Raw genomic sequence first — 424,562 nt, 5'->3', positions numbered from 1 at the left:
ACACAACTTAGAAACAATATAACTTTGAAAGTAATAAATTAGAACTATCACAACTTAGAACTGTCATAACTCAGAAACACAAAACGCCTAACCACAAAACTTAGAAAGACACAACTTAGAACTATCGCAACTTATAAATACACAGCTTAGAACTGTCATAACTTAGAATCATGTAAATTAGAAACACACAATGCTGAACTACACAACTTATTAACATCATAACTTAGAAAGCCATAACTTAGAACAATCACAAATTAAAACTGTAATGACTTAGAAACATATAATTTAGAAACACACAATGTCGAACCACAAAAACTTAGAAACATCATAACTTAGAAATTCATAACTTAGAACTATCACAACTTATAAACACAAACTTAGAGCTGTCATAACTCAGAAACACATAATGCCGAACCACACAACACAGAAATGTCATAACTTAGAAAGTCGCAACTTAGAACTATCATAACTTAGAAAGTCAGAACTTAGAACTGTCATAACTTAAAAAATTCTATCTTTTATTTTTAAGTTGTGTTGTTAAGTTGTGGCTTCTAAATTATGACAGCAACCCATGCATGCCAGTCTCCACAAAGAGTGGGAAGACATGGGCGGACGTTGCTAGTGGAAGGTAATGTTCTGGTTTTCCCCAGACCCAGTTCTCAGAGAGCAGTGAAGTAGTATGTGGACCGATCTGCCCCTGAGACTACAGTACACGAGACCACATCGGGAGAGACTCTAGTAAAAGAAAGCTGGCCATTATCCTAGTTGGTCCACCTGTTTAGGACCATGAACTGCCTTTTCACACATCTCTCGTACACACATGGACAGAATAAGTAAAACAGGATAGATTTAACATGTCAAAAAATATTATTCACAATTCATCAGCATTGGTTTTAATAATTTAAAGTAAGCTATTATATAAATGTGAACTCCAAAAACCAGTCATAAATTTTATATAATACTTAACAAAAATTAATAAATTAATTCAAGAATTTAATTTGCAATCTCCTATATTGCTGCCGTAATATACGCGCATTACATTGTGATACTTATAAGTTTCATCACACTCAGATCTATTGTATTTTATAATGTCGTACCTCCTGCGACATTAAAGCCCAGTCCTCACCCTGCCAGTGCCAGTTACCGCTGGCACCCTCCAACCAGACCACACAAGTCAAAGAAACAATAGTGTCAACATACAAGTAATGTATAAGTGTCATGTATATTGTTTCTGTTAACATGTGTTCTTAAAAAAATCCCATAAAAATTAAATTTAACCAATTTCCTCCACATAGAACTCACAAAGGGAAGTGAATTTTGGAACATGTGTGTTGGCCCCTTAAAGGCACCATGAGTAACGAATGCCCCTTATTCCTTGGGCCTGTTTTAATTCATAGTGCTGACTGATTGTGCTTACTAATTTCAAAAATGCTATTTAGTATTTTAATGAAGGAGTCACAACAAGAGATAGACAGTCTCCATTTTGATTCTTGTTTTCAACTAATTTTTTTTACTAAAATTTAACAACCACATTTTTATACCTGCCATTACTTTTCGCTTACATAATGTAATAAAGATACAGTCATTTGGGGTAACTTTGTACCCCTCAGGGTAACATTGTACCATTTCACTTAAAATGTTTTTTTCAAATTACACTTGCTGCAAATAGTAAAGGTTGCAGGAAAGTTTAATTTTGTCATGTTTTGTGCAGAATCATTACAAGTTATCCATCTTGTGTGCACAGTCTTTGGGAAGCAGTAGTAGTTTTTCTATGGTGGTATAAAGTGCGCCTTTTTGTAGACCGATTTCAAGTTGCAACAGTAAGTAACATTTGTTACTATTAAGTGTAGTGTTTATCCTTAAATGCTTTAGTTAGCTTATTAATAATGGTATCTGTTTATTTGAATGGTATAATGGCGTATTTAATTAAAACGGAACCTTATAAAAATATCACTGCATTTTCAAGCATGTTTTGGGGTAACATTGTACCGGTACAATGTTGCCCCAAAAGTGGTCCAAAGTTATCTTGATATACATCACTTGTAATATAATTACATGTTTAGAATTTACTTGTTGTATATTACGATATTAAATTGAAATAACATTGTTTTTCAATAACTTTTACTGAAATCACCACAGGTTGTAAATAAATACATGACGCCGTCCCCGTTGCCTGATCTGAATTTACGTAAATTTAAACTGGTGGGTTAATTTTGAATCTCAAGGGTGGGGTTCCTGGCCTCGTGGCTGCAGGCAGGGATGCGGCGACAAAGGACTCCCCGGGCTGTTATGGCCTCCCAGGGCGCCTTATTAATGAAACACGCACATACTTGTAGTTGTTTTATTGCGTAGCACAATCTACACGTCACACGATCACGTAACTGGCCGCCTCATCGTCGACCTAAGCTCCGCGCACGATGAACCTGTTCTGGCTTATGCGAATGTCCGTGGACGTAACGCGAAGTGCGTGAGTGATAGGTCCCGCCAAGTACTTATGAAAACACGTTACACTATAAGGGCGGTAGGTCCCGCGAATTTACTTATGAAAACACGTTACACTATAAGGGCGGTAGGTCCCGCGAATTTACTTATGAAAACACGTTACACTATAAGGGCGGTAGGTCCCGCGAATTACTTATGAAAACACATTGCACTAAATCACTGTGATAAGTCCTGCACAGGAGGATATGCACAGGTGGCTAGTCCGCGTGGTGGCGAGGGCCACGTTAAGCTGGGTACGGGCACGGTGGAATCTTGAACGATATCACACACGTGGCTGTGGCATGTCCCAGTTGATGACTCGTCCGACTGTTTGTGGTCGCGTTTGGCGCAGTGCCGCCCTGCGTGGGCAATGAACTATGTCCCGAGGTGGGGCGTTATAGCGTGAGGCGCAGGTGCCACTAGGGACCACCTAATTAATTACGTAGAAAATAAAAGGTCCATGGATGGACTACACACTTTATTAATAGACCGCGCGAGATCGCTAACGGCCGATTTGGGCCGACCGGGAAGCTGATATAAAAACGATTGGACTATAATTACCTATTGCAGTTACAAAATGTTGGCGCGAAAGTTGAAGGCTCCCCGTGCGTGGGCTGCCGGCCCGGGCGAGTGCTGGATGGCGACTGACTAACCTCTCTGGCCGCCGGGGCCAGGGAGGGGGGAAATTCCGCGGGAAAACTGCGGAGCGCGGGAAGATGACTTCGGCCAGTTTTGTGAATTATAACCCCTTATAACATGATTATTAAATTAACATTGATTATTGATGGTTTTAGATTTGTTAGTTTCTGTTTATATTATCAAATGCATGAATAAACAATACCCTTGCGCAGTGCCACACCCGGCCGGGCGCTTTGCACACGTAGGAGGCCGTGACTGACGTCACGCCGTTCGGGGCACTGCACTACGTTGCGCGCACGGGCGCGTTCGGGGCGCGGCACTTATTAGGTGTTGAGGACACATAACGGCCTGTGCTCTCAGAGGGAGCACTGACGGCGGCGTCAAATGCCCCCCCCTCGACGAGGCCGCTATGTGCCTCAACACCTTTACACACGGCGGGTCGCAGCACCCTGACGTTGCACTGGTTCGCACACGGGTCTGGCTAAGCAATGAGTATGACACTGGGGCAAGGTGTGGTCCCTCCAGATGAATAGGGGCCCCCCCCCTGTGGAGGCTGGGTGTCCCTGGCTGTGTGCCCCCGGTGAGTGCTGACATTGTCCCCAGGAAGTAGTCCCGGAGGTGGGTAGGGGCATGGCGAGTGCGGCCTAGGCGGCCACGGGGGCCTGGGGGCTCAGTTTCGGGCAGTGGGTGCGAGTGGGGGCCCCGGCCCCCCGGTTGCTATTTGCCTCCCTGTCGGCCTGGTCGCCGGTGACGTAGTCACATAGGTGGGAAGGGGCCCGTCAGTCCCTCTGGGGCCGGGCCGTCCCTGTGTCGGCCTGTCCGTCTAGGTCCCTCGTGTCTCTGTCTGCCCTAGCTTGCGGGCCAGCTACCCCGTCTCCTTCTCCCCCTGCCGGCGGTTCTCCTGTACAGCACGTGGGCCGCACCAGACGCCGCCTCCGGCGTGGATACCTCCTCTCCACTATCTCCTTGTCCCCTGCCTCGGCCGCCGGTTCCTCAATCACTACTCGGAATGTCGACGTGCTCAGGTTTAGGTCTAGCGGCCACCACGGCTCGTCCTCATCCGTTTCCGGTATGTAGGCCTCGTCGTCCGGGTGACTCACGACGGGTGCGGTCTCGCCCGTGTCGGTGGGGTCAGTAGCGGGGTGGTTACGGTAGTACGTCGTCGCCCCTGCCCCGTCCGGTTGGACGTCAGTGGGTACAGCGACTAGACTCGTCGGGAGATTGACGTCAGTGGGTACGGCGACTGGACTCGTCGGGAGGTTGAAATCAGTGGGTACGGCGACTGTACTCGTCGGGATGTTGACGTCAGTGGGTACGGCGACTGGACTCGTCGGGATGTTGACGTCCGTGGGTGCGGTGACTGGGATCGTCGGGAGGTTGACGTCAGTGGGTACGGCGACTGGACTCGTCGGGATGTTGACGTCAGTGGGTACGGCGACTGGACTCGTCGGGATGTTGACGTCCGTGGGTGCGGTAGAATCGGGGCCCCCCGTGTGTCGCCCCCTTGCCCCGTCGGTCGGTGTGTCGGGGAGGGTGGTCACTAGTCTTAAATCGTCCCGATGTACCTTGGCCGGACGGCCGCTCGGGGTGCGCACGGCGTAGGTGGACAGCCCCGTCTTCCACAGCACCTGCCGCGGCGGGGACCACTTCGGGGCCAGCCCGGCGCAGAAGTTTTTTGCCCCCGCCGAAAGGTGGTGTTGGCGAACGTAGACCCACTGTCCGGGTGTGAGGGGGACAGTGGCGTGCGTGGTGGCGGGTGTTTTGCGGGCGAGGAACTGGGACTGTCTCTCCCGCGCCTGCTCTCGCATTGCCTCGATCTGGGGCCGCAGCTCCTCTCCCCACCAGTCCTCGGTGGCTGTGTTGGCTACTCGGCACTCTCCCGGGAGTGCCAGGTTTTGCCCCTGTACGAGCTCCGCGGGAGAGTGGCCGGTAACGGCGTTGACGCGCCGCCTCAGGCAATACAAGATCTTCAGCAAGTGAACGTCCCATTTAGTGTGGTCATCCCCCAGGCGTAGCCGGAGCTGGGCCTTGATGTCCTGATTTCTCCTCTCCGTAGGGTTGGCGCGGGGATGGTACGTGGGGGTAGTATGGTGGGTGATGCCCCAACGGCGACAGTCCGCCCGCCATTGCTTGCCCATGAACTGGCTGCCGTTGTCCGTCAGGAGGACCTTCGGGAAGCCGTACCGGGAGTAGACCTCTCCCTCCAACAGGTTGGTGATCGTCCGAGCCCGGACGTTAGATGCCGGAAACGCCTCCACCCATCGCGTGAAGAGGTCGGTGACCACCACGAGGAAGCGTTTCCCCCTGGGTGTCCTTGGGTACGGGCCCATGACGTCCAACGCCAGTGTGTGGAAGGGTGCCTGTGGCCGGCGAGGCTGTTGTTGTTCTACCCCGTCGGCCCTCCGGGCCTTGCGTTGTTGGCATGGCTGACAGCCCCTGACGTACTCCCGTACGTCCCGCGCTACTCCGGGCCAGTGAAAAGTATGCCGCAGCGCCTCCTGGGTCTGTTCCGCCCCGGGATGCCCCGCCAAGTCATGATCGTGATAGAAGTGCATTACCGCTGGACGGGTGGCGGCGGGCACGTACGTGCGCCAGCTCTCCATGTCGCCGGGGGCGCGTGTCTGTAGCTCGCCGTCCAGACACCGCTGGAAGGAGCGGTGCCCGGCCTCGCACGCGGCCACATCGGCGCGCGCCGTCGCGTCCGTCAGCTGTGCGTGACGCACGACCTGAACGAGGCTGGCCAGATTGTCGGGCCAGGGGGCTTCCGGTGTAGCGGTGTTGTGGGTGGCGTACAGGGTGGCTGTCTCCCCCCCCTCGGGCTGGTCATGGGAAGTTCCAGGTGGCGGCAACAACTCATCCCACGTCCCCTCGTCCTCGAACTCTGTGCCCGGGTCGGGGTGGCGTGACAACTCGTCGGCCAGTTGATTCTCCCGACCCGGCACGTGCTCTACATGGAAGTCGAAAGTCTGTAAGGTGAGTGGCCACCGGGTGAACTTGGATTTCCGTCCCTGCACCTAATCCAGCCTCTTCAGGCACTGGCTGTCAGTCCGGAGAGTAAAAGGTCGCCCCTCGAGGTGGTGCCGGTAGCGTCCCACGGCCCACACGACCGCCAGACACTCCTGCTCGCTTACGTGGTAGCGGCGCGCCGCCGGCCCAAATTTGGAACTGGCGTATTCCACGACGCGCCGCTCCCCGTCGGGACCCAGCTGATACAGGACCGCGCCCATGCCTTCCTGGTTGGCGTCGGTCTGCAGGTATATGTGCTCCGCTGGTTGTAGGCGAGCAAGGGTGTGACATTCCCGAAACAGGCGTTTGACGGCGTTCAGGGCGTGGTCGGCCTCCGGGGTCCACCGGAACCGGTACTTTGGCGACAGAAGGTCGGTCAGGGGGGCGGTGACGATGGCGAAGTCGGGTATGAAGCTCCTGAGCCAGTTGAGCAGCCCCACCAGCTGTTGTAACTGCTTCCGGGTACATGGGGGAGGCTTGGACTCGATCAGATCGAGCTGGGCTGGCAGGGGCCGGCACCCGTCCGCGCTCACCATGTGCCCCAGGTAGGCTAGCTCCACCGCGCCGACATGGCACTTGCGGGGCGCGCAGGTCAGGCCGTGGCGGGCCAGCCGTTCGAGGACCATGGCGAGGTGGTGCGCATGGTCCTCCCACGTCCGCGAACAGATGATGACGTCATCCAGGTAGGCCGCGGCAAACTTGCCCACGAACCCGTCCAGGACGCGCACCATCATGGTCTGAAAAGTCGCGGGGGCGTCCATCAGCCCGAACGGCATGGCGCAGAACTGGAACCTGCGGCCGTCGGGCGCGGTAAAGGCCGTCTTCGGCCGGTCCTCGGGGCGGACGGGTACCTGCCAGTACCCTGACTTGAGGTCCAGTGAGGTGAATATGCCTGCTTCCTCCAGTCCTGCTAGTGCGTCAGTGATGTTGATGATCGGTGGAGGGGCGGGGATGGTGACTGCGTTAATGGGCTTGAAGTTTACGCAGAACCGGAGTGAGCCGTCCTTCTTCTTGGCCATCACCACCAAGCAATTGTACGGCGACTCACTCGGTTCGATTACCCCGTCCCGCAACATCTCCGCGATCTGGGTCTGAATCGCCTCTCGCTCCCTGGGTCCGAACCCGAAGGGCTTGACAAAGCGGGGTTCGTGTGGTCGTGTCGGGATGGCGTGTTGGGTGACTGTGGTCCGCCGCAGCATGTCCGCGGCGGCGAACACCTGCGCCTGTTGGGCCAGTACCTCGTTGAACATGTCCCTGTACTCTGGGGGCACCTCATTCTGCAGGTCCACTAGGGTGACGACGGGGGTTGGCGGGGCTGTCCCCCTCTGGTTGACACTGTACAGCGTCCTCCTCCCCTGACGCCCGACGTGAATCCTACCCTCACCTACGTCGATGGCGGCGTCCTCCTGCACGAGCCACGGTAGTCCCAGGATCAGGTCGTCCCTCAGCTCCGGCACCACCAGGGCTGTTGTCCGACTGCACATGTCCCTGATGTCGATCATTACCTGGGCGCGCCCCGTCGTGAGCGCGCTAGCTCCCCAGGTGGCCTGCTGGACGCCTCCCTCCCGCTGCTCCAGGTCCGCCTCGGACACCAGGTGGGCCGCGACGTAGGTGTGGCTCGCCGCGGTGTCCACCAGGGCGTGGACATGCTGGCCATTTAGCAGGACGGGCACCCGCATCAGCTTGTCCGTGTTGTTCCCCGCTCGCCCCAGCCGCGGCAATGGTGCCCGGTCAGGTCCCGCAGGCGGTGCTGGGTGCGTCGGGGGCGCCAGTGACGCGGCGCCGCTCGCCGACGACCCGGGGCGGGACGTTGACGGGTGCTGGGGCACACCACCGCCTGGTCTGACGGGCGGCGATGGTGCCTGGTCAGGTCCCGCAGGTGGTGCCGGGTGTGTCGGGGGCGCCCGTGACACGGCGCCGCTCGCCGACGACCCGGGGCGGGACGTTGACGGGTGCTGGGGCACACCACCGCCTGGTCTGACGGGCGGCGATGGTGCTTGGTCAGGTCCCGCAGGTGGTGCCGGGTGTGTCGGGGGCGCCCGTGGCACGGCGCCGCTCGCCGACGACCCGGGTTGGGACGTTGACGGGTGCTGGGGCACACCACCACCTGGTCTGACGGGCGGCGATGGTGCCTGGTCAGGTCACGCAGGTGGTGCCGGGTGTGTCGGGGGCGCCCGTGACACGGCGCTGCTCGCCGACGACCCGGGGCGGGATGTTGACGGGTGCTGGGGCACACCACCGCCTGGTCTGACGGGCGGCGATGGTGCCTGGTCAGGTCCCGCAGGCGGTGCTGGGTGTGTCGGGGGCGCCCGTGACACGGCGCCGCTCGCCGACGACCCGGGGCGGGACGTTGACGGGTGCTGGGGCACACCACCGCCTGGTCTGACGGGCGGCGATGTTGTTATGCGGACTGGCCTCGTGGTTGGTGCGTTGGCCGTGATCCAGGAACAGTAGCCCGCCGGTATCCTGTTCCCTAGCGGGCATTTCCCGACTGCGTTGCGCCGGGCCGGCGATCCTGCCATAGCGCGGCCCGTGTGGGGCACACCTCGTGCCAGTGGTAGGCCTCCTCCCTGCAGTAGCGGCACCGTGGGGGCCGGTCTCGCTGTCCCTCGGCCCGCGGGTTAGCGCGCGCGGCCCGTGGCGTGGTGGTGTTGGCCGCGGGCGCGGCGGGTTGCGTCGTGGTCCCTCTCTCCCTCACCTCGCCCCCCCGACGGGTGGCGCCGGAAGGGGGAGGGGGGTTCACGTACGGTACTACCGCCCACTCGTCCTCCAGGGCCGTCGTGGGTGACGGGGACGCCCCTCGGCGGCGAGCTGCTGTGTCCCGCGGGCGCGGTGACAGGCGTAGGTCCCGCTCTATTTCCTTCGCCAGCTGGACGAAGTCCTCGAGGTCCCTGTCCACGGCACCCCGCAGGTGCGGGCGCAGCTCCCTCTTCATCAGCTCTACCGTCACGTAAAGCGCCGCGTAGACTGGCCCGCCGGCGTCCAGACGTCGGTGTAGTCTCATCTTTGACCGGATAAAGGTTTCCACGTCCTCGTCCGCCCTTTGCGGTTCGCAGAACAGGGCGCGCTGGCACTGGGCGCGTGCGCGGGCGGCATTGAATCGGGCCTCCAGGCGTGGCGCGAAGTCCTCCCATTCCACGCCGTATTCGCCCGTCATGGACCACCAGTCCGTCGCTGGCCCCCTAAGCTGCTCCGTGACGCGTTCCGTCCACTCCTCTTTGGGTACGCCGTACCTGGCCAGGCGGTCCTGGCACGCCCGTGTGAATTTCTCCGGGTCTTCGTAAGGGTGTCCGGAGAATTCGGGCAGCTTGACCCGGATGTTGTCCCGTCGGGTTTCGCTTATGACGGTCACGGGTGCGGGCGAGTTAACTTTGCTCTCGCAAGCCGCGCACATGAATAGGCCGTCGCGAAAGTTCAGGAATTCCCTAGCCTCCGTGCACGTGCGGTGTCTTGTGGTGCCACACTGGTGGCAGTATGCTATTTCTTCGAGCTGGCGGTGGCACTCCGCGGCGTGGCAGCGTCGCGCCGACGCGACCCTGACCTCCCTCTTGACCTGGGCCATCGCTTCCCGCGCGCCGCCTTCCCGTGTGGTCTGCGTTTCTGTCCTCATGGTTCTTTCCGCCCCGCCTGTCAAGAAGTCCGTATTCCACCACTCCCCAATGTCGATCGTGACGTCGGTCTGCATCGCGCCGCGGCAGGACGGCCCGGGCGGCGGGTCGTGACGTCGCTGTCCCGACTCCATGGTGGCGCGGCCGTGTGACGTCACCCCTCACAGCTGGTCTGGGGGTGGAGCGTGGTGTGGAGGGGTGGTGAGCGGAGCGATGCGCGGGCTGAGGGGTGGTATCGGGCGTAGGAGGGAAGGGGTGGTGAGTGGAGTGACGTGCGGGCTGAGGGGTGGTCTCGGGCGGAGGAGGGGAGGGGTACTGAGCGGGCAGGAATGCGGGGGCGGGGTTGTCCGGCTGGCGCGGCGCCGCTCCGTCGCGCGGTGTTGCCACGCTGCGCGCTGTTGCACTGTCCCTACTCGAGCCCTTTGTCCACTAAATTCTCCGTTTCGTTTTCTTGGCTTGATTGTCGAAAGAGTTTGGTGATGTTCTAGCCACACTAGTTGGGCGCCATTTTGACGCCGTCCCCGTTGCCTGATCTGAATTTACGTAAATTTAAACTGGTGGGTTAATTTTGAATCTCAAGGGTGGGGTTCCTGGCCTCGTGGCTGCAGGCAGGGATGCGGCGACAAAGGACTCCCCGGGCTGTTATGGCCTCCCAGGACGCCTTATTAATGAAACACGCACATACTTGTAGTTGTTTTATTGCGTAGCACAATCTACACGTCACACGATCACGTAACTGGCCGCCTCATCGTCGACCTAAGCTCCGCGCACGATGAACCTGTTCTGGCTTATGCGAATGTCCGTGGACGTAACGCGAAGTGCGTGAGTGATAGGTCCCGCCAAGTACTTATGAAAACACGTTACACTATAAGGGCGGTAGGTCCCGCGAATTTACTTATGAAAACACGTTACACTATAAGGGCGGTAGGTCCCGCGAATTTACTTATGAAAACACGTTACACTATAAGGGCGGTAGGTCCCGCGAATTACTTATGAAAACACATTGCACTAAATCACTGTGATAAGTCCTGCACAGGAGGATATGCACAGGTGGCTAGTCCGCGTGGTGGCGAGGGCCACGTTAAGCTGGGTACGGGCACGGTGGAATCTTGAACGATATCACACACGTGGCCGTGGCATGTCCCAGTTGATGACTCGTCCGACTGTTTGTGGTCGCGTTTGGCGCAGTGCCGCCCTGCGTGGGCAATGAACTATGTCCCGAGGTGGGGCGTTATAGCGTGAGGCGCAGGTGCCACTAGGGGCCACCTAATTAATTACGTAGAAAATAAAAGGTCCATGGATGGTCTACACACTTTATTAATAGACCGCGCGAGATCGCTAACGGCCGATTTGGGCCGACCGGGGAGCTGATATAAAAACGATTGGACTATAATTACCTATTGCAGTTACAGAATGTTGGCGCGAAAGTTGAAGGCTCCCCGTGCGTGGGCTGCCGGCCCGGGCGAGTGCTGGATGGCGACTGACTAACCTCTCTGGCCGCCGGGGCCAGGGAGGGGGGAAATTCCGCGGGAAAACTGCGGAGCGCGGGAAGATGACTTCGGCCAGTTTTGTGAATTATAACCCCTTATAACATGATTATTAAATTAACATTGATTATTGATGGTTTTAGATTTGTTAGTTTCTGTTTATATTATCAAATGCATGAATAAACAATACCCTTGCGCAGTGCCACACCCGGCCGGGCGCTTTGCACACGTAGGAGGCCGTGACTGACGTCACGCCGTTCGGGGCACTGCACTACGTTGCGCGCACGGGCGCGTTCGGGGCGCGGCACTTATCAGGTGTTGAGGACACATAACGGCCTGTGCTCTCAGAGGGAGCTCTGACGGCGGCGTCATACATACATGTTTAAATATTAGTAGTGAACTTGTTACTCATTGAATTACATTAAAAAATTTGTTTACACACAGCATTATTTGCAGATTTTAATACTATATGTGTACCTAAATATTAAAAATAATATTATTACATACTCAAATGTTAACAGTTTTTTTTTCTTCATCTCAGATATGGTGCGGAAACGACCAGTTCAGCCAGGAACGAGACAGTATGGCACGAAAACAAGGTACTCAGCAGATCTGTTAGCCAAAATTATTGAAGATGTAACTGCAGGTCGTTTTGGTCAGCGAGAAGCAGCTAGAGTGTATGGAGTTCCAAGACAGACAATAGTTAACAAAATAAAAAATAGACATACTCGTAAAGTCGGACGCCCTATTATATTTTCTCCAGAAGAAGAAATTGTTTTTGTAAGGCACTGCATCGCTGTCAGTGATATGGGTATTTCCATTTCACTCTTTGATTTACGATTGATTGTTAAATCGTACATAGATTCTGCAAAAAGGAAAGTACGTTGCTTTCCTGGAAATATGCCAGGATGGGAATGGGGTAAGTCATTCATTGAAAGACACAAATCTGAAATCGGTGAAAGGTTTGCCACTAACATTTCAAGAAAAAGAGCTCTCGTGAATGAGGCAACAATAAAGAAGTTCTTTGAGCAGTTTGAAATGGAAACTGTAAATGTTCTACCAGAAAACATGTACAATTATGACGAGTCTGGATTCCATGACGCCCCTTCAAAAGGAAAAGTATTGATCCATATGGGGCATGCAGACATCCAGAGAAAATTCTGAACACATAAAAGTCTTGTTACACTGTAATGTTCTGCGGCAATGCTGTGGGCGAATTTATACTCCCTTATATTATATTTAAGGTAAAACTGAAGTGGACAGACTGGCTGTATAATGCACCTCATGGAACAAAACTTAATTCACATGAAAGTGGTTGAATGGATCAAACTGTGTTTGATGATTGGTTTGAGTTTCACTTTCTTCCAGTTGCCATAAGGAAAGAGGGAAAAAAAAAAATACTGATTGAGGACAATTTGTCCTCCCATATTTCAATTAAAACTTTGAATTTATGTGAAGAAAACAATATAAGCTTCATATGCCTCCCGCCAAACTCGACACATCTCGTGCAACCACTAGACGTTCCCTACTTCTCATCTTAGAAGACAAACTGGAGACAAGTCCTAGCTGAGTGGAGAAAAACACCAGAAGGAAAGAAGAAAGTGTGTTTACCCAAAGGCGTTTTTAGTGAACTGTTAGCCAAAGCTTTGCTTCGCGGTCAAAGCACAGCATCATTAAACTTGGTTAAAGGTTTTGAGAAGAGTGGCCTTTACCCAGTGGACTGTAACAGAGTGCTTGAAGCTCTTCCAGGATATGCAAAACCAGTATCACTCATAACAGAATGTGTGGGCACTGAGTTCAAGAAATATCTTGAAGATATTAGGGAGTCAGACCTAACTGTTAAAAAGGTAAAGAAATACAGACTACCCGTTGAACCAGGAAGAAGTATTTCTGTGGAGGAGGTCAATGAATACTACATTAACAAAGAATGTGGCAACACACGTGGACAGAAAAGAACACTTGAAGTGAACAGCAGTTCTGAACAACTAGACCGGAACTGTCATGACCAATATCAAGTGCCAGAACAAGAGGAGGGAGAAGATGTAAAGCTAGGCTAGGGATTAGAACAATAGTGCCTACTCCAAAAGAAAACAATGATGAAGAAAGTGCTCCTATTCAACACCTCTTAGCCGAGATAGTTGTTAACAACTGTGATGTGGCCAAAACCAGTGAGCCGGCATCACTGATTGCAGGTCGAGACACTGATATCTGTGAATCAGCTTTGGAATATATGCCAAAAGTTCCAAATTTTAACTTCGTGACAAATCAACTTGCTAAACCGACATATGAATATAATTTAGAGGACTTTGTGATAGTTTCATACTAAGGCACTCATTACCCTGGAAAAGTGATCACAGTAGAACGACAAGATCAAGTGAATACTACTTTATATGAAATAAGCTGTATGACAAGAAAAGGGAAAACGTGGGTGTGGCCTGAAAAGAAAGATACCATATGGTACCAGGAAGAATATATAATTGAAAAACTTGACGAATCTTGCATGAAACGTGTGAACAAAAGAGGAATGATGCGCATAAATGATCCAATTCTGTGCTCTGATGATGTTGAGTGAATTAGAAACTATATTTTTAGTGAGAAAAAAAAATGAAGTAAGTGTTGTGAATATTGGTGTATATAGTAAATACCATTCTTTATATTTTGAAATACTTGTGAGGTCTAATTGAAGCATGAATGGTTGAAATTGTACATGTTTGTTTTACATTTCACTGTAGATGATCACATATGTTTGGGTACCAAGATGTGCAGCAAGGTCGAATTAAAATAAAATATTTAACTTGCATTTGTATTTGCACTGTTAATAACATGTCTTCGTATTAGATAAGGTAAAATATTGTTTTAACTCTCTGTTTGTTATATAAATTTTTTTATATAAAATTGGTACAAAGTTATCCAAAACATAAGTGTAACTTTGGTCCACTATTAAATCATGATTATTATTTAAATATGAAAATTATATGAATTTTATTTGTTGGCTATATTGTAGTCTGATATCATCTTTAAATAGTTTTGGTCTTAAGAAATATGTGAATATGATTTGGTAGTGATAAATGCACATTATGTTCATTGTGTGGAACAAAGTTACCCCAAATGACTGTAATTTCAATACTTTTAGTTGGCAAGTTTAATATAAACATACTTACAGTTTATTTTGTGGGTTTGGCGCGAGGTGGTGCTGTTCCCCCCTCCTGGCGAACCAGTCCTGCGGCAGTCTTAAACAGGCAGTGGTCTTGGGCGGATGCATCGTTGCATGGGGAGCCATCACTGTTGTTTCATTAATCACAGTGCTTCTAGTAATAATTAACTCAACCTAAACCTTTTTGCTTATTCCTCCTGTGCTTCCCTGAACCATTTATGGGTGCATTGCATAGCCCGGCCGTCATTAGCTTTACCTGCCATGTGACATTTCTGCCAAGTGGTTTCTAACTTTAGGCACTGGCCGACTTCAGAGCAGAACTTCATTTAAATCAGCCGCACATATGTCTGCCAACCTAACAAGTAATATTAATCCAGCTAAGTTAATGTATATTCTCGGCTCCCACTGCAGAGCCCCAGCTATGTGTTTTAACCACCTTTTTTATTAGCAGACTGCCACAAGGGCTAATCATAGCGTACCACTATTGATAAAGTTGTGTTCCGTGTTTCGTTGTTTCATGTGTTGTTGCATTTTGCCAGCAGAAACTGCGAACCTTAAACTAAGTCACTTGCGATTAAAACCACGTTGTTTCTCAAGATGTTCCATGTTTATTTCTCCAGTTTCATGAGAGTGTACTAAGTATTAGCACACTGGGCTGAGCAAGGAGTGTGTAGTAGTACAGCAGCTAGGAAAGTCAGCACTCAGGTGTAACCAACGAGCTTAGTGGTCCACACTGGGGCCTAGGACCCATACAGCATTAGTGGTTAGATACCACAGCTAGCCTGACACCCTTCCGAACCAAAAAATTATAACTTCACTCCAGCATCCACTATAATCTCGCCCTGTGTCTCAGTCTCGTGGCAGTGGGTGATGGCATACACTATTAAGGGTTTATTATATTAAGTATCGTAATGATTGTGTTATAGTTTGTATCTATTGAATATCCAAAGAATTTAACAATATATTTCAACTTAATGAAAACATTCTTAATTCAGAAAAATAATAATTTTAATTACAATCAATTATTATAGTCAAGGTTTTGGAATCATACTGAATTTGGGTAACATGTGTATGCTAAAATTCTTTCAAGCAACAGCTATTTTTTTTATGTAATGTGTAAATCTCGGTCACACTTAGGTAATAGAAACTAGCTTTGACGTACCTCTCACGAAGCCTGAAGCCTATAGTCCCCACCCCGCCATCAGCAGATCATCCCTGCCTGTGGAATCCACCCGCAGACCGCTAGCTGCCAGTCATAGCCAAAACAGCAACTCTTCCTATCTTGAAAACTGTTGCTAGCCTGACTCAATTTGGTTCAAACTTTGCATTAATTATTATTTTAAAAAAATTGAAAAAGGCCTTGAAATTGTAATGTAAAATGTGTTTTTATTAGGGCAAGTGTGCCAATTAATTTTGTCTAAATGTAAGGTTTTTCTATTTACTATTTCTGGTGCATTTTGGCGCGAAGTGGTCTAGCCCCTCGCTCCCTTATCATCAGGCAGTCATCATCATGCTGCGACCCAGGACGGACACGTTTGTCCAGTGGGGAACATCACACCTTGTGCTACTGAGTTTTTCATTCTGTTAATTATTATTATCATCAACCCTCAACCTTTATCTTTAATACTCCCATGTGTCTCTGGGTCTTTTTGCGGTATCGGGTCTAACCCGATAGCCTTAAACTTCACATCGCCACGCTGCGAGTTAACCCCTCACAGGACTGGCCAACTTTAGAGAGATGTTTTAAAGTATAAGTAACAGCAGCAACAAAGACAATCACGTCAACTTTAATGTAGATTCATGGCTCCAGCAGCAGAGTCCGATCCACTGTTAAATTTTCAACATATGGAATTGGCCATCTCTAATCAAAACGATCCCCACCCCCTTTTCTTTACATCTAGTAGAACTGGCACTTGAACCATTTAATTAAAGCAAGGAATAATTAGCATAGCGTGTTATGGGTTTAAGAAGTGACATCGTTCAGCCGAAGGCCACCTAAAGCCCGACCTGCAACCGCCAGTATCCGGCCCCGCTAACGGAACGCACCCCTAGCCATGGCCCACCCGAGTCAGGCGAGCCTCCGATACCAAGGTAGAAATAAGGGCTGTGTCTAATTAATTAAACACCTCGACCCCAGTTCATTAACAATCTATCATAATTTCATGGTAACTTAAATATTAATTAAAACCCCCGCCCGAGGAAAGTGCGATGCAGGAGTGCCCTAGTCACTCACGTGTGAACTTGCCATAATGAGTTTGTGAGTGTCTCCCTTGCGGCCTTCAGCCTTAATTAATTATAATGTTGTGTTAAAATAAATATTTCCTCCCCGTTTTTTATGTGTAACTAGCCACTGGAGTGATCAGCAAGCGACGAACAGTCTCTGGTGTGACTCTGAACATTGAAAACTTAATTTACACAAACTAATTAACCGTAATTATTAAAAGCCATCTGCCAATCAGACTAATTAAGAATAATTAATGCATGAATTTAGAGCTGCTCTCAGCTTATTATTATTAAAATAAAATCCGAATAATGGAACTTTAGCAAATTTGGCACGAGAGAACGCCGAGACCTTCCCTTGCGCCAAGGCCAGACACGAGTACCGAGCGACTCGCGGACCAGGGCGGACATGTGTTCCACGGGGAGCCATCATCCTTTGTTCTACACTGAGCAGTATTTCTGGTAATTATAGTCACCAACCTAAACCTATTTTATTCTTTACGTAAACTCCCTGTGGTGTAGGGCCTAACCTAGCCGCTTAACTTTAAACTCCCCGCACGAGCCATTACGCGGGGTAGTTAACCTTATGGCACGGGCCGACTTCCGCCACAACGAACTTTTACTAAATGTCGAGTGCACAGGCGCCAACGACAACTACATGTAAAAAACTTTTCATCTAATTTAACTTCGGGCCGTGAATCACACGGGTGAACACGGACGCCGCCAAATTAGCAGCTTTCAGGATTGGTCATTTCCAATAAACTCCCCCCCCCCCTAACCACGACTTGCGTGAGGGCTTAAACTAGGGACAGTGCATCAGAGCACTATTTTGTAACCAAGTGTATTTTGTTATTTTTGTAATTCCTTGTGCGCCTTGCAAGTGTAATGTAAGTGTAATTGCGACTGTAACTGTCCACCTGATTAAACGTCCATTCCGCACACTCCGTGCGCGACGTGTCATCGGCAGTATAAATCTCAAGATCGTGTTTGTTATTGTATTGAGTCTCTCTACTCCAGCTAGAAACCAGCGTATTATGCTGCACAGGGCCTGTGATGTAATACCAGCTAGAGACCCCTCCAACCACGAGCTACACCGACGGTCCTAGCGGGCCACGCAGGGGCAACGCACCCACGAAACCCAAATTTGGTTATACGCCGAACTAGCCTGGCGCCCTCCCGAAACACAATTTCAATAAGAACCAGTTTCCCGCTAGGATACACGCCTGGTCTCGAACACGAGAACTCGGATGGCGGCAAAAGTAACGGTACAACTTGTCGTTGAGAACCACATTCATGTAAAGTGTGAACTACGTGTTATTAAAATTACTGGTTCTGAAAATAATCTATAGTCATTTACCAGCTTCCCACTAAGAATAGTTGTAATATGCACAATATGATGGCTAGGAATTAGTTTCTTATTTAGATTATTAGCCTTCGAATATAGTGACATGTTGAGGCCATTGACCCACGAACACAGTATTTAGGTTAGACTTTGGGGTAGCCTGGAACCCTCCTCAGCAATCCAGCTCTAGTAACATTTCGAGGCTTACCTCAGGTTTTGACACCCAAACCATGGATGATGGAGGTGTACAAGTCAATACAAATATGATATTATATATATATTTGTATATAGTTACGAACGTGAGCAGGGCTGCGGCACGCGCAGGTTCGGAGATGGCTGGCAGACCAGCACGGCCACTGACATAATGTGGCCGCCGCAACATGCGACGTGCCGCGCGCGCTTGGTGAATTACAAGGGTCGCCACTTTTCCCCCTCCTGCCCTACGCTCCCCACGCGACGCTCTGTCTCGGCGCCGTTAATCTGACACCTGGCAGCTGTCGCGCGAGCCGCCGACGCGAATCTCGAGATTTCTGGCGTTGGGTCGGCACAGAATAACGCGACTGGCCCCAGCCGAGCTCGCGACTTCTAGAAGTGGTGCATTGGCCTATATAAGCCCAGGATGCCGGCCTCCGACGCAGTTGGGAGTTCAGTTCCGGGGCGAGTGTCTGGGCGATAGGTCCGCGGGTGCGGCAGAGTTCCTGGGCGAGCGAGTTCATCGGCGAGCGAGTTCCTCGGCGAGCGAGTTTCTCGGCGATAGTTGGGTGGCGAGAGTACCGCGGGTGTGGCGAGAGTCACGAGCGAAGTTCCGAGCGAAGCGTCGAGCGGATGCGAAGCGTCGAGCGGAACCTCGGCGAAGGGAAGTGCAACGGCGGTGATGGAGTGCGGCGACGGAGACCCGCGATGGAGGTCCACGAGGGGTCCTGCGGCGAGAGTTGCGCCAGAGTTGCGGCCCAGCGAGGTGTAAAAACCGAGTGACTGGGGAATAAACATTTTTAAGTTTAATTGATTATCAGACATTTTCAGAAGATTATTTGTTAGTAATGTAAATATTGGCAATCAATAAAACTGTGTAGTAAAATCTTTAATTGGGCTATACATTACTAACCCAGTAGTTTCCCACACGACGATTTATTATTTCATTTTAATAATTCGTAACTTTATATATGTGTGTGTGTGTGTACACACATATATGTATGTGTGTATATATACACACACAAACCTGTAGTTTTACACTTGTTTGGATTAACTAACATATCCATCATTATTAACCTCGAAAAAGTTGTCTCTGCAGCCATCAAAACCTTGTTGTAACCAACCATTTTATTTTGCTGCTTTGTGAGCTCCACTCCAGCTCCTTGTTGAGTAGCTACTCTCGGAATTCGCCTCAACTTCCTTCTCGTTCTGTGATCGTTCTTCCCCCCATTTCAGTGACACCGAGGCTTACCACTGGCCTTTCCGAGATACCGTTGACCCTCTCTACAGCAGTCAAGAACATGTTAAGTGGTGTCCAATGTGGGGCATAGTTAGACAATATTTAGTATGCTGCAGTCAATCAGGATCCAGTAGTGATTCAAACTGTGTGATCTCTATATACCGATAGTACCTCCATCCCTAGCATTGATGTGGAAAATATCAGCCTCTCAAAATATATACCTTCAGTAATTCAGGAACAGGTTAGGTATAATTTAACTATATTATTGGGTAAAATTAAATTACCAAAATGTGTTATACAGATAATGATACACAGAAATGTTAAATACTTGGTTGTACAACTTTAAACCTATGACGCGCTGTATGTGCCACCGCAATGTGTAAGTAGTGGAACAGAGGAGGATATATATCCCCGAAATAATAAAAAAAATCATAAAACCTATCATTCCAACTAACAAAAGGAAAGAATTCTAAAAGAACCAGCGGGGAAAATGAACCTATCCCTACTCCCCCCAAAATGAAATTCTGCCTTCGCACTTGGTTGTAAGTACAGGAGGGGAAATAGGCTTCTACTCTAAGTGGCTACGAAACCTAGGGAGGATAACATGAAAAAGGTTTAAGTGAATAAATGTAACTACCGGAAAATATAAATTAGTTAATGCTATAAATTGAATGACTTCTCTGTGGCTCGGTCCTGTTCCTAGCCATGGTCCTAATCATACTGACAGACACACTAGGTCGCCACCTCCTAGCGAAAGACGGTAAATTATGACTCCGAACCCTTGATTTTAAAAGTCTTCTGCGAAGTCATTTCTAGAGGAAACCAAACACAAATAAAAACACACGCCTATAAGAAAAGGCATCGCCGACAATTCGTACCAATTTGTAATACATTAGCACTGTTTAGTTTTTCTTCCCAAATATCACTGCCGATGCGATGGCCATGTTGCGAACGCGCTCCCACAGCACTCCGCCTTACTCGCCAGGCTGGGACCGTGCTCTGAAAACTGCCCAGGCCAGTACGACCTCAAAGTTATATCCAGGCTCGTTGTTCATAAGTCAAGACATGCCATTAAGTAGTTTAGGACTCACATATCTCTGTTTACGTTGCTTTTTGTGACAAAATAAAAAGCTTAAGAGTAAAAAATAAGATTTTTTCGCATGTTTTCTGAATAAAATTTAACACCAACCTAACATTTTAAACGTCTCGTTTTTAACGAAAGAAAGCCAAAGCTCTCTGAATTTTTAGCAAAAAACGGGTGCTTCTGATGAGAAAATTAAAATTATTCTTAATAAGATGAATATTTATTTCAGCACTTGTTGGTAGCCGAATTTGTGGAAAGTTACTCTTCGTCTTCATGCCATATTTTACAAAAAAAGGTTTCTGCCCCAGCCAACTAAAAAATAAAAATATAAAATAATAATAATAAGATAAAAAAATGCCTGCAGCACTCACATAAGTAAGTTAACGGCAAAGGCATCTAATAAAGCAGAATATTCGAGCAATTTTGACGATTTAAACTGTCTCATATTTAGCCCCACTAAAAGTTAGTATGTTTAAGTGTAACAACGTCATGGGTAGGCCCATGGAGTTCTTGTGCGGGATTATAGTAAATAATTTGTTACACGGGACTTTTAAACATCCAAACCCCCAATTCTCGAAACGAGACACTTCCACGGAGTGTGCCACCAACGCTTCTCGTAATCCGGTTTGATTGGCCGCTGAGCTCCCCCCCAAAAAAAAAAAATTATCAACCCTGCCACGACGACATTTTCATCCCACTCGGTGGCGCCGACGCATTGGAAATCAATACGCGAGTCGGCTGCGACGCGCAGACGGCAGCACTGTTCCCGCCCATCAAGCAGCGTTGCCAGACGTACCGTATTTATAGTTACCCATACCAGGGTTCGGGTACTTTTTGTCAAGTACCGTAAAATGTTTATTTAGCACTCAACGTTTTTCACAACAATACTGATTTTAAACCTTATTAGAACGTATTTTAATATCAACGATTTTTTTTGTTTGAATTACGAATGCAAATTCAGTCAGTTCCCTTCATTTCACATCGCAAAATGTAAGAAGTAAATGTTCTAGTTATGGAAAAAAATAAGTAGATTTACAAATTTGCAAACAAGAATGTGATTCGGTCATGAGGAACCAAGTCAGAGGGTGCAATGTAGCAGCGGCCAATCTACGACACTGCCTTGATTCTCTAGAATAAAAAACACGAACTTTGTTGGTCTATATTTATAACTATAAGGTGTTGTAAGGTACAAAGTGGGATATGTCTTGTTGAAAATAATTCTTCCGATCACAAGAATAGGAAATACGTTGTTTTACAGAGTAGTAGGAATTTTCAGCGATAAATCAGTACATCACTGACCACTGTATCCAATGATCAACTATATACGTCAGGGATGGTTTATTGAGAAGGGGGGGGGGGAACTTTACCTGGGAGTCGGGTTAGTGTACAGTTATTAGTTAATACAACAGTTAATAAAGTTTAGTAGTTGTACTTTGTCAAACATATATCATAATCGTAATTTTAACATTGTAACACGACTAAACGAATGTTTTATTTATATTTTGAGTTTCCGTTGAGCCTCGAACACTATAGTATTGCTATAAATACAATTCTACGTGAAACAAAATTTACACTGAAACACTGGCAAGAACACGAGGTTGGATAAAAATAAACGTAAAATTTTCCAAACATCGTACAAAAAATCCAAAAAAAAAAAAAAAAAAAAATCCGGGCGCGTTTATTACTAATGGGTGATGATTGTTTAAGAAAAAGGGGGGGGGGATTTATAATCACAAAATCTGTCTCGGTGGAAAGAAATCCTAGATCCTTCCCTGGTATACAGGACTGTGGAGACTAGCCTAACATGGTGAGGAATAGTAGACACAGGCACAAAAAAATCAAACGCAGGAGTGTTTATAATCTAAAGTTGGGTACTCATATGTTGCAAACGATCGTAACATACCTCCATTGCGTAGCCAAAATGTACTGAGCGATTCTTTTTACAGAATCTGTTCATTTCAAACAGTTCCAAGTAATGAATCGTTCAAAAGATTCTTTCTTTTTGTTCTTCTACGGGATGTGGGTCTTATCAAGAATCATAACTAGCGTACCCTTTGGAGTATTAGTTACGTCTTTGCGCCCTGCTGCTGATGAAAATTTTAATATTATAATTTTGTCTAAAATAAAAAAAACACTGTTTATTAAACTTTTTTTACATGTTAATTTTCTTTATATGATATTTACAACAACCTCGTTTTAGGACCTCTCCAAAAAGCCAGTCCAAGCAATGTGAAGTAAATAACCCAAAAATGTGGCGTGGTGCATTTTGTTGTTGTTAACTACCCTGTTATTTTTAGTTCGCATGGTTTGTTAGTTTTTCATTTTCAAAGATTGTGTTTGTGTACGTAAAAATAAATTTTATAACTACTACTTAACCGTTGACATTGCCAGGTGTAGAAACTTTTCATGTTACCCTATTTTATTTTATCCTGTATCGTTTGCTCTTGTGTATAAGCACGCTCACGCAGCGATTACTGATTACTCTGACTCCCGACGTCACGATTCATTTCACGAACGAATCCAAGAAACGAATCAGACTGGCCGCGTGACCGGCGTTCTTTCGCCGTTTCGTTCTTCTGACACGTGTTCAGCTTTTAAGGAATCGACTCTCAAATAACCGATTCTTTTTATCGCGAACGAATCACATGATTTCGTTCGCTCAAAGATTCGTTCGTTTTGAACGAATTTTTCACAAACGACACATCACTACGCTGCAACGTTGCGTGTCAAAACTTGTCACGAAGATACGCAAATGGCTCTATCTGTCATTTGTCGGTCTTTCGCTGTCATATCAAAGGAAATCGCGACTAGGCGAAAGAACCTGTTTGAACGAGTGGCGCGTCGTTCTACTTCATTTTCCGGCCCAATCTAACACAGAAAAAAAAAATCGAATTCCGTCGGATGCATTCTCGTAAAGTTTTTGTACATTCCACTAACTGCCTGAAACTTCAAATAATCCAACAAACTCGAACCACAATGATTTTATCTTCTTTCTTCTTTTAAGCGTGATGTGTATAAAATTAAGACGGCCGCTGCAAGTTAATCTGTGCTCATGGTTACTGATGGACTGCCTTTGTTGTGTATGTGCGGGACGTAACATTTGTTTTTGATACGGATACGCTGTAACGGATGAATGACGTGGTGAGAATTCCAACATCGTTGAACCGTGTCGTGCCACAGGGTTATACGTAACGATGACACCCAACGGATAACATGCAACATATGGATACCAACCTTAACATATCGAACGATGACAGCGGCGAAACTTTGGACTCGCATTCGTGAGGGTGCGGGTTCGAATTCCGGGTCCAACCATTCTTATTTTAGGTATTCATGATTTACAGAAGTCACTACAGGCAAGTGACTCGTTTAAGGGGCCTTGCTATAGGTCATAGCCGAGTCCTGCCCCAAATTCCCTGAATTGTGTGTTATCTTATACGTGTGCATTTGTAATGGCTTTTTTTGTAGGGCCATGTACTTTCCGAGAAAAGATTTTTCAGACCAGCTGTGTGTTAAATTTTTTTAGCATTTTCTGTGCTTCGTGGTTGGCTAGGTTTATTTTAGTTACATGCCTACAGATAGAATACTAATCACAACCATCCAGTGCGGAAGCAAACGCGTCCTGAATGGCCCGGCCAATAACGGCATTGGCTTCTCTTGCAGGCGGTCGTCAATTACGAGGAAACAATCGCTTGATTATTTCGCGAAAAATGCCCCACTTATTTGTCAACCAGACATAGTACCAATAACAACAAAATAAAGATGTTGAAAATTTTCGAGGATCTGTGGTGACGTCTTAGTGGCGTACGACAATCTTGAGGTGGGTGCCAGGGAAATGGCGGTAAATGTCGCGCTGCTCCGCCGGCAACACCGCGAACCGGCAACACCGCGCGCCCGGCGGCAGACGCGACAGCAACGCTTCTCCCGGCGGCCACAGCAGCTCCGCGCACAGCCTTTTCGCGCCCTCGGGTGAGTACTGTCTAGCGCCCCGCGCCCTCTTCCCTCGTGCGACGAGTAGCACGGTCACAGTCACCGGTACTTCGCACAAACCTTCCGTTTCAGCATATTTACCCCCTTTACGTACTGTAATGATCGGAGACCTGCTTGCGTATATCAATCACTATACATTTGAGTAATTTTTTTTTATAAATCATGTGTCTTCGATGCACCCTAAAGCAACGAAAATCCATAAGAACCAACCATATGCAATCCGGACAAAAGGTAAAAAGTGGCAGCTGGAAATGAACGAAAGACACTGGTTTGTTTTTGCACCTAGTCTAGTGCCAAAAAAAAAAAAAAAGCGAATGTTTCAGGTGTCTAGTTAGGGTGAGTCAAGGACTTTCAGGAGCACAATCGAGTACAGTAAAGCTCATCTCATCGACCACGTGCATAATCAATTTTAAAACAAATTTGGCGAAACATTTCCAAGTGTGTTGAAATCTTAACAAACACAGGAGCTTATGCAGAATTTAATCTCGGAGATATGGTTGGATTGGGAATGAGAGGGGGTGGGGGGAAATCGAATCTTTTGCCCGCAGTTTGCTTCCAAGTTTCTTACTTTTGTTGGTGGGAATGATAAATTTTTATATATTTTTAAGGAATTCTGGGGAGGGGGATACATTTGGACAAGATATTTCTCAAAATACCGTGATAACTTCCAGTTCATTTTGTTGGCAGAATAATTATGAACATGGCCTTGTTATTTTAATGTTCTGTAACAGTTATAAACCCTTTAATCGTGTATTTTTCGCGACTTTCAGACCAGCTTTGTGTTGAAACTTTGTAGCTTTGTCTGTGCTTTGTGGTTGGCTGGGTTTACTTCAAGTACATGTCTTTTGTCAGCACACCAATCATAGCCACCCAGTGCGGAAGCAAACGCGTCCTGAATGGCATGGACAAACACGGCAATTGCTTTTCTTGAAGACGGCCACCAATTACAAGAGAACCATCGCTAGCGCAGGCATACCTTATTGTAGTCTAATGAGCGATCAGATTTTTTCGCGAAAAATACATGCCCCTAATGATTACCACCGACTATAAATGATTACCACCGACTATAAGTCTTCTTGGCCATTGCTCATTGCTAATAAAGGAAGTACCAAGCGAAATTGAACGCAGTGTTTGAGATTATAGTTAGCAGTCACATTTGCCCACGAAATACAACTGTGTAAGTAGACGCACGAGGACTTCCGGAGTCATTCAATAGCAACGTGAACTTGAAGCACGAATACGTCTGCTTTACAGATCTCTTGATGCGTTCTGCACGACTCTGAGCCAGGAATAAACTAGAGAGGAGCAGTGTGTTTGGATTGTCCAACAGGTGGCAGGCACTGACATGCTAGCGGTCAATCAGCACACACTACTGGCTACAGAATATACGGGGCAGTTGATTCTAGCCTGCAGCGAATAAAATAAAAGTTTAAGTTCAGATCCCGTGGTGACCATCGCACCTTCCAGGAACAAAAGCTAGCCTATTGACATGCTCTTACGTCACGCTGTTTTGTTCATACAAAATTATTATAGTGATATAACGACACTATGCTCATGTATTTCAGTCACGCCGTGAGATCGTTATAGAATCTGCGACCAATATCGCTACATTTTTTATCGGCCCTGGTCCTTAAAATCCCTCTCTAAATATGTAAAACACGTCCCACATTAGTTATCCAAAGACCGGAAAAATTCGCGATTTCATGTCGCAATAGGCTAGACTCCAACCTCGTTCACCTTCATGCAGCTTCAGTGAATGGACCACCGTTTACGCGCAGTTGAAACCGCGAATTTTTCCTGTTTCTAATAATCTGTTTAACATATTCATAGCTTCTGTCTGCCTTTAAAGATCCCATAATTTACTTTTCTCTTCAATATTAATCGAAATCACTTCCAGTCTTTTTGTCAAATATCGCAACAGACTTCTTCCAACACCTTCCAGTACAAATATCTACGTACGTATATACATATATGTGTGTGGTATACGCCGGTTGATAAATAATGTGCACGTGAATAATTGGATTATAATTGGGTGTGATATATAATAAATGTTCCAAACAAAGAGATGAACTGTGACCGAATCATGCGTAGCCCTTGTCAAAATGCAGTTTAGTAAAATGCATGAAAGGTAGCGGGTCGGGTATAGGTCTATAAACAGGCTAGTGAAGACCAAATAGTTTATTAACAAAACGTGCTTCTTAGTGTGTAACCACCCTTGTGCAATAAACAAGCTCAGTATACAGTCCCCGGGAACGAGTAGGCGAGATCACAGTATATAAAAAATAATATAGACTATGTACTACTAGAGTTCAAAATAAAGTAAAACACAACTGAATTCATAAAACTTCCACGTAATAATGGGCTGGAGACCCATCTGTACCTGTTGTAAATGAAAAAGTAACATAGTCTCAATTTTGTTGATAATTATGGAGATACAACTTTAATTTAGTGTTTCACAGCAATGTGTTTTTAAATGTACAAAATTACACTTATCACGTTAAAATATTTTTTGATAACTTGTTACCAAAGTGTTGTCTTTGATATACAACTCAAAACAAGAGCATGACTTTAAAATAAGAGAGACGAAAAAAACTGTGTTTTTTCAGTAATACGTTGAATACGTTGAAAAAACATTGTCATAAACATGTGCTAGTTTCCATACATAAACTTCTTAAAATTGTAATATTAATTTTTAAACACTGTCAGATTTTCAGATTTTTTTTGTTTACTGACTTTTTATCAGAAGGCTACTTATAAGGAGACGTTGTCAGAAGCCCTACTTATAAGGAGACGTTCAATAACATACTGTGTTTTATTGGAAGATGGCGAAACGTTCGTGTGTTTATAAGTTTTTGAGCGTACGTAATCTATAAAGTTTTATTTGTTAGTAATTTATCCCGAGTCTGATATTTGCACACACTTACGGGGCCGAATTAAGCCATGTAGAGGCGCCTAAGCAATGAACGTCTCAGGGCCCCTCTCCCCATAGGTAGGTAGCATTTAAACCTTATATTAACACCAAATTTTAATATCTCGGCACAATTGAAGCATGTCATTTATTAAAACAAAAATATTTATAGTTAATGTAACAAAATTAAATTTATGCAATACTTGTAATTGGTGATTATAGTAAAATTACAATATTTTTTTACTAACTGTAAATCATAATTATCAATCAGTCAGAAAACAGCATTAAAAACTACTTATTTCAATATTCAATCATGTTTTAAAAACATTATCTTTTCTCAGTTTTTTTATGTGATTTCTTTCAGTATTTCTTGAAAGTCGATTTTCTCCAAGATATCATATTCAGTGGCCATTATTGCAAGTGTATTCCAACATTGTTGAACCATTCATAATATAAGACATTTTTTTATTATAAATTTCAACTTTGAAAAGCGTCGTTTGCCAATTTCATTTGTAATCGTCAGACCTCTGTGTTTTTGGAATGCTGTTATTACATTCGAAAATGTCGATTGAACCATATGAACAAAAATCAGTTTATAATATTTCTCTGCAGGCATTATTTATTTTCTGTCGTCGTAATTGTAAGATGAAGTAGGTACCTACTTGAAGTTTACCATTTCGTCTTTAAACTAAGACTCAATGTCCTCGCAATAATGTTCCCTAAACTTTTCACAATAAATCTTTAATTTCATTGTTAGTAGGGAATTAATTTCCAGGTAAGCTTCTAGGCGCTGTGACAGTAAACAACATAGCTAATATAGACAAACATGTTTCAGGTTTGAACTTATAGCCCAGGCATTTTAGGAGAAAAATCGAGTAAACCTAAAAAAAAAAAAAAAAAAATCTTTAAAATTTGGCACAGACATTCCTTTGGGTGTTAAAAATTGATCCTAAAAAGTCCCCATCTCTCAGATGCCGGCTTCATACATTTTTAAGGCAATAAGGGCGTAAGTGCCGAAATATGCATATCACGACTGTTGCGCGACTGTTCTCATGCTGTTAAATTCCTTGTGATGCATTTTTCCAATCAGGAAGTCTAGTTTAATATAGAAGTCTGCTTTTCTTGGTGGTCCTGGCGAGAGCCAGTCTGTTCTGAGTCAGAAGGAATCTCTACCGGCTCTACCACCATAAAAGTTCCGCAAACTTTTCTAAATTATAAACAATTTAAACTTCATTCACAGTCGCAAAAAATGACTGAACAAAATGAAATACATTATCTATGATTTAACGTATTCGAGTGAAATGGGGAATCCTCCAGTGTTGTTTATCATGCAAATTAAACAGTAAATAATAAATAACCAGTACTGCCAATCAGGACCAGGATGGCAGAACTGATTACTTACCAAACTAATTAATGAAATTGTGTGGAGATAATTTAAAATGAATTCTGAAATTATATTCAAATATTGCCGAGGAAGCGACAAGATTGTTTTCTGCGTATGTTAATTTCATTGAGTTTTATTTTAGAGAAATAAGTATGTACGTTATAAGCTTATAACAAGTAACTAACGTAAAAGTGTTTTTTTTTGTGAAATTATTTGTCCTTTAAAAATAAACCTAAAACCTTTGCAAAACGAAAAAGAAAACATCACATTAAAACTGCTTTGAATTTTTTTTTCTCTCATGGGCCGCGGGCCCATAATATGGTTGCCTACAAGGGCGCCCATACCCGGGGGCAGGGGGGGGCCGTGGCCCCCCCCTAGCTTTCAGGGAAGGAAAAAAAATATAGTGTAGTCAGGTGTTTTACTTTAAAGAAAATTATTTAAATTCGGTATTATGTAGAAGTGGTTCAACACGAAGATATTATTGTATATCGTTTTTTACATGTCTACTTCATTTTTTATGTTAGTTGAAGCATTAGTTTCTGCTGCTGCGATATAAGGTGTTGTGAACAGGGAGAAAACGCTGTTCAAGCGCAACGCCCGTGGCGAGTCATTCCCCTTCGTAATCCTGCCCAAGCTCACTCGATAACACAACGCAACAGATTTAGACAAGTCAGAGTTAGACGACGCGACAGTTGACATGTACTTGTAGACGGCAAAATGTTTTGCTACTTTTTCGTCATAATAATGTGTATTTTCACAAATAACATCTCAAAACAGAGATTTTTCAATAGTCTTTAGGTCTACAGTTTTATGCATCTGGTCTAGATTTAGTTTAGTGTATTCAGTCAATAAAGATAACTTAAGTGTAAATAAATCAGTGAAAAGTGTAAAGATAAAAACCATTGTTATTATGTAGTGTTTCTTAGTTTTCCTCATTCGTCACATCCGCTCAGAATATTCACAATTTTTAAGGTAAGCTAACACCTTTAAAGTTACTCAAATAAGAATTATTGTTCAGAAAAGTCTACAACGTAAAATTTATGTTGGAATTTTGAATTTAGAGGAAAACCACTTTTTCCCCTTCAAAAGTGTTTAAAGGGATAAGGATTCCGCTACCTTCAGTAGACTCGGAAGCAATTTACACTGGAATCTCGATTTTACGTACGCTCACGGTCGCTTGGATTGCATTCGTAAAATCGTTATCTTCATAAAATTTTAAACACCCCACCCCGTGAAGATACATGTTATAATTTATTGAACGGAATATATATATAATATAAAATAGTAAAAACAATGACTGCCGTCTGCCCTCTACCCTCCCCTGCGTTCCCCTTATTTTTTTTAGCATTCCACAACTTGCCTCATTGCACGAGTGATATAAAAGTGACATCACAGCGACTAAACACAGTTGCACCACGCATTGCATCATGTTAACTTTTGTGTGGTGACAGTAGGTTGTCCGACATGCCTTTCTTGGATATCTTTCCTTTTCGTAAGACGCGTGCTACTAAAATAAATTTATATTTGAGTTTGCAAACTTGTCCACTCCTTGCCAGAGACGACTGAACACAGACGAGACTATCCAGGGTAGGGTTGATGAGCTGGAAGAATTCCCTGCCTTGCATTTTTATGGACTTCACCTTATCATATTTATCAGTTAATCTTTAACAGATCGGCTTGAAAAATATTAATGAACGCACTTTTAGTAACATAATCGAGGAGAACAAGCACACAGTTCAGTGTACACCTGTATTGTTTCATAAAAGTGATCATAGGTAGGGATTGGAAAAATTCGCGGTTTCAATGACCACTAGGATATACTCCACGATTCTCTATGTACTCGGGCAAATATCACCTGGCTATTGGCTACCGACTCGGGACACCTGTTTATTGCGATTATTATGATTCGATACTTCTTTTGTTGAGTGTTTGCCATTGGCTCAGAGTCCTTCAGGTAAATTGCGGTCCAATCACTGACGCAGCATTAAGCTAAACGAGTTTGGATTCCAGCCTGTCTTGAAAGGAATCCACGAATATTTACGGTCTCTAATCATAGGCTTATTTGGTGAAGAAAAACGCTGCTCTGTAACGACAGACATCCATTAAAAACACAGTACATTTTAGTGCGAGAAGCCCTTGAATTTGTGATAGCCATAGGGAATTATTTGTTTGTATAGTAAGTTAAAAAAAGCTTAGTTAAAAACCCGCTCGTCACGTCTACTTGCTGCGTCACTTATACCATTTTTGAGCGTTTTTTACTGGGAAACCGATGCAGCGAAGGTAATGAATGCGACACATGTCAAGATAATGCCTAATGGCATGGGTTGCTGGATATTAGCGGAAAGGAGAGGAAGTAGCTAGGTACTCAATATCGTTTCTTTCTCTCACACTTCACAAGGTTTGAAGCTCAGTTGCTATGCTCACGAGCTGGAAATGTTGGAATGGGTAAGGAATGTTGAGTATAGTTCATTTGCGGTAAAATTAATATTTTTACAGCCTTGACATAATTTTTCAATCGAAGAAATTTCGAACTTTGCGACAAATAGTGTACCTAGTCCATTTTTTTCTTTTCGATTTTGAGTTTGATGACGCAATAACGTATACAATATTCACTAACGGTAAATGGATGTAGTATTAGCTTAAAAATATGAATACGCTGTGCATTAAAATTAATATTTTTATATGTTTTCATTGTGTTTTTTTAATTTTTTATTAAATATATTTTGGTGTCAAATTTTCCGAATTTTAGATGGTTCCTGAAAAATGTATTCGTAAAATCGCGGCTTCGTTGAGTCCGGGCTCCGTAAAATCGAGGTTCTAATGTACTCTTAATTCTGAAGTTAAGTACTGAACATGTTATTTAAGGGTTTATCAGGGCCGTATTTACGCGCAGGCTATCTAGGCTGTAGCCTATGGGCCCGCACCACAAATGGGGGCCCGCACCACACGACACGAAAAAAAAAATTATACTGCGACGTGGATCTTCTTATATTCTTAAAATATGCGTCGACATAGTGTCCAGTTGTTTTGTGTGGATTAATTGCGCCGAACTAAACTCTTCTGTGGAAAGCTGATATATGAGTTATGTCAGCATTTAGAAATTTTCGATTATTTTCATTGGTTTTGGTGTCACTTAATTACTTAACCTCTAAATACTGTTTGGTTAAATTGTCTAGTTAAATAATAAACTAATTTTTTCTGCGCTTTTCTATCACTAAATAAACTTATAGTCCTCGACTACTGAATCCATCTGTGCTAATTCTAAATGATAAGCAATTATGATTCATATCGAAACATAGTAATATACATTTAATTGTGAAACAATTTTTGACTATAATTATAAGCGTAGTTCAGGTCTTACATTTAAAAACAACTGTTTTCTGACTGTGATAACATATTTAAATCGCTTCTCTCCCAAAGTTGAATCTTTTGACCAACATTTTTTAAACTTTATAATTATTTTAATTTAATTTGTACGCGACATTTATTTATGGGTAAAGAGAGCAATTAGTTGAAGGACTGTATTCTTGATATCCGTGTACCCGAGACGCTGTAAAAGTATAAGGACTGTATTCCTGCATTTTTGTTGCTAAAAATTCATTTGTTTCAATTAAATAGTTAATAATTAATTAATAAAAAAGCCAATATAGATTTTTTATGGCGAATGAGTACTGTAGTCTAGTATTTTAGTAACAGGACAAAAAATTTTAATAGGGTCAGAACTGGAACTATTTTATGGCTAGTAACAAGCCGCAGTTGTCTTCCAAAATATTAAAAATACTTCATACCCCTAAGTCTGGCCCCCCCCTACAAATTATCATATGGGCGCCCTTGGTTGCCTACATTGCCTGAATGGATAATCCGGGACTGCGACACTTGTAGCAGAAGTTTTTGGCGTTGTGTAAGGCTGGGTAACCTATACCGTAAGAGGTCACGTTATTGAGAGCTCAGTACAGTCTATAACTGTGACATGATCTTTCAGTTACGTGCTATCCACAATACTGACGTATTATAAATATGTGTTCAAGCCATATACCTTAATGCAAAATTATAGAACAAACAATGTCTGTTTTTGGTAACATATTTTACGATGTACAAGTAGGTATTAAACATGATGGGACATTTTTGTACAGCATTGTTACGAAGAATCTTCGATGAATCAGAGCTGCGAGTAGTTGAAAATGTTTTTTTTTACAGCTGAGTGAGTTGGAGATATGAGTTTGCGGAAAAGCACAGCATACGCCAGTGGGAACTCAGCGTGCCTCCAACATGGCTGCCGCGCCGGGATATCGATAAATCCCTACGAACAGATGTTCTTGCGTTCTGCCCACGTACGTTCTGCTACTCCCGCATTCATTGATCTCCCCTGTCGGAGGCTGACTGCGAGGCAAATTTATCTCCTGGATAAAAACAAAAACAAATTTGTTTGAACTAAACATGTTTTTAAACACATACTTACACCCACGAAGCCAACATTACCTAAAATATTGTTGACTGATGTGCTAAACAAAAGTGATTTCTGAGGAGAAACTAAATATTTAATGAATTTAATATATATATATATATATATATATATATATATATATATAGGATTAAAATATTTTATAGTTAAAACTATTTTTTTGCAAGTGTTTAGACAAATGTTTTGGTGCTAAACAAATGTTTTAGGTTAACAAGATGGGTACTAGTTAAAATTATTATAAATAGTAATATACTTCAAGATAAAATGTATGTAGTACATTACATAAATTTATGAACAATAAAAATATAGGAAATGTCTAGTTATAAACAAAAAACTATTGAACGTGTTTTGAAAAAAAATTTTTTTTTTAGATATGTCTTTGGCACTAGAATACGAAATTCAAACCTTAAGGGAACAAATGAAAAGACGGTATTTTTGTTTTATAATACAAAAATTGTATCTTCAAATCAATCAAGCCGGAGTTAAAAAAAATTCGGTGTGAAATACAATCATACAGAAACTATCAAACATTTCTACATGTTTCCAATATTTTGTTCTAAATGGATGAAAAACGAATAAAAATTGTTTTATATAAATCTATTGAAGTGAGGGATAAGCGATTTGATTTGAATAATGTCAGAAGCAACGATATACATATATAATTTTTTCAAACCCACCACTGTAGTAATGAATGAAAATGTTAGTATAATAATTTTATAAAGAAAAGTCACATCTATGAATCCACTAAAAACGGAACTAAAAGGATGAAAATGGGATGAGGAAGTTTTAAAAAGCATACAAATGTACAAAATCAGGTGTTAAAGAAGCTCTAGGTGAGATAATAATACGGTTTTATTCTTAATCTTTATTTTTTTCTGTTTTCTTTAAAGAATATGAGAAATACTAAACCACTATTGGTTCTTCTTTTTTGTATAAGTTACATAAACTTTAAGATAACAAACAGTACAAGCAATTTGTGTTACTTGTCTCAATTCGACCCAGCATAAAGGCCATTACCATCAGTTAAAAAAAAAAAAATACTTTACCTACGACCTCACAAAGTAAGTCAGGCATGATAAAGAAAAGAGTAAAACAATCCTATGTTCTTTGCCGAAACGTCCGCTCACCAATATAGATTTAATTAATCATGCTCGAAAACTGAGAAAAAAAAAGTGTTTATGAGAGACAATTTACCTAGCAAGCCAAAGACTCGTGACCGTGCCATTATTATTTTAGACGAGTCTACAGGTCGTTGCTCACACTGGGTAGCGTACATAAAGTCTGGAAAAAAAGGCCGAGTACTACGGCAGTTTCGGTTATTTTAGACCTCCGCCAGAACTACGACAGTATCTTCATGGGATAACGCTGCGCTACAAATACGAACCAGAACAGTTGCCTAATCAAATAAACTGTGGTCACCTGTGCCTTCGATTTCTTCTTTGAAGAATATAAAGGATATTCAGTCACGAAAATAAACCAGCCAGTCATGTCGATAACACGTACGTTGACAGGTCACAGTTCAGTGCTGCGGGCAGTCCATTTCCCGCCTCTGGAGTTGGAATGAGATTGGTGTATAGGACTCACAGATTTTCAAACGTATAATGCTATACCGAATATCGACAAAGAACACTGCAAGATTTGCTTCCTGAAAAGTGTTGGGACTGCTCAAGAAATGCAGTTACCTGCTGGTTCTCATGAAATTGACGACATTGAAAATTACTTCAAGGAAAAGTTACCACTGGATGTAGACTTTCAACTGCGTGGAAACCCTAATATTCAAAGAAGCATTCTAACATGCAGTGAAAATATCGACTTTACTAATCCTGGGAACATAGGCACGATGCTCGGATTAGAACCAAATATTTACGCTGCAGGAAACACATATGAATCTACAAGAGCAGTAAACATATTGTCCGTGAATGTCATACGAATAAACTGCAATTTGGCAAATGGAACGTATCTTAGCGGAAGACTATACAACATGCTACACGAGTTTTCGCCAATGGCTCCGCCAGGATATAAACTGGTTGAAGTGCCGCAAAGTATCATTTACCTTCCAGTCGTCGTGAAGTGCGCACATGAAGTCGTCGTTAGAATCGATGACCAGCGAGGATGCTTGGAGAATTTTCGAAACGAATAAATTACACTTCGTCTGCTCTTGAAGCGATGAGCATAAAGTTTGTGACCGAGCAGTTATAAAAGAAATCACATGGGCGTGCAAAGGACCAGTTATCAACCAGACGTCAGTGCATTAACACCTGACAGCGTAAATTTTCTTTTCAGTATTGGACAAGTGCCGAATATTGAAAATTTTGTCTGATACTTCACGATAGACTTGCATCATACAATTGTCGAGACAAGCTTGTAAAAATTATCTCATAAATGCAGGCACGTTTTGCGAGATAAGTTTAGTTACGGCCGAACATTGCTAGCGTCAATATGTACTGCAATTCGCAAGGTTTCCATAGCCAAAACTGATTCGTCCTCAAGGAAATTGCCGTCACCTACGAGGATGACTGCAGTACTCGAACCTGCACTTTCCGGCCTCCGTATTCTTGGAAACTACTCGACGAAAAAAAAAAAGCCGAATTGAATGGCTATGCAAATACTACCATGACCTGGAGTGGGACGAAGGTAAAATTCCGAACCACCAAGTGAAAAACACTCTAGATGATTTGCTACTGCATAATCCGCGTGGCATAATTTATGTCGCCGAATATGAGCAGAAGAAATGACTGAGCAAGTTTTGCGATGTAGCCAGCGAAATTGTAGATCTGCGGACCGACTACAACTGTCCTTCCCTGCGCAAGATTAGTGCAATGTATAGTGAACAGCCACACAACAAGTTTGATCGAGCATGTGCCTGTACAAACTTGCAGCTAATGCGGAAATGGCACTCGTAGTGTGAGTAGAATTGTTTAAACCTGCATGTATAAAAGGTGTGCAACGGTTTGTGACTTCAGTTGCCGTCCGACCTGCAAGAAGATGTTTTCGTTTCATCCTGTCAACGTGTGTGTTAGCTCAAGACCTAGCATCAGCAGTGTCGAGTACAGCTGCTGGGATGCCGGATATCTGCGTACATATACGGAAACCTGCGATTGAGGAGCCAGCATTGGCGGTTTTCGCACTTACCTGTGTCCTACTAATCGACTCCGCAGCTGCTAGATTTCTGCGAACCTGGAAACTGTGCCGTTTATCACATGAGACCACACACGAACCTTCTAGCCAGCATCGAAGAAGTAGTCGCTTCGTCTACACGTGCAACACCAAACTTGGACGTGTTGTAACCTGTTGCAACCTGCGATGCATCTTATGTAGACGCCTAAATGACATGAATCTCGTCGTAGCTCTGTCAGTGATCCTGTCTCAACAAGCACCGAGTCAAAGCCCAGGTGCAGCCATGGTCGCAGACATCGTCGTTCACGTCTCACCGAAGTTGTTGTCGCCGAATACGATGATCAGTCGGATGGATACCTGTGTTCCTGAGCCCGAGACCATCGAACCAGTTAGAACCGGAATCGATGAGACAGTACCCAGAGTCGATGAGGTAGTCCGTGCAGGGTTAAACTTTTCTTACCAACATTTTAATGGCTTAACCTAATATGTGTTTCTTATTAATTAAAATTAATTTGTGAAACCTGAACTTTGTGTGTTTATTTCTAGAGTTTTAAGTTACCTACATTTTAACCTAATAAGTAATTGTTTTGACTCACGTATTGTACTTGCAACCACGGGTATATAAGTGATATTTTGTCGAGGGGGGGGGAGGAGGGGCGCATCATTCCTCCTCTGACCAAGGTGCAGTGCGGATCGACTCTCTTCAGTAAGTTTCGTAAGAATTAGTTGGTTTTAGAATGTCTACCTTGATAGAAGGCCTACCATCAGCAGTGCAGACCCTTATAACAGCAACGCTGGCAGCCGTGGAGATCCCAATGTCATCGGTGCCGCCAACTACAGAGGCCCTAGTGGCAGCTGTACGTATTGTATTATCACTGTCAGAGACATGTGTGCCACCAACTGCAGAGGAGAAATCAGCAGGTGCTGTTTCATCAGTTGAAGTTTTGCCAGCAACCTCGAATACTTCAAATAACGACGGACTTTTATCGCGTCAGTGCAAATACTGTGGTATGTCTTTCACTAAACCATCAAACGCTTGCAGACATGATAAAAGTGGATGTCTAAATAACGTACTGCAAAGAACATTTTGTCAGTGCGACAAGTGTAATAAACAAATCGTACACCATGATAATTTGAAAAGGCATCTTATAACCTGCACTGGGTCGGTTAAGTGCATGGAAGACCTGTTTGCAAATACAGTGTCAGAACTTTTAAGTTAGCACTGCATGCTATATATCACAAGATTTGAACTGTCCAATCCGACGACGTGACTATTTGGCGAACCATTTGAAATACTGTGAATTTAAAAATTGAAATTTGATCGGCTCCACAATGTTACACGACTGTTGCGTATGAATATATAACTTGCTTGGTTTGTCTGTGACTCTCAGTTTAACTTTGTTTGTGCAATAAAGAGGACAGTTACTCAACAGTGTTTATCCATACCCGACTTGAAAGTTAAAGACCTCGATGGTGTCATTGCCGTCTTTAACAGCGAACTCGATGACATTTGTACCATCATCAATTGACGGTTGTTTAGCCCAGTCTGTCCTATCATCTATAACAACAGCAATGAAAACATTTTCATCAACTTCGGGGGCCCTGTCTGCAGCAACGTCAATTGCAACGCCGATCCCGATAACAACAGAGTAGACCTTGAAGAATTCCGTGGTTGACATTTCACCAGTGTTGCAGTGTTTGTCAACAGTACCAGTGACATCGATAAAGGATGCAGCAACTTATGGCGTTCACCCGACTGTATGTATTGTGATAACATCAAAAAATTGAAAATTCGTTATTATGCAATATACAATTTTAATAATAACTCTGAACGCATTAAATATCAGTGCAACAGGTGTTGTAGTCAGTTTATATGCAAAGGAAACAAGAAAAGCACATGTGGTTATGCAAAGGACTGATTAAACATTCATGAGAATTAAACTATATATTCTGTAGCAAAGCATTAGCACATATTACAAGTGCAAAACGCCATGAAATATACCACTATCCTTTTAATGAAATCGAAAATTCTTTTTTGTGTGAGAAATGTTTCGTACCAATTAGTTGACCTGATATACTGAAAAGACATGTTAAAACATGACTTGCTTCGCACTCCATAACGACTGAACTAACAGAGAAATGCTAATAATTTTCTTGTTTTTGTACTTGTAGAAATTATTTAATAAATTTTAAAATTTATTACTTTGTTATCTTTTTTCTCGAACAAGTCATTTCTAGGGTATTTTAAATTAAATTATTTTGTTTGTTTTGATTAAGGATCGAACCAAGCACTGTAATTGATCGAGTTGATCATAATTTTTATAAGTAAATGTTTTGATGATTTTTGAAAAATTTCCTGAATTTCTAACTAAAAAATTACAGATTTCCAAGATGGCGATCAATACGGCCGACAAGCTGGTGGATATCGCGACAGTTGACTGTCTTTTAATAAGCGGGTAAAAATTAAACTAACATGGTGACAGTACCCTCTAGCAGACGAAAAGAAAATGATGGATCCAAGGTTGCCACCATGATGTCACACTGGCTGATGTAACATCTGCGTTGGCATTAGTGGTGGGGTCAGTCTGCCAGTGGCTTATGTGGAGGATTTTTTGGTCCTAACCGGGTTCTTACCGAGTACTCTAAGATATAATATAGTTTTTATTAAAATGTCATGATATAACATTTTTAATTTTGAAAATTTTTCACCAATTTTCCAGCTTAAAAATTATGGATTTTCAGGGTGGCAGCCATAACGAAAACATAACGAAACATAATAGAGTGGAGCATTCGATTCTAAAATAGCGGAATGTCCTAGAAAACTAAATGGCAGAAAGTTCTAGAAATCAAACTGGCAGTATCCAAGATGGTGGCATCCAAAATGGTGGAATACAAGATGACCATCGAGGTCAAGTTCAAAGGTCAAGGTCAAGGTCATCCAATATTGCTGCCGTGATGTCAGAATCCAAGATGGTGTTCGGCTTATCGCTCCTCACCCTGAACCCTGTGCCAGAAGCCCCATTATTATACTTCTATAATCATCCGACAGTTTCTACAGTTTTAACAGAGTCCCAACACGACAAAGTAATAAGACCTCATTAAGACAAGATAAATATTTGATCTCAAATTCTTATCTGCACGAATCACATAAAATTGTCAGTTTTCAGTGCAGTTTTAATCAATCATATTTTTTTTTCTAAAAGTATCTGTACATTGCGTGAAGTGCTTGCAAGAAGATAACTTGGAGAAACCGCCGTTGACTAAAATTATTTCACCCTAAGAAATATCAAAATTGTCTTGGGTCAATGAAAAGGTTATAAGAGAGCTATGCTCGGTTTAGTGACTTAAGCGAGGGAATGCGGGCATGCAGCAAGGCACTTAGCGCTCACCTGAATATTCCAGGGCACGGGACTTTACGAGAGGACCCTCGCCCGATCGCGGCAGCTGTTAGACCGGTATGCATTATTCATCGTCGCGCCTTCACCCTTAGACCGCGAGCTCTAGCGTAGGTGAGGCGTGTTGCCTAGAGCCACGGGGACTCGCGCTAAAATATTAACTCGAGACTTACGGCCGGTCGTAAGGGGACCCGTATAGGACGAGCGAGCGAGCGAGCGAGAGAGAGAGAGAGAGAGAGAGAGAGAGAGAGAGAGATGTATAAAGAGAGAGAGAGATGTATAAAGAGAGAAAGGGGGCAAAAATTTTACCCACGAACTTAATTCGATTCGCGTTTAGTTGAATATTTTCGAATTTACTTGCTTTCAAATCTCAAAATTGATATTAACTCACATATTGCCCTGTTCCATCTGTAAATCACGTGATTTTAATAAATTTTTAAACGGCTAACAGAGTACATAAGCCTGCACTAGGTTAATAGTATCAGGTTTAAAAATGGCGGTCAATATGTCCTTAGTGGCTTACTAAAGGCTAATAGATGGGAAATTTAAGCCTATTTGGGGATATTTAGTAATAAATAAATAAATAAGTATTTTTAAGCATAAATTACTGATTCCCCTCCCCGGGTCAAGGATAGAACAAAGGCCGTTATTTGATCGAATCAGTAACTATATAAATAGGTAATATATTTTTAATGTATTTTGTAATCGTTTCCGAATTAATAGGGCAATAATTACTGAATTTATGATTGCCAAATAACCGACAATATGGTGGATGTTACATCTGACGATTGACTCTACTGCACTAAGCGGGTATAAATTAAACCGAGATGACGGCAGCGAAAACTAGCAGACAAACACAAATGGTGACCACTATGATGTCATACTGGTTGGCATAATATATTCCTTGGCATTAGTTGTGGTGGGTCACTCTGACAGCAGCCACCATGGCAGAAACTTGATTCATTTTTGCCCTCACTGGGTTCAAACGAAGGACTTCAAGGTCCATAATGTAAATGCTTTTTTATTTAAATTATATTAAAACTGTAATTAAATACTTTTTTTTATAAAGTACGAACAATTCCCAGATTTTTTGGATAATTATTACGGTTTTTTTTAATGGTTAATGCGACGCTATTATAAAAAATGGCGGAATGTTTCAGAATCCAAGATGACAAACGTGACGTCATAATTCAATAGGGCAGAAAATTCTAGCTTCCAAGATGACGTAAAGCAAAATGGCGGCATCAAAGATGACCTCCAAGGTCATGATCATCCAAGATGTCGGCCGTGACGTCACAATCCAAGATAGCGGAGTCCTCGCTCCTCGGACCGGCCAACCTATACTGCTGTTGTGTAAAATGGGTTGTTTTTTTGGTGCGGCAGGGGGGGGGGGGATATCACCCTCGAGGCACGACGTGGCTCGCGGAGGGTCTTGTTGTGTCAGCGTGTCTCCTGGTCGCGCGGCAGGGCGGGATGTTTCCTCGGAGTCGCAGACCTGCTGACTGCTGTGGCGCGGTCACTAGGGACGCCACTTCACCCGCCATGTGGCAGTTGTGGCCTGTCTCTTCCTTTCTTTATCTCAGAGTTTAGTGTTCATCTTCCTTGGGGACAAATAATACAGTACGAATGTCTTTTCTTTTGTAATTTACAGGCTAGTGTCTTTATTATAATTGTGTGTGTGTGTATATATATATATATATACACACACACACACATACACACAACATTTTTGTGTTTTTTGGTCATGATTTTAAACAAATTCAAAAGTTAACCATGGTTAAATTAATTTAATAAATGTTATTTTATTATTTTTTTAGAAAATTTTGAGAATTTTATATTTCAACGCTAGCAAGACCAGATGTGAACACTTAACTTTTATGATATAATTCATAAACCAAAATCTGGTTTACTAAAAATCACAGAAACTTGAGTTTATTAAGTTTTTGGAAATAAAATTATTTTTGTTTAAGTAATGATATTTAAAAACAAAAAAAAGTATTACTACAAAATTACTTAAAAATAGTTAATTTAAAATTGTGAACCATACGTTTTCATGTTCTCAATTCATGCTAGGATTGAAATATAAATAATGGGTTTTAAATATCCCTAATAAACATTAAAATAAACTTATTTAATTTATAAAAACATTTATAAACCATCAACCAAAGTTAAATTTTTGATTTAGGTTATTTAATCCATAAACTACCCCCTTATTCATGTTTAACTGCAGTTTATTTTTGGCACATCTGTAACCATAATCAAATGCAATAAAGTACTTTATTTATTTTTAATCTAATATTAGAAGTAAGTGATGTCTCTCAATCAGCACCCGTGACAGGAAAACTACCTGAATATTCTGTATGCAGTGTTGATCTCTGATATTCTGATATTGAATAATAAACGAATGGCGGCGAGTGAGGGAAACGGAAGTCCCCCGAGAAAACCCACCCATTCTCGGCAACGTATGTCACGTGTCCCTCTTGCCAACAATCCGCATTCGACCCGCCGAGAGTCAAACCCGGGTCGCTTTGGCAGCAGGCGAGTGATTAGCCACTTCTTTTTTGTCATGTTTTGTTCGGTAATTCATTTCATCACAAGCAACGTTGGTAAATAATTAACACTATACAATTTTTCGGACGTGAGACAGTGTCGTGACTGAATACAAGTCTTACACGCACGCCTCACTCGGGACTCGAACCCAGGGCTCCTCGTGCCAACTGCGTTACGTCGCTACGGTGCTACGGCGCCACGGAAGTCGGTCACTCTCACATCGTGGCCCCTTGATGCGACATATGGCATCTGTGAAGTAGTTTACGAAATGATGTGAAGATATTCAAGTTTTATGAATCTCTCCACTTTCAACCGCACAAATCTCTTTCTAAAATATTTAATAATTAAATTTAATTAACTTCACTAACTTAAACTCAGAACCTAAACTCAGTCTCGTGCCACGGTCGAGAACTGTTTTTAAATAACTTAAATGAAGCTACGTTCTTGGATGGTTCTTGCAATTGGCGCGTTTTTTTTGGACATACGCCATTTTTTGTTATACTGTATGTCATAAGAACCCTCAATAATTGACAAAAAAGATAAATATGCAGTAGTCTGACTGTGCCTGAGAACGGGAACATATCTCAGTTCCTGAAACGTTGCAACTGTCGTCTTAGGAAGCCTACTGTGTTCGACTGTACCGTCGTCTTTGTGGTGTCCAGACAATGGCGTAGCAAGAGGGTGGCAGGGATGGCCCCCGCCAGGGGCGCCAGGGCAGGGGGGGGGGGGCCGCCGCCGCGACGGTTTCGCGTTACTAAACACCCCCCCCCCCTCTTTTAAACCAAGAGGGGGCGCCATTTTCAATTCTGGCCAGTGGCGCCAGTCACCTTAGCTACGTCACTGTGTCCAGAATACATGTTTTGTCACATTATCTAGGTTCGTCTGTTTGTCGATGTTTTTTTTGTAAGGTCGTTTTTGAAGTGAAACTTCTTTGGGCGCGATGGGAGTAAAATTTCAAGGCCGATTTTTAATGCAAAATTTTCATTAAACATTTTTGTGAAACGTTTCTGACGCGAAAAAGACGGAGAATAGGTTGTGGACGGTGCAAAGAACTTATCGGACCCCGTTCCCTTGAGCGGGCTCCACGTGGCAGCGTGCGGCTCACGTGTAACCCCGCCATGCTGCAGGGATAGGCGGGTCGCGGCGGTAGGGACCCGCCTGCGTCTGACGCCACCCGACTTGGGCAGAGGCCAACACAACGGAGTTTGAGATTATTTTTGTGCACCGCGCCACGGGCCATATTCGCAAGAAATGGTGTTCATTCAAGTAATTACTGTTTAGATTAATTGTGCAAATCAGTACTGTTAAACAGTGTTATATGAGTATTGTTTTAGCTGTGTAACTAATTTTTTTGCTGGTATAATGCTTTTAACGCTTAATTTGACAGGGTAATTATTTGTCACGAATTATTATTTGATTAACTAACTTACACGCCGTATTACAATTACGAGTCAATGAGCGTGTAAATATTTTAAGTCCAATTAAGAATATGTTAGTTAAAAAAAAGTTTAAACAAATCTTTTGCGTGGAATATTAATAGTTTTTATTTTTAACTTTGTGGCCATTTGGTTATAATGTAAAGAATTACCTTGAGGTAGGTCCGTGCCGTTTAGTTATCGCGTCGCGGAACGGCGGATATGTGGTCATTGTTCATTCATTCCATATCAGAACACTTATCAATGCACATGAAAGCATTGCAGTGTCTATGTGAACTACTAACTGCTAAAAGGAAACAAGTGGTCAACAATTTCAAATTGAGTTTTTCACTTATTATGATTCCTCTTATGTAGGTATATCGTTTAGTGCAAAAATGAATCGTATATATTGAAAACTGTAAGCTTGAAGCCATTTTGAAAATCATGTTTACTGCAGAAAGGGTACATGTGATTGGCAGTGTTCCTTTTTTTTTTTTTTGCGGTAAATGCTATAACGCTCAATAATCTGTGAAGGTTCTTCTAGTTTTCTCTAGTTGGTAGCAGCTGTAATAATAGTATATGTTCGGTTGTTTATTGTTGTTATAGGTTATGTTTCTTATGATGTGTTGTAATGTGTTGATTAGTTTTGAGATTAGCTATATTTTATGTTGAAAAATGAATTCTGATGAAGAAATGATTGATGAGCCTGCAATCAAACGCAAGAAAGGTGTTGTAAATGAAAAAAAAAAATACAAACGAAATGTTATTAAAACTGCAAAGTTACGTGGTGAAGAACATGTAAACTAATCTGGAAAGTTGGTCCCAGCTAAACATCCAGGTTCAACTTTTTGTGGGTAAGTAAATACTATCAAAAATATAAAATTTTGATTTTGTTCTACATTTCATATTCATTTAACTTAAAATAATTCACCGGGTAGGTCTAAATTAAGTTTTAATTATGAAGTTTTTATGGCCTATTTATTAACTATGTTTAGAATGTTTAGATTAAGCTATATTGCCTTGATGAACCAAGCTTGTGTGATTGTTTTGTGCTAGCCTTTTTTAATGCTTCAGATGTCAGAAGCTTAAGCTACAAAGGCTTACATTAACGTAACTTATCTGATCCATTTGTTAGCCTATTTCTTATTTTACAGATGTAACAAATCTAAGCTAGCATACCTAGGCCTAAATAAACCAATCTGGTCCGGTGTTATTTCTTACTTTCCAGCCGTCAGCAACCTGGATTACTTGCTTACAGGCTTTTCAGATGATTTTGTGTCTTATCCTCTTTTACAGATCCATCAACCAGAGTTAAACTGAGTTGTTTATACAAACAAACCAGACTTTTCTATTAGTGTTGTGTTGTTTCTTATGTTACAGTTGTCAGTGGAAATGTTTGGAATTTTTAAGTGAAGAAGACATTCTGACAGAATTTACAAGATTCCATTATTTAAAAACAAAAGCAACAAGATATTTTCTTACAAACACCAATGGAATTGAAGCCCACGGACAGACAAGCAAGCAGAAGGAAGCTGCAGCAAAGCCAAAGCGTTTACTGTGAGTTACAATATTCTCATTAATGGAACTCGACATAACGTGTGCCGAAATGCTTTTATGCAAACTTATTGCCGCTCATCTAAACAACTTTACAGACTTAGCCATCTGTTACAGTTAAATATAACACCAGAGGACAAACGAGGTATAAAGTTCCACCAATGCAATTCCAGGCTCTGTTATTGAAAAGCTACGGGCCCACATTGAAAGTTACCCAACAAAAATTGAACGCTATACTGGGACTGATAAGCGATTCCTGTCAGTTAATTTGAATATTAGACTAATGCATGAAGCATTTATTGAAAAAAGAAAGTATTTTCTTGTCAGAAGTATTAAAAAATGAGAAACGTCTATCATACAAGTATTTCTGGCAGTACTTAAAAGAAAATTACGATTTGGGGTTTGGACATCCAGTAAAAGATGCATGTGTTACTTGCGAGGAATTAAATTAAAAAAAATTAAAAGTATGTTTGAATGACGTAGTGAAGTGTGTTGCTGTCATGGAGTTAATGGTCCACAAACACCGGTCAAAACATTTCTGAAAAATCACGAAAGATGTGTCTGAAGATATCAAATGAGAACGTGACAACAGTGCAATCACAGCTGGGATTTGTATGGACTACACGGCGAATATGTCTCTGCCAACTATTCCAGTGCAAGATTCATACTATCTCAGACAAATTACGGTCAATGTTTTTGGAGTCCATGATTTTTGACGTAAAAAAAGACTGGCTTGTCTACCACGAGGGAGAGGGTGGCAAAGGCTCTTACGAGGTATGCTCTTGGTTAATACGGTACATCGGAATTAAAGTAAGTACTCAAATCAAAAATGTGTACTTTTTTGGTGACAATAGTTCAGACCAAAATAATAACTATGCATTTGTTCGTTATTGCATGGTAGTATGTGAACTGAAGAGTTTAGACAAAATCTTTTTTATTTTTCCAATAAGAGGACATTTTTTTTATGCCTGCAGACATATATTTCGGCATAATACGCCGAAAATTAAGAAAACAAGATCGATACTACACTTTGTCCGAAGTTGTTAACCTTATTAAACCATCATCTAAAATAAAATATAAATTTGACGTGTTGAGTTGCTTTCCAACCAAATCTTAGACTTTAAGAACTGGTATCCAAAGTACTACAAAGAAACGTGCTTGAGCGAAGATTCCAATTGGAAAAGTTACCCCAAGGATAATAAAATTGATTTTGGTATCTCAAAATATAACAAGCTGAATTTTTCCTCCTCCTTTAACCCTTCAGAAGTGGTCTGTAGCGAAACAATGACTAGTTTTTCCGAATCTTCGTTTTTGTTGAGAAATTCACAAGGAAACATTAACCTGCCCCATACAAATGCCTACACGGGAAAGCTGCCCTCAAAGAACTAAAAATGCAAGATATAAAAAAGGCAAAGGTGTACGTTCCAGCGGAAAAGATGGATTTTTGGAACCAAATCATCACATGGCCTACAACGCATAACGGAGACCCTTGACAGAGACAACTAAAATTTTTAAGTATCATTATTAGGCCTTTAGACTCAGATTGTTATTACATTGTCATACCTGAAATAAATATCAATTTGCAGTACATTTTGTTTATTTTTAATTTCGGTAAACCCATTTACTGCAAAAACGAAACATTTCCATTAAAATTTAACTATAATTAGGCCTAGGTAAGAGTAAAAACTTTTTTCTTTATAGGAAATATTTAGCGATACTTCTAAAAAAAAAAAGAAAAAAAAATGGTTAGGCATTCCATTGTTTTCATGGTTTTTTTACAGTTTTTTCATCTCCTGAAAAATTTAACTTTTGGGATGTGTTCTCTTTTTGTAGTTAGTGGTTCATGTAACCTATTGGCAGAATCTGTTGCACTATAAATAAATGATAAGGTGATATTTGCAGAACTACAAAATCAGTCTAGAAAAATACTCGGATCACATCTAACCTATACATAATTTAAAATTAAAAACTAATTTATTTTATTCAATCCTAGCTTTTATATTTATTAAAAAAGTTTTCTTTATGGTGTGAGTATTTCAACAATGAGTAATATTTATTGTTAACTAATTAATACTGATTGATTTTGTAGACACTATAACTGCCGCAATTTTTCAAAAATCACTTCCAAACTGATATATAAAATCCAGTAGCGGAAAATCTCGGTCGAGTTCGTTAATGGGCAATATCCGACCAAAGGGATAGAAATTGGGAAGGTTTTTTTGAAAAACAGAAAAATCGCTGTAACTCTCTAAATATAAAAAATATATCACATCCGTTTGCGCATATTATAACTATAACTCTTAGGAATAATACAAAAATATTTTGTCGGAATAAATTTTGGAGAGCAAAAAAATTATAACCCCCTTGGTAGGCACAACATCGGATCCGTACAAATTGTTTGTAAATCTTATAACTTTTATCTATAACTTTTGTCTGGAACAATTTTTTTTGATAAGATGAGCCATTATTGCAGGGGGTTAAAAGAAGAAAGGGTATAAGTAAAAAAAAACTTATATTCCGTACCATGCAGACTATTAAATCCGTTCTGTTGTATTGTAAAATTTTAAGTTATTATTTACAACTTTCGTCTGAAATAATTTTCTATACGACCAACCTTTACTGCACGGGGTGGAATAAACAAGGGTTGGTGAAAAAAAAAATAATCATAACTCCCTTTGTAGGCACACCATAAAATTCGTTCGGATTGTTTGTAAATCATATAATTTTTATCTAAAACTTTTTGTCTGAAACAATTTTTAATTAGATGAATCATTGCTACAAGGGGTTGAAAAACTAGGGGTAGACTATTAAAAAAAATTATAACTCACTTATTAGGTACACTATCAAATGCGTTCAGTTTTTTTTTAAATTTAAATTTATCTAAAAAAATTTGTCTGAAATAATGTTTGATATGGCGAATCTTTTTTGCAGGGGTTAAAAAAATAAACATAAATTCCGTATTATGTACACTATTAAATCAGTTATTTTTAATTGTAAAACCATAAATTATTATCTACAACATTCGTCTGAAATAATTTTTTATACGACCTACTATTACTGCAAGGGGTAGAACAATCAGAGGTTGAATGACAAAAAATTCATAGCTCCCATAGTAGGAACACTCTAAAATCCATTCCAATTATTTGTAAACCTTATAAATATTATCAAAAATTTTGTCTGAAATAAATTTTTATTCAAAAAACTGTTGCTGCAAGGAGTGGATAAAAAGGGGTTCAAATACAAAAAGAAATTAATAATTCCATTAGTATGCATACCATCAACTCCGTTCACATTGTTTGTAAATCTTACAATTTTTATCTAAAACTTTTGTCTGAAACAGTTTTTGATAGTACAAACCATTACTGCAAAGGTTTGAAAAAACCTGGGGTTGAAATAAGAAATCTTCCCTACCAAGTACTCTTATCGAATTTTATAAATATTGTTGAAAACATTTGTATAAAGTAAATTTTATGTAACAAACCATTATTGCAAGGCGTGGAGATAACAAGGGTAGAAAGACAAAAAAAGTCGTTACTTTTAAGTAGATTTCAAAGAAACACTACCTATTGTAGCCGTTACCATGGAGCAACTTCCGGAAAAAAATTATATTGTTTTTCGTTTCATGGTCCAGTGACCCCAAAAGTATCGCCAACTTAAAAGTTTATGAATATATTTTAAATATATATACTATCAAATCCGTTATAATTTATTATTAAACTCATAAACTTTATCTAAAACCTTTAGCTGATACAATTTCTTATGAAACATACTATAACCGTAAAAACAGGGGTTGAAATTTAAAAAAAAATTAAAACTTCCTTAGCATCAAATTCGTCGGAATTTATTTTTAACCTTTTTAATATTACCTTTTTATTAGCATTTAATATTACCTTTGTCCAAATACTTTATACGACCACATATTAGTGCAAGGTATAATAAATATTGTTTAACGTTCATAAATAATTTCATAACTACCTTAGTAGGCATAATATGAAATTCGTTAAGACATTAAATGCTGAATTCATTGAGATAAAAACATTCAGAATATTCTCGCTGCATGTAATATGAGAAAATGTTAAATCGACCATTTTTGAATTTTGGCGAACATATAGGATATGTACATTAAGTTCTTAAAATGTAACAGGAGATAATAGAAGTTTCCAAATCATTTTTAGAAGAAATAAATACTTAGAAAGCTACCTACGCCTGTAGGCTGTGCCAAAAGGTATTTTATTTTGTCTTTATATAGCCTACTGTTCTTGTTGCAACTGTCTCATAGTTGTTAGCCCACGGTGTCCGTCTGTGCTGTAATTAATTTTTACTTATTCCTTTCACGGAATTTTCTGTGCTGCCGGTGTTTTAAATTTTTTGACATCGGGTTGACATTTTTTTTGTGTGATTGCATATACATCTTTTTTGTCTATTATTGAGGTTTCTTATGACATAGTGTGTTACCAGATATGGTTCATGTACAAAAAATATTAAATAAAGCTTCTGTATACTTTTTATGAAACCAAACCTAACCTAAATATTCTAACTTCAACTCTGGAGGTTATGGGCGCCATCCCGCCGCCTGGTACTCTTGGCGGACTTCACGGTTCGATGCCCTGGTAGTGGCATTCTGCCCTCGAGTCCACAATAGTTGTGACGATATCCCGCTGGCAGCCAGCAATCACTGTCCGGGAATGCTTCATGAAGCAGAGACTCTGAGCTCCCGAGCTAGCTGGAAGTGCTGGGGTTTTACGGCGATGGGGGAAAGAGGTAGGGAGTAGGAAGTGGCGCGAGAGGGCTGTCGTCGGGATGTGACGTTGCCACCGAGCCAGCCCTCGGCGATCAATAGTCGCGGGTCCTGGTGTAGGCAAGGTCAGTGCTCCGGCCGCGAGGTAGCGCTGACCATGGACTGATGACGCAGACAGATTCCCGTCCGCTGCGCATGGCTCCACTTTGACTTAGGCTCTGTGACAGTTTAGTCGTACAATTCTTATGTATTCGCTTCATTCGTTTGGGTCTTTGTTTCAAGGAGGATACTTTTGGGGCTTTAACCCGAACTTCCTCTTGGAGCCTCACCCATTGGCGACTTCGCCCCCAAAATCCCACCTGTTGGGGGCTTCACCCGTAAACACCACCTTGGAGCACTTAGCCCCTGACGCCCACTCGTCGCTACCTTCATCCCCAAACATTCCCCTAAAGAGGATACGTTCCCCGGCGGGGGCTATGCAAAAAAAAAAAAACCTCGGAATCACTTTACCTATGCCAAAAAAAAAAAACCTTGGAATCACTTTACCCCAAAGACATCTAGGCGAAGGGGACTTCGCTACATAACTTCCTCATATTGGAGGCTTCCCCACCTGAAAGAGTCCTCACCTACAATTTCTCCCCGAATTTCCGCTAAGGGAACTTCACCCCCTATTGGGGATATTGCCCCTAAACATCCCTTCAAAAAGAATTCCCTTACAAACTTCCGCATGGGGTTTTATATGTATATATAGATATGTACGTAGATTAATAAATTAAAAACGTTCTTACTTAGTGGCCACTAAAAGTGGCAGGATTACGTCTGGACAGCTAATGTTTTTCGCACGGACAGCTATACCATGGCTGCTCGCGTGTATCGAGGGCCAAAACAGATGCGGCAATTGGAGCCTTGTAGACTTGAAGATATGTAACCAAGTAGCGTTGTAATGTTATAACATGATGCTGCTGGAGCAGTTGGAGCCAAAGAGAAAATTCTGCCGAAGACAGATGCAGCAATTGGAGCCTTGTAGACGTGTAGCTTCGTTGTCAAGTACTCATGTAGACTTGTAGTCCTGTATCTTCGCAGTCTCTTAAACTTGTGTTTTAGAAGCTTCGTAGCTCTGTAGCCTCGCAGTCTAGTAAACTTGAAGACTCGTAGTCATGTAGTCTCGTAACCTCATGGCTCGTAGTCGCGTTGTCATGATGTCTTGGAGCCTCGTAAACTTGTAGCTACGTAGCCAAGTAGCCTCGTAGACTTGTAGCTATGTAAACAAGTAGTCTTGTAATCTTATAACATAATGCTTTTGGAGTAGTTGGAGCTTTGTAGACTCGTAGGCAGTTGGAGGAGTCTTGCAGACTCTTAGAATTGAAGCTTTGTAGCTAAGTGGTCTTGTAGCCATGTATACTTGCAGTCATTTGAAGCCGAGTAGACTTGTATACTTGTAGCTTCATAGACATGTAGTTTCGTAGCCTCGCAGCCTTTTAGCCATGCAGTCTCGCAGCCATGTATAACTCGTAACCAGCTTGATCCTTGTAGACTTGTTGCCTTGTAGCCTCATAGTCTCTTAGACTCGTAGCATTCTAGCCAAATATCATTGGAGCTGTTGAAGGAAAAGGCAGTTTGAGCCAATGACTGTTGGAGCCAATGACTTTTGGAGCCAAAATACTGTTGGAGTCAATGACTGATGGAGCTAATGACTATTGGAGCCAATGACTTATGGAACTAAAAACTGATGGATTCATAGACTGATGGAGACATTATATCCTAACTTAACATTGACGATCGCATCCTACCGAGTTGAATGTACGTGAGAATATACCTCCTTTTCGTTAAATGAGCTTCCGAAGAATGTGCTTCTCTTTGATTGATGGTGCGGCAAAATGTGCTTCCTTTATGTTAATTGTGTTTTCAAATGTGCTGCCTTTTTAATTGTGCTTCCAAAATGTGCTGCCTTTTTGTTGATGGTGCTTCCAAAATGTGCTGCCTTTTTGATGGTGATGCTTCCAAAATGTGCTGCCTTTTTATTGATGGTGCTTCCAAAATGTGCTGCCTTTTTATTGATGGTGCTTCCAAAATGTGCTGACTTTTTATTGAAGGTGCTTCCAAAATGTGCTGCCTTTTTGATTGTGCTTCCAAAATGTGCTGCCTTTTTTTGATTGTGCTTCCAAAATATGCTGCCTTTTTGATGATGGTGCTTCCAAAATGTGCTGCCTTTTTTGGTTGATGGTGCTTCCTTTTTGTTGATGGTGCTTCCAAAATGTGCTGCCTTTTTCGTTGAATGGGCTTCTATTTTTAATGTTATTTTGACTCTAATATTATAGTAAATGGTTCTTGATTTGACTTGCGTATTATTCCATCCGGTGCATGTATATAAGCGAGTCCTAGACAGCAGGTCACTCAGTTTGTTACTGACGTCGACGGTGTAAGGATCACCTAGTTTGTTTCTTCTGGTGCATAAGTAGCGTAATTACCTGTTCTTGTGAACTCGATGGTATCTTTACCGTCTGTAACGTCGAACTCGATGGAGGTTGTACCATCGTCTACGGGAACCCTGACGTCAGTGGCGACGGATATGAGGCAGATCCAGTTGGCAACGTCAACATTGGAGGAGACTTCAACAGTCGTGGTACCACCAGCAGAAGATACTTTAATGCCGGTAGTGCTGGCTGCACGGAAAACTCGGCGAACGCTGGTCCACCATCGATGGAGATTTCAATGGGTGGTGATTCGTCAACAACTAACGAACATCGGTGCTGTTACTGTGACAAGATTTTCTCAAACAACAGCAATGCTCGACGACACGAGATGAGAGAATTAGCTAAGAACCTTTATCGCAAAATGTTTGGCTGTTAGAAAAGTCACAAGCAATTTGCAAGACAAGATAATATGAAAAAGCACATGAAGATATGCAAAGGTCCTGCTGTTCGGCAGAAAGAAAAAAATTTCTATACAACAACGATGCATTTATGTTCATAAGTATGCCTGGAGATGGTACAACTGCGGCAATGTCAGTATCTGGATCGGGTCTGAAAGGTATTCTTGCAGCTACTGTGATATATTTTCGCATTAGCTCATGATGTACGGAGACATGAGAGGAGTAAATGTACGAAGAATCCTTCTCGCATGAAGTTTCGCTGTGATGAGTGTCATGAATGGTTTACCTACTCGAATTGATAATTTGTGTCGACATGTGAAAAACTGTAAAGGTGAAGTACGTGCGCCTACTGCTGAACTACCTACAGAAATTTCGACTCCTCGCTTTAGATCGTCTGTAAATGAATATTTTTTGTCTGAAGACCACCTGATAAAAATTTGTAAGTGATAGTTTAGTAAGAAGAATCCCGCAATTTATACGAAACTCTGAATAAAATTGCTTCACTCATTACGAACAATAAATTACATGGACGGATTGTATTTTTCAGTAATAACCAGAAACAATCGGAGAATATTAGCAGAAGTATCGCCAGGAATAACCAGGAGCACATGGAAAAAACCAACAAAATATTGACAGAAATAATCAGGAACACTTGGAGAAAACCAACAAAAGATTGACAGAAATAATCAGGAGCATATGTAGAAAACTAACGCACGTTTTCCTAAATCAGAATCAGTTAATAACAAAAGTAGTATAGGAATGTATGTCCGGGCACAGGATTCAGGATGTGGTGCCGGTGCCGGTGTCCTCCATCTTGCATTGTGACGTCACGGCGGCTATCTTGGATGGTTGTGACCTTGAACTTTGACCTTGACCTAAAAATTTGTCCTTCAAAACTTGTCAAAATTCGTCAAAATTTTCCAAAATTTACCCAAAAATCCTCAAAAATCCTCAAAATTTACATTTTTGTGGAAAATAATTCCGCCAAAAAATCTCAAAAAATTCCACAATTCAAAAATTAGGATTTCGAAAATCCTCAAAAGTCGTTTCGCCCTAGAAAAAACGAAAACTCCTAAAAGCGGCTTAAAACTCCTAAGAGCTAGCCGCCGTTAAGCCGCCGAGGTAATGACCTTGAAAATAAGGATGCCACTGCAGCCATTTTGAAGTATGATGTCACCGTTGCAATTTTCGTTACGACCGCCATCTTTAACTTTTTTATTTATTATGCGATTTTAATGAAAAAATTTTTAAATTTATAAAAAAATTCACTTAATAAATTTTAATAAATTATTTATAAAAATGTACTTTTACGACATGGAGTTCGGAGTCCTCGGTTCGAACCCAGTGAGGGCAAAAAAAATAAAAATAGCGACCGATCCTTCCCCCGTGGTGGGTGCTGGCAGACTGACCCCCATCACTTATGTCAAAGTATATATATATCTTCACCTAGTATGACGTAATGTCCGCCATCTTGAAAATCCGTAATTTTTATGTTAGAAATTCGGGAAAAATTTTAAAAATCATTAAAAAAATTAATTAATCGAATTAAATAATAGAAATTAAATAAAATAGTACTTAAAACCACTGTTGCACGTATCGTTATGGTCGCTATCTTGGATTATATAATTGTTGCATGTTTCGTAATGCCCACCATCATGGTTGAGTACGATGTCAACCGTTATGTCCGCCATATTGGATCCTATTACTGTTGCATGTTTCGTTACGGCAGCCATCTTGGAATCGTGTAATTATTTAGTTAGAAAATCGGGAAAAATTCCAAAATTCATTAAATAAATTTACAATCAATATACTGATTGATCCGGTCCGTTCCTGTCCCTGGTTCGATACTTGATCGATTCAATATAGTTTAATTTTGTGTAAAATATATTAATTTAAAAAAAAATCATGTTCAAAATTCGTAAAGAGACTTTACATCCTCTACTACCATCATCCTATAAGCCATAATGTCCACCGTCTTGGAAATTAGTATTTATTGACTTATAAATTCGGGAAAAAGTTCCAAATTCATTATAAAAATTTGCAAACAATATACTGATTAATTAATTAGATCGACTTAGGTCCTTGGTACGATTCGGAATGAAGCTAAAAATAATCTTAATTTTTAGGTTAAAATGCCTCAAAAAATGACAGGTTCGAAAATAAAACACAAGTTCTTTTACAAACATAATATTTATTACATAATTTCTATTCTACTACAGGATCACTTGCGAAAGCCAGCAATCTTATAATCATTTAGCCCTGCATAGAAGCGAAACGACTAATTCATAGCTCCAATCGGTTTGTACTAGACAGAGACCAACCAGAACCATTACTAACATAGTCCTCCTCTTCTTGACAGAGTTTCTGGGCACTATGTTTAACAGGTTGCTTCTTATTGTCAGAACTGTAAATTGTAACAGCCGATGTCTTGAGAGAATTTCTTTTCTAGGTCCTCGGAATGGATACGATTTACCATATAAACAGTTCAGTCACAAGTTATAATTTAATTTCCGTACGTTGTTACTTCATAAGTAAGCTGATTGATGATGTTCTACCTGCTATGCTCAAGAAAAATAAAAATTTCTTTAGCTCCAAATGATCAATCACCTCCAAATGCTCCAAAAGGCTCCAAATGCTACAACAGCCTCCAAATGCTCCAAAAGGCTCCAAATGCTTCAAAAGGCTCCAAATGCTCAAACAGCCTCCAAATGCTCCAACAGCCTACAAATGCTTAAGACAGCTCCAAATGCTTCAAATGCTCCAAATGGCTCCAACAGCTCCAAATGCTACAACAGCTCCAAATGCTCCAAAAGGCTCCAAATGCTACAATAGCCTCCAAAGGCTCCAAATGCTATAAATGGCTCGAACAGCTCCAAAAGGCTCCAAATGCTTCAAAAGGCTCCATATGATCCAACAGCTCCATCTTCAATTGATTCCAATTGATTCCAATTACTTTTCTTATCGAACTTGGCATGATTACTGACATGACTTTATTAGTATACATTTTGACTGGCAGTGGTAACGTTTTTTACACCTTTAAGTTATAGGTTTTATTTAGAAATTAGATTTCGATAAATGGTAGATACCATCTGGAAAGAAAATATATTAATTTATCTTCAGGTTTATACACATACATTTAATTTAAGCCATTATTGTATGTAGCCAGCTTCCCTCAGTTCTTTGAGTATGAAGGATATTTCTTTAATGTTCGAATAGTTTCCTGCACAAAGCGATCCATGTAGTAGTCGTAGCCTGTCAACCAATATGTTAGGATCTTCCCATGAGGTATAATCAATCTCTTCTGCTGCGTTCATCATCCTTGCATGTTTATAATAAATATTATTATCTCTGGTGTCTATCGTTCTAACACCAACCACAAGGTCACTTTCGTCATCTTGCCAGTGATTATCACAAGCTTGATCAGGATAATTTATTTTATTACGACGTTTCCATCGTTTTGGTCTCAAGCCACCATCACAGTCTTCGCTCTTGCATGCTTTTGGTGCTTCAGCACAGTACTCAATCATGTCAGCCTTAGATGTGTCAGCACAGTCTTCGTTCATGCCAGCTTCTGATGTGTCACCACAGTCTTCAATCATGTCAGCATCACAAACTTGATCAGGATAATTTATTTTATTACGTTGTTTCCATCGTTTTGGTCTCAGACCGCCATCACAGTCTTCGATCTTGCCTGCTTTAGGTGCTTCCGTACAGTACTCAATCATGTCAGCCTCAGATGTGTCACCACAATCTTCAATCATGCCAGCTTCAGATGATTCATCAAAGTCTTCGACCTTGTAAGCTTCAGGTGGTTCTCCATCTTTCACATTTTCATGGAGACGACTAGATATTGGAGTAAATATCTTTTCATTTCTAATGTGGTTACAACTTCCTTCGTTTGTTTTAAATTTTAAATTATTATCTTGATCTAGATCAGTACTTTTAGCATTAGATTTTTCGCCTTCGTTCCTCTTCCGCGATGTTGTAGCCGAGTCTTCGTTATCTTTATTCATCTTAATTGTACAGGTATTGTAATGTCTATCTAAGTAATATCTTCTACCAAAGGATTTCTGACACTGACTGCAATGAAATGGTTTTTGACAAGGACCCAAATTACACTCGCTTCTCTCATGTCGTTTAGCATTCTTTCTCAAGGTAAACACCTTGCTACAGTATCTACAGTGATGATGTTTTGATACAGCAACAAATCCCGAATCAGGATTCATATTAGTTACTGAGACTAATGCCAGTTGCAAACTAAGAGTTTTAAATTAGATATATTACTTAAATAGAATTTTTTAATTATTTCATCAGCGAGAATTAATTTATCTCATTCAAAGGTACTTGTTGCAAGTAGTTCTGCTTTTCAACAACAGATGTCGCCACATATTACTTGCAGGTAAATAATATTTAGTTCTTTTATGCGGGATGCGGGATGCTCACTAACGATCGCAAAAGAAGGATGGCTTCGCTAGACTCCAAGGAGAAGGAAGTTCGTCCATCCTGTTAGTGCTTCTTAGATTAGTCAGAGATTAATATTATTTGACTGAGTAATGATATTTTTTTTTAATTTCCACATGATAAAAATATTACAAGTGTTGATTAAGTAGCAGAAATTCACTAATTACATGTAACCTAGAATAAAATGACATGCCTCATTAAGTAAAAAAATCCTTTTGCAGAGATCAATTTCTCATCTGTAACCAATAGCACTCGGAGAAAACCATAAGATGTCGAGTCAGGAATAATCAGAAGCACTAGGAGAAAACCATCAGATGTCTAGTCAGGAATAATCAGAAGCACTCGGAGAAAACCATCAAAATATTGTCAAGAATAATAAGAAGCACACGGAGAAAACCACCATAACTTTGACAAGAATAATTCGAAAGCACACGGAGAAACCACCAAAAGTTTTCTTAGATATCATAAAATTACAAAAAAAAAATAATAATAAAAAATTTAAAATAAAAAACTAAAAATACAAAAACAAAATTTGGCTTGTACTGGAACTCTAACTTTGCACTACAATGAGATGTTCACAAGCTAGCCAATTTTGTTTTTGTATTTTTAGTTTTTTATTTTAAATTTTTTATTATTTTTTTTTTTTGTAATTTTATGATATCTAAGAAAACTTTTAGTGGTTTCTCCACGTGCTTTCGAATTATTCTTGTCAACGTTATGGTGGTTTTCTCCGTGTGCTCCTTATTATTCTTGACAATATTTTGATGGTTTTCTCCGAGTGCTTCTGATAATTCCTGACTAGACATCTGATGGTTTTCTCCTAGTGCTTCTGATTATTCCTGACTCGACATCTTATGGTTTTCTCCGAGTGCTTCTGATTACAGATGAGAAATTGATCTCTGCATGAAGGATTTTTTTACTTAATGAGGCATGTCATTTTATTCTAGGTTACATGTAATTAGTGAATTTCTGCTACTTAATCAACACTTGTAATATTTTTATCATGTGGAAATTAAAAAAAAAAATCATTACTCAGTCAAATAATATTAATCTCTGAGAAATCTAAGAAGCACTAACAGGAAGGACGAACTTCCTTCTCCTTGGAGTCTAGCGATGCCATCCTTCTTTTGCGATCGTTTGTGAGCATCCCGCATCCCGCATAAGAGAACTAAATATTATTTACCTGCAAGTAACATGTGGCGACATCTGTTGTTGAAAAGCAGAACTACTTGCAACAAGTACCTTTGAATGAGATAAATTAATTCTCGCTGATGAAATAATTAAAAAATTCTATTTAAGTAATATATCTAATTTAAAACTCTTAATTTGCAACTGGCATTAGTCTCAGTAACTAATATGAATTCTGATTCGGGATTTAATGCTGTATCAAAACGTCATCACTGTAGATACTGTAGCAAGGTGTTTACCTTGAGAAAGAATGCTAAACGACATGAGAGAAGCGAGTGTAATTTGGGTCCTTGTCAAATACCATTTCATTGCAGCCAGTGTCAGAAATCCTTTGGTAGAAGATATTACTTAGATAGACATTACAATACCTGTACAATTAAGATGAATAAAGATAACGAAGACTCGGCTACAACATCGCGGAAGAGGAACGAAGGCGAAAAATCTAATGCTAAAAGTACTGATCTAGATCAAGATAATAATTTAAAATTTAAAACAAACGAAGGAAGTTGTAACCACATTAGAAATGAAAAGATATTTACTCCAATATCTAGTCGTCTCCATGAAAATGTGAAAGACGGAGAACCACCTGAAGCTTACAAGGTCGAAGACTTTGATGAATCATCTGAAGCTGGCATGATTGAAGATTGTGGTGACACATCTGAGGCTGACATGATTGAGTACTGTACGGAAGCACCTAAAGCAGGCAAGATCGAAGACTGTGATGGCGGTCTGAGACCAAAACGATGGAAACAACGTAATAAAATAAATTATCCTGATCAAGTTTGTGATGCTGACATGATTGAAGACTGTGGTGACACATCAGAAGCTGGCATGAACGAAGACTGTGCTGACACATCTAAGGCTGACATGATTGAGTACTGTGCTGAAGCACCAAAAGCATGCAAGAGCGAAGACTGTGATGGTGGCTTGAGACCAAAACGATGGAAACGTCGTAATAAAATAAATTATCCTGATCAAGCTTGTGATAATCACTGGCAAGATGACGAAAGTGACCTTGTGGTTGGTGTTAGAACGATAGACACCAGAGATAATAATATTTATTATAAACATGCAAGGATGATGAACGCAGCAGAAGAGATTGATTATACCTCATGGGAAGATCCTAACATATTGGTTGACAGGCTACGACTACTACATGGATCGCTTTGTGCAGGAAACTATTCGAACATTAAAGAAATATCCTTCATACTCAAAGAACTGAGGGAAGCTGGCTACATACAATAATGGCTTAAATTAAATGTATCTGTATAAACTTGAAGATAAATTAATATATTTTCTTTCCAGATGGTATCTACCATTTATCGAAATCTAATTTCTAAATAAAACTTATAACTTAAAGATGTAAAAAACGTTACCACTGCCAGTCAAAATGTATACTAATAAAGTTATGTCAGAAATCATGCCAAGTTCGATAAGAAAAGTAATTGGAATCAGTTGGAACCAATTGAAGATGGAGCTGTTGGATCATATGGAGCCTTTTGAAGCTTTTGGAGCCTTTTGGAGCTGCTGGAGCCATTTGAGCATTTGGAGCAGTGTTAAGCATTTGGAGGCTGTTGGATCATTTGGAGCCTTTTTGGAGCTGTTGGAGCCATTTGGAGCTGTTGGAGCATTTGGAGCCTTTTGAAGCATTTGGAGGCTGTTGGAGCATTTGGAGGCTGTTGTAGCATTTGGAGCCTTTCGGAGCATTGGAGCTGTTGGAGCCATTTGGAGCATTGGCAGCTGTTGGAGCCATTTGGAGCCTTTTGAAGCATTTGGAGCCTTTTGGAGCATTTGGAGGCTGTTGTAGCATTTGGAGCCTTTTGGAGCATTTGGAGGTGATTGATCATTTGGAGCTAAAGAAATTTTTATTTTTCTTGAGCATAGCAGGTAGAACATCATCAATCAGCTTACTTATGAAGTAACAACGTACGGAAATTAAATTATAACTTGTGACTGAACTGTTTATATGGTAAATCGTATCCATTCCGAGGACCTAGAAAAGAAATTCTCTCAAGACATCGGCTGTTACAATTTACAGTTCTGACAATGAGAAGCAAACTGTTAAACATAGTGCCCAGAAACTCTGTCAAGAAGAGGAGGACTATGTTAGTAATGGTTCTGGTTGGTCTCTGTCTAGTACAAACCGATTGGAGCTAAGAATTAGTCGTTTCGCTTCTATGCAGGGCTAAATGATTATAAGATTGCTGGCTTTCGCAAGTGATCCTGTAGTAGAATAGAAATTATGTAATAAATATTATGTTTGTAAAAGAACTTGTGTTTTATTTTCGAACCTGTCATTTTTTGAGGCATTTTAACCTAAAAATTAAGATTATTTTTAGCTTCATTCCGAATCGTACCAAGGACCTAAGTCGATCTAATTAATTAATCAGTATATTGTTTGCAAATTTATTTAATGAATTTTGAACTTTTTCCCGAATTTATAAGTCAATAAATACTAATTTCCAAGACGGTGGACATTATGGCTTATAGGATGATGGTAGTAGAGGATGTAAAGTCTCTTTACGAATTTTGAACATGATTTTTTTTTAAATTAATATATTTTACATAAAATTAAACTATATTGAATCGATCAAGTATCGAACCAGGGACAGGAACTGACCGGATCAATCAGTATATTGATTGTAAATTTATTTAATGAATTTTGGAATTTTTCCCGATTTTCTAGCTAAATAATTACACGATTCCAAGATGGCTGCCGTAACGAAACATGCAACAGTAATAGGATCCAATATGGCGGACATAACGGTTGACATCGTACTCAACCATGATGGTGGGCATTACGAAACATGCAACAATTATATAATCCAAGATGGCGACCATAACAATACGTGCAACAGTGGTTTTAAGTACTATTTTATTTAATTTCTATTATTTAATTCGTTTAATTATTTTTTTTAATGATTTTTAAAATTTTTCCCGAATTTCTAACATAAAAATTACGGATTTTCAAGATGGCGGACATTACATCATACTAGGTGAAGATATATATACTTTGACATAAGTGATGGGGGTCAGTCTGCCAGCACCCACCACGGGGGAAGGATCGGTCGCTATTTTTATTTTTTTTTGCCCTCACCGGGTTCGAACCGAGGACTCCAAACTCCGTGTCGTAAAAGTACATTTTTTATAAATAATTTATTAAAATTTATTAAGTGAATTTTTTTATAAATTTAAAATTTTTTTCATTAAAATCGGATAATAAATAAAAAATTTAAAGATGGCGGTCGTAACGAAAATTGCAAAGTTGACGTCATACTTCAAAATGGCAACAATGGCATCCTTATTTTCAAGGTAATTACCTCGGCGGCTTAACGGCGGCTTGCTCTTAGGAGTTTTAAGCCGCTTTTAGGAGTTTTCGTTTTTTCTAGGGCAAAACGACTTTTGAGGATTTTCGAAATCCTAATTTTTGAATTGTGGAATTTTTTAAGATTTTTTGGCGGAATTATTTTCCACAAAAATGTAAATTTTGAGTATTTTTGAGGATTTTTGGGTAAATTTTGGAAAATTTTGATGAATTTTGACAAGTTTTGAAGGACATATTCAAGGTCAAGGTCAAAGTTCAAGGTCACAACCATACAAGATGGCCGCCGTGACGTCACAATCCAAGATGGCGGACCCCGGCACCGGCATCACATCCTGAATCCTGTGCCCGGACATACATTCCTATACTACTACTAACAAAAAAAATTACAAAACAAAATTCAGATTTGTGCTAGAAATATATTCTTGCTGAACCTAGTAGAAGTTCATAAGCTTACGGAAGTTGTTTCCTATTTTTTTTTAAAAAATACTGAGCTTGATTTAGCAAAACGTACATTGGTTTTCTCCGTATGCTCCTGATTATTCAGGAGAAAACAATCCCTGCTTGATTTTTTTTTTCGTAATGATACAAGAAATTTTATTTAGAAATTCGTTCAGTTAGTGAATTAATGTTACCAATTTAAAACTAATAATATTTAAAACAGGTGTAATTCAAACAAAAGGGATTCATTATTGAGTCGACTACAATGCCTCAAAACAGCTGTGATAGCACTCTCATGCAAGACGAATATCCTTCTCCTTGATGTCTAGCGAAGCCCTACTTCGCTTGCGATCGTGAGTGAGCATCCCACATCCCACATGAAATAGGGACAGTGTTTACAATGCAGTATGTGTCGACAACTGTTGACAAGAATTAGAACTACTTGCAAGCAGTTTTTTGTAAGAGATAAATTAACTCTCGCAGGTGAATGGAGGTATCGTAGCAAGTTGGAGCTTTTTAGCTTCGAAGCCTCGTAGCCATGTAGTATTGTCGTCTTGTAGCTTCGTAGTCCTGTAGCCTCGTAGACCTGTAGCTTTGTAGTCAAGTAGACTTGTAGCCATATTGTCTCGTAGTAAGTTGGAGCCTTGTAGACTTGTAGCCTTTTAGGCTTTTAGTTTCGTAGCCAAGGAGTCTCGTTGCCAAATAGCCTCGTATAGCTTCGTAGTCCTGTAGCCTCGTAGCCTTGTAGCTTTCTAGCCAAGTAGCCTCGTATACTTGCAGTTGGAGCCAAAGGAAGTTGGAGCAGTTGGAGCCAAAGGCAGTTGCAGCCAAAGACAGTTGGAGGCAAATACACTTTTGACCCAAATATAGTTGAAGCCATATCCTATCGTATCCTACTGATAGGGTTGTATCCTACTGGAGTTAATGTTCATGCAAATGTACGTTCTTTTCGTTAATTGCGTGTAGTCAAGTCTGCAGTATGTGCCATATTATCAAACAAGCTTGGCACATGGTCGTGAAATATATAACTATGTAGAATGATCCGAGTACCTATATCCCCGTCTTATACAGATTGCAGTCCTTTTTGTTGAAATTGTGTCCAGTGTGTGTCCTTTTTGTTGAATCTGTGTCCGGTGTGTGTTCCTTTTGTCGAATGTGCTTCCAAATGTGCTTCCTATTTGTCGAAAGTGCTTTCAAATGTGCTTCATTCTTGACAAATGAGTGCTTCCTTTTTGTCGATTGTGCTTCCAAATGTGCTTCTTTTTGTCGATTGTGCTTCCAAATGTACCTCCTTTATTGATTGTGCTTCCAAATCGGCTTTTTTTTTTTGTAATTTTGTTTTTACTTGTGTATTATTGAAAAAGGTTCTTGTTTTGACTCGCAATTTTAAACTAGCAAGGTGAGTATATAAACACGACCCAGATGTTGGTGATCCTTAGTTTGTTACTGGCTACGGCGGCGTAAGGATCGCCTAGTATCTTCAGACATATACGTCATATAAGTCTAGTAATCGTGTATTATTATAAACTCAATGGCATCTTTACCATATTTTAGATCAATTTTGAAGGAAGTTGTACCACGATGTCGATGACAATGACGTCAACAACTATGCAGAAGTCGATGGAATGTTAACCATCGTCAGTGAAGATCTTGATGACAGCGACGACGATGGTGACGCAGATCCCGAAGGAAAGAGTATCATCGTCATTGACGACACTAGAGGAGACTTCATCAGTTGTGGTTCTGTCAGAAGAGACTTTAATGTATGCAGTGCTGTCTACAGAGGAAACCTCGATGAAAGACATTTCGACAGCGAAGGAGACTTCAATGTCTGCAGTATCACTAGCATCAATAATGTCCACTGAAGGTGCAACGGTGTCTTTCCAGTATCGAAGTCCCACTGTGGAAATATATTCTCAAACAACAGTAATGTATATCGACACGAGAAGAGAGAATGTGCTAAGATGCTAAGAATCCTCCTCGCAAAAAGTTTGTGAGAAATGCCACAAGCAGTTTGCCAGAAAAGATAATATGAAAACACACTTGAAGACATGCAAAGGACTTGCTGCGCGGCAGAAAGTAAAGGTTTCGGTCCAAAATCGCTGTGTCGACGCGCTTAAGAGTATATCAGGAATTGGTACAACAGCAGTAACATCAGTATCTGGTTCGGATCTGAAAGGTTCGTCTTCATCGACTATACATCCTTGCAGCTATGCCATATGTCGTTTGAATTTGTCCATGATGCACGAAGACACGAGAGGAGTAAATGTACGAAGAATTCTTCTCGTATCAATTTTCGCTATGATAAGTGTCATGTTTGGTTTACTCGTATTGGCAGTTTGAGACAACATGCTAAAACCTGTATAGGTGAAGTCTGTTTGCCTATCGTGGAACTACCTGCAGACATTTTGACATTTTGACTCCTCGGTTTAAGTTGAAGACTCGTATGCGTACAAGCACACAAACAGATGTTCAGCAATCGATTGTGATGACTCCTGGACATGAATCTAAACCCTAGACTGTGCATTACAGGTAAATGATAATGAATTATTCTATCTGGCTAAATATGCTTTTCATGGAATGCTGTAACAATACTTTTATTTAAAAAACTTAGGTGGATATAAATACATTTATACTTTTGTCGTTTAGGAGTTTTGACGGGCCGTGTGTGAATCAGGTGGTTACATTTTATATTTTTCCTTAAGAATTTTGGGAAGCGCCAATCAGAGCACAATGAATGTGTTGTTGGCGCGAAATAATGTTATGTTGGGAAACAGGTTATGATGTAGTACGAAAGGAGTACGAAATAGACAATAATAAGCATCGTGTCAAGAAATGTCAAGATACTTAGAAAAAAAATGCACGAAACATAAAAATAAATCTTTGATTGGAATATTTATTTTAAGATTTCAGGAATTTATTTTTCGGATGTGTTTATGGTTAAGTTTTGCTATTATGCGAGTATATATAAAACTATTTACAATTCATGAATATACTTTTTAACTGTAAAAACTTTTTATGGTGGCTTGGAATAGGTGATATTAACAATACATGAACTAGTATTCATATATTAAAGTTAAATATGGGTACAAATTCTAGATTTTGAGCTGAAATGTTGCAGTTTTTAGGATCAATCGTAGCTATCTGGTAGGTATTCCAAGTAGGTACATAGCCAATTTCACTATGAATAAAAACCTTACATTTGAACTAATTATCAGTCCACAACGATTCAAACCGAACTGCTCTTTAAAATGCAGGAGATATCTACGAATACAAAGATTCAGCTTAAATAATATGGCCGTTTTTATTTTCTGGAATTGACGACCACTAATTCAATCATAAACTTGATATTATTTAACTGTGTGTTCGTCGGCATACAAGTTAAGTTTATCGCTCTTAAGTTTTTCAGTTGTAAACCCTGGGGTGGAAATTATGGGGGAAGGGGGGGGGGCGAAGGGCGAGCAAGGCAGCTCGAGTGATCCTGACCGGCCGCAAGGAGACGAGCCAGGAAGTGGGCGTGCGAGCCCTGGCGGTTGGATGGGTTGAGGAAGGGGGCAGGGCTCCGGCGCGCGGGTCGATACGCCGGGATGCGTCCTGGCGCGGGAAATGGGGCATCCGCGGCGCCAGCGCGGACAGCCTACTAAAGCTCACAAGGACTAAAGCCACAACAACAACCCGAACAGTTCCGAAGTTTACCAAATATTATGTTTTTTTTTTTTTTAGTTTAATAAATAACAGTTCTTCATTTTATTTTTCCGGGAGGGTAGATTATGTCATAACTAAAATGAAAGATTTGATAGGTTAGTGTTGTTTAAAATACTCTATGACAGTAAAATATATAAATACTTGCAATATGGTGGCTCAGATCAGCAAACTTAAACAGTCATTTCTGACCGGCTAACAGGGACGTCACCATTGCCATGGCGGCCCTGGGCGCGGAATTCTCGCACTTAGGATCGATCCCTGGGTCCGCTAGGAGCACCAGACTGCGGACTGCAGCCCACGACCTCCAGCGATGATTCTAGATTACTTTACCTTTTTCAGGGGGTTTGGAGAACATATAGCTAGTAGCTTCGTAGAGGTGTGTAGATTAAATGGCCCTCAGACAAAGTGACTGTAATAAGTTATATTTTAAACTCGAGTAACCTGGGCAGTGGTAAGTTACTCTACTGCGTGGGTTTTCCAGCCCTTGTTTATTCACGAGCGATCGGCAAAGTTCGGATAACTTCGAAACTGTTCGGGCGTGGCTCTCATCCCTGTGAACTGCAGGCTTCCCCGGGAACTGGGGCAGCGTCTCGGCCCGTAGGCGCCTCCCCGGCCTGGGACTCGGGAGCAGTCCATGTTCCAACGGGGGTGTCGGGAAGTTGTTATAACCCACCCTCCCTTCCTTCCTCCCCAATATACTTTAGTGGAGCTCTGAAAATTAGCGTTAAAATTGGGAGACAGTCTTAAATATAGCCATTACACATTTGAGTAACATCTTCACTGGATTATGAGTCTTGGACTCGCTCTGAAACACAGTAAGCCAATACGAAAATAACGGAAATCTATAGGACCCGACCATACGTGATTCGTACAGAAGGTAGACTGTGACAGCAGCCAATGAACGTGATCTGTTTGCGTACAACTGAGTGGAGCCAGGGACGGATCCAAGATTAACTTCTGGGTGGGGCAGCGGTAGTCTGGACCTAGTATAATACCTGTTTGAGTCGTATTATCCAGTGCATGTTTTACCCTTCTGCCCCCCCCCCCCTCTAAATCCGTAACTGAGTGGAGCCTAGTCTAGCACTTCAAAACAAAGCGAATTGGGCAGGTCTCTATAAACATTAGAATTAATATGAAATCAAATTATAATTGCAAAAAATTATTCGGATTCCAGTACTAGCGACTGTTTATTTACATTCTGTGTCCCACAGTTGACAGTGGCGCTTCATCCGGCCGTTACTTAAACTGCTTGGCTCCTCCCCATTTCAAGTAGTCCATTGCGGGGGAGTAGGGCGCGGGGTTAAATTTCATCCATCACTTGTTTCGCTAGGCAAGCATTGTCTATTGAATTGTCAAGTCTTTCAAACGCGCGCGAGTCTACATCTGTGTTGTACAGTGCGGCTGAAAGTTACGTACTTAGATTATTAAAGAAGTATTCGAAATAGAAAACAGAAGTAAGTATTGTTTATATAAGTTCCTTTCTAGTGTATTCTATGGCACTGCGATAAGACATTTTCCACTTATCCACGAACGAAACCGCACGGCGAGATTACATACGTTGTCTTAGATATTTAGTGATTACGCGCGTTTGTCAAATACGTTTCTCCTTGCAGCCCGATGTACTGCGCTTTTGTAGGGTATTATAGCGTAGGTATTGAAGCTTTTGTATGGAAGTAATGTACCTGTTAGGGTAGTTGGGTACAGTTGTGACAATTTTGGTTTGTTCGCCAATAATTCTGTTAAATTATCAGTTAGCTGGGAAAAAAGTAACACGAATTGTAATTTGTTTATTTGTCTATGTAAAAATACTAATATATTGTCCTTAATTACGCTGTATTAGTCATAGGATGAAATTAAAAAAAAGGAAAGTGTCACAACCGACCACACCCCAAGGACGGTTGTGACAGTGGTTGGGGTCGGTAGTGACAGGCATAAACATACATCAAAATGGTTTATAGTTACATTTATTGTTAGAAATATGTACCATAACAAAACATAAACTTCTTCTAAACAAGTTAACATATATAGCAAGTGAACTAAAAACTGACATCACTTTTGTTCTTATAATTAATAAGGCACTGTAACAACTAATATTATAACAGTCTTCTTAGAATCAGTCAGCCGCCGATCCATCATATTGCCATCCGGGGCAGTTAGTGTGTGCGAGACCAGAAACCGAAGTTTCTATAACTCGCTTAGTGCATTGTAAATCAGGTGCACCCCACACTTTTGTAGAATCACTTGGATCAACGGGCGGGGCGCGTGTCTTGTTGGATAAGTTTGGCACACGGGCCTGTGTGTGCGCTGGTAGGTTGTGTAATGCTAGAAAAGTTACGTGTACCTAATTCGGCGGGGGAGAGAAGCTCCCCACCAGCTAGATCGGCTAACTGGCGTGATGTAGTGTCGTGTTGGTGTGCAATAGAGGCTTGTCGGTGTGCACTAAACTTAAATTTACTGTAGGTGACTGTAAAATGTTCTACTATAATTTAAATAATAATAATAATATTTTAAAATAATAATAAAATAAAATAATAAAAGTTTCTAAACTGAGATATAATCAGATTAATCACAGTTGCGACAAATGTAATGGTGACTGTTACACTATTACACAGTTCACGTGTAGATGACTTGTAATTAATTTTAAAAACTGGCGTTTAGCTATAAAGTTTAAATATAATTATGAACAAGTTTTCATATAAATAAATGTAATCCAATATCTATCATCAATTATATGAATCACCATAATTTTTTAGTCAATTGTAACATAACCTATTATTACTACACTCGCCGACAGAAGCTACTTTTTTTAATAATAAAAGAATAAATACTTGAAATTATACTAGTAATCAGATTTTTAAAATGCAAGAATAATTAACCTTTATTGCCGAAATTGTTGTTGTAATAAGCAATGAAAACCACATTAACTTTTCACTTCACTTTATAACCAGTCGACGAAACAGTTCACGTGTAGATGTAAGTTGTGTGCTGCCGCTGTCTTACTTCTCCTCGGACGCATAGACCAATCGAGTGGAAGAGAGATAGATGCGCGCAAGCGTATAATGAGCAAAACGGGACACAGCGTAACGGAACAATGTGCGTAACGGGACACTTTTTCGTGCGTGCAGCCGGCGTTCATCGATTTATTAGACGTTGTCACGTCAAAAGTGTCTAAAGACTGTAAACATTATCGGCATTATCGCAGCCATTACTGTAAACGTAATCTGCGCGTATTGCATAACGTTTGGGATTTCCTATTAACTCTACTAGGGTCATTCGAAAAGTAAATAACGTTTGTGTCTCTAGATATTTAAGATAACGTAACAAAACTCATTTTATAACACATATGATACCTTTGCTATTTTTCTACATATTCGCCATACAAATTTAAACATTTTTCGAAGCGTATCACCAATATTCTATGCCTTCTGCATACTCATTTAGTGCCAAGTTCTTGAATTTTCAGGAAAGAACGAACTTGGTCCATTTTCAGGGAAACGTCTATCCTGTTGAATTTCCCCCCCCCCCCCCCCCTCAATCCTTAATTTGAGTTCGTCAGTCACAGCTGAAGGTCGGTCCGAACGTACTTCGTAATAAATACTCGTTCTCTTGCCATTAAATATGATGTATCTTAGAACTGAAGCTTCATTCAACACATTACCATAAACCTCGGTTATTTGTCAGCACATTTCGATAGGTGGGATCTTAAGTTTTGTCACACACTTAAAAACAATACTATAACTGTAACTATAAGCAGTAAACGACCGTTGCAGCTCGCTTTTGTCGTCAGACTGGGGAGGAATGAGCAGGTCCAGGACGGAGAACTGCCTCCCGAGGGCCAATGTCGCGCCCTCTTGTGCAGGGAGGGTCCTCCAGCCCCAGGCGCCGCGGTGGGATGACGGAGAGGCCGCTGCCCTACTAGCCCCGGCGCCCCTCCACCCGCCGCCATGCTGGAAGGCGTGGTCGCCACCGTGCTCAACCGCTACCTGGGCAAGTACGTGCAGGACCTGGACACCGAGAACCTCAACGTGGGCATCTTCAGCGGCGAGGTGCAGCTGCTCGACCTGCGGCTCAAGCCGGAGGCGCTGGTGAGCGGCCCAAAGGGCTCACAACCGGGATATCCCGGACATCCCGGTCCGGAATTCAAAGAGAATTCCCAGTACTTTTGATGCAGTAAAAGAACCGGCAATTTAAAATCGATTACCGGTTCTTTTGGTATTTGGGACTCGACATCGATATGACTTATTTACTGGATGGCACTTCAGTTCTAAGTATTTATTCAGAACTGTTTGAGAGTTTTAGTTCTTTAAGCTTAAAAGACGCTTTATTTAATTTTTTAATAATTTTTTCCTCTCTCTAAAATAGATGGATATAAAACTGTGATTTGTCGTTAAATAACGATATTTTCTTTTAAGTGTGTTATGAAAAGAAGAAATATTATTTTAATTGAATGATTATGTGATTTTGTATGCGTTAAAACTATTATTTGTTAAATGTTTTCCTTACAAAGTTAAATATTGAAAGTAAGATTGAGAATAAAGTCACGTTAGTAGATACTTTTTGTAATAAAAAATTGTAACACAAATGTTTATTCTGCTGAACTACAAATTAAAAAAAAAAAAAAACACTAACTAGTACCGAAGGTACCGGGAATTTATCAATTCCGTTAAAGACTAGTACCGAAATTCCCGGTTCTGAAAATCGGTTACGGTTCCGACTATCCTAGTGGCCGAGTGGTGGTCCTGCTGAGGCCTCGAGCTGAGTTGGTTGTTTCGTTTCATTGTCGTTGTTAAAGCCCATATACTACAGTCAGAACCTGTGAGCGGTTCGTGTCCTTATCCTGATGTGGATGACGTCAGATCGTCACACGGAAAACTGCCCTACAACAGCTATGTCTGATGTCCGAAACTACCGATTTCTAAAGTAGTCACCAGGGCGCAGTAAATATAATGATTTTTGATTGATTTTATTTATTGTTTTAATGCAATGTAAATTAGTACGCAGCTAAATTTTGAATATTAAATTAACTTGTGAATGTTGTGGGAGTTTCATAGTATCTATGTAGCCCCTCCCCTTATCACTGATGACAGGAGCGAGGCACAGGGGGATAGTGGCAAAATACTGAGTTATACTGTAAACATATTTATTAACAAACTCCGTTTACAATTCGGGCCATAAATCTGATCAATTATAAAGCAGTTTATTCAGTTATGACTGGTATTCCAATATTCTACCTTATTCCTGCAGAGCTATGTGAACATAAAAGTTAAAGGTTAAACACTTGCCTTAAATTAGGTGTATATAATACCGTTAACAGCAAGAACTTCATGATACCTTAACTGTGCTGTTATTGTATTCAAACAAAAGGTAATCAGTGTATATGAGGCAGTTACACTGTCAAAACACTATCAAAAATTATCAAATGATACTTGACCCATAAACCGTTCTGAACTATTTTTTGTTATCTGAAAAATCAGCATATTACCATTATTTTTAAACGAGATCCAAACTCGTGAAATTTTTTAATAATTATTAACCAATTTTACGTTATACTGTAGACCATAAAAATACGTTAACCACGAATATCATATAATATGATTTTAGTTTTACAAATTTTATTTTAACAGCAAGACCTCAAGCATATAAATATTAAAATGTATGTAAGCTATAAACAAACCATAGTTCTCGATTAACAAAATACTTTATCAAATAATAATAATCTCTAAAATGTGTTAACTACATCCTCGCACATACAGTGGACTACAAGAAAAACATTTTATTCGAAGAAGAGGCTAGCCAGGTAAACCACCGCCGAAACTGTGGTTCCCTACTCAGACGTTATGCGCGCCGGTGTAAGTCGCTGGGCTGTCGGTGAGCTCGCTGCTGTGCCACTTGTAACTCGATGAGTCAAACTGTGATGCACCGACCTAAAAACTCGCTCTCTCCGCCGCGCTGCTTGATGAACAGCGACTCAGCAGGCAGAAGGCAACAGGGCACCACGCTATCTCACTCCCTCGACCACTACAACACTGGCAGCCGAGTTCCAACACACGGCCGGTGGTAACAGATGTTCTACGATCCCAGTACACCAGTTGGCCACCGCTCTCTTATTCCACACACTTCTTGTATTCGGTCTCATTTACAGCGACCTACACACAGTATTCAACGAGTGTTTATGTTATGTAAATTATGTTACGTCACCGCTATCACTTACTGCACTTTTATATAAAACCTGATGGCAACTTCATTCAAGCTTCTTGTCAAAAGTCATGCAACAAAGTCCATCACTCGCTAACACACTTCTGCTCCAAACCAAGCTGTCGTCCGTAATCCAAAGCTCATTTTACTCGTGGCGTCGAAAATATTTTAAGTCCACAACTGCGAAATTATTCTAAATCCCAGTACCGCAACGAAATACTACTCCAACAGTATTAGGGTGTCTACTGGTACACATAGGGCTTGCCAGAAATAAAGTCCTCGTGCGGGCTCTTATGGCGACGACAGCTGGCGAGCTCTTGACGGTGTAGACATACAGCGTGACGTCTTCTTCGTTGAGCATGGCGTTGCTGATGTGTCTCGTCGGAGTCTCACTGGGGTCTCACACACAGGCTCACTACTAAACACCGGACTAGCATACATGCTAGTTGATAGTTCAATAATATTTCCAGCCAATAATTTGTCAATAATTTCCTTGAAAACAGCTCGTTTTGGTCCTAAGACACTATATGGTTTACTCATAACAGGTGTATTGTCCGATAGAGGTGCAGAATAAGGTTCTACATCACATTCGCCAATTTTGTCACCCACAACATTACTAAATTCTTCACTTAATTTTTTTAAAACTCTTTATCAGCAATTTCGGTCATAACATTCCTCGACATTCCTGACAATACGATACTCTTATCGCAGAAATCTATGCGCAACTTCTTTCTCTCGTATCAATGCACCCTCATATCATTTTAAGAAAATTCAATCCAATTATATCAAAGCATAAACAGCCCGTCTAGTCTGGGTGTACGAGAGTTAGTAAGGCGGGATGATAAGCGCTGTTAGTGAGGCGGTATGATAAACGTGACGCTTGCTGGTGCTTCAAGCGTGGTGTCGCCTCTAAGCGCAAGGCTGTGAACTTGTGAACTGGCGCGCAGTCTGCTCAAAGGACAACTTTGAAATTTGAGTGGTGAACGTAATGTTATATGGCATAAAAATAAAGGTAACGGTGTAATGCAAGTACATTAATTTTTTGAATGATCTGTACCGGTTGTTTAATACCTAAATATTACTCTGAAAACACGCCTTTTAGCCATTTTAACTCTTCTAAAAATACAGTTTATAAACTAATCCGAAATCAAAAGTACTTTTCGGCCCTCAGCGAATTCTTAATTGCTTTTCATAAACAGACACCATTCGGATATCTTGAGAAGTTTTTAAATCACGTTCTTTTTCCTGAAGCCCTGCACACCGTGTGTGTGCCAGGTAAGATGGCGCCCTTAATTCAGCTATAACAGTGAATATAAATTTCCAACGGTAATTCTCTTTTTTTTTTTAAAAAAGTCTCTACAAACTTTATCTGAACCAACCGTCTCACCATTAGCCAATCTAAAAGACTTGAATGGGTAATTTAATTGCTTTATTTTCCTGGGTATATTCTTTTAGGTGCAGGGCGCACACCCGACTCATGAGCGTAGCACTAGCGCCAGTGTCTATTAACACAACTAGACACGTTCCCCACACTTGAGGCAAAACAAATGTTTTTCCAACTTCTTTAATTTTATTCATTTTTCTTTCTTTTTCATTGTCCTTCCTCTTAACATTTATAACATACAATTTTATTTTTCTTCATCTTATCCCGCTTCCTAAAATAACATACCTGGCCTACATGATTATTTTTTACCACACATAAAGCACTTCCTATTTTTTCTTTGTAACTTTCTTCCTTTCTTGCTCCGAGGATTTTTCTTTTAGCTTAGTAATACTTTCAGCTTGAACAAGCACTCAATTTTCCGCTTTCAAAACCGCAGCTTTTAATTTCTCAATTGGAGTCGACCTATTTACTACGCAGTATGTACCTATATCAGGGTGTAAATTATCTACCATCAACTCTATTTGATCTATTTCTAGATATGAATTTCCTAGAACGCGAACATACCTTGCAAGAATCGTTAGAAACGCAAGTGCCAACTCGCCTTCCTTTTGCGGCCTACATAAAAAAATTGGTTATGCAGACGTTCTCGTATTTTAGCATTTGTGCTAAAACCTATAATTTAATCTTTCACTTGTTCCCACTCCAAATTATTTCCTTGAGCTTTAATGTTAACTTCACGTGACGTGTCCCGGCAACAGCGTCCAGTGCTGGAGTGGCTTGAGGTGGGGTGAAAGGCCCGCTGGTATGCTGGCAGCTGCTCCTTGACTCTTGGATGTTGGCGCTTGTCTGAGATGCCTGCGTCCTGCCCTCTTGCGGGACAGGGGAACAAGGGAGGGGAAAGGTCCTAGAGCATAATCCTCGAAAAGCCACTCCAGGGGAAGAGGGATGCTAGAGCTAGAGGTGGGTTGCAGGGTATCAATCTGTTACTTTGTTACTGATACACGCCTGTATCAAGTACTGCAAACGAGTACACTATTCAAGTATCAAATACTTTAGTATCAGTTAAAAATTAACCTGGAACAAAACCACGGCCAATGTGCGCAGAACCCGATCGCAGATGATGGTCACTTGGGCGGAGCTTGTGAAAGGGGAGGGAGCGGCACGACGAATAAGGGATGAAGGGAAAGAATGTAGGGGAGGGGGAAGCCTAAGATGTACATCAAGTTCTGTCCCTGCCCGAACACGTACGAATATTCACCTTCGGCCAACCTCGGGTTTATTTATATATATTTATATTTCTCTGTTTATTTTAATGTAGCTATACTAACCTAACTAACCGTCCATAGTGCTCTAAAGTGTTTTAATGTAGCTAACATAACCGACCACTTCTAATATTTGAATTAATATTTCCTGCGCAAAAATAAAACAAATCCCGAGGTTGGCCGAAGGTGAATATTCGGGCGTGTTCGGGCAGGAACAGAGCTTGATGTACATCTTAGGCTTCTCATGAAAGTACGCTCAGTGCACAGTGCGTGCTCCTTGCAAAGATTGAAGACTCCGATTACGAAAGGCGTGGAAAGAGAATACCGATACCTTTTTACGACTGCGAAGAATGTAGAATGAGAAATCTGATACCTTTTTACGACTGCGAAGAATGTAGAATGAAAAAACTGATACCTTTTTACGCTGGTGATGACGGCATGGAGGATGTGTAACCTGTAAAGCTGGACTCCCAATCATCCGTTTCATCCGTCCGTCACCCGTCCGTCCGTCAATCACGTGACCTGCAGCCAATCAGATGGCCCGAAAAATTCCCTCCGTCCGTCCGTCAAAACCTTGCCAAGCTTTAGCTTTTGACGGACCAACGGATGGTCCACCGCCTTGTTAAGTCGATCGTCTTCAATACGACTTTCCGAAAACAGTGTTAGATTTTTTTATTTTGCAATATGTAGAAGGCTGTGTCGTACTGACCGATTATTATTGTCATAATGGTAAAGATTGCTTATGAGAATGAGCTTTTCGGAAGAAATGCTGATAAATTACGTCCGGGAAAGGGAGCATTTGTATAATATATATAGCAAAGACTATTGGGATAAGCAACTGAGGGAAAAAGCCTGGATAGAAATAGCTTCTTTCTGTAGTAATAAAAGAAGCATAATTTTATTTATTGCTGGCATGACTAATGTTATTTTTAAGACGGCCCCCGTTTAATCCACTTGTCAAAGCACGATTCTCGCCTGTCAGTTAATTATCCGAAGTAAATTATTTTCACCAAAAGTTTACGTACAATTGAGAAAGTATATGGCGGAAAGTTGTAGCACTGATATTTTAGAATAGTAACGGACGGACGGATGGCGGATGGTTGAGAGTCGGTAATAATTGCCGAGAGAAATAACGGACCGAAATTGACGGACGGACGGGTGACGGACGGTTGAAACGGATGATTGGGAGTCCAGCTTAACGAGGATGCTGATACCTTGTTGCTTCCTGGGGCCGCTACTGCTGTAGCTGATTCTGAATCAGAAGTATCAGCTACTTGGAACCAGTACATCACTGTTTCAGTAACAGGTTGGAACAGATACCGAAAATTTCTGTAACAACCCACCTCTAGCTAGAACGTAATCCCGAAGACCGCTCCAGAGGAAGGAGAGAGAAAGAAAGAATTAGAGAGATTTAGAGGAGAGTAGAAGGCAATACACCCAATTCTAGATTTCTGCTGCATTTACCCAGATTTCTCTGGGGTAAGGATCTCTGACTAGTACAGTACAAGCCAAGCTTATATACAAGTCGGTTACTTTATCATTACAGTCAATATTTACAGATTTAGCCTTTGCAGCATGTTCTATAAGATGTCACTAACTGTCCTGATCATATGCTAATTTTTGACTCTCGGGATGCTCCCAACACGAGCGGAAACCCGCTCCTTCCCTAAGTATTGACACTTATTTACATTCTGCAGCAGGCGCCATATATTGGCACCGGGTGCATCACCATCTTACAGGAAAACTATGTTAGGCATAGAGATTAGGTAAAAAATACCCTGCGGTGTCGGGGCAGCCATGTTTGTTTCAGCGATGAACATGTAGCACTCGCACAAGGAGGCCGAGGCCAAATGCAGGACACGACACACGCAGCTAGCTAGAGAAACGTCAGGCCAACAATTTATACATAGCATCTCGCGTCACAATGTTCAATTCGACAAGGTCTTCATCTGAATACAAAAAAAAACTAATTAAGTTATCTGCGACACAGTCAGGTAAGACTAGCAATTTATCAATCACCGGTTTAAGAATTTATTCTAAACATTTATTCTTGCCTACTCAGCCGTTAAGCCCACCAGAGGTGTAGTAGAAGAAGATTCACCACATTATGCAAAGTGTTGCCACACCTTTTGTCTCAGCTCCTCGAGTGTCATATGCCTCGGTGTCAATGTTGAGAATCTTAAGGTCAACGATTAGTCGTCCCAGTGTTTCTTTATGGACGTCCTAGCCTTTTAAATTCCTCAGAATTTTATGAATTTATTAGGCTAAATAAAATTAAATACATGTTTATGAAAGAAATTCAAACCATACCTTGCAATAGCCACCGGCATTGCCTTTAAACCAAAACATTTTCAGTTATTATTTCCATTTGGTTCTCCTTATCCAAATGTACTGACATCGTACGGCCGAAGGCCACCCCAAAGCCCGACCTGCACCCGCCAGTACTCGGCTCCACTAACGGAAAGCACCCCTAGCCATGGCCCACCTGAGTCAAGTGAGCGGACCGCAGCCCAAGGTAGAGAATAGCGAACCATTTTAATTACACATGCAACACACTACCCGTGCCTACAAAATTACCCACACAATAATAAAGTAATCAGAAACAAACAAAAGCCCCTAATTAATAGAGTGCGACGTAGGAGTGCCCGGGTCACTCACGTGTAGCTTTCTACTAAAACAGCTGTGAGTGCAACCCTTGCGGCCTTCAGCCTAAATTCAGTAGTGAAACGTGTGACGTAACGCAAACCGCCCCAAAATTTGCATTATTATTCGCCACTGGAGTAGTTATCAAGAAACAGACAGTCTCCAGCTTGACTCTAATATTCAAATTTATTTTAGACAAACTTATTAAATGTCAATTCTAAAACATATATAGATATTAAGTTAATCATTAAGTTTTATTGTATGAATTTAGAGCCACTTGCTTTTTATTATTAATGTAATTTTTTACAAATAACGGAACTTTAGAAACTCTGGCGCGACAGGGAGCTGACCCCTCCCCTCGCGCCAGGGCCGGACGCCAGTATAGTGCGACTCGCGGACCGGGACGGATGCACGTTCCACGGGGAGCCAGCATTTCTTTGTTTCACCGAACGTCCATCTGGTAATTATAGTCACAACCAAAACCTTTTTTTAAATACTCCCCGTGTGCGCCCGGTCCTTTTTCGGTGTAGGGCCTAACCCAGCCGCGTCAATTTAACACGCCCCACACAAAGCATTACGTGGGGCCGTGCAGTATACGGTACGGGCCGTCTCTCGCCACCCCAGAACTTTAGTTAATCGCCCAGTGCACAGGCACAGGCTACATCCAAGCTTAAACGTGTTTTTAATTTAGTAGCGAGCCGCGGTCCTCACAGGTGGGCCCGCGCGTCGCAATTTACCGATTACGAGATTAGCCGACGCTAATCGATCGCTCTCCCTCAACTGCGACTGGCGTGAGGGCTTAATAACTAAACACACGTAGAGGCACGCAGGTGTCCCTCTCAGATAACGTGTGGAGTGTAATCGTGTACGTAAGAGCACCACAGGGTGTCGTTTTGTCAAGTGTAATTGTAATAATAGTGTAATCAAAACTTCTACGTGTTCCGACGCCTCATTGGCAGTCATGTACCGCCGAGTAGACCTCGCGCCCAATGTAATGAACCAGTGTAAATCGTGAACAATAAAACGTCCACCCCGCACCTCCTGTGCGCGACGTGCGACCCATAGAACAACCAGAACAGTGTATGTAAATTAACCTAAACAACCCAACCTAATCAGGAAACAAATTCCATCACTGCCGACGGTTCTAGCGGGCCACGCTGGGGCAACGAACCCACGACCATCACACGGTTAGACACCAAGCTAGTCTGGCGCCCTCCCGGAACAGAAATCTCTAAGAAAGCCAGCCACCCCGCTAGGAACTGCGCCCGACCTCGAACGCGAGACCGCGGCGGACGGCAAATGGCGCCCCTGCGTGTGGCTAAATTTTGAACAAAATACGTGAAAACCGAACAAACTGCAAGAAAACGGCCATTTTGGACGTGCGAGAGTTAGACAGGCTGACGCGCCAGGAGCAGCGGACAATGGATCCCTCTCCCCCTTCCCCCAGCGCACGACTATCCAGCAGAACGCGCGACGCAGGCGAGCGACGTCACAGCCCAGTGGCCACCCCCAACCCCTCTTCACTTCCGCACAGGGGCGTAGGTAAAGGGGGGGATCATAGGGATTCATCCCCCCCGAAATGTGTGGAAGGTTTTTTTTTTTTACCTGAGTTGAGTTTGTAATTTGTGTTATTTTAATATTAAAAATCAATAATGTTTACAGCAGAACAATATTCAATGTTATATTATGAAAACTGCTAAAATAGCACCATTTGCAAGTAAAAATCCTATTTTTTCCGGGGGAGAACCCCCGGACCCCCCGCTTCGTAAAGGGGGGTGGGTGAATAGCCAAATGTTTTATCCCCCCACCAAAATGAAATCCTGGCTACGGCCCTGCTTCCGCACCACCCCGCTTTCTCTTTCGCGTGACGGGCCGAACACCCTTCCCCACACACCTCCCCACCACTCAACCACCTAGCAATTCTCCGCTTCGCGTGGCCATCCGAACAGCTTCCCCCTTCTTCAATCCTCCACCTGTCCGCTTTGTGCGGCTGTCCGGGCGCTCTCAGCCATCGCCACGCACGCCCATCCGACCCCAGCCCGCGACGCGGCCATTCTCGGCCTCCGTTTTGTGCGGCTGTCCGGGCACCTGCCCAGTCGGGGAGCGCGACCCCGCGTGCAGACTTCCACGGCGCGCACAGATCCACGAGTGAAAAACACGAATCGACACAGCTGAACACGCTCGATAACAAGATATGTATGCAGACGAATGCATCGGGTGTTACCATCCCTGCCCGAGTTGGTACCTATATGGCAGGACCGCCGCGGGGTACGAGTGTGGCTATTGTCAAGAGTACCGCCTATATGGGGTGACGATGTGTGGAAACCTGTCATGTCCCGGAGGAAGTAGCATGGGCTACCACTGCGACGAGTGTGCCGGCCTGTGGCATCGTGACAGTACCAACGAGCGTGAAGGGACTTTGCGGCGCGAGCCCTTCACATTCACGTGCGCGCGATGTACCGCAAAACGAGCCACCCAGGTGCAGTATTCGGCAGCGATGCTAACGATTCCTCCCCTACGATACGCCATGACGATTCACGACATACAGACACCACTCATGCCGACGCATGACGTATCACGAACGCACGTCCCGACGACATCCGCACCGTCACGTACAATGTTCCAGCCACCTACCGTCCCGACGCCGACGCTCGGCTTCCTGACGCCAGCAATCCCGCTACCACCGCCTCCTGTCCCGGAGCCACCAACCTCGGCATCCCTCGTAGACCTGACGCCTCCCGAACCAAGTCCAGAAACACCGCCACCAGCGAGACCACGCTTCATCGACCTGATGCCACTCACGCCGATGCACTACACCTCACCAAGGACGCCTTCCGTCCCGACGCCGACGCTCGTCACCCTCTCGCCGCCAATCCTGCTCCCTCCGCCTCCGGGCCCAAAGCCACCAGCCTCAACAACCCTCGCAGACCTGACGCCACTCAACACGACTGTGACGACGCTTGACCCGCCGAAGCCGACCGAACGACGCACGACGCCGACCGTCCCACCGCAGTCTGCCACGACGTCCTGAACCCGCCTTGTGTCGGAGACACCTCACGCCGCCAGGATGGCCTTGCCAACGCACCTGACCACCGTCACAGTGCCGCGAAGGACCATTCCGACGCAACCTGCGTCGTCTCCGACACACGCCTCATCCGGTACGCCACCAGACTCGACACCGACATGTCGCGCCACACCGTCGCCACCGCCTAGTTTCAACGTCATGCAGCCTTCCTCACTGCCACATGAGTACGAGGTCTCAAAAGGGACGCTGGACAACGAAACGCCCAGGGCCACGATGCGGAGACACCTGTGCGAGGCCCCGCCGCCTGGATTCACCCCGCGGTGCACGCCTGGCTTCGAGGCTCAGTCGATACAACCCGCCAGAACTAAACAGACGCGCACGACGCTGACGCCGTCTTCGTCACCACCTGAGACGACATCAGGAACGCCAGAGGAACCACGACGCCACCCCTCGGCCAGCCTGCCACAGCAGCTGCCGAAGCGACACGCACTCAAGCTGCCACAGGTGCCACGACGCCACCCCTCGGCCGGCCTGCCACAGCAGCCACCGAGGCCACGTGCACTCAAGCCGCCACAGGCGCCACGACGCAGCCCCTCGGCCGGCACGCCACACCAGCCGCCGAGACGACCCGCACTCAAGCCGCCACAGGCGCCACGACGCCACCCCTCGGCCGGCCTGCCACAGCAGCCGCTGAGGCCACGAGCACTCAAGCCGCCACAGGCGCCACGACGCCACCCCTCGGCCGCCCTGCCACAAGAGCCGCCGAGGCCACGCGCACTCAAGCCGCCACAGGCGCCACGACGCCACCCCTCGGCCGGCCTGCCACAGCAGGCGCCGAGGCCACGCGCACTCAAGCCGCCACAGGCGCCACGATGCCACACCAGGACATCACTGCGGCTACCGGGTCGCCTGAGCTCCCTGCATCTGCCTGACGCAATGCAGGTCGACACCCCGGCACCTGGACGCCCAACTGCCCCACCACCGCACGTGACCGTCACTCAGACGTTGACACCTGTCATCCGCCTGGCACGACGGGCCGCTAAATGCCCGCATGTCGGCAAGGCTGAGCTGGGCCGTGCCGAGTGCCACCCGTGCTTGCTGCCCGCCTGCCGAGAGCCACCTGACATTGGTCACCGCCGCCCCTGCTGGCCTGCACCCTGGCCACCACCGCACCGCCGCACGCTGCGAGACACCGCAGCCACACTCGGAACAACTGTCACCCCCCGAGAACGAGTCCGGGGAGGTTCTTAGGGCACAACCGCAGAACAACCACGCCGACACCACCCCATGGTGACGGAACTGGACGACGAGGAAGCCTCTACTCCAAACTGCCCGGCACACCGGAACGGGAGAGGAGGCTGTACCCATCCACGCCGTACCAGGCGCCGAGGGACGACGTCAACAGGCCAGCACCCGGACAATCGACGTGGGACGACCTGGGCCCAGGACACAGAGCCTACCATCTGCGGCCATCACGGACACCGCTGAAGCGGTGCTGCTGCCGAAGCTAGGGGCGCCCTCACGTGGCGGAGCCACTTGCGGCGCAAGGTCGGGCTTCTCGAGGGGCGGGGGGGGGGGGGGGGGCGTTTGACATCGTACGGCCGAAGGCCACCCCAAAGCCCGACCTGCACCCGCCAGTACTCGGCTCCACTAACGGAAAGCACCCCTAGCCATGGCCCACCTGATTCAAGTGAGCGGACCGCAGCCCAAGGTAGAGAATAGCGAACCATTTTAATTACACATGCAACACACTACCCGTGCCTACAAAATTACCCACACAATAATAAAGTAATCAGAAACAAACAAAAGCCCCCAATTAATAGAGTGCGACGTAGGAGTGCCCGGGTCACTCACGTGTAGCTTTCTACTAAAACAGCTGTGAGTGCAACCCTTGCGGCCTTCAGCCTAAATTCAGTAGTGAAACGTGTGACGTAACGCAAACCGCCCCAAAATTTGCATTATTATTCGCCACTGGAGTAGTTATCAAGAAACAGACAGTCTCCAGCTTGACTCTAATATTCAAATTTATTTTAGACAAACTTATTAAATGTCAATTCTAAAACATATATAGATATTAAGTTAATCATTAAGTTTTATTGTATGAATTTAGAGCCACTTGCTTTTTATTATTAATGTAATTTTTTACAAATAACGGAACTTTAGAAACTCTGGCGCGACAGGGAGCTGACCCCTCCCCTCGCGCCAGGGCCGGACGCCAGTATAGTGCGACTCGCGGACCGGGACGGACGCACGTCCCACGGGGAGCCAGCATTTCTTTGTTTCACCGAACGTCCATCTGGTAATTATAGTCACAACCAAAACCTTTTTTTTAAATACTCCCCGTGTGCGCCCGGTCCTTTTTCGGTGTAGGGCCTAACCCAGCCGCGTCAATTTAACACGCCCCACACAAAGCATTACGTGGGGCCGTGCAGTATATGGTACGGGCCGTCTCCCGCCATCCCAGAACTTTAGTTAATCGCCCAGTGCACAGGCACAGGCTACATCCAAGCTTAAACGTGTTTTTAATTTAGTAGCGAGCCGCGGTCCACACAGGTGGGCCCGCGCGTCGCAATTTACCGATTACGAGATTAGCCGACGCTAATCGAACGCTCTCCCTCAACTGCGACTGGCGTGAGGGCTTAATAACTAAACACATGTAGAGGCACGCAGGTGTCCCTCTCAGATAACGTGTGGAGTGTAATCGTGTACGTAAGAGCACCACAGGGTGTCGTTTTGTCAAGTGTAATTGTAATAATAGTGTAATCAAAACTTCTACGTGTTCCGATGCCTCATTGGCAGTCATGTACCGCCGAGTAGACTTCGCGCCCAATGTAATGAACCAGTGTAAATCGTGAACAATAAAACGTCCACCCCGCACCTCCTGTGCGCGACGTGTGACCCGTAGAACAACCAGACAGTGTATGTAAATTAACTTAAGCAACCCAACCTTATCAGGAAACAAATTCCATCACCGCCGACGGTTCTAGCGGGCCACGCTGGGGCAACGAACCCACGACCATCACACGGTTAGACACCGAGCTAGCCTGGCGCCCTCCCGGAACAGAAATCTCTAAGATAGCCAGCCACCCCGCTAGGACCTGCGCCCGACCTCGAACACGAGACTGTGGCGGACGGCAGTACCATGCAAAAAAAGTTAAAAAAAAATTAATTTTTTCAGATAATTATGCACCAAGTATGGATTACCGTAAAACGGGTGAATAGAAACAAAACTTCATATACATATATTACTTTAAATATTATATGTTTATACTGAAAATTATTATTAACTATTATTGCTTTTGTGTTGGCAACTTTATATACGAACAAGAAAATTATATTGGCAGCTCTGAAGTGTATGTCTACCTTGGTCTATCCCATGGAGGTAAAAGTCTATGGAGTGAAAGCCGTATTCGGATGCACACCCTCTCTTTTCTATGGATGCACACCGGCTTACGGTGCGAGGGGTCCTGGGTTCGAGTCCCGGGTAAGGCATGAGTGTAACAAATACATTCTGATATTTGATAATGACTTGAAATTGAGGTTTACGCTGGAATATAATGACCCTTTGGCCCTTGGCGAAAAGCTGTAGGCCACAACAAAAAATTTAAATATATATATGGAGTGGAAGTCTGGAAGCAAACATGAAGCACCAAGCAGACGATGTTGAAAGACAAGGATAGAGCAAGTGGTGGCAAAAACGCGATTACTTACATTGTTTTGAATGGCACCGTTTTAATTTTTAGCTGAATAGACGTGATGGTGAAAGCTTGTGCAGCTTTTGGTTGCACTAATAGATTTTGCAGTTGTGGTGGATTAACTTTCCACATGTAAGAAACTGTTATTTTCGTTTTGTAAATGTATAATGTGCGTTCATCCAGCGAGATATAAATTTGGCTTTTAAATTTTCTTAACCTAATTTTAAGTGCTGGTGTACGACGTAAATAGTATTGTTTATAGTAAATGTATATGTATGATATTATATTCATGAAAATGTAAATTTAATTTGCTTTGAACGGCTGTTACCGTACGTACTTCAAATATGGCGAGTAAACGTAGCGCACACGTACGATGCAAGGCAGATGCACCTAAACTTAATATTTTACATAAATTTTATTTTGTTGACTACAAGCTTGTCATTGTTTTGTCTACCAATTGATAATGTAGTGAAAGTTCCATAATCACGTATCCAAGTTAATATCTTGGTACTGATGGCATGATCCTGTAATATCTAACTGCAATATCTCGGAAAACAGTAGAAATTTAGAAACGCCGTTTTCAGGGTATTTAGAGGAACGTTATTAGTGTTTAAAAAATGTATTATCAGAATTTTATTATTTTATTTACGGAAAAGCCGCGACCCAAGAATTTTATCCTTTGTTTATTGTCACTTGTCAAGTGTTTATATATAATCAAATAGGTAACTTATATTGTGAAATATAACTTTGCTGACGAGTCCTATACCTACTACTTGTATCATATTTGTGTAAAAGTGTAGTTTCCTGGAAAACAAAGAATTGAATTGAATTCAGTGGCTTCATAAATTAAACATTTGGACTAGGTAAGTTGATTAGCAAAAAAATGTGCGCATGAACAATGTTAATTATGCATAAAGTCATGTTGGCCTACCCTAGGCACTTTCAACTGTTGATTTAAATTAAAGTTTAAGGAATATTAAAACAGCATGTTTTTTTATTCACAATGCACGAATCTTGAGAAGTATCTACATGTAAACAGCAACACACACTGTGACTTACTCTACACTTTCGCAACTTTTGTACAATTTTCTCATTAACTGTTTTTAAAAAAAAGGTTTAATTCGACTAAAGTTTGCAGCATAGCATCTCGTGGAATCCAAAAACTCGTTTGAATTGAACATTCGTTAGTTGTAATCTAAATTATAGTGTCGATTTCATAACACTTTGCATCAGTTGTCGCAGTACATCAATAATAATATTCACAGTAAAAAAAATATCAAGACAATGATGTTAAAAACCAAGTATTATAGTTGCTCATTGTATTAAACAAACATACAGAATCGTAAATACTTGAATGTGGTATTGGCAGTTCGTACTCTCATAGTCTGTAATTAAATCGTTCCTAATTAAGCACTTAGGTATAATACAGTTTAAATGTGAAAGCTATGCTAGCCCTCCTGCATGGTTCTTTATTACTAATAATATAAAAAGAATAGTTATATATTTAAATTTTTTGCACGCACATTTCCTAATGCGTCATACAAATTACATTGCTGTCTGCTATTCTTTTGCCGCCCGCGATATGGTGGTACATGTAAACTATCGTCGTTGGCATGCGCAGTCTGAAGATTTTATTTCGGGTACAGGCTTCATTGATTACCCTTGAAAAGTACACCTGCTTCCACTCCATAGACTATTACCTCCATGGTTTATCCTAGTGTGCCTCTTGAAAGTTTTCAAGATGTCTTCCGACCTACTTTGAACTTCTCTGGTACAAGTAAACATCTGTTCTTTATGCAATAGTTATTGGCATTGTAAATACTACCTATAACATCATTATAAAAAAGTAAGGGTTGGTTTTTGTTTTACTTTTAATAAAATCATCTCCAAGAATTTTAAAATTTTTCAGGTTAGGTTTTTAAAGTTTTTTGGGGTGAATAGAAACATAATAATTCTCTTGTTTCTATTCACCCCTCAACAGCAAGATTTTTAAAAAAAATCTAGTAGGCCATATTAATACTATATAAACACCTATTATTCATTCTCTAGTTATGTTATATCCTAACTATTATATCTTTCTTGTTTCAGAGTTGCTGTTCAAATATGCCACGAAAGTACAAATCCATCGTCGGAGGCGGTTAAAAAAAAACAGTCCTGATCATATAAAAAATGCCCTCTCTGATATTGAATATGGTGTTAGCCTGCGGAAAGCAGCTGAAAAACATGGGATTCATTATAGTATACTATACAGACACGTAAAAAGAGGCCCTGACATTTAACATCAGGGTGGACAAACTGCCTTGTCTTTTGAAGAAGAAAAGCTGTTTGTAGATAGATTGAAAATATGCAGCGAATGGGGCTATCCTATCGACTCTACAACCTTAAGACTTCTAGTAAAGGACTTTCTGGATAGAAGGGGGAAGGAAGTGAAACGATTTAAGAATAATCTTCCCAGTCATGATTTTGTGGTATCATTTATAAGACGACACAAAGATCAATTGGCAGTGCAAATGTGCCAAAACATAAAACGTTCCAGAGCCGGTGTAGCACCAGAAACCATCAACAGTTACTTTAATGAACTGTCAAAAGAAATAGAGAATGTGCTACTATCTAACATAATAAATTATGATGAGACTAACCTTACGGACAATCCAGGAAAACGAAAGATAATCACACGGAGGGGAACTAAATATTCTGAAAGGGTCATGAACTCATCAAAGGCATCAACTTCTGTGATGTTTGCTGCCGCTGCAGATGGCACTATACTACCCCCTTATGTTGTGTATAAGGCTTTGCATTTATATCAAACCTGGACATAAGGCGGGCCAAAACATGCAATATATAATCGGACGAAATCTGGCTGGTTCGATTCATTCTGTTTCGAGGATTGGGTCTTTACAGTTGCTATCCCATATCTGAAAAAGCTAGACGGGAAGAAATTTCTCATTGGAAACAATTTATCTTCGCACCTGTCATTAGAATCAGTTAAGCTATGTCAAGATAACGACATAAGATTTATTCCTACCAGAAAATTCAATACACCTAACACAACTGCTTGACGTGGCATTTTTTCGGCCCCTTAAAGAACTCCTTCAAAGTCTTCGGCAAGACCAGAATCCTAAACCAAAGAAAAAAAGGACAAAAGTAAATGTCCAACCCGGCAGAAGTGTTACCGTTGATGACTTTGAGGAAGTGGATGGGGAGAATGTAACCCTTCATACTTCACTTCACAGTGACCCAAGCCCTTGTACATCTAAACAGGCCAAGCCAATGAAAAGAAATGCCAAGAAAAACAGAAAAGTCTTGATTCATCATTAGAGGTTGATGGTGCGTACTCAGTGCAGGACAGCGATGAAGACCTAATTTGGACCTCTTCAAATTCTTCTGATCAAGATGAAAACACTGGTATCAACATAAGCCAAGGTGATTATATGGTGGTCAAAGTATATGGAAAAACAAAAACATCTTTTAGATGTTATGTCTGTAAAGTTAGTTACATTATTGACAATGGTTTTGTTGTGACGTTTTTAAAAAGAGTTCCACAAACCAAACAGTTCACAATGACTGAAGAAGAATTATTTGTTTCAAAAAACGATGTTCTCCGAAAACTGTCGTCCAGTTCTCAGTTCAGGTGCTCGTTTTAAAGACATGCTATGTTTTGAGGATGATCTGACCAATTTAACAGTTTATTAATGCTACACCCCCAGTGTCATGGTAAAGAGTTTTGTTTTGTTCTGTTTGTGCATATGTGACAACCATTTTTATATAGTTTTCTTACTTTTTACAGTAATAAACCAATATCTTGTGAAATAAATTTTTATCTATTTATTTCCTAATAAAAAAGTATATATTTCATAGTTTCTATTCACCCCTCTTTGGTTTTAAAGGAAACAACCATGGTTTATAACTGTTGTTTCTATTCACCCCTTTCTGTGGGGTGATTAGAAACAACCATGGTTTATAACTGTTGTTTCTATTCACCCCTTTCTGTGGGGTGATTAGAAACACCATGTTATTATTTTTTTTAAATTTAGTGAAACAAAATAATTTAATAATAATATGAAGAGCTGATAGGGGCACTACAGACCTGAGTTTTGGATATTATTTTTTTGTTTTAACCTAACAAACAATAAATAAATTTTTATTCCAAAGTTTAAATTTGTTTATATTCACCCCGTTTTACGGTATAGGCCTATATATTGTAGTTCGGCCACTCAAAAAGTCTACAAGTGTAACTGTGTTAAACGTAGATATGAAACAATGATCTGGAAAGGGACATACCACCCAAATGCTAGGATTTTTAGGTAGACAACTGCTTCTGTAAATAATAGCTGAAAAAATTCAAACATTTAAAACTGAAAATTTTGACAGAAGTTAATGAGAGAAAAATCTGTCCTAATATTTCAAAATGCTGTTTTCTGTGCGAATGCAGCTTAGACTTACGTGCTGTGTGTGAGAAAAGGTGCTATTTATATGCTGTATGTGTGCTATCGCAATTGTAGCCTACGCTTGAACCTATTTCGACAGCTCTCTTTCGTTTGCTGCTTGGTCACAAATTTTTCTCGCCAGATATTTACTAATGTTATTTCCGAGCTGTAAAAGGCTCCGCAAAAACCTAATTATTTACAATCACGTGACTTTTTATCACTTTTAAATAAAATAAAGTAAATAGCTGATGACAAAATTTTAGACAAAAAAGAAGGGGCAATAGCGCTATTGTTGTAACTCTTCAAGTTAAGCCCTCGAATAATAGCAATGAGAAGAAAATGAAACAACCAGCATGGCTAGAGAGACCAAAAATTCAAAGACTCAAGATTTTGAGGAGAGGCCAAAGAGGGCATTGCTTGATCCATAATAAAGATCAGGACTCCACTTTAACCTACATGAAACAGCTATAAATTCGTTAAGTCAGAGTTTTCTTGTAAATTAATATCTACATACTCTGACTGTAAGCTCCGGGTGAGTTTTATCCTTCCGTCACATCTATCAGCATTTACTATATTCCTCTGCTTCTTCATTTTCCTTTCTTCCTGTTGACCTTCCCACGTATAATCCTTACCTGAAAACTGTTCCTTCTTTAGATGTGTCTAAGCTTCCATTTTCTCGTCGGATCTATTAATTTTCTTTGTTATCCAACATTACTCATAACTTCTTCGTTCCCCGTTAACCCACCCCCTGACCCTACAGTGGTGTCCAAGAAGTGGCTTATTAGTGACAGCAAAATTTTTGTTCCGTTGATACTACAAATTTTATTATGTTTTATAAAAAATGTCGGTGTGTGTATATTGAGAAAAAAAAAGTGAGTGAGTCTTTCAATACTCTACAGTGATGTGTAACATTTAACCTCCGTAAGGAACAAATTCATGTGTTTTCATGTTACAAATCATTTATAATACGAAAATTGGATACAAATTTAACTTAGAATTCTTCAAAATAATGCTGAGCGTGATAAATAGACACAAATTGTGTTTTCAACTACATTTCTGAATGTAAATCACACGTAGTTTCCGTACCCCCCGCTATAATTCGCTGCCGGAGAAGCTATGTCTACTATTGAATCATTCAATTTACAGATTGAAATTTGAAACTGTAGGTATAATGAAATGGATCTAATAAAAGCAAAAAGAACTTGACAAAATACTAAAACCCAGCTTTGGACCTGATTTCCAATATGTTAAAATACTGCCCATCTTGTTAAAATTCACTAAACAGTTAATACTATAAAGTTTTACTTTGGTTTTGTAAACTTTGGTTTGCGCCATCCGCCACAGATGACAGCACCTTGGATACACATTTATGTTCCTTGACTTCCGTTGCATTCACGAAATTACTTCTATCAAACGCTGTACACCAAGAGCTAAGATGTAAAACATAAAAAAAAAAAATAAGTAGTAGGAATAATACGAGTGCGAAACAGGGATGTGGATAGAAACTCAGGTGCTGGGGGAAAGTAATTTTGTCATGTCTCCTCTGTTCTTGTTACTTAATACACAACTTAAAAAAATTATCTAATGACTGGAAATGCCTTTGTGGTTTATTGCACAATTTTTAAGGTACCCTATGAATGTATTAACAGTAGACTTATGATTTTTGTCCTATCACGGTAAACCCAAGCATTAAAAATAATCTAAAGACTCAACTGCTGCCCTTCCTGCTCATCCCTCTCGATGGTCCTGGTGCAAAATAAATAACATTCATAGTGTTGCAAATATCACACAATGATCTCACTCTTTGCTAGTGCACCAACCACCAAGTACCTACTGGTTGTGTTCTACCAAGTACTTTCTGCTGTGAACTCGGCACAGAGGTGGTTGTTGTCGCCCGGCAGACTGGCAGACAGTAGACAGCGGTATGCGTTGGCCGTCACGAGCCCCCGTGTTGTGTCATGGTCGCAGTACGAGCTTGACCTGCCAATAGAGGTGAAAGCGGGCACCGTCGGCCGCATCAGCCTCAGCATCCCGTGGGCCGGCCTTACGTCGCAGCCGGTCGTCATTACCATCGAGGTGAGTGTGCAACAGATGCGTATCTGGACTTGGGGAGGGGAGGGGGCAGGGGGCAGGGGCACATGTCCCCCCTACCCAGAAGGGTAAAAGTTTCAAAGGGTAAAAAGTCTTATGAAGTAAATTTTGGGCTACATACTTATCAAAGATGGATTTATACCTATTAAGGCCCCCGCCAACCTGGGCACACATGCAATGTGTAGAGTTTCAGAAAAAACCCACGCTATTTAAAAACAACTCGAGATTCAGAGTTGTGTCTGCATCTCACAAAATATATTTTTTTTATCCCCGCCGTGAAGTTGTATGAGTGTGCAGTGAACTCCCGGTATGCTCATTACGGAGCAGTACATAGGTTTACCCCTGTATGCCCCTGTGTCCACTGCACGGTGCACGTTTGCGCGCAGCCCCCTGTGAGGCGGGAGCGTGTTGCAGGATGTGTACGTGCTGGCGGGACCCGTGGTGGACCGCCAGTTTGACCCCGAGACCGACAAACGGCTCATGCGGGCCGCCAAGAGGCGCAAGCTGGACGCACTGCAGGACGACAGCTTCTTCGGCCAAGGTGAGCCCCGGCAGCACAAGGGCAGACACCAACACTGATCTTATAAAATAAGGCAAACTTGTTTGAATTATATTTTTAATGCTATAAACATTTATGAAAATATCATTTCAAAAAAGTGTTAAATATTGTTTTATCTTTCAAGAATTAAAGGGCCACAAGCACACATTTGAGAAAATTCTAGAATTTTGCGTCTCCCCTCTTTATCACAGTAGGTAACACTGTAGAGATATGAGAAAAAACTGTTAGTTATATGAAAGTGACAAGAACGCAGACAACAGTGCTGTCTATCATTTAATGTTACCAAAGAATTTTCTTTCCCCCATGTTTCATCAAGCCCTTCACTCGTACCTGCTCCTGTGACGACGCCCATGCGCATCACGCATGGCATTTTTGTCTTGCGGAAAGTGGCTTGAATTAGACCTACTGTGGAAGCTTCATTCAGGTTTGATTCTAGCTTAACTTAGATAATCATGAGTGAGGGTGAGTAGAATTGAAATAAATTTGGGTAGGGAAGAAGGGAAAAAAATATTTGGTTATCTTTTGCCATACATTTATAATTGCACTTGATAATTTTTAACACCAATTTTATGAATTTAGATGCATTAAATGTGATCTTTAACAGTGATAGATACAGAAATTTATTTCAGGAGGTAATTTGGAAAAAAAAAAAAGTTTTTGTATTCAAGAAAAGTAAAATCAACAACATGGGCTTTGGACACTTCATCATTTTCAAAATGTCTTTGTAGTTTGTAATTTGTAACAGCTCACCTTGCATTAAATCTCTCAAAATAACATACTATTTTCACTGAAATCTCTCACATTTTTATTTTTCACTACATCACCCTGAATCTGCTACCGTTCTTTAAGTATAACATGGAACAAACAACACACATTACGACAAAAAGTACTTATTTGCAGAAAATAGCTCCACTCCAAGGCAGGTTAGGTGAAGCGGGTGGGATGTAACCTGATACCCTCCTCCCTTCCTATGCCTTTTATTACACAGACAAGCATTTATAACACTTGAATGAAGCTTCTAGTTGAACTGGGCACCAGCTTGAAGGAAACTTGCAGCCTGCTGGACCTACAGAGGACCAGTAGGCATGATACAAGCTGGTCGTGCTATGGCTGCCTGCAGGTTCACCCGACTCAAAGAGCTTCTTTGAGCACCTGGCCACCACCATCATGAACAACCTGCAGGTGTTTGCGCGCAACATCCACGTGCGCTATGAGGACGCCGTCAGCAACCCGGACTGCGCGCTGGCGTGCGGCTTGTGCGTGCAGAGCGTGTCCGTCGAGACGACCAACAGGTGCTCCCCAAGCCTCCCCTGAGTCTGGCTGGGCACACTGATAACCCACGTGATTTCAAAACTGCTCAACTGTCTGTTTACAAAAAGCTTAAAGCTTATTATAAGTTGAGAATGGCGTGGTAATTCTATTTCTGCATTTTGTTTCTTAACTATTTTTTTAAAAATTAAATTGCCAAAAAGAGTTTATGTTTAAATTGCTTTCAAAATGTTGTGAAGGAAAAAAGTAACTATCAACTTGGATATTTAAAAGACACACCATCTCTTATGTTCTGTTGAAATGAAAATGTGCACTTGAAAACCCCATTGTCACAGGCAGATTGGTTTCAAAAGTTATTGCACTAGAGCCACAACATTGTTTGCGCCATCAAAAGTGCCAGAGATGCATTTTAAGCTCAGCTTCATGAACCATTTCCATATGCAATTTAACATCATTAATTTTTTTTCTAAGGCAATTCCTACAGTTGTTATACAATATAAACACCTTTTTTTTCTTTGGCAGTACTGTTGTCAGCTATATGCTACTCTTTGTATGATACTTGTAAAACGTCAGGCAAGTTTCCACAATTAAAAATGTATGTGTTTCAACAAATGAATTGTGTACATTGTGTATGTCCTACTTAACAACCATCAAATTCTGGAATAAGCCATTAACTGAAAATGCTTCATGGTGGTTAAGGCCAAATCCCAATGATAGCAAGCCGGCAGACCTTGCATTAATCCTTCCTGGTACAAGGTGATGCTCAACTGGGATTTCAGCGTACTGTGGAGTTGTTGAGAGTTCATTTCACCCATCTCACTCTTCTCCCAGAAATGTGATCAGGGTGTGTTTTACAACGGAAACAAATCTTCATTTTTCGTAAGAGGAAACTTTGTGAATGTTGCTGTGAGCTGATGAATTTCCTTGGATACATCTGTTCTTCCACAAAAGTCATTCCATCAATGCTTTAGCTCAAATTTTCACTTCTCATCGTCTCTAATGTCCCGGATCTTGACGACACGTTAAATCAAACTTAATTCACTCACACTACCTGTGTTAAACCATCTTTGTTATTCATGTGTACAATGACAATTGTAATTGTTTATGTCTGCTGCAGCAAGTGGAAGCCGAGCCTAACGCCAACGGGCGCCTCGTCGCTGTACCAGCTGCTGCGGCTCGAGTCGCTGTCCGTGTACTGGAACCCGGGCTGTGGGGCAGAGCGTCTGGTGGCGGCGGCGGTGGACCCGGCGCAGCCCTATGCCTGGCGTGTAGAGATGCGGCGTGGTCTCGACACCTTCTGCGTCAACGGCGAGGACTTTGAGTTCGGTGAGGGCGGCCACACAGTTTACAGGGACGTTCATGGGAGAGCAGGGATAAAAGGAAACACATTTTAAACATTATTTTACATATCAATAATGAATCTATGAGTAAATGAATTGGGGCCTAATGGCTCGTCGAAACTGGGTTGTTTCTACAGACAATGAGGAATGATGTGATTGAAGTGAAGTATTAATAGCATGAATGAGTGAGGAAAACGGGAGTTCTCTGAGAAAAAGCACCAGCTTACGGGAAAGTCCGCCATGTTTGCCACTCATGAAACTCACTTTATGATCACAAAGGGATAAATCAGAGGTGATCAATGTCGAGTTCACGTGGTATATTTTTGGGTTATGGTTAACAACTGGAGGTTAAGCATACATTTAGAGAGTTAACGTGGTGATATTTGGGAAGCTGACAGGCGTGTGTGGCTGCTGCGTAGTGGTGAAGCCCGTCACGTGCAAGGTGAAAGTGATCGTGAACAAGTCCAACGAGGCACGCGTACCCAAGCTGCTGGTGGACTTCGTACTGCAGGATGCCGCCACGCAGCTGTCGCGCCAGCAGTACCTGTCCATCGTGGGGCTGCGCGAGTCCTTGCGCAGGATGAGGATCAACAGGTGATGAATGCCGCTGGCACACTCCATACTGCCAGTAGCTAATCCTCCCAGTAGCTACACTTCTGTTGGTTCCACTGGAATCAAATGAGCACGTGTAGTGTTATAAATTCGCACTTGCATTTTGGAGGCTTCAGGTTTGAATTCCGGTAGATTTCCATCCTGATTTCGGTCATCCGTGGTTTCTGGAAATCTGACTGGTGGGCCACTTGTCCGGGTTATATTCCTGTTCACGCAAAGGAATTTTTGAATTTTTGATGTTTTATTCCCAGATCTTGGGCTAGATGTCTACTATCCACTAGTCAGTTGTTCGTGTTGACATACCAATGAATTAAGTTGCAATTCTACATACCTATATGTATCATGAAGCTAAACGAACAATGTTTCTTGCCAGGCACTTTCGTCAGTTCCACCCAGACGTCCCTGTGAAGAAGAATGTGCCCAGATGGTGGAAGTATGCATATGACTCGGTCGTGCAGCAAAGAGTGCGGCCGTACTCCTGGCAATACATTAAGAAGCACAGGCAAGTAGCGATAACCACAACAATTTTTTTGTGGTGCAAATATCTAGGTTGGCAGCCATGTAAACAGGTGTGGAGGCCGTTGGTGTGAGTAGGTTATACCAAACTATCCTCTGTTCATTAAAATTAATCAATCCTGAATATTTTGAGCCCTGCCAACTTTTGTTTATGTCTCTTTTTGATCACAAATTTTTTGAAGGGGTGATGAAGGAGAGGTGAATTCTTTATTTTGAAAGGATACAAAAAAAATCAAGCTTTCCATCATATTAATTTTTCACCTTATATTCTCAAAATTGTCTTAAACTTTTCAACAATTAGACATAATATCTAATGTCAACAAATTTTTAAATGCTGAATAGTTAGGTTAAAGTATTTTACACTCACATAACATACTAAACAATAAATTTAGGGTTACCCTCAGCATGTCACACCCTAGATCATCTCATCGGGCTCCAAATAATCATAAATACTTGCGTAAACCATTTGGGCACTGAATAAATGTTAATGCCAGACCATTGGTTGCTGGAATAATATCTCTCAACAACAAACTAATTTTTAACTGTTTTTTATTACTGTTTAAAATATTCACAAATCATTATTATCACTATTTCCAGACCACGAGAAACAAATGCATGTCGAATGTACAAGCAAATTACACATAACCTCTTTAGTGACTCCAAAACAAATACGTCGTCTGTTCGCAAGTACGTAAATAATAAATAATAAATATTAAAAAGTTAGTTCACAATTATGTCTGTTGTTATACATGAACTCACGGTACAAGCAGGACTAATTCCTCGGAACAGACGAATGGATGTGGGATGGAGGGAAGGACTTACGAAGGAGGCTCCAGAAGGGGGGGGGGGGGAGTGTGGGAACTCCTTGCCACCGGGCGGATGCACAAATGCAGGTGTATTATTATTATAATTATTATTATCATTAATTGAACATGAATGAAGTTCACTCCATCCTTGTTGTGGGCTAATATCGACGACTGTGGTCAAAAGTAGCGTAGAGTCGGGCCCCAGCTCTGATTCTCAGCATATTGACTGGCATCGAGAACCGTAAATATAAAAAAACAGCTAAACCTTCTCCCAATGAAAATACAATAGACTCCCGGTAAAACACTGTGGTATATTGCCAGCGACCAACACAGACAACTCTTTTTGTATATTCACTTTAAGCCCCACATGACAAGTGAATGGTTGGTAAATCTTTGAAAATTGCAGGCAACACCTACAAAGGGCAGTCTCCCCTTCCCTTCCTTCAAAGCCTTGCTCTAGCCTCTAACCTGCCCAGACGGAGAAATAATGCCAGCAATAAGTGTGGGAACGTAAATTAATGCTGAGATCCTGAACCTTTTTTGTCCCTCTTTTCACTAGCAGATAGGGATGATCCTTTCAAATGAATGGAGACCTACAGAAAAATAACACAGGTGGAATATACTTTTAAAAATTATAAAAAAAAACTACCATTACATCATTAATTACCGTATTGGTCCGAAAATAGGCCGACCTCAAAAATAGGGTGACACCTTCTACAGCACACTCAAAATCAGGGAAAAATAAATTTTAACTAACTAAAATGATTATCAGCAGCATATTACCACAGTAACACTTCAACTAAGTTAGTATTTATTGAACTGACAAAATGTGTTATTCTTACTTACGAAAATATATAAATATATATATAAGCTGTGTTTCCGTTTATCTTCACATTCTTTTGTAGTGGTGCCAACATTTTATACGGCAATGGCTACATTTTCTAAGTTCATAGAAATTGTGACGTAAAAACATTTACTGGTACGTTTAATTTTGACTTAAAAAACCCAAAATGGTTTCATCTAAAACGTGTATGAATCAACCATAAAACAGCCAATATTGCAAGTAGGTTTTATTGTTCTTGTTACTGTTGGTATGTACCGGTATTTGTTTATTCGTGTCGCAACTACAAGTTGCCAACACTGGTGCCATGATTTTGTTTTTCCTGTGGTAGAAGAGTAAATAAAGCATACTACGGTAAATAACCTTACGGCAATTTGCTGTTTTACTAATTGTTTAATGTAAATACCACATTTTACAAGCAAATAAAATTACCACAGCCTGTTAAATACAGTTCAAAAATAACCAGTGCAACGTTACTGGTCTTTATTTATTAATTTTATTAATATTAATAATATTACTAGAATGATGAATGGTTTAATAAAACTAAACAATCATTAATCGTACAACTACACATACCGTAGTAGGAATAATAGCAAGGATACTCTTTATGTAATTTCTATGATAACCTATTATTTATTATCATAACATCAATAGGTATTGAACATTCCATAAAATGATTAATTAACTTATTAATAATATTAAATTGAAATTCGTGTCATGAGGTTTGATTATTCTCTGGATCAATTGCAGGAATTAAGGTTGGCACAGAAATACAAATTCAAGAGTTTATTATTAACAATTATTAAATCCTTTTGCTTTCATTCACTGTGTAGGTTGTTAGAATTATTAAAGTTATTATAATATTTGAGGGTTCTATGAAAATTATTTACTATTACCACGGCTATTAACTCAGGGTCAGCTTCGAGAAACTATTAAATCAGACCTCTGGTTTTCGAATTCTACTTTCCAAACTGCAAATGTTAATATTCTATACCATTTAACTGAATTTACTCAAACACATATAATATTTCTAATTGGTTGGTAATTCATGTTCGGACTGGAGGATTTAACATGTATAAATGTCCATGATGATGTTCCAAATCACGTCCCTTACGACGCGAAAAACGTATTCGCTAAATACGTAACTGAACTGTCAAAGGATGTCATAATTAATACTCACAAAAACTATGTGACGTCTGGTGAATTCTTTTAAATATATATAAGAACACTGAAGTTAATTCTTACATGTTCAATCACTAAAATAAGTGGCGTATTGGTCATAACCATACGATGAAGACGCCTTATTTTACATTCTCCTTCTAACAATTAGAATTTAATTAATCTCCCTGACCTGAACCGGCTGCTGATTGGCTGAAGAACATATAAAACATATGGCCTTCAGACAACAACCCGCGGCAAAGAACCAGGTAAGATATAATTACATTTAAAAGAAAAATAATTAAGTTTAAAACCTACTTGAACCCAAAGATATTACAAACGTATTAAAAAGTGGTGCTGAAAACAAATACAACAACAAACAATATTATAGGTTAGTGTCCGAAAATAAATATGTATCTTCAACTGTTATTATATCGTCGTCCTGGAGCAATTAGTGTTTGTAAAATTTAGTCTGTAGCTGTAAACATACAAATGTGGAAAATAAACATAACTTAATTCATTACTCTTAAATCAAATAAATAATAATAAACAGAATTACTGTGTGGGAAGTCTTGTTACCGCACACCAGACCAAGCTTTTAAAAGCTATGTGATACAAGTGACCACATCTGTGTACTTAAAATATGATAAGTTATTGGGTGTTTACTAAATTTCTAAGTTGGAAAAATTACTAATTCCACGTAAGTACGGCGTAATTTTAGGTCAATGAATTGTATATCTGATAACATTTTTATGCCATAAGTGATTCTCCTTGAAATGTATGTGTTTAATTATACTATTTTGGCTAGTGCCCCATTATAGGCCGACTCTACATTTCAAGGTTGACAAAACTGGCATAAAAGGTCGGCCTATATTCGGACCAATACGGTACTACAGACCCGGAAATATTGCGACACATGAATTTGTGAAAAAACAAACACTATTAAACAGTAGGAAATGTTTTTTAATTAAGTTGAATATGATTTAAAGAGTGTTTTGACTTAGGATTCACTCGCAAACTTATTTGAAAATGATTTTAATCCTGAATTTTTGTTTAGATTCATAAATATCTACGAATTTTTAGTTATTTAATTGTTTCTCAGAATCATAAAACAAATAGGCACAATGCACGGTAACAATGGTATGCTGAACCATATATAAAGTACCTTGCATCAGATAATATGATACAATATATGGGATTCAGTGTTACAAATTATTGTATTATATACCCAAAATTATGGTACATGAAGGCAGATTATTACCATCGCGTTGGAGCGGCAGTGCGTTGCAGAGATGATAAACGAGGACTGTTTTTTTTTCAACCTCCAAGCTATAAAAATAAGACATTTACATTACATAAAAATTTAACTACCGAAAGTTCAGAGGGTCTTACTTATTTTTCTACATAATCAGCAAAATGATTTGAGGCATTTGTCATATTGTAAAACAAGCTTCTCAATGCCTTCTTCGAAGAAGTTAGCCGCCAGTGAGGAGAGATACAGGGCCAGCGCCTGTATTCCCCTCTCCCTCTCCCTCTCCCTCTCCCTCTCCCCATGATGCCGAGTTAGGTGGATGGACTAATCGGGTGGCACATTCTGCCCCACTATTTACATCTCTTGCGATAAGTCTTGAAGCGGGAGCCAGTTTATTACAGTTTCTGACAACTAGCATTTGATAAATTATATATTTTACTTGTTTACTGTGTTTTATTGTTATTAAAGACATTTTTAAAGGTATCAAAATGAACTTATATATTTTACTTGTTTACTGTGTTTTATTGTTATTAAAGACATTTTTAAAGGTATCAAAATGAACTGTGAACCATTGCTGCTGTAAGGCAGAAGCTTCCTTTCAATCAGGATGAAAAAAGATAACCAAGTTTCTTGGAGGCCTCCATGCTGGTTCAGCACTCAAAACAATAACTTACTATAAAAAGCCTTCAAGGCCACAAGACCAATATACTTTACATAATGATCTCTCTTATTCCTCCAGCGCTGACTGGCTGAATTTTTCATCACTCCCACTCCCTTCTCCTATTGGGTTTTTTCCCCTTCATATGCCCTTCTGACACGCCTGGTCACACCAGCCTCAGCACTTCCACTCCAGCCAACCAAATTTTTTCCAGTCAAATATTTTCTAGCCAAACGACCCAATGATGATAATAATTCCAGTTCTGAGGGGTTGGGTTTTGCAAAACAAGGAATCCTTTTATTATTTCATGGATATAAATATGTACGTGTACTTGCTTTTAATAAATATTTATTAAATAAGTATTAAAATTAACTTCTCTGAAAATATTTTGCTGTAAGTAAGGTATAAGTGGAATTATTTTTTTAATGTAATTATTACATTTAGTGGCACGAGAAACAACTGTGCCACTTGGGGATATGAACATAAATTTTATTAAGTTTTTTGCATTAGGTATCTGCAGCACATCTAGCATGTAACCATGAAATAACTTGAAAAACAAACTTTTAAAGCCAACAAATGTTCAACTTTCTAACACAACATCTTCTAGCACAACATCTGTGTGAGCCCTTGTTCCGCTGGTTGCTTGCAGGGAGTACTACAGGAACTACAAGGACGTGTTCAAGCAGACCGTCCTCAGCCCCAACGACACGGAACTGAAGCTGGATCTGCAGAAGCTGGAGGACCAGCTGAACATTGTTGACATCGTCGTAGCCAGGGAACACGCCAAGATAGAGGTGAGCGGTTCATCTAGTGCCTTTCGAAAGGCAAGCGTCTCCACAGCATGGAGGCACCAGATACTGAGGGGCATAGCCTTGATTTCATTTTTAAAGTTCTTTAGGCACACTGAGGGTTAAATTTTAATAAGCAAAGGAAATGCAATGAAGCGTGCCCGCTCCTTGGACGGAAGTTTGATGTGGTGAAGTCCAACGTGTATGTGCATTTCTCCTGAATCCACAAGCCGGAGCAGTCCTGACAGCCGGCTGTGTGTGGCGGCATTAAACTGTGTATGCTCGCAGATGTTAACATCAGGGACTTACCAAGCATGTAAGTGTGCCAAATAAATCTTTTCGATAGAAAAACTAACCTGAAATACTTGTAATGACTATAATGATTTTTAAAATAAACAATCACAACTTTTAAAATACATTTTAACCCTATGATTTACATATAATGTTGATCACCTAATATTCTCCCCTTTTTTTTCTGTATATCTTCAGCTTAATGGTTAAATGTGGGGGGTCATTTTAAAAAATGTTGGTTTCGAATCTCGCCAGTAGAGCATACATTTTTACCTAAAATTTAAGATAGTTATTTATTTCAATTGTTATTATAACTTTTAACACATAGCTCAGTTAACTGGTTTGGTTATTTTACACTAAAAAGGCATGTATCTTTTAGTTTTTTACCCCCATTTTTACCCCATGTAAAGCAGATTTATGTACATTTTGATGACATTTTGCACACTAATAGTCAAAAATAAGACAAAAAATAATGTTTAAATCAGATTTTGAAAAGAAAGAACCCTCCAATCCCTCATATTTAACATAGTTTAAACTTATGAGATAACACATTACTAGGGTAATGCATATTTCGCGAATAGATTCCAAGACTAGCTGAAAGTTAAAACACTGTGGCATTGACCTGTTTTTGTGATTGGGCGAGTTTCTTTCAGATACATGTTGATTGTTACAACTAAGCCTGTGCGAATATCAGTTTTTTAGTTCGAATCAAATTCGAATACGAATACCAAATTATTCTCAAATACGAATATTGAGTTCGCAAGGTGACAATTGGTCAGGAAATTCGGGAAAACCTGGAATTACCCAGGAATATTTTGCCTCTGGAAAAATACTGGAAATACCCAGGTATTTATTCACACCTCGGGAGATTTGCTATTCTTCCATACTGTAATTATCGTCTAACATTAAAGTCGTTGATTATGTACATCTGCAATTGATATCGATATTAAATATTTATTAAATAGCAATGGATTGTGTAATAAATATTTATTTTTAGAATAAGAGACGACATGGGAGAGTCAGCATCCACAGACGAAAGCGTGATTGCGTGATCGGCAATCCTGATGCCATTCATGTTTACGTGTGTGACTGTGACGCTCAGAGAAACGTTTTCAGAACCTGACGCCAGAGCACAGCAGAATTAAGATTGTTTACCGTGCGTAATTCCAATATTCTTTAAAAAAAAAAAAAATGAAGTTTAATATTTTATTCATTGGATAATTTATGGATTCAGTTTATTAAATTTTCATACGGTATATCTTTTAACTAATTGTTGTTGGTTTTATAACAGTTAATACTTTTTTAGGTGTAAACTTTTATCTTGTCAATAGTTGGCAACACTTCATCTAATGTACCAATATCATTGTATCTGCAATGTGCATTTGCGTGGAAAGTAATGTAATTCAGCATTTTGTTAGGATATGTTTACGTAGGCAGACTTGGAAGTAAATTTAAATTTTAAGTATAATTTAGTATTACAAAGAACGCATAGACTTAGTATAGAAAATGAGTTAAATATTCTGGAAAAATAAAAATAAATTTCTGGAAAACCTGGAAATACCCAGGAATTTTGTTCTAGGGTTGGAGTAGTCACCCTGGTTCGAATAATTGGAATGAGAATTGAAATCCCATAAAACATGTTATATCTAGGGACAGGTACTTTTCACGATTGCGAATCACCGTTTTTTTTTTGCGAATTTGGCCCTTTTTTTTTATTACGAAAATGCGAATTTTGCGATTTTCCACTGTTTCGTCGCGAATTTGGTCAAAATTTTGTCATTTGAAGCTTAAATTGCCACAAACACATATAATTGAGATATAATTCATCTTCCGTTCGTAACACCAGCGCACCAATAAAAAAGAAAACAATAAAACACTACATAAAATACATTTCACCTTGCCGACAACATTACTAGGCAAAACTAGGTAAACAATTTATTTTCTCCAGCCATAACCACAAAAACCACATTCTGTGGCATTAAATCACGGCAAGGTTAATGACCACAGATGACGGTAATCCAGGACCGTTTATATTTTGCATTTTAACATTACAAGCTTCAACATTTGTTTCTCGTGCCATGAAATTATAAAAAAAAAACGCATTACTCAATAAACGTGTTACCAATGTAACAGTACGAGAATGCGAGAAAGAACATGAATGTTTACGAACAATCAATTGTTGTTAAATCATACAATCAGTCGTGTTCGGTAGATAAAAACGATACCACGTTCGGAACGCGTAAATTTTGATATCAACGAAAATCACATGTGTGTTTTTCTTCATAATTTACTTAACCATCAGCAATTTTAAACTGCAACAAACAAATTGATGGATGTATGTAATTTTTTTTCTTCAGTTGTGTTAGGTTACTGCACATGCGTGCATTTATTATTGTTCGGTGGCTATTCGTTGCGGTAACTGAACGAAGTATGACAAACACACTAGATAGGGCCTCAGAATTTTCTTCTGATGGTCTCTATTCGACAGATAAGGCAGTTTTATTTTGTAAATACTGTAATTGCAAAGTCAGTTGGGACCGTAGAGACTCAATTGTTAAGCACATAAGCAGTGAAAAGCACAAAAAGTCACGCATTTCTTCCCCTGCTACTGTAGCACTGCAGCATACTATTGTTGTTTGTGCGCAGCAAGCAAAAGAAAGGAAAACTGATGCACATCGTTTTGCTTTTGCTATGGAGACCACTGACATCCCACTTCATAAACTTCAGGACCCCAGTATTTTAAGCTGGATTAAGAAATACATTGAAGGTTTGTAATTATATCTACATCAATATCTAATCATGTAGTGGCTTAAATTTAGAAGCTCTCAAAACCAAACCCAACTTAAGCTAGTTGGAAATGGGCATTTTAAAACTAACCTAAGCTAAACTTACCAAATATAAAATAAGACTTACCTAAACCAACCAAACCTAAAACTAAACAAACCTAACTTTTTTGGCCTAGCATACCACCTGAGTTAGGAATACATTTTTTTGACAAACCTTCCCGCTAAACCCAAAAGTTTTGACATTCTGTAAGAGTAGCTAATCTCCTTGTCTTTAAAGCTCTTGAGTTTGAAGGGTTTTTCCTTCTAAATATTAGTTCTAAACATTTTGATCATTCATAACTGAGTTCATTTAACTTATTCTTAAAAAAAGTATGCGTAGATACATTTTGCCGCTTTTTTTTCCTCACCACTTTTGGCATTTTTCCTCGCCACTTTTGGCATTTTTGCTCACCACTTTTCACTAATTTTACTCACCGATAAGTTCCTGTCCCTAGTTATATCACATCACATTACAATATGATAACAGGTACATATTTACTGATACAATGTATGTAGAATCAAAAAACTGACAGTACTTAAAATTTTAAGGTTCTCCAATTTTATAATTAGTTCGTATTAAAAAAAGTCTTGTTACATCACTACATATTAGCTAATTTAAATTTTTGTGGAGAAACACAAGTTGCTCTACATTTTCGGGGAGTAGACTCTCTCTTCTACACGTCACAATGTGGCCAGCTGTTGAGAAAAGTCTCTCACTGCACACTTGTGTGGCAGGTATAGGCAAGTACTTTCTTGCTACCACAGCTATGTTTCGGAAACAAGTGCGCCCCTTCTCTGACCAGAAACTGAAAGGATTTTAATTCTTTGGGATTAAGGGTGCTGCCAGATATTCATTTACTTCTCCTTGGATAGTTTCTTCATAGCTTGCAAGCATAGACTGAGCTGCTGTTGAAGGTATCACGTAGGCCCACAGAGATGACTTCTTAATAGGCATTTCACTTGTAGCTTCACTTGTCTCAGTTATAGTTTCAGCTACTGTGTTCAGCTTACACAGCTTACATACCTCCCTGCACAAATTTTCAACCCATATTTTTTTTTTTTTTTTTCATCAATTAGTGAATCTTTGAACCGTGGATCTACCATCATAGAAAACACATTTACTTCACAATCTTGGTACACCATGAAACGTGATCGCAAGCTTTTAAGTAAGTTCTTGGTAAGAGTTATTGCTTGCTCTTCATCAGAAGTATAATTTGCCAGCATCTTCTCCATGCAGAAGAGAATGGGAAAAATTAGCGAACTAGTAGGGAAACTATCTGAACTGACCTCTTTAGTAGCTTCTGCAAGAGGTTTCAAAACATCAACAACAGCCTTGCAGAGATTCCATTCATTCTGAGTGAATGAGTCCAAATTAGTTCCTTGTAGAGCTGCCCCAACTGATTCTCTAACCAAAATATGTCTGGCCAGCATGACACGTTCCAAATTCCACCTTGTTTCAATATCTTGAATTTATTCAAGAACAGGTTCACCTAATCTGTTTTGCTTTTCATGAAGCCTATCTCTTGCTGAAGTGCTTCGTGAAAAGTATCCCACTATGGACCTTGCTTTCTGGCACATATTTTGAAGTCCTTCTGTTTCCTTCCTGGCATCTCCAATTGCCAGCTGCAAAGTATGTGCAAAACAAGTTTGTGATTTGCAATTTATTGCTTCAAGTGCAGCTCTAAATTTACGAGCATTGTCTGAGACAATAAACAGTGGGATAGTGTTTCCTTCACTTAATGTTAATATGTCCCATTCCTCCAGAGTTTCAACAATAGAAGCTTTTATGGAAAGTGCTGTATGAGCACCACTCAGTTTGCTGACTTTTAGGCAGTGAGACCTGTAATTAAAATGTGTGTCTGCATAATGGCAAGTGAGAGATAGATAAGAATCTGAGGCTCTTGATGTCCAAGAATCTGTTGTGAATGACAGTGACTGAATATCTTGAATATCATTAGCCAATGTTTCCTGCATTTTACTTTTACATTTTTGGTACAAATTTGGATTAATACTGCGTGAGAATGTTGTACGGCTTGGAACAGTGTATTTGGGTTGTGCTTCCTCCAACATTGCCCTAAATCCTGGTTCATCTACAATGGCAAAAGAATGCATACATTTTACAATTAAATTTGCTACCCTGTCAGTTAGTTTTTTTGCATTAGAGTTTGAAGGCTCCCACTTGGTTGACTGAATGAAGCTGGAAATTGTTAACTGTGAGTCTGATGAACCTGCAGAAGTCTCCATCTGTGTCCTTGTAACCTTACGTTTCTTGACTTGTGATTGATAATCTGAATATTCATCATAATGTAGCTGCAAGTGGTTAATCATGGTAGTAGTTGTCCCTGAAAAAGTGGATAATGTATATATACAGTATGAAAAACTAATTAGATTTTTTTTTAAATTTTATTACATAGAAATTAAAATTAAAAAAAAAAACTGCATGATTTTAACTAAGATAAATATTGCAATTGTCATAAATCCACTTATTTTTTTTAAAATTAATTTCACTTAAGCATATCAAGATCAGATCTATAATTAGTTTCAAGCAAAAAAAAAGTTTTGAATTCTTGAATGTTTAAATGTTTCAATGCTATGAATCTAGACATCTGTCATTTTCATGAAATATCCATTTACATAATTATAAGTGTCTTTAGTGTATTTAAAATTGTGGTGCTTAATTTTAAAAATATTAAAAGTTCCAGACTGTAATAAGGTGTGAGATTTTTATTAGGTTAAAAAAGTGTGCAGTTCTGTTATTATCTACACAAGCACACTTTAGCACAATGAAACAATACTTAAAAACTACACTTGCCAATCACAGATGTGCTAACCTATCCATGTGATAACAATGTAATCCTTTATCATATTCAAGGACTGTTAAAAAAAATCATCTAGGTAATTTCATGCAAAGGTGATGGATGTTTCACGTTAATGACTATGATATAACTATTTAATACATACCCTTTGGAGTTTTCAAACGTTTCTTGCATCTTTGCAAATTGTTTCTTGTTTACTTGTTTGCGACTTGTCAAAAAATTTCCAAATCACAGATCGTCCCATTGTTGGAACATCAGCCATTCTGATGTTCACTGCGCAAGTACTTATAAGTAATGGCTATGTATGCCACCATACTATTGCACAAATGATAAAATCTCAGCAGTCAATGTTACTATAAGACACACTCACAAGGTACTGTATGTGTACAGCAACTACACTTCATAAATACGCTGTGTGGGAATGGAATTTAATTTTCTGTAATTCGGGCTGGGAAATAATTATTTCTCATGGGAATCAAAATAAGATCTGAAAAAAAATAAGAACTTTAATAAACACCCTCCTAGTGTTACCGTTTTTTTTTTGACGCACGGGACAGGATTAATGCCTGAGCTGTCACTACGCGAGGAATTTGGGAAGGGTTTGAAGGACTGGGGGTGGCCACCTGCATCCGGTCGTTTACTGTGTATTATCCTATTGAAAAACATTGACGTAGCATGTTAGGCTTTTGGAGTCTTTGCTGTGAGTATGCGGCCAGATGTTTTCCACATGGTCTGTACAATTTTCTTTCTCTTCACCGTCACATTCGGAACGAAATTACAGTGCCGACAAACCATGTTTCACCCTCTAATCTGAAAACTGTCATCTAAAACACCCCGGTTGTGTGGATTTTACAGACATGTATTTATCTTGATCAGTATGCTGACAGTTCAAATCTATTTTAAACGACCTGACGACATTCTTCTATATAAAATACTTAGGTAGTTATCGCTCCGAATTACTGTGTTCAAACGGGCTTTACGTGGCCAGATGTAGTGGAATAACTCCACATACATAACTCTAAAACATTACGAAAATCCCGCGTAACTTTTGCCCCCGTCCAACAAGAGAAACCTCCGTGATCCCGAAATTTTTCCCGGTTTCAGTGATCCCGCTCAGCCTTTTTCGTAAATGACTGAATATTCGTTTTTTCGAAGTGTTAGTATTCGAAATCGAATCGAATACGAATAATAAACTATTCGTTTTGATATTCGAAAATTTGAATATTGCTACAGACCTAGTTATTACCCATTCCAGCACACTTCTTGAAATTACTTATCACACAATGGCATCCTGCATGTTACTCTCTAGCTACCAACTTGCAACCAATAAATACACTAAATACTAACAGTTTCAATATAAAACAAGTATATAGTATAATAACATACTACTGCAATTCAAGATCACACATATAGCATTTCGGATCCAGTGCCATGCCATATTAGCGATTTTGCAGAATAGTTAGATCAAAACAGATTTAAAGGAAATTAAAAAAAAAAAAAAAAAAAAAAAATTCATACAGTACATTGACACTTAAAACAAGTTGTAATAAGCTATGCTATATAAAGAAAAGTTACATAATGAGCAATACTGTCTAAAAATAGTCTCTGATATCACATTGTGTCCATGATTTGGATCTCTTCTTCGAAAACTCACCACGGAAATGTGCCACTAAAATGTGAAATGCAACCCGCTAGAAAACAGAAAACTTTGTACTGAATCGAAAATCGACAGTAATGATAGCCTCCGAGCGAACTGAAAATGGCAGCAGCGCTGCAATGGGACCTTGCATCCCAAGATCAATACCTGAAATCCACCTGACAAAATCTGAAATGAGTGGCTCGATTGAAGCTGGATTGCAGAATGTGCCGGTAACTTTATATTATTACGGATATAAAGTTTAGGTTAGATGTATCACAATATAACAGTATCCATGTATCCCTGCAAGCCCAGTGTACATCGCTGGACTGTGCCCACAGCTGCTCCACGATCGGCCAGAGCTGGTGACGCTGCAGCAGCGGGAGGCGAGCTGGTGGCGGGTGGGGGGCGCCGGTCCCGCCCCGGAGCTCAAGGTGCAGACGGAGAGGGCGCGGGGGCTGTGGTCCCAGCTGTCGTCCCCGGAGCGCCGCAAGCTGTGCGAGACCATCGGCTTCGTGGAGGACGCGCAGCGCCCCAGCAAGCCCAAGCAGTACATAGGTGCGTGAAGTTGTTAGATGCACGTTTGATACTGAGAATTCAGTGGTAGGAATTTAGTTAGAGGAAGTGACAGACCATAAATACAGAAGAAACAATGATTTTCCCCCAACACAGCTACAAACAAACCCTGTGATATAACTTAAAAAATAATCTGGACGACACAAAGATGACTACAGCATAAACGGAAAAAAAGTAGGCTTTCTATGAGAAAGCAGTTGCAATGTTTTGGGACGTGGCATCTGTCATCAAGCACAGGTTTTTTTTTGTCATCGAGTCTAACCCTATCATGTACCAGAATGAAGGCCATTTAGTGTACGTTAGACATGTGCGAATATCACCTTTTAGTTTGAATCATACTCAAATACAAAATCCAAAATATTGCTTAATATGAATATTGAATTCAAATAGCAAGAGTGAGTATTTTTTTTTTAAACAATGTTTAAATTCACATTTTAACAAATACTTGTTCATGCCTTCGTGCAACTGCAATAAATATGTCATCTTAATATTTATAAGTTTTTAAATACATTATTATAAAATATATTATTATAATACATTAAATACACATTAAATACATTATTATAAAATAAAGTACAGTTACAAATTTTTAGGGATTGGTTTTGCAGTAGTTTTAAACTGCTTAGTGTTTGCAGTTTTTCAAGTTATCAAAAAATTTACATTTTGGAAATTGTTCTGCCTTATGAACTTAGCCATTCTGCTGTTTTCTGTGCACATGTTTGCATAAAGTATGGCTAGTTTAAGAGGCCAATTTTTTTTATCTAAACTGTGTATGCATACATTTTTATTGTAGAAATCTTACTCTTAACTACGTATAATGTGATAGATAGAGTCAAGATTTTGTGGTGTTATTTTAAGACAAATTTCGGTGTAAAGAAATAAAGATTTCGGTATTATATGGTTTTATTTTGTTGCTCAAAATACCCAAGGACAAAATTTTCTTGCTTTTCTGTACGACATGCAAATTTATTAAAACAAATATTAATAAACACTAAAACCTCATGATCTAATCACAATTAAGTTCATTTGCAAATTCATAGATAATTAATTTCATTTGCAAATTCATAAATTCAAACTTTTAAATAACTACTAAAAATTTCACGACTTAATTACAAACACATACACTACAAAATTACACAATTAAGCACTTCCAAAGTTATTATTAAGACGGTTTTATTGAAATGCTATCATAGTTAAATTTTCCGCATTTTCTGGAGTGAGACATTGTCTTCTGTCACTAACTACCAGTGAGTACCTGGAAAATGAACGTTCTGCATCAACATTTGATGTTGGGAACCAGATTGCCCTTAAACTGGCTTGAGCAAATTCACTGTAGTCCCCTTTAAGGGAGCACAGTACCTTTGCAACATCAATTTGGCTTGTTTCTGGCAATGAAAGTTCATCCTCAATTATTTTTTTGAAAGCTACATAGCCATGTATGAGTGTATCAATGGGAAGATGGGAAACACAAGGCAAGTTATGCAGAGACTTCTGTAGGTTTGCATCTTCTATGCTAACCCTACTCACATTTATTGGGTTGAACAGCAAATTAATGGCATTAAAGACTCTTAGACAAGGATGTCGTTTAACAGATGAGTTTTGCCTCAAACGCTTATGTTTCTCACTCGCGACATGTTTCACAAGCGTATCGCGTCTCTCGTAGTCTAGCCTGCAGTTACAGAATTTGCACATTAAAATTTTATCACTGAAATAAAATCCTTCGCTGGAAAATTATTTCGGTCGGTCACTGGCAGAAACCTTCGTTTTAGGCATTATCAAAAATTTTTAATCACATAGGAAGAATTTAACCTCTTAATACGCAAAAACTTGCCGTGCTGGAAAGATCAAAACAATGGAGAATAGATGCGAATACAAACGCATACCGAATACCAACATACGTACGTGAAAATTAATCCCGACATAAACATGTACTATTTATTATTTACAATCGTTACGTTAAGCAGGGTTAATTTTATTTTCGTACCCTACGTACTTTATTTTAAATAAACAGTAAAAGCAATGCGCTTTAGTGTGTAATATTTTAATGATTAAAAACGTAATCTTAGAAAAAACATATTTTGGACGTTTGTTATTTTTGTATTTACAGAAAGTGAATGGCGGCCATTGTATCATAGTTATCAACATCTTAAATTATTATGGTACACAAGATTACCGTTTAAAGAAAATATTAGGTTAATTCAGAGACTTCATTTTAAAATCTATAATGAATCACCGTCGCATATAATATATATGGCTGCTAGTTACTGTCAGAAATATTTCATTGTGCTGAAGATAGTGAATTGTCCTTCCAGAATGGAAAAAAAACGTAAATAATCAGGATAGACGAAATTTCGTGACATATCGCGGATTTCGCACAATTTCGTTTTATTTCGTGTTTTCAGGCGGTTTTCGGTGTTATTTCGTTTTATCGCGCATTACCATATAATCGTGCCTCTAGTGATAGATAATTGAGGTGATATGTAACTGCTTCATTGCAATTACAATGCAATTAAATATTAACCTTTTCTTAGTGTAAGTATTTTAAATTGAATAAAATATGAACAATATCTTACTGTAGTTGTTGAGGTATCAGAAAGTTCATATACTGTATTTTAACAGGCCTACTCTTTATGAATGAAGAATTTTTATAATTTTTTGTAACAAATAAAAATGCAATTGTAAGGGTTTATAATTCCTACGTGTCCTAGCGCAACTGAATAACTACCACCTGTTTGCCAGGGATGACAGGAAAATATGTTGTCGATGAGGAAACCCCATATCCACTTCAATCACTATTTACTGTATTGCAATTTAAATACAATGTGAAGCGCTGCTGCAAGCCCTTAACTAGATGTGAACCAGGACTCCTGGACACTCTCCCTGTGCCCTGCATATGTACACTTGGCACAACTAAATTATATACGTACACTGGATGCAACATAACTGCCGTTAGACAATATTTATATTTCTTTTTCATTTTATGAATTTGTATTTGATACCACTATATCATGCACAAATTAAAAAAAAAAATGCTCTGAGTTTTTGGATGCTTTTTTCACAAAAAAAATTATAAAGGCAGATATTTAATTCAGAGGTTTGCTGCAAGAACCAGTTATCCAACTTTGATTAACACATTGCTCATGCACATAATATGTAGGCCTGTGCGAAGAGCTGCTTTGATTAAGTGAATAAATCGAAGATCTTGTTAATAATTGATTTGTAATTGCCAGGACATTTTATATTATGTAGTTTTGTTTGAAGAACTGGTTGTGATGCAAAGCTGCGCATCTGATGTGAAGATTCACATGTTCTGCAAAGCTTTAAAACATTGGAAATCTAAGATTTGCTCATTAAAATATTTAGTTGTTTTTGTTTTGTATATTGTAGTGTTACTACGACACGACCATGTAATGCTATACCTGATGGGACCCAAATGTAAACAAACACTTTGTTTGTTTACAAACACAAGACTGTATGAATGGCAAATGACAGTTGTCAAAACACGAGTGAAAAAGTAAATATGTACCTTGGTTTCTAACACTACCTTGCCCTGTTTGCCATGAATTTAAAACATAAATATGGAGACTGACCTGCAGTACAAATAAACAATAACAATGGGTGATTTTCCAAGAGATTTTAATAATAGTAAGAAAATGAAGGCAAACCAACAACATCACATTGGAATTACATTTAAACGGCAGGTTCGGACAATTGCAAAAGTTCTCTGAGTCTCTACAGGCACAATGTGACTAACAAAATTTTATTTTAAATTCAGGACTATGATGGGCATCCGGCTCGACAATAGTCCAATTCAAAACTCAGTCTCTATTTAGGTCTCCAGCATAATACACAGATGCCGTCTACACGTTAGATAAAAAAAGGGGGGGGGGGGGGGGTGGTGGCTCCTGGCTAAAACTCTGTCGGTAGGCTATTTCTACCCCCAGGACCACTGGGGGGACCGCGGACAGTTACTCCTAGCTTGCACAGTCTCTGCTATAAAACGTCTTGTAGCGAGAATCACAGTGTAAGATGAGGGGCAGTTTGCAGTCCAACAATGCGCCGGTGCCGACTCAAGGCGACCACGCCTTACCTTGCGAATGCTGTGCTGGCTCAGCAGTCTCCAGTCTGCGTGACTGCTGTCCCAGGGAGTGCGCTGAGATGCACCAGTATGCACCACACACTTTAAGTCACCAGGGCACTCACACGAGGCGTAAGTCCCGGCGCGCGCACCGTTATTTCCCGAACCGTGGACACGTTGGAAATTCGATAAATACCGTTCCAGTTCAGCTATCAGTATCAATAACACTGAAAGTTCAACATAATTGTCGCGATACCACAGCCCGGGATCGCGGGTAGCAAAACTTCCCACACAGAGCGCCGCGAGCTCGGGATCTGCACAGCGGACTGAATCCCCAGAAAATGCCGGACAGTTTTTTTTTTTCATCCGCCGGGCATCACCAACGGCCTCTCCTATTGGCCCGTGTTGACGTCCAGGCGGTTACCGATTGCCGCTAATAATCAAATTAATTTTTTAACGGGAGTTCCGTAGTTCATAACGTCCAAAATGCGTAAAACGTAAAGTGAATATAAGTTCCACGGTAATTTTAATACTTTAAATATATATCAACATTGATAATCTGGCGGCCGGAAAGATGGCGGCCTGATGCTGGCGCGCATGCGCCGTCACACTATCACTTCAAATGCTGCCTCCCAGCACCGTCCGAATGTTTACAAACACCGCGGACCATTGTTGCCTAGGCCCCCTCAAACACCGTTTAGATGTCCTTAAATATGCCCTACTGACCATTTATATATATGTGGGCCGTGTATCGGTACAATATGTTTTGCTTGAATAAAGTTTGTTACTTAAAAAAAAATCAAAAGGTGAAGCTCCGTTTACTTTAATGAATGCTCAATATTAATATAATGCATTATTATTTTATAATTTTTATGAAAGATGTTATACATAGGGCTCAGTTGGTTAATCACTTAATCAGTTCAAACATTTCAAACGTTAAATGATTTTTTCCACTTCAATCCTGTATTTAATAAGAAAAGTATAATACAACTTTGCCGAGAACAAAATTTCGCAGTTCGATTCGACTTTGTGATTACTTAAAAAATTCAATTTGATATTTTCTTTCCTTCAAAAAACTATTATTCGACAGGCCTAATAATATGATCCATTGGCAAAAACCATATTTAATTCAGATAAGTCCACACGGATCTGGTTTTTGCACCAAAAGGGTGCACTATTGTATTTTTTGACTAAAAATGTACTTAATTGGTTTTTGCAGTAAAGCCGTCAATTATTTTCATTGCTCTTAAATGATGGTATCCTTGCATACCATGACTAGTGGCAGATGCAGGGGAGGAATTGGAGGGGGTATATTCCCTTGAAACTATGATAAAATATGTTTGATCTCAGTGAAGGGAGTATGTTATTTTGTTTGATGCAAGGTGAGCTGCTACAACACCTGGAGTCACAAACCGCAAAGGCAGGGATGTATGTTGATAATGATAATGTAACTTTTCAAACCCCTTTGTTGAAGTAAGTTTTTTTAAAATCTCCTCCCGAAATAAATTCCTTTGTCTGCCAGTGACTACGACTGCTTCATCACGGTACACAGTGCCTTGATAAAAACCCTGGGCGATGTTGCCACCTCTCGCAGAGCACAAGCTGAACCTCACGGTGGCCAACTGCGCTGTGAGCCTGCTGAGCACGCGGCGCGAGGTGCTGGTGCTGACACTGACTCAGCTGCTGACGAGCGTGGAGACGCGGCCTGCGGCGAAGGCCTTCAAGGTGTCTGCGCGCGCTGAGAGCTTTGTGCTGGAAGGCTGCAGCGCAGACGGTGACCTGGTGCCTGTCATCACCGCCGACAACATCCTCACAGGTCGGTCATCATCACACCTCGCGTCCGTGCAGTTTTGCCAACACAGCTAACTTTACACTAGTTACAGTGGGTTTGAGCATAAGCGGAAATGATTAAGTAATACACTAAAGATAATTAAAAAATAACTTACAGTGATAATTTCCTCAGAACTATTTTTTTTTCTAAAAATAATCTTTACCAATATGTAGGGACAGGATTATATGGTGAATTGCGATAAAACCGAAATAACACCAAAAAGTATGTCAATACACCATACAACATGAAAATGCAAGTTAATATACCATTTAGCACTGAAATGAAACTAACATGTAATTAATCAGCATTATTAATCAAAATGTAACTCAAATCAAAAAAAAATAATCTTCAAATAAAATAAATTAAATTAATGTTATTTATTAAGCAGGAAATTTGAAACAAATTGTATTTGGTAAATAAATGAGATTTTTTTTTTTTTTTTATCTTGCATCTGTTACTAGTAACTAATTTTTACATTATTGCAATGGTACATTTTTCAAACACACCAATACTTGAAAATTTATCTGTACTATTTTGAGTAGTTAAATATGCTATTTAAAAAAATTATATTATAGAAGTGCAATATATAATAGTTGAAATCATGCATATTTGTTTACTTGTAATCTCCATTTATGAATGAACAGAATACAAAGAATAACAAAACATTAACATCAAAATCTTTTTTAGAAAGGAAATTTGCTTAAAAATAAAACCACATAATCTTGTCGCTCCCAAAATGTTAGCACGCATCCAATAATTTTATCACTGCTCCGATGCACCTGCATGAAATTCTTTTGAGTTGCTGCTTTAGCCACATTAGGATGCACTGCTATTCTACCATACAATCATTGAGTACCACCACCCTTTGGAAACGAATGAGTAAATGACACATGCTTGAGAATACTATGTAGCTGCTGTAGTCAATATAAAATGAAAAAAATAAAACTAGATGATGCCCCCATCTATTGACATTCTTCGGAAAGTACTTTGTATTGCTACTTCTTTAAGATATATATAATCAGATTGATATAGGACTTACTTAATGACTTTTGTTGCTTGTAATGTTTGGTGGAAATAGCTTGCATTTAGCGAGCAGTGAAATTTTTGGCAGAATTTATTTTGTCGGAGTTAACAATGTAAATCTATTATGTATTGAGACTGTTAGCTTTAAGTAGTGTATTTATGTAGTCATAAGTTGGTAGCTAGAGAACTTTAAAACAGTGTGCATATGTGGCAACACTGTGAACAACCTTTGTGTACGTTCGGGCGGGAACCGACAATGGATGTGTAACGACGGTTACCACAATAAATTGGTATTGGAACAGTCATGAGTGTGGTTATGGACAGTATACAACACAATCTATATACTTTATTTTCAAGTAAATTTTTTATTAGACCCATTATTTCGTAATGAGTAGCAATTTAAAACACTTATTTTTGTAGTTATTGATTTAATTTAAAGTTGCAAATGATTAATTTTAGCATAAACGTAGACAATTTCAAAATATTTTTTTTTGGTTATTCATTGGCAGCAATATAATTTTTATAATTTCTTTGAGTTTTTAGCCATAAAGTGATGTGATGGTAACAATATGCATTAGTAGATTTTCAATTTAAGACTTCGCAACTACATACTACTTTAAACAATACAAAAGTGGTTGCTTCTGTAATGAGATCTGTGAACTAATGAACCAGTCTTGATATTCTAACAAAATACGGTGAAAAGGAGGGGGAAGGGGGTAAACAAGTGAATTTTCACACCCAACATCAAGCATAACTCTTCATTCATGTGCATGTGTTAGTAGCTAGGTAGCTCAGTCTAGGCCTGTGCGAATACTAGTTTTTTTGATGTGAGGCAAATATCAAATAGAATTTTTAAAATATTTGCAAAGTTGAATTTAATTGCGAATATTGTTTTTGGTGAAGCTGAATTACACTTATTTTATAAAATACAGGAGTGAAGTGAAAACATAATCATTAAATGTGTCGCGGTTCGGGTTTCGAGAGGGTCACTACGGTGTTGTTTGGTAATGGGCGCCACCATGTGGAAGGGCACGTGAACCTGGGCTATCATCCATCTCAGGGCGTGACGTCGCTCGTGTGAGGCAAAACTGGACCCTCAGTTAACTCCCGTAGTACCCTCAGACCTGACCTGCTCTCAGTGTTGGGCACGCTTATGGTATAACATGTGATAGTGGGCTCTCCAGGCGTCACACACGCCTGCTCACGAGGTATAGGTTGCCATGTGTTCGGTGCAAAAAAATACAAGGAGACAATTAGAATTAATATGTTTAATTAGTGTGCGTACTCCCATACACTGTCTCATGAGGTATGTCTCCAAGATCCCAGGCACCTAATCGGAACGCGGGAATTAGGCCCACGCATGTGGCCTGCACAAGCAATTATTTAGAACGTGAAAAGACTCGTTAAGAGTTGAAAAATTATTACTTTAACAGTCCCCCGACCGAGGCAGGCCCCGGGGATACGTGAAAGAGATTTGAAAGCATTAAGCAGAAAACGGAATTAATAGTCTGCAAACAAAGAGTGATGTCCCCGGGTGCGGAAGGCAGCGTCTTACCTCTGTCGTTGGCGGCGTAGAACTGCCCGAGCGCCGGGCTCCCTCGAAGCAACATGGCGCCTTCCCACCTAGCCAGTTTATCATTACGCCTTTCCGATTAAGTGCCTTGTAATCTTATATAAAGAAATACAAAAAACAGTCCTAAAATTAATACACGTTCTCCCACGGCTCTATTACTATTTAACCTAGAGTTATTAATTAATTAAATTGTGTAAAGACATGTGAACTTCGTTTGTGTTCGGGTCCGCTCGGGTCCGCCCGGCAACGTCTTTAACTTACATACTAAAACTTATATTCTAAACAAAACAAAAACCATCCCGCCCTTCAGTGGCGACACAAATGAATGGGGAAAAAATATAAAGCTATACAATATGATAATTACAAATTTAGGGGGACGTCGCACTGCCGCTACAGCGCCCTCTTGAGGTAGTTCGTGGTGCGCTATTCAAACACACAAACACACGACTACGTAGTCGTGACGGAGCAGCTGCCAGTACGGGAAGTGGGACGGGGGGCGAGAGGAAAGGTGGTGGAGGCTGACCAGGCTTCTGGGGCGCAGGCCCGGTTGACTTCAAATGTTTGTAATATTTTAACTGATTAAGTGATTAACCATATGGAACATATATATATAACATCATCAATAAAATTATAAAATAACCTTTCATAATATTGTCACGTCTCACTATGAGGGGGGGGGGGGGGGCAGGGGGGTGGGTTCTCTTCTAAAATGTGTAGCTCAGATAAATAATAAAATAAAAACATTAACTAGCCATAAAGCTTCTCAGCACTAGAATGATTTTAGTAGGTTTATCCTTGTACAAGAATTGAAAAATCAGGATACTGAGTAAAATAAGATAACCCTAAAAACAATAGAACACATAACATTTATTAAGAAAATAAATAGTGATAACAGATGAGGTGGAACCTTCCACGTCCTCTACAATAAATAAATACAATAAATAAATAAATGAACTTAGTTATTTTGATTTCATTATTCTACCCACAAACATTTTTAATTTATTCTTATCATAATTTTCCATGCCCCCTAGTGATGCCAAACGTCATTATCATTAATAATTCCGCAACTTCAGTATTAAAATTATCAAGAACATTCACTAACACGAAAAGGACTTTAAAAATTACTGAGTTGAGTAAGAAAAGGATCGTGATACAAACAGATTACAGAGTTTATAATGTAAAATAAAAGGAAACTTTAGTTCTGACCTCATTAAACGTTAGTAAACCATTGTTCAAAAATTATTTAAAAGAGCAACTACCACACAAAAAGGGAATTTTAAACATTTAACTACGAAGAAACATAAGTTGCAGAAGACTAAGACCAAGGCATTATCCCGACGCCATCTCACTCACCTAACCCTTCTCTCCTTTGACGCACGGCCGCACAGCATAACAGCCTTTCACAGGATTACAGCCACGAAGAAACATTTCACGTCCCTTTTAACCAAATTACTTGGCCCCAAAACCCCCCTACGGGAAAAACATCCTGACGGGAAGTTTTCCTGTGTTTTCCAAACACGTACAGTTATTAAAACAAGCCGGCCGCGCGTGACTACTCCACGCTGTGATATCCACGTAGTCAGAAAACCGGCCGCTAGATTGCAACACTCACTCGCCTGCGCACGGCGACTGCGCAAAATCTACGCTCTCAGCTGGCCTCAAAAGAATGGTAAACAAGCCTGTGTTGAATTTCTCCAGAATCGCAGCAAACAACACGTCAGCTGGCCTGGCTGAAACGCGGTCACGCCTGCGTCCCCAGACAAACACGTGCAAGACTCGCACTCTCCCAGCCCCGTGGAGACCCAAATTACATCAAAGGTGTTACAACATCTGAGATTGAGGGAAACGAAGTCCCGAACTAGAGAAAAGATTTAAATTGTGTTTCCGACAAATAAAATTGTTAATAAATTAATGGTAACAATTTATAACCACGTGACAATATTGATATTGAGCATCCATAAAAGTAAACGGAGCACTTTTGGTATTTAAGTAATCAACTTTATTCAAACAAAACTTATAAAAAAAAATGAACAAATCTTAAGCTGCCTATGTTCTATAGCTTGCAACAAATTCAAAGCTTCAATTAAAATAATAGAAAAATTTCCAGGAGAAGTAAAATAGAATATTTAAAGGGCTTCGATTGATTTGCTTAGTCAAAGCTTCACACGACTTATCAGAGTCCACTGTAACGTTAGAGGTTCTGTTTATATTGACCTGTCTCTGCAAATTAAATGTTAGCTCTATGTTATGTATTATTGTTTGACATAATTTACATTAAATGAAATAATTTTTATTAGTGAAATACAGTCATATTTGATTGGCTCTTTCCCAAAAAAATGTTATGCTAGACAAAGTGATGCTATCTGTGTTGAAAAGTGACCCTGAAGCGTAGAGGAATTGTAAAACCAGTTTATTTTGTATGGCTAGCAATTATAGCATCTTTCATTAGAAAAAGGTATTGGCATGACAAAAAATATTTTCTAACATACATAAGTATACTGTTTAAGGAGAGATTTGTATGATTTGTTTGATACTTATTATTAAAAATTAATGGTTAATGTCCCTGCCTACCTGGGCACACATACACTTTGCAGAGCTTCAGAAGGAACCACGCAATTTGAAAACTTCTCAAGATCTGAAGTGGCATCTGTTAATGAAAATCATTTTAAAATGTGCTGAGGGTGTATGGGAAGTTTTGTTTCTATATTTCATTTTTAAAAATTGTATTTTTAGAATAGTGAATACGGCTAAAACGTGCATTTTCAGATTAGTTTCTAGACATGGTAAAGATTATGGAAACCATGCAAGGCCTTGCATTACACCTTTATTTTCATTTCTCCACCATTTTATGTTATGTTTACCATGCAAATTTCTAGGTGTCCTATGCATGATAGTTCAGAGCCTTGCGCTTGGAGGTGATACTGCGCTAGAAGCACCAGCGAGTGTCGCACTTATCATTCAGTCTCACTAACACACATACACCCTTGACTAGGCAGGCCCCTTAAGCAATGTGTTACTTTCTACATATTCGTAAACATTCATATCACAATAGCAGACAACATTGAGATGTGAGACTAGTAATCCACATTTATGAAGGAAAGTTATAAATAAAGCAATATGTTACAATAAGCTAGTTTAATAAAAAAATATTAATGTCTAGAAATATTGCTCTACCATGTAAATGATTCTGTGAATCAGTAAGTATATCTCACTCTTGCTTTGTAATGTTAAATAAGTTTTTACTGACCTATATATAAAAGTATTTTCACACGTAAGTATTTTTTTCTGGTTAATAAGCTCAAAATTTAATTAAAGTTCTGTAAAAATGTTCTGAATTTACACAGAAAACAAAGATGAAATGTTTCTATTTAATTTTCTGTAAATTTCCAGGAAACACTTCATCCAATTTCTTTTCAATCGACTTTGAGAAAAACCCACTGAACTTGGACACAGAGTTCGGCCTCTTCATCAGCCTCGAGCCTGTGGAAATCATCTACCACGAAGTAAGCTTTGCAGCTTCCTGGCACGCACCCTACCAGCAGTCTTCCCTGAAAACACCTTGCGTCAATAGATTAGGTTTAAATTTAGGAATATATGCAGGTAAGTAGTAAACTTCAGCTAAGAGATGAAGCCTTGGAACTCCTACCGCAATTCACTCTTGAAGGCCGGCGGTAGTTCTGGTTGCTATAGGGCTGTACTAATGGGACTAGTTTAAGATCTTGTATCGTCTTGCCATTGAGGCCAACATACCCTCATTCTCCTGAGTACTTCTTGAGAACATTACTGAGTGAAGCATCGTGATCATACACTTATGAAAAGCCGTAACTTATTGCTCTCTTTTTAGCTTTTTGTTTTTTAAGTTATACCCGTTGTTAATGCAGTGAGACGTTTAAAGAACAAACTGCAATATTAGACTATGCTAAGGATGTAGGACGACATCCAATGCAAAGTGACTATTATTATTAGGAACTGGAAAAATTAGCATCTATTTTTCCAAAATTACCATCAATTATTTTATAAATTATTATTATTTATTGTGAAATTAGCATTTTAAATGCAATTTATTTAAAACTTAATATTTACATTCTAAATATTTGGAAAAAATAAATTCATTTATACAAATACGTAAAAATAGCTCTCTAGTTCAGTTAAGTAGAAAAATTTTTTTAAATGCCTTTTTTTAGATTAAAATCATAAAAAATAATTAAATTATTTTTTTAACAAAACATTGGTAGTGGATTATGCTAACAAATGTTAAGTCGCAGATTTAATTCATAGAATAATACACAAACCAACTGGATTAATTCAGTTTGGAAGTTATCTTAGAATGTATGTAACTTGGCTGTATCACAGAGAAATGGCAGTAACGTGAAGTATGGTTACAAAAACTAGTGTAGAGAACGATAACAAGTACCTCATCACGTGTGATACGTGTTACACTTGGGGGAACACAAAGTATCTGTAGTATTGGTGTGGTTTATTTCACAATCCCGCTAAAGCAAAATGCAAGACAGTGCAGCCTGTTTTGTTTTCATCTTATTAGCTAATCATACACCTTTCATATGTGAGATGAGAAAGTCTGTGGCAAAGATGGTGGACGTACTGTGTTCGTGTGTTAACTTGAGTGATAAACAGAAATTTAAATCATTTAAATATATACATGCAAATATAGTCTAGACAAACAGCAAAGTATGAATATAAGGTGAGTCAGATCACTGAAAGTCTACAAGACAGGATTGTTTCTAAGTGTAAGAAGGTAACAATTTTAAAATATGTCAAAATATATGTAATAGTTAACGTGACATTTTATAAAGGAAATTTTGGCAAATGAATGACAATTTAAACTAATTTAGCAGGGGAAAGAAAGTATTACTGAACAGCGATTTTGCCCGATTATCAAAGAAGATTTAAAACAAGTTATAATAAATTCCTATATTATATAAAAAAAAACACACACTTGAACGTAACTGTTAAGGAACCACTTGAAAAATCCGGATGTAGCGACTTCATCGGTGCCGGATTATAGAAGGTGTAGAACTGAAGAATGCCGGATTGAAGGGCGCCAACTATAATGAAATTAATTTTGAAATTATATTTGCATTCTTTGAATGCAGTGAAAGAATCTATAAGAAAGTGATTATGTAATGAGTGCATGGGCACTCAATAAAGTACTCGCTGCTCTGACGAGCCCATGACACTGTGTTCGCAGCATGCCGTCACGGAGATCGTGAACTTCTTCCAAACGCGGCCGGTGGCGCTGCAGGAACTAGTGGACTGGTCGTGGCGGCAGGCGGCGCACGTGGCAGGGCTGGCGCGTGGCCTGCTGGAGAGCGTGCTGGAGCGTCGTTGCACGGTCTGCGTCTGCATGGACTTGAAGGGCCCCTACTTCGTCATCCCAGAGCTGGGTTCGCTACAGAAGTGAGTCCCCCCAGACGCAGATTGTGTGGAACCACATCATCAAAACTATTTTAACGCTAAACCAGATTGCTAATTTGTGAAAAAATATATTGTAGTCTGCAGTACATTTAACTATCATAATGTTTTTCTTTAAAACATTAACAGCGGAATTTTTGGGAACATTTGCGGAGGACTAAATTTAGTCTTCCTCAGCTTAACTATATTAAAATTATGGTTTCTGTCCAATTAGGGAATGTGGTTTGACATTGCTGTGATTTGAGTACTTTCTTCGAGGGACTCCAGTTTTGCCAACCAAATGTTTCTCTGGAGCCTCCTCGCTTTGTTTGCATATTAGACGATCTAGGGACATTATTTCCATCCCTCTGTGTGATACCTGGATCCAAAATTCCTCTTCTTTCACTTTGTTCCATGTGGCGAGCAGGTGCTTTTGTAAGCTATTGGACAAGCTTACTGGAAGACATGGGTTTGAATTCTCATCCAGTTTTCCAAAATTCCATTTTTCTTTGTTTCTTAGTGTCACTCCACGAAAATTATTGCCATAGGCCAACTTCTCTGGTGTATGTTGTTGAATGTGACGTCGCCCGGGGCTGTGCCTCACAGATCCGGCGACATGCTTGTGTTCGTGTGTGTGCGTCGCAAGCTTCTGCAAGAGGGCGCAGTTGAACCAGTGATAAATAAAATTTAATATTGTAAACTTTTTCTTTTAAATTAATCGTGTTAATATCCTTGCAGGTATTATAATGTTATAAACATCTAGACATTTTCTTCATATTTAAGTACCACTGAACAGCATTGGATCTGGACCGAAGGCCATCTTAAATTTTATGAATCTAAACCATAACCATGCACCCTGCGCTGGTTCACTGGAGGTCGATGTTCCGGGTAGGAGTTCCCAAGAAGTCACAGGGCGAAGAAGAGGGAAAGGGGGGGGGGGGGGGGAGTAAATACTTGCTATGTCGCCTGGAAAAAGCGTCGTGTGTAGCGTCCCGAGGCGTCGCCGCGGACTGTAATATGCTCCTCGACGTGCTGCCAAACAGCTTACCTATGCCTGCCTCTGAGAAATGAAAGATGCTAGCGGTGGGCTCGTGTAACATTCGCTAGCACGAAAAGTCATACTGTTACAGGGAGAAAACGTAATGCAAACTGCGGACGAGGTGCTGCGATAACCAATCGTCAGCAAAAGTATCTAATTGAGTCTGCGAACAAGAGCAGGTGCACTGGGTTGCACAATATTACGTCGGAGAGTAGAGTAATGGAATCAAAATTAAATGAAATTAAAAATGCAACTTAATTTTTTTGGTTAGCTTCTTTAAAAATGAAAAATTAAACTTAATATTCAAAACTTGTGCCTGAAAATTATGATAAACGGTACACAGTTGCTTACCATCGCCACCCGAGGTAGGACGGTCTTTGCACTCTGGAAATTCATCCTTTGTGCTAACTGACCACTGTAAATATGTTTTCATATTTAATCTAAATCGTTTGCTATTATCCTCGAAGCCTACCTCGGTATGCGACTGCTTAATTAATTACGTTTATTATCTTCTTGGCGAAATTTGTCATTAACACGAACCTTTTGTCCAGTCACGAGGTAGCCTGGACCATTCGTATGCTGGTCATGTCGCAAGGAATTTTGCAGTTTACTTTTTATAGTTATAACTAATGTACAAGGGACATGTTACAGAGTGCCATGTAATAAACACCAGTTTCGCATACCTCGTGTTGTTCATGTTTGTCTGACCGCGCGTGTGTGTGTATGAGTTCCTAGCATGTGGGACACTGTAAGAGCCCACGTTAGCATCCAGTGCCCGACGCTTAAAGCGTAGTCTTATAAAGGTGAACGGCAGAACCGAGTCACATCCCCACACGGGTGACGTCATGCCTTGAGAGTAGAGTTTCCACCTGGTCCGTGACCCCTAGTCATGGTGGCATCCACTAAATTGCTTAACATTTTCGCTAATCTACCCCCTGCCACAACAAATGTTAACTTCTCTAATAACCTTGTCGCCGAACTAAAAGAGTTATTTTCAAATAAGTGAGAGAAAAAGAGCAGCTCACCACTGTCACAGGCGTACATTGATGATGTAAACTTGTTCGTGTCATCTGTAGATACTCTAAAAATAGCTTTTGTACTATTTACAATAGAATTGTTAAAATTGTCTCATTTAAATAATGAGAAGTTACATGTTCATTTGTTTATAAAATGGAACTAATTAGGGCCAGCATTTTTGTATGAAGTAATTAAATTCGAAGTTTAAATTTAATTTGGTAATCATTTTATAGCATGAAGTTTAAAGTACTTACTAAATCAAAACATCAGACTTACGAAGACCGTGTCCAAATTCAAGGATGCAGTTGTGAACTTGTGACCTAGCTTATTTCACAAGCGTCCTTGCGTACTTCACTTGCATACTTGACGAATTCGGATAGGTTTAATAATGGCCTTTTCAAACAGTATTAGCCAGCCGAATAGGTTGTTGGTTATAAATATATATATATATTTTTTCACAAATTAATTTTACTGGTAAAAACCATGTAAACAGAAATGAGAAATTTTTTAACATTCCATTAGTGTTGCACAAATTTACAGCATTTTACTTAATGATTTTACCTTTGTTTCTTGTGTACAATTTGTAGGCATGTATGTGCATCTATTTGTTGATACTACCTTATAACAGTGTTTTAATATTTATATTTTATCCACTTTATTAAATCAAGTCAAAATTAATGATTTTAAAGTCTAAATTATTAAAAAGTTTAAAAAATATAACTTACAAAACTTTTTTCAAAATGGTGCTGTAAGATCTTGTAACCTCAACATCAGAGGACACGGTGGTTGGGTAGTAAGATCACTGGTCTTCCATAAAAGTGATCTAAGATCGAAACCCAGCCGTATCCCACCCAGACTTTTCATAATTGAGAATTGTGGAGGATGATTTAGAAAACTGGTGTCTTATCTTGGGGGAGTCCTGTTTCCCTCACCCATTCATTCAGTTTTTTCTCCATTATCATCTCTTAGATACAGGAGAAGCATCCAAATCACGACCACTGGATCTACTGGTTCGCTGAATGAGCTAATCCTGTTGCCACCTTTCCAAATATTGAACACTAGTGTTTTATGTTTATTTTTATTTATATTGCAACTCCATCCTCCTTGACCAGAGACAAAGTTTTATGGTGAATTTTGATAAAATAAAAATAATATTAAAATACAAATAATTCACCATAATAAAGCACCAAAATACAACTAAAATCATGAAATTACTCAGTGTTTTAACATAACTCAAATCACAAAAATTACATTCTTTCAATATGTTAAATTAAATGAGCATCATTTATTTAGCTTGATATATGTACTAAAATGTATAGACTAAGTAGCTACAAAAATAATTTTATTTAGTTTGTTCTTGCATCTTTTATTAAATTATTTGTGATGAAACATTTTTCAAACCCACAGAGCTTTGCAGATTTTTTTTTTTAAATTTTCTAAGTAAATCTGTGCTAGACAAGTTTCAAGTTTATCACAAATAATTCTATTGTTAAAATGCATCATGTACCGTATAACAGTCAAAATTACAGTATTTTAGCCACAGATATATATATATATATATATATATATATATATATATATATATATATATATATATATGGACCGTTATACGTTTAGTATGTTTCTGAATAAAAACTATAATTTTAATGAATGAATAGTATTTATAAAAATTAAAAACAATAACTACGAAACCGACCGTCTTAAAAACAAAATTGAGCTAACAATAAAACCATGAAATCATGTCTCCGTCCATACAGTTCTGTTGGTAATAAGAAGCTCTCCAGTGTGACTTGTGCGTATGGACTGGTCCATGCTCGCAGGGGCGGGAGCGTGCTGGTGGTGGACCTGGGACGCGTGCAGGTCACGAGTGACGTGCAGCCCAGCAACGTGACGCTCGAGGACGCCACGCAGATGGAACTGGAGGAGCGCCTCTACGACCGCCTGCACATTGACTTCTCTGATGCCCAGCTCATCTTCTGTGACTCCGGTGAGTCGGTTGCGCAATGTACCTACGTGGTCTGTAGGGCTTTTCAAGATAATCTTTTACTTAATGTAGAAATCTTCTAACTAGTGATGCACCGATTCCGATACCGATTAACGATAATCGCCGATAATTACATTTTACCGATTAATCGTTATCACCGATTATTTAAATACCGATACCGATGTAAGTTGTATTTTACGCATCCTTTATTTTCTCGTCAGATTTCGTAGACATATTTCGTCGCATATCTTACGCCAGATTTTAAATTAAAAAAATTAGGAGCACACTTACTATTTTAATTTAGTATTCATTCCCGCCGCTATTTATTTTGTAAACACGCAACTAAGAACCATAGATACCTGCATACAGATAAAAGTTGTACTGCCAACTGTAGAATAAGACAGCATTAAAGTGGTTACGATTACGATCAGGTTTAGCAGCGCTAGCAATCATAGTGAGAAATAATGAAAACGTCCGAAAGGAGAGAGCGGTTGCTTTAGCACCAAATGTTTGCGAACTTCAGTGTTGGCTAACTTTCCTTTTATTGGCGTCTTTGTTGACATCATATAATCTATGGAAGTATTCCGAAGGTGTTGTGTTTTTAAACGTAAATGTTTATTATTGCGAATGCGTATTTCTGAAAACGAGACTGTTTTAAACAATGGCGCCTGTGAAGATATTTTAATTCTTAGTATTGCTTGATATATTATTATTTGTTTAATTTAGCTGTTGGAAAATGAAAATGTGATAAAATAATCGGTAATCGGTTTGTATCGGTATCGGCCGATGTTTATGTTGGTTATCTGTATCGTTTCGGTAAACGGTAAAGCCTTATCGGTGCATCACTACTTCTAACCCCATAGTTTATAAAAAAATCTAAAGCATTACTGTAGCCTTAACGGTAAGTTCAATCTGCAATTATTGTATAACTTTGTAAGGTTTCCTATTATTTCTATTTACAATCTTGAAACTTAACCATGCCTCTCTGGAGCCTGTTCTCATGGATTTTGCAGCAATGAATGGGGATTTTCCAACTAACCTTCAGGTTCATCAACTCATCATAGACTTATGTTTCAGTAAGACTGTGTTTTGTCATTTGTGCTCGGAGAGATTTTTATTGATCAGACAAATTAATCGTATGAATGTTGTTTAGAACCTATATCGAAAAAAAAAAATATTACTAACACACTTTAATAAGTTCCCAGTTAAAAAGTTTTTTTTTGTTATTAATTTAAAACAAAATAAATATTGCTAGACTGTATTTTTTAAACTATATATTAAATAATGGATTAAAAACATGACATCAGAATTTTATATATGTATTGTTAAAAATTTTTTTATAAGAGTTTTGTACCCCTGCTTGTGTTTTTGTCTCAACATTACAGCTGTAGTACTTCAGAGGCAAACTAAGGGTTGGTGGTGGAGGGGGGATATTTTTCTTCCCCTCCCCAAAATTCTAAAAATATCTATCATTCCCACAACAAATGGAAAGAATTTGAAAGCAAACAGCAGGAAAAGTGGTTCTATCCTCCTACCCCTTTCCCCCTCTAAATTAAATTTTCATATGCTCCTGAGTGCATTTTAGCTTTTCTGAACATTATGGGCTGACTGTCTTTCCTCCATGAGAGCTGCCCAAAATGCAACTAAACTAGCCCACCTCACCCTTGCTCCAGCTGACAATGTATTCATATTCTTACCTGAAAAACAACATTTATCAAGAACTCAGAAGTGTTAATGTTAGCTGGCCCACCCTGTTAGCTTGTAGTTTATAAAGGGTGCCACATCAGTCTGCTGTGGTGTGCTTGTCGTAGGCGAAGAGTGGAGGGAGGTGCGCAAGCAGCACGACACGGACTACCACCTCGTTCCCAAAGTGAGATGTCAGCTCGTGTTCTCCAACAGCGTCAAGCCCGACTACCGGCAGCTGCCCAGGTTGGTCATGGGCTGCCAGGACCGCCCGCATTTATTTATATGTTAAATCTGTTCTGCCATATTTGTTTGTGAAAGTGAATGTGCATCTATGCTCCTGTTACACTCTGTGAGCCAATTCCATGTAACATTTAAACTAAGGAATGACTATACTTTATTAAATTCAAATACTTAGGAAAGTAAGTTGAAATGCAGGGTTCGAAAGGATAGCCCTATTAATAAATCTTTATTTTTATTAACTGCAGCAATACACTAATACTTGCAGCTACCTCTTGATTACTAAACAGTCAAATATACATTTACCCAATAAAAGCACCTGCAGACGCCTCGTGTCCTTTGTGGACATATGCCACTATTGCCACTACTCACTCGCACCACAATAATTTTTCACCTTGCAGATGTTACCTCAAGTCCTTGAAGCCACTTCTAGCTGATAAACTCGCATTCTCTCCGCTATCACCCCACAAAACTCGCCTTATCCCTAACAACCAGAACTCTCATGCATCCCTGCACCTCGCACCTCGCACCTCGCGTGCCTCTTGCATGCATCTTTTGCCTCGTGCACCACTCAATTCGTGTGCCTCTCCCAACTCCACTCACTCCTCTCCACTCTGCTCATCCTCTCGGCAACCAATTGCCAGGCCTTGTACCCGCATGAAGGCCCATCAGAATCTCTGGTAGCTGGAATGTGCAACCAGGGACGACGTCCCGGCTCTTCGAAACCTCTCGGCCCCAGGTGCGATGGCGACACTGCTCACACTTGTGCCTGGCAAGGGCGGAGCTACCGAACCACACCTCTAGTGGTTACGTGGGGTCAGCGAGAACCCTTCCAGGCAGGCCAATTGTCTATGCTTGCCCTGCATCAATATTGTGTGGCCCAAAATTTTAAATAATCAATTAAAAATACAAACATGAAATCATAAAGTATGATGATGTCTTTTCTCTGCTTTTCTTTTGCCTTTTTTCACGTGTAGAGATTACTGCCCATCCACACTCGCAGCAACCCTGTGGTAGTTTTACATAATGCAGTTGCTAATGGAAGTGTAGAAGAAATATTTGTTTATTTGTGCATTAAATTTGTTGGTAGAATACGTATTATATTATTTTTTATAATATTATTTATATAATATTATTCTTGCAAAATATTTTTGCAAACATATGCACACAAAATCTAAAAGATGCACTAATCTTAACTAATAACTAAACCACAGCTCAAAGAAATCTTTCGGGACATTTTAGCATCAATCCATGCTTTACTTTATTGTGTTGTCTTAATTCTCTGTGGTAGCTGTTATAATGTTTCAACAAGTACATACATATAAATCAATGCAGGATAGACTGAGATACATTGGTATTTCAGAAATTATTATTACTGAAATAACTTAATTTATAACATGGAACTAACATTCTGTGATGCCAGCATTCAAGTAAAATTACTGTGCTAGTTTTCTATTGATAATACATAATTGTTTGATAAAAGTGATCAGTGATGAAAGAATTTTGAGTTTTTATTTACAAAGAAAAGTATGTGAAATGTATTAATCACATTTACTTCAGATTTTATTACTAAGTTTATTCATGGAGAAACAGTTAAAATGATTATAAACATTATTTCATTAAATCTTTAAAGAATACTATTTTTTAATATTAAAATCAATTGGTACATTTGTTTTGGATTTCTACAGTATTTTCATATCAATGAAGGCTCCATTTTGGGAAAACTTATCTGTGATTGTATTGGTGGAAAGAGTGTAGAAATCAAATTTTTAAAGTGTGTCCATAAGCCTCTCATAGATAGAACAATAGGTTCAAGAATATTTCTGCCACGTATCTGAAAGGAGGAGTGCTGCAGGCACAAGCTGAACGTGTCGCTGACGAGCGTGAAGCTGAACCTGTCGGACCGCAAGATCGCCCTGGTGCTGGACCTGCTGGAGGGGCTGCCCCCGCCCTCGGCGCGCGGGGTGGGGGTGCCGCGGGGCGCGCGGTGCGAGGACGACGAGGTGCGGCCCGACGCGGGCGTCGCGATGCTGCGGCGGGTGCAGTGCGCTGTGGTGGGGGCAGAGGCGGCCCGCCGGGACCGGGCCCCGCCCGTGCACCCCGGCGGCCCCGGCGGGCGGGCCACCTCGGATGTGGACAAGTGAGTGCATCGTGGTCATCACCTGTTCAGACTTACATGCGGCACTTAGCCTGCTGAAAAGTGGTGGTCGTATGAGAGACAGATGGGGACAATCACTTGTCCCTACCATTTCCCAAAAAATTTATATAACTAAGAAATATGAAACAATAAAATAATCTTTTTGCAAACTGCACTTAACCTTCGAAATTAGTTTGATTTCTTTGTTGAAAAATGTGTGATTATACATTTTGTATCTTCTGCTACTCTACTGTATACAATTATTTTAAAATTTTTCAAGGCATCATAATTTTGTTAACATAGCTTTTTATGTGGCTATTTTTTTAATTTAATACTTCCCATTCAACTGGGCGGTATTCCACACCACCCAAAACTTTACGGTGATCCGCCCCTCACCAAAATTTGATGCTGGGTTCGTTGCTGTCCATTGTTTCAATTTTTCTAATATACATTCAGACTTACGACCTTATATGCCAATTCCCTTATTCTTAAATGCCTTAGTCGCAGACTTCCAGTCAAAAGAAACTGATGTCTTTGTTAAATGTTTTATAGAAGTAAGCAGAAGCATACACAGATATTCATTTTATGGGAAAAAGGGGGTTTAGAACCACTTTGCCTGCTGTTTGCTTTCAAATTATTTTATTTTGTTGGTTGGAAAGATAATTTTTTTTTTAGAATTTAAAAAAAAATATTTTGGTAAAAAAGTATTATTTAAATGGTAATGAAGCTTTGGTACAACAGACTTTAGTATCCTATTTTGAGTCTCGGGAAATGCATTAAAATGTTTGTGCGCCTAGAAAGTAGTCAAGGGGAAGCTAAGTTCCTTGAGGCACTCTTAGGTTGTGATCACTAGAACTGTGCTTCAACCCGCTGCAGCTCAGTTTTTTACTGTGGTTGTACGTTTGATTTCCTACTGTCTACCTCAGGTGGTGTTAATGGTTTGGATGGATGTCAGGAAGCTAACTAGCGTAATGTGAAGTGCTTGCGCGCTAGTCCACAGGTAGAGTATGAGTGGTTTTAGGGCGTGACATAACTTTATGGCTGGTAGCTGGCAGGTTCTTGGCCCGGTAGAAGTACCCTAGGGTGTTGTAGCCCTTCAGGATGTTATGCTAATGAAATAAAGATTTTGTCATATGAATGAGTTTAATTGCGAACAAGACATTCCTACACATGCTAGTAGGGGGAGAACGCTGGTTCTGTTACACTGTAAACAATCAAACAGGTTGTTGTGGGAGCACGTGTCCGGGTGGGCGTGGCTGGGAGGCACGTGGAGGGAATCCTGAGGTGGTTGTTGACGTCACGTGGAGGGTCGTCTGCTCGGGCGATGGTTCTAATTTAGGAAGCTAGGGAGCGCTAGTGTCGCGCGCCGCATGTATTTTTACAAGTACAAAAATGGGAGGTATCGCGGCGGCGGGGATTCGATCCGTCAACCTTTGGATTGGTAGACAATTCAAATCAATTTCAAAGTCTTTATTGTACATATTTGCACGCTTTACAGATTTTATACATGTTATCTCGACACACCAGTACTCTGTGCTCTTTAGCCCGTAATTTGTTTTGGTTCATGGTATGCAGACAGTATTTACACTTGAGTTTTTGTATTTACACTGAAAGAAAAAAAGTTAAAAAACTTTCGTAATAGTTTTGTGAGCTTAGCTCAATGTTTTTTGTTTTGGTTTCTTGTTGTATTTCAAGATAGAATAACCGATGTTTGCTCTCGCCAATAATACTTCTCACATAACCTTAACCGTAATCCCAAGCTTATTTTCCGCGGGCGTAATTTATCTATCTTCACGTCACCATATTACCTAGTAATTTCAAGCATATTTTCCACAGAAACAATTTCAAGCCTATTTCTTCTTTCTGATACTGCAATGCATCCCGACGGTACAATTCTTCCATGTGTACACAAATCCCAGTCATTAGTGCATATTTATTCGTTTCAGATATTCGCAAAATGTTTTCGCTTGATGAATTTTCGAAGTTCACTATGTGCACATAAATTGAAAACATAAACGAAAATAATTACGATATTTAATTTATTAAGTGGTGTAGCAGTAAGTAAACATGAAGAAGAATAAAGTTGCTGCTTGATATAACAGACATTTTCTTTCCGTGTCGTTTCATGGTCGCCAACTGCTGTTCTACACAAAAACATTACGTAAGTTTTTACAAAAGCTAAAATATGAAACGTGTTTACGTAGGGCAAGTTGCAGCAAAGGTATTATGTTGGCTATATTGAGTGCATTGAAAACAACATAAATAAAGATGTGTGGTTTTATAAACTCTGCAGTACGTTGCAAAGTTGTATTGAAATTACTTTTCACGTATTTTTAACGTGTTTTCGCACCAATAAATGGAGTGATTCACTTGAACAATGGTCACAAAATTTACTACTTGAAGACCTTCCTTTCTAGCGTGTCGTTTACCGTGATGAAATTTTACAAAGGGTACAAAAGTTTGATGTTTTTCGGCGGTAGCCTACAACTCACGTAGTTTAGGTTCCCTACCACGTTCGTGCAACTTCGGATTTCTCTCAAAAATTGAAATTAAAAAAAATCGAAGTGTTAGGTTAGGTTAGGTCAGTCACAACATGCTTGAACTTCTGATTTAGCGTCTGAAGTGGCGTTAATAAACTTCGGAAATCTTCGGAAATTCTTGCAGGGAACCGAAACTACGTGAATTGTGGGCTTCCCGTTTTTCGGACGGTATTTTTCGTAGATTACAGTTGAGACACTGGACTCAGTACATGCAGTGGCTTGTAATTCATACATTATAAGCAAATACACTAGAGACTAATACCGGACAGCTACAATATTTCTCAACATTTCTCCACAAAAATCTGAAATTTGTTTCCTTGTAGTTACAATATGTTTTTTGCATACTGTAGGTAATACCTACACCAGAATATTGCTTTATCTGGCCTTGAAAAAAATTTAAATTTTTAAGACCTTGAATTTAGAGAGCTTATTTGTAGGCCATTATGATAAATTCATTATTAGCTTTCATTTAATGTGAATTTACTATATTTTACATTTAATAAAAATAATATACATTCACATATGTATGTTTTATTAATATTTAACATTTTTCATTATTGTCTCTAACAATACTCCAGAACCACAATTTTATAGAATCAGTGTTAGAAATGAGATAGGCCTATTATCGGAATATCGGGTATCGGTTATCGGATCGGTAAATTTGGAAATATCGGAATCGGTATCGGTATCAGGTTTTTGGATATCGGGCCATCACTATGTCAAAACATAACCTAATCAAACATACTCAGGAAAGAACGTTTTTAAACAAACTTAACCTAACCAACATCTTTTTTTAAACCTAGCATAAGTACCTCGCACACAACATATGACGGAACTGTTAGGCTTAGATGGAAGATTTGTTAATGAAATATGTTTTTATACATATGTGGCATGTACATTAGGTAAAAAATTTAGTTTATTTATGATAGTTTAGCTTACGTTGGTGAATGTTCATTTAGGTTAGGTTAGTTTTGTTAAACAAATTCCCTACCCCAATTAAGTTAGGTTGAGTAGATTTTTACAGTATATAAATTGTCGAAACTTTGTGGAAATAAATTTTACTAAATTGTGGTTTGCCTTTTTAGTAGGGGTGTGCGAATATTCGTAAACATGAATAGTTGCGAATAGTAACTGACTAACTACATATTCGCATTCGTAAGTCGAATAGCAAAATTTAAAATTGTGAATACCTTATTGGCCCGAACATAAGGCGACCTGCAGTTTCAGGAGGCCAAACAAATGTAAAAATTCATTAGACATACATTTTGTGTTGATAAATCCTTTTCGCATTTATGTACACCGCATTTAACTTTCCGTTTCACTTAAGCTACGTAGTACTATTTAGTAGTGTGTTAAACGTAACAAAGCAAACAAAGAATGCAGCTTGCCGGAACAAACAAGTGGCTAGCTGCCATGGTGAAATATACGGCCATGAATAACTTCGGTGACGTGACCGCGAATATTTGTCCTTATTACTCTCTGACAGAGAGTCTCTGTCCTATGAATTTTAAAGAATAATCTATGATAATTATGTTGTTTGAAAGGTTTTTACATAAATAAAGAGTAGATTACTGTGAAATTATTAAAATAGCTTTTGAAGCAACGTACCAAATTCTTGTAAATATGGCGTCTTCGTGCATGTTCGGCAATGTTCGTTTTACAACAAAGAAATATTGTGGAAAGACAGTTGGCAGCCGTGAATTTACAAACATAACATCCAAAATGTTCATATCATTCGCTGTTTGTAAAGTAAACAATCGTTCTGAAAATAGCTGTTTTATTTTAGTACAAATATTTTCGTTAAAAATCTTAAATTAAATTACCGTAAATGTTAACACACGATTGTACACAAAGTACAAATTTGAATTGTGTAATAAATAATTGCCATTTTAAGATGCTTCAACATTCACATTTTTACTGAAGAACAAATATTTTAATTTTTAACTTTAAACAATTGTGAATTACTGCAATATCGGGTGGATTTATCGTTTTCCCCGTTTGAGGTAACAAAGTTTTAGTTAATATAAAAAATCTTGAACATTTTAACAATGTTTCTACTGTAGCTTTCAGCTTGGAACTAATGTTTGTGGTGCTGACATCTTGGGTGCGAAAATAAGGCGACTTCCAATTTTCTCATCTCTCGTTTATTTAAACATGGTCGCCTTATATTCGGGCCAGTACGGTATTTACATGGCTGTTTTTTATTTCTCGTGGTAGTTCCAAGAGCTTCGGTTTTCACCATCTTCTAATGTAATTTCCAAATTATTTATACATTCTTACTAACATAACCGCAATGTATTTTTAAAGGGTTCATTTCAAGAAAAAAACCAAACCAAAATCATTGTATATTAAACCAACTTGGTTTCAAAAGCCAGACGGTAAACAAGTGGTAACCGAAAGGAAAACAATAGATAACAATTATTAAATATGAAATAAAAATTCATGTCCTCAGTAACTCTTAAAAGTACTAAGTGAACTTTTTTTTTGTGGTGTCATTCACAGAAAATATCTTGTATAAATTAAATATATGAAAACCCGCCATTGTTCAGTGTGGTAACATATAAAAAATATATATATTACAACTATTCAACTTCGAAACTATTCACATTCTATTCTAAAATTTTACTATTCGATTCGAAAATATTCGACCATCAAAATCTACTATTTGCACACCCCTACTTTTTAGGTTAGCTGGGCCAGGTTAGTTTAATTAATATATAAAAAGTTATTAGTCCATAAGTACCTAAATACCAGAATTAGTGCTATTATTGACTTCCTTTGCAAGTTTTTTTTTAGTGATCTGTTGATTAGGTTATAATATAATTTCAGTACAGTTTTTAAAAAAATGCACGCATGGTATTTTAGAAACATGCAAACAATGTCTGAATATTTCAATAGCTCCTGTGTTTGATAAAATAAATTATTTGAATGTAAGTAAAATATTGAGGGCATGAGATAAAAAATTAGGCGGCGATCATTTTCATAACATTTTGTTTTACTATCTCTAAATGTTTTTGTAATTTAAAGTTGTTGAGTAGTCATGCCATTTGCTGACATTGATATGACTTTTACATAGCACATAACATGAACAAGTAAACTAATGAAAAACTTCATTAAATAATTAAATATTAGGCCTACTATTGAAACATCTTTAGGTATTTAAAATATACTAGTACAATATTGTTATGACAAAGAAGTTTACTAACAATGAATACAAATACAATTATTTTTCTTCTGCAGTTACACTCTTTTTCTTTCAGTTGCAGCCCACTAGAACTTGATATTCCTCCAAATTACACATTTTGCGAAGTGCAAAATGAAACTAATGAAATTAATCTATTCGAAAATGCAGCTATAATTAATGGGAACACGGTTGTTGATGAAAATGTGTGAATCATACTTGAGTTAATCTGTAAACCCGTAATCTTTTTACTTGTAATTGTAAGCAACTTTACTTCACCATATAAAAATTAGTGTTGCAACATATGGAAATTTGAATTACAAACTGTCGAATCTTATGAATAATCATACCAAAATTGTTCTGCATTTATTAAGTCTGTATAGTTTATCTGCATTCAAATGTATCTCAGCCTGTTACCATTTTTTAAATATCTTTCCATGAAACAAATTAAAAAAAAATTTTCCTTCCAAAAATCTCCCGTAGCCATCTAGCGAAAATGGTTTATTAACTGTTGTAACCTTAACTGTGCCCCAATCTGTAGAGCAGGCTTTCTTCATTAGCACCATAATATTCAACTTCATCTTCATCTTGTAACTGAATGCCTGCTTCTTAATCAGTGTTTCTTGATATATTGCACAATGTAGTACAGCACTTAAAAAAGTTGGCTGCAAATGTTGGACTAACACGTAAGTAACTAAGGCAAGGAAATTTTTCTTTTAGTATGCCCAAGGAACATTCTACATACCTTCTAGTTGATTTGTGAGCCCTATTGAAGCGATTAATTATGGGATCATTTGTAACGTTTGCAACAGGAGTAATAAGCCATTCCTTCAAAGGGTATCCTGAATCTCCAAGTATTATAGCATTCGGAATGGGTCGCCACCCACCCTCCATTCGGTGACAAAATGTGCTGTTTCTCAAAACCCTTGCATCATGTACACTACCAGGCCAGTTGGCACTTAAGTAGTAAAACATGAGATCTGGTCCACAGACCACCATGCAATTTATGGAATGTCTTCCATGTCTGTCCACAAATGCTGCTTCATTTTCATGAGGTGCATCAATTTCAATTAATGTTCCATTAACTATTATGCCTACGACTTGAGGCATCCCTGCTGCGTCGTGAAATTTTGCAGCTACATGGTAAACATCTACTGGCCATTTTACAAGTTCATCAAACTTTATTTCATTCACAGCATCATCAACTCTGTGAATAACTCTGGAAACACTTGTTGCAGAAACACCATGCATATGACCTACAGCATGTAATTGCCCTCCATTTCCTAACCAATGGAGTGCTATACATAGCTGCTGCTTTGAAGTTAATGCTTTGTTTCTTTTTGTCGGATGCTGCAATAAATGATCAATCTCTTTCAGAAGTTCTTCTAATTTTTGTGAACTCATCCTAAAAAGTTCATTGTATTCATAGTATATGACAAAGTTCATATTTATTCTCTCCTTGAAAGTCCTTTGCCTTCTAACCTCAACTTCTATTTCTTCATCTGAGTCAGTAAAAACAATGTCCATTGTTTGTACTAACAAAAGTACTAATTCAAAAGAGATTCACATTCAGCAGAAAGGTTTTTAACCTCTACTTTCAACTCAAAGTAAGATTTACAAAACTCAGAATGCTTGTAGAAACTTAGGGGTTTACTACAAGTATTTACTTGTGAAATTTGGTTTATGAAATGCTATAAAAATTTTTCACTTGTAGCAAACACTTGTAAATGGTTAAAAACACTTGTAGTTTGTAGCTTAACTTGTACTTTTATGAAACATAATTATAGGAATTTTCACAATCTACAAGTGATTGACTTGTAAATTGTAGACTTGTAGGGTAGGTGGAAGCAAAAGTTGCCATGGGGCAAAAGTTTCCATCTATATTTGAAAAAGACCGGGAATAGTTTTGAAGGAAATCCACTAGGCAGCGCACTTGTTTGTTGCTTATCAGTTGTCTGATGAAACCTCGTGACGATCTACCAGCACCAGGCCAGGAATATGAGGTGAGTGTTTTTTTGTCCTTTTTGATGTAATTTTTTGCAGTTTTCGAGTGTTAGCTGACGTAACTAAAAAGTGTGTATAGTTTTGAGCAAATTTTCTCGTTTTAGGCTGGTACATAACCTTTCAAATCCTTTCACAAGATTTTGCATTACTTGTGTACAATGGTGGGAATTACAACTTAACCGAAGTAACCTAAAATGGGGTAAAAGTTTCCACACACAATGGGGCAAAGGTTCCCATTGGCATCCTTTGCCCCTATCATTATTTTTATTTAGTTTTATGTCCTGTTTTTAGTTAGGGTTCATAATTTGTACTCCTGTTCTCTCTTAGGTATAGATTATAGTCAATGTAACTTGATTTGAATGACATATATAATAGTTAGGGTAATTATTTCAGGAATTACAAAAGAAAAACTGACCAAAAACCCCTCACTCAAGCTCTCTATGACAAAGCATGTTCATTGATGAAGGAAGGAGTTTCTTTGCGTCAGGCAGCCAAAGCGATTGGATTCTCACACACCGCATTAATGAAAAGGATGCAAATTGGAAAAGGGGGGTCAAAGCTTGGACGTTTCAGGAAGATTTTTACATTGGCACAAGAAGATGATTTAGTTCGTCACTGTGTGGAATTGGACAAACGGTTTTTCGGTTTGAGTCTCAAGTCTTTGAGATATCTTCTGTATGCTTATGCTAAGAAAAATAGCATCTCCTGTCCATTTTCTGACGAATCAAAAATGGCCGAAAGGGATTTTACCCGAGCGTTTATGAAGAGAAACAAGCTATCGTTGAGAACCGCACGTAAGACAAGTGTGGCACGTACCATGGGATTCAACCGTGATCAACTCAAACTGTATTTCGACAACTTGGAAGATACCTTTAAAAAATATAACTTTGGGCCAGAACGTATTTACAACATAGATGAATCCTGAGTTCAGACAGTGCCAAATAAAATACCAAAGCACATAGCTCCCACTGGTAAGAAGGAAGTGGCGAAGTCTATATCCGCTGAACAGGGTAAAACGATAACAGTGGTCTGTGCAATGAGTAGGTCGGACAATTTGTACCTCCATTTTTTATATATGGATGAAAACGAGAACATAGGCTGCTTATCAAAGGAGGACCGATAGGTTGTGACATGGCATTGACGGATAAAGGCTACATGAACTCAGCAACTTTTGTGAAATGGCTGGATCACTTTAAGAAGTACACAAATCCTACTCCTGAGAACCCAATACTTCTTATACTGGATAACCACATTTCACACATCAGTTTGATAGCTGTTGAGTTTGCTAAGGCCAATTACATTCATTTGCTTACCCTACCGCCGCATAGCAGTCACAAAACGCAGCCCTTGGACAGGTGTTTCTTCAAGCCATTCAAAGCCTTTTATGATGCGGCTGCAGATAGCTGGACAAACGCAAACCCTGGGCAAACAATAAGTGAATTTGAAGTCTCACAACTTGTTAAAATTGCCTTTGAAAGAGCAGCAACTGTTGAAACAGCAGTTCAAGGTTTTCACAGCACTGGAATCTATCCTTTCGATAAAAATAAATTTACATATGTAGACTTTCTGCCCTCCGAAGTAACAGACCAAGAACCTGAAGTTACAGAACCACAAGACGATGAGGAACAGAGGTTCATATATTTCAACCATGACCGCAATGACCATCCACCTCGAGGGGACGACCTTCCACTGGAGTCACAATTACCAGATGAACCCATTTCCATGATGGATGACATAAGTCCTGGTCAACTCATCGGAGAGGCTTCATCTACTGGGAACTCGGCTCACATAGCTCAAGAAGTAGCACATTCAGTACATTATCCTGAGAGACCATCATTTTCAGGCGATTGGGTACCAGCAGTTGCATCACCTGAAGACATCATTCCACTTCCAAAGATCAAAATAAAGAGGAAGAGAACAGGGAGAGGCCTGAAATCAGTTTTACTTACCTCAACGCCTAACAAAAAATATCTAGAGGAAAAAGAACAAGAGAAGGCGAAGAGAGAAAAGAGTACCGTCAGTTGGGGTAACATTGGCCCTTTGAGGGTAACTTTGGCCCAAGACAAAAAAAAAAGTTAAATCATGTTACAACTCTTCCAAATATTTATTAGATTTGATGATACATATGTACATATGTATCATCAAATCTAATAAATATTTGGAAGAGTTGTAACATGATTTAACATTTTTTTTTGTCTTGGGCCAAAGTTACCCTCAAAGGGCCAATGTTACCCCAACTGACGGTAGTAAATTGTTAAAGAAGAATAAGAAACCAAGAAAGGCATTGTTTCCATCACCCAAGCATAAGCTTCAGCGAACTAGGAAGCCATCACCACCATCATACACCTCCTCTGACAGTGATTCCTATTCTGTTCACAATTCAAGCTCGGATATGGATGGACTCTTCTCTGAAACAGAAAATGAAGAAGATGATGAACCAAGTGAAAACAGCCAGAGCACCAGGAAGTTGCAGCTGAATGATTTTGCTGTGGTGAAAGTTTAAGGCAAAACCAAAGACTCGGTGAGGTTATATGTTTCAAAGATTTTCCACGTTTTTGACGATGGATATTATGCTCTATTTTACAGAAGAATTCCTCAGACTCAGCGATTTTCAGAAACAAAAGAGGAAGCATTTCTTAAACCTCAAGATATTTACATGACACTCTCCAAGCCAATCAAGTGCACTTCTGAACGATTCATAAATACAGTAACTGTTTCCAGTGATTTCAATGACTTAACAATTTATTGATAAACTTAAACTGGGATCTAAGTAGGCTTTGAATGAGTCTACTTTCCTACTTAATTTGTTTTTCCTACAATAAGTAGGTACTCCTTTGTTTTTACCCATTTCTCTTTGTAATAATATTTTATAACATTCTTTTGTAATTTTCTTGTTTCTTACTTTTGTTGTTTTGTAATTTTCTATATTATAATAGGTAATAAATGATTCTTACGAGTCTAAAAAGGCAGAATAAACCCAAACGTGTAGGCCTATGTTTTATTAGTGATTTTTTATGCCTATCTAGCTATAAACCGATGAGTGGGGCAAAGGTTGACAGTTGTAACCTTTGCCCCACTCAGTGGGGCAAAGGTTTCCAAACACATGTTTTAGAAAAAAGAAAAATTCGGTGCCTAAATCTTTTGGAAAACAATTCATTTATATACTGAAGGTGCAGGAGATATCCGATTACAATACCAACCACTTTTTGGAACGATAGGACGATTTGGGGGCCCAGGGGAAAGTCAAACTTCGAAACTGGAAATATTTGCCCCCACCTACCCTATATTTCATGCAACAGGGCCCTGGTTGTGACACTGCTGGGTTGGTACCTTGGAGGTGTGAAGGGTGGTCACCCACCATGTGTCACACCTGGTGAAATAATACCTGCCATAAACAGCCTACGTACAAAGTACAAACCTTTCCTTTTCCCTTGACGCTTTGAAATACTGTTAAAAACTAACAATTTTACCTCATACTTATAATCACTACAGGATAATAAAAACTTTCCCGTTGAGTATACTTTACAGTCAGTAGGTATCTGTTTATGACATAATCAACTATAAAACACTTAATAATATATGCACAAGTGTGTTCTACCAACCTCATGCTCATGTTTTTTGCTCTTCTGTTCTACTGTTTATTTTTCCTACAAAACTGTGTAACACATATCAAGACCTTAGTTTAATAGATATTGATAATCTAATTTTAAATTGATATAACAGGCTCATGATTTTATTAATCAGACACTCATGCACTATTTCAACTTTCGCACATCATATGCATTATTTATAGAGCTTTCTGTAAACATAGTTAAATTTTGAAGTTAATATGTTATGTACTGACTTTTATTGAATAAACTAACGCTAGCATCTTTGTTTATCTTTCACACAGTACAATCAGTTCAATATAGTCTCCTACCAGTCACTGATTATGTACCGTGTTTTATTGCATAATTGTTGTACATTTTATACTAAAATTAAGTTTGAAAAGTAGGAGTGTGACGTTTATGTGAGAAAAAAAATGTTGTTAGGTAAAGTTATTCATAAACATAAAACCCATTCATGGAAAGTACGTTTATTTAAAAGTGGAGTATACAAGAGCACGCCCAACAATTTAAATTAATGTCATGCAACAAAAACCTTTTTTCAACTTTTAATAATAAAAAAAACAAAATGTGAATGCGAATGAGAGACTGAACTAACGCATAACTATCGTCGTAGTACACACTTACCATGAAAGAGTGCAGGCTATCAAATGTACTTAACTCGGCACTCGACAGAGTGTGCGTGTTGCATCCAATCGGCGAGATATCGATATTCGACTATGTGTGTGCGCTCTATACGGGAAGGAACATAACCAAACATGAGTGATGCCAACTAGCGCTGGCTACATTTTTATAAGTGGTACACCGTGGCGACACAGACGAACAGATAAAGGTTATAACGTTTAAAAATGTCTTTAAATGAAAATTTACTCATCAGACAACTTTGTATTTCCGTTAATTAAATAAGTAAAATAGTTAATTTCCGAATACATAGTTTTATACAAAAAATATACCTACAAAAAGCGCTTGGAATCTAATAACGGGATCAAAAACATCATGCGACGTTTACGCGAGAAGTTTTTTATACAAATTTTGATGCCCTAAAATATGGGTGCGATGATTATGTGCAAGCGACGATTATGCGATAAAAGAGGGTAGTTCAAATTTCTTTAAATGCCAGTGGACATGTAAATCTCCAAAAATGTTTGCATTTTTTATAGTTGCAGGAATACAAAAGCTTTGGTTTTATTTACAAATTAAGACAGAAACTAACTAAAACTTTAAGTTGGAAGCACTGCACAGAAAGAGGCAACATTTAATTGAACAAACCAGGGAATTGAGAAAAGATATAATAGAGATAAATTATTGAAAAGTATATATTTGTCACCAGGAAAAAAAAGTATTTTTATTGGTCTTATATCACGAAGGATGCAAGTTCTTGTAGTGATTGGGCTTGAAAGGTTCCTCATGAAACACTCTGCAATGTTGCCAGTATTCTTAAAAAGAAACAAAATGAACTCTGAAATGTTCTGCTCAACATGTAAATGGGTAGGAATGTATGAATGAATATGAATATATATATATATATATATATATATATGTATATATATATATCTCTTTCTGAAGGGAATTTACTGTACTATGATTTGCCTAGTGTCGCTGAGTTGATCTCTAAACAACTCTGCATCTTAAAGAATATACTCAATAGTGTTTGAGTGTTTTTTTTATCCGACAGGTGTATGTAATTAGCTGTTTTTGCGCATAGGTATACATATCATTTTTTTATATCTTAATATCAGAAAGAGGAAAGTTTTTTTAATGAACACAAACAAAAAAACCAAAAAATGTGATATATTCCTTATTTTAATCATGCCCAAGAAAAAAACTCTTTGACACATATATACATACATATATATATATATATATATATATATACATATACATATATACATATACACTTGTGCAATGAATATTGCATAAAATGTTACATATCCCACTATACGGACACACCGGGTTAGCAGCTCGTAACGCTGTCCTGAAACCCATGCTTATCACGCCCTCCCACCTAGCCCACCCGAGCGGAAGAGTGCTTGCTCGTCTGGTCGTAAAGTACACGATGGTGCTTGTTGCGTCAGGAGCTGCATCTCCTCGGAGCACAGCGATGAAGAGACGGAGTTGTGGGCGCGCACCGTCGACCTGCCTGGCTTTGATGACAACGTGTCTCCGAGGAACGTCATCACCATGCTGTTCCGGTTCATTCTCGGAGAGGTAATACGCTCTACAACAGAGCACAAATATCCTGTGTACAACCATAAGAAGAAATAGGCATTTGCTTTGGATATATAAAATGTATGCATGATAACAAATGTCAAGACATTGAAAGTGACATCATCATCATTATCATTGTATATCATCTACTGCTTCTAGCCAGCCGGGTCATCAAAGTAACATGACTCCTTCTTCCTCTGTCATTCCACCATTCTTTCTCCTCCACTTCCTTCTCCTCTCACCTGCACTCCTTTAACTATCTGCTCTTCCCACCTCATTGATCTTCATTCTTACTTTTTCCATGATCTCATTAATTCCTTTACTCCTGCTCTTGTTTGCACCATCTCATTCCTGATCCTGTCTCAGTGACAGGGCATGAAAAAATCACTCACACAACAAACATATGGGAAACATTTTTGATGTGTTTGTTGTATTAGATGCTTGCTTTTTCCATGTCCTCAATTCTCGTGTTTGTGCTATTGTTATCACACTTAACTATACCTGGATCAAGGTAGTACATCGGTAGGTCACTGTGCTTGTAATCCAGAGGACCTGGGTTTGAATCCTGAACTGGCCATCCTGATTTTAGTTTTTCATGGTGAGACGTGTTGCCTTTCCTGATGTTGGTCCATTTACTTTGGAACTCTCTTCTTCGGGAAGGGGGAGACAAGGGTTGAGATGCTCACAGGGTCTCAATGGATAGCTCACCTCAAGGCGGCCGATTTGCGGAAGGCACGGCCGATTCGCGAGAAGCACAGCCAAGGCGCGGGTGGTGCGAGAGGCGCGGGTGGCCTGACCGAGTATCTTTTAGGAATATTAATGTTGCAGGTTCCCCACCAGTGCATGCAACTGGAACCTTTGTTCCAATCAGTAAATGACAATTTACGATGCAAGCTGTTTATTGTACCCAAAACAAATTACAGAATCTGCCCTTGATACACACTGACAGCTGTCGAGTTGGCGGTTAGGCAACAACTGTTAATCTTTTTTTTTTTACTTGTTCGCTTGAGCCCCTGAAAGAGCACTCTGTTGAGTGCCTTCCTGTGATCCTTTGCAGTTTGCTTTGGAGTACCTGGTCCACTGGACCTTTACCTCCTGCCTAGGGGATAAATTTTAGTTCCTATTCTTTTTTGTGGCTTTTTCCCTGCTTATTATTATTATTAGTTTGTCTGCCCCACCAACCCCCTCCATATGGATGGTGGTCAGTCAGTGTGGCAGTCCACTCTCACCTATTTGTCCCTATATACCGTATAAACCCACGTACCACCCGCCCCCGGGTAAGACCTGCACCCTTATTTTTAGAATGCCTTGGTGGGAAAAGATGTTTTTATTGGAAATCTGCATGTAAAAAAAATAATTTAGTCGTGATTTCTTTTCCTTTCAAACAGTAACAAATCGTAAAGAATTACCAAAAAAGTACTATGCTACTTATTACAGCCTCGGCATTTGTGTTAAAAGTGTACAGAAGGCAGGCAACTGCAATGTGGCAACATTGCGCGAGTAGAACGTGGCATCGCCGCGCGCGATCAAGAACAACACACCGTGTGTGCGCGTGACCTTGCCCAGCCCAGCTGTTTACAGTTACAATCTTCCGTGTCCATTATCGTGCGCTGGGCAATGACCTCGTTAAAACAAATAAACGATAAAGCACGCAAGTCCTAGCCACGCATAATAAAAACTATTTTTATTACATGCATAATAAAAAACCTTGTGCCTAAATGTGGCATATTCTACAGCTTCCGCAGCTTTAACACATGCCTCTGAAATGCTATTAATTTCTCATTGTAGCTTGTCGGTAAACGCTGGCAGATCGTAGTACGCCGCCTCATGGACAAACCCTTTCTTACCATTAACCTGCGCATCCAGTTCCTACTTGATTTAAAGCCTTCACCCACGCCAAGTTCACGAGCAATTTGCAGCGCCTTTAGCGAACACATTTCCGTGCTTACAGCGTACCTGAATTGCCGTCTGTCCTGTATGTAGTCGTAGAGTTTTTCCTCTATCTCCGGAAACTTTGCTATCGCACCACGGAACGCACGTCTATCGCCACTGGCCGAAAGCAGTTTGTCTTTACTTTTCCTCCAATCCCTCACACATGATTCGTCAACATCATTTATTCGCCCAGCAGCACGGTTACCGATTTCTTCCGTTTCACTGATTACGTATTTTTAATTTTTCCACAACTGTGAAAGAACGCAACTTTTTATGATTCATTACAATACTTGCAGCCAACACACGTGTAAAACCACTGGGTACTTTACAAATGAGGATAGGACAGTGCGTGGGAGCGCGCGTTTGTAACCAGCGAAGCTGCAGTGTGACAACGCTGTGAGGAATGTGACCTTGACTGTCTGCCGATTCCTTCCCATCCTTTTCCCCTACCCCTCTTGTCTATCGCAGCAACCTCCAGTAGCCCCGGCGTTATTTCGTCACCGTGCAAAAATGGCCCAAGACCCACGTAACACCCGCACCCTACTTTTTCGAACCTGATTTTTTTAAAAAAGGTGCGGGTGGTACGTGGGTTTATACGGTATATAAACTTAATTAAATTTTTTTTTTTCCTCTATGTGCCTTTTACCACTTTGGTAAGTCGGTCGTCCCTGTTTCTAAGTTTAAGAATAAGTATACACATTTATTTACTATGCCTACCCCCACGTAGGTAATGTTTCGCCTAGATGGGGCTTCCCTGCTTGATTCTACTTGCAGCATCATTTAACATATAAATTGATTACATTTGATTACATTTTATTTACACTTGGTTTTATTTCCTATTGTTTCCTTAAATTATTTATAACATAAGTAATTGGGATTGCTGCTCTACACAATTTTTATCGTTACTTTTTTGATTATACTTGATAATAGTTAAGCCCTACTAATTATGGCTTGAAAGTTGAAACTATTTCTTATCTTATGTAGTATTTATTGACCCTGTTGGCCCAGTGGTTGTCCCTCGATTTCAGACTTCCTGACAGGCCCATCATGCTAGCGTGGCGCTCGAGGGTGATACTCACCACCGGCATTGGCCCTGTCAGGCAGTCCCCTACTTAAGTTCTCCCCACTAGGCCGTCCTTGTTTTGTGTTGTGTGCTATTTATTTTTATTAGTCTTTTCTTGTCTTTTTTGTTGTACACCCCTAATTTGCGTACAGCAGGGTTCTTGTGTCCTTTGATGTTTTGGTACAATTTTTCACTGATTTCTTCAACTTTTTGCGTTATTGTTTGTATATCTGTTCTGTTGTGTAAATCTTCGTTGGTGGTTCTTCTTTCGCTTTGTAAAATGATTCTGAGGCATTTATTTTGGGCTACCTGTAGCTGTTGTATGTGCGTTTTTGCTGCCTTTCCCCAAATTTCATTGCCATACAGCATGGCTGTTCTTATTACAGATTAGTACAAAAGTAGTTTCGTTTTCATTTTATGTGGTTTGATTTTAACAAGGAGTATAAGTTAAGCATTTTCCCTGTCGCTGCTTGAGCTTTTTTTTTCAGGTGTTTTTTCCATGTTAGTTTTGAGTCTATGTAGACTCCTAAGTATTTTATTTCTTTGATTGTGGTACTGTTTTGTTGTATAAGGTGATTTTATGTTTGTCAGGTTTTCTTTTCTTCGTGCATTCCAGAATCACACTTTTTGTGGGGTTTATTTTTATGGCCCACTGTTGCCAGTATTTTTCGAGCTTTGTATGTGGCGTTGTACCAACGTCTTTGCAAATCTTCTGTTCCTGTCTTTGGCGTAAATGACGGTATCATCTGCATAGATGGTCATGCTTGTGGCTTCACCTTTCGGAATGTCTCTGGTGTAGAGCGCATACAGAAGAGGTGAGAGGGCTCCCCCTTGTGGTACCCCAGCCTTTATTTTTCTTATGGTTGATTTGCTTTCATCTTAGTTCACTTGAAATTTTCTGTTTGTTTGATAATCTTTTATCAGTTTCCAGTATGCCTCTGGGATGGCTGCTTGTATAAGTTTTTGTATTAAAAAAGTGTGATGCACTTTATCGAAGGCCTTTTCTATGTCAAGAAACATTGCAATGGTTGATTTATTCCTCTTTAAGCCTTTCAGTATAAATTTGGAGACCTTTGTTATTGCTTGTATGGTGGAGTGTTTTGCCTGAACCCAAATTGCTGGTTTGGTAACAATTTATTTTCTGTTGCTATCTTCCTTATTCTTTTTGCCAGTATTTTTTATAGTGTTTTTGCCATGGTGTTTAGTAAGCTGATTGGTCTTCGGTTCTGTGGAAATTTCGGATCCTTGTTTGGTTTTGGTAGTGTTATTATTTTTGCTTCTTTCCAGACTGGGGGAAAATTTTCTGTTTTTAGTATTTTGTTATAAATTGCCAAACGATGTTCAAGTGCCTGCAGTGGTAATCGTTTAATTTCCACGTTTGGGATTTTGTCTGGACCTGCTGCCTTCCTGTTAGGAAGTGTTTTTATAGTTTCTAGAAGTCCTTTTAGTGTTATTTCTGGTACTTCCTAATTTTTGGAGTTTTCCTGTGTTTCCCTTATTATTTTCTTTGCTGTCTTTAATTGGTCCTCTTCCACTAAATCGTGGTTTGGTTCAAATTGCGTTTCCAGTGTGTCTGCTATGGCCTCTGCTTTTTCCTTCTGCGCATAGCAGAGACCAGTTGTTCCATGTACAACAGGTATGTGTGTTTTTATTTTTCGTCCCGCCAGTTTGCAATTTAGTTTCCATATATTGTTTCGGTCTTTCATGAATTCTTTCATCAAGTCTTCCCAGCATTTGTTTTTGTGTTCCATTGTTTTTTGTTTTATTTCTTTGTTTAATTCTGTTATCTGTTTACATGTGATTGGATTGTTGTTGGCTTGATTTAGTCTTCTGGTTCTGTTTCTTGTTTTTATTAGTTGGTCTAGTTCTTCGTTGTTTTCATAATTTATTCTTTTTGTTGATATCATTCGGTTGCCCGCCTCATGTGTTTTTGTATGGTGTTTGTAATGATCTTTACTTCTGTCTCTATGTCTTCTACCTGTTCGCTTACCTGGGGGTAGTTTTGTATCCTGTCTTTGAATTTTTCCCATTTTGTTTTGCCTATTTTCCTTTCCAGTTTGTCTATTGTGCATGGTATGTTTATTTTTGCGATTATTGGTAGGTAGTCAGAGCTTAATTCTTGTAGAACTTCGATTTCTGTTATTAATTCTGCGTTTGTGATGAAGAAATCTAGTATATCGGGTGCACTTCTGTGGTTTGGTGGATCGTACGTGGGTTCTTCTGGTGCTTATATCCTAAAATTATAGGCTTCTGCTAAATGTTCTAGCTCTTTTCCCTTTCTATTATACCTTTGGTTGCCCCAGCTTGGCGATTTGCTGTTAAAATCTCCTCCCATTATGTAGAAGGGAGCTTGTCTTATTATATGTTCTATTTTGTCACTCATTTGTCTGTCTTTCGGTGGGCTGTAGCAGGCTGTGATGCTAATGTCTCCTTGTTTATTTAGTATTATGACAGTTGTGTTGTCCTCTTGTCCATCAATTGGCATGTGTCTTATTCCATTTTTTATGAAGATGGCTGTTCCTCCTCCTGCTGTTTCCTTCCTGGCTGTTCTGTATATATTGTAGTCTGGTATGTAGTACCAGGTTTTTTCTTGTAGTTTTGTTTCTGTGATAAGAGCAATGTCTATATTTTCTTTAAACAGAATGGTGGCTAGTTCGTATAGCTTGTTTTGAGTCCGTTTGCATTCCAGACCATTGTTTTAAGTTGTGTCCTTTGTGTATTTCTTGCTGTTGTTATATTGTCCATTGTGGTTTCTTTGTTTTCTTTTTCTTGTTCTGGATTATTTGCGATGAATTTGAGTCAGTTTCTTGTTCTTGAGGAATTGTTATTATGTCTATGTATTCTTGTTCTTCCTCATTTGTTTGTGTATCTTGTTCTTGTTCTTCGGTTTCCATTTCTGTTTTGTCCTTGCTGTGTTGCTGTATACTTGTTTCTTGTGGTGTATTTTCTTCTACTGTTGCGTTGAAACTGAGGGAAAGTAATTCTTGTAGTATTATGCTTTCCTTTTCTTGTTTGCTTTTACATGTGCTTGCTTTCTTTTTGATTTGAAATACTTTTTTTATTACGTTTTTTAATTCTTCTGTGTTGATGAATTCCATTGCTTCTTGTGGGTCTTGTACTGCGTTGGTTTTCGTTTGCTGCATAATTTCTTTTGTTTGGAATGTTTCCTGCGTGTTTTCGTTTGTTTGTTTATTTTCATTTGCCTGATTGTCCGCCCATTTTAGTTTAATTTGTGGGAAGTTTTCTAATGTTGGTTTCGGAGCTGCTTGTGGTGTTTGTTTGGTTTGGTATTTTTCCACCTGTTCCCATTTGGCTCGTAATTTTTCATCTTTATTTCTTCTGACTGGGCATGCCATGCTGTTTGCAGTGTGCTGTGCCTTGCAGTTAGCGCATTTGTGTTCTGTTTGGTTTGCTGTGCATTCTTTTGTCCTGTGATTTCCTGCACATTTCATGCATTTTCTTGCTGATTGCAGCAGTTGCTGTGGTGTCCATACTGTTGGCACTTGTAACATTGTAGTATTCTTTTAGGTTTGTTGTATTTTTCTGTGCTGATGGCGAAACCCCCCAGTCTGTGTAGGTTTATGAATTTCTCTTTTTCTTGTGTTGGTAATTCTACTTTGTAGAGCGGCATTGGTGCTCTGACTTTCTCCGTTCCCCATTGCTGCAGATTTCTCATTTGTATTATGCTGATTATCTCGAATACCTCCTCTTCAAGTAGTTCTCGCGCCTCTTCTGCAGTTACTGTTGCATGGAGGCCTCGTAAAATGCCTGTTATGGAGTTCTGCTTTCCCTGAAGGTGTAGCTGGGAATGTTTTGCGATTTTATGATTTCTAGGCATTTGCTGTGTGTGCTGGTGTTGGGGCACGAAATCTTGCCCCCTTCCTTTGTAAAAATCAACTTTGTTGCTTGTAGTGCGCTTGCAAATGTACAAAAACTATGTCCCGTGGGATTTTTGATGATACAAGCATGGGAGTGGTATTAATCTCTTTGTTATAACATGGAGAATCAGTATTTCGATGGTGGACAGGAGACACTAGTGGCAGATTAATCTTATACACAAAAAACAAAATGGCAGCCACTCTGCCGTACATGGTATTGGTTTTTCATGTTTAGCTCGTAAAATACAATATTTACGACAAAGTGACTTCTTACAAAAAGTATTCAGTATTAAATTATACACAATACATGTTCTTAGGGTATTTTGTGTACGGCTGACCATTAACACAGAAATTCGGCTTTTAAATGAATAATTTGTGATTTTGTTTTCTAAAAAGGACACAGTGTTTTTTTTTTCTTTTAAAGAAAAAATACAAACTTTTTCAAATTAATTACATTATCTTAAACACAAGTAGAATTCAAAGTTTACACAAATATTTAACATATGTCTACTGCATTTTACTAAAGCAAGGTTTATCAAATAAAATCTACATTCTAAATCTCGTCATAACTTTCTATAGTTGATTCATTGCATTCATCTATGTCTTCTGTATCCTTAGAGTTTCCACATAGTTCTGGATCGCCTTCACATGTACACATTTCTGTGCACTTTAGTCCATATGTGAGACAGGTGCATGGTGGACAACAGCGACGTAGGGAGCACGTGCAACTACAAAGCTCTGCCATAAGGTCTGGAACACAAGGCAAGGTGCACACGATTGGTTCAAACGTTCCTCCAACGTACGTCCATCCGAAGCTGAGTGGTGACGGTATGACTGGGTTTTGTTTGATATCTTGATTCCACTCAAGTGCCTGAAGATGAGCTCTTAACAGTGCTGGAGTTAGAGCAGCTTTTGTTGGTGGAAGATTTTCATCTCGACATTGTTTTTTTGTGAAAAGCCACCATCGCACATCTCCAATCTCAGTCATTGTAGTTTTTGGAATATATAATTGACAAACAAATGACTCCAAAGCGTTTCTGACATCATCTGGAAGAGTGGGTGTTGTACCAAGCTTTGCTAGGGCCTCTAGTAGGTCATTGTTAATGGAATTAAATGCTTTCCACCACTTAAGCTTCCCTTTATTGGCAAATGACCCAGTGACATCTGAACCTGATAAGGCATGAAGTCGAGGGAGAGCAGCAGACTTGAGTAATCACAATGACTTGTGGATAGGGGCTATGTCAACAAACCTTTTCATTCCCTGGCCAAGGAAAATTCCAAATTGTAATGTAATTTGAGGAAATCGCCTTAACATCTGTATCTGGCGAATAAAGTGCGTTGTTCTGTTATCCTTGTTGTGATATGTATACTCCGTGAAGTATGATTTTTGTATCTGCTTCTTCCTGTGTGGTCCGAAGGCTTGAAACATCTGTTCCATCTGATGATGCAGCTTGATCCCTCCAACTAACTATATATGTCTTATTATTGCTCACTCCCCATTGTAATATGTGACTAGATAGGAACTCTGTTAGCTCATATTTGTTTTTATTATGAGCAAGCAAATTCTTCTTTGAAGTTTTGCTAACTATCATTCCAGGTGCTATTTTGTAACGGATGGGATCACTGCTCAGTTGCCGAATACATCTCATTTCATTTTTTAATGAATTGTCCTTATACGTGTCAAAAAACAATATGTACTGAATTATAGGCATTGAATTTTTTACCAATCCACTCGCTTAAGTGCATTCCTAGATCGTGACACGTTTTTACTGTGTTAGGCTTATTGTAAGTGTGCAGTAGAGCCATTCCATCAATTATAGCCGCGATTTTGTCCGATCCTTGTGAGTCTTCTGTTGGATGTGATAGTGGTGAACGTCTATCAATCTGTTCTTCATTTGAGGGCAGTGACTCCAAAATCGCTGCAATGGGAAGCGAGAGTAGTGCTGATTGGTGGTGCATGTTGAGCAAGCAGGGAAGAAAGGAGAAGAGGTACTGCCTTCCTCCACAGGTGAGTCTCAGTGGTTCAAGGTCACACAGCAGCACTGAGCCGGGCATGTATTGGGATGGTGACCATGCATCTGTCCGCACCCAGGCGCTAATAGAGATGGGATACCGGCACCACAGCCGTGAAGTGTGAGAGTGAGGGAATTCACTTCGCTTGTCAGTAATTGCATACGTGACACACGCATCGATGATTTACCAAAAACATCCCAGGCAAATGTTGGGATGATTCCTTACTATAGGCTGTGGCTTATTCATTACCCAATATTCCTGGTCTGATTTGTATGTTACCGTCTGTAAATGAGCACGTTGTCGATTAGACATTAAGTATAAACTAAATGAAATACAAACATCTGTTTACATGTAATGATTTTAACGAAAGTGTAGTGTGGTGGAATGCAAATGCAAAAGAAATGCATGTAGTTGCGTGGTTCACGTAGTTTTAAAACGTGTGGTAGAGAGGTGAAATGGTGAGTGCGCGGTGGTTGGCAGGTGCTGGTGCAGCTGTCGCGGTCGCACAAGCGCGTGGACAAGCCGTACCTGATGCTGCGCGTCAGCAAGGTGTGCTGGGACACGGCGCTGATGGAGTACGGGCCGGCCGTGCAGGCGAGCGTGGGGGGCGTGCAGCTGGTCGACAAGGTGCACACGGGTTGCTCTGGGGAGTACCTCGAGCTGGTGTCGACTGGCCCGGACCAGGACGTCGCCACCATGCTCTACCGCAAGGTGGGAACGGCCGTCAAGATAACAGCAACCGTGTCCTTCCATTTCTCATTTATGACATGTGTTGTGTTTTTAGTATTAATTATTATTTTTACTACTATTACTACACCTAAACTGCAGGAGCGTATGCAGAATAACATTTGGGCCGGGGGGTTGAACCAATTTGACCACTGTTAAATTCTAACGTTTTTCCATTTGTTGGTTTCAATAAATGTAATTTTTTTTTTGATTTATGGGGAGAGGGATACATACCCTCTCCCATTTCCCCCTCCCTTTGCGTATGCCCCTGCTAAAATGTAATGGTCTCCTTAAATGTGATTTTGTGATGAAAAGAATACATGCTAGTTCAGTGCTTAGTTTGTAGGGATGATGTATGTGACGCATGTGCTTTTGTAGCCTATATAATAAAATGAGAAACAATTCTGACATAACAAAAAAAGATCAAACACAATGAGATTGTTGAGACGCAGGGAGCATGGACTAATTGTGCTATTCCAGGTTCGGTCTGATTGTCCGGACTTCAAGTCGCACTTCCACAGTGTGGAACAATCCCTGGTGGTGGACTTTACAAGCGTGAGCGTGGTGTTTCACCGCGAGGCGTTCTGCACACTCAACAAGTACCTGCAGTATCTCCTCAACAAGTGCTTTACCACAATCAACAGGTGTGTCACTGTTTTGGTCTCACAGATTGTATCTTCATTCTGGGGGACATCTCTTTCATGCTCTTTCCCGTTCAATCAACAAGCTGAATTATGATGGTGGGCATTCAGTTGGGAAGATTGGCATGCTGCCCGGTAACTTGGGCATACTCTAGAACACCGATTTTACATATGCTCATGGTTCCACAGATTGCATTCGTTAAATCACTCTTTTTGTAAAATTGGCGGGGGCCCATTTCAACACATACCACCCTCCTCCCATGACGAAAAATATTGTTCTTTTACTTTTTGAACTAAATCTATCTGGTATTATTTGTGTGTATATGGTATTAATAAATAAAATACCATTAAATATTAAATACTCTTAAGGCTGTATGACCCAAAAAATTTTATTCCTGATTTTAGTGTTTAAATAATGTTTACATATAAAATAATTTCCATAAGTGAAGAATTGTCTTTAAAACTGGTAGTTTGTGAGCTACACGAGCTCAAAGTTTAGTTTTGTAGCGTTTCTTGCAATACGGATCTGAAAAAATACTTGATGAAATTTGCTAAGTTTTGATATATTGCAAGTCATATACATGAACTATTTAATGACATAATTTAAAAATTTTAAAAATTGACCAGTAGTATTAGTGCACGATCATAAAATCAGCTAATTTCACTTTAATATAAAAACTGCAAAAATTCACTTACAGTAAAAATCTATATAAACTTTAAATACATACAACCATATACTTTTATAAAAAACTATAAAAAGTGTCATATTCTTAATAGTAATACAGATCCAAATCAAGAGGTGAATGCATGTTTTCTTGGCGCCTGAAATTCCAAAATATATCAGATGAATCCCGCTACTCACTTGGTGCCGTGAAGTCTGGCTGAGCATTAGCTTTCCAACCCCACCACCCTACCCCGCCCCCCGAGCTAGCAGGTAAACAGCCTGGCTGCCAGCCACAGGGTTGCCGGACCTCAGCTGCCCTCCACCCTGGGCTGGCTTCGCCTACCTGACTGTCGCGTTCGCGTGGTGAACAAATGCCAATACGTGGATGGCGAGTTTAATACAAACAAGTGCCGGTTTTAGATGCAAGGCCTTCATTCAAATATGTTGAAGAGTGGAATTTTATACACATAGGGGTATATATGTTGGTTTATGTGTATGCATGTACTTATGAATGTTTGTGTATGTGTCGGGCATGCATTATTGAAGTATTACTTCCAAATGTGTTTGGAAAGTAATTAATTAGGCTAAACTTGGTTATATGGTAAATGTATAGATGATAGGAAACAAATATTTTCTTTTGTATGTTGAAATGAAGGGTTGCAACAAAAACATGGGAGATAAAGTAAGTTTATCAATTAGCAGAGTTTCTCACAGAAATATTTGTGACGACGACGACACCTCCATGATTATAAAGGGCCTAGGAAAAATTTGCTACTGCTTGGTGCTAATGAACGATAACATGTCGTAAACACTTATTGGTGTTGTTTCCTCGGGATATAGCGTAATGTACTTGTCTGGTTCAAACACCGAAGACAAAGTTTTAAGTGACGTTAACATAAAAACTTCAAACAAATGCAAACCTTTCAAAATTTTAAAGAATTAAGTCATATTTCCAACACAAAGAACACCTAACTTAAAATTATAAATTTACACATGGTACTTGGTTCTTCCCGCCGTATTTAAAAACTGCGGTTGTTCTATTATACAACCAATCAAAAATTCTTTTTAAAACTATTTTCTGTAATAGATGCAAATATTTTAATTACATAATTTGCCAAAAATAATTTTGTTATAAGAACATGAAAGTTTGTATATGATGATAATAAATTGGTTTACATAAATGTTTTTAAAATCGTTAGGAGCAATAATGATGACTAAGTTTTAAATATTCACATTAAAACATGTAGATTTTTATTAGTAATAATTAGTAGTGGCACAGTGAGAAAGACAAGAAACTAACCACGCATCTGTGGCTGTGACGCACAGTGAATTATAGGGTTTCAGCGAACCAACGTCAAAATTTTTGTTTACTATGTCAGCTACTTTAAGTGACATTGTTATTCTAAAAGCATGCATAGATTTTAACTGGCTATTAAAAATTTGCTAAGGGGCTAGCGTATGTATTAATTTTCAAACAATTCCATCCAAAATAAACCAACCACCACGTGCTCAACCAGCATTCACTACAGAAAGGAAATACAGTAGTTTAGTAGATGATTTCTAAAGAAAACATTGATAATCTTAGCTAAACATTTTATCTAGCAAATGCTTATAACTCTGTTGTCACAACTACCACATGCAAAAACCTCGACCAGTATTTTAAGAATTTGCTACTCGAGTGATGTTAATTAATATGCATAAGTAACCTATGAGTATTTTAAAATGTAGCGTTCTATACTTGGGGTAGAAATAATGTGTCTAGAAACAATTAAAACATAATGGAAGCTGATCATTTTGGTTACTTCATATAGATTCACCCTTGCTGGATTTTATTATGAGTATCAGAAAACATGATTATGTGTTATACCTAAGAAAGAAAGAAAAACATTATGGACATAGATTAAGCTTTACTTCTTTGAGACAATTAGTATAATAAAGTAATGTAACTGAAATTTTCAGTTTTTAGGTTCGCTGAATTTGAATTTAATCAAAGTTAGTTCATTGCTTTATTTAAATTTATAATATATACTCTCCGCGGATGTATAGAGATAGTCGTAAACAACAAATATTTACCATTATAAAAATTAATTTAAATTACTCACAAAATGCTTATATTCTAAGCTTTATAAGATACTAAATAATTTAAATAGTTGATACAGTAGAGATATTACATAACAGGTGGACACGAAACTGTAAATGTTAAAAATATATTTTTTTCCCATATTTATCAATATCAAATGGAAAAGATATGATGTTTTTTAAATTGATATATACTTTAGTCTGTTAATAAATCCTTCATAAAACATAAATAGAGCAAAAACTTAATTATGTTGTAATATTAGTTTGATGTGATGTATAACAAAAGAAAGATATAATGTTATCTAGGTTTCAAGTTAAATGCTAGTTTGCCAACCTGTATTTACCAAATATTATCTTTTTCATAAAGGGCTAGAGTAAAATATTTTCTTAAAGTAGTATAAGTGGAAGCAATTAAAATAAATATTTTACCAAAATGTGTTTAAAAACATTAGTAGATCAAGTTTATAGAATTAAATTCTGCTCATAGACTTATACTTGCATGGTCAAGCTGAAAGGAATTTTCTCGTTTCCTTTATCTTGGAAGTAAGCTCAAAAGAGCGTGGTTTATTCTTTACGGCTTATGGGCTGGATATTATGTATATTGATTGCTCACGAACATTTCAGAGAGCAAAAAGTTAGTTCGTAGCATATTAGTTTTTGTGTTGTGCTGTTCTTGGGTTTAACCAACAATTTTCACGGTGTTCTTTGCTAACTAGTATTGCAATTTTCAATGCAATTGATTTATCATAAAGTAGAATTAAGCAGTAGCAATTACATTACCAATTACCAGATAGGTTTGGGGTTCTGTACTTGATAATCTTTCTGCTTTATATTGTCGTGGACAGAAGGGGGACCTAAGATATTAAGCTAAATACACGCTTTCTTCCACAAAATAATTTGTCGTATTACGTCTGAAGCTCCAAAAAATTAATTTACTCGAACTGTTACTCTGACAACCTGAAAGGATTTGTTTTATGTGTCTTATAATTCTTGTTGGTATGACTTTTTCTCGCTAAATGAACACTTCAGTTATGTTAAAATCTTTTTGTTGGGGCGATATATTTCTATGTCCATTGTGCACCTTAGGTTGCCGAATGTTGCCAAATGGAATCTTGTACAAAAAACCTCTATCCTGACATAATTAAGAACAGCTGGCCTGTGTTTTGTAGTTAATTGTTTGTTAAAAATTAGCAGGGGCATGCATATGGTGCATGTGGTACATATGGTACATGTCTGTTGCAATACAAATCACAGTAATCTAGTGCGGAAGCAAACTTGTCCTCAGTAGCTCGGTCTTCTCTTGCAGACGGCCGCCAATCACGAGGAAGAAACCGCTGGAGCAGGTTTACCTTGTAGCTGTCTGATCGGCGTTCCAAATTTTTTGCGTAAAATGCTTGCCCTAATAATGGGTTTAAAAGCTGGTTTTTTGCCCTGAGTAAATAATATTTTAGATTTTTAGTTTGACATTCGTGTGGTTTTTAATACCGGCTAGACGTGACCCCTGCAATTGCCCAATAGAGATTTTAAAAATGTGTGTGTACGAGACCCAGTGCATTTCTGGTTTTGTTGTGGGGTAATGTGAAATGAATTTGTATATTCATAAATATTTATTTCAAAACCTGTACACTCAATGCTGGAGACTTACTAAATAAATAATTCATGTGCAAGCAGTGGTTGATATGAAGTTTTTTATATTTAGATACAATACGAAAAAATTGCTTAGGGTAATATTTTATTCCAAAACTTATTTCCCCTAAACGATTAAAATCCTTGCATGGAAAGAAATAGAGGAAAAAAATTCACGCCATTTTAATCTATAAGACAACGACAAAAAACCTTACATTTTTCATTTCTGGTATTTCGTTTATTCTTTACGAAACTGGCGATTCTTCACATAACCATAACAATACACAGTACAAAAAGATTTTCAGAGTGACTATTTACACGCAGAACAATTACATTCATTTTTGGTCACCCAACGAAGCTTAGAGGTTTTAATGACACACATCATGCAATTGATGGTGAACCGCATTAAAACAATATATGTTTGGGATATCACTCATATTTTGTTAAGATTACTTCTGGCGATAGTGAAAGTTCATTCTATCCTCTAGGCCAGGGGTGCCACCACTTTGAAAACAATATCCTTGATTGAAATGTGAAATATTCTGTAATATCCTTGTTTTGAATATAATATATCCTGTAAAATCCTGTGCATTAAAAAATACAAAAAAAATATGCAATTTTTATGAAAATTACTTGATCATAATGTACGTAACTGTACTTCAATCAAAACAATTCAATTTTTAACACTTTATACAAGTATTTACACACACAGACGTAGCCTACACTTCACCACTGTCAGTATTTAAATATCACTTTTTCAGATGTTTTGCCCTATTCCTCATTTCTTCTGTTGGCTGGAATTCTGCCATATTCTTCCTAGAAGAGATATGCAACAAAGCATTTAGCATTGGCGATTCAAGACATGACCTGTGCGCTGTCTTGATAAGGTTGAGCTTACTAAATATCCTTTCCACCCCTGCATTGCTGTGTGGAAGAATAAGCATTGCCTTTGCAAGTTTACAAAGCAGTGGGAAACATGTTTTCCCATTAATTTCATACTGTGACACTTTATGCCAGGCCTGCCACCAAATTAAGTTCCTAAATCCTCTTTACAGCATTTAAAAATCCTGTAAAATTTATAGCCGTAATTGACATAATTTATTTTTTGGGTAATTTTATATATACATTGTATTCCATAACATAATTTAAAAAAATCAAATGAATGTAAAAAAAAATTAAGATTTGCCACTTACATTACAAAACTAATAGTTGGTATCACAATAAAATGAAAAGTAATTTAAAAATTTCTCTTCAGTATAGGCTTTGGTGCTTTTCTTATTTACAAACTATAAATACATCCATACAACTGAAGTTATTTACAAGTTTAAAAAAACAAATGTATTTCACATCATTAACTAGCTACTTTTTCATGTTCTGTGCTCTTTTCCGCATCTCGTCAGTGGGCTTTCCTTTGCCATTAGTAGAAAATGATGTAGTCGTTCTACCTACGTCGCGAAAATAAAAAAATCATAAACGTAAACAAGCAACAATGGTCGGTATTGTGATGGAAAATAATAATAATTCGATATCTCCTAAAGTATTTGGAATTTCTTATCTCCGCCGCGTTTATTGAAAAGAGGAAGTGAAAGAGCATAGAATAAAAGTATTTTCGGATTTTTAGCATTTTGTTTTCGCATATACCGCGACTCTACATATTTTTAACCTTGCGTCTTCAAGCCGCCCTTTGTCACGTTCAGTTCCGAGTTGCAAGTCGAACAAACGGCGGAAAATTCCGTTTTGCCACGCCTCAACCATTTCAATTCTTGTTCCCATTCTTTACGATAACGCTGTTTATAAAGTGACCTGTCCCGCGAAGCCTTTCGTTTTTTCTCCATCACAATCAGCTAAGACCAAAACTACTACTAAAATCACGTAAGAAGTATGTAAACAAATGCCGCACCTAAAACATTGTAACGGCAAAAAATACCAATGTTTACTGACGCCATGACACTTCTTAGCATTTAACTTAACAAACAAAAAACATTTCCCCCGAAACCATAGATATTGTACTTCATGAAACGCTATTTGGGAGTAAATGTTTTTGGTTTGTGGTTAAACGATTGGAAGTTCCATGGCGCTACACGTAATGTGAGTGTTTGGTTTACTGTTGGATGCTTGTATGGTTTGACAACTTCAAATAGGTAATTGAATGTAAATATTTACACGAACGAAATTCAAAAATGAAAATATCGGCGAAGCGTCGTAAATATCCGTGAATTTCGCCGTTTGTCCGTTAGTCCGTTTTAAGCTTCAAATATCCGTGAAAACAGATAAAATCCGTAAAAACGGCAGGCCTGCTCTAGGCTACTGATAAGATTACAAGGTATTCAAATAAGTCTCGGAGGCTACTGTATTTGCTCGCGTAAAGGCCCCGCCCGTGTACACACCCCCCTCTTGTTTTGTAAACATTTTTGAGAAAAAATTTAACTAATTGTTTTTCTGGGTTTATCTGAGGGCAGGGCAGCTTAGCATGCATCAAACAGCAAGCCATCTATTGTGAGCGGCGGGAGGTAATTTTGTAAGCGGCAGTGATACAGAGACTGGTATTATAGTTTGTCCTCTCTCAGTAGGACTGTCATGAGGAGTGACAGATGTACGCAGTTAGTCGTATCTCAAACGACATAAAGATAAAGAAAGCTGGACTCGCGGGCTTGTGTTGATGTGCAGTGTTGTCGGTAGGGATGGGTAGTTCGCGAACTACCAGTTCATTTTGAACTGTTCTGATGAGCGAACTAGGTGACTAGTTCGCTGTTACCAAAAACAATCGTTCTTTCGTTCTTTGCGTGTTTCTCCTCTTCTACTCTGTTTGGTCCTTACTGCGCATGCGCAAAAGATCCCCCCCACCCTCCCCAGCCATTGTCAAACAATATGCCACGTCTTTCTTTCTTGCTTTCTTCTCTTACGTTTGTTCTTTATTTGGTCTCTTCCCCCCCCCCCCCCCCCCTTTTCTATATTTCCCCATCGCTTCGTCGTTCGTCAGTTCCAAGTACTGATCTGAACTACGAAGACAGAAGAGAAAGGGAGTACATATACACACTGAACTAGATAGTTCAAAGACATAGATAGTTCACACAGTAAGTTTATTTAATTGCGTAGTTAGGCTGTCGGTCATTATTTTCGTTTCGTTCTTTCTTGCGCAATGATGTATCGTTTGACGATCGTGAACTCTTAATTTTTATCTAATATTCTTTAGACATTTACATTACATTTTGGCATTAAAAAACGTGTCACGTAAATAAGTGTAATTACGTGAAAATTTCAGATAGCCTATACAATCTGAAATTAAACTTTAATTACACATAGACCACACATTAAGAAACTACACTAAAATTTAAAGAAACATAATAAAACTTACCCAATACGAAAAAAATCAGCTTAGGTTGTCACAGATGAGAAAACACTATACCATTATTTTGTTTTGTACACATGTGAAAATAAGCACATTACTTGCAGAAAATAAATTAATACACATTCAAAAATGTAAGAATTGTGTGAAAGAAAAACAATATGATAGTCGTTCATTTGTAATGGCTAATGGGAGATATTGTTTACAAGCATCGGATTACTGTGTGCCTCTTTTATTTATAGAAAAAGAAATGCCCATAAAACAAAAAGCCTGTAACGATTGTGTTGGTGTCATGTAGGTATGGAATATTTTGGAAACCGCGATACAGTCCGCGACCGATGTAGTTCAATAGAACGGTTCCTAAAGAACTAGTCTTTGAAGTGACTAGTTCCGAACGAACTAGTTCTTTCCAAAGAACTATATTTCCCATCCCTAGTTGTCGGAGAAGAAAAGGGGAAGAAGAGGGGAAGTGAAGGAGGAAGGGAAGTGGGTAGAGCAGGTACTGGTAATTCTAACACTCCTTTGTCTGGTTGGCTGGCTAGCTGGCAGGAGGGAGGTTAAGCCACGCCTCTGCCTCTCTCCCCCCCTGCCGCAGCGCTGCCTCCCCCACCCTCCCTCATTAGAACAAAGACGCCCGACTTGCCAGTCGTTCCGCCAGCTATTTCATTTAATCAAAATTTAATTGGTGTTTAAATAAGTTGTGGCAGTATTTCATTTTGCTTTTATTAAATGTTTTTTTTTTCGTACCTGAAAAAAAGAAAAATTTATTTTTTCCTCCAAATTCGCGTATAGGCTCCCTCCCCATTTTTGGAGTCAAAAATTTGGAAAACAAAAGGGGGGGGCCTTTACGCGAGTTAATACGGTATTCTTTGTCTCAGAATTTCACAACAAAAATTATTTTATGGAAATAAAATACAGTTTCTAACAAATGCATGATGTCTTTTTTTAGCATATTATATTTCCATGTTGGCACTTTTAGGGACTTATATGCCATTAAATCTGCCTTTTACCAAAAAAATATAATATTTAGTATAAAATTAACATTGGTAGTCAAATACGAAAATAAACGTACTTTTTTTTAGTTACCTCAAAGAATAAGCATTGCTTGTTTTTACAGCAACTATGCATTATAAACTACGAGTGTAGTGAGTCATCATAATTTTTGGTTTTGCTATTGGTTTTAGGTGTTTTGGCTATAGATTATAGCCCTCAGAATTGTTAAAATAAATGTGTAAACTGGAAAATACTTTAAGAACTAAAAATTTTTGTAACATGTTTCTTTCCTACAAATATGTACACATGAACATAGAATATCTATAACTTATTTGGACTAAAGAAAACACAATGTAGCAAGAGTTATTTTGTCACCACAAAATATTTTCTTAGTGTGTCATTCTGTGTATTTTGTGGTGGCTACTTTAATTAGTTTAAAATTGTGTGTTATGGCTTAGCTAAACACTTTTAAAAAACCTTGCTTAGGTACTATCTTCTTTATCTTGTTTTCTATCATTGTGCTAAACAGCGAAACGTACGTTGTACTTGACATAGTGACTTATGTTCATACATCATGGAGAAATGTGAAAATAAAACAAACTTCAAAATGCTGCCAACATACTAATTAAATTACTACTATAGTTCACCAATTATAGAAGCTGGCAACTAAAACATTACACCTTTTACCAGACGTTTATGCACTGAACTATACTTTAGCGCTTTCATTGCCAACTAAATCGGTTGTTTACTATACAATATTATATTATACGCAGTTTTGGGCAGAGATGTTTTCAAGGGTTGAGTTTATAAAGTCTTCAGTCAAGCGTAAATGGATGGTATGCCCTCACAAAAAAAAACATCACTTCCCTGTAACTATTTTTCTTAAAATTTATTTTAAACTATTATTTTTAGCATGTGCATATGATTTATCAATATATATTAATCAAAACATATAACAACTTTCAGATGTTCAATTATGTACAGAAACATTATTTCTGAAATAAATATTATTTGAAAATTCCTGCTGTGCGTCTGTATTCCTACTATAGTCCTTTCCCAGAACTATGGTATCTTAATAAAACATTTTAAAATTTTGTTTGATCGAAATACAGGCTAATTTCTTGAATAGTATTCTGTTAGGTAAAATCAAATCATTAACTTTAAATATGTCACCAAAAGCAATTTAGTAAATTCATGCGTCTTTGCTACTATATTTGATTTCTGGGCGATTTGTCCCTAATTTGCATTCTTTGAAATGATGTGCCTTTCAGAAAAAAATTATATTAGATAGTAACATCATTTTCTTATTTACGTTTTAACACTCTTCCACAAGTGTTGCGGTTCACACTGAAAGCCAGAGTCTGGCAGGTCTAGCAGCGAAGAGTAAATTAGGTAGCTGATGTTTTCGAACAACAGAAAGGCACGAATGAATGACCTCACTTCCAAGAATGTCTCTACCTACTAGCATTTTAGTTTGGCAACATGGCAGCCCGCCCCCTTTCTGTCACGGGACTTGGGAGATTATCTTACCCGGGAATGCCCAAACCTAATAGAAAGAGAGGTCCCACGCGCAAGAGAGACAGAGATACGAGCGCTACTTGCTATCTGAACAGTACCACTAGCGCAGACATGTGGATTTCTCCAATAGTCCAGCGAACCCCGCGCCGTTAATGCAACAAAAAAAAAAAAGACCTAGCTGGAGTGTGTTATCATAGAATGCGCGTTGGTCCCCCTCACTGGTCCTCCGCCCGCCTGCCCGCCCGCCCTCCTTTGCACTGCAGCCGGTCTTATACAGTATTTATTAATGGTAAATGGCTGTCACATGGGCTTTGAAAATATTAATTCTACCGGGAACGGACTATACAACACTATGTGGTGATTTACCTTTTGTCGCAAACTGAGAAGGTTTTCAACAGTTTCTCATGTGGAAGATGTATGAGGGGAAGGAATGTTAAAATGATGATAAGAGGAGGGATACAAGGTTTTTTTGTGTCTCTTGGAGGTATGAGCTTTAGCCTAGAAGAATGTAGTTCCAGGGGAGGGAGAGGTAAGCTATACGACGTCATGATGTCGCGCTGTTGTAGGCACGCGCTAGCCTGGCCAGACGAGTTTCACGTGCGCATACTTCGTCGCAGAAGCTACCGCTGCCACATGTTTAAGCAAAATGTCCAATTTTTTTTAAAATCTTTTAATAGGAACTGAGGGCGTACCGGTGTTGTGGTGAGAATATCGGTGGAAATTAATGGGCGCCACCACGTGAGTGGGCACGTGGACCCGGCTGAAAGACTCTAACTCAGGGCGTTACGTGACCCGTGTGCGGCGAGATATTAGCCCTCCAGATGTTATACGCAGCTCCTGTCCCTCACTAAGCCTGCTCTCAGCGCCGGGCACGCTTATAATTCCCGCAGTGGGCTCTCAGGGCGTCCCACACGCCGCTGACCAGGTTAGGGACCCATGTGCCCCCCCCCCCCCCCCCCCCGAACACAAAACACGTAACACAGTTAATTGGTTTTTATTCTACTCACGGTACACGTCCTTACACGATCCTCCGTTGATACAACTTGAAACGCCCGAGGCACGAATTAGATTAGGTGAGGAGGCGAACCACGCACGTGGTCGCCTCAAGGCAGAGACATGTCCGCCCTCGGCCGGCGGGAGAGAAAGACTGGGCTGAGCTCATGGCTTGCGGGAGGCAACATGGCGCCCCTTCGCACCGAACACAATTACCGTTACACTTTGCTGTAGCGTGCCCCGGGTTACTATTAGAAAATACATAAATCCTTTTACAATAATTATTAAATTACTTCCATGTCCAGACCGTCTTTAATAATTACTTATAAGCATAAAACATGGTTCAAATGAGTTGCATGCTAGTTCCTCCGTCGCCCGTTAGGGAGTGTCCTTGTTCGTAATTGGACTTATTAAATAACAAAAGATCATGAAGTTATTAATTAAAAACACATACATGCATAGCCATCGTTACACTGTTTTGGGGCGGAAAGAAAAATGATTACAATATTAATTAATATATATTAGGGGTGCGGCGCACTGCATCTAAGCGCCCTCTTGCCGGGCTAGCAACACACGCACACACGAGCGGGAGGTTTGAACAGAGATGGTGGTTGGGCGGTGGCATATCGGGCTCAAAGGGGCCGCAGCCCCGGACGACGTCAGAACATAACTGAGAGTATTGAACTCACACAAAATATAGGTACGCTGTGAATTTAAAATTAACATATTTTTATAACCTTCTCTAATTTTTTCTGAATATTTATATTTTGGTGTCAAAATATATTCTTGAAATGCTGCTTCATTAAACCCGGGGTTCTTAAAATTGGTGTTTTAGTGTACTTTCAGTTCTCTTCCTATCACCTATCAAACAGAATTTGTGAGAACAAACCATTTACTTTACTGGGTAGCTTCTGGCTGGTTGTACTGATCTCTTAGCTTTAGCATCTCTCTTGTTTGCAAAGGAACTAAAACTGTTATATGAATATATACATATCTAAAAACTTACACTTGCATTTTAAGGTGGCAAGTTTTACTATAGTTTAGTTACACCTATTTTTCATGATTTTACGCAAGAATGGTAAGAAACGGATTTTAAATCAGTGGCAGATACAGAAATTGTTTTTTGGGGGGGATTTTTAAAAGAAATAGATGCAATATTAAAATTGGAACAGGTGTATTAAAAGAAACTAACACACTGACATATGGGCTTGCTTACAATGTTAGCCGTAGGCGATGTGTAGAGATGGTGATTTATAGCATTTAAAATAATAACATTTAGCATTTTGAATTTGAAATTTAGCATTTTGTAGCATTTTTAAAAACAAGATTTAGTCTATTCTCTCATTTTACATTATTGAAGAAAAGTATATTTTTAAAAGCATTAAATAATACACATATTAATTATTAACTACCACAGAAATAAAGATCTAGCACAACTACAAAGAAAGCCTATCTTGGCAGGTTTCCAAACAACTTTTTAGCACTTATGAGTGCAATAAATTGAATACTTGTATTACAATAAATATATTTTAGCCATGTTCATGGCCGTAGTTGATGTAGAGTGCACAAATAATGTTATTGAAACTCGTTTTTTCAATTTTTTTCTTAGTTTTTTCAGTTTTCGATAATGCCAGAAACCTTTGCTTGTTGTTTTACCAACTTTTTTTCTTCATCCGATTTCTCGGTGAATATTTTTTTTCCAGCCTGATGTCCCTCAGATTAAATGTGCTTTTCAAATACATCTTTTGTTTTCCACTCCAGATGGCGATTACATAAATTGCACATTTAAATATTCGTATCACTTTCGTAAAACTGTTCACTTTTGTATTCATTTATGAAATCGCGAATGGAAATTACGTTTCGTCCCATTTTTACCATGAGAAATAACAGTATACAACACATTCACGAGTATGCACGTATTTGTAAACACACCACCTTCCACTGACTACACAAGAACGTGGCTTTCACGTGAAACACAGCCAGAAAATGGGACTTACAATTGTTAGCGTGGCGAAGCAGAGATGTCGCAATATGGTGGCCTAGAAACTTGCACTCTGCAAGATGACGGACAATCTTCCAGCTAGTTGTTCTTTGCTTTGTTTACAAACGCGAGGCACGGATGGTCATTCTTCATTCAATATTTATGAACAATAGTTGTTTGGAATGACGTGACAATAAGATACTTGTGCTGAATGCGCCATAAAATGATGGTTTCTTTTGATACTGAACTGAAACGAAATACAATCGGTAAATAAATTGTGTAGAGTGAAGATGAATCTATGTTTTTTACCTTGATTTCACATTTATCTCGGATTTATCTCTGAATAGTCTAGATTTCACATTTTATAGCGAAAAAAATTAATTTAGCATATTTTCACATTTATTTCGCGAAAACGAAAAATCACCATCCCTAGCGATGTGGCTTCTCACACAGAAACATACTGTCTTCACTGGTACTATGTGTTAATATTATAAATAATGATATCCCAGTTAGCATCCAACTCTTTATTCACTATGTTACAATTCAAACATCTTCGGTTCTAAACTCAACTCTCTACCACGCTTCCAAAAATCCTCCACACTACTTCCTCTCTCACTCACTTGTTCTCAGGATTGCCAACTCTCACACCCTCTCCCAATCCTGCACATCTACGACACCTAGCTCCTTTCTGAATTTCACAAACTTCTGTTTCATTAGACTTTTTGTCAACACATTTGCCACCTGTTCATCTGATTTTACATACATTAACTTCACGTTACCATTCTGAACTTCCTCACATATAAAATGGTACCTGATGTCTATGTGCCTACTTCTTCTGGTCTCACATGTACTTGCCATCTTTATGGCAGATTGACTGTCATCAAATACGACAACAGGGGTACACCTTTCAGTCACTATTTCCTGGAGTAACTGAAAAATGTACTTGCACTCCTTAATACACTCAGACATTGCTACATACTCAGCCTCACTACTGCTTGTACTTACAATACCTTGCTCCTTTTACCTCCACACTATGCACTTGTTATGTAAGAAAACGGTATACCCAGTAACACTTTTACGATGAGAGATGTCATTACCATAACCTGAATCAACATATGCACTGATCTGACCATTACCCTCATTTGACTTCAAGAATACAGCCCAAAATGTTGTGTACCAGACAAGTATCTCAGTATGTATTTCAAGTGCTTCCAAATACAGTAGAACCCTGTTATAAAGTTTTTCAAGGGAGCACCAGAAAAAAACATTATAAGCAGGATATTGTTATAAGCAGGAAATCTCAATTTAGCACTTAACAATGTTTGAGCTTTGTACCAATGGACTCATCAAGCTATGTAAACAACTTTAATGTTAAAACCAAAGATAGTATACCTACTTGATACATGAATTTTCTGAAACAAGCCAACAATTTTTCAATTTCGTCTTGTTCTCTGGTTAAATTTTGTTTGTCTTTAAAGATACACTGCCACATTTTTTGTAAAATCATCTCACGATTCATGATGACAACATTAAGAGTGAGAACGTCTACTCCTTCGCCACCTCAAAATGTTTAATTTTGGGATTCCTACGTATCAATGAAAAAAAAAATTATTTGTAAGCAATAGAAAACGCTTTTAGTTATGCCCTCGCTCAATGGTTGGCAACTTAAATATCGTAGGACTATGTACGTGCATCTGAATACCCACTGGAATGGCAAGGAAGAGAAAAGTTGACTAAGGGTGCCAACTGACACGTAACTATGAACATTGTGTACCTTCAGTATATTGCATAAATTAGTATTTTAACAAACTTCTTGTATTGTATGGCAGTGATTGTAAACATAAACATACATAAAGGAAACTTTTTATCAAGTGTTGGAATAATTCGGTTTTAAAACATTTTATCCCCATTTATTGAATGTTAGAAAGCAAACATTATGAGCAGGAAATTACACTATTTATAAACGTTATATGCAAGAAATAAATACATTGTCCTTATGGGGGAAATATTGGGACTTTAAAGATATGACATTATAAGCAGGAAAACATTATATGCAGGAACATTATAACAGGGTTCTAATGTAGTACATATAATCAAATGTGTTTTGAAACCTTGAAAAGTACACAACAGCAAAGCTAATATCTGGTCTAGTGCCCAACATAATATACATCAAGCAACCTAACAGTTCTTTATATGGGGCCTCACACACCTGACTTACACTTGATGGACTAAGATTCAACTTAGGATCCATGTGCACTGAACATGGCTTACAATCCTTCATACTGAACCTGTCAAGCACTTTCTCAATCAGACTGCCCTGGCTTAAGACAAAACCCCCTTTAATCCTGTCAATCTGGATACCCAAGAAAACAATTTGATTATTATCATGAAATTCCTTCAACTTAAACCTACTCTTCAATTTTGAGACAATGTTAAACACAACCTCTTCATCCTTATACACAATCAATATATCATCAACATAGATCAGTAAGTATGCACTCTCACTCAAATAGAGACATAGGTCAACACTTGAACGTTTGAACCCAAGAGGTGAGAGTGCGTCATTTAATGTTGCATTCCAGCATTTGGGTGCTTCCCTCAAACCATACAAAGCCTTAGATAATTTACATACAACTACATGCTCTTCCTTTGACTCTAATACACCTGAAACACCGAAACTACTAACACCTTTGGGAACATGCATATACACTGGTTCTTTCAATGTCCCATTGAGGAATGCTGACTTCACATCCAATTGTTTAATAATCAGGTCCTTTTCCACAGCAACTGCCAATAGAACTCATATGGTGGACATTCGAGCAACAGGAGCATAAAGATCTTCAGTAGCCTCTTGAAAACATCCTCTGGCAACTAATCGCGCTTTCTTCTCCACTTTTCCATCTACAGTCTTCTCAGTGAAGACCCACTTGCTGTCTATAATATTCATCCCCTCTGTCACAGGAACAAGTTCCCAAGTTTTATTTTCATTTAGGGCTTCAATTTCTTCCTTTATTGCCTTCTCCCACCCATTTTCCATCATTTCTTCAAAAGTCTTGAGGTTTGAAGATGAGGGGTACTGCCCAACAGTTAGTGCTTCTATCTGATGGAGTTCATAGTCCATAAGTTTCTTAGGTACCTACTTGAGTTTGTCGTTTGGATCTTATGTCGGTCACCAGTTCACTATCTATGGTCACTTGTTTATTCCCATCCTTGTTTCCCTCAGGTATTTCAAAGCCAATAAATGGAGCCTTATCTTCAGATCGTAGTTCATCAATTTCTGGAGACATCTCTTGGTTAGTGGCCATGTCCTCACTCTCAACTGTAATCTTACTAGCACTGCTTTAGTATCTGTAGGTTGAGTGAATTTTTCTTCACATATGACATTTCTTGAAACTTATCTTTCTTGTCACAGGATCATATAGTCTGTAATTGGTTGATTCTCTATCATATCCAACAAATATCATTTTCTTGCTTTTTGCTGCCAATTTATCCCTACATTGTGCTGGTACCAATACGTATGCCTTACTTCCAAAAACTGGAGCATGTTTTAGTGAGGGCCTTTTCCCTGTCCATTTCTCATATGGTGTCTCAGAGGAGCCCAAGGTTGGTGTCGATTCAGGAGATAAACAGCTGTGTTTACTGCCTCGGCCCATAGGTACTGAGTCACATTCCTGGAGTGCCATAGATCTTGCACTTTTCATTACAGTTCTGTTCTCTCTTTCAATCCTGCCGTTTTGTTCAGGAGTATACGGGGCAGTTCTTTCAAGCACCAATCTCTTTTCTGAGAGATACTCTTGAAATTCAGTGTTGATGAACTCTGTACCGTTATCCACTCTCAATCACTGCACACTATGTCCAAACTTGGTGTCACATATTCTAATCACTTGCTTTAATTGGAATAGCACATCATTTTTATGCCTTAATAAGCTTACAAACTCAAAGCCTGAATGTTCATTATTAAATATTGCAAAGTACTGGAAACCACGAACTGAGGGTACAGGCATTGGTCCACATAAATCACAGTTAATCACTTCCCCTGGCTGTGAGGACCTAACCATGTTTCGAGAGAAGGGCAGTTTGTGCTGTTTGCCATATATACATCCTTCACAAACAAAATCTTGCTTGCCCTTAAAACTCACATCATCAACAACCTTAGGAACTTCACTCAAGTACTTAATGTGTCCGAGCTGTTCATGCCAAAGTTGAAACTCATTTTAAGTGACATTAATTTCCCTGTTACCTGGCTTCTAGGTCTTAAATTTCATGTTATAGAGGTTATTCTCTCCTCTTACACTAACACCTACAAGTTCACTGTGATTATAAACTTGAACATGCATGCCTGATTTTTCTATTCTCATACCTTTACTTGTGATGACCCCTTCTGACAGTAGGTTTCTTCGTAATTCTGGAACATACAGTACATTGGTAATAGTACCCTTGATCCAAGCATCGTACACCCATTTTTCAATCCTGACATCTCCCATCCCTTTCACTTAGATATGGCACTATTTCCCAGGCTTACAGTATCATTTACATCTACAAAACTTTCCAAAATGTCTCTAATACATGTCATGTGACACGAAGCCCCACTGTCCATGGTCCAGTAAATTTTCTCATCCACTATGCAGGCTTTTTCTTCATTCACCACTGTAAAGAAGGCACTGTCATTGTATCTGTTGGCATTATGAAACTTGTTCTTGTATTGAGAATGTTCTCTACAGCTGCGGGCTATATGCCCCTCCTTTCCGCAGTTATAACAGGTGATGCATCTCCTATTCTTGAATCTTGCCATTGCTAGAGCCGATTCCGAACTCCTCTCGTCTGATACAGTCAGACTAGCTTCTTCATCAAGAAGCCTGTTGGTAAGGTTATGTATGTTTTGTTTGTTTCATCTGTAGACGGTCAGGCTTGACAAAAATTTCTATATTTTTCCGGAAGTGTACTTAATATTTTTGTTACAATGGCAGTCTCTGACATACTCTCACCAGCCTCTCTGATTTGCTTCGCTAACATTTCTACCTTAGAATTATAAGTAATTATGGAATCATCTGGCTCCAACCTGAGACGGTGGAATTTCTCCAGTAATGACATTTTACTAAACTCGGACTTTTGTTGGTAAACAGAATTAAGTTTTTCCATAATTTCAAATGATGTAGAGCAATTTCCAATGATAGCTATTTGCTTGAACTCCATTGCAGAAGTCAATACAAACATAGCATTTGCGTCTCTTCTTAACCAAGTTTCCTGCTTTTCGTCATCTGCCGGCTTTTTAGACGTCCCATTCACAACGTCAAACAATCCTTTTGTCTTAAGAGCACACGATTTGGAATTTCCACTGTGAAAAATTATTTCCGTCAAACTTCTGAATGTTGCTCGTCTCGACCTTATCTGCCATTTTGATAAATTAAGCGCGCGCTAGGTTCCTCCACACAACAGTATTCACCTAATACATTTACGTATCTGGGCCCATAACCTGTTAATATTATAAATAATGATATCCCAGTTAGCATCAAACTCTTTGTTCAGTACGTTTACAATTCAAACATCTTCAGTTCTACACTCAACTCTCTACCACGCTTCCAAACACATCCTCCACACTACTTCCTCTCTTACTCACTTGTTCTCAGGATTGCCAACTCTCACACTATGCAATTTTTTTTCACATCAATTCAGGGGGTGATAAATTTCCCCCATCCTCTACCCAGCATCCGCCACTGGTGTGACATGTATGTCATTGCTTCCATTATGAAGTGCAATGTTTAAAGCCTAGAAAAATTTCTTTCCAGCACTTTCATTGGTTAGGAAAAAAATTAATGAAAGGAAAAAATAATCAGATATTCATTAATGTGAAGTTCTACGAAGCTGTACCTATATATTGTTGTATAGAAACATCACATTTAATGCAACATCAGTTAATAGGCTACAGGTCACCTTATGGAGCATGCAGCATTTATATACAGTAACAAAATAAATCAAACCTTAAAACAACTGCCCGAAAGAGAGATTGCTAACAGGTTTTCACACCCAGGAAAGTCAGGGAAAGTGAGGGAAAGGTCAGCGTAATTGAAATTGGTAAGGGAAAGTCAGGTAATTTACTTGTATTTTTGGAAAAAAAAAAACATTTAAATTCTCTAGTGATAGTAATTTGTCAGGGCAATGACAACACCTTTTTTCCAGATGGCATCTTAGTACGTACATAGTCATTGACACTATAAAATGGCATATGTTAAGATTCTGTTTGAACTTGCACAGCTATGGGATTAACTTCATTTCTTTGAGAAAATTGTAGAATAGGTAAATTATTTAAAAAAAGTTAGCCAGGGAAAGTTGTAATTCTGGTGATGGAGAAGTGAGGGAAATGTGAGGATTCACGGCGGAGGTGGCGGTGCGCAGGGTGTACGGGCGGGACGCGGGGCTCAAGTCGCTCTGGCCGGCGGCGCGGGGCGTGCTCGCCTGGCTGCTGCGCGGGGAGAGGGACCCGCCCATCCCGCCGGGAGCCACCAAGTTCAGCTACTCCACGCGGCTCGGCGAGGTGCGCGTCAAGCTGTGCGACACGGAGCTGGACCTCCTCGAGCTCAAGGTCAGCTGTGCACCAGTCCGAGCCATAGTCGGGCGTCCTGTGCTCCAGCGCTCGCCTTGTTCTCGGGCTGCCGGCGTCCGTAGTTCGCTCAGAGTTGTTCCTTTTCTTTTCAGTACTGTGCTTCCTAGTTGGGATACATTTCACATCTTCACATCACTAGGGACAAGATTACATGGTAAATTGCAATAAAACCAAAACAACACCGAAAAGTGTGTCAAAACACTAAAATTAGAGGTGGGACGATACCACACTTTTGATACTCGATTCTGTATTGTTTTTTCAGTTCGATAATTTCGATACTTTCGATACTTTAGATACTCCCGAGAAAAATATTTTCCCATTAAGTAACAATTATTACAAATAACATAAATTAGTTTTAAACTATGTAAATTCCCTCTTTATTACAAAAATACTAACTGCAAACAACTTTAAAGATTTGAGTATAAAAATCAATATAAAAAATAGAAGCGAAATACAAACTATCTTCAAGAGAGTTAGCCCTTTATTTTCCAGTACACTTTTTTTTACCGCGAACAAATCTAAATAAAGATAGCACTCTCTTAGAAAAAATTTCCGCAAACAATGATAGTTCGCGCTGGTGGCGCCAATTTATGTCACTATACGACCGCTGCAATTGAAAACATTCATAATATCGATACAAATCTCTGGTACTTACAATACACGAGAGACGAGAGACATACTTACTCTATGATGTTGACTGTTATTACTAGGCGTGTTATTGTTACTATTGTGACAGATTGCGAGTGGAGTCAATTAATGTGAATTTTAAGTGCTCGATATTTCTACAATTATTTTTCAAATTTCCTGGTAATTCAATGTCAGAATTGTTACGTACGAAAAACGTAACTTCTTGAACACGAAACATAAACAACTTAACCTTACTTTACCGTTTGTTTACTATTGGCAAGTTGCAGTAACGACTTATATAATTATAATTTATTCTGATGTAAGCCTATTGGTTATCATAATTACGGCTAATAAGTTGTTCTAGTACATAGTTGTATTTTGTACGATGGTGACTCAAAACTTAATTCAATACAAATAAACAAGCATTCCGGTATCGAAAAAATGTATCGAACTTACAGTTTCGATACTCGATACTTTGCGATACCGTCAAGTATCGAAGGTATCGAGGTACCGAAGTATCGAAAATCCCATCACTAACTAAAGTGCAAGTTAAATACCAATTAGCACCAATAAATTAAAATCATGAAATCAATCAGTATTATTAATAAAAAAAAAATTCAAATCACAATACCTAATCTTTTAATATATGAAATAAATTAATTTAATTTATTTAGCAGGAAGTGTGAACCAAAATGTATGTTGTAAATAGATTGAAATATTTTGAGAATTTTATAATCTTGTAACTGTTATAAGTATGTCAATTTACATTATTGCATTGGTAAATTAAAACACAAATACTTGCAAATTAATTTTTATTCCCAGTAGTCAGACATACTTATTAAAAAATTATTATATTTTAAAAGTGCAAACTGTAATAGCCGAAATCACGTGTCATATTTGTTGGATAATATTGTAACATAGCACCTAAAAATGTGACGTAGGACTGTGGCCTGTCCGCCTAAGTGAGCACTGGAATCTGGGCGAAAAAAAAAAAAAACCTATACCACTGCTACTACAAGTGGGGGACAGTAACATCGGTAGAACTAGGCACTCAGGAAGGTCTCTCTCTATCTACAGGGAGGGTAAGGGTGGTCGTAGGTGTTTAGCTGAAAGTAAGAAGAACATGTTATTTCACTACATTATTTTTTTCATTTTATTGCAATAAAATAAATAAAATGTATTGTCAACAAAACAACAGTACAAAAATATGTAAATAAATAAATAAATAAATAATTTCACAACTAACTTTGGCCATCCTGCTATGCCCGTTTGTTTTCTTTTTCTAGGAAACCAGTGAGTTCCACTATGCATGCTAAAATGATTCCTTTAAAATTTTGTTTTGTTTAACCACTGTAACTGAAGATCAACCTACCCTGAAAACACTTTCTTACTGAAATAATTCTACTAATTCGTACACCAGGAAACTGGGCCGAGGCCTTCTTCAATTCTAAATTACCTTTACAGTCTCCATCGCTTACCTAACCTGACTGGTTTGTGCAGCACAGCCAAAACACGCATTCACCCGCCAGGGAAGTCCGAATGCAAAAAGCCCCGGATCTTCCCTGGGGAGCTAATTTATTACTTCTCAATCACAAGACGTTAAAATTAGTCAGCAAAAAATACAAAGTAAAGTGATTTTCAACACAAAGCCAACAGCGCGTCCCGTTATCCCCACTCCAGCAACTTGCAAGGCCAGCAGGCCCTCCAGACCTCTCGGGAAGAGGTGACTCAACAGCTTCAGATGGCCGTCCGTGCCGCAAGGAGATATCATGCCACCCGTCCCAGAAAATATAGCAACGTGCACATTCTTACAAGTGCAGCAGAAACCTAATTGCAAAATCGGGGTGTCGCAAACAGTGCGCTAGGACTGCTCAAGGCACGAAACAACTCCACAACAGAAAACAATGAACTTTAAAAATTTCGACTCCATCACAACATGCTATATTTATGAATCAACAGAATCCAAAAAATATTAAAAACACGGGTTTTAAAAACTAATTTAGCCTAAAAATAAAACCACGTAATCTTGTCTCTAAACATTAGGTATTTCTGTTAAGAGTTATTGACGTTCACTAAACCTGCAAGTTGATGGTCTCGAAAGTGCCAAACTAATGACTTTTTACCGTGCTTAATTTAAATTTTATGTATCTTCAATGAAGAGGGCATCCTAGGTAAACACACTATCCAGGTCAGGGAAATTAGGTACAGATTCGAGCACGGCCTATTGAATGGAACCATCCTAGCATTTGCCTGGCAGGCCTTAGAAAATTAAATTAAGGATGGATGGACTGAGTCATCCTGATTGCGAGTTCGTTTCCTCATTGCATCACCTCTGTCGGTTTTCATGCAACAGTGAGCCCAACGTGGCAGCCTGTTCATTAGAAAATGCCAGGAAATATGTTAGCACATAATTCCAATAAATCAATGAACCTCAAAATAGTGAAATCTGATTTCATATACTTAATTAAGATGTGATTATTCTCTTTTGCAGTGAAATGATATGTGACTGTCGCAAAATTGTTGTTACATCCAGAGAAAAGGAGTGTTATTGTGTTTCTGATTCCTCTGATTAAAGTAGTACATATTCATAGATAAATGTTTTTGTTTGTGTCAAAGCCAAGACCTATTTAATGTATCCGAGCACTAGGGAATGACCTGTAAATTGAAAACTCACTTGTCTTCCACGTGAACAATATTTAGACGGTAAAACATTTATGTATGTTAGACCTTAAAGCTATCAAAAGTAATTTTTGTTAAAAAAATAAAATAAAAGGGCTTTGTGTGGTATTATCCAGTTCTAAATGACACTTGAACATTACCTGTATGCAATATAATTATGCTTTCAATTCATGCAGGATACGCTACTAGTGATTTTGACATAGATAAAAAGACTTTTTGACATTCAAATCCACAAAGACATTCAGAAACTATTATAATTTAATTGCTCCAATTCTACAAAAGCATAAAATGAGACAGGTAGAAAAAAAAATAAAAGTTTTGTAGTTTAGGATAACTTGGGCCTTACACCGAGTGAAACCCTCCTCTTGTACGCTTGACCAAAAGTAGGAACCAAAGACAAGCTAAGGGGAGGATATTCAATAAAAGAAACATCTAGGGTGATGGCTAGTTTGTATTTAAAGATCAAAATTACTTCCACAATTACAAATGCAATACAAGGCATCAGCCAAAAAGGAAATAATCAATGACAACAAACTCACTTATATAGTTAAATAACTCAAACTCTCAAGATATACAAAGATTCTAAAAATTACAAGGGGAACAATAGGTCTTTCGCATTCAGGAGAGTGACAGGCTTTACCATCTGCAAGCGTCTCTGCCGAACAGACCACATTTCCACAGCCCCGGACCAATGTCAGCTTTTATCAAAAAGCCTCCCTCCCCTGGTGCACACCGATAGATAAAAAAAAATTTTTAAAAAATCCTACATCCCCTTAAAATATTAACATACGGGAAATATAAAAACATACAAGGTTATTTAATATAGCAAAAACACTAACTAAAGTTCTCACAGCTTTAACAACCTTTATTACAAATAAATTGGGCTCAGATACTTCCTTATCTAAAATTACTCATCTGGCAAACTGTTTACATTAATTGTAAATACACATGCTATTTAACCTGGCACACCATGTACCATGCTACTTTAAAACACTCGGTATTATTCAAATTACAAAATTTCTGAAATTGCAGGCTTTATACTAGAAATGTAGAAATGAACCTGCCACTTAATTATTAAGTGTGCTGGTTGTACTCTTAACTCTTAGCACCGACTACTATACTTTGTTTACTTACAAACTTCTTTACAGAATATAACAATAAGGGAAAATATTCTACTAAAGTTCAATTGTACACATTATTCCAGTCCGTTGTGTGTTAATTACAAAATAAGCGTATCTAGCAAGGTTGTTATGATTACTTTTAACTTCGCAAAAGTACGAGAGCACCAACTCTGCCAGGAAGATTATTTAGTACAAAAATAGATACTTTAAACATTATCAGGTACATGTGTCGTTTCTCAGAGCACAAACTCTACTGCCAATATTTATTCCCATAACCAAAGTAGAAATGCATGCAGGAATAAATTAAGTTTTATAAAAAAAATTTATTAACAGCGTCTACAAGTGTTGTAGGTTTCCTTCAAAATATTCTTTTGTTTACAAAGTTCACTACCAACCTATCATTTGTCTGCAATATCGTCACAAAAAAAAATTTAATTATAACCCAACGCAAACCTACCCAAAGGGACATTTATTAAAATAGTTTACTAAACGTAGTATTAACATTACAACTAATATAGTTGTGAAGCTTGTCGGCAATTTCTCAGGAATAATTATAACCACAAACGACTCCCAAAACAACATGCAAAATAGGGCGGGTCAAACTTACAGTTTATATGAAGTTACCAACTGCGCCGACACGGGAATAGATTGCATCCTGCAATCCATCGACCTCCACATGCGACCTCAGGCATCTTCTAGCAAAAATGAAGGCTCACTGAAAACACCCACGCAGAATCTAAAGCTGTGACATCCGACATACTGGGACGCTGCTTTGTAGACACTGCTGCGAAGCCAATTTCCCACCGCCTCGTAGCTCGTAAACAACTTCTGCTCGTACCTCGTAACTTCTTTTCTTCACTCACCTCCCGCCGATTTCTTCGTTAAAAACAAAAAAAAATTGGCTTATGCCCCGGAACTCTCGGTGCATTTTCCCGCTGGTCTGTAAACTCGTAGACTCCGAGAAGGTAAACAGGGCTCACAGTTGCGGACAGTCAAACGCCGCGGCTCATTACAGGTCCATTAGCATTCATAATTTCCACAACTATAATTTACAACTGCAAAAAATGAGATAATTTACTCGTCACCACTATCCATGTAAATTCTCGTAGAAATGTCAACTCATAATCTTGACGAGGATAAACAGGGCTCGGGCAGGTAGACAGTCAAGGCCCGCAGCGTATGACAGCTCCATTCGCCATGCTATTTTTCACATCTCCAAGTTGCAGCTCGTAGGAACATTATTTTCTTGACACCGCAGTTCAAACTCTCGTAGTAAAACTAAAATAACTTATGATGATTTCCGTAGCATTCATGTAGTTTAATAATCACAACCCAACACCTTGTTGCTTGTAGACGAAACTTCACTGCCAGTCGCTAAACTCTAGCCCATTTCAATATCCTATTGGCCTCGTTTCTCGTCGGGCTGATATTCTCGCGTCACGAACCCTACATGACTTGGTGAAACCCAAATGACACCCCTCACTCGGCCACGAGCGACAAACTTCTTCCTTCAGCTCCGAGCGATGACTCCCTCACTTCTTTCAGCTCCGAAAACCAACAACACAAATCTTTCATTGTTCAGCTGTCTGCCGCGACACGTCACTAGGCTTGCAGTCTTACCAACTACTCCTAAATCACACACTCCAGTAACGCTGCTACGCCTGTTTCACACGGCGGCCGTGGCGCAGCGCCACCAATCAGACGGACAAAGACAGACAACTCAGCTATTCCGCCGCCGCACAACAAAAGCCGCTCACGTATCCAAACAAGCGCGCGGCGACACAAAGACGCAGAAAAACAAACACCAGACAAGTTACATGTCAAACGTCACACGAGTTGGAAAATAAACACATTGGAATTAATCTACAAATGTCGGCTTGATATGAGATGACATGAGTGAATCAACTGGAATATTGAAAGTAATTTACTGAATGAGAAAATTTTGGAAAAAAGTATGTTATACCAGTGTCTCATGAGAATTGACATTGTGTTGGTTCCAGGTTTCTGGGTTCGAGAGTGACTGCTTATTCAAGGCGAACGAGCGCATGGTGTTGCGGATGTACCTGACCACGCTCACCGTGGACGACCTCTCGGACATGACTCTCTACCCGAAGGTTACCAGCAAACTGTAAATTAGTTATACTACCTTGCATAGTTTGTTTTGTAACTAGTCAACACTCCTGGAAAAAAAAACTCTGTTCCATGGTGACAGAAGGTTAATAATTCACCCAAAATTGGTGGAATGTAGTAGCGGCCAGCACCGATTTGTATCTAGACGACTATCTTAAGTTTGACTGACTTTTGTTCACACAAAAAGCTTTGAGAAAGTTTTGTCTGCAAAAAAAAAAAAAAAATACCCCACTGTGACATGTTCAAACTCCACAGCACAAATGAGAATTGTGAAATATATATGTACAAATGGTCTTTTTAAAGACACTAAACAACAACATTCTTGGCCTTCTCGACATGTATTATTAAATAATAACACTAAAGATTACTTAACTTCCTTTATTCTCTGTCCATCGCCATTACTACATTACCTCCACTCCAATGTGACCCACTTCCTTTCAATGCCAACCTCTGTACATTGTAGTTCCCACTTGCTCCCATGACATCTCCTTTTTTCATTAACAATAAAATACACTACATCACTTGTTGTAAATGAAAAACAGTAACTTAATTAAAATACAAGTTACAGTTGCTGTCTTGTTGCATAGTCAATAGTGTTTATAAAACAGTACCTATTTCACTATCAATACAAAACAGAATTACCAATTAACATTGCAAGTTGACAATATACTAATAGATCTATATATAGGACTACCCATACGTTTATGATAATACCACGACAAGTTGGTATACTATGCTAGTCTAAACATAAGTGTTTTTTGACACACGTGCTCCAAGATTCACTTTATTTAACTGGTCACTGTACAAAATCAGTACTGCTATACCACTTGGATAGTCTAATGGATCTGCCATATCTTGTTTTTAGTATGGGTTCATTTTCACTGATAAGCATGTTGCTCCCTGAACTGTTCCCAGCCACATTTTTAGCCCTCACATTCCCCTGACTGACTGACCCTGTTCTGTAAATCCACGAAAACCATCTTTTAACAAACTCACAGTTGCGCTAGATGCATTGTTTTCATGGCTAGTGGGGTTAGTGACCGGTAACTGTTTTTCCTCAAGATATCCTATATCTGAATCGTCATTTAACACATCTTGCTGACCATTGGACTTATCAGTGCGCAGTACATTTGCTGATCGCTCCACAATTTTACCAGTTGGCATTTTGATCACGTATGATCTTGGACGATCAGCTGGTCTGATAATTGTGTAACAGCACCTGACATTGGTTTGTCGTCACGGCTACTTGCCTATTTATCATAGTAGCATTTCTGTTGTGTCTGATTAGCAATCAAAGCCTTACGAACAGCCGTGTGATCAGGTAGCAAGGGGTGCAAGAGAGCTGGTACAACCGGAAGGAATGACCTCAGCCTCCTCCCCATTAGCAACTGAGCTGGAGAAAACCCACTAGCAGTTGGAGTGTTACGAATCTCTAGAAGAACCAACTCTAAATCCTTCTTAACTTTGGTGGTCTTCTTAATGTTTTTTTAAATTTTTTTTTCATAGTTTGGATGTAGCGCTCCGACATGCCATTAGATTACGGGTAATGGGGACTAGAAGTAACATGCTGGAAGTTCCAGTCCCTTGTAAACTTTTGAAATTCGCCAGAAGTGAAATTACTGCTACTGTGGGACATGAGCACTGCTGGAATACCAAACCTCACAAACAGGGTTTTCAAATATTTGATAATACAGCTACTGGTTTGACTTCTCAGTTTTTTCAGCTCAACCCATTTGGAATAGTAATCCACTACCAGCAAATATGGTTTATCATGTAAAAAAAAACATCAATTCCCACCTTATGCCATGGATAATCAGGGACCGAATGAGGAAGAAGTGGCTGCTTCCGCTTAGATTTTTGGTATTTATTACACACATCACAATTGGTCACAAGATGGACAATCTCAGATGTCATACCCAGCCAGAAAACCGTACCACATGCCCGTTGTATGCATTTCTCTGTACCTTGATGAGCAGCATGAATGCAGTGAAGGAGCTCTTGTCTCATGCACTTAGGAATAACACTAGCATTGCCCTTTAAAACAAGACCATAAGCACAGCTGAGATCATCTCTGTACGTCCAGAATTTTTTCAGGTCTGGGGGCACCTGATGATCCTTACTGGGCCAGCCCACAGATATGGTGCGAGACAAAGACTGAAGCTCAGCATCTTTACTAGTATGCTCCTGTATTTCTAGCAACTTGGCATTTGTTATCTTGGTAGACGCAACCACAGAACAGACTTGTAACTCTACATCTTGCTCAAAATCTGAGCTTCCAGTTGAGCTTGGACAAGTTTGACATGCACGAGATAAGGTATCTGGTATAAACATCTGTGAACCTGGTTTGTACTCAATATTTAAGGTATAACGTTGCAATCGAAGTCGCATTCTTTGTAACCTAGCAGGACAGTCTACCAAATGTTTCTTAAAAATGGTTACCAGTGGCTTATGATCTGTTTCAACCGTGACCTGCTTGTAATATGAAAATGCTCTGCTCCGAAAACTATTGCGAGCATTTCTTTTTCTATTTGTGCATAGCGTCTTTCAGTGACAGTAAGAAACTTAGATGCATATGCAATGGGATGACCATCCTGAAGTATAACAGGCTAAAACGGGACTGTTGCACAACATTTCTTTAAGTTTTTCAAAAGCGACAACCTGTTCCTGTTCCCAATGCCACTGCACGTCCTTTTTTAACAGAATCCTGAGAGGAGCTGTGACTTCTGAAAAATTGGGAACAAATTTTGAAAGGTAGGTTACCATACCTAGAAATCGCTCCTCATCTTTACTGCAGCATGGAGTGCCAATATTTTTAATAGCGGATATTTTGTTTTGATCAGGAGCAATACCATTTCCTGTAAGCACATGCCCCATGTAATGAACTTGTTTTACCCCTATTTTACATTTATTGCTGTTGAACTTTACCCTATGTTTTGCTGCTCTTTCCATCAGAGCCATAAGTCTCTGATGGTGTTCCTGTTCTGTACTGCCCCAACATATAATATCGTCAACCCCAGGTAGCCCTTCAAAGACTTCCCCAAATCTGCGATGAAAGACCTCTGGAGCAGAACATATACCATAAGGCATGCGCAAAAACTTGTACATACCTGCCCCATGGTGTATTAAAAGTGCAGTAATCTGTGCGGTCCTGACTCAGCTGCACTTGCCAAAATCCCTGCGAGGCATCCAGGACACTAAAAATCTTTGCACCTGCCATCTGGGATGTAACCTGCTCCAGCATCGGTAAAGGAAAATGTTCCTTCATCAAAGCCTGATTTAGATCCTGTGGCTCTAAGCAAATCCAAATACTATTGTCACATTTGTGCACAATAACAAGAGAATTAACCCATTCTGTAGTCCATCTGCTTTAGAAACAATTTTTTCCTTGACTAATCTATCCAATTCTTTCTTTAGAGGTTCTCTGAGTGCAACTGGAACTTTTACGAGGATCATGGATGACAGGTGTTGCATCACTTTTTAGCACCATTTTGTAAGCTCCAGGCAATACCCCTATGCCTCTAAAACACTGAGGATATTTAGCAACTACCTAGTTCTGGGAGCCCTGCATCCTTAGCTTTTGCTTCAATAGAATCAACTTTCTGTACCAAGTCTAACATAATACATGCTGATAAACCTAGGATGGGGGATATATGTTTTTTTTCAACCACACTAAATTGTAACACCCTAACCCCAGCATTGTAGGTACACTTCAAATAACACCTGCCATGAAAAGGTATCTTATCTCCTAGATAGTTAACCAATCTCACATTTGAGGAAAGCAAATGTTTATGACTAATTTTTAACCTTAAACATGTCCTGCAGAATTAAATTGGTCTGGGCACCAGTGTCCAACTTGAAGTTAATGAAATGATTATTCGTAACTTCCACCAGTGCTGTCCATTCTGATTCAGATCTGACATGGGATACAGACTCAACACACAAATCCACTGACTCACGTGTTGAAGATGTAGAGGGTAGAGTTTTGTGCACTTAACCTCAGCAACAATCATATCGCCTTCTGATGATGAAGATGAGGACGATGCAGAACTTTCACGAAGCACTTTTTTTATTATTATTATTTTACAATGTTACGGAGAGCATAGCTCTGTTTTTGAACTATACATGTCACCTTGGCATAATATGACACATCATTTTTCATAACACAATGCATACAGATATAATAAGTTTCACAGGTAATAGCATTACAGCTGTACATTTAATGCTTAAAATATTTATCATACATTTAACAATAAGATCTGGCACAAATAAAATAGTTAATTTAACACTTATTTATTATTCATTATACTTAAAAAAATAATTATTTAATACAAGCATCAATTACACATTCAACACTTACCTAATACCTATATTTCTTATACATCATTTTGGTGATGCTTTTGGTCTGTATGTAAATGAGATCAATTAGTAACTATATAACTGCACTTTTAACATTTACAATATTCCTCCCACAGATATATTTTTAGCCATTTAACAAACAAATGTTCAGGTTTCATGTCTTTATATTTTTTTGGCAAGTTATTGTAGAGTTTGGTTATGTTGACTGTGACACTAGCAGATCCATATTTAGCTGTGCTAAAAGCATCTAAGTGGATATTTCCAGCTAGCCTTGTGTCATGACTATGGATAGCATTGTTTTTTAAATAAGTATTGCCATGTGTCAGCTTATTGATAATTTTGTACATATAAATTATGCTTGCAAGTTGAATCTGCATTTTGATTGGTCGTACAGTATTTTAGTTTCTAAGAAGAGAGTGTGGGACGGGGTCAAGAAAGGCAGGCCATACAAAATTTAAATAGCACGTTTTTGTAATATTTCTAGTTCTTTTATTATACAATATGACCCATGACCCCATATTGTGCACATGTATTGAAGATGAGGATGGATTAATGCATAGTTCACACTTTTACGAATGCAGAGTGGAATACTTTTTTTTAGGCGGTGTAATAGACCTATTACAGGAACCTTTTTAGCTTTTATAAAGCTTATATGGGCATCCCAGGTTAGCTTACTGTCAATTTGTAAACCTAGATACTTAACAACATTACCATAACTCTTTGTATTAGTTTTTTGTCTATGGTGAGGTTAAAAGGGAACGTGGTGTTTGCCGAGGCTTTGGCTATGAACATGTAGCATGTTTTTGGTACATTTATTGTCAACTTGTTTTGTATGAACCAATTATTTACAATATTTAAATCATTTTGCATATTTTCAGATAATTGACGCGTTGTATTTGATGTGTAGAATAGGCCTGCGTCGTCAGCAAACAGGGACAGTAGACCATGAAGGGGCAGATCCCCAAGGTCATTAATATACACCAAAAATAATAAGGGTCCCAAGACTGAGCCCTGTGGTACCCCACAGGACATTTCCAGCTCTTCACTATCTTTTCCGTTAACTGAGACATATTGCTTTCTTTTATTTAGGTAACTCGCAAACCATTGTTTGGCAATTCCTCTTACTCCAGATGCTTCTAGTTTATGTAATAAGAGGTTGTGGTGTACAGTATCAAATGCTTTCTTAAGATCTATAAATATTGCACCTGCAACCTTGCCCTCATCTAATGCTCCCTCCAGCTTTATTACTATATCTGTAATTGCATTTGTTGTAGAGGGTTTTTGTTGGAAACAATAAAATCATTAGGTAACTTTGGTGTTGGTTTGAATAAGTTATGTTGGTACGACTGTAATAGAGTAAGTAAGAAAATAAATATGGCTAGTGTGTGAGAAATGTGTGTAATAGAAAGAGGAAATTACACAATATTAAGAAAGATGCCGAGTTTTAATATAACCTATTAACAGGTTATGGGCCCAGGCCGTATGAAAGTACACTGGTGTTATTGAATAAGTATCACAGTTTTATTGCGATAGTGATGTGTTGAGAAAAGAAGAAGAAAATACGCAGTGCGGGCATCCATTATGGAATCCAACTACAACTACATTAGATTGGCAAATGGATCAAACTGGAGTGTTTGGAAATTTCAAATTACGGTCGTGTTAAAATCAAAAGGTTTATATAGTGTGGTGTCTGGAGAGGAGTTTAAACCTACTGTGGTGGATGACGATTCACAAACCGAGACGGAAAAGAAGAAATTAAAGGAATGGGTGACACGAGACAGCAAAGCTCAAGAAATAATTGTCACAAGATTAGAAGAAGGACCAATGATGCACATTTTGGCTTGCGAGTCAGCACAAGAGATGTGGAATAAATTGTTATCAATTTTCGAACAGCAGTCGGAAGTAAGCTTGCATCAACTTCAGCACAAGTTCTTTTCTTTAAAATACGAAGGGGAAGGAGTCGCGGCTTTCCTGTCAAAACTGCAAGAGTTGGTGGTCCGGCTGAAGCAGCATGGGGAGAAGCTGTCCGATCAAATGCTAATGACGAAGATTTTAGTATCACTACCGGAAGAATATAAACACTTTGTGTCGGCTTGGGAGTCTGTGTCAACAAAGGACCAAAAACTGTCAGAGTTAAGTGCACGTCTGTTGATTGAAGAGGAGCGTATCTCTGGAAAGGGCAGTCAGGATAACGCCCTGTTGTCTAAAAATCAAGGTAGGCCGAATCCATTAAAGTGTTTTAAGTGTGGGAAGGCAGGACACATTCAGAAAAACTGCTATTCTAATAAATCGAAAACTAATAATCCAGGTGGGAGACGTATGTGCTATTACTGCGAAAAGATGGGACATATCAGTAAAGATTGTAGATGGAGGTTAAAAGCTGAAAATAGCTCTGAACCTGCTCATCGTACACTAAAGGGGGGCAATCTGAATGCTTTTATCAGTGCTGCAATGGTAAGTGAAAGCCTGGATGACAAAAGCTGGTATGTGGACAGTGGAGCATCTGAACATATGTGTGCTCAAAGACATTTTTTTTATGACATGTGCAAGCTGGATAGTGAAAAACATATTGTAATTGGTGATGGGTCAACTCTTGTAGCAAACGAGGTAGGGACTGTGAGAGTAGAGGTGTATGATGGTAATTCTTGGCAAATATCGGAGATAAAAGATGTGTTATATGTTCCTGATATCAAATTCAATTTATTCTCTGTTGGTGCAGTGTTGAGAAGAGGTTATCAAATTGAATGGAGAGAGTCTAAATGTGAACTTACTAAATCTGGAAAAGTGTATGCTGTTGGAACTCTGGAGGGGAAGCTGTACAAGATGATGTTTAGGTGTGAACCAATCCCAGCTGTGGTGAGTGTTGTGAAGAAGCCTTCCATTAAAATATGGCATGAAAAGTTGGTGCACCAAAATACAGAGAAGGTCAAAAATATTCTGAAGAGCCACAACATAGAAGTGCAAGGTACTGAGGACTTCTTTTGTGAAGCTTGCATGAAGGGGAAACAACAGAGACTGCCTTTTTCATCAAGTGAACACAAAACGACGGACACTTGTGAGATCGTTCATGCAGACATTTGTGGCCCGATGGAAACAGCATCAATTGGAGGTTCAAGATATTTCCTATTGATAAAAGATGATTTTTCAAGGTATAAATTTGTTTACTTCTTGAAGTTCAAATCTGAAGCTAAAGAAAAGATTAAGAACTTTCTAAGTATAGCTAAGAACGACACCGGAAATCCAGTAAAAATTCTGAGAACGGGAAACGACACTGAACTGTGCAGTCAAGAAATGCGGAATATCACTGATGAAATGGGAATACGGCACCAGAAGTCTGCACCTTACTGCCCAGAGCAAAATGGGAAAGTTGAAAGAGAAATAAGAACAGTTGTGGAGGCAGCCAGGACTATGCTGGCAGCCAAAAACCTGAACAAAACCTTATGGGCGGAAGCAGTTAATACTGCAGTATACACCATCAACCGGACAGGCACGAGTTCTGTTAAAGGAAAAAGCCCATATGAACTATGGTTCAAGTCAGTTCCTGAAATCAAACATTTTGAAGTCTTTGGAACAGAGACTTACATGCAGGTGCCTAAAGAGAAAAGAAAGAAATGGGACCCTAAGAGCACAAAAGGACTATTCGTAGGGTATCAGGAAAATGCTAAGGCCTACAGGGTATATGTACCGAACCGAGGAAAAATTGAAATATCAAGAAATGTAGTGTTCAAGCCAGATGGTGTAACAACAACAATGGGAATCGAAGTTACCAAACCTATCCAAACTGAAGAGCACTACAGGGATGAAGCGGAAGGCATACAACTGGAAAATGTAGAGGGAAGCAGTACGATTGAACATAGTTCCTTAAATAATGAATCTGCAGATGAAGAGGAATTCAGAGGCTTTGAAACAGATAACTGTGGAAAGATATGTGAAAAGGTGGGAACATGTAATTTGAGGGATAGAACAAAACTAAAGGAACCAAGGTATCTGAGCCAATATGAGACAAGTTTTCTTTGTGCAGATGAGCCGCAAACATACGGAGAAGCAATGATGAGCAATGAAAGGCAAAAGTGGAAAGAAGCTATCAATATTGAATAAAGGAAAATGACACCTGGTCAGGAGTTATACCTCCAAAAGATGCCTGCATCATAGGCAGCAAATGGGTATTTAAGATTAAACGAAATGAAAAAGGAGAACCAGTGCAGTACAAAGCGAGACTAGTTGCAAGAGGTTTTGAGCAGCTCAGCATTTTTGATGCAAGTGAAGTGTATGCACCAGTGGCTAAGATGGCGACTCTTAGAATTCTGTTGGCGACTGCAAATGACCTGGGCATGCCAATATATCAAATGGATGTTCAAAGTGCTTTTCTTTATGGTGATATAGATGACGAAGTTTTCATAGCAAAACCAGATGGAATGGAGGGGGATGAAAAGACAGTTTACAAACTAAAAAAATCTCTCTATGGACTTAAAAAATCACCAAAGTGCTGGAACGAAAAGTTCAATGAAGCTATAGAAAGGGAAGGATTGAAAAGATCAAAACATGATTACTGCTTGTATGTCAAGAACACAGACAAAACGAAGCTATATGTCCTGCTGTATGTGGATGACCTGCTAATAGTAGGCAATGATGAGAACCAAATTCAGGCATTGAAAGAAAGTCTGAAGAAAAATTTCAAGATGAAAGACCTAGGACCGGTGTCAAACTACTTAGGAATTTGTATCTCTCAAGATTTAAAGTCTGGAACTCTAAAATTGAATCAAACTCATTTTTTGAAATCATTGTTAGTGAAATATGGAATGGCGGACTGTAGACCCGTGTCCACACCAATGGACCCACTGTGTAAAATAAACTTCCAGGACACTGAAGAAGACAAAGAGCTGGAAACAAAATGTCGACAGATTATTGGAAGCCTGTTGTATGTCGCCCTAGGCACAAGACCAGATCTTAGTGCTACTCTTGGCATTCTGAGTAGATATCAAAACCGGGCAAGTGAAGCACTATGGGTTGCCCTAAAACGCGTTTTGAGATATATAAAAGGGACCTTGGACTTGACACTCGTCTACCGACGACAAGAACCCGCAGCTCAGCTGAGTGGATACGCTGATGCAGACTGGGGAGGAGATGTGGAAGAAAGAAAATCTACATCAGGTTTTGTATTCCAACTCCAAGGTAATACCATCACCTGGACCTCCAAGAAACAGTCAACTGTTGCCCTGTCATCTACCGAGGCGGAATACATGGCTCTGAGTGGTGCAGCGGCTGAAGCGTGTTGGATCAGAGGGGTACTGCAGGATCTGGGAGTGTTAAAAAATGAACCTGTGATCCTATACGAAGACAATCAAGGTGCAATAAGAGTGTCAAAAAACCCAGAGAATCACAAACGGTTGAAACACATTGACATTCGCCATCATTTTGTCCGAGAAAAAATCAGTGAGGGTCTTATCAGTGTAAAATATGTTTGTACTCAGGATCAAATAGCTGACATGTTCACTAAAGCAGTGAATAAGATCACACTCTTGAAATGTATAAGAAGTATAGGGCTAGAATAATGCAAATTATTGGTTAAGTTTTTTTTTTTAGCTGTTCACTTGTATTGTTTACTTAGTTGTTTCGCAAAGTCTACCTAATAACGTTTATTGAGGGGGGCTGTTGGAAACAATAAAATCATTAGGTAACTTTGGTGTTGGTTTGAATAAGTTATGTTGGTACGACTGTAATAGAGTAAGTAAGAAAATAAATATGGCTAGTGTGTGAGAAATGTGTGTAATAGAAAGAGGAAATTACACAATATTAAGAAAGATGCCGAGTTTTAATATAACCTATTAACAGTTTTTCAGTGAAGCCATATTGGTAAGGATAGAGAAATTTATATTTTTTTGTAAAAGAACTGCAGTCTAGATTTAACACATATTTCCATTATCTTTGATAATGTTGGAAGGATGGATATTGGTCTATAGTTTCCAGGATGTTTTAATTCCTTGCTTATAGATTGGTATTATTCTTGCAATTTTACATTGGTCTGGAAATTCTCCAAGAGAGAAGGACTGGTTGATTAGGTTGACTATAGCTAAGTTAAGTGTTCCTTGTAGCTTTTTGAGTATAATGTTGATGATTCCATCTTTAGTCTTGTTATTTTTGTTTTTCAAATTTTTTATGCATCCATTAACCTCACTTACTGTTACTGGATTTAAAAAAATAGAGTTCACATTATTTTTAACTTGGGTACTGTAATTTATTGGAACTGGTTATGGTAGCTTATCTGCTAGGTTTTTGCCTACATTAGCAAAGAACACATTAAACTCATCAGGTACTGTCTTTGCTGGGACGTTATTACCATTACTGATTAGGTTAACTGCCTCTTGGTGGTTCTTGATTGGTTTGTTATGAATAATTTCATTTATAATTTTCCTTGTTTCCTTGGGGTTTTTAGCATTAACTTTGTATTTGTTGGTATTGTAGTGGGTAACTCTCCAGTAATAATTTAATAACGCCCAACTACAAAGAAAACTTTATTTTCACCCCATGTTTCACAGCTCCTTCCAAAATCACCGTTACAAGCCTCTCTCTCCCTCCAAAGACAAAGTTCCATATCCTTCCGCAGTCAATATTTGCACTTACTTCAACCAAATATACACTTCAAAGTAACATAAGTTTAACAAAAAAAGATACAAGATTTTAAACCACAAATTCATTTACTTTACCATTATTTAAACAGCTTACAATAACTTCTGGCAACCTATAAAGAAATAGTTCCGGCACAATATGGCGGCAGCATACAGCGATTTTGTCTCAAATAAAGTGAAACGTCACTTGGCCAATCACAGCTAACTAGGTCACACCACAACACTTTCAAACACCTGGCGCCAGCTGGACGGCCCTTCCTTACTCCTTCTTCCCAAAACCCGGCTTAAACTTAAATTTATAAATCATCTCTGCCAGAAATCACCGACAGAAACAAAGGAGTTATAGAAAACATTTAAGGAATGCAGAGACAAATATTTCCATACAAAACATAACACAAGAATAAATATTTTTTTATCTTCTCAAAACCCCACGCTAAAGAATCAATGTTAGGGTAGGTCAGTGCCTAACCTCCTTACAACCCCCCAAGTTAAATGGAGTTTGAGTAAACAAAATTTAACTTTTGCCTGAGGTATGTGCAAGCCGGCGACCAATTCTCCCTTAGTTACTTCCTTCCAGCTTTTACACCACTTACCTCACAAAACAAGATAGCCATTTACAAGTGTTCAGTTTTACTTAATTACTTTCTCTAACACTGTTAATAACAAGTCACAGAATCCCAATAGACAAAATTACAGACTTGTAATTAACAAACAAACAAGAATATACCCTTAGCACAAATCTACTTGTACACAACCATCAATAAAATAAACCCACATTGGCTCTTACCAACAACCCCCTTATGAGAGTCCCAAAATGTTTCAAGAGATTTCCTGCTTCAAGCCAACATGTTATGCAGGTTATCCCGTTACATCACTAACCACACGACAAACATCAAATCAAACAATATAACATGAAACAACTCTCGAAACTCCAATCAACTTGAAAATGGCGCCACACGATTGGATTCACGTTTCACTAATGTACGGCTTTAACAAATATTGGTTGAAGCTACCTCGAACACCCCTGCCACCAGTCAAGTGTCCAATCTCCCAGACATTTTTTCCTACTTCCCTAGTGATCCTGAACGGCCCTTCATATAGCAGTCCCAGTTTTTTCGTCTCTTTTAACATAAAATCACTTCTCCCACAAACTCTGAGCAGTACCAAATCCCCTACCTTGAAGTTACTGCTTATAACTCTCTGTTGTACTCCTCTCCTCAATGCTGCATGCTTAAGTTTCAGTTTAACTTCCTCTATCCTGTCACTAGTCTGATCCTCCTCCCCACTAGGAAACTTAAATTTTAGGGCTAGACTGTCCCGCTGAATTTTGCCACTGGTAAGTTCCTGCGGTGAAAAACCTGTACTGCTGTGAATGTGTTCATTAAAAAACCTATTTAATAGTGGTACAGCTTCAGCCCACTTGCTGTGCTGCTCATGGCAATAGGTGCGTAGCAATCTCCCTATTTCCCTCATAACACGCTCAATCGGATTCCCCTGCGGGTGCCTGACAGAGCTATAGATCACATCAACGCCCTTCCAGGCTAACTCCCAGCGCCAAACATCCGCAGTGAACTGGGTACCGTGGTCACTCAGTATTCTCTTAGGTACACCCATTCTTTCAAAATAATGATTGAGTAACTTGTCAACACATGCCGCTGCCGTGGCTTTCTTTAAAGGATAGCAAAGCACAAACTTGGTAAAAACATTTAATACCGCGAAAATGTACTGGACACCTCCCCTCGACTTGGGCAGTGGGCCATATAGGTCCACAGCTAAAAGATCCTCCGGTCCTGATGGAACAATCGGTTCCCATTTACCTTCCCAATTACGATTAGGGTATTTCGCCTTTTGGCAAATGTCGCAACTACTAATTATTTTCCTAATTGTCTTTTCCATATTAGACCAATAGTAGCTGTTACTTGCTAACCAAAATACTTTTTTGTTCCCAAAATGTCCAGTGGATCGGTGAAGATGCCATACTAATTGGTTGACCAATATCTTAGGTATACATAGTCTCCATTTTCCCGAATCATCCTTCCTATAGAGTACTTTACCCGTTATACAGTACCACAAAAGCAGCTTCTGGACTTGTGGTTGGTTGACATCTTTATTTTCATCTTCTAATACCCCTATGATCATGCCCCAGACTTCATCTTCCCTTTGGGCCTCCCCTAACTTGGTGAACTTCCTAAATAGTTCATCATCCTTTTCCACATTAATAATGGCCATAATGGGTCCTGCTCGGGGTTTCTCCTCCATAATTAACTCCCCTTGCTCTATTATCGTCCTACTTAGTAAATCTGCATCCCCATTCTCCTTGCCCGAGATGTAAACAATCTCCAAGTCATACTCCTGCAGAGCTAGGCACCACCTAGTCAGACGGCTCCCCATCAGTTTGCATGATTGTAAGAAAGCTAGTGAATGATGATCGGACTGCACTATGATTTTACTGCCAGACATTCCCGTTCCGTAACAGTATAGGACCTTTCAGCTGTATTCAAACTCCTACTCAGCATGGCTATCAGGTGTTCTTCCCCCTCCTCCCCTAGCTGGAAGCACTTTGCACCCAATCCATAGCTGGAGGCATCTGTACTGATGTAGAATTCCTTGGTGAAATCAGGGTGCCGGATTACACAATTGTCCACGAAAAGGGTTTTTGCCCTGTGGAAACTACTCTCACATTAGTCATTCCAATCCCAAACGCCATCCTTCCTAAGTAAATTCAACATAGGTGCCACCACATCTGAGAACCGTTCAACGAACCTTCGGTAAAAATTACACAATCCCAAAAATCCTCGCAGTTCTTTGACAGTTTTGGGTCGCAGAAATTCTCTAATTAACCTCACCTTTTCCGGGTCCGGTCTTATTCCCTCCGCACTCAACCTAAAACCTAGAAAAATCACCTCGTTCCTTAGAAACATTGTTTTGGATACGTTCAAGGTTAAATTCACCTCCCTTAGTCGGTACAACAACTGCTCAAGAATTTCCAAGTGCTCGCCAAACGTTTCTGTTGCAATTAGCACATCATCCACATAGGTTCGAACTCTGGATTCTAATTCGGGACCTAAGGAAGCATCCACTGCCCTACAGAACTCCCCTACACTATTAGGTAAACCAAAAGGCAGTACCTTGAACTGGTATACACGCCCCTTGTAAAGAAAAGCTGTGTATTTTCTATCGTTGACATGCAGTGGCACCTGCCAGTACCCCTTTACAAAATCAGTCGTGCTGATGTATTTACATCCATAGAACGCAGTGAACAATTGGCTGGGCTCCACTGGACTCTGCCTATCGGGAACAATTCTGCCTTTTAATGCCCTTGAATCTACACATAGCCTCACCCTCCCATCTTTCTTTCTAGCACACACCAAGGGGTTTACAAAAGGACTGTTCCCTCTTTCGATTATGCCGCTAGCTTCCATCTGCCTAATTTGGTTCTCAACCTCATCCTTACATGCCCAAGGGATCGGGTAGCTCCTACCTCTGAATGGCGTGTCGTCTTTCATGGGTATTCTGGCCACATACTTGGTGGTCAGCCCAGGTTCTCCCCGAAAAACATCTTTAAATTCAAGCAACAGTCCCCTTAACTGCATCCTTTCCTCCTCACTTCCTACCTCACATCGCTCTAACATATGCTTCACCTCCTCCTCCCAAGGTGTAGCGGTGACCCTTTGAATTTGTTGTGGGTCCTTTTCTAACATTTCGCCTAGTTCTTCCTCCAATTTACCCTCCTTCCAATCCTCCACACACTGTACCCTCAATACCCCCGGACTCCGGTCCAACCAGTTGTCACTCCTCACCATAGCATAAGGGTCTCCTTTAATGAAAATCCTAGCCTGAACAAAATCAACAACTATGTTGTGACTATGCATGAAGTCAATGCCAAGTATCACCTCCTTGGTTAATCTGGGTATAACCAGACAATTTGCACGGTAGGTCTCTCTCCCTAACTGAAAATCCAAAAAGATTTGCTTGTTTACCTTTCTGCTTTTACCCCTGGTGGCCCCAATTACCGTCAGCTGAGGTACGGGCAGTATGGGATACGTGAATCCCTGCTTGTTTAGCTCTGCTAGGAACTGTTCGGAAATCCCACTGACTTCCGATCCCGAATCAAAAAGGACTGCCACCTCCTGGTCCCCTATCTTACACATTAGTTCAGGCACACATACTTTATTTGGTTTCTGGGCTCCTTCAGACAATAAAAATTCTCTATCATCAGTGAAGATTGCAGCAGCCATGTGAATAGGCCTACACCCACCTAGCGGCCCTTCAACAGATTCGATCGCCCTAGCCTGACTGCCTAGGCTCGACGATCCACTTCGTTTCCCGATTGGGCATTAGAACGGTGGTCGCCGTTGCCTCCTCTCTCATCTATCTTACCTTCTTTCTCACCCCTCTCTCCCTGTCCTGCAACAGCTTTTCTATCATCCCCATCTACTGGCCCACTACCATTCTTCCCGTATCTCCAGCTACCTTGCCCCCTCCCATTACCAGATCCTCCTCCCTTCCATGGCCTGGTTCCCCAGTGGCTGTTATTGGAGTCCTGGTTACTGTTGCTGGTCTTTTCCTGAAAATACCCACCTTGGCTCTGATACCCCCCACTTGCTTTGCCATGGCAAAAATTATCAACCCCCAAACTCTGTGGTTGTCCAGACGCACCTCGTGGCTCTCTCCAAGCATTGATACGGTCTAACTCCTTAAGTACCTTGCGCAGCTGCTCAACAGTGGATATATCCTTTCCTACCAGTGCCTCTTGTACATGTTCAGGTGTTTGTGAATACACAAGAGTAACTATCTCCTCCTCACTGAATGCTGTATCGTAATACCTACTACGCTCAACTACCTTGCTAAGATGGGCCTCTAGCTGCCCTGCCACGCATCTCCCCTGATACAGATTCGCTCGATCTATCCCTTGCACCCTTTTCCCCCAGTATTCACTTGTAAATTCTTTTTCGAATTCTTTGAACGTGGTAATGCGGTTTTCACTTAGCCTCAACCAATTCTCACCTGTCCCCACAATGGATCTCTTTGCCACAAAAAGTTTTTCATCTTCCGAGCACCCATAAACTGCAAAAAATTCGTGTAGTTTGCCAAGATGCTTCTTTGGGTGTACCCTATCCTGCCCCGAAAATTTAGGGATGTCTCGGTCCTGATATGGCTGTGTGAGACGCCTATTTCGACACATACCGTTTCCACTACACCCCCCAGCGCTAAGTTCTCCCTCTATCATAGCTAACTTTTGACTGAGGTTCCCTATCTTGGTTTCGTTCCCGTCTATCTTTCGCCCCCACTGGTTCATCTCATTGCGAGTTTGTGCCATGGCTTCTTCCTGCAACCTACTTTCGCTTGATAGTTTTGCTTTAGCCGTCTCTAGCTCTTGATTAACACGCAAAACTTCCCCTCGGCTGCTGGCCATCATTCCCTCTAGGGATGTCAGCTGATGTTCTATGTTTTTGACATCAAGTTGGTGAGTGTTTACTTCCTCCTCCACGTTGGCTATTTGCTCCCTAATGGCCACCTGTTCCTGGACTAGGCTGGAAACTTGGTTTTCCGCTTCTGCTAAACGACCAGCATACCGCTCTTCCAAAACCTCCTGCCTCGAGCGAAACTCTGCAAAATCCCCCCTGATCTCTGCTTTGAAATTTTCCAACTTTTGATGGTGTACCGCAAACATTTCTTTAATTAGTGACGCTAGATCCTGGTTACTCTCCCCTGCTGGCGGAGGTGGTGTGGATATGTCCCCGACAGATTGTTCCTCCCCTTGCTCTACTATTTCCCCTTGCTGATCGAGCACCCCAACACTTACTAGTGGCAGGTCCTCCAAACTAGCGCCTGTTGCGCTACTGGCTAGTGCCCCAGTTGATCGAGTATTTACTGGCGCCATGTTCAAAGACAAAGATATTATTTACTCATACACCAGTTACTCTAAATATACAAAACAAAAAACAAACATTTTCCCTTCCACTAAACCCCACAGGATCTCGAACGTGTACAGCTAATCAATGATCAAAGAGTACAGTTCCAACTTACACCACTGCACCTTATCCTGTTTTGCACGTTTTTATGATTTTTTTTTTACAAAGACCCTACATAACAAAAGTGCACAACTACTTCACACAGAAAAATATAACACCGTCAATAGGCTATTAACACAAACCGACGAGTCGAAATACTTTGCTGATACTGTGTAGGTAGGGGAGTGTGACGGTGTATCTCCGACCTTAATTGATGGGTTCCCTGGTGACCGCTGCGAATGCCGCCATGTCGTCCACAGAGTGTCCTAAGCCGTTGTCCTCTGCGAGCTGTCCCACGCTGTCGCCTATGCCGCTGTAGACACGTGGTCGTCTCTGCCGCTGTAGACACTTGGGCTTCACACGTAGAATCACACTTCCTCCCGTGATTACACCGCGAGTGACTATTTACGCCGCATTCGTTATTCTGCACTTTACAGACCTCTAGTCACGCTCCCAAGATGATTACACCGCCCTTTGTTTCCGCTGCATTTGCCACGCCGACGCCGACCTTTTCACAAACTCCTTTTGTCCTTTTTTTTTTTCACTCAACACTGTCTATTGTTTACCCGAGTACTCAACTTCGTCGGGTCCCTGTTCGGGCGCCAAAAATATGTAGTGGGTAACTCTCCAGTAATAATTTAATAACGCCCAACTACAAAGAAAACTTTATTTTCACCCCATGTTTCACAGCTCCTTCCAAAATCACCGTTACAAGCCTCTCTCTCCCTCCAAAGACAAAGTTCCATATCCTTCCGCAGTCAATATTTGCACTTACTTCAACCAAATATACACTTCAAAGTAACATAAGTTTAACAAAAAAAGATACAAGATTTTAAACCACAAATTCATTTACTTTACCATTATTTAAACAGCTTACAATAACTTCTGGCAACCTATAAAGAAATAGTTCCGGCACAATATGGCGGCAGCATACAGCGATTTTGTCTCAAATAAAGTGAAACGTCACTTGGCCAATCACAGCTAACTAGGTCACACCACAACACTTTCAAACACCTGGCGCCAGCTGGACAACCCTTCCTTACTCCTTCTTCCCAAAACCCGGCTTAAACTTAAATTTATAAATCATCTCTGCCAGAAATCACCGACAGAAACAAAGGAGTTATAGAAAACATTTAAGGAATGCAGAGACAAATATTTCCATACAAAACATAACACAAGAATAAATATTTTTTTATCTTCTCAAAACCCCACGCTAAAGAATCAATGTTAGGGTAGGTCAGTGCCTAAACTTCTTACAGTATAGTAATCTATTTTTAGTGTGCGTTTTAAGTTATTAACACTAACACAGCATCTGTTAAAGTCACCTTTCAAAAGTAGGTTTTGGGGATTCCGCTTTAATTTTGTCCATAAAATATTTTTCCTTTTAGTTAATTCAAGGAACCCTTCACTTATCCAAGGTGCTTTGATTATTTTTTTTCCAGACATTTTAGTTATTCTAGTGGATTCACTGATTCCATTATTATAGTGTTCTATAAATTAATCATCAATATCATTGATGTTATTTTCTATAACTGAATATTGGTTTTTATTGCCATCGTCCGGGTTCTCGTGTTCGAGACCGAGCGTGTATCCTAGCGGGAAATTGGCTCTGATTGAAATTATGTTCCGGGAGGGCGCCAGCCTAGTTCATCGGCTAACCAATTGTGGGTCTTGTGGGTGCGTTGCCCCTGGTTGGCCCACTAGGACCGTCAGCGGAGTTCGTGGTTGGCGGGGCCCCTAGCTGCTGTAGGGATGCTCAATTCAATAACAGACACGAACTCGATGTTTAGGTGGTCGTTGGCACGTCGCGCACATGGGGTGCGGAGCAGCCATTTAATTAGATGAATTGTTAGTCACAAATTACACTTGCACTACACTGGTACGTTGCACAAAGAATTACCTTACAAAGTTACAGTTAGTCTACTATGAGTGCTCTGACGTACTGTCACTATGTTAAGCCCTCATGCCGGTTGAGGGGGAGGTTGATTGGAGGTGGCCAATCCCGAAAATGGTTAACAGGGCGGCGTCCGGATTCACTCGTGGGAATCGCGGCCCGCATTTAAACTAGACACAAAGTTTACTCGTAGTTGTCGTCGGTGCCTGTGCACTCGACTTTAGCAAAAGTACACTGTTATCGGGAGTCGGCCCGTGCCGTATGGTGAACTGCCCTGCGTAATGTCTCCTGCGGGGAGTTTAAAACTTAAGCGGCTGGGTTAGGCCCTACACCGTAAAAGGACCGGGGACGCACGGGGAGTTAACGTAATGAAGCAAAGTGATTTGGTTTGAATGACTATATTTACCAGAAGTACTGTTCTGTGTTGACAAAGGATGATGGCTCCCCGTGGAACGCACGTCCGCCCCGGTCTGTACTGGCGTCTGGCGTCTGGCCTTGGCGCGAGGGAAGGTCTCAGCGTTCTCTCGCGCCAAAGTTTCTAAAGTTCCGTTATTCGGAAATTATTTTAATAACAAGGAGCTGAGAGTGGCTATAAATTCGTACATTAATTATTAATGATTAATCTAATTGGCAGATACTCTTTAAGAATTATGGTTAACAAATTTACGTAAATTAAGTTTAAGTAATAAGAGTCACACTAGAGACTGTTCGTCACTTGTTGACTGCTCCAGTGGCTAGTTACACATAAAAAACAGGGAGGTAATATTTACGTTAACACAACACTAATTCAGGCTGAAGGCCGCAAAGGGGCACTCACAAACTTGTTAATGTATGTTAACACGTGAGTGACTCGGGCACTACTGCGTCGCACTTTCCTTAGGCGGGGGTTTTAATAATTAATGTGGTTGTTATTAAATTATGTTTGATTATTCGTGAACAGAGGTCGTGGTGTTTAACTAATTAAGCATGGCCCTTGGTTCTACCTGGTCCTCAGGGGCTCGCCTGACTCGGGTGGGCCATGGCTAAGGGTGCGTTCCGTTGGCGGGGTCGGATACTGGCGGTTGCAGGTCAGGCTTTGGGGTGGCCTTCAGCCGGACGACGTCATCATTAAAGAATTTTATAGCTCCCCTGAAGTTAATAGGCCTGGAAAGAGTGACATAACCAGGTTGTCTATTTGTTACACATTTCGTTTGCTCACTTACACAAAACAGGAGGGCATTGTGATCTCTAAAATCTACTGGAAAGTTAAATACTTGTATATTATGTGTATTGTTATTAGTTAATATATGATAAATTAGTGTAGCAGAGGTGTCTGTTATTCTTGTTGGAAGCTCTTTATTACATTGTTGTAAGCCTGGGCTGCGAATGAGGAGATTGTAGGCTTTTGCAATTTTGGTGTTCTTTAAAGTGTTAATATTAAAATGACCTATTGCAAATGTTGGTTTCCTTAAAGAATCTACCATTATACCATTATTTCTTAAAAAGTCATCCATAAACACTTTTGCATTTTTAAGTTCTGGGTTGTAACCTATTACCTACTACATTCAATTCACTATTACCCTTTTTAACATTAACCAACATTATACTATGGTATTTCTCACATTTATGGAGTACATTACATGACCAAGATTTGTGCACATAAATACCTACTCCACCCCCTCTACCAGTAGCTTTTTCCGAATGCTGAAAGGAATATTCTACCATATTATAAAACTTGGCCATGCTATTGTTGATCCAAGTTTCTGATACTAAAATAATGTCAATGGGTTGAAGCTTACGTACCATAATTTCCAGGTCTTGCATCTTATATTTAATACTTCTAGCATTAACATGAATACCCCTTACCTTTTTCTTTGAGCGGCACATCCTAGCAAAGTGATTATTTCCGTTGCATGAATCATACTTAACACCATAAGCTGGGCATGCAGGACGCTCATATTTTTTACCACAACGGTCGCACTGAAATCGCCACTGATCTTTGTTTGCATTTTGACGTTCTGAATCATCCTTTTTACCATGCTGGAATGTATGTGTCGGTTTCCGATGAAGCTTGACTTCTTGTACTGCTGCAGACTCCTCTTGATACTTTGCAAGGCGCTTCGTTGTCACTTCTGTAGTTCTGCCCGCATCCATTGTTAGAACCAGTGTGAGGTTGTGTTCTTTCAGTAGACGCTGACTCAAATTGGTATCCTGAATGCCGCACACAATACGAACCTTTATGAGATCATCCCGCATTAGACCAAACTCTCAAGTTTCAGATTTCTTCCGCAACTCCGCAACATAACCGTCGAATGATTGGCCTTCCTGTTGCGAGCACGTAAAGAAAACACGACGCTCAAATGTGACGTTACGCCTCGGTAGCAAATAAGTATCAAACTTGGTTAGCACTGTTGGTAAATTACCTACTTCATCGGTGGCAAATTGAAAAGATTCATAAATATCATCTGCATCATAGCCCATGGAATTGATCAGAAGAGCTATTTGTCTGCTCGGCGAAAGATTCTCCCCGCAAATTGCCTCGTGGTAGTACTTGAATTTCTTTTTCCATTGAATCCAGTTGCTGGCAACATCCCCGTCACGCCGAAGCTTCTTGATAGGCTTCACGAACGTGTCCATGATGATGTTACTTTACCGACTACGCCTTGTAATGGTATTAAATAATAACACTAAAGATTACTTAACTTCCTTTATTCTCTGTCCATCGCCATTACTACATTACCTCCACTCCAATGTGACCCACTTCCTTTCAATGCCAACCTCTGTACATTGTAGTTCCCACTTGCTCCCATGACAACATGTGAACTCATAAAACTCATAGTTCCAGCATGGAACTCTCCAGCTCTGTTACAAAAAACCTTGCTATTCCTCCTTTAATAAACATACAAATGAGCTCCTGGTTTCCAACAAAGGCGTTGTTCAATTTAGTGAATTATTAGGCCTTTCTGAATGTTCAATAATTTCAGATTTTAAAATGAACAAATATTTATTCATATTCAGTTTGATTTCAAATGCTTACACTTGTAAATAAGGAATTGTATTTGATTGTATTTGCAGTGTATTGTTGTAACTACGTACTTTGAGGTTGAGTCATTGTTGTACTTAATTAACATGTACCTACATATCCAGGACAGTGTGGAATTTGGATATGTTTTTTAAGTACAAAACAAGCCTACAATAAGCATTTTGCCACTTTTGCAAAAATATCCCCCAAAATTGTTTATATAATTTTTTTTGTAGTGTTTATAATAATAATTATTATCAGGAACTAGCTATTGCCTCTCCACAAAATCATGTACAAATACAAGTGTTCATTAAAATATGACCTTGAAAGTAAAATAAAAAAAGCAAAATAAATAAATTTCTCATGCTTGCTATTTGAATCCAAAATTTGTATTGGAAAATATTTTGTTCTATGCATTCAAATCCAAATCCATCTAAATAACTGATATTCACTCAGATCTGTTTATTATTTAGTAGATTCCTTATTTTCATTACTTAGTAATTTTTAATTATTTGTGCAATTTACTTCACTTAAAATTATCCCATATACTTGTGCTTCAAAAGTATAAATGCCCCTCATGTAACTTTAACTGCATATTTTTAGAAATATTTCTGGTCCCTGTAAATTTATAAAACATCTATGTATTTCACTGCAGTGTTTTACATAAAATTTATTTTATGATAATTTTTTTTGGGTAAGGTAAATTTGCAAAGGTTTGAAAGTGGTTTTAAATTATTAGCCTGTTTTCATTTCATGTAATTCCTTTAAACAACAGTGCGATCTTACAGTACTTAATGAATGCTTTCTATACCTATCGATTCAAGATAAAGATGATTAAAAATATGAGAGTAGTGTTTCAGGGCATAAAAACTCACTGCTACAAGTTTCTCTGAGGGCTAAAGAAATGTAATGTGATGATGGAAAATTAATCTCTCCACCAGCAAACCCATTAGCTCACGGCCACATTCTGTGCGTGAAAGGTTGAATTTATTCAACTTTTTTTTGGTCTATGGTTAATTCTGCTGGACTGCGATGATGGTTACCAGGAGGGACTGGGTGGTTGAAATTTCTTCAATTCTACAAAACAAGGCGGCGCTGTGGTCAGACTCTGAACTTGCCTTATGGAAGACCCCAAGTTAAAATAAAAATACAGCCATCTTGACTTTGTCCTTTCATAGCTTCCTGAAATCTCTCCAGGCAGGCATTTTTGTCTCGTCACTGCAGACCAAGACTGATTCCTTCCCTAACATATTTGGTTTGTGTTGATCTGTGTTACTGTCACCGAAAGTCTTGTTGTTGATTATATCTTAAGTTAAAATAAAAATAAAAACAATTGTTAGGGGCATAGATTTGTTGCGAAAAGTTTTTGAGACCAGCCTTGTGTTACATCATGGTAGTATCATCTGTGTTTCGTGATTGGTTGAGTTTCTTAACTGTATGATACAACATGGTAGCATCGTCTGTGTTTCGTGATGATTCGTTAAAGTTTCTTTTAGGGATATGCCCACACGCCCACAAACTGCAGCAATTTTGTGTTGAAAGGAACGCGTCCTGAGGCACGGCTTCTCTTGCAGAGGCCGCTGCTGATCACAAGGAAGTATCTGCTGGCACGAGCCTACCTTGTTGCAGTCTGATGAGCAGTGAGGATTTTTTTGTGAAAAATGTCTTAATTGATAGCCTTGTGATTGCAGATAGTGTCAATCGAGGAGGACAAGGTGTTTGACGTGAAGTACGTGCGGCACAGCCCGAAGCTCTACTCGCAGGGGGGCATCGTGGGCAGCAACGCAGACGATGTGAAGTCCGACGGCAGCCTGCGTCTCCACGTGGGCCGTATGAGCGTCGTGCTGCTCTACAAGCTGCTGGTGGACTTGCAGGTGAGGGCGCTGCTCGCTCGTGTCGAGGGGGAAAATAGGGGACTTGCACATGCATTTGATCAACTGTTTTTCATTTCATTCTTTTCTGTCTTGATTAACAGTACTTTCATTAACCAATGTTCCATATCAACCAAGCTGACCTAAAGCACCATTACCAGCAAAAACCATTGAAACTTCTGCTTGAGAACATTGAAAATGATCTAACTGTTCATTAAAGTGTAAAGAAAATTAACCTCTAAGAGGCCATTTACTTGGTGGGATAATCATGGAGTGACGTTAATGAATATCTGCACTGAATAAAACCAGGAAAAATTTTACCCTGAAAAATGATACCACTGGGCCAATTGAAAACCAAGACGATTTTGTTATTCCATCTGTGTTGTCCGAGATTTTGCTTATCCTAGGTTGCAGTGGTCCACATTGACTCTGTTAATCGAGACTTTACTTTAGCTAAACACTGTTTGTTTGTAATTTGCAATTAATGTAAAAAATTAACATTATAATTCTAGCAAATATACTACATATTTAAAATAAATTTTATTTCTATATTGAGTAATACATTTTCTATGTTAATTTCAAGTTTGAAAATCAAATCAATAAAATCTGTAATTTTTGAGTTACTAGTGTTGAAGTGAATTTCTATCTATAACAGTACAGCAAACTCCCAATTATCCATGTTAATATGGACCCACTGATGCTTGGTCAATTGAAATCCTGAAAAAAATGTTGGATAATACACAGTAAGGGCTGCACTTGAATTAGGATCAAACAGTATAGTTTTCTTCTGTAGAACTCTGAGCACAAGAAGTCTTTGTGTGACCCAAATTTTTTAGATGTAAACAATGTGGCACTGTGTTGGCATGTGGTCTTTTTTCATCTGCTGGAGAGGCAGCAGTCTCTCACTCCCCCCCTTCCTCGTATTTAATTTTTCTACCGCTTGGTGACAAGTTATTTTTTACCTTCACAGTTTCTGATCCTTGCATCAAACTTGCATGCAGAGAAACTTGTACCAGACTGGAGGATTATATAGGAAGCATTTTAGTACACCAATTATCCGAGGTGTGCTTTTCACAGACCTAACACAGGAAAGAATTCATAAATCAAAAATTGATGCACCAATACATTTGCATCTTGCGGAGCTATGGCTGCAGTGTTCGTGATGAAATGTTGCAATTAAAAGTGTGGAAAATAAATAAAATGAGAAAACAATATTGGTGGTGTTATGAAAACCTGTTGTGATAGACACTTGAAGATTGACTTCATGTACGTTGCTAGTTCATGGTCATTTGCAATTGCAGAAGAGGAAAAATAACTCATAATGCTCAAAACAAGATAGCGTAAACCATGCACACACAAATTCTGGCTATTTTTTTTCCTTCCCATGTCCCTTCGTCTGGCTGATTGCCAGCCAGTGGCATCACTAGTCAGGCACCTGCCGGACAGACAGGCGGCGGGCGGAAAGTAGTATAACAACACATGAAACAAACAAGACGGAGATTGGAGACGCGAAGCAGCAGTCGGGTATCCCCCTCAGGATTAAGAGTTTACTGTACTTAGTGGAGCAAGGTTTCACTGGTGGCATTTCATTATTCACAAACAGCTGTTTGGTCACAGTGAAACAGTTTCCATTGCTTGCTTGTCAGACATCACAGAGAGCGAGCAATTGTCATTATTCATAGTGCATTCCAGCTAATAAACCCATATGGATTCTTGCTTAATATAATTTTTTTAGTGAAGACCACATTCTATTATGAAAAAACTTATTTTAATATGTCTTCTGTTGAAACATTCGTATGATTGGCTATGTTTTTTTTAATGATATTTTTTTTTATACACGACTGTCTCAATAAGATTATACAGTGAAAAGTCTTAAGACTAGCCTTCTGTAGTCTAGCACATTCTGTAGTTTGACATATTTTTTTAATCTGGCACCAGTCCAGCCACTTATGAACAGATTTTTTTGAATAGACTCCGACTGTTGACCTTGGCGAACAGGTCATGTAACTGTGTTGCTGGCATTATCAGCTTGTTCAGAGTTATTGTCTATTTTATTTCATTACAGTGTTTTCTGTTTTCAAGAGGGTTAAAGACTGTATCAACCATAAAGCACCGTGATTGGAAGGTGCAGCGAGTGCTGGTTCTCCTGCCTGCCGCAGGTGTTCGTGGAGCCATTCCTGAAGACAGGGCTGTTGTTGCAACTGGCTGCGGCGGCGTGGCGTGCCGCGGAGCTGCGGCTGTCTCGCCTGCGCGGCTGGACTGCCCGCCTGCACGTGTCTCTCGACCTGCACGCCCCAGCGCTGCTGCTGCCACAGAAGACATCCTCTCCCAACCTCGTCATCCTCAACCTGGGTGAGGCACTTAGCAGTGGACCTGACACTAACAATGCAACCATTGTGAGAGGTTGTGCAGAGCACGTACAATCAGCCCCAACATTTTGGTGTCTCTCATTTACATTAAGTTAACAAATTATCCACAGCACTGCTGTCTAGCTCCAGGCTTGACCAAGAGCCAGCCAGTGAGTGTGATGTAATGACACTGTAATGAGTTGGATGACCTGAGTTAGACTTTTGAAGACAAGGAATTTGGAGAAATCAAAAGAGATCATGTGTGGAAGTTCGTGGAGGTGGGCAGGGAAATAAGTAACAACAGTTTGTGGGTGACATGGTTCTGAACCAGTTGAGTTGTGGCTCTTCTTTAGTCAGCGGGTAAGTGAATACTGATGTGTAGGTTATTGAATTCTATAACAGATAAGCTCTTTTTAATTCCAATCAAATAGAAGTTGAAGGAGAACATGGAGTGCATATAGACGGCCCTAATTCACATGAACGCACTGTGCAGGAGACCTGAACGTAGAGAACTTCTTCAAGGAGGTGTCGCTGGCGCACATACCCTACTACAACAGCAGCCACTCGCCCCCCGGGGAGGCCCCCGTCATCGACAACGCTCTCGTGAGGCTGGAGTCGGTGCAGATGTCACGCGCTGTCATGACCCTCGCTGGCTCGCTGGAGATACAGGTACATACCCTGCCACGTGTGTGGTGAATTACCCTACGTACATCTCAGATGATTTCATAGTTGTTTTGTGAGAGAATGTATATTATTGGGGAAATGTGACGAGTAGTACTGATGGAAGATCTGCTTTTGTGTGTGAGGATAGATGGACGTAATGAAGTTCCATAGGTGTGTTAGGCGAGATATGATGTATATGAGTTTTAAGGCTCTGTACATATTAAGTGTGTGAGAAGACAACTTCTTCAATTTGAATCAAAGTCAAATAAGAAGATCTCAGTCTTGGCCAAAGAGTCAAAGTCGAAGTTGACTTAAATATTTTGCTACATTAATTAAATCCATAAATACAACTTTGAATGCTTGAGTAACATTTTTAATCAGCATATCTTACATACTACACTCTGAATAAGAACAACGTAAAACTTTTTTGAAAGTTACCCAACAATAAAAAACAAAAAAAAATGTAAAACAAAAAATTACTGACACGATAGCAAGTATAACTTGTGAAACATGAACAAATTACATTTATTGCACATAACTAAGCATATTTTCAAATATCTAAAAACATGATGTACAAATTCCGAAACAATATGCACAATTTTTATTTATTTTTTGTTATGTATATAAGTGTACAAAACTCAAAAAATATAAATAATTTAAAATTTGGTATGAAGAAATTTGCTTTCTCTTTCCCACTTTATGAATGTACAACTTAAATGAAGTAAAAAAATTTTAACATTTATGTACATGCACTTAGTATAAACTTAATCTGCTATACAAATATATCATAGCTGCAGATTAACACAGTTGTCTGTACATTATCATAGTCTGATATTGCTAATTTGTAGAGTTGTGCGAATTTTCGGTATACCGACACCGAAATCAAAATTTTGCTACTTTCATTTTCGATTTCGGTAAGAATTTCATCTGTCGAAGTTCGTTTTTAGCAAAATATTTCGAGCCAAACGAAAGTTCAATAGCTTACCGAAGTTTGTTTGTTCTAGTTGAAAAAGAACTCGTAATTTAATAAAAATGTAATGTCTTTATATGATTTGCATATGTTATTACTAATAACGTAATAACATATGCAAATCATACAAAGACATTAATTAGAAAAAAAGATTTCCGTTAAGATTAATTGATGTGGTGATGAAAAAAACTCATGTTAATGAAAATACGGTAAAATCTTAATGTGAACAAACATGGCCGATAAAGTAAACAAAATTCAAACGTGATTACAGTAGGCCTAGGTATGAAAACAAAATCATGCAATATTTGAAAAATTACCTGATTCATTTGCTTTAAAACATTAGTGTAGGTACTATATTCGTAAAACATACATTCCAGAACTGTTAGTACACTATTTAGTATTTACCGTATACACATAAACAAAGAACGTACCTACTTTTATTCACGCACGGCAAAACAAAAACATTGTCGTCAGCTTTATTTAAATTTTACATACTCTGTCCTGCATATAAAATCCTCTCAATACACAGCCAATTAGACAAAAAGGTCAACAAGTCACTGCGAGTAATGACCACTCGGCAGCAACCATTTGTTATGTTTTGTTTTGACGATGTCCCTTTGCTAAGTCTACAGCTTCCTGAGCTAGCCATGTGTGACAGTGGTGCAAGATGGCGGCCGTTCCACAGTAGTCACGTGTTTTTTCGTCAGTACCATGCACGTGATAAATATATTATCATAGACTGCGACATTGTGTACGACTGTAAAGGAAATAGTCTGTGCGCTGAAAGATCTGGATTGATTCTTGAAATTTACGAGTGACATGGGGCTGTGTTGTGTGGTCTAGGACGGATGTTGATTATATTAAATATTACATATCCTATTCTTGCGTGCCTGATGCAGCACGTGGTAAACATGAACGAAACAACTCGCGCATGGCATGATGTGCCAAAAGAGAACAGATGATAGGATAATTATAAAAGCCTAATTTTAAATCTGAAACAAGTTCATGTAGCTTTAGTGCATCTCAACCTTAAACTGGAGTAACACAAGCATTTTGTTGGTTCGTCATCTGTAGAAAATTTCAAATGACATTTGAGGTTATATTGTATCCTGCTAGCATGTCATCAAACATGTGTTTATGAACTTGTCATTTTTAAATACATCAAAAGTAGTGATGGGTCGAATCCCATTTTTCCCGAATCTGAATCTTGAATTCGAATCCCAAACAGTACCTTGAATCCACCCCTCGAATCCGAATGCAGATCTCAAGGGTTAATTATAAAATAATATATAAGTTAAGAGAAAAAATTAAACATTACACAGAATTATTTAACCCTTTAAATTTTTATTTAAAAAAAACAAACAAGCATTTTGACACGGTCTGGATCAAGACGATTCCGTTTTTTGTCACATATGTTTCCTGCAGTGCTGAACAAACGTTCAGAGAACACTGTGGCAGGTGGTGAACACAAATATTTATTTTGGTTTATCCTTTGAATATATATACTGTATAGAAGTCGCCAGCCCAGGTTAAAATTTCTAATACGGTTTTGAGGTAGTTGGTTAATTCACCGCCGCAATCGCCACCATCTCTAGGGCATCGACTTGTGGTGGTCCCTAGCGGACAAGTGTCGAACTCTTCAAACACCCCTTCCCCCTCCTGTTGAACGACGTTGAGCTGCAGTGAATGATGGATGAGGGGTGCGGGGAATGACAGCAGGCGACAGCGCTGCGCTCTAACGTGTAAATAACAACTAAGACGATACAGAGCGTTACGGCAGCGCACTGCAGCGGTGAAGTTCCCAAGCTGCTCATCATACGCTTCTGAAAAACGTAGAGTAAATCCTATCCACTCGCGACTTCTATACAGTATATATATTCAAAGGTTTATCTTCTGCATTAGACGAACCAGTTTCAGTTATAACTAAATTTGGTTCATCTACATTCTCACAAATATTTTCGTTAGGCTTACTAACTGAACGTGATGCGGCCCTAACATGAACTGGGTGTAGCTTCAAATGTTTTTTCATTGCACTTGTTGTTCGGCTCGTGCCACCACGAGAAATGTTTTGTTTACAGTGATTACAGGTAGCATATTTAGGATTAGCATAAACTGAAAAGTGTTCCCACACTTCACTGAACATTTTGACCTTCTGTAAATCTAGTAAATTAAATTTCTTGCATTTAAATAACACTTTCACACCTTTCCTACAAAAACACCATGATTTCTGGAATTCATGTATTCACGGAAATCGGAAAACTAAATTCAACATCCGAAGGAACAATATTTTGTAATTACCAACATGACATTTGTTAAAAGTCCCAAATGAAGATAAACATTTTCTTGAAATATTTAATGGAAACTGAAAGGCACCATCTTGGCTTCAATGGTTTTTGACCATAAGAAATATTGTCGTTTGTCTTTAAAAATTTAGCCTCACTAAAGCATAGTGATTAATATGCCCGAAGCTAAAAGTGACGGGGTGTTTTCTCTAGTTTACCCATTAAAATTCTTTATATTAATATTAGTTATTTATTGTGTTGCTCAAAATGATTGGCTAACAAATTAATTGTTTGGCCATCATGGAATTCTCAGATAATACATATTTTAACATTGGTAGTCTACACAAAACAAACTTGGTCCTAAAAAAATTCATAAATAGAACGTGTATCAGAATATTTAAAATTGAATCGCGATTAAAATAATAATTGTATAATGTATTAATTTTTGTCATTCATTATTTCATTGTTATTACTACATGTGCGACCGTAACTTGTGATGAAAGTCGGTATTATTGTTGTATTACTAAGTAACAGATTTCTCGGTAAAATTATTAAAAAAAACAAGATTCATATTACTAGTCTAGATCCTAAATGTGCTTTATTTTATTTTTTAGCATATTCTGAGAATACATCTGTGATTTATGCCTTATTTAATGCCAATGTAGCGACAATGCATCAATGTTCATGAATATAAAGTAAGATTCCCAAATCAGTACATGCTTCATAATTTTTTAAATGATAACGAATTAAAAGTACAAAACCTCAATAGGATGTGTTCCACGGAAAACGTAAAGAGGCCACGTAAATTGTAAGTATTTAAGTTTTTAAAGTACTACATTTACATCAATATTTTTCCCAGAATCCCTAATCTTTTCCCTCGAATTTCGAATCTTTCAAATACTAGAGATTTGGTGAGATTCGAGGATTCGAGGATTCGACCAGCCAATCCCGAATCAAAAGGCACCAACATGATAATAGAATTTATTACTGAAGAGCAAATTTTGGGGCACTTTTTTCCTTTGTTAATTAAAATTTTTTGCTTAACTTTAGTTAAGAATAGATTTATCTCATAGAAAAATTCATTTTCGTTTCACTTTCGTGAAACTTGATAAATTTTCTTTCACTTTCATTTCGTGTGGATGAAGTCACTTTCGTACATCACTACTAATTTGCAGAAACATTAAATTTTTTTGCAAGAGATAAAATGAAAAAAAAAAGTAATACTAAAACATGTTTCAAAATGTCACAGAACTCAACATCAAGACAAGAACAGATCATAGGTCAATTAACAATAGTTTTGAATTTAAAAAATTTTTTGAGTTATTTTTGAACACCAAATTATTAGATACTGCAACTACAAATTTCCATATTATACGGTTGTACTGTTCGCAGGGTGGTTTCATTACGGAAGGATGTAAAGTGTCCGCCACTTATGTTAAAGGCACATGGACCTGATGGAGACTCCTCTCAGGGCATTACGTGACCCATGTGGGGAACGAGATTTGGACCCTCCTTATGCACTTTCTCAACGCTACCACTGCTCTCAGTGTTGGGCATGCTATAAACATAAGATGTTACGGTGGGCTCTTAAGGCATTCCACATGCCTGATCCTTGCAGCTGTTTGGTACATGGGAACATGGCCAGACACGGTTTTGCAAACACATTTTTATTCATTGGCGTGAGAGCCACCCTCGTGGTCACACTGAAGATTCACATGGTCATATTTAAAAGCCAGAGGACATTAAAAAAATGATTTGATTACAAAAATTAAATTACATTAAGAAAACAATTTAATTACAAGAGAAAACAGAAGTACTTGGTCAGTGATGGAAACAGATGAAGTACCCGGGGTGCTGGCACATCCTACCTCGGGCGGTGATGATGTCAGACTGGAGTATCAGAGTGTCAGAGTGCGTGGAGTATCATGGCGTCTTAGTGCCGAGCAAGAAAGCCATTACATTGATTCAAATTTATGCCATGGATAATTCGAAAAGAACACCCAAACACACTACATAAATGAGGTGTGTCCTGTCATGATCTTGTTACTGATTAACATATAGGAGTGAAATAATTAATTATTAAAATACTGCCTGCCTCGGACAATCTCAGATCTGCTCGGGATTGTTTTACTTTCTTTTTAAGTATTTATAAATATTTATATTCTGTTAAAAATGGCACTTCAAGCCAGTCCACTGAAAACACATACCCTTGAGAACCAAAAGAAGGACACATACCACTTTACTTGATTAATTATAAAAGGGGACGTAGCAGTGCATGACCGGATGTGTGTGGGGTTTTGGCGCACTGTTTTAACACAGACAAATGCTGGAAAGGATGGGTGAGGGTTGGGAAGGGAGCGACGTCTTGCCAGGCTCATGAGGGCAAAGCCCCGGTCGACGTCAATACTTTTATAATTTGAGGTGTGATCTATGAAACTACATATCAGGAAAAAGTCAGGGAATTTGGAATTGATCAGGGAAAGTCAGGAAATTTACTTCTAATCCTAGAAAAGTCATGGAAATTAATTATTGGTAGTAATTTTAGGGGAAAAATTAATGCTCCATTTTGTCATCACGAACATGTGTAAGAATATTTTTCGTGAATATTTAATTTTTTTCACACAAAAGTATAGCATTATTTACTGTATGAATTTGGTCACTGATTTCTTTCTGCATTAGTGATTGGAACTGATAATACAGTGTGACTTCTTATATACTTGAAACAGAACACTCTTAATCAGGCCATTTCTGCACCCATGTGCAGTTATAAATATAATTACTAACCAGCAAGTTGATCCAGGTGCTGAGGTACTAATTGATGCTGAGTTCACTTCCAGAGAACTTGTGATCTGATGGTTCCGACCCTACTCCTCCTAGCTCCCCCAGACTACTGCCGATGGTGTGTTGCCTCTCACCGTATGTTCTTGTCCCTGGGACGGGCTCCAAGCACAGGACCAAGTGGTGTGTTGTGACCGCAGGAGCCGATCCTGGAGCCGCTGAGGGTACGGCTGGATGTGAAGCGCATGGTGGCGTACCACCACACGGTGGCCAGCCTGCCACCGCACAAGGATCTGCTGCTGTTTGAGGTGTTCGGTGGCGTGGAGAACGTGCGTGTGAACCTGGGGCAGCGCGACCTCGCCACGCTGCTGGCCGTGTGGAGCGACAACCTCGCAGAGGGCAGGTGCATAGGTACTCTCCGCTCCGCTATCGCTATTTGCTCCCTGCTCCTCTGCTATGCCTGTGTACTCTTCACTAGTCTACCACTGTACTGATAACCATCTCCTGCTCCTCTAGTATACACTATACACAGATAACTAGCCCCTTTCTAGCATATCACTCTGCTTCCAATAATTGTTATTTTTGTATCATAATGTTGTACACATTGTTATTGTTTGCTTGTCCTCACTTAGGAAACTTTGTGTAGTTAAAGCCTGTGCGAATATCAGTTTTTTAGTTCAAATCGAATTCGAATACGAATACCAAATTATTTTCGAATACGAATATTGAGTTCGAATAATTGGAATGAGAATTGAAATCCCATAAAATATGTTATATCTAGAGCCAAGATTATATGGTTTTATGCGAAATCGCGAATTTTCACGCGAAATTCATCCCAAACCGCGAAAAATGCGAAATGTTTTCTAACCACAAATAAACACCTCAATATTGATTTAAATCGTTAACTACCGACTATTGGTTGATTGACAAAAATTCCGTATCTGTTTGTAGAAGAAATGGTCGTCATCCAACTGCAGTGTGGTGGTTATTTAATGCGTTAATTATTCATCTTAAAAAATTAGAAGATATCACAAAAATTGACGATTTCACGAACAAAAAAAATATCGTTATCGGAGTTAGGTTAGGGTTTTTAAACGCATCTAGCCACTAGAGACCACGCAATATTAAGGCGATTGGTGCATGAAAAATATTACGACAAAACATATTGAACAGTACATATTTACTTTTTAATCTTCTTTTTAAGTTAAAATGAAAATTACCTATTTTTGTAATAATTTTTTTTACTAAGTTATGTTCTTGTAAACATATTTTTTTTCTTGCCGAACCACCAAAAAAAAAGAGAAAACTTAAAGAATGATTATCTTAAGTATAGTTCAAGTAATGATTGTACAAATAATTTGTCGGACCAAGAAATACAGAATATTCTTTTTTTAATTGTTAAATTTGCATTTGAGTTTTGAAAATTTCCATGGCTCTTTGCCGGTCTATTTTAAAATATATTTTACGAAAGAATTGCAATGAAGTTTAAAAGATACTATCTGACACACCATTGAGTCACGCATGTATTCTCGTATCCTTTTGGTTTTGAGATGACCTGACTCAAAACACATACGCTGGAGTGATATTCCTAGCACTGCGCGTGAAAACTTCATTTGCCGGGAAGAATGTCCCTGCGGCGTGGCGCAAACTGGTGGCGCTCCTTGGAACCACGTAGGCGGAGATCCGGCCGGCAGCCGCTGTAATGAGGGAGGGGGGAGGGAGAAGAATGGAGTGTAAAAGGGACAGAATAACGGGGGTAGAGGGAGGCAGGCTGAGGCGGGCGATGACACCGCGTCTCACTGTCAGACAAGGCTACGCTCTGTAGTGGATGGAGGCTATCGTCGCTCAAGCAAGGAATAGGTTATCGTGGAGAAAAATTCGTGTAGCAAAATTATTTTTAATTGTTACATTTTTGATAGAAGTTAAATACCAACACGATGCCGAAAAAGACACCATTCAGAAAGATCCGTAAAAGAACTAAACGGTCGAAGTGCATAAGAAGACTGAAGGAAAAATACAAAGAATTTGTTAATGCTGGTTTCAACTCTGTGGAAAGGTAAGATTGCAAACTTTTGAGTGTGTTCATCTTCACTAAAATTCTGCCAGCACAACATGTATGTATTATAAAATCACATTTTTAGCTGTGCAAAAGTCCTAATATTATTAATTAATTCCACAGGACATCTTCCAGTTTAACAGATTATGCTCCTGCTGCTGCTACACAGATGGAAACGTCTGCCTACGTACCACCTGTATGCCAGGGCGATCACGACACCACCAGCGGTAACGTCCAAAATATAACCGAGTAAGTAATTTAATTACATAATTTCGTATAGTGCTTGTTACCTAAGCATGATGCGAGGATCGTGCTGTTAGTGTTATGTAAGGCACAGATGATGGGTTCGAGTACCACTCTGACTGAGGATTTTGAGGCTCCCTCAGATAAAGTCAGTGTGTAGTGTGTAAGTCATCTTACAATTAGTTTATCAGCATTATAAATTAGAAGTTAACAAGCAAAAAAAATATTTGAAGCGGATGCAAAAAAAATGCTGCAGGTTGTGTAATTTTACTCAAAAATTCCTTGTGTATCAAGAAAATCTAAATGTCTTTCGTTCAAACTTGTTCATGCATAGACTTATTTATAAAGAAAAAAGTGTTTTGTTGTACATGTTTTAATTCCCTATTTTGCAATTCAATTTATATGTAAATAGATTGGTCGATTTGTCAGAATGCTTCTTAGGTAACTTATTGAGTGGTTGTGGGTTCCAAACCTCCTATCGCGTTATATAACTATGAAATAATCCGGTGACAAAATGTTAGAGAACCTCATAATCATGGTTGACTGTCATACATTGACAGTGATTTATTCTCGGTTTAAAAAAATAGCATACACTGTCTGTATAAATGCACTTCATGTAAGTTAACTACTAGCCGAAAATGAAATTCACCCCTGCATTAAATATGTATCAACATATACTCGTTAATATAAAAATAGTCTGGTAAAATTACCCATTCATAGAAATTTAACACTTTTGATGGAACTTTTACTTCTGCATAGAGTGAAAGAATTCACGAACTTTGTAGGTGCAAAAGGACACTAACATCGGTGGAATCTCTGCTGCCGCAGACTATTGTGTAAATTTACACAACTTTTTCACAGTTTATCGTGTTCCTAGTGATCACATACAGTAGCATTATAAAATTCATTATCAGTATTCTAAAGCACCAACTCTCTAAATCACCTGGTATTCCACTACACTTAAAATATTCAAAGTAACCATCTGAAATCATGCAAAGCTTTGGTGGGAAGCTGGGTAAGAATGTAATAACAACAGCCGTTCACTCATTGATGACACCAAGCTAGCACAGTCGTCCGCCACCCTCGCCAACACAATAAAACCAATTTTTAGACAGCAATGAATTGCGAGTCGGTTACGCATAAGAAGAGTTGTTTTTTGGTTATTAGCATTTTTTTTCAACGAATAAATAAGTAATTAAGCTGCAGCAAAAAAGTTCACTGTACTTAGAGAAGCAGGCACATGGAAATCGGATGTTGTGACAACTGTATCTCGCAAGGCGTATTAAAATAAACATAGTGTTAAAACGTGGAGTGACACAGACTAAGTAAAATTCGTTTTAAATTGTATGTTGTCGTAACAGTTCACTGTGATAAATAAAAGTTTCAAATGACAGACGTGTGATTAAACTGATTTTTTTTTCAGCGAGGATATTTCTGGATTGGATTGCTCATTCTTGCCAAGTGAAGAAGTATCGAATGTTGAAATTCTTCCAAATGAAACTGCTGAAACTGTGACAATGAAAGAAAAAATCGTTCAAGGACGTCGTTTTGTAAATATGAGTCACATGTTAAACCAACTCACCTCTTTAGCTACTCATGTGCTACAGTGCACAACAGGTCGCTTTGAATTTCAGTCCGAAAAAAGAATTGGCATTGTCAGCTACTTCACTTATAAATGCATGATGTGTGAAAAAACAAGAATAATTTCAACGGAAAAAGAAGAAGAGGAATTAAATGATTTATTTGTGTGGGGATCATTATCAGTTGGGATTGGACACCAACAAGTAGAAGAAATGATGGCAGTAATGGAAGTCCCTGTAATGAGTAAACGGAAATGGACGAGACATGAACAGCGAGTTGAAAAGGTAGGAAAAAGCACTATGGTTTGTTTTTTATTTTGCATAATATAAATATTGGTACCTGGGCGACCGAGCATCGTTCGCGTCTTATATTTTTTGCTTTAAAATCGCTTTTATTCAGGGAAGATACCTATTAAGATAAACTTTAAAGGCAACACGTTTACTAAATATAAATTTTCATCAAATAGTTAGAGCCGATTCGGAGTTGCCCATATGTGTGTCTATATATAGGGCCTACATATACACATACACACACAATAATTGCTCATTTAATAGTACATATTAGATGATTTTTCTGCAGAAATAAATATTTTTTGTCATTGGCTGTAATGAATCAAAATAAAGGTAACAGCAACAACTAACCTGTTATTTATATTTTTAGGCATGGGAAGACAAACTGGAAAAATACATGCTTGCTAATGGAGTCCAAGAACGTGAAATCGCTCTAAAGAAGGGCAACATAGATGAAGATGGAATCCCTTACATTACAGTCTATCAAGATGGCGGTTGGTGTACAAGATCATACGGCCATGGTTTTACTGCAAAATCAGGAGTTGTAAGTATTTGTTAGAATTTTTATATATATTGTTAGTGTTTATTTGTAATGGCTTATAATGTTTCTGCCAAAATTATGCAAGTAAAGTTTCGTAGAAAATAAATCTAACTAATTTCAATGTGTTTACTACCCAGAACTCGAATCCACATACTTTAAAACAATAAAACAATTTCAAATACCCATTTATACGCCTGTTTTGTACACATTTTTTGTAATGTAATAAATACATTTTTTTTTTGCAAATGCAATAAGCTAAAAAATTTCTGTACACAATTAAAATTTGTTGCTATCCTGTGAATTTTCCTGCTGTTACTGTCAAGAATCAGGTCAGCTCAAAATAATACTAGCATTATTATTTCTGGTTTTAATCGTATATGTTATTTTAAAACAAGGTAAACTATATTTTTTACATACGGAGTAAGGAAGGGTCACTGAGTGTTAAATGTAGGCGTGTCTGATAGCTAAACATATGCGGCGTGAAGACCAATGGTGGTGGTAGCCGTGTTTAAACTCGTGAAAACTCTTTCCCTCCATCTCAAACTCCACACTAGCAGACACTTTACAGTACACTCATTGCACGACTATAGCCTATTATGTGATAAAGGTTTCCTATTAATTTTTTTTCGAACCAAATATTTAATTTAATAAATACGTTTAATGTTAAGGGAAATTCGTGTCATATGAAAGCTCTATGCTAGACATTCCGTAGATTTATAACTTTTACATCGTTATAATTTATCATTATATCACTTCTTAATAATTAAATCAAATTGCGACTTGGATATATATATATATATATATAACTATATTCCTGCATTCTAACAATAAAATTACGCACATAAGGTACACAAAAACTGTTTTCAACCTTTTTTTTTTCCATTTTCCCAACATAATGCGTTTCCATTGAGTGTGTCACAGGTAGAGAGCTGTCGGCGGGCGTCGCAAATCATTCGCAAGTGGGCCAGAGCGACGGCTCCAGAGCTTCACACAAATATGAATAGAGTCACGGCCTCAATGTTAGAGCCATGACTCAAAAAGTTACTGAGGACGGAGTCGGTAACCACTTAATCTTACATTAATTGTATAACACCAATAAATACACTTAATCTTAAGAACTGCATTGTTATTTAATTGAACTATGCAATTGAAACTTTATCACATGTACATACAGAAACATCTGTTTTTCTTAGTACCACAAGCCGCAATAATGAATTTTTACACAACTTTCGCCTCTGTTTGTTTATTCCAAACAAAGAGCTTAATGACAATGTTTTTATTTTTTATATATTTCCTATTTATATTTCATTTTTTTGCAGGCTTGCATAATTGGAGCCGAAACTAATGGTTTGCTGTACGTTGGAATACGCAACAAGTATTGTTATATATGTAACAACCAAGAAAAACCAGGCAGCAAATCCAGGCCACATAAATGCTACAAAAATTATAAAGGAACTTCAACAGGAATGGAACAAGAAATTATTGTACAAGGTTTTAAAGAAAGCGAATCTATGCATGGGGTACGTTATTTGTACATTATCAGTGACGGTGATTCAAGTTCGTATCTGAAGATTCAGCGAGGTGTTTCATATGGTAGACATGTAGTGAAATTGGAATGTGCCAACCATATGATAAGAAACTACACTAGCAAACTTCATGCCATTACCAAGGATACCACTCACGTCATCACTGCAAGGCGTCAATTGTCCCAGTTAATTCCTCGATTGAAGAGAGGGGCACGAGCAGCTATTGCTTCTGCAAATAAAGAGTGCAATAGTACTATGCTGCAAAAAGATTTGAAGAATGGTCCTTACCACGTATTTGGCGATCACGAGAATTGCCGAGACACATTTTGTGTCAGGAAAGGTACGGGCGAGATAAACAATGTTCCAATTATGTCTGCAACAACTATATGGCCAGCTATAATGAAAGCACTAGACCCACTCATTACCAAGGCTGACAAGTTGTTAGGTAATAAAACAACTAACCAAGCAGAACGCTTCATGAGTTTGATTTCAAAATTTTCCGGTGGCAAACGGACAGATGTCTCAAAAAGTGGTCGGTACAAAAGGTGCTGCTTGGGTGCTAGTCTGTCACACATCAAAGGTCCGAACTGGCACCTTTCACCAGTAAAAACTCTATTAGGTCGTAGCCCAGGTTCAGTGACAAAGCGAGTTTTAAATGCACGCGCGACAGCTGTTGAAAGGAATCGCAAAAGAAGGTTATCTGACAGTCGTATATCTGCCAAAAGATAATGTGTATTTTCTCAGCCAGATTGTGACTATGGACCCGAAGCTGCCCAACCCGATATTTCTACAGAGGAAATGGAGAGAAAGAAAACGAAGGTCTTGAAGCGGCTCGAAAGTTCAGTTTCTTCCGAACATCTGTGTCATGAACTGGAGAGAAATACGGTCGGCCAACATTGTAATGTTGCTTGGAGGGAAGCAAGACTAAACAGACTGACTGCATCGTCATTCTCTAAAGTTTGCAAAATGAGATGTGACACATCTTGCCACAATATGGTGGTTTCAATAGTGAACCCCAAGGATATCAACACAGGCGCAATACGGTACGGACGTATGCATGAAAGTACCGCAATTAAAGCTTACGTAAATAAGTTCCAAAAAAAAGTGTCCCCTTGTGGACTTTTTGTTCACCCATCGTACCCTTATCTTGGAGCAAGTCCGGATGGAACAGTTGAGAACGACACTATCATTGAAGTTAAATGTTTCCCTTCCATCAACAACCTTAAAGTTAACAATTCTCCTGTAAAATCTATACGAGAGGCTTCCAAAGTAAAAAACATAGGTGTTCACACTAACAGTGAAGACATGTTGGAACTGAAAAGAACACATCCTTTTTTCTACCAAATTCAAGGACAATTGAATATTTCGAAAAGGAAGCAGTATGTGCTGATTTTATTTTGTGACTTTGATACCGAATTCGTACACGTTCAGTGCGACGAGACCTTTTGGAAAAAAGACATGCTTCCGAAGTTAGAACGGTTTTACTTTAACTGTGTTCTTCCTGAGATTGTTGACCCGAGGAATGTTCGTGGACTGAAATGCAGAGATCCTGAATACATAGAAGAAGCAAAGTCAAAGAAACTTAAAGAAGTGAAGACATTTTAAAATTTATTAGTTATGTGACACTTTTTGTTCTTGAATCTAATTAGTTTTATTATTGTTAGTATATAATTTGTTGTATTTGAAAATTTAATCAGTAATTTAGAGAAAGCAATCCAGACTAATAATACATATTTCTCTTTTAAATACGTTATGTTTTCCATGGACTTGTGGTGTAATCTCCAGACTACAGTTAAAAATAACAGTCTGAAAGTAAGTTCATTCTATGTAAAATTTCTAGAAGGTGGAGAAACAGAAACAAACATTTGGAAGTGGTGTGTTATCAGTCTTGGGATGTACATGTAGTGCTGCACACTATATTAAAATGCTTTAACAAAATTAGAAATAAAACTGTTCTTAATTTAAGTACACATGAGTCTTTATTTTACTGTTTATTGTAATGTCATTATGTAACCACTGCACTGTATTTTTTGGAAGGCTTGATAAATTAATAGAGGTTCACACTTTTTTCTCTGCGGTATGCTGCGAATGACATTTTCGACTTTTTGTGGTAAGCTAAGATTCCTATACATGTCAAAGTACGTGTGTGCCTTTAAATACAATAATTAATATCTATTTTACTATGCAAATTGTGCATACCTTCAATATTAATTAATAAATCTAACTTTCAACAATGTCAAATAAGTACTTCATAAATTACAAATTGATCATGGAAAATATATTTCTATGGGCTAAAGAAAATGAGTGCTTGCATATATTCAATTTATGTTCATGTTCATATAATGTATGTCCTTTAATTTTTAATTGTTAGTAATGCGTGGCAGTGTATGGCATATATACCTATGTACAAGTTTTGTACCTGTCGTGCAATATTAATTATTTATTGTAACCTGTGAATGCCAATGTTGTTAGCAATAAAAGAAAATAGTAAATTAAAAAGCTTTACGCTAACAACCTTCCAACCCAACATAGTGATTGTGTATCCTCCGCAGTTTGGTAATTTAATGATGGATCAATAACAGAAACAATTTTTTAGGTTAAGAGTGTAGTTATGAATTTTTATTATGAGTAAATCAAATTCTAGTGAAATATGTACTTATTTTACACTTGCCGACGCTCAGCGAGTTAGGTGCAAGTGAATATTCACGCAAAGGATTAACTTTAACCACTATGACTAATCATTTTATGTCTATGCATAAAAAGAGTTAAGTGAATAGAAAAATAGTGAGAAAGAAAAAACATCCTTTATTTTCGATATTTAGTCTTCAAGTGTTATATATTATATAAATATAAAGTCTTTAAAGAGGAATTGGTAACAATATTTGAGCTCATTTACGATATCGAATTTCTTAGCTCTCACCCATATTTCTTGAATTCGATACTAATAGCTTTATAACAATAGTTGCATACAGTTTTTATATTTCTAAATTAATTTCATTTAATTGTAGACTTTTGCAATTGGTGTCAAATATTGTAAACTGGCTATTATTATGAAAAAAATTGGTCTGAAACAATTATTAAACGAACAACAATAACAGCGGGAAGACAAAAAAATATGGACGAAAGGAAAACGATAAAAAATATTATTACCGTAGTAGCCACAGTAACAGTTGCTTTGAAAATTCATGCAGACCTTTTAAATATTATCCACATATGTCTTCCAAAAAATGTTTGTGTACGACTAACTATTACTGTACGGATAGAAAACAGAGAGGGTGGAGGAAAAAACGTAACTCCACTATTAGACACAGTATCAAATCAATTAAAATTTTTAATCATTTAAAATATTAAAACGAAAAATTTTCTAAACCAATTTTTGATACGCGCATTTTAGCTGTACGTAATGAAAAAATAAGTTTTGAGGGATTGATAAATTCTAACCCTCTTAGCAGGTATAGTTCAGCAAATCCATCCAAAGTTTTTAAACGTTCTAAATATTATACAAAAATATTGTCTGAAACAATTATTGAACCCTTACTGCTATGGGTGACCATAATACGCACGCGAAACAACACCTTTACGCCCTTAGTACATACAGTTAGAGCCATTTAAATGTTTGTTTTAATATTTTAAATATAATCAAAACATACGAACAACGATGGAAAAAAAAGGTAATATGGACAACATAACGACAACACCGACTAACACGGTAGGATTCCAATGACAAAACTGTTGCGACGTTTCGGGAACTGGCCTATGTTCCAGAGGCGTAGCACAGGTCACTAGCACCCGGCGCGGATCCCAGATTTGCCGTCCTCTTATTTTTCTAATTGATTATAAAAAATTGGGGCATGGTAATTATTGAATAACAGTAACCTTAAATTTGAAAATGACATTTTTTGACATATGAACAACATGTTTGTAAAAAAATTAATTTATAATATTGCATTTTATTCTACAGGTAAACAAACATGACAGAGATGGCAGAATACCTATTAAAAAAATTACAGAGAAAACGTAATGCAATAACGATAGGAGAAAGAGAAATCGCCTACATAAAACGAACAGCTCTGCAAACTAGATACGCAGAAATTCAATATGTACGCTACGTATAGTTTCATATGAAGGCCGCGAAATAGTTTGTGTTCGTTTTTCGCTTTTTTCTCAAAGTCATCGATACCTTGTAAGACGTATCAAATTGAAACACGATTGAATAAAATAAAGAGATACGCTCAGTCATTACGGCGAAGTACAAAGAATTGGCAAGGAGAGATGTTCGTTTAAATTAAAATTGAAACCAAATAAGTTTCCTAAGTATTAGTTATTGAGAAACCTTGCAATATCCATGCATTGAATATTGTACATGGATATATGGGAATAACAAGAAAAAATTTACGGGGAAATCCTTGAAAAACATTAACTTTATGTTACCGCCACCTGTGAAATGCCGCCCCGGCCAAAGTGCCGCCCTCTCCGCCCCCCCCCCTCCCCCCCCCCCCCCCACACAAATGCTACGCCACTGATCTATTCCCATTATCAGTCTGTTTGTGCCTGATGACTTTACTGCGCGTTTTTGGTGATACGCACAATGTCTACAGCAGTAAACATAGGCATATATTATAATATACTATATATACATTTTATATTAAAAATAGATAGGTATTTATATTATAACACAAGCATAGTCGACTCTAAATAAGTCAAAATTTCATATGTTCAGAATTTTACAATGGTTGTGTTTATGTCTTCGTTTGCCATTGAGGGTCGAACGAAAGTAAGGCTGGCTAAAACCGGTTATCGCATCACGGCTGTGCGCTGCGAGGATTCTGACAGGGGATGGGGGAGAAGGCCCTTCGTGGCTTGTTTCCCTCTGTCCGCTCCGCGGACAAATGTGGGGAGGGAGAGAGAGAGACTACGATAGTTTTGCAAGACGTTCCAGCGATGTCTGCTAGATCGCAGGCCGCGGAGCAACTTCGACACCCCTCACCCACGAGAGCTGTCTCGCCACTAAATTGTGATATCTCACCCGCTAGCTTATATACGATCCGGCTGACTATATAGTATTGATAAGCAAGCGTTTATGAAGCAAATAAGCCAATTTTCAGCTTATTCTGACGCATGACTGTTTTTCACCCTGCACCAATCGCCTTAACAACTGATGATCGTAAACTTAAAATTATCAAGTTAACAAACACAACAACGTGAAAAATCTCAGCGCCTTGTTTGCTGTATCCTTTGAAAAATACACGTGAAAAAATACTGCATTCATTAAATAAATACGTATGAAAATAAAATAAAAGCGAACATTGATATTTAATGATCACTTAATATTTAATGAAATTTCACTAACGCAATTTTGTGTGCTTGTTGAATAAGCAGTTTACCATGAAGCCTTCATTTTCATTTCACACTTCACAGGCGAGAGTGCCAAAATCGTAACATAATCGAAGTTTTCCGATCGCTAATGAAAAAGCACAATATTGCAAGGATTTATTTATTTTACGGTCATTAAATATTTTAAATAACGCTTACCTACCCAACCCTCCCGGAAAATAAATAAAAACATTTATTTCACTGACCTGACATAACCTAACCTTTTACTTCGGGTTGAGTATATGGCTCTCTCGCCTGTATAAAGTAGGCTTCCCGCGGTTTATTTTTTCGCTAAAACTTCAGTAAATACTAGTTTTTGGTACCTCCGGGCTTTGTTTACAAATGACGTGCATAAATGAAAGCTAAATTTCTTAATCATGCCGAAAAATAAAGCTACTGCGGCATCACGTGCTGACGAGTTTAATAATGAGGGATTATATGTCAGTGACGGAAAAATACTTTTCTGTAAATATTGTAATTGCCGTTTGGAGCATGAACGTAAGGACACGGTAAACAAGCACATAATTAGCGACAAACATGTAAAAGCTAAACGATCCCCATGCACTTTGAAACGACAGCTTTCTATCCCAGAAGCATGAGTGGTGCAAATATGCGCAAAAAAACAAAAGGAAGATTTTGTTCTCGAAACTGTTGAAGCCTTTGTAGCTGCAGGTATTCCTCTTGAGAAACTTGACAACAGCAAGCTGACTGCATGGATGCAGAAGCATGTAAGTGGTGCTGGTGATCTTCCAACAGCGGATTGGATGAGGAAAAAGTACATTCCCCTACTTAGAGAGAAAAAAGAAGTGGAAATCAAGCAGCAGCTCTTGGGGCAAGATGTGGTCATACTCGCAGATGAAACCACTGACAAGAGTAATAATTGTGTTTTCAACATCTTGTTTAAAATTCTGAAACCAGGTGCTGAACAAGATGTTATCTTAGGGGCTTCTTGTGTCCTTGATGCAGCAAATGCTGTTTGTTGTTCTCGGGCAGTGATTGATGTATGCTCCAAATATGAAGTCAAGGAAGAAAACATAATTGCGTATGTTACAGATAGTGCCAGGTACATGACAAAATCTGCTGGTACCCTTGAAGGTGTATTTGGTGACCACATGTACCACATACAATGTTGGGCCCATAAAGTAAACAAAATGAAAGCGGATTATCCTGAATTTGCAGCTGCTGCTTTAAAGTTAATATGGATACCTGCAACGAATGTGGACTCAGAAAGATCTTTTTCTAAGTATTCTGTAGTTGTAAGTGACAGAAGAAGATCTCTAAAACCAGAGAATGCTGAACTGCTGACAATGGTGGCTTTTTCCTGAGCTTAATTTTATTGCATTTATAGAACAAAAGTTTAACTGTAGTTTCTATTTTAATTAATTTAGACTCTCTCCTGAACTCAGGAACAGTACTTACCTGCATAAGAATACTGAATAGTTCAGTTGTTAATTTTTTATGTACTCTCAACATAGTATTGTTTAATGTGCATATCTTAAGTCTCTAACCACGAATTATTGAAGCATTTGATCAAGGCAGCTCTGCTAGGTGTGTACATGTTATTACATGTGTTTTAATTTTTTATGACGATAAAGACGAAATCCACAATTCTTAATGACGAAAAGTCCTTTTTCATAACACCATAAAATCTTGGCTCTAGTTATATCACATCACATTACAATATGATAACAGGTACATATTTACTGATACAATGTATGTAGAATCAAAAAACTGACAGTACTTAAAATTTTAAGGTTCTCCAATTTTATAATTAGTTCGTGTTAAAAAAAGTCTTGTCACATCACTACATATTAGCTAATTTAAATTTTTGTGGAGAAACACAAGCTGCTCTACATTTTCGGGGAGTAGACTCTCTTCTGCACGTCACAATGTTGCCAGCTGTTGAGAAAAGTCTCTCACTGCACACTTGTGTGGCAGGTATAGGCAAGTACTTTCTTGCTACCACAGCTATGTTTCGGAAACAAGTGCGCCCCTTCTCTAACCAGAAACTGAAAGGATTTTCATTCTTTCGGATTAAGGGTGCTGCCAGATATTCATTTACTTCTCCTTGGATAGTTTCTTTGTAGCTTGCAAGCGTAGACTGAGCTGCTGTTGAAGGTATCACGTAGGTCCACAGAGATGACTTCTTAATAGGCATTTCACTTGTAGCCTCACTTGTCTCAGTTATAGTTTCAGCTACTGTGTTCAGCTTACACAGCTTACACAGCTTACATACCACCCTGCACAACTTTTCAACCCATATTTTTTTTTTAATTTTCATCCTCAATTAGTGAATCTTTGAACCATGGATCTACCATCATAGAAAACACATTTACTTCACAATCTTGGTCACCATGAAAGGTGATCGCAAGCTTTTAAGTAAGTTCTTGGCAAGAGTTACTGCTTGCTCTTCATCAGAAGTATAATTTGCCAGCTTCTTCTCCATGCAGAAGAGAATGGGAAAAATTAGCGAACTAGTAGGGAAACTACCGTGTTTTCTCGTATAATCGTCATACATTTTATTCTAAAATCAAGTTTGAAAAGTAGGGGAGCGATGATTATGCGTAAAAATTTTTTTTCATTAGGTAAAGTTATTCATAAAAACGAAACCCGTTCATGGAAGGTACGTTTATTTAAAAAAAGGTGGAGTATACAAGAGCACTCCAAACAATCTATATTAATAATTCCTTAAACGAAAATCTTTCTTCAACTTTAAATAGAAAAACCAAAACTCTAACGCGAATGCAAACCACTTGAATCTGACGTGAACTAACGTGTTGTAGTACACACTTGCCACGAAAGAATGTGGGCTGTCAAATGTAGTTAACGCGGCACCTGACAGAGAGCGCACGTTGCATCCAATCGGCGAGATATCGATATTCGACTACGTGCGCGCGCTCTATACGGGAAGCAACATAAAACCAAACATGAATGATGCGCTGGCTACATTTTTATAAGTGGTACGCCGCGGTAACACAGACAATCAGATAAAGGAAATACCATTTTAAAACGTCTTTAAAAGAAAATTTACACTTCAGACAACTTTGTATTTCCGTTAATTAAATAAATAATTGGTAATGACTGAAATTAAATTTTAGATTATACCTACACCACTGTGACGCAGACAATCAGATAAAGGAAATAACGTTTAAAAACATATTTATAAGAAAATTTACATGTCAAACAATTAGGTATTTATCCGTTAATTTATTAAGTAAGTGGTAATGACCAAATAAATATTAGATAACTACTTTAAAATACATTGTTTTATACGGAAAAGATACCTACACAAAGCGCTGGGCATCTACTAGCGGGACCAAAAACATTATGCGACGTTTACGCGAGAAGTTTTTTTATCCCAATTTTGACAGCCTTAAAATATGGTTGCGACGATTACGCGCATGCGACGAATATGCGATAAAACACGGTATCTGAACTGACCTCTTTAGTAGCTTCTGCAAGAGGTACCAAAACATCAACAACAGCCTTGCAGAGATTCCATTCATTCTGAGTGAATGAGTCCAAATTAGTTCCTTGTAGAGCTGCCCCAACTGATTCTCTAACCAAAATAAGTCTGGCCAGCATGTCACGTTCCGAATTCCACCTTGTTTCAATATCTTGAATTTATTCAAGAACAGGTTCACCTAATCTCTTTTGCTTTTCATGAATCCTATCTCTTGCTGAAGTGCTTCGTGAAAAGTACCCCACTATGGACCTTGCTTTCTGGCACATATTTTGAAGTCCTTCTGTTTCCTTCTTGGCATCTCCAATTGCCAGCTGCAAAGTATGTGCAAAATAAGTTCGTGATTTGCAATTTATTTTTCAAGTGCAGCTCTAAAGTTACGAGCATTGTCTGAGACAATAAACAGTGGGATAGTGTTTCCTTCACTTAATATGTCCCATTCCTCCAGAGTTTCAACAATAGAAGCTTTTATGGAAAGTGCTGTATGAGCACCACTCAGTTTGCTGACTTTTAGGCAGTTAGACCGGTAATTAAAAGGCGTGTCTACATTATGGCAAGTGAGAGACATATAAGAATCTGAGGTTCTTGATGTCCATGAATCTGTTGTGAATGACATTGACTGAATATCTTGGATATCATTAGCCAATGTTTCCTGCATTTTACTTTTGCATTTTTGGTACAAATTTGGAACAATACTACATTGAGAATGTTGTACGGCTTGGAACAGTGTATTTGGGTTGTGCTTCCTCCAACTTTGCCCTAAATCCTGGTTCATCTACAATGGCAAAGGGATGCATACATTTTACAATGAAATCTGCTACCCTGTCAGTTAGTTTTTTTCCATTAAGGTTTGAAGGCTCCAACTTGGTTGGCTAAATGAAGCTGGAAATTGTTGACTGTGTGTGTGATGAACCTGGAGAAGTCTCCATCTGTGTCCTTGTAACCTTAAGTTTCTTGACTTGTGATTTATAATCTGAATATTCATCATAATGTAGCTGCAAGTGGTTAATCATGGTTGTAGTTGTCCCTGAAAAAGTGGAAAATATATTTATACAGTATGAAAAACTTATTAGAATTTTTTTAAATTTTATTACATAGAAATTAAAATTAAAAATAGAACTGCATGATTTTAACTGAGATAAATATTGCAATTGTCATAAATCCACTTATTTTTTTTAAAATTAATTTCACTTAAACATATTAAGATCAGATCTATAATTTGTTTCAAGCAAAAAAAGTTTTGAATTCTTGAATGTTTAAAAGTTTTCAATGCTATGAATCTAGACATCTACCATTTTCATGAAATATCCATTTACATCATTATAAGTGTCTTGAATGTGTTTAAAATTGTGGTGCTTAATTTTAAAAATATTAAAAGTTCCAGACTGAAATAAGGTGTGAGATTTTTATTAGGTTAACAAAGGGTTCAGTTCTGTTATTATCTACATAAGCACACTTTAGCACAAAGGAACAATACTTAAAAACTACACTTGCCAATCACAGATGTGCTAACCTATCCATGTGATAACAATGTAATCCTTTATCATATTCAAGGACTGTTAAAAAAAATCATCTAGGTAATTTCATGCATAGGTGATGGATCTTTTACGTTAATGACTATGATATAAATATTTAATACATACCCTTTGGAGTTTTCAAACGTTTCTTGCATCGTTTGCAAATAGTTTCTGTTTTACTTCTTTGCGACTTTTCAAAAAATTTCCAAATCACAGATCGTCCCACTGTTGGAACATCAGCCACTCTGTTGTTCACTGTGCAAGTACTTATAAGTAATGGCTATGTATGCCACCTTACTATTGCACAAATGATAAAATCTCAGCAGTCAATGTTACTATAAGACACACTCACAAGGTACTGTATGTGTACAGCAACTACACTTCATAAATACGCTGTGTGGGAATGGAATTTCATTTCCTGTAATTCGGGCTGGGAAATAATTATTTCTCATGGGAATCAAAATAGGATCTGAAAAAAAAAAAAAAAAGAACTTTAATAAACACCCTCCTAGTGTAACTTTTTTTTTTTTTTGACGATCGGGACAGGATAATTGCCTGAGCTGTCACTACGTGAGGAATTTTGGAAGGGGGGGATGGTTTTGAAGGGGGGGGGGGTTTGCTGCCTGCATCCGGTCATTTACTGTGTATTATCCTATTGAAAAACATTGACGTAGCATGTTAGGCTTTTGGAGTCTTTGCTGTGAGTATGCGGCCAGATGTTTTCCACGTGGTCTGTACAAATTTCTTTCTCTTCGCCGTCACGTTCGGAACAAAATTACAGTGCTGACAAACCATGTTTCACCCTCTAATCTGAAAACTGTCACCTAAAACACCCTGGTCGTGTGGATTTTACAGACATGTATTTATCTTTATCGGTATGCTGACAGTTCAAATCTATTTTAAAGGACTTGACAACATTCTTCTATATAAAATACGTTAGTTATCGCTCCGAATTACTGTGTTCAAACGGGCTTTATGTGGCCAGATGTAGTGGAATAACTCCACATACATAACTCTAAAACATTACGAAAATCCCGCGGAAATTTTGCCCCCGCTCAACGAGAGAAACCTCCGTGATCCCGAAAGGTTTCCCTGTTTCAGTGATCTTGCTCAGCCTTTTTCGTAAATGACTGAAGTGTTAGTATTCAAAATCGAATCGAATACGAATAATAAACTATTTGTTTTGATATTCAATAATTCGAATATTCGCACAAGCCTAGTAGTTACATTTTTATGTGTGGTCACGTAATATTTTTTTGTATTTTTTTTTGCCATGGTTCTTTTTTTGATAGCTGGCTAATGCAATATTTTTCTAGTCACATAGTAAGTAGAGAGAGAGAGAGAGTTTTGTAAGCATGAGAAAGACACTGGATTAAATCGAAGTGTTTTGCCATGTGCCATGATTGGCTGATATTTTTCTGTGTATTTTTGTTATTGGTCAGAGAATACGTCACATGAGCGCACTTTTTTCATTTGAAAGACAAAGGGTGGCCTTGGCATCAATCAGCATCTGTACGAGGTCGCTTGTCAGGTGGTAGCTCAGATTCAACACAATAATGTGGTGAAGAGAGAATTTCACCGCTGTGGTCCGGACTACACCGAACTTAAAACCTTTTTGGATCTGTTAAATAGAATTTGTTAGACCCCGGCTGTTAGCTGTTAATTTGTTTGCCCAAAACATGATAGAGTAATTTTTTCATTGTTCCAGAGTACGTACCATGAGTATTGTACCATGAGTATTGTACCATGAGTTGCAAGCAACCACAGGATTTACTTGCGAACATTTAATATTAATTTTTCAGTACCTACGAACAGAAAATTTGGGTTTTGAATCAGTGAAGGTGTTTGGTGCGAACAATTTTTATTTTCGACATGTATTTGTTTTTGTGTTCAGAAGATTGCGTACATGGTGAATGTGAATTTTCATGAATATTAAATAAAAACAATAAAAATCGGATTTTGTCTGAGACACGTCTTTTTTTTAAGTAATTGATCATGGACAGTAACAGTTATTTTCTAACTTAAATATTATTTCAGCACCCAAAAAAAACAACTCACAAGTGTTTATGTATGTGTGGAGTGTTACATAGTGTTGCTGTACAGTAGACCGGCGGGTGAAGTGTCGACATGCCCGCAGACCTGGGCCTGGGCTGCCAGCAAGGCCTAGCGGAGCCGGCCACGCCCACCAATCCCTCGGAGGACCCGGCCGTCCGCAAGCTGCAGGCGTTCTTCAGCCAGAGCGAGCAAGTGCGGCAGGAGATGAGTGTGCGGCTGGTGCTGGACGGCCTGCAGGTCTTCCTCTTCAGCGACATGGACGAGGTCAGTGGCCACCGCACTTGTCACTTCAGTGCCTTAAGTCTCCTGCTCCGTGATCGGGCACGCTACCCCGCTCAGTGACCGGAATGGCTTTAGTTTGAATTCCCGTGGAAATCAGGAAAGCCTACTCACTAAACTTAAGTATAGAAAATCCTACTTCAGAAGTGATTAAACTAAGTTTAGTAAGTCAGTTATGTAATGTGCTTAAATCCCCTTCACTTGCTTTCTAATACAATTTATTCTTTGATTTTCGCATTAGAATATAAGGTTGGGTTGCACAGTTGGGACATTAGGTAAGTGAAAGTATTACAATGAAATCAACCTGGAGAGATTTTGTTTGGATTTTTCTACAGCTGGCCCCATCTGAGAATTTGCTTATTATCCCAATACCAATCATCCTTTCAAAAAACTGTAAAACACCATGAAGCGTGTCTGTTTCTTGCCTTCATACATGTTTTGGAAATAACTTGATCCATGCAAACTAATATTTGAACAGATGTAAGTTAGTAATCATCATAATAGATATTGGAAAATAAAATAAATAAAAAATTGAAACAAAATAAAAAGTAGTAAATTAACATTCAATTTACAGTATGGTTTGTCACTATTGACAGATAAACAAACACAACAGTTAATATTTCACATGAATCAAAGATATTTAAAGAAAAAAAAATCTCATAAATTTAATGAAACCAGAATAAAACTGTAGCATTAGAAAAATAAGCACCAAAATGTAATTGAAAATTGTTTTATTAACAGCCTAATTATTTGGAATATCAGCAGCTTAAAGTAAATTTTTACAGCTGAATATGCATGGAATGATGGTGAATGTTTATTTTAAATTAAGTTTACAAATGTGTTGTTGAATATGTGCTTAAATAATTACCCTGGGTTGGTTTTTAACAAATATAATGTCACAAGTAAGCATAAATTGATCAATTAAAATATCTCAGCAGTGCTAAGAGAAGTACATTGAACTATGCTGTGATGCTACGTCTGCTGCCTGCTTGCCAGCGGAAGGCCAGCCAGGCCGGTGCTGGTTAGTGATGTGGCTGGTTGGAATTGGGGAAGATATAAAAATAAACTAGCCATAGTAAGTGTGTGTGCATTCTGTCTGTAATGTCTGTAGACAGTAGACATCTGCAAATTGTGATTTTTCAGTTCGAATCAAATTCGAATCGAATTTAAAAAAAATTCATGAGTTTCGAATTTTTTTCGAATTGAATTTGAGAATATTTATTAAAATAACATAGATCATTAAAAAAATTTTTACATACCACCTTTGAAAAACTTGTCACATAATTCACAGTTTAAATCAAGTAACTAACTGGTCATTTTATAAAGTGGAACATGGCTACGCACATTATTTACAGTAAAACTTATTTCCACTTTTCATGGGGTCAAAGTAAAAAAGTTTAAAAGGCGGGAAAGTGTAAATAAAGGGAAGACCATAAAAAGTATCACAGCTTCACAGCTTACCTTATTTAGCATGTTTGACTTTCAAGGATAAAAATATTAATAAAAATATCACAGCATAAGGAAGTTGTACAAAAGAAAAATAACAAATTTACCGTTTTTATCCCTTAAGCATCGCACATTTATTATGCAAAAAAAAATGTAAAGTAATCCATAAAAACAAAATCTCTTCATGGAAAGTGGGAAAGCACGCCAAATAATTTAATTTAATGAGTGATGCAATAAAACCATTTTATTCAGCGTAAAAAAAAAAAAAAGAAACCCGTAACAAGAACGTGATTTGTAACTATATGCCTAACGATTGTGCGGGTTAACTCGGTTGCTGACAGAGTGCGCACGTGCATGCAGTCTGCGAGCTATCAATATTAAACTTCGACTACGTGTGCGCGCTCTATACAGGAATACAGGAATCAACACCATAGATAAGGGATCAACACAACCAAACTGGCGCTGCTTACATTTTTATAAGGGGTATTAAGCAACTCCTGAGACGTTAAACATGAAGTTTATAACTTTTAAAAACGTCTTTAAAACAGGATTTACACATCAGATTACTTTGTATTAGGATTAATTAAGTTAGTAAGCAGTTTTATCAGAAGGAACGGCGTGAACTGCACAAAGCAATAGGCGCTGTAGAGTCAGCTAGAGTAAATATTGAAATTATTTAATGTATTTAATAATTTCGGTTTCTCTAGCCTACCTCTCTCAGTTTTAAGAATTGTATCTAGGATCTTGTGTCTGAAAGTCAAAGTAAAGTGTGTCAAAAGTATGTTAAATACTAATATCGTGACTAGACCTTGTAATAACGTGTAAACAAATTCAAATGTAATATTTATATTTGTGTGTAATGTTTGTCAAGATGGTGACAATACACTTTGACATGCACAAAATCACATTTTATATAAATAAACTTAACTAAAATAATTTATTTTAAACTACAGATGGAATTTGTTATTACTCTCATTTTAAAGCATCTAACAATTCTTTCACTTGAGTGAATTATCTTTACGATCAAATGTTAATTATTTGGATGTTATTTATTTTAACTAACTTCAGTCCGGTAGAGCGTGGACTACTGGGTACGTAACTTGCAGTACCAGTCAACCAAAATAGCAATACGTTCTTCCAATATCAAATTCCATCTATACTAGCTAATATTATCTAGTTCGGGATCGTGATTCCGGAATTTGATTTGTAAATCTAAAGATGAACAAGTTAATAGGTTTTTCTGTAAAAAGAATATGCTCTATAATATAAAAGATTCTAGTTCTGCAAAAATGTTCATCTTGTTTAAATTGTAATTCGTTAGGGTACTTCTATATTCAGCGAGTCTTCGGGTGATGGGGTAAGGGACCAAACCTTGCTGCAGGATACCCACGAGATGTGTAGGTTCTCGGAGAATCCTTGGTTCGACTCATCCAGGACTGCGAACTTGGTGTTGCTCCTCCGTTCTCTAGCGTGCGGCAGGAATACGCGCCGTCACGACTGCATCCTTCAGACTATGGTCTGCAACTGGGCTGGACTGCGCGACGGTCATCCTTCCCGGGCTCGAACTGCGACTTTTCAATCTTCGACAGGATTCTTCTTTCTTCGGAATTGTAAACGGCATTTATTCTTCGTAGTTTCAAAGCAAATTAAAGTCATTTGACGATCTCTTGAACATGGATATTTGTCGACTTCTCTTCTTAAGTAATTATTTAAAATCTTGACGTCTGAGTCTTATCTTCGTCGATTAAAATTATTATTTCCTTCAAAATCTCAGTCAATATTGGCATTAATAACCATTTTCAATCTTCTATAAATATTCAATTCTAAATTAATGTCAAAATCGTTGCGTTCTAGCTGTTGTCTTAATCAAGTCTCAATTCGTTCTAAAGAATATTTTTCCCGTCACTAGTAAACGATTTTCTTTAGTTTGTTGATAAAGCAAAACTAGTAAAATTACTAACCATTACTGACGTGTTCATCTTTAAATTAATAGTGGTTTCAAAAAATACTGCTATGCTAGCCTTGACAATATTTTAAAATAAAAATTAACATAGAGTAATACACAGACAAATTGATAACTAAAGAAATTTACAGTCTGAATTAATCATAGATTACAAATATAAACATACAGAATCGAATGTAATCAAACAAAATAAATATTAAAGGAAATTAAATATTTACTTTCTATAAAGTGTAAATATTTTGCTTATATAGCGCGTTGTAAACAACGGAAATTTATTGCATTACATCAAATGAAGTTAAAACGGGACAGAAATAAAATGGTTCAAATAATGGGAAAACGTAAATAACAATAACATAAATAAGGGGTTTCGCTGTATAATTTTTGTAAGTGGAAGATGAAATCATCCAATTACATTTCTTTTAAACATGGGGCGGGGGGGGGGGGGGGATATCTTATATTAGTGTATTTGGGCCAGATTTTGCAAGTCGATTTATTGTAAAATGAATTCGATTCAAATTGACGAATCGAATATCAAAAAATTTGAACTCGAATTCGGAAATGTTTAATATTCGCAGAACCTTAGTGGACAGGCACCAAACACAATCTTCATGTGTCTCTCTCAACACTTTTTTACGATGCAACATTACTAAGACTTTTTTTCTTGCGTGAGATTTCCCATGCTTTCAACTGTAACATTCCATGTCAAAACTGCAGCCCACACCCGCTCCCTTATTCTGCACTCAAATTTTGTAATGTACGTGCATGCTAGTTTTTATATAAGTAACTGACCAAGTCTAGCTTGCCGCCTTTTCTCTCATTGGAAAAAGGGATAGGTTTTTAAAAAGTATGTACAATAGACAGGAAGCAAAACAAAGGTATAAAAATGGTATTCTTTATCATTTTGTTAGATATTGCAGAATATGGATGGGCCCTAAGGTTTGGAGGGGGGAGAGAAGAGAACACAGGACTGCCGCCTCACCCCCTCTCGGAGTAATAAAGTAGAACAGATAGCAGACAAAGAAGGATGGTCAACACCAGTGCCATATTTCTTAAGCGCCAATAGGCTGACACACGGAACACAAAGACTTTACTCGTATCCATCGAACCCTACCGAAGACAGATATGTAAGTGGTGCAATCCCATATTAGATTCTTATGGCTAAATCTATAGCCGTGACCCTTACACAAGGCTGGCCCTATTGTGGGTAAATACAGTAGTTGATCGGCGTGAAAAATCTGTGAGGATGATTCCGATTACAACGATCGGTTATGGACCAATTGGAAATAGTTACCAGACCAGCTCAAGATTTTTTCTTACCTTACTGTGCAAGCCAGCCTAAACCTGTAGAGCTTGCTGGCATCATAGACCTAAATTAGATTTCTTAAAAAATGAGAAATTGCATATCTGTGTAAGTGTGAAGACTGAAGAGAAATATTGTGTACAACATTTTGAAATGATATTGTGTATTATGTTTGTGATTTATAATCGCTAAAATGGATTGACTACATTTATCAAATCTTTGCATGTTGAGGTTCGTAAAAAATATTTTTTTAAATATTTTTTCTCATATTTCAAGTTACAATACAGCGTAAGAAGGTTGTACAAGGTGAGAGAGACTTGCTGGTGGTTGCAGATCCTGAGCTCGCCAGTGCGGGACATGAACCACGGCCTGTGCAAGCTGGACGTCGGCGAGGCGACACTGTCCCTCGAGGTGTTCTCCGACCACAGCCTGGAGGCCAAGATGGTGCTGCAGTGCTGCCTGCTGGAGGATATTCGCACCGACAACTCCATCCTCATCAGGAAGTGAGCTATACTGCTGCACCACTGGAATGCAGGCTGTTTCAAAATCACTGGTACATGCATTAATAGGTGACAGACTACAACTACACAAGCACAAGTCACCATACAATGTGTGTTTGGAACTCAACCGGTGAAGCGCTACAGGGCGGTACGTGCTGTGTTATGAAACGATGAGAAACAAGAAAGAAAAAAAAAGAGTCTTAAGGAAAATGTTTTATACAACTCCAAGTAATCAAATCCCACATCACAACAACTGCTCAAAATTACAACTGCTAAACGTTTGACAGACTTCACATGTATCTTGTTGGAAAATGTTATCAAAAGAATCTTTCTACTTCTCTTGCCTTTGCCATCTGCTTTATTAATGTAGTGAATTTTGTTTATATAATATGGCTTCTACTGTATGTAATAACCTTATAGTTCTATCACGTAGCCATTGCATTTTGTGTGAAAGCATTGTGCTCACACTTTATTACTGTTTTAATGTTTTTAGCTAGAAATCTTTTAGTTGTTTTCTTATTTTGCCTTCAGCTCTTATAATTCTAATTCCCCTCCTTCACTTAGTAAGCTTTCTGGTCTCTGGGTTTTCCAGTTACAACCCACAGTTGCAGTTCGCATCTTCTCTTGTCACCCAAGGCTGGTGTTACCACCAGCAAAATGTCACAACCACATGTGTTCTCTTTATTTGTGTGTCTTTCTTCAAGTACCAGCCAGTGAGTAATCGTATAATGGTTGGTTGGTTTTTGCGTTTAATTAAATGCCTGGCTGTTTATTCTGCATCCCTAACCTGTTGTGTGAGAAACAGGAGGAGGGGCTGGTTGCAGGATCTTCCAGTCGCACGGCGGGGAGCGGCGCGAGGACGCCGGCCCCGTGTCCGTGTCCACGCCGCCCATCGTGGACGCTGCGTTCCGCCAGAGCGCTGCGGGCGACCGCTGCCTTGACGTGCTGGTGGAGCGCACGCGCCTCAACCTGTCGGTGCCGTTCCTCCTGCACGTGTGCCGCTTCCTGCTGGACAGCCTGCCGGGCGAGCGGCCGGCTGACGGCGGCGTCGTCAACCACGGCTACGTGGGGGACCTGGGCATGCAGGTGCGTTACCAGCATGCAGGCATTTTCATTTTGCTAAATTAACGTTTGATTGCTATGTTTTGCTAATTTCCCAACATAAATGCTATTTTATCAATCTTACAAATAATTTTTTTTTTTTTTTTGCTAAATTAGTTAAAATAACTAATTTGTAAAATATCCTATATAAAATGCCACATAACTGCTCCTATACATATTTCAATGGTTTTCAAATAAAATGTATTTTTTCACGGTTAGAAACCCTGCCTTGTATAAGTTCAGTGATCTGACTTACCTTAGTTTCATACTTTGCAGATTGTCTGCGACATACGTGCATGTATAATTTGATTAATTTAAATGTATGTTTGTCACTTATGACTAGAGATGATGAAAAATCGTTTTAACGATATATCCGCGGATAAATGCGACAAACCCGTTTACCAGCGATAAAATGTGATAAACTAACCAACTTGCGAATTTGCACTACATATTAAATAACCATTGTGTTATTTTGAGTTACTGGATTTTTTTTTGTCAGAGCACATGTTTTGTTTTCAAGCGCCAACCGGCAAGGCAAGGCTTTTGTGTTTGTTGCGTGTGTGTGCGTGCATGCATGTGTGGGTGCAGCGATAAGCCAGCGGAAGTTGTCAAGGCCAACCAGTATAGTCTGCACTAAAGTGCTGTAAACACAACTCGTGTCCCGGGCGATGTGTACAATAAATTACCGTACCGTATCTCTTTGCCTGTCACTCACGGTCATGGCCGCTTCCTTTAGAGCCACTGAAAACCACTAGGACCGCCCCGAGTCTCGATCCCGAGACCGCGGGTGACGGCACCCGTTCAGTGTAATTTAATAATGGTTACAAAAATACTGTGTTTTTCTCGCATAATCTTCGCACATTTTATTCTAAAATCAAGTTTGAAAAGTAAGGATGTGACGATTATGTGGAAAAAAATTTTTTTGTTAGGTAAAGTATTCATAAATACAAAACCCATTCATGGAAAGTACGTTTATTTACAAAGTGAAGTATAAAAGAGCATGCCAAAAAAATTTAATTTAATAATTGATGCAACAAAAACCTTTCTTCAACTTTAAAAAGAAAAACAAAATCTGTGATCCAAATGCAAGCCGAACGAACGTGTACAGTGAAACCTCTATTTAACAAATCTCAAGGGACCAAAATTTGTTGTGTTTGTTTTAAAGGGGTTTGTTAAATGGAGGTTTCGCACGATATATTTCTAGTCATCATAAAGCTTCACATAAATGGCTAGAACTGTCTTTCTGACTGTTTAATACGATATGAGGAATTAAACATGAAAAAGTACATAGAATACACTTGTTTAATGGCCAACCATTTGATGCTTGGAAATTATCAATTCCCATCCCCAGTGCTTCCTGGCATGCCTTTGTTGATGTTTGATGCCCTAGCCTCCATTAACCAGTCAAAAAGTATATTGTCCAAATCATTTTTACATAATTTCACACGTTTTCGATTTGTCCCTACCAGAAGAAGCGTTGTTATCGATCTGTGCTCGGTTGGATAATATGGTCGAAAGTGTAGACGCCGGGATGTCGAAACGTTTAGCCATATCACTTTTTTTTTCCACCTTCATCAACTGCATTTAAAATTTCTAATTTTATTTTAACGTCAATCTGTCGCCGCTTTTTAGGATTAGAATTCATTTTACAGTAGTAACGTGTTGATTTCCGTAACTACGCATGGAAATAAATAAACAACAGTGAAAACTGAAAAAATGGAAATTGTACTACACCATAGTTAAAAATATTTGCGTGTGCGCATCTTTAACCATAGAAACGCAAAATATACTAGCTGTTCGTCTTGCCAGAGAGATGGTACGAGAGGTTTCCGCCACTAGCGCTAAATGTACTCGCCATTTTGAACAAAGTGTGGCATGTATACACGACGTGTGTTAGCCATGATGCTTTGTAAGTTTATTGCCTTCCGCGATGGTGCTTATTATTTTAAGGTTATATGCACGTATTTTTAAGCAGTGAATGCAAAACAATTAGTGGATATCTTGTAGGAGATGTTTATTTTTGCGTGTTTTTTAAAAGCGGCAGTTCGTTGTAAAGGGAATTTCACTATTTCGGAATAAATAAAATTCGGTATTTAGAGGTTAAAACAGCATTGATCTTATGGCGGTTCGGCGGGACCAAAATTTTATTTCGTTGCATGGGGTTTTTCGTTAAATAGAATATTCGTTAATGGAGGTTTTACTGTAACTACCGTAGTAAACACCACAAGAGTGTGGGATATCAAATGTAGTTAACTGGGTACCGGATAGAGAGCGCGCAGTGCATCAATCAGTGAGATATCGATATTCGACTACGTGTGCGCGCTCTATACAGAAAGCAACATAACAAAACAGTTATTGCAATGAGTGCTGGCTACATTTTTGTAAGCGATACACCGCAGCAACGCAGACGAACAGATGAAGGTTATAACGTTTAAAAAGTCTTTAAAAGAAAATTTACACTTCAGACAGTTTCGCATTTCTGTTAATTAAATAAGTCAAATAGTTAATTTCCGAAAAATATTATATTTATACTTTAAAATACATTGTTTTATACGGAAAATATACCTACACAAAGCGCTCGGCATCTAATAGCGCGACCAAAAACATCATACGACGTTTACGCAAGAGGATTTTTTTATACAAATTTTGACGCCCTAAAATATGCAAGTGCGACGATTATATGATAAAAGAGGGTACATTTGTGTGATGACACTACCTTTTAATGAAAATTGGCTCTGAACTATTAACTCACCATGTTCATGCAAATACATACGTTGTGTTATATAGCACACCTCTTTAATATAGCCATGAATTACATGAGAAATAATGATTAAGAAATTTTAATGTCTGCTGCCTTTACAAGACTTAATTGGCATATGTAAATGTCAGGCATGCCAGGTGACATGATATTGATCTGTGTGTTAACTCACAGAGCAGAGAACTCTTAATGATCTCAGATTTGAAACGTAGCCACTTGGCGGGCAAAGCATTAAGATAACAGGGGGTAGCTATTTTGAAAAACGTTCATTGTTTACCTTTGCAAACGTAAGAAAATAACTTTATCGCACCATATATATGGATAGTATCAGGAAGACTGTGCACTTCGCTAGTAGCATCTATGGCCAGCACCAAGCAAGACTAGTGGCGCAAACTAGCAATGATTATGAAAATGGTGCACGCGCTTTACCAAGGCACGGATCTCATATTTTGTGCATTCATTAATCTTTGAACTGAATATACCCGTTTGTTATTGTTTTCTTACGATTGGATTGTTTGGTGTTTTACTTTTCTCAAGTTAAAATTTTATTGAAAATTGTTCTGTTGCATAAAGTTGTTTATAAAATGAAACAAACAAGCAAAAATTTCTTATTTTCTTTTTACAATAGCAGCGTAATTTTTTTATTTCTAATTTAGGCTTGGTGATTTTTCCCCCGCTCCAAGTAAGGTCTTCAAAAATTTTTTTAGGCCACTATTTCTCATGTCAGCTTTACTTGATTATGGACTGTATTTAACATTTCTGGTGGTTTTATTATATGTATATATAATGATGAATTCATATATTTCATTACTATAATGCAATTATTTACACATTATGTATTTAAGTTAAATCTGACATTGTGCTGGTATGATAGATTGAATTTATATAGTTTAAAACCAATTTATGTTATTTGTAATAATTGTTACTTAATGGGAAAATATTTTTCCCTGGAGTATCGAAAGTATCGAAAGTATCAAAAGTATCGAAAGTATCAAACTGAAAAAACAATACAGAATCGAGTATCGAAAGTGTGGTATCGTCCCACCTCTAGTCTGCACATATGTGGCGTATTCCAAAAATGATCCAAGGCTTGTTGGGTTGCGTTTATTGACTGGTTTCCATTTGCAGTGGCGCCGTAGGGATGAGAATCACTGGCGTGATTAGAATCAACGGCGTGATTCAAATCAACTGAAAGTGCACATAAAGATACAAAATGCCAAACTTACATGGCAGTACAAACCTTCCCGCACGGAATCCTTAAGTGGTCACAAGGGTTACCGTGGTCATACTGTAAGTTTTTTATCATGCAATACAAAATGCTGTAACGCTAAGGTGTTCACAGAGGAGGTTCCAAAAGTCCTTAAATTACTAAATGTTCTGTGAAAGGTTACGTTAATGCGATGACGGATAAAGCGGAAGAACAGCCAGAGGGTATGAAACTTGCTCAAGATGAGGACTGATGCATCCCTGTTGCCTAGACAAAGTGCGATACATAATTAGAAGACCTAAACCCATATAGGCATGAACAATTAAGTAAAGTGATGACTATGTGAAAGAACACCGGAGGGCCAATGTGGGATTATGATGAAGTCGGATGAAAACAAAAGTGTAGGGCCTTACGGTGCGAAAAGCATCTGGCTGGAATTCCCTTCCCTTGGTTGGCACAGCTTCCGCTAGGGACGGCTTTCACATGCAAACGTAAATTGAACGGGAATTTTAATGGGCTTTGGTGGGAAAGAAATTAGACTTATGGTTTGATACATTGGATTAGAGATAATCACCGGAGTGTCAATTGTGTTATTTATGATCAATGATGTTATAAAATTCATGAACCATTCAGGTCGTCCATGTTGGCCAATCGCTATATCGTTGAGCCGTTCGGCGTGCTGCACTGCACTGGCGGTTTGGGTTCGCATGTTTGTGGCACACTTACTTGTGAGATGCTGACGGATCATAACGGCATGTGTGACCAGAGGGAGCATGACGGGTGACGTCAGTTTATAATATATGAAGATAAATTAATGACAGCTTATAAGCTAAAATTTTAATGTTAAGTTTCGTAGTTTTTCACTGAAAGGTATAGAATGAAGGGGTCTCCACGATTATGATGGGTTCCAAAGCACAAATGTCAAGCTCCAAAATGGTGTCCATGAATTTGGTCATTCTAGAAGTTGGTTGCGAATGGATTGGCTTGAACCAATGCTTCCTACTTGAGCAGTTAACTACAGACTACGGTATGTCACTGTAATATAGGACTTCGTTGACTTTGAAAGGCTGTGCTCAAGTTATCAGTGCCTGTACTTTTATCGGCTGTTGTACTATTCTAAAGCTGTGAGTCTGGACGTTAGTGATTTCATGAACCATATTAGCAAGAAGAAGACACAAGGTTTCAAGTAATATTCGGTACGAAAGTCTAACATGTAATGCAATTGTTGCTAATGATACCTTAGCTCAGTTTGCTACCAGTGATCACACATCATGCGTGTCTGCCCTCACTGGGGTGTGCAACTAGGTGAAGACCCAGGCAGAATCCGCGAAGATGCCCCAGCGACCCCCGAGCTCTGCTGACAGCACAAGTGGTTACTTCTCCTCAGGCGCGTCATGCATCGATGACCTGCCAGGTATTTCTTCTATTTTTTCCTACTCTAACACCTAATATCTGGAGTAAACCACTCAAGTGTTTACAGAGAATGCTAAGCTGTGATGTGAAGCCTCGTTAGAGTGGCAGTATCGTGGCATATGTTCGTGAAATAGCTCTAATGAAAGTATCAATGCATACTACAAACATGTTTTTATGAAGTTCCACAGTTATTGGAAAGTAGTGGAAAAGATAAGATAGTCACTAGTGAAAAGTAATTACAAAGCCAGGTATAAAAATATTAGGGATGGGACGAATCCACATTTTGGTCGAATCCGAATCCTTGTTCGAATCCTCAGTGTTTGTCATCGAATCTCGAATCCCAGTCCCACACTAAACTTCACCACATGTTATTAAAAAAAAATCACAGATTTATTTTAAAAATTACATAGGCCTATGTATTAAAAAAAATCACATGTGTATTTATAAAATTATAAAATAAGTGCATAGTGTATACACCTGATATAAAATAGAGACAAATAACCTCAAAAACCACACACGTAAGTTTGCATCTGTCTAATTCTCTGTTAAATTAATCCTTCCTATGTTTTCAATAAAATACGTTTGTATAACCGACATCATTAAAAAAAAGTTACGCTTTTCTGCAATGTTATATTATTGAAGGTTGGAAATGATCGAGTAGTTATGCTAACTGACAAAATGCAGTGTAGTTTATCTTATGTTTGTGCTATTTCCGTTACCTTTATAATACAGTTTAGGTATACAATTTTCTAGATCTGGACGAACCTCAGTTCTCCGGTTTCGAAACGAACCGAACTGAATCAAACCACAGCAAAAAAATTTTGAACCGAGCCGAACCGAACCTCATACAGAAATAATTGTTTTGAATTAAAATGAACTGACCACCAGCATTTTAGTCTTTAACTGAATGGTTAGAAAGAAAGGTTCTCCAGCCATATGTAAAATTAAAACATTATATAGCTTAGCTTTATTAAAACATTGCAAAACATTTTATAAGTAAAGTTTATGCAATAAATAATGAAGGAAAGAAAACAGTTTAGAGAAAATAATTTTGCATTTAATTTCTTTATATATATATATATATATTAGGGATGGGCCGGTCGAATCCTCGAATCCTCGAATCCCACCGAATCTCTAGTATTCGAAAGATTCGAAATTCGAGGGAAAAGATTCGGGATTCGAGAAAAAATATTGATGTAAATGTGGTACTTTAAAAACTTAAATGCTTACAATATTCTTGGCCTGTTTACGTTTTCCTTGGAACACATCCTATTGAGGTACAGTAGAACCTCGTTAATACGTGATGGTCAGGACCGAGATAATCACGGATTACCGAATTTCACGGACTAGCGATTAAAAGCCCGGAAGGTCTTGTCAAGCTTCTCAGACACCGGCGTGCAGCTGGGTTAAGGCCGTTCACGGTAAGGGCCGGCTGTCTTCGAATTAGTTTCTCGGCTTAAAAAAAATACAGCACTGCCTAGCCATTAGTTAACGGTCATTTACAACAGCCGAAGAGAGAAAGATAAGATCGTGCTGACCTTGCACCCTCCCCCCTTCTCATAGTACAGCCAGACACGTCACTGGCCAGGCGCCTGCCGTGCGTTGGCGGTTGGAAACAAACAAAGGGAGACGGGAAGCAGAAGTAGGACATCCCCCTCAAGTTTAAAGAGTGACAAATGTGACAGCTGAAAGGGGGGCGACACAAAGGATCGGTACAAACAGCTTTGCAGAGTTTGGCGGCCCACGCGATGGCTTGTAGTGTTTGCCGCCGCCGGCCCGCGTGACGTTAATTTTAAGCGCTGACAATTTTTACTTCTTTTTTTTCTTTTTTAAATCGTCCCGGATTATCTGATTTCCGAATCAGCGCATCACGGATTAACGAGGTTCTACTGTATTGTACTTTTAATTTGTTATTATATAAAAAAAATTATGAAGCATGTACTGATTTGGGAAACTTACTTTATATTCATGAACATGGATGCATTGTCGCTACATTGGCATTAAATAAGGCATAAATCACATATGTATTCTCAGAATATGCTAAAAAATAAAATAAAGCACATTTAGGATCTAGACTAAATATGAATCTTGTTTTTTTTTTTTTTAAATAACTTTACTGAGAAATCTGTTACTTAGTAATACAACAATAATGCCGAATTTCATCAAGTTACGGTCGCACATGTAGTAATAACAATGAAATAATGAATGACAAAAATTAATACGTTATACAATTATTATTTTAATCGCAATTCAATTTTAAATATTCTGATACGTTCTATTTAAGAATTTTTTTAGGACCAAGTTTGGTTTGTGTAGACTACCAACGTTAAAATATGTATTATCTGAGAATTCCATGATGGCCAACCAATGAATTTGTTAGCCAATCATTTTTAGCTACATAAAAAATAACTAATATTAATATAAAAAAATTTAATTGGTAAACTAGAGAGAACACCCCTTCACTTTTAACTTCGGGCATATAATTCACTATGCTTTAGTGAGGCTTAATTTTAAAAGATGCACGACAATATTTCTTATGGCCTAAAACCATTGAAGCCAAGATGGTGCTTTTCAGTTTCCATTAAATATTTCAGGAAAACGTTTACCTTCATTTGGGACTTTAAACAAATTTAAAGTTGGTAACTACAAAATATTGTTCCATCGGATGTTGAATTTCGTTTTCCGATTTCCGTGGATACATGAATCACTGTACTCACAGATAATGCCTGAATGCCTTAAATCCACCAAGTCAGATTCTACAGCAATTGATGAAGTGACCAGATTCTTACGTGATCCTACAGTTAACCCAGAAATAAACATTCTCGAATACTGGAAAACTCAGTCTGCGTGTTCACCCAGGCTACATAAACTGTCCAAAAAATATTTGTGTTCACCACCTTCGACAGTGTTCTCTGAACATTTGTTCAGCACTGCAGGAAACATATTGTGACCAAAAACGGAATCGTCTTGATCCAGACCGTGTCAAAATCCTTGTTTTTTTAAATAAAAATTTAAAGGGTTAGATAGTTCTGCATAATGTTTAATTTTTTCTCTTAACTTATAAATTATTTTATAATTAACCCTTGAGAACTGGATTCGGATTCGAGGGGTGGATTCGAGGTACTGTTTGGGATTCGGATTCGAGATTCGGATTCGAGAAAAATGGGATTCGAACCATCACTAATATATATATATATATATGTGTGTGTGTGTGTGTGTGTGTGTATATGTATATATATATGTATATATATACACACACACACACACACACACTTTTAATTCATGAAGAAGTTCCATCTTAATTTCAAAACGACTATCTTCCTTTTTCAATGTACACTAACCTTCATTTAAAAAAATATATTATAAAGATGACAAACATCCAGCATAAGGCCACATAACATATTTTTGTGGTAGACATAACCTAACATTTTTAATAAGTAAAACTTTTTAATAGGACATTAAAACAAAGTCGAATGTGAATTAAGTTACCTATCTACATTACTGACTGCAGTTGCTGTTTTCTTGGAAGAATGCTGCTCGCCAGAAGAAACTTTAGACATTTTTTGGTTTGGTTCTGGGTAATCTGGATCGTCATTATCTTTTCTCCATTTGTAAAACTTAAACGACGTAATCCTGCTCATTGAAAATCACATCAAGAACAATAATATTGTAAACGTAACGTAAGAAGTGTGGTTATAAAAATTTGCGTCGGAAAAAAGAAAACACGAGAAATAATGATGGCTGCCGCGACTACGCTAGTCAACTTAGTACCGTACTGTAAAATTTACTGGACCAGTACTTTTAATACACAAGATTAAATTAATATTTTCAGTACCTGACTGTTATAACTAGGCATGGTCGGGCAGAGAAATTTGACTTCGGGCGGGCTCGGGCGGGAAATTGTCCAAAATTTTCGGGCTCGGGCAATCTTGGTCGGGCATCAAAATCAGTTAAAGAAATTAATTTTGAACATAAAATAGGCTGTACTTAAGTTTGCATTGACAAGCCTGAACTGTTTTTATTTATTTACTATACCGCACCAGTACCTAATGGTTACACTGATATGAAAGTTAAACATTCAATTAAAAAATAGAGTGCATATTAATCTTGGAAATAAAATGCTTATTAACTAAATTATAATTGTGCAGCTAATTTTCATTCAAGAACTAACTTATAAATAAAACATGTTCTTAAATTACAGTGTACATCACTTAATTAATCACTCAAAATAGGTAATTTTTTTTGCATGTCCCTTGGTTAGATTTTGACTCAGCATGACTAGTTCTTCAATGTGTTCATCCACCAGTCGCTCTCTTCGATACGTGCACACATTTCCTGCCGTAGAAAAAACTCTCTCACTTGCGACTTCACTGGCTGGAATTGGTAGATACTTAAGAACCAGATCCCTCAGGGCTGGAAAGCGTGCAACATTGTCAGCCCACCAGTTGCAGGGATTTTCATTCTGTGGTAGCAGAGGTTCTAGCAAGTAGCTGTCCAGTTGTTCACATGGAGAAGCTAGCAAAGAGATTCCTGATCCTGATGGGCGGTTTTCTGCCGAAGCTTTTTGTACTCTGCTCCAAATACTGCTACTTTGGAAACTGGATCTTTCACCGATAGTGACAGGAACAATATCTGAAAGAGTACCGAATCTTGACAATAAACATGTTTTTTAAATTAATTTTGTGTAAAAGTGAATGAAATTACATGAAGGGAGCTTGAAATTTTACAATTAAGTCTAATATTGAATATGCATTCTTAAATTAAGTAACCTAGTATACTGAACTGTTAAGAAATGGACAACTCTCTGTGGGAGTTTCAATATAAATACTTCACAATGAAAAGTACTTGAAGTTGAAGTAGGCCTACTTTTTAGTTTTAATTTCATTCACTTTAAAAGCTTGACAATTGAAATTATAAATTTCTGCTTTCAATTTGAAACCAACCTTCCACAATTTTCTCTGAAGGACTCAATTCTTTCTTTAACTTCTTGATAATGATATCCCTTCGTGTTTGACTGAAAACTCCATCCTTGAACCTAGGGTCAATGATAGTGCAGTAGCAATGAGGTTCCAAATTTTCAAAAATGGGAAATCTTGATCTGATTGCAGCAAAAAGATTCTTAGCAAAATTTTTTGCTGATTTCTGGTTGCATTCATCATCTATGTAATCCTGTAAAAAGGAAGTAAGCCCGTACAAAATAGGGATAACCAGTGAAGCAGTTGGTAGGTGGTCGGTACTGACGTCCTTAGTTGCTTCGTCCAAAGGTTTCAACACCTCCACATAACCAGAAATAAGCTCCCAGTCATTTGGAGTCAAGTTTTCACAGTCAGATTTTACAAGATCTATTGACAAAGGTAATTTTAGTTGCAGCAGTCTTTGAAGCATTGCATACTCGCTGACCCGAGTCTCAACATCCTGCACTACTTCTAATGGGCTCAGCCCACACTCTTCTTGCTGCTTTCTCAGATTTTCAGAAGCAACATTACTGGACTTGTAGTGACCCACAATCTTCCTAGCTTTAGACAACACCTGAGAAGCTCCAGTTGTTGCCTTCTTAGCATCTGTTATTGTCAGCTGCAGAGTGTGTGCGAAACATCTCATGCTAGTTAACTGTGTAGACTTCTTCATTGCTGAGCACATGTTTGCAGCATTGTCTGTTATACAGTAAATGGGTATTTTCATCTCCAATAGCTGATACTCCTCCAAAAGTAACTTCACACACTGAGATATTGCGTCTCCTGTATGACTACCATCAAAATGTTTGCAACCAAGGCAATAGCATTTCATCTCAAATTTGCTTGTAATATAATGACAGGTGAGTGACAAAAATGAAATATTACTCCTAGAAGACCACATATCACTGGTAAGAGACAGTGACATTAGACTGTCCTTTTCTGAAGTGATGGTTGACTTTATGTCATCTTTCATGGATTTGTACAGTGCTGGGATGACTCGACGAGAAAATGTTTGTCTTGAAGGAATAAGATACTGAGGTTGTGCCTCTTGAAGCATTGCTATGAATCCCTCTTCTTCAACTATACAATAAGGATGTGAATGCTGAGCTATCCACTTTCCTATATTGTTGGTAATTCTCACTGCTTTGGGATGAGAGGATGCCCATTTCTGTGTACCTGTGAACTGTTAGCAAGCAGCTCCACCGGCCTTAAACACTGCTTTGTGACTACTGAGCAGTCAGCATGCGCCGTGCGTACGCGCGCACGTGCGCGCGCGCATGTGTGTATGTGTGTGAGAGGCGGGCGACCAGCTGCATCGTTAGTCAGCCAGCGAGAGTGTAACGGTAAATGTTGACCTTGACCACTTCCGCTGGTTGCAGGGCTCGCTCTCTTATATCTGTCTCCCCCTCCCACAAACACACTTGCTGACAGGGCTCGCTCTCATATCTGTCTCCCCCTCCCTTAAACACACTTGCTGACCGGGCTCGCTCTCTCTTCACCTTCTTTATCTTATCTCTCACGCACACTTACTTCACCGGCTGATGCCGGGCCGGCGGCGGCGTGGCGTGTTCCTGTAGCTGCCGCGTGTTCCAAACAAAGAAGCTTTGTTTACTTGTGCCGTGCGGTATTGCCGTTTTCCAAGGTGCCCGATATTTTCGGGCACTGAAATACCCGCCCGGAATTTCGGGTATGCTTGATACCCGAAATACTGCCCGAAATTTCGGGTACCCGACCATCCCTAGTTATAACCAAAAAGGCCAAAGAAACCAAATACATCCCAGTAATTTAAAATACGTAATGTACGTAATGATTTCCCACCGCATTTGTCTTGTGTTAACTTGATCACGTTAGTTTTGCCGAAATACGAGAGTTCTCGTACATGCGCTTTAGTTTAACGTATGGGGTACGCAATTTTTGGTAATTTTACAACACTTCTCGTACACGCACTATAGTTAAAGGTATAATATACAATACCTTTGGCATTTGTACGATAGTTTATGTTACGTAGTACGAGAAATGCATACAAAATTCTTTAAAGTAAACAAAAAACAAAGTGCGCCTATATGAAAAAATACTATGCGAGTTATGCGACGATTAATAATTTTTATTTTTATTTTGTCTGCGCTTGAAACTGTTGAGGCGACGATTATGCGATTAAAGTCGGAATATTACAAGTAATGGAATTTTGTTGTGCTGTTTTGTGAATGGTCTCAAATGGGGGTTAGAAAATTAGAAAAACGTAATTTTTTTTAAACGAACGTTCGATTTTTCGAATATATTTTAAGAGGTTTCGAACCGAACCGAACGTAAGGGTTCGTTTCGGTTCGTAATTTTCGAACTTCGCCCAGCACTACAATTTTTAATTACTACCTAAAACTCTTAAAAACCCACCTAGAATCCCACCTCGAATCCCACCTCGGATCCTACGAATCCTTGAATCCATAGGATTCGGTATATTCGACGAATCCAAGATTCGAAAATCCCATCCCTAAAAATATTCACTCACACGGCAGAATCTCTGAGTCATGCCTTACTGATTAAAAATGAAATTGTTTGTATTTGAGTACAACTACTGGAAGTGAAATAGTTGCTTCACTGAATGATCAAAACATTCATACAATTGTATTAAAATTTTTTGTCTCTTTAAGATTGTTTCCTAGGTGACAACAAGATAGGGGACAAGTGAGGTTGGTCGACTGACTACACTATTTTCACAAATCCATTAATATTCATTTTTATTACATTCAACAGCATGGTTATCCACTTATATTCTACAATAAATCCTATGACTGAATGTTATCCCACTTGTTGACCAGCATGAGACAAAAAAAATTAATATGAAATAATAATCACTTTAATACGTAAATTAACCTGTCATTATCTACACATTACTATCTACAAAAGTGTTGATCTACATCCAACTGTCTAAAAGTTTATTGCAGAGTGAGACATACAACTAAAATTACAAGTCAGTGAATTGTTTTTTCTCCATTTAGTGTTTACTTTTAAACTTCTTTAAATTTTCTGAATGGCAAGTGGGGTTCTTAACGGAAGATTACTAGCCTTAGCTTCCAGTGAGGGTTGTCGACCATGCAGGTTAACTTCTCCCCCAGTGAGCAGCTTGTCTTCCTCTCTGTCCTGTTTATTCCGGCTCTGGATGCAAAGTTCCTCTTCTCACTCACTAAGCAAACTCTAACTTGTTCAGTGAGTTGTCACCATCCCTTGGTTACTCGGGGTCGTCTCTGCTGACCCCCTGGTGTGGATCTGTGCTACTCACTCTCGGCACTTGGTCGGTGAGAACATATTCGTTCTACAAGTTTCTTACTTGTTAGCTGACTCTCTCTTCTCTTCTTCTTTGCTGTAGGAATCACGTTCGTAGCTAGCAGTGGTTGCTACTCACCCTCTTCACTCACTGGATAAGTTACCAACTCATACAATGATTTCACTACTTGCCCTTAGACAGCTGCGGAGTGTTTTCATCATTGCAGCTTCATCAGCCATCCCACAGCCTTGACGCCTTCTGTGATGATAGGTGACCCGTGCTGTTTTTTGTAGGCTCGTCGCTCGCTAACTGTCTCTAGGGCCTTGAAGACTGAATCAAGACTGATCGCCTGTTCTTAAGCACTCCTTCTGCACTGATGACAGCATTATATCATCGTGTTCTGGAAGAACGTGCAGGTCACTAAGCCTCACTCTGCTCTCCAGAAGGTTCGAGACGAAATTCGGGCATTGACAGCTTTTGAATCCGGCTACAAGAAGGTTCCACAAACTATTTGAGCAATTCAGTGGTCTTCAGTCCGGGGATGCGTCATATGTGGACGATTCACAGCTCTCCAGTCCGTGATTGGCGCTTGCACGTGGGCGGAGCTGTAAAGATCATAAATACCCCATGACAAAATAATTTTTGGACATACAAAATGTGTTTTTTTAGTTATTTTGATGCATGCTGCCACCGAACATTGATTCCCTCGCCCCACTGTCACCTCTCTTCACAACCGTGGCACCGGCTGCCCATCTTCATTAGCGCCCATGTGAATGCTGCTGCGGCTACCCATCCCAAAACACATCCAACTGGATGCTGCTGCCTAGGCCACAAAATGTTTGCTATTGTGTTTTTTGAATAAAATAAATGGCCTTGCACTGGAAATCACCTAGATTTTTCCTTTACTGACTGCCCAACCTGAACAACCTGAACACGACGCGAAGAAGGCAAATGTTCTTGGCATCCGTGCCTCTGGTGACTCGGCTGCCTTGTGGCGAGATAGGCACTGAGACCTGAATGTGGTCTCAGCACTTCGTTTCTGAGGAAAGGAACTGCAGATAGGGGAACATGTAAGTACCGCCGGCGCGGTGAGTGGACACAGTGCTGTGTGCGGCAGGGCTATCGGTGTCGCTGCAGCTGCGCAAGCCGGAGGTGATGGTGTTCGCGGACGCGGCGGGACACGCCCTGCTGGTGCGCAGTGAGCTGCTGCTGGAGTACAGCAGACACAGCGGTCGCGACTCGCTGGTCTTCTCGCTGGCGGGACTGCACGTGCTCTCCCGGCTGCAGGGTGGCCGGCACGCTTCTCACGTTGTGAGTACGGCACAAGCCATGGATGCTTGCTGAAACAATACACAGTTGATTGTAGACACTGAAGGAAACTGCTGCTTTGTGCATGTTGTACAAAATTATGATAGTTCTGTACAGTACACAATAAATCACATGCATTTCAGAAGTTCAGTGTTAAGTTAATAAAACATTGCCATGTTTCAACTTCAGAAGAAATAATTGTGCAACTTTTATAAATATTTTTCAAACTCTTATGTAAATTGGAATACTTCTGCAAATCTAACATCAAAAAATATTCTGCGTTACATATACACTGGATCGCAACAAGTTAGAAGAAGTAAATGGGCATGGTAAACCAGGCCCCTCTTGACCAGACTTTCGATTAACCTGTACAGGGTTTAATCTAGGGATGGGAAAACCGATTCCCAATTTCATCGATACCTACCGATTCTACTTAAATAATCGAGAATCGAGAATCGATAGAGACCTGAAATTTTCGCGATCGCGATAACGCGAAAAATAACGTGAATTTCATTGATTTTCGCGAAATAATACGATTTCGTCTAGTTTTCTGTATACACGCGAAATTTTAAGAAATGTACGGTAACAAACTTGGTTTCATCTTGAGTTCGCCGGCATCGCCATTGTCAGAACTAAAACTAACCAACCTTAGCGGTAGCCTGCCACTGTTTACGTTTCGAAAATCACATACTTTACATGTATGTATGGAAGAACGAAATATATTGCTGCTAAGATGTGACCACAACACAAAATAAACATAATGTACGCAACCACAACTCCACGTCATAAATGAGCGATACTGTTGATGTAATGGCTGGAAGGAGGCGGCAAGTTGTGAGCAAGCGGAACCAGCTTGGCCAACCCTTCAGCAAGAAATGTCTGTACGAAAATGTCATTTGGACCGTATTTCCCGATCCAGGTCCGTACATGAATTTTTTTTTACGATTATATTAATAAAACTATTGCACAATAATGACTTCGTGATTTAATTTTGCCATGAAATAGAATTACGAAATAAACGAACTAAAATCTTGTTCTCACACAACGCAGTTATGGAATAAACGATTTGTGACGCCACAAAAGATTGCATGCTGGGAAGAATCAGCTTTTATTTCACAAACAACCGGCACTGGCAGTCATGCGCACGTCTGCCGTAAGGATCAATGCTATGTGTTTGTAACGCGATTCCAGCTGAAGTATAAGATAAACACCGTACAACCATACATTGCCACTTCTTTCGTTTAATGTATCGTATTTTATTGCTGCATGGGAACATTAAAATAAAATAACTTGAGTTTGTGTAACAATATGCCGAAAAATGCTGCAAGTGCGCGGCAACGTGCCGACGATTTCAAAAGCGACGGGCTATATGCACCCGATACGGCGACGTTAATGTGCAAATTTTGTAATTGTAAAGTCGCATTTGAGAGAAAAGACACCGTGATAAAGCACACTAAGAGCGAAAAACACATAACTAAAAGAAAAAAATATGATGATGGATGTGCTGATAAAAAAATTCAGAGCTCTGTTGCAGAGTGCTTTGGTAGTGCTAAACGTAAAAAATCAGACGTCGAACATTTGGCACTGAGGACAACAGAGGCCTTCGCTAAAGCTAACATACCTCTTCAAAAATTGGATGATCCTAACATAAGGGCATGGTTAAATGAATTTGTGGCAGGTTCTGGAGACATGCCTTGTGTCAAAACACTGAGGGAAAAGTATGTTCCTAAACTTGCTGAATACCACTTTGAAAACGTGATGGAAATTGTTAAAGATAAACTAATTTTTATCTATTCGGATGAGACTACAGATAGTCAGGGAAGATGTGTTTTTGTGGTACTCTTTGTAGTGCTCCAAGAACCAGTAGGCGAACCTCAGGTAGTAGTAGCTTCAGTTAATTTTCTTGCAAAAGCGGATGCGACCACATGTGCACAAGTTATTTCAGAATGTGTAAATAAGTATGCAATTTCATACAAGAACATCAGAGGTTTGGTTACAGACTCAGCTCGCTACATGACAAAGTATGTCAACAGCTTGCAAGTTCTGTATGGAGATCACGTACTCCATATTCAGTGCTGGGCCCACAAAGTTGCCCTAGTAGGAAATGTGTTGTCATGTGAACTTGTTGAGGTAAACGATGTCGTAGTGAAGGTAAAGTCTGCCTTTTTAAACACTCGCAAGAGGAAACACCAATATTTGCAATATTTGCGAGAAGAAACTGTGAAACCAGATAAATTGTTTCCAATGCCAGTCAATACTCGTTGGAATTCATGGTTTCGTGCAGTGTTCTACCTGGCTGAATATTTTTTGGAAATCATCAACTTTTTCAGAAATAGTGACTTTCAGGAAACTAACAATGCAGGAATTAAGTATCTGATCATGCTTTCAGACAAAGAAGTATCCGTAATTTTAGCACAGTGTATTTTTGTACAGCAGCATGCTTCTGAAATAATGGATCTGCTAACGAAACTTGAAGGGTCTAAGTACCCTACATCACATACTCTGTATGGGGATCTGGAAAATATACAAAAAGGTTTGGACTGTGCAGCAAAGGGTATATTTTCCAATTCGTTCGAAAACAGTAGTGTCCTCAAAAATTTGAACACCACTGACATTGCACATGTGAAGCACAACTGCCAAAAAGCCACAACACTGTGCATGAACAAACTGCAGACACTCATGAACAGTGATCCTTGTGCACATGTTTACAGGTCATTGAACCAGCTTTTCAACCCTAAGAACATTCTGCTTAACAAAACTGAAAACATAGTTACACAACTAAAATCCATTGCTGACCTGAAGATGATAGACAGTGTTGACCTTTTTAAAGGGTACCAGTCTCTAAAAGATGCAGCAGAGTCACTGTGCAGAGCTGGTGAAGTTGTTGATGTAGTGAAAATTCTCACTGCACTGACAACTGACTGTCAACAGTTTGCTTCAGCTGTGCTTAAATCAATATGGATGCCTACAAATAATGTTGAGAGTGAGAGGTTGTTGAGTCACTACAATATTGTTGTTTCAGATAGACGGCAGAACTTAAAAGAAGAGAATATTGAAGTGTTTACAATGCTCTCCTTTGATGATTGATATATATATATATTTTTTTTAAAGAATTTTATGCAACAGTTATGTTAAGCTAATGTGTGTGTAAAATTTTTACAAGGAAATTATTAACACATAGTGTTCAATAGTGAAATGAAATGTTTTTGTGGTTCTACATATGATGAACAGTTCTTTAATTTATTATGTTATGTACTGAACAATGCATTAAGCAACCAAGTGACTAAAAAATTTCTGTATGGAAGTTTCACAGTCAGTGGTGAGCAATTTTTATGTACAACTGGAAATTTAATGTTTTCATTGTTATTTATTTTTGGTTTAAGCAAATGTAAAGAGTGTGTTTAAATTAGGATAATTATAAGCTATGCCAAAGAAAATTAATTACGTAACAAATATTAAGCCTATACAGTTAAAACTATTTAATTTAATTATACAGATAAAAAAATAACACCGCTTTTTTACACCGCTTTTTGGCAAAAATAATACCGCTTTTGGCCAAAAATAACACCGCCAATTTCAGGTCTCTAAGAATCGATGATAAAAGTCGATTCCCGCATGTAGTCAAAAAAAATTATTTCACAACATTGCAAAACTGTCAGATACAATTATTTAACGACTCTTTGAGTGGGGTTATGACTGACTAGACGCATATATAACAGTCATATTTCCCCAAATAAACAATATCTAAAACTTGGGTCGATGTTATACACAAGTCAAAGTACAAAAATTATTTATAAAAAAATTATCACTGCGTATTAGTAGGGGCTTGTTCTTTTCGCGATCGCGATTAAACAACGATAAACGCGAAATCACCGTAAAATACAGTTTTTACGTGAAATCGCCACAACACAGCGTTTTTCCACGTAATTTAGTATTAAAACGCGAAATCGCAATGTTTTTACGGTAAATTTAAATACTGGGTAGAAGATTTGTCTCGTCACTGGTAAACAAACACCGCAACATGGCCGCCACTGAACATTAATCATAAATGCACTAAAGCAAACAAAAGCTTACACACGCTCACGTTATAATGTTAAACCCAAAAATATACTGTAAAAATACGCAAAACTACGGCGTTTATTTTCCTTTCCGGCATAATGTTTGGATAGATAAGACAAACAGGCAAAGTTTTAAAGTCCACGCACACCGCTCGGGGCACTGACGTCAGCTTGGAATAGTAACACCAAATAAATACAAAAGCAAGCAGATGATTGGGCGAACGGTGTTTGGAACAGCCTTACGTGAGTGGCCATACCACGTCAGCCGGGGGCGCTGGCATATAGTTGGAACAGCGTCGTTGTATCAAGCAGATTATTGGGCGAACATTGCTACTTCGTCACGCAGCCGTACAGGGCAGCACAAGCATTTTAAATCGCGCGAAAAAGCGGGAAAATGTAAACAAACATTCATTTTCGAATGGTGTGACGATGACAATAACAACGAATGAATTTTTGTTTCTTAAATGTAACTTAATGCCGAAATACCACAATCAAGTACAATACTTTCATTTGCTAGTTCTCTAGTTGTTGCTTAATTTTGTTACTGTTTAATTTCACCAATTTTTTAGTTAATTTGTACCCTTCTCTAAGTTAGGCAAGTTGTATGAATGAAAATAATTTATACATACTGCTCAAGGAAAGCTTAATTTTTTTTTATACAGTTTATTCCGTATTACAAAACAAATTTTAGATTAGTTTGACCCCTTTGACATATGAACCATTAACTTCTAATGATGTAAACATTTATATGAGTTAATGTTAATAACTTAGTTGTGTACTCAAATTTGATAAATATGAATTTATGATGTATGCTACATCATATATGTATTGAAAGCTGAAAAAAAAAATGTGCAAATAGAATTTGAATTATTTAATATTAAGTTAACTAGGTGAGTATCGAGTATCGAGAATCGAAGAATTTTTTTAAGGAATCGATAATCGGGTATCGGAATCGAAAATTTTGGAATCGTCCCATCCCTAGTTTAATCACAAATATATATTTTTTTTTAATCCTACATCAGATTGTAGATTAAAACTAAGGTCTATATATACATAATTATTAAAACTAAAACTAAGCAGGAGAAAAGTTGTATATATGAAGGGAAAAAACCATAGATTTTTTATAGTTTCACCCAAATAAAACTTGTATTACATGCATTTTAATCAAAAATTCTGTTTAATCCCGATTTTCAGTGATCCCAACAAGTTCTGTTCCCATCTAGTCCGGATTAGTGAGATTTAATTGTTTTAAAACTTTTCTGTTAAAACATATTCATTAATGTTTATGCACCATGGAGTTATTTAGTCAAGTGTAACATTTGTGATCCGTGTAAGTTCCAGTATCTTGGTATCAGGATACATAATTACAATTAGCTAAAAGAACTTTAAGGCCATTATTCCAAAAGTATTTACGTAAGCTGGTAGAAAGTTAAAAATAGACGTTTCATGTCCTCACATATCTTCACATTTGAATAGGTTGTCACTGGAATATTTTATCTTCAAATTTATTCAGGACCTTTTCGTCATTTATTTTTGTGCTGTGGAAAACATGGCGATTGTTGCCATTGATTGGCAAGGTTTTTTAAGAATTTTTTTTTTTTTTTCATTTTTTTTTCAATGCCCATACTGTCGCTGCTTCATCTTAACTCTCATTACAAGAATGGTAGATTCCCATGGGTCCCGCTTTAAAAGCCTATGATACCCTAAGCCTAACGGCAGGACTTTGGAGAGGATAATGGCGTGGGTTGGGGAGGGGGGGGGGCACACATTCCTCATGGCCCGGACACCAAGGGGGCCCCGGTTCAGTTATGAGATTTTTTTAATGAATGGGTTTACACTGATAGGACAAAAATTACAAGTCTTTTGCTTATAAAATTCACTGGAAACCTTAGAAGATATTTAGATACACACAGCTTATGTTTACATTTATGGCCACAGAAACATTTACAATCTTCATAAATTTTTTTAATTTTGGGGTTTGAAAAGCTGTAATTAAAATAATAGTGAGGGGGCCCGACAAAATTATTTTCTCCCAGGCCCTTGATTTCTCTCGATGGCCCTACCTAAGGACGCTCTCATGACATGTATCAAGATACTGCTGGCAGGTGCTGCATCCGTGCGACATCGAGTTCATGAAGAGCCTCAGGGGCGCGGAGGACGGCCTCAAGGTCACCATGGACATCAGCCCAATCAGCGTCCACTTGTCTGCCAGCACCATCCGCACAGTCGCCAGTGTGAGTTCTCACAGTGCGGCATCGTACCCGAGGGAATAAAATACAATGAAATCACATCAAAAAGTACCTCACTTTAAGGGATATCTCACTTAACATTTTTTAAAGTACCTATATATATTTTAGATCCCTTAAAGAAGTTTCACATTTAGTATCATTTCAATATAAGGTAGGCCTGAGCTAATACTAGTTTTTTTATGCGAAGCGAATATCAAATTGAATTTTTAAAATATTTGCAAAGTCTAATCAAATTTAAAGTAATGTTCTCGATTAAGCTCTATTACACTTATTTTAGAAAATACAGGCTCAAAGTAAAAAAAAATAATCTCTTAACATTTATGATGTTTGAACTGATTAACTGATTAACCAGTTGGACCCTAAACATATAACATCATTCAATAAAATATATAAATAATGATGCATAAAATTAATACTAAGCATTCATAAAATCAAACATAATGTCATATTATGGATTTTTTTTTTAATTAACCAGCTTTATTCAAGCATAACTTATACAACACAAAAAATATATATATTTTCATTAACGAATGCTGCATTCCAATGTTTTAAAGCTTTGCAACAAATATGAAGCTTCACATCAGTCGTGAAGCTTTGCATCACAACCAAAGCTTGAAATAAAACAAATAGCAAATTTCTTTGCAAAGTCAAATTGAATGATTGATTCACTTAATCGAAACTTCGCACAGGCCAGGGTTGAGGTACTTTTGTTATAAAGTACCAGATTGTGGTTTGATTGGGGTACATTTTAATGAGATTTTCACTGTAGTTAACAGTCCTGCTACCTGGAGACCCAGCTGTATTTAACCTGAATCAGCCATTTTTCACAATATTGCTTTAAAACAAGAATACCGTATTTACTCGTGTATAGCGCGCCCTCGTGTATAGCGCGCACCACGATTTTTGCAACAAATTCCAAAGAAAAAAAAAATTGAATTTTTTTTTCCCATAAATAAATTTTACTAACATTTTGTGGTACCTGATTATTTAAATTGATGTGTGGTGATGCGTCAGGAAAATACTTAAACTCTGCTGTGTAGACGGAAGATAATGAAGCGCTGTATCGTCACAACTGGTACTTGGGAGGGAGGAAGGGAGGCAGGCAGGAATGTGACACGGACTAGATGACTCACCGGTAGCAGCTGCGACGAAGCGAAGGAAGTGGGAGGGGGACTGGTGTCAACATTCTCTCTCTCTCTCTCTCTCTCTTTTATTTTACTAGCTGTAGAGGGGGAGGTCTAAAAATAAACAAGAGACCTGCGAGCTTGCGTGGGCACGTGTGTGTGTGTGTGTGTGTGTGTGTGTGTGAGAGAGAGAGAGAGACCAGGTTGTGTGCGTGCGTGTGTGTGTGTGAAAGAGAGGCCTTGTTGCTTGTGCGTATGTGTGGGGGCTGGCTAGAAACGTCACCGTCACCCCGCAGTTAACGACTTCCACTCCTCCCCGCCTCCCCCCCCCCCCCCCCCCACCAAACTTTTTTTTTTCCCGTGTATAGCGGGCATCCTTATTTTTTTCCTTTACTTGAGGGGAAAAAAGGGCGCGCTATACACGAGTATATACGGTAAACCTGGGCATTTCAATGAATGAAACATTGCTACAAAAGAAAAAAATTTGAAATATTTGTTGCAGGTATTGGTTTCCGAGTGTATTTACTATGTTTAAAGGCTTGAAACATAAAAACACACACCTATGACACAGTATAAACAATTAGTAACAGAAGTGACAAAATGTGGTTTTATCCTTGGTTAGTGCGTACCAGCAATCTGATGCTCTCTGGGCGTACACGAATGTAAATAAACAATGTTTTCCCATTGAAAGTAAGGGCGTATGATTAAACGAACAGTTTGTGTGGTAGTAAATACAATAATTCGTCGTAATTTCACAAATATGTTTGAATTCATAGTATTTAGAGTATTCATGCGTGATTCCAATCAACATTATTCTTTTGTATTGGAATAAATAAGCTAGTTCGTGCGCATTCTAGCCTTGTGTTCCGTGATTCAGGGAATTGTGCAGTAACTGCCGAACAAATTTATTTAAGAAAGAATGCATAATTTTTGGTGTAACTCGTCGACATGTTATTAAATAATGATTGAAAGCCAGTAGGCGTCTTCTTGTCCATCTCGTTTGCTGGAAAGAATGTGTGATATTTGTGTAACTCTGTGCTTACTGCCATGCAACGTGTCTCGATGCCTTTATTTATTTATTTTTTGCCACAATGCACCTAAGACTACAGCAATCAAAATGTAGAGTGATTTTTGTCTATAATTTAATATGCCATTTATATTACAAATGCCACACTTAACATACATGTGATTTATTTTCCTGTAGGCCTAATGTAATATTGTTGAGAGTGAATTTCTTTAAGTCGTTGCTTTTAATTGGCCCCTACGTTATGTAGTTAACACGTATAAAATATGTATTTACATACTTATAATAAACTTTGTAAATGCACATCATATCTAGGTATTTCGAATGTAGGCCTAAATAGCTACCTACTTTTTTTGGCTTGTTAAATAAGTAGAATCTCATAACACAAATTAATTTAACATTTAAGTTTACTTAACCATTTTCTTATTGACACTAACTGAAGAAACATTCTTGTCTGTAAATTTTACCTCTTAATGGGAGGACAACATATCATTATGTCATTTTGTTTAGCTTATTTTGTCCATCTTGTCAGATCTTCTGTGAGTACACGTTTGTACAAGACGTCAATACAAAACAACAAAAAAACCTTGCATAATGTTAATCAATGTACGCAAATGTGAAGCCAACAAAATTAAATCATTTACAATGCCAGAATTCACTCGCAATCACTAACTAATACAGTACTTAATTCAAATCCGACAAAACTGCTATCCCAGCATGGGCTATACGCCCCCCGAAAATATGGCGACCGAAAAGTAAACAAACGATGAGCGAGTACGCGGGTAAACCCACTTTGTCGCTTCTGTTACCAATTGTTTATTCTGTGCCTATGACAACTTTTTGTTATCTTTTTTTATATGTATCCATGTTCATCTCTTTGCATTCAACCGTGCAGTTTTCATTTGAAAATGATATTGCAAAAAAAATGTGCATAGAATTATTTAATATGTAAAAGTTAATTCTTATTCATGGCCAACATTCCAGGTAGGCATGCTCTTTTAAGGTGACATACATGCTTAATTTAAAATCCTGTAACACTAAAAATAAAAGTTACTGGCTGACCTTAATATTTACCTGGAATGAAAGACGAAAAACTTCTTGCATGGAAAAAAACCACCTGACATGCTGCCAATCAGGAATAAAAAAACCTATGACCTCTAAATGAGTCATGTACAAACTACTATTTGGCCAAAGAAGCTCTCTTCCTTAAGTTAGCTTAAGTAAGTTCTCTAGTTCCCAAAATGAAAGGCACCCAGTTTCTGTAAGGGAAACAATTCTCAATTTTGTTTCTAGGTAATTGAAGACATCACAAACAATTTCCAGACTGATGATTTTGAGTTTCAAAACAAAATGCCACAATTCAGCACAGAATTTGAAGACTTGTGGTCACCCAAGAAGATACAGCCATTCATATTTGCAGATACATCTGGTGAGTCTTATATATATATATATATATATATATATATATATATATATATATATATATATATATATATATATATATATATATATATAGGATATGTTCCAAGGAAAATGTAAACAGGCCAAGTAAATTGTAAGCATTTAAGTTTTTAAATTACTACATTTACATCAATATTTTTCCTCGAATCCCGAATCTTTAGTTACTTCGGCCGGTCGAATCCTCGAATCCCACCGAATCTCTAGTATTCAAAAGATTCTAAATTCGAGGGAAAAGATTCGGGATTCGAGGAAAAATATTGATGTAAATGTAGTACTTTAAAAACTTAAATGCTTACAATTTACTTGGCCTGTTTACGTTTTCCTTGGAACACATCCTATTGAGGTACAGTAGAACCTCGTTAATACGTGATGGTCGGGACCGAGATAATCACGGATTACCGAATTTCACGGTCTAGAGATTAAAAGCCTGGAAGGTCTTGTCAAGCTTCTTAGACACCGGCGTGCAGCTGGGTTAAGGCCGTTCACGGTAAGGGCCGGCCGTCTTCGAATTAGTGTCTCGGCTTAAAAAAATACAGCACTGCCTAGCCATTAGTTCACGGTCATTTACAACAGCCGAAGAGAGAAAGATAAGATCGTCCTGACCTTGCACCCCCCACCCCGCCCCCTCCCCCTCGTACAGCCGAATGCCAGCCAGACACGTCACTCGCCAGGCGCCTCCCGTGCGTTGGCGGGTGGAAACAAACAAAGGGAGACGGGAAGCAGAAGTCAGGACATCCCCCTCAAGTTTAAAGAGTGACAAATGTGACAGCTGAAAGGGGTGGCGACACAAAGGGTCGGTACAAACAGCGTTCCCCGCCAGCCCGCGTGACGTTAGTTTTAAGCGCTGACAATTTTTACTTCTTTATTTCTTCTCTTTTAAATTGTCCCGGATTATCCGATTCCCGAATTAGCGCATCACGGATTAACGTGGTTCTACTGTATTGTACTTTTAATTCGTTATTATATAAAAAAAATTATGAAGCATGTACTGATTTGGGAAACTTACTTTATATTCATGAACATGGATGCATTGTCGCTACATTGGCATTAAATAAGGCATAAATCACATATGTATTCTCAGAATATGCTAAAAAATTAATAAAGCACATTTGGGATGTAGACAAATATGAATATTTTTTTTTTTTTTAAATAACTTTACAGAGAAATCTGTTACTTAGTAATACAACAATAATGCCGACTTTCATCACTAGTTACGGTCGCACATGTAGTAATAACATTGAAATAATGAATGACAAAAATTAATACATTATAGAATTATTATTTTAATCGCAATACAATTTTAAATATTCTGATACACGTTCTATTTATGAATTTTTTTAGGACCAAATTTGGTTTGTGTAGACTACCAACGTTAAAATATGTATTATCTGAGAATTCCATGATGGCCAACCAATGAATTTGTTAGCCAATCATTTTGAGCAACATAAAAAATAACTAATATTAATATAAAAAATTTTAATGGGTAAACTAGAGAAAACACCCCGTCACTTTTAACTTCGGGCATATTAATCACTGCTTTAGTGAGGCTTAATTTTAAAAGACGCACAACAATATTTCTTATGGCCTAAAACCATTGAAGCCAAGATGGCGCCTTTCAGATTCCATTAAATATTTCAGGAAAGCGTTTACCTTCATTTGGGACTTAAAACAAATGTCAAGTTGGTAACTACAAAATATTGTTCCGTCGGATGTTGAATTTTGTTTTCCGATTTCCGTGGATACATGAATCACTGTACTCACAGATAATGTCTGAATGCCTTAAATCCACCAAGTCGGATTCTGCAGCGATTGATGAAGTGACCAGATTCTTACGTGATCCTACAGTTAACCCAGAAATAAACATTCTCAAATACTAGAAAACTCAGTCTGCGTGTTCACCCAGGCTACATAAACTGTCCAAAAAATATTTGTGTTCACCACCTACGACAGTGTTCTCTGAACGTTTGTTCAGCACTGCAGGAAACATGTGACCAAAAACGGAATCGTCTTGATCCAGACCGTGTCAAAATCCTTGTTTTTTTAAATAAAAATTTAAAGGGTTAGATAGTTCTGCATAATGTTTAATTTTTTCTCTTAACTTATAAATTATTTTATAATTAACCCTTGAGAACTGGATTCGGATTCGAGGGGTGGATTCGAGGTACTGTTTGGGATTCGGATTCGAGATTCGGATTCGAGAAAAATTGGATTTGAACCATCACTAATATATATATATAAAAATAAAATATTTAACACAATACGAAATGTGTGCTCTTTCTTTAGAACACAGCAAACTAAGCCAAACACAAGATATGATAAATTTTTGCTGGTTGCAAGTAGGGGTGTGCGGAAATAGGTTTTTGTACTGCAGGAAATTTTCGGGAAAAATAAATTTTTCCTGCGGGAAACGGGACGGGATTGGGAAAAGTTTTATCAAAATAATAATAAAAAAAGAGCAAATGTTTGACACTGATATTGAACCCTAGTATGAAAGGAATCATTTCAGATTAAACTTAAATACTTTAAATCCTTCTTTGTAAATCTAAATGCTATAATTATTATTATATCTTTAAAAAAGTTTTTCACTTCAAAGTTCTTTTCTGTTTTGGTGAAGAAAAATCAGTTATTCGACGTGGTCGGTAGTAGGTTTCTCCCTATGTGCTGTAACAATATTTCCCGCACATGAAAATACTCTCTCACTAGAGGCTTCGGTAGCTGGAATGCTCAGGTACTGTCTAGCCAAAGCAGCTAGTTTTGGAAACACTAGCTGTCCTGTTTCTTTCCACCAGGTGAGTGCACAACTTGATCGTGAAATAGTTGGGCTTCTTAAATACCCCTCTACTTCTTGGTTGACAGCCAGGTGTTGTGATGAAGCCAAATTGTCAAATTCTGCCCAAAATTATGAACTGGATGGCTGAGATTCTGAAGCATGCTCTGGGGAGAAAAGAAAATAGAATAGATAAATCACTATATTTCTACATTTTGGGTTGTGTGCAACTGAAATTAAGTTTTGTATTGAACATATTTCCAAAATTATTGGATTGATAAGAATAACATTTTTAACTAAGAACATGATCCACATTTTAAAACTGGAGGGTAGGTAGCTTTAAAAAGCATGCAAATAAAAACCCACAACTCACCCATTTTGTGTGTATCGTCATTGTCGGGAATTTTTGATTTCAAGTGCTCCATTGCAAGACGCTTCTCTTCTTGTGGTACAATAACACTTTTAAACCGTGGATCCAGCAACATGGCAGAATAGTATGGTTCTTTCCGATCAGACAGAGGAAATCTAGTTTTAATAGAATGTAAGAGCAATTTTGCAAATGAAAGAACACTCGAGTATGGCATTTTAGTGTTTGTAGAAATATATCGTTCAAGTGATGATTTCAGCAAAAACAGAACTGGTATGACCATTGATATTGTGGGCGTTTTATCACCACATATTTCAGTGGTAGCCTGGTGCATGGGCTGCAGAATTTCAACATATCCCTCAACTAATTTCCACTCAGAAACAGTTGAATTTTCAATTTTGTTTTGGGCACAGATATGCTGTGACACAGAATCTTTACATGCTAGCAATCGTTCTAGCATCAGGAATTCTGAATTCCATCGTGTTTCACAGTCTTGAATTAGTTGGACAGGAGCTTGACCTAAAGATTCCTGTATTACATGCAACTTTCCAGTAGATTTCGCACTGTGCTTATAATGTCCAACAATTGAACAAACCTTTTTAAGCATTGAAGCCATACTATTTGCGTTATGTTTTGCGTCACTAAGTGCAAGTTGTAAGGTGTGTGCGAAACAGTGCAACTGTTCAAAATTGATGGAATTACACAATGAAATTTCCAGCAAAATATTTCTGCCATTATCTGTGACTGCATACAGTGGGATGTGTAAATTACTTAATTTCCACTCTTCTAACACATTACTAATCTTGTCAGCAATTGCCACTCCAGTGTGGCCACTAGGAAAGTGATATCCCCCCAAACAATACTTATATTTTCATATTATATGAATAGTCAATAAAATGGCAAGTGGTTGACATATAAGCAGAATTGCTGCCTGATGTCCACAAATCAAAAGTAAAAGCCATTGATTTAACAGAGTCACTTTTGACAAGTGCCTGAGCTATTTCCTCACTTATTTTACATTTAGCGTCAACATACATTTTTGGAATTACTGTTCGCGAGAAAGTAACTCTTGAAGGTACTTTGTACAGTGGCTGTGCAACTGCCATAACCTTAGGAAATTTATCATTGTCAACTGTACTGTACGGCAGGAAGCTGCTCGCGATCCATTCTCCAATGGCGTGGGTCAACTTCTCAGCACGTGGGTGAGAAGATGGCCATTTAAACGTTTCTTGCAAAGTTACCGTATTTATGCAGATATAGGCCGCACCTTTTTTCCAAAATTATGATCCCAATAATTAGGGTGCGGCCTATTAGTGAGATAAAAATTAAAAAAACATTTTTTCCCAAAAAAAATTTTAAATTTGCCAATATACAATTGATTAAACTAATTTTCAATGCATGAAAGTCTAAAGTATAAACAAATAAGTACTTACATGTAATAAAAAATAAAGACACAACTCACCTACAATGTAAACAAAGAATGGGCCGCTGCCGATCGTCCCTAACCTCTCGTAATGCACCATAGCAGCGGGCTGGCAACTGCCGCTCACAAAATAGTTTTCTTGAACATTAGGTAAAGTAGTACGTATTTACAATTGTAAATACCCCACCTTTTTTTTAACAAAGTTTGGAGCTGAATTTAAAGTAGGTCCGGGTGTTTACATGTAGACGTCATTATTTGCGTGTGTTTTTTTTTCATGCAAATATTTTGACTAGAGATGCATTACTACTGTGAGTTTATAAAAGAAACCATTAAACGTTATAAACTTACTTGGAAGTAAAGTAAATAAGCTATAGAAGCAGACCTGCAAGTCTGCTTTGTTTACAAGTGCCGTGCACAGTGCACTACAGAGTGCCAGGCGAATGTTGTTGCCAGCGTCTGATGCGCGCGCAACTACCTAGGTAGCATCTAGGCTCAAACAGGCGGAGTGTGGGGTAAGGTGGTGATTGCGATGTTGCCAAGGGAGTGTTGCCGTAAATAATTTTTAAAATCTGCAGTTGTTGAATAACTAAAATACCTACTATAAAGCACAGTGCACATGCTTTTCTTTCTGTATGTATAACAGTAAATCAAAAAGCTGACACTACAAACACTGATGAAATTTACTTACCGTAAAAAGAACACACTACATATACCGTAAATCTTAGGGGAAAAAAAACACTTTACATATACCGTACGTACATCTCTTTGTTAAAAAAATCCAATTTACGCACTCTCGCTGTCACTTTCCTCATCATTGTCTTCTTCTGGTTCATTTGGGTCGCCTGCTTCGTCTTCTCGCGCATCCCACAATGCGTCATCTTCTGAGCCGTCCATTTCCGACGAGATACCTGTAACCTTGAAACTCTTCTTCACTTAGTCTTCAGAAATGGATCGCCAGGCTGCAAGGATCCACCGACACACTTCTGCCAGCGAAGCTCGTTTCGGACGGCCTGATTTTGTTGTCTCGTGATGGGACCGGATCCATTCGTTGTACAAACGACGCATGTGCACTTTGAAGGGGTGGTTAATGACCACGTCGAGCGGCTGCAGCATGCTTGTCATACCGCCTGGTATAACGGCCAAATCGGTTTTTCCTTCCTGGATCTGCTTCTTTACACCCTCCGTGAGATGGCCTTTGTAGCTGTCCAGAACAAGCAATGATTTCATACGCAAAAGTCCCCCTGGACGTCGACACAACACACACGAGAGCCAGTCCTTGACCAAATCTTCAGACATCCACCCTTTTTCCTGGACCCGCACTATAACTCCCGGTGGAAATTTCTCCTTTGGCAAGGTTTTGCGCTTGAATACTACATATGGTGGTAGTTTTCTGCCATCTGCCGTCACACATAACATGACAGTATATCTTTGCTTGTCTGCTCCAGTACCAAGTATCTTCACCGAGCAAGAACCCGAAGGTGTGACTGTCGTGGCTTCCGGCATATCAAAATATACCGGCGTCTGATCAGCGTTTCCAATTTGCCCTAATTGGTAGTTGTGTGGCTTTCTCAAATTTATAATAAACCTCTGAAAACTTATCAACTTCTCTTCATAGCTTTCTGGAAGTTTCTGAGCAATGGATGTCCGTCTCCTTAAACTGAGTTCTTTTCTGTCCATAAAACGCCTCGCCCACCCATAACTAACCTTGAATTCGGTGACGGGTATGCCATGTATTCTTGCGATTCTGCTGCCTTCGAACAGCAACATTTCAGTAGTAACAGCGAAACCAGTTTGCCTTGTGCTGAGGACGAACTGGTACAATTCATCTTCCACCTCCGGATATTTCGGCTTCTGTTCTCGTAAGGTACATTTATTTTTTTTTATGCCTTGCAACTTCTCTTTCTGTATCACCCATCTTCTCACGTTCTTCTCGTCCACTCCAAATCTCCTTCCCGCCTCTCTTACCGTGCTCCTGTGCATACTGTACCACTTTCAGTTTGATGTTAGCCTTGTAACTAGCTCTGTCTTTTTCCATCTCCGACACACGCAAAATATAAATAAATATATGTAAATGAAAATAAATATAAATATTAAACTTTGTAAAAATATGACTGAAATTTCCAGTACACGTTTATGTAGGTAGCTATGCAGCACGACTCTCGTAAAGAACGGTGGTAATTACCGGTACGTGGAAACAAGGATGAACAGGGAGGGGAGAAGTGGGCGACACAGATAACGGAACTGAAAGAATGCAAGGGGGGTGGCCCGGGGGGGGAACTACAAGGTCAACAAAGTCCGCTGCCTGTGTATGGCTACCAAAGCCATGGAGGCGTGGCGGGGGAGGAGGAGGATAAACTATACACAGGATGAAGACAAGGTCAAACTCCGCTGTTGCCAGCACGCTCTTATCGATGGCGCGCAGTTGCCACGATCGCTCTGTGAATAGGTACGTACTTCGTGATTGCCGCTCATCAGCATTTCAGTGCGGCCTCTTTTTGAGATAATAATTTGTTCTAAGACTTTAATCAAAAATTTAGGGTGCGGCCTGTATCCGCACGCGACCTATATCTGCATAAATACGGTAGCTATTTTTTGCTGCTATTTTTTGTGTCTGCTTTAATTGCCCTTTTTCCAGCGGCGACTTAATTTTTTTCCTCAAATTCTTTTTTATAGAGAGATGTTGATTGAGATGTCTTAGTAATCCAGACGTGCTACCACGCTCACATCTCAAAAATTTTCCACACGAGACAGACTTTGCCAGGGATTTACTGTCTGTCAGACGTTCAAAATACTTCCAAACACCTTAAGGTTTACAAGTAACAGGCTGATCGGTTGCGACCTCCATTATTTTTAGGCTGCTAGTTTATTTGTTTTAATATGCAACAGTATCGAAAATGAGGAACAGAAACTTTGCACAAGCCTTAAAAACGTAACCTCAGCCGACAAAGCCCGCGAAACTAAACAACTATTTTATTTTTCCCAAAGCAAAATCATAGATGTTTAAATACTCTTCAGCAGTGGTGTAAAACTACGTGATTTCATATTTTTCACAGTGTCAATACAGTTCTCTACATCGCCACTGCTATTAAGTAATGAGAAAGGTTACGCATCGTTACGAAATGTAACAGTTCTCTACATCACCACTGCTATTAAGTAATGAGAACGGTTATGCTTCGTTACGAAACGCAAGTCTAGTATTTCTTATATCTTTGGCGAAAAGGTTGGATTGCGCACGTGTTTTGTTTTCGGTTTTCGTCTAAATACACATAGTGGTTTTAGGTTAAGTGTTCAATTATGACGGCAAAAACGTTATAAAACTATTCACATATCTTGCAAACGTGTACCCTTGAAGAAATATATTTATGAATGCGTACAATATGTAAATGTACTCCATGCACGTTTATGTTATTCCAATTAGATATGTGTAAAAGATTATCATAATTCACTGCACACCACATCTGTCGCTACGATCGGCATCCGTTTGAAATATGTTTTGCGCTGAAATAAAATGGAAACTCTTCGAAAATGTACGAATCCATAACAAATATTGTTATAAAAACAGTTTGAATTGATATAAAACATGGTTTACGTGATTATTAGACATTTGTAAATTTTCAAACAATTCCCGGATATGTTCGGGAGTAAGAAAATTCTTGCCCGGCATTTCGGGAAGCCTATTTTCCCGACTTTTTTCCCGAAGTGTCGGGATCCCGCACACCCCTAGTTGCAAGTTAAAGTTTTGGTTGTTAAGATAAAAAAAATCAATCATTTCAGTGTCATTAAAATTACACCATAATTGATAATTGAATACTCTATGCATGAGTGTATCAAAAATATTGTTAGGTCTCCTAAATCCATCCACACCCTGGAGCACATAAATAGCTTCTACTTCGGCCATAGTACCTTCTCAGTAGCTGGAAGTAGGGATCTAAATAATAAGTTATTATTAATTAATAACACATGAAGTTCCATGAACACTTGACTCCCAATTTATTTCCGCATATCTCTAAGGAGACACACTTTACAGGGTGATGTGCCTATGCGTGCCTGTTATTCACTCTGGTCTCAAACCTGGGTCTCCAATGCACACACTTATAGTACATGGCTTAGGGCCTGGAAAATTTCGGTGTTTTCAGTATGCAAACGGCGGTACTTCTAAATTAAAAAAGCGATGGTTTAAAGTCTGTATTTTCGTTATGCAATGGAAATTTTACCGGTATTTTAAATGTTCACTAAATTGTGCAGTTATTGAATATAATAGTTTACATATTTAATAAACAATCCATGTATACTAGGAATAGACTAATATGCATAATAACAGCCAATTAAATCCAAAACAGTTACACAAAACAGACACGTTGCTATAGATGTTTGCAACTACAAATTTTCTTTTTTTTCGGCTGCCGATGCCACATGCTTAGCTGACTTTAGGTGTTTGTCAATGGAATATTTTCTTACCCATGAAACTTTACAGATGCAAAATTTGCACATCACTGTGCTATTGTCAGTACAATAAAACCCATGTTTCTGATACTGATATGCTCGGTCTCGAGTACTCAAAGTATTATTCTGCATTTTCAAACTCTAGACAGAAATATGTTGCAACATACTACATACAGGCTGTTACAAAAACAATCAACTAAACTTGGCGCGCAAATAAATATCAGCAGTGGAATGCCACTACATTGGAAACGCTGTCGCGGCTCGTGACGTCAACAACAGATGCTGGCTGCATGATAGTCTCGCATGCCCGCACACTCCCAGTCTCGCTGTGCAGACTAATTTCGTACCTGCAAAATCATTATTTGCTTATTCTCTTGCTATTTACGAAGTTACACAAAATAAACAACTACGGTAAGATAAATTCGTTAGCCGCTAACATATGTGTTTAGCTTTACACAAAACAAAATTTCTCACAGTCTGAGAAATGTATGATCTTCATTAAGGTTGATTCTACTACAGGTTGGGAAGATCAATGTTATAAGTTTGGCACACTATTTGGTTTCTCCGCCAGGTAGCAGTAGTGTTCGATGAGGTGGTCATTTTCATCTGTTTCAATGCATTTAAATGGGCCGTTTGCATTTTTCAAAGTGAAATAACAATATGTGTAAAACTTCTCAGTTTGTTTTGAATTTAAAATTAGGATAGCTTAACTTTCATCTTTAAGTAGTTTTTAATTTAGTTTTTCAATATGCCTAAGTGTTGTTTTGTGCCCGGTTGCAAAACTGGATGTAGAGAAAGTACGACGCAAGCATTAACGTATTTAAGGCTCCTGCAGACGAAAAAAAAAAAGAGAATTATGGAACAGAAAGATCCCAAGGAGTGATAGAGATTTAAGGAAAACTGATATGTTTGTGAAATAAATTTCGAGGTTCATGAAAATAAATTGTATATCCTAACCAATTCCATCCCGACTTCCAGCTTGATAATCACGTTAGGCTCTGTAGTAGGATGAGTTCGCTGGTATCAAACCAGATATAAATATTGTACTATAACATGCATTATGATCTTTTCTTTCTGTTAAGGTTCGAGTTCGTTTCTGTATGATTATTAAAAAAAACTTCAGGTTACATCTTTTATGCCAATAACCCCAAAATTAAAAAAAAAATTGGCATTCATATTTTCAGTACGTTTTGGGTTGTTGTTAATTGTAATAGGTACTTTAAATATCAACATTTATTCACCCATTAATTCAAATTTTCTCTTGGCAAATTTAAATAAAATTATATATATTTTATCGAAAATCATGTAAGTAGGGTAATTTTTTCAAATAGCCTTCTAGTTTGCCATAATACTACTTACCACTAAGTAATATTTCTTTCGTTGCAATTTTCATTCAGGTTATCATTTTGCTCAAGGATTCCAATCTGTTGACTATATTTAACACAATTTTTTAGATAACCAATTATATCAAAATAATCTAATTGAAAAAGTTTTCACCAGAACTACATGTGTGTTAATTTAAATTTAAATGCAATTGCGCTTACTAGAGAAAGTTAACAGAACTTTGAAACTTTGTTGGCATTAATAACAATTCAGTCAGTCTAAATTGTTGCTCAATCTTCCAGTAGACACAACACAGAGAACACACACTGTGTATTAAGGAACGTAAAAAAAAAAAAAAAAAACCATTGTGGAAGCCAGATGTTCCAAGATGATATATTTATAGACCTGTACAATTTCCTTTCACAACTAGGAAAATCTAAACGCACGTGACTTAGTACAAAAGATCCTCAGTTTAATATAAAGTAGGAAAAATAGATTTAACGAGTTAGGTTATATGAAGTAATTAAAGGGTAGAGGGGCTGGGGAAATCCGGGAGATAGGCTGACCCGAGGGGTGTACAGAGGGAGGAGGGATCACCAGTGCAAGATCCAGAGGGAGTGGAGACGAACTGAACCAGGAAAGCAGGTGTTTCTGGTGAGGACAGGGCGAGAGTGGAATGGGCTTGAGGGAAGGGTACTGAATGGGAGAGGAGGGACGGACTTCAGGAGGAGGCTTCAGAAATTGGTGGAGTGAGCTAGAGGGGAACTCCTTGCCAACGGGTGAAAGCCCAACCACAAGTGAATAAAGATAATAAAATACTTTCCAACTGCCCTGAGTTCGCTCCAACCAACTGAAAAATATATCAATGCGTGCTGTAGGTACATTATTTAATATTTAAATTCAAATGAAGTCAATGACTATTTGAAGCTCATTCAAAATCCCTTTATTACCTTAATTGCATTTTAATTTTAATTATTTTGGTTTAAATAAATTCATGCAAAAAATATTGATGAACAAAAAGCACAATTGATTAAAAAAACATATATATGTGTGTGTATGAATGAAGTGATTTGAATAGTTCCAAACTTACAATACAAAATGAGATAACTATTTAATTTTTGTTAGGGTTGACTGTAATGTTACTCAACATTTTTATTTTTATACTTATATTTGAATACAACAAATGAGGGCTTATTATTGTGGATTGGGTTGAAAATGAGAAAATCCATTAACAACCACTTAGCTCAAACAATAATTTGCTCAAATTCAAAGATGCACAGTTTTTAAAGAGCACAAAGTGTTACAGGACATGAAGTGGCATGTGGCATACATGTTAAACACAGCTGTTATTACAGCGGTAATCTGTCAAGTAATTAGCAACTATGTATACACATTTCAGGAACAAATGATATTAAGAAATTATGTTCACGAAGTTCAAGGTGAAACCATCAAGATACCAAGAGGAAAATTTTTTCGACCCATTTGAAAAGTAAATTACGTGTGGAACTTCCCGAAGGTCGAGAGGAGGATGTACTGGGGATTAGTGGGTCGATCAGTGAAAAAATGGGTTGGGTGAATCAAATTGAGAAAAATCAACTGGTAGAATACGTAAACAATATCCCGAAAATTATAAGAGGAGACGCTGGGGAGTTGATTGAGTTTTGTGTGGAAACTGAAAAAGTGAGGGAATTGGGTATTTTTGACCAAGATAAGGACTTGTTAAGGTGTTTAGTAGGAAAGTGTGGAGGCGTAGCTAGACAGATAATGGTTCGTTGTTTGGAAAATTGTATGGATTGGGAGCACACTAAGTCCAGTTTGTGGGAGAATCTTTTCCCTCGTAGATTAAGGGAAAAACTGATTAAAGAGAAAGTGTACCGTTTTCAAGGGGAGGAAGAAAACACAGGGGTATTTGTTGAAAGTATATTATCCATGAATAGAGTATTTGGGACCGGCCTTACTAATAAAGAATTAATAGAAATAATTCTTGAAAATATGTACCCCAGCAAAAGAAGGGAATGCTCATTTGTACAGAGGCCAACAAAAGTAAGGGATTGTGTACCTGGGCTATAGAAGTGGAAAATGTGTGGCAAGCCCGGCGTGATTCAGGGAACTTTAAGAATAGAAAAAGTGCAGGGTAAATCGTATGGCCCTGGGGGTAGTAAAAGGATTTGTTTTAAATGTGGCTTGGAAGGGCATTACAAGGTAAATTGTCCGAATAGCGGCAATAGTATGTTTAAGTGCAATTATTGTGGAAAAAAAGGCCACGTAGAAAAGTTTTGTTACAAGGCAAAGGCGGATAGGAAAAGGAACGTACCAGAGGAATTATGATGAACTTGTGTTGGACAGCATAATTTTGATCACGTTTGTTGACTAGCTCACTTAACTGCCTTTAGATGGTTAATGGAGTCTCGCTGTATCTTCAATTGTTAAAACATCCACATTGTAATGTTTGCTTTAATAAGTTAAGGAACTATGTGGCATAAGCTTATTGTTATCCTTTTTTGGTGTTTTAAAATTTTAGATTTTTAGTATGTAATGTTTAGGATACATTTTGCCTTTTGCATTTATATTTGCATTAGCCATTTTATATACGTATATTTTTGATAAGATTCTTTGGATTGCTACAGCTCTTGTTTAAAAGGGTTTGTTTTCCGAATGGATTTTTTGGAAGTTAGTACCCTTTAGGATCGTAGCTTTAAAGCTTTTAATGTTATTCCAGATTTTATAAACTGTAAGTTCTTATTCTGTAATAATTAATTTATTTAGTATTTTTTCTCGTTTAAATTTCAATTTAGTTTTTAGGTGATGTAAAACTTTTTTGAGACTTTGGCTGTAGGTCGTGCTTTTAACCCTTTCTTTGTGCTTTCGAGTCTTCTTACTGTTTGCGAGTTTTTTTTTTAGTTTTCTTTCCTAGTCTTTTCGCTTTTCTTTCTTCTCTTGTACGTGTTTCTTTGGGTGGCTTTACGTGTCGCGGACCTGATAGTTAAAGGGCTCAAGGAAGTTATCTATATTTTCTTTTTTTTTTGTTGGAGTGGTTGAGGCCACTTGTGGCGGCCTCAGTCGTCTTGGTTATTACTATTACCTTTATTTTGCGTAAAGTTTATTTTAAGATGAGTTAATTTTTTCAATAACATTATTTATGTGTTTATATTAGTTAATGGTGTATGTTATTATTTATTTATTGTAACTTTTTAATCGTATACCTTTTTTATTTTACGTTAAGTACCCTTATTCTGGAGTGGGACTTGCAAGAAATAACCAGAACGATCTAGCGGAGTGAGGGGTGGTAGTAGAGGAGGGGGGTGACGTCAGCTGACGTGACAAGGGGAGGCGACGGCCAGCTGTTTGCAGCGGGGGAGTGTGTGTTTGACCGCCGGCCGCGGAACTACTCGGTGGAGAGTAGAATTTGCATCCCAGCGATGAGTAACTGGTGTTAAGTTACGTGAATAAGATTTAATATGACGGTAACGCCACGACACCTTGGGCGAAGCAACATAAGTGGTGGTATACGAGAACGCGATATTTGGGGGCCTAGTGCACGGGCCACCGATACAGCGCGATGCAAGAGGCGCTAAAAAGTGAGTGGGGATTACACCCGACCCCGGCAGTCATCAACTACAGAGGTATGCTTCAGTAACAAGTAAGTGCGAGAACTGGATTTTGTATTTTTTGCCCGGCTGGTATGACTTATGGAAGACGTGTTTGAAAGACAGAGTGCGGCGACGGGAATTGCTGGTTGAATTTATCTAGACTGAAGGACGTCACTATTTCGTTTCCCCCCCCCCCCCCCCCCCCCTCCTCCGTAATAGACTTTGTGGGACTTTGGAATATAATTAAGTTTACTGTAAGAGTGTCTGTATACAAATGTCGCTACATGCGTTGAATTCAATTATAGCAATTTAAATGATATCTCGAATTAACCTTTTAGATCCCTTTACCCTTTTACAGTACTTAATTTTGAGCATCTTCTTTTTGGTAATTCATTATTATAACTATCACAATAGGTTATGCAGGACTGTCGGTAAATTTAGCATGATAATGATTTATTTTGCGCACTGGCCAAATGTTACACCAGTCCATGCGCGTCTGTTGAATTTAATTTTACTACACTTTCAATATCAGCATGGAAGTGGTGACGCGTATACGGGACTGGCGTGGCGGGTGCGGACGTGTGCAACTACCCTGGTATAAGGGGGGTTGGCCACAACCTTATTGCAGTATAATTTGCAATGTTTATTAAAACTTCGGCACCAGGGCCCTATTTCATAAACACAGTAATAATATTAGTTCCTAAATAGTAGTGAAATAAAAAGTAGCTATTAGTGTAGAAATTTATGTTTCATAAACAAAGTTGAAGGACTGCTAAAATAGTTCACTAATTTTATTAGTTTAATAGTCAGCTGATGTTGGTGGGTGATATTTTGATGTTTACATTTTTGAACATTGTGTAAAAATGGCTAAAAGAGAACTTAAAAACAGGAAATATGAAAAATTTTTGAGAATAGAGATGTTCTGTTTGGTGCATTTTCTGGCACTTTAACAAAAGATGTGAAGAAGTTATGTTAGACAGAAATTCGTGATTATGTAGTAGAAATCGGTTTAGTCACAAACGACAAAGACTAAGCCAATTAACCTACAGACACTAGCTTTTTAGAAACATTGTGCATGTCTGCTATGCAGTGGTATTGCACACCACTACCAAGCCAGTGTAGTGCTATTTGCAGTGGTTGCTTAGGTGAAAGTGCCTGGTTCCGTGCTGTTGGATGGAATAAAAAAAGTTCAATCCTTGTGAGCACATAATTAAAAACACCACGTGTTAACCTAAAACGTTCATTGTACTCATATGTTTCCTCTAACAACGTTTAGGTTTTCCTTTCTTGAAAATGTCTCGGTCGTCTTACTATTACATCATCTTCACTTCCACTAGAATCTGAGGATTCCATTTTCATTGTTAAATTTTTGTACTTCACAAACAGATACCACTGCTGTTCTCTAAAAATTGATGACTCTTAAAATGATTTATTATAAAGCCAAGATTGATAAATTTCAGTGCTAATAATCAGTGCAATATATTTGTGTTTGAAGTTTATGAAACACTCTTGATTTTGAACTCATTTTATCACTGATTATTAGGAGTCCTACACTACTAGCTACTTTTTTACACTACCAGTTTTATGAAACCAAACTTATAATTAGCAGCTACTTCTATGACTCCTGACTCCTAATTATGAGACTAATAAGTTTTATGAAATAGGGCCCTGTAGTAGAATTAACCTTATCTTCGTTAAGGAAGCATTCGCCTACGTGATAAGTTAGTAGAAGCTATGTTGGCTAACCTGGACAAACCAGGTTTGTTTTGTTTACATTTTACCATATATGACGCAACTTGGATAAATACAAGATATTAGGTTATTCTTTTGTTTTGATATAATTTTTATATACTTTACGCAAAATACAATAAACGCGTTCTCATATCCGGCCAAGTGTGCACTGTAGTTTAGAATTCGGCATCATATTATTTTTATTTTTCGTAGAGTGTAAAAGTTTGATTTTGCTTGCATTCAATAAATACGGTATTGGCATAATGGAGTGGAGGAACACGGGGTTGCCACTTGAACAAACCCCGGCGCACAAATGAGAAGAAACTTAGTGCGAACTATACCCGAGATAAATTTTGAGCATCAAAAGCATACACGAACACGGCTTATGTAAAAATAAAGTAATTATGCTGAAACACAAGACTTGGGTTAAAGTATACTTTAACCTTGCGTGAGTATTAGTGATCTGCAAATAGTAGAATCCCGCTGATGCGACCCCTCACGTTTTCCGGAAAAACCGACTTATAAACGGAATGGTCCCAATAGAGAATTTGGGCCAATTTTACCCCCCCCCCCCCCCCCCGCCTTCCAAATATATCCAAAAACATAAAAAATCGCCTTTGTTCGCATAGATTTCATATTCAAATAATCTATGGCGTAAAAAGACAACTTTTTAAATTCATACTAAACTTTGCACTCGCATACCCCGAACAATGCGTTCCGATAAATACTCGCGCTAAGTGAATTCGCGTCACGTGAGTTCGGCGGCTATGCTAGCCGGCTGGTGGTTATTTTCGTTCAAAACGTGGCGAAGGAACTTGTGTGGATCAGGTAGAAAACATTCGGCTATAAACGAAAGATATAAGAACAATGCTATCCTGAAATGCTGTAACATGTCTTTGGAGTAGATAATCACAACGACAGACTGACAGGATGCGCTCCCGCCCTTGCGGTCAGCGATGTTTATTTTGACAGCTCAAGCAATTATCTTTTCCACGTCCCTTCACAGCGTAAAAAAAAGGAAAAAAAAAACACGTTGGGATGCAGATGGAAAAGTAACTATGCAGTAAAATAAATATATTTACGGCCCTGCTAAATTTTTCTATTCAATAACATTCGAGGTATTAGTTATTTTTCAGCAGAAACTGCTGTGTGACTAATAAACAAATTGTATCATAATAACTTATAAGTATTTATTAACAGCGAAGGACAGTCGTATAAGCCCATAAAATATTTATTTTACCGAGAATGGACTATACAACCTGGCTTTTGTCACACGCGGTGTGGGAGAGAGGAGGAGGATGCTGACAGTTTCTCACGCAGAAGGTTGAAATAAGGGAGGGAATGTGTTGAAATGTTAGTTGGAAAAGGGGGGGGGGGGGGTGTTTTTACATGGTTTGTGGCTCTGGGAGGGATGAGCCTTGAAGAATTAGCAGGGGATGGGAGAGGTAAGCATTATGTCACGTATGACGTCAAGCCGCCGCTACCGCCAGCCTGGCCGGACAAGTTTCTTACACTCTCGCAGAAGCTACCACAGCGGCTTTTCGTGCGGGCGGGTAAGATAACATGACAGCTGAGACAACTTTTCGTGCGATAGTGGACGCGCCGAGCTCGGCTAGACACTGCCGCGTGGACAGTCTTAAGGGGTGGTATCTATTTTTACCCGTCTTTTGTATGCCTGCACACATAGCGCCCAACAAAGTGTAATAGACTTGTTTTTCAGCCGATTTTACTCAAATTTTCGACTTTCTCTGCTCAAATTTTAAACGGTTTCTCAAAAAACAGTCGTATAAACGAAATGGACGCATCAGAGGGGGTGGCATTGGCGGGATTCTACTGTAATGGTACTTTTCGGGGATATATTCGCAGTGTTATATAGAAATGTTGTGGTTTTCGCGAATGTACTTACTTTTTGCATTTTCATGCCAAATTTGCATGAATTTTTGCAAAATTCGTGATCGCGAAAAATCCCAGGCCCTATACTTGCCTCTTGTTAAATATCTCTGGTGCTGTAAGTACCTGCATTGTCTTGCGTGAGAACAACTGGTGGATTTCATTGTGCCGTCCTAAAGATTTTAAATAAGAAAAGTGATTTTTTTTATTTGAAAGTATTATCATAACATTAAAATCATTAAGAATTAATATGGCATATGATACATAAATTATTCCACATATGGGAATTAAATTACATGGATGTTTCTGAAGCTAAATAAATTACAATTATTAAATGCCAATCCTCCATACAAATTCAAATCAATCTTAATCTACAAGTAACAATATCAAACATTTATGTTATGAAAGAATGATCCTTGAAAAGTTAATTTAATTAGAATTACGATTATCAACAATGGTTATACATTTATCCATGATAAATTTAAACATGAATAATAGAAACTATGAATGCAATCATATGTACAAAATTATTTACATTTATTTTGCGTAACTAAAATATCTATGACTCAATTAAACTGACCAGGTGATCAAACAAGAAATTAATAGTTTAACTAGCTTCTAACTTAATTGCGTGCTAACTGCTTGCTGAAATGCAAAGGATTCTTTTGTTTAGCTGCCTATCTCTACCTCTGAAGTTACCAATAAAAATTATAACATTTGTCAAACCAAGTTTTACAAATAGTAAGAATAGTCAAAATTATGTCACATATGACTATGGGCTAAAATTTACTTCTTTCATAGCAGTACAGTTCTGGTTACCACTCCTCGATTTTCAAGCAATGATTTGGTCCTCATCGTAGGTCACCTCACAAAAGTCCTTACGTTGATATTTTTACAAAGACTTACAATGTCAGCTACTGATACTGAATGGCCAAGTCAGTGCGGGATCCGTAGTAATAACACTCACAATGTTGTTTGCTGATGTTGTAAGTGAGGAAGACTCAAAATGTTTTAGGATATCTCGTAGCACTAATATTCAGTTCAATATTCACAATGTTGATACATTTGAGGGAGTCAGACTGATTTTTATATAAGTATGTCTTAGATATCATTTTATCTTCTGTAGTTTTAATGTCATTTATCAGTCTTTATTTTTACTATTTCTTTAATAATATTCCTTAAAATCGATGATTCACTATAAGAGAAGACTTCTCACATGTCTATTCATGACGAAGACTATTTAAGTTCCAAAATAAATGTTACTGTCAATTGATTGATTACTGAAATAACATATTTCGGATACAAACTGTTTTTTACAATTTTTTATTTATCCTTTACATCTTCCGACCACGAAAACAAATACAAGTCCAAAATACAAATTATCCACACAAAGCAACTTCACTGGCTCAAAATACTAGTTTACTGTTCTCAGGTACTGAAAAATGAATCTTATATACTTTTGTAATGCCCCCTATGAAGTGTACCCACTTTACTGTCGCAGTAAATGAGCCCTTTCACAGTTGCAGATTAATAAATTCTCCCTGTCATGCTCTTCTGAATTTTTAATGGGCACCAGTACCCAAAGGTACCCAACTTAATTATTTATTAGATAGAATAATAAATTTAATACTAATTATAATACTTTTATTGTTTAACATAAAAAAATAAAATGACAAAGGCAGTTGCTTACACTTGCGAATAAAAAGAAAACAACATATTAAGTAGCCAATAAAATTACGTTGGGCACAACAGATACAAAAGTTCATTGGTTAGGAGATAAAAATAAATTTAGCTAGTTCAGTATTCGTTGGTTCGCATGAAATTCAGTATCCTTCAAGTCTTCTGAGTGAAGTCGTACAACATATTAATCGTGCCATAATTCCAAGAAAACTAGAGGCTTTAATATTATTCAAATGCGATAGATTTAAAACAATTAGGATAATCAGACAGCAGATGATCACTACCTCAAATAGTGCTATGATTCGGTGATGCGACTGCTCAGGATTCAACATAGCATATAGTCATACCTGAAGATTTGATGATATATGGTTTTAGATAAAGCCCCAATAAAACCATTACTCTCAGAGCTTCGCCGAAGCTCGGGCGTATTTTCCTAGCCAATTTGAGAGACGTAGCGATGCTATATAATATTTAAAATGTCACGTCGGCAAGGCCCGACGCGACAACCACACAAGCCACAAGATGGCACACCGAAGTTTTTTTCTCTTCTCTTACAAAATTAATAGCGTCTCTAATCAACAATGTCTTTAAAAGATCCGCTGATCTATCGGCCAATCACCGGCCTTGAATTAAGCATTTAAAAGATATTACATTTAACATTATTAACATAGAGAAAGGTTGCGAAGCTCAAAGCAATTATTCAAAACAAATATAGAAGTTAATTAACATGAAATATATATAAATTTGTGACAAATAAAAATGTAAACAAATACTGAAAAACATAAATAAATTATTTCAAATTAAAGTTTCAGTGTTCTGTGATCTGATGTAGTATCACACTGTTCCCAAGAAAATCTCGTGGTTGTTTGCGGGTCGTTACCACAACTCCAAATGTACAATAACGTCGAATACCATAATGCCGAATGCCAAATTGACCGCAATGCCGACAGCTGGAAAACTGCTGTGTACCACAACGCCGAAATACAGTAACGCCAAAATATGTACCACAACCTAACCTTACCTTACCTTACCTTACCTTACCTTACCTAACCTAACCTAACCTAACCTAACCTAACCTAACCTAACCTAACCTAACCTAACCTAACCTAACCTAACCTAACCTAACCTAACCTAACCTAACCTAACCTAACCTAACCTAACCTAACCTAACCTAACCTAACCTAACCTTTGCGGCAGTCCTGCAATGACATTTTTCGGCGTTAATGTATTTCGGCGTTGTGGTAATTCAGCATTGTGGTACACAGCAGTTTTCTAGCTGTCAGCGTTGTAGTCAATTTGGTATTCTGCGTTATGGTTTTCAGCATTATTGTACGTTCAGCGTTGTGGTATTTCGGTGTTGTGGTGCGTCCCTGTTGTTTGCAACTCACGATACAAGCCGAAGAACTCTGTCCTCAGAACAAGACAAAATTACTCACCCATTGACTGTGTTCAAACAAAATCTAATTAAAATGTTCTGAAAAAGATTTCAAGTTCTCTCTTCATATCATTAATTTATCATTTGTGACCCACCACCCGACACTTAACCTTTTGGTACTTCATACAGATGCTGACTAACTTCATGGTCGCTCTTCTTCCTGAGGAAGGACACAGAGCACTCATGTGATGTAATTTTCGACCAATCACAAAATTATGTAAACCGTAAAATATCAGCCAATATTGGCCCATGGCAACAGCACTTTGACTAAAATCCAGACAGTTTCTCACACTCACAGAACTTTCTTTCTCTCTCTAATTGTTACGTAACTGGTAAACTGTTGCATCAGATTTTTTTGAACAAAGAACTAAGGCAAAAAAAAATTTAAAAAGAAAATTATTGGAATGCATCTAAGAATCAAAAATATACAAGCAATACTTAAAAAAATATGTGAAAGAACATAAAAATGTAACTGCACAAATAAACAAACAGGTAAAAATAACTCAAGTAGATTATTTACCATAAAGCCAGCAAATCATCAGGAACACACTTAAAAAGTATGGAAAGATGTAAATTATGATCATAAAAATATGTTAAACAAACTAATATTTCTGAAAAAAATATAAATAGCTGTTATTTAAATCAAAACAGAATACGTATCCATAGCATAATAAATTGTTACCAACATTCATTTAGACACTGTGGATGGCAGTACCCTGGGTTACGACAAACTCCATACAATCCTACACACCTACACTCACTTGAACAAATTCATGTTTAATTTTTTACTCTAAGAAAAACTTAATTATTAATTTTTTTTTTTGTAAATGCTAAATAAATGTTAATTTTGATGTCCTGATACAAGTGTTTTCTACCTAAGCCAGAATACACTTGGATGTAACACATACTTTGATGTCAATTGGTGACGAAATTGGTACTTGTTAGTAATTTTTTAATGCCAGGCAATGATGTGTATTTGGTGCACCAGTGGTCGTAACGATGAGCGTGTGTCGTCAGAGCCGCTACTGTACGCACACCCGCCGGGCTTCCCGGAGGGACACTCCAACGAGCTGCTGACGGTCGCCGTCCCCAAGGTGGTGGTGGTGTTCGAGATGGAGGACGGCCCCAGCAGGACCCCGGTGGTTCTGTTCAAGAGTTCTGCGGAGGCCAGCGCCGTCAACTGGTCCCGCCAGCTCTACATGAAAGGTACGCCTGACATTCTGCATTCCCAGGTCTATTTCTCATTTCTCTGGAGGCGAACTTACCTATGTTTTGTTTCAACTTTTAGACGTGGTGTAATCTCGAATCTCCTCTTTATTTTGAGCGAGTTGGAGTTGTCATTTGTAAAATTTATCAGCAACAGCGATAAGTCATTCAGTTGGGTGGCACATTTATCATTTCATCTGATGCAGTGATAATTTCTTATAGCTGGACAACCTTGGCAGCCGGACAATGTGTAATAACAAGCAAGTGAAAGTCCTTAACTATGTACATGGATTATATGCATGATTTGTTAGAAAAGTTGGTCTGCTCTCTGACTTATAGCTTTATGAATGAAAGAAAATTAATATTGTATAGTACAGAGCACAGTGACATCTCAATACAACGAATTTCACTTTAAAATGTATATTTTCAAATCCCTACCACATTTTTGACATTTAAACATAGTTCAGACTAAAGTACATTCTTTTATTAGTGAGTACCAAAACAATAAATTTTATTGGGTAGTTTGATTGAAATTTCATTGCATATTTTTGATTGTTTAATATTTTTTTCAAGTTATACTTCTTTAGGTGCATTAGAAAAAATTATGAGTATAATTTTTTTACCTACAAATAAAAATTATATATGTGCTTTTAAATCATACTGTAGTGACTGATATTGAATACTGGTTCATATAATTAAGAACATTTATTTATTGTGTACATTAGTGACAGAAATTGTTTTTATAAACTTTTTCAAGTATAATTTAAAGTTTATTTATATAAGTAATAAGTAAAGTTATGTACCCATAGGTATAATCTTTTTGCTTTATAAATTATTACATTATAATTTAATAAATAATTAAAATATAAAATTAACATATTTTATGTGTTTATTATCTTACATTATTAATTAAAATTTATTTAGATTATTTTACTACATTATTAAATAATTTTATATTGAATACTGAGTATTTATTTAAAAAATTTAATTTGACTGAATTCATACTTTACCAACCCTATTTATAATATCACTCCAGTTCTTTTATTATTTTATTTCTCAGAATTATTTGCAAGCAAAATTAAAGTTACTTTTTTACTATACCAAATAAGTATAACTTCTAATGTGATACATAATTATATGTACGTACGCAATTTTTTATTATTTTTAAATTTTGTGTTTAACCTCTTATCAACACCGAGGTCATTGGACACACAACTACACAGAACAGGAATAGTTGGCAAGCAATTGGCTGTGCCATATTGAAGAAACCATCCCCGCATTTGCCTAGAGTGATTTAGAGAAACCATGGAAAACTGTAATCAGAATGCTGGACCAAGTTCCTGTGGAATGAGTACAGAGTGAAATCATACCCTATCAATATCATAATAAATATTAAAATTTACATTACAATTATTCATAAATTTATTGGATGTTTTGATATTTTTAAAAGCATAGAACATAAACTTGTGACAGGTGTGAATGTGTATGCCAGGAAGATACGGACGTTAATGATGTTTAGCGGATGCAGATGTTTTAGTCATAGCGCAAGGCTCTATTGATAAGCTCTTGTAGTTTGTTGCGCTAGTGCGCTGACTGTATCTCCACTGACGCTGTCTTATCCCCAGTGGAGGTCCAGTTGCAGGCGTCTTGCTACAACGAGAAGGTGAGAGCGTGGGAGCCCCTGATCGAGCCGGTCGTGGAGGAAGAGCATGTGTATCGGCCATGGGAGGTGCTCATCAAGGTACAGCCACTTTCTGGCAGCATCGTCCCACTCGTAGAGCACACTATTCATTAAGTTGTGACTGATCCAGTTACTCCAGAGCAGTGACGTTTTACTCCTAAACAGTGCAAAATTCATCACTGTGGTGGAACCACATTACAAAATGCTGCACTTTGAAGGATTTGTCACTTTAAAGGTTTAAAGCATATTTTTCCAGATCACTAAAATAGGTAAGTGTATGTTTTACATTTAGCAACAGTTCAGTATAAAGTACTTTCATTATTAAGTACCAAAACAAAACATTTTTACAGGTACATTGTAATTAGATTTCAAGTAAAAATTAAGGTAGGAATTTGACAATTCACAGTTTGGTACAGAAAGTCTTTAGACAATTGTACTTATAAGATTATAGTGGAAACAAAGTCAAACCATTTTTGCACCGAACCTGATTCAGTAAGTAAGTATAAACAATGCTTGACGGGGAGGTAGAGTGCAAGCAAATGCTCATTCCCACTTTACGTAAGCTTGGTGCTTAAACAATCACTGCCATGGGAGGAAAATTATCTTGTAATCATACAAATACAACTGATCACTTTATTGACCTTACATCACCAAATCAGTCATAATCTTGACATCTTGTATTTATGAATAATTTATAAAGTCCTGAACACAAGTTCTTTAAGAATATTGTTTACCTGTCAGAAGACTGTTGTATATTGTTTGTAGTCCCTTAAGCTAAATACGAGCTCATCCACACATATTGTCCTGTAAATGCTAAAAACAGGTTAATGTATCAATTTATATCAAAAACACAATACATATTAACTGGTAAAAAGGCTATGAAGAGGAAGTAGCTGGTGGCTGGTCACAGTGCCACTAATGGCTCATTCAACTCCTCTTCTGAATAAGTATGAAGTATGTCTTTTGAATTGAATACTATTTTTATTTTATGAGTGATTTCATAGCTAATGCTTATTAGCCACCAGAAAAAAAGTCAAGATTGATTTTAATACCTTAAAATGGTTTTTTTTTTTTTACAATCAATTCATGACTACCTCTGGTATGGCATTGCTTTATGTTACCAAAGTATTACGAACAAAAAAAAATAATAAAAAAATACAAAAAAATTCTAACATTATGTTTTGAATTATACATTGTGTTCAGAAAGCCAGTTGGTTGGCAAAACACTCAAGTGAAATCTTAATTGTTGCAAGTGGTATGTTTTATTGTATAAATCGCGTGTACAGGCTAAGGCTGAATTCAACCATAAACCTATGGCTCATCACTTAAAGATAAATTGTAAACACACACACACGCACACGCGCGTGCGAAATATGGTTTAAATTGCTTTCCAAGACTGGCCTACGCCTTTGAATTTGCAACTGAACCAATTGTTTCTTTAAAATAATAAAGAAACTATTTGTGATGAAAAGGCAAGCATCTGCATACTGTCTAATTGAACAAAGTTCTACAGGCACTGAAAATCTTGTCACTGAAGTAAAATTATTTAATGGAACTAATTGAGTGCAGCATCCTTATTTCCCATTAATTTTTGTGATGTGGAGAAGTTTCATGATTTTTAAAGACATAATTAAATATGATGACAAAAGTAATGAAACAGGTCTCCTTGTTGTACTAATATATACCCCACCATTTTTACGAGAAACTTCTATATAATTTAGAATGAAATACTTTGATGCCTGGAAGGTGTGCAACACTCACAACACTTAGTTTGAAACAACTGCCTAAAATCGGGGGGCAGTGATTATTAAGTGATGTACATGTTGGTTGTGTTGCAGGTTTTCCAAGCAAAGGCATTCCCCTTGTCATCCGTAGTCGACGACAAAAGCACGTTGGACAGCGGCAAGGTCCACCCGAAACCCGAGAGAGAGCCCCCGGAACGCAAGTCGGAGGAGTCGGAAACATCTGCAGACGAGACCGAGCTGGAGAACGGCATGACCTTCATCCGCAGACACAACGCCGGACCTGACCTCGGCATGAGAGGTGGTTGCTTTTACTTCTGTCGGAACAGCTTTGAGGGTAATCATATCCTGCCGTCTGGGACTCTTCAAAGATTTGCTATAGTGTCTGTATTAAAATATGCAACCATGATATTGGTATGACAAACCGCAAATAAATATATTTCTAATTCGATTGACGTTCTGTGGTCTCTGATTAATGAACAGGCTCCAGCATGTAACTACTGATCATCTCGGGCAGGCATCTGTAGATGATGTAGCAGTTACATTAGGCCATGTTTGTTAGCTTCAACAAGTGTCCAAAACTAGTTCCTGCGGTTTGAAAAGGCAACAAGTTAAGTAATGAATCTGTACTGCAAGCTGGGGCTAATAATTCAAACATTCCAAGATGGTGATGTCTGATTACCCTAAATGTCTCAGCTCTGTGACGGAGGGGCTTGTGGATAGACTCTGTGACAGAGCGAGGGCAGGTTCAATTGCCTGCAGGAGTGAGAATATCTCATATCTGCTTCTGTACTAGTTAATTTAGCTATTGTAAATACGTAAGTATGTAAGCCATCTACTAGTAAGTCTGCCAGATAATTTACGGTACATAAGCTCTCTTTCAGAAGGAAGCTTTTGCTGACAGAAAAAAATTGCTTCTGAAATCTACTTAAATTAAGTTGAAGAGAAATTCTGGCCAGTTTTATTTTTTCACATGTGTAAATCCTTTGAAATTATTTGTATGCTTGCAAAATCATTTTATGAAATTGTTTAAACTGAATTTTGATCATAACCACCAAAACTGATATGATTAAGTTGAATTAACAAAAAAAGAAAAAGCTATATAATCACTTAAGATTCCTATAGATCCTACATAAGAATATTATAATATACCTATGTAGGACACAACTGCTAATTTTTTGCTGAAAGATTTTGTTTTCAACATTAATTAATTTTAATAATTATTAATTCCTATAGATCCTACATAAGAATATTATAATATACCTATGTAGGATCTATAGGAATTAATAATTATTAAAATTAATTAATGTTGAAAACAAAATCTTTCAGCAAAAAATTAGCAGTTGTGTACACAAAAACCATTTGTTAGTGTATATGATACTATTTAAATTTAACATTGATTTAAACTGGGTTAAAGTACCAATTTTTAAAATGTTAGTGATCTTTTTTGGTTTTGTTACAGAAAGTGTTAGCCTAATAGGATATCCCGAAGACTCTGATTCCGATAATGAGGAAGGAGTTTTGGAGAAACTTGCCACTGCAATTGGACATTTGTTCACAGGGTAAGACATGCTGTCGTTTGTACATTTACTCCTCTTGTAGGAGAATGTCTTGCTGGCAGCAGTATGTACAAACATGACAGATTTCATTTATTTATTCTGCCTGGCATGACAACACTTCAAGTGAGAATGGCCGCAAGCCTAGCAGATTGTGTTACAAATGGTGGATGCATTTACAGTAGAATCCCGCTGATGCGACCCCTCACGGTTCCCGGAAAAATGGACTTATAAACGGAAGGGTCGCAATAGAGAATTCGGGCCAATTCCCCCCCCCCCCTCCCCCCTCAACCCAAAAAAAAAACACATAAAAAATAGCCTTTGTTCACATAGATTTCATATTTGTGCCAGAAATTAGGCATTTCGTCACCTTTTTTAATTTTTTCTATAATCTTAAAATTTTTTGGGGTTTATTATTTTTTTAATTATCTGGTTGTTAATGGGGGTGATTTACTTTTTGTTAGGCCGGTTTACGCCACGGATTTAAACTTTGTACCAGTGGACCGAAGCCCCTTCCCAGGGGGCCAATCTGATATTTTGCTGTCTAAGGTGGACATGGTCAGCCCGGTTGAAATTTCTCTCGCCTGCAGTCACGTCCCGAGTTTGTAATTTTAATTCCCTGCATGACCAAAACTGCATAGAGCAGCTTCTGGGCTGCAAGCTGCTACTTCTCAGAGAGCTGCTGAGAGTACATAGTAAGTCTTGTCACGAACGCGTATCCCATGGACGGTTGTTCCCAGCTTCGTTGCGCCTTTTGTTTCCCCCACCCTTCCCCCTTAGTTCTGAGAAATCCAGGAGCAGTGACCTGACATGAACTTAGCCAAGAGACCTAAAGAGACCTCCACGAAACCTAGCGGCAGAAAAAAGCAACTTCACCCATGGTGGCGAGCCAGCTGAGACTACGCTCGTCACACCTGGCGGCGAGTCAGTTCACCGCCTCCGTTAGTTCCCCTTTACGCCGCCAGAGCGCAGCGCCGCTACGCCTTATGGCCCTATGCTTCTTCCTCCCGACCTGTAGAAGTCGATTGTTGTTGCTTCCGGTACCTGCCGGTAGAGACCGCAGCAGTCGCCCCTTGGCGCAAACTACTGAAGTCATGCGTACAACCACTCGGGCACCTTCGGAAATTTTCGGCCTAGAACCGAACCTTCCCCCTCCTTTGACCCGGGGCCTCACCGCCCGATTTAATTAGGAGCTTTGTCCGATTGCGGGACTCAGTCCTCTGATCGCGGCTACTGACCACGTCTTCTCGACGTCCTCTGCGCTAGGAGGTTTTTCGCGGGGAATTGCGAATTCGGGTGCAGAAGAGATGTAGTCAGTTGCTCTAAGGGATGTGATCCCATTTGTTCAGTAGTCGGTCAGTAGTAGTAATTAGTTCAAGTCATGTCTCTAATTTTTAAGTTTAGGTATTTTTTTTATTTTTATTTTTTTTTTAATTTTCGACTTCGTTCGCGCATCCGCGTCTTCTCGGTCCGCGGCATCTTGATGTCGGCGCGAGACACCTAGTGAGCTCCGAACTCTACACCCTGTTTGGTGAGTAATCCGGCCTTTTCCCCCACATTCCCATTTGTTGGCCTTTTGCGCCGACGGTGTATGACTGTCTGGAAGCAGGTCTAATTCGTTTTGAATTTGGCTTGGTTTTCAGACAGGGTCGAAGTGCTGGAGAGACAAATTGTTCCCAGCTCGTGGTCCTGCACTTCCACTGCGGGTCACGTTTGAAGAGATGTTTCCGCGACCCGACGTTATCTTTTGAAGACCCGGGTGGTAATGTAAAATCAACATCCCCCCCCCTCCCCCCACTATCTAGCTACGAACTACATTAATCGAATGAATAGCCTACCAGCGAACAGTGCTTTCCTCAAGAATATGTAGAATGAATAAAACTAATCATCGATGTAATAATTGGATTAATCAAATTTCGGTGTGATACTTATAAATTTTTGTTTATGTAATTGTTTGTTGTTAAAGTTGAGTATGTGTTGTTATACTAATATCGGGCCGGCCCGTTCTCGAAAAACTTAAGTATATAATTAATATCATTAATTGGGAAACTTTTAAATGCCAAATCAAATGGAAAACAGAATTCATTATTTACATTTTTAAATAAAACTGGGAACCTATAGACCAAGCTACTTGTGTAGTGTTAATTTCTTTTTGATTTACCTTCTTCCCTTAAACGATCCACCAGCTCCCAAGTTGCTTGTGTCAGGGAGTTCCAAATTGTCTTGTTCTCCACCTCATGCCACCCCTGGTCAATAACTTTATTTTTCTTATTAAACTTACCCAGCAAATTTCCAAGGCTCTTTTTAATTAAATTAAAATAATTTAATTTTGAGGCACGAGGGGCGTTACATATTCAAATAGTCTATGGTGTAAAAAAGACAACTTTTAAAATTCATATTATAGTATTTAAATAGAATGATGTCTCCCAAAAAAAAAACGATACCCTAGAAAGCAATATTGCAGAGAAAAAAAAAATTCAACACAGTGCAGTGTGTCCATTTTCGCCATCTTTGTATAGAAAAATCAGACGATTTAGTATTGAAATGATAACTTTTTATTAAAGGTTTATTATGTCTCTTGCAGGCTGTATTAGTGTGGCGTTTGAAAGGTTGCATCCCGTGACACAACGGGTGGTCTGGCGGCGCTTATCGCTCTGGTCCTTCGAGCTAACGTGCAGGAATGCGAGAAGTAGGGTAAGCGCGTGTGTGTGCATGTGTGTGTGTGTGAGAGAGAGAGAGAGAGAGTGAGAAAAAAGGGGGGGGCTGGCGACCAGCAGCATCGTTAGCTAGCGAGAGTGTGACGGTAAATGTCGACCTTCACCACTTCCGCTTGCTGCAGGGATCGCTCTCTTTTATCTCTGTCTCCCCCTCCCACAAATATATTGGCTGGCAGGTCTCGCCCTCTTCACCTTCTTTATCTTATCTCTCACGCACACTTGAAGCACCTAATACGTAGGCACGGGACCGGGACGGCAATAGACGCGCGCATAGATGATATCAGGTGACGCGCGCAGTTTACTGGTATTGGGAATCGTGGGCAGTCTAGAGGGGTGGTATCTATTTTTAGCCTTCTTTTGTATACCTGCCTGCTTACAGTACAGCGCTCGCCAAGATAAACGTGAACACATAGCGCCCAACAAAGTGTAACAGACTTGTTTTTCAACCGATTTTACTCAAATTTTCGACTTTCTCTGCTCAAATTTTTCACGGTTCCTCAAAAAACGGTCGTTTAAATGGAATGGACGCATCAGAGGGGGGTCGCATCGGCGGGATTCTACTGTAATTTTAAAATATTCGCTAATAAGTAATAGATATTTTAACAACCTACGTGTACATGTTTTTAATTTTTGAGTAATCAGGAGCCTTAATATGCTCAGGAAGTTCTAGATTTTTCACCTCTGGTACAGTTACATAGCAATTAAGGTGAATGTGACCACATATTTTTTATTTAGCAACATCATAGACAGCTAGCTGCAAGTGTAAATATACCTAGAAGTTAAGCTGTTGTAATTTGCGATGTTACATTGCTTTCACAAGGTGTCATAAATGTCACACGATAATAGTTTAGATCAGTATCAGTGTACCTCTTATCTTGTTCCACTACCAGCCAGTCTAATGCCCTTTGTGAACTGCACATTCTCTATAGAACAGATTATACTCATGCTGACCTCAGTTTAGTGTGAGCTGCTGTATTTTAAGGGTACTGGTACTAAATTAAAAAAAAAAGTAAAATATTGATGATCACAAAAAAAAAGAAAACTTAATTTACTTCATAAGTGAGGTGCAGACTGGACTATATAATTTTTTTATCCCTACTGGTTTAAATTTAATTCCTGTGGGATGTATTAACACAAGCCCCTTACATAGGACCACCACTGTCTGGAATGATTGGTGATTGGGAAATAAGTTTGTATGAAGAAGACGTTATAACTTACGTCGAACAACAACGTACCTAAGGCTTACGAGTTACAAAAAATAGGCCAGGGTTCTATTGAATGAGAGTCCAGCGTCACACTGACGTGCAACCTCATTTGAGCGGATGTGTGTGCCTGCAGGGACAGCAGCGACGGTGAGGTGAGCGAGTCGGAAGAGTCGAGTGGGGCGGAGCCCTCGGTGGAGACGGAGGAGGCCTCAGAGTTGACCGTGAGCTGCAGCAACACGGTGGTGGGGCGGGAGGAGCGCGCAGTCTTCCTCAAGAAGCACAGTGAGTACCAGGACAAATAAGAGAAATAAAAATAGGCACAGAATACTGGGAAAAGTCATGCAGATCACAAATATTTTTTGAAATTTTTCTTGTGATACTAAAAATGGAAATGGGATTTATTGCTTTCGCAGATGTCTAGACTTTCTAAAACTGCTAAAATGGGAAAATGTGAAAAAATTGGTAGTCATGCATTTTATGATAAACATAATGCCTTCGAAAGGCATATATTTATTACCTATTTTCCCCCCAGAAAAACAATTAACATTGAGTGTGTAGCATTGCAGAACCCTGCCCTCCGAATTAAATAATTTTCTTTTAAACTAGGGATGGGATTTTCGAATCTTGGATTCATCGAATATACCGAATCCTATGGATTCGAGGATTCGTAGGATCCGAGGTGGGATTCGAGGTGGGATTCGAGGTGGGTTTTTACGAGTTTTAGGTAGAAATTGAAAATTGTAGTGCTGGACGAAGTTCGAAAATTTCGAACCGAACCCTTACGTTCGGTTTGGATCGAAACCTCTTAAAATATATTCGAAAAACCGAACGTTCGTTTAAAAAAAATTACGTTTTTCTAATTTTCTAACCTCCATTTGAGACCATTCACAAAACAGTACAACAAAATTCCATTACTTGTATAGTCCGACTTTTATCGCATAATCGTCGCCTCAACAGTTTCAAGCGCAGACAAAATATAAAAAAAAATTATTAATCGTCGCATAACTCGCATAGCATATTTTCATATAGGAGCGCTTTGTTTTTTGTTTACTTTAGAGAATTTTGTATGCATTTCTCGTACTACGTAATATAAACTATCGTACAAATGCCAAAGGTATTGTATATTTTACCTTTAACTATAGTGCGTGTACGAGAAGTGTTGTAAAATCACCCAAGATTGCGTACCCCATACGTTAAACTTAAGCGCATGTACGAGAACTCTCGTATTTCGGCAAAACTGACGTGATCAAGTTAACACAAGACAAATGCGGTAGGAAATGATTACGTAAATAACGTATTTTAAATTACTGGGATGTATTTATTTTCTTTGGCCTTTTTGGTTATAAGAACAGTCAGGTACTGATAATATTAATTTAATCTTGTGTATTAAAAGTACTGGTCCAGTAAATTTTACAGTACGCTACTAAGTTGACTAGCGTAGTCGCGGCAGCCATCATTATTTCTCGTGTTTTCTTTTTTCAGACGCAAATTTCTATAACCACACTTCTTACGTTACGTTTACAATATTATTGTTCTTGAGGTGATTTGCGATGAGCAGGCTTACGTCGTTTAAGTTTTCCAAATGGAGAAAAGATAATGACGACCCAGATGACCCAGAACCACCCCAAAAAATGTCTAAAGTTTCGTCTGATGAGCAGCATTCTTCCAAGAAAACAGCAACTGAAGTCAGCGGGTTTTGTAATGTAGATAGGTAACTTAATTCACATTCGACTTTTTTTAATGTCCTATTAAAAAGTTTTACTTATTAAAAATGTTAGGTTATGTCTGCCACAAAAATATGTTATGTGGCCTGAATGTTCGTCATCTTTATAATATTATATTTTTTAAATGAAGGTTAGTGTACACTGAAAAAGGAAGATAGTCTTTTTGAAATTTAGATGGAACTTCTTCATGAATTAAAAGTATATATATGTAAAGAAAATCAGAAATCTTTCCTTCATTATTTATTGCATAAACTTTACTTATAAAACGATTTGCAATGTTTTAATAAAGCTAAGCTATATAATGTTTTAATTTTACATATGGCTGGAGAACCTTTCTTTCTCACCATTCAGTTAAAGATCAAAATGCTGGTGGTCAGTTTGTTTTAATTCAAAACAATTATTTCTGTATGAGGTTCAGCTCGGTTCGAAATTTTTTTGCTATGGTTCGATTCAATTCAGTTCAGTTCGATTCGAAACCAGAGAACTGAGGTTCGTCCAGATCTAGAAAATTGTATACCTAAACTGTATTATAAAGGTAACGGAAATAGCACAAACATAAGATAAACTACGCTGCATTTTGTCAATTAGCATAACTACTCAATCATTTCCAACCTTCAATAATATAACATTGCAGAAAAAAATGTAACTTTTTTTTAAATGGTGTCTGTTATACAAACGTATTTTATTGAAAACATAGGAAGGATTAATTTAACAGAGAATTAGACAGATGCAAACTTACGTGTGTGGTTTTTGAGGTTATTTGTCTCTATTTTATATCAGGTGTATACACTATGCACTTATTTTATAATTTTATAAATACACATGTGATTTTTTTTAATACATAGGTCTATGTAATTTTTTAAAATAAATGTGTGATTTTTTTTAATAATATGTGAAGTTTAGTGTGGGCCTGGGATTCGAGATTCGATGACATACACTGAGGATTCGAACAAGGATTCGGATTCGACCAAAATGTGGATTCGTCCCATCCCTATTTTAAACTTCTTTTCTGTATAGGTCAATGTTTTTAGAGTGGTGTGTATGTTATGAGACAATATAATCAGACGCTATGGCTATTAATATATGTTATTTTTGCTTGCTATGTGTTTTAAGAAGGTATTTTGTATTTGAACAGACGTTTTTAATCATTACTATTTTTATGAAATTATTCACAAATGAGCCGTTGTAGTAGATTTTTACCTGTTTAGGCCTACTTTTCAGATTATTTCTAAATGATTTTAATGTTGTAAAGTAATTTGCATTATGATTGCTGTTCTTAAATTTTATTAACGTATTGTAATATAATTATAAATCACGGTACTGTGTCTGGGCTGGTGTGATGGTTAGAAAGAGAGGCATGAGGGGTCTGTAAGTGGAAGTGAGAAAGAAACAGTGCTTCCCCGCCAACCGAGATAAAGACGGTAATTCCCCCCCTGCATGGGAACCGAGTAATAACTGCTCTCTCACGGTGTGGGAGAGAGAACGAGAATGGGAGTCCCCGATTTCGAGGTGAAATTGAAAAGAGACTGATCAGGGGAAGCCCAGAGTTCTGTGTGTAAAAGATTTTTTCATGTGTTGTAACTTGCTCTGTAATTGGCTGATATCTGTAAGAGTGAATGAAGCGTGCGTGTGATTGGTCGGTGAGGTCATGTGACGTCTACTCCCTGCGTGGAGGAGACGAGTTCATGATTTCACCAGTCGTCTGTCGATCGCTGCCACAGTAGGTCACGTTCGGTGGCTTCTCACTGAATGATAATTTAATGTACTAATAGATAATTTCACGTTGGTGGTCGGAGCCAGGCCGAATAGTAAGTCAACCTAATTTGTTTTTTTTTTTTTTTTTTTTTGGACAATGAATTAGAAATTACGGCCACCTTCGTCGGCATTTTGGCTCGGGGCGGAATTCGTTTTCGCTGGGTGCGGCCCTTTTCGAGGTCGCCCCATTTTTTTTGTACTTGCAGTAAAACATTACTGAAGGACTTCATCTACGATATAAATTTTCGGTAATTTCTCGTCATGCGAGCTACCAGCAGTTTTTCGACGGGCAGATATATGTGTGAAAAGAGTGAATGAACAATTGTAAGTGTTTGGATTCGTCGGGGCATTCTGTTTGGAAAAAAATAAAAAAAAACATCAAAATTTGCAATCGGCGTTGAACTGTTTATTTTGTAAGTAACGAACCGTTACAATTGGCGCCCGGCCGCGCGGCTTGAATTTGGACACGACCCTGAGATCAAGACGAACATTTCGGCAGCAGAGAAGAAAATATAAACATTCGTGAAACAGTTGGTGACTACGATAACCTCAAAGGACAACAAATTATACGACAAATATTGAACAATTCAGAAGAAAACGGCGACGTGTTTCCAGAACTTTCGGCGTAGCTGAGCGGCGAATGCGGCAAGAGACGGCGCGCTGTTTCAGCGAGTGAAGTGTTCCAGAGAACCGGCGAAAAGCGGTACTTCGCGGGACAGAGCGACCCAAGGCGTCGTGGGACTTCAGGCCTGTCTCATCGCGGGACTTCGAGATCGTCGCATCGCGAGACAACGTGGGATGAGTCGCCGATAATAGCAAGTGGAAAATTTAAGGGAAACTATGTTATTTATATTGGTTTTGAGAATTTATCTTGTAATTGTGTAACGTTGTGTAATTTGTGTATGTCAATATGGATAACACTAGTACCAACAGTAGCGAATCAGATTTTATAGGTTTTCAGGAAAATGTAGATGATTCTGAGCAGTCAAATCCAAATTTTGAGACAAGTTTAATTGAACAGGATTTTTCATGTCAACAGGAAATAATTGAAAACATGGAACATCCTGCCGAAAGTAGTCAACAGAAAACAAATCAAACTGTTCATAGCCCAGTTGAGGTTATGGGGGGGTCAGACCAAATTCTGCAACTACTATTATCAATACAACAGAAAACCGAACAAAACAGTCAGGAAATAAAACAGGAAATGAAACAGGGGCAGCAGGAAATGACAAATAAAATTTAACAGGTACAACAGGGACAGCAGGAATTAAAACAGGAAATTTCACAGGTGAAAGATGAAATTCTCAACCAAGTACGGCAGGAGTTAGTGAATACAGAGTCCAAACTTCAGAAAGTACAAACGGAAGTAAACGAAAAAATTTACAATTGTACACAAAGGGTCGAGAAATGTGAGTTGGTAATTGATAACTTACAGACTGGCCTAGAAATCTGTAATGGGGAGGTGGGCAGTATAAAGGAAAGTGTAGGAATAATTAAACATAATATACAAGAACATGGAGAGAAAATATCGGCATTACAGGAAAATATCAGTCAGGTTCAAATTAGCATGGATAGGGACCACAATGAGCTTATTGAAGTACATGGTAAAGCAAATGCGAATGCCCGGGGTATTCTATTAAATGAAAGAGAAATTGAGGATATCAAAAGCAAATTTGAGGTTAACGTTGAAAAGGTTTTGATGGAAAATAGAAGGATTGGTAACCAATTTAAAAAGTTTCGAGACGAGGTTGGGCAGGAGTGTTTGAAAAAAGTAGAAGAAAAATTGGGGAAAATACGGGGAAATTCTAGTGGAGGAATTAGGAGTACAGTGCTTACTGTGGACGAAGTTAACATTTTTGAGAAAAGCGTACCAAATTTCTATGGGGATGACAGAGGGGCAACCCCAATACAATTCATCACAAAGTGTGAAAAGGTTTTTGGATATTTAAAGGGTTCAGATGAACAGCAAGTAGAATTGTTTGTATCAAAATTGGCAGGTGATGCATTGCAATGGGGAATGCAAAATTAAAGTGAGTGGAACGATTTTGCAGAGGCAAGGCAAGCCTTTCTGGAAAAATATTGGGGAATTTATGTGCAGGATGATTTTTTGCAATATTTATTTTCAGGGAAACACCGAGGAAGGGATGGTCCCATGGCTAATTATGTTCGTAAATTACACAGTCAGGCGAAATACCTCAGTAATCCTATAGCGGATGAGCGGTTCATTTCCCATGTGGTACATCATTTCAACCGACAGGTACAAAATTGCATCCTAGGATTGAGAGCCAAAAGTGTTGAGGAGGTAGTGACGCTGCTCGAAACTCTCGATTGACGAGATGAGAGAGAAGAGGGGCTCCGTGGCAGGGACCCAGAGTACCAGGGCAGGCCGCAGGGACCACACAGGGAGAGGGCCCACCAACCAGGTTACCAGCAACAACCTCCTCGCCCAGAACAAGGTAATGAAAGGGTACCCAGGTGGAGGCGAGAACAACAGCAAGAAGGGAGGGCACCAGAAGGGCAGCGACAACCACCACAACAGGAACGACGAGATAATAGAAATTTAAACCAATAGAGTGGGAGGATCGAGCCTCAGACCCCCCACAAGCAAATGCAAGAGGGGCAGTATCACAATGCCAGGTTTTACAAAATTGTAATAATAAAATTACCTCACATGATAGAGATGACTTGTTACATGATGTTGAAGAATTAGGTAACCAAATTGTTCAAGGAAAAACGGGTACATGTCCTTATGTTTTGGGGGAAATTATTGATGTAAAAACACCAGTAAAAATGTTGATTGACACTGGCAGTGAAGTAACTGCAATATCTGAAGAATTTTTTGACTCATTAGGAAATAAAATCACTAAATCTTTAGCCGTGTTACCAGTATCTAATGTCACTATAGTAGGGGCTACCGGGGTTAGAAACAAAAATGTGAAAAAGCAGGTCCTGTTAGAAGTAAAATTAGGTGATATTAGCATGTGGATTGTATTCCTTGTCATAAAAGGGCTAAGTGTTAAAATAATTTTGGGAGCTGATTGGCTGCAAGGAAATGAAACTGTTATTGATTATTCACAACAGTGTATATGTTTGATGGGGACTAAAATTGCTTTTGATGTAGATGGGAAAACACAGTCATTTCAGTTACAAATGTTAAAGGGAGAAGTGGGTGCAAATGAACTAGAATTGGAATGTAATTTTTTAGAAAAGGCATATATTACAGCAGCTGAGGTTGAACAAATTTTTCTTCAAGGGGGTACAAATCAGCAAAAGGCAGAATTAAGGCAGATTTTACAGAAACAACATAAAGCATTTGCTAATTTCCCAGGTTTAAATAATAAATACAGATGTGAACTAAAAGTAAGAGATCATAAACCTTTTGTGCAGAGACAATACCCAGTCGCTTACAATTTGAGACCAGCAGTAGAAAATGAGATTCAAAACATGATTAGTATGGATATTATTGAAAGGCGTAGCTCGGAATATTCAAATCCCATGGTAGTGGTAAAAAAGAAAAATGGAGGGGTTAGGTTATGTTTAGATGCTCGAAAATTAAACCAAATAATAATACCAGATAGGGAATCACCAGCACCTATGGAAGAATTGTTACAAAAGTTTGAGGGTTGTAAGTACTTTTCAAAAATTGATTTAGTTGCATCATATTGGCAGATACCATTAGTTGAAGATTCTAGAGCTAGTACAGCATTTTTATATCAAGGGAAAACATATTGTTTCAAAAGACTGCCATTTGGTTTAAATGTTTCTGTGAGTCATTTTATTCGAGGATTGGAAGAAGTTTTAGGGCCAGAAGTACTGGAATTAGTAACAATTTATGTGGACGATATCCTAATTGCTACAAAAACTTTTGAAGAATACAGCCAGGTAATACAATTAGTCCTTGAAAAACTACAGGAAGGGGGCATGACAGCCAACTTGCAGAAATCTGAATTCTTGAAAGATGAAATTACTTTTTTAGGAAATGTTGTAAATGCTCAAGGAATTCATATTGACCCTGAGAAGCTGGATTCAGTAAGGAACTACCCTACACCAGAAAACCGCAAGCAATTAGAGAGACTCGTAGGTTTTTTCAATTTTTTTCGTAAATACATTCCAGGTTTCAGTCAGATTTGTGGGCCATTAAGAAAACTACTCCAGAAAGGTCAGTGCTGGGAGTGTGGTGAAGCTCAGGATCAGGCATTAGAAAGGCTTAAACAGGAATTGGAAAGGCAGATTTTATTATATCATCCTAAACTAGATGACAAATTTTACATTTCATGTGATGCATCTAATGAAGCAGTAGGTGCCATGCTTTTTCAGATAAATCAGGAGGGGGAACAGATTCCAATTTGTTTTGCCAGCAGAGCTTTAAATGCAGCTGAAGTAAATTACACGACCACAGAAAAGGAACTCCTTAGTATAGTATTTGCTGTTTCAAAATTTCGCACATATATTTATGGAAGGGAAACCACAGTGTTTACAGATCATAAGGCCTTATGCCACATGAGCTCTTGTAAACTTTTACATGGGCGTATTACCAGATGGATCCTAGCCTTGCAGGAGTATAATTTGAACATTCAACATATACCAGGCAAAGAACAAGTAGTTGCAGATGCCTTATCCAGAATAGTAACAGATTCACAATCAGCAAGAGTAAAAGAGTTTCAAATTCGCAATTTAAGTAAACAGATAAAAGAAATGGAGGAGGGTATAGAGGAATTTTCTAAGAAATTGGCTGAAGAGGTAAACAAGAATTCCCGGTTAAGTAAGGTAATACAAGAATTAGAATCTTCAGATTGTAGAAATGTAATCAAGGAAAAATTTGTAATCAAAGATGGTCATTTGTTTCAAAATGTAAGTAGTGATATTCCTAAGTGGGTACTCTGTGTTCCGAATAATTTGAGAAATGAAATATGTGCTCTAATGCATAATGAATGTGGTCATTTTGGTGTAACAAAAACTGTTAAATATATTCAAGAGTTTTGTATTTTTAGGGATATGTATAGGACAGTGTCTAAGTGTATCAAATCATGTTTGTTATGTGCACAAACTAAGGTAATGAATCAAAAATGTCAAGGTTTGATGGGTAATATTCTGGCAAGCAAGCCATTAGAGGTGGTGTGTGTTGATTTGTTTGGACCTTTACCTAAAGGAAGAGGTGGTGTTAAATATATTTTGGTTGTAGTGGATGTTTTTTCTAAGTATGTAAAATTGTATCCTATTAAAAGGGCTACCGCTCAAGTGGTTACTGAGAAGGTAATGGACATGTATGTAAAAGAGGTAGGCGTTCCAGAAAAAATAATTTCTGATAATGGGCCACAATTTCGAAGTGAGCAGTGGAAAACATTGTCTAGTATTTTGGGTATTGAGTTAGGATACACTGCGGTATACCATCCAGCTGCTAACCCAGCAGAGAGGGTGATGAGGGAATTGGGACGGTTATTTAGAGTATATTGTAACGAAAACCATGGCCATTGGGCAATTGTGGTAAGTCAAGTGGAAAAACTGATAAATAATTGTTGGCATGAGAGTACAGGGTACACACCTGTTGAATTGATGTTACAGGTTTTGCCTACCACAAGATTGCAAAAGGCAATTAATTTTCCTAAAAATGAGGAAATGCAGTTAAAAGACAAGTTAGAAAATGCTAGGGAAAAACTCATGTACAAAGCTAGTGTAAGAAAAAAGAAATTTGATAAAAATGTTAAGCAAATTAGTTTTAAGGAGGGTGATGAAGTTTTGATTGCTTCACATAAGTTGTCTTCGCTGATTGATAATAAGATTCATAAGTTTTTCAAATTATATGATGGACCATATCAAGTTGAGGCCATTGTAGGCCATAATGTGTACAGAGTGAATCAGACGAATTGGCATGTGTCATTGCTAAGACCATGGAATATAAAGTAAAATGTTGTGTAGAGAATAAATAATGCTGAAATGTTTGTATGTAAAGGTGTAAATTAAGAAATATGTTTTAATACAATTTGAAATTTTACTGTAATATCTGTACCATTTGGTTATCGCTACCATTGTAAAGTGGTACTTGTATTGTGGTGTGAAGTAGGTTAGCCGAGCTGACTAGCAGCTAAAAGGGTTTTAGTTGGGCGCCCCTTACCTTTCGGCTAGCTCGGGAGCTAGGAATGATAGGGAAGTGGGATCTCTCGGTCTGTTTGGACCTACATGTCGTTCTATAGGTTCGGCAACACAAATTCCTCCGCCTGGAATGACAGATGGAAGCCCTGCTGAGGTTTCGGGGCATGTTTCTCTGCCGGTAAAGCTGTGGGTTCCCTGCAGAGATTTCTAGACGTGTTAGTGAGGTTTATGACACAGCCCTGCTGAGATTTCTGGGCATGTTCTGTCATGTGGGAGAAGATGGTACGGCTCCGCTAAGAGTTCCAAAAATATTACTGGAGAGAGTAGTCTTTCCGCTGAGATTTCCAAGCCCGTTCTCTTCATAGAATAAAAGAGTCTGGTGATCTTGGTTCTGTGGAGTATTTTACCCCTAAACCATACCGTATAGTAAAACCCTGGGCACAGGATGGCCAAATGAAATGGAGGTTCGGTTGCGTCTTTTTGAAGACGGGTCAACAACCTGCCGTATGAGGGAGATAGTGGATTCACTGTTGAGAGGGGAAGGAAGTTTAAAAATGTATTTGTCATTCTATTCGTCGTATTGTTTCTTCATATATATATATTATTCATGAGACCTTCAAAAATTATTCTATTAGTAAAATCTTCGTAATAATCATAATAATAAAATTAAAGGCATCAGCAGCAGAAAGATCGAATCAAAAGCTTGGTCAGCAGTCTGAGTTAGCAATGTTGTTAAAGTTTATTGGTGCAAGTATGAGGAGTGGAGGATTTGATTGATTCGTGGATGAAAGTAGTGGTTTCCTGGTAAGAGAGGAGTTATCCATCGTCGTGCAATTGTCGTCTTGAGAAGGCGATTGTTGTTGTTCATCGTCATTGGAATTCTATGTGCCAGCTATTGTCGAGGTGCTCCACTGCTGAAATGTTATTTGTCGTCGTTGAGAAGTTTTATCATCGTTAAGGTAGTCATGGAGACGTAATTCCTGAAATTTTTGTAATTTTTTGGAGTTTATTGCAGCTAGTGTCGAGGTGCTCCACAGCTGAAGTAGGTTGTCGTCGAGATTGTTTTTATCGTCGAGTTTGTATTTTGTCGCCGAGATTATTTTCAGGTGGTCAGAGGGACGTAATGCCTGCAGTTCTTGTTCCAGCTAGTGCAGCTGAGATAGTTGTGTCTTCGAGGTATTGGGAGTTGTTGCAGTTTGTGTAGAGGTGTCCACAGCTGTTCCAACCAGAGTTGAGATGTGATAGGAAGATTCTTCGTAAACCAGGGAACACTGCTTGAAATTTGTGAAGAAATTAATTTTTAAACTACTTGTATTTTGTATTAATAAAACTAAGAGAATATTAGGGATGAAGATTGTTGACTGTATCAAAACTGAAATATCATTTTTAAATTTAACAGAAAATTTGTATTAATCTTTGTAATTTCTAAAAATAATTGTTTTTGAATTTCTTTTATAAACAAGAATGTAATGACAGGATGCATTTATGTCTAAAGATGTTTTGAATGTATTTTGTACAGGTTAATTTTTCACTTTTGTAACTTTTCAATTAAATGTAGTGTTAATTTAATTGAAAAGTTGGGGGGGTTATGTAGCATTGCAGAACCCTGCCCTCCGAATTAAATAATTTTCTTTTAAACTTCTTTTCTGTATAGGTCAATGTTTTTAGAGTGGTGTGTATGTTATGAGACAATATAATCAGACGCTATGGCTATTAATATATGTTATTTTTGCTTGCTATGTGTTTTAAGAAGGTATTTTGTATTTGAACAGACGTTTTTAATCATTACTATTTTTATGAAATTATTCACAAATGAGCCGTTGTAGTAGATTTTTACCTGTTTAGGCCTACTTTTCAGGTTATTTCTAAATGATTTTAATGTTGTAAAGTAATTTGCATTATGATTGCTGTTCTTAAATTTTATTAACGTATTGTAATATAATTATAAATCACGGTACTGTGTCTGGGCTGGTGTGATGGTTAGAAAGAGAGGCATGAGGGGCCTGTAAGTGGAAGTGAGAAAGAAACAGTGCTTCCCCGCCAACCGAGATAAAGACGGTAATTCCCCCCCTGCATGGGAACCGAGTAATAACTGCTCTCTCACGGTGTGGGAGAGAGAACGAGAATGGGAGTCCCCGATTTCGAGGTGAAATTGAAAAGAGACTGATCAGGGGAAGCCCAGAGTTCTGTGTGTAAAAGATTTTTTCATGTGTTGTAACTTGCTCTGTAATTGGCTGATATCTGTAAGAGTGAATGAAGCGTGCGTGTGATTGGTCGGTGAGGTCATGTGACGTCTACTCCCTGCGTGGAGGAGACGAGTTCATGATTTCACCAGTCGTCTGTCGATCGCTGCCACAGTAGGTCGCGTTCGGTGGCTTCTCACTGAATGATAATTTAATGTACTAATAGATAATTTCACGTTGGTGGTCGGAGCCAGGCCGAATAGTAAGTCAACCAATTCGTTTTATTTTTTTTTTTTTGGACAATGAATTAGAAATTGCGGCCACCTTCGTCGGCATTTTGGCTCGGGGCGGAATTCGTTTTCGCTGGGTGCGGCCCTTTTCGAGGTCGCCCCATTTTTTTTGTACTTGCAGTAAAACATTACTGAAGGACTTCATCTACGATATAAATTTTCGGTAATTTCACGTCATGCGAGCTACCAGCAGTTTTTCGACGGGCAGATATATGTGTGAAAAGAGTGAATGAACAATTGTAAGTGTTTGGATTCGTCGGGGCATTCTGTTTGGAAAAAAATTAAAAAAAACATCAAAATTTGCTTTCGGCGTTGAACTGTTTATTTTGTAAGTAACGAACGGTTACAAGTGGTTCCATCTGGAAGGTCAGAAAAATTTGTCAATTAAAGTTTATAAAACATGGAATTTAAGAATTCTAAGCTTGAAGCAATCCTTATTAAATATTATGGGCATGAGCCTTCGTAGAGGTTTGCTGTACACACTTGTTGGCGTTCCATCATATGAGGCCTACTGTGTTCAGCTGTGCTGTCTTTATTGTGTGTTCTGGCACTGGGTGTATTCTTCTATTATTGTGGTTTAACTCAGTCAATTACAAAATTATACACTTGTTGATTGAATGAATGTGTATATGTTAGAATAAATGTGAATGAATGAATGTGTGATTGTTGGAATGAATGTGTTAACTTCAGGTGATAAGATGAGAATGGAATAATAACGGAATGGATGGGTGGGGCAAAAAGAATACCACAATAATATCTTTCTCTCTTTCAAAAATACCTGGGTTTTATTCTGCAGAGTATTGATCCTGGATTAGTGGGAGGCCAGTAATATGACAACTCCACTGCCGTGACCCTTATACACTTGTGATCAACACGTCAGTGATGAGTGGTAATTCATGGTTGCAGCATGCACACATTATTCGTGAGATGGCTAGACCTGTGATTATTTTCATAATTTGCATCCAACCACCAGCATCGCTCGTTATCAAACAGAGATTTTACACATGTAATAACTCACAGCCTACCATCCTCTTCAGACATGCATAATCATGGGCCTTGCATGTTGCTTCTCTGAAACTGTAAATAATTTTTTCAAAGCAAATGATCTGGACATAGCATAAGTGTTCTTAGGTGTAAAAAAATATTTTTTAGTAAATTAATTTTAATGTTTATCATAGGGAGTCTCAGATTTTTCTGGTTAGTGTTTAAATATTATCTCTCTTTGTGTAGATGTTAGTTGGTCATAGAGGTCTTCTAAGTTGAGAGCCATGCCATGCGTAACCGCAACTCGGTGTACCGCCAGCCGACTCGGTGGACTCTGGCCTGGAGACGGAGCTGCCCGACCGCCTGGCTACCTACATGGTGGCTGACGCGCGAGACCGCCTGGAGGTGACCTTGAACCCCGTCTCTCTGCGGGTGTTGCACGACCTGTTGGAGTCGCTGTCTGCTACACGGCCCGCCGTGCCGTGCCCCGCGCTCGAGTCACTCCTGGTGCTGCACAACCAGATAGGCCCCGGAGCCAAGGTCACGCTCCTCTCCTGCAGCAGCGTGAGTTTCATCATCACAAAACAGTCTCTGTATGGCAGTTTACTTGTTACACCTATAATGTTATGGTTACCACTTAAATCTCGCAGTTGTCCTATGCATGACAAGAAGACTGCGCCCCAGTCCAGAGCTTTGTGCTTAGGGCGATACCGTGCTAGGAAGCACCAGCAAGCTTCGCACTTACCGTCCCGCCTCTCTAACAAAAATTCACCCTGAGTAGGCGGACCCCTTTAGATTTACAGTTTCAAACCAACTCCTTTACTAGTGGTTTGTAGGCCTGTATAGTCTTGGAGACAGCATCGCCCTGCAATGTGAGACCTTACCTTTAACTTTCACTGACCAACAGCTTTTGCATAGTTGATCAAATTAACACTTCCCCCCCCCCTCCCCCTTCACCACACATACACACACTCTAATACATAATGAGAAAGCTAAATCAGCAGATCATTAAATAATTATAATAAAAAAAAATGAAAAACAAAGTTACAAAATCCTCTACAAATGTCTCTCCAAAAATCCATGTAGTACTGTCACATGTCCTGAATATTTACCTGTAGTAAATAATATTGATTGTAAGTTGACTTCGAACGCATTGTACATTTAAACATAACTTGAGTGATCATTCTACATATATGATAGTAGCAATTAAAACTGTATGCTGGAAACTACCTCTAGTGAGGGTCAAAGTGTAGTCTTGTGTAATTTTTTACTTTGTATGGTATGTCCATGTTTCAATATTTTAATGGCATGTTAGTAATATAAATATAGCAGACTGTAGGTAACCAGTGTTGTTGACCTCATTGTACTAATGACTTGGTTTGTTCACATTTTAAAATAAAGCAGTAGCAGGAGCCAGGAGTTATCCTCATATTTTCATTACGACATCACTATGTAAATTTTTCATAGTGTGAGCAGGTGATTGCCCCGACACATCAATTTATTCATGCACATTTATTCCACGGTATGATTTCCAGAGCCAATTTCTATGACAAAGTAACTTGTTTCTTACTATTGTATGCTGTCAATGCATTCATGATTCACTAGCATGGAAGTTACTGAAATTCTCCTGCAGTTGCTTCCTGGAGACAAGGAGAACGTACTGGCTTCAGCGACGTATGAGAAGTGTGACTCCCTCGTGAGCAGTCCTGATTCAGCCACCACAGGGCTTGTCGATGCCAGCCCAACCGAGTCTGACATCGATGTGGAAGGGTAGGTTACCAGGATGCTGCAGATGACCATCAGTTAACTGAGCGCTGCCGAAACAAACCTTTGATAAATAACTGATGCATCAACTTAAAATTTGTTTTGATATATACTAATATGTTGGCAGTGAATAAAGTGTAAAAATATAAGTTCCACATAGCACCTGTAGATATCAAGTTCGGTAATTTCAATGAATTTTTGTTTGGTAAAGTTATTCGTAAAAACAAAACCCATTTATTAAAAGTACGTTTATTTTAAAAAAAGTCGAGTATACAAAAGCATGCCAAACTATTTGTATTAATAAGGAATGCAACAAAAACCTTTCTTCAACTTAAAATAGAAAAACATAATCTGTGACTTGAATAAGAGCCACTTGAATCTGTGAAATGAACTAACGCGTAACTATCGTCGTAATACACACCACGAAAGAGTGCGGGCTATTGAATGTAGTTAACTCTGCATTTGACAGCGTGCATTGCATGAATCGGCAAGATATCAATATTCGGGAAGCAACATAACCAAACATGAATGATGCCAAACTGCGCTGGCTAAATTTTTATAAGCGGTATACTGCGGCGATGCAGACAAACAGATGAAGGTTATAATATAATGTTTAAATCATCTTTAAAAGAAAATTTACTCATCAGACAACTTCGTATTTCCATTAATTAAATACAGTCAACTCTCGATTATCCGCGGTAATGAAGGGGGCCGAGGCCGCGGGTAACCCAAAACGCCGGATAATACACTTTAACCAGTTTTTTTTACCGCTCAATGTAAACAAAAATGATCTGTCCCCACCCCCTTATCGTGCAAATGACCACGGCCGCGACGGAAGGCAATCGGAAGTATGGTAATGTGTTAGAGTGAATAATACTAGTAACTTATGTACTATTATGTGCCAGTATACATACGTACAGTATTAGTATATCATTATATGAAACTGTACGTACTAATTTATGCAATTGTTCAATAAACAAACGAACAAACTGTGTGGAGTAGATACATAATGCACTTTTACATCTCATTACTGTCAAATAAACATTACTTTGACACTCAGTTTACTTACGTTTGGTGCGCACACGGCAATTTTCTGTTGACTTTCCGGCCGTTGGAATAAGAAATGAGGTGCAGTCAATTGCATTTAAGTAAAATGCTTCAGGCGAAAAAAATCTCGGCCTATAAGCCTACATGTTTGTCTTGAGTATGTTTATACATATATTTATGGTCGTATACATATGTCGGTATGTGCATATGAATATGTAATGTAAACAAGAATTGAGGAAAGATAGAATATTAATTTATAGACATTTTAAAGCATTAAAAAACACGCAAAAATACTCACACATCTTAAACACGCAAAAATTCTTTAGGCCTGCAATGTGGTGGGTACGAGACGCACCACCTTACAAACTTGTGCATGAAGACACAAAGTTAAATTGAATAATTCCAGCTGGATGGAACACACAGAAGTTTCTGAGGTTGCGCTGAATCAGATCCCAGGCATACTTAACAAAATTATTATAGATATTTATTTCGTTTAACAAGTTAGATCCTTTATAATGGCAATCACAAAACAAACAGCAAACTTTATGAGAAGCAGGTACATAAAGTGTCATGTAACGCGCAATGCGAACTCCAACTATTTCATTAGTATACAAATATATATGTACACAATTATGCTTGCTAGCTCTGATACTCCAAAAATTATACATTATACTTGAGCGAATTAGTTTCATAGCTAGGTAAGTTACAAGCACACGCATGTGCTGCACAGATAAAATGGGTCATTAAAACAAGTTAATTAATACTGAAAACGTACAGAATGGCCTTTCAAACATTAAACACGACATCGTGGGTCTGTGCATTCACACGTGCCTGGTCGGTTGGGCTTCGGCGTATGAGACGGTGATACAAAAGCAAACATAATTAAACTAGAAAAATTGCGTTAGAACAACGTCTCAAACTTGCAAGATGACAAACAACAGTGATTCTACAGTGAAAGAGGGGGGCCGTTGCACCCTTACAATTTTAACTTGGCACGTTACAAAAAGAAGGCATGATCAGAGAAATTATCAAACAAGGCTAAGCACAACAGGAGAAACGCCAAGCCACAGGAAGGCAATTCCGCATGGCCACATTGAAAGCAAAATATCAAAAAAGTTTATTGTCCGCAAGGGATTGGGTTGTTCCCAACGCAAGACTATGTGAAAGGTTAATCGTTAGCTCTAGAAATGGACGCACCTACAAGAAAACATATTTTACTGGGAACAGAGCCTGTTACGTTACGTTCGCTATGCATGGCTACAACATGCAAAATCAACAAGAATTCAAATACTGACCATGACGGAGCCCAGACGACCAGCACCCGCAGGCAGGGCAGGCGACAGCGAAGCGACAGACCCGAGGCCTAGTGCCTCGCACCCTTATATATAAAACATAGATGGCGCTTCAGTCGCGGCACTGCGAACGCAGGTGGGAGAGTGCCGACGTCACACAACTTGGGGGAGGGGATGTCCGGGGGGAGGGAAGTGGGAGGGGGAGGGAAATCGGTGCACACGACCTCAAGAAGACTGCGCAGCCTCTTCAGGCCTACACAAATACAATTGGCAAATATGTAAACATAAATGCATGTACATAGGTGTAGTAGGGGTACATTCTACTGTACAGCTGTTATGTACGCTAAACAATACGGGCTACTTTGATTAAAAAAAAAAATCTGTAATAGACTTGTTTTTGCGATGTGCTTTCTTTTCTTCTAATTGCGCTAAGAATTTTTCTTAAGGTAAGTTTGTCTGACAATAGTGTATCATCTTCCTGCTCTAAATAATCCAGCAAATTATCAGCCCATTCCAGAGCTGCTGAGTGTAATACTCTTCTGTGGAATCAGGTCACCATCACTATCGTCAGGAGCACTGTCATCTGTTTCTCCCGTGTGACCTTGGGTGCGTCGCACTATCGCTGTGTCGCTCAACATCACATAACCTGGCAGAGTACAGTCCACTTCAAACCATTCGGTGATGCAATCACTGTTAACATTCTCACACCCTTCCATGCGACGTAAAGAAGCCGCTAACTTCTCTGCGGAAAATTCATCATCCTCAAACCCTGTGAAATCTTCAATTTCAATGTGAGGGAAAATTTTCTTCCAAGATTTAGTGATGGTTGTACACTGATTAAATTCCATTCTTTTGAAATTTCATAAATAGCATCCAGTACAGATAACTTCTTCCAGAATGTCTTGAGATCAGCACCCTTGTTGATGTGTCACCTAAGAAGACTGCCCCTGTACAGTTTCTTCATTGTTGCAATAACCCCTTGATCCATGGGTTGAATGAGAGACGACATCACATTAGGTGGCATATATTTAACGAATATTTGCCCATCGTCTGATTTCAAAACTTCTGCACTAGGATGTGATGGCGCATTGTCTAGTAGCAACACAGCTTTGAGTGGTAGGCCTTTTGATTGTAAGTGCTCCTGCACTTGTGGCACAAAACTGGGATCAAACCAAGTTTTAAAAATTTGTCTCTCCATCCATGCTCCCTTTTGATTAAAATATGAGACAGGCAAATTTGTTTTCTCAGTCCTTTTGAAAGAACATGGTTTTTTTGCCTTGCCTATTACACAGAGTTTTACTTTGTGAGCGCCGGTAGCATTTGCGCAACACATGGCCGTCAATCGTTCTTTGCTGAACTTGTGGCCCGGTGCACTACGCTCTGCTTCAAAAGCTAGTGTCCTGGAAGGAAGGCATTTCCACTACAAACCCGTCTCTTCTGCATTATAAATTTGTTCAGGCTGTAAATTTTCCGTTTCAATAAATTCTTCAAATTCTTTACAAAAATCTCTTGCTTCTGATGTATCAGCACTTAACTTCTCACCCTGAATCGCAATTTCTCGTATGCCGTGGCGCTGTTTAAACCTGGTTAACCAACCCGAAGAAGCATTTAATTCTTCCTCCATCCCAATATCTTCAAAAAACTTCTTTGCTTGTTCTGCACAAATTACACCGGACGCTTGAGTACCTTCAGCTCTTTTCTGACTCAACCATTCAAACATAGCTTTACCCAGTTCTTCGTACGTTGCTGTTTTCATAGTTTTCCTCTTGTTCATAGCGCTCATAGAGTCTGAAGCACTTGCATAGGCAATTATGTTAGCTTTGTTACTTCGCAAATCCAGTATTGTAGATTCCCCAATACCATACATCTTTGAAAGCTGGCTAACCGAAGTACTATCAGCTTCCAGTTTATTTAACACCTGCAGTTTTTGTTCAATTGTTAAAACAACTCGTTTACATTTGGAAGTAGACATCTTGCGCGTACGACTGATGAAACTCAATATTGACTGCGACTGTACAGCCGACAAGACAGTGCTGCGCCAGCCAGATGATTCACGGGAGAGGGGTAGGAATCGGAGCACGTAAACAAAACAGGTGCAGACCTTTTTTTATCTCGGTCATCCAACAGTGTTGCCACACCGCGCGCCACAGCAGTCTGCACGACCGAAAAGTTACTATCTGTTTAAAATTATTCCTTCTTAAAAAAGGCTGCCGGTTAAGCCGCAAATTGGATAATCTGCCGTCGGATAGTCGTGAGTTAACTGTATGTGGTAATGTCCAAATAAATATTAGATATCTACTTTAAAATACATTGTTTTATATGGAAAAGATACCTACACAAAGCGCTCGTAATCTAATAGCAGGACCAAAAACATCATGCGACATTTACGCGAATTTGTTTTTTATCCAAATTTTGACGCCCTAAAATATGGGTGCGACGATTATGCGCGTGCAACAATTATACGATAAAATAGGGTATGTGGTTTTTATGTGAGATCATTCCTCATAGTGAACTATAAATGTCACGAAGAAGCATCAGCTTGTGGAAAGGTACTACGACTTGCTGCAGGTTTGAAGGAGGCTTCCACTATGCAAGCGAAGTCACCAGCGAGGGTGAGGACGGGCCCCTCACCCCGGTTCTTCAGTTCCGCAACAAGACCGTGACAGAGCTCTACAAAACCATCACGGATGAGAGGTTGCAGATCAGTATTGAAGGTATGTTCATGATCCCCATCAAAAAATTACAGTTTTGTGCTACCCTAAATGTTTATTGGAAATCAGGAAAAAACAATAGCTGTTAAATGCTAATAATATCTTGCTCATTATTGTAAAACTAAATGAGCAATGATTGTTCTACATTGGTGATTTCAAAGACAAGCAGAATATCGTAACTTCCTCCAACTTATAATAAAAACAATAAAGTATAATTTATTTCATAAATGCTCAACACAAAAACTTCAAGCCTAGACAACACTCCAAAATTTTCTGGAAATACCTATTTGATTTTAAGAGTTTTTTTATTAATTGAACAGGGATTATTTTTTTATTAGAGTATGGTCAAAAAATGTCATGGGTCGGGCAAATTCTTGAACACTTTAAATACCATAGAATCTCTAAAATTTGAAAGCTTTGAGTTTCATTGAAAAAGATATGAAAAAAAAATATTGGGGGAATTATGGTTTATACAAAAATTTTAAAACCGACATTTTTGTAGTTTACTAGATCTATTTGTGTTTTTCTTTGTATCTATCATATTACAATTTCCCAATGTAAATTTTCTTAGTGTGTATTTTTGTGAATAAAATTACAATATGGATTGATTCAGAAACGTAGTTCTTGAAACGTATATACAAATGGTTGAAAGTTTTTGTTTTTACTATGTTTTAGTTATTTTTAATTCAAATCTTCCCGAAAATAATGCAACTCCGAATATGATGTGACCCCAAACTTTTGTATTATGATTTTATGAAAAAGACTATGGATTGAAAATTGCAATTCAAGTACATAGCACTTGAATATTATTTAAATTATTCAATTCTTTCCATATTTACTAGACCCTTTTTGGTGCCACAGTCATCAGTAGAGTCTCTTTTGAAACACTAAGCTCCAGGTAAAAAAATTTGTATTTTATGACTGTAGTTCTAAAAGCGGCGACTTTTCAGAAAGCAAAGAATGTGGTGATATATGGTAGTTGGTGGTCAAAAGGGTGAAAGAGGTGAAGAAAAGCAGAAAGAACTCAGTGACAATCTCCATTTGCACCTTCTCCTATATCCTGCATCTCTCATCCATCACACCTGTGCAGAGGTTCAGGAAGCCTCTGACTAAAGTGGCATAAATGATGCAGTTTACGGGCAGAGCATGTAGTTTTTCAACTTAGTGAAGGTTCAGGAGGCAGTGATTAACAGCGGTCTAAAGTAGCATAAGTCACATATTTAAAAAGCAGAGTGTGTAGTTTTTCTATAAGTCTCCCCAATGGCTAGATATAATTTTGCAAAAATAATGCGACCTTCACTTTTAGTTTCCACAGTTTTGATAAAAAATAATAATATTATATTCAGGTAAATATTGTATTTTAATTTTCCCTTAAGTTTTAAGTTCGGTTTTGAGAGGTGGATCCAAAATTATCTTTGTAGTTAAAATTAAGTCTTGGATAGAGAAAATGATTAATTAAAAAGATGAATTTGTTACAGCAGTAAAAAAATAACAAATTTAATGTACAAAGATACTTACCGGCTGTGTTGTGGATATACCTAATAGAATGTTGCTATAACGTGAGTTGTGTCGAAAGTTGTCATAGTATGGGTGTAACGGGCGTTCTCGCTATGCTCCGTATTGCGAGAGCAGCTCAGCCTTCCCCTGCTGGTTAGACAACCCTTGGAGCTTGAGCGAGGTTAGGGAAGAATATTCTCATTCATTTGGCTGTAATGCAGGCCTGCAAGTATCTTCCGTTACTTATGCTTTCTGCACAACTTTTGCGAGCAGAGTAAAGAATATTCTGGTTAGTAATGTTGGTGCTGCTGGGAGGATCTATATACCCTAGTTTTTGCAGAGACAAGAGAGAGGGGTTTTGATGCGCGAAGAGACAACGCCGTCACTATGAGAGGAAACTAGCGCATCTATACCACAGCCACGACGCTTTGCCAACTGACGAATGATGACGAGGGGCAGTCCTGCCACCAGGAACCACATCCGAAGTGTTGACATGATGTCAAGAAGCTCGAGGGTCTTAGGTTCGATTCAAGTATCAATGAGTAAATACTTGCTAGTTAAGTCGATTTGAGCGAACTACTAAATACCAAGTGAGAATGAGGTAGTGACGAGGAGAGGTATTAGGACATATGTGGCTGGTTCAAGTCCCAGGAGGAGCAAGCAACACTTGCTCAGCGAGTGCAAGTAACCTGACGAGTGACTCCAAGCAGACAAGTCAACGAACCCTTTGGGCGGATTACAGGCATAACGACAGACGACTGGATGTTACAGTCCATCGTAAGCAAGCGGCACTTACACAGCTAATAAGCAGGCCGAATAGGAGACGTCAGTAACTAAGAGATGATGAGTTGTCATGGCATCACGCGGGGCTGGTTCGAGTCCCCGCACAACAGGCTGGTGTCGTTGAGCTATGACAAGGATTGCAAGTCGGTGTGCACTTAGTTGCTTTCCGGACCCGTGGCGAGCTAGGACAGCGAGTTCTACAGCTCCTTGTTAATCAGTACATCCCTGAGTAAAGCCGGCTAGAGCTGGTGAGTAACCTCCGAACAAGGCAAGTATCAATGGCAATATTTATCGCATACCCCGGCTGTGTTTACACTAGCACGCAAGCTAAGGAATAGAAATAGTGCTCAATAATGTAAAAACGAGTTATCTTGAGAATATTTTTGAACTATGTCCAAAGTGCAGTTTTAAATAGTCATTTTTATAGATTTTATATTTATTAAATTGTCACTAATATTTTAACTGTCCATGCTAACATAAAGACAAGGTATAACTTATAGTAACATATGCTTTTGAGTAAATGTTTACTTGGAATTTAAAGCTTTACAGTCATATTTTTATGTATTTTTATTGTGTGGGTGTGGTATTACTTTTAATACATATATTGTTCATATCATAATTGTTTATGTTCACAGTTGGTCGACAAAAAGGTCATGTGGACAACATTACAAGGTTCAGAATGCATGAGTATTCAGCTATTATTAATGAAATTTCATCATTTGTATTCATAAGCTCGTGCAGTATGTCAATAAACGTCTTGTATAAAATACTATGTTGTTACATGTAAAAATGATTGCACATCACATCCCGTTCTGTAGAGAGCAAGAGTCCGTCACACGGGAGCTGGAGAGACGTGTAGTGGTTCACGTGTGCGCAGGCTTCGACCCGCTGCAGGTGCTGGCGCCCCGGCGGGCCGTCAGCAAGGTGCATGCAGTCCACCCAGCCAGGAACCACACCCGCTACCACCTCGTCGTGAGCAACGACACCCGTCTCAGCCGCCGCGCCATCACAGTGCGATCCCCTCTGCAGGTAGGGCCTCTCCCCTACCCCCTTCACCAACACTCTGCTATTGAATACTTCATTCCCTGATTTCAACCCTCAATGCAAAATACAAACTTGAAGATGATCTATAACTTCGTTGTTCTAACCGCGCCAGTTTAACTGTCTTACCCTGGCCGAAAAATTTCCTAATATATTTTAAGAACATTCTAGGTTATTCAGATTCAAATCACCATGTGTCTCCCACCCAACGCAGCATAAAAAAAATCTCCCGCTAGGTTCTGATTGGTTCTCCACAATTTGACCAATTGACTTTTAACTTTGCAATAAAATTTTTATAATCACTATGTAAAGAGTTGTTAAATTTAACTTTATGAAGTCAATCGTGTAACATGTAACAAGTCACAGTCATGCTTGGCTAAGACGACGACTCTTCCTTGCACAATAATTGGAGAATCTCTCGACAACTGTCACTGGTAGTGGGGTGTAAAATTCTGTTAATCGTTATGTAATTATATATACTTATAATTTATAATAATATTTGTAATGATAGAATTTAAAAAAAATCTCTTTATACTTAAAATCCATACTATATTTTGATAAAAAAGTAACCAAACCAAAAACAGGTACAAGAATCACAATCTACAGGAATTACACAATAGTGTTTTGTATGAGACAGTGCTTATATACTATGTGGAGTAGGTCAAGGGAGTTAAGTGCGTTAAATCAGCAGCCTGCATCTTTAACAATCGTAATGAGCGTGATAATTTATCAATTTATGTACAGTTTTTATTAGCATAATGTTCTGAAATATTAAAACTGGCAAAGGGATTGGTTGTGGGCACAGGTGAGGAACGAGACATCATACGCAATGGGGCTGTACTACAAGAAGTCCATCCTGGATGCGTTAGACGTCGAGCACGTGGGAGAGTCGACCAACCCGTTCGACGACAAGATCCGCGTGGCCATTGTTGAGCCGGACGAGACGTTCAGTGTGCCCCTGTACGTGGCCTACCACTGCCGCTTGCACATACTGCCGGCATATGTTGAGTAAGTTCTCCAGCCAGAAGTGGTGATTCTGTCTCTTATGCTTTACATGGAGAGCGAGGCTGATGTTTTCCTGAATTGCACGTTAAAAAAATAGCTGCATGGGCCAAGAAAACATGGTGGGAGTTGTTTATTATTTTAATAATGTGTAGTTTGTTTCGTTCTTTGAATGATTCCTGCAACTTTTTTTTTTTCATAGGAAGTCTACTGTGTTCTTCTGTGTTGTCATCGTGTTGTCAGAATACCTAATTTCATCTTTGGGTTCCTCTGTGTGATGTTGTGTTGTCTAAGGTTGTTGTTCATCTGTGTTCTTATTGTTGCAACTGTCTCATTGTCATCAGTTCACTGTGTTCATCTGTGCTGTGATTTGGTTTTCACTAATTCCATCCACAGTATTCTCTGTGCTGTCTAGACAATTAACTTTTGATCTTTCGACATTTTCTGATTTTGACTTGTTTTCTGTGGGTTTGGGTATTGATCTTTTCTGTCCTTTCTCTGAGTTTCCTCCAAAACCACACAGTGCAAACAAGCAACGGTGTACGTGTAGTTCTTTTATCTGCAATGTAATTTTTTTTTTTTTTTTTCAAATCTTAATTTGGGAAGCATGTGAATTATATTTGTGTTTCAATGTGATAGTGAGCCTGCACGGTGATGAGTGTTGATGTTCCGTCCAAAAGTGGTCACCCCAGATAATGCCATGGGGATGGTAGCTATGAGAGGCACCTGAGGTTCTCATGGCAGGGCCTTATTGCAGCAGTTATCCATTGCTTTCTTCTTTGAAGTGGTAAAGGGATTACACAACAACTAGTTCAAACACCAAAAAGGGAATTCAGGACCTTTGGTGAAACAGCATGTAGCCTTAATATAATATATGCTAAACAGCCAAACAAGCTTGCTTACTAGTTTCTAAACTAATATTTTGAGCTTAAATTACTGTTACGTGTTAGCATTATAATTTTTATTTTTTTAGCAGTTCATCTCATTTGCTTGTAGCTTTGAACCCAGACATTCAAGTATAGAACCAAACATTTACAACTATTTTCCAACCAACTAACTGAAGTACAGAAAAATATTATCATAAGTTCCTGCATAAAATGTTTTCCTGCTTATAATGTCATATTTTTAAAGTCCCAATATTTCCCCCATAAGGACAATGTATTTATTTCCTGAATATAACGTTCATAAATAGTGTAATTTCCTGCTTATAATGTTTGCTTTCTAACATTCAATAAATGGGGAAAAAATATTTTAAAACCATATTATTCCAACACTTACGATAAAAAGTTTCCTTTATGTATGTTTATGTTTACAATCACTGCCATACAATACATGAAGTATGTTAAAATACAATTTTATGCAATATACTGAGGGTACACATACACAATGTTCATAGTTACGTGTCAGTTGGCACCCTTAGTCAACTCTTCTCTTCCTTGCCATTCCAGTAGGTATTCAGATGCACGTGCATAGTCCTGCGATATTTAAGTTTCCAACCATTGAGCGAGGGCAATACTAAAAGTGTTTTCTATTGCTTACAAATAATTTTTTTTTTTTCATTCATACGTAAGAATCCCAAAATTAAACATTTTGAGGTGGCAAAGGAGTAGACGTTCTCACTCTTAATGTTATCATGAATCGTGAGACAATTTTACAAAAAATGTGGCAGTGTATCTTTAAAGACAAACAAAATTTAAGCAGGGAACAAGACGAAGTTGAAAAATTGTTGGCTTGTTTCAGAAAATTCATGTATCAAGTATACTATCTTTGGTTTTAACATTAAAGTTGTTTACATAGCTTGGTGAGTCCATTGGTACAAAGCTTGAACATTGTTAAGTGCGAAATTGAGATTTCCTGCTATAACGTTTTCCTGCTATAACGTTTTCCTGCTTATAATGTTTTTTTCTTGTGCTCTCTTGAAAAACATTATAACAGGGTTCTACTGTAGATGATTTTAGAATTGACTTTTGGTGTCATTCGCTCATTCCTATTAATAACTGTATAAAAAGTCAACTTAAACCTAGCCTGCTATCTTACATCCATTTCCAACTGACAATATGTTAGAGAAAATATTTTCAGTTCAAACAGTATTATGACTGAAAGAAAACATTCAGCAAGTATTCAAAATTGTTTAGATTAGTTGGAATACAATTTAAGGATACCATCATTTCAGCATCATGCTATAACTTGTAGCCATGCAGGTACCTTTCCAAGTGTGCTTCAGTTTCGCTGGCCTCTGAAAGTGCGCGCTCCGCCCATGCCAGGCAGGACAGTTGTTGTGTGAGTGCAGGCGGGTCAGCGGTCCTGACCAGCCGTACGGCGCGTGTTTTGCAGCAGCTACCACGTCAGCGAGGCAGGCCTGTGGTGGCAGGAGCTGGCATCCGACCTCAACACCGCCCGAGACTTCCACTGCACACCCAAGGAGCCCGGCGACGTCACCGTGTTCTCTGTCAGGGTGGGTGCCCTGCTTGTATGCTGGTCCGAGTGCTTCTGGGACCATTTTTTTTTTTGCATACACTGCACATTACTGCTAGCGAATAAACGGATAAACACTTATTTATATTAGCATCAGGTTAGGAAAGAATAGTATTTAATCTCAATTGAATCTTACTGCTTAAATTAAAGTTTTTTTTTCCACTCGGAAATTATGTATAACATTGAAATTTGGGGTAGTGCAGTAGGAGTTGGAAAAATTCTAAAATTCCAAAAAAAAGCCATTGAAATAATGAATGAGAAAACAAATAATTTCGCTGTGAATTCGTACCTCCTGTGGCAGTAGAGGCTGTTCACCACCCTGCCACTACCATCCCCGCTGGTGCAACACACCGCACACAAGGCGACCTGAGTCAAGTGACAAACCCCGGGTGTACACGCAAATAGCATACCCCTGAGTTTTGTTAAACTGCTCCGTTCAGTTAACCTTTAAATATTCATGTGAACACCCAGAGTGTTATATTATTGCTACAGTTTTGCCCGCAAGGGAATATGCATTGTAGAACATGTGTGTTTGCCCCTAAGTGCACTGTGTTTTAATGAACCCTGCTGATTCTGTTTGCGGCCATGGTCATTATTTAAATAACCGTGCCACTGTTTCATTTTACCAATTTATAATGCAATCAAGTTTCTACATATTGAGGTAACACTTTACTTCTCACAACAACATAGTTATGTCTTTAGCCATTTATTACAGAAGACTTGTTTTACCGTATTTACTCACATAATGTCCACAGTAATTAGGCTACATTTTTGACAAAAAAAATGGGGTGTGGACATTATGAGGTGAAGTCCAGAAAAAAAATTTTTCCCTCAAAATTTGACATGTTTTGTGTAGAGTAAAAAAATTGTTCTCTCATAATTAGTTTACTAGTACCCTGATTTTACGTATGCTCACGGTTCCGCGGATTGCATTAGTAAAAATCGCTGCTTCGTAAAATTGGCACCCTTCCCTCGGCCCAGTTGATAAATATCTTTCATTGAGATGGCCACTAACGGCACGGGGCAGATGTCTAATGTCTGCATTAGCCAGCGCCGGCGAGCCTCCCTCCCTGTCCCTTGCCCACTGTGTGTATAAAAAAGTTACCAGCAGACGTCAGTGCATGCGAGTCCCCTCCTGCCCTGCTTGACTGAAGCGGTGGAAGGAGTGCAGAGCGTGGAAAAGGCTGAGCAGGAATTTTTAACAAAAACAAAGCAGAGCCTTGTCTTCCTGACATGTAAGAATTTATGTATGCCCATCCCCTTGCAACTCGCGTGATGTCGCAGGCAACCGCGCAGTAGAGTGCGAGTTTCTGAGTCCGGATGGTTTCACCACACTACAAACCCTCTCAGCGACGGCTCCGGAGAAATGAACAACTCAAGGTCAAAGCATTGTTAACAGCGTCTGTAAATTTCCATCCCGTTACAGTGCCTTTCAGGGGTGGCCAAGGTTGCTTTGTCTGGTGATGATTTTTAAAAATTCCATTTCAAGTACAGTACACTCCCGATTATCCGCAAAATTAAGTGGCAGGGCCACCGCGGATAGTGAAAATCGCAGATAATCCGCAAAAGAGCCTAAAATGGGAAACAAAAAAGGAAAGATTATTTTCAACTTCAAAATCTACAAATTTATGTACAGTAAAAGTTACAATTAACAGTAAAAATTATTAAATGATGCTAAAATTTTAGTATTTTACTGAATAATTAACATACAATACATTTCAGTAATGTAAACATAAAAGTGCTCGGTACTTATTTCATAAGAAGGATACAGTATGTACTCAGTGGCGTCTCGTCAGGGCAAGCAAGGCAAGCAGTGCTTGCCCAGGCAGTTTCCAGACATTGTATTTTTTAAATAAATATTTTATTCAGAATAGTATTTTACTTTGGCTCGTGCCGTTAGGTGTATGTATTTTTTACATTATCTTCTTGGGACCCAGTACTGTGCGCTGTGCGCTATAAGAAAAGAACTCGTTGACACACAAAACATGCTGTTTTAGAAGCGTTGCTAGGTTTAGAAGCGCTGGTAGGACCGGTTTCAGCAGGAAGGCTGCCGCAGTAGTTTTCTTTCGGAAGGGTGGGTGGCATGGTACAAAGGTTCAGGGAGGGGATTGGCTGTAAAAACACGTGGTAGAAGCTACGAAGGTAGCGCTTTCTTGCCGAACTGAAGCGAACATGGCCGAAGCAGACGGTAGAATTCTTCCGCCGACTGCTTCGGCTATGTCCGCCACAGTTCGGCAGGGCAGGTGGCGAGGTCGCGTTTCAGTCGGCGGTCGTCTCTCGGGATGCGCACATCTCTCCCGCGGGCTGTTGGCTGGCAGTGCGTGGGGGACTTGTGGGCGTACGCGTCCCGCGGGTGGCGGATACGGGATCCCAGCTTGAGAGTTGCAATCTCGCTGGGGTGACTGTGAATAACCAATAGCAGTCCGCGGACCAATGGCTGGCCTGTGGAGTCGTTATTACGGCTATCGGGGTGAAAGGTAGCCTGAATGTAGCTCGGCGCGCGGCAGAAAGCAGTTCCGTCGGCGAAGGCACCGCAGGGGAGCTCGATGTGCCCTAGATACGAAGTGTAGACGAACTGCGGGCTGGAAATTGCGGAGTTGTGAACTGCCGCGCGCGCAACGAAACTGAACAGCATCGTAACTCTGAAGGAAGAGATGGCGGCGCCTTTAAGTTGGGGCCCTGTTGGAGCCAGTGGTAGCCTGGGCGGCGCGACCTTCAACCGTCCCGGGATTTTGGAGGACAAGAGGGTCTGACTCGCAAGATACTTAATTCGCCTGAACGACTTACCCCCACCCTGGCTTGACAGGTTGTTGGCTGTTGACTGGAAGAAGGAAGATGAAGATGGCGCAATGTCAGGCTGCCTTTCGCCCCGTACGCCCGCAGTTCGAGCCGGTTTACTGGCTCGTCTGCCCACATCTGGTTTAACTGTGGCTGTCTGGGCAGCTGGGCTGGGCTGACGAGTGAAGCCGCCCGCCCCTGGGGGCGCATGCGCCCCTGGTTAATAATAACCTGACGGGATGATGTTGATCCGTCTCCTCTCTTCTTCTCTCACCGATGTCTCTCTTGGGTGAGAGCCAGGTATCGGGTGGAGAAGGTCCAAGCTGCTGGTCTTGCGGCAGGATTCACACTCGGCTGGTATGCAGGCGAATAGCTAGTGGGGTGAGGGATGAGGCTAGGCTATTCATTGAAAAATGTCTGTATTTTACACGGAACTTTTATTGACCTGAATTGTCCAAACAGTTCAATTTGTCGCCTGCGTCGGCTTTAACAATATACACTGAGTTGAAACACGGTACACCCTATCGTCCAGAAAGGGGGGGGGGGAAGGGAGACAAATTCCCTATGCCGAGATAGGTCCTCGGATGGCCTAACTCGCGAAGGAGGGGTGCGAGCAGCAGAAAACGGATAGCCAGTCGTTCTGCTGCTTCCCCTATGATCGCCCTATGGTCAGTGGGCGGATTCCAGCCTCACTGGCCGTCGGGCCGATCAACTAACTTTCAGGTGGATGACCTCGCCTTTATATAGGGAGAAATGCGCGGGAACGAAGAAAAAGAAGGGAGGGGCGAACTAACTCCTCTTTGGAAGGGATGAGATGCACGCGCATAACTCTCGCCGAAATTTCCCTGCCCTGGTGGTGGAAGTATAAACTAGATATTAATAATTAAAAATAAAAGATAAACTTGACATAAATAATTATATGTTCATAATATATATTCAATCCTATGTATTAAAAAGTATTTAAACTTGCTTTCACAACTTAATTAGTTAAATTTATACTATTATAAAATATTAATACAGTTGGTAGATCGCCGGTCACAAGATGGCGTCACAATGTACATGTTTAGCTGTGGCGAAAGAAAAATATACATTTGTTCACACAACTCGTTCATATTTACTTTTATATTCTGCAGTACATTAATATGTGTGGTTATAGCGACGTAAAAAATAAAGGGCGAAGATGGTTGGTTGCTTTAATGAATTATTCTATTGTTCGTCGCTTTGTTTATAACCTACGACGTCGCTCAGATTCGTCGCCGCATATTATGTGAGTAGGCCTATTGCCGAAACATTTTTCCCTGAATTGCTTCTGAACTTATTAAAACACGTTTTGGGTTTAATTATCACGTAAAGTAACGTGATATTTAATATAGGAAGGGCGGGCAGGCGTCAATTTCCCCCCTAGTGGCGAGCGTTACTTTACGGGAGAAGACGCTAGGACGTCTTGGAGGAACACTTTACACATAGATAACTGTCAGTCTCTGTAGTGTACGAGTCTCTGGGTTATCACTTCGGATATGGCTTCTTCAGCTTTCTGGAAGTCCTGATTGGGGACAGCTGCCGGTGGTCTCCTGGGAACGCCTATTGGGACTGCTGCCGGTGGTTGTAGGATTCGGCCATTGGTAAGGCCGTTGGTTTGGTGTCCACCAAACCGTCTCTCGGTACCATCCTGGTAGGTCCTTGGGGTCTCCTTTGCAGCTCCGCCACGGCATCTGGCGATGCTGTGGAGGCTGGTAGAGGCCTGGTAGAGGCCTGGTTGGGTCCTTCCCACTTTGGTGCGAATCCGGCGCAGAAGTGGTTAGGCTTATTGCTAAGTGGATGGGTCTTGACTAGTACCCTTTGTCCTTCAGCAATCTGGTGGTTGGGCGTATTCTTCGGTGTAGGATACTTGCGGGCTAGGTACCCTATTTGAGCCTTTCGTGCGCATCTACTCTGGTGGCAGCTTGTAGACAGATCTCTTCGCTGAAGGGCGGTATGTGGGGTTGGAACTCCACTTCATTCTCCAGGTTGCTGGATCTGTCGTCTCAAGTTTAATTCGCTGGTGCTGGTTCCGATTGCTTCATTGTGCCTACGCCGCAGTGTGAAGAGGATTTCTCCCAGGTAGCGATCCCAGTGGCGATGATTGCCCGCGGTACGCAACCTGAGCCCTTTCTTCAGTTCCTGATTACGGCGCTCAGTAGGGTTTGCCTGGGGATGGTAAACTGGAGTGGCCCAGGTTTCTATTTCCCATTTGGCGCAAGTGTTGGCCCATAGTTTGCTAGTGCATTGCACCCCATTGTCTCTAAGTATGCTTATGGGGTATCCCCATCCAGGGAACACTTCATCTTGGAGTAGAAAATGAATCAACTTTAGCGAGGGAAAAGGCTTCGACCCATCGTGAGAAAAGGTCTGTGGTGACGAGTATGAAGCACTTACCCGTCGTGCTTCTGGGGTAAGGTCCCATCAGGTCTAGAGCTAATCGGTTCCATGCTGCAGCAGGATTGTCTCTGCTGGCATGCGAGGCATCGATATTCTAGTCCGGCGTGATCTCTGGGCTCGTTTGGCCATCCCAGACAAGAGTGATGGAACAGGAGTCCACAGTGAGCACAGCTGATCTGGTGGATTCCGGTGCCACAGCAGTCTTCTACACCGCAGAGTCGATGGACTGCGTCCGCCGTCGTTGGGTATGTACAGGTAGGTGAGTTGTTGGGCGCCAGGAGGGGAGACTGTTCCCCTCCGCTGTCTGGGTCTGCTTCTCGAAGATCTCTGGTGGTAGGAAGGTCAGGAGCACTTGCCTGCTTGCTGCTGTTCCTGGTGTGGGCCATGGTGTGCCTGCTATTGTTGGTTAAGTCTTCTATGAGTTGCAAGTGGTGGCAGGGGTCCATTCCAGTGGTTGTTGGCTAGTCCGTCTGGTAGAGCTTGCAATGGGTCTTCACGGGTATTGTAGAACAATCAACGGGCCCCGCGTTGGTGCGCCAACTTGTTGTGGTGTTGGTTGGTGAGGTGTCCTCTCTTCTCTCTTCGATGTCTCTCTTGGGTGAGAGCCAGGTATCCGGGTGGAGAAGGAGGTCGAACTGCTGGTCTTGCGGCAGGAGTCACAGTTGGCTGGTGAAGGCGAATAGCTAATGGGGTGAGGGATAGGGGGCTAAGCTATACATTGAAGAATACTGTCGGTATTTTTCACGGAACTTTTATTGTCCTGAATGTCCAAACATACACTGAGTCGAAACACGGTACACCCTATCGTCCAGAAAGGGGGGGGGGGGAAGGGAGACAAATTCCCTATGCCGAGATAGGTCCTCGGATGGCCTAACTCGCGAAGGAGGGGTGCGAGCAGCAGAAAACGGATAGCCAGTCGTTCTGCTGCTTCCCCTATGATCGCCCTATGGTCAGTGGGCGGATTCCAGCCTCACTGGCCGTCGGGCCGATCAACTAACTTTCAGGTGGATGACCTCGCCTTTATATAGGGAGAAATGCGCGGGAACGAAGAAAAAGAAGGGAGGGGCGAACTAACTCCTCTTTGGAAGGGATGAGATGCACGCGCATAACTCTCGCCGAAATTTCCCTGCCCTGGTGGTGGAAGTATAAACTAGATATTAATAATTAAAAATAAAAGATAAACTTGACATAAATAATTATATGTTCATAATATATATTCAATCCTATGTATTAAAAAGTATTTAAACTTGCTTTCACAACTTAATTAGTTAAATTTATACTATTATAAAATATTAATACAGTTGGTAGATCGCCGGTCACAAGATGGCGTCACAATGTACATGTTTAGCTGTGGCGAAAGAAAAATATACATTTGTTCACACAACTCGTTCATATTTACTTTTATATTCTGCAGTACATTAATATGTGTGGTTATAGCGACGTAAAAAATAAAGGGCGAAGATGGTTGGTTGCTTTAATGAATTATTCTATTGTTCGTCGCTTTGTTTATAACCTACGACGTCGCGCAGATTCGTCGCCGCATATTACGTGAGTAGGCCTATTGCCGAAACATTTTTCCCTGAATTGCTTCTGAACTTATTAAAACACGTTTTGGGTTTAATTATGACGTAAAGTAACGTGATATTTAATATAGGAAGGGCGGGCACGCGTCAAACCCAGGAGTACCCAACATTTAAATGCGGGCCGCAAGGCCCAAGCACCCAACTCCAGCATGGTTTATTTTTCAGCCCCTCCAACTCTTCTTACCTGGACCCTTCTTCCCTCTTGTCCAGTAGTTACCTGCTTGCTTAATGCAGGTTAATTGATCCCCGCATGACCCGGCCCAGGGTTTTCCCTGTGTCAATGCAGGTTTTACCTGGGTCACATTAGCTAGCTTTTAAGCTAGGTGACTAATGGGGCGTCAGCCATGGCGCCAATCGCAGCCATGGCTGGCCAGTAAACCCCAATAAGCACACGATGCACGCGCCCTTGTCCCGCATGGTTAAAAACCCGCATGGTAGAGTGTATAGGCTTCGGCCTGAGACACACTTAGGTCCTCCCCTAACCTGGACCCTCCCCTTACACACTTAGAATAATTTAGGCTAGGAAAAAAAATCGTGGCGTTTCAGGAATGATTGACGTGCCAGTTTCTTGGTACACGTACCAGTTCACTGAGTTTCTGATCACGTATGAAGATAATTTCTTTTGTGTTGGTACGAAAAATACCAAGATTTAATTTTTACTATTCTAGTACATTTTTATGAGGTTCTTCTCATTATTTTAAGTACTTACTTTGCCATGTGTTGTCTGTTTATATATTTTGTACCAGATATCGATGATACTACACTCCCACTTAGTATATAAGTTATGTAGAGTAGGTATTTTACTATCAGAATAACGTAAGTCAAACATTTTTTAAAAATAATTTATTTAAAAAAAATGTCAGTTTTTCTACCTGTGGAATAGTCAATTTTCAATTAAGAAAACTACTTAAATAACACCATTTTGTACCTTGAAATCCATATTTTCCGGGGGAGGGCCCCCGGACCCCCCCACCCTCCCCCCTTTTCTAGTTTTGATGTGAACGGAGTTGTTGCTTCCCCTCATGTAAACCTCACGCCTCGCCACTGTATGTACTGTACGTACTCGGAGACTTCATTAGACACTAAAAATGCACAACTCTTTAAATTTACAACTTTTTGAAAAAATCAGTCACTTGCTTTTGTTTCTTGCTTTGGAAACATCTTTTCTTAATTCTTGATTGAATTTCCGCAACATAATTTTTTCAGCCAACTGTGCATCGTCGTCTTGTTCCTCTAAATAGTGAAGCAGTCCGACAATGTGTTGCAAAGCCACTTCGTGAGTTATCTGCGCCTTCGCACTGAGCTAGCCTGTGGCGTTTTACTGTATACTGCACACAATACACTCGTCAGTATAGTTCAAATTTGCTCACTTGTAATCAGGGCTCGATTTTTGCACCTGTCTGCCTGCCCGGGACAGGCAAAATCTCGTCCGGACAGGCAAAATAAAAAAGGCAACTGTCCGATGGACAGGTGCAACTTGTGATGCCGAGGTTATTCGGACGCACTAATGTAGCAGAGGTGATTAATAACATTTATGCGACAGCGACCGCAAATAAAACGTCTTTGACAATATCTATAAATAAACAATAATGGCTGAAAGTGAGTTTGATCCAGCACCAGCAATAAATCTCTGGTATCATAATGTTCAGAGAAAACGTCGACCCTTTCGAAGATGTTCAAGACAAAATCAGCCAAGTAATTTGTGCAGTGACTCAGACAGTGACTCGTCTGAAAATGATGATTAAATAAGGATGTTAAGTGTGTGATAAAAATAGGTGCAAAATATAGCAAAAATCCTTTTTTCTCACTTTTTCAGCCACTTTGAAATTTTTTTTATTTGGGTAAAACAGCGGACAGGCAAATTGGATGGCGGACAGGCAAATTTTCGATTACACCTGTCCGTTGGGCAGGTTAAAATATTCCTTAAAATCTAGCCCTGCTTGTAATAAAATACAGATTTACATTATGTGTTTTATTTTTTCGTAGCATGCGTGGATAATAGGTAGTTTACTGTATTTAAAAATAAATGTGCGGATATTATGCGATGGTGGACATTATGCGATTAAATACTGTAATTAACAAAGTGCCATATATTTATTTTTTAACATTTACATATTTTTGTTTAACTTTTTTTCTGAAATGGTTTGGCATGCAAGTGATGCTATACTCTCTCGCACACCAGGCCTTAACTGCAGTCTAGTGCAGGCTGCAGTTTGGGATGAACACATTCTTCCATGAGGAATCATTAACCTTATTAACAGTTCTCTTTGCTGGTAATTATAGTCATTCTCCTGACCCCTTTTAATAAACTTCTTTCCCCACATGTCCCTGAGTTGATTTTCCAGTTGATGGTTTAACCCCACAGCATAAATTTAATATCGCTACACTAATGTGTCGCTTAATTTTTACTTACGGTACTGGTAGACTACAGGATGGACTAGTTTGAGTTAATACACCTGTATATATGTCTGCCAGATGAGGAACATTACTTTATCAATTCCTAATATTGAGTCATGGCAGTGACACATTGCGCCCGACCACTTAGTTTACTTTACAAACTTATGGTATTGGCCGACTCCAGCAAAGCAACCATTCCTTAAGATACTATCGCTAGGACATATGTAAAAAATCATATTTAGCAGTTACGGAGTTGTGCACCTCTCATATCGCGTGTATAGTGTGCTTGTTTAATAAAGAAACATGTGGGTAATTAATGTATGTTTTTTCAGAGTCACGTAGGAATCAGTTGTCTCCACTGATTAGGGAGTGTCACAGTCTATCCGTAATTTCTGGTACATAACTTCAGCGTGGGGCCTAGTGGACCACATTGGAATTGACGACCCACAACAACATGTCAGTGGTTAGCTTGACGCCTCTGGACATTGTTAAGCCTTAAGCAAGTATGATACAGTAAAACCTTTTTGTTGCGACCCCATTTATTGCGACCACATCTATATTACAACCCGATTCCGAGGAACCGTGAAAAAAATTGCAGAAAATCCGAAGAAAATCAGACAGAAAATAAGTTTCTTGTGGTGAGTACAGTAGAATCCCGCTGATGCGACCCCTCACAGTTTCCGGAAAAACGGACTTATAAACGGAATGGTCGCAATAGAGAATTCGGGCCAATTTGTACCCCTCCCCAAATATATCCAAATACATAAAATACTCGCGCTAAATGAATTCGCGTCACGCGAGTTCGGCTATGCTAGCCGGCTGGTGGTTATTTTCGTTCAAAATGTGGCGAAGGAACTTGTGTGGATCAGGTAGAAAACATTCGGCTATAAACAAAAGATATAAGAACAATGCTATCCTGAAATGCTGTGACATGTTTTTGGAGTAGATAATCACAGCGACAGACCGACAGGATGCGCTCCCGCCCTTGCCGTCAGCGATGTTTATTTTGACAACTCAAGCAATTATCTTTCCCACGTCCCTTCACAGCGTAAAAAAAAGGAAAAAAAAACACGTTGGGATGCAGATGGAAAAGTAACTATGCAGTAAAATAAATATATTTACGGCCCTGCTAAATTTTTCTATTCAATAAAATTCAAGGTATTAGTGATTTTTCAGCAGAAACTGCTGTGTGACTAATAAACAAATTTTATCATAATAACTTAAACTTATAAAGTATTTATTAACGGCGAAGGACAGTCGTATAAGCCCATAAAAATATTTATTTTCTCGAGAATGGACTGTACAACCTGGCTTTTGTCGCACACGGTGTGGGAGGGGAGGAGGAGGCTGACAGATTCTCACGCAGAAGGTTGAAATAAGGGAGGGAATGTGTTGAAATGTTAGTGGGAAAGGGGGTGGGGGGGGGGGGGTGTTTTTACATGGTTTGTGGCTTTGGGAGGGTTGAGCCTTGAAGAATTAGCAGAGGATGGAGAGGTAAGCGTCACGTCACGTATGCAGCCTGGCCGGACGAATTTCTTAAGCTCTCGCAGAAGCTACCACAGCGCAGGTACGATAACATGACAGCTGAGACGGCTTTTCGTGCGATAGTGGACGCGCCGAGCTCGGCTAGACACTGCCGCGTGGATAGCCTAGAGGGGTGGTATCTAATTTTAGCCGTCTTTTGTATGCCTGCCTGCTTACAGTACAGCTCCCGCCAAGATAAACGTGAACACATAGCGCCCAACAAAGTGTAACAGACTTGTTTTTCAGCCGATTTTACTTAAATTTTCGACTTTCTCTGCTTAAATTGTTCACGGTTTCTCAAAAAACGGTCGTATAAACGGAATAAACGCATCAGAGGGTGGTCGCATCGGCGGGATTCTACTATAGCGTGTTACTGCGTTTCTCTTGCCGAGTGCTGTACTGCCGTAGCCAGCGCATATCTAAAAATAGATCCCACTTCCTGTCGACCGCTGTCAGCGCTTGACAACCCCCGTTCCACGTCCCTTTGCCGGCAGGGTGCAGATAAAGGTTTTTGTGGCAATGTGTTTACGTTTAGCTTTTTGCGAGTGTCTAGTGTAGTATGCAGTTAAGGCAAAGTTACCTGCTGGATTTCTCTTGATTTTGATTACTGTCGGTTGACAATACACAGCGACCGACTGGATGCACGCCAGCATCGACTCATTTTAACTGCCACAGCGATGTTTATTTTGACAGCTCAAGCTGATAGAAAAAGGTCGCTTCACCCAGCATAAAAAAAAAAGGCTACGCCATTTATTTCCCACGCAGGAAACACACTGGCTACCGTCTGTCTCCCCCGCATTTATCTTTCTTCTAACATTCCACGTATCACCTCTCACCTCTCGCGAGAGCAATAACGAAGCGACCACGCATTGGACCGTTTTATGCTTTGTTTGGTGTCAGCAGTTTGATTTTATTCTGTATATTCCTTTTCATAGGACCCTTGCTATTAAAATACATTTATATTTAAGTTTGAAAGCTTGTAAATTCCTTGCCAGAGATGACTGAACTCGATCTCGGTGTGAAAAGTGACATATTATGACCCCTCCCTCACCGCTTTAGTACCCCATTCATAATAGCCCAATTTTACGGGAGAAGGGAGGGTGAAGTGAGCATTTTCTCACTGAAGGTTTTTCAAAGGAAGCGAAGTTGGGGTGTTATAAGGAAGGACACTAGATGGTTTGTGTGTCTGGGAGGGATGAGCTAGCCTTGAAGAATGTTACCGAGGGGTGGGAGGGGTGAGTTTATGCGTCATGAAGCTGCTGCCGCCAACCAGCCGGACTAGCTTCGTGTGCGGCCACTCGCGTTGCAGAACCTACAGCTGCCATATTTTTACAGGAAATGTCCCATTATTTTTTTGTTATTCTTACATGAACATTTATGGAGGTATTAAAGACGACACAAAAATACGCTGTGTGTTGAAATTGACAGATTTAATAAACTTTCAATTTTTTTTTTCTTTTTTTTTTTCCGATTTTCACATTTTGGTCAAAATGTCCAATTTTTTGACGGTTCCCGAGAATGTATTCATAATATCACTGCTTCGTTAAATCCGGGGTTCGTGACATCGGGGTTCTAGTGTATTTAACTACGGCAAGCAGAAAACGTACATGTAAACTAACCAGTAAAAATAAACAGTGTTTTGACATATTTTCTTTAGTGTGGCCTGTTGGGCGACGGACTTGTCATGAAGGTTGAAGTGGGTTTAAAGCAAAGCCGTCTAGCATTGAGAGTGACAGCATCCTGCCATTGTACGGCTGGTTTCTTAGCGAGTAGCGGTTTGGGAAAAGGTGAGGAGTTGGGGGGGGGGGGGGGGGGGGTTCAAATGAACTGAAAATTTCGGAAAACATCTATTACTACCCTATTCCTGGGAACCGTGAGGGGTCGTTTCAGAGAGGTTTGACTGTATTCAAGACACAAATCGTGGGTGATGTAACTATAAACCAAAATTCAAAAATATTAAAATTCTGACTGTTATAAATTAATACATTCTAAGAACCCTTTTATTCATTCATAAGTTAAAAAAAATCAGTTTATATGAGAATATAGATATTCACATGCATAACACCAAAATGCTAGAAAATTGAGAACAGCAGAACATAACATGGGGCAATTCCAGAATGGACTAAACTACATGGGCATAATACTTTACGACTTATTATCCCAGAAAATAGATCATAAACAGTTTACCTGTACTAAAAAAAAGTAAAACAAATTCTTATAGAATATCCTTTATACTCTCTGAAGAAATTCTTTATTTTGATAGAAAATAGAGAAATATAAATGTTGTTTAGTTGATCTGATATCTTATTTTATGTTAACTGTTACATCTATTGTACAATGTGCTAAAATCTTCTTTATGAAAACAGTTATCTCAACATATTTTTAATATTATTATGTATACAATGTACAGTATTTTTTCTAGAAATGTTCTATTATTGTGCGTATTTTAAAAATGTAAGTAAACATTTTTGTATTTTTTTTTAAATTTATGTAAATAGCAATACATGTGTATATAGTTTTACATTACATTACTTAACATGTTCTATATCCTGGAGCTCCACGTGGAATATACATAAAAAATTTAAAAATGGGTGTGTGTACTTGTGTACGTGCATTAGCAGTTTACTAACTAGTGTATTAAAAAAAATAACTTAATTTTGCATGCAAACAATTAATTAATAAAAAATAAATAATAACAGGACTGGAATGAAATTAAAAATATGTTTGGTAAAGTAAAAAATTAATTCAAATTAAAAAAATTAAATAAATACTTAGTATTTAATATTATTATAAACACAAAAATTGACTAGTAAATTAATCGAGATAAATGAAAATCAATATAGGTATATGCTGAATGTTTATTCTTATTAATTGATTTTAATAATTCATAAAAATATAATGTAATAATTTTAATTTATAATGCAAATAAATTATACATAAATTAAACATTATATACATAAAAGTGAATCATTTGTATTGACAATAAATAAATGTCTTTAATTATATTGACTAGAATTCAACATCAGTCCCTAAAGCATAAGTTTTAAAACCATATATATAATTTTTATTTTTATGTAGCCTTTTTTTCATCCTGTAAAAATTATGTTGCATGCTGCGTGCGCATCATAAAAAACAGTCTCATTATTTTTTTCATAACATGCGTAAAGAAGTATAACTGCAATAAGAATTTTATGTTTATATTCTAATGATGTAAGAGTTTCAAGTAATCTACTCACAGACTCAAGTCACTAGGCCCACCTAAGAGTTGAGTCTGACGTGGCGCTGGAAGGATATCTGGTGAACCTGCATCACCACGTCAGCTGAGCTTTGTAAGCGCATGTCTAGCTTGAAGTTTATCATCACTTTCATCTTCTTTCCATTAGGACAATGGTGTTGAGGGTAGTAGAGATGCTGGTGCAACAATTTAGTCCCTTTGGTAGCCGTTGCATTCTTATAATCTGTGTATCATTGATTCTATGGTTAGTTTGTTCAATGCTAATTGAGAACTTAAAGAAACTAACTTGATTTAATTTTTGTTTACCTATACTTATATAAAACAACATTGTCAAATACATAGTATAATTGAACGGTAGAGTGCAGAAAGATGCCAGCCTACACAGTAAACATGAATGTTTTGTGATAAATTGTGTCCAAAAAAACATTTAATTCTAAATATTTTTTTAATAACTTAATACACCTATTTTAAAATTCATTTTTACAGGTCAGTATATTTTTTTTTTTAAGTAAGTATTTACTTATTGTGTTCTGATTACTTCAGTTCAATCATGCTATGGTTGGCGACACTTATCATGCTATAGTTGGTGACACTGGGTGGTCGTTACAGGCGCTGTGCGAGGAGGGCGTGGCTGTGAACCGCGCCTCGCGCGCCATTCCCAACTACCTGGTCAAGCTGCTGCCACCGCTCGCCATCCACAACAGCCTGCCGTACGCCGTCGAGATCAAGATCCCGGCCATCCGCTACGAGGTGCGCATCGAGGCGGGCGAGAAGACCAACGTGTACTTCCTCAACCTGCTCAAGATGCACAAGATCTGCGTCGAGGTGTGTGGGACCGTGTTCGGTACAGCACTAGTACATCGCTTGCCTCTCCACACACATGAACAGCATTCTCACGCAGCTTAGCTGGTCTACCTGATGAGATGGTTGTAGAAGGGTCTTCATTATACGTAAGTTTGGAGAGCTGAAAAATATAAGACGGTCATTATTTTCATGATCATTCTTTGTTTTAATTGTATCAAATTATTTTCATGTATAAGTACAGTTGTGTCAACATACGTGGTTACACAAATCATACATGTAAATTGATATTATTGTTTTTTAAAGTTAATTATCAATGAATTAAATTTTTTTATTGATTTTTAAAAAATTAAGTTTTTTAAATTAAATTTTTACTAGAAAAATATAAATGCATTTGATTTAGGATCTTAATGTTTATGCATATTAACATTTACATATCTTTAGATCTTTTATAACTTTTTTTTGAGTGTTGTTTCTCCTATTAAGCATTTAATTTTTTTTACATTCGGTTTATGGCAACAACTAATTGGAAGCAATGTCATTAGAGATAGACACAACGATGCACATCCATTTGCCTGGTATTCATATATTTTATTAAACCTGGATTTTTTCGAAATGCAACTGTTCCGTGATAACGGGAACGAAAACTTCCAACAAAATTAATCAATAAATTTGAAGCAGCGCCTAGCACCGAACTTGTGCTTAGGCGACCATCTTGAGTAGACTGGCTTTTGTTTTCCACAGTGTCTGGAGCACAGTTGTGAGAAAGTCTTCCGCAACACAGCACACACAGCAAGAAAAATAGCCTATATACTTAGATATGTCCAAGCTCAAACAACAACAACAAATGTCAAGATACACACAATATAAAGTTACAGAACAGCAACGCTAGTGTTTTAGCAGTGCGCCGACTCTGTTGAATACTTAACTCTCATTGTCACAATGAATGTTTTGAAGGCATGTTTCCCAAGAAGTCCTCTGTGAACCGAGCACCCTGTGCCGAGGACACGACGTCCCAGATACGTTGCAGAGATGTGACGGACCACCGACACGTGCCCGGAACGTGGGCGCAGGTGCCGCAGTACCTGGGCAGCCCGTGGAGCGGCTCGTTCAGCCTGACCCCGGACCTGGAGGAGAAGACGATCGCCATGACGACCGAGTACGACACGGAGGGCGGCAACAAGCAGCTGGGGCTGAGCCTGCGGGTGGACCGCGCGGGGACGTGCGCGCTGCACCTGCACGCCCCCTACTGGATCATCAACAAGACCGGGCTGCCGCTGCAGATACGGGTACTCCTGCCTCTGCTGCGTGCTGAAGCCCATTTGCTCATTCATAACTTATAAAGAAAAATATAACAGCATTCATTTCCCGCTGAAGAAACACACAAAATAAACTTTTATGTAACAATCAAAAGTTTTGATTATGAATAATTTCTTTTTTTTTTTTTTTTAACAAACAGCTTGTAGGATTAAGTCTAGTAGAAAAACTTGGATTAAAACTTTATATGCAAATAATTATATGTACAGTGAAACATCCACAGAATTATTTTCTCAAATGAAACCAGGTACTTGCTTAAAAATCAGATCACACATTTCAATGGTCTGTAAACTGTAGCAACTAATGCAGCAGGTATTTCAGCCAACGGTCCCATGAATTGTTATAATCATATTCGTTTCAACTATGGAGATAGGAACTGTCAATGTATGGCATGCTGTTACATAATTCAATTCAATCTCTGTTCCACCATTGCTGTAGAGCAGCACCCTAAATTTTGCTGAGAGCTTGATCACGCCTGATGATGATTCATAAGCACAATTCAGAAATTCCATAATTAAACACAGCCAATTTCATGAAATACTGTCTTTGAAATAGTTTTCACAATGTTTTGGTTGTCCCACAGACCATCAGTTGGCAAATGCTGTATATGTCTGTATGTTGGTTATAGTTCCTACTGTCATGCAGGCCTCAGCAGCAGTTGGTGTTTCTGCAAGGGGGTGTCGAGGAAGGACTGTTGTGCAGAGCTCGCTGTCGGACGTGGTGTACGAGGCGAGTGGGGAGGAGCCCCTGCTGTTCTGCTACAAGAAGCAGCGACGACGGCTGGTGCGCGTCCGTGCCTACCACTCTTCCTGGTCGTCTGCCTTCTCGCTGGACACGGCGGGGTGCGCGGGGCTGGTGGTGTGGCGCGACCGCGAGCGGCGCCGGCGCTACCGCGTGCTGCTGACCGTCACGGCGGCACGCCTCTGCCCGCAGCTCAGCCGCATCGTCACGCTGCTGCCCAACTTCCTGGTGACCAACACGACACGTCGCCACCTGCGCTTCATGGAGGAGAACGAGCGTGCCGACCTGTGGATCGACCTGTCGCCCGGTCAGGTATGCTTGCTTGCCTGCGATGCTTTACAGAGTGTGAGCTCTTGTTTTATCTATTCACTACATATTTGAAAAAGTCAGAGCTCAATATGTGGAAGGACCTTAAGCTGGCATTGTATGGTTCAATCCTACAGCAATTCAGATGCTCTCGTTCAAATATTTTTAGAGTGAATTCCGGCTGACCTTGGCTACCATGTGGCAATACTTTACAGCCAGCATTTTAGTTTGCTCAGAGTTTATCATACAGCACTGTGTTTCCTGTATTCTAGAAGTTACATTTCAAAGTAAAGATTTTAGTGAGTACATTTCCATAATTATTTTTTTGAAGGAGCTGGATACACATCTGATTTTTTGTTTTTATAGTGTAGTTTATTACCGTAATCACTCGCGTAATGTCCGCAGTAATTTGACCACATTTTTGGCCAAAAAAATGGGGTGCAGACATTATGCGAGGAAAAATACAAAAATACAAAATTTTGTGTCTTAATTATTACTAAAAAGGCACAAAACGTATCTAAAATCAATTTGGATTTCCCTAGCTATTTTAAAATAATATTGCTGTGGGATCGCTTGCAAACAACCCGGCTTAGACCATGTTTACTTTGCTATAATTGCCACCGGTAACTGTCTCGCACCCGCCGGAACATTAAAAAAAATTACGCGCTACACTGAAATAAGTGTGGTTACGTGTGCCTTATTAATGTGATTAATATGTGATGGATTAAAATGGTTATTAACGGCACGGCTGCAATATTTTAGCCGTACCATATCCTTACGTGCGGCGCGTAGGGAACCAGCGAGCTGGCAACAGCGCAGTGACTCACCAGTTCCACATCTGCTGCGCACTGTACTCCCCCCTCCCGGCAATCTGATGGCCTTCGTGACGTAGAGAAGGATGAAGGGGAAGGAAACATTTAGAGCGTGAGAATGGCCAAGGGAGGGATTCCAACCAAATGTAAACAAAGAGGGGTTCTGTTCTGTCCTGACACGTAAAACAGGGTACACACTAATTAAAGTTGACGTTTCTTTTACGCTGCGCTGCGTGTCTTACCTCAACAGAAAACAAGACTGATCCATGTCAGCAAATGTGATGTTAATTTTTTTTTATAAATATAACATAACATTAAAACAGTTCAAATAATGAACTTACTTACCCAAAAAAACTGATACTGCAACAGCACTCAAAATATTAATTTAGTCTGCATTTTAGTAACTGGAATTTCAAATAGGTAATGTTACGAAAACCTAATTTAAAAGAAAATTATGCACTTAAGAGTTTAAAAAAATGTAAGTCTTTCTCAACACATCACTTTCTAATCTGCTACCGACGCGTCGCTATCATCTTCCACGGCATTACTGCTTTCTGCATCAGCATCGCTCCTGTCGTCATCTGTATCTTCCCAGATTACATCGTCTTCAGTTCCATCGAGACGAACACTTTTTTCGTGCACTTCAAACTCCTTTTAAGTAGCCCTGTTCCCATGCTCTTCAGCATAACGAACAACTCTTAATTTAAACCGCGCAGTGAAGGATTTATATTTACCCATTCTGTACTCTACACTACAAAACTCGACGCGAAACTCATGCTTTGAACTTGCGTGCGTGTTGGTCAGCTGTGTTTACCGTTACCGTGCTTTGTTCAGTTCAAGGAATTTCCCCACCCTTTCAGGACAGGAGAGAAAGGACAGCTCAAGGTCACGGCTTTGTTTACAGAGCCGTCAACTTTCCATTCATACTGCGTCCTTTAGGGGTGGCCAAAGTTGTGTTGCCCGCCGTAGACGACTGGTGCGGACATTATGCGAATTTTTAATTTTTTCTTTTAAGGATATATAAATAAAGGGTGCGGACATTATGCGAGGGCGGACATTACGCGAGTGAATACGGTACATATTTTGTTTTGACTATTGTACTGAATATTTTTTTAATTTTATATTTATGTTAAAACCATAATGACATTAGATTATTTGACAAAAGGGCTAATCCAGCATGGCTGTGGTCCCGAACATGCCTGATCAGAGATTTTCATGCCTACCATGATCGATATACTAAGTAATATGGATCATCTCAAGGTATGGTTGGAACACAAATTTTGCATTTAACAGTTTATTAATGAAATAAATGGCAAAATAATCAGTGAAAATTTTAAAATAATCTAATTTTATATTTAAATTGTATACTAAATACTGTACAATGTAGAACATATTATTTTTCAATTTGCTTTTAAGAAAAATAATAGCATCCCTCATTTTACAGAAAAAAAAACTTTTTGAATTCTTTTTTGCATATTGGAATAAAATATAGTTGTGTGATGAAAGTTCATGTATTCTCTGTTAGTTACAAATTAAATATTGATTTTATTTGTTTAAACTCCTGTTTTAACTTGACTGTGAGTGACATTTACCACATATATAAAGCATTGAATAGAACATGAAGCAATCTAGTTTCCATGCATATAAGAAAAGCTTTTATCATTTGATTGTTGAATAAATTTATGTAAATCAATTAATGTTAAAATTATTATGAGGAATGCAATAAATAATGAAACTAATATGAAGTATAGTAACCAATTGATTCAACCAAGTTAGATTAGTGAATCCATGTTAAAATGTTGTAAATCTAGAAGGCTGCCTTTATTTCCAGTGTCTCGCCTTCTGGCCCGAGACAGACTCGATGAGAATGTACGTCAAGTTCCGGGACAGCAAGCTGGTGTCTCAGCACTTCCCCATCACACAGGTTCACCAGACCGTGCTGCGGATGGACAAAGGGGTTTGTATTGTCTGATCCCTCATACATTAGTACTAGCTATACATAGTCTTCGTCAAACTATTAACACACATAAAAGTTTTATAAGTAAGTTTTTCTCAGAACTGTTGAAATAATTTTTTTTTTTTTTTGTGTGTTTACTGTTTATCTTACGATATACGGCATATGGTAGGAATAATTTTGTGAAAATGGAATGCAAATGTGCTTAAGTCTCAAACATACTGTTAAATATTTTAACATCTAATTTCCAAAATAATTTTACTGGTAATAATTACTATCTAATCATGTGTTCTCTATGAGAGAGATGAAAAATTGTGTTAAATGTTTGTTTATTTTCAAGTGTTTAGTTTTAGTTTTTGTATAGTTAAATATGTAGTTTTTATAAATCTATGATTGAGTGGGAAGTGGTGCAAAATTTATACATGTTTATATTTTATTGTAAAGAAAACAGTTTGTACAAGGAAATAATTTTGTGATAGCTTATGCTTGATGTGTAATCAACAAGAAATGTTCTATAACTAATCAGTCCATAAGAAACTATCCTTTATGTCAGAAGTATATTTCGATGATGGTAATTATTTTGAATAACCTATTTAAGGATGAGTGTTAGAGCGCGATGACTGAGTGGACTGTATACGATAATGATTTTAGATGCCATTATAATACAACAATTTAACCGTGAGGCTACACCATACAGTAGAACCCGTTTATAGTGAACCCGCCTATAATGAATTCCCGTTTACTGTGAATTTCCGTCTCAGTCCCGGAAAAATGATGTGAGGTTATGTATTAATTTATTTGATATAGCGCACAACTTTTGTCAATGTTGATACGTTTTCCCGTGTACCATGAACAAATTTTGCCGACATAATGCACATTTATCTCCAATATTTTCATATAATTACAAGTTTTTTCACAAAACATCTATTCTGGATCACATTGAAGTTTTTCTCCGCAATACGCTACTCGATTGTCCACTGTTCATATTATAATCCAGTCGTATTCGAGTGGCCTCGGTAGGCTACATGTAGCCAAAAATGGTTATCAGTAGGGATGGGAAAACCGATTCCCAATTTCATCGATACCTACCGATTCTACTTAAATAATCGAGAATCGAGAATCGATGATAAAAGTCTATTCCCGCATGTAGCAAAAAAAAATCATTTCACAACATTGCAAATCTGTCAGATACAATTATTTAACGACTCTTTGAGTGGGGTTATGACTGACTAGACACATATATATATAACAGTCATATTTCCCCAAATAAACAATATCTAAAACTTGGGTCGATGTTATACACAAGTCAAAGTACAAAAATTATTTATAAAAAAATTATCACTGCATATTAGTAGGGGCCTGTTCTTTTCGCGATCGCGATTAAACGACGAAAACGCGAAATCACCCTAAAATACAATTTTTACGCGAAATCGCCATAACACTGCGTTTTTCCGCGAAATTTAGTATTAAAACGCGAAATCTCAATGTTTTTACGGGAAATTTAAATACTGGGTAAAAGACTTGTCTCATCACTGGTAAACAAACACCGCAACATGGCCGCCACTGAACATTAATCATAAATGCACTAAAGCAAACAAAAGCTTACACACGCTCACGTTATAATGTTAAACCCAAAAATATACTTTAAAAATACGCAAAACTACTGCGTTTATTTTCCTTTCCGGCATAATGTTTGGATAGATAAGACAAACAGGCGAAGTTTTAAAGTCCACGCACACCGCCCGGGGCACTGACGTCAGCTTGGAACAGCGACACCAAATAAATACAAAAGCAAGCAGATGATTGGGCGAACGGTGTTTGGAACAGCCTTATGTGAGTGGCCATACCACGTCAGCCGGGGGCGCTGGCATATAGTTGGAACAGCGTCGTAGTATCAAGCAGATTATCGGGCGAACCATGCTACTTCGTCACCCAGCCGTACGGGGCAGCACAAGCATTTTAAATCGCGCCAAAAAGCGGAAAAATGTAAGCAAACATTCATTTTCGAATGGTGTAACGATGATGATTAGTTGGTCAGTGTTTTATAGATTTTGTTGGGTCGTTACCACAACGCCGAAATAACAACGAATGAATTTGTGTTTCTTAAATGTAACTTAAGCCGAAATACCACAATCATGTACAACACTTTCATTTGCTAGTTCTCTAGTTGTTGCTTAATTTTGTTACTGTTTCATTTCACAAATTTTTAAGTTAATTTGTACCCGTCTCTAAGTTAGGCAAGTTGTATGAACGAAAATAATTTATACTGCTCAAGGAAAGCTTAAATTTTTTTTTATAGTTTATTCCGTATTACAAAACAAATTTTAGATTAGTTTGACCCCTTTGACATAAGAGCCATTAACTTCTAATGATGTAAACATTTATATGAGTTAATGTTAATAACTTAGTTGTGTACTCAAATTTGATAAATGTGTATTTATGATGTATGCTACATCATATATGTATTCAAAGCTGAAAAAAAAAATGTTGCAAATATAATTTGAATTATTTAATATTAAGTTAACTAGGTGAGTATCGAGTATCGAAGGATTTTTTAAGGAATCAATAATCGGGTATCGGAATTGAATCGAAAATTTTGGAATCGTCCCATCCCTAGTTATCAGTTTGGTGAAAATAAAAAATAGTTTTCCCTGCATAGTTAAAGAATGGGCGAAAGCGTGTACATTTAATATGTTATCAAAATTAAACATAAATTACCGCCACACAAATACGTGTGTACATTATAGCAGCAAATTTAATATTTTTACGTCTCATTTTTATCGTTCACGTTTCGGACATTTTGATCGAGTAAAGTTCGTAAGACTACCACTAGATAGAACTCTGTGGACTAAATGTTTCCATAGAAAGTGAGAAAATTTCGTTCCAGCTTTAGTAACTGCGATACTAAATGATACGTAGTGATCTTTGATGCGTCAGACTCGTTAATTTTCGTTTATTTACTTTTGACGGTAAAAATAATTTTGTGTTATTAAGCTGCAAATGTGCTTCAATAAGAAATACGTACATAAAAGAGGGCGAAAAACGCGGTCAAAAATGTAAGGCATTATCTGTGCTAGATAAACTGGACATTATTGAAAAGATAGACTCCAACCCCACTGTCCCGCACTAGTTAAAAACAAAGGAACTGGAAATTGCAACATCCACATTAAGTACATTATTAAACAAGCTGAACAATCTTCTTTCTCAAGCTGCGAATAAGTCACAGAGTATTAAACGCTTGAAAAAAGGAAAATATGCCGATGTCGAAGAACCATTAATGGAAAGTTCTTACATGTGTAGTGCATTAAAAATAATATCTGCATTTGCTCATAAAACTATTGCTTTGAGTATTTTCATTCGTTCTTTTCTTGGCTTAGGCCTATGTGAAATTAAGATTTTGCTTTTGAGTATTTATTGCCAATATAAAAGTTTTCCCAGATATAAAGTTTCCCCTCTATAGTGAACATATAAACTACTCCCTTCAGATTCATTATAACAGGGTTCTACTGTAGTACTACTCACCGCCCTGATTAAACATACGACTGACTTCCGGCTGGAAGTTCAGGGCTGCCAACTATTGGCAGATGATGCTGGATAATGGTTGCCACTACACAGCAGCGCGGGAAATACAACTTGAAGTATTCAGAGACTTCTCAGAAGCACTGATTACTTTGAGGTCTAATCAATGTTACTAACACAAAATTACACACACTAATATACAGTCTGAACAATGAGTGAACTATTAAATAGGTACATGTTGTACAAAACACTACAGAAGAATTTCATGATAATTTGTGAAGAATTTTAATATTATGTATCATGAATTGTAGTAAGATAATTGAACATTTACCTAAAACATTGCATGAATTTGTAAGACCAGATTATATCTTCAATAGTATAGTTCACTGCAAGAGACAATATAACTACTATCCTACAAGTGAACTAAATACAATACAACTAGAACATTAAGATTAGTGGTGCTGTTTAGAAGAATAACTACAACATCAAGACATTCAACACATTATTTAAGGATGAGTTCACTTCATCGACCGAAGTAAGGAAGGAAGTGCCATTGTGTGACCATCCCGAGAGCCTTCTACAGCTAAATCCACTCTCGAACCCCGTTTGTCGAGTCATCAGCCGAAACCCCAGGAACCAGAATAGGATCATGGTTCGTGACGAGTGCTAACTGTTGCTGGAAGCTGATGATACATAATTATTATTCAGGATCGTTCTGTTTGATATCACAATGCTAATGTACTGTCTGTTCCTTAAAGGTAATATTGCACTACTGTCCTTATGTCCAAGCTAAATAAATTCATGTCTTTTAATTCTAATGTATTTGGAATTTGTTAACTTCTTGGTGGAATCAAATCATTTTGATAACAATCGTTGCCAACTGATTCATCTATTTACAACTTAATACCTTGTACTGTATTTTCTGTTGGAAACATTTTGATAACAATCATTGCCAATTGATTTATCTATTTAGATGTTAATACCTTTTATTTTTTGTTGGAAATCCCTTTGTGAATCATCGAATTAAAATACGTTGTTCACGAAATAACACTAAAAATACATAATTGTTAATGTAGCATCTGAATTATTTTAAATAATTGAGTGTCTTGTTTTCTTTCAACTTAAATAATGATGGAGCAGTGCAATGCACAAACACATTTTGAACTCACCCTTATGCATGCAATTTATTTTTGAACTTGATAAATAATTACTAATGCAAGTAAAAGTTATTAGTACTTATATAATAATTGTAATTTATCAATCAGTGCTCGAGAAGGTACGGTGTCCTGGTCCACCCCTAAACCAGTAAAATTGTCGCTGGCATCTTTCGCATCATTAATACGTAAAGTATTTTTTATAATTGTGTTCACTCGTGTATGACTCAACCAGAATAAAACCCTCCAACCAGATCTGTGAGTACTTGATACTCGCGACCATGTGTGCTTCCTGCATAATGGACCAGGATGTGTGGGACGCCCTAAGAGCCCACCGACGACCATCACTCAATGCAATAGCGAGCCCGCTGATCAGAGCAGGCTGGTAGGATAGTCTTTAATGCAGTATATGGGGAATCGAACCTAGCAATAACTGGGCCCATGTCACGACCCTGGGAAGGAGTCTCTAGCTGGGTCCATGTGCCCATCCACATGGTGGCACGCATGTTCGCGACACATAACCATATTCATAATGCTTTAGAGCACCAACAAAATATTAAATATCTTTGATGCCATGTTTTTCCCAACAAAATTTTTTTGGCTAGTAAATTGTAGGTTTTTTTAAATTTGCTATTATACTTTGTTATGACTATTCAAGTTTACAAAATGTGTTGGATAGTTTCACTACCATTAAGTTATTTTGGCACACCAATACACTTAGTACATCCCCCGTGGGGTCCATCTTCATGACTTTGGTTCATGGCTATAGCAGTTTCTGCATGCATGCACATTAGTCTTTCAATCCATCAGATTTCCATTGTGTAGTGCATGCTTATTTAGTTGCATTTCTGCTGCATTCTAAAATTCCACCCTCAATGTATCTATAAATCTTGTTAAACATAATTACAGTTAGGTTTTAAAAAGGGGGAAAAATGTTTACATTGAATGAATACCTTGAATACATTTAACATATTTATCATGCTCACTATATTTTTAAAGGATTCTACGTTAAATTTGGTGTCTAAGTTTTGTGTTAAAAGTTTATTTTCAACATGAGAACACATGAATTTGCTTGTTACCGAGGTAAGCTGTTACCAATCACTGGCAAGTACTGAAAGATTTGCTCATATTTATTTTTAAAAATTGAATATTAAGTACCATATCAATTTATAAGTTTAGTATTTACCAAAAAACCTGCCATCATATATATATTTTTTATTTTTTGCTATTCAGATTTTTTAGTTACTCATCCAAATTTTTTGCAAGGTAGGACATAAATAATATTTTTCAAAAGTTGAATACATTGTATATTATGGTGTTAACTAACAGACTCCATCCTGTCCTCTTTTTATAATTAATAATTTAATTTTTCACGTAAGCTATGGTCAGTTGCATGATAGAGACATTAGTCCATGAACACTGTCAGCAACCTCTTATGTTGTGTGCTTTGTCGAGCCATGTAATGTAATATGGGATCTGCAGGACTTGAGAAAGCCAGATTGTCGGGACCAAAGGTTTGCGTTTGCGGGCAGTGCGGGCTGTGCGTGGACGTAAGCGGCGGAGGGGAGCAGCCCTTCTCCATCGCGTTCCGCGGCTACGGCGCCGGGGACGCCCCCGTGCGCGTGGACAACCTCTGCGAGGACCTGTTCCTGAAGATCCACCAGCAGGACCTGGGGCAGGTGGCGCTGCTGAGCCCCTACCAGTCCGTCATGTACACCTGGGACGACCCCTGCCGCGACCGCGTGCTCCTCTGGAACGTCTACAACAACAAGGGCAAGGGCTTCCTCGCCGACATCTGGAGGGTGAGTCTCTCTCGTGCGGCGGCGTTCGTGCAGACAGGGAAACTCTGAGAAATTAAAAATTGACTCAGAACCCTGGAAAACACAGGGAAAATAACAACGTTTTACTTACCAAACTGGATTAGTAATTATTAAACCTGTTGTGTTTCTGTGATGTCTGATCCAGACTTCATTTAAATCACAATTTCATGACAGTAGAAAAGTCATCTGTATTTGTCATTAATTATACAAACAGAAACAATTAATGGCTCAACTGTGTATTGATTTATTCATTTGAAGCACAATCAAGTGTAAATAGTAGTTCTCAATCTTCAATAATGTATTGTTTCAAAGTTTGATGAAATATAGTGGTATTATATATTATATTATAGACTAACGACGTTGGTTGTGTAGCATTGATAGCATGGTGGTAATGTTAACATTGTAAATGGTTTATGGTGTCATAAAAGATTTTATGTACTGTTGAAATGTTTTAACTATTTGTTTTTAATATATTTTATGTTATTGTGCAAAGTTAATAAATGAGACAGGGAAAAAATGTTAGATTGGACAGGAAAAACAGAATCCTCAGGAAAATTGTCTAGCCTAATAGTGTGGTAAACCTGATCTCACATCAAACCGATCTGAGTTCACTTCCCGGCTGGGGTGAAATTTCAAGTGGAAAACGTAGCAGATGTTGCAGTGAGAAGTTGGTTTCTCAGTATAAGTTGGTAAAATTAATATAAAACAAATTTAAAAATGTATGTTTGTGTTCTGCTGTGTGGGGCACGGCAGGACGGCAGTGGGCAGGAGCGGGTGAGCTTCCACACGGTACGGCAGCCCAGCACGGCCGCCAGCTCACACACAGTGGCCGCCAAGCTATCGGCCAGCCTGAAGCGCATCACGCCGCGCCAGCCTCCTCCGCTGCCAGATGACACCGCCAGCAGCAGCAGCGACGACTCAGAGTCGGAGGAGCACACGCCACAGGTAACGCTGCAGAGTCACTTATATGTTACTGTCTTACCTAACCATATCAACAATCTTACTTACAAACCTACTCATAATCTTTGTTTTAGCCTACCAGTATTATAATAGTGTACTGGGTAGAGGCTCATGTTGTAGTTCATTATATTACCTTCTATTATTCTCATTATTTTAGTGTACTGGGTTGAAGGCACAAAAAGCTAGAGGCATTTATGATATCTTGTTTTATCTAACCATAGTGTACCTTCCCACTATAATCCCTTAGAACTTCCTACTCAACCTTATCTTTCTGTTCTTAATTGTAACATCTCTTATCTTAAATATTTTGAGACAAATCGTTGAAAAAAATGTATTACTGTCTGTGAATTGGTAATGAATGGCAAAGTGTGTGACTGCAGAACTGTGTGTTGTTACTGTTCTGTGCACTGCAAATTCTGGTGAATTGAGGTGCTGCTAGCAACATTCACATTTTTTTAAGTGAGAGGTTTATTCAAAAATATTACTAATAATATTTAATACTTACAGATAATGAGATGAACCGTGCACAGAATTCACTAATATCTACCAATTACATATCTAAAATTATAGTAAAATCAAAGTTATACAAAACTATTCTAACCCCCCCCCCCCCCCCCCCCCCCGCTTCTTCCCATTTTAGAATTTCTCACTTCAAAAATCATAGCTAATTTCATTAGTAGCATACTATTTGTTTATAACCTTCTCATAAAGTATGGAAGTTTCTGAATCAGTTCTGTATGTATAACTTTGCATAAATGTTACGAAGTTTCAGTTAGTTGATGTTACATTAGTGAAGTGATGCTTGAAATTAGAGTTCCCTCGCTAATTCAAATAATGTCAGTTAGAATTGTGAAAATTTGTATAGGAATTTCTATTTATGTATCATATTTTTGCTATTATAAACCCAATATTTCATTCAAAAACTTCACTGAAGACATGGAACACAAGTGAATAAAGATCTGTTTTCATTGCATAATGACATGTGTTTCAAATATTTGTGTTCCCTCCAACTGTGAAGTTTCACTCCTAAGGCGCTTGACGGCCACGCACCCGCTAAGGGTTGATTGCTATGGGGGACGGGGGGCTGCAGGGAAGCGCGACGCACTGTTGCAGCAGCTGAAGAAGACGCGCAGGGACAAGGTGATCGTGTACTGGGTGAGCTACCTGGAGGGCCAGCAGCGCGTGCTGCTCTTCACACAGGATGAGCGCATTGCCTGCCAGGCTCAGAGCAACATCGAGGCCGAGAAGAGCAGCCTCGAGCTGTTTGTGTCGTTGCGCGGCGTCGGTCTGTCCCTGGTGAGACCTGCCCCCTCGCTTCCTGCCGTGCAACTTTGCCCTGCGTTGAGTGTGAAAATAACGGTAGGAAGATTGAGTTTACTGATTAATAGGGACAAGATTAGATGGTGAATTGTGATTTAAAAAAAACCTAAATAACACCGAAAAGAAAGCTAATACATACACCATATAGCACCAAAATGCAAGATAAATTATGAAAATAAATAGCATTTGATCAAAACTTAGTTAAAATCACAATGAAAGTTTTTTTAAATGTTTGAAATTCAAGGAATGTGTTTATTTTCACACAAATTTTGTACCAAAGTGCATAGAAGACAAAAAATTAATTTAAATGGTTTAGATCAGGTTTCTTTTTAAAGCACTATTAAACTACAAATGCATGCTAATTTATTTTTATTCATCTAAATGAATCTGTTTTAGACAAACTTACATTATTTTATTATAAAAATGCAGCATATCAACATTACAGTATTTTGGTGGAATAAGTATTACTAAACAGACTTTATAAAAATAGAAATAATAACACCAAAAAATTATTTTATAAAAACAGTATCAGTAAAAAAAACATTAAATATTTTCTTTACAATTTCAATTATCAACAATTAATAAATGCTGACCTCTATGTGTTCTTCAGTTTAGTGAAGGCATCTACTACTTATACCCATTCAGAACTCCAATTAGATCATTTACTGCTTAAACTAATCAATTTGTTCAGTTGACAACTTTATGCTACAATTTTATGGCTTAATGTGTCTATCACTATTCAACATTTTTTGAGTAGGATACTCGAGATTGTCAATTGTTCCACCATGCCACTGACCTAAAACTGGTCTTAATGCTTAGTGCCACACACACATGTACAGCCTGAGCACACATCCATGTATTCTTTCTTGCCTCCAGGCAGTGAGAATGAACCTTCTCCAAGTCTGTGCCACCCATACATAGCTTAGAATGGCCAGTTCATTTTCCTTGTGCAGCACACACTACTAATGATACTCTGAAGTAAAATATAATTTTTATTATATTTTATCTTTAATGGGTCTATCTGTATCTATATTTGCTGAAAGAGTTTCTTGGTAGGTAAATGTGGATTTTTAACTTCATTTGAATTATGTTATATATATAGAAGGCTATATATACACACATTCACATACATACATACATACATATTTTCACTGAGAATAATCTTTCCTTAATTCAGTAGCCCAATGATGATGCTGTCGCTGGGTGTTGAATGCCCGAATTTGCCTGAAAAAAACACCCAATGAAATACATTAGACATAGGAGTAACAAGGCGCTACAGTGTTTCATGACACATCTTGTCAGACACAATTTATTTCTTACCAATAGCTACTATAATACCATGTTTTCTCGCATAATCGTCGCACATTTTATACTAAAATCAAGGTTGAAAAGTAGGGGTGCAAATTTTATGAGAAAAAAAATTTTTTTGTTAGGTAATATTATTCATAAAAACAAAATCCATTCATGGAAAGTACGTTTATTTAAAAAGTAGAGTATACAAAAGCACGCCAAACAATTTAAATTAATAAGTCATGCAACAAAAGATTTTCCTCAACTGTAAATAGAAAAACATAATCTGTGACCTGAATGCGACCCTGAACTATGCACAACTATCATCGTAGTATACACACGTACCACGAAAGAGAGCACGCCTTGCATGCAATCGGCGAGATATCAATTTTTGACTACATTTGCGCACTCTATATGGGAAGCAACATAACCAAACATGAATGATGCCAACTAGCGCTGGCTACATTTTTATAAGCGGTGCACCGCAGCGACACAGACAAACAGATAAAGGTTATAATGTTTAAAAACGTTTTTAAAAGAAAATTTACACATCAGACAACTTCGTATTTCCGTTAATTAAATAGGCAAGTGGTAATGTTGAATATATATTAGATTTCTACTTTAAAATACATGGTTTTATATGGAAAAAATACCTACACAAAGTGCTCAGAATGTAATAATGGGATGTTTACGCAAAGGTTTTTTTATCCAAATTTTCATGCCCTAAAATATTGGTGCGACCATTATGCAATAAAACAGGGTAGCTTACAGAATTGATTATTTATTAGCTGTCACAGCTGTTGTTTTGTCTAGAGACGTACAAGACTGTAAAATCCAGATAAAAACGATACAATTAATGCTGGTGCACTCACAAACAACTCAATTGGCAGCAAGCGTGCACAATAGCACAACTTACCACCATGATGGTTCAACAACAACTGTTGCTTCGTTGCCGGAAGCTGCAGGGCTACCCACCTTGGCAGGCAGCCAACTTGAAAAACTTGGCGCTGCTAGCAAGCAGCGCGGGAAGTTCAAAATTCAAATGTTTCAAACTCTATACACTAAATTACACACAATATTTACAAGTCCAAACAGCTGTTCATATACCCTAACTGTTATTGTAATGTGCCATATTTACAGTAAGACATCATCGACATTCTCTTTTACATTTCAAATAATATTTGACGTTTAGATGACTATTGTCTGTTGGTCATATTTGGTAAGCAGTACAACCAAAGCAATAAAGTTCCATGCAAGAGTAAAGATAACATATTTTACTCTATTTTAGATTAATTTTTTTGTTCCTCTGTGAAATACAATAAAAAAATAATTTAATTGTTTTTAAATTTTATTTGAAAAATATTTCATATTGGTAAAAAAATGGTTATCTGCTTTGAATGAAAGCTAGTATCCACAAGAGCGTGGAGCAGGATAGAGCTGCTGACTGATGCTGGGTCCCGCGCTGGCACAGATCGCGTGGAGCCAGGAGCTGGTATACCTGAGCCTGTCAGACTCGGCGCCCATCTGGGAGGTGAACGTGGCGCACCGCTGGAAGGTGCTGGCCCTGGAGCTGGCGTCCTGGGTCGAGGACCGCTGGCGGCAGGACATGAAGAAGGCACAGATGAAGGACTACGTCCACGTCAGTACTCAACTCTCACCTCAACTTACTTCCTTTTCCTTTTCCTTTTCCTTTTTTTCTCGTTCCCTACTTGTAAAAAAACTGTTGTGTTCCTGAATTAATGAATTTTATTTTTTACAGTTGTTAAATTTACATACCTAATCACTAAAATAATTCTAATGATTTAATGTTTCATCTGAATATTTCTATGCAATATACTGTATATACTCGTGTATAGCGCGCCCTTTTTTCCCCTCAAGTAAAGGAAAAAAATAAGGATGCACGTTATACACGGAAAAAAAAAAGTGAGTAGATGAGGCGGGGAGGAGTGGAAGTCGTTGGGTGACGTTTCTGGCCAGCCCCCCACACATACGCACAAGCAACAAGGCCTCTCTTTCACACACACACGCACGCACACAACCTGGTCTCTCTCTCTCTCTCTCTCTCTCTCTCTCTCTCACACACACACACACACACACACACACACACACACACGTGCGCGCGCAAGCTCGCAGGTCTCTTGTTTATTTTTAGACCTCCCCCTCTACAGCTAGTAAAATAAAAGAAAGAGAGAATGTTGACACCAGTCCCCCCTCCCACTTCCTTCGCTTCGTCGCAGCTGCTACCGGTGAGTCATCTAGTCCTCCGTGTCACATTCCTGCCTGCCTCCCTTCCTCCCGCCCACGTACCAGTTGTGACGATACAGCGCTTCATTATCTTCCGTCTACACAGCAGAGTTTAAGTATTTTCCTGACGCATCACCACACATCAATTTAAATTATCATTTGTTTCATACGTAATTACTTAACAGGTACCACAAAATGTTAGTACAATTTATTTACGGGGAAAAAAAAGTTTTTTCTTTGGAATTTGTTGCAAAAATCGTGGTGCGCGCTATACACGAGGGCGCGCTATACACGAGTAAATACGGTACTAATCATGGTTTTCCAAGACTTTTTTAAACACTAACAAAACACTTTTGAAATGCAATGTAACTATGTCAGAAAATATATTACTCGTACCATTGACAGTCTGCTGAGCATGCTAATAACAGCATTGTGACTTGGAAAACCTTCCGAGACAGACAGTGCGATAACAAAGGCCGGCCTGTTCTGAACACAAGAAATAACATGCACGACATTATTCACTGCCGCAGATAGTTACAGGTTTCTTGTTCATGTGATTAGGCGGTCAAAGGGATCATGGTATTGGTTCAACTACCGAAGTGAACCAGATTTTTCAAGGGTTCCTTCAACTTAAGGCACTTATAATAGTTGTATGACCAATGTTCATTAGTCAACTTGTTGCAATGAAGATTTTTTTCTCCCCTTCTTCTGGGTAATATTTTATTACATCACTTTTGTTTCAGATGTTTTTATATGGTTTCTGAATTCCCCCAGGGGATGTTAAATAATCTATGTTCCAAGGACAAGAGCTGCAGAGATGTTCCAGTTTTTGAATTTGGGGTAGGCCTGCACAACACTAGCTTTTTGATGCAAAGCAAAAATGAAATTGAATGGTTAAAATATACACAAAGTCGAATCGAATTGCAAATATTTTTCCAGGCGAAGCTGCATTACACTTATTTTACAAAATACAAGATAGAAATAAAAAAAATATATAGTTTAATGTTTGTAAAGTTTGAACTGATTAAGGGATTAACTAATTGCACCCTAATTATAACATCATTCAATAAAAATTATAAAATAACCATGCATTATATAAATATTGAGCATTTATAAGAGGAAACGGAGTGGCTTTTTTTTTTTTTTTTTGAGTAATCAACTTTATGCAAGAAAAACACATACAATACAAAAAAAAGCTAAATACGTTAATAGTTTTATGAGAAAATCATATGTTTCCAATATTTTGAAACTTTGGAACCAACACAAAGCTTTACATCAAGCCCAAAGCTTCAAATAAAGCAATTAACAAATTTTCTGAAGTCAAACCGAATATTAAAAAGAGCTTCAATCTATTTGCTTAGTCGAAGCTTTGCACAGACATACTTTGTAGTGACACCTGACAAATTCATTAAATTCCGTAAGGAAATGTAGCTAACATCAACAAGCGCTGAGTCAGTCGGAAGTAGTTGAGAGGCCACTTCCAGTGTAGGGACCTGGTTGCAGTGAGTGTGCCCGATGTGCCGCAGGTGGACTTTGAGAGGATGTACATGACGAAGCCGTTCTTTGGGGAGCTGCGGCGGCGGCACCAGCCGGCCGTGTGGCTGCAGTACCGGCAGTCCGAGCACCTCAGCTACCTGCAGTGCCGCCTGCATCGCCTGCAGGTCAGTGGCGGGGCAACAACTACTGAACTACTGAGCTCGACAGTTCTGAAAACCACCATGCCCCAGCCCACTTCACATGGATTGCGTTTACGACATTTTTTTTTTAATATAATCACTACCCAGGAATTTCTTTGGCTTCATCTGGTATATTTTCTGATATTTTTGTTATAACAATTTGTTTTAAAATCTACGGGATTTTTTAAAAAAAAAATTTTTCTTGTTGCGAGGATCCTGTAGTTAAAATATTCTATGTATATGACTTCATTAACTTAAGCTGTCCACGCTAACTACTGGCCAGGAGAATTTATGTCAGTGTCCAGCTTACTGCACGTGAGTAAAGATCTCTAAAGGGTAAATCTTGATTTTCCATTTAACTAACCACTGGGTCCAAAACAAGACACAGACATGCTTCTCAGCCCAGTCAAACTGCCATCTTGTTTTATCACTAACACAAAGGCTAGATACCCCCCACCTTGAAGCAAGTTTTAAAGTTCGACTGATTTAACAGTTTGTATTTAGTGCCACTAACATAAGTAAGATTCAGGCACAGTAAATGCAGTTATGTATTGTTTGGCAATGGTGTTGCGTAATTTATTCCAACAGTGATTAGTCAAAAAAAAATTTTTTTATAGAATTTTAACTAACTTCTGTGTGTGCAGGCTTTTGCCTGCCCGTAACAGCAATCATTTTAACAACCCATGTTCAGAACTTCTTTGTGACTCATGAGAAATTAGAGATATTTACTGCATTTCTGAAACATGAGATGATTTCAAAATTATGTACATGTTATTTACCAGTTTTAATTTATTTGTGCAAACTTTCTAAGAGACATCACTTCCCATGCAAATACCAAAAATTACAGAAAGTTATTTTATGAAACAAATGCCTGGTACACTGAAAGTTTTTTAATTCTGGCAATCTATGGTTGCACACATTTTGCAATTCAGCATGATTCAGTCTCTCACATTTGGACTTTTCAGGTGGATTCCAGCTGTTGACCTTGACCCTCAGGTCACATTACTACGCTGCCTGCATTTTTAGTTCGCTGAGAGTTTATTTTTATTGTCTTGTTTTTATTTCATTAGTGTGTTTCAATTTTCTAGTGGATAGTATTTCCACACTGATTTTTTGATGAAGAGATTCAAATCACAGCTACAATGTGATACCAGAAACCTCTTTAAGCAGAATTTCTTATCTGTATGTAGATTTTTGTTTAGTATTCCCATTAAAACACTATTTTGGTGTTAGATAATCCGGCATGTTCGTTGTCCCGAATGTCCTGAACTAAAGACTTTTCTCTTTACATATTCTAGTTGTTATGCTTACTATGTTTTCGACAGGGACTGGAAGTAACGCGCTACTAGTAACGACGTTATTTGTAACAGTTACTTTTTATGGTAACGATCGTGGTAACGCAATATATTAAGTTTTCAGTAACTGTAACTGTAACTGAATTACATTTGTCCGCCTTAAAGTAATGATAATTGTCGTTACTTCTTGTGTTGCATTTTTTTAATGTATTTCTTATTAAACGAACAACGATTTGTTGATTTTTTCAATCCCAGAACGAAAATCCCGACAAGCATATTATTTGCGATGGTATTGCTTGTAGCCTACTTGTAAAACTGCTGTTGGCTAGCCTGCGCTCGTATTTTTATTGTCATTTATTTAATATTTGCGACATGCGGGTTTACTGCTGTGCTGTTTAATTAATTAACCTACCTGTGCACATGCGCGAAAGCAATGACAGAATCTAATGAAGCGAGAAGCTGAGAAAGCAGTCCAGAACTTTCGTTGCCTTGGCCTTCATATTCTAATTATTTCGAAGTTCGGTCAAGTGATCAAAATAACCTTATTGTGAAATGCTTGTTGTGTGGTGCTGCGAACAATAAGATGATCCGAACGAACGATCATTTCATTATTTTGTAGTGTGAACTAATTACTCAATGTAATTTAAGACCTAAATTAAATTTTTCAGTTTAAATAAACATATATCTTTACTAAACACAATATGTTGTGATAATACTAATTATCTCAGAACACTGAAACTTTAGTTTAACTATTTTTCAGTGTTTATTTATATGTCTTTCAAGTGTAATTATCTTTAGGGTTTATTTATTTCTCTATGTTTAATGTTGTGCAAAGATATGTGACTAAGAGAAGGTGATTTTGTCTATGGATCGGCAGATCTTTTAAAAAAATGGAAAGGAGTGTGGATTGTTAACGATATAAGTTTGAGAAAATAAAATGAAGAAGGAAGTTTTAGTGGCTGGTATCAGCTATATTATCAGCTGATAGTTCACTGAATAAGTGAACTGTTGTGCCCCTGAGCCAGGGCGAATGCTATGGTAATATTTAATTACCGAGGCTACTTTTATCCGCTGAAATATAAGGTGCCAAAAGTCTAATGTATTCAGTACTGAAGTTTTGTGTTCGGTGAGCCCCTCCTATTAACTGTTTCGGCATAGTATTTTATTTCTCTGGTTTTCATTATGGCACAACATAATTATTTTGAATTTCGCCTAGTGGTCCCGATTTAAAGACTCTTGTGTACTCCGAAGTAACTGAGTTAGTTAATTTTTTTTATTCACTTTAAATACTATTATTTATCACAAATGAACTTTTGATTTTGGTTGTGCCCAACATAACTTTATAGTTATCTTTTATTTGATTTCTAATGAGTCATGGATAAGCAACCTAGTTTCTCAGTGTCGAAATAGGTAACCTTGGGCATAAGCCGCAATGGAAAATTACTTATAGCATAGTAAACATTTATGATTAATATAGTAATGTTAAAGTGTGGTGCCCATATAAACTTAATATAGTAACTATAATTCCTATCATATAAGTAAATACAATTATAGAGTGACAACTCAAGGGGTTTCATTTTGCTTCGAAACACATAAGAGGTTACCCTATAATATTAGTATAAATTACAGACTGGCGCCCAACGTGGGGCCCGATATTTTGTCAAGTAATTTTTGTTGGGTATAATCATGAATACCAGAGGGAGGTGCCATAACCGAGGCAATACCGGATCTAGGGACAGCAGCATGTCCGAGGACAGAGAGACAATTCCTATTCTGGTAACACAAGAGATAGAGGGAAACGAATCTAATCAGCCCACGGAACACTTGGAAACTATCTCAGTTTTAGTTCCTACTCCTAGTGGCAATATTGACTTAAATAACTTGCTCCAGGGACTCATGGACAGGTTAGATGCCAACGCTGCTGAAATAAATGCCAGGTTAGATGCCAACGCTGCTGAAATGAATGCCAAATTAGACTCTAACACTACCAGGTTAGATGTCAACGCTGCTGAAACCAGTGCCAGGCTAGAGTCTTATACTGCACAACTGACTGGCATACAGCAAAGTATCCTCAGCTTTGAGAGTAATCTCAAGTTAGAGCTGCAGGAAGTTAGGGAGTCAGTATCAGTTGTAGCCAACCGTATAACGATACTAGAGTTGAACACTGATCAGAAATTAGCCCAGCTTCAGAGTCAATGCCAAGACACCACACAGAAGATACAGGAGGAGTTAGGCAGTGTGTCAGAACGCTTAGAACAAGTGGCCCAACAGGCTGCACAAAACCTCTGCAGTTTGGACAACACTAGTCAACAGGTGCACGAACAAATGGCACAAATTTCACACAAAACGGACGAACTAGGACACCAACTAGAACAGCGAGTAGGTAATCTGGAAAATCGCATGCTTACCCTCAGGTTGGACAACCTGATGGATAGACCCATCACTACCGCAGTTACGCCCATAGCTATCCCTAGTAACGTGCCAGAGACTGCTTCACCAGTTACTACACCACATGCAGCACATTCTAGCCTTTCTCCTGCACTTGACCAAGTGGCCATTATGCACCACCCGGCCAGACAGTGGTCAGAGGCCATGCCTCGTTTCGCAGGTGGGGAAAATGAAAACCCCATGCGGTTTTAAAAAAAATTTGAGGAGTATTCAGCCATGTTTAAGCTGAATGACGAGGAGAAATTAAAATGCCTGAATACTGCCCTCCGCGAACATGCGTATTACTGGTGGGAAGTAATACAAACTTCGACCCACACATACGCAGATTTCCAAACTCAATTCAAGCAGAAGTTCTGGAGTGTGCGAATACAGGGCCACTTAAGAGCCAGGCTGCATGGGGAAAAATTTGACTATAAAAAACATAAATATCTGGAAGCCTATCTCTCGAGCATGTTCGAACGTACCAGATATTTAGACCTACCTATGAATGACGAGGAATTTATTTCCATGTTTCTTGGACAACTACCCTACAAGTACCAGTTACAGCTAACTGGTAGGAATTTTTTGAATATTACCGAGTTTAGAGAACAGTTACTGGCATTCGCCAGGCTAGAGCAGCAGGGGCGGATTAATACCACTGAACCAGAAAAGGCACAAGCTCAGAAATCACCTCCGCTTTACCAACAGTGGCAGCGCGGCGGGGAACAGCCCAAAATACGAGTCAACACCGCCAAATGGAAGTTTCACCACACCGGTAAATGGAACAACCGGCAGAATCGAATACATAACTCGAACTTCTGGAGCGGGAAATGGAGTCATCCCGGTGGTGACGAGTACGAGCCGAGCCACCATGAACAACCCCGTAACAAGAGGTCGCAACACGAAGAACAGCGACTTCCCAGGTACAAGTACCCAGAGCGACCAAGATCACCACGTCAAGGGTACCACGACCGATTGCCAAGATCACCGGAGCAGCAGCAACAGCTAGTGTTCCCTCCCAGTGGAGCTGAAACCGTCCAGTCAGCGAACACCACGACAAGTTTCCCCACTCACAACTTCCCCTCGTCCACGTCAAAGTACCAACAAGGATACTTTGAGCGGCAATCGCCAATCCCTCCCAACAGCAGCCAGATGCAGCAACAGCAGCAGGCCAGCTCATCATCAAACGCCGCCTTGACTAGCACAGCCAATGTGATGGCGTTAAACTAGCAAGGATTAGTGGTGATACGCCCCGATCATTAGTCCAGGGACCAGACATGGGGGTAAATGATTACCAGCAGTTAATCCTGTGGAGCGGCAGACCAGCGTTACCCCTCATGAAGCCATATGCCTGGTTCGGTCGGAGGCGATACCAAACCAATATTTACCCATCTGCGACGAGAATCCGGATCAGGATAAACTTCCTAGCAGGGAAGAAATTGAGGATTTAATTAGAGCAAAGCTACACCTAGAAGCCAGGAATAGACAGAAGCGGAAAACCAGGCGCAAGCTACACCGTTTTAAGGTCGGTGACCTTGTGCTGTTAAGGACTGCGCCAACAAGCAACAAGTGGGCGAATGTAACGAAGAAGTTATTCCTACTCTACAGTGGACCCTACGAGATTCTCCAGGTACATCGGGAGAACTGTTACACCTTAAAGGAAGTGTCAACAGGTATCAATGTGGGAAACTACAACATTAATCATTTAAGGGCCTACCACACACCAGTGGTGCAAAATATATAAGATCAGAGTATACAAAATAGTTAGCTGTATGTATACTGTACTGTTATTGTGCCTAGAATTATTAATAAGATTTATGTGTAACTGTGAATTTATACCGGAAGGTTATGGTGTTAGTCAGCTGAGTTATTTTTTTTTAATTTTGTGAACTCAGTTGATTTCGGCTAGGTGAAGCGTAGTCTTCCTAGCATTTATGTGGTTCAGTACGAGAGTAAATGCTCTTGTCCTTAGGCAGAGACCTAGAGGATGTACTGTGAACCTGGTGTACTGTATGTACATGTTTATTGGCAGCACCTAATAGTTCGGTTCACACACACGAATTAAGTAATTTTAATGTACACTGTCAGTACAGGCTGTATATTGGTGCTAATGTATACCTAGGCAATGTTCTGTTGTAAACACAGACACCCTGACACACTGTGTGTAAACAAACAAGAAAGCACTGTAGAAATAGAAAATAATGGCTTACCTTGTTATGATCCATGCTACAGTTTTTTTTTACCTACCTATTTCCTAGGCATTCCTCATTTCTAACACTTTTCAATCAGTAGTAAATCATGCTGACTAGGATTGTAATCCCACAGGATTACCCTATCTAAGTGGATATTTACTTCATCCACAACTTCCTAGATATCACACCTGAAGAAAGAATTAGCTATATAGCTGGCTAGAGAGATCACCTTCACTTCTCTTTAGATTAATTTTGACAAGAAAGAAAAATGCACATTGTCGCGAGGCTCTTATCTCTGGCTCTCCCAGAATGGCCTTAAGCGTCAATCCTGTTTCCTGCCTGGGTGAGAAGGGAGTGGCCCCACGTTGGGCGCCACTAATTGTCGCGAGGCTCTTATCTCTGGCTCTCCCAGAATGGCCTTAAGCGTCAATCCTGTTTCCTGCCTGGGTGAGAAGGGAGTGGCCCCACGTTGGGCGCCACTAATTGTCGCGTGTTGGCTCTTCTCTGGCTCCTCCAGAACGGCCTTAAGCGCCAATCTTTAGTTTGCTGCCTGGGTGAGAAGGGATCGGCCTGACTGGCGCGAGTAACTTCTGGCTGGAGGTTCCTAAGAGGGTTAGGTAGGATTCTCCCCCACCTTGGGATGCCCTGAAAGTAGCTCCCAGTGTCCCTCTCTGATGCCTACTTACGGGCTGCGGCTGGTTTGGCTCTGCGGTCTCCCAGTAGTAGGGCTGACCTGCTTGCTGGCTGGTTGGCTGGCTGGTCGGCTGGCTGGCTGGCTGGCTGGCTGGCTGGCTGGCTGGCTGGCTGGCTGGCTGGCTGGCTGGCTGGCTGGCTGGCTGGCTGGCTGGCTGGCTGGCAGACTGGCTGGCTGGCTGGCGGCGGGATAGGTCCCCGTGGAGCTCCCTCACCCCGAAAGGACACTCTCAGATATGCGGTACGAGATTTATTACGAGTACTCGCGGTTGGTACCGACAGCCTCCCGATACACACTAACTCGCGGACTCGGTTGTCGGTCTTCTGCCCTTGGCTGGCAGGCTCGGCTGCCAGCGAAGGCGCGGTGAGCGGTTGAAGGCGCGGTGAGCGAGGCTCGGCTGCCAGTGGTGCCTCGAGGGCACCGACTGACTTCCTGGCCCAAAGGCCGGCCTTATATACCCCTCCTGAGGGCCAGGGCGTGACGTAGGAAGGGCCGAGGGTTCCAAGAATCACGGGCGCTTCCAGGAATTCCAGCCGGCCTACGTGACTTGGACGGACCTCGGCTTGGTGGGTGAGGGGAAGGCGGGTGGAGGCGGCTGGGCAGACGGAGGTGGGTGAGGAGGGGGAGGCTGCGCGCGCACCCGCTCGGCCTGGCGAGAGAGGGGTAGGCGAGGGGTGGCGGCCAGTAGGCGGTGCTGGGTGAGGAGGGGGAAGCTGCGCGCGCACTCGGCTGGCCTGGCGAGAGAGGGGTAGGCGAGGGGTGGCGGCCGGTAGGAGTGTGCGCGCGCACCCAGCTGGTTGGCATGGCAACCAAGGACGCAGCGTGGTTGCCCTGGCAACGGCGACGCGGTGGTGGCCGGACGGTGACTGCTGTCGCGGCCGTCAGTGGCGGCGGCGCGCACACGTGTTTAGGAAGGAAGGGGCTGACGGCTTCGTGATTATAGACGTGCGCGGCACGTCGCACGTCAAACCCCCTCTCCTTGAAAAGGCGGCAGCCACTTTCCACGTGTGCGGCCTGATCTTCGGGGTGGTTCCTCCATCCTTCCTTCCATCTTGGGGATGATGCCTTCCACGGTGCTCCGTCTTCTGGGAGATGGGGATACGGGTAAAGGCAGGGATGACCCTCAGGTTGGGCGTGAATGATGGTGAAATGATACATGTCCCTCCTACCTGACTGATGATAGGGGGGAAGAAACTAGCTCTGCTTTCCGATGTGACTAGGGGGCTCAAATCTAAAACGTGCAGCCTAGTTCAAACTCTTTGCAATATCTCTAACTGGATGAGGCTCTATCTTACACGCTAAGGAACCAGAGCCCAGGCTACACCATCATCATCGTTTGTGTCCTTGGAAACATGGTGTGCCCTGCCAAGTTTACAAAATTTTTTTAATCTTGGGTTGGTTCCTATCTATTTACATATACACATTATGATTATTGGGCTCTAACACATGTTTCTTAAGCTTTATGTACACTCTCTTTCCCTGGGGACGGCTGTCGGCTTTAAACATTTACAATTTCCACATAGGTACAGGTACATTTCTTAGAGTGGAGCTCTTCTTTCGCTCTTACTGCTATACATTGCATGGTTTGAAAAATGTCTACCGTAATTGTCTTTGTCATTCTTGCGGCTTATTTCCTTTTTCGTTGATCCTGCACCCGCACGCAGGAGTGGTCAGGTGGCTTATCGAAGCCCCTGAGGTGATGAGGTTTGCGACCCCATACCTTGTTTAAAAATGGCCATTCGCGCACTCACTACACTTACTGTTGGTGCGGGGGGCGGCTGATCCGGTACCTCCCGGGTCGGTCCTCGATGGCCGCTCTGCATACTCGCCATGGCTGCTCTCGTTGCTGGGGTGGCAACTGGCTGGCGGCAGGGTGGCGCCATGCTGGAATGTCGGTGGCAGCTTCCGCTGGCACTGGGTCAGTCCTCTGGGTAGACTGCTGGTTCGGGGTTTTTAGTTGGGGTAACTGGTCCAGGGTTTGGACTGGCATACCCGGGAGAGGTGTGTTGTTGTCCTGGTGGTCCGCAGTCCTGGCTGGTGGAGTCATCTGCTCCACAGCCTTCTCCTTGGCTGCTGGGCCGGACGGGTTCAGGAGGTCCTTAGCTGACTGGTCAGCCTGGGAGGGGATCTCCTTGGGTTCCGGCGACCTTTTCTGCCCTTTCCGGGTTCCTGGTGATGGGCAGGCCGAGGTCACCGGGACGAACGGCATTCGGGTGGCCGTTGCACCATGCTGGGATGGTGGTGGCCATCCTTGTCAGAACTGGGCTTGATGCCTCGGTAGGTAGGCCTGCCTGATGGTTCCCCTGGGGTGGCTGGTCCAGTGTGTCTTCTGGTCCGGCCGACTGGGGTCTGCTGTAGCCTGAGCCTCCTGCAGACCTGGTTGGGGGAGGCGACTGCTCCCCAACCTTCTCTTTGGCTGCAGGGCTGGTCAGGGCTGGGAGGTCCTTAGCCGACCGGTCGGCCTGGGTTGGCCACGGGTTCCGACGATCTTGCCTGCCGGTGCTGGATACTTGGTGGACAGGCTGAGGTCGCCGGGCTGAATGGCATTTGGGTGGTTGTCGGCTCACGGGTACTGGTGACTCTGAGGTTGAGTTCAATAACTGGGTCTTCCACTAGGTCGACTCGGAGCTTCTGAGGGAGGGGCTAGTCCTCTGGGTGGGTTATTACTTTCGGTTCCGCATGGTGCAGTGGTTCGAAACCCCTCAAATCTCCCTTGTCTTCTTCCTCTGCAGGTGAGATGGGAATTTGGCTTCCATCGGGATCCTGTTGTAGCCATTATGGCTGACTGAGTTTTCTGGGCGCCACTGAGTTTTGGGCAGTCTCAGAACTGGCTGATGAGTAAGTTATCTCAGGGGGCAGCTGTGGGTGGCCGTCTACTGACAAGTCCTAGAAGTGGCCCCACGTTGGGCGCCACTAATTGTCGCGAGGCTCTTATCTCTGGCTCTCCCAGAATGGCCTTAAGCGTCAATCCTGTTTCCTGTCTGGGTGAGAAGGGAGTGGCCCCACGTTGGGCGCCACTAATTGTCGCGAGGCTCTTATCTCTGGCTCTCCCAGAATGGCCTTAAGCGTCAATCCTGTTTCCTGCCTGGGTGAGAAGGGAGTGGCCCCACGTTGGGCGCCACTAATTGTCGCGTGTTGGCTCTTCTCTGGCTCCTCCAGAACGGCCTTAAGCGCCAATCTTTAGTTTGCTGCCTGGGTGAGAAGGGATCGGCCTGACTGGCGCGAGTAACTTCTGGCTGGAGGTTCCTAAGAGGGTTAGGTAGGATTCTCCCCCACCTTGGGATGCCCTGAAAGTAGCTCCCAGTGTCCCTCTCTGATGCCTACTTACGGGCTGCGGCTGGTTTGGCTCTGCGGTCTCCCAGTAGTAGGGCTGACCTGCTTGCTGGCTGGTTGGCTGGCTGGTCGGCTGGCTGGCTGGCTGGCTGGCTGGCTGGCTGGCTGGCTGGCTGGCTGGCTGGCTGGCTGGCTGGCTGGCTGGCTGGCAGACTGGCTGGCTGGCTGGCGGCGGGATAGGTCCCCGTGGAGCTCCCTCACCCCGAAAGGACACTCTCAGATATGCGGTACGAGATTTATTACGAGTACTCGCGGTTGGTACCGACAGCCTCCCGATACACACTAACTCGCGGACTCGGTTGTCGGTCTTCTGCCCTTGGCTGGCAGGCTCGGCTGCCAGCGAAGGCGCGGTGAGCGGTTGAAGGCGCGGTGAGCGAGGCTCGGCTGCCAGTGGTGCCTCGAGGGCACCGACTGACTTCCTGATTTTTTTTTTTTTTTTTTTTCCTAACCTAAGTTAAAACTAAGTGTGTTTGGGAGGGGTCCGGGTTAGGGAGAGACTCTAAGTGCGTCTCAGGCCGAAGCCTATACGCTCTAATCATGCAGGGGGGTACCATGCAGAAAAGGGAACATGCATCGTGTGCTAGGAGGGGGATTGGCCAGCCATGGCAGCGATTGGCGCCATGACTAACTCCCCTCACTGACTATTCTAGACTAAAACTAGATAAGTTGGGCCCAGGTAAAACCTGCATAGACACAGGGAAAACCCTGGGCACTTACATGCGGGATGCAACATTTCATGCATTAATTACATGCGGGTTGGCTACGGGAATAGAAGGATGGCTCAGGAAGAAGAGTTGGAAGAGTAGAAAATATCTACTAAGCAAGGGCGGGCACTTGGACATTTTTGTCCGCATTTGGGTGTTTGGTCATGACTGGTTTTTAGGGGGCGACTTCGTCGTTTCCCCCAGGCTGCCAGCCAGCCAGGTGAGCTGAAAGAAAGAAAGGTACATCTTACAACTATGAGTTATATGGCCGCAGCACCCAGGTTGCCCCAGTTACCACGGCCATGTATGCCCGACACATTGTGCTGCCAGCCTGGGCATGTCAATCATTGGCTAGTCCAATGTTGATTATTTGCACCGCAGGACGTGGTCAGACACATGGTCGGACACCTATTCTTCGATAGTGAGTCTACTCACTTAATAATTAAAAATAAACATTCCTATGAGAGTGGGGAATTTGTGTGTTGGTGTATCCATTAGGGCCCCGCTGGGCCAAAAAATAATTAGGGCCCCGATGGGCCAAAAAAATGCATTTTCATTAGGGCCCCGCTGGGCCAAAAGCATGTGTGTCGCCGGATTCGCTAGGGCGGGGGGGGGGGGGGGGGGAATTTAATTCTGTCACAATGTGCTGCCAGCCTGAGCATGTCAATCATTGGCTAGTCCAATGTTGCATATTTGCACTCCAGGACGTGGTCAGGCACATGTTTAGAATTTTATTACTTAATGCTAATATTAGGACTTAAAGTTATGTCTTGAGAAATTAAAATGCTTAATACTAAGTCTGGAGCTGCCAGAAATACGAGTGTAAAACTGCGCGATTCTTAAGCAGAATTTTCTCGCCAGTCCGCAACCACAGAGTTGGGGTCGGGCCTCGGCTGAGCGCAGGTGCGCTGTGATTGGCCGGAGCCTCCAGCCAATCACGGTGGTCGATGCGCCAGGATGGATTTCGGGCGTTTGTATTTTTGTGTTTCGTCGGGATCATAATTTCCGAGTGAGGAAATATGCGGATTTAAACTATTTACGCATTTATCGTAAAAAGTTTGTGTTGTACGAGTGTAAAAGTCTTGCAAAGTCTCTGACTCGGTTTCACGATGCAATGCTTCTACAGGGCAGTATCGTGGGGCGTCTGTGGCGATTCGAATGCACCTATTCTGAATCCTCTGCAGTTTTATTAGGTGTGAGGGGGCAGCTGTTGCCCAGACTGGGGCTGCATATGTAATTATTGGGCGTATTAGAGCATTGTACAGCAGTAGGCCGGTTTTAACCTTGCTGCCGCATCGTCTACTCATTACTGGGTATAGTGCACTGATCCTAGCCTGCGCTTGCGCTCGCCTAGTGTCAATGTGATTGCGCCAGAGTAGTTTTCTATCCATGTGAACACCTAGATATTTCACTACATCCTTATGCGGTATTTGTTCGTCAAACAAACGTATTTGTGGCCTGCGTTCTACAGGCGGGAGATTTTTACGAGTAAATACAATAGCCTCTGATTTCGTTGTATTTACTTTTATACGCCAAGTCGTGCACCATTGTTCGAACTCAGTGAGCGCGACTTGCAGTCTGTTGGTAGCTAGCTGGAGGTTGTGGGACCTGCTATACAGCACTGTGTCATCTGCATAACAGCCCAGCTTTACTAGTCGGTGTGCGGGGCGTGGCATGTCACTGACATATATATTAAAGAGTACAGGGCCTAAGATGCTTCCCTGTGGTACACCTGCTCTTATTTGTTTTATGTCTGACAGGGCTCCTTCAGTAGATACTCTAAAGGTTCTGTCTGCTAAATAGGACGCGACTAGTTTAATATAACAGTCTGGAAATCCTGTTTGGTAGAGTTTGTAGATTAGCCCCGCATGAAATACTCTGTCGAAGGCTTTTTCTACGTCTATAAACGTAGCGACTACATAATCCTGTACATTAAATGCGCTTGTGATTTCTTCTGTCAGGCGCACGAGCTGATGTACTGTCGAGTGTGTACTGCGAAAGCCGAACTGTTCATCCGGCAGTATGTTATTCTCGTGGATGTGTACATTAAGTCTGTGTAGTATAATACTCTCCACGACTTTAGACACAGTACTTAGCAGACTGATAGGTCTGTAATTCTGTGGCAGTGTTTTATTTTTACCTGGCTTGTGAAAGACTATAACTCTAGCCTCTTTCCACTGTGAGGGAAAAATATTTAACCGAAACATTGCATTTATGCACTCAGCTAGATATTCGAGTGTTTCGTTCGGGAGTTGTTTGAGAACAACAGCCTGTATGCCGTCATTCCCGGGAGCTTTTCGCGGCTTCATTTTCTTGATAGCACGCTTTATTTCTTGCGCCTGTGTAAGTAAAGGCTCAGAGGTTGTGGGCAGTCGCAATTTAACACGGAGTTCGCGGTAAATTTGCGCCGTGAATATCCTATCGCAGGGCTGCATGTTGGGCTGGAAAGCTGCTTCCAGTGTGTCGGCGAAAGCTTGTGCCTTATCACAGGGCTGAAAAACTACACCATTGTTTGTTTCAAGGGGCGGGATTTTGTCCGATTTATTTAAAATCCGCTTCGTTATTGTCCAGGCACTTCCGTCCTGGGTGTCGAGACTGACTTCCTGGCCCAAAGGCCGGCCTTATATACCCCTCCTGAGGGCCAGGGCGTGACGTAGGAAGGGCCGAGGGTTCCAAGAATCACGGGCGCTTCCAGGAATTCCAGCCGGCCTACGTGACTTGGACGGACCTCGGCTTGGTGGGTGAGGGGAAGGCGGGTGGAGGCGGCTGGGCAGACGGAGGTGGGTGAGGAGGGGGAGGCTGCGCGCGCACCCGCTCGGCCTGGCGAGAGAGGGGTAGGCGAGGGGTGGCGGCCAGTAGGCGGTGCTGGGTGAGGAGGGGGAAGCTGCGCGCGCACTCGGCTGGCCTGGCGAGAGAGGGGTAGGCGAGGGGTGGCGGCCGGTAGGAGTGTGCGCGCGCACCCAGCTGGTTGGCATGGCAACCAAGGACGCAGCGTGGTTGCCCTGGCAATGGCGACGCGGTGGTGGCCGGACGGTGACTGCTGTCGCGGCCGTCAGTGGCGGCGGCGCGCACACGTGTTTAGGAAGGAAGGGGCTGACGGCTTCGTGATTATAGACGTGCGCGGCACGTCGCACGTCAACATTAATCATTGAATTTCACTTGTTTACATCACACAGATAGCACTCAGTTTGGTAATTCACTGTCTATTTCTTGATGTGAAAAGATTCTTCAGTGATGAGTGTAGAATGTTATTATTTGTTAATTGACAAAATATTATTAAATATCTGTGAGGTAATTAATAACAATGCTAAAAAGCTAGTGATGTGAAAATGTGATTTAATGTTGTTTTATGGGAGACCAAATGAAACAATTATGATTACTAAATATAATCAGAAATAACTGTAAAATATTAGAATATGTGCATATAAATGTTATGTCAGTGCAAATATCTATAAAATGTTTGTATTTGTTTGTAATGACCAGGAATGTGCTATTCCTATATACCAGCAAGTCATTTATGAAGTTCTAGTAATCACTGTAAATATTTATTTAATATGTGCATATCAATGTTATTGTGTTTGAAGTTTAATTATGTGTTCCTGCACTGAAGTTTAGTTAATGTTTCTAAGAACAAGTTGATTGTAAATATAATATATATATCATAATGAAACAAATGTTTATTGTTATAGGCAGAATTCCAGGAAATGTTATTATTTCTGCCATAAAATTAATGTACTAACATAATAATGTTTAATAATGAAGTTTAACAAACAACTATTTCAATTGATGGTATGATACCAATTGTAATAAAGCAAAGCTTTCTTTGGCTGGGTTAAAATTAATTATTTTCAGCCAAAATAACTAAATAGTTATCTATTGTTGTAGACAAGTAAAAATTATCACATTTATGTACACAGCATTTTATCATGAACATGGAAAAAAATACCCAGTCTCAACAATAGTCCACATCTGATTTCCACTATATTATGTAGTTGTGTTATTATGTTAATGAATTATGCTTATTTTATTTAATAGTTTTGGTTAATATGAGTTGTGTCAAATTATGTGTGTTTAATTTAAGATTTTAAATTTTTAATAATTAGGCCTATTTTAAACCAAGGTTGCTTACCCATTATTTAAGGTTAGTTAGGGTAGCAAGTAAAGAAGAATTTTTACGTTCCGGTGTCTGCAGCGAATGGAGAATAAACTGTACGAGGTAGTTCACTTGGACGCTTGAAGTTAAAAAGCGCGGGTGCATTTAGAGGCTAATATATAACAGTTTAATGAGTGTTTATAGTGTACACGAGTGCGCGGACGAACTACGGACCGAGATGAATTCTTCTTGATCCTCGTCTACTGCATGGGGTAGTAGCATCAGCAGTGACAGCGTCCACCACATCTGTCAGGCTTTGGGCATGACGTCCCACCGCAGGCCTGGGGTGGAGCGGCCGAGAGGTATATCCAGGCATGGGTTGTCTGGAATGGCTGCCTCAGTCCTCGCTAGCCTGGATCACGATGTCTTTGTGGTGACATCAGTGGTTGTCATTGGCTTGGACGGCGTCCCGGTCAACAGCGTCCAGCGACGGCGTGTATCTGCACATTGAGCGGTATTGCTTAGTACCCGCCACACAACACTTGTTGATAGCAGCCTCGTAATTCCCTGCAGAATCAACTCCTACCTTGTAACCAGCGGCAGAACGAGTTTTCTTCTTTGTTCCCGAGACCTTCAGCGAGGTAATAGACACCTCGATTCACGACGCCGGGTGTTTGTTTACCAGACACTTGTTGATAGCAGCTGCCTGCTCCCAGGATGAAGAAATATGGTGTGAGCCGTTACGATTCTCAACTGTCACGAAACTCAGTGTTACCAACTTTTGGCAAATGTCAAGTTTCAGTGTTTGAATTTGAAATTATGGTACGACCTAAATTAAACCAAATTTAAGGTAATTTTGGTATGAATTAAGGCCGAGAGCGGCATCTGTGATAATACTAATTATCTCAGAACACTGAAACTTTAGTTTAACTATTTTTCAGTGTTTATTTATATGTCTTTCAAGTGTAATTATCTTTAGGGTTTATTTATTTCTCTATGTTTAATGTTGTGCAAAGATATGTGACTAAGAGAAGGTGATTTTGTCTATGGATCGGCGGATCTTTTAAAAAAATGGAAAGGAGTGTGGATTGTTAACGATATAAGTTTGAGAAAATAAAATGAAGAAGGAAGTTTTAGTGGCTGGTATCAGCTATATTATCAGCTGATAGTTCACTGAATAAGTGAACTGTTGTGCCCCTGAGCCAGGGCGAATGCTATGGTAATATTTAATTACCGAGGCTACTTTTATCCGCTGAAATATAAGGTGCCAAAAGTCTAATGTATTCAGTACTGAAGTTTTGTGTTCGGTGAGCCCCTCCTATTAACTGTTTCGGCATAGTATTTTATTTCTCTGGTTTTCATTATGGCACAACATAATTATTTTGAATTTCGCCTAGTGGTCCCGATTTAAAGACTCTTGTGTACTCCGAAGTAACTGAGTTAGTTAATTTTTTTTATTCACTTTAAATACTATTATTTATCACAAATGAACTTTTGATTTTGGTTGTGCCCAACATAACTTTATAGTTATCTTTTATTTGATTTCTAATGAGTCATGGATAAGCAACCTAGTTTCTCAGTGTCGAAATAGGTAACCTTGGGCATAAGCCGCAATGGAAAATTACTTATAGTATAGTAAACATTTATGATTAATATAGTAATGTTAAAGTGTGGCGCCCATATAAACTTAATATAGTAACTATAATTCCTATCATATAAGTAAATACAATTATAGAGTGACAACTCAAGGGGTTTCATTTTGCTTCGAAACACATAAGAGGTTACCCTATAATATTAGTATAAATTACAATGTTTTATTAGCTTTTAATTATAACAATATTACGTATCACATTTTTAGTTTTTCACAAAGCAACTGTTTAAGTAACTTACAGTTACTTTTCTCAGACCTGTAACTGTAACTGGTTTATTTTCAGTAGTGTAACTTGTAGTTGTAACAGGGTTACATTTCCAATGGAGTATTTTTAACTGTAACTGAGGTTTTTTAAAAGTAACTTTCCGGTCCCTGGTTTCCGGCATGCACGCTAGATGTGCTAGAATATGACCCGGGGCTGCAGGTGGACAACCAGCTGCGTGATGCAGTGTTCCCGACGGTGCTGTGTCCGGCCGCGCCTGTTGCCGTGCCGGGGCCAGGCCGCCGTGCCGGGGCCCAGCCGTGCGTGCAGCTGGCCGTGATGAGGCGCTCCCACCCTGCACAGCACCTGCACGTCTACAAGTGAGCTCAGCGGAACACTTTCACAACACAGCTCCCTTATCTCATCAGTGTTGTCCTCGGCAGTTTTCACTTCTGGTACCGATACAGTATTAACCCGAAAAAATGTGATGATTTTTACTAAGACTGCTGAAACTAAGAATCACATTATAAATGCAAATTCACATCTGGCCATTGAGAAGAGATTAGTTAAAAAAAAAACTATCTGCTGTGCCTCTTTAACTGCATCACTTTTGCCACTTTATACTGCTGTTAATTACTGCCTTCTGAACCTTCTCTTACTTGAAAAACTACATGCTCTGCCTATAAACTGCATCACTTATGACACTTTAGTCCATGTCTTCCTGAACCTCAACTCAGGTGTAACAGATGAGACAGGATATAACACTTGGGACGGGATGAGGGAGAGGGTTAAAATGAAGTTTGTTGCAGGGTTACTTCTGCTTCTCTTCACTGTGGCTACTGGGGAGGCAACCAACCCCTCCCCCTCCCCTCCTTTAACACTCCTAGAGACTACAATGTATTAGTTCATTTTCTTTGCTTTCTGAATTACCACTTTTCAACTACAGCCAAGATACACAATATTTTTTCTGACTGTGGCTTGGTGTTTCCAAACAGGTAGTGTAAATCATTTTACTGATGAAAGTGGCACCAGAAAAGTTCTAGTAAATACAGGAATTATATTTACTAATTTCAAGTACTATGTACTTGAATTGTGATTTCCACTCCATGAAGTCTTATTCATCAACTCATAATCAAAAAGTTTTGTTAACGAATTTTTATGACTAATGATTGTTCACTGTTCTAGAAAAACTGGGATGGAAACTAAAACTGTGTTCTACTTAGGGTTTATCCAGGAATTTACTTTGAGATGAACAGGGTATTATTTTTATATTGTTTGCCAAAAATTTAAGTACCGTGTTTTGTCACATAATTGTTGCACATTTTATACTAAAATCAAGTTTGAAAAGTAAGGGTGCCATTTTTATGCGAAAAAAATTTTTGTTAGATAAAGTTATTTATAAAAAATCCACCCATTCATAGAAAGTATGTTATTTAAAAAGTAGAGTATACAAAAGCATGCCAAACAATTAAAATTAATAAGTCATGCAACAAAAAATTCTCTTCAACTTTAAATAGTAAAACAAAATCTGTGACTCGAATGCGATCCTGAACTAACGCATAACTATTGTCATAGTACACACTTACCACGAAAGCGTGCAGGCTATCAAATGTAGTTAACTTGGCACTTGACAGAGAGTGCGCATTGCATGCAATTGGTGAGATATCAATATGATACCATATTCGACTATTTGTGCGCGCTCTATTCGGGAAGCAACATAACCACCGAATAAATATTAGATTTATACTTTAAAATATACAGAAAAAATACCTTTACAAAGCTTTTGGAATCTAATAGCGGAACCAAATACATCATGAGAAGTTTACGCGAGGGTTTGACGCCCTAAAATATTGGTGCGATGATTATGCGTGTGCGACGACTATGCGATAAAACACGGAAGTGTCAACTTTTTGTAACAATTTTTTTAATTTTAGATTGGATGTCCAAACAGCTATTTTACACATAATTTATTGCTAAAGACAAAAAAACATGAATTACAAAAAAAAAACTTAATTGTGATTGAAAAGGCAAATGGAACATCTTTTTCGCAAAACTTTCTTTTTAGGAGGGTGGTAGATATATTCCAATACCGCCCTCTACACACCCTGGCCCCTTCATGGCTATGCCAATAAGGGTGAATTAGGCCTTGCCATCTTGTATTTTACAATTTTTTATGTGTTCTTCTTTCAAATTCCTGGCATGACACACCATGAAAATTGTTTTAAAAAGAGGTTATAGTTTGGAACGGTTGGAGAAATTAACATTATTTCTCAGGAGCTACCACAACCATGATAATTATCACACAAGTCCACGCAAGTGGATTTCAAGCCCATTGCCAATGTCAAGCAATGAAGTGTATTACAGGTGCTGTACTGCAAGCTGTAGACTAGTATTTTTTTAATGTTTGTCTCGCACCTACTTCCCAAATCTCATCCCCAGTATTCCGCAATCACTATTACCAAATGATGCCACCTGTGCCTGTTGCTCAAACAGTATTTCCCTAACCTGCAATATTACAGTACTTAAAGTAGAGTTGTGCCGCTACCGGACACTGGTATCGGATATCGGCCAATAGTTTGCTCTCGGCCGATACCAAGCATCAGGAGTGTGGCCAGTAATTATAAATGTTGATTGTAGAATCAGGTATCGGTAAAGGGTATCTGGGTATGAGCAATGGAGGTATCTGAACAGCCCTGATTTACAAAAACCAAGATGGCGTGCATGTCAATGAAGCCCAAGAGGTGTGACGGTGGCTGTGGGGGAATGTTTGCCAAAGGTTCGTGAAGCTGCTGGTGCAGGAATTCTCGCTGCAGGTGGACCGCAGCTTCCTGCTGGCCGTGCACGAGCTGCTGTCGCCATGGCACAGCAAGGACAGCACCACGCTGCGCATACGCGCGGACCTCGCTGTCGTGCATGTGCCCATATCAACCATCGCCGCGCAGGTGGGTCTGTCGGCGGCGGCAGGGAAACCAACTAAGCACTTTTAAATCCTGACTTTTTTGTCAGTCAAGAACATTCTCAGATGGAACTACGTACTTGAAAAAATTAATTTTTGTGCATTTGAAACAACACTATTCTGGCATCTGGCTAGCCACTTTTTTCTGATTACTAAAAATACTTTTTTTTAGTTTCTTCATAAGCCTAAATGTCTTCAGAAGGTTTATGGTACTTTCAAAAATGTCTCAAGATGTCTCAGAGTACTTATTTTTGTTCTTCAGAAACATCAAAGAAAGCTTAATTGTATCTTGTCGTGTGTATTGTGATTCCTTTAGGGGATTGTTGCCTTTCTGTAAATTTACCAAGAAGACGACTTCAGTATGCTTTGGTACCGTCATAAATAATGTCTTAAGTGAAATTTTGTGTATTTTCAGTAGGGGTGTGCGGGATCCCGACGCTCCGGGAAAAAAGTCGGGAAAATAGGCTTCCCGAAATGCCGGGCGGGAATTTTATTGCTCCCGAATTTTTCAGGAAATTGTTAAAAAATTTACAAATGTTTACTAATCATGTGAAAATGTTTTCTATCAATTCAAGCTGTTTTTACAACAATATTTTTTATAGATTCGTACATTTTTGAAGGGTTTCCGTACTATTTAAACGCAAAACATCTTTTAAACGTATGCCGATCGTAGCGACAGCTGTGGTGTGCAGTGAATTATGATATTCGTTTACACATATCTAATTGGAATATAAAAAACGTACATGGAGTACCTTAAATATTGTATGCGTTCATAAATATATTTCTTCAAGGGTACAAATTTGCAAGATACGTGAATAGTCAGTTATATAACGTTATTGCCATCACCATCGAATATTTAACCTAAAACCACTGTGTGTTTTTAGACACAAACAAAACACATGCGCAATCCAACCTTTTCGCCAAAGATATAAGAAATACTAGACTTGCGTTACATAATGAAGCGTAACCGTTCTCATTACTTGATAGCAGTGACGATGTAGAGAACTGTATTGGCACTTTGAAAAATATGAAATCACGTAGTTTTACACCACTGCTCACGAGTATCTAAACATCTATGATTTTGCTTTGGGAGAAAAAAATAGTTGTTTACTGTTTAGTTTGGCGGGCTTTGTCGGCTGACGTTACGTTATTAAGGCTTGTGCAAAGTATCTGTCCCTATTTTCGATGCCGTTGTATATTAAAACAAACTAGCAGCCTACAAATAATGGAGGTCGCAACCGATCAGCTTGTTACTTGTAAACCTAAAAGTGTTTGGAAGTATTTTGAACGTCTGACAGACAGTAAATCCCTGGCAAAGTGTGTCTCGTGTGAAAGATTTTTGAGATGCGAGCATGGTAGCACGTCTGGATTACTAAGACATGTCAATAAACATCCCTCTATAAAAAAAGAATTTGAGTATGCTAAAAAATATGAAGTCGCCGCTGAAAAAAGGGCAAGTGAAGCAGACAAAAGAAATAGCAGCAAAAAACAACTAACTTTGCAAGAAACGGTTGCATGGCCATCTTCTCATATCAGAATTAAAAATTTGCTTTTTTTTTTTAATTTTCCCGATCCCGTCCCGTTTCCCGCGGGAATAAATAATTTTTCCCAAAAATTTCCCACAATACAAAAACCTATTCCCGCACACCCCTAATTTTCAGCTTTAGAAATGTACTTAAGTGAACTTCTGTGTATTTTAACCTATTAGTAATTTATTAAGAATTTTTTAGTGTAGTTTTATCTTTTAAGAAAACTTTTTTTAGGTGTGTTAGTTAAGATTATTTAAAAAAAATCAGAGATATCAAAAGCTGGTTTTGGTGGAGATACCTAAACAGATTTCTTGCTGTAAAGAATAATGTATTTTCAGATCCTGTAAAATGTTTTTATATTTATGAACAGTAATGTAAATTATTTCATTATCTCGTAAGTACTAAATCATATCTGGGTTTATTCTAATGTGTTGTAATGACATTTCACAAGTTGCCTCGATTAACTGAGATAATGTGGACCACAGCAACCTCAGATAACAAAAATAGAATAACACTGATATACTAAGAAAATCAACTTGGTTTTCAGTTGGCCTTAAGTATCATTTTTGGAGGCGACGTTTTACAGCTTTTCTGTAGTGTAGATACTTTCACATCACTCCACGATTTGTACAAAGAAACAAATGTAATCTTTGATGTTAATTTTCTTTGGGCTTTCAACAATGTTTAAATCACTTTCTCAGTCTGTTCTTTGTTTCAACGAATTTCTTCCGGAGGACCATAAAGATAATAAGAGTCTGATTTAGTGAATACAACTATGACAATGAAACGATAGCCATGTACAAATCAAACGAACAGTATGCTCGCGGCCCGCTATCTTTCCGAACTGTTTATACGAAACGCAAAAGGGGCACAAGTAACACTTCACACAACAAGGACATAAGTCACAAAGTCCGAACATTCCGCCCCCATTGTTAGCTCCAGGTAACAAACACAAAGGTATATACAGCAAGGAAAAGAAAGCAATTTGTTACAGATTACATGATCTTGTTGAATTCTGTCCTAGATCATAACCACTGTCCTAGATCATAACCATTGTCCATTGGCAAAGGGCACAGCTTAATCAGTGGACGTTGCAAGACACATGTAGCAGTCTGGATAGTAGCCACCCGGGGGATTCGGTCTGGTCCTGGGTGAAGAGCTTCAATTCCAGCGAGACCCCATTTGAGTGGAGGGGTGTGCTCATCTTTGATCATGACCAAATCTCCAATCTCTGGCTGACCACCTGGCTGTATCCACTTGCTTCTCTGCTGGAGTGAGTACAAATATTCCTTTCTCCAGCGTTTCCAGAAATCTTGAATTATACGTTGGACCAGCTGCCAGCGATTTAATCGGTTAATGTTGAGGTGGGTGATGTCAGGTTCGGGTAATGATGTTATGGGCTGTAGAATCAAAAAATGAGCAGGTGTTAGGACATCAAGTTCTGACGGGTCTGAGCTGATCTCACAAAGAGGACGAGAGTTTAAGACCCCTTCGATACAAATCAGGATGGTCGAGAGCTCTTCATAAGAAAGGATCTGTAAGCCAATGACTTTAGTTAAGTGGCTTTTAACAGACTTCATGCCAGCCTCCCATAACCCGCCAAAGTGCGGTGCTGCTGGGGGGTTGAAATGCCATGCAATTCCTTCCTGACTCAGCTTACTGCTCACTTCAGTGTTATGGGTTATCTGTCTTACAAACTGGTAGAGTTCTTTGAGTTCTCGATGAGCTCCAACATAATTAGTTCCACAACCACTGTAAACATGGGTTGGCCTTCCCCTACGAGAGATGAAGCGTGAAAATGCTGCCAAGAACAAACTGGTTGAGAGATCAGAAACCAATTCCAAATGTAGGGCTTTGGTGGCAAGACAAACAAACAAGCATAAGTATGCTTTTGTGGAATTGCAACCACGAGTGCGGTCGTGGTAACCTGAAAGGGCCCACCATAGTCCACATCAGTATGGTGAAAAGCAGTCACTTGTTGGACTCTAGGAGATGGAAGTTCTTCCATGGTTGGAGTGAACGGAGAGGGTTTAGTGCGGAAACACTTAATACACCCACGTAAAACCCTTTTAATGACAGAGCGCGCACAAAGAATCCAATATCGTTGGCTCAGGATGGCTTGCAAAGTTCGAGGACCAGGGTGCAAATGTAAACAAAGAAAATGATTGATTACCATTAACGTGAATGGGTGATCTTTAGGCAACAGTATAGGGTGTTGAACAGAATAGGGAAGGGATGCCTGACTTAACCTCCCTCCTACGCGGATGATACCCACGTTATCCACGAAGGGGCACAAGCGCCGAATTTGATGAGAACTGCACTGCCCCTTGTCCAAGTTAACCTTATCAGCTGCAAAGCATTTTTGGACATGTCTGATGCAAACGTCCAAGCCCTTTTGCAGTTCCGTAGTTGTCAACGGTCCCAGAGAGCGCCTTTCCTTAGGTTGACGACAGTTGTCTCCAAACCGAAGGCAGTAAGCAACAACATGCTGCAGCTTGCTGAAGGAAGAGAATCTGGCAATAAATTCTAGGGATACCTCTGACACACAACTTATTGCTGTAAGTTTTTCTTCACATGCAATGGCATCATCGATTACCACACTACCCAGGGTATCGTTTGGCCACTGGCTGTGAGGCTGTCTAAGCCATGGAGCTCCAGACCACCACAGATGATGATCAATAAGTTGTGAGGGCAACAAGCCACGGGATGCACAATCTGCTGGGTTGTTTACAGTGCGAACATGTCTCCAGAATTCCTTTTAAGTTAAGTCCTGTATGATGCTGACACGATTTGCCACAAATGTTTTTCATCGGTGGGGTGATGATGCAATCCAATGAAGAACAACTGTTGAGTCCGACCACGCATACACTTGCATGATGTCCAGCACCCCCTTGTATACATTTGTCACGAAACTGATTAGCTTGATTAGCTTGGCTAACATCACAGCTGCACACAACTCAAGGCGAGGCTGAGAGATCCTTTTCACCGGTGCTACTCTTGATTTTGCCATCAATAGTGAGACCTTGATTCTGCCATCTGAAAACATTGATCTGAGATAGATGAGACACGCATAGCCAACCTCTGAACTGTCACAAAACCCGTGCAGTTCATGAACAGCGTTTACTGAGCCTGATACACACAGAGGCAGTCGAAGTTGTGACAACGAAGACAGTTCAGACTTAAAATCACACCACCTGCATAAGACCTTTGTAGGAAGCTGTTCTGTTCATTCCATCCTGCTCCTGTGAGCCACAACAACTGTACAAGAGACTTGGCAAACAAGAGTATAGCCGTCAGCCATCCAAGGGGATCAAAGATCCTGGCGATATTTGAAATAATTGCCCTCTTGGTGCTTGAGCTGTTTATTGGAGTCATGTGATAAGAAAAACAGTCTGAGCTAGGGTTCCACTGTACACCAAGCACTTTCACCACAGCTGGCTGTTCTTTGTCAAAATACATAGATGCTGGGGATTGTAGCAGGTCTGGGGAAAGCCATTCAAGCACTTCACTATGAGTGCTTCCTGAGATGGAAGCCACCAGCTGTCAATCAAGCAATTAGTTCCTTTTGAAGAGTAATGGCTTCTTTAACACTATGGGCCCCTGTGACAACATCATCCACATAGAAATCAGACTTCAAAACATGAGCTGCTTGAGGGAAGTTACATTGCTCTTCTTGGGCCAGTTGATGCAAGGTGCGAATTGCTAGATAAGGAGCAGATGAAACTCCGTAAGTAACAGTCTGCAAACGATAGTCCACTATAGGATCGTTTGGAGAACAACGCCACACAATTCGCGGGTAATCTTATGCTCCTTGTCCACCATTATTTGCTGATACATTTGTTTGATGTCTGCAGTGAATACAACTTTGTGTACACGAACCCGAAGCAGAATTTCTGGAACATCTGTCTGTAATTTGGGCCCGGTCATCAGCATGTCATTTAGACTCACGTCTCACTGTATCTTAGCGGAAGCATTGAAGACAACGCGCAGCTTGGTGGTGGTGCTTTCTGCCTTGATAACTCCATGATGAGGAAGATAATAGGCTGACTCAACATCATGCAATGGGTTGGCAATTACCTCCATGTGACCACTCTGCAAGTAGTCCTCCATGAAGGCCTGGTACTCTGTACGCAGTCCAGGTTGCTTGACCAGACGGCGCTCCAAGGTCTCTAGACAGCGAACAGCGTGTGCTCTTGAGTCTCCAAGTATTGGTTTAGGTGAATGGAATGGCAGGGAAACCATGTAACGTTCAGAAGGTTCTTGATGGTGAGTGGTTTTAAAGAAAGCCTCGCAGGCTTCATCTTCTGGCGATAGATGTGCACAGGTGGGGAAGTCCTCTATTTCCCAAAACCTTTCAACCACAGTTTCCAGATATGACGGAGGGCACATAGTCGATACGAAGAGAGTGACACCATGGTCGGTTGGTACAATGGGACTGGGCACTTTACCCATAAGAATCCAACCAAAAACTGTATTCAGTGCGACCGGTGAATCCACATTTTTTACTAACTTGTGCCCCGTGAGTATATATGGAAACAAATCTGCTCCAATCAAAATATCAATAGAACTTTGAGTAGCAAATGTCAGGTCAGCCAAACTCAAATGAAGTACATGATCCCACATGTCAGAATGTACAGGAAATGTGGGCAAATCTGCAGTTATTTTCAGTACAACATATGCAGCAAGTGGCAGTTGTGGGTTTGTTTTGCCAACTGATTTAATGCAGCATTTAACTAATCCCTTTGCTGTGTGTAAGGGAGCTTGTGATAGTCCATAAATTGGTAAGAATGCCTTCTGACGAGTCAACCCCAAAAGCTGGGCACAATGTTCAGTTATGAAGCTCGACTGACTGGCTGAGTCTAAGACTGCTCGAAAATTCTGGTAACCACCGACACTGTCTTGTACATCCACCAAGGCAGTGGACAATAACACGTTTCTGGGTTCTGACTGACCAGGTCTCTGAGCTGTAGCCAATGCATCAGCTGGTGTAGGTTTTGCTGCTGCAGATTCAGGTGGGTAATGCTGAAATGAAGTTGCTTCCTCTTTCAAAAGTGTATGCGTGTTGGCTTCAGTGAAGTGCAAAAGCGAGTGGTGTCTACTCTTGCATGAGTGATAGCTGGTTTTTGACCAACACTGTTTCATTTGATGAGATGCTCCCAGGCAGTTTAAACAAAGGTTAAGTCTCTTGACAATTTGGTAGCGGTCTTCTGACTTGCATTGTACAAACTGTGGACATTTGTAAAGTGGGTGGTCACTGTCACATACACTGCACTTTACAGCAGAATCAAACGTGTTTCCAACAAACAGTGAAGTATGTTGAGAGCGAGACTGAGATACAGTGCTATAGTGTGCCTGCCTTACTCGAGACCCTGACTTACTGGAGGCTCCAGACATTGCCTCAGAAGCCCGGCGATGACTTTCAAGGAAGGCTAAAAACTGAGCAAATGTAGGCATTTCTGTGTCACTCCCAGAAATATGTAGTTCCCATTTTTGACGTAACTGGTTATCTAGCTTCCTTTCCAAAATATGTAGCAAGAGTGGGTCCCAAGAATCTACTGCTAGTTTCATAGTACGCAATGCAGCCATATGTTCATTTAACACTGACACCAAGACACTTACTGAAGCAGGATGAGCAAGAGACACTGTAGATGCTTGCATAATTGCATCAATGTGGTGTGACACAATAAGCCTGAGATTGTTGTATCTCTGTTCAAGCAAATTCCAAGCTATTTTGAAGTTCTCATTGATCAATGGCAGGGATTGAATAAGAGAGTGTGTTTCTGGTGACAGTAATGTTTTAATGTATGATAACCTTTCAATATCGTTCAAGTGAGCATTGTTTACCACCAATGTGGTAAAGAGGTTAGAAAAATTAAGCCACTCCTTCCTGAGAAATGTGGTAGTTTTATAGTTGGAAGAGTTACTTGAGATGGGTTGTGCGAAGTTGGTGCTTTCGTACCGTCATGCAATTTATTCTTGTTGCACGTGGCAATGTATATTGCCTGAACACGATAATACGTGTCGTCGAAAGCATTTAGGCGATCACTGTGCTGTTTTTTGTTGAAATCCGAGTCATCTTTGAGCAACATTTCCAAAGTCAAGTGATTGTCTTCAAAACAAGTACGCAATTGTGACAGATTACGACACGTTGCGATAAACAACTTACGTTGCGTATCGTCACTCTTCACTTTATCGGCAAGTGCATCGGCACGAAATAACCTGTTTTCCCCACGCTCGAGACGTATCTTTAACACTTCTGTCATGTCATTCATTTTGCCGTTTAATGCACAAAACCGAAATAAAGCTAATGAAAGTCTGATAAATAAAGTATTCACCAACACTGCGACAACATGAGATCAAAAAAAGCTATCACAATAGATGAGCGTCACGAGACAAGACACAAATACACGCGCAATTACTGGTAAATATCCGGCCCGTGTGGACCAATGTTCTTGGTTTCAATGAATTTCTTCCGGAGGACCATAAAGATAAGAGTCTAATTTAGTGAATACAACTATGACAACGAAACGATAGCCATGTACAAATCAAACAAACAGTATGCACACGGCCCGCCATCCTTCCGAACTGTTTATATGACACGCAAAAGGGGCACAAGTAACACTTCCACACAACAAGGACTTAAGTCACAAAGTCCGAACACAGTTCTCAAGCAAATTTTTCAACATCCTTGCCAGTAATGATGCTTCAGGTCATCTCGGATAATACGAATACTCCATTGATCGAATCTTGGTAAATCAAGATGCTAGATGCTACTGTAATTATTTCATAAATGTGGTGAGAGAATGTGATTGTAACGTCCACCTGGCTATGGAGCACCAGGAGACAAAAGGGACGGACAGCTGAAGGCGCGTGGTGTTCCCAGAGCCATAGCGACGGCCCAAAGGTGGTGTTGGAGTACATGCACGTGTCTCCCGTGAAGCTGCAGTTCAGCTACTCCCCACACGGACCAGCGCCCGGCAACGCGGCCAGCGTCCTGCACTACCTCCTGGGCTCCGTCGGCGAGGTCAAGGCTGTCAAGCTCAAGTGAGTGACATCCGCTCACCATTGCATTATTCCGTTAGCAAGTATTTAGGGGTCGTCCATTAATCACGTGATGTTTTTTTAGGAAATTTTTAACCCCCCCTCCCCCCTAGTGATTTGTGGTGAGGTTTAAGACTACCCCCCCCCCCCCCCCCCGCCCCCTACAAATCACGTGTATTTTTTCGGTACAAAATATTTTTTTAAAAATTTCAGAATATTATCTTTAAATATAGGTATAATCTAATTTAATTCTGGAAAATTAAGCACAGCATGTATATTCGGCGCCAAAATCACAGTCTTACTGGCGACTGGCAAGCCGAGCCGGGCGGGGATATTGTTGCCTGGCTACGGCGAGTCAAGGTCACGTGTCGCTTTTCGGTTTAGTAGAAATCGCGTGAAAAAATAAATACACGTGATATCTCTCTACACCCCTCCTCCCCCCTTGTGATATTTCGTGATTTTTCCGAAACCCCCCTCCCCCCCCCCCCCTTTTCGAGCCTCACGTGATTAATGGACGATCTTTTACTGGTAGTTTAGATACATTGTTGCTGGTGAAGTGTTGCGTGGGACTTTTTTTTTTAATAAATAGTGTCATTTTCCAATATGTTTTTTTAACTCCAAATGAGCACTGTGTAAAAAACTTGTGCCAGTATTTAGCATTTTAAATGAAAGTTGAATCCATAGAAAATTTTGCCTGAATTCTGGATATTTCATTGAATTTTACATAGGAGCCACCAAAAATATTTTTCATTTAATGGTATTTGGTGTTAATTTATTTGGTAGACAAAATTTTTATTGGATTTCGTAAATTTTATATTTCAATCACCTCTTTTACTGCTATGCAAACTTTCTGTGCATTATTTTATAACATTTGAATTACAATCAAATACATAGAAGCATCAATCATCCAAAATAATTCATTACTAGGGGTTATCAGATAACTGATTTTTCGGATAACTGATAATTTACAAAATAAATTTGTACCATGTCATAGGAACAATAGTTATGAAAGAAAGAAACGCTTATGTTAAACACAAAACTGTTTATATTTGATCACAGTCGTGCGAATTTATACCTTAAATAAAATAGTAGTAATAGTACATCAAATAAAGCATTCATTTGAGAAAATAATTCGATGATTGTCCTTTGCTTCAGACCTAGACCATTTTTTTTGCCACTAAATCTTGCACCAGTGCCCGTTTGCGAGACTACATGGCACTCAAATTTGAATTTATCACTGGAACACTTTTGGTTGACAAATGTTTTGTTTGATCGGTATTCAGATAATCGATGCTCTACTGTACCACACAATAATTTAGATGTGTTTCAGAAATGTAACCGTGCCTTATTAAAATTTGACGTTTCCGCATGATGACAGAAATATGACAAAAAATTTTTGCACCGTGTGGAAACGCGGCCTAAAATGATTGTTGGGGAAAGTGATGTCTGTGAAGCAGAGACGGTTGTGCGTGAGTCAGGCTGGCCTACCTGGAGCAGAAAGGACGCACGGTGAGCCCGTCGCAGCAGCTGTCCGAGGTGTACAGTCACTTTGCGAGCCAACTGGTGCAGCAGTTCCACGTGCTGGTGCTGTGCGTGGACGTGCTAGGCAACCCGTACAGCGTCGCCCCCGGCCTTGCCGGCGGCCCGGGCGACTTCTTCTACGAGCCCTGCACAGTGAGCCTTACTTACCCTGTTGTGTCCGTAGTCTCGTATAGCCTGGTAGCTCAATGCTTACACAACTAAACATGTCCCAAGCTAGTGTAAAACCTTGCTTCATGTACCATATGTAGTTTACTGAAAGCCTGGACGGACTCGCAGGGTTAAACTTGCTCGGCAAGTTAAATATAAGATTATGCGGTTTTTGAAGTAAAATATTTTTGGGCGTGATAAGAGTAAAATTTCAAGGCCAAATTTTGATGCAGCTTTTTTTGTAGAACATTGTTTTGAAACATTTCTGATGTGCAGTCAGCTGTGAATGCCTTAAATTTAATATTTGCTACAAGCGCGCTCGCATTCCTCCTTGTTCATCCAACCGTGTAGAAAGCACTGTTGATACAGTCCCTGCATTTCCTACATAGATAGCGCTACCTGTTATGAATTTCATATTTCGTTCAAAGATTTGGCATGCTCCAAATGGCAGGATTGTTTGAAGAAACAGTAACATGCACAGTTTTTAACAATAAGTAATATTTATTGTTAATTAATCATTATTGATTTATAAATGGTTATTAATATCCTGAACAGTTGTTTTAAAATGAGTTAAATTTGTTGATTGAGGTTCATTAATTATTTTTATTTTAATGAAATTTCTAATAAATATGAAAAAGTTATAGATTCTTAAATACTTTAAAAAGAAATGAAAGCCACAAAACCTGGCTCTGTGTTATTTTTAGAAAATGTTCTACTGTCTTTCTTTCTCTACATGTGCTCTTTTATTTTGTTAGCTTTTAGGCTATCAAGATAGGCTTCTGTAAACCATTTTAAGCTGTCGCACTAGCAAGCAGAGCTTTGTTAAGCTTGAATTAAATTAAAAATTTAAGCCTGCAGCAAACTATCAAGCATCCCTTTCTAATGAACTCATAGACGTGATAAGTAAAACCAGTGTCCACTAGTAAATATCCTATAATCTATAAGCTAATGGATTTGCAGTCTGGTTAGAGAAGATGAGGGGTGAAGTTGACTGGAATGCATTGGGGGAGGATGGGAAGGGAAACCCACCAACGCACTTGCAAGGACAGTGAGTTGATCGCTAGTTGTGCCCGACAGGGGGTGATGGAGTGCCCCGAGGAGTTCGCGGAGGGGCTGAGTCATGGGGCCCAGGTCCTGCTGGGTCACGTGCTGGGCGGTGCCTCCAGCGTCGTGTCGCTGCTGTCCCCCTGCCTCGGCGACCTGGCGCCCTCCCTGGGCTTCGACCAGGAATATAAGAAGGTGCGCGCTCTCTCCCGGTTCACTCAGGGTCCATCCAGGGACACCCTCAAACCCCATTGCACTTGCTCCTGCTCAGAAGCTACAAGTGATGAAATGATTTCTTCCTATATTAAGATTGTTATTTTTATTTGTACCATATTGGACAAGTACTAGTCTACCTATTTTTTTTTTGCTGATTTTGTTAATCTAAAACCCTTATTGTGTTATCTATAATCAAAGGAAAAAAAATTGGATGTTTCAACTTTTTTATTAAATGCACTATTAAAATTTATAGAAAATATATAGTAAATTTGCAACATTGGTTAATTTGTACCAACCTCTAGGATTAGTACAAGTATTTACCAATTAATTTAATAGAAAACTGCAATAGAACATTAGCATTGAAGAAGCAAGGTGCCTAATGAAGGACATGTGAGCTCTTACATTTACTCTTACGTTGATAATACTGGGCAAAGCTCAAAGGCAACACAGCCAATCAAAACTACTGAGCTACACTATTGCACACCAATGATTCCTATACGTTATAAGTTTTGATAAGCCAAACAAAATTTCCAAAGGCAATCCGAAAACCAATTTAGAAAAAGGCAAATCCAAAGTTAATCACATACCCTAACCTTCGTGCTGCCCACACACGTCGGACATGGAGAACTACCTGCTACCCAATTAATTACATGTTGCCTCGTTCAAACCTGAAATAATAAGAACGTCAGGCAGCCGTTGCAACTACCACGGCGACCAGCCACTAGAGCGCATGCGCAGAGAGAAGACTGGAGTAGGGGAAAAGGAGGGAAGGCAGTACAGACCACCAGGGAGGGGGCAATAAGAAGGAGAGGAGGAAGGAGGGAAGATTGTTGTTTAGCGATGACGTCACCCTCATAAATGTCTTCTTGCTGCCGGCACAAATTATACTGTGAATAAAATTAATTTATGACATTAAACGATTAAACCATTTCAGAAATATCAAAGGAAGGTTAATTTTATTTCTTGTTTCAGCTTTGTAAGTTCTTAATTTGTAAACAAGGCATACCAAATATAAGTAATTAATAAATAATCTTAGTCACTATTTTTTTTTAAGAATACAGATAATCTTTTCTAACTGTATGAATGGGTTCCAAAATATAGTCTAGTTTCAAGGTAATGAATAAATATTTCAGGTCTAATGTTTTGGGCCAATAGAGAACATAACTGGTCTTTGCGAGGCAATGTTAATTCTTTCATAATTAATTACATTGTATACTTATATTTATTTTTAAGTAGTCCAGTAATTTCAATTAATAGTTATAACAACTGTGGTAAACATATATTATTTCAAGCTTTTTTAATCGTGGCACGATGCTTGCTGGTTGTTATATCCTCTGCACCAAAATGATACCTTTATTTAACGGGGCATTTAGGATACTTCAAGTGCAACACATGAAGCAAGCTCAGGTTTTGTTACTATTGTTAAATATGTGTTTTAACAAATGCATGAGAAATAGTGAGCATCCTTTCATAAAGCCATGGCATGACTACCTACTGGCAGAATCCTGAAGTAGGACATGCAAGCGCCATTATTCTACAAAAGAGACATGAAGACGTAATGAAATCCATTTTGCAAAGCAAGAGCACCTGGAGTAAACTCATTGATTGACATCTCCTGTACACTCCACGCTCTAGTTACTCTATCAAAAACCCATTCGCCTTATCATGCTCACATCAAACTAGAATGTCTACTTCTTCCACTATTTTTGTTAGTGCCTGAACCCACTACCTTTTTCATACAAATTCATTTATTTCATGACCTGTCTCATCTGGTAACAGCCAACATGGATTTTGCAAATGTGGTTATATTTTCTAATCTATTCTCTTAAGTTTCTCCTGCGTGCCCCTGCTCACAGAGCGTGCGTCTTGTGAAACAGTGTCTGTGTGATCGGCAGAAGAGGAGGCCGTGCCTGCAGCACGCCAGCGACCTGCCGGACTCTCTCCTGCTGTCGTCCAGGACCTTCTCCATGGGCGTCGCCCTGGGACTGTCCGGCATCCTTGCCAAACCCGTCGTAGGTGAGCGCACACCAGTCTTCCAACCCCTTGCGCTCATTCACAGCCAGTTACACTAACATGAATTATTGCTCTAAAAAAAACACAAGTTTTCACATGCCTCAGTCACTAAATTTCACTATTGAGACCTTTTTCTTGGATAAAAGAGGAGTAATAGACACATTTTATATTTAAACATTTTTCACAATCCCTTTTACTCAAGATACATGTTTGTTTCGTAAACTAGTAATTGGATACACACATTTTAAACAAGGAAATATTTTGACAAGGATAATAAATTGGATTCATTCTAGGGTGGTATTAGTATGATTTACTGATTACCAAACATTTTTATTCCTCAAACATGATAATTTTTTATATTATTGAAATAAGCAATGTGAACAACATGAAAATGTGTGAAATTCTTTTTATGTTGATATATAATTTAACTATAAAACTACATAATTGCCAAGGTGCAAAATATTTAAGTGTGCATGTAGCAGTTTATAAACTTGATGTTTAGAATGGATGAAGCATGTTGAATGTTTTCATAGTGTATTCTCATAGACTTAGTTGCATGAAGATGTTGAACTACCTTGCACATTATATGTTTTATGTAACACTGTTTTTTACCTATGATTGTTAGGTCCACACAATTTTCAGTTAATAAGTTTTAGATTTATATTTTGTTATTAATACTTACCTTGTTACCATAAATATAATTTTCTCACTTAAAAATATTTTCATTTTTTTTTTCATTAATTTTGGACACAATGATTGGAGCAAAATTCTATTATTCACAAGTAAAAGAAAATTCTGTTTTGCCCAACAATTGTAACTGTGTTATAAAAATAAATAATGAATATATATACCTTAACTAATATACCGTATTCACTCGCGTAATGTCCGCCCTCGCATAATGTCCGCACCCTTTATTTATATATCCTTAAAAGAAAAAATTAAAAATTCGCATAATGTCCGCACCAGTCGTCTACGGCGGGCAACACAACTTTGGCCACCCCTAAAGGACGCAGTACGAATGGAAAGTTGACGGCTCTGTAAACAAAGCCGTGACCTTGAGCTGTCCTTTCTCTCCTGTTCTGAAAGGGTGGGGAAATTCGTTGAACTGAACAAAGCACGGTAACGGTAAACACAGCTGACCAATGACCAACACGCACGCAAGTTCAAGGCATGAGTGCGTAAAGGCCCCGCCCGCGTATAAGCCCCCCTCCTTGTTTTGTAAACATTTTTGAGAAAAAATGTAAAAACACATTTTTCTGGGTTTATCTGAGGGCAGGGCAGCTTGGCATGCATCAAACAACAAGCCATGTATTGTGAGCGGTGGGAGGTGATTTTGGAAGCGGCAGTGATACAGAGACTGGTGTTATAGTTTGTCCGTTCTCAGTAGGACCGTCGTGAGGCATGCCAGACGTAAGCAGTTAGTCCTATCTCAAACGACATAAAGATAAAGAAAGCTGGTCTCGCCCTCGCTCGCTGCCGCTGTGTTGATGTGGAGTGTTGACGGAGAAGAAGAGGGGAAGTGAAGGAGGAAGGGAAGTGGGTCAAGGATTCTAACACTCCTTTGTCTGGTTGGCTGGCTAGCTGGCAGGAGGGAGGTTAAGCCACGCCTCTGCCTCTCTCCCCTCCTGACACAGCGCTGCCTCTGCCTCTGCCTCTCTCCCCCCTGCGGAGTCGTTGCCTCTCTCACCCTCCTGCCGCGTTGCTGCCTCCCCCGCCGCCCTCATTCGAACAAAGACGCACGACTTGAATAGAACACAAAATTTTTTATTTTTGTATTTTTCCTCGCATAATGTCCGCACCCCATTTTTTTGGCCATAAATGAGGTCAAATTACTGCGGACATTACGCGAGTGATTACGGTAACTATACATAATTATTACTTGCTCGAAAGCTCAGATGTCATGATGAACGAGTAGAGATCTTTAAGAAAAAGCCTTGTATTTCAACTTAACTACCTGATACCTGAAATGCTGGTAAATAACTAGGACCCACTAAACCCCAGTTAGGGAGTCATCCCCAAACACAGTGTCAGAAACAAGTACCACTACTGGGTTTATTGACCGCTATGAGATTGGTGAGTAGCTGACCACAACTGTAGGACGTTTTAACATTCATTTGAATTTAAATCCCTCTTTGTGTTGTTTTTTTGTCTTTTAAAGCATTTGCATTAGTTTTTGTAAGACTTTATCAAGCAAAGTGGAAATATAAAAAAAAGTGTAAAACAAAAATAAAAGTTTTCCTAAATAATTATATAGGGACAAGATTTTATGGTTTAATTTTTAGGTCAATTTAATTTTTAAAAGAGGACATTTCGGTATTATTTTTATATATTGTCTTTAGTCATGAAAATAATGTATTATTCAACAAATATGAAAATTTATATTTCTCAGTAGGTATTTAACTTTAACAAAATAGTCACATTTTGACTGATATATGATGCACTTTTACAATAAAATAATTTGTAAGAAGCATGTGTGGAACAGAACTACTCATAAAAATGAAAATAAATAGACATATATTTATGTATTCAAAAATGTGCCAATATCATAAATGTAAAAAGTTTTTAATAAGAAATGCAAGATCAAACAAAATAAAATTAATTTATGTATTTAATGTAGTCTATACATTTTGGTGCAAATTCATGCTGAATAAATTACATTTATTGGATTTTTGTAATAAAATATTACTTTTTTATAATAAGTTAAGTTTAGTCAAATTACTGGATGATTTCATTTTTTTAGTTGTATTTCCGTGCTAAACGATTTATTGACATGCTTTCCAGTGTTATTTTGGTTTTATCACAATTCACCATATAATCTTGTCCCTAATATTCACACATTGACTACAAAGTGCAGTTTACAAATGTAAGGTAAAGAAAGGATAAAAACATAAATTTAAGTTGTTTAATGCTCCTATAAGCCACTTAGGAGATAAGTGTAGGAAGAAAAATATCAGCTCGGTAAGTGCATTTCTGACTCTCTCACAAAAAATTCTGTCAGGTAAAAAAAAATAATTTTTCACTTACACATGCACTCATATTAAACTTATTGTGGTATTGCCCTGAGCAGTACTTGAAGCCCAGGTCCCAGTACCGTCCACCGCTGTAGGAGAACACCCTGTGACATCTTGGCCAGCCGCCATCAGTGCTGTTTTTTTAAAGATATGTTTTCTTTGGTTTTAAGACTCTAAGCACCAAGATGGACGGCATCATTAATTCAAGTGTGACTTATGTGTTCTCTTACAGCCGTCCAGATACAGACTGGCAACATCTCATATTTAAATAAGTGTTATTGTTGACGCCACTTCCGCTCCTTTGGAACGGAAGCATAGCCTTTGTAGTCCTTGCGAGCAGTCCGGCATAGAGGTGGGTTGTTACAGCAATTTTCGGTATCTGTTCCAACCTGATACTGATACAGTAATGGACCTAGTTACAAGTCTCTGATACTTTTGTATCAGAGCATTAGCGGTCCCAGGAAGCGACAAGGTATCAGCATTCTCATTACAGGGTACACATCCTCCGTGCCTCATCACCAGCGTAAAAAGGTATCGGTGTCTCTGATACATTATTTATCACGCCCGGTAATTCTCTACTTCTGATACTCTCATGCCCGCCTGATACAGCCAGTATCAATCAGTTCAACATTCACTGCAGTTCGTCCTGGCCGTGTATTAATTACCACCATGTACATTGTTGCGGGCTGTCATGCTTTGTAGTTAGTATCTTTATAGTGAAATAAGGAATGGATAAGTGCAGGAAAAAGACTTCATTTGTGTGGAATTTTTTTACGGAAAATAATGAGTTTGCTAATTGTAATTTGTGTAAACAAAAACTGAGTTATAAATCATCATCGACTAATCTGAAGAAACATTTGAAACGTAAACATTGATATAGTATGCTCACTAATGTACGTATCTGTTTTTTTTTATTTTTAATTTTTGATGAAATCGTAATCTTTTAATGTATCAAAACACTAGTTACTAATTGTTTTGGGAAAAAAAAGTCCATCTGTTGATTACATCTATTATTAGTGTCAACTGAGAATTTATTTGCATTTTCATAGCTGTTAGGTGCACAAATATAAATATTATATCTTGTATTAATGAATTTTTTAATATTAAAATTTCATTAGTTTTATTATTGTACGAGGTTGTGCACGCACTGCGCACTGAGCGTACTTTGATGTGGGACCAGGGACGTCGGAACGTTTTCATGAGTGGGGGGGGGGGGGGGGGGGGGGGGCGAAAAGATGTATCACACTTACCTCAGTTCTAGAGCGGGGGGGTCCGGTGGCCCTCCCCCGGAAAAATTTGGAATTTTAGATGCAAAATTGTGCTATTTAATGAATTTCCGAACCAAAATATTAAATATACCATTCCAAGAATTTTATGACGTAGTATGTATTAAATACTACTCTGACAGTAGATGTAGTACAATTTAAATAAAATACCATCTAGGAATTTGCAATCATTTTACAGTATATTGACAATCATAAATTTGATCTTCTAATCAATAATGCAACGTTTGTAACTACTGGTTAAGAAAAATACTACTAGGACCAAACATTTATTGTGGAAAAAGGAGGGGGGCGAAATACTACTCTGGCCCCCCCCCCCCCCCTCATGCATAACAGCCCGGGGGCGACTCGTCCCTGTTGCCCCCCCCTGTTCCGACGTCCCTGTGTGGGACAATAACCAAACGACTCGTAACAATTTCGCTTTGCGCCTCTCCTTCAACGCCTTCCCCTGCGCTTCCTCCCCTACATTATTTCCCTTCTTTATCCCTTATGCGTCGTTCCTGCTCCCTCCCCTTTCACAAGCTCCGCCCAAGTGACCGTCATCTCGCCGCCTGAGAATTGGAGTGTTCTATGTTCATTGAAGTAGGAACTGAGATATAAGCATTTGAAAGTTCAAATTACTATGAATAGCATGACATAGAGCAAAATAATATTGGTCTTAAACTAAGAACAAACATTTTTACGTGCGTAGACGTGTGTGGATATAGTACAAATGAATACTAATATTAATTTCGTGTCCATAGCATAAAAAACCTAAAAAGTGGACATAGAACACTCCAATACTCAGGCGGCGATCTGCGATCGGGTTCTGTGCACGCGCACATTGGCCGTGGTGTTGTTCCAGGCGAATTCTGAACTGATACTAAAGTACTTGATACTTTTCAAGTGTACTCGTTTACCGTTCCTGATACAGGCGCATATCAGTAACAAAGTATCAAGTTGATACTTTTCGACCCACCTCTAGTCCGGCAGTCCAGCGTGACCTACCAGCGAGGGCAGACCCTATCCGAGTCACTCAACAATTATTTGTTTAACCTTTTCCATATTATCTGGGGTTCCATAGGGATCTCACCATGTGTTTTTTGAGTGGAGGGCTTGACACCCCCCCCCCCCCCCCCCCCTTTTCATTATTTAACAACCTCGCTTTGTCAGACATAAGCAGGCAACATCTTACAGGACCGACCGACTCCGATGTGTGTTTAATCGTTGATCTCCTGCACGGACGCATGCCGGTCACAACATTTTGAACTGTGAGCAAGTGCCTTGTAACTGAACTAAATTACAGTTTTATCGAGGAGTGTGGAAAATAATTACAGTTGTACTTCCGAGTGCATTTGGCCACTTTAATAAAACAGGATGTAACCACTACCATATGTATGAGTACTACTTTCCCTCTCATCCTGTCCCAGTATGTGTCCACACGAGACCGTGCCTAGTCTCGAGAGAGGCATGTTCACAGGTCAACTAGTCCAAACTTTGTCTGGATACCACCATTTATCTCCAGAATAGGTGACGTCCTCCAGTAAGCCACACGGGCCCTGTGAGAGGTTGCTCTTACCAAGAGAGACCTGGCACCAGGTAACAAAACCTACGAGCAATGCTACCGGGAGACATCTACCACTTTTCCACACTCACTGTGGAAACCAACTCGCGTCAAACTGAATGTTGTAACAATGGATTATTTTAGAGATGGAATAATTTAAAGGTCTTCAAATAAAACTGTCAGATGTTCCCTTACTAATAATCAATAACTAGATGCTGTAATATTATCATTAAAAAACTAGTGTGCAGGAGCTAATTTCTTTTCTGTTGTCCTCTATCTATTGTAGATGTTGTAATGGTGCTGAATTTTTTTTTATTCATACACTACTTACTTCACTGTTAAAAATGTTGATAATGCTTTGTATGAAATCAATAATTTTAAATGGTTTTCTACACAGAAGTTTCATTTAAGGCCCTTGAACTTATATTTGGTTTTTAGGTTTTAGCTGGGTCATTGTTGTCGAGTATCTTAATATTTTGGCCAACAAACACATTAGCAGTTTTTCAGTGAAGTCACAAAATAGGTAGCAATTTACCTAAATACTAAAGATAAGTCCGTAATTTGAAACTCTTGGCTACCATATGATATTGACTTTTCTAAATCTCAAAAAACCCAGGTATATTCATTTGGCCTTGGTGATTCACCTCAAGTTCATAGCTCTGCATTTCATGTCTTGGAGATCCACTCTTACTGCACTCCCCGTGAGACGAACGTGGTGCGACTTGAAGAGCAGCCTGGCTACGTAGTGAGGACCTAATGTGGAGCATGAGACAATGTGTGTGTTGTGTGCATGTCTCGGTCTGGATGCCCTGTCTGTTTGCTGTTCACTCTCTGCACAACACACCGCTACAGATGTTAAAGGTAGGCTCAGCACCTAGCTTGCAGCCTGTAGCTGACTGCAGGGATGGCATTGACAAGGATAGTTTTTGCTTTTAAAGAAGGCTTGCTTACTTCTTATACTTAACATAACCAGTATTAAAGCAGGCTGCTATCACTTTCCTGTTCTTGTAAAGAATGTTAACAAAAATTATTAGACAGCAAAGCCTAATATTTTACTTACGTGTTAATTGTAAATAGGTCTTTGACTTGTCTTTGTCTATTAGACAGCAAAGCCTAATATTTTACTTACGTGTTAATTGTAAATAGGTCTTTGACTTGTCTTTGTCTTTCACTTTTGTTTTTCAAGTGCTGCAAAAGCTTTATAATATATGTAGTACTCTCAAAGAAATTAATTAAAGTTGTATTGTTATTTTTTTTACACTACATTAAAAGTCCATTCTTGACAGAAACTCATTTAATTGCATTAGGAGAGTAAAATATTATAATAATTGATGATGATTTAATTTTAGTGTTAACTTTAGGGACAAGATTATATAGTTATTTGCGATGAAACCAAACTAACACTGAAAACCATGTCAATACACCATATAACACTGAAATCCAAGTTAATACATTATGAAGCAGCGTCATTAACCAAAACTCAACTCAAAATACGAAACCGTAATCTTTTAATGTATTAATTTGAATTAATGTAAATTATTTAGCATGGAGTTATTACCAAAAAATATTTACTAAATAGATAAAACAAAATTTTAATTTTTTTTTATATGGCAACTGTTATTAGTAATTACTTTTTACATTGCGACATTGGAACATTTTACAAACACACATAAACTTTCCCATTTAGCTTTTAGTGTTCCCAGTAGTTTGACATGCTTATTTCAAATTATTATATTTTAAGAGTGCATCATGTATCAGTCAAAATTACATTGTTTTGGTGAAGTAAGTGTCATATTTGTTGAAAATGTTCTATATTTATGAATAAACAAATTCATAAAAGATAAAAACAATTACAGTGAAATCTGGTGTTTTAAAAACAAAATTGGCCTAAAAATATAACCATAAAATCTTGTCTCTAAACATAGTACATAGTTGATAATTTTGCACAAATTTTGCAACTGAATAGTACTAATTCACATATTCTGCATTTTGTGCATGTCTTGAGTCCTATGGTCCCATGCATGTGTCTTTTAATTATGTGATGTGCTTTAGAAGATACCTGCTATTTAATTAAGCAACATAGCTGCTAACATAAAAATCAAATGTTAGTTAAATTTTAAAAAATTTTGGGTACCTACCTAATTCAAACAATTATCTATTAATTTATTATAATAATTACATAACTTTTAATACTCTTAATTATTTTTAAAAAATTTCTTGGTGTACTTTAGTATATTTTGATTACTATTTAAAAAAAAAAACATAGTGCAATTCATTGGGCACTAAATAAAATGTTTCAAAAAATTATTTTCTTGTCTCATAGTCAACCAGACAGCTTCAGAACAGTTATCATGTTCTTTCATCGTAGTTTCCATAGAGAGGTTTAAGGAATATGGTTTCCAAAACTGTTCGGATTAGAGCAAATTTATGCAGTAATAACTGACAAATTTGTTGCAAATTAATGAAACTGTTTTTAAATTTCCTCTCAGTTTTTTGACGTGACAACGTCTAATAAATCGATGAACGCCAGCTGCACGCACGAAAAAGTGTCCCACTACGGATGTGTTCTGTTTGCTCATTGTACGCATGCGTGGCATCTCTCTTCCACTCGATTGGAACAACCATTGATTTGACTTTTCAATCATATTTTCGTCATTTGAATTATTGATATTATGTAATTTAATGATCGTCCACCGATTTTCAGCACAATCGGTACGGTTATTTAAAAGTAATGTTGAATATTCAAGTACGTTTTTAACCAACAATGGTGTTTTACAGTTTCACATAATAATTCAAATTAAACCCGGGATCTTTTGCACAATGTTTTAAAAAATATTGTAACACATTATAAATAAGTTTGGTGTATTTGGGATGCGTATTTGTCATAAAATCGTGTAATAAAAACGAAATAATATTATTCCCCTACCGTGAACAAAATTTTTATAAATACTTATATAACATCTGAAACTATTACATTTTGAAGTATATTCTTGTGGCCGTGCGGTTAGCGTCACTAAGAACTGAACTGAACTGAACTGAACTGAACTTCCAATCCGAAGGTTGTCGGTCATATCCCGGCACCTGCAATTTTTTTTTTTTTTTTTTGTACTTGTAAAATTAATACGGCGCACCAACATTTAAAAGGTAATAAATATATTTGAATTAATGAATGCAAATAAAAGTAAATTTATTAATTAAATTGTACATTTCATTTCACTCCTTTGTATCCATACAAAATAGTGATAATTCAATAAAAATGATTCAATTTTATTCATAAAAGTATGTAGAGGTAGATTTTATCATATAAAAGATAGAAAAATTAAAAAAAAATAATTCTTCCTCAAAGAATATAATATTTTTAATGCCTAACTGGTTTGGTTGCAAAAACCTATTATGGCTCAGTCTCAGGCCAAATATGGTATTTCCTTTTCTTCTGGATCAATCATTTCATCAATGTTTTGTTATGACGTCACGTTAAACTATCGTCCGTAAACCGACTTTACAGACAGCCAATTTTTTTTCCAAAGTTTGTCTCTTGAAAGGGGACACGATGATTGAGTGAATGGGTGACTGTCTCTCACCAACGCAATTCCTGCTTGATTCTCTGCAGAATCACAACCTGATTTTTGACAAGTGGGAAACGTGGTAGATGTTGCAGGTTTTCTCAGAGTGCTCGTGTTTCTTACTGCCCTTGAATTTGGTCAGTTTTCAATTCTAATCTCATCTTCTGTTACCATTTCTGAAGGCCCCGATGTCAGTGAACTTTTAATTGATAACTAATTCATTTGCATTCAAAAAACATTTCATTTTTTTAAATTATGTGGATTAACTGAGTAAATAATCTGAAGCCTGATATGTTCTTAAAATGATTCTTGCAATGGGTAAAAATTTTTTTTAATTTTTGAAGTGAAACATTTTTGGGCGCAATGGGAGTAAAATTTAAACGCTGAATTTTAATGCAACATTTTCGTGGAATAGTTTTGTGAAATGATTCTGACGCCAAAGAGATGTAAAGAGAGCACTTATGAGTCGAGGTTTGAATTGCCAAATTGGTTTCACTTCTATCACGTGAACTGAGTTACACTCACTTTTTTTTTTTTGTGTGTGTGTGTGTGTGTGTGTGTGTGAATGGGTTAATCAAATTCTCAAATACCTTTAAATCCTTAGTATTCAATATTTGAGGAAAAGGATTCAAAGAAAAATATCAAGGGAAATAAATAAAATTAAAAAATTCTGTTAAGATTCCCCGAGATATTGTACTTTTAACATGTAATTATATAAATAAAATTGCAATTAGTGTTGATTCTTAAAACTTGGATTGTGAAACAAACATGCAAAGGGTTGAACATTTTAACATCATAGTTATAATTTTTAAATTCTTGTACATTATTTTATTTTTTTATCCTTGACACCTAGATTCAGGTATGTTCGAAGTACTTTTAAGGATTCAAATTCAAGATTCAGATTCGAGACAATTGGGAACTGACCTATCACTATTTTTTTTTTTACATACCCACCATTTCTGGATACACTGTTTATCATAAAGTAACCTCAATAACAGACATAATCAAGGTGTCTTTATGACATACAGAATAACCAGCAATGGGATGTGTCTAATACCATATTTTAAATCTTAAGCCTGATGTTGCACGAGGTTTCAGTTGAGGCAGGACAGTGATGGTGGTGCGTGCCTCGTCCCTTCACAGGCGTGCACCAGGAGGGCGTGGAGGGCTTCTTCAAGGGCACGGGCAAGGGCCTGATGGGGCTGATGACCAAGCAGACGGGTGGCGTCGCGGACTGTGTCGGCACCGCGCTCGACACCGTCAAGAGGTGAGACAGCTCGGGGCTTCCGGCTACTTCGCAACTACCGCTTCACTCGCTGTGCTCTGTCTTCAGCAGGCAGTCACGTCACGCAGGATCAGTTACATGCAGGAGCATTTGAGGGAGGGAGGGGGATAGAACCTCTTTGCCTGCTATTTGCTTTCAAATTATTTCCTTTTGTTAGTGGAACTGATAGAGTTTTTATTCTTTCTTAAGATTTCGGCAGGGAGAAGGAGGTGAGGATGTAGCAAAATGCTAAAATTTAATTTAAAAATGTGATTTTTGTGTGTACTTCTAACTATGATTATTTTGATGCTAAAAAACATCTGTTAAAAGTTAAATGGAAGGTAACTTGGGTAGTTAAATTTGTACGAACAGTGAAAATTTCTAAGCTGTGCAAATAATAAAATAGCTTTAACATTTTTGGTTTTATTAAAACACTTTGGTATAATGTTTACCTGTCACAAAAATTCATAAATAGAAACAAATTTCAAATAGTTTAGTAAAAAAAAAGTGTGTGCTTGGAGTCCATGCACAACAGAAGTGAAACTTCTTGCTTATTAGTTATTAGGTATAGATAGAGCTAAATTATTAGTAATTTTTTATTGAACAAGAGATAAATTGAGAATAGTAAGGATGTAGGTATGATTTCAAATGAAAAAAAAAGGAGTATACAAACACAAGCAGCATTACGAGAATTCCTTAGCATCACTGTTGCATCATTTCTACGTCTCTCCTTCCGGCCGTCGTTACAACTTGCATACAGCACTCTACGCTACGTACCTATCCCCCCCTCCCCCATGACGTATTCAAATTCGACCGCTAGTGCATGCGTTGGAGTGGCGTCACCGCTGATGCACTCTCCTGCTCTACCAGTTCCCCCACCACGTACCTAACTATTCCCCTCATGCAATGAGAATTTTTGTAACACTTGAAAATTGTAGCCCCCTCAGCAAAGAAGTTTCACTTCAAATATTGTATTGAAACTCACTCTGCAACAAAATTCTGCCTCAGATAGGTGAGAAACTTTAGAGGCAATGTAATCCCATCTGCAGACGAGCTTGAAAGTTACCTAAATTGTATTATAAATGAAATTCAGGGTCATTCATGTCGTTAGGCTATGCAAGAGTTTTACCTTTCTCTTTAACTAAGGATGCAAATAAAATACTTGTAGAAGGCTGATAACTCATTGTGTTTTTCAGGGCGTGTGAGTTGGGGGAGGACGTAGTGATGAGGAATCGATTACCACGCTTCGTGAACCCGTACATGGTGAGTGTCGAGCAACACTTCTGAACAGTTGTTACCAGTGGCATTCAGACTCCTGGGGTCTATGACAATGTCTTCAGTGCCTTCTGCACATTCTCCTAAAATTTATTTGTACAGTGCACATTACATTGTCATAATTGTTGGTTGATCATTGGCTAAATTGCTGGTTCTTGTCCATTTTCAAGTGGTCATAACTGATGGTTATTGGAACAATAAGAAAGGCAGAGTCTGCTTCACTTGCTGCCATTATTCAATGGAGATTAATTCTTTCATATTTCATTAGATGATTACACTGAAGGGAAGCAAAATTATTAAAATTTTTGTTATCAATAGACTATCATCAATCTAAATGTGACACAAAGTTCCACATTGTGTTGCTGGCTAAGGAAAGGAAAGTGGGTGATGGGTATCTACCAGTTATTATTCATTTTTTATTTTAAATTTATATGATATAGCAAACATAATTTTAATCCACAAATGTATGATTTCTTGAAACTATATTACATGGTCAGTTGCGATAAAAACCGAAATGACACAGAAAAAGCATGTCAATATACCATAAACACCGAAACTCATGTTAAAACACCACAAAGCACTGAAATGCAATTAAATTCATGAACCTAATCAGCATTATCAATTAATACTTAACTCTAATGACAAATACCTGATCTTTTAAATATTAAATTCAATGAAAGAAATTTATTTAGAATGATGTTTGTATCATAATTTAATACAAATAAAAAAATTTAAAGTTTTTTTTTATCTTGCAACTGTTACTAAATACTCATTTTCACATTAAAAATTTGAATAATTTGAAACACAGAAATAATTAAATATTTATTTTATCTGTTCCGAAAAGTTAGACATGCTTATTACGTTATTACAAATTATTATATTGAAAAAGTGTATCGTGTGTCAGTCATAATGCACTGTTTTGGAGAAATAAGTACCATAGAACATTTAAGTATCATATTTGTTCAGTAATATACTATCTTTTTTTAAATAAACAGATTTCATAAAAAATAAAAACAAAAATACAAAATCTTTTGTTTTAAAAACATAATTGGCCTAAAAATAAAACCTTAAAATCGTATCTCTAATGACTGCGAACAGCCATGTTTTTCTAATAAGATAACCTTTCACTGTTTCAGCAAACTACTTTTGTTCATTAACAATTTTAAAATGGGAATATCATAACACGAACATAGTAATAAAACATCCTTTTACCTCTTCCTGCAGTCAACAACTGTCTCTGTGCAAGTAGAGATTTTTGTCAACAATAAAAAAATTACAATAAGCTATAAGTGTTAACTGCTCAAAACCTTTTAGCTCACTCTCTCACCAGAGGTTTCACATGGAGTTGTATTTTCATTAGTAAATAATATTTTTCTAGTTGCTATTCATTTTTTGAATTTTTTATTTTAATTTATATAAACCCACACCAATGTCGTATTTTTTTTTTTTACAATCTCTTTTTCAGCTGTTTATCAAAACTTCAACAATTAATATAAGTAACACAACATTAGCAAATGAGAAGCAAAATGAGAGAAAATTGTACCAGTCTCCAACTTGACTTCTTTGAAAGAAGCTAGCGGTGAATTAGGGACTGTGTGTGATCACAATGAGCCAGTTTGTTTGAGGTGGGTTTTGTACACATGTAGCTATAAAACCCTGCCAATGTAATCTATGTTATACTGTCGAGATGGCGAGTCAAGGTCGCCGCGGGGGACTGCAGGTGACGTGCACAGAAGGATGTGCAGTCGATCAAGGAAACTGCCCTCTACTAACTTTGTGCAGAAATTACTGAACACAATAAATAGAGACCAGATTTTATGGTTTTATTATTAGTTCATTATCATGTTTCAAAACAGGAGATTTAAGAATTTTTTTTTTTATGCATTCAGTTTTTTTTCATAAAGATAGCATAATTATTATTGAAGAAATATGACTTTAAACTGTTTCATTATATGTACATATTTTACCAGAACAGTGTCATTTCGATCGATATATGATGCACTTTTACTATTAAATAGTTGGTAATATACATGTCTAATGTCTAGGACACAGAACTAATCAGAACAATAAAAATAAATCAATAAGTATTTGTGCGTTTGAAAAGTGTATCATCATAATGTAAAACTGAGTTTCTAATAACAGTTGCAAGATTTAAAAAAAAAAGTGAAATTTATTCCCCCAATCTATTTAGTACACATATTTTATAACAAACTTCATGCTGAATAAATTACAGTTATTGAATTTAATTTATTAAAATTTTACATTTATTATTTTCATTATTTTAGTTGTACATATTTTGTTGCTACATGTTGTATCAACTTGCATTTCAGTGTCATTTGTTGCATTGAGTTGCTTTGCGGTGTTATACAAATCACCACACAGTCCCGTCCCCAGCAATGAAGCACTGATGAAAGAGCTGCAGCCATCGGCTCGAGCCACAGTCAGCTGCCCTGTGTCTGCGACACGTGACGTGTGGTGTGCACAGGGCGTGCAGCCCTTCTCGGCCTACGAGGCGACGGGGATGCACCTGCTCAACACGCTCAGCAAGGGCCACTACGCTGACACGGACCTGTACTGGACGCACGCTGCCCTCTCGCCCGAGGGCAAGGTCGCGGTGCTCGTCTCCCTGCAGTGAGTGCCTGCCTGCCGCCAGTAAACCTCATAGGCTTCTGACAATCTTTTTTTTTTTTTTTTTTTTCATTTGAATCTAATTAAAAAAAAATTATTCCTGAACATTGAATATCTTTCTAGTTGAATTTAAACACACAGAGAATTTTTTTTTCCCACACCTAACAGGTGCCCAAGAAAAATTAGTGCAAAATACAGTAAAATTAAAAAAAAAGAAACAAAGAAATATACTTTATTGAACCATAATAGAGTGGTGTAAAATACAAGAAAATAAAAAACCTAGCAATGCATTTTCTTAAACTAAAAAACAAATGAGTTCTTTAAATCAGTTGAAATTATAATCACATTATTTTTTACATATGAAAAGGCTGTATGGTTATTGTAGAAAAAAAAATCCAAATTTCTCTTTAAAATCTTCTTAATTTCTTATATGTTACTCTTTTTCAATAATTTTTTTCAACAAGTTTTATGTTCTGTATCTTTGGTAATGATTAATCACAAAAATGATTTGATTTGAAATGTCCAATAAAAGATTAAATTATTCATGGATTTAAAACATTTTCCAAATATTCGCAGTTCCTTACATGTTATGTTGGTTATTTCATTTTCTTGTCGTCTTGTTTATGGCTTTTTCTGTAAAGGTATTTTGACAGCTCTCTTGCATTTTCTGTTTTGTCTCAAATTTTGTCCAAAGATATTTACTTAATGTTATTCTAACAGCGTAAAAAGTCATGCAAACGTTCATAAATTATGATCACTTGGGCAATGTTTCACAGATCAAAACTACAGTTTGATAAATATCTGGTGGTGGTCCTAGACTTGCAGGGCCCTGGGCTGTATACGTTTGGAAACCCTTCGTCCAAATATTTGAAAAATTAACTCTTTCAAAAAAAATTTAAGCCAACCTCTAACTTAAATTTCAATAATGGTTTTGCTAATTATTCTTAGGACATTTTGATATTCTTTCCTGATAAATTATCTTCGGGTCAGTTTTATAAATGCTTACAGTCTAATTCTGGTGAAATAGCGTCATTAAATTATACATGGAAATAAACACTTAACCGGTTTATCTAATACGAAATCATAAATTTGAATATTTATTGACCAGCACATTCGTTTACATTAACGTCGTAAGGGGTTTATGTGATTAACTAATTAGGCATGTTACAGACAACGGACATGGGTGCCACTCTGTGGATGGGCATGTGGACCTGACTTGTGACTCTGTCTCTGGGTCGTGACGTGTCCTGTGCGGGTGCTAGGCTCGATCTATCCTATACGGCATTAAGCCTACACTATCAGCCTGCTCTGAGCAGCGGGTAGGCTCTCACACTGTGGAATGTTGGTCGTCGGTGGGCTCTTAGGGCGTCCCACACACTGCGGTCCCCTATGCAGGACGCACACGTAGTCGCACAATCAAAACTCACAGGTCTGGTTGAAGGGTTTTATACTAACCGAGTCGTACTTAAGCGAAAACAATATTGAAAGAAAACTTTACGTGATAAGCTCCAAAAAAGATTTCAACAGCAATACAATCGGTTTAGAGGCGGACCAGGGCACCACGTGGCCTGGCCTAGAGACTTAAGTCACGTTGTTTGATTTTAAATATTCTTCTGGACTTAAATGATTAATTAAACTGTATACTACGCAGGGAAACCCTCGAAGATAAAGAAAAAGGTTTAAATGACAATAATGATGGAGGATGCTAAAGATCAGTTTAAATAAAACAGTGAAGTCGACTAGGTACCTAGGATGCGTCCTACCCCGGGCAGTGGATAAGAACGACTAGGGTGTCGTCCAGGTGTCTGGCAGAAAGCAGTTGAATTACCATGAGGCCGTTTATACTTACATTATGAAACAGATAACACAACAGAACCTTTCGAACACTGAATAATAAATTACAATAAATTATTATATATGAATAACATTTACTTGTATTGGTAATTATTAATTAAGCTCAAAAATAAACTGCCCGCATCGGAGTGTGTTCCCAAAGTGTTTGCGCATTGCACTCCTCTGTCCTTATTTAGGCTGAAAGAAAATAAGATACTAGGGGGATTAAAAGATATTTAAATTACAAACTACATTAGAAAGTATTATTTTAGGAGTGCGTGGCACAGACTCGTCTTGCCACTTGTGGGACGGACAAACACATGCGTGCTCACTCACACTCATTGGTGGGAGGTTTGAATAGAGGGTGATGGTGGGAGAAGAGGGGGTCTGAAACAAGGTGAGGCACATCTGGCATAGGAAGGACATAGCCCCGGTCGACGTCAATATGCTAATCAAATTGTAATTTTCCTCTTGCCTATAATGCCCATATTTTGGCAAGACACCAGAGAAACAAGTAAAATAAAAATTTTAAAAACCGGTGTGGGGCCTCGATAGTAGTGGTTGCCCAACGTGGCGGGCCCTGGAGAAAATTTGTGACCCAAAAAATATATAAAAGTGCTATTACAACAAATTTACAGGCAAATATTGATCTTAATTAATAGCAATGACAGGGAAACGGATAAATCAACTCGCCGTGTGAGAGAGAGTGTAAGGGGCCCGCTTGCCTGGACTTAAAACTTTATTTCGACATGAAGAAGGATGCCCTAAACGTGATACTAGCTCGCTGGAGCACCTGTGCATGAGTGGACGTGCTGTCTTTCAGACAGACGTATGAGAATGTAAGTGGTGGCCATATAAATTTATCGCTAAAAGTGTGACACTTTTGGTAGTTTTTTATACATAATAATGGGAAAAGTTTTAATAACTAGATTTTGATCATGTTGAAGGACATTGAAAAAATACGAAAAAAATAAATATATTCAAAGTAAGCATCTTGAATGTTCTTAACTTTTTTTGTACAAAAATTAATTTTGGATACATGCAGTATCCTGTAAAATCATGAATTTCAATCACAGTATAGTGCATTTTTGCATCAGGAAGTTTTTATGTTGAAGTTTAAAGTTTAAATAAATTTTTTCTTGAATTATTTTTTTTAATTTTATGTATTTTAACTATATCAGGAATTTTTCCTGGTAAAAAAAATACAGTTTAAAGTCTCTAAAACTTAATTGAGTTTTACTTATTTTAAAATAATTTTTCAGTAAGATTTTTGCATAAATTCAGTATCTGTGTATTGGAGGGTAAAATTTTGTAATAGGGACAATATGGAAAACTGGTACGAAATACATGAGAAAAGTGATGCAAGCGAACCTGGCGGTGTGGAGCGAACCTATGTTTTAAGTACGTTAATATTGGTTTACAGTAGTGGCCTCTAGTGGCATGGAGTGTAAAATAGCTTGAAAGTAATGCAGTAAATTGTCTCATACTTTGCCAGTGCTGAATGGCCAAAGTTTCCCATATTATCCTATTACGATATTTGATTATATCATGAGAACAATAATTCTAGTTCCTATTCATCAATGGATGCTCTTGGGAAATGTTGATGCAGTGCAAACGTCACCTCTGTTATGTCTGCAGCCTATGCAGACAGCAGCCTTAAGTGTGCTGCATTTTTATTCTTTAATTAGTCAGCTGCAACATGCAGTGTGATGATTTTAAATTTGATGACATCTTAAAACATGGAATTTATCTTTTGAAACTACTATTTGAAATTTATGTTTGTGATTTAGTAAATTATTTAAATTCACACATTAAAATATTAAGTTTTAGTCTCACACCAATGTGGTTACTTCATTTTCTTGTCATTGATATAATTGAAAGGATATTAATGTAAATTTATTACAATAAGTTTCTTGTATTTTATGTTTCTCACCCTCCCCCCCCCCCCCCTCATAAATATCTGGTGACAAAACATAAATTATAAGTTATTGTTTTAGCCCTTAAAATATGGTAGTAATAATAATAAAAAGAAATGACCTAAATGTCTTGTGCACTCAGGTCTTAAGTAATAATTATTTTTTTATTCAGTTACAGTGACTGATTTATTTGTTGCTGTCAGACTTAAACAACCTCAAAAAATCTTGGAAGTTACATACTATTTATGCTCTTTGATGACAAAAATTGGGATAGTTACATTAAAGATACTTTCTAGGCAGCGATTGACGGAAGTGAGAATTCAGGTGTGGACATGAGTGTGTGCCTGCAGGCACGTGTTCCTGGTGGAGAAGTGCCGGCTGTGGGGGCCGTGGGAGGTGGAGTGGTGCGTGCGCACGGACGACGTCATGGCCGTGCCGCACATCGACGGCGAGAAGTTGGTGTTGCGCGTACGCCAGGTTTGTAGTCTGCACGTGACAAGGTGTCAACAAATCATGGAAGTCACGAAAGTCAGGAAAACACATAAAAACTGAATTATTACTCACAAAAAAGTCCCAAGGTAAACTGTAACTTTGCTGCAAGTCATGAAACTTATTGTTTTAGCAACCGTTATCTAATTTAAATTTTTTTGGTGCTTCACTTTAGTTTGTTGTGGCACACTAGCTATAAATAGTTGTGAAGTGGCTGTGCTTCCGGATGGTGCGGAAACGTGACCGACAACAGCAGGAGTAATTGGATGTTGATGCCCGGAACCACAGCTCTGCAAGAGAGCAGGCTCTCCTGTGGACTGTTCTGCCCATATGTGTTCCACTGGAGAGCGCTTTCCTGCCAAGAAAGGGGTTGATGGGAGACGGCTAGCTGTCTCACGTGTTCAGGCCCATGACCACGCCCCTATGCTTACAACACACCACACTCATCTCCCGTGATCATTGCCCGGAAGGGAAGTTACGTTACAGGGATACTCACAGTCACTCGTTGAAGTGGTGGGTTTATTAGGTTATTGTTGCCAACGGTACACTGGGAAGTGCATTGCTCAGGCATCCCAACAATGACACTACAGACTTTGATTGAATTAACTGGCACAAATGTTCAATCAAAAAATATTGACTAAACTCACAGATGTAATCATTAATTAATAGATGAACTCCTGGAGTTGGCCAATGCCTGACATTTAAATGCCTGGCCGTGACCTTGTTGCATGAGGCTCGCTCACAAGATGCGAGGGGAATTATTTCCCCCACTCGAAAGGTGTCAGCACACTCGTGAAGTTCTACTGAAAGAAGTTTATGTTGAGAGATAATACTTTTGAAACTAAAATAAACGGTTACACCAAAATTCGGTAGAGTTCCGTGGAACAGTGTCCATTACTGACAATGGCCCTATCTTGAGTGAAGTCGTTCCAGGGTTGCAACTTCCACACACACGGCTGTAAGTGATGTCACACACAACAGCTGAATTGAAAAGATATAACATTACCAGTCTTTCTTGAGTAACCTAAAAAGAACATGACAATTTACACATTCTGCACCATTCGTCTTCCTTCGTAAGTTGTCTCTTAATTAGAATTACACACTGACATCTGACTGCAGCGGTGTTGCCAGCAGGCAAGTTGCGCTAGCGCGGCGCACGGCGGACAGTACGCTCAGGGCTGGGACAAAAGTTTTAATTAAGAACCAAGGCAGTACAACGTCTTGAGGAGGCTGTTCACTTGAATACTGTGGAAATGATCTCTGAAAACTGTTAAATTGTTTTAGCTTTCCAACACAAAAAATTGCCACTTTTTGGCAAAGAGTAATAATGTTTGGATTATGTTCAATTTTTCTTATATAAAAAATTACCTTATGATATAAAAACATTTTAGAAATATTTATTTAATTATCCTGAAAAAGTCCTAAAATTGGTTCACCAGGTATTTGTTACAGTCTGTATAAGACAAATACAGATTTTTAGTAATGGAATTCAGGTAACAAATTTGCACCTTTGTATAAGACGTGAGACCACTAGGTCTCGGGTGTGGAAATAGCATAATCCAGCTATCCACATACAGTCCAGAAAATATTGGGTGGCATTTTATGAGGAAACTATGAGTGTAGGGAAGAAACACAAACCCAGTAAAAAAAAAAAAATTGCAGATATAATTCACTAAATGAACTCTTATTTTACTTACAGTAGATTATTATTTCCAAGTGATTCTCTTTAAAGCAAATCTCACTTTTAAATATTTGTTTTCAAATTCTTACAATACACTTAACATTTAATTACAATTCAGTTGAAGTAGCGCAGTAATACGTTGTGATGGTTCCTTGTGCCCCGCGCTGCGCGCACCTGATGGTTTGTCCTCGGTGGTGGTTGCAGGACGAAGCGCTCAGCTTCTTCTCCGGGGACGAGCTGCACGTGTCGAGCCCCGACCGCAGCGTGCTCGAGTGGCTGCAGGCGCACATCGAGACGGTGATGGTGCTCAACATGGAGGACAAGCCTTGCCCGGTCGACATGTGAGCGATCCGCACTCGTATCGGCAGTCCGTGTCGCTGGCTGGGAGTATTGTTTGGTGTTCCACCACGAGCATCAATTTACTGTCAATAAATATTTTTATCAAAATATTGTACTTAAAAAAAAACCTTGTAAAATATTGTGGACATATTGAATCAAGCATTTTGCAACTAAAGATAGGCACATCGGTTGGCAGACAGGGTGGTTATCTTAAAAGTCTTGTCGCTCTGACACTTCACCGCAAGTTGGGGACTCAACCATCGGTCATTGTTGTGTCATTCTGTCTCCTGCAGGTGTACGAATCCTCAGAACACATTCCTCCTAAATTGACTATACTGATACTAAATATGCTACAGACTAATAAAAAATAGCTCCAAGATTTTTTTTTTACAAAAACATGGTTGTTTTCAGTCAGGCCAATAGATGGCAGAAGGTTCGTCCAATATGATCATTGTAGTTTAAAATATATGGTACCTACATTTTTGACACCTAACTTACTTTCTTTACATTAAGCAAAACTTAATTTCTATCTTTATACAAATTTATGTTAAAAATAAACCACTAGTGTTTCAAATTTCTTAACTGAAGTGAACAGAGTTTTGTCACCAGTTTAAAAATATATATATTTTTTAACACTATTTATCTATAAAATATCATTGTAGTGACACCATTTTTCGCTAAGTTATTTTTTGCACTATCGTCTGATTTTATAGATAGAGCTTTCAGGTGTTAGTCTGTAGTTTATTTGCCCAAATATACAGGAATATCCTTTATCTTTGTTTTGTGTGTGAAAAATTAAAACCTTTCTCTCTGACAAGATCTCATTTCACTTTTTTTTTGTGTAAAAGTGTCCTTGGATGATGACGGCATTTTCAGGAATTATATTCCTTGAACTTTGTAGAAAAAGAATTCCTTTTTACTTTCAACCAAAATAGTTAATAGAATATAATTTACTTGAAGTCATACAAAAATCATTATTACATTGTGGAGGTACTATAGTCAAGAAATATGCTTAATTCGCTCTAATAGTGCAGTTACCTAACATTTACCTATCTAGCTAAGACAATTTTCCTACTGAGTGAATCTTATCAGAAATTTTGAAGCCAAAATTGCTCATAGTTGATTTATTCTATAATGAAAAAAAAAGTAACTTGTTTGATAATATTTTTAAAAATTTTAAGTACATTTTTATTTCAAGTAGTACTATATTTTTTCTTGAAGAAATTTTGATGAGAAATAATTTTAGATATGAGTTTTCTACAAACTTCTCACTGAGGTGCTGTTTTATTAAGAGCAATTATGTTGTTTCATTCACTGGATGAGCACTATTAACTTAACTTATGTAAGTTTATTCATAGTTTCTATGATGTAAAAAGTGACAGTAGTAGCTTCAATGACATTTTGAGTATCTGAAATAGCCAATGGCAGAAATATAAACCACTAAAGCCTATGCTAGTTTGGTGTGAGGTAGTTCTTTCACTGTAATTTCTAAAGTTAAAAGAGCAATTACTTTTGAATTGATGGCAGAGGTTCAGATAGAATTATGACACTGACAGATGTGTTAATGTACGCAATCACTTTTACGTATTTATTTATTTATTTATTTATTTATTTATTTGTAATTGTAACATGCCAACCAACAGGACAAAGCCTTTAATGGTTGGCACACAATTAGATTCATATACACTCACAATAATAAACATAAATGAAAAACACAAAACAATACAATATAATACATATAAAAACAAAACACACATAACGAAAGACAATAAAACAAAAATCAAACGTTACAATTTAGACAATACAGAACTAAAACACATATGATCATTAGGAACTAAGGAAAATAATTAAAGTCTTTATGAAATTTATTAAAATTGGTTATTAGCCTAAAGATAATATCATTATTTCTGTTAACTGTACATAACGTGGAAGTTAAACGACTGTTAAAAGGAGGTACTCTTAAACCGGTGTTGTCAAGTATATATTTACAGTTTAATTTGTTAGTATAACATTTTTTAATAAAAATAATGTCAAGTAATTCTCTTCGACTTGAGAGAGATATCAGATTGGGTAGAGGAAGTTGTTTTTGAATAATAATATTTATTAATTTATTCTGTATATTTTCAATTTTCATATTATCGCACATATTGATGTTCCAAATTACTGAGCAGTATTCTAGTTTTGACCTAATTAATGCTAAATAAAGTGAGAGGATAGAATCAGTTTTGGTAGCATAACATGTGACATATTTAATTAAAGCTAATGTTCTTCGGGAACTAGAAATTAAATGTTGAACATGTTGGTGAAAGAACAATTTAGAATCTAGAATGATACCTAAATCTTTGAGAGAAGAGGATTTCTGAATTAAGGTGTTGCCCAATTTATAATCGTATTTGATAGGAAGGTATTTTCTGGTAAAGGATATTATTTTTGTTTTGCCTTTGTTGAGGGTCACAAGATTGGCTTTACACCAGTTATTAATTTCATTAATGTCAGTTTGTAATAATAAACAGTCATTAAGAGTGAAAATTTTTCTACTTATTTTTAGATCATCTGCGAATAGAGTGCCAGAAGAATGATTCAGAATTTTAGTAATGTCATCAATAAATATGTTAAAAAGTAAAGGAGACAAGGTACCACCTTGAGGAACTCCAGAACTAGCTATAAAATTTGAAGAATTGGAGTTGTTGATAGATACAAAAAAAGTTCGATTTTTAAGGTAGCTAGAAAACCAATTAACATAATTGTCACTAAGACCGAAATTATGTAACTTGCCTAATAGTAATGAATGGTTTACAGTATCAAAAGCTTTACAATTCTTTGGACATACACCATTGCAGTTTTGCACTGTTTGTCATGGAAAAAAATTTAAAAAATGCTAAAATTAGAAACTCTGGACAATACAGTGAACTGATGGGCCCAATGATGAAACTAAACAGATATTTTAGACAACACAAAGATGACAGTACAGGGGAACACACTCAAATTTAAATATCAGACAGCACTGTTTCACTGTGTTCGTCTGTACTGTCATTGTTGCGTGAATCATTTAAAAAATGATTGTAAGCATTCACTGTGTTACAAGTGGTGAAATTCTCAATGATACAAATTGCCACTGAATGGAACTAATTCTGAGAAAGTCTTTTACACCAATCCCTCACTTAACACGTCTCCAAATTGCACGAAATCATGTAGCGCAATGTTAATTTTACTACCCCAGTCTTGAATGGAAGAACCAAATGTTTTTACTTTCATGCGTATGCCGCCGGGCCGTGTCATTGTTGCCCGGCCACAGACCAGGCTGTGATGGACTTTAGTCTTGCCAGTGGCAGGGTACTCGAGAACGTAAATGCATTGTGTTCAAGTATTTTAGAAAAAACTAGAAGTATTACAGCGTGCAGAATGTCACGAAGGCCACAGTTATGTTGGTGGCACTTTAGTTTTAAGCAAGTTAACTGTGCGTACAATCGAACGTATCGTAAATAAGGACTCTATCAAAAGTTTATTTAAGACTGATGCTGATGGTTGTACTAGCGGGAATATATTTGACATTGTATACCGGAACAGAAATGAATAGATGATGCACATGAAAAAGGTTGTTAAATTAATGGTATGATGGGAAAAAAAAATCACGGCCTTACAGGATTGGTGTAAACCAAATGGTGATACGCAAATAAGCCCTTTAATATTGAAGTACATAACCACCTATCTCTCATTTTGCAATGTTGTATTTGTCATACAAAGTATTTGATGGTTGGTTTATAAAAATAAATGATGTGACCTATTTATCTTTTCAAGTAATTGTGTGCTTTTATATTACATAAAGAATATTACCCTACACATTTTGGAACACATTATCAAAATTAGCCGTGCTATTATGGACACCAATGCTTCAGAATATGCAATTTCATATAACACAAACATTTTAAGAACACATTAGTCGTGCTAAGTGAGGGTTTGGTGTACTTTCATTATTCATTTCCATACTCTTCATAATGAGGTTCTGGACTAGGTGCAATTATTTTCATACATTCTTCTCACTTTATTGATTGATGAATCCAGACTTTCAGAAGTGTGGCAAAAATTGATTATTTATTATTTCTTTAGGTACATATGTCAGTGTTGCATGAATATGTTGAAATCCAAGTACCTATTGCTTGTCTCTAAAAAAAAAACTTTGCATGCAAATGTACTTATCACATTTCCAGAACCCAAGAATGTCTTAATGGCAGTCAGTACTTATAAAGGTGGTTTTCAGAATTTAGGAAAGAACAGTCGAACACCCACTACCAATTTGTGTCACCTACTGGTTATCTGTTTTATTTTTCTGGTGATTCTGTCTAAAGCAATGTAACTGTTGTATCAGCAGAGACAAGATTTTACAATTATATTTTTATAAAGTTTATTTATTTTTAAACATAAGAGTATTATAAAAAAAATTATGAAACCTATATGTTTCTTAATATACATTTGATCAAAATAGTATAATATTGACTGATTAAGTGATTAATGATGCAGTTTAACAATTAAATAAACCTGCATGTGTGTTTGAGTAATGTACCATCAATGTGTTAAAATGAGTTAGACAGAGATGTAAGTCTAAACTATGTAAAATTAATCTTCCTAGCCTTTTGGTCTTTACATTTTAGTACAAATTTAAGAACAAAATCAATGACACTGATTGAATTTAATATAGGTATATTTAAAGGTGATGTGTATGTGATTTGAGTTATTTTTGGATTTATAACATCTTAGCTCTTGGCATACAGAATTTGGTGGGAGTAATTTTGTGAATGTGACGGAAATGTGTAAAAGGAAGAAGCTGGAGTTGGCACTTGTGCCGCAGCGTGTCGGCGAGCGCAAACATGCCAATGATTTTTGAAAATAGAGAAAGGCAGAAAGAGAAAAAAGGCATAGCTATTTACCGTTCATTCCGCTAACAGCAGTCTTGAACAGCACAACACATTTCCATGTGGCTTTTCTAATACATTATAAATACCTGGTGAAATAATAATATGTAATATATGATATAAATTTAAAAAATTTTATAAGTGTTTTATTAAAATATGTGTTGTGTTAATACATGGTTTTGATCAAATTCATCCCTGGAAGTTATTTGTACAAAGGGAGTATTAATAAATACATAAGTTCTGTAATTAAAATATGTCATTTTAAAATTTGAGGTACATACTTTTAATGAGTGTTAATTAATCCTTTTAAAATAATTGGAATATAAGAAATTAATGAATTCATTTTAAAACAATTTCCTTAATAATGCTAATTTTCTAAATCCATAAGATATTGTTCATTTTTTAATTTACCTACAGGGAGGGGTAAATCAAGAGCAGAGTACGAGTGAGAATAAGGGCAACATAAGCATGAGGAAACATTGCAAACTGGAGTACAGTAAGTCCTCTATTTACGTCGTACCGATTTACGTCGTTTCGGATTAACGTCGCTAATGTTTGAGTACTTATGTTTCAATTTAAGTTGTCGCCGATTCACAATAACGTCGTTTACAATGACCGTAAATCTTTATTTTAACTAAAAAACCGTATATAATTCGTTTATAATTCTTTGTTTCCTTTGGTAGTTAATTTATGCTATGTAGCGTAAGCTACACGTTCACTGCCTTATCTTATCATACATCATGAGGGACGCTTCCTGCTCTCCGCTGCTCTCCGCGCAGTCATGCAATACTACCAGCCCGCCCGCTCGGCCACCCACATATCTCGCACGTAGAAGTGTTATCTACTTCCCGTAACGACACAGCATTTTCTCCTACCCCTTTTCGTCCAACTCCTTGGCACTTCAGTAGAGGTGTAAAAGTAACTAAAAAAAGTGTACCCGTATGTATTCATTACTATAACAATTAGTACTCGTTACTTTCGTATCGTTACTCGTTACTTCTGATACCGCATAACATGCTATGTTATGTAACAGCAACGAATCGAGTCGTATTTCGTACGCGTACAGTATGACGTCGCGTAAATAATAATAAATCGAATATAAACAATTAAAAGTATTTGATAATTAACAGCTTTTGTTAACCAAGAAACAATAAAATCTCATTAGAGCAGCTTTATTATAATATCTCTTTTAAGATAAGAACAAAAAACGTGAAAATACGCGATAATAAAAAACAAAAACATACATATTTATAATTTGTAAAAAATACTTTCTTACGTTGTTTCTGTTCCAATATCAAACTTTGTCTACACACACAATACCTTTAATAAACAGTAAAAAACTTGGACGACGAATTTCCAAATTATACTTTTCTTAATAAACAAACATCGTTCTTTGTAACGAATAAGCGCGCGCATGCGTAAAACATACGAAAAATGCGAGTAACGAAATGCATTCGTGTGTAACGTTTCTTTACTCGTTACTAGATGCCGCACCCGTTACTCAGTAACGAATACATACGATTTGCTACAGCTCTACACTTCAGTCGCTATGATATCATTGAGTTGGCCGGAGTTTTAAACGTGCCGTTGTTAACTTTATCGTGATTAAATGAGTTTGTAGTAGGCCTACAGTATCAGCTCACTGTAATTTATGATTTTTTCTTCATAAGATGTCTTCCAAACGACTATATATCTGTTTTTATATTTCAATCAATAAAGGTAATAAAGCAGCTTGTTAAATAACCATTCTATAAAGCTGAGAAGTACTAGTTGGACTTGTTTCCCATGCTGTCGGTTGTCATTTGCTGATAAAATTGCCCGTTGTCACGTCTGTATGCCAGCGCTTCCGGCCGACCTTGGGCCGTGGTCGGCCGGTGGCATGAAACATGGCTCATTTTGCGTCGTTTCTATTTACGTCGCGGTTTTCAGGAACGTAACCCCGACGTAAACCGAGGACTTACTGTATGGACAAACAACTGCTCGTAACTCTACTCAACATAACCGGTATTTTGCTCATTACCGAGGTTAGATTTTACACATCATTGGTAAGTACTGAAAGACTTTCTCACTTTTTCTTTTTTGAGTGATGACTTAAATCAATATTTTATTTACATTTTGGTCGTTTTATGATGAATTAACTTACATTTCGGTGTAACATGGTGTATTGAAGCTTTCAAGTGTTACGCGGTTGTATTGCAATTCACTGTAAAATCTTGTCCCTGTGGATCTACAATAGGAATGATGTTTAAGAATAACAACCAATTTTTTCTTGCCTGATTAAATTATTCTAAAATATTTATCGTGGTTTTTGCTTTATCATATTAAAGAAAAATCATGAAAAGAATGGATTATTTTTGTTTATAAAAGAATTTGTTTTAATATATTTCATTGGCATATCATAGGGTATCACAATTGGGAAAGTCTCTTAACCTATAATCATGCAAAGAATATCACTTAAGCTAAATTAATTTTTTAATTGGTAGGAAGCAAAAGTTAAACTGAAAAAAATTACTGAGAAGATTATTACTGGACAAAAGTTTATATGTCAATTTTTTTAGGCTAATTGCACAGAATTCATGAAAACCTTTTTTCTTTTTGCAGTATTCTATACAATTTACCTAGTCATTATTTTTAAAGACTTAAAATGTCAAGTGTTCTTCAGGATACATTGTAATAGTTTAAGTAGTAAACTCGTGAATTATCTATTCTTCAAACTATTGTGTACGGTAAAGTTTACGAGCCCTTATGAGTGACCCAGTACAAATGCCATTTAAAAACTGCTGCTTTTTGTTCTAATGTTATTATTGATAATGCTCCTGTTATGCGATAGAAAAAAATTTCTTTATTGAAATAGGTCATGTTTGCATCAAGTACTTCAAATTCCATGGATTAGATGCTTTCATCGAGACACTCCAATTGCTAGAGTTGATATCTCACACTGAATGTAAAAAATATATATGTATATGATCATGGGCACCTTAATGAATGGTTATTTGATGGATGATTTAAGGAGTGTGGTAGGGTTTAAAATTTTAAATTTTGTAACGGTACAGTCTGCCGGAGATTTCAGTCGGAAGATTTATTGGTTCTGTGACTTCACTATTGAGGGCCTTTGTTTGGATTGGCAACGAAGTGCACGAGAGTCTTTGCCTATGTCAGGCATGTCAAACCGGCGGCGGCTTGAAGTTCTCCAGCCCTGATCACAGCGTGCAAGGGGCGAGATGTTAGCAAGGTTTGCCGTGGTTGGCCAGTACGATGCCCAATGGCCTGGAGAAGATTATTCATGTATGTACGTTGTAAATATGTTTCCTCTCAGTCGCCTGGTTTTGTAATAGTTCGACCTGACATGTGAAAACGATGTTCAACACAAATGTCTTGTAAAAAATGTGTATTTAAATAAAGAGCAGAGAAAATGATGAATTCTATTATTTTCCAAGCCAAATAACTTTTTTTTTAAATTTTTTTATATACATTACAGAAACGACTCTGTAAGATTCAAAATAAAACCTATAAATAGAAAATACACCAAATATATTTTTATATTTATTTATAAAACACTGCTCAAATTATTTGTGTATTTTCAATTTATTCTTCAGCTCATAACGTCATAAGTGATTAAACTTTTTTTTTGACAGGTCATCAAAGTACATCAGACTCAGCAAGTAGGGAAATGTTTTATGAACAACAGTTTGCAGTAAATGTTTTAAAATAGCTTATTATTTAATTTAGCACCCCATCATAGAGCAAGGTGGCATAGTGGATTCGAATGCCAGTCTGGTCATAAGCTTCTGCAAAACCTGTTTTTTTTTTTTTGTTGTTGTTGTTGTTGTTGTTGTAATGGAACATCAAATTATTTATGAATATCAAATCTCATTTGAATATGATTTAAAGTAAACATAAACAAACTTATTTTTTACACTTCACTGGAGGACAAGAGAAATTTATTTAAAAATAAATATATATTAAAATATGAAAGAGAGAATTACATATATGCAGGAGCTTATGCTGAATTTAATTTGTTTCAAATTATTTCCCATTGTCGGTGGGAATGATGGAAATGATAGATTATTTAGTATTGGGGGAATAAATACCCCTTTACCCTCTTTGCCCTTGGCTACGCCCATGTATATATGGGACTTTACTATAATAGTGTGAAATGCAAGACCCTATAAGACCTTGCAATGCATTTTCTTAAACCTAGAAAAGTTTGAATATTGTTGTGTTGATCAAATTTATTACATTCATAAAAATAGAGTATTTTTAATCATCATCACATATAATTTGTTACATTTGAAAAGCATATATGTATATACTATGTTTCAAAACCTAAATTCAAAATTCTTAATAAATCTTTTTGGTTTCTTATATATATCACTCTTTACTTTAAATTTTTTGTTAATGATTCCAACTAGCTGAAACTAATAGCAAAAATTAATTTAAAAAAATATATATGTTTGATTTTAACTGTTCAATTGAATACACCAATCCCTCACTTAGCACGACCAATGCATTTCTAAAAATGTTCATGTTATCCAAAATCATGTATTCTGAAGCATTGGTCTTCATAAATAGCAAGGCCAATTTACTTAAATTCTTTACATAATATAAATGCATGGAATAACACTCAACTATAAATATGTCACATCATTTATCTTTATAAGGCTACCATTGAATACTTTGTACGACAAATACGACACCGCATAACGGGAGATAGTTATTGTCAGTCGGCTGGTTGACTTGCCCGCCCAGGCATGACTTTCAACTCACGTTGCGTACCTTTCCTTTACTGGCAGTGAAACTGATATTACTATCCAGATATTTATAATTTAATTTTGCAAATATTAAAGTGCTTATTCATGTACTGTATCACTGCTTGGTTCACACTAATCCTGTCAGGCCCATGATTATTTTTTTCATTACATCATTCATTTAACAACATTTTCCATGTGCATCATCTGTTCATTTCTGTTCCAGTATCTAATGTCAAATATATTCCCGATAGTACAACCAAGAGCATCCGTTTTCTCTAAATGTTTGATAAAGTCCTTATTTAGTTTGACTGTGCGTACAGTTGACTTGCTTAAAACTAAAGTTTGATCAATATAAGTGTGGCCTTCATGACATTCTGCATGCTGTATTACTTCTAGTTTTGTCTCAAATACTTGAACACGATGCATTATGCTCTCACTTGGAAGCCATGCTTCCAATATGATTCCAACTGCTGGTGCTTGCGCACATTTGTGCGTGCGAGTTCCCTGCCTCTGGCTAGACTGAAGTTCATTAAGGCCTGGTCTGTAGCTGGGTGATAACGGTATGGCCTTGTGGCATACGTGCAGATGTATAAACGTTGGTCCTTTACACTCCATAGCTGCAACTTAACTTGCCATATCTGATCTGCACGTACATCTCTATAGCAAACTGTATGTCACAATACATCTGTTGTTTACCGAGTTGAAACATTGTGTGGCATCATGCCCAACTTTTTTTTGCCTGTGGCGATTTCGTGCTAACTGAAATTTACAAACCTGCGATTCAAGACTGGGGCAGTAAAATTAACATCGCTCTAAATCTGAATGAATTCGCTCAATCTGAAGACATTCTAGGTGAGGAGGGATTGGTGTAGCCAATTCACAAATATAGAATATTTTTTGAATACTTACAGACCCTATTGGTGATCCTGATTTCAGTTTTTTATAATTTATTGTTGGTGTACCAAAGAGAAACTATGACTAAAATAATTTTACTACAAGTTTGTACATAATTCAACAGCTGTAGTAATGTCAGTGATAAAGAAAAGGAAAAGGAGCTCCAACCTCTACAGAAGGTACTATCAACATAATAGATAAAATTCCAAACTTGAGCCACTCTTTTTAATCAGCAACTTGAGCTAGTTATAAAGTTTTGAAATTCAAAGTTTTGAATTACTTTATCATCACTATCAAGAGACAACATGGAAGTAGAGTGACTTCACTAATATGTCTGCAAAGGGTAATACAAAACAGAGAGGACTACCCAGTACCATAGGGACTAAGTTGAGATGGACTACATCTGTAGAAGGACCACAGATGAATTATAGATTGATTACTAATAAATACTGGTTCTGTTTGACGAGTTTACCCTTGGGGTCAGGGTAGACCCAATAACACAAGATACAAAAAGATATGGAATTATAGAGTAGGTACCGGGGTTATAAATCACGCAAGGTGCAACAATACAACGCAAGTATTCTTCAACTTCCAACTTTCTTGTGTTTTCGACGGCCATATTAGAAGATAAATTCCGAAAAATGTTTAAGATGCAGATATTTGTGAATAAAAATATTAAATATATATATCATGTATACATTTGTTAAAGTTTTACTCAGTGAAAAAAGAAGTAAAAAACTTTTTAAAAAATTTTTTGGACAATTTCCATTATTTTTATTATAAACCTAAATTATCAAAAGAAATCAAGGGTAGAAATTTTTTTCTGATTTTTTACAATTTTAAGTTATAGGGTTGGTGACGTGACTTGAATACTTTATAAACGACTTATGTTTTTCTTGCGTTGTTTGCATGTTGCACTGTTACGTCATTGCATTCTCTGCATAGTTGACAAACCCAGCCTGAGCCGACCTGGGTTAGGATCCAAGTGCCTGTCATCACTGGACACCACAGAAAGAGGCAATGAGTGGGGTTGGTAGCGAAATACGTGCGTGGGGATGAGAGCACCCTCATAAAATCCATGGGTGAATGGCAATGTTCCCACATTCCCCACCAGGCAAACATCTAGTTTGGACCCCGCTGGGAATTGAACCCGGATCGCCTTGGCGAGAATCTAACCATCACATGTAACAGTCTCTCTACAGTTTCACAAAAGTAACAAAACTGGTCACGAAAGTCTCTAAAAATGTCCCTAAATATTCAGTAAATTTAATTTCCAGCAGCCTTTAGCTAACTTATATTTTGTTTATTTCTTTAAGCCTCTCTTTAGTTTATAGTTCACATTGAATTTAAGTAGTTTGGAGACTGTTCACTTAAAATGTTGGAAACTAACATTTTAGCTTTCTAACATGCAAAACTGAAAGTTCCTGCCAATAGTAGATCTATTTCAAATTATGTTGAATTTGTCTATCTTATATTTAACACAACACAACTGCTATTGCATCTATCTAGCCCGCATGGAAAATTGGAAGTAAAACTACAGTATGCTGGAGTTTTAAGAAAACATTTATTAATTCTTATACTTCTGCAGATGTTTTATTAAAAAAGCAAACATATTATTTACAACTCAAAAGTATGTACAAATACAACAATTCTCAGGTGCTAAACAAGTACAAAAATGTTTGTTGAACATTTACTTTGGCTAATTGTTGGGCGTGATTTTTGAGACACAACCAGAAGCAATTTAAGTGAACGCTGTTCATTTTATTTGGAAGGAATTCAATGATGATTTATGCAAAACGATTTTGGACAAAAATATCTCCACGTTGGGACTGAGATCTTTATTCTTTGTGTAGGTAAAGTTTTCAATGCAGGTGCTCTTGAAAATATATAATCTCATAATGTGAAAAACCATAACAGGATATAATGCGGCTCAATTTATTTTCAAAACTTTGAAATTTTTGTGTGCAGTGGTACAGAAAAAAAAGTTACCATGTCATACAAAACATCTAGACAGATGACTAGTAGACATCACTTCAGAATCCCTTTGACAAAGCAATTTTCCTGCAATTCCTGATATTGTTTAGTGTGATTGTGCTTACAAGGCTTTGATTAACAGTTGCAATACATGTAATACACACTCAACATATTTAACATCTGTTACAATTACATGCTGGACGGGAACTGAATATTTTTAGCAGATAAATTTCAACCATTTTTCAGTAAGTATTAGTAGTATTACATACATATAATATGTACAGTACTATGGTAATGACTCTAAAACATTATTAAGGACTAATAAGATGAATCAGTCTGCCTATTAAATTTGAGCTGAGAACATAATTAGTTTGTTGTTTATATAAACAAAACTAAAAAAAAATTCATTACAGTTTAGTTAAATTTTTTTTAAGGATTTTTCTTTACTATTAATTGTGACCTAGGTAAAACTGAATTATACATGTTAATAATTCTTATTACTCAGAAGATATTTTCCAATAATTAGTACGAACTTATTCGTAAAAACTCTATGTTAGTTTTATACATTCAAGTTGTTTTCATTGGATTATGAATGTTGAGGTTGAATTCCAGTGAGCAATTAAATAGTTTGGTTATAGCTGTAACCATGGCTAAATGGCTAAAACTTACTGATTGTGTTACAATGTTTCAAACACTGGTAGTATTTAATAGCTTCAGCAGTTTTTCCACAAATCAATTGAATAAAAATTTGGAAGTTCTTTAGTTCATCCATCTATTTCTTATTCTGGCCTCGAATATTGAGTCTTATGTTTTTACTCAAAAAATAAAACATTTTAATTATTTCAAGTGTTGCATCTCACTTAATCATTAGTATAAGATAAGATAATAAGTGAATTAAAATTGAAAATAATTTAACTTTCAATTTATTTTAAAAAAATTGTTTAGAGTGTACATTAATGCAATTATACATTAGAAATTCTGTTTTGCTAGTATTTCATCAATTCCCTCGGTAATATACGTTACCTCATTACAGTAGATGTCATTTAGGTTTAGGGTGTTCTTCATGATACTATATTAAATTTTTCATGTTTATAAATGCCTGTTGGTTTTTAACATGAGCATGATTAAAAATTTTGTTTATTTTTACCTTTTTCATGGTGAAAAAAATAAATCAAGACCCCATTTTTTAACAGAAGGCACAGCAGAGCGGAAACAATGCATTTTTGTTGACAGATATTGTCTTGAGCAGGGTCACAACTCCATAAAGACACTTGGAGTGACATATAAAGAGGTACGTGGTTATTTACTTCTATGTTGGATACCTATCCTTAAAGCTCATTGAAACTCATATTAATAATTGTTCTCATTTGAAACAAATATTACATTAATATTTTTAAATTTTAAATAAAATTAAAGTAGTGATTTAAAAACTGTGCAAGAAACATTACTTTTTTTTTTTTACTTCAAAACACATTCGTTCATTCTGTGGAAGCTTTCTAGTCCTTTTGCTTCAAAATAGAAATCCAGGAATTTTTAAAATAAAAAAATGCAGATAAAACAGTTTAAATCCACATACAGTATGTATTCACTTGTATTAAAAAAATTTCAGCAGCTGTTACTGTTTATTAAAGAAACACATTGAGAAATGACAACAAAGTTTGCTACAGTTGGCATAAAATAAAAAACCTATTTTACAACCTTATGTTTCAAAAGTTTTAATGAAACATGTTTTGAAATTAATTGGTTAGGGTAGGGTATTTGAAAAATTTATCGAACTGAACCCATCTTTACAATACTTTGGCGACAAATGTTTTAACTTCATTATTACTGAAGTAAAGCCAGTACATATTACTGTTTAAAATGCATTGCAACCATCTTTTCTACCCCACTTGAGATTCAGCTGAGTTAAGTAGTATTTAGACACAATGCACATGACTAAAGATGTTATTTAACACAGGAAAATACGAGTATTTTTGGGCTTCGATACAGTTTGGTAAATTTCTTTTGTTACTGGTTTTCCTTGTCTGGGCCAATGAAGACAGCTGCTATTATAAAATGTTTATGTTTTACTTGAAAATATCTTCACCTAGTACAAAATATTTCCTCGAGTCATAAGAATAAAAGGACTTTGATTTTCATGATTAATCATCTCCAAGCACAACATAATTCTCCTTGGTGTTGAATGTGACTTACCTGTCTCAAGCCTGAGCCTTTGTTGCAGAACGCGGGCCTGATGTTTCTTCCACATGAAAGCTAAAAGAAACATGACATGTAACACGTTCGAGGAAACACATACTGTGAGTTGTCAAGAGGCTGTTCGTTCACTGCAGATAGTATAACGATCAAGAATGTTTTAGCATTTTAGCATTTTACTTAAGCACTTATATACTTGAAATTTTTGTTGTATTTACTCCAAAATTATGCACGGTTGAAAATTGTGCCAAATTAATTAATCTTTACTAGAAACCAGCGAAAACTTTCCTGATGCAATGAGTGTAAAACATGAGATTATTTCACTGACATAATCCCATTGATTGAGAAATCATTTTTTCCAGTTTGTAACTTAATTTTAACAATACTTTAACACTTGTCTGAAAATTTGAATAAAAAAACACGTAGTTCACCGAACACATGTCCCTGGTTTACGACAAGCTCATTCCACAACTTAGGTATGTCTTATTAAAATTTTAATTTTGGAATTTGTTGGGGTCTGGAATCCACATCATTCTGTTAAATAATTTGGGAATGAGGAATGTGATGCTGTAACATAATGTTTCTTAGTTACTGACACTTATCAACTTCCACAAGCAAATGTAAACAATAGACACAAAGCGATATTATATTCTACGTAAAAATTATTTTGAAGTTCGGTGAATTGATAACTATGTCTCTTGAATGTATTTTTCTGTTTTACAGAATATATAGATTTTAAATATTCATTTGAATAGTTATTAAAATTAATTAAAGTCTTATTTAATTTATAATTATAAATTTATTATAGTTTATCAATTTAATAATAATTTATCAATTATTATTTATTATTAATTGTTTATTTATTTATTGCTAATTTGTGAAAATTAATTTAAATTAAAGAGCAGTTACTTCTATGTAAAAGTTATGCAGAAGTTCTATGAACAGGTAACTGTGTCTCATGAAATAATTTCTCTTTAGGTACCTATTAGAAATTAAACAGTTATTTGAATTCAAGAATGGTCTTATTCGTCCACACGAAGAGGACGACAGC

General features: G+C 38.9%; 2 protein-coding genes and 1 long non-coding RNA gene across 4 annotated transcripts; 2 read left to right on the top strand and 1 right to left on the bottom strand.

The window, feature by feature from the left end:
• The first annotated feature begins 24,355 nt into the window (after nucleotides 1-24,355).
• Nucleotides 24,356-417,115, top strand: LOC134539961 (intermembrane lipid transfer protein VPS13A-like). Its single transcript, XM_063382355.1, has 63 exons — nucleotides 24,356-24,422; nucleotides 69,815-70,040; nucleotides 90,555-90,662; nucleotides 91,092-91,218; nucleotides 92,357-92,528; nucleotides 93,623-93,831; nucleotides 94,265-94,439; nucleotides 94,831-94,959; nucleotides 100,338-100,482; nucleotides 108,386-108,602; nucleotides 114,293-114,514; nucleotides 120,516-120,628; nucleotides 122,335-122,543; nucleotides 126,414-126,580; nucleotides 128,389-128,506; nucleotides 130,356-130,640; nucleotides 144,043-144,175; nucleotides 153,542-153,772; nucleotides 154,268-154,431; nucleotides 174,022-174,208; nucleotides 180,657-180,770; nucleotides 204,369-204,551; nucleotides 206,708-206,900; nucleotides 207,390-207,565; nucleotides 213,790-214,000; nucleotides 232,317-232,498; nucleotides 237,556-237,725; nucleotides 238,547-238,808; nucleotides 244,094-244,202; nucleotides 253,536-253,729; nucleotides 259,890-260,018; nucleotides 263,475-263,610; nucleotides 285,309-285,497; nucleotides 287,123-287,238; nucleotides 289,017-289,224; nucleotides 290,383-290,482; nucleotides 294,532-294,680; nucleotides 307,744-307,988; nucleotides 309,058-309,194; nucleotides 314,096-314,241; nucleotides 317,396-317,547; nucleotides 318,365-318,567; nucleotides 320,896-321,016; nucleotides 335,581-335,796; nucleotides 336,846-337,061; nucleotides 337,792-338,142; nucleotides 340,780-340,905; nucleotides 347,108-347,377; nucleotides 348,149-348,340; nucleotides 349,469-349,714; nucleotides 352,437-352,604; nucleotides 354,736-354,870; nucleotides 371,699-371,856; nucleotides 374,253-374,418; nucleotides 382,845-383,005; nucleotides 384,481-384,676; nucleotides 385,769-385,930; nucleotides 387,847-387,967; nucleotides 398,508-398,631; nucleotides 399,825-399,891; nucleotides 402,389-402,534; nucleotides 406,631-406,757; nucleotides 408,655-417,115. Exons 2-63 carry the CDS (start codon nucleotides 69,900-69,902, stop codon nucleotides 408,793-408,795), a joined length of 10,566 nt encoding a protein of 3,521 aa, XP_063238425.1. The 5' UTR covers nucleotides 24,356-24,422; nucleotides 69,815-69,899; the 3' UTR covers nucleotides 408,796-417,115.
• Nucleotides 92,018-98,167, bottom strand: LOC134539980 (uncharacterized). The gene is made up of 2 exons (XR_010076377.1): nucleotides 97,801-98,167; nucleotides 92,018-94,513 (listed from the first exon to the last, which is right to left on the bottom strand). It is a non-coding gene; the product is annotated as an uncharacterized LOC134539980 (long non-coding RNA).
• LOC134539968 (uncharacterized) lies at nucleotides 214,865-224,196 on the top strand. 2 transcript variants are annotated; one of them, XM_063382368.1, is made up of 5 exons: nucleotides 214,865-215,645; nucleotides 215,769-215,894; nucleotides 217,312-217,753; nucleotides 218,130-218,303; nucleotides 219,620-224,196. In XM_063382368.1, exons 1-5 carry the CDS (start codon nucleotides 215,527-215,529, stop codon nucleotides 220,553-220,555), a joined length of 1,797 nt encoding a protein of 598 aa, XP_063238438.1. In that variant the 5' UTR covers nucleotides 214,865-215,526; the 3' UTR covers nucleotides 220,556-224,196. The 2 variants fall into 2 exon arrangements, with proteins under 2 accessions (XP_063238438.1, XP_063238446.1); XM_063382376.1 differs by having other exon boundaries at nucleotides 214,865-218,303.
• Nucleotides 417,116-424,562: the final 7,447 nt, after the last annotated feature.

This window comes from Bacillus rossius, chromosome 1 (assembly GCF_032445375.1).
Source record: "Bacillus rossius redtenbacheri isolate Brsri chromosome 1, Brsri_v3, whole genome shotgun sequence".
Classification (NCBI taxonomy): Eukaryota; Metazoa; Arthropoda; class Insecta; order Phasmatodea; family Bacillidae; genus Bacillus; species Bacillus rossius.
This window is presented reverse-complemented; position numbering and strand designations above follow the sequence as displayed.

Excerpts from the sequence above, each read along its gene's own strand:
- LOC134539961 (XM_063382355.1), top strand. The coding sequence starts at position 69,900 with ATGCTGGAAGGCGTGGTCGCCACCGTGCTCAACCGCTACCTGGGCAAG. Across the intron at positions 70,041-90,554 it reads GGCTCAAGCCGGAGGCGCTG|TACGAGCTTGACCTGCCAAT; the intron begins GTGAGCGGCCCA and ends TCATGGTCGCAG. Across the intron at positions 347,378-348,148 it reads TCCTCGCCGACATCTGGAGG|GACGGCAGTGGGCAGGAGCG; the intron begins GTGAGTCTCTCT and ends GGGGCACGGCAG.
- LOC134539968 (XM_063382368.1), top strand. The coding sequence starts at position 215,527 with ATGCCGAAAAAGACACCATTCAGAAAGATCCGTAAAAGAACTAAACGG. Across the intron at positions 215,895-217,311 it reads AACGTCCAAAATATAACCGA|CGAGGATATTTCTGGATTGG; the intron begins GTAAGTAATTTA and ends TTTTTTTTTCAG. Across the intron at positions 218,304-219,619 it reads TTACTGCAAAATCAGGAGTT|GCTTGCATAATTGGAGCCGA; the intron begins GTAAGTATTTGT and ends ATTTTTTTGCAG.